Below are 576,716 nucleotides of genomic sequence, written 5' to 3'. Positions count from 1 at the left end.
CCAAAATGAACTAAAACTACTGCAGTCTAATAAATCTAGCTCACACCAGAAGACAAACATTTTAAAGTTAGACAAACAATTATACTGGGGGAAAGGTGTGGGGCAAGGGGAAGAGGATGAAGGGTATATTCTAAAACTGTCATTATCAAACTTACTTCACTGAAGCATGTAAATGCATGTGCATTTCAGCAAGAATAGGAGATGTTATAAATAACAGTGGCTATTTAACAGCTGTAAAAAAAAGACATGGGTAGTTAAGTGTTGATCTTTAAAGAAAGCAAAAAACACATCATCTGCTACAACCCATTTTGTAAAGTAAGTATGCAATACATAATGCAGGTCTTTTAAAATAATTTAAGTTTACTTTTAGCACTAGACATAATTTAAGACCCTGATGTTTTAGATTGTGATGCACATCAGTGGTGTAACTAGAGTGGGGTGGTCCTAGGCACCAACCAGGAAGGGAGAGGGAAGGAAGGGAGGTGATGCAGAGAATAAGCTGCCACTAAAGCTGCACAATCACACAGGCATCATGGTAGCAACTGGAAGTCAACAGTGCCCCTGTACATAGGAAATGTTCCAGGAGTCCAGGATGCCTCTGATGCATATAATTCTGTGATGTAATGTTATTCACATACATAAACGTTTGTAGGATCAGGCCTTTTTTCCTAAACACTTCAAGCCAGAGGTTCCATGGTAATGTTTTGTAGACCATGGTATGGCATCCACTTCTACAGGGTGTACAAAGTAAATTAAAATTGTCATTTCATGAGTTGAATCTGTCTTCTGAAATAAATGATAAAATAAAACGGTTGTTGCTACTGTGTCAAGTACAAGTCATATTCGATAGCACTGGAACACACACGATGAGAATCTTTCTATGATCTTGTCTCTAGTGTATTAAGTATTTTATTTTAATACAGACAATTTTTTGTTTTCAATTAATTTCAGATTTTTTCTTATTTCAAACATATGCTTTAGCAATACAGGCTTTGTTTAATTTGCAAGGCTTCCAAGATGACTATTGAGAATACTTCATGGGAGAAAAATGTTCTCTCTTGGGGACCATTTGGCTTTGTTGCAAATAGTGTCTTCTCATGAAATCAAGTAAAAATGTCATTACTTTTAAAAATGGGGGGGAATGGAATTCACAATTGACATTGCTTTTATCACATCAAGAAATTATATTTACACTCCAACTGACTATTATGCAACAACCATTCTGCAAGTTTAAGTAAGTTAATGCATTTCTGATCAGCATTTTGAACCCTACTCTCCCCAAAATCTTTCCCCATATCTTCTTACTTACCTTCCATTTAGTACTGCTAGAATGATACGCCTAATTTGCTTTCCAAGTCAGTAGCAATTATAAACAAAAAAGTAAAGGATTTTCACCAATTGGCAGATAAATCATAATCTAAACTGTTACTTGCAGAAGCCCTAGACGGTGAACCCTACTCTTATCAATGGATGGAAGTCATTTAAGGGAACAGCAACTTTCCTAGTAGATGGATATGTTGATATTCAATTGCATGTAAGTTTTTGCTACATATTGGTACTATCACCAACGGAGTGCCATTATGCTAGCATAAACCTAGATGTATTAATATGTGAAAAATAAATTAAACACTTTACTTTAATCTTGCAAAATTCTAGTTGGCCACACACCTGGGATGAGTACTACATTTGGGTGAGTAATGCCACAGTTGTGAACAGGTAAAGTATACTAATACAGTCAACGTACATTGCTCAAATCCTATGCAACCTTAAATGAGAGACTGCAATATCTATTATCTTTCTAATCACTTGTAAAAGTAAAGGACAAGTAACTAAATTTTGCAAAACGTTTCACTGATTATAGATATTTAAAAAAAAAAAAAATCAAACTGAAGCTTGATAAAAAGCCAACTAATTTTATTGTTACTTCAGTAAAATTAAAAACACAAGCATAGCAAATACACTGTGCCTTTGTTTTATTCAATTTAAACAGAAGAGCTATAAATCTGTTTCTTGGAATACTTAACAGCAGTTTGATTACCTGAAACTGATGAACAATAAAATTCAACATGCTTATTATATAATAAAAAAATTAAAAGGTCATTTAAAATCTACAGTAAAAAGGAAACAATCAAATAGATGGCAAGATATAAAATACTGCTAAAAAGTGGGATTATATCATTGGGAAGGAAAGGAGCTACATTTCTTACACTCTAAAAATAGTATAGCAAGCTTTCATCTTGAGAGATTTCCCAGGTGATTTAGAAACAGTTTGAAAGAAATCACCAGGGATCCTGGTTATCTCTGTTCAAAAGTCAAAAATTCTCTCATAAAACAAAGATTGCAAATGCTCTCCGATTAAAAAACCCAAAATCCACGATTCAAATGAAACACCATTATATATGTATAGGTGTTAACTGAACAAAATGTTTTATTGATACAGTTACAATTTTTAAGCAATTTGGAAGCCTAGCAGTGCCTCAATCACTATAATAAAATAAATTCTAAGCATCTATCAATTTGGTATTTGATTTTGGTTTTATCATGGAAAATCAGAACTGCCCCCACCCGCTTCGCTCACCAGGATGCAGGTCCAGGCCCCACACTCCCAAGCCACAGTCCCCCAGCCTTGCTGGTACACATCAGCTCCCCATCCACAGTCCTGCCAGTGCCCCTCACTCCGAAACCCGGCTCCGTCGGTACCCCTCACTCCCCACCCACAGGGACACTACTACCTGCAGCCCTGCCAGAGGGGTCCCCAGCTTCTAGGGCTATAGGACCAGGGACCTATAGCCCCCTGCCCCCTGCAATAACACCTGAGCCCTGGTTGCCACCTAAAGGAAGCAGTGGCTACCACAGTGAAGCAGTGTGGAGCCCAGCTCCCTCTCCCCCACCAGACACAGTTAAAAGGGAAAATTTGTGTGTGTTGGGGGGGGGGGGGGGATCTGTTTTTTCCACAGGAAACAGAAAACCCAGATCCCCAGAAATCACTAATTTAAAATGAATTTCTGCATTGAGGTTGGCTGTATATGGCATCAAATTTGTAGACAACAGCAATAAACAATCATTTATTTGGTGATTCCCTTCCAGGGGAGGTATAAATTTAAAATAATTCAAGGTTGAAATTTAGCCACAATGTTGGAGTTACTATTGAGAAATCATGAATTAGATATTATCGTCATGCCAGAATGAAGGTTTTTTTAGGATATATTTCTTGCATTACTGCAGAGAAATCTCTTCTTCTGGAGGTTCAGGTACTCATACAGATATTAAATCAAGATGCTTTTGATAGTGAGGTGTTAGAGCAGACAATTAACAAAAGTTAACACAACTAGCTCTTGAATAGCTGTCTTTCTGTGGGAATTCCAAGAGGAATTTGTTGTGGAGAACAAAATTCTCTCTCTATAATACCAAAAATGGTCTGTTTCATCACCTCTTCCATTTAATTAAAAACCCTTAAGGAGTCTTAGACTGAGATGTTTTCCAGTACAGGGGTAACAAACATCTCCTTTCTATCATAGCCAGCTAGCATGGAACAGTATTTTAATGAATACCTAGTTTCTAGTAAGGTAGTAGTTAAAATTACCAGAAAGACTTTTATTCCACTATCTACATTTAGGCAGGTAGTTACATACATCCTTCTCAAATACAGGGCTTGTTATCCCAGTCCACATTTTTTTTTTTTTTTTTTAAATAACAGTGGCACCCAACTTTTTTGCACCATGAGCCAGATGGACGGTACGGTGCTAGGTCCTTCCATGAGCTGGCTCTGGCTGATGGGCTAGATCCAGCTGTAGGGAGAGTGCGTGCCTGGGGGAGGGGGTGAAACAGTTGTGCAGCCTGACCTTTACTGATCTGCCTGGGGCGAGGGTAAGGTGGAGCAGCCCTGACCTGGACACACACAGAAGGTGTAGGTAGGACAGACCAGCCTTGAACCAGATAGGAGTAGGGAGGGAGACAAATGGCCCTGTCCCAATCCAGGCACATGGGGTGGGGGCTGCGGGCAGGGCATACCAATCCAGATGTGCAAAGGGTGGGGGATGGAGCGGCTCCAATCCAAATGTGCAAGGAGGAGGGAAACACAAGCCTGCCAACGAGCAAGACATGAGCCCGCCATCTAGACACATGGGGGAGGGTGATGGGACAGAATAGCCCCTGGACAGGCTTGCAAGATTGGCAGATCAAAACCTGATGACTTTCAACACAGAGAAATGCAAGGTGCTCCACCATGGGAGAAAGAACCCACATCATACTTATGAGGCTCTGCAATGCTACACTCACTAGCACCACAACCGTAAGAGACGTGGAGATCATGATTGATCACAAGATGAACATGAGCCACCAATGCAATGTCACAGTCAGCAAAACAAATAAAACTCTGGCTTGCATCTACTGATGCATCTCAAGCAAGACCCAAGAAACCACCCCCCATCTTTACTCAGCCTTGGTGAGGCCACAGCTAGAGTACTACATCCAATTCTGGGCACTACACTTTAGAAAGGATGTGGAGAAGCTTGAGAGAGTCCAGAGGAGAGCCATACATATGATTAGAGGTCAAGCAAGCAGCACTGATTAGAAGAGGCATGGGACTCTTCAGCCTGGAGAAGGCTCAGGGGGAACTTGGTGGCAGCCTATAAGCATATAAGGGGTGTGCATCAGGAACTGAGTGCACATCTGTTCACCAGGGCACCCCAAGAGAAGACAAGTTCTAACAGTCACAAACTGCTGGAAGACCATTTTAGACTGGACATAAAAAAAAGCTTCTTTACCATCCAAGTCTTCAGAGTCTGGAACAGACTCCCCCGCAGAAGTGGTGCAAGCACCTACTCTGGATACGTTCAAGAAACACCTGGATGCTCACCTTGCTGGGGTCATCTGACCCCAGCTGACTTCCTGTCCTTTGGGCGGGGGGGCTGGACCCAATGATCTCATAAGGTCCCTTCCAGCCCTAACATCTATGAAATCAGGACACATGGGAGGAACTGGATGGGGGGGAGCAGAGGGGGAGCAGGGGAAGTCTGGCCTGATCTGGACACAGTGGTTTAGAGAGCTAACCCTGATCTCACTGCATGGGCAATGATGCAGCTAAGGCTGGATCTGGCCCCATGGAGCTTCTACCGTTCCCCACAGCCAATGTTTTCCAACCCATGAGGTAGCTGCACAAGCTAGATGTCATGATTCTGCAAGCCAGATTTGGCCTGTTGAGCACCCCTGCTATATGCTGTTTTATTGCATAATGCTTTCATGGAGCTGAAACTTAAATCTATATAAAAAACCCAGGACAGTGCAGAATGTTGTGACAGCTGTGCACTGCAGAAGTAAAGTAGTTTGCAAGGAACACACAGATCTTATGCTCTATGTTGTCTACCTATTGGTTCTAGAAGACAACTTTGTACAATTCTGCCACTTCTGTGACTACCAAAAGATACCTGGGCAGATCATTCCTTCATATGTAAGAGAGAGGGAGCTGTTAGATTCTCCAAGACCACAGAAATAAGGACCATATAAAAATAGTTTAATTCATCTCCCCAGTCAGAATTTTTTGCAGTTTGTCAATAACTAAAACACAAAGCAAAGTCTGGTTATTTGGCAGTGATGATTTGCCTAGGAATCCTATTTCTTTTCTTTTTTGAGAGAGAGAAAGTACTGTAAATATATTAAACGGTCTCATGTTTGAATATTAAGTGGGAGTTGAGTCATTTACAGGACCATCTGAAGTATTTATTTATTGGGTTTAAAAAAAAGTTATCAGACCACCCACCACATTGGATAAGCACCTTTTAACTGTTAAAATCAAAATGATGTTTCCACAAATAAGGGACTATTCGAAAGAAATGTCACTCTTCCCAACAATGTTTCATGATATTTTTTTCCTAATGCTAAGCTTTTAAAAACAAAAGCAAACAACCTTAACTTTTCTTAATCTAACCATTTTAAAACCACTTGATGTTTGTACAATGTCTACCACAGTGGGGTCCAGATCCATAATAATACTTCGCATGATAAGTAGCCTGTAGGAACTCCTAGCTCAGTGATCTGTGGCACCACTGCAAGGGGCAATATTCCAGTGCTGGACCACAGAACTCATAATTTAGACAGCACTTTATTTCACTTGTTATTTCCTTTCATGACTAAACCTTCCAATTTTATTTAAGTCAGAGATACAAAGGTACTGTTAACCTCCCAATTTTTAACAATCTTAATATTAAAAAAGTAGGGTGTGACTTAAAAGTAAAACTGCTAACCCTTAATAACTCTCTACCTTCTCTTAGCTTGCTTTCTATGGTAGTTTATTAGAAAACTGGACCCCCTGTGGAACAATTACCTGCAGTGAGCACCTGCCAAGCAGCAATAAAAATTAATTTTACAACATAATCCACCCACCTGGTCCCTAGACTACTGAGACAGAAAGCAAGAAAATCTTACACTGCCCAGAGCAAAGTGGCAGCAAGAAAAAAAATGAATGTCCAAGCCCCAAAAGGCAACTAACAATGCCTACAGCAGGGCCCCAAAACACTAAATCCTACTGTCATTCCCAAGCAATTGGGAATAACCCCAGGACAGGAGAAAGGCCTTATAAAACTTTCCACTAAGTTTGCAGAAGCTAATTGCTAAACCCCTGTGTTATAGAAGAACAAGCTTTGGGCTGATTAGAACAGTGGTTCTCAACGTTTTTAGGCTCAAGGCACCCCTTGGAAAATGCCAGCTCTGAGGTTTCATTCATTTTTTACTACAAAAAGAATAGAACAATTCTCCTGTTGCAAAGCACTGAGAAAGACCAAAGCAGGTCAGAATTTTTTTTAAATTATGAATTCCTATTTGAAATCTCTGGGTTCATCCTGTGAATCAAGGTTATATATTTAACAGTGCTAACATTGTGAGGCACCCCAACACATCCATGAAAGAATGAAGGCACCCCAGGGTGCCACAGAACACTCGCTGAAAATCACATTTTAAAAACAAGAGACTGAATACTTGTACTGGAGGCCAGGGACACTTAAAAAGCTGACCCAAGGTCACGTTCCTTTCAAACCCACAGGGTTGAGGGGACTAAGGACAGAAGTTCAGTAGTAATTAGAAGATTTTCATCTCAAGAATCACCAGTACCACTATTCTGCTGTATTTGAGTGTGTTTCCTGGAGGTCATCCTTCCCAAGACTGATCCTTGTTTTCCTTATAAAGGCGATAATCAAAAAGAGTCCATAGATATGCAGACATCAAAATTACAATATGAAAACCACACTAGAAAATAAAAAAAGTTTTATGCATGAGTCTCTCACTTCTACTAAAAGACAACAATGCTGCTACACCGCACTAATAAGATTATCAAAACCATGCTAATCAAATATATCTGAAACAGATATTTCCTCTTCCACATGTCCATGAAGCCCCTACTACTTTATAAATTACTTAAGACTTTATACTTGTTGTTTGTAGCAATTTTCATCCCCAGCATTATGAAGAATGAATTACCTAAAAAAAAAGGTAATACTTTTTAACTGTCTTAATATAAGCATTTTAACATGCTTGTACAAACTTGAGTCAGACTTTTATATTTTTTTGTATTAAAAAATTGTTTTGGCTGCATATAAAACGCACCAATTTAACACACTGCCAAAATAAAACTAATTTCCCATTCCGTTTTAGGGTGCACAACACCACCAAACCGTAACATTTAACTTGCATATTACTCTTGCTACAGCAGGGAAAGCAGGGGGATATGTGGTAAAAGGTGCAGACACCTGGATGTGTGGGGGGCTCCTTGCCCCTCCCACTTGTTCTTCCCTTGCAACCTATTTCCCAAACAGTGCCTGCACCCAACCATGCCTGCCCCTGCCACCTGCCCCCCCAGCACCTATGCCCCTGCTGCCTGTCCCCCTGCAGCCCCTGCCCCTGCCTGTCCCCCACCCAGTCTCTGCCACTAACTGTCAGACATAGCTCTAGTTCTATTCCTCCCAGGGCTCGAAACACATGGAAGCCCCAGCCCCTCAGCAGTAGTTGCGGGACTCTCTCTCTCTCTATCAGCATTTAAATATTTTTTTCTCAAACTTTCTGGTTTGGAGGCAGAAGATTTTATTTAGCAAATTTCAAAAATTCCCACCAAATTTCCAGCTAAGCATCTTTTTTCCTTCTCTCCTGTAGAACACTAACTTTACAGGACAACTTTTTGACTACTAAAATTTTCCAAACCTTTTGAAACCAAATCAGTGATTTTAGGAGCGTCATTTTCTTCCAGTCCTTTACAATTGTAATTTTTACAGCCACTAGATGTGTGACCAATTCCTTAGGATTCTTTTATGTTATAGTGTTCTTAGGAAGGTTCAGTAAGAACACCAAGGCCACATCCACACAATCAGGGGCATGCCTTTGCAGCAGCACAGGTAGTAGCAGCAACATTTGTGCCAGTACTTCACGCCACAGTGCAGACTGTTGCCCACGTTTTGCAGTGGGACACACTGGTCCTTGTGCTGCTGGCAGGGGTGGGGCACTGGCTAGGACACAGGGTGCCTCAGCAGGGGCTAGCCATCCCCTACTCTGAGGCACCTTGTGCCCTGGCTAGCCAGGGAGTGGCACATGGAGATAGGAGTAGGCAGCCCTGGGTGGACAGGGGGAGTAAGCAGCACACTGCAGAGCCCCCATGCTGAGAGACTCTGCACCCCAGCCAGCCATTTCCTGGCTGGATAGGGTACACTGTGCCTCGAGACAGGGAAGCAAGCAGCCTTGGACTGGTTGCTCCCCTGTTTCTGTGCATCTCAGCATGGGGGCTCCACTGCAGAGCCCTCCCGCTGAGGCACACTAAGTCACATCCAGCTGCAGAGCTGGGGAGCAGTGTGTAATAAGAGCAGCTGGCTGGGGAGCAGTGCACCTTGAGATGGGGAAGCAGGCACACTACTGCTCCCCTGTCTACTGGCACACAGGGTTGGCTGCTCCCATCTCAAAGCACACTGTGCCCCACCACCTGCTCCCTGGCTGGTTGGGGCACCAGGTGCCTCAGTGTGGGGCTCCACTGTAAAGGTGCATGGGAGACAAGGGAGCAGCCAGCTCAAAGCTGTTTGCTGCCACATCTTGAGGCATTCTGTACCCCAGCCAGCCAGGGATTCATAGACGTAGGGTCGGAAGGGACCTTGCAGATCTTCTAGTCCGACCCCCTGCCCTGGGCAGGAGAGAAAACTGAGCTCAAATGATCTAGCTAATCATCAAGCCTCCTCTTAAAGACCCCCAAGGTAGGAGCCAGCACTACTGCCCTTGGAAGCTGGTTCCTGATCCAAGCCACTCTGACTGTGAAGTAGTGTCTCCTAATGTCTAGTCTGAACCTACTCTCCAACAACTTATGGCCATTATAAGTTGTTATAACGAGCAGCTGGCTGGGACACAGGGTGCAGGAAGCAGCTGGCTGGGGCACAGGGTGCCTCAGCACAGGGAAGCCACAGCGCATAAAGAAGGGATCTCTGCGTTTGTCCCAACAAACGCAGAGACATGGCTCGTGCCACCCTGGCATGGTTTGCACCGCTTTTTTCTCAGGTTTTTTGTTTGTTTGTTTGTTTTGTATGTTGTTTTTTTGCTACCAGGAAATCCCAAAAGCAAATTCTGCCCTGGAAAATCAGCAGTGCTACACACTGATTAAGATGCAACTTGTGCAGTTTGTGGCACTGTAAAGAGGTTTGCAGCACCATAAACCACATGTGCCTGCACATCTGAATCTAACCTAAGGGATTATCTGTTAGTTGGCATTCTGCTACTTCTCTCATCATGTCTCCAAACAACTTCCAGAACTGTTTAATTTTGGGATGAGTCTACCATATGCAACAGAATCCTCCCAACCAATCACACTCCTTCCAACTTTTACCTGTTCCTATACCATAAATATGTTTAATTTTAAGTGGGGTGAGATGCAATCAGTATAGGATTTGAAAATGATTTTACTTCATTATCACGTAAATTACTGTTCCAGCAGCTATCCCATTCTTCAGCACTAATTTCTTATCTAATGCCAGTAGCAAACTTTGTCATAAACGGTGTTTTTTCTTCTATATGGCTATTTGAAATAGCTTTTTATAAAGACATTAGGTCTGTGCATTTCACAGGGAGCCCTGGGAGTACAGAAACCTGGCCTGGGCTGGCAAGTCAATCTAGTCTTGCTAGCTGCAGGGTTGGGAGTTCCCGCTCAGAAGAGAACCCGAGGACATTGGTCCGAATGCTTTGCCGCCTACAAGAACACTGAAGCTGGGGAAGCTCACAAGGAGCCAGGCTGGGCGGTACACCAGCCCAAGGGTGAAGGAAGGTTTGCCCTCTTAAAGGGGCAGAGGGCTGCTTTCACTGTTGTTATTAATGCTACAGGTTGGGGGCTTATGTTTACGTTACTGTTTATACTGGTGGTTTGGCTTGGGACTGTAAAAGGGTGGTTACGGAAGTCCCACCGGTGCCTGGGAGGTATGCAATAGCCTTGGGCTTTGCCAGAAGCAGGCTCAAGGCCTGAGATTTTGTTGAGCCCAGAGAGGGACAGAGTGCAAGGGCACAGCGAGATAGGGGCCACGGGCCCAGCACTCAAGAGGAGCGCAGTCACACAGAGACCAGGGGCCTGGGGCCCGAGAGTGGCACAGTGAGACAGTGGCCTGATGCTGAAGGAGCACAGCCACACAGGAGCCCAGGACCTGGCAGACAGAGGCCAGGGGCCTGGTATCTGAAGGCAATAGGTTGAAGCTAGTGCCTCAAAGCCAAGTCTGACACAGTGGGCCTAGGCTAGAAGGCCCAGCATGATGAAAGGGGTGAAGGCCAAGGCCCCAACACAGGGAACTTTACCATAATACCCGTGAGGCATGAGGCATGGTATAGGGGAGGATTTGGAGCCACACAATTAGCCCTTAGGGTTATATGCTTTGGGTACCTTGCCAGGCACAGCTGACCAGTAAGGACAAGTAGAGTGCCTAACTAAGACTGTATTAGGGGTCCAATTTATGGGGTCCCCAGAAGCTCCTCTACAGATTAGCAAAGATTAAAGAAAACCACTCTACTCCATAGATTCATAGACATAGGGTCAGAAGGGACCTTATAGATTTTATAGTCTGACCTCCTGCCCTGGGCAGGAGAGAAAATTGGGCTCAAATGACCCCAGCCAGGTAAATGTGGAGCCTCCTCTTAAGACCCCCAGGGTAGGAGCCATAACCACTTCCCTTGGAAGTTGGTTCCAGATCCTAGCCACCCTGACTGTGAAGTAGCACCTCCTGATGTCTAATCTGAATCTACTCTCTGTCAATTTATGGCCATTATTCCTAGTTACTCTGGGAGGCGCTTGGCAGAACAAGGTCTCTCCCAATACCCACTGGTCCCCCTTTGTCTTGTGAAGGCTAAACAGGTTAAGGTCCCGTAGCCTCTCCTCACAGGGTCTGCCCTGCTGTCCATGGATCATGCAAGTGGCCCTCCTTTGGACCCTCTCAATGCTGTACACATCCCTCCTGAAGTGCGGCGCCCAGAACTGGACGCAGTACTCCAGCTGCGGCCTGACCAGCATCGCACAGAGGGGGAGGATCACCTCCTTGACCCTGCTTGTGATGCCTCTGTGGATGCAGGACAAGGTACGATTAGCTCTACTGATCGTGTTCTCGCATTGTCAGCCCATGTTCATCTTGGAGTCAGTAATGAGGAGTCAATGGGACTCAGTGCTCGGTCTAGAACAGGGGTGGGCAAAATGTGGCCTGTGGGGCCCCTAAAAAATTTAGAAAATTAATATTGATCTGCCTCTGGCTACCTGTCATGTGGCCCTCAATGGCTTGCCAAAACTCAGTAAGTGGCCTTCGCCCAAAATAACTGCCTGCCCCTGGTCCAGAAGTTCCCATAAAGTATCTCTGTGATGCTTAGTTTCAGTTCTCAAACTGTGGATTCACATCTCCAAAGATAACATCCTTGTTAACAGCAGTATATGGAGATGCAAGGTAACAGGCCTGATTATCCACCCATCAGCACTCTTGTTCCTCTGCAAGTCTGTGTACACAAAGTCAAGCCCTTACCTTTCTCTAAAAGTAGAAAGTTTCAAGAAGTTAAATGAATAAAGGATATCAACCAACAAGAATGCACTTTCGATAGAAAACAATGATTAAACGGTAGTCTCTGGACCAGTAATTTAAGTCAATCTGATTTAAATTAAACAGACCCTGGTTGGTCAGTTAAAAAACAATGCACTTGTAAACCATTTGATATTTTTAAATATCCCTCAATATGTATTGTTTTTTCAAGAGACCACAGTATAATATTTTTTCTTACAGAGGAACTGAAAAAAAGAAGAGCAACTCTACTAACCAAATTGACTTTGTTATTGTCGGATCAAAGTATTTCTAGCTAAAAATAAAGGGCTGTAAATTCCTCTTTTATTAAACGCTGGCAGTAGTTCTTTCTGGAAAAGCAGTTAATTCTTCTGTCATCCCTGGTCTAATTTCTAATGAAAGAAAGAGTAAAGATTTAATAAAAAGAAGGAAAGTGAGTGTCATCAAGAAATGAAGCTGAGTGCCCAGGGGAAACAAAATATATAAACATCTCTGAAAGGGAGAAAAGGCTGTTACTGTCTGGTGTTCAACTCTGTACTCTGAATGTATGCAAACTTAAAGGTTAAAAACTGGCCAACACGGTGGAGATAATAGATTTAAAAGTAACTTGGGGGAAAAAAGTGTGGGAAAATGAAAAATTTGGAATCATCAAGTAATCTTATATAATGCCAAACAGAGAAGCTCAGGGAGTATTAAGTGTGTAAGGAGAAAAGCATGCATCTTATTTTCAATTTAAGAATAGTATAAACTTTACAACAGTATTATTGAATAGTAGAGACCAAGCTGTTAAACAGCTTACAAGAGACTTAGAGTCAACTACCTGACTAAAAACAGAATTATTCTACTTATTAAATCTACTGCTCAGAATATTTTAATTGATGCCCACAGCCTATTAATAACATCTGCTTTGGTAGCTTAAGTTTGCCAGACTACAATCACATGAAACATAAACCAATAAGTCACTAGGTCATCTAGGATTTTCTACACCAGGCTTGTCCAACATACAGCCCACAGGCCGCCAAGCCATATTATCTGGCCCAAGGCACATGCTCCACACTCCACAGAGGCAGCAGCAAGGCGAGGCAGGCAGGGCGGGCACCAGCCAGCAGTGAGGGGAGGGGAGCTGCTTACCCCTCAAGGCCAGGCTCATCAGTGAGCCGGTTCCTGCTGCCGCGGCCCCAGCCACACCTGATTGGATGAGCTGGGGACAGCGCATGCAACTTCTTCTCTGGCGCTGCCCCTTGGCCCCAGCGCATGGCTGGGGGAGCTGCAGCATGGCCCATGCCCTGCCTGCATGCATGGTGGACAGAGGCACGAGATAAGTTCCCACGCAGAGCTGGGGGTGCCTCGGGGCGGACAGAGGCATGGGGTAAGTTCCCGCATGGAGCTGGGAGTGCCTCAGGGCCAGGCCAGTGCTGCGGGGCGCACAGTTGCCGGAGCCGGGCTGGGCGGGAGGCAGGTGGAGCCTGGCCCAGAGGCACTCTACATCCAGCCGCATCCTTGGTGGTTCAGGTCCTGATAATGTAGCCTGCACGGCTGAGGATGGGGGTCTGCATCCAGTCGCTGGCGGGTAGGATGCCGGTCGCTGGCAGGGAGGATGCATGTCTGGGAGCACCCGTGCTCCTGCCCCCACCTCCCCGCCCCAACAAGAGCCCGTGTCCAAGCCTGTGCCCTGCCCTGCCAGAGTGGCCCCGTGCAGGAGGCCACACAGCAGCTGCTGGCACTGCCAGCCCATGCCTGCCTCCTTACCCGCTGGCTTCAAGCCAGCCCCGCTGCCCTACCCTGCCCCACAGCAAGGCAGCACCTGCTCCCCCGACCAGTCTCCCCACAGGTGCTGCAGCTCTCCGGGCCCAGCCGCCCTCACGCAAGGCCCTGAGGGGGCCACCTCTCATGTGCTGCTGGGGATGGGAGGAGCGTGGCCGGGTCTGCACCAGGCAGCAGAAGCTGAGGCGGAGCCATGTGCCGCTCAGGACGGGACGAGCCTGCACTGGTCAGTCCCGAGTGGCGCACGGCTCTGCCGCCGCTTCTGCGGCCAGTGCAGACCTGGCCAGCCTCCTCCCATCCCCAGCAGCACATGGGAAGCCGGCTTCAGCTGCATGCTGCTTTTCCTGGCCAGTGCCAACCTGGTTCTGCCCAGGCAGGTCCTGACGCAGCACCACATCAACCCAGGGAATGGTACCGACAGGCCGGGCAGGCCGCAGGTTAACCCCGGCCTGGCCCTGCAGCTTCTCCAGCACCAGGTCAACCCGGTTGTAGCCAAGCAGCTCCTGCAGCACCATGTCAACCCCTGCAACTTCACTGGTGTCAAAGGTCACATGACATCACTTCCTGTGGCGTCTTTGAATATGGCTCACAGGCCCACTTGGCGATAAAAGGTTTGTGATCCACCCCCACATTCAAAAAGGTTGGACACCCCTGCTCTACATGTATTTTGGTGCATGGCAAATATTTCTAACAGGCTTCCTGCAAAAATTGAGAAAACTACTTGTACTCACAGGAAGTTACCTCAAAAGCTTTGCATTTTTAAAATGAAGTTCAATTCATGTAAGTTAAAACAGTTTACTTATTCTCTATAGAGGGACAGAATCTTTTCTAGGCTCGTGCATCTCACCAGTCACACTTCCAAAAAAATTCAACTGCATACAATACCAACCCTTTCTTACAGAAGGAAAAACAAAACAAGTAAACACCTTTATTATGAAACGGTAGGTAATCTGGTCACAATTCCCGCTACCTGTGACAATTAAGATGTGAAATCTTAAAAAATAATTTCTGTCTATAAATCCCTTACTACTACTGGAAAGCTAAAACGATCTGGTCTCTAATAAAACATGCATTTATAGTTTTTCTTCACTTTTTTTTAAAACAGGTCTTGAGATGTCAATTTGAGTTTACCAAACATCACACATTTACACTTCACATGATTTTTAAGGTGTTTTCTCTTGGAGGTGAATGATAGAAGAGGGAAATTTGAAATGTGTTATAGTAAGGGCTTGAAAAATGAAAATATCTAGCTGTTACATACAGATTTTTATCAATACCTCTCAAGACACTTTACAAAACGAGGACATTTTTTCATTTTTCAGACCGGGAAAGGAGATTTATCCAAGGTTATCAAGCAGGTTGGTGGCAGATGTTTGAAAGGAAGCTCTCTTGAGACCCAGAACAGTGTTCTACCCACCTTGTTTACACATAATACAATGTAATAGCAATTTGGAACTTTTCAGGCAAAAACGAAACTTGAGAATTCATCCAACATCAACTTGGTTGGACCGGCCATGTAATCCAGATGTCCAACCTCAGACTCCCAAAGAAAGTTTTATTCTCCCAGCTCAGCCAATGCATACACTTAAGAGGACAGCAGAGAAACTGCTACAGGGACATCCTCAAAGTCAACTTAAAAAAAAAAAAATGCAACATTGCAGTCAACTTGTGGGAAACTATGGTTCAGGACTGCCCCAAGTGGAAGAAGAGCCTGCTGCAGGGATCTCAGTACTTTGAAACCCCATTACAACAGCAGGAGATGGAAAAGTATAAATAACAGAAACAGCATGTTGTGGACCACATCAGGAATTCAGTGCCACCTACCCCACAAGGAAACACATGTCTAAGCTGCAATAGAGTCTGTCGATCCCAAATAGGCCTCATCCACCATCTTCGGACACACAGATAAAATAATCATGGAAGACAATTATCCTCGACTGCGAGGGCTTGCAAAGAGAATTTTTACAGTACCCATGGCTTTAGCTATTAATGAAATGTAACTTGCAGTTATTTTCTATGTTAATATGTCTTCAGCTCCTGGGAGGTGAGAAGGAAGCACATCTTTTGAACTCAAGCATGGTCATATGCTCCATTTTACTGCTTGTTCAGGGTACGCACTGCTTTTAAACAGCAATATTTGTATAACATTCTGACTGCTGCAAGGAATCAGCCAGCTCCTATTGTTTTGGAGCCAGAAGCAGAGCACATTCAAAGGCCATTTGAAGGCTTTTTCTTTACTAATTCTTTAATTTCTCAAATGCTGTCTGGTCTTATTGGCCAAGAAAATAATGACATCAGCAAACAGCCCAGACAAGATGATATTCAGATATACTGGGAATTTTGCTTATTTAGGATTGTTTTACTGAATATAAGTCTTAAAACAAGCCATTACACATCTGGGTACTTAACTGATTACGTAAGCATATAACTTTCACCTTAACAAAACTAAACCTCTATTTGAGTGTCATACTTGTGATTTAAATCATATCACAGTGCCCAATGTGTGTAGTATGGTGAATATCTTGATAACTACCATAATAAATAACCATGGCAGTGCTCAGTACTGTAGCGATTCCTGTAAAATAGTCTTTACATACACTATCTTACGTTTCATACGTTATGATCGGCAGGGATCCTGGTTTTCCCTGATAAAAATCTCTCAAATTCTCTGATAAACTCCCCAAAATCCGTGATTAAAATTAAAGGCCCCCCACAGCCCCTCTGGGTGCCCCTCACTTCACCCCACAACAGCCCCCCAGCCCCTAACACCTATTATTATAATAGCTTAATTCCACCCATGTATGTTTTAAGTACATGCATGCATGCACACACATATACACACACATTTAAACATGCACAACATCTGAATCAAAATATACTATCTTCTTATAGCTTTCCTTGCTTATAATATTATACTCATGAAAGGTTTTTAACTGAACAGATGGGTTTTTACCTTAAACTGTATTTAAAAATAAAAATTACTATTAAATTTTAACTCAACATGCAATGGTTAAAACATCTAAATAGCTTTTTATTTTTAAAGGGCAATATGAAATGTAAGTTAATCTTTATAGTTATTCTCTTCCAGGTCAAAACTATTCATACTCTTTTTGAACCAAACCTACAGTCCAAGTCATTATCCAGAATACACCCAAATGAGAGCTATGAATTTTATAATTTCTGCTATGCATGTTCAGGATATCCCCAAAAGAAAAGCAAAAAAATTACAATTACATAAACAAGCTGATCTGTATTATCTAAACTGGCCTTTTTTTTTTCCACATCATGGGTCCCTAAGCTAAACTTATCCATAATTTGACCTTAAAGTATTATGCCATATTCTCTCTCTCTCTCTCTCGACACAACCCAGGGGGAAAAAAAGTTAATACCAGATACAGAGGAATGGGACACACATGGACACACACACACACCATCAAGAAATTTGCTTCTAGTGACCCACATAGCCTTCACTCTCTCTTCCAATGGCTGCATCCACATGAGCAGGGGCACGCGTCTGCAGCGGCACAAGTAGTATCGGCACAAATTTGTGCCACTATGTTACTCTGTGCTGCAGTGCCTGCCCCTGCTCATCCAGTCTGCAGCAGGACACATTGTCCCACTGCTTCATGTGCTGGACCGGGGGCCGACTGGAACACAGGGTGCCTCAGCACAGGGCTAGCTGGCAGGCAGCCCCAGTGTTGAGGCACCCTGTCTTCTGGTCAGCTGGGAAGTGGCAGGTGGAGACAGGGGAGCAGGCCTGCCATTCTGCATGCTACAGAGACTCCACATTGAGGTACCTGCCCCAGCCAGCCACCCCCTGGCTGGCTGGGGCACAGCGTGCCATGAGATAGGGAAACACGCAGCCTTCGGCTGGTTGCCCCATCTTCACATGCCTCAGCGCAAGGGCTCTGCTGTGAAGTTCCCATGCTAAGGCATGTGGAACCCCAGTCACAAGGTACACTGAGCCCAAGCCAGCAGCTGGGGCACCACAGCACACCGAGACAGGGGAGCAGGCAACTCAGGACTGTAACATTTAAAGGATTTGGGGGCAGCCCAGAGCAGTGTACTTTCCCATCTCCTCATTTGTCCTGGCACACAGCACTTCGGTGCAATTTGCGCCACTTTTTTTTTTTTTTGTGCTATTCAAGAAATCCCAGAAGCAAATTATGCCCCAGCACTATAAATTAGCAGTGGGACTCATGGTTTAACATGCAACACGTGCAGTTTGTTGCATTGCAAAGAGGTTTGTGGTGCCACAGACCACATGTACCTGCACATATGGATCCAGCCATTGCGTCTATGCATTATAAAGCAAAGCAAGCTTTAATTACTACATCATATACTTTTTCCCCCAAGAAACAAGCTGTAAACAAAGGCAATTTATTAGCACATGACATCTAAATTAGGGCTGCACTGATAAAGATTTTCTTGGCTAATAAATTGGTTATTGGTACTGACCAGCCATATTGGCCAATACCAATCAGATAGCTGATTTACAGGAATGCAGCTGGGCAGCTTGGAGAGCAGCATCCTGCCGGTAAGTCTGTGGAGGGGAAAGGGAGTGGGGAGGTGGCCAGATAGAGGCACCCACAGTGAGGGAGAGAATGGGGCAGGGGCAGGGGCAGGGGCAGGCATGGCCCAGACAGGGCGGTGAATTGGATCTTTGGGCCAGGAGTGGAATCGAGCTGTCGGCGGCTTGTCCACAGGGCCCGGGGGCCTGGGAAGGGAGGGCAGCTCCCTGCTGCTGCATGCACCCCAGGGGTGGCATCGGGGGCATGTGCCCCCATAGATGTGTGTGTGGGAAGATGGCAAGTTGCTGAGCCAGCCTCTTCCCAGACATTTTGACATTATCAGCCCAAAAAAACCCAGATTGCCGATAATGTTAATTCTCCTGTTATCGGTGCCAATCTGGTACGTGACTGAAATATCGGTGCACCTCTAATCTAAATGTTACAATGCCCCCTACATGGAACATCATCATCAACTACAAGAGCTTGAACCCAGGACCTCTGGATTTAATGAATGTCTACAACCTAAGCTAGAAAAATCAGGTCTGTTCAAAGACAGCTGACACAAGTTAAAATGTATGTCTAGTCTAGCTACTAAAGGAGGATACAGAACTACATAATATAAGCATGACTTTTTATATAAAAAGGTAACATGTACATTTTTTCTATAACCTTAGCTCTTTGTTACCTGTTGTCATTTTTCAAATTTGTACCCTAACAATACGTACAGCATTACAATGATCCACTACACCTTTATGAACCGATTTCTTAAGACATATTTTACTCTGCTATAATTATAAAACTAAATTCACTAAAAAATATAGATGGACCTATGTATATCAGCAATTTTTCACTATTAATCTGCGTTGTTACACTTAATTTGCTATACAAGATGTGTTATGGTGTACTGTATTGTGGACACATCTGTACCAGTAAATTAAACATGGCAAAAACCTTTTATGTTTGTGAAACATATATTTGAGGTATAATAATGTTTGTTATAACATATGCACACAAGGCAAAAAAGTAGTGTGGTTGGCTACATAACACTATCTATAACTTCCCAACTTTTTAGTAGTTAATGAATACAAACTTGAGGGGTTTAATTTTTCTATTGGAAAAAGGTAGAGATTCATTCTGGTCATAATCTTGCCTCATCAAGTATTTTAAATATAAATCTATAAATTTTAGAATTTGCATAATAACTAACTGAATACCAGCAGAATACCATGAAACCTGCCTTTGTTTAAAAAATAATGCAGTTGGGTTAAACCAGACAATACAGAAGTTTAAGGCAGGGGTCGGCAACCCCCGGTACACATGCCAAAGCATAGCATGCAAAGCCATTTTGCTTGGCACGCCACATTTGACCCAGGCTCTGGGCAGCTTTTGTTGGCCATGGAGCCCTGGCTGCTCGCAGCAGGCAGCAGCAAGGCTGCAAGCCCTGCTGTGAGTAGCAGCAGCTGCCTAGAGCCCAAGCCAGATACAGTAGGCAGCTGCAAGCCTGCAAGTGGCTGCACTGGGGTCTGGAGTCTCAGCCTGGCTTGTTGCTGGATGCAACTCAGGAAGCACCATGCAGAAGGGGTTGGGGCTGCACTCCACCACCAGAGGCTGCATGCCAGTAAAGCTTAGCATCCCTGCAGGGGGCAGAAGAGGGGCAGAGCAAGGCACATCCCCATCCCACTAGGCCCACCTGCAAAGGACAGGGCAAGGAAGGGCTCTGTAGGTGGCTCTAGGCCCTGCCACCCTCATCTACATCTCCATTCCTGGGCACAGGATGGGGCGGCACTCTGCCTGACCACAGAGCTGGGGGAAAGTGCTTGCAGGCAGGGGCAGTACCACAGGAACTGTGGGGGGCTCCTCCACCCACACCCAAACACCAGTGGGCTGGGTGAAGCCACAATACCAGCCCCAGTCCCCATGCTCACTTCAGCTGTGCTAAGCCAGGAGCTGGCAGTTTGAGGGACAGCATGCCCTTTGGCCGTGCCCTTGGCCCCATCACAGCCTAAGGGATCCTGGCAGGGTCTTCGCTGCCCCTGCACATGAAGCCAGTGCCTGGCTTACAACAGGGAAGGGGCCATACCCCTCTCCCCATGCCCCATGTCCTAGTTCCTTCCCTGCCATGCTCCGGGAAGGCATGCCTACAGCCACCACGTGAAGCTGGGGCTCTAGATCCCAGTGCAGCTGTTTGCAGGCTGATGGCTGCCTGCTGTGAGCAGCCTGGGCTCCCTGCCAGGTGGTGCAGAACCCAGGATGCTCGCAGCAGGCACCTCCAAGCCTCTAAGTGGCTGCACCAGGGTCTGGAACTCTGGCCCCATTCATTGCTAGCAGCAACCTTGTGCACATCTCAGGGAGCACAGAGGAAAAGGGGCCAGGGATGCACTGCCACAACAAGGATCAAGTCCCTTGTGGCCTACATGCTGCCCAACTTGGCACACTAACATCTTTGAAGTCCAGGTTGCTGGGTTTTTCGGTAGTCAGACCAAAAACATTGCTGACCCCTGGTTTAAGGCCTTTTTCTTTAATGCATACACACAAATTTGACCTAAAAACAAATGTTGGATCCATTTTCATGTTCTAAATAGACCAATTCAAAAAATAAAGGTCAATATAGAATCACAGTAGTCATTACGCATTCTCAAGTTTATGCAATAAATGTACAGAAATGATCTATTTTCTCAAGTACACAGCTGCAAAGACTTATGCTTAATATTGAAACACCCTATATCATTTCCATTGTAAATATTACAAAACTTTGACCTACCCATAAAATAGGAATAGGAAACACAATGAGCTCACACACTAACCTTTCTCCTTCAAAGACCTAAGTTTAAATATTTGAGGAAAACAGATTTGTCATCTCTCAAAAATAATCAGCTGTGAACCTAGAACCATACTCCAAGGGTTCTTTAACTTGAAGGTCAAACAGCCAATAAACTATCTGCCTTCCCACAGTGCTAATCAGGAAGTCAGTCCTGCCTGGAGCCAAAAGGAAATTTAAGGCAGTTGGAAAATCCAGAACAGAAAAAAACCCTGAAAGTCATAGCTGAATCATACTTCAGCTCTTCACCCTGCTAAACAAAACTGAAGAAGATGACATCAAAATAGCTTTATGCTTATATACACACAGCCACAGTGCAAGTTTACTGTTCTCAACCAGAGATCTGAGTAGCCTGCTTAGACAAAGTCTGCAGTCATATTGAGAGCAGGAAGATTTCTTAGAATCTGAAAAACAACTAGAACTCATTCATAGATGGGATTAAATCCTCCACAAATTATTTTAAATCACCTAAAATTAAGAAGTCTTCACAGCTAGCAGAATTAAATTTCCAGGAAAGAGCTGACAGCAATGAACTCAACAATGACATGGAGAAACAGGCAGAAGCACACTGAACTCCTTCAGTGCCTGGAAAAAGTGTGGACCACTGGAGAGGGAGAGCAGGGAGGAGTTTTACCTGTCACAGCTCTCTCTGATGGCAGCTGCTATACACACCAGCTGCAGCCGGGGGCACCTGAACATGCCCTCTTCCCCCAGAGTCTGTCACAGCAGGCACAACCTCGTGCCATACAGCCATAGAAGCCTGCCCCTCATCTAAAGCAGCCCTATGATGCAGGCCAGGGGCTGCCACTGGTGCCCTCTTCACTCCCAACCCAAATTGATACAGGATAAATCCAACTGAGGGTATCAAACATGGTAGTAGGGAAACAACCTTCATACTAGGAATCCCCAAGCCTCTTTAGAAAAAACTGCCAAGCTATTTGGCTGTCTTTTTACATCTTCATGTCTTCAAATCAAAACGAGGTACTTATATGCATTAGTCAGACATTAGGAAGTAACTGAGTGATGGTCTGTACCTTCCATTCTACAAAAGATCAAAACAGATCATCTAACAAACCTTTCTGAAGCTAAAACCTAAAGATCTAGAATACTGTGAAGCACCACAAACATGTAGGGCTATTAACTGTATGACATTTAGCAGAATGTGATAGCATGTGGAAGAATAACCTAGCAAATGGAAGTTATTATGGGGTAGGAGGATGATGGTACAGTGGAGACTACAGTAAACATACAGAAGGGGCAGAAAACAGGAGACAAAAGCAAAGAGGAAGAAATGTGATAGAAAAAGAATGTATCACAACACAAACACCAGCTCTTCAGAGACAACAGCTAGGTACAGACATCTGGGGAGGTTAGGCTGTGTTAAAAATGGCCACCTGATTTAACTTTCACCCAGGTGCTGACTTTACACTAATTAGATTGATATAAGTGCAAACAGTACATTCAGGACAGTTCAATCAGTCTAAAAATGGCCAACCCAATCTAAATTAATCTACCTCTGAGGTACACCTAACTCAGGTTGGGTTGGCCAGTTTTAGACCAATCTACCTGTCCTGAACTTCTGTACAATTCCCAGCACAGCCCCAGGGCTAGGAAAGCCTAGCCACTGACCCCAGCCCTAGGGCTGTGCTTTTCCTACCCTGCCACCTGGCATTGGTCTATTTTTAGCTACCCAACCCCCCACCACCACTGTGGACTAGCCAGCCCCCCCCCCATCCCACAAGCTGCTTCTGGTGCCATTTGTACCAGCGATCACCAGTGCTGGTAGCGGCGCAAGTAAGTCAGAGTAGGGAGAGAGACAGGCAGGATGCGGGGTTGGGGAGGATTGTTCATTTGGGAGCAGGAGGGTTCAATCCCTAGAAGCCTCCACACAGACTTCCACAACTCCCCCTCCCCCACATACTACCAAACCCTCCTGGACCCCAACAACCCCCCCCCACAGACCCTACCTGCCCTCCCAATACTCCCTGCAGATTCTCCCTGCCCCCACAATTCTCCCAATCCCTCCTGTAGTTCCCACCTGCCCCACTGAACCCTGTGCAGACCCCGATTCCCCTGACCACCTCCGTGAATACTATTTGCCCTCCTGAACCCCCCCAGCCTGCTTGCCCAAATTCTCCCCACTAGCCACCCCATCCCATCATACCTTAGACCAGGTGGCCATTTTTAACTCAATCTAGCCTCTCCCCTAACCTCCCCAGATGTCGGTATGCACCCAAAGAAGTGGCAACTATACCAAACCACACTTTAGGAAAGATCAAGAGGAAAATGGAATTGAAGGTCACCTGACTTAGCAAAGATTAAAAAATGCAATGCGACCCTTAATATTTTCCTTGGTGGTCTGCTGTCCCCTTTTGCTAAATTTCTGAAGTGAAACCTAAGTGTGTGTGTCATCATGTATCTAAAGGTTTAAATACAACAACAACAACAACAATTCACTAAGTTTGGTATTATTTTCAAGTCCTGTAAATTTACCAAAAGAGTTTGGAAGAAGTTCGTGAAAATGGCTCTCTGAACAAGAGCCAAACCAACTAGTATGAAAAAGCTCCCACAAGCATCTCATGGCAATACTTCAATCAACTGTAAAATACCAAGATGAAATATATACAGTGTAGTAAATCTTTACTTTAGTACTGTTTGCTGCCAAAAAAAGCTTTCACAGTAAATTTTAATTTATCAAAAGGCAAAATTATGTCCAATTAATTAATTTTGCTCCTATGCATACGATTAATCATATCCATAATAGCATCTAAATTGAATATTATTTACATTATTAGAAATATCCTTTACCTTATTAACTTACATTTGTTTAAGTTAATAACTCTTTAACTACCTGCATACCTCATTGCACAACAGTCAGAAAAAGGTAGTAGCATGTACTTCAGATGCATCTATCTGCTCCAGATGAAAAACAGGCCTGTGCAAGATAACAGAAATCTGATGCCAAAGATATTGTGCTCGAGTGTTCAGATAAGTAATCAGAGGCATGTCATTAACTCCATATAGCTAACAAAATTTAAATGTACACAGCCTGATTTTCAAAACTGCTGAGCTCTCACAGCTACCAAACAACTTCAAATAGAGATGAAAGTACTCAATGTGGAATCAAGGTCCTAAACCTTTTTTTTCCTAGAAGCGAAGCAGATGGCTTATTTTACATATTATAAATACCAAAACTTTATAACAGTAGCTTGTTGTGAGGCATGGAGTAAAATGCTTTACTTTACTGAACACCCAAAGTAGTATGCAGCAAACACACTCAGTAACTTCCCAATTCCAACACAGAAATCACTTTAGGTTACTAATTGTATATTAAGGACAATAAAATAATAGTTGATAGCAGAATACATATTCTATCAGCTGACATTAAATTATATCAAATGAGAAACCTGTCAATATGGGAAACCTTTCACTATGGAGAACTAGTTAACCAGGAAGACTGCTACAAGGAGGTTGGTTCAATGAAGATATGAAGTAATTTGGACCATATTTAGAGTTAGTAATAATCAACAGCCTGTTATCTAACACATGAAGGGGAAGAACAAATGCTTGACTGCCATGGTATAATGGTGTAACCCATCATGCCGCAAAATACAATAGAAAGGAAGTTTATACCATACTGCAAAATTGCAAGCAGAAACTGAATGTCTAAAGACAGAGTTATTGCACCACCTGTGTCTCAGTTTTCCAATCTGCAGAAGAGCATTAATTATACTTGCCCTCTTTTGTAAACTGCTTTGAGCCCTTTGCAATTTACAAAATTTGAGGCAATTGAGTAGTAGGAAAAATACCAAGCTTCCTTAATTAATTACTAAATTAAAAATTGTAACAGTATTCTATAATGGCTCATAACACCCCACCACTACACTCCAGTGATGAAAAGCTATATTACCTTTAAAACCAGCATTGAAAGCCAGCATCCTTTTGAAATAGGTAAAATTATTATAACCTCGCTTCTCCTGCCAAGAGCAGGAGGCAAAAAGTACCTTCTCTCACACTCCATCGCTATTTGCCAAGAAATAATAGTAATGAATAAAAAATACATTAGGATGCTAATTAACACAAAGTGGACAATGAAAAAGAGAGAGAAGGAGCTATTGTTGGTATTCCAGTTATGAGAACTAATTTACAGGAAGATACAAAATATCTTCCCTTTTCTCTTTCCAGTTGGGACTTGTAGAAAATCTGAGCCTTAAACAGCAGGTCTTTTCTCTAGTGTGCACAAATGGCAGAGAACATCCAAGCAGCAGAATGTCAAATTAAATCAGCAGATATAAATGTCTACTTCAAGTGGAAGGATATCATAATACAGGCATAGTCAGGAGTGAGGGTTGAAAAATATTCTGAGCTCTGTAGTTTTCACTCGGACAAAAAATAATCCAGTGGGAACAAAGCTTTAAAACTCCTTCACTGAAATCTCCAAAGCAGTCAGTGAAGGCAGAAGTCAGCCAAGAGCACCTAGAAATGTAGTTGGGTAGTGTCTTAGAACATTATATTATGTAGGGGAAAAATGTTAAAAAGTTTTATATAAATGTTATTTGTATCTACAGCTGGATCTGAGCAAAATTAGAAGTTTTCATCCCATGGGAATTCGATATATTAGCATTTGTTTTTAACTCAATTTGAGTTGAAAAGTTGAAATATCTAAACATTCCATGGAACAATACATTCTTAAAAGTTGGAAGCCCCATGAGGCAATGTTTTACCATAAGGAAATGGTCAAATTATCAGGAAAAAAAAGAAATTTTCCCACAGACAATACTGATACTCAGAAACTGTGCTTTTCATCAAAACATGCCAATGAAAAATTTGTATTCAGATCTACAACTGAATTACAAATATGAAACTGATGCAGTAAAAAAGATATGTTGCGTTTTTACTGGCAGAAACAAAATATTATTGAAAGACAACAAAATTTACATAAGAAATATTTGGTACTCTGTATATCAAACACATTCATATGACAATTATCAGGTGAATCTAGTTTAAAGCTCTACTAGGAAATTTTGCTTGTGGTTCCTAGTTAAATGAATTAGTATCTTATAGATTCATAGATTGCAGGGGCTAGAAGGGACTTTGGAAGATCATCAGGTTCAGTCCCCTGCACCAAGCAGGAAAGACAACTGGGGTCAGGTGACCGTCCAGTCTCCTCTTGAAGATTTCCAGGGTAGGCAACTGCACCACTTATGAAGGGAGCTTATTCCACAGTCTGGACACATTACCTGTGAAAACGTTTTTCCTAATGCTGAACCTGAAACAGTCATCTAGGAATTTGTGGCCATTACTCCCGGTTTTCCCCAGTGGTGCCCCTGGTGAACAGTTGTTCACTGAGCCCTTGATGTATTCCCCTGATGTAGTGGCAAGCTACTACCAAGTCCCCTCTCAGCCTTCTCTTTTTCAGGCTTAAGCATCCCAGGTCCCTCAGCCTTTCCTCATATGGCTTGCCATGCAAGTCTCTGATCATATGGGTCCTCTGGACTCTCTCAAGATTGAAACCACGTCCTTGTTAAAGCACGGCTCCCAAAACTGGAAGCAGTACTCCAGTTGGGGATTTACCAGTGCTGAGTAGAGCGGAAGAATCACGTCCTTGGTTTTGCTGGAGATGCATCGATTGATGCATGCCAGAATATTATTTGCAATGCTGGCAACAGTGTTGCACTGCCGGCTCATATTCATACAGTGGTCTATTATTACCCCCAAGTCCCTTTTGTTAGTGGTGCTGGTCAGCTTGGCGCCGCCAAGCCTGTAGGTGTGTAGGAGGTTGTTTGTCCCCAGGTGGAGCACTTTGCATTTCCTCAGTGTTTTTATTCAGAACCTATTTTGGTAAAAATAAAAAAGTTAGCTTATCTACATTTTTTAATTTCCAATAACTTCAAGTATAAGTTCCAATAAGACTGTAAGAGGCAAGGATATTTTTTATTGGACCAACTGTATAGTTGGGACAGAGTTAGAGTTAGACAGTCTTTCAAATGCAAGACACTCTTAAATCAGGTCACTTCCTGAGATCAGATGACCTGCTGAAGAATGTCTTGCATTCAAAAGCCTGTCTGATTCTAATCTCAATAATGCAGTTCATCCAATAAGAGACCAACCTAAAAAATCCTTGCCCCTCATATAATTCCTGGACCATCACAACTACAACCTCATGCTTACACTACCACTCAAATAAGCTCCAAACTTTACAAACCTTTAAACTGGAAACATTTTTCCAGATACTTGGTTAATATAAGCTCCCTGTCCCCTAATTCATTTTTCAATTATAATACCCAGGTCTGTTTAAATCAGTGTTGCAAATGAAGCAAACATATACAGAATAAGGCAGAGCTCTCAACTCTGTTTTACTAGTTAGCAGTAAGCCCTGTACTTTATCCAGAATACATTCTCTCTCACTCGGTCTTATTCTCATTTAATTAAGCAAAAATTGGAAAAAACAGATCATGCAGTTGTATCCACTAGCTTACAATCTTATTTTATAAAATGAAGGATAATCTGCAAGTCCAAAGGAGTGGAAGAGGTAGTTGTGGCACAGAGAAGAGGGAGAGGGTGGGAGGATTAGAGGGAGTGACAGACCACAGAGCAGATGGACTGTTTGCAGAATGGGAAAGGTGGGAAGACTACAAAAGATGCTGGTAGGTGGAAATGGACTCATGTTTAGACACATCCTAGTAAGTCATAAATACAAAGCTGCAACACGAAAATCTCTCTGGTGTAGAAAGCCAAATCAGGTCTACAGAACACATACATATATATGCACACCACACTTAACATAGGTATGACACCATGATCAAACTTTTCCAGCCTCAAGGATTTCCAGGAAAACAGAAGTACTGGTATAAATACTCTGGAAAACCTTGGTGTAAAATTGCAGTTTTCTTCATATATTAGATGTTTTGGATGGGGAATCCAGGAAAAAGATGACAAAGCTGAGATGAAAATACAAAGCGTCCGAGCGAGGGACTAACAATCGAGGGATGGGGGAGAGGAGGGGAACGCGACTAGGTTACATACCATACAAATGTTAGCAGAGCACCTATGCAGAAATCCACCTTTGCTTAAGAAGGAAAAGGCTTCCCCCTGCACAAACAACAACAGCATGACTAACCCAGCCACAAATGAAAACATTATTGATTGGGGAAGAAAAAAAAGGCAGAAAAGAAGGAAAAGAAATACCAAAAATATGTCAGTTTGTACAAAAACCAGCATCAAGTAATATCCTAAGCCAGTGTAGCTGACAGCATCACACTATATTTAAATCTAACTTGTTACAATAATGTTCAATGCCAAAGAAAATGTCATCATGTACAACAGAAATTTTTACAAGCTATTGTGTGTTGCATGTACAAATAAGGTTATTCTAAATGAGTTAAAGCAGCACTGTACACCTCCCTAGAGACAGTGATAAGCAATGAAAAGAGAAGATTATACAAGTGCAAAGCAAAGGTATTTAACACACAGCCTCTGAACAGAACTGAGAAATCATCTCCAAATAAATGATAGTAGAGTAGCAACATGAAACTCATAGTTTCATAGTTTCATAGTAGCTAGAGTCGGAAGGGACCTAGGTAGATCATCTAGTCCGACCCCCTGCCTTAGCAGGAAAGAGCACCGGGGTCAGATGACCCCGGCAAGGTGCTCATCTAACTTCCTTTTAAAAATCCCCAGGCTAGGAGCCTGCACCACTTCCCCTGGAAGCTGGTTCCAGGCCCTAGCCGCCCTGACTGTGAAGTAGCGCCTCCTAATATCTAATCTAAACTTACCCTCCGCCAGTTTGTGACCGTTATTCCTGGTCACTCCTGGCAGCGCACGGGGGAACAGGGACTCCCCCAATACCTGCTGATCCCCCCTGACCAGTTTGTAGCAGGCCACAAGGTCCCCCCTTAACCTTCTCTTGTGGAGGCTAAACAGGTTCAGGTCCCGTAGCCTCTCCTCATAAGGCCTGCCCTGCTGACCCCTGATCATACGAGTGGCCCTCCTCTGAACTCTTTCCATATCGTCCACGTCCCTCTTGAAGTGTGGCGCCCAGAACTGGACGCAGTACTCCAGCTGCGGCCTGACCAGTGCCGCATAGAGGGGGAGGATCACCTCCCTGGACCTGCTCGAGATGCATCTGTGGATGCATGACAGGGTACGATTGGCCTTCTTGACTGCCTCCCCACACTGCCGGCCCATGTTCATCGTGGAGTCAATGACTCCATCTGGTACTAAGTGTTAAAGATGCAGTTGGCCCTAAGTAGGGTGACCACCCGTCCCTAATTGGGCAGAAGAGTCCTTGAAAGGGAACATCAAGTCCCAGCCCCAGGTTACATGACTCCAGGACAGTATTTGTTCCAGACATGCAGTATTGTTCAGGGATCCAGGTTTTCCATACACCCTGGAAAACTGCGGGAAACAATGAGTTTCCCCTTGTAGGCTAGCAACATAAGTCTATGGGGGGCCAAGGGCATGAGGGCAAGGGGGCAGATGCAGACCCCCACAGTGAAGGAGGGAGTGGGGCAAGGGCTAGGGACACTGTCCAGCCAGGGTAGTGCATAGGGCCTGGGGCAGGGGTGTGAAGTAGGCTGGAGCCACAGGCACCTTGTGGGGTGGGAGGGCTGTTCCCTGCCACTGTGCGCATTCTGGGGAGGGAAGGGAAATGGTGGGCGGGGGCACATGCCTCCCAGATTTCTGCACAGGGTGGGAACAAATGTGGGCTGCCTTCTGTGGCCTCAGGGCTTCCTGCCCTGCTGCCCTTCCCCCATGAGCCGCGTGCTGACTGCATCACCATGGCAAGGCACCCATTGCCTGCCTGGCAGCAGCAGGGCCAGCAGCAGCATGGAGTTGTGCCCCCTGTTGCTGTCAAGTGGGCAGGGGGTGCATGGCTAGTGCAGGGTTCCCTGGGGAAAGACAGTATGGTGGGGAGCCCCAAGCCTGCAGCCCACATCCTCCCCCGCTCTGCTCTGCTTGGGGCAGGGAGAAAAAGAGGAGGGCATGTATCCCACCTTTCGATTATGAAAAGGTGGTCACTTTGACTTCAAGACTTATGAATACAGAACACGGCCTGCCGGCTAGATCTGGCCTGCAGACATCGGGTTTCAGTGCCATTTCACACTGGGGACAAGCGCTGGCTGTGGGTGATCTCCCCGTGCTGCCACAGGCTTACAAACCAGTAGCAGCTGGATCCTAGCACCCATCCTTCTCTGACCTGAACTAAATTACCTTAACCCACAGCCCAGAAAAGCTGCCAATTGCTGACATATAATATTCATCATATAAAATCTGCTGTAATAGATGAAAAGGTCTCATTTGAAAAGTCCAAACTGCAGGTATGGAACTGCACAAAACTCAATGGAAATGAGTAGAAGAGAACAATTTTTTATATGTGCAAATTCAACACCACTATTTCAATTAACAGAAAGCTAGGAGAATGAAAAAATGTTCAAAACAGCACCGAGCCAATCTCCAGTTCCATTTGACAATACTTAACCCTAGATGTTTCACTGGAAAACCACAACCTGGGGATTAGTAATACAAGAATAGAAATGAACAAGAAAAACAAAACATAAAAAAACCTTTCTTGCAGAAAAAATTCCATTTGCAGGAACATTTCCGATCAAAAGAAATTCAAGGAAAAATCCTAACTAACCTATGCAATAAATGTATGTGGTTCTTTTCTCAGGTTAGTTTTGATTCTAACGTTGTAACCTATTATAGTATGGCATAACTATTTTACTACATAGAATGCTACTCACAATGAAATTAATCTGTTAAATTTTACTACTACATGGAGTTAACTTGCTTTAGTTTTAATAAGGATAAGGCTGTAGTGGTTACAATAATTAGTTTGTAGCTATCAAACTAGTTTATTGGCTATGTTTATGAGAAGTATACTCATAGTTATGTAATAAAGAAGCGTCATTGCACCAATGTTTCTAGCTTGTGGTTCTGAAGAAGGAAAGTTGTTATAGGATAAACTATACCATAATAAACATTTAGGAAGGTTTGTTGCATGCATTTGCCTAAATTGTTTTTAAAAAACTATAGTAACTATGTTCCTATCAATTATAGATCAATAAATCTATCATTCTAAGTTGTCTGAACAATTTCAATAAAGTAGGAATCGCTAACAGAGCAGGAAATATCTAATTTTTTTCATAAAATAAATCTCAGCAAGAGTTTTTAACATGTCTACTGATGACAATAAAACCACATTTCTAGCATACACTATTGGGACTCTGATCTGTTCTGTCCACCAGATGCTCCTTTCAAGCAGTAAAGAGAATTAGAAGCCTCATTCCTAGCTACCACCAATATCTTGGATGCAAAATAAACATTTATCTAGAAATCGCTTGCTGTAAACACCTTAAGTCCTAATCTTCATGACGACTGTAGACAAATTGATCTAGTACATGCTATCTCAGTGAACAATGATCATGAGGGCATGCACATCACAAATATTTTCAAAAGTTATCTTGCTTCTTGGAAAAAAGTTATCCATATTTGTATATAATTGCCGACTTAAAATAGTTACAATATTCCAAAAGAAATGAGAACCAGATTCTCGTATTTATTGACACACTGTCATGAATGTATTTTTTTCTTCAGAACTGTTCTCTGCAAGAGAACATCTACACAACTAACATAATTGAGTCTGGGGTTCGTATGGATCTGTAACAGAACAGAATGTTATGATTTCTAGTTGAGAGAGAAAGTGCACACTTTGGTAAAGTGTACTATTTCTACTTAAGGATTAAATGGTAGAATATTTTTGTTTTAAGAAGAGGTGATGGTTTTTGTTGGGGGGCTTCAAGTAATAGTTCATAACTGAGGATTTGGCGAGTGGTATTTTATAGGTAAGACCATTTTTAAAAAGCTCAGTGGTATGAATTGTGTATCTTAAAATTATTTTACAAAGAATTGCTCTAAGTAAGATATTTTATAAGTCAAAGAAAATATTTTTTCCTAAAGTACAGATCACCATGATATCTAATGAAAATATCTTAACTGAATCACATCCTCCAATCAAAAAAGGTCTCTTTTTCTAAAAAAGAAAAAAAAGGATGGGGGGCAGGGACAGCTTGAGTTGTGCATGTTCTATTTGAGAGAATGAACAGCATTTTCCATGTAAGAATTTTAAAAAGCTTTTACCAGAGAAAGGACATATTACATAATTTTCTTACTACAAAATCCATGATCATATCAATTCTGAATTAGCAACTTTTGGTACAATGAAATAAGAACGCCAACAAATTCAACCGTTCTTTCATCTATCAACAAGTGAGGAAAAACTACTTCTCTAATGAACCATCTTGAAATGCATTAGTTCATCTTGCTCCTGTCATATAGTACCAATCTAGACAGAACCCTTCCCAACATCATAAAACAAAACTGGTTATGGGGGCCCTCTCAGTTGGACTGGTGTAAATCTGAAATAACTCCAGATCTACAGTAGCTTAATTGGGATCAGAATCTAGCCCCAGAACATTAGCAAATATGCCAAGAAAAATAAATTCTTCACAAACTGCCAGGACACAAAGACATGTCTTTAAGACATGTCTTATCCTTGTTGCAATATATTAAGTAAAAATTCCCACTATCCTCTTGTGAACCTACTAGAATCATTCTAAGCACTCTATTTCTATAATTCTAACCAACTGTCCTTCCAGCATTTACCCAGGGAATTATTTCTGTGTATTTTACTGGGAGAAATCTACCCCATAACTACCACTACTGTAGGTTCTCTTAACTGAAAACTAAGGTTAATTCAGCAAGTCTTGGAGTTTAGATGAATAAATTTTAAAACAGATTGTGTTATTTTCTAGAAAATAGCAAGCAGCACTAAAGCAAATGTTTAAGAAAACATGATTAGTTACAGAACACAAATAAATTAAAATTTAAACTTGTTGAAATATCATACAAGATAAAACACTAAGAACTGCCTTGCCCACATAAGAAACAGCCAAAAAAACTTTAACTCAAATACTAGAATTAGAAAGTCCATAAAACAAACAGAATAAAATATTAAATTCTCATACATAAAGCCTAAACTGAAGTTCTACTCTGAACAGCAATTCTGTAGCAATTGTATCATGGGGTTCAGTGTTTACATCTTGATTTCCATGTCAAATATGCCTTATAAACAATTTCAAAGAGCTGCACCACCAACTATCTGCTCTGCAAATTAACCAGAGGGGAAAAAGCTGAATTGCTTTAGTTTTAGTTAATACTTCACCATCGCTTATAAAAACGGAACAGAATCCAGCTCCCAAGTCCCAGAACTCTTTAGTTTCCACAGTATGAGGAAGTATTAAAACTTATTTTTTTGCTCAAAAAGTAAGCATGAGATTCTGAATAAGGGAACAGACATACTGATTTAAGAAGGTACCACTCTCATCTTGCTATCTCTGTGACTGGAGAGATAAAAAATTACCTTAAAAAATTAAATACCTAAAAATTAAAGGACAAACAAATGGACATTTCCATCAAGCTCTTGATTCTCTTAGTATGCAAAACTATATTCTACATAACCATGCAATTACTCCAAGATTTCATAGACATTAGGGCTGGAAGGGACCTCGGGAGATCATCGAGTCCAGCCCCCTGCCCAAAGGGCAGGAAGTCAGCTGGGGTCATAGGATCCCAGCAAGATAAGCATCCAATTTACTCTTGAAGGTGTTCAATGTAGGTGCTTGAACCACCTCCGCTGGCAGACTGTTCCAGACCTTGGGGGCTCGGACAGTAAAGAAATTCTTCCTTATGTCCAGCCTGAAACGGTCTTGCAGGAGTTTGTGACCGTTTGACCTCGTCATCCCTTGGGGCGCTCTGGTGAACAGACGTTCCCCCAGATCCTGGTGGTCACCCCTGATAAACTTATAGGTGGCCATCAGATCACCCCTGAGCCTACGCTTTTCCAGGCTAAACAGTCCCATGTCTCTCAGTCTGTCATCGTAAGATCTGTTTTCCTGACCTCTGATAATGCACGTGGCTCTCCTCTGGACTCTCTCAAGCTTCTCCACATCCTTTTTGAATTGTGGAGCCCAAAACCGGACGCAGTACTCCAGCTGCGGCCTCACCAAGGCCAAGTACAAGGGGAGAATGACGTCCCGGGATTTGCTCGAGAAGCATCTATGGATGCAAGCCAGTGTTTTGGTCGCTTTATTAGCCGCAGCATCGCATTGCAGGCTCATGTTCATCCTGTGGTCAATGATGACCCCCAAGTCTCTTTCTTCTGTAGTGCTATCCAACGTAGCACTGCCGAGCCTATAAGGATGCTGCAGGTTTTTCCTCCCAAGGTGGAGAACCTTGCGTTTTTCGGTGTTAAACACCATCTCGTTCTCGTCTGCCCATTTGCTGAGCTTGTCCAGGTCAGCCTGGATCACCCGCCACAACTGGGCAGTTTGGCCAAGAGGTGATCATGGGATACCAGATCAAAAGCTTTTTTGAAGTCAAGATATATGACATCAATCTCTTCTCCCTCGTCCAGGTGATAGGCCACCTGGTCATAGAAGGAAATGAGATTGGTCAAACAAGACCTACCCGCAACAAACCCGTGCTGGCTATCCCTTAGGATGTTAGCCTGGGCCAGTCCATCAAGGATGGCCTCCTTAATAAACTTTTCTAAGATCTTCCCCAGGATAGAAGTCAGGCTAATGGGCCTGTAGTTAGCCAGATCCACTCTCCTCCCTTTCTTGAAGATCGGCACCACATTGGCCTTCTTCCAGTCTTCGGGCACTACACCAGAGCACCAGGAATTTTGAAAGCTCCGTGCCAGGGGCTGGGCTATGACGCTCGCCAGCTCCTTGAGTACCCTAGGGTGCAGATTGTCAGGGCCAGCTGACTTGAAGGTATGCAGCTTCTCAAGGTGTTCCTTCACAAGGTCAGCATTTATGGAGGGTAGGGGATCCCCATCACCCAGATCTCCCTGTCCCATAGCAGGCATGGGTGTCCCATGGGGCTGATGAAAGACTGACGCAAAGTACCTATTTAATAGGTTGGCTTTTTCCTGGGCATCAGTTTTTAGTTGCCCCATCTGGTTTAGCAGGGGTCCAGCGTCGCCCTTGCTTTTCCTCCGGCTCCCCACATATCTGAAAAAGGACTTTTTATTGTCCTTGATGCTTGAAGATAGTTGGAGTTCAATTGCAGCCTTGGCTTTCCTGGTTTGCTCCCTGCAGGACCCGACCAGTGCAGAATAATCCTCCTTGGAGGTGAATCCCATCCTCCATCCTTTGTAGGCTTTCCTTTTAAGCCGCAGGAGGTCCGCTAGGTCCCTGGAGAGCTAGGAGGGCTGCTGTGCCTTCTTGCTGCCTTTCCTCCGTGTTGGAATAGATTTAGCTTGTGCATTGAGGATCGCTTCCTTGAGAAGCAACCACTCTTCTTGAACTCCCATCTCCCTGGGGTCATGGTCCCTGAGGGCCTGACCGACAAGTCTCTTGAGCTTGTCAAAGTCGGCTTTTCTGAAGTCAAGGACTTCTGTGTTGCTGACTGACTTGCCAGCTTTTCAGCAGATGGTGAAGGTGATCAGCCCGTGGTCGTTGTCACCCAGCTTCCCATCGATCACTAGGTCGCCGATTAGGTCGTCCCCCGTTGCCAGTACCAGGTCGAGCAGTGCTTTGCCTCTCGTTGGCCCATAGACTTCTTGAGTCAGGTAGTAGTCATCCACGCACGAGAGAAAGCTTTGCAACCGCTCAGATTTTGCTGAGTGATCTTCCCACGAGATGTCTGGGTAATTGAAGTCCTCCATGACAACCAAGGTCCTGGAGCAAGCAGCCTCAGTCAGTTCCTGGGCAAACTCCTGGTCAAGCTCAGGACTTTGAGTGGGAGGTCTGTAGTAGACTCCCACCGTTGTGTCCCCTGTGCCGTATTCCCCACAAATTTTTACCCAGAGGGTCTCTAGCTGTCCATGCCAGTCGCCAACATCAGCTTACAGGGACATGTAGCTTTCCTTTACACAGAGAGCTACACCCCCGCCCTTTTTGTCAACATGATCCCTCCTGTACAGGGTATAGCCCTCTATACCTGTGGTCCAGTCATGGGTGGAGTCCCACCAGGTCTCCGTTATCCCAATGAGGTCATAATTCTTTGCACTTAATATTAAGTTACTAAATTTACATATAAAAACTAAACTTTTAATACTTTTCTATATATTCATTTCTGACATGTCACCCATTTCACCCAATGATTTTGACAAGGATATAATCTAACAGTAACTTGTGGGTACTTTGTATGCAATGTATAAATACTGTAGAGATCCAAAATGGCAGGTGCCCATGAACAAATGCAAATCAAAAATCACACATCAGTTAATTCAAAAAGGTCACAATTGTTACCTGTCAGCTCCATGTTCTTGGGGAACCCTGACACAGGATGCAGACTGTCTGACTCACAAAGAATCCCCCCCGCCCACCTAAACAGAAACTGATTAAAATACAGTGAGAGACACACCTAAAACCCTCCAGATAAGGGTGACAAAAGTGAAACAACTGCCCTAGGTCTCATTTGCATCTGAGATGGAACCAGATGACCATTCATTTACATGAGAGATGGAGAACAGAAAACCTGAAGCAGAGACTGCAGTGAATTCTGGGATCAGCAAAGCAGGGGAGCACTGCATGATGGGGAAGCTGTGTTCCAGGTGCTAATCAACCCTCACACCCAGCTCAGCACTTATCAGACCAGTTCTAATCTGGATTTAAAAAGGACTCCCCCCCCCACACACCTCTAAGCAGAAGTAAGTTAATTAGGCATCTCAGGCCATCCCGGTCCCACTATGGGAGGCCAATGTAAACTTAATTGGCTAAAACTCGGTTGCCAGGTTAGGGAATGCTGAGGCAATAGACCGAGTCAGAGGGGGTATGGGCAACATTTGAACAATGGTACAGGGTTCATCACAGCGTCCAGCCCGTTGGAGCCCTGTCCACAAGTGTTGTCATATTTTTCCAGAGATGACTGGTGGAAGTCCTCTTCCACCAGTTATAAATAGGTTATAAACACTCCAATAATTGCCTGAAGTCTGTTAAAAGACTATAGTAAGATCTGGAAAAGTCACGCTAAGCTGAGGCTTGTTCATAGCAAGTAAAAATCCAAAACCCTGATGCTGCAATCTGTTGTTTCTGAAGACACCAAGACATATCCCATCAAGTATATCTACTATCCATAGGAATGTCAAGCTGGCTCCTAAGTAGGTGTTTCCTGAGTATCAATCAAGTTCCTAAGATGTTCCACCCAGATAACCCCTTGTCAATAGAGAGGACAATTTGATTTACACTATTGAGAATGCTTCAAAGAAGCCAAACTGGGGGTATAAAAATCTATAAAAGAAGCAGCAGTGTGTGCTGACACCACCCACTTTCTTCTGGAGAGGCTGGAGGAGGCAGATCATCTCCCTTCAAGGATCATGCTGAGAACTTTGACCTGTCAGCTTTGCAACCCCAGTGCCTTGGACTGGTGAGATCCCAGCTCTCTCTCTCTCTTCTCTTTTCTCTCTCTAAGCATAGATTTCTGAACTTGAACTGTATTAGTTAAGCTTGAGCTGTTTCCCCAAATACTTAGTGAAACCAGGGTATACTGTGACTGTTTGTGTTTGTTTTTCCTCTGCATGTCTATTACTACTAGCGTCATTATATATTTCATCTACTTAGCAATAAATAACTTTTATAGACAAACTGGTGGTAATTGGGTGTATTTTTCCTTCTTTACTTCTCTTTCCCCACTTGCTCTGCAGCAACGTTCTTTTTACCTAAGCTAAAGATCCCTGTGTAGCCCAGAAATACTGTGGGGTCTGCTCATCAAGAGGCTAAAAGATTGGGACGTGCTGAGTTCGAAACACATAAGGGGATCAGCTTGTACAGGCTGATTGACCCAGTTTGGCTCAGACGTGCCCTAATGATCTGAATGCTGGCCCATGAGGGTGTCATCTGGACACCCAGCCAGATTCAGAGGTATTCTGTTTAACTGTGTGCTTGTGTCTGACTGTAGTTATTGTTGCTCTGATGAACTGATTCTTGGCATATGAGGGTGTCAGCCTGATCCATGCTGATCAACCTGGCCAGGTCAGGCGTGTCACGTTAGTGAGTGTGTGAGAGAGACTGATTTGGGGACTGCAGGAACCCAGCCCCGCTGAACTGAGACCTGCAAGACAGCTCCACTGGGGGCAAGGGCTTGCAGGGGGAGAGATACAGCTCCGTATAGAAACGCAAGTAACACAAGCAGCACATTAATAGAATTACCAAGACCCTAGCTCTAATAAATGAGCACACCCCAGAGTAGTGGGCAAATCTGGTAACACAATGCAAAAAAAACCCACAACCTCTGAATGGAAATCTATTAAATATACAGTGACATTTATACTCGTCACTTACCCAGAAGTTTGAACTTCACCTAAAGATAAATATCTAAAGCAGGGAGGCAACATCACTCCATTGAAGAGGGTAGAATGTAAAAAGGAAAACTGTTCTACCTATCCGAGAATCCACCTTCTTCATTTTATGTCCGAAACATGACTGCACTTGCCGCTTGTCTGATGTAAGCAAATATTTTGGTAAAGTTTAAAAAAAAAAAGTTTGCAATAAAAATTCTAAACAACAAAAATCATATTCATAGCTTTTATCCAAAATGTACAAATTACTTTTATTATATATGAGACCATATCCATGACCTTTTAAGACAGCTATGCTCTTCTGGGACTGTGTAATTTCCAAAATGCCTGGGAGACAGAATTAAAGCTTTAATTATCCAGTGAGATTTGGTTATGGAATGAGCTCCCAGAGGAACTGCCTAACCCAGAGTTCAGTCATCTGTAGGGCCATAGGACTACCCTTCCCTTTTTGCAAACGTTTTCCCAGAATAAACAGAAAGGGTTACAAACAGCACTGTATACAGGCTTGGGAGGAGAGCAGAAGATTCCATATAAAGTCCACTATAGACCTTGTTATGAAGATGAAATGTATCGGGAAGCAGGTGCTGAGACTATTGGTCCTGGAAAAAGAACTCCAATAAATACCATAATAGAGTAGAAGCTAGCCTTCCTAAATCTAATTGTACCAAACACTGTAAAATATGTATTTACCATGAACAGCGTAGTAAAGCTTGGGTCAACTGATTTACACACTAGTAAGTTTCACCTAAACTGGGTTTACCTAATCTCAAATATATGCTCATATAACTATCAATTCTTAATGGAAGCCACATACAAGATGAAAACACATTAACACTAGCCAATTTTTATAAAATATAACAACATTTACATTTTAAAATTCACCTAAAAATCTACCCATATTCTCTTTAAAAATCATGGCAATTTCTTCCCCCCACACATTCCGTAGGACATTTGCCAAGTTCTACTCTGAAAAGTATATCACTGGGGTGTTCAACCTCTGGCCCACAGGCCAGATGCACAGCACTGTGTCATCTGACCCGTAGGGCTCCCTACAGTTCCAGCAATTTGGCAGCAGGAGAGCATGGGAGGCCCCGGACCCTGTGCGCTGGATCAGAGCCCAATCCCAGCATGCAAGGCTGGGTAGCGGCAGGGCTGGATACCCTGGCCCAATTCTAGCACAAAGAGGGCAGGAGGTGGTGGTGTCAGTTCCCAGGACTCAATCCCAGCACAAGCCGGGCAGGAAGGGATACCACTGGCTCTCCACAACCCAATTGTGGTGCACAAAGTGGAGCTAATCTGGCCTGCAGATAACCCAACTCTACCCAGAGACAGGCTCCAGACCACTCATCTGACCCACAGGGTCAAAAGGTTGAGCATTAAACCACAGGATCATAGGAAAGCAGGGCTGGAAGGGACCTCACAAGGTCATCTAGTTCAGCCTTCTGTACAAGCAAGATTGTCTCCAACTAAAACATCCCAACCAACCTTTCTAAGAATGGAGATTCCACAATTTCTCTAGGTAGCCTGTTCCATCACATGACCACACACATAGTCAGAAACTCCCTCCTACTCTCTAACCCAATATTTCTTCCCTTGCAACTTGAAGCCACACTCCTACTTCTGTCCCCCATGGTTAAAGTCCATCTCTATCTTCCCTGTAATCAACCTTCAAGGGTTCAAAGACCCTTCAGGGGTTTGAGTCTTCTCTTCTCCAGAGTAAATAACCCTAGTTCTTTCATCTTTCCTTAGATCTTTCCAACAGAACTTTTCTTTTGTGTTTAATTCAGAATTCCATCTATCATCTTGCTAAAATGATAATAAATGACAGGTATAATACTAAGATACATTTTTGTTCCTTGTTAGTCTTACTAGCTCTCCATAGTAACTCTGGATTCCAAAGCCAGATGGTATAGAACAGAACTGTTAACTAAGTACTGACAGGAAAATACTTTAATTGGTATTTTATGAGTCAGAGAAGCCAGCTTGGTGTTCAGATTCCAAGTGCAGTATGCAGCCCACCAGTTACCCTGATGCACACACAAACATATAAACCTAGCATATTTGACCTGAATAATGACCTGAAAATCATTAACATGCAAATATTTAATTTTAGCTTGCATTTCTTAGAATACAACCATACTCTACTTTGGTTTTTCCTTAGTTTGTGGGTACGTGATTGATTTTTTAAAATAGAAAAGAATTTGCCAGTGGCAAATTACAGTTAAAAACCCAATCAGTTACATTATTTACCTACAGACACACACACAGCTAACTTAAGAACACACTTTTTCCCAGTGAAGACACAGCCTTAAGTACTTGGTCTCAACAGTTATTTCATCTACCAAGTGAGATTTTTTTTAATACATGAATCCAGACTCTTATACCACGGACACATTACAAATAATAGAATTTAGCATGAAAAGTAGCTGTAGAGATGAAGGTGCTGAATGAGTTATCCAACATTCCCAACTGTTGTAATTTTATCATGAGTCTCACAATATTCCGTGGTTTTTTGCCCGTGACAGCCAAGTCCTAGAAACATGAGACAATTTCACATTTCATATAAAAAAACCATTCAATGATTTCACTGCTGTGGAGAGAAGCTTGAAAACTGAATGAAATTCATTCCAGTGGCTCAAAAGCTAGACAAATAAAGCTACATTTTCCCTTATGAACTCTAAGCTACATATATACTTTGTTAAGTCTTTAAAATCACAACTTCTGCATGCCTGAGGATAAGCAATACTAATTTCACACCTGAAGTCACAATAGCAATAACAGGATTTAATAAGTTGACTTGGTACTATCATCATAATTTAATACTGCCATCATTAACAGTATTAATTAAAACTCATTGCCCCCAAAATAACCTATATACAAGAGTTCAATGTTTTTAAGCATATAAAATGTTTGAAGAACTGTTATTTTGTTATCAAGAACATTAAGGACAAAAAACTCTCTGTGCCAAGTCTGTTTACATAAAAAAGAATAAGATTTACTTGTACATTCCTGAATTTTTCACACTGGAATGATTGTCACGCTGGGGAAGCATCTCCAGTTGGTATGTGCTCTTCCTGGATTAAATGAATAGTAAAGAAGCCAAAGGCTGGTATGCATGCAAGAAAGGCAGTCAGTGAAGATGTCAAATGAGAAGTCAGTGGGTGAGAGACAAGTGTGTGTCTGTTGCTGCGGAAGGGCAAGTAAATGTAGCAGGTAAACAGAAGAAAGGTACCTGGGGAGTCAGATGTCAGGTAGGTTATAAATGTGTCATAACTCCAATGTCTATATTTAGTCCATGATTTTTTGTATCCAAGACGTTGATGGCGTGAGGTTTGTAGGCTCATCTGCGAAAAGTATTCTGTAAATTCCCTTTGAGGATTAGAACTGAAAGCTTGGAGAGAAAGTGATTTTCTTGTGAGAAATCCGCCCCAACAGGTAATTAGGTATTCTTGTCTTTAATAGATTTCCGGTGTGCATTCATTCTGGTACACAATTGTTGTTGGAGAGACCACCTGTCCCTCACCCACCGACTTCTCAATTTACATCTTTGCTGACTGCCTTTCTTGCACTCACACCAGCCTTTGGCTTCTTTACTATTCATTCCATGCAGGAAGAGCACACACCAACTGCAGATGCTTCCTCAGCCTGATAGAGGGTTTTTACACCCAAAAGCTTGCTAAGAAAATTTTTTTTCTAACTATTTAGTTGGTCTAATGAAAGATATCAGATTTACCCAAAGAACTTTGGCCAACTGTAAATTAACAAATTTCAATTAGTTGTTAAATGCTACAATTTAAACAAATCAATTAATTAAAAAAATATATATCACAACTTACATTTTATTTTATTTTATTTTATTCAAATCACTCCTCCTTGACTATCACACTAGTCCTTTGATGCAAATAGCAGAGTCCCCCAAATTTAAAAATTAATGGGATTTTGTCACTTAGTTTTAAAATGCATCTTGGATATTTTTGCTGAGATTCTCTAATTTCCAGAATATTCCTTCTACTTCAAAATGAACAGCATTCAAAACCTCATAGCAGATCGATGCTGCTGAAATACTACATTTAGAACTTCTGTCAAAATCTTATTTCTTAATAAAACATGGACTCACTGATCAAGAGTAAGACCAGACTGAACTTAAAAGGGTGAAGAGGTTACACAAAGAAAAGGAGTTTGGTTTCAGTGGCTCACAGAAAAGAATGATGACCTCTAAACTAGATTTCTATATGAGAAGGAAAGAACTATTTCAGCAGGTAATTAAATAAAATGGTGTTCAAGACTTCACACAATGCTTAAAAAGCAGCATAAGAAGATTCAAAAATAGAGCACAGGCAGCAACAGGGAATGAATACAATTGGGGAAAAATGGAGTATAGTATCATTTAAAGGTCTCTGACAAAAAGCCAAGATTTTACAAACAAAATGTACAAATCAGAAACACATGTGGCATAAAACAAAGTCCATTTTGCAAGAACGTGACTCAGTCCACAGAACAGAAAAAACAAATCACAGACTTTTATATCCCATTTCATAATTTTGTTTTAAAGTAGTTTGTCATAATCATTTTTAAAATAAGAAAAGAATTCTTCAGGGTGGAGGAACACAAAACCATATCACAGTAAATTATTAAGGTTTCAAGATTACCAGCAACGCAAGAAACAAAATGATGCCAAATGATACCATCCAGGATTTCCTGTAAGACCTGATACATTTAAGAAAACTACTCCCACATTTACAAGATTAAAAAAAAATAGCTCTTCCAAAAGAGTAGCATCCTGACAGGGTTCCATTAAAAGAAATGAAAAGTTTTGCTGTTAGCCATGTGTTTCAGAAGATGCCACTGATAATCTTCATGGAAACATGCAATCCAAATCTGATTAAAACATTTGTTTTAAATTGCCTTTTTATTTATGGCTGAAGTTAGAGAGAAAAACCATTTCTCCACGTTCTTCCCTTTGTACCTGTGCTCTGTTTCTCTACCCTTTACCTCATTTCTCCCAAATTCACTATCCCTAAACTTCATTCACATTTTCTTGATACTTTAAAACAGGGGTGGCTCAACCCCTGGCCCATGGAGCTACCCACAGGCCTGGATATTTGGTAGTGGGAGACTGGTGGTACCACTGTTCCACTTATCAAGTTCCAGACCTGCAGAGAGCCCTGAGCCCTATGCACCGGATCAGTCAGCAACCCCAGTGCAAAGGGCCAGCACGGGGCAACACGAGGCCCTGCGAGGCTTGGAGGGGGCAGCACCAGGACCCAATCCCAGCACACAGGCACAGGAGGTGGCAGTGCCAGGCTCCTGGGGACCAATCACAGTGTGCTGGGATGGAAGAGGGTAGTGCCAGGCCTCTGGGGGCCAATCCCAGAACACTGGGTCAGGAGGGGCAGTGCTAGGACCCAAGTCCCACTCCCAGGGCTCAGGGCAGGGAAATGGTGGTGCCGGGCTGAGGACCCAATCCTGGCACATGGGGCTTTGTCCAGCCTGTGGACCAGCCCTGTGCCACTTATCTAGTCCTCCGGGCCAAAAAGGTTGAACACCACTCCTTGAAAAGATAGACATATGCAAATCATGTTCTTCCTTAAACAGTTTCTTTTTTGATGAAGATTTAGGTTTAGAGAAAGCTATCATATCTCATTCATCCAAATAGGGTGAATAAATATAAAAGTCAGCAGCTATTAATAAGAACACCTTTCCATCCATCTGTTCTGCAGCACAACTTGTCTAATGCAGGTCCCCAGAAAAGTGATGGTAATTAAATCCAAATGCCCATTACATATATTTCCCTAATCATAATGTTTCATGTTCCACTAATAACCTTGCATTTTTTCATTAAGAAGATGCATCACCACACAACTATAATTAATATCATTGGTTACATCTATGCCAAAATATTTAAGTTTTCAGTATTTCCTTTTGAATCATAAAGGTAATAATACATCATTTAAAACTTACAAAAATATCCACACAGACAGGAAACAAAACAACCCTTAACAAATCATTATTCAAGCTGAATTTTAGTGAAGGATACTAAAGATGGTGTATAACCAGGAGACTAATATTTTTTTTACCAAAGTTTGACTTTGCATGTAAATAGCATAGAAGCAGATGAATATGTAACTAATATCCTAACAGCCCTAACAAAACTACACATGCAGTAGACTGACACTGCAACAACAGTTTAGTATAAACTGAATTTATTTTTCCAAAGGTGCTCGGGGCAAAATGGCAAGCCACAGCAAAGTCTCCAAAAGGATTATCTAGGAGAGGTTCATGTCCCACAACCATCAAACTAATTCTGTCTTCACCTCTGGCAGAAAGGAGATTGAAGCTGAATCGCCCTACAGCTCCAGAGAATCCTCTTAGCAGCCTACAGCACTGGAAAAACTGCAAGTAAAAATTAGTCATGGGACTAATTTCAGACAGGGTCTCAGATCCTCTCACCTAGAGTCACTAACAGGCCAAAACAACTTTAATTTGAACTAAGACTGAAATCCAGCCCTCACTAACTGCTACGCTGGTATCTGGTGAACAGACCTTTCTCCAAGATACGCTGAACAGCACCCCTGGATAATGTGAGTAACAAGTTGTCTGCACACATGATTTACACCTAAGCCCCACTGATCAGAAAAAAAGAGCTGCAGCCACACAATGCATTGCCTTTTCTTATAGTGAGTCAGGAGTAAATTCTGAAGTTTTACTCCTGTCAAGGAATGATTTTGCCTCTGAGCAAATAACTTTAGAACAATGTTAATAAGCACATTTCTCAGTCCCTACATATATTGATGGTCTGCCAACTGCCTTGAGACACTATTTTGCACATTCTCCCATCCATATCGTGTTTGGTTGCACAACCTCTACTGCCTGAAGTTCATGAGAACAGATAACACCTTCCCTTTTAAGAGTGCCAAGTTGCTAGGTTCTTCCTGTTCACACTCAAATACTCCAGGAGTCTCTTGGTAGCACACCTGCAGTTTGTACCCATTACCTCTTCACCATCATGCCTACTTATCAAACTTGTCACTGGAGCTCTGCTGAGGTCCTAGACCTTCTCACCCTGCAGGAAGTCCTCAGTAACAGGCACTAGCAGCAAGAGGTTCAAAAAGGGGGGAAAAAAAACACTACCACAGAAATGGCTGAGGCCACCAAAAGCACAGAGCTGCTGGCATCCCAGGACCAAGGGCTTGAAAGCAGCCTACTAGCAGGCCAAAGACAGAAGCCACACCTCTAGGCACCCCTTCTTTATAATTACAAGGAATTGCACAAGCTGCACTTAGGATGGAAGAATCCCATGCACCAGTACAGGTTGGGGGGTGACTGGTTAAGCAGCAGCTGTACAGAAAAGGCCCTGGGGGTTACAGTGGCCAGTAAACTGGATACGAGTCTAGAGTGTGCCTTTCTTGCCAAGACAGCTAACGGCATACTGGACTACATTAGTAGGAGCACTGCCAGCAGATCGAGGGAAGTAACTATCCCCTTCTATTCTGCACTGGTTAGACCACTCTGAAGTACTGTGTCCAGCTTTGGTCCCTCACTACAGAAAAGATGTGGACAAATTGGAGAGAGTCCAGGGAAGGGCAACAAAAATGGTATGACTTCTGAGGAGAGGCCGAGGGAACTGGACTAATTTCGTCTGCAGAAAAGAAGAGTTGAGGGGGGATTTGATACCAGTCTCTAACTACCTGAAGGGTAGTTTGAAAGAGGATGAAGCTAGACCAGGGGCAGGAAAAATATGGTCCATGGCTTGGATCCGGCCCACCAGACCATTCTATCTGGCCTGTGGGGCCCCTTCAAAAGACAATTATTACTGGCCTGCATCTGCCCCTCTGAAAGCCAGGGGGAAGCATGTGTTTTCAGAGGCCCTGGCTCCAGCAGCAGCTTGGTTTCTGGTTGCTAAGCAACCAACCCCTACCCCAGCCTGGCCTGACCTGCCACACACTGCACCCCAAGGTACGGGACGCTGGAGACAGGAAGCTTCTGCCTAGCAGGGGCGTCTGCCTAGCGACCCCGTGGCTGTTCCTCAGCTCTCCAGACGAGTGGAGCCACAGGCAAGAAGGGCCCCAGGGACTCCCTTTGGGAGAAAGTTAGGGAACAGTGGGGGAAAAGCAGGAGCCATGGGCAATCATCCCAGTGTGCCACGTGCAGCTCCTGGCACTCGGGTAGGTCCAGCCTGGCTGGTGCTCTTGCATGTAGCTCCCAGGACAATGCCTGCGAGCCATGAGGAGCAGTACATCATTGGGCTGGGCCAGCTCCATGCCACCATGTGGGGCTCCAAGCACTGCAGCCAGGAGCTATGTGTCATATGGCCAGGCTGAGCCAGTTCTGTGCCTCCACATCCAGCTCCCCACTGGAGTACTGGTAGCCTACCATGGAAGCAGGAGCCAGCCTGGCCCAATGGCACACAACTCCTCCTGGTGTTCTAGTAGGGAGCCATGAGCCATCAGGTCAGACTGGCCCTATACCACTACACAGGGCTCCCGGCACCCCAGTCGGGAGCTGTGGAAGCCGTGCACAGTCAGGCTGGGCTGGCTCCATGCTACTATGTACGGCTCCCAGCACTGCAGATGGGAATTGTGCATGATCGGGCTGGGCCGGACGGCCTCTGTGCCTTTACACGCTGCTCCCAGCTAGAGTGTTGGGAGCCCCATGTGGAGGCAGGGAACTGGCCTGGCCCAATGGCGCATGGCTCCTCACAGCTTCCAGGACATTAGCCAGAGGACTATCTGCTGTGGACCATAAGCAGGGCCTGCTGCCTGCTCCTGCTGCTGCCACCAACAGCAGGAGCTATGTGCCATGGGGAACCCCCCCACATAAACACCCTACCACATCCACACCCCCAACCACTCCCCAAAAACTCAGTCACATGCAATATACGACAGTAAGACTAAGTAAGCTATTGAGCAATCAGCTCTATGTACACACACAAATGTGTAAATCAGGACAAAAATATTTTAATTTTATTTCAAAAACTATGTTGTACTACATGGTTGATTTTTAGTATATGATTTTTTCTAATTCCAAGATGGCAAAGCCCCCTCCCAAAAGGAGTATTTCCAGAGGCAAGGGGAAAAACTTCCAGTAACAAAGCTGGGCTAGTAACTAAGTTAGGCTATTCTTTGTGATAACAGAACAAGGAGCAAAGGTCTCAAGTTGCAGCCAGGGAAGTTTAGGTTGGTTATTAGGAAAAACTCTCACTACGAGGGTGAAGTACTGGAACAGGTTACCTAGAGAGGTGGTGGTTGGAGCTTTTTAAAGACTCAGCTTGACAAATCCCTGGCTGAAATGATCTACTTGGGGGTAGTCCTGCTTTGAGCAAGGGGTTGGACTAGGAGGGCTGCTAGATCTACATTCTGAACTACTGTTTCCTCATGAATCAAACAAATTCAAGGCAAAGTAGTTACCTTTCTTCCAAACAAAATGTCTGCAATCTAAAGCATCAAACACTTCACTTTAAAAAGTGTGGGTGTGGTCACAAGACACTTTACTGCAAACTAAAGTACCATATTTATCTAAATCCAAGACTATCCTGAATTTAAGACAACCTGCCAGTAATCAGATTCTATATAAAGAACATGTATAAATTTGTTATAAAATTCCATGTATAGAATTTAGAGAGTTGTCTTAAATTCATTGCTGTAATGGGGAAAACAGTGCCAGTGGGGGGAGGGGGTTAAGCAGCTTGATCCCTGCCCCTTGCAACCACACCTGTCCCCTGCTGCCTGCCCTCCCTACCACTTGCCCCCCCACATGCCTGCCTCCCCATCACTTTGGGCCCCCACCCCTGCATCCCCCGCTCCAGCCTCTGTCTCCTTACCTGCCCCCACTCATTCCTCACTTACCCATGTGCTTGCTCCACCTCAGCCCAATCCAACCCAGTAACTGCTATGGCAGTGACAGCAGTTCTGGCCAAGCCAGAGCTGCTTTGCTGTCTCTGCTGCTACTGAGCTAGGCTGGGGCCAGAACAAGAACATGCTGCATGCTGGAGGAACTGGAGCCTGCTGAAGCAAGGGTAAGCAGCAGGAGGGGTAAGACAAGTAGGGGGGATAGAGACTGTGGGTGGAAGAAGCAAGAGGCAGAGGCAGCAGGAAGGATGCAGGCAGCAGCTGCAGGTCTGGCCCCACTCCAGGTCAGACCAAAGCCAGAGCCACAGATGTAGCAGCTGCCTGTCTCTGCTCCTGTCCCACCCCCATCAACCATCTTGTATTCATATCTAAGACAAGGGGCTTTCCCCCCATGCTAAATGGGTTTTTAAAAAAAGCTCATCTTAGATTTGAGTAAATGTGGTAAATCTGATGTAACATCTGCTTGTACCCTAGGAGTACTCTTCTACTGCTTCATCTCATAGCAGTGCTGAACCTTACAGTATACAAAATGAGCCTCCTTAAGCTAAATTGCCTATTACCATCACTTCTGGGGATAGCCAAAGGAACATGACTAGGTCTAAGGAGAATGGTTCAACATCTGAACAGTCATCTCAGACTGAAGGATCTCAATTACCTCCTGTTGCCTAGGAATTACAAGGTGCAAATAAATTAGATCCACTGAAAAGGCTATCTCCAATTGCTCACAGTACCGATCTTAGTTTTGTTTTGTTTTTTATTTATTTTAAAAGGTCTACATTCACAGGAGTCTGTTTATTTCATTTTAGGCTTACAATGACTTAAGCCTCCAAAAGTTTTTATTGACCCTGAAATAAACTATATACATCCTGTAGTACCCACATGCTTGTAAAAAGACAAGATGGACACAAATAGCAGATCAGTTTTGCAGCAAATTGTTTAGAGTAGTGGTTTCCAACCTGTGGTCCACAGACCCCAGACGGTCTGCAGTCTGTCTCATGCGTCCAAGAAAGATGACTATCGTCAATCAAAAGTACGTGAATACCCACACTTACAATTCAAAGGGGTCTGCCCCTCCATTCACATATAATACTTCCTAGATTGTTTTAGGAATCAAGACCATCTTTAGAGATTAAGTTATTTTTTAAAAAGTCATTCTAATGGCTTTTCACACAAGATAACTTTTTTTGCCAAAGTAATAAAAAACAACTTGACTAAGTCTATGAGGTCCTCCTTCCTAAAGGCCTACATCTAGATTCTCTTTGCTGAAAAGATGCCTTCAAATTTACCAAACTAAGATGTTTACAAAGAAAAATCATCAGGAAAAAAATATAGCCATCTCATGTTAAAAACTAAGGGTAATGAAACTGAATGAAAGAACCAAGATGAAATAAAATATCCATTCATGTTTTATCATTTCTAGAATGTATTCTCCCCAACTCCCTGTTGTCAAAACACGGTGAGTACTGGATTAAGAGCAAGTTCCCATTCAAGCCAAAAGTGAGCCTGCCCAACATCCTCCAAAAGGATCTCAGTAAAACGACTAGGAACAAGGAGCAAAACTGACAATTCAGTTGACAGTAGATGTCAGAATTATATTAACAGAAGCCAAGAAGTGCCCAATTAGGCCGCATCTTTGCTCTTATCTCACCTCAACATAGCTGGTATTACAAAGAACTCAATGAAATGATCAATCTACAAAGCCTTAAACTATACAGATAATGCCCACCTTATTAACTTTTTTCAGATCTTGCAAGTATACAGGCTAAAGTGGAATTTAAAAAAAGAAAAGATAAAAGAATATAAGCGGAAGTTTAAGATGATCTACAGGCAAGAGCGTTGAAGCAGACATGCCTCCTCCAAAAATACCTGTAGCCCCAATTTTAAAGCAAGCCTAATAGTATTAACTGCCTATTACACTATTTCCTTCATCTCAGCAGTGCTCCTAAATCTAATGGTTGTGAAACAGAGCTAAAGCAAGGGAATTTGAATATCAAAAAAGGAAAATACCAAAAACTATATTTGGACACATGATTAGATGACATGGCCTTTTGCTGCAATACTGGTTATATTTAGGTTTTAAACAAAAATAAAAGCAGTAGGGATTGGCACGAAACATCATATTTGCAGTTAACCTGAGATTCTGAGTTCAAGGAACACTGGCTGCCAGCCCAGATTGCTTGGATTAGTGCCTAAAGGACAGGTCTCACTCTTTCAATTTTGCATTCATACACAAAGATTAAACCTTGGTATTATAGACAAATTTACAAAACTAAAAAAAAATTCTGGGTATTAAAATAGAATAAGTGCTTTAAAAAAAAACAAACAAAGCAATACACGCACATTTTCTACCAGAGCAAACAGTGTGAAAGCAGACAGCTGAATCATTAAAAAAAAAAAAAGTTACAGTTAATACTCAGATTTCAAATCCCTTCATCTCTCTTCACTTTTTTAAGTTACTTTTCACACTACTTTGCTTAATACCGCAGCTTTTCCACAAAACAAGAATAGTGGAGATTAATGCACTGTTCTGCAGTGAGCACTCTCAATCATTTTTAGATCAATTCCAGCAGCTTAAAAGTACTCAGCAGTCCTCAGTTCTTATAAAGCACGGCCAACACGCGATTTCTGCTCACTCTGCTTTAAAAAAATTCTTCCAGCCTTCCTGACTGCAAAGAAAATACTTGAAAAGCTAAACCAAGAGTATGTGAAAGGGTAAGACACCAAAAGACAAACATTCCACTAAAAAAAATGTAATACATGTTTAGGGTCCAATCACCATTCTCAAATATTTGAGGTGGTTGCTCCTGATTAGCTATCTTAAAAGCTACCTCCCTTCCAAGATGAGTGTAGATAAGTTGACAGGCTGAATCGCAACAACACAAAACACTGCTACGTTCACACAGCTGAGCTAGGTCTAAACAGGTTACAATGGGTACTAGAAACAACAGACACGTTACCAGAGAGTTCTGCCCAGGCTAATGCATCCTGATGAAACTAATGTGCTGACCAGTGTCACTGTTTCCTCATGCTCTCCACCTGCTATCTCTTGTTTTAGACCCTAAGCTCCTTAGGATAGGGTTTGGGTTTTTTTTGCTATACCTGTACAGCATCTAGTACAATGGGGTCCCAATCCACAGCCATAATTCCCAGGCACTGAAGTAATACAAAAATAAGTAAGTAGTTCTGACTCTCCTCCCTGGTAAGCACTGGTGCGTCAACTTATAGAAACCAGGGAATTTAAAACCGAAACAAGAAGTTAAAATACCGTCATTAGGGTATAGAAAGCACAGGGGAACCAACTAGGGCTGTGCAAAGCTTCAGTCTCCAATTCAATTTGGCGGAGATTTGAGCCGATCTGGTGGCCGAATCTCTGAATCGAGTCAGAAGACCCTTTAATCTCTCCAAATCGAACCAGAACCCTCCGAAGATGAACATCTTGCTGGGGTCATTTGACCCCAGTATTCTTTCCTGCCATGGCAGGGGGTCAGATTAGATGATCTGCTCAGGTCCCTTCCAACCCTAGAAACTATGAAATCAATTAAGAGAGATTTGGAAAGATTTGGCAATTCGGACATAGACACAACTTTAAATGTTTTTTCTACATACCTCAAGGTACCAGGCGTGGCTTGTGAATGCTGCAATGGTGGGGCGCATGGAGTGTCCCACAGAAGTGCGGGGGGCTCCCTAATGCATTCAGCAGCAGACCTGGAAGTAGACCAGAAGCACTTCTGGCTCTGCCAGAGAGTATGCTTGGGGTCCCCCCCCACCTCAGCAACTGGTGCCTCCTGGGTCTGGGGGGGGGGCACCCGGGGTCCCTCTGCAGCCGATCACTAAGTCAGGGGGTGCAGGGGCCCCCCCAGCATGCTCCCCAAAGGACCTGGAAGTGAACCAGAAGTAGTTCAGGTCCACTTCTGTGTTTGCCACCAAGCATGCGGGGAGGCTCCACCACGCTCCTGTAGGACTCTCCATCTGCCCCAGCATTGCAGCATTCACAAGCCACACCTGGTACCTCAAGGTATGTAGAAAAAACATTTAAAGCTATATCTACATCCGAATCAGCATCATATCTTCAGATTCAGATTCATATACTTCACAGACATTAGGGCTAGAAAGGACCTCAGAAGATCGAGTCCCGTCCCCTGCCCCAAGGACAGGAAGTCAGCAGGGATCATAGGATCCCAGCAAGATAAACATCCAAATTTCTCTTGAAGGTGTTCAAAGCAGGTGCTTGAACTACCTCTGGCAGCAGTCTATTCCAGACCTTTGGGGCTCAGACAGTAGAAAAGTTCTTCCTTATGTCCAGCCTGAAATGGTCCTGAAGTGGTTTGTGACCGTTTGACCTTGTCATCCCCCGAGGTGCTCTGGTGAACAAACATTCCCCCAAATCCTGGTGGTTACGCCTGATAAACTTATAGATGGCCATCAGATCACCCCTGAGCCTGTGCTTTTCGAGGCTGAACAGCCCCGTAGCTCTCAGCCTGTCATTGTAAGGTCTGTTTTCCTGACCTCTGATCATGTGCATGGCTCTCCTCTGCACTCTCAAGCTTCTCCACATCCTTTTTGAACTGCAGAGCCCAAAACTGGACGCAGTACTCTAGCTGCAGCCTCACCAAGGCTGAGTAAAACGGGAGAATGACATCCCAGGATTTGCTTGAGAAGCATCTATGGATGCAAGCCAGAGTTTTGCTTGCTTTACCAGCCGCAGCATCACACTGAAGGCTCACGTTCATCTTTTGGTCAATCATGACCCCCAAGTCCTTTTCGTCCATAGTGCTAGCCAGCACAGCACTGCCAAGCCTATAAGCAGCGGGTTTTTCTTCCCAAGGTGGAGAACCTTGTATTTTTTGGTGTTGAACACCATCAGGTTCTCATCCGCCCACTTCCTGAGCATGTCAAGGTCAGCCTGGATTGCCCTCCTGTCCTCAGTTGTGGATGCTTTACCCCAAAGCTTGGTGTTGTTGGCGAACCTGGCCAGTCTGCTTCTGACACCAATGTCCACATCATTAAATGAAAGTGTTAAATAGTGTTGGCCCAAGGACAGAGCCTTGAGGGACCCTACTGGTCACAGGGCACCACCGTGACTGACTTCCATCAACCACCCCCCGCTGGATCCAACCACAGAGCCAATTCCCCAGCCAGTGGATCATGGTGAAGCCAAGGCTGCAGTTGGCCAGTTTTGCCAAGAGGTGAACATGGGATACCAGATCGAAGGCTTTTTTAAAGTCAAGATATATGACTTACAATCAGCCAAATCTTATCAGGGACAGTGATCCGAATCAACTAATCGAATCACTGTCCCCGATTCAGGCCGAATCCAAAATTGCAAAGGACCTGTTTCGCATACCCCTAAAACCAACCCATTCCAAGCCATCTTTTCTAGCCCTCTGAATTTAAAGCCTCTGTTATAGGGCACAGTGCCAACCAAGAGACAAACTTAAAAATTACACAGATACCATCCATTACGAAGTAACAAAGACCAGGGAGCAGAGAAGAAAGCATAACATGACTCACAAGAAGCAGTATAAGGGAAGACAGGATCAAAGCAGACATAGAAAAGTAGGAATACAATAGAGGAACAGCAAACACACAAGGGGATTGGGAGAAAAAAAAAAAATCTCATATGGAAAAGAGTATATACTCTCACAGATCTCCCATCTGTGAGATCTCAATTCTGGCTGAAAACGTTGGGCACTACTATACTGTAGATGAGTGATTCTCAACTACGGGGTCACAAGATCCTTTTACAGGTGCTACAGTATGTAACACAATATTAGCACTGTTAGAACAGCTACAGATGATTCACAAGATAAACCCTGATATTTCAAATAAGAATCCACAATTTAAAACCACTGAAAGACAACAATGGGTCAAAAAAGTTCTCTGCAACATAAAAATCACTCTGGGTGCATCTACATGTTCATTGATGCGCTTTTCCTACTGTGCATTAAATTTAGTATCTCTAATGTGAGGCACTAAAATGCGCATTAGGCAGTCCTAATGTGCAGTAGTGAAAGTGTATGGTTTTCTTTAGTGATGCTTAATGCGCGGCAGCCTACTTTTACCGCACATTAGCTTATTAGCATAGTTTTTGACGTGATGCTTTATTATGCAGTAAAAGAGGCTAGTGTGAATTCAACCGCATGTGTAGATACAGTAAAAGTTCTGTTATCTGGAGTCTTACAAGCCAGCATGCTCCACTAACCGGCATGCTGGCTTGTAAGATAAAGTGAAGTGCTCACTGTGGCACTTCTGGTTTCTCTGAGCCCTCATTGCTCGGGGCAAAGCAGCCTGCGCTGCCAAGCCCCCACACCCCGGGGGCATAACAGGCCGTGCAGGACCAGCCTCCCTGTCCCGCGGGAGCGGCAGCAATGCCGTGGGAGGGACAGAGGAACACCCCAGACGCAGCATGAGAAGCAGCAGCTGGGACCACTAAACTGACTGGCATATTTTGTTATCCAGCATCTTCCATTCCCAGGGAATGCCCAATAACAGAGCTTTTACTGTACTATGGAAAAATAACAGGAGCATTACAAGTGAAATGAGTGAAAGTAAAAGCTAGCTTTTCTGTGGGGTACCTTGCATCTAACAAGAGGTGCCTTGAATCCAATGAGGTCAAAAACCACTGCTCTAAATACACATTAGCAAGAATAATGAAAGACTCTTGCCAACTCCATAGGATATGCATGGAAGGAGTGAGAAGGGCACAGGCTCAAAAGGTACACAGCTGAAGTTTCCATAAATGAATGTGTATACCCATGAAGAACGGTCTCAGAATGATTTCACTTTTTTCTACCCACATCTGATAAATAGCTGTAAGTGATCAAATCTGTCTCTTCATTTTTAATTTTTGTTTTTAAATACAACTCTGCACAATAAAAATTGTAACACTGGCTGGAATTTGCGAAGTGATACTACTCAAAAGTCAGGAAGTATAGAATATTATAAAAACACCACCAGGCAGGGTAGCATACAACTTTATAACTAAATACTATTTGCACATACACAATACTATATGGTAAATTATACACAAACAAGAAGTAGAAGCAGCGTCCAGTGTTTAATCAGCTTTTAGATGAAAGCACCAAAAAGCCCCACTGAAGCACCCCATCTATTGACGCTGCAGAACTGGGTCAAATTAAAGCAATGCTTCTTCTGGTAAAGCATTTTCCCCTCACCTCTGTCAGCAGCCTATGCTTCCAGGAGGAGTTAGTTACTTTCTCACACAGGCAGCCATTACTATGGAAAAATCTCTCTCCCCCCCCACCCTCTCCTCTACATTCTGCCAGCCAAAAACCAAGGCGTATGCCTTATTTGGGGGCATGTAGTATGCAAGAAAATACAGTGCCTCCCAAGTATACCCCTGTAACCCACATTTTCCTAGGTTTTACATATTTCACACTGGTTTACCCAAGTATTATGGTAATTTATTGACATGAGAAATGTCGATGCTTAGGCCACAATTCCGTAAAGGATAACCATGAAGACATTCACACCTCCACGGAGTGACACAGACTCATACAGACTGTACTCCAACACTCCATTTAGGAAGGGGATATTGCAAAAACAACAACAACAAAAATGGACAAAGGAACAACTGCAGCACAAGTCCCAAGGTTAACCATATATAGAAGCACTGCAAAAAGGCTGGCATACAGTAGGTTAGGAGCTTCCTTTCTACGGATAGTTGTAGATCAGCAATGCCTGAAAGCTACACCCCACTGCCTCATTCACACCATGCCTACCCCAAAGCATTCATTCATCAGAAACCCAGCCAACTTCACCACTGGTCCATATCATTCACCATGAGAATATATATCATAGTTATAATTTTTTTCTCAGGCAAAATTACTTCTGATTCCATTCGAAATTTCGCTTGAGGAAAAAAGTTTAAAGATGAAACCTATAAACTTCTGAGAACAAAACGTAATAAAATAAAATGTTTCTTCATCAATTATGTTATTATGCTGCTCTGAAGTTTTTTGGCAAAGTCAGTTTAGATGATTTATGATCTTAGAATTAACAGTGTTTTAAAGATTTCGTTATATTATCAGTGTTTTGAGAAAAAATACTAACAGAACTCTGTTACAAGCAAATATTTTGATGATAACAAACTGACTTGGCCATTCAGTTGCACAATTATATAGCAAAAATTAAAATAGCTGGGAATACTTAAATGTATCTGACATGGAAAAGTCATTATATATCATTTTCATTTTTTCTTTAACACTCAATTTCCAATAGAAGTCCCTTTTCCATGAAAGAAAATAAACCCGTAACTTCCTAAAAATATATGCAGAGAAACAGCAAATAGTGCATTCATTTACATTTTCATTACTCAAAGATAAATCCTATCATTGGCAGAGACCCAAATTTAATTCCCTGAGGTGTACATACCACTGAATAATTTGTCCAAATGTCAGTTGTAATTTTCAAAAATCCTTTCTTGCCTCTGAATCTTAAACATCTGTAACAAATACTTGTTTTCAGAGTGCTTTACATTTGTGACACTTGACCTTTTGCTGTATGCACCACAAAATTTAAGTTTCAAATGCCATGCAAGCAGGAAATCTGATCATGCCAGCAGTAGCCATCTGCATGGTCCAATATCAAATATTAGTTCTGGGTTGCACAAAGTCATGTGTTACAAATCTTTTTCTGCAGCTTCTATAATTAGTTGTAATTTGCTGCTTCTAAAATGTGTTTCTTATAGGACATCTGGCCTTGAAATCTCTACCTTAGCATTGAAGAAATACTTAGGAGCTCGGTGTTGGAGCTCTCTCTCTCTCTATATATATATATATATATTTGAAACACTGCATGGGTGGCATACTTACGACCAGTATTTTTAACGTTAAAAAGAAAAATAATCTAATTCCAGAAATAGATGGTCTTTCATTAGAAAATGCTTTTAATAGGGACTTAATATAAACACCTTCTCTAATATAATTATTTTCAGATACCTAAGTACCGATAGCAAATACTAAACTGAAGTAATCCGTAGTATGCATAAGTTACATGTTTATTATGTAAGAGTACAAAGTAATTAATAATTACAGTAGATATTGTAATTAAAGTCTAGGGGGAAAAAGTAACCTAGAATTAAGTTGTCATATTGACTAAAAACAAACTCTGATATCAAAGTGTTTCCAACTATTCTGGTTGTCAAGTAAATTAGAAAGCCACCAAGACGATACCACTACACTATTAAAATGTTATTGTAGTAGAAGTAAAAATATTCATGAATTATGTGAGAGGATGTAAAAAAATAAATAAAGAGCTTTTTAAAGACACTTAAATACAGCATCCTCCAAGATGACTCTATATTTTAAATTCTATATAATGTCATAAAGCAGAAGGTGGGTACATCAAAGTTTTAGGAATTTTAAAGTACTTCTACGGTAACAACATTCTGAAAACAGTGACTTGTGGTGCTTCTCAAGCAACTGGACACAACTTCTTGGGTGGTAAAAGCTAGAAGCACTTAGGATGCTGTATTGCTCTTGAGATTCGTTTGCTCCTAGTTATAGGAAAATTCTGGCAGAGAGTATGCCATTAACCTGCTTTTGCACCTTCAGGAACAACACTATAGTGAATAAAGTTAGAAGATAGGAAAAAATGTAGAGAGGCAAGCATCATAGTCCCTGTAATATTACTATGGATTACCACCTGAGCGTACACAGGCTTTCAGAGAGGCAATGAAAAGCAAGACAGCAAATATAAGGCCTTCTGCAATACAACATGAACTGTTAATTATTTTCTTTAAAAAAAACAAAAAAACCCCACAACCTTTCAATTTTAATTATTCAATATTCATGAACTCATAAGTTTCTTACCTGGGCTCCATCCTTTAATTTCAAGATGCACTCCATTGTATTGATAGTGATGACAACTGGTTCCGAGCCTAGTTTTGTCCATGGTACATGAATTCTTAACTCATGAATGTGTCCGCTTAAAAAAGTAAATGGTAGCTTCAACTCCTAAAAAAAAAAAAAGAGATAATTGTGAATGAACCCATTAGCTATTTTTAAACTTGAATTTTAAGTGTCAAGAACGTTTGCCATTTTTTAAAAACAATAAAACTATAACAAAAAGTCAAAGGTTTCTTTCTTCCCCACAGACAATGATGTGGTACAACTCTTAGCACTTTGGTTGATAACTGCTCTCACACATTTATTTGTTTAAATGGTTCAAAGAAAACATCTTGATACCAGTATGTCCAAAATAATTAAAGAACATGGTCTAAATCAGTCACTCATATATGCAGCTAGTAGGTGCCAGTGGTCCAGAAAAAAAAACCTTATTAATGGCAATTAACAACCTTATTAATGGCAATTAACAACATGAAGATAAATAATAACATCGATGCTCATTCTGTCTTACTTAATGAGCCTGGAGAGTGCATGGAACATACTGGACAGAAGATTAAAGACAGAAATGGGGAAGCTCCTTGTCCCATAAATCTATTACTGTATAACTGCATAAATCCAGTTTTCAAAATTCCAGAATTCTGAAAAATCCAGCACTTTTTAAAAATACTCTTCATCAGAGGTTTTCAACCTTTTTTGACCAGTGTACCCCTGGCAGCCAGTTGTGAAGCAGGGTGGCAGGAGGGGGACAGAGTAGGAGGAGGTGGTCACATGCAGAGTGGTGGCATGGGGTGGTGGATGACGGTGGCAGCTGCCACATCCAACCTTCCCCCCCCCACCAGGCAGCACCAAGCTATGCACTTTCCTTACGTTTCAAAAATCCAGAATTCTCAAATTTCCGGCAGGTGCTAGGTCCCAAGGATGCTGGATTTATGAGGTTATACTGTACTATTAACAGTGAGAGTCACTGTGCTCAACATCTTTTGGAACAAGCCAAATTAGACGACAGCAAGAAAGGACCACAAAAGCTGCAGTTGACACTTAAAGAATAGGGAGCAATGCTGTCTTGTTAGTTCATATAGCAGGGTGTATGGCTCAGGGGCTGCAGTCCAGCTGCAGGCAGCTAAAAGGGGGACTGCCTATCTGGCTAGGGGCACTGGGCCATCTGAACGGGATGACTGGATGGACCAGAAGTTTAAAGCTCCCAGGAAAAGCTGAGGTGGCAGCCCAGAGCCATGATTCCACTCTCAGGGTCTGGGAAAAGACTGCAGGGTGCGAGTTAGCCCTTTACTGTTTATATATTTGTTTATTTTGTGATGATGTTGTTTCCTATGGGGACTGACTCAAGGAAAACAAAACTGTACTGTAAACAGTGACAACCCACTGAAGAACATGGACATTGTAAAACCAACTCTAGTAATGGAGGCAAGAGCCCTGATAAAATGGCTAGAGGACTTGGAGCGGCTGAAACAGCTGCTGTTCTTGCTGCTGCAACTCCAGCAACAGCAATTCCAGAAGCAGCAGCAGCAGCAGTTCCAGAGGAAGCAGCAGCTACAACAGCAGGAGTTTCTGAGACAGCAGCTGAAGTGGAGGCAGACCCCCACCCATGTTGGTGAGTCATCTGGATCCTTGATGATAGCGGCTGGAGTCTGCGCCAAGATGGGGCCTGCAAATGAGCTAGAGGCTTCTCTCAAAATTTCTGAACAGGTGGCAGAGACCTATTAGTGGCCACAGGACACAAGGGCTACAAGGATGGCCCCTCTGGTAACTGGGAAAGCACAGGCCACTAACCAGGCCCTTGGAGCAGACATGCCCCAAGATTACAAGACATTCAAAGCACCCACGCTGCACCAATTGGGTCTAATGAAGAAGGCTTATCACCACAAGTTTCAGTTAGAGAGCTGGGACCTAAGTACCCAACCCTGGGCCATGGCCGAGAAGTTAAAAGACTTGTGCACCCACTGGCTAAACCTGGACTCCTAGTTAGTGGTGGAGATTGTGGAACCAGTAACATTACAACAGTTCTGTACCATCCTCCCAGCAAAAGTCCACAGTTGGGTGCATCACCACTGGATGGCCAGCATGGAAGAGGCTACCCAGAAAGCTAAGGACTTCATGTTGGGAGAATAAGATTTTCAGAATTCCTGGGGAAGCTGACAAACTCTGAACCTGAGGAGATTGGGCTTACTGGGAAAACAGGCTGGGTCTTCAGGGAGTCCTCCAGTAGGGGAACTACCTCCATTTCCACTGAGACCCCAACCAGAAGGACGGCCCTTAGGTGGCCCTGCCAGAGAGTAAAGCCATCTGGCACATCCCAGTAGCCCAGAAGGAGAAAAGGAGGCTCAGATGACATGCTTCCGATGGGGAGAGAAAGGCCATCAATATCAAGACTACCTGCATAAGGACTGTGGATACACTCATGCCTCTGTCACAGGAGGCAGGAGAGCCCAGACCTAAGGGATATATGTGGTCCCGGTCAAAATAGAAGTCCATGAGGTAGGGATGCAAAAGGTTATAACGATTAATCGTTTAACAAATAAGTGCGATAATAAGCAGTTAGCTTACTAGTTATCCTTTAGCTTGGGGCTAACGCAATGTGACAGGGAAAGGGGGGAGAAGCCGCACAGTGCCCTAGCAGAAGTCAGAAGGCAACAGGGCAGGCAGGAGGGTGGAAAGGCAAGGGGACTAGTACTCATAACCTAAGAGCAAAACAGCCAGCAGCCTAATCCAGGGATCCGGGTTTTCCACTTCCCACAGAAAAACAGAGAAAACCACAGATTCCCTGTTTTTATCAAAGAAATCCACAAATTCTCTGCTTTTGCAGAGAGCTCTTGCAGGCCGGCAGAGTTCCAGCCTGCAAGACCTGATTGCAGAAAGGGTAAGAAACCCTCAGCCCTGCCCAGAGGGGGAGGGAAAGGGGGAAAGGAGGGGACTGAGCTTCTGAGTCAGTCAAGGCTGGACTCAGGCTCACCCTTCATCCATCGCCCCTGGAGCCTGGAGGTAAGTGGGACCTGAGGGTTGCGGGGTAGGACTGGGGAAGGTGGCTGAGGGAGCAGGAGGAGCCATCGGCCCCAGATGGCACACCACAGCTCCTCCCTGCCCCCCCCACCTCATCCCACTCCCAGAAGCAGCCGGCCAGCCTAAGGGGGGTATGCATACATAGGCCGCCACTGCCACCATGGCCTACACTCCCTTCCTGTAGCTGGTGACAGCTTTGCGGACAAGTGGCGCAAGGCAGTGGTGGCTGCCGCGTGAGGGCTGCATGTGTGCCGCCCAGCCGGCTGGCCTGAGGTGGGGTACGCACACATAGGCTGCCACTGCCACCACGGCCTTCCTGCAGTTGGTCACACAGCTTTGCAGACAAGTGGCGCAGGGCAGTGGTAGCTGCCACATGAGGGCTGCATGTGTGCTGCCCAGCCGGCTGGTCGGGGAGGTGCTCACAAGAGGCAGCTGCCACTGCACTGCTGCTCTGCGGCCAGCTGCACAGCTCTATGGCCATGGCTACATAGCAGCAGCAAGGGATGACGACTGTTGGGGGCAGGGGGGGAGGAGGTTTGCACACAGTGGCCGCCACCGCTGCCACTTACCTATGGAGCCGTGCCCACAGCAGCAGCTGCTGCGTAGAAAAATTCCCCATGCCACCATTGCCACCATGGAGCCATGCCTGCGGAGCTGTGCAGGCAGCCATGGGGCAGCCACAGCAGTGTGGTAGCAGCCGCGGCCATCATGTGCAAGCCCCCCCCATCTGCAGGCACAGCTCCTTAGACAAGCAGCAGAGGTGGCCTGGGATGCTGATGGGGGCTGCCGCGTGCTGCCCGGCCAGCCAGTGGGGGGGAGGGAAGAAGGGTTTGCACATGGCAGTCACCACAACCTCACACCACCGCTGACGCTTGTCTGCAGAGCAGGACCCGCGGACGGGGGGTGGAGGGGCCTGGCATGCAGCTGTCACCACTCCACACTGCCACAGAGCCATGCAGCCAGTGGCAGGGCATAAGCGGCAGGGCAGTGGCAGCTGCCTCATGCAAGCTCTCAACTAGGCAGCATGTATGCAGCCCACACACGGCAGCCACAATCACTGCCATGCCCCACACCGTTTGCCCACAAAGCTGTTCAGCTGGCCGCAGAATGGCAGCGCAAGGTGCCGCAACAGAGCTGCGGTGGCAGCCTTCATATGCGAACCCCCTCCCCATCAGGTGCCCCTGCCCTCACCCCCCAGCCCTGCTCCTGGGCGTGGGCACAGGTGCCCTCTTCTTGATCTGCCCCCCAACACCTTCCCTTTCCCCTGCCCTGCCCCACTCCTTCCCTCCCCACACACTTACCTGCTGGGGTGGGTGTCAGCGTCTGTGTGTGCATCTGTATCTGCATGCTTGTGCCTCCATGTGTGGATCGGGGGGGCTGTTGTGGGGTAGTGAGGGGCATCAGGAGGGCTGAGGAGGTTGTGGGGGGGAGTGAGGACAACCAGCAGTGCTCGGGGGGTTTGTGGGGGGCCTTTAATTTTTATCATGGATTTTGATTTTTTTAATCAGAGAATTTTCAATTTTTAAATCAGAGAAAACCAGGATCCCTACTAATAACTCATCAATTAAGCAATTAGCTGCTGGTTCACAGAAGCTCCCTCCCTCCCAGCAAAGGGCTTCACATAGGCAATGTTGTCTGGCTGCCCTTGCCTCCTCCTAGTCAAAGGGCCCCTGGAGCTGGGACTGGCTCCCAGAAGCAGCTGCATGGAAGCTGCTAGATTATCAGTTAATTGTTTAACCAATATAATTAGAGAAAGCTGCACAAATATTTTTAACGATATTTACAGTCCTAGTGGTAGGGCACATTGATTCAGGCTAGGGACAGAATTTTGCACAACTGATTTTTGAATCAGGCTGACATACCAGTAGGGAAATATGCATGTCATAAACGCTCATGGGGACACCCGAATGTCCACCTGCGGGACAAGAAGATCATGTGAGGGTTGTGATGGCCAGCCATTTCATCTATCCCATGGTGGTGGGGTGAGACTGGGGCTCTGGACAAGCTGATATGGCTACCGCGAAAAGCGAACAGAAGCCAGACTTACCTCAATCCCACCGAACCACAGCTAGGGGAGATGCTTCCATTTTTGGACCCTGAGCTCTTTGGGCCTCAACCTAAGTCATACCAAGACCAGTAGCAGGTCAGACAGGAGGCCGTCTCCAGTCAGCAGAAATGCTCAGGAAAAGGAATCAGGGTTCGAAGTCTGGACCCCCCTCCAGAGGATGCAGTGTCAGGAACTTCTAGATCAGATGGGCTGGTCAAAAGAGTTAACTGAACACTAAAGGGGATGTTGTGAAAATTTGTTTCAGAGGAACCTCAACAACAACCTACTTGTTGTTTGGTACTCAGGAGATCCCACAGTTCTCCAATGGGGTTTTCACCCTTTGAATTACTATATGGGAGGCAGCCTTGGGATGTGCTAGACCTCTTACAGGAATCCTGGTAGGCCCAAGGAACAGCAACACAGGAAATAGTCCAGAACAACTTGAAGTTACAAGAAAGATTAGACCTAGTAGAGACCTTCACAAAGGAAAATCTGAAGGGTGCCAAGCACACACAAGAGCAGCAATAAAGTAAGAATGCCAGGCTCCAGGTGCATCAGACAGGAGACTTAGTCTTACTGTTACTCCCCTCCTCCAAGAATAAGTTACTGGTGAAGTGGCAAGGCCCTTCTGAGATCCTGAGGAGGCCAAGTAAATTATGAAATCTACCTAGTGGGGAAATGGCAGGGTACAGAGATATATCGTGTCAACCTGCTAAAGCCCCAGAGGGCCCGAGAGGCCTGCACAGTCTCTACGTTGATCCCCCTCCTTAATCTAATAGCTGGCTTCCTGGTAGGAGACGTGTGACACCAACACATTGGAATGAAATAAGAACTGTACCCAAGAAATTTAATAAGGTGTTTACTAGGGGTGCACTGATAGAGATTTTGGGGGCCAATACCAATAGCCGGTATTTAAGGAGGCATTTCAACCGATACCAGTCTGATACAGCTGCCATCAGCAGGTAAGTCCATTGGAAGGAGAGGGGAGAGGGAAAGGGCATAGGGGAGTGCAGATCAACACCCCCTGTAGTTGGGGAGGGGGCCAGCCAGGGTGGCAGGGGGTACAGGACAGAGGTATGGCTCATGGGGTGGAGGAGGCTCCCACTGATGCTTACACCCCGGGGGGGGCACCCCCAGATCTGCACAGTGTGGGGCAGGCTGCAACTGCAGGGTGGAAGTGGAGCCAGCACTGTGTGGGGCTTCTCAATGGTGGCTGGACTCAGAGCAGGCTCCGGCAGCTCAGGGACGAGGCTGCAGTCACCCCAAATTTTGATGCCACCCACTCAGCTGAGTAGCAGGGGGACAGGAAGAAGATAGACAAGTACTGTACCTGCTTCTTTCACCGACATAAGGAAGGGTACTTGGTGCCCAACTGCTTGTCTAAAATCATTCCTAATGGGAGTGATTGGTCCAATAAAAATATCACTTAAAAAAACTTTTCCTTTTTGTAACCAAGGCAGGAATCCTACAAACATTTAATTTACAATGCCGTTTCAATTCATAGCCAAAGCATATTCTGTGCACTAACAGAGATAATGCTCCTGAGGAAACAATATTAGCTAACTGTTTAATGAAAGATTATAGCATAATCCCAGAAATAAGGTTGCCCTATTCTGGTCCTTTTGTGTGTAGGCATTTCCTAATTTCTGAGTGCCTGACTTCGCAACTTTTACATTTAAAAGAAAAGAAAAAAAGAATACTTCTCTAAAATTCAAATGATAAAAAAAAGTTTCAGCCTGCAGAATTAAAATGATCCCATAAGGGTCATCACCAGAGGTAGGACCTTTTGCAGACCTCTCCACTTTAGCTAATGAAGTAACCGGTAGCAGAAACAGCTTCTATGTGAATTTTCACTAAAGGGTGAAAATGCAGACATGACTACAACACCACTCTAACACTACCATATTTCACTGGTACATTTTATAGCTATTTGCTAGACAACAAAGACATGATGAGGCCAAGGACTCAATTTCAATCCCAAATTCATCAGTCTGCTATAATAATAACAAACTTTTCCATCCCATCACTCCCCATCCCATTCTCTTCTGACTGTTACCCCCAGACCTTTCATCTGCTCTGCTCATATAGGAAGGCCAAGGTGGAGATGGAACTGGGACTAGCAACCCGGATCAAGGACAACAAGAAGTCCTTTTTTAAATACATAGGGGGTAAAAAGAAGGTTCTGGGTAACATGGTGCCTCTGCAGGACACGCTAGGAAGTCTGGTGGTCGCACCAGATGTCAAAGCTAACTTATTTAACAACTTCTTTGCCTCCATTTTTCTGAGCAGGGACTAGGTCATCCCCCCCATCATGATCCCTGACAGTCCCAGGGGAAGCACAGCCAGGCCCAGACTCAGAGTGGGGCTAGTCAGGAACCTCCTGGTGGGACTGGACACGTCCAAATCAGCAGGTCCTGGCGATCTCCACCCCAGAGTGCTAAGGGAATTAGCAGAGGTCATTGCAGGATCCCTGGCACAGCTTTACAAGCACTCATGGTGCTCTGGCAAGGTGCCAGAGGACTGGAAGAGGGCCAATGTGGTTCCCATTTTCAAAAAAGGGACAAGGGAAAACCCAGGAAGCTATCCGCCTATTAGTGTTACCTCGGCCCTGGGGAAGCTGTTTGAGAAAATTATCCAGGAGCACATCTGCGAAGGGCAAGCAGGGGAGTATATGCTTAGGGGCAACCAATATGGGTTCATCAGAGGCAGGTCCTGTCAGACCAACTTGGTGGCCTTCTATGATCAGGTCACTAAATCCTTGGATGCAGGCGTCCCGGTGGACGTAGTCTTCTGGACTTTAGAAAAGTCTCTCACCCCATTCTCATTAAAAAACTAGGCGACTGTGGTGTCAATCCCTACGTGGTCAGATGGGTTGCCAACTGGCTGGAGGGCCGCACCCAGAGAGTGGTAGCGGACGGGTCATTTTCGATCTGGAGGGATACGTGCAGTGGGGTCCCCCAGGGCTCGGTCCTCAGGCCTGCACTGTTCAACATCTTCATTAGCGACTTGGATGAGGGGGTGAAAAGCACCTTGTTCAAATTCACAGATGACACTAAGATGTCGGGGGAGGTGGGCACGCTAGAGGGGAGGTACAAGCTGCAATCAGATCTGGACAGGTTACAGGGGTGGGCAGATGAGAATAGGATGGGTTTCAACACTGACAAGTGCAAGGTGCTGCTCCTGAGGAGGAAGAACCAGCAGCATACCTACAGGCTGGGGAACTCCCCTCTCGCCAGCACAGAAGCAGAAAAGGATCTTGGAGTCGTTATTGATTCAAAGATAAACATGGGCCACCAATGCAGTCAGAAAGGCTAACTGTACCTTGTCATGCATCCACAGTTGCATTACAAGCGGAGCCAAGGAGGTGATCCTCCCTCTCTATTCAACCTTGGTCAGGCCCTAGTTGGAGTACTGCGTCCAGTTCTGGGTGTTGCACTTCAGGAGGAATGTGGACAACATTGAGAGCATCCAAAGGAGGGCCATTCACATGATCGGGGGTAGCAGGGCAGGTCCTACGAGGATAGGCTACAGGACCTGAACCTGTTCAGCCTCCACAAGAGGAGGCAGAGGGGATCTGGTGGATGTCTATAAACTGGCCGAGGGAGACCTGCAGGCAATGGGAGAGTCCCTGTTGCCCTGGGAGTAACAAGGAACAACGGCCATAAGCTGACAGAAAGCAGATTCAGGCTGGATATCAGGAAGCACTGCTTCACAGTCAGGGCGGCTAGGATCTGGAACCAACTTCCAAGGGAAGTGGTCCTCACTCCTACCCTTTAAGAGGAGGGTAGATAGACATCTTGCCAGGGTCATCTGACCCCAGCATTCTTTCCTGCCATGGCAGGGGGTTGGACCTGATGATCTGCTCAGGTCCCTTCCGACCCCACCAACTAAGAAACTATGTTCTTATTACTATCCAGCCACTGCTTTAGCCATTCCATCCCAATCTGTGCTCCTGCCATGTCCCCTAGTTGTCTGCATCCCCTCTCCTGTCTTACACTTGTCCCTCAGTCCCAGCCACCGCTCTTAACCTCCTTCCCCTTTAGGCTCTTTATCACCCTTCCTCATCCCTCTCTGCATCCTCATCAGGCACAAAGATGCTATGACAATGAAATACACTCACCGCAGGTGGAAACTCCAGACAAGATAGCTACCAAATTCCAACAAACCTTAGGAACCATATGAGAGCTGCAAATTTTCAAAAAATCTTTTAATTTGGTCAAATTTGACTGACTTACAATAAAGACAACAACAGACTCTTCTCTGACAAGACTCCCACACACATGCACACACTACATTCCAAGTTCATACTCCAAAATATGGAGGGGCTAGAGTTTCTCAAAGAGAAGGTTTAAGAATGGTTTAAAGAAGAACAGAATTTTTTTCCACATTTTTTCATTCACTCATGGAAACAGATGAATCATTCTAACTGAAACTTTCCCAAAAAAATTCAGCCTTAGACAGAGACCCAGCATAGGAAAGTTTAAAATGAATGGCCTAACTCTGACTTTGGCAAAGTTCTTTAAACCACTAAAAAACAGGTCTTATATTGTAGCAGGTAGTTGCTACATTCACCATTTATGATAAATGAAACCAAATGTTTTATTTGTTATGGTTTTCAAAAAGCTGATGTAAATGGGCATAAGAACGAGAAACACTGTGTTTTCTTATTAAAAAAAAAAAAACCAGTATCCAGGCAAGGTTTTCCCACAGGAAGATAGTAAGCTACCAGCAAAGTGAGTTACAAAAGTAAGCTAATCTACTCATCTCGCAGATATTTAATTCCTATGCCAATCATCAGTACTGCAATGTTTATTTAGATCTTGATTTGCCCTTACATGTGGGAATTCTGGGTTTACTTTAAAAGACATTCTAAAATAGCTTTTTTCCATTATTTACCATATGATTTAACACAAATTCCCATTTTTATCTAAAGCTTCCTTCAAGACGCAGAAAGCCCTTTGAATAAAAGCAAGCATTTTTTTTAATGAAGAAGTGGAGCTGAAGTCAAAATTAAGCTATAGAAGTCATGGACTTTATGCAGAAGTGACTGAGTTAGATTCTTTGGCCTTTATTACTCAGGACATTAGATCAGATGGTCTTCCTAGACCTCAAATCTGATTCTTTAAAATGTGTGACACAGGGAAGATAAGCACTATTCCATGTTAAAAATCAAACTCTTCTGCCTCCCATACAACTCTGTTCTGCAAATTATATAACACAGTGATGTCATGCAATATTTGTACAATTATGCTGATCATCTTATTTTTGCAATTCTAGATTATACTAAGCTAATTTTTAAAGACATCAGAATTTTTCATAGTTTTCTACCTAGTGGTTTCTCCACAAGACAGAGTTAAGATGAATGCCTTAACTGTTCATTTCCATACTTAAACATGAAAACAAACTGAATGCTGAATTGCCTTGGTTTCTAACTTGCCTTCTGAATAATAACAATACTCCTGTACTATTTCTGTCTTAACATTCCACTAAGTATTCAATATTAATTATTTTAATGCCACTTTGAAATGGAAATTTCTTGTTTTCAACAAAAATGTAGTTCCCAAGGGTGGTGGTAGCTTAGAGCATTTGTACACATAGTTGTGCCCAGCACTGCAACACATGCAGTTGTATAAGCAGCAAAATGCATGTCAACGCTGAGAAAATGGCAGCAGCTTGCTTTTGAAATAAAATGCATTGAAGGTGCTTTAGTTCAAAAGTACACTGCCACCATTTTCCGTCACTTATACAAATGCATACGGTGCAGTGTGGTGCGCATCAGCTCGCGTGCAGAACAGACTTGATTAATTGAGTCTGCTCTGACCCACTGGATTTCTGGCAAATTGCGGGACAAAAAGGTATGTGTATAAATGCCCTTAGAGACTAACCAGTTCAGAGGCATAAGCTTTTGTAGGTGACAACCTATTCAGTCAGATGATAGCGCAACACTAAGCTACAAACGCAATAAGAATGCTTTTTCAATACCGCTAACAATTTAAAGATAAAGAGTAAAAACTCTAGATTGTCTTTTTACTTTAGAAGCAGACTTGCCACAGCATGCTAGTTACCTAAATTGGGTTTAGAGCTGCTTTGCAAAGTATCATAAAGCTGTCAAAACATATAGGTGAATCTAGCCCTTACTTTCCAAGTGACCTCTTGGTTTATTCTGCTAAAATACAGCCTAGCCCAGGGGTAGGCCACGTTTTTTGGCCAGAGTGCCAAAAACCCCACAATACCTACCTTGGAGTGCGGGCATGCCAGAAAAATAAAATGAGGGCAGGGGGTACATGGCAGGATGCCCTGCTTGTGCCCCTTGCCTCCCACGCAAAGCCCCAGCTGCAAACATCTGCTGCCTCCCAGCCCCGACCCCGGGTTCCAGAGAGGCAGCAAATACCAGTGATGCTCCCCACTGTGCTGCCTCACCGCTGCTTCTCTAGAGCAGCGTTGGAACCGGAACGACAGGGCACAGCAGGGAGCGTAGAACGCTGCCTGCTCTGAGCTCCCTGCTGCCCTAGCCACACTTCCCCTCCAGGCAGGGGCAGCAGCAAGGGGAACAAGCTGCCCACGCTGCTCCCATGCACACAGGAGAAGTGTGACCCAGGCAGTGCAGAGCTTGCAGCAGCAGGCAGCTTCCCTATGCAGCCCCTCTGTGCGCTGCCGCTCAGGGTTGCACATGCTACGCTCCAGGGGAAGGCAGCAGGGCTGGGAGCGAAGCAAGTGCGACCTGGAGCAGCAGTGCACAGAGGGCCATACAGGGAAGCTGCCTACTGCTACAAGCTCCACGCTGCCTGGGTCACACTCCCCCTGTGTGCAGGGAGCAGCATGGGCAGCACACAGGGTTGTGCCCCTTGCTGCTGTCCCTTCCTGTAGGGGAAGTGTGGCCAGGGCAGCAGGGAGCTTGGAGCGGCAGGCAGCTTTCTGCACCCCATGCCATGCCCTACCAGCCGAGTTCCAACACTGTTCCGCAGAAGCGGCGGCGAGGGCAGCACAGTGGGGAGCAAGGCTGGTATGTGCTGCCTCCCCAGAGCCTGGGGCCAGGTCCAGGGCGGAGAGGTAGCAGATATTTGCAGCTGGCCCAGGTTCTGGGTAGCTGCTGATAGCCACAGAGCCCGGGCTGCTTGTAGCAGAGCTTCTATCCTCCCAGCCAGCTGGTGGGAGCAGCCCAGGCTCCATGACTATCAGCAGCTACCCAAAGCTGAGGCCGGCTGCAGCCAGGAGGCTACAACTAGCTGCTGCTCTCCTGCCCCAGCCCCAAGTGTCTCCCGGCCCCGGGCTCTGCGAAGGCAGCAGGTGCTACCACTGTACCTGTTGGGGCCAGGGCCGAGGAGGCAGCAGTTGTTTGTAGCCTCCTGGCTGCAGCTGGCCTGGCTCTGGGTAGCTGCTGATGGCCAGAGAGCCCAGGCTACTCCCAGCAGGGCTTGCAGCCTCCCAGTTGCCTGCTGGGAGCAGCCCAGGCTCCTGGCTGGCAGCAACATCCCAGAGCTGGGCCAGCTGCAGCCAGGAGGCTGCAGACAGCTGCTGCCTCTCTGCCCCCAATACGTGCCGAGGAAAATGGCTTCACATGCCATGCTCAGCACACGTGCCAGGGGTTACCAACCCCTGGCCTAGCCTAACACAAAACCTGAGAGGAAACCACCACAGATTCCCAGCATCTTTGTCTCTTTAATACGTCTTCCTGCATTTCTGAAAACACTCTCAGGGCAGTGCTGCCTTGTGACAATGAAAACAGAGTAACAGCACAACAGGAAGCCTTGGAAGCACTGCAGCCATAGAATCTTTAACAAGCAGTGACAATTACACCAATTGTTTTATCAAAGGCTCTGCTCCTCCTCACTTGAGTTTGTACAGGGACTAACAAAATGGGGTCATAGTCAATGATTAAGGCTCTAAAATACTATTGCAAAATATAAATACTGCCCAAAAGAATTTGGTGTGTGTCCTGTCTCCCTCATTCCTGATTCATTACAAGCAACAAAAATATAACATGTAAGTTAGCTGTAAAACAAAGTTATGAGTGGTTGAATTACCTCCAACACTACAATGGACTGACCTGTTTAAGAGATGCCAGAATTGTTGAAATTATTCTTGCTATAATCTGTATTAGAATATTTAAATATGAAGTATGTTAATTTGAACATAATTTCTATACTTGCAGCCTCAAACAGTTTTTAAAAGATAGAAAGTTTGAGAGGGTCTTTTAAAAGTCCATTATTACAATCATTCAGGATAAGGAAAACACTGGTATCCAAAATTTCTTAAATGACTGCATCCAATTTAATCTTACCTCCACTTAATTAAAGATTTCTTAAAAATTCTCAGAAAAATTCACACTGTGCTCAAAGAATAAGTGCTACACTTTTGATTTAAATACAAACTGGAACTCAACCTTAGCTACAAAGCTACAAGGGTTACCAGAAAAAGGGGGGAAAATCCACACAGATTTTTTATACAACCTGTCCTGTTGCTAAATTTAATTTGTAAACAATATAATTGTCATATTCATTCGATTTTAAGCAAGGTTCCACCCCCCCACATGGGGCAACAGCCTTGTCTTAGTATCAGACTGCTCTACCAGGGAGCTGTGAGGAGAGGCTGTCCAGAAAGCCCAGATCAGCTGGGGACAGCAGCAGTGATACACAGGTTTCTCCTTCCGGTGTCTGTTCCACATGCTTGTTTCCCCTCCCTGCCTCTCCCCCACTCAACCATTTGCCACACTGGCACTGGAAAGACAACCCTGTATGCCACTGCTCTGCTGTCCCTGGCCTCCCCACAGCTGACTCCCAGCTGATTCAGGCACGTGGGGAGCTCCATATCTGCTCCTGCCCCATACTGCAAGTAGCTGTGTTATCAGCCCTACCTGGTAAGGAACAGCATCAGTAACATGCAAGTTCCTCCTTCCAGCCTATGACAAATCAAGGAGAAGTAATGGTCTCAAATTGCAACAAGGGAAGTTTAGGCTGGATATTAGGAAAAACTCTCTCAAGGACAGTAGTAAAGCACTGGAACAGGCTACCCAGAAAAGCTGTGGAATCTCCATTCTTGGAGGTTTTTAAGACCCAGCTAAACACAGCCCTGGCTGGAATGATCTAATTGGCGATGGCCCTGCCTGGAGCAGGGAGTTGGACTAGGTGATCTCCTGAGATCCCTTCCAACACTAATTTTCTATGATTGGTTGCCTCTGACACATACCAGAGGCAACATTTGTTTCTATAAGAACTGAAGTGTTAGAAGATTCTCAGCTGATTTACAAACATTGATAGAGGTAACAACATGGCTACTATTTTATCTTCCTGCTTACTATGATGATTCTATTTTACTAATGGAAAACTGACAGGAAGATATTAGGGCCCCAAATACTGCAAGCACTTATACATGGGGGTAGCTCTACATGCATAAACAGCTGCACTGAACTTAGTGAGATATTATATGCAGAATGAGAGCCTACAAAACTTGCTTCATTGAAAAAAGCAAGTTTATGGCAAAGCTACTAACTGAATGCAAATCTCTTAAGCTGCACTAACAACAGATTATCCTGTTTTCCCTGGATTCAAATAATTTCATTCTCATCCCTTCATTTTGGAAAGCTTGGCTACCTCATCTACATGGCCTAAGTCAGGACTACATAACTTCCAAGTGACCAGGGACGACAGACTCCCTGGCCACATGCTGCACCACACAAGAACCCCTCCATGTCTCACCACACACCTACCTCCTGCCTTGTCCAGGAAGCTTGTGCCCTGTCCCCACCCTGCTACACGGTGCTGGCACCATGCTGACATGCCACACAGGGGCTGTGCATTTCCTGGAGCTGTCTGGCTGTGGGTTCCCTCAGCCCTGCAGAGGATGTGACCCTGCCCTGTCCTCAGGGGTGGAGGCAAGAAGCTGGAGGGAGAGGGAACCTTGGAACTCTAGCTGCAGCAGCAGCTGAAGCAGTGGAGGGAAAACAGCACCCAGACCAAGAGCCCGGGAACCACACGTTAACTCAAGGGCCAGATGCAACCCTGGCCTAAGTAGTAATGTCACAGAAGATGTCACCAGATGGCACTATTTAAGGCAGCCTTACATTTATTTTTCTTAATATACATGTACTGTATGACCTTTGAGCTCTAGAAAATAACAAGAGGTTTTGCTCTCTCCTTTAACCTAACTAGAAATCATGGGTGGTGCAAACTTCCTTCCAATGAACCTGGCATTGAAGTGCGAGCTGAGATTCTTGAAAAAGATCATCTGCAATGCCATTAGCTGGAAACAAATATTTGGTTAAATTATTAGCCATAAAGTGTCGAGGCAAATTTTGAAACCCAAATCCCAAATACCTAGTCTGGGCTGGCAACATGGATTGACCAGGCATACAGCACCTTAACTACCATGTAAAAAAGTTTTTTCAGGAAACAGAGACAACCAGAAAACTGATCAAACTGAAATGTGCTAACATAAGATGAACTGCAAACAGGTCTTAGAAAACTACAAAACTCCCATGACCAAAAACTCCAGAGCACATAGACTATCCTAAATATCAGCTGCTTGGAGGAAGAATCAAGCCAACCAGAAAACCTGGGTAAGAGTAGAAATCAATATACTCCACCCATTTTATATTCCTGAAGAAGTTCAGAAGCAGAAGAAACAAAGGTTCTGATTACAAAACCCCATGCCCTTTGAAGGATAAATTTCCTGGGAAGCTTTCTTAACTCAATTTATCATATTAGAAATTAATGCCTTGCAATATGAATGAGAGGCATTTTAGGAGATCGCTATTTCTAGCAATTAAATTTAAGTCAGTCAGCGCTGAGGTTTATCCCCAAAGAGAGAGCCTGGGGTGGTTGAAGTGCACAACTGGTTGTTCAACAGCAGCCACCCGTGTGCTGCTCAGGATTAAGCTAAGGCAATGGTCACCAACCAGCAGCTCTCGATCCACTGGTAGATCTCTGAGCCTCTTGGAGTCAATCCAAGGCTGGGGTGGGAGTCTTGAGTGCCTATGTGCATGCACAGGTGTGCCCCAGCCCAGCAGGTCACTCCGTGGGGGACAGAAGGGGCAGGGGCCAGATCAAGGCCCCTGCAGTGAGGGACAGTGCTGCAGAGGCGGGAGCAAGAGAAAGCTGGGTGGGGCCCCTGCTAGGTGGAACTCACCTGCTGGGTAGGTGCACCTGCAGATAATTTTTTTCCCTCTGCCTCCATCTGCCCCCCCTCCTCTCCCTCCCCACAGACTTACCTGCTGGGCAGGGGAGAGGTAGGAAGGGGAGGTGGGGCAGCAGCAGTGCACAGTAGATCTTGGGTTGCTTTTAAATGCCAAAGTTGATCTCCTAAGGTAGAAGACCACTGAGCTAAGAGACCCCACCTCACCTGAGAGAAGACTGGTGTTTTGGCCTAAACAGATACCAGCAGGAGTATTTAGGATAAATTAGCAATGGACCAGCTAACTGATGGGTGTGGACTAACATCACCAAGACAACAATGACACTTGGGAATAGAAACAAAAATAAAAATACCAACTGGGGAAGCAGCTCGGGCACTTGCCTGTACCCTGAGGTGAAAGCAATGGGTGTGTGATGAAAGATGTCTTGCTTCTTGCATACGGTTGGGCTGAGAAAGGATCCTCTGTTCACCGAACACGGGCAGATGCAGAACTTACCATGCAGACAGACATTGCCCAGAGGAAACCAAAACCTCAGAGAGGCTCAGATGGGAAAAAAAAACAAGGTGCCAAAACACAGAAGGCAGCGCAGGTGCCCAGCCGTCAGCAACACAAACGCTGCCACTGCAACAAGCCGCGCAGGGCAACGAGGGCACCACGTACCTGCTCCAGGACGTCCAGCTTCAGCTCCAGCTTGCTCAGGACCACGTCTCCTCCCCATAGCGACAGCTGCAGGTCCGAGGGCTTCAGGTTCTTAATGTAGCGATTCACGTAACTCATTAAGATGGGGGTCACGTAGGACTCCAGCATCCTGGCGGAGCCGCGGCCGTGGCCAAGCGCTGGGGGAGGAAAGCGAGAGCTGGTCAGCGCCGGCCCTCGCGGCACAGGCCGGAGGGAACCACAAGCGGCGGCTTGGGGCCCGGCTGTTCCCAACCAGGCAGTTGGCAGGGGACCGACCCGGCCCGTCATATGCCGCCGTCGCCCGCCCCACAGGTCCGCCCCTCACCGTGGCCGGTGGCAGCGGCTGGAGCCGCGCGGCGGCAGCTCAGCCGGGGAGGCGGTTCCGGGTTCTGCGGCTGGTGCCTCCCCGTAACGGGTCCCCCTCGCGCCCGCTCGCAGCCGCTGCCCGGCCGGAAGGGTTGGGCGGTGACACCGCGAAGCGGAAGCACTGGCCGAGGGCGGGGGCGGGACCGGCGGAGGCCCTTGCTGGGGGCGGGGCGCGGGCTACAGGGTTGCGGGGGAGTTCCTGCGCGGTTCGGTCCGCACCGTCTCCGCCTCTGCGCTCCGCTTCTGCGTGGGCCGGCGCCGGTTCCTTGGTTGTCTCAGCTCCTGGCCTGATCCCTTCCCATGTTTGGGGATGAAACTAAAGCAGCTTGCGAGGGGCCGAGCAGGAGGTTTCCCCGCTGACTGGGGGCTGCGCGGGACTGAGGGTTGCCCCGGCGTCTCCAGGAAGTACAGCGAAATCTCCAGGAGACTGCTGAGAGTCACCCGGGAGATCAGCGATAGGGCATTCATTGAAATAAATATTCAGTGTTGAACCTGATTTGTACCGTTGTCCAGTGGGTTTTTTAAATGTCATATTCATGTGCATTTGCCTTCCTGATGTAAAGTCATTCGTGGCGTTAGACGTGACGTCATGAAGCCTCCCGGAATAGATTCACAAGAGTTGGCAACCCCGGTGGAACGGCAGCATCTGCGCAGCAAGCCCAGCCTTTGGGGTCAACCAGCTGAGCGGAGCGAGGCCCTGGACTCAGCCTCAAGCCTTTCTTGCTTCAGGCTGTGAGGGAGGCCTGTGTAGCCCAGTCTGCTGTGCCGCAGTCAGTGCTGAAAGGGAGCGTGAACTGGGCCTGGCCTGGGTTTTTTTCCACTGTTCCTCTCTCACTTGCACCCTCTAACATTTCAGGTCTGATTCAGAAGCCGTACCCTTAACTCCCAGGCTCAATAGCTTCTGATGTCCCTTTCCACCGAGTATTTGTCCAATCCCTTTTTGTATCTGGCTGAACTGTCAGCCTCATCCTGTTTCCGTCAGCCAATCAGATTGTGAACAAAGCATTATGGACAGACAGACAGACTTAGGCTTTTATAGTATTAGAATGTGTGTGTGTATATTTATATATGTATGTACTAGCCAATTGCCCATCAAAAATGACAGGAGGGGTGGGCAGGGACAGAACCTACATCCCTTCCCCCCTGCCTCGGGCTGGTGCTAGGGCTGGGGCTGGCCATTCCCCCTCTCCCCGCCATCCTGCTTTGGGCCAGGGCCAGGGCTGTCCCCCAGCGCCCCCATCTCCTCACCACTTTGGACGGAGGCCCATGACCGCAGCAGTGTCAAGCGGTGACCGCCTCTCCTTCCTGCTCCCCTCCCTACCCTGTTCTGAATCAGATTTGGCTGAATTGATTCAGGACAGTGATTCACTGTCCCCGCAAATCGTCCAAATCTGAAGCAAATACCAGCCTCTTCACACAGGCCTAATGTGTGTGTGTGTGTGTATGTGTATATATACATACATACACACACACACACACACACACACATATATATATAGTATGTATTTTCAGAACGGTTATGGGCATGAGATTTCATTCAGATACCACAACAAATGACAGATGCAGTAAAAGAACCTACAGAGAACAGTGCTGGAGTTTAAAAAGAATGTAATTTTATTCTTTTAAGAATATAATTTCTGAGAAAATTTTGGAAGCTATGTAGGCACATCTAGTTTTCAGGGGTGAAATACACATAGGAATTGGCAAAGTTTTAGGTAAAGTAGAAACAACAGAATCCCTTCAGTAGCAAGGTTTTAGGAAATATAAAGGTATTTGGCACATTTTCACACTTTTCATATTTTATATATCCTTTGGGTATATGAGACATCTTTCATTTTTGCAGTTAATGGGATGAATACACAAAAGGCCCAACAGAATCAAACAAAAAGATACTATTTCTGTTTCTAGTGCATGAAACACGATTATGACAAATGGTATCAACATATGTTTGTAAAGAAACATAATTTATTGCAGGCCATAGGCATGAATAAATTTATGATATATACCATACATTTCACATCAGTTTTGCCTGACTGCACTATACAAAAAAATAAGTAGTGAAAATGGCAACTTCTAAAATAACTTTCTCCCTCTGCTTGGTTCCACTTTTGAGGCATTAAAAGGGGAAAAGTATGATATAGTAAATAAGCATTATTCACAAGTGTTAATTTTTTTTTATAAGTTAAATCAACAAATGAGAATTTTTTGGTTTTAAAAATCATGTATGTTATTAAAAGGTAACTGCATAATGTCCTCATTCTATCCTCATTTGATTTTTATTGAATGGATGGGTGAAAAAAAGCAGTTATTTTTTGTTTGGAGACTGCTAAAAGTCTAATGACCTATGTTATGTATAGAGCTAATTTGTTTTCTCATTTAAGTCCTATGTCTAACTGATCCTGCAGATGGAATCAAAAAAACTTTGGCAGAAACTTCAATGAAAGACATTGCCTTAAGGTTTCATTTTACTCTAAAATAATGTATGAGAATGTGCACATTACATGACTGTTGTGAGATAACCATACAGCATTTATGCAACTCAGATATAACAAACTGATAAGACTATAGGGACTCCATAACTGAGAAAAGCTTAACTTAAATTAGTACTGAATGGCCCTCTTTTAATCTGATTGCCTGAGACAATGTCACTTGAAAGAAATACTTCTTGTTTCTACAGTGGCCTTATGTGTACCTGTAGCTTCACAAACAATACATGCTCCCTGTTTGGAAGATGTTAGTCTAATCCAGAGACAGACAAAGTCTGGTCCTAAAGCCAGATCAAGCCCATGACAGGCTCCATTTCCCAGCAGTCCCTGTCTGCTGGGAAACCAATCAATCCAACCAATCTCCATGGACACCCCAGGACCAGCAGGGCCATGAAAGCCTGGAGCCAGGGTCTCCATGGAGACTGGCCCGCACAGTGCTGGCAGGGGAACTGCTCCAGGGGAGTGGGGAACTACTTCAGGGCCAGGGCTGGGGCCAGGGCTGGGATTGTACAGTGGTGACAGCATGGGCTGGAGCCAAGGCAAAGCTGCAATCCACTGCCTGTATACCTTGGGCAGGGGCATGCAGGTAGCAGAGCGCGGCTTTGCCCAGGTTCCAGCCATTACTGTCACCACCACAAAATCCCAGCCCTGGAACAACTCCCTATCCAGCCACGTGCCCTGCCAGCACTACTTGGGCCAGTATCCATGGAGGCTGTGGCCCCATGCTGTCGTGACCCCACCATTCCTGGGGTCTTCATGGAAAACAGCTAGAGTGATGTAGGCAGGGGCTGCTGGGAAATGGAGTCCGGCTGCCAGCTGGATCCACCATTTTGCCCACCCCTGGTAATCAGGCCATGTAAAGACAAAGGATTCACTGGAAGAGATATATAATTAAGAATTATGTAATATGGATGAATTAGGTTCAGATGTTATCACTGTATCATCCAAGCACCCTAGTTGGGATTGGGGACCCATTGCACTGTTGTTGTTTGTCCTTCAAATTTGAAGATGACCAAAGGGGGAAGAGCCCCACAGAAGACTTGCCATAAGAGTTACTCTGGGCGCTACAGCACGGGTGGACAAAACACGGCTTGCGGGCCAGATCTGGCCTGCGAGGCCATTCTATCCAGCCCGTGGGGCTCATAAAAAATTTAGAAATGACAGGAACCAAGGGCAGTAAGACCCAGGGGAAGCCCAGTGGGCTCCCACTACAGCAGGGCCCACCTGGTCCCGCCCACCCAGCAGAAAGCCCCAGCAGGGGCTTCTGGTCTGGAACCACGTGGCTGCCCCACACCGGAACCTCAGGTAGGGGGTGGGGGGGACCCCAGGCAGGGAAGGAGCCTGGGGAAAAGCTGAGCACAGGGGGAGATAAATGGCCCCTCGCCTGCCCCATGGCCACCACCCCATGCTGCAGCCGCTCGCATCCCGCATGGGGCTGCCTGTGCCTGCTCTGGATAGCCCCACATGGGCTGTGAGTGGCTGCAGCAGAGAGTACCAGCCATGGGTCAGGCGAGGGGGCACTTTTCCCCACCCTCAGCACCAGCTTCTTCCCTGCCGGTGAGGAGGGGGTCAGGGCTTTGCGCTGCACCCTGCCTGGACTGCAGGGCTGGGGAGCACTGGGAGTGAGTGAGCGAGGAGCCAACAGGAGCATGGGGCCCGCACCAGTGGGGCCCGCACCAGTGGGGCCCAGAGCAGGGTGGCGGGAGCGCAGGGTCCCAGCTGGCAGGGGCTCTGTCAAGGGGCGGGGCTACCCATGCAGCCCTCAACAGCCTGCCAAAACTGGATAAGTGGTCCTCTGCCCAAAATAACTGCCCACCCCTGCCTACAGGAACCACTGATCACCACCTCCAGAGGTAAAATACCAGTGTAACCAGCAAGTTGTGGTGGGTAAATAGACCTAAGTGCAATGTGGCTCAAGAGGCAGGGCACACCCATCAACTGGTACAGTGGTCATGAGCCTATCACAATGCTGTTTCACCACCTTGTGTCTGTTTAGTTTTTGTTGACATTTTATTTTTTTTAAATGGTTCTGATCTAGACCTACATAGCCCGTTTTTTCATTTAACCTCTTGACCAGTAACTGGTACCAGTTCTTTATATAGTATTCAAACAAATGAAATGTCATGTCACTTCTGTATCTGGCCACAGTGCACAGGAAAAACTTCTAAAAATGCTTAGGTGTTGATTAACAGGGAAATAGTTAGCTATGCTGATATTAAAGTGAACATTCTCATCCATCAGTCCAAAAATGAAGAACTGCAAGACTATATCTTCAGTAACATTGGTGACACTTAGGGGGTGCATGCAGGTGCACGTGCACCCCCTGAGATTGGCCATGCACCCCCTAGAAATGCCAGCCACAAAACCGGAAGTACTGGCAGAAGTGCACTTCCAATTTCACCACTGGTGACTTCGGGTTCAGTGATCAGCCGCAGGGGGGCACCCCCCCAGTCAGTGATTGGCCCTCCCCGGTCAGTGATCTGGTGCCCCCCCAGGATCAGGCAGCACCAGTCGCCCGTGCTCAGTACTATCCGGAAATAACTTTGCTAAATTTTGATGGTAATTAATCTCCAGCCCCCTTGCACCTCCTGCACTGATTTAACAGTAAATCAAGTCCTAATACTTTGCAATCCATCATGCTAAAATTCCCAAAATCGTTTTGGAAATACTAATTCTGTTTCCCTCCTCTCTCTCTGTTTATCCTATTTAAGAGCTAACTGACTTATTCTAAAATGAATCTGATTCCTCTCCCATATGCTAAATCTGGATTGCCAAATTAGGCACACTGTCTCATGCAGCATTTTATAGTCCCTGGACCACACTGGCTGAAGGACAGGCATTTAAAACTGGGGTGGGCAATTATTTTGGGCAGAGGGCCACTTACTGAGTTTTGGCAAGCCATCATGGGGTGCATGACAGGCAGCCCAGGGCAGATAAATATTAATTTTCTAAATTTTTTAAAGGCCTCACAGGCCAGATAGAATGGCCTGGTGGTCTGCATCCAGTCCCCAGGCTGCATTTTGCCCACCCCTGATTTAAAAGGTTAATGGCATTACTACCATATTCATTCAAATATAAGATGGGGTTCCCTTTCCCTCCCCTCTCAATCAGCATGGGAAAAAAGTGGCTCATCTTATAATTGCATATGAAGTGGAGGGGGAGCTTGTCTCTGACTCTGGCCCTGAGCCCAGCCCATAGCAGCCTCCTGCCTTGCCCTCTTTTCCCCTTTGCAGATTACTTAGATTCTGTGTTTGAAAAATTATAACAAAATTATACATTTTCCATATCTGGAATCTATTTATTGGGGTTGTCATCTTATATTCAAGTAAATACAGTCAATTGTCTCTCAATCCAACATCCTTGCTTATCATTCTAAAATCCAGTCCGTTTTATCAGTCTAATCTATTTTACCAATAACACTAGACATTTGTACCAAAAAAGTCAATGAGAGGCTGCTAATCATTGCCCTATTTCTATCAGTTGCAGCGACATGAAGCCTCTATCAGACTGACTGTGCTCTTAAATTTCATTTCACGGTTGGCAAAAATGTATGTGAAATTAAACTCCCTACACTTCAGCTATGTGCTATGACATTTGGAATCCAGGTATCACTCAACTTGGCTGATCTTTCTTTCCAGCTCCCCTCCATTGCTGTCCCATGTGTGCCATTCCTATAAGGAAAATAAACAGGTATATTATGAAGCTATGTAATTCCATTAAGGGGCTATAGTGGCTCGATAACCATTGGAGTGAAACTTGACAGCTTTATGTGTTTGCTAATGTCCCAAAATGGAGCTATAGCCCAGTATTGTATATGCTTCTGATTTACTGAAGTTAGACAAAGACCTGTTGAAAATCCAGACATTTTGACTGAACAGAGGTGATCCATAATGATTGTAGACATCAAGGGCCAAATTCGTTTCCATTTGTTAGGCATATAAACTGGACTTAAGTGCTTAACTGTGATGCTATTGCACCCTGCTGTAGTTCCTGATGTGTGGGTGAATATGTCCCCTTCCTCCTCCCCTTCCTGTTTTCTGACTCAGTTTTAAGGGTAGGAGGTTTATTATAAAAGCAGGTGCATTTTCAGATTTTCAAGCTTTTTAAAATGGTGGAACAGAATCACAGTTAGGTTCCTAAATCCATTTAGGTGCCTTCTTGGTGGAATAGAATCTGGCCCAGGGGCTTAATCCTGTCCCACTAAAATCAACAGAAATTTTGGCATTGGCATTAATAATTACAGGCACAGTCAGCAAATGCATTTTTATTGCTATGGATGATACTCTGGAGGGTAAGGCTAGGATTCTGAATGACATCAATAAACTGGAGAAGTGTTCCAAAAAATCAGTCAAAGTTCAGTAAGGACAAGTGCAAAGTCCTGCAGTTGGGTGAATAATTGCATGTACAAATACAGACTGGGGAATGACTAGCTAGGCTGCAGTAGTTCAGAAAATGACCTGAGGATTACAGTGGAACATAACCTGAATATTAGCCAGCAGGGTGTCTTGCTGCAAAAAGTGCCAACTGCATACTGGACTGTATTAACAGGAGTGTCACTTGCAAATTAAGACTGGTGATCCTTCCACTCTATTCAGCTTTGATGAGGTCTCACCTAAAGTATTAAAAGTACAATATTCAGTTTGCAGTCCCACAATTTGAGAAAGATGTTAAAAAATTAGCAAGAGTCAAGTGGAGAGCAACAAAAGCTATTAGTGATCTAGGATTTATATGGAAAAGATGAAAGATCTGGAGAAGTGAAGACCTGAGGGTGGGAAAGTGGGGATTTGATGACTAGCACCAAAACTTAGCAAAACTATTTCCAGGTATTACTGAGGATAAAGCCTTGTAGTTCTTCACCTTTGGACTGATGGATGAGAATGTTTACCTGATATCATCACTGCTAATTACTTACATCCCCTCCACAAGCCATCTATCATTTACTTTTAGACAGACACCTGCCACCTACAGTACTGCTCAGTTCCTATTTCTGGACCTTCATCTTCCTTTAGGTTTCTTTCTGATAAGATAAAAAAACAAAAATGGAGCAGATGGGAAGAGAAAGAATAAATCAACTCAGAACAGGATTTCAGAGGAGGGAAAATTTCATTCTTTCATTTTTTCTCTTCTTTCCAGTAGAGAAGTTAGATTCTGGAGAAGTGATTATTTAATCCAGACAATCTAGAAAAAACTATTTGGCAAGATGATCTGAGTCTTACAAATAGAGGACAGGGATAATGCACAGGAATTATCTCTATACTGGCTACAGGGGACGACCTAATCGGTGACCTAGTGATCGATGGGAAGCTGGGTGACAGCGACCACGAGCTGATCACCTTCACCATCCGCCGTAAAGCTGGCAAGTCAGTCAGCAACACAGAAGTCCTTGACTTCAGAAAAGCCGACTTTGACAAGCTCAAGAGGCTAGTCGGTCAGGCCCTCAGGGACCATGATCCCAGGGTGATGGGAGTTCAAGAAGAGTGGTTGCTCCTCAAGGAAGCGATCCTCAATGCACAAGCTAAATCTATTCCAAGATGGAGGAAAGGCAGCAAGAAGGCACAGCAGCCCCCCTGGCTCTCCAGAGACCTAGTTGACCTCCTGTGGCTTAAAAGGAAAGCCTACAAAGGAAGGAGGATGGGATTCACCTCCAAGGAGGATTACTCTGCACTGGTCGGGTCCTGCAGGGAACAAACCAGGAAAGCCAAGGCTGCAACTGAACTCCAACTAGCTTCAGGTATCAAGGACAACAAAAAGTCCTTTTTCAGATATGTGGGGAGCCGGAGGAAAAGCAAGGGCAACGTTGGACCCCTGCTAAACCAGATGGGGCAACTGGCAACTGACGCCCAGGAAAAAGCCAACCTATTAAATAGGTACTTTGCGTCAGTCTTTCATCAGTCACATGGGATGCCCATGCCTGCTATGGGACAGGGAAATCTGGGTGAGGGGGATCCCCTACCCTCCATCAATGCTGACCTCATGAAGGAACACCTTGAGAAGCTGGATACCTTCAAGTCAGCTGGCCCTGACAATCTGCACCCCAGGGTACTCAAGGAGCTGGCGAGCGCCATAGCCCAGCCCCTGGCACGGATCTTTGAAAACTCCTGGCGCTCTGGTGTAGTGCCCAAAGACTGGAAGAAGGCCAGTGTGGTGCTGATCTTCAAGAAAGGGAGGATAATGGATCCGGCTAACTACAGGCCCATTAGCCTGACTTCTATCCTGGGAAGATCTTAGAAAAGTTTATTATGGAGGCCATCCTTGAGGGACTGGCCCAGGCTAACATTCTAAGGGACAGCCAGCACAGGTTTGTTGCGGGTAGGTCTTGTTTGACCAATCTCATTTCCTTCTATGACTGGGTGACCTATCACCTGGACGAGGGAGAAGAGATTGATGTCATATATCTTGACTTCAAAAAAGCTTTTGATTTGGTATCCCATGATCACCTCTTGGCCAAACTGGCCAGTTGTGGCCTTGGCTCCACCACGATCCGCTGGCTGGGAAATTGGCTCCGTGGTCGGACCCAGAGGGTTGTGATTGATGGCAGTCACTCATCGTGGTGCCCTGTGACCAGTGGGGTCCCTCAAGGCTCTGTCCTGGGACCCATACTGTTCAACATCTTCATTAACGATGTGGACATTGAAGTCAGGAGTAGACTGGCCAAGTTTGCCGATGACACCAAAATTTGGGGCAAAGCATCCACGCCAGAAGATAGGCGGGTGATCCAGGCTGACCTGGACAAGCTCAGCAAATGGGCAGACAAGAACCTCGTGGTGTTTAACACCGAAAAATGCAAGGTTCTCCACCTTGGGAGGAAAAACCTGCAGCACCCTTATAGGCTCGGCAGTGCTACATTGGTTAGCACTACAGAAGAAAGAGACTTGGGGGTCATCATTGACCACAAGATGAACATGAGCCTGCAATGCGATGCTGCGGCTAGTAAAGCGACCAAAATGCTGGCGTGCATCCATAGATGCTTCTCGAGCAAATCCTGGGACGTCATTCTCCCCTTGTACTCGGCCTTGGTGAGGCCGCAGCTGGAGTACTGCGTCCAGTTTTGGGCTCCACAATTCAAAAAGGATGTGGAGAAGCTTGAGAGAGTCCAGAGAAGAGCCATGCGCATGGTCAGAGGTCAGGAGAACAGACATTATGACGACAGGCTGAGAGACATGGGACTCTTTAGCCTGGAAAAGCGTAGGCTCAGGGGTGATCTGATGGCCACGTATAAGTTTATCGGGGTGACCACCAGGATCTGGGGGAACGTTTGTTCACCAGAGCACCCCAAAGGATGACTAGGTAGAACGGTCATAAACTCCTGCAAGACTGTTTCAGGCTGGACATAAGGAAGAATTTCTTTACTGTCCGAGCCCCCAAGGTCTGGAACAGCCTGCCATCAGAGGTGGTTCAAGCACCTACATTGAACACCTTCAAGAGTAAATTGGATGCTTAACTTGCTGGGATCCTATAACCCCAGCTGACTTCCTGCCCTTTGGGCAGGGGGCTGGACTCGATGATCTCCCGAGGTCCCTTCCAGCCCTAATGTCTATGAAAATCTATGAAATCTATATAAATAACTCTATAAGCATCTGAAATGTCTCTTCATTGTTGTCCTTCAAATCCTCCCTTAAAATTCCTTTACCATATGGTCTACAGAGTAGTTCACAATAGGTAGGCATCCGGTATGCTGAAGCAACTTGCAGTCAGGCTGATCAATATTGTCTTATTATTTCCTTTTGTTCTCATTACCTGCTGTATCCACCTGTTGCCTCTTGTCTCACATTCTTTGGGACAGGGACCTTTTTTGCATGCATAGCACGAAACTCAGCCCCTGCTTCATGTCTGGGGCTGAGTTCTCCTGCAGTATAAATAATAAATAACAAATATGATTATGCCTCATCATAAAAATATCTAATTTGCACTACTCAGATAACTGTTTTTTCTCATGCACTTTGTGTACCATAGTACCAAGGATATGAGCCATGCCTGCAGATAATACTAAACTGTATGTCCCTGTAAAGGGATAAACAGTTCCTTTTACCTGTTCCAGAATCATAGAACCTAGAGATTGAAAATAACCTCTACTGAAAATATCCTGTATCCAATTATAAAGAGTTATCTCCCAGGAGCACAAATGAATTTGCAGATACAACCATTCTGGAGCAGAAAGCAGAAATATGAAACAATACTAAGTTAAAAGCAACAGGCATTAATGTAAGAGTCATGTGTTATCTACTCAAATAAGATTCTCTTCCAGAGGAAGCACTACCTAGTTATTGTCTATATGAACTGGTAAGGGGTCCAAAGTCCTATTTGAACTCTGCAGTCCTCAGAATTCTGCACTAAAAAGAATGGAGTACACAAGGATCTCAACTAAATACAGCCAAAGGAAATTCAATGTGTAAACAAGCCTGAAAGAGTAGGCAAACACTTTACTCAAGAGAGTGGGAGTTTAAACCAAAACATCCTGGAAATGATTTTAAGAAGGTCACAGTCACCTCAAATTGCCTTCCTTATGTCCAGCTGCAGCAAGAAACTGGACACTTACTTTTAGACCCTAGGAAAAAAAAAGAATGGAGAACAGATGTGCAGTTTTTTCAACAGACAAGTAACCTGATGGGCTCTTTCCCCTCCACTCCCTTTTAGTCAGAGTAGTCCAGAAAATCAGAAAGAATGAGACAGAATTCTCTTAAGTGAGTCATAATTTTCAAAAAAGGGAAGAAGGAGGACCCGGGAAACTATAGGCCAATCAGGCTTACCTCGGTCCTGGGGAAGCTTTTTGTGAGAGTTATCCTGGAGCATGTCCACAAGGGGCCAGCAGGGGAAATTACGCTTAGGGGCAACCAACACGGGTTCATTAGAAGCAGATTATGTCAGACCAAACTGGTGGCCTTCTATGACCAGGTCACAAAATCCTTAGACGTAGGTGTAGCAGTGAATAAAGTCTTTCTGGACTTTAGGAAGCCCTTTGACACTCTCTCACCCCATTCTCATTAAAAAACTAGGAGACTGTGGCATCGACACCTATGCAGTCAAATGGGTCACTAGTTGGCTGGAGGGCTGCACCCAGAGCGTGGTGGTGGACCTATTCAGCCTGGAGGGATGCGGGCAGTGGGGTTCCACAGGGCTCAGTCCTCAGGCCTGCACTGTTCAACATCTTCATCAGTGACTTGGATGAGGGGGTAAAAAGCACCCTGTTCAAATTCACGGAGGACACTAAGCTGCAGGGAGAAATGGGCATGCTAGAACGGAGGAATAGGCTGCAATTGGACGTAGACAGGTTACAGGGGTGGGCGGATGAGAGCAAGATGGGTTTCAACATTGACAAGTACAAGGTACTACACCTGGGGAGGAAGAAGCAGCACCATACCTACAGGCTGGGGAACTCCCTTCTTGTCAGTGCAGAGGCAGAAAAGGATCTTGGAGTCATTATTGATGCCAAAATGAACATGGGCCAACAGTGTGGGGACATGGCCAGGAAGGCCAACCGTACTTTGTCATGCATCCACAGATGCATCTCAAGCAGGTCCAAGGAGGTGATCCTCCCCCTTTATGCGACACTGGTCAGGCCACAGTTGGAGTATTGCATCCAGTTCTGGGCGCCGCACTTCAGGAGGGATGTGGACAACATGGAGAGGGTCCAGAGGAGGGCCACCCACATGATCAGGAGTCAGCAGGGCAGGCCTTACGAGGACCTGAACCTGTTCAGCCTCTACAAAAGAAAGCTATGGGGGGATCTAGTGGCCGTTTACAAACTAGTCGGGGGGACCAGCAGGCATTGGGAGAGTCCCTGTTCCCCCGAGCACTACCAGGAGTGACAAGAAATAATGGTCACAAGCTGGCAGAGGGTAGATTCAGATTAGACATCAGGAGGTGCTACTTCATGGTCAGGGCAGCTAGGATCTGGAACAAACTTTGAAGAGAAGTGGTGCTGGCTCCTACCTTGGGAGTCTTTAAGAGGAGGCTAGATGAACACCTTGCTGGGGTCATTTGACCCCAGTACTCTTTCCTGCCACGGCAGGGAGTTGGACTTAATGATCTGCTCAGGTCCCTTCTGACCCTACCAACTATGAAACTGTGAACTATGAAACTATGAATAATAGCCACGCAAAGAATGGTTCTCTTCCCTGGTGAGGAACATGATGCTGCTCATCTCTTTCATAGAATACTTAGGCAATGCGTAGAGGGGATGTGGACGGGCATGTGCCTCCCCTGAGACTGGCCGCCACTGGAGCCACTGTTGGTTTCTGTGGGCAGTCACTGTTCACCATCCTCCCACCCCACAACATCACCAGCGGTGGCTGTGGGCAGTCCCCACTCGCCACTTAGTGCCGCCATCACAGGAGGCACCAGTCATTCACAAAAGAATATCTGATACTAACACTTCAACAAAGCTACCTGTGTAAGAGTGAGGGACAGAGGTCATATCCCAGAAGCTCTTCATTTCTGAATGGATGGATTCATCTGTTATCAGAAGGTAAAAAAACACAGAACAAAGCATTTTTATTATCTTATACATAACATTGTTTGGCTGCACCCTCAACAAGACACTGTATAGGTTTATATTGGGAAGGTTTTTTTCAGAACCCAGAAAGTTAGAACATATATTATTTTAATGAAAGCATAGATTGTAGAGGCTACAAAAAAATCCACAGGAAGATCCTAAATCCTCCAACACTTTGGATTTTTCAACAGCCTGGATTTGGATTTACCCTAATAATGTGTATACTTAGCACTTAGAATCACATGTTTAAGGTCCATAGAAAATACAATTTACCAGCTGTGCAAGTATTTTTCTAATGACTCAGACTCTGCTTTTTTCTTAATGTATAAAAAATGTGATGCTTTTAAACTGAGTAGCATAAATTATTTTGTTGCCTCTCTGTAGTTATATAATATAGCCTTTTTTCTTGGCTATGGTTTAATTCTGTGATATAAAGATTTCCATGTATCCCCTGTACCTCCTGGAGTTTGATTATTTTCAACCCTTGGTGGACTGGCTTTTAAGTGTTTTCCTATCATTTAGTTCCTAATCACTTAAGACAAAAATTCTACCCATTTACTGTTTGTGAAATGGAGTGGCACCAGTTCTGCTGTGTCTGGAAGTCATTGTGCCTAGTGTAGGGGAACAATATGGATGGTGACAGAAGTAATATCTGTTGTACAATCAACCCCCTGAAAGCACTCTACAGCCATGCCCTGACAGAAGTGCACGGCTGCGGAGTGTTTTAAAAGTGCCCAATTGTGCAACAAATTTACTCTCATTTAATGAGGGTTCAGATGAAGGCCCTCCAAAGTGGAGCACCTTCATTAACTTCTGTTTGTCCCTGCCTGCAAGCAGGGCTGGACTGCATCAGCCCAGCCATGTCCCCAGTGCTGTCTTCAGGATGGGAAGGGGGAGAAGGCAAGACAAGGAGCTGCAATCTGGGGTTTGTCCAGTTTATGCTTGAGGAGGAGTGCACGGATTGGAGCACCCCATTCTGGGGGGGGCTCTAACCCACCCACCCCCTGCCTCAAGAGCAGGCTGGGCAGACCCCAGACTGGAGCTCCCTCCCTTGCCTTCTTCCCCCTCCCATCCTGAAGACAGCACTGAAACTGGTGGGGAGAGCTAAGGGAGAGAGGCTGAAGACACACAACCTCTCTCTGCTGGATCAGCTCCAATATGGAGCTTGATCCTCCCCAAACAGCAAATGTCCGTTGGGTCAGAGGGTTTGCTGTAACTCACAGTGCTTTCCATGAAGCTCCATGAGTTATAGTGAGTGCCTATGAGAGACACTTCAGTTACAAAGGTCAATTTTAGGCAATAGATCAACAAGTGGAAATATAAATGAATAAATAAAACATGAAAGACAGTATATGTATTTCTCATTACTATTCTAGTTCCACCTCTACTGAGGTAAATGGAGCAATGAGGGCAGGATCAAGCCCTACATAAAACGGTCATGTAGGATTGAGGAACCATTCATATAAAGCATTTGTTATGACTGCAATCAGAAACAAATACCACAGCATTGTCCCCAAAGTTGTGCTTGTTCAACTATGAAAACAAATGGTTAAAGTATAGCAAATAGCTCAGATAATTGTAAAATGTATACTCTCATTTACATCTACTGTTCTTCAGAGAGATAAAATGAAGGTGACACTACAATATTGCAAGACATTAATTTCTGACATGCACTGTAACACTGTTTCCTCCACAAAGCATTTGACCCAGGACTTTTTTTATGTCTTATTGTGCATCATGCTCCTTCCCCTTCCTGTTCAGACCCTTTGTGAGGTTTTGTGAAAGCATGGGTATTCTAGTATTTTAAAAGGCAATTTGACACAGATTTCTTGACTGTGTTGCATAAGATGATGATATAAGAATTTATTGGAATTTCCTAGATAATTTATTGTTTCTACAGTTCTCTCATTTGGGCTAAGTACAGACAGTTAAAATGCGTGGGACAGAATCAATTCAATCTAGGCAGCTTCCTTTAAGCTGCATAGATTGAACCAATAACTAACTGAACTGCCAGTCAGTTTTCAGCTGGGAAAGGCAGGGGGGATTCTCTCCCTCCCCCTTCCTAGTGTAACCCAGGCAGTACTCCAAGAGGTATGCCCTCTCCAATTGAAGGAATCAAAAGAGGTGCACAAGTGCTGTGGGGGGTGTAGGGACCCTCCTCCCCCCATAGAGCAGAGCCAGACCACCAATGGGGACTTAACCATATACCTTTTAATGAGAGAACAGTACTGGGAATATAACCAGTATAAACCAGGGGGTATAGGGGACACTACAATGCCCTGAGGGGGCAGGATTCAACAAAGGTTAGACACTTACAATCAAAGACGTATTCATCCAGTTGACAAAAGACAGGGTTAACTAAAATATAAAACACAAACAGCAGAACAAACAATACTGGTTGGTGAAATATAAAAGGCACAAAATATAAAATGGCATATGACAAGGAATTTAGGGCCTAAGTACGTAAAGCAGGGAGAAAGGAGAAAAACACAATGGCCCCTTTCCACTGCAACAAGAATTTCTCCCTACTTCATTCACCCCAGCTGGGACTTATACTCAGATCTCCCATGTAGTAGGCAGAAACTCTACCACACGGCCACCAGTGCTGGTATGGTAGCAAGCTGCTAGGGGTCTTGACCTTCCAGGAGCCCCAGCCTCATGTTGAGCTGCCAGGCCTCTTATTGGAGGAGCTGGAAGCAGGGCTCGGAACCTCTCAGGTCACTGCTCAGATCCTTGCTGGAGCTGGGGAGCCTCTCCTGCCAGCCGCATGCTGCACTGCTGAGGGTCCAACTGCTGCCTGCAGGTCTCGCTCCTTCAGGCTCTTCTGGGGCAACTGCTCCCACCCCACTGGCCCAGCTCTTGCCAGCTCTTTGAGACTCCTTCCTTGTGGTCCCTTGCTGGTCTCCTCTGAGTCAGTTGCGCTGCCCATTTTATCCACCTCCAGGTGACCCCAGGGGCCAATGGAGGGTGAGTCTCTGGGGCTTGATTGGTGAGAAAAGGGAATCCCAAGTCCTCCAATCATCTTTTACCCTTTCAAAACCCCTGGGCCAGGTCACTGCCAGCCAGCCTGCCACATCAGCTCCTGATTGCTTCAGCCACTGCCACAGGAAGGAGGGAGAAGTCCTCTGAATTGGGTGCTTTCCCATGCAGCCCAGCCTGGGGGTACAGGAGAGCCCCCATCTTGTGGGGCTTCCCACCACCCCAGCCAGGGTCCGCCAGCCTGGGGCAGCTCCAGGGAGCTGAAGGGAATTTTCCCTCTCCCAAACCCCAGAGCTGCTTGCCTTAGCTGCTATAAGTCTCATGGATAGTCCAGGGCAATGTCAGGGAGCAGAGGGAAATTCTTTTGCTCCCCTGCAACTAGTTTTGCCTCAGATTCACAGCACTGAGGCAAAACTGACTGTGGAGGAGCAGGAGAATTCCCTGGCTAAGGGGATGTTGGGGTCTGTTCCCCTGCCTTCCCACCGTCCCTATAGGATGATGGACACAGGCAGGAAGCAGACTAGGGAGCAGAGGGGTGAGGCAGTCCCTACTGCTCTGGAGCAGACAGCACAGCTCAGGGCCGCAAAGCATTCTGGGATACTAAGGGACTATGAATTAACTTGAACCAGGAAGAAGTTCCATAAACTGATTTGACCTAAATCAGTTAAATCTGATACTACATCCAACAAGGTTTATCTTAAACTTGTTTTGGCCATTTTGAAAGTGGTTTATGTGCACTGAACTTCGTTCTGTTACGGTTTAAACCAGTTTCCAATCACTTAAACCGGTTTATGTGTAACTTCTGTCCCTAGCCTTGCTCTTGTTCTCCATTCAAGTTGATTCTGGTGCATTTTAGTGATACACTGATCTATGTATACATTTCTTGCCTACAAAGTAAAGCTGGTAGTTTCAGGTGGAAAATAAAAGTAACAGTTGTGTTATTTAATTTAAAAAGTATTATAGACAAATTATATATATATATATATAACATATACACACACAAAAACATAAATATCAAAACGTTTAGTTTCAAAATTAAGACTATACATTCATTTAGCTCTTTTTATTTATTTCTCAGAGATTACCCATTATTATAATAGCTACATTTGCCATTTATTATTTTCTCAGATACCCAAATATGTAAAAACTGTAAATTTTTTTTCCTTCAAATCAACTTCAGTGCTATTTGCTTTCTTGGAAATCTAGCTTTCAGTCACATCACAGTACATATATAATTAGCAATGAGGCCTTCAGTTATTTCTGTCTCTCATTCAATTGTTTTCCGCAATTTAAGCACAATTATGTGTCCTTTGAACCATTTTTATCTTGTGTGACAGCTCTGAATTTCTTCCAAGACTATAGTACCTTAGATGTGACCTTCTGATGTGGAAATTTATTAAATACTTTCCAAAAATCATTTATCCAACATGTACTTATCCATATTGCTTCTTAATGTAATATCTTCAAGAATATCAAACTTCTCGAGAGCAATCTCACAGCCTGATCCTTTAAACATGGCTTAAGAGGATTTACATTTGTGTAAAGGCTATGGACCATTCATGTAAATATGGAAATAGGTTGTATTATATTGAGATTCAATAGTAAGGGTGGCTTACTATTTATTGTGTTTTATGGAAAATTGTGAGGTGTTTGCAGTTGTTTAATTTTCATACTAAATTAAACCAAGGCTTTCCAAAATTTAGAAAGGAAAAAAGGACAAGAAAAGGTCAAAACAAACCAAGAGCCCATTGGATAAGAGCATGTAGAATGTGGGAAATCTATGTGCAAGTCCCTGTTCCAAATCAGTCAGATTAGGAATTTGGACCTGAGTCTCTCATTATGAAGCTGAGCACTCTACTCATCAAGTCATTGCTAGTCTGGGGGTAAGAAGAGGTACATTTTCAATCTTACTCCTTCTCTTTCATTTTGAAAAAAAAATCCATCCTGGACATAAGAAAGTCTTTGGATGAAGAAATATTTAGTTGAAAGCATTCTAACCAGGTCTGTTCAATAGAATCATATAGCAACAGTATTGACATAGGAAAACTAACCACACTTCTCATTTTTTTATACTGTGTCTCAGGATCTTCTTTCAAAACACCTGGAATATTTGTGTTTTATAACTATAAAATATTTGTTTAAGATTTATTGCTGGAACACAGAGGATTTGCTCTGTGTTTACAAAGAACAAACTGTTCAGTGGAACAAGTGTTCCATTTAACAAATGAGTGAAGAGGAAAGGTGGAAGAGTGTGATATCCTATCAAAATTTTCCTCCTCCAAGTGAAAATTAACCATACTTATTTGACATTTCATTATGAATTCATTCATAATACTAAAGTACTGAACAAAATCCTGTATTATGCATATGCCACTGTTGGGTCAGATGCTGACAAGAGTAACATTATGTCATCCTTCCCTCTGTACTCAGCCTTGGTGAGGCCGCAGCTGGAGTACTGTACCCAGTTCTGGGCTCCACAATTTTAAAAGGATGTGGAGAAGCTTGAGAGAGTCCAGAGGAGAGCCACATGCGTGATCAGAGGGCAGGAAAACAGGCCTTATGATAAGAGGCTGAGAGCCATGGGACTCTTCAGCCTGGAAAAGAGGGGGACCTGGTGGCTGCCTATAAGTATGTAAGTGGTGTACATCAGGATAGGGCGGAACAACTGTTCACTAGAGCGCCCCAGGGGATGACAAGGTCAAACAGTCACAAATTCCTCCATGACCATTTCAGGCTGGACATAAGGAAGAACTTCTTTACTGTCTGAGTCCCCAGGACCTGGAACTGACTGCCACCAGAGGTGGTGCAAGCACCTACTCTGGACTCCTTTAAGAATCAATTGGATGTTTATCTTGCTGGGATCCTGTGACCCCAGCTGACTTCCTGCCCCCGGGGCAGGGGGCTGGACTCAATGATCTTCCGAGGTCCCTTCCAGCCCTAATGTCTATGAAATCTATGAAACATTAGCGTTTTTTGTATGAGTATTTTGTAACTGTAAAACCAGGACACTTTTGTGTGGTCATTTTCTCATTTGAAAATATAGTAGACTTGGGTACAGGAAACTATGGGTCAACACCCATATCTCAAAATAAACAGAGGTAAAAGTAAAGAAGGATTTCTACATATTAAATTATCACTTGCAATTCATTGTAAAAATGACTGTTTCAGGCTTAGTATAATCTCTAACATATAGAAACTGATAGTTTAGTGTAAGTGACTACTAATTTAAATATTTCATGCAGAAAACAAACTTAAATAACTTGTAGTCTTTCAGATAGCTATAAAACTGGTTTGCTTGGTGGGGAAAACTGATTGGAAACTTTCAGTGTGTTTAATTTATTGGGCTGTATTACTCTCTGCAAACACTGACCTTTGATAACAACAGGAGGCAGTTACAATCAATAAAGACAATTTTCCAAAGGAACAAATATGGATTTACTAATACTGCTCATTTTTTAATTTCATTAATTGAAAAATAAGTGAACAGAAACAAAACCCAACATTTCTTTGAGTAAGATTAATCTAAATTTAGTCTGAATGTCTAAAAAAGCCACAGAGTATGTAAAACCAAAATTTTCACTTTTGTGATCACTCAATAATAATTTGACCTAAGATAATTTTCTTGTACATCTTTGCCTGCAAAGCCAAGGCTATAATTTCAGTCTAATTTGTGACAGTTTTCATCCAAGAATTGGCCACAGACATTTTAACGTAAGAATTGACCAACCAACCTTTTCCATTCCCTTCTGACTGAAAAGGAATTCCAAAAAATGATTCTCCAAATAAGGCAGAGATTTTGAGTTTACTCACCCCTACCCACTCAACCACCATGTTATGGTAAATTTTTAAACTTAAACAGTAGCACTTTAGCAGCATTAATTCGTAAATCACAATGGGGCAGATCCACAGTTGCCATAAATTGTAAATGCTAAGGATCTGCTCCTATGTATCTGGTAAGTACTATGTGTAAGGGTTATCCGTATTCTGTAGATGAAAAAAGTAAGATAAATAGCTTGATTTAGACCAAGAGCCTACAACTTACACCAAGACAGGACTCCATTGCATGATACCTTTCATTCAGCTTTGTGTTTACCTCATTAGGTTAATTCACATGATATTAAGCTGTCACATTTGCTTTTTAGCAGTGTGAGATGGTCACAATCAGCTGGCTGAAAGCCAACTTGTGGTAGACCTTGATAGTACTAATATGGCAGTTCATTTATTTTCCAGTATTGTGAATTGATCTATAATGGTTTGGAACTCTGCAATATTTGCTGACATGGTTGACAGCTGGTATATCCATTAATTAATTTCAATTTTAGAAATTTTCAAACAGAATGTTTCTAGTAGGAAACCAATTGCACTAGTGAGATTTAACATTGCTTTCCCCACCCCCTACTAGCCATTTGAATAAACAGAGCTCCAGCAAGGCCATCTGCTATAGTGCCATTAGATTGTATTCACAATCTGTCATTTAGGGAAAAGAAAAAAGAAAAAGAAAAAAAAAACTGGGCGAGTAACTTACACTGGCTTAAGTCAATTTATTCTTCCAACGTTCTTTTCAAAATGAAAAGAGCTAGAGATAGTATATTTTACCTTTTACATTTAAAGTTCCTCAGAATCAACAAAGGGACATCAGTGTTCCTAAGGAAAAAATAATGCTTTGAATACATAACATAAGTTATGTCCAACCAGCACCTATAATAAGTAGTAAATATATCCAAAATACGGAATAAATAAACTTGTTTTAAAGCCATTATTTTCAAGGAACAGAAAAGTCTAATTAGTTCCTGTTGATTTTTGCTCTGAGTGCAAAGGCAAATACCAACCAGAAGAGGGAGCACAAGACAACTGTAAATCCTGTTCCCAGAGTTGTACTGATATAATTGTTTATGCTGTTGACCATTACAGTCACACTGGCAAGATGAACAAAGGAGATGCCTATGAGATCCCCTAATGAAAATGTTTCCAAGTGCGAGTGTATCTGAATCTAGGATTTTGGTGCTGTTCATGAGGCTCGGCTCTTATGTCCTAATGCACATCATAGCAACAGATTTCAAACTCTTTGTATCTCACACTAGGACAGTCTGAGCAGTTTGACTGGTTTCTTACAGCTGAAAGATTGTGGCTCTCAGACTGCTTTCTGAGCCATCCTGGGACAGGAAGCACTCTTTTGGGTAACTAGCTCAAAAACAAGAGTGTGGGATCTCAGGAAATAAACCTGAGATCTCTCCCTAGTATTATATGACATTGTTTTTTGCCTTGTCTTTGGCCTACAAGAATGGGTCTGCCACTTCCAGTTACCTAATCTATGTTTTCTGAAGGCAGTATTAATCGCTGGGGGGAAGGGTGGCAGTGTTGAGAGGGGTGGAAATTGTTAGGCTAGACTCCATTTTTACTCTCTTATCTTTACAGTTCCCCAAGGCATGGCCTGTAGGTTAGACGTACAGGTTGGTTTAGCCTTCTCACATCCTTGGTCCTCCCCACCCCCTTGACTCCACTTCTGCCTGTTTTTTTCATGTTCCTCTTTCTACATGGCCCTCATCCAGGAGTCTTTTCCCCTCCCCTCCCCTCCACCCCCATGACAACGTTTTATAAGTTGTTTTCCTTTCCCTGCTTCTCCCACTGTCCTTTTCTCCAGGCCTTTTTCCACCTTCAGCCACCTTCAGCCACCAGAACAATTGAAATATTTAGGATTGAAACTCCTTTGCTCTTCTTAGGATGGAGCCCATGCTCTTAAAAAAAGCACAAGGTGACTGTGATGGTCAAGGCTGGAGCTGGCAACAGCTGACTCCTGAGTTCTAGGAGGGCTAAGGCTGTGCCATAGCACTGGACTATTTTTTGCCATGTCTCTGCTTCCCTGCAACAGTGGGCAGCTCCTGACAGCTGTGTTGGTGCTATGGTCATGACAACTAAAGGTATGTGATACAATTCTTTGTTTTCACTGTAATTCCATAGATGTAACATAAAATGGTTCAATTAAATGTATCTCATCACTCTTCTCTCAGTTACCTCCAGTTCCATTTTTTCAAGGTTTTTTTCTCTTTTATTGCCTCAGTTTTCTCTCATTGCCTCTTACTTCGTGTCAGTGTTTCCCCACCATCTTTTTTCATCTGTTTCCTACAATTCTTCCCTTCCTCTTTCTTCCCCACACATTCCTGAATCTAATTTTCCCTCTTTTAATTGTTCATCTCATACTTCTCTCTCTATATCCACCCATGTTCTTTTTCATTTTTCCCTTTTCCCTACACTGCCATTTTCATGCTCTTTCCTCAGATTTTTCCTTTCCTATCTTTTCCCTGCTCCTTCACTATTAATCCCTACCTCCTTCAAATTTGTCACCCACAGATTCCACCTGAAAAAGAAATTCTATCCCGCAAAGCTCCCACACACTTTTCTTTTACTGGTCACACTTCTAAGTGCATCTTTCTGTGACCAAACCTAGTCCTCCATTAACAGGGAGGTAATAGTTGCTTCTGAGGGTCACAAGCATTCAGCAAAGTAGATGGTGAGAAAATAAAACCAAGCATAAGCTGTTTGGCGATATTATTTAACCAAAGACGTTCCTGGTTAATGTTTAATGGTCTCATTTTCTTTCCCATATTTTCTTAATTGATAGTTGAAAATAAAATATCAAATTTGTTACACAAAGCAATCTTCAGTGTATACAGTGTCTACAGGATTATCATCCTAGAACTGCAGGTGTAAATTAAGTAATCAGGTATAGATACAAGTATGCATTTTTTATGTTCCATTTATGGAAAGATGTTAATTTCTTGGATAAACTCTTTGAAGTCATTTATACTGAACATAAATTATATGCTACATCCACACAGAAGGCCAACAGGAGCAAGTAATATTTTACTTACAAATTATAACTGGACTAAACTGAGTCCAAGTGACAAAAATACGTGATATTTTTACACAGATTTTAATCTTTTTTTACCTTCTCAAGCCACTGAGTTCTTAATCTAACTAAACAAAGCTAGGTTAAGTCACCTATCTAAAGAACAGTTTGCCTGGAGAAAACAGAAAAAGCAATGGTGTCTGACACTCTTCAAATGCACTTTGTACCTTGTTGTTTTAGTGTCAGTTATTGACAGATTTGGTTGGGGAAACTTCAGGCTATATCAGCAATAACAACAAGTCAATCTTATATAGCACTTCTCACGTCCGAACATATTACAAACTCCATTATCATTAGCCTATTGATAAAATAGGTTGTGTACAGGAGCGAGTGGTAGGGATTGCATGTAGATTTAGTTGGTGTCTTCCAGAAGAAGAGTCCAAACTTGAAGGAAATAAAATTCTACACACAGATGCAAAATGATGTCTTTCAGTGACATTTTAACCAAAGACAACACTTCCTTACAAGCTTCCAAACTTGGTTGCTGCAAAATCCTTTGATCTCCCTTTACCTTTAATTGCAAACAGTGAAATTAGGGTAATTTACCTATCCAGCTTTCGATTAACTTAGGTTTTTTTTTCTCTCTTTTCCAAAGTTCAGTCTTTAAGGCAACATTTCCTCTCTTTGCCTCACAAGTGGTAAATACACATCTACAAATAAATTCTACAATTTCCTCAAACTTGTAGGATACAAAAAAAAAGTATTCATCAGTGTGAGATATAAAAACGTACGCTCACACTTCTGAAAATCTACAGCAGTTCATTTTACACTTGTGCCAAAGGCAAACAAACATTATTGTAACCGGCAGCTGGACGACATTCCAAACAGCCCCCACATTAATTCACTCACCTCAATCAGATTCTACTCCCAACCTGCACAGCTTGCTGCCAGGAAGCCTAGCTATAAATTTTACGTCTAAATACCAGGTAGAAATACCATCTAATGCATTATTGTACATGGCTTGTGTTCAGTATGGGTAGCAAATAATGGATTGCCTACCAGCTATTATTGCTTCTATGATCAGATTTGTAGGAGACAGGAGCTGTTCACATGAAACAGAGTTTTGTAGTGGCAGCTAAAGTCTATTTTGGTTTGTTTAGTCAGCACAAATGGCAAGAACCTAACAATGGTGGTGTGTTTGCTTACAACTAAGATTGTGCTAATTATTTGTCACCTCCTAATAATCATCTAATACAATTATACTAGACTTATGCTAGATTTATTGCATAGAGAATGCTACATACAAATCACTAATGACAGCAACTATACAGCTTCTGTTTAACTCAATGATTCTTCCCTTTTGTTGCCTAGTAAAGGATTCATAGGAGCAAACACTGAATTCTATTCTATTCTAAATAATAAACTTACTTTAGAAAATGATAATATGTTACAGAGGCTTTCTTCAACAGCCCCATCCAGAACCAGGAAGTATGAATGGGTTTGAAAATAAATAAAGCAATTTTTAGAACTTGAACATAGTTTCCGAGTCTCAAAACAGCTTGTTTCTGTTTAGAGCAGCTTCAAAAAATAATTTTCTACACAAACTAGTTCTATCCATGCCTCCTATATCAGTTATTTTGAGATTATTTTGATGGGGTTTTTACTTTAAGGAACCATAAAATATTCACTGTGCCAGATTAGTATTCTGCCTTGACTAACCTTTTATTTTTTAGGGTGTTCCAGATAAAACTGATACAAATACAGAAGCTCTGACACCATACTTTCTTTGGATTCAGCTAAGCCTTTGCTAAAATTCTATATTATACCCTTCAGCTTCAGTGGAAACCGTTGGCTTTTCAAACAATGGAATGATAAGAAACTATTTAAAACATAAAACAAAGAATGTTTGTACAATAACTTTGCTTTGGTCTTAAAATAGTGCATAGAGTCAAATAAGACACCTTGGTTTATTGCTGATTTTTCAGTATGTTTCTTAATGTAACCCTTTCATCTATATTCAACTATTTATGGTTTTTCAGTGCTTCAGTCTGCTCCTGTTCATTACCACTTTTCTTGTTCTTCTGAAGCCACGTGGGGACTTCCTTTTCAGCCTCTTTATTATGTGGAGAGATTGTCGTCACTATAAAATCATGATTATCAAACTTTCTGTCAGAAATCCAGTTCAACCCCAAATTCAGTTTCTCAGACAATTCAGATTATACTAAAATTCTTACTTGTGGACATTAGTCTTAAGAGAGTTTTATTTGAGGTAAACAGAAGAAGGTTATAAAGTTAGAGTACACTCTTTAAAGGAATCTACTAATCTGTTTTTAAAAGATGCTGCTCAAAACATTTCCTGGCTATAAACTCCATATTTGTTTAAATAATCTGCCCACAAGACTTAATGTTTTTCAGTAATTTTAGAATATTTCCTGATTATTTGGCTTTATTTTGTTATGGACTTTTGAACTTCTTGATAGTCCACAAAATGTTTTGTGGACTTCCTAGATGCCATTGAAGATGCCCATGTGTTAAAAGATCTTGCTTTAATAGCCAGTTAGCCAAGACTAGTTCTATACTCCTTTCACATTTGGACATCAATGGACCACAAGAAGATAATGTAACTTAAGATATGTTCACCTAATAGACAGAAATTGGGGGGCAGAATTACTTTCCTGTAGTTGTGATATGAGAAAGGTTTCTTAACTTTCCATTATGAAATCTTATCCTCTTTGGCCTTTTTCCAAGTTGCTAAAAGAGCTTTATATTTTCTGGCTTTCAGGAAAATATTTAGTTTGTTTTTTAATATCTTTGTATATTTGCACCAAACTCTTTTTGGTGATTTACAACCTTAATTCATTTTTAAAGGAATTCTTAATTTCATCTTCTTAAGGAACCTTCTAGCCCTCAGGTTTTCAATTCTGAAAACACAAAATGCATGACAAAAATTCACAAAGCAAAAGGAAATTAAAAAAAAATCTCCTAACCTTTTTTTTCTAAAACGTAGGATTGTTCGGGACCTCATGATTTTTTGAGGCCTGATTTATGATTGTTTTTAATGGTTGGGATTGACACTACTGTACGTTTCAATGCTACTGTGGAAACAAAGGCATCAGAGAAGAGCACTTGACAAAACAAAGCAGAACAATTAACATGTTTATACTCCAAAATTGTTCTTTAAAATTGACAAAATTAAGACCTATATTTTTTTCATTCTTAGTGACTTCCATCTCATATTTGCTCAGTTTACAAATCAAAATGATTTTCCCTTCCAACTGCTGACCTATAAATTCCAGTTGAAAGTTAAAAATAAACAATGTTCTTTCTGCCTTTTATGTCATCACTAGTCATCAAGATTGTGCAATAGAAACTTAGCTGGCAATTTTGTTGATGATGTGTAAGACAGAATAGTAGACAGCTCATCCTCCCAAAGCTCAATGGTTCTGCGGCACTAACAGTAATAAAATTAGGTTTCTGGGCAGTAAAGTAAGCAGCCACAATTCTAGGATATAGAGGGAGCATATCTGTTGAGTAAAGAATGTGTTTTAACATAGTAACTTTGCTACCCATAATTCTGCTTTAAGCCCTCAGCACTCAACACTCAGAAAATTCTGCATTCCACCCCTAAACAGCTGGCCCGGTCTGTTCTGAGAGGTTGGTAGGAATCCTGGAGGCAACAGAGCTGGTATCATTACGTAGTTAGTTGGCACTATAGTAATTCCGAGTTCCCTACCACTTTACTCCCAGCATAAATGAGATTGTTTTTCTCTGCTGAAAGGAGAAGAGATAAAAGATCTTTGGCTGTGAGGTCTTGAAATATAATTAAAAATAAAGACAAAGTATTTTCTATTCAATCACAGTATGCACAATAAAATAAAGCAGGCTTTACTTCCTCTGGGCAGCTGAATGTGAGCTGCAACAGTCTAGTTCCATGAAGGGAATTAAACGTGTTCAGATATGTTTTCTTCTTCTTTAGTATGGCAGTTAGGTACCTAAGACTCTTTGTAGATTTCTTGCTCCTCCAGAGCAAGTGGAAGCAAGAAATGAGATGGGACTCTGAAGTTATGGACGTACAAACAATTCATTGTGTAGTAAAAAGGAGGATGCTTACCACAGGCTGGTTGTTCCACAACAGCTACCTATTAGGGGCATGTAAAATGAACCATATTTGATTCAGATTTGAATTCGGCCCAAATCGGGGACAGTAATTTGATTTGTTGATTCGGATCACTGTCCTGATTCAATTCGGCTGAATCCAAATCTGAAGATTTGATGCTGATTCAGAGAATCAGTAATGCAGCCATAGACACAGCTTTAAATGTTTTTTCTACATACCTCAAGGTATGAGGCATGGCTTTTGAATGCTGTGATGCTGGGGTGGAAGGAATGTCCCACAGGAGTGCGAGGGGGCCCACCGTGTTTTTGGTGGTAAACTCAGAAATGGACCAGAAGTACTTCCAGTCCACTTGCGGGCTGCTGCTGAGTATGCCGGGGGCCCTCCTGTGCCCCACCAGCTCAGGAATCAGCCACGGGGGGATGCCGGGTGCCCTCCCAGATCTAGAAACCAGTCGTGGAGCCAGGGAACGCAGGGGGTCCCCCCGCACACTCCCTGGTGGACCTGGAAGTGGATTGGAAGTGCTTCTGGTCCACTTCCAGGTCTGCTACTGAGTGCACTTGGGACCTCCCTGCGCTCCTGTGGGACACTCCATCCATCCCACCATCTCAGCATTCATGAGCCACCTGGTACCTTGAGGTATGTAGAAAAAACATTTAAAGATGTGTTTATGTCCAAATCATCAAATCTTTCTGAATCTCTCCAAATCGATTCAGAGGGTTCTGGTTCAATTTGGAGAGATTAAAGGGTTTCCTGATTCAATTTGGATTCAGAAATTAGTCCACCGAATTGGGCTGAATCTCCACCAAATTGAATAAGAAACTGAAACTTTGCACAGCCCTACTGCCTATATGCAGTGGAAATTAGCCCATGGTAAATTACCCCTCTTTTACTTAGAGAGAAGCCACAGAAATTTAACTTCCATAAAAGTGTACACATTGGTTAGAGTGACCAAAGTTTCTGATCTAAAAAAGGGACACTCCACTGTCCACTGGGTTTCTGGGATCCTCAGCTGTCTCAAAGATCCAGTCTCAGCTAAGTGAACTGAAGAATGGGATCGGGGGTGGGAGGAATAACAGTAATTTTTCCCAGGACAGCCCTGTTTTAAACATCTTTCCCTGGCATCCCACTGAAAATGGGACAAAAGTGTTAAGTTGACCAAATTGACAGGATACCCTGGACAAGTGTTTAAAAGGGACTGTTCCATTGAAAACCAGATGGTCACCCTTGTTTGATTGTGCCAAGGAGCTGCAAATGTACAGTAAAGCAACACCATTTTCTTGCCATTTCATATGGGAACTGTCCCCGGCCCCTGTTCCAAAAGGAAGACACTGACACTGGGGCAACCAACTTACCCAGCTGCAGAGCCAGTCAGCTCACCCCACATAGTGTTAATGAGGACTCTGCCAGTGAAAGGAGGTAAGTTTCCCAGCATACGCTGAAGCACGCTTTAGGAGCTGGCACTGATTGGCCCAGAAACCTGGAAGGCAGAAAGAAAAACCTGCCAGTTCACTTTCCCCAGAAAGGGGGAGCATACAGGCAGTTGCAGCCTGTAGCATAGTTGGTGCAGAGGCATGGAGCAAAGCCAGGAGCACAGGGAACCCAGAACGGGACTGAACACCAGGGAAGTTGGGAGGAAAGTCAGTGTGGTGAGTTCCAGCTGTGGGCCAGCTATGGATGACTGGATTAGGAGCCAAGGATGGGCTTAGGAAAGTAGTGGTCTGATTTGAAACCCTGCTGGAGGGGCAGTTGACCAGAGTGAGGATCTGATTACCTGCTAAGGAATCAGAACCAATTGAATTAAGAGGCACCTGCATGTCAGACTGGTTGTAACCCAGACTGGTTGATTGAAAGAAAAGTCCAGTCTTTACAATTCTGTGAACAGGAGGTTAATTGATTAAGAGTTGACTTGCTACCTGGAGGGATCTAGGTGAGTGCCAATTGATGATGGATAATCCCTCTGAGGGCGATTTATATGTAACCCGGGCAGTACACCAAGAGGTACCCCCTCTTGAATTGAAGGGATCAGAGCAGGTGCACAAGCACTGTGGGAGGCGTAGGGACTCTCCTCCCCTTATAGAGCAGAGCCAGATCACTAATGGGGACTTAAGCATATACCTTTTAATAAGAGAACAGTACTGGGAACATAACCAGTATAAACCAGGGGGTATAGGGGACACTACAATGTCCCGAGGGGGCAGGATTCAACAATGGTTAGACACTTACAATCATAGACATATTCATCTAGTTGACAAAAGACAGGGTTAACAAAATATAAAACACAAACAGCAGAACAAACAATACTGGTTGGTGAAATATAAAAGGCACAAAATACAAAACATCAACTAAGGAATATAGGGCCTAGGTACCTGGAGTGAGGAAAACACAATGACCCCTTTCCACTGCAACAAGAATACCTCCCTGTTGCTTCACTCACTCCAGGTCATCCCAGCTAGAACTTGAACTCAGCTCTCTCATCTGATAGGCAGAAACTCTACCACACAGCCACCAGCACTAGTACTGTACCAAACTGCTGGGGATATTGACCTTCCAGGATCCCCAGTTTCATATCAAGCTGCCTGGCCTCTTATTGGAGGAGCTGGAAGCAGGGCTGGGAACCTCTCAGGTCACTGCTCAGATCCTTGCTGGAGCTGGGGGGCCTCTCCTGCTGGCTGCAGCCTCTCCTAGGGGATCCTGCAGCCCAGCAGGGAGCCTCTCCTGTCGGCCACACACTGTACTGCTGAGGGTCCAACCGCTGCCTGCAGGTCTTGCTCCTTCAGGCTCTTCTGGGGCAACTGCTCCCACCCCGCTGGCCCAGCTCTTTGCCAGCTCTTTAAGACTCCTTCCTTGTGGTCCCTTGCTGGTCTCCTCTGAGTCAGCTACACTGCCCGTTTTATCCCCCTCCAGGTGACCCCAGGGGCCAATCAGGGGACATAAAGGGTGAGTCTCTGGGGCCTGATTGGTGAGAAAAGGGAATCCCAAGTCCTCCAATCATCTTTTACCCTTTCAAAACCCCTGGGCTAAATCACTACCAGCTAGCCCATCACATATATAAGGACTGATGGGTGATTGAGAATCCCTCCAAACAAGGAGTGATTTACATAAGGATTGATTGATAATCACTATCCCTCTAAGGGAGAAATATACCTGTGAGGTTGCACTGATCATGGGAGGCATTGCTGACCGTGTGGTGTGTGAGTCTGGACAAGTTGGATTCAGTGCACTCAAGGAATAAAGGACTGGACACATCCGTATGAAAGAGATAGATAGCTACCCAGCCAGGTGTGGTGAGGACAGGGTTTAGGGTAGGCGGAGCCCTGTGGAAGAGGTCTCACTAAACTCGCATCCGCATATGGACCAGACCGACTGCCCACCCCTGCTGCAGTTGTCCCGATCCCACAGCCCGCTGCCTCATGTTTATTTCTCTTTAACATCAAGGTGTGGCAGGAAAGTGAAGAGGTTGACAAAGACTAGAACTGAAGTGGCTAGGAGCCTATCAGACACACCTGCTTACATTCACACTGCAAAGCTCAGTTTGTTTTCTAGTCTGCTCTTGGGCTTGTGCAGCTGCTGACCACCCCTTGAAAAATTTCAATCTAGCTTGTGTCAAGGATTAATTTAAGAAAAAAGCGTAAATAGAAGAACAATACATTCCGATTTTTATAGAATCCCTACCAAAAATAATTTATTCAGCAACTGGAGGAAATACACACAAATACTACAAATGGGGTGCTGCTATCCATGTAATTAGTTGTGTTTATCAAGTACCTATAACAACCTCATCTGTTGTCTGGCACCCAAGACATGCATGCCATGGGACTAACTTGAGGCAATTTAAAATAGTTAAAAAGTCCAGACTGATGCATGTTTCCTTTTTCCCCAAAATGAGGAACCCACATAGGTTTATGACTCAAGAGAAGCAATACTTGCTGTTACATTAGTGACAGATTTAAAAAGGGATCTCATAACCCCTAACAGGGCTAGAAAGGGAGAGTTCTATTTTTCCATGAGGTACAACAATTCCTTCTAGCTCTGGTAGAGCTTGAAACAGCAGACTGTAAAATGATAATACTATTAAGTATGGAAAAACTATTTTGAGGCCATTTAAAAAATTTTTAAAATAGGATAGCCAATCCAAGATAAAACTTTTTACTGACAACCAAACTTTTTTACTGACCTATGTTTAACATAATGTAAATGTAAGCCTTCTGCCAGGCTGTGGAAATGGATTAGTTGAAGTTTCTTGAGTTAGCAACCCTGCTTGAATACAGGAATGATTTTACAGCTTACTGTTCCCACTCCAGGGGTTTCCTAATCACCCCCCATATTCTGATGCCCCTGACCATGCCCTACATCATGCTGCTATTCCATCCCATCCCCTAGCCTTACTCCCTGCACTGACTCTGGCCCCCCCTCCTGGTACAGACCCCCAAACCAAGACTATTCTCTGCCTACCTGTGAGGTAAGCAGTGTTGCAGGCAGACAGGTTGCAGCATCACATGACTAGGGCAGCAGGGAGAAGGAGAGGGAGAGAGCTGTGAAGACTCCTTGAGCCACAAAGCCCTAATGAGAGCACCCTTCAGGGTGCTATACTCCTGTTCAGCCACCAAGTGGCACATGTCTGCTCTGTCCTTTAACATTGCTTCCAGCTTCTTCTAGATGACAGTCAAACTCCAGTGGCTTAGTTTCTTGTTTTACAGATTTTACAGACAGGCATTTTTAGTTTTTTTTTAATGGTCTATCCCTAAATTTACAAGCATCTGGAAACCCTGCTGTAAAATTATGTTGTGATACCTAGTGGGCCCATCTAATTGGATTCCTAGTCTCCTGAACAAAGTAACTTGTTTTACAGGAGAGTGATACTAACACTTTTTTGGGCGGGGGAGGGGAATTGTCCCTAATGTTTTTAGGAAAGTGTCTCTCTAAAATAAATGAGAAAAAATGCATGATAGCAAGGGGAAGGATAAAGATATGATCCACTTGCATTCAGAATGATCATTAGGGCTGTGTGAAAAGGCAACATTTCATTTCGCCTTGAGTTTCAACTGTTAGACGGAACAGCATTCCGTTTCAAATTTCATTTTGATTCGAAACAGCTGTTCTTTTCCATTCAATGCTGTTTCAATGCTGTTTCAATGTTTTGCTGGGGATGGGAAGTCAGCCCAGCTGAGCTGACTTCCTATCCCCAGTGCTAGATCATGCCAGGGGTGGGAAGTCAGCCCAGCTGGGTTGACTCCCAATCCTCCACACTAGATCACATGGAGGAGCTCCAGCTGTGAAGATTTAACAACTGGAGCCAGAGTTAAGGGAGATCATGGAATTAGGGAGGCCTCTGGCAGGAATTTAGGGGTGGAGCACCTCCTAATTCAGAGTCCATAAGAGTCATACTGTATGGCATCTTAGGACAACACTTTTGGCAAGGGGCTGGCCAACTGGATGAGCATTGGTTCCTCTAGGCAGAATTCAACATAGTTTTCCATCAAGCCATGGTGGGTGAGTGCCTTGGGAGAATAAGATGTTCTCCAGGAGGCTTAGGACCCAGAGCTGGCACTGCCACATGTGGTGCATTGGCTAGGAATTTACAGAACCCAGGGCCAACAAAAAAGAACACATCCTATGGAAAGGCAACCCCAGGAAACCCTGCTGGGTGCAGCAGGGATGCAAGTACAGGTTCTGTTGATTCAGATAAATTTGTCTTTGTTGTCTTTAAGGCCAACAAAGACAAATGGACAAGCTGCTCCAGACAAGGGCTGAGGAACAAGCTGCCTACCTTTTGGTACCTGTTCGGACAACAGCAAACTTTGGATTAGAAATTGCAAGTCAGGCATGGGGTTGGAATAGGGTTAGTGAAAGGGTTCTGATTGCCCAAAATGGACAAAGAAGATGACCCTGAAGAATATTTAGAGTCAGTTGAGAGACTAGCCCTGGCTGCAGGGTGGCCCCCAGAACACTTGGCCTATCAGCTGGGACTATTGTTGACAGGGCAAGCACACACTGGTTATAGGGGCCTTATCCCAGGAAGAGGCAGATGACTTATAAAAAAAATTGAAGGAGGCTATTTTGTATAGGATGGAAATCTCCTCTGAAAGTTGCCGCATCTGATTCTGGGGAAAGAAAGAAAAAGAAGGAAAATGACCCTGTGTCCTACTACAGACTTTAAAAGATCTAGTCCAAAAATGGCTCAAGCCAGAGACACTCCCCCTAGCTGAGGTGATAGATATGATAGTACTGGAACAATTCACTGGGGACCTGGCAGGGGGCATTCAGCAGAGGTCCAAAGGCACCAACAATAATCCTCCAAGGAAGCCCTAAAATTGGCCAAAGCCTTCTGTCACAGGGTACCTAGGGGTGCCTGTGCCTTTAAGAGCAGAAACAGCTTAGCAAAGGACCCTGGCAGGCTACACTGAGCCCCACAGCTGCAAGTTGCCTGAGTAACAGGCTAACAAGGTGATTAGTTGGCCTGCAAGGGGCCCAGGGCACATGTAAGCTCAGGGCTGAGGCTGACTGGGGGTCACTCTCTCTTTGGCAACTGCCAGGAGAAGGTGCTCCTGCACCAGAGAGTGGCCCCATGCATCTGGCTGCCTGCTTTGCTACCTTCAAATGCAGTAAGACTCTAGGAGCTCACAAGGTGCCCAGAGATAAAAGGGGCTGGTATTCTAAGGGGGGAGAGTTGGCTCTCTTAAAGGGGCATAGTTTCATAGTTTCTTAGTTGGTAGGGTTGGAAGGGACCTAAGCAGATCATCAAGTCCGACCCCCAGCTATGGGCAGGAAAGGATGCTAGGGTCAAACGACCCCAGCTAGGTGATTGTCTAGCCTCCTTTTCAAGACCCCCAGGGTAGGAGCCTGCACCACTTCCCTTGGAAGTTGGTTTCAGCTCCAAGCCACCCTGACTGTGAAGTAGCACCTCTTGATATCTAGCCTGAATCTACTCTCAGTCAACTTATGACCATTATTCCTTGTTACTCCTGGTGTCTGCTGGTCCCCCTTAGCAAATTTATAGGTGGCCACAAGATCCCCTCTTAGCCTTCTTTTTTGGAGGCTAAACAGGTTCAGGTCCTATAGCCTCTTCTCGTAGGGCCTACCCTGCTGCCCGTTGATCATGCGAGTGGCCCTCCTCTGGACCCTCTCCACGTTGTTCACATCCCTCCTGAAGTGCAGCGCCCAGAACTGGATGCAGTACTCCAACTGCGGCCTGACCATTGTCACATAGAGGAGACCAGCAGACACCAGGGGGAGGATCACCTCCCTGGACCTGCTCGTGATGCATTTATGGATGCATGACAAGGTGCAGTTAGCCTTCCTGACCGTGTCCCCACATTGGCAGCCCATGTTCATCTTGGAATCAGTAGTGACTCCAAGATCCTTTTCTGCCTCTATGCTGACAAGAAGGAAGTTCCCCAGCCTGTAGGTATGCTGTTGGTTCTTCCCCAGGTGCAATACCTTGCACTTGTCCGTGTTGAAATCCATCCTATTCTTATCTGCCCACCTCTGTAACCTGTCCAGATCTAGATGTAGCCTGTCCCTCTCTTCTAGTGTGCTCACTTCCCCGCACATCTTAGTGTCATCCGGAAACTTGAACAAGGTGCTTTTCACCCCCTCATCTGAGTCGCCAATGAAGATATTGAACAGTGAGGGCTCAGGGATTGAGCCCTGTGGAACCCCACTGCCCACATCCCTCCAGGTTGAAAATGACCACCACCGCTGTCTGGGTGCAGCCCTCCAGCCAACTTGTGACCCATCTGACTGTATAGGCATTGACACCACAGGACCTACATAAAGTTGCAGAGTGCTGCCTTTATTATTAATGTTATGTTGTAGCCCAGGGGCTTAGGTTTGTTGTATTGTTTGCACCAGTGGACCAGGAAGAGGCTAATAGGGGAGGAGGAGGCCTCATTGTGGACACATGATTGTATAGAGCCCCAGCACCAAAGGGGTCAAGTCTCAGCGGCTTGAAAGAGCCCAGTACCAGAGGGGCATGAGCTACAAGGAGCCAGTGCACCCAGGGCCAGAGGTGCGTGAGCTGCAAGGGGCCAGAGAGCCCAGCGCCAGAGAGGTGTGAGCTGCAAGGGCCAGGGGCCCAGTAATAAGAGGAGTTTGTGGGCTAGTGCCTCAAAACCAAGCCCAACACAGTCGATCTAGGCTAGAAGACCTAGCTATATCAAAGGGGCAGAGTCTGAGTAGGCCAAGGCCTCAACAGAGCATAACAGCAATGTAACACCTGTGAGGCATGGGGCGTGGTAAAGGAGTGGTTGAGGCCATGCAATTGGCCCATAAGGCCTGAGGTGTTTTATGCAGCACCATAATGAAGAGAGACCTGGCAAAGGGTCCACAGATCAGGGAGCTTGAGTAAAGTTCAGTGAACCAAGACTAAGTGAAGGCCTGTGGACAGACTCCTGAGTTATTTTTCCATCAAAGAAGTTGAGATAAGAGAGAGAGATAAGAGTGTGCCCTTGGGGCAGAGCATACACAGTCACAGAGCCACCAGGGGTATCATAGCCGCCCCCGGGGATCTCGCTCTGTGACACCTTCATGGAGGCTGAGAAGATCAGTGCCCCAGAGGGGGAAGCCTAACAGGACATAGGACAAGGAATGCAATAGGTGCCATTGGGAGCACGGGAGCCCAGACTGGGTAGATTATGGAAGAATGAACAGTCTTATTCATGGGGCTACTGAGCATGGATGTGCCTTAAGTTCCGGGACAAAAGAGGACCATCACGGGTAAAAACAACCTTGCCAACTGAAGCAATGGAAGCTAGGGGAAAACCAGAGCCTATGGACTGTAGTTTTGGCTCCAATTCTGAGGGACTCTTGCCTTGCCCCATGGTACTAGTGACACAAGGAGACCAGAAATAACAGGCTGTAACAGATACCAGGTATATGTAAACCCTCTCCAAGGCCGTATTGATCCCCCAAAAAATAAACCAACCAACTTCCCTGACCAAGCTGATCTGTGTACATGGGGAGAAGCATATATACTCACAGCGCAAGCGAAGTCTGACAGTGGTCAGAAAGATGAAAGAGTTGCTCGTTGAATTGGTCCCCACAACTTCTTTGCCCTCTGATACTGAGCTGGGACATCAAACACATCTTCCAGAAAGCAACCAAAAATCTGGAAACCCCATCACTGTGGAAAGACAGGGGAGAAGGAATGGTTGGACAGTCAGACAACAATAATCAGGAATGAAATGAATTAGACTTGGAATGGGTGACCAGACAAGGGTGGTTCCAGACTGATGAGGCAGAGGAAGAAGTCTTCCAGAATGTCTACAAAAGCAGCATAGTCTGGCAGATCTATGAGATCCTCAAGCCCAAGATGATGACTCAGTGCTTGTGATTTGAGGTGAGACAAGATCTATTGTACAGGCTGGTATGAAGGGAGGATGAGAATGAGGAAAATGCCCAACTGCTGGTTCTGTGGGGGTATCAAAGGAATTAATACATTTAACTCATCCCCTGCCTTCCAGTGGGCACCTAGGTCAGGATAAGACAAATCTATTAAAAAGATTCTTCTCACCAGGCTTCTATAAGAAAATAGAGAGCTTTGTGAGGTCTGCCCCTTGTGTCAGAGGGTCTCTCAGGTACTCCCCAAGTGAGCCCCCTTAATGCCCATAATTGAAAAACGTTTTGACCGCATCATCATGGATGTAGCCAACCCATTTCCCAAGTACAGTGCTGGGTATCAGTTCATTCCAGTCACCATGGACTATGCCACTCAGTTTCTGGATGCTATATCCCTGTGATTGGTTACTGCCACTAAGACTGCCACAGAACTGAAATGGGTGGCCCAAGTGGGACTACCCAAAGAAAGTATAATGGACCAGGGGAAGAACTTTCTGTCGGGAGTCTTAAAGGGCTGTAAGACCCTGCAAATTAGACATTTGAGAATGGCAATATACCATCCACAAACAGATGGGCTGGTGCAGCATTTTAATAAAACCTTGAAGAGGATGCTCTGGGCTGCCATACAAGAAAACCCCAAAGACTGGGAGCAACTGCTGGCACTTTTGTTGTTCATGATCTGAGAAAAACCCCAGGCATCACTGGGGTTCTCCCCCTTAAAGTTGGTTTATGGGTACCAGCTTGCTAGGTGTGGTCCATGAAGGGTGGGAGAGACAGGGATCCATGACAGGTCATATCCTTAAGCTTTGGGACCATCTGCAGACAGTGCAGAAAATTGGCCAGGAGAACCTATGAGGAGCACAAACATGACAGAAAAAGATTTATGACCAAAGGGCCACAAAGAGAGAATTCAATCCTGGGGAGAAGGTATTACTCCTATTACCAAGTAACAACAGCAAACTACTAGCCCAATGGCAAGGACCATACAAGATATCACAAAGGGTATGTTCCATTGACTATGAAATAGTGTGACCGGGACAGGGGCGAGAGTGACAAGTATACCATGTTTTAAAAGAATAGAAGGAACAGGAATGGTTGGTTGATGAATCCTGATCCATGCGAACTAGGTCCTCCATCTGTAGAAGATTTGCAGGGCAAAGAGATTGGGACCCCAGGAATGTAGAAACAGTTAACAAGGGAACAACAATGGCAACTGACTCAACTGATAGTAAAGTTTTGTGATATCTTTCAAGAAGAACGCAGATTGGCTCAGGGTGCAGTCCACCACATATATATACCCCCTGGCAAGGTGGTCCAGGAGTATTGGCAGCATCTACCCCAATGGCTACAGGATGAAATAAGAAAAGAGATCACATGCCAGCTTAAGGGGATCACCAAAGAATCTCATAGCCAGTGGAGAAGCCCCATTGTATTGTACCCCACTGTATTGTTATTGTACCCAAACTGGACGGCTCCCTAAGGCTGTACATGGACTTCCAAAAAGTGAATGTGGTGGCCAAGTTTGATGCTTTTCAAATTAAATCCACATGCCACAGATAGAGGAAATGGTAGAACAGATTGGTCAGTCCCAATACATGATGACCCTCGATATGACCAAAGGGTATTGGCAGACACCGATGGCTCATGAAGATCAGGAGAAGACAGCCCTTGGTGCACCATGGGGTCTCTGAGTTCCAGAGGATGCCTTTTGGACTCCACAGTGCTGCCACAACCTTCCAGTGCCTGATGGACAAGAGATTAAATTCACATCCAGGGTACACAGTGGCTTACCTAGACGACGATATGATCTTTTCACCTAGCTGGCCCCAACATCTAAGAGACCTTAGAGCTGTACTCTGGGGTCTTAGGGAATTGGGTTTGACAGCCAACCCAAAGAAATGCCAACTAGGTCAGAAAGAGACTAAGTATTTTGGCTTTGTGGTATGTCAGGGTTGGATTCAACTGGTGCTGGATAAAGTGGAAACTTTACAAAGATATATTAGACCTAGGACCAAGAGGTAGGTTAGGTCCTTTGGCCTAGCCAATTATTATCAGAGGTTTATCCCCCACTTTTCAGAGCTGGTGACCCCACTAAATGATTTAATCAAAGGTACTTGAGGGCAAGAGATAAAATGGATGGATTGTGCCAAAGGGGCATTTGAAAGTATCAAGGATGCCCTGTGTGACCTGTACTATACACACCTGATTTCAACCAGCTGTTTGTATTAGAGACCAATGCCTCTGGGACTGCCCTGGGAGCTGTGCTAACCCAAAATGTTAATGGAGAGAACAGGCCAGACACTTACACTAGTCATAGACTTTTGGATCTTGAAAGTCGGTATATCACTGGGACAGGAGGCCATCTCAAGGCCAGTGCCTCACCTGCCACACATTTGATATAATTTTGGGAATAGTTGTTTATAAGGCAGGAGGCTGCCCTTTTACTGTCCGATGCCAAGGGCATAATACACAGCTCTGTACTGCCTCTATACCATGGCCCATACCTCACAGATGGCATCACTATATGGCTTCAGCCTCACACTGGGCCCCATTATATTCCAGTCTGATAAGTCAGACCCCGACTTGGATTCCTCCTAGTCAGGTGGCCTAACCTCTTCCATCATGCAAACTCCCTAGACCCCTTTCCCTCTTGGCAGTGGCCCCCTCTGGGACCTTTGCATAGGCAGAGGAAGAAAAAATTATTTGCGGGGGCTGAACATATGCGCACATCCCCCCCAGTAGGTAAGTCTATAGGCAGAGGGGAAAGGAGGGAGGGAGAGGGGATTGAAGCCTTCAGCGGTGAGGGAGGGAGCAGGGCACAGGCAGAAGCAGGGGCTGCAGTGAGTGGGGCCCTGGCTGGGCTAGGTGATGGGACAAGCAGAGGCCCAGGGGGTGCATGCCACCCTAATCTGCATGTGTGGCAGAGGCAGCTACCACTATGCTTTGAGCCCTGCTGCTGGAGGAGGAGGTGGCGGCTCCCACTGCTGCACACACCCTGGGAGGGCATAGTGGGCCATGTGCCCCAGATCTGTGCATGGAGCAAGGGTGGGCTGCCACTGCAGGCTGTGGCTGGGGAGCTGCCCCGGGGTCTTCCCAGCAGGGGGGTTGGGCTGCACTGTATGCAGGGCAGGTGGTGGCAGCACTGGGAGTGGGATTGGAGGAGATATGGCGAATTTTGGGGTGGCTGCAGCCCTCCCGTATTCCTCCTCAAAGCCACCGCTGCCCATCCCAAGCACAGCTGGCTTGCCCCCACTGGGAAGAACCTGGCAACACCCTGTCTCCAGCCCACAATGGCAGCCTGCCCTCACCCTGTGCACAGATCGGGGGGCACACATCCCCAATGCCCTCCCAGGGTACACATAGCAGCAGGAGCCATGCTCCCTGGATGAGCTGCTCACGGGCAGCCAATCATGCACACATGTGATCCTAGCTGCATGTGCACCCCTCCCCATGCCTGCTGCAGCCACCTGGAGCCCACAGCAGGCTGCCACAAGTTGAGGAGGGCTAAACCCCATTAGCCCCAGCCTTCTGTCACCTATGGACCTTTGGCCTCATAGGCCTTGGTCTTGCCTCTAGGTCAGTTGGAACTCCAGGCACCTGGCTCTGGCCATCCCTCACAGTGGGCATCCTTGCACTTTGACCATTCTGGTCCTGGTCCCAGTATTGACCAGTCAAGTGTTTCTGGCTAGGTTCTTGAGCAGCTAGCCCTCTTCTTCTCATATGGGTCCACCTTCTTGAGCCCCTCCAAATATAGCTCACTCTATCTCTAAGGCTGGCCTATGCACAGTCCTTCAGGCCCATCTATACAGACCCTACTCTATGGAGCCCAATCACACATGCCCTCTCACTGAGGCCACTACATCACCCCTACTGGGGTTACTAGGCCTTATGCCCCTTGGGTCTTAGGCCTGATGACATGCCTGCACCCCTTGCCTTTTCCCTTTATGGGGTAACCCACCAAGTCATGGGGACTGAGGCTATATGGTGCCCCATCCTCACCTTTCACTGGGGAGGCACAAGGTATGGCATTTCCTGGAGACCACCCTGCCACAGGCAGCCCCACCACACCATCCAACCCTAGCAGGGTGTAGTTTTAGTTCATGCTCCAGGACCAAGAACCTCCTCCAGCCCCATAGTTCTACACTTAATCACCAGGTGTTTGGGGAGCAGCAGGTCCAGCTAGGTGATGTCACTCTGGCAGCATCCTTTGAGCCACTGCTGACTCAGTTCTGAGGGCCTGGGTTTATACTGAGGCTGCCCAGCCCCATCCTCCAATCCAGGAACCCTCTTGTGGTCATGTGACCACCTTGTTAGGCCACACTGCACCTGCTGGCTGCTCCACAGTCTGCTTAAGCCTCTTAAAGTGGCAGGCACCCAAGGTGCCCTGCCACAGCCACCATAGAACAAGGATGCCTAGCCATCAAATAGGGAGTAGAACTTTTCAATATTATTTGTTAGGCTAGGAATTTACACTTATTACTGACCCCTTAAGTGGTTACAGTCTAGCATAGCTGATAATGCCCAAATCATGCACTAGGCATTGGACTTACGCATTACCATTTTAAGACTGAGTACCAGGCAGGGAGGAAAACATGATTGCTAATATTTTTCCCAACAACATGAGCTGGAGCACTTCACAAAACCAAAAACCAAAAGAGAGGTCACCTTTTAAGGAACACACTCAGATAAGTCAAAGGGCCACTCACAGCTTAAGGTGGTGGGATGTATATCAGGGTAATGGGAGTGGGAAAGAAGAATGCCCCATCCTCCAATCCAAGTCCTTGTAACAGGGGACCTTCCCAGGGCCAGTTAGATGTTGGCCTGCCCACCTGTTTCTGGACTAACTGCCTGCTTCTCTTGCCTGCCATGCCCTGGTGATAAATGACTATGATGTTACTTAGGCAGGAGGCTACCCATTTAAGACACTGATGACTAGGGGTGATATCCCCAGCTCCAAATCTTCCCCTACACTGGGGGCCATGCCTCGCAGATGGCATCCCATGCAGCAAAGCTCACCTGTAAGCCTTCTCCTTCGCAAGCTGTGGTCCCCTCTCTGGGGCCTTTGGCTCCCCCTTAGGCCCTGGCCCCACCCTCAGGCCAGTTGGAATCCTGAGCCTCTTGCTCTGGGCATCCCTTGCAGTGGGTCTCTGGCCCTTTTGACCTGCCTTGGGTCCTGGCCCTAGCATTGACCAGTCAAGGGTCCATCCAGTCAGGTCTGACCAGCTTGCCTTCTCTCCCTCACAACTCTACTGGATCAAGTGAGCCTCAGGCCTCTCAAGGATCTCACAGATCTGAGCTTTCCCCAGCCAGGACTGTGCAGGGGCTGGAGATTATCAGGTGCCCCCTGCCTGCCTTTCACCAGGGAGGTTCATGGTCCTGGCATTTCCTGGGGCTGCCGCACCACTGCCAGTTGCACCAGGCCTCCGTACTCTGGCAGGGTGCAGTTGTAGGTCATGCCCAGGACCTGGGGCCTCCTCCATTCCCATAGCCCCAGCCTATATACCTCCAAGTTGTTCCTGGTCCAAGGAGCTCAGCAGGGAGCTGTTCTTCCCCTGCTGGCTGGTATCAAGCTACTCCTCTCAACACAGACAGCTGAGCTTTAAATGGTCATCCTCATCAGGCACCTGCCATCTCTCTGGCTAGCCCTTAAAGTGGCAGGCACCAACAGTGCCTTGCCACAGTCCCCTTCCCCTTACCTGCAGGAGGCCAAAAAGCCCCAGTGGTGCTGAGGCATGCTCGTGGAATGTGGAGTGCAGTGCTGCAAGCAATGCAGCCCCAATGCCACAGCTTGGATGTCCCCACTAGGAAACTGAGAGTGCTGGAGAGAGAGGGCCTGTCCAGGACTGCCCCAGCCGGAACACTGAGCCCTTCAATGAAAGGATCCTTGCCCTCAATTCACTACAGGTCCCTCCTCCTCATACAGAAGACCCAAGCTGCAGCTGGAGGGCAAAGTCCAATGCTGACTGGCTGGATGAGCCCAGGAATGACTCAAAAGGGATGGCAGAAATGGTGAGAAGCCCACTGAAATGCAGGAGAAGCATGCCTGAGGAGGGTGAGAGGCAGTTAAGATATCCACATTTCCGTATTCTAGTATCAGATAGACTGTGGGAGGTAACTGGCAGTAAGCCTGGGAGGTGCTGTTAAGTAGCTCCAACTGTGAATATTTAACAACTGGAGCCAAAGTTGAGGGAGATCACAGAATTAGAGTGTGTAGGGGTGGAGGAGCTCCCAGTTCAGACCCCATCAGGGTCTTGCCATATGGCATCTTAGGACAACACCAGTTTTGCCGAGGGGCTGGCTGACTGGATGAGCACTTCTTCCTCTTAGGCAGAATTCTACATAGTTTTCCATCAAGTTGTGGCAGGTGAATGCCTTGGGAAAATACGATGCTCTCCAGTGAGGGCAAGCAGAGGGAGGCTCAGGCCTCAGAGCTGGTGCTGCCATATTAGATGATCAGAAAGAGTCTATTTGAATGATCAGACAGAGTCTGAGATGACTTGGGGTTGGGGACAGTTGTGCTTCTCTTGTGAATCTGCAGTAACTCTATTTTTAATATTCCAAACCTTGCTTCAGGAAAACCTGCTCTCTGGAATTATCTTCCGTTTTGGTGGGATTACAGGACATGACCAAACTGGGGCCTCCTCCATTCCCATAGCCCCAGCCTATATACCTCCAAGTTGTTCCTGGTCAGGGGTCAGCAGGGCAGGCCTTATGAGGATAGGCTACGGGACCTGAACCTGTTTAGCCTCCACAAGAGAAGGCTAAGGGGGGACCTTGTGGCCTGCTACAAACTGGTCAGGGGGGATCAGCAGGTATTGGGGGAGTCCCTGTTCCCCCGTGCGCTGCCAGGAGTGACCAGGAATAACGGTCACAAACTGGCGGAGGGTAAGTTTAGATTAGATATTAGGAGGCGCTACTTCACAGTCAGGGTGGCTAGGGCCTGGAACCAGCTTCCAGGGGAAGTGGTGCAGGCTCCTAGCCTGGGGATTTTTAAAAGGAAGTTAGATGAGCACCTTGCCGGGGTCATCTGACCCCGGTGCTCTTTCCTGCTAAGGCAGGGGGTCGGACTAGATGATCTACCTAGGTCCCTTCCGACTCTAGCTACTATGAAACTATGAAACTATGGAACTGAGGGGTGACTTGCTGTGCAACGCAGACATCAAGCATAGTATGACTGATCAAAGGAGGATCACCCACCTTCAGCATGATATACTGTGGCCAGTGTACTGATTCTAATCCCACCCCAAAACCCCAGATAAGAATGTGATTCTGATCCCACCTCAACACCTCAGGTGCTACACTGCAGTGGCTGACATTGGCAGCTGGCATCACTTGAATTGGTCTTTAGGTTGTTATAACTTAAACAAGGAATTAGTCCAGCATACTGACAGCCTTGACTGAAAGAGGACACAGAGGAGCTGATTTTGGATCATCCCTCCAAAAGATTCAACCCTGTATAGGTTAGAAAATTTCTCTGCTTTCAACTTTCTCCTTTCAGTTTAAAGTCTGAATTGTCCATGGCCTCCCAAATATCTACCTATTAAAGTAGACTGAAATTAATGGAAACCAATAAAAAGGAGGTGCAATGGTTACCCAAGACAGAAGGAAAAGGAGGTGATTCTTTTCTATCAGCTAAGGAAGGAAAGCTGGGCTTCTCCATGCTTTAACCCCGAGAAGTACTAACTTTGAGGAGATAAATAGGCTTTCGTAGTGGATACAAATCTCCTGGTGTGTGTGTGTGTGCACATCTGTCTCTAAATTTAGAGCATCAAAAATTATAGGGCTCCTATACACATGCGTGGAACCTGCTCTGACACACTGGAAATCCAGTGCGTTGGAGCAGACTCGATTAATCAAGGCTGCTGGAGCACAGAAACTGGTGTACTCCGGCAGCCTTCCATGCTACGTGTATCAGCATCACCACATGTCCCCATGCTTAAAAAATGGCAGTGATGCACTTTGAAATAAATCACATTTGATAAGCTTTAGTTCAAAGCACCCCACAACCATTTTTTCAGCATGGGAACATGCAACGATGCTGATACATGTGATGCACAGGTGCTTTTAATTAGTGCACCTTGCTAATTAAAGTGCCCAGTGCCGCATCCCACAGCATGTGTAAAAATGCCTGTAGGGTTGGAGAGAACATCTAATACAACCTCCTGCACAGATATAGGATTCATTATTTCTAAACCGTCCCAGGCAGATGACTCTCCAGACTAGTGAAAACACTAAAGAAGGAGACTTCACAACTTGCTTAGGAAGCTTGTTCCATTGTCCTGGTTGCTGTTACACTCAGGAAGTTTTCCCAAGATTGGATTCTACTGTTCTTACTCAGGCAAAAACTCCTAGCCATGTCAAATAAAGTTAATGAGAATTCTGCCTGAGCAAAAACTGCAAGAATGGCAGCAAACAGGCTGCTTTTCAGTTGGCAGGAGTATTCTTGCAAGCAGTGAGCCAAATTTTGGTTTTGTTTGCACAAGCGTAAATCCAGTACAACAAAGTTATGTAGACCCACTTTGAATTTACACCATTGTAACAAAAGAAATTAATGCTCTGATTTGTTTTTTTAAGAACTTATTTTGCTTTACCAAAACGTTAGGAGCTCAAGCAAGTCCCTCAGCTGGCAGGCAGCCTGTTCCTTTAAAAGGAGTTAAGCTCTGGAAAGGAATGAGCCACTTAGGTTTTTCTGTAGACCACAAATATTATGGAGGCACAGGTTTTTGCCAAGTGCTTAACTTGGGGCCAAATTCTGCAAGCCTTTAATCATGTGACATTCCCATATACCTCAGGACTCACATGGGGAAGGACTATTCATGTGAACAGGGCTTTGCAGAATCTGGCTTTTCTTGGCAAGGCTAAAATCATGGCTCTACCATATGTAGTTAACCTGCAGTTTGTTTAAAGGGATCCCATCAGTAAAGTGGAAACAGATTTTTCTTAACTAAGTGCTTGCAGTTAAATCTAAAAATGCTGCCATTGTCAAAGGTTAAACTGTTCCCTTCCTACCTCTTATAAGCATTTTAAGCAATCTACATTAAATGTCATAAATATGAAATACAAGGTATAAGGGTACAATCTAAGCAAAAGAACATTTAAACCAAAAGGAAGGTTTTGCTGTCCTTATTAAAATGTATAAAAGACCAGCCAGCTGCTCATGTTTAACTAATAAAAAGTATTGTTTCAAGCTAAAAGAACATTTTATTCTGTAAACTAAAACATTTAAAAGAGACCTCACTCTCACCGGTGTGAGCAAGCAAAGTCAGTAGGAGTATGCCTATGATTATATGCTTTCTAAGGAAATACAGATTAGATTAAAGTACTGCAAGATGGACGCATAACTGATTGCATCATTCCATTCAATGTCTAGTTGGCAGGAGGGGTCAAGAGCTTTGTCCTGGGTCTGGTATTGTTTAACATCTTCATTAATGATTTGGATGACGGGATTGAGTGCACGCTTAGCAAATTTGTGGATAACACCAAGTTGGGTGGAGTTGTAGACACTCTGGAGAGTAGTGCTAGGATCCAGAATAATCTGTATAGGCTAGAAAAATGGTCCACAAATCATTCAGATGAGATTCAACAAGGACAAGTGCAAAGTCCTTGTCACCGAGTCAACATCAGCCTGATGGCAAGGCTCGTTGAGTTCAGTGGTTGTGTCCTTATTAGCAACCCTTGCTGAGTTTAAAGAAAATTTTTTTCCTTTTCCTTGAAGGGAGAATGTTTACAGTCCTTAGCTTGCCTCACCCACCATGACTTGGATGGAATTATCAATAGGAAGGGCTATCTAACGACAGTCTCTGTTCTCCTCTGAGAAGTGATCGATACCGCTCCAGCTAGGGTTGATCCAATATAACAACATTAATGGTTAATATATGGACTTACAGGCTAAGTTTGGGAGCTCCTCTTCCCCTACACTCCCACCTTGTACCTCCAGATATTACAATAGCCAAAACCACAGCTGTGCCTCAGCATTGTTACTGTAAGCGCTGCTATTTACTTCAGGTATGCCTAACAGTCCATTCACTATTAGTATAGGAAAAGGTGGGCAGACAGCTTGCTCCTCACCTGTCTGCCATCAGACATGCTTTCTACTCAGCTCGCCCCTGAATCCAGTTCCCAGGAAGCTTTTGAGAGTACCATTTGTTTCTGGGAACCAATTCACAGACATCCCCACCACACAGCTGGGGAGGCTCCCTTCAGCTAAAAGGGAGAATGGCTCCACATCAGGGATCCGACCCCAGCTCCAGCCCTGGAACAAAATATAGGTAGGGCAAGGGCCCCCAAATGCCAGGAGCCTGGGGAATAAACAGGAGGAACTTGTTCTCCTGCTAAATGCAAATAACTATGATGTCATTGGGATAACAGAGACTCCACCCATGACTGGACCATGGGTATTGACGGCTATACCCTGTACAGGAGGGATTGAGTGGACAAAAGTGGCGGGGGGTATAGCTCTCTATGTCAAGGAAAGCTACACATCCCTGCAAGCCAACATTGGCACCCACAATGGACAACTTAAGACCCTCTGGGTTAAAATCCGTGGGGAACACAGTACAGGGGATACTATGGTGGGGGTCTGCTACAGACCCCCTATCCAGAGTCAAGACCTTGACGAGGAGTTCACCAGAGAATTGGCTAAGGCTGCACAATCCCAGTGTATGGTTGTCATGGGAGACTTTAACTACCCTGACATCTTGTGGGAGAAGAGCTAAACCAAATCTGAGCGGTCGCAAAGTTTCTCTCATGTGTGGATGACCTCTATCTGACGCAGGAAGTCTATGGGCTGATAAGAGGTAATGTGCTGCTCAACCTCGTACTGGCAACCGGGGATGACCTAATCAGCGACCTAACAATCGAAGGGAAGCTGGGTGACAGTGACCATGAGTTGATCACCATCTGCCGCAAAAATGGCAAGTCAGTCAGTAAGACAGAAGTCCTTGACTTCAGGAAAGCTGATTTGGACAACCTAAGGAGGCTTGTCAGAGAGGCCCTAAAAGGCCACAACCCAATGGTAAGGGGAGTTCAGGATGAGTGGTTGCTCCTCAAGGGAGCAATCCTGGATGCGCAAGCAAAGTCTATCCCGTCTTGGAGGAAAGGCAGCAAAAGGGCACAGCAGCACCCTTGGCTCTCCAGGGAACTGGCGGACCTCCTACGTCTTAAAAGGAAGACGTACAAAGGATGGAGGACTGAAGCCGCCATCAAGGAGGAATACGCTGCTCTGGTCCAGACCTGCAGAGAGCAAATCAGGAAAGCCAAGGCTGTGATGGAACTCCAGCTAGCTACAAATATCAAGGAAAATAAGAAGTCCTTTTTTAGATTTGTAGGGAGCCGGAGGAAAAGCAAGGGCAACATTGGACCCCTGCTAAACCAGATGGGGCAACTCACAACTGATGCCCAGGAAAAAGTGAACTTGCTAAATCAGTACTTTGTATCAGTTTTTCACTAGTCCCATAGGACAGCCCTTCTCACTATGGGTCAAGGAGGCCTAGGTGAGGGAGATTCCTTACCATCCATCGAAGCTGACCTCGTGAAGGAACATCTTGACAGGCTGGATACCTTCAAGTCAGCCAGCCCTAATGGGTTACACCCAAGGGTACTCAGGGAGCTGGCGAGCATCATAGCTCAGCCCCTGGCACGGATCTTCGAGAGCTCTTGGCACTCTGAAGTGCCCAATGATTGGAAGAGGGCCAATGTCATGCCTATCTTCAAGAAAGGGAGGAAAGTAGATCCGGCAAACTACAGGCCCATCAGCCTGACTTCTATCCTGGGGAAGGTCCTGGAAAAGATTATCAAAGAGGCTATCCTTAACAGACTAGCTGAAGGCAATATCCTAAGGAATACCCAGCATGGGTCTGTTGCAGGTAGGTCTTGCCTGACCAATCTCATTTCCTTTTATAACCAGGTGACCTATCACCTGGACAAGGGGGAAGAGATCGATGTTGTATATCTTGACTTTAAAAAGCCTTCGATCTAGTATCCCACAATCCACTTGGCTAAACTGGCTAACTGCGGCCTCAACTTCACCACGATCTGCTGGCTGGGCAATTGGTTCTGCAGTAGGACCCAGAGGGTGGTGGTCAATGGGAACCAATCGTCTTGGTGCGCTGTGACCAGTGGAGTCCCTCAAGGCTCTGTCCTAGGGTCTATACCACTTAACATCTTCATCAATGATGTGGACATTGGTGGCAGAAGCAGACTGGCCAAGTTTGCCGACGACACCAAACTCTGGGGTAAAGCATCCACACCTGAGGACAGGAGGGTGATCCAGGCAGATCTTGACAGGCTTTGGAAATGGGCGGATGAGAACCTGATGGTGTTCAACACAGAAAAATGCACCTTGGGAGGAAAAACCTGCAGCATCCTTATAGGCTTGGCAGTGCTACACTGGTTAGCATTACAGATGAAAGGGACTTGGGGGTCGTGATTGACCACAAGATGAACATGAGCCTTCAGTGTGATGCTGTGGCTAGTAAAGTGAGCAAAACGTTGGCTTGCATCCATAGATGCTTCTCAAGTAAATAAATCCTGGGACGTCATTCTCCCCTTGTACTCAGCCTTGGTGAAGCTGTAGCTAGAGTACTGTGTCCAGTTTTGGACTCCGCAATTCAAAAAGGATGTGGAGAAGCTTGAGAAAGTGCAGAGGAGAGACACACACATGATCAGAGGTCAGGAAAACAGACCTTATGAAGAGAGGCTGAGAGCCAGGGGACTCTTCAGCCTAGAAAAGTGCAGGCTCAGGTGTGATCTGATGGCCACCTATAGGTTTATCAGGGGTGCTCATCAGGATCTGGGGGAACGTCTGTTCACCAGAGCGCCCCAAGGGATGACAAGATCGAATGGTCACAAACTCCACTGCGACCGATTCAGGCTGGACATAAGAAAGAACTTCTTCAGTGTCCAGGCCCCCAAGTTGTGGAATAGACTGCCGCCGGAGGCGGTTCAAGCACCTGCTTTGAACGCCTTCAAGACACATTTGGATGCTTATCTTGCTGGGATCCTATGACCCCAGCTGACTTCCTGCCCCTGGGGCAGGGGGCTGGACTCGATGATCCTCCAGGGCCCCTTCCAGCCCAAATGTCTATGAAATCTATGAAATCAGCTATAATTTGCCTCACCTGAGAGGCTTTAGAGGACTTGCCATTCCATCCCTGCCTGCACTTCCAGTTTGAGATGGAAGTCTCTTCTGCCACAAGCTCCTGGCTCTGCCATTTGTGCATGCAGCACCAGGAACAAGTGGAGACACCTTCCCAGCTTTGTAGCTTCTGTACAGGGAGCAGGTTGCCAGTGAGTCTTGCAGCCCTGGATGATCAGGGCCGGGTGGTGAGTGGGGTTTTTCCCTGCCCCTCTCTCCAGCTCTATCACAGTTCTGCTCTTGGGCAGGAATAATTTCATGTACAAATACAGGCTGGGGAATGACTGGTAAGGCTGCAGTACTGCAGAGAATGATCTGGGATTACTGTAGACCATAAACCGACATGAACCAACAGCATGCTTTTGTCACCAAAAAAAAAAAATCAAAGCTGACTGTCTTGTTTTGGCAGAAATTCACTTGCAAATCAAGGGAAGTGATTCTTCTGCTCTATTCAGCATTGGTGAGGCCTCACCTGAAGTAATGTGTCTAGTTTGGGCCCCATGCTCCTAGCATTCACCCAAGCTAAAAATACCAAATCCTTTCCGTACCTGCTTTAGAAAAGAATATTCACACTAATCCTCCACTCTCCCACCCAGGAACATTTGACATTCTCTGAAGATGTACAAACAGAATAACTCTGGCAGACCTATCATATCCAACTGTGGTACTCTCATTGAACAATCATCTGGATTCACAAGAACTGTTCTTAAAGCACTTGTCTCTCAAAGAGCAAGTTTTGTACAAGACACAACAGAATTTTTCAACAAGATCTGGAAAATCAACTACCTCCCCAAGAGTGCCATACTTGTAACCATGGATACGATTAGCCTATACACTAATATCCCACACTACTAAGGCACAACTGCATGCCTGATATACCTGCAAGAACATGGACTACTCTCAGATTTACAGCCACAATATATGGTACAAATTATCCTCATCCATACAACTTCACCTTCAAGAACCACCACCACCACCACTTCCTCCAAAGGACATAGCTATGGGCACAAAGATAGTCCCCAATACGCCAGCCTCTTTATAAGCCACCTTCAAGAAAAAAAAATAGAGAACCACACCATCAAATATGAAATATACCTGCATTACATAGATGACATTTTCATCACCTAAACTGAACACCTGGACTCTACTAATTTCCATCACAGCATCAACAACTATCATCCTTCTATCAGATTCTCTCTGGAATACTTCTACACTAATGCCAACTATCTAGATACCATGATACATATGCAGAATGGCACCCTACAAAGCATCATATGCCAATAAGCCATGGACCACTACACTTACTTCCATAAAATGAGCAATAATCTGGAATCTACAAGAAAGCTGCAATCTATAGCCTGCCCTATTCCTGGGCCCTTAAAAGCCTTCAGGGATGCTAGGGCCCTGGGCCATCTGTAGGCAGCATCTGGTTACTGCATTGCACAGAAAAGGCCCTAGGCCAGCTGCAGCAGCCTGCCCTCACCATGGCACTGGTCCTGGCACCGCGTTACCGTGCTGGATACTGTAGGCACCTGCCAGACCTGGCAGCACCCTGGTGTTAGGGTAGTCTGTCATATTTAGCTTTAGTTTCACCCAATTGAGTGGTGAATTATAGTATTATTTGAACTTTTCTTTTGTATTCAGCCTTATTTAAGCATTGCTTAAGATTTTATATAGCCTTATTATTATTTGAACATTTTTTTGTATTTTGTATCTGCACTGTCAGCTATTGCCTTGAGCTCACTTTATCCCTGTAATAAGGGAGTTATGTTCCAGCATTATCAACATAGGCATGTGAAATGTAAGCCTTATTACTAACTCAAATTAACTGAACTTATCATTAACCAACTGGATCAGAGGGATGAAGTGATTGGATATGTTAATGAAAGGTGGTAAGAGGGGCCTGACTGCACAGTGCCCAACTGCAGAACCCTTGCAATTTCTGGTTATGATGGACAGACCAAAGTAGGAGTCTGGGGCATGCCCAAATTAAGACACTGGTAAAAGACCAAATTAAGATGTGCATGTGATGGGTTTGTTGGAACAAAGGAATCTGCTGACAGGATGAAAACATGAACAATATGATGATCACAGGGAAACCAATCAACCATACCTAGAAATGAAGAGTCAGAGGAGTGAAGTTAAAGAAAAATTATAGATGGGTGGTAACTTAAAGAAAGTTAAGTATGTGTCATTGTCCAACAACATTTGGACAACAGCCAAAAGACTACTGTTGCTGGCAGGTATTGTATGGCTTTGGCCCCTTTCTGGCTGGTGCCTTCCTCCCTAGCGACATCAGAGTGAAATCACACCGTATGGCCACCTAGGTGGTTCTGTGCGCTGCCCCTACCCACCTGCCACAACTTTGATGTTGATAGATGGGGGAGGCAGTTCCCTGTTGGTGGTTCCAGAGAGGTCATCACCTTGGATCTCTCTAAGTGGGGCTCCAAACCTCCCCTTTACTCCACCCTTACCACATCCATGGCTTGGGAGAACTCAGCCTCCTTGTACCTTTCCCTGGGGTGATCTCTTCTCACCCGTGAGGCCTGCCCCAAGTGGAGTGGGGTGTCCGGCTGTCAATCTCCACTGGATTGATCCTTAATCTTCAGGCCAACCTGCAGACAAACTAAACATGCATCAGCCTGGGGTAATGATAACTCAAACGCAGGCTCCTGTGTACATCACCAGAGCATGGCTTTAAGGGTCCCGTTCAACCACTCCACCAATCTGTTTGTCTGGGGGTGGTATATGGAAGTGCAGAGGTGCTTGATGTGCAAAATCTGACTCTTGGCAAAGTTATTAAGTGTCTACTGATGCAGTAGAGGGAACTATGGCTTCCCAGAACCTTCCATCTTCCTTGGGTGGGAGAGACTCGACATCAGTCCCTCCACTTACTCTTCCCAGGGACCCGCAGGTCAGGAGCTGGTTACTCCTGTTCCCACCACCAGGGCTAGGCTTTGGGCCAGCAGCTGCCTGCTTTTCTTTCTTCACCCAGCTGCCCACTCACCGCCCTTCCCCACCTGGCCACTCCCACGGAGCCTGATCTTCTCCTGTGACTGAGGGGATGACCTTCTTTTCCTTGCTGTGCCTCTCTGGCCAACTCCAGGTCCTCGAGCTCAGCTCCGGGGTTTTTCCTGCTGGGCTGCCTTGTCAGACACTGGGGCTTCTCATCCTGCATCCCGCTCTGCAGCTCCTACTGGCTCTGCCGCCTGCAGCTTCTCGCCCATGTCCTACTTCTCCCTCCTGGCACTCTGCTCTTCCCCACATGGCTCCGCCACCCTGGGCTTCTCACTGTCCTGATCCTGCTCACCAGCATCCTGTTGTTCCCTGCTCAGCTCCGCTGCCCTCCTCACACCAGCAACCTCCATTTCTTTCTCCCAGCAGCTGAGTGTCTCCCCAGCTGCCTTTTGAGCAGCCTGAGCTGCTCTCAGGCTCTGCCCCCAGGGTTCACCTATCCGCAGGCTCAGGCAGCTGTGAAGCTGCTGAGCCTGCACTGGCATCTTCTCCCAGCTGCTGCTGCTTGTCCTAGCCCCTGCAGTGAGTATCAGGGCTTGTCAGGTGGTGTCCCAGGACATGTTGGGAGGGGGACTTCTGTCTCCCCTCCCACATATTCCCCCCTCAAGACACCGTCAGGCACTCTTCCATTATTACCTGGTGTCAAAGTGGCATATGGCAATGTCTTCCCTTGGGGATCTTGTAGCTCTTCTGGTAAGTCCCTTGAATCGCAGTGGGACAAAAAATCAGCCACTATGTTAGCTTTCCCCAGTTTATATTCTATAGAAAACTGAAAGGGCTGTAATGCCAAGGCCCAATGTGTTATCTTGGCATTATCGGTTTTGGCTGACTTAAGCCATTTCAAGGGGGCGTGTTTGGTGACAACTGTAAATTCCCTGCCGAGCAAGTAGTATCAGAAGTACTCTACCCCCCACTTTAGGGCCAAACACTCTCTTTTGATGGTGGCATACCTCCTTTCTGTGTCGCTGAGCTTCCTACTGGCATAGGCCACTGGTCTTTCTGCCCCCTCCACCTTCTGGGATAAGACTGTTCCTAAGGCCTGGCCCAATGCGTTGACCTGAAGGACAAAGGGTACCAAAAAATCTGGTGTGTGTAGCACCACTTTTTTGCAATGTGCCCGCTTGACCCCCACAAAGGCCTTTCTCTGTTCCTCTTCCAGCCTGATGACTCCATTCCCCTTTCTCTTAATTGCCTCTGTGAGAGGGGCTGTGAGTTCTGCAAAGTGGGGAATGAACCACCTGTAATAGCTGGCTAGGCCTAGGAATGCCTGCATCTGCTTCTTCATTTGTGGGATCATGTACCTCTGTATAGCATCTATCTTATTGACCAAAGGTTTGATCTGGCCTTGCCCTACTAAGAATCTGAGGTACTTTGTTTCCAACTGGCCCAGCATGCATTTCTTAGGGTGGGCCATCAGGCCAGCTTGCCTCAACTCTTGTAGCACAGCCTGGACCGACTCTAGATGCTGATCCCATGTTTTGGTATACACCACGATGTCATCAATATACACCTCATCAGTCCCACTGCTTATTGGTGGTGGGGCACCAGTACCCAATCCATCAACCTCTGAAAGGTTGCTGCTGCCTCACTGAGGCCAGTTGAGCTAGGCAATAGCACTAGAACCCTCTGCCCAACCTGAAATTCGTGTTCCCCCATGTTCTTATCATAGTTCTGCTTTTGGCGTATCTGAGACTCCTTAAGATTATCTCTGGCCACTTGGTTTGCCCTTTGCAGTCACTCCTTCAGTGTCTGTATGTACTGGGATGGGGAGTTTCCTCCTCTGTCTGTACTCTCCCATCCTTCCCTCACAACATCTAACAGGCCCCTTGGGGTATGCCCAAACACCAACTCAAATGGGGCAAAGCCCAGCGATGTCTGGGGTGCTTCCCTAACAGCGAACAGTAGAGGAGGGATCAACAGGTCCCACCAGTGTGGGTCTTCCTGTGTACATCACCAGAGCATGGCTTTAAGGGTCCCGTTCAACCACTCCACCAATCTGTTTGTCTGGGGGTGGTATATGGAAGTGCAGAGGTGCTTGATGTGCAAAATCTGACAGAGCCCTCTCATCATGTGGGACATAAAGTTAGCGCCCTGGTCCGTGATGATTTCCTGGGGTATCCCCACCCAGGAGACCCACTTCAGTAGCTATTCTGCCACTCAGGGTTCTGTCACTGGCCTAAGCAGGATGGCTTCCGGATAGCAAGTGGCATAATCAATCAACACCAGTATAAACTGGTGGCCTCCCGATGACTTGAGTAATGGGCCTATGATGTCTAAGACCACCTGCAAAAATGGCTCCCCAATTACTGGCATAGACTGCAGTGGCACCGTGGGAGGTCTCTTTAGGCTCACCTTCTGACATTCCGAACAGGTAGTAGAGAACTGTTCCACATCTTGGTGGAGATGGGGCCAAAAGAACCTCCCCATCAACCTGGTCACTGTTTTTTCTCTGCCTAGGTGCCCCCCCAATGGGGTGAGTATGGGACAGGCATAACAACCTCTCCTGGTACCTCTGGGGAACCAGGAACGCTATCTGTTCTGCCCCTTCCTGTCTTCTTGCAACGCAATATAGGAGGCCACCTCTCACCTCGCAATGGGGTATCTGATTGCAGAGATCTGGCCAAATCGGCTGCTTGTCATCACAGGCAATGTCCATTTCCCCAATGGCCTGAAAGCCGGGTTTGTCCCTGTCACAGGGTGACGGCACAATATGGCCCCAAAGGGGAAAAGAGGCACCCCGGGACTCGAAATAAGGCAGGGGAGAGAAGAGGAGAAGGAAAGAAAACAATAAGCTCCTTACCTGCAGCTGATGACACGGGAAAGCCGGAAGTGGCGGCGGGACCCATGCGGCTGATTAGCCGCGCCTTTTTCAAACTATGGCCAGCTGTGATCAATAACAATCGGAGCTGGTGAGGGGGTGTAAAGAACGCCCCGAGAAAAGAAGGTGGGGAGGAGAGCTGGAGACCAGCCAGGAAGGGAGAAAACCCTGAGGCCTCACTTGGATGCAAGGGAGAAGCTAGCAACCAGCCGCAAGGCTGGAACACGTTCCCCGACAGCAGGGAGGATAACGCCCGGGGAGAGGTGGCAGATGCCCAGGCTTGCAACAGCACAGCCAGGCATAAGGATTTGGGGCCAACATTAGGAGCCACCCCGAAGACAGGGGGACGGAGGAGGACCCAGCAACCCAGGTAGGATCGGCACGGGTTTTGGGGAGCACCCCAGAGTCCATCCCAGTGGGGATCCAAAATACCAGCACCAAGAGGGGCTGCAGAGTCCTGGATTCTGCCAGGCAGAATCACTCGGCGAGGGACCGAGTGAAGAGGGAAACCCGAGTGTCGGGAAGCATTCCCGGGCAACCATTGGGGAACTGCAGCACCTAGCCATAGGGGTGCTGCTGAGAGAATTACATAAGGAGAGGATTTCCTCAGGGACAGGGAGTCCCAAGCTTTGTTTTAGCCTGGGAGATTCACATGTAGTATTTTTCTTTTGAGTTTTGCTGAGTGGCCTACGGTTAGAGGGACAGGGAGGAACCTTAGAAGGGTTCCTTAACAGGCAGGATCGGGAGTCAGCACAAGCCCACGGATTCGCCACCAGTTACATCTAGGCATTAGAAGGTGAGGGTCGGCCCTGGGAATCACCTGCAACTCAGCGTGGCTGGGTATTAGGGTGAGGTGTAGGGGAGGGCGGAGCCTTGCAGAAGACCAACACCCCAAGAGTCCCAACGCCGGATAAACTAAAGTAGTCGGCCCCTCCACTGAAGTTCAAGCAAAGTTGTGGCAGGCAAGATAGGGGTGGGGACTGCTTCTAAGACATATCCGGAATAGACAATTCCAGGGATGAAGCGACAGGCAAGCCCATACGCCAGAGGCCAAGCAGTGCGAGACCTAATGTTCGAGGCCTGCCGGTTGCAGTTCTGTTGGGCCTCCCAGAACTGGACTCCACTGATGAGTGATTCAAGGTCCCAGAGGGTCCCTACCTCCACTTCTGGATCGGTTGGCTGTTCTTCTCCCACCAGCCCTGATCTCCAGTCCATCTGGGCTTGTTGTTTCTCAAGAATCATGTAGCTTTCCAGGCAGTCCCAGATGAGGATCATAGGGTAGGGTAGGTCGGCTGCCATTCCCACTGGTATCACCCTGGTGACTCCTTGTACGCTCACTTGAATTCTCCACCTCGGGTATACCGAAACCTGCCCATGCAAGCAGACCATCTTGATAGGTTTGGTCCTTGCCCCTTCCTCATATGGGCTAGTTAGGCCCGCTCTAACTAGCATCTGATCACACCCAGTATTTAGAATGGTGCAGATTGCCCTTCCCACTACCACAGCCATCACTGTGGGTTTGTCTTGGGAGACTGCCTCTGTGGTAGTCCCCAGACTGCAGTCCATCATTTCTACTGGGGAAGAATCCTGTGGTGCGGGGCGGCTGCCTCAGCTATCTTTTTGGCCCCCTGGCTCAGCTACCGAGAGTCGGGGAATTATCTGGCACTCCCGTGCAAAGTGTCCCCTTTTTCTGCAACAGAAACATGTAGGACATGCCACTGAAGCTCAAGTGGGCACCTGGCTCTCCCGGTCTTCTTCTCACTAGGCCTAGTGCCTGCTGATGTCCCGCTCTTGTCCCCCTTCTCTCAAGGTAGCTCACTTTGGGTGCAGTCAAAATCCTCCACCAGCTGCAGTGCTTCCCACAACATCTTGAGGCAATGCCACCATACCCACCTCTGGGTATCCTCTTCCAGATCCACCAGGAACTGTTCCAACAAGAAGGCATCCATGACTTTCTCGGGATAACTGAGTTGGTTGGATCCACTGTTCTTGGAGGTCTGTCAGCTTCTAGAGAAGGACCCAGGGAGCCTTATCCTCCTTCTTTCTTGCCTGGAACATCTGATGATTATGCTCCGGGGTGATATCTAGGCAGTACAGGATCTGTTCCTTTACCTGGTCATAGTCTTGTGCTGCGAGTTGAGCCATCGCTCTATAGGCAGCCAGGGTGGGGCCCACCAACAATACCCTGACCTTTGCTGCCCATCTAGATTTGTCCAGACCCACTGCCATTGCAGCCCATTCAAAGCTTTCCAGGAATGCTTCGGGGTCATCCTCAGCTGACATTTTTGGCATTCTCAAATCCACCATGTTCTGACTTATCAGCTCTTGTTGCTTCAGCATTTGCTCATCCAAGGCCATCCGTCAGTTCACTCGCTGTTGTTGTTGTTGTAAGATCTGTGCCACGAGGTTTAAGGTTTGCTGCATGGCATAAATTCTTGCTAGGAGTCCGGCCTGTGCCTCCATCATCTGTCCAAGCCCTGGGGTAGGTTCGTTGTTCCCGGCCAATGCACCAATTTGTCGCTGGTAGGTGTTGTATGGCTTTGGCCCCTTTCTGGTTGACGCCTTCCTCCCTAGCATCATCAGGGCGAGACTGCACCCTAGGGCCAGCTAGATGGTTCTGAGTTCTGCCCCTACTCGGCTGCCACGACCTTGATGTTGATAGATGGGGGAGGCAGTTCCCTGTTGGTGGTCCCAGAGAGGTCATCACCCTGAATCTTTCTTTGTGGGGCTCCAAACCTCCCCTTTACCCCACTCTTACCATATCCACAGCTTGAGAGAGCTCAGCCTCCTTGTACCTTTCCCTGGGGTGATCTCTTCTCACTCGGGAGGCCTTGATGATCCTTATTCGTCAGGCCAACTGCGGACAAATTAAACACACCCCAGCCTGGGGTAACGATAACTCAAAAGGTCCTTTGCTCCCGGCAAAGGCATTAAGCTTCTACTGTTGCAGTACAGGGGACTCTGGCTTCCTGGACCCTTCCCTGGGGTGGGAGAGAGACTTGATGTCAGTCCCTCTGCTTATTCTTCCCAGGGACCCACAGGTTAGGAGCTGGTTACTCCTGTTTCCACCAGCAGGTGGGATTTGCAGCCAGGCTTTGGGCCAGCAGCTGCCTGCTTTTCTTCCTTCACCTGGCTGCCCAACACGTTTTGGCACTGCTCACCGCCCTTCCCCACTGGGATACCTGGCCACTCCCATGGAGCCTGATCTTCTCCCATGACTGAGGGGATGACCTTCCTCTCCCTGCTGTGCCTCTCTGGCCAACTCTGGCTCCTTGAGCTCAGCTCCAGGGTTTTTCCTGCCAGGCTGCCTTGTCAGACACTGTACCCCGCTCCGCAGCTCCTACCTGGCTCCACCCCGTGTGGCTCCTTGGCGGTGTCCTGCTTCTCCCTGCTGGCATTCTGCTCTTTCCTGCTCAGCTCTGCTGCCCAGGGCTCCTTGCCGGCATCCTGATTCTCTGTGCCAGCACTCCGCTCTTTCCTGCTCAGCTTCACTGCCCAGGGCTCCTCACCGGTGTCCTGATCTTTCTCACCGGCGTTCTGTTATTCCCTGCCTGGCTCCAGTGCCCACCTCACACAGGCAGACTCCATTTCTTTCTTTCTGGTGTCTCCCCAGCTGCCTTTTGAGCAGCCCATGCTGCTCTCAGGCTCTGTCCCCTGTGAAGCCACCAAGCCTGCGTCAGACCCTGAAGTATTGGGCTTATTGGGCGGGGTCCCAGGACATGCTGGGAGGAGGGGCTTCTGTATCCCCTCCCACAACTACCCACAGATGACTACCCTCTAAGTTCAGGAATGCTAACTTGCCATCAGAACTTTGGTGGAGTGACATCTGGGACTGAGTAAGACCATTGGACTAGGTGTTTTTCTCTTTCTCTATGTAGAAATTATCAAGCTAACATTTAATGTATTAATAAAAAATAGATTTTTGTTAGGTTGAATGGTGTGTGGTGTATTCCGTGTTAAACTCCAAGTTGATTATGCTTTCATGATTCTTTAGTACCATGAGTGCATAACACTGAGCCACCTCAGCCAGCCTCTGGCCACTGAGTCCTGCTCCAGCTGGCCCCATGCCACCTGTAGCAGCCTGTCTGGACCCTGCTGCCGGGGCCTAGCACTCTATCATTGCAAGTCTGCCTTTCCCATGCCATGCCCCTGCACTGGGTGGTGCATGTACCTGCCCAGGCCCACCAGCACCGGGACTGTCACACAGAGGCCCAGCAAGCCATCAAGGGATCCATGCTGGCATCCTCCCCAACAGCACACACTACCTCCCAGAACCACGAATGGTCTGAGGAGGAGACCGTGGATATTGTGTCACTATGAAGTGAGCCGCAGGTCCTCAGCCAGTTTCCACAGCGTAGGTGCCCAATACGCACCTGTATGAGGGCCTGTCAGGCCACATATGGGAGTGTGGGCATGACTGGTTGGCACGCCAGTGACACATAAAGGTCAGGACCTTGCAGGCACAGTAGATCATTGTTACTAATCACAACCGCTGGTCATGGGCTGTCTGCAAGTCCATGCCCTTTATGTGGTAGCTGGATGACATCCTCATGCCCTGGGACACTGGCTGGAGCTGTCCTATTTACTTGAGCATGGGCAGCTTGCCTAAGCCTCTTCTGCAGCCTGGCACCTGCAGCAAGACATCACTGGATAAGGGCCTCTTGGGCCACCAGGAGCCTGTCCCACCATACTTCCCACCCCTGGCCTTGTCTTGCAGCTCCAGGAGCCTGGGCCAGCATCTGCCCCACCAGATCTGGGTGTGCAGCCCCACCCAGGAGGCCAGGCTAGCCAGGGCACTTCTGGGCCTCAGCAGTTCCAGCTCCTCCCCAAAGGAGGCCTGTGCCTAAGCAGCTGGATGTTGCACCCCTGCACCCAGGACACTACTGGAAACCACATGTCCTCACTGACTCAGGTTGCCAAGCATACCTGCCACACCCACCTGGTAAGCCCCATACTTGGGGGCTCCCTGCCCCTAGCTCAGCCCTGCTCCCTGCCCCCAGCCCAGCCTGGCCATGCTCCCTGTGGTCCCTGGTTTCCCCCTCCCTCTCAAGCACACAGAGAGGTGACAAAGAGTGCAAAACTTTATTGAGTAGCTTATGCCCCTGAAGGTAGATGGGTATAGGCCTCTCACATGCAGAGGAATGCATTGATGATGGCAGTAATGTTGTCTTTGGTTGTGGGGGACAGTGATGGGTAACGCAGCCATAGGCAGGCTCTCCAGGTGGCCGCAGAGGTTGCATGGTAACACAGGGTTACCTTCTGCACCATGGAAGCTCAGAGTTCCGCACCAAGTTCACATGTTAATTTGGGGCACCACAGTGATCAGCAGCTGCAGGGCATAGTGGATTGGGCACCCCTCAGTTTACACAAACAGCTCCTTGCAGCGTGCCTGGGGCACTCTCAGTAGAGGTACCCTTGAGGCACAGAGCCAGCATGGGACGGGGGGGGGGCTGGACCCAAGGCAGCTCTCTGGAGAAGTCCCCTGGGGAGAGGTGGGGGGCCACCAGCTCCATGTACCAGTCAGGCAGGGGGGCCACCAGCTCCATGTACCCCTTCCCAGGTCCCCTACCAGCCAGGGCTGCATCACCCTGGCTCCATGTGCTGTGGTCCCAGGTGCACATGTAAATACTGCGCCTGGGAGCAGTAAATTCTACCATGAACTGCACCAGAGTTTATTGCTTTGCATTAACAGCACATGTAGACACGCCCAGTTTAAACTATGTATAAGTATAAAAGTGCTTCTCAAAAAGTGTGTTTATGGAGTATCTGTGCTGCAACTCACTGCAGTTTGCAAAAGAAGATAAAATGCATCAATTTTGGATAAACTAAGCCCATAGGTACCCATAACAAATTGCCTATATGTAAAGTACTGCAGGTATGTTTATTTTAAAGTCAGTGTTCTTTGGTCCTTTGTGTTTCAAATTTGCCCCGCACTTCCACATGCTCAGCCTGAGCATGGTCTGACAGTATAAGTGGGTTGGGGGAATAAGTTGGGAGTGCAGAGAGCAAAGGGGTCACCTGACCTCCCCCCCACTATTTTCCCTGCAGTAGCAGTATGAGGACAAATTCAAGACAAACCTCCAATAATTCAATTTCATATGTGGAAAGTTATAACAAGTTTATAAATGTTCTGTATATAGAATCTAATTATTGGGGAGGGTCTTTTTATATTCAGGGTCACTTTAGCTTCAAGTAAATATGGTATTGCTGCAAGCCTTGTATTTAAACTGTTAATGTTAGAGTGTTTCTATTTCGGTAGAAACCAGGAACAGGTGACAGCCAAACCTAGAACCCACCCTGAAGAACTAGCTTACCTTATTATATCAGCTACACAGCTGGGACTGGGGCTGCCAGCAAAAGCAGCTGCGCTGCTCCCGGAAATGGCCACAGGACTTCCAGAAGCAGTGTGGCTGCTTTTTGGTGAGTGAAAACAGCCACTCACTGATGGGGGGAGGGGGTCCCTTCAGCAGCCAATCACGCTAACCTGCCATGGGGGACCCCCCCAGGTCAGCGCTATTGGCCGTGGGGTGGCTACCACCCAGTCAGTGAGATCGGCCATGGGGGGACACCCCCCCATCGCTGACTGGTGTAAAACTGTAAGACTGTAAAACTCATAGACTAGAGACAGAAATAACACATAAACTGTTCAAAGTGATCAGAAACTGGTTCAAATCTGTAACACAACAGAAGTTCAGTGCACATTAACTGCTTTCAAAATGGCCAAAACTGGTTTAAGATATACCTGGATGGATGTACCATCAGACTTAACTGATTTAGGTTAAATTGGTTTATTGAACTTCTGTCTCAGAGTCCCTCCAGATTCAAGTTATCTCACAGTCTCCCAGCATCCCAGGATGCTTTTCACCTCCCCTGCAAGCTCCACCTTGCAGGGTAGGTGAGCTATCCTTGGCCCAAGTCTTCCGCTCCAGCTGAGCAAGGAGGCATGCTCTAGCACCTAACCCCCGGCTTCTGGCCTTAGCCACTACAGGAATGTAGCTGCATTTCCAGAATCAAAAGTGAATGTCTGTTTACTTTATCAGGTCAATCTACACAGCTTAGTCTAACCTGTGAAGATTGAATTAATTCAGCCTTGGGCTTTTTGACTGTCTGTACTTAGCCATACTGGCACCACATGCAAGGACAAGGCAGCAGTATGCAAACTATAGGAAAACTAATGCCAACTAGACAGTGGGGCCTAGCTATGAAAACTTTATCAGCATTATTCAAGAGAAGAAAATTAAATTATAATAAAGCAGGACAAATAAGTATGTATAATGGTTATCGCTACAACCATATAAATTACAAGCAGAATTTCAAGGAAAAACATAGAGGCTGAAATTTCAAGAAGTACAGACAATACTGGAGCCACTGCTTTCAGCTACAGCAATCTAATGCATAATGACAGAGATCCTGGTTTTCTCTATTTAAAAATTGCATATTCTTTGATTAAAAACCTCCAAATCCACGTTTTTCTGTGATTAAAATGAAATTCCACTATACAGTAAAAGCTGCGCTATCCAGCATCTTACAAGCTGGCATGCTCCACTAACTGGCATGCCAGCTTGTAAGATAAAGTGAAACTGGAAATCTCTACCACGGCACTTCCAGTTTCTCCAAGTCCCCATGGCCAGGGGCAAAGCAGCCTGTGCTGCCAAGCCCCCACGGGCCAGGAGCATAACAGGCTGTGTGGGGCCCGCCTCCCTGTCCTGTGGGGCTTGCAGGGCCCGCAGGAGGGGTGGCGATGCAGCAGAAGGGACAGTGATGCCGTGGGAGGGGGGTTTAGGGATGCCCGAGACAGAGTGGGAGAAGTGGCTGCCACAGCCCCTCAATTAAACATTGTATTTTGTTATCCAGCATCCCCCATTCCTGGGGGATAACAGAGCTGCAGCTGTCCCCCTGATACCTATATATACAGTATATAGGTATCAATTGAACACAAAGTTTTATTGATTTATTTACAATTTTAAAGCAATTTGAAAGCCTAGTAGTGCCTCAGTCACTATAAGAAAATAAATTATAAATACCTATATATTTTGGCATTTGATTTGGGGTTTTTTTATCATGGAAAATCAGAGCTCCCCCTGCCCCCTTTGCTCACCAACACATGGGTCCAGCTGCAGCTGTCCCCCTCCCCGCCACTACTGCTTTGTGGTGCTGAGTAGTTCTGATATGCCAGTGTCCTGCCCATGCCATTGCCTCTCACTCCCCATCCACAGCCAGCCCCCCTGCCCTGCTGGTGCCCCCCACTCCCCACCCACATCCCCCTGTGAAGCCAGGGAAAATTACACAAGAACTGAAAGGCGGCTTTAGTTAAATAGACTATAGTGGGCGGAAGGGGAATGAGTGGCCCAGGCTGACTCAGCTATTACTCAGTTAGGTGGCCCAGCCTGGTTATAGGGATTATCATGCAAGGATCCCAAAATTAAAGTGAAACAAATTAAATGGTTTATTATGAGACAATAATTATATACAATAATTATGTATAACACACTAACACAAGGAACATGAGGGGAACTAAAGACATACAATACTACACATTACCAATTCTAGTATATCAGAGCAAAGCTGAGGAAACCCATGAACAGCTTTGGCACCATCAACAGCAATCCAGAGAGGAACAGATTGGAGGAGAGCATAGAACAAGTGCGCTGTTCTTCCCCACAGCAACTCTTACATACCTGGGGTGCACAGCCCTCTCAGCTCTTCACACTGCACTAAATCATGCACACAGCACACAAATTCCTATCAAAATAATCAATATATTGTGCATACATTACTAAAATGTTCAGACAAGACACTATGATTTTTCCCATGTCCCTCTATATGGGATTGAGAGGTAAAAAAGGTCACTCCTTCTAGAATGATCCTCCCATGCAGTACAGCGCACAAGTAAGAGACAAACTTCTTTATGCCTCAAACCAATTATAACTACAGGCATAAAACTAATTATTTAAACAATAGGGACAATCTTCAGGGCCAACACCTGGCCCCTGCCAGTGCCCCTCATTCAGGACCTACAGCTGCCAGGGGCACTGCACCACCATGGCAAGGCGCCTCTTGCTCAGCAGGCAGCAGCAGGGGGCACAACTCTGCGCCACCACACCCATTGCTGCTGGGCAGGCAGGGGCATGGGGCTCCCAGTGACGGTACCAAGGCTCTCCACCCTGCTCTACCCTCCTGCGCTGGGTCCCACCCACTGGCTGTGGAGGCCCCCAGAGGAAGGGCAGCAGGGTGAGGAGCCCCAAAGCCACAGATGCCAGCCCTCATCTGCCCCCACCCAAATCTGGGGGGAACATGCCCCCCCAGGAGTGCACTCGGTGGCAGGGAGCCAGCCCCCTCCCCCGCCTCCCAGATGAGCCGCCTTTGGCTCCATCCTGCTCCCCACCAGGGTCTTTCAGCTGCAAATTCCTACCCCAGCCCCAAGCCTCGGCCCCATGTACTGTCCTAGTTGGGCAGCGCCCCCAGCCCCAGTGCTGACCAACTCCCTCCCTCCCTCACTATGGGGGCCTCAATCCCTCTCCTCCCAGACTTACCTGAGGAGAGCTGCAGGAGCTGCTCTCCATGCTGCCTAGCTGCCACATGCATGCGTACGTATGCACATGCATGTAGCACCCCCTGCCTGATTGCCCTCCTCCTGCTTCCCCCAGGCCTTTGCAGGCTGAAACTCTGCCAGCCTACAGGGAAAACCTGCCATTTCCCCTGTTTTTCTCCTTTAAAGGAGAAAATCCATGTTTTTCTGTGTTTTTCCATGGTGGATGGAAAACCCAGATCCCTGATGATGAGCCTAGTAACACTAAATTGAGGACAAATTATTTATAAATACACACATAAGCTTAACAAAAACCATGGCTACAGCAAATGATACACTGTGGTATCTGCATTAAACCTGCTTAAAAGATTGAAAGATTGCCAAGACTGTAATATCTTTCAAGCACATTACAGCTTGTAAGCAGATAATACCATTATAGTTCAGAACCTGTCTCACAGGGTACCCATTGGATCAAAAGAACAAACAATGGGAGCAATAAGTGGGGAAAAGGCACCATTGCTAAAGTTACAGGCTGGATAAGCGACGTGGTAGCCATTAAGAAGCTAAGCAAGGTATGCATATTCATAGATCTATGCAAAGATTTAAGCAAAGCACTGAACATGCTCTCAAATATCTGCACCTGAAGAAATATAACCTACGTGGGCAAAACCAAAAATATTTTCAGCACTTGATGCCAAATATGGATATTGGCTAATGCTACTGGGTAAGGGAAGCAGCTAACTCATAGCTGGGACCCAGCAGGCTGACCTAGAAGTTAAAATTGCTCAGATTCTACCAAAGGAATCTGCAAAGAACAAATTCAATACATTGCAAGACATTCTTGAATGTAATAAAACATTAAAAACCCTTGCTTGCAAAGCATTAATAGTAGCCTGGGTGCCTCTAGTTGCAACAATAATATCGGCAGTGGTGAAAGAAGTAACAGAAGAAAAAGGATGAGTTGCATGCAAGGTAAAATCTTACCCCTTTTGAGATGCTAAAGACCTCCCACATCTATGAAGGATCAGATGATTTCCTCAGGACAAATCAGGAACTTGGAAGAAAGTTGAACAAATACATTCTTGCTCATCTAACATAAAAGTGGATGGGCATATTTATCTTGCTGAGAATGCAAACATATCAGGGCCCACTACAGGAAGACATAAATATGGGTGTGGAGCATGATGAAATACATATTTCATTGAGGCTTGTCAGCAGGACATGAAAGGAACACAGTCCAATGAGCAAATAACGCATATAAGGTAGATGTTGTTGTAAGCTTTCACTTCAAGACACCAAAGAATCAAATGCAAGGCAGTCTCCTGTTCTTACAAGGAAGACTTACAGTCCTCAGGCGCCTCAAAGGCATACGCAACACTTCACAGCATACTAAGGTGTGGAAGAAAACTCCCTCAAGCCCATACAAAAATTAGTCTTTCCATGGGTGTTAATTTATAAGTGATGATAATGACTGTAATAGAAGGGAGTGTAATAGAATGTCAAGCATGTAATCCAGTTGCAGTATTTAATTTTGCTATCTCAAATGTGGCAAAAGGATGTTAAGAAAACAGTTTTCCAATAGGGGGCACTATAGCACTACAGTACTTGTAGAACAATATACTGTATATACTGTATGTCTAAGAATTGGGGGCATGACTACACTGCAGTCAGAGGTATGATGACAGCACAGGTAGCTACACCCATCTAGTTTGGGTGACAATACAACGGACTGCTACTAGCCCACAGGAGACTGTAATACTTACTGAGGTGATTGGCCTGTACAGAAGTCTGCGCCACCATGGCTTCACTGCTGTCATTATCCCAGCTGGTGTGCAGTTGCTGCCTTCATATCTCTCAACTGCAGTATAGACAAATCCTTAGAAAACTCTATTTTAAGGAAGTGCTTGATACCAAAGGACTGCACATGTGGAAGAAGTAATAAAGCCTGAATAGTGAACTGCTTTGCCTTTCTTTTTTATGTATGAACACTCCCTATATGGAATTTGATTCTCTTCCTGATACTTTAATACATGCAACTTTTTCTCTTGTGTCTTTCTAAGCTCTTTAGAACCTCATGAACTAGCTGTGCCTGAGAAGGGACTTGACCAGCACAGAAAATGCCTAACAGAGGTATGATTTCTCCTGGAGCTGTCTGCTTGCATGATCAGAAGTAGGAATATGCCTTTCTCAGATGTACCAATTCTCTAAGTTGGTCTGCACCAGTTAAGCCATGGCTTTACCCATTCTTTTCCCATTTCCAGTTCAGTTAATTTAGGGAGAGGATCTGCTGGAGTTCAAACCTGGTGTTCAATTAGGCACAAGAATACTACTTACAAGCCTTACATGGATCTACAAGGGAGTAAGACAACAAGGATAATCTTTTTCTTCTAGACCTGCCCTGCATGGTTATATTTAGTCTAGATGCAATTTAGTACTTTAAAAATAGGTCTTAATCTCTTCCAGTATATATTACTGTATATATTACACAGAAGATTTTTTATCTGAATTAACCCATGGAGAGGTCCTAGAGAGAATCATAATTGTTTAATTTTTACAGTAGGTTTATTGCTTGAAATAAAATTCTTCTCTCTCACATTTACTATTTTTGTAATCATCACTGATCAAACCTAGCATATAAAACTTAGAAAAATTGCTTTATAATATCTAATAATAATCTAATATAGGCAGATTAATGACAGCAATATTAACATATAGAGATGATGAATAAGAAAACATGACTATTAGTGAAACGATACATGAAGTTTCATCTACAGAAAAGCATAACCAACAAACCAAAATTGGCATTGGATCATTCTGCATAAAATATAGTTACTGAATTACTCAGCATATGAAACAAGAGGTTTTTTCCCCAGTATATTTTGAACACTTCAAACAACAAAGCAATATGTTAAATTATATCTTTATGTTTGAAGGTAGTACTGCTGATCCCAAGAAAAAGAAATATCTAAAATTATTTTATTTATCATTTAACTGATTTCAATTAAAATATAGTACTTTTAGCCAAAAAAGATCACCAGGCTCACAGGCTTGTACTTAACAGGAGATACAGCCACCACCAAACAAGGCTTTTTTATGGAAATATAGACAATTTTGAAGATTTTGATTTTTGATGTATTCCTTCCCATCCTTAGTAAAAAAAACCCTCTGTTTTAGGTTTCTTCAAAAACTAGCACTGCCAGGATACTCTATTGAAATATTTTTATAGCATTTTCTCAGAGGGAAGTGTGTGTCATCTTTTCAGCCCTCAGCATTACTTCATGTGACATCTGTGTTTTCCTTGGAGGTTTCCTGTACAAATACTGAATAGAACCAACTATGTTTGTCTATGTGTAAAACATTTCAGACAACAATGTACATTATATGTTAATTAATAAACTAGAATAATACAAAAACAAAATCAGCATAGCACACATTAAACCGATAAAAGAAAACAGGGCTCAAAATGCAAGTGTAAAGAAAGTACCATTAAGCAGAAGGTGTCCTACAAAGATTAGTTCCTGACTACGTGCAATTTGTGTCAAGACCTATGAAGAAAATATAAAATCACTACTGCTAAGTTTGCAAATGATACAAAATTGGGGGAGTGATAGATAATGGCATGACAAATCAGTGATCTAGAGCAGTGGTCTCTGAAGTGGGGTGCGTGCACCACAGGGGGTGCGCAAGATGATCCATTGGGGTGCAGGAAGAAAATATTAGAACTTCTATTTATATTTATGAATATGTAAATATACATATATTGGGGGTACGTGCTCAAAGGTTTTTTACTGATAGGGGTGTGCGATCAAAAAAGTTTGGAGACCACTGATCTAGAGAAATTTGGATCATTTGGTAAGTTGAGTTTGAGCAAATGTAAGCTTTTTAATTCAGTTAAATGGAAAGCCAAAAAAAAAGACAATAGACCATACTTAGGAGACTGAACTGTCTCCTGAAAGAAGTCGCTCTGAAAAGGTGTTTGGGGTTCATGATGAATAATCTATTGAAAATGAACTCATATGTAATTATTCATTGGAATAATATATCAAGTGCAATGCTGTTGCAAAAGGGCAAAATAACTGTACTTCCATCTTTGGAAATATTATTGGAAAAATGGAATAAGCGTGGGCCAGTTACAGTTCTTCTGTATTTAGTGTGGCTAGAGAGGTTGCAGTCTGGAGACACTTCCTTACTTAGGCTACAGAGATTGGGAATTGGGAGATGGCCCCTCAGTTAAGGAGCCGGTTAGAGCCAGAAAGGGTCTGTAGAAGTTGCTTATTGCTCCATGAGTTTGCAGTTCTCATTCATTATATGCCTGTATTTCTTGAACCCAGTGATCACTACATTTAGCATTGGTGCAGTTCACCACAGGCAATTCTAAGGAATTAACATCTTCTCCTCATATCACTTCATCTGGATAGATCAAACATTACTGTTTACAAAAATATTATTTCAATATGTATTTTATTCAGATTAGTCAATTGCAGAAATTATATAAGCCCAATTCATACATGCAAAAATATTTAGGAAGGAAAGTCCGAACTTACTGTCAATGTGTTGCTGTACCATACATGTAGTTTTTGTGCATCTTTAACTCATTACGGAGGCAGAAACACTTCTGCAACTCACTGCAGTTACTCTGAAATATTTAAATAGTGAGAACAATGAGTCCAGGCTCGAATACATCTGAATTGTCCTTCAGTAAGAAAACACAAAATATATCCTAATAAATGAGCAACCCTAAAGTAAACCCTACATCACTATCACCTAGATGTAACTACACTTAATCTCCCCTTGATCTTTGCACAGAACTCTCATTGCATGCATAGCAAGGGCAGTAAATGGCTCTAAGGAGTTATATACTGTTTCACAGAAAGGTTTAAGACAAACAGACTGAAGAAAACTGCTGATTTAGTAACAGAATATTTTACACCAAAGGCGGCCACAAATTGGCAGTATTAAAGGCTTCATTTTGGTTGGCTGACAAGTGTGAATAAATCCTGTACAGAACAGGTAGCCAAGTGCCAGCAATATCTTTCTTTGAAAAATGTTATCTTCACTTAGATCTTCTTCATATCATCAGTCAATCATAAAGCTGTGCTGTTCCAACTAAATACCTTTACCATTACACAACACTATGTGAATATGATACAACATAGAGCGTGATCCTGCCAGCACAGCAGAGTATAGTGTTTTGTACCTGAAAAAGACCACATTGGCCTGTTTTAGATTAGGCACATAGGTCATGTTTGAAAATAGTTTTTCAACCACCAGCTATTTTTCTAGTTGATACAGGATCAAAGGTGTGTTCACTTGTGCTATCAGGATTGGGCTTTCTTTATTAAGCAGGCAGGAAAACAATCAGATTATCCTCAGGGATGTTGCTAATAATCTTATAACCTGCCTCTCAGAATCTACCAGCTTTCTTTAAATTTCATGCATTAATTTAAATCAAGTAACTAAAAACTAGTAGGGAATTTTAAAGTTTTTCCAATAAAACAATGCAAAGAAGATTATCTGCCCTATCAGAATTTTGTTTGTTTTTCCCTCCCTGTGATTAGCTGCTGATTCATGCCAGCTCAATTTCTCTACACTGCCAGCCAAATTGTTTTTTCTTTTGTGGGGAGGTGTTTTAAATTCCTGGGAGTCTGCATCTCTTCAAATTACATTTATTTTATCTAATAAAGCCAACAAGAATTTTTAAAAAACCCTGTAGAATTGTTATATTCCTGTTTTAATTCACCAGTTAGATCAAAACTTCAAATGAGATTATGTAGGAGGCAGATGATATTGCCACAAACCTTTGTATGGATGGTAAGTAAGATACACAATTAAAAAGCAAATGGATTGACTTAATAAGCAGACATGTACCAGCCTGTGGATGAAGTTCAAGCTTGCTACAGATTTGCAAACAGAGTTCAACATGCAAAGTTTCTTTTCTTTAAAAAAAGTGAAAAAAAGGAACTACCTACAACTTTATGGTCACATCCTCCAACCCCTACATTCCTCCCACTGCCTAGCGTTCCCAAACAGATCTCTCCTCTAAACCTCCTCCTCTATCCACCTTCCATTCTCCACTGCATCTTTCCTTTGCTCCTCCACGTGCCCTTTTAGTTTTTATGAATTACTTCTGAATTTCAGCGGAGTTATTTCTAATTTACACCAGTGTAATCACAAGGATTCAAAGTAAAAACTGGTCTGAGAGCCAATTCTGGGCAACTATTATAACCACAGAAGTAGCAGAATTTGGATTGTGCTTCCCATTCTTCAACTCAAAGTCAGTATTTAGACAAAGAACTGTACAATAAATACTTTAACACCAGATGTAATGTAATATCCTGAATGCATTAAAATTAGATTAATGGTTTTGATATGGCTGTTTGCCTTTCAGTACAAAAGGAATCTTTGCAGTATAAACCTTTGATTGACAAATATGTATGGGCTGACCTGAATGCATTAACAACTATGCTGTTGTATGGTATCAGGAAAATAAATATTCTATTTGCTGAGAAAAGAAATGAAAGTCTTTTTATTTTCAATCTGAGAAGAAAGTACCACACCAGCCTAAGTGAAAGCAACAACCTTGGAAAGAGCATTGCATGTATGTGAAGATGAAAGGGGGGAGGATGTCAGTGATATCCTATGATTTATAACAGCTTTGCGGTTATAGTCTGTGATGTGTGAGTGCGATGTTTTCCTAATACGAGGAATAAGTGCTCAAAGTTGAGCCTTAAATAAATGTGTAAAGTGCTGAAAAGCATGAGTGTAAAGTATGGCTTGAGAAGTGTAAATACAGATATGAAATGATTGCTCTTTAGTGTAAGAGGTTGGTTGATTGAACAATGGGAAAGAAAGAATAAAGTGTTCCTTAAAGAGTTTACTATTTAGCGTGAAGAAAATGAGCATACTGTCTTCAGCCTTCTGCTCCCCATTTCTTTATTCCTTTATCACTTTGCCAAGCTGTTTGCTTTTGAAAAATAATGATTCAGTTGTTTTAAAAACAATAACAACTCTCAGCACTAATTTACTGCTTTGCCTCTTCAACATGCTACACAAACATCATCAATTCATTCTCAGAATACTGCTGACTTCAGTGTATTATCATTTTATTTGTCAGACAGGAAAAGGGGAAGCCTTGCGAAACTAAGTGACGTAAGCAGGGGCTTCTGGGTGCTATTGCAAAATGAATGGTTATGACAAACAGTAAACAATAATAACAACAACAAATAGTTAATGAATGAACCAGGATTAGAAACACAGGACTTCCTGATTCTTTATTCAATGCTCTAGATCAGTGGTTCTCATCCTTTCTGGACTTGAGGTACTCCTCTATAACTTTTGTGAATTGAGTGGCACGCAATTTTAAAAACTTATTGATATATTACAGTGCTGACCTCCTTGCAATTTTTTTAAACATCAGCCTCTTTGTTAGTATGTTTTAGCTGCTATGTAAGAGCCATGCCTTAATTAGCAGAAATTATTGATCTATCGGTGTAATAAATGAGACATTGTATTTCACTTGTAAACTGTTCCCAAAATTCTGTAATATGTGTTTTACATGTTTTTCTGTAATACGGCCTCAACTTTCCTCTGTAGAATACTCAAGGGAATCTACTGTGGGTTGGGAAAATTGAAACACTATCAAACTATGATGGTCATTTAATGGGTGTATGTCAGCATTTCTCAACCTGTGGGTCACAACCCAAAAGTGGGTTGCAAGAATATACGAAAGGGTTGCAAACAAACTTTAAAAATGGATTCTCCTTTAAAGGAGAAAAACATAGGGAACTGGCTTTTTCCTCACAGGCTGGCAGAGTTCCAGCCTGCAAGGGGCTGCTTTGGGACCCCAGTGTCTCACACACACCTCACCCTGCCCCACACACTGGGAGACTGGGGCCCTGGGGTGGGGGACAGTGGGTCGGGAGTGAGGGGCACTGGATTGGGAATGGCCATCAATATTTACGCATGGGTCCTGGTACAAAAAAGGTTGAAAACCACTGGTTTATGACATATAATAGGAGCCTACCTCTGAGGGTGCCTGTGGCACCCCCTGGTGGCCATATAAGGTCCATTTTATACTGTGGTTTATCAGGGTGCCCTCCAATGTTCTCACCTGCCACAGCTTTTGATATTGTTATACATCTGGGAGGCTGCCCTCAGGCTACCTCTGTCTCTGTAGAGACCCGCTCTACCCCAGCATTCAGGTTCAAGACACTGAGGTCTTATTTTGCCCTGCCCTCAGGCTCAGGCTGCTGAGCCTTCAAAACGGTCCTCAATCCAAGCATTCAACCTACACCCTCCTTCTGGGTGTCTTCAGAAGACTCCCATCTCCCCTAAAGTCACCCCATGCCTAGTGGCTATCACAGCCCCTGAAATGAAACCATAAGCAAACTTATCTTCCTAGCTAGGGACAGACATTACACATAAACTGGTTTAAGTGATCAAAAACTAGTTTAAACCTGTAACTGAACAGATGTTCAGTGCACATAAACTAGTTTGAAAATGGCTGAAACTGGTTTGAGATAAACCTGGTTGAATGTAGTATCAGACTTAACTGGTTTGGGTCAAACCAGTTTATGCAATGTCTGTCCCAGACCCCTTGCTGGTTCAAGTTAAATCAGAGTCCCCCAGCATCCCAGCATGCTGTATGGGCTCAGCAGGGCTGGCCCCTCCCTTCTGCTCCCTGGCTGAGATTTGCAGCTCCAGCAGAGATTTGTAGGCTCAGCAGGGTCTGCTGGCTTCCTCATGCCCTACCCCATCACTGCTCAAGCAGGAAATCCCCCCCTTCCTCCCTCCCATCTCCCACAGTATGGACCCCAGCCCCAGGGCCCCTAGGCATGTGGTATGTGAGCTAATGCTGACAGGTGTCTGTATGTGTCTCTCCAGTTTCATTGGGACAGGCAGGCAGACAGGACAGGGCTTTTCCAGTTAATCAACAGATCAGCTGATAAGCTGTTTAAGAAGTTTGAAGTAATGGAGAGAGGCCATTGTTTTGCTAATTGGATGATAAACACTCTTATCAACTCCCAGCTGGCTTGCTTGCCTGTCAGTTTGCTGCAGATAGTATGACAAAGCATGGACGGAGATTGAAAAGCTCTGTATCATCAACAGAGGCATGTACTACACACCCGTCCTTGCCTCAGAGTGCTAACCCAGGGCTGGGGGCTGACAACACTCCCACCCCTTGAGGAGCCAGCAGGAAAAAGCCTGGGACCATGCAGGCAGACAACCCTAATGAGAGAGTCCTGCCTAAGCCTGGCCATGCCCCCTCCCCAGCTCAGTTCTGTTAAAGGGAAGGGAGGGCTGCTCTAGCACCCCCCCCCCGGCTTCTAGCCTGAGCCACTGAAGTCATGTGCCTGAATTTCCTCAGTCCAGAGAAAATGTCTGTCCAGTTTCCAACTGGTTCATAGATTCATAGATTCATAGATGCTAGGGTCGGAAGGGACCTCAATAGATCATCGAGTCCGACCCCCTGCATAAGCAGGAAAGAGTGCTGGGCCTACAATACCCCAGCTAGATACACATCTAACCTTCGCTTGAAGACCCCCAGGGTAGGGGAGAGCACCACCTCCCTTGGGAGCCCGTTCCAGACCTTGGCCACTCAAACTGTGAAGAAGTTCCTCCTAATATCCAATCTAAATCTGCTCTCTTCTAGCTTGTGGCCATTATTTCTTGTAACCCCCGGGGGGGCCTTGGTGAATAAATACTCACCAATTCCCTTCTGTGCCCCCCTGATGAACTTATAGGCAGCCACCAGGTCGCCTCTCAACCTTCTCTTGCGGAGGCTGAAAAGGTCCAGTTTCTCTAGTCTCTCCTCGTAGGGCTTGGCCTGTAGGCCCTTAACCATACGAGTGGCCCTTCTCTGGACCCTCTCCAGGTTATCCGCATCCTTCGTGAAGTGCGGCGCCCAGAATTGCATGCAGTACTCCAGCTGCGGTCTGACCAGCGCCTGATAGAGGGGAAGTATCACCTCCTTGGACCTATTTGTCATGCATCAGGTTCAGTCTAGCCAGGTTAAACTAACTTGCAAAGATTGAATCAATTCAGGCTCTGGCTTTTTGAATGTCTGTCCCTAGCCCTGTGTCTCTTTCTAGTCCAGCAGAACTCCCTTCCTAAGCCAACCCTGGGTCAGAACTCCTTCTTCAGTCTAGGAGCTTTGTTTAGATCCCCTGTCTGGTTGCACCCCACCCAGTCACAAGGCTCCCCCTCCCTGATGTGGCATATGGGTTTCTTTTTATTAACTGGCAGTCTTACTGCTCCTACTAGCCAACTTACAACTTTGCAGTTTGCCTTACTGAAGCTTTCACCCTGCACTCAGTAATAGGGGTTGTGGTCTCCTGTTTCAGTCTATCCACCAAATTTAGTAGTTTCAGACCCTTCCTGGTTGGGCAATTCTACACTGCACAACAATGGTCACCAGAACTGACAGGCTGAGCAGAAAGGCTGTGGTTTAAAACTGCCCTGAGGCTAACCATTTCTTTCACCAATTCAGGTGCCATTAAGGTCTCAGTATGTAAGGAACAATACAGCCATTACTTATGCCATACTTGTTCTGTAAATATAGGTTTTCAGTCTCTAACACCTATCAGAAACAGTAAATACATGCACAACTAGTAGGGGTGTGTGAAACAGGCCATAATCGATTCAGATTCAGATCTGGCCTGAATTGGGAATAGTGATTTGATTCAGATCACTGTCCCTGATTTAATTCAGCCAAATCCATATCTGAAGATTCAATGCTGATTTGGAGAATCAGCGATTGGGCCATAGACACACCTTTAAATGTTTTTTCTACATGCCTTGAGGTACCTTGTGAATGCTGTAATGCTGGGGTTGATGGAGTATCCCATAGGGGTGCAGGGAGGGGCCCCTGCATGCTTGGCAGTGAACCTGGAAGTGAACCAGAGTACTTCTGGTCCACTTCCAGGTCAGCAGGGAATACACTGGGGAGCCCCCCATGCTCCTGTGGGATGTTCCGTCTGCCCCAGCATTGCAGCATTCATGAGTCGCCAGGTGCCTTGAGGTACGTAGAAAAAACACTTAAAGCTATGTCTATGGCCAAATTGTTGAACCTTTCCGAATCTCTCTGAATTGATTTGGAGGGTTCTGATTCAATTTGGGGAGATTAAAGGGTCTCCTGATTCAATTTGGATTCAGAGATTAGGCTTCCAAATCAGGCCGAATCTCTCCCAAATCAAATCAGGGACTGAAGCTTCACACAGTCCTAAAAACTGCCTCTGTCATTTCCGAAAGATACTTAGATGCTTAGGCTTGCCCATAGATATCAACATCTAAAAAGTGAAATAACTAATCAGGCTTCCTATCATCTCTCTATTCTCCATCTGGGTTTTACTGAGACAAACAATCTTCAATACAACTATTCAGAAGAAAATACACGTCTGCTACATTTGTATTTGAAAATCTCATAATGTTTATCCAAAGGTGAGACATTTGCTCCCGACAGGTCAATGATTTGTAGACTACAAAATCTTCAATATTCATATCTATTAGGAATGCTTTATACTTTTGTGTGTAATTTTTCTATGTCATCTATGGAATAAACTATATATTTGAGCCATCTCAACTGTTTTGTTAAACACACACTCTGAAATACCAAATCCAGCATTCTGGATTTGGTACACTCCCTGGAGGACTTTGTGACCATAAACTAATAAATGGATTATACTTGTTCACATGTGTTTTCCCATCTGTGACAGATAATTTGGCATACCACAAGCTAGGTAAAATGGCATGGTTAAAAAAAATCAGTTTGTGGAATGCCGTATAATTCACTAGGAAACATCAGACTCACTGCCAAGATATTCAACGCCTTGGACAAGATACAAAAAATCGACCCCACAGAATTTAATAGGGAAAAGTTAATCCATAGGTGTCAAAATATCAAGAGGCAAAACTGTAACATATTTTTAGCCTAAAAGCAGAGTGGGTAAAGATCTCTGTAAGAAATTATCTTGGAGGTCTGAGGCAAGGGTTCCCACAGTTTTTTCTTCCTAATTCTCAAAAAGAGTCCCATAATATAGAAAAAAACCACACTCCTTTGAGTTCATATTTAGACAATAAATATAGGCATGTCACTTCTTAAAGCAGATGTGTCAAATTCACCCCATCCCTCAGGCCAGATATGGATTCCACCATGACAGCAGTGAGAAAAACAGCTAGTGCTTGTTCCCCTGCCACCAACATATGTTCCCAACAAGGCTCCATGCCCCAGATTTTGGTGGCAAGCCCTTCCCCTGCTTGGCCCATCCCTAATTCTTGGGCCCTCTGGGAGCTCTGCAGTCCAAGCAACGTGGTTTTGCAGGCCAGATCTGGCCTGTATGCCATGTGTTTCACACCCTTCTCTTACATCATCTGGTGTGTTAACTTTAAATAACAGAAAAAAATGTACAAAGTAGAATACATTGTTTATATGTATTATAATGATACCAGCAATAAATGCAGGAAAATTTAATAATAATAAAATTCCTCATAGGTAGTAGGTCAAAAACCCTTCTACAAATTAAATAATAATGCTTAATTTTCTCATTTTGAACAGGTTTAAAGCACAAGAAGATATGACAACATGTCAGATAAATTGCTCTTGTGTTTCATAGATATAACACAAAGAAAAGCAAGGATACTTTTGTGCATGTGTTCTGTATAAACTTTATGGTTACTAGTGCTTGAGTCACGGTGTAAGCAATCTACTACTCAAGTAGATAGCAAATAATATTCTGGCTGCAATATGTCTTTAATTTTTTTTAATATACAAACTTACTATGTCTACCATGTTTTTTATTCTTTTACTCTAATTTTTTTCACCTTTTTCTGTGTCTGACTGTTTTTCAGTATATCTTTTCCATCTTTTTCATCATTCTTCTATTTCTTTTTTTCCCTCTCTCAGACTCCATCAGCAATGGAAATTAAACTGTGTTAACTGAACTTGTTTTGAATACAGTTGAAATTCAGTTCCACCTAACGAAGTTTAAACATAGATTCCCTGACTGATGTGTACCAGCTATAGCTATTTCAAAGCACTTTTTAGAACTTTTTCACAGCAGACTTTTTCAGGTAAAATGGATTGATTTACACTGTGCAAAGGAACAATATGTTGCTCCAGTTATTCACACTTCGTCTCTCATACCTACCATGTTCTTATCAACTCTCTTCCTCTAAGGCTACCTTCCTTCCCAATTGCTTTTTCTTGGCTTCCTCCATGACTCCCTCTCCAGCTCCTCTCACTGGCTTCACATTGTTCTCAGTTTATATCTATATCTACCTATCTGTCTATATGTAGATATTTATTTATATCTATCTAAACTAGGAAAAGGATGTAGTATTATGACGTGACAGCTAATATACTTGCACATAAAATCATAGTGCAGAAAGGACAGGTGATAATTTAACCTTGATGTAGCTGGTCCTAAAATGCATTCTCTTCATTAAGATACACAGCATATTAGACACTGCATTATGAAAACATTCTTTTTCTTTTTGTTTCTCTCTCTCTCATCCATGGCTGCCTTCATATTACCGGCTATCTGACATACGTGCATGTTAAGAACATTGTGATAGCAACACTTGGGCTACCACAGCACTTCTGTCCTCTCATCTGTTGTTGGTTCAAGAGGAACCAAGAAACATGGTGAGGATTTGAAGGATCTCTTTTATTTTAGCATCTTTACATTTTCAGCTAAAGAAGTAGAGATGCGGTGTGCTCTCTCTTCTAGGTTCTGCAGAAGAAGTTTTAGCATATATCCATGCTTTTTCTTCCCCTCACACAGATGACAGTTCGGGAAGAAAAATGTAACATTAAATAAAATGTAAATGTAACATTTTTAGACACAGAGTGCTCTCCCAAATGCCCAAGCTTATATCCATTCAGTGTTTATCCTTATGATACAGCTTAATGCCTTGACTTGATATACAGCAGTACGGCCCAAAGTGATACAAAGCAATCAGGGTTGACTGGAATTAAACTAAATAGACCCTGAAGGCACTGGGACAAACCTGTTTGTCTTGGAAATGAAGCTGACAGAATCTGCTCAAAACGGCAGTGTAAGAGGCATGTATGCAAAGAAAGTGCAGTAAGGGGAAAAAACGGTATCCATAACCTGTCATTGAAGTCAAGGAGAATTGCAAAGATTATGATTGACTATGCACAGGATTTGGCCCATAGCATTTGACATCATGAAGCCAAACTTTAGGGAAACTATGTCAGTATAATTTCCACAGGGAACCTAAGTAAACTAAATTAGCACTATATTCCACTGCTGGGGGTTGTTTCTTTATAAAAGAATGTAACTCTCTCTCTTGCATCCAATTTTTACTAGCAGTTCTTATTAAGATCTGAGGAAGTGGTATGGATTCTACAGGATACCTAAAATGAAAGCCATTATCAGTTCATTTTTTTGAGCTACAGGAAAACACATATGTTACTGGAGTAGTCAGCTTTGTAGTCAGACCTAGGAGGGCAGGACCCAAACGAAGACCAAGACCTGTAAGAGTGGTGTATTTGGTAGCTGTGTTGGTCTGAGACAAAAAGAAATGCAAAACTCTGGAGCTCTTGGTTCAGAGATACCTTTTATTAGATCAACTAAGAAATTGCAAAAAAAAAATATCTTTTTCTGAAAGCTTTCAGGTATACATTCGCTTCCTGAGGCTCAGGGAAAATTAAAGATGGTAAAAAGTCCCCATAGGTAGAAAATAAACTTCATTTTTGCGCAGAGGAAGCTGAAGGTGGAAATCTGTTCCTGGGGACTTTTTACCATCTTTAATTTTCCTTGAGCCTGAGGAAGGGTGTGTGCCCAAAAGCTCGCAGAAAAAGATTTTTTTTTTGTGATTTCTTAGTCGGTCTAATAAATGGGATCATCTCTGAACCAAGAGTTTTGCAAGACATGAAAGAGGAATTCCTAGAGACTATGGGCAGATTGCTGGCCACCTAGTAAACTTGTACTTTTCCCTGGTGTTGTACCTTATACACCACAACAAACTTCTCATTTAAAACTACTTATTGTATGAGTGTGAAGGTATTCTTTAGAACACGATTGATAAAATTCAGCCAGAAACAACTGTTCTGAGAGATGGTAATGGCTCGGATTCATAGACGTTAGGGCTGAAAGGGACCTCACAAGATCACCGGGTCCAGCCCCTTGCCCAAGGGACAGGAAGTCAGCTGGGGGGTCAGATCACTCCAGCAAGATTAGCATCCAAGTGCTGTTTAAAGATACTCAGAGTAGGTGCTTGTACCACTTCAGGAGGGGGTCTATTTTAGACTCTGGTGACTCGGACTGTAAAATTTTTCCTTAGAAGTCCAATCTAAAATAGTCTTCCAGCAGTTTATGACCATTAGACCTCATCTTCCCTTGGGATGTCCTGGTGAACAGACTTTCCCAGTTCCTGATGTTATAGGCTGCCTTCAAATCACCTCTGAGGCTCCGCTTCTCCAGGCTCAAGAGTCCCATGTCCCTCAGCCTCTTCTCATAAGGCCTGTTCTCTTGACCTCTAATCATGGACGTGGACTCTCTCAAGCTTCTCCCCATCCTTTCTACAGTTTGTGTTTAGAAGAATCCAGAATTGGATGCAGTAGTCCAGCTGTAACCTCACCAAGGCCGAGTAAAGTAGGAGATTGACTTCCTGGCACAGACATTACACAAACTGGTTTAAAGTGATCAGAAACTGATTTAAACCTGTAGCAGAACAGATGTTCAGTGCACATAAACCAGTTTGAAAATGGCTGAAACCAGTTTGAGATAAACCTGGTTGATGAGATTTAACTGATTTGGCTCAAACTGGTTTATGCAATGTCTGTCCCAGACCCTGTGCTGGTTTAAGATAAACCAGACCCCCCCCAGCATCCTGGCATGTTCTCTGGGTGGGGCAGGGCTTTGCTCCAGAGCTGAGCTGGCCCTGCCCCTCTGCTCTCTAGCCAGAGCAGGGATGGGACGTGACGAGATACCAGGCAGCATGGCCCTGTTAAGGCAAATTGGGCAGGGAGGAGTTTAATTCTCCCCTCCTTCCCCACCACAGCCAGGGTCTGCCTGCCAACCAAGGAGCAGAGGGGAGGATGCCGTGGCGGTGGCCTCTGGGGCTGGCAGAAGGGGACAGAAGGGACAGAGGGAGGAATTAAACCTTCCTTCCCCCTTCACCTTAATGGGTTGTCCTGCAGGGCAGGGAGCGGGGCTCTCTTCTGTATTGGGGGCACTCTTGACCCTCCTCCTCCTCCCCCCAGGACAGGGAAGGGGGGCTCTGTGGGGTCTGCAGGGGGAATCCTCCTTCTCCTCCTCCCCTCACTACCACTGCCACAGGGTAGGGAGGCAGATGCTTTATGCAAGGATGCCCAGCCCTGGAGGGGAACACTTCCCCTGCTCTTTACCCCCTGCAGTTGTGGCTCAGTTACAGCTGCTCCCTGTGCAGGCAGTGCTTCACAGCACAGGATGCACACTAGGGCTGCACCAGGCTTTGGTCACTGATTTGATTCAGCCGAGATTCGGCCCAATTCAGTGGTCAAATCTGAATCAAATCAGGAGACCCTTTAATCTCTCCAAATCTAATCTGAACCTTCTGAATCGATTCGGAAAGATTCGATGATTCGGACATAGACACAGCTTTAAATGTTTTCTCTACATACCTGAAGGTACCAGGTGACTTGTGAATGCTGAGATGCTGGGATGGAGTGTCCCACCAGAGTGCGGGGCCGTCCCCAGCATGCTTGGCAGCAGACTCAGAAGCAGACCAGAAGCACTTCCGGTCCACTTGTGAGTCCACTGGGGAATGAGCAGGGGGGACCCCCCTATGCCCCAGCTCAGCGGCTGATATCTCCTGGGTCTGGGAGGGGACCTGGGGTCCTCCTGCAGTCAATCTGAGCTGGGGGGGTGCCCCATGTGCTTCTGGTTCACTTCTGGGTTCCCCGCTGAATGTGTGGGGGGACCCCTCCCATGCTCCTGTGGGATGCTCCATCTGCCCCACCATCGCAGTGTTCATGAACCACACCCAGTAACTTGAGGCATGTAGAAAAAAACATTTAAAGCTGAGTCTTTAGCCACATAGAGGCCCCCTCCTGTCTTCCGACTGTTCCTTCCCATGGGGTGGGGAGGGGGGCCGGCAGTGTGGGGAGGCAGTCAAGAAGGCCAACCGTACCCTGTCATGCATCCACAGATGCATCTCGAGCAGGTCCAGGGAGGTGATCCTCCCCCTCTATGTGGCACTGGTCAGGCCGCAGCTGGAGTACTGCGTCCAGTTCTGGGCGCCACACTTCAAGAGGGACGTGGACAATATGGAAAGAGTTCAGAGGAGGGCCACTCGTATGATCAGGGGTCAGCAGGGCAGGCCTTATGAGGAGAGGCTATGGGACCTGAACCTGTTTAGCCTCCACAAGAGAAGGTTAAGGGGGGACCTTGTGGCCTGCTACAAACTGGTCAGGGGGGATCAGCAGGTATTGGGGGAGTCCCTGTTCCCCCGTGCGCTGCCAGGAGTGACCAGGAATAACGGTCACAAACTGGCGGAGGGTAAGTTTAGATTAGATATTAGGAGGCGCTACTTCACAGTCAGGGCGGCTAGGGCCTGGAACCAGCTTCCAGGGGAAGTGGTGCAGGCTCCTAGCCTGGGGATTTTTAAAAGGAAGTTAGATGAGCACCTTGCCGGGGTCATCTGACCCCGGTGCTCTTTCCTGCTAAGGCAGGGGGTCGGACTAGATGATCTACCTAGGTCCCTTCCGACTCTAGCTACTATGAAACTATGAAACTATGTAATGCTGCCCGGGCCCAGATGGAGACACTTCCCCTCCTCCTCCCCCACAGGGCAGGGAGGGGGGCTCTGTTTCATGCTGGGGGGTATTATTCCCCCTCCTCCTCCTACTCCTCCCTCAACCCCACCACCAAGGGGTGGGGATGGGAGGCTCTGTGCAGGCTGCCCAGCCCTGGCTTCGGAGGGGGACACTTCTCCTCTGCAGGGTGCAGGGGAGGGGGTCTTTCCAGTGCTGGGGAGGGAAACTCTTTCCTCGTCTCCTACCCCCACCCTCCGGGGCAAGGGAGGCTCTTGTGGTGCACCTTGGCCCAGCCTGGCTTGGCCCAGCCAAGCCATGGGGAGCAGCTGTAATGGAGCTGCAGCTGCTGAGGGTGATCTCAGCCCCATGGCCTGGCCTTGCTCAGCCCCAGCTAAGGTAGCTGCTTGGTGGGGCTGGGCCAGGCTGCTGGGGCAGGGCCACCCCTGGTGGATGCAGCTCAGTAACAGTAAGGTGAGTGCAGTGGGAAGCTGCCTCCCCTGTCAGCAACCACAGCCCAGTGTGCACAGCCGGCAGCTGGCCAGGCAACATTTACCCAGTCCGGGAACTGCAGGCCCGGAGCCTGGCAGCTACCCAACACAGAGGCTCACTGAGACCCCATGAGCCCCCACAGTGCCTCCAAGCAGGCCTAGGTAAGTGCTGCTGTACTGGTGCTGGATCTGGGAGGCTGCAGCAGGAAGAGCAAGCAGTGGGAGGGGAAAAGGTGCTGTGGGCTGTGGCTGCACTGCGGGGGGCTTGGAGGGCTCTAGGTTACATGCCCGGCCCTGCTGCATGCAGCCCGTTGCAGCTCTGCAGTGGGACCTCCCACTGAGAAGGAGCTTGTGCTCTCCCACATAAAGACAGGGGCTGCTGCCCCCACCAGGGGTCCTTCCTCCTCCCACTGCAGCAGCATGGTGGGAGCATGGCCAGACGCCTGCCAGCAAGGCCTCATGTGAGGGGCAGGGACAAGGTTATTCCCCCTTCCTCCTGTGTCTGGCAAAGGGGACAGCAGGGGTCTACTTCCCTGCAGGGAGCAAACGCAATGGCAGGCAGACCCAGCTACCAGTGGGGGTAGAGGGGACACTAGCCCCGCTGTCTTCCCCCTTCTTCCTCAGGGTCCATGGTGCCCTGCTGTTGCAGCAGTGAGGGGGGAGCGCCCAGTAGACCTGGCTCAGGTCCCTGCTGGTGGGACAGTGAGGGTGGAATTAAACCCCTCCTTGACCAGTTCAGCCCAGATTGTCCATTCCCCCCTGCTCCGGTTCACAGCTTCTCTGCAGTAGCCCTTGGCCTGAGCAACTGCAGGCATGTGCCTGCATGTCTGTTCTGTTAAACTGATTCAACCTAGGCAGGTTAGATTAACTTGCAAAGGTTGAATCAATTCAGGCTCTGGCTTTTTGAATGTCTTTCCCTAGCCCCTGGATCTTGCTTGAGATGCATCAGTAGATACAAGCCAGAGTTTTATTTGCTTTGCTGTTGTATTAGTGGTTCATGTTCATCTTGACATGATCCCCAAGTCTCTTTCGGTCGAGGTGCTAGTGAGTGTAGCACTACTGAATCTATAAGTATGATGTAGGCTTTTTCTCCCGAGGTGGAGCACCTTGCATTTCTCTGTGTTGAATGTCATCAGGTTTTGATCCGCCCACCTTGCAAGCCTGTCCAGGTCAGCTTGAATCACCAAGCTATCCTCTCCAGCGTGACCACACTTCCCCATAATTTGATGTCGTCCCCAGGTGTCAGATGCCAGTCTGCTTCTGATACCTGAATCCAGATAATTTATGAATATATTAAAGGGTACTGGTCCGAGTACTGAGCCCTGGGTGATGCCACTGGTCATCATGCACCATGTTAACTCAGTTCCATTGACTATCACTCTCTGCGTCTGACCACAGAGGCAGTTCCCCACCTATTGGACCATAAGGTTGTCAAGGCCACAGTTTCCTAATTTTACCATGACTCCATTTATCATAACTGGTGATCATTAATTATTTCACTATTGAGCAAAACAAATAAGAAAGCAAATAGAAAATTATATTGTGAAAAATTTAACAATCCACTTCAAATAGTAACTTTTCAAAAAAATGGATAGGAATGGGATTGATAGGCAGAGTTTATAAAAATCTGATAGCAACCTGAGATCAGAGGTGATACTTGTTCTCAGACAACCTAGTATAGTACAGAAATATTCAAAGAGGAAGCCAGCCTATCTTCTAACTTGTTCAGATGCACATTACTTCTGGCTAGATACTATGGGATATACAAGTCCATCTGAGACCAATGATTTATCAAATATATGCCACTGCATTTTTTTTTATACAGGTAGCACTGACAGCATGCTGGGCATCATTGTGTGTACAACATGGTTTATCTGCTGAGAGCAACAGAACCACTATAGAAAAGTACCCTAGTACTCAGCACTAATTATTTTTTATGCAGAGTGGGTTGTCCATTGGTGAAGAAGCAGAAGTTTGAGACTGTGCATAGTGTCTTGCTCAAGCATGTTACTGAACTTAACAACTTCCTATGGTTCTATGATGCTATGAACTTCTTTTGCAAATCTCCCATTTTTCACCATTATTTTTATGATCATCATCTTCGCTGGAGAAAGGCTGCCTAGAGCTGTTGCTTGCTGAAAAGGTGACCCTGCTAGATCTTCCATAACAGCCACATCAGACGCTGCAGAGTAGTGAGTAGGTTGTGTTTTTAAAGTTCTCTTCTTACCTCTTAATCTGCACATCTGACTGTTCTAGTTTGTTTGCAAGCATGTAACGAAGTGAACAATTTGAGCCACTTTGTTGCTCAATAAAGGCTGCTTATGTAAAAAAAACAAAACCCAGCACTTTACTTTCAGCGCGGTGACACTCCTGCACCAAAACACAGTGCATGCCCAAAAGAGGCATCATGTTAGTTTGGCCCACCTCGCCCAACATCTGTATAAATCACACACTTCAGTGGGGCTTTTTGGTGCTTTTATCTAATAGCAGATTGCAGAACCTAGAACCTTTTGCAAAACCTAGAAAAGGGAGCACACCACATCCCTATTTTGTTAGCTGAAACTGTAAAGATGATAAAATAGAAGAGCTCCTTCAAATCCTCACCAAGTTTCTCGATTCCTCTTGAACCAATAACAGATGAGAGAAGAGAAGGGCTGTGGTAGCCCAAGTGTTAGTATCACAGTGTTCCCTCTCACACACAGACATCAGATACCTAGTGACAGGAGGAAAGCCCTGGATGAGAGACAAAAGAACAAAAAGAAAAATATGTTTTCATAATGCAATTGAATCAGTTATTAAATAAAAGGGCCAAAAAGCCCTGCTGAAGATGAGATTTATGAAGATGTTGGGCAAGCTGGATTAATTGATGTGATGCCTCTTCCAGTACAGCACTGTTTTGTTTTGTTTTGCTTTTCACGTCTGTCAGTGGTCAAAAGTCTGGGGCAGTGCTCTGAGCTGCTGAGTGTGAACTGGGAATTAATTCCTGAAAACTGACTTAGATAATAGGAGTTATAGATGAGTGAAATACTACTTCTGGTAATCATAAGATATCTAAAATGGTAATATAGCTGTTCAAAAAAATAAGTATTACTGGAAGACAAAACCAGAATCAAGATTAGGAACAGGAGACCTGTAGAAATCCAAAAACAAAATGAGAGAGAGAGAGAGATACTTTGCTAGCTTGGTTGTTTGTTTGGTTTTTTTATTATAAATTTCCATCTGACTTATTTGGTTTTCTACTACCCTACTCCTTCATGAAATAGCCAGAACGGTTTCTTTTAGAAAATGTCCAAGTGTATTTTGTCTAGATAATCTCCCGAAGTACTATATTTACTCAAGTTTAAGACAAGGTGTCTCCCCCTCTCCCCCCATCAGCATGCAGGAAATAGTCCCTCGTCTTAGGTTTGCATACAAAATGGGGTGGGAGGGGGGTGCAGTGGCTGCTGCAGGTCTGGCCCTGAGCCCAAATCAGGGCCAGAGTCAGACCCACAGCAGCCGCCTGTCCCCCCTCCACTTGCCCTTGGAAGCTTCTGCTCCCCCTCTGCCTCCTCCCTCCACCTTACGGTCAAGCACAGCTTGCCTCTGGCTCCAGCTCTGGCTGCATCCCCTCCAAGGCACAGAGCACATGGAACTCCATCTCCTGCCCAGCCAATCAGCAGTGCTAATGCTGCTCCCTGGCCAATCAGCAGTGCTAATGCTGCTCCCTGGCTAGCAGGGGCTTCCACATGCTGTGCTCTGGGGGGGGGAACAGAGTCCCAGCAGTATCTGACAGTAAGGGTTGGGAGCAGGGAAGAGACGGAGGCTGGGGAGTGAAGAAAAGGGACAGAGACCATGAGGAGCTGCCGGGGGGCGGGGGGCGGGCAGGAAGGATGCAGGGCAAGAAATCGGGATGAGGGGATTTGGAAGCAAGGGGGCTGCTTGACTCCCCCAGGCACTGCTTTCCCTGTTGTAGCAGTGGGGGTGGGGGCAAATTTAAGGCAATCCTCCGATACTTAGATTCTATACCTGGAAAAATTATAAGTATAGAATCTAATTATTTGGGGATCATCTTAAATTCAGGGTTGTCTTAGATTGAAGTAAATATGATATATTTCTACATATGTTTGATTTCATGTCAGTAACAAAATCTTCATAGTCAAATCTTGAAAGTAACTAAGGAAATGAGAAAAACTGAATCTGTGGTGCCTGAATCTAGCATTTACCCTATATTCAAGTGGTAAAACAGATTTGCACTAGTACTATGAGAAGTCCTACTATGCTTTTTTTTTTAAAATGTAGCTGTCAATTTTTCTTGTGTCAGACCCTGAAGGAAATATCCACATTTATTCAAAAGAGAGAATCCAAATGCTTGGATTCCTCAGAGCAAAATAAGCTAGAAGGTGGAGTTACAACTGTAATTATGAGCTGTACAATGCCTTAGGACAATCTCTTTCATTAACTAGATGCATTCCACTGCTACTAAATGCAGTCTGTTCATGTTTGAAAATGTTTATTTTGTCCCATCTAGCCATTTATGCTATTGACAAACACATGCAATATAAATATTGACTGAACAGACAAATTCAATTGCTAACTCAAATTTCTAATGGGCCCAAGAACAGATTCTTTGAAGTTTGAAAACCAGTTAAACTGTTGGCAGTTTATTAAATGTAAATGGCAAAAGTGGAATCCTTTGTATATTCTAGCAATAGTTGTTTAATTGTTATTAGGGAGGCAAGAATTTCTGTACGTGATACTGTTGATTGGACAAACTGCATGGTTGGGACAGACTTAGATAAGCTTTCAAATCTGGCATATTCATCAGTAATTATGGGAATTATTACAGCTTTAATTGCCATCACATGAACATTTAAAAACAGTACTAATCTGTACATTTTCTAGCTCAAAATACATTAACTATAACAAGTTTGGGACAGATATCATTCAATGGATATTGCAGAATTAAGATTTTGCTTTATGAAGAGAACAGGAGATATCCCAAGTCTGTATCTTCGGGGAACAATATCTAGCCATAATCAGCTTCCAAACTTTTTGCATAAATCAGATTTTAACCAGGGTTTCCAAATAAGCATTGAAAAAGGTACTGTTCTTAGCTGCACTCATAATTACTATAATCCCCAGTATCTGTTCATCCTTAGCAAATAGTACTTCTACTGGGAAACAAGAGCATAGGGTGCAGTGCAGTATAGGTGCTTCTGTCCTTAATTACTTCCTTCTAGATTTATCCGCCTTTTTTTTTTTTTTTTTTTACACAGTGGGTGAAAGTCAAAACCTTAGAAGGTTCATCTTTCTTTTTGATACTTACACACTGTACTTTCCTATCAAAATGTGATTAGTAGAGCTAAAGCATGACTTGCTGAATACCATAAAAATTATCACGTGTTTGAAATATGAGAACACAACGAGGATGAGAGCGTTCATAAATGATAATTAACTGTCATAGTTTTTTCTTCTTGATTTGTTTTCCTTTGATAAAATCTGTGATAACATTTGACTAGTGTGAAATTTTGCCCACAGTAATAAAATGGAAAATTACATCTTTTTGACAATTAGAAAAGTGATATGAAGAATTTTGTAATTCTGGTGCCTGACAGATTATCCATCTGTCAAAATGGCTGGGAGTGTGCATGTGTGTGTGCATGTATGTCTAAAATATAGATCTATAACTGTCAGTTATCCTGGAAGTGGATTTCTGCTACAGATAATTAGAGATCTCATTAAAATGGTGCATATCCTTCTTTCAGGCTAAATGAAAGGAGCAATTAAGCCCCTTTTTGAGGTAGATACCTGGAACCAATAGAAGATACCACCCAAGACAAATCAGCCACATGGCAGAGCCTGAGTTGTATGATTTTGTATGGGTTGCAGCGGTGTGTGTATGAGAAGGACAGAAAGCCACCACAAAGCAAGATGAACAGCCCTGAGAGTGGCCTTGAGAGGGAGCAGGGAAGCAAAACTCCTTGGGAAAAACAAAAGACAGGCTTGGAAATTGGGAGCAAGGAAGTTGCCTGCTGCTGTTAAATTTCTACTGGGTTCACAGAACCAGGACTTTGTGCCCATTCTTTGTAAATAAGCAAAGCATACCTGGCCACCAAAATACACCAAAGACATCTGCTTCCTATGATCAATTTCTTCTCTTCCTCAAAGGAAACAGTCCAGCCAAGCTTCAAGGCAAAAATGGCAACAATAAAAGCATGCTGTGGTAATGTTGGAGTGATAGTCCAGAAAATATGCAAGCGGCAAAGGTGGTATCTTTTATTTTTTGTGATATCTTTTATTGGACCAACTATGTAGTTGGGAAAGATTTTACACAAGCTTTCGGGTATTAGTTTCCTCAGGTCACCCTCAACTTGGCTAATGTCTCTCCCAACTATACAATTGGTTCAAAAAAAGATATCACTATGATCACACAGAACCAAATCAAATTCTGGTGTCTTTTACAGAAGTGTAAGTGAAAGCAGAATTTGACAGAATATTTCTATCTAGGCCTGACTCTACAGTCTACGTGCTTTTACCTGCACCTAAACTTAATGTGCATTAGCCTAATGTGCATTAAAGTGATTTAGTCGTGTCTACATGTGCACATGCTAAGGTGCATTAACATGGGTATGCAGACCAAACTGGGACTAAAGTTAGCCCCAAGTCAATGGACACACTGCATCAATGTGCATTAGCATGTCTGCATGTTTGCTAATGAGACTTAGTTATTCACACATACATTTGATACCTGCTTTATGCAGGTATCAAATTTAGGCTCAAATAGCTTAAAATTGCCATTTTTCAGGCATATTAAAACTGTGCATGTGCCTTAAGTTGTGCTAATGTACATTAAATGCACAAGTGTAGACACACCCTATGAACACTCCAAATTCTTATCCATTTCAGTGAGAGGGTTGAGTATACACAAATTAAACAAGTGAGCTTACTATGGTTTTGTTCAGCATGGATAGGCTTCTTTGCCTCTGGAAGATGAGACTCCTAAATTCTGTTTCTGGCTCTGCACTGGCTTACCATATAAAACTTGCTAAATTACATTCTCTCTTTCTTTAATTTTCTCATCTATAAAACATGTATACTATTACTTACCTATCTCACAGGGGAACTGTGGGGTCTAATTATTTCAAGCCAAAGAACTTTGAGATCTTTAAGACAAAAAGCATTACAGATGCACCAAAATTATTTCTATGTAGTCAAGACTATTATCTCATAAATGTGGCTCTTTGGAAAGCATTGTGACTGGAAAAAAAATCAATTTTCCTTTGTAGAAAATCTGATGTATAAAGGTCATGAGGAAAACCAAGAGAGAAATAACTTCTATGGCAAGCATAACTACCACCTACATACATGCATGCTCTCAGATTAGAGCAGTGGTGTAACTAGGGTGGGACAATCTGGGCAGCTGCCCCAGGCTCTGACTTGGGAGTGGAGGGTGTGGGGGTAGAAACAGCTACCATGAGATTGCAATTGTGATCTCACTGCACAGCACTGCACAGGAAGCTGTCCTTTGTTTGGCAGTTGTCCCAGGTGCCTGTCCATGTAATTACACTTCTGGATTACAGTTCATTAATACTAAGTACTGGGCACATCTACCCATGCAGTTAGTGCACATGAATATCATTCAAATGTGTGTCCAGGAGCAATTAACTCCAGAATTTATTCATATGTAGGATGTGGAGTCCAGTCAGAGCATGTGCAGCCTTCCAGCCCAGGGCTGCTCCAACCCAGCTTAATGTGCTGTGGAGGAGCTGGCTGGGGCACGAGGGTGCTACAATGCAGGGCTAGCTGGCAAACAGCCCCCATACTGAAGCACCCTTGTGCCCCAGCCAGCTAGGTCAGCATCTACACATGCACTGCTGTGCACAAAGAGACAATGCAGCAGGGTAGGACTTGTAAATACAAGTCTTACTATGCTGCAAAGTCTATTAGTTTCCTGCACCCTAATAGGGGCACACATGTAGATGCTCATATGGTCACTGTGGAGCTAATTAGTCAGCTCTGTAGTAAACATGTTGTATAGATACACCCACTTTATCCAACTTATCAGCAATATATTTCACTGAAGCACATATGCCGACATTAATATGCTTAAAAAACTACATAAGAAATCAATCTTTAAGGCTAGCTAAGTACAGACATTCAAAAACTCTGGGCCTGAATTGATTCAATCTTTGCAGGTTAGTCTAATCTGCATAGACTGAACACATTTGTAAGTGAAGAGACATTCACTTTTGATTCTGGAAATGCAGCTACATGCCTACAGTGGCTCAGGCTAGAAGCCAGGGGGCATTAGATCGAGCCCTCCCTTCCATTCCACAGCAGCTGCTAGGCTGAAGGGAAGCTGACTGGGGAGGGGAGGGTCTCACTACAGACGGAAAAGCAGACACTGTGCAGAAGGTGCAGCAGCATTTGCGGACACATGAGCCTCTGTGGTGGGCAGCTGCTGAACCCTAGGACTGCTGGTGCCTCCAAGCCAGCCCAGGCAGCTGCAGGAACAATGGATTTGTCTCGTGTGGCCAGTCTGGCTGCCAAAGTGCCCGCCTGCCATTGCCTAGCTAGCTGCTGCCCATGTGTGCCAGGCCAGGCTGTCACAGACCCACAGCCAGCCGAGAAGGCCCCTGCGCCCATGGTCTGACCCAGATGAGCTCCACTCTCCACCTGTCTCACCCTGGGCTGAGTGGTGCTGGCTGAGGGCACTGCTGTGGGTGGGTGCAGAGGGGACAGGCCAGGCCACAGGGGTAGGGCCCATCCCGGCTAGTTGTAGCTCCATGATAGCCTGACTGGGCCTGGGCACAGGTAGCTGGGAACAATCTGGGTGCACAGCTCTTGTGGCCCCACCCCTCCATGCCTCCCTTCAGCAGTGCCTGTGGGCTGGCCCAGCTCAGTCCCCCAGCTCCAGCCATGGACAAAGGCAGGCAGAGGGCAGGCCCATGGCAGCCAGCTCTGGCCATGCCCCTCACCCCTACTGCTGGAGTGATGGGGATGGGGCGCACCCTGACAGGGGCTGCTCTGCCCTGGCCAAGCAGATCCCAGCTGCAGTCCACTGGGGAGGAAGGGGAGGGAGAGTGAATAAACCCCCTCCCTGCCCCTTGGACTTAGGGGGCCGTGCCAGCTGGCATCTGGCCACACCTCCACCCCTGCTCCCACTTGAGAGCAGAGGGGCAGGACCAGTCCTGCTTTCTAGAGCAGACAGCACAACTCAGCCAGGGCTGAAAAGCATGCTTTAACCAAGGAAACCACAGGTGTCTGGTGCTGCCTTAGTCAAGGCGGGCACATGCCCCTCAGTGACCAGTCAGTGACTGGGGGGGTGTCTCCTGCAGCCAATCTCGCTGATGGTGGGGGGAGGTCCCTACACAGCCGATCCTGCTGACTGGGCAGCTAATTGCAAGACAGCCAATCTCTGCGGCCACTTCTGAAAGTGGCTGCAGCCGCTTCTGGGAGTGCCACAGTGCTTCACTCCCCGGCCTGTGCTTGCAGGGGGGCACCAGTGCTCCCGCCTACCTGTCCTGGCTGTCACCTAAGTGGCGAGCACCACTGGTCAGGGGGTGCATCAGCACTCTCAGGGTGTGCACATGCACCTCCGTAGACCCCCCGACATGTCGCCACTGAAAGAAACCCACAGATTTTGCCATTTTGCAATAAGCGTCCTGCAGGCTGGCAGAGTTCCAGCCTGCAGGGAGCTGGGAGGGAGCAGAAGGAAGGCAAAGAGATGGGGCGCTGTGTGTATGGACATGCACATGGCCCCAGGCACCTGCAAAACAGCTCCAGCAGGTAAGTGAGGGAGAGAGGGATTGAGGTCCCTGTAGGGATGGAGCTGGACAGGGTTGAGGCTGCTGTCCAGCTGAGTGGGGTTGGGGCATGGGGCTGCAATGAGCAGCTGCAGGGCCCCAGCCCCCGCTGCCTTGGCAACATGCCTCCTGCACCTGCCACTGCTTTGAGGGTTGGATCCCTGCACTGCTACCCTCACTGCAGCCCTATGTGCAGGAGGCATGTTGCCAGGGCAGTGGTGGGGGAGCAGCAGTGAGGAGATCCCTGGTGGCTCCCCTGCTGCCTGCCATGCTGGGTTGTGGGGGAGGGAGCAAGTTGCAACGTGTGGTGACCAGGCAGCAGCCAGGCTGAGTGCAGCCAGGGTGCACAGCATGGCCAGGAACATCGCGGCTGCAGCAGCGCAAGGCAAACTTGGCCGCACTAGAAGCTGGAGACAGGATCACCTGTGCGCGGCCGAGTGGAGCCTGGTGAGCACGATCTGGTGTGGCAGACAGCAGTGGAGCTGCCCAGGATCTCCTTGCCGCTGCTTCTCCCCTCCCCACCCACTGCCCTGGCGACATGACTCCAGTGCCTCCAGCGCCTGCTGCTGCTCTGGGGGGAATAGCCCTGCTCTGCTGTCCTCACTGCAGCCCCGCATGCAGGAGGCTTGTCGCTGAAGCAGTGTGGGACGAGCAGCGGTGAGGGGATCCCCAGTGGCTCTGCTGCTGCCTGCCACATCAGGTTGTGCCCATCAGGCTCCAGAGGCCCTGGGGGAGGGAAGCAGGGTAGGAGCTCAAGCCCACAGCCTGCACCTGCCCCATGTACTGGGAGTGCATGCGGTGGTGGGGAGCTAGCCCTGCTGAGCCCACAGCAGGGCAGGGTAAGGACAGGCGGCTGCAGACCCAGGTCTGTATTCCTGGCACCTGGGAGCCCCCTCTGGCAGGGCTGGGGGGGCAGGGGCTGTGGGTGGGGGGTGAGGGGTGCCAGCAAGGCAGTGGGAGCTGTGGGTGGTGAGTGAGGGGCCTTTCATTTTAATCATGGATTTTGGGTTTTTTTAGCAGCGAATGTGATTTTTTTAGCAGAGATTTTTGGTATTTTTTAAATCAGGGAAAACTAAGATCCCTGATGATCACTTAAACCAGTTTATGTGTATCTTCTGTCCCAAGTCTAAATTCATCTGTGCTCCCATAGACTAAGTTAGTAGTCATCCCATGTGTCTAATATTTGCTGTAGAGATACAGCAGTGACAACAAAAAAAAAAAAATCTGTGAATGAGTGCTGAAGGATCTCTTTAGATCAAACTGTCCTGTGTTAAGGCACTGATCCTTCAAGGACTTTCATACAAACAAACCCCTACATTCCCACAGAGCTTCTGCACACATGAGCAGGGCTCCAGCTACACAGAGTCCCGTGATAGACTGAGGCCTAATTAAATACCATATTTTGTTCTCAAAAATTAACAGAATGGACAGGTTTTTTTCTTCTGAGAAGGAAGAGCTTGTTCACTAAATCCTGGCTGATGGAGGAATAGCAGCTTGGGTAGATCTAGGATTTCCTAAAGGGGGTGTGTCACATCCCGGTCAGTCCATGGGGATGAGACATGGTTAGAGCCCCTGGGCCAGGGTGGGATGCCAGGGAGCCGGGCAGGGAGCAGATGCACTGACAGGATGACCTCCACTGACACTGTTGCCTCCACCATCCCCAGCTGACCTGGGTGTGCGGGGAGCTCCAGAGCCACTCCTGTCCCCACTTCAGCTGGGGACTGTAGGAAACAGCTTTTCACAGTGCCATGCTCAGCCGGGGAGAGAGTTGCAGCCTGGCACAGGTTCTTCCTTCTATCACCTGCTCACTGAGGTAGATCGGAGGAATGGCACTGGTGCAATTGTACCCCGCTTTGATTCCTGGTCTATCCAAAGTTTAAAACCAACTGCTCACCAGTGACAGCAGCATTACTAGTCTCCCTCCAGTACTGACAGTCATCTGACTTCATGGCTCATTATAATCTACCTGATCCCTTCTAAACTCTTCATTCCACAGGTGTTAATGACCCTCTCTTCCTTTTAATGGTTTGATGTTCCACCAGCCAAACTATTCTTTGTTCTGCAATTCTGCTGCCTCTTAGCTGCTCCTATGAATGCAGCTCCTATTTCACAGCCCTGCAGATTGAAGTTATATTGTTTTTTGCTCCACTCTTAAACTGAATAATGCAGCCCTGGGCCCCTAGCATATTAGTAAAACTTCTAGTTTATTTTTATCTGGAGAAAAATATGTGCTCTTTCATATGTGATGATATACCTCACCATCTGCACCCAAGTTTTCAGAATTCTAGATACACCCATGCCCTCTCTCGCAGGTGTGGCCAGGAGCAGGTACTGTATTGGAAAGAGGAACTTGTGTGCCACCACTGCTGTCCCTAGCTGAGCTCTGCACCCCATGCAGATGCTCCCTGCAGCCTGCATCAGCACTCCCCTGGGCCTGCATTAGCTGCAGGCAATGGTGGCAGCAGGGAGGCAGGTTTCTCCCAACCAGTATCACTTCCAGCCAGCAGGGATCATAGTGGGGGACCAGGTACAGGAAGAGGAAACCTACCCATTTCCATGGCTGTTTCCTGCCAAGCCCAGCACCCCACACAGCTGCTCCCTACAGCCCACAGCAGGAGTTGGGCAGAAGTGCCTCTGGAACTACCCCCGTGTCTGGGTCAGCCAGGGACAGCAGTAATAGTGGCAGAAGGGGTGGGAGGGAGAGGTGTGACCCTACCACCACACCCACTGGATCCACCCCTGGATGTTGCAATCTTTAGGGAAGATTGAGGAAAGGAGGAGAAAGGATTAGATATAATTTTTGGAAGGAACAGAAGTATTTAAATAAATAAAGGTTTACACACATCATGAGCTAGAAATCTCTCCTGTCAAAAATTGCTTCAGTTGAAGACCACAGCCTATAATGTTTTGAAAGCAAATGTACAAGTGACCATATCAAATGAAGTACCTTGTCTTCTGATGCAAGGTATTAATCATTAGTGTTGTTTTTTTGATCCCATCACTTACAGGGATATTTTCATATGGCTCAGTTGTGTAACTTCTGACTGTCATGGACTTTGGTACTCTTATGATTCTACATTTGGGCCTATGTCCTCCTATATTCTCCCTTGCATTACACTTGTGCAAATTCAGTTCCTCAGGACAGAGTAGGTGGAGCACAGTGGCAACTGAAAACTCAAGGCACCTTCTCTTGTCATTAATTTCTACATGGAAATGTTAATATCCTGTCCTTTGATGGCATCTTTCATCTACTACTGTTACATATTTTTCTTCTACTACAGTATCTAGGAGCCCTAGTAAGGGACCTCCATCAGCTAACAAACAGACCGCGTCCTGGAGCACTTACAATCTAAGTATAAACTAGGGACAACAGCTGAATATAGACAGACAACTGGAGTAAACGTGGAAATAACAATAGTACTAGCCAGAAAAATAACAAGTGGTCTCAACTGACTAGCAAACTAACAGTTATTGAGTTGTTTTGTACGCAAAGGAAGAATTTTAAGGAGGAATTCAAAAGAAGATAATGAGGTAGCTCTGCAGATGTTTACAGGGAGCCACTCCCAAGTATTCAGGGCAGCCAGAAAACAAGCATGAAAGTGCGTGCTTTAAAACGTATTGAGGGATAGAGGTTGGTGTAGTGGAGGCTGCTGTTATGAGCTGAACAAAGAATTTGACTTCTTAGTACTGAATGAGAAATGGTAGGTACATGAGAATAAGCTGTGAGCAGCCTTGAAAACAAGGACAAGTAATTTATGCTTTTGGTGCTACAGGGAGCTAGGAACTGAGGGAGCTAGTAGACCAGGTCAAAGTGATAGACTAGAAAGAAGCATGCTGAATGGTTATAGTACATTTTCCAAGGCATAGAGAAGGACTTGCAGTAACTGAGATGCAAGAGGAAAACAGCTTGGACAAAATAGTTGTGTGTATGAATATATTGTCCTGGGTATGACTATAAACTGCATCCAATTTGAGGGCTAGGTAGCAATGTGATGGGGCTACTCATGGCAGAGTAGCTCCTATAAAATACCACAATATTGCAACTTCCAGAGTAAGGCAAGTATAGGGCACCTCAAAACCCTAGCCCCACTGCCCGGTTGCACAAAGGCTAAGGAACATCAATCACCCTGACAGAAATGTGCCCTCACTGAGGTGTTAGGTAGTCAGCAACAGCTCTAATATGTTGCTCTCTGGCAGAAGATTGAAACAGTGAACATCTTGACTCGATCTGGACTTTGGACTCTATCTATCTCAGTGGTCTAAAGGGGTCTAGGGCAGCCTCCACACCACTATACTCTTGCCTAAGTTTATGTGCCGAAGGTCTTGGTATGATGGTTGCATAGACTTTTTACATGTACACCATGATCCAGAGGATCGACAGTTGCCAAGCATGAATATAAGAGGCCAAAAGTTGTGGAGAAAGAATTGGTAATATTTAGATACAATCTGAATATAATACCTGGATGTGACACTCAAAAGGTGTGTCTATATGTCACCGTATGGCAACATTGCTATGGTGCTGTGCTTTAATACTTCCTTCTGGAAGTACCTTATCTTGCATTTGAGTAAATACCATATTAGTAGTTTTGTGTTTTGGGAAAAAGTGATTAGCTGTGTTAGTCTGAAGTCAGGCAAAGAGCAGAGTATAGCAGGCCCTTGAAAACTAACTGGTTCAGAGAGGCATGAGCTTTCACAAGCAGCAACCTACTTTGTCAGATGGGAGGAATTACTTCTTGATAAAGTTACCCAGAGATAAGGTATAGATGGACAAAAGGAGACCAAGGAGAGAGCCTTTGGGAATCCTTACAGAAAGAGACAAGAGAAAGATTCTCCAGAGGGTATGCTGAAGGAGCAAAGGAAGAGGACTTGCAGATAGCAGTGTAAAACTGTAGCTAGGTGCCTGGGGCAGCTGCCACACACAGAGGCAATGGAGACTTCGGGTTGCTGCTGTCGCCCCAATTATCATCACACGGCTGAGGCAAAAAACATTTTTTTCCCTGGGGAGGTTGCCCCTGTTGCTGCACCCTAGTTATGCCACTGCTTGCAGGGGACAGCATCACGGAAGTCAGGAGAAAATAAAATTTAAAGAGGAAAAGAATAATCAATGGTGCTAAAACTAGGCAACAGGTTGAGAAGGGTGAAGATGGGTGCTGATTTTGAGATTGACTAAAAAGAGGATATTAGTAACTCTTGTGAAAGACATTTCAGTGGAGTGCAAAGGGCAGAGACCAGAACGACCTGGAGGAGGAGCAGAATTCCTGAAGTGATTGTAGACAATAAATGTAATGGTCTTAGAGATCAAAGGGATAAGAGAGGGAACAGAAGTTGGAGAGACACAAGGGACTGAAGGCTATTCTGTTTTAAGATGGTAGATATTAAATATATTTGCATTGTGAAGAAAAAGAGACAGAAGAACCTGAGAAGTTATCAGAAGAGTAAGGGAGGGAATGGAAGTGAGCACATGATAGGGATATGGTAATGAAATGGAATAGGATGGTTCCTCAGGTGAGCGGAGCAGGTAGAGAAGGATAGAAGATGTGTCTGATAGGAAAGAAGGAAAACAGATTTGCAGGAAGAAAACAAGGAAGCCAAGTGGATGGGGCAGCTCACATCACATTTTGTCAGATTTTCCTTTGAAAACATTTGAAAGATTCTGTTGAAAGGAAGAAATGTAGGCAGGAAAATGGAAGGGTTTGAGGAGAGACTCAAAGGTGATTACAAGACACTGGGGATTAAGGGCATAAGAGCCCATCAAATCAAAGACAAGAAGTAGAGAAGATGGAGAACTGAAGGAAGAGAGAATGAATTTGCAGTGTGAAGAAGTCAGCCTGGTCACAGGATTTATGCCAGAAAAGAGAGCAGAAGCGGAAGAAGCAGATATCAGGACTGAGCCTTATTTGCTTTTCACCACAACAGCAGGGAAAATGGACCACACTGAGGACTTACAGGGGCACAGGTCTCAAATTCAAAACTTCTGCAAGACACAAGAGCCAAAAGAGGGAAGATAGGAAGTCCTTAATAGACATTACAAACAGAAAGAGTGACAGGGTGAGACAGAGATGGCTGATAAGCCACCAGAAAGAGAGTGAAAGGGGGAAAGAGGGAGCTAAGTGACAGAGAAATCAAGAAGCAACACTTGATAAGGTATAAAACAAGTGAAGAGTAGGGATGTGCAAAATGGGCCTGTAACAGGGGCTGATTTAGCTTGGCCTGCCCACCAGTTCTGGGCCAATCACCTGCCTTCTCACCCACCACACCTTGATGTTAATTAATTAATTACTGATCTTAATAAGTGGGAGGCTGCCCATTTCTTGCCCCAATACCAGGGGGCACCATCTGTGGCTCCATACCTCCCCAACACTGCAGCCCATGCCTCACAGATGGCATCCTCTGTTGTCAATATCACCGGCCCCACTCTGGGCCCCAGAATCCTACTGTTTGAATCCCGTCTGGATCCCTCCACTCAGGTGGAGTACTCCACCTTCATTCCAGGCTGCACAGCTCCCTGAGCCGCTCCCCCTTACAGGTGTGGTCCCCCTGGGACCTTTGGCTACACTGGCCCTGGCCCACCTCCAGGCCAGTCAGAACCCCAGGCCCTCAGCTCTGGATGTCCCTCACGGTGGGCCCTTGGCCCTTTGATGCTTCCAGTCCTGGCCCCAGCATTGACCACTTGGGGGGATTTCAGGACAGGTTTCTGAGTCTATGGCCCTACTCTCTTGCTGCAGTCCACCTTCCAGACCTTACAAGGGGTGAACCCACCCGGTTGTGGGAACTGGGTTTAAGGCACCCCAACCCACCTTTCATTGGGGTGGTAACTGGCCTGGCATTTCCTGGGGGCTCCCGCACCACTAAAGGCCCCACCAGGTCACCCACTCCCAGCAGGGTGCAGTTTTAGGTCATGCCCAGGACCAGGAGCCTCCTGACCATCCCCTACAGCTCCTCCCTTACCTCCAGAGTGTTCCATGAAGCCTTGCAGCCAGGTGATGTTGCTGCACCTCCAGCCAGCAACAAAATGCCCTGCTTATATAGGCAGCCTGAGCTCTAAAATGGCCGCCACAATTAAGCACCTGTTGGCTGCTCAGCCCCAGGTCTTGAAGTGGCAGGCACAAATAGTGCCCTGCCACAGGGCCGTATTCAATTTGGATTCGGCCCAAATTGCGGATAGTGATTCGATTCATTGATTCGAATCACTGTCCCTGATTTAATTCAGCTGAATCCGAGTCTGGAGATTTGATACTGATTCAGAGAATCAGCAATTCGGCCATAGACACAGCTTTAAATGTTTTTTCTACATACCTCAAGGTACCAGGTTGTGAATGCTGAGCTGCTGGGGAGGATGTAGTGTCCCACAGAAGCGTGGGCCCCGCCTTCCCGCGTACTTGGTGGTGAACCCAGAACTGGACTTCTTGGTCTGCCACTGAGCATGCTGGGGGGCCCCCTATGGCCACCTGGCTCAACGATTGGCCACAGGGGGATTGGCCACCTGGGGCACCCAGGTGCCCCCCCAACCCAGGAGGCACCAGTCACCAAGCTGGGGGTGTGTGGGGGAGACCCCCAGCATGCTCCCAAGTGGACTGGAAGTGCTTATGGTCCACTTCCAGGTCTGCTGCCAAGTACGCTGGGAAGTCCCCCATGCTCCTGTGGGATGCTCCATCCGCCACACCATTGCAACATTTGTGAGCCACCTAGTACTTTGAGGTATTTAGAAAAAACATTTAAAGCTATGTCTGAATAACGGAATCTTTCCGTATCTCTCTGAATCGATTTAGAGGGTTTGGATTTGACTTGGAGAGATTAAGGGGTCTCCTGTTGCAATTTGTATATGGAGATTTGGCTACCGAATTGGGTCAAATCTCCACTGAATCGAATCAGGGACCAAAGCTTCACACAGCCCTCGTGTAGCTTAGGCTTTGTTTGGGTCATCAAGCCATTGAGTTGAATGTGGCAGATTATGAAGAAAGGAAGAAAAAGATCCAGGAGTCAAAATGAGAACAGAATGATGGTGGATGGGGTAGAAAGTTAAGGGAACAGAGAAGAGGCAGATACAGTGTTTTTCATAAGAGAAGGGAAAAAAAGATGAGGGACAGAAATGTAGGTTGTAGAATCAGGGGATAAGAAGCCCTCTGCACTGTCTGATCCCAGATGGGAGTGTGAGCGAGAGGCCACAGTAACAGAGAGCAGCTGCAGAAACAATTTCAGCAGAGGGAGGAACTGAGAAAATAAAGGCTCAGGATGGCTGTGATCTATTTAGAAATGGAAGAAGCATTTTAGAGACAGCAAAGGAAGGGGAGGATTGAGGTGGATGTGAGGATAGAAATAGTGGCAGAAAAAAGGTAAAGGTGGTAGCAATACCTCAGCTAGCATTTTTGATAGAGAAACACACCCATAGAAGACTTTAAGAGTAGTTTAGTGTAATACTTATTGTCAAGGTACATATATCCCTTATAGCCTGTGGCACATGTAAGTTATCCTTCATTCTGGCTGAATTAAGCTCCTTTTTACAGTTAAATATCTAAAATAATAGAAGCCAACATCCAACAGCTATAGCACTGGCCACATGAGATATTGGGGCAAGAACTAAATTGGGTGAATGATTTTCTCAGGTAATGGACTAAAAATGTTGGCAGCTGTGTAAATCTGCATATGTCAACAGAGAAAAGAAAGCCAGAATAGCAATTGTAATGCTATTCAGAAAGGATACTAGAAGACTGAACTTTTCTTAGAGAAACTGCTATCTATAGGCCAACTTGGAATTGTGAGCAAGGAAATTGCTGGGTTGTGCCATGGCTCATGGCCATTGTGAAGGCACAATATTATGTGTAGTGCTTGCATTCCCATAAGGATCTGCAGAGTTTGTAGAGAGGTCTCATGACTCGTTCCACAGGTAGCCACTCTTGCTTGACTTGGAGGAGCAGGTGAGGCTGCTCCAGGCTGAGGTGAGCAGGCTAAGGGGGATCAGGGAAATTGATGCCTATCTCTGTTCTCTGCAGGTCCCATCTCCCACAGGAGACGCATCCAATGCAGGAGTGGCAGAAGGTGTCCAAATCCAGAGCTGCTAGGCCTAGAGTGGTGGAAGCTCCCCAGATTCACCTGGGGAACAAGTCTGACGCCTTGGCAGCTGTGACAGAGAAAGACAGAGAAATTGCCTCTGGCAGGGACAATGCCACTCCCCACATGACAAGGAATGGGCAGAGAGTGAACACCAGCAGGAAGAAGCGCCGGGTCCTCGTCATCGGAGACTTCATCCTATGAGGACTGGAAGGTCCCATCTGCCGGCCTGACCCCATGGTGCGAGAGGTCTGCTTCATGCCTGGGGCTCGGGTTAGGGACATTAGAGAGAGGATCCCGGCCTGCATCTGACCTGCAGACCAGTACCCCATGGTTGTCATCCATGTGGGGATGAATGACATGGCCAGGGCAAGCCTAACAACATTATGAAGGAATTCAAGGCTCTGGGGGACAAGCTTAAGGAGACGGGGGTGCAGGTGGTAGTCTCCTCTCTTCTTCTGGTGAGTAGGCAGGGACGGCAACACAAGGCCTGCATTGGCAAGGTCAACCAGCACTTACACAGTTGGTGCTTCCAGGCAGGCCTTGGGTTCCTAGATAATGACCCATGCTTTCGGGCAGGGGACTTGCTAGGGTGGGATGGGCTTCACCTCTCTCCTAAAGGCAAGCATGTCTTCTCTTCCAGGTTGGCTGATCTTGTACGGTGAGCTTTAAACTAGCCTCGCTGGGGAGGGGGCTGCAGGAAAACGAGGAGACACCACCAGAGCAAGACAGGTGACAAATTCAAGAAGTGCCCGGGTAAGAAACAGGGGTCCAGACAATCTCCCAAATCAGGGGGTGGCACACGCAGCTAGGCAAGGCATTAAATGCCTATACTATGCTCGTAGTATGGGGAACAAACAGGAGGAACTTGCCCTCAGAATAGCCAGTTCAAACCTAGACATAATAGGGCTTAGAGAAATGTGGTGGGATTCATCCCATGACTGGGCAGTTAGCATTAGGGGCTATAGGCTTTACAGGCAGGATAGAGAAGGAAGGAAAGGTGGGGGTGTGGCACTGTACGTCAAGGAGTAATACACATCCTCTGCCAGCAGAATGGGGTCAGAGGAGGAGCAAGCTGAAGTGCTCTGGGTCAAGATGTGAGGGGCCGTGGGGAGAGGGATTTAACAGTGGGGGTCTACTACAGACCCCCCAACCAAGGGGAGGAGCTGGACCAGGAATTTTTGGGCCAGCTTGCAGAGGCACTTAAGGCAAGGGATGTAGTTGTCATGGGGGATTTAAATTACCCGAACATCTGCTGGGAGGAACAGTCAGCCAGGTCGGATTGTTCCAGGAGGTTCCTGGCTGAGATACAGGGCCTCCATTTAATTCAGGAGGTGCACAGTCCCACCAGAGGAAATATCCTGTTGGACCTGGTCCTGGAAACAGGCGACGACCTGGTAAGTCACCTCCAGGTTCTTGACCACCTAGGTGATAGTGATCATCGCTTGCTGGAATTCACCATCCAGCGCAGGGTGTCAAGGGCCTGCGGCAAGGTGATAGCCCTAGACTTCAAGAGGGCCAACTTCAATGAGTTGTGATTAGTGGGAGAGGTGCTGGGGTTCTCAAGAACAGGGGAACTCAGTGCCCAAGATGAGTAGTCTTTCCTTAAGGAGATGATACTCAGGGGTGACCATCCCTACAAAAAGCAAGGGGGGCAAGAGTGCCCGAAAGCCCCTCTGGCATACACCTGGTGGAAGGAGGGTACTGTCTCTAAAGAGGAGTATATCTCCTCTGCTTGGGCCTGTGGGGGGGCTGTCTGGAAAGCTAAGGCAGACATAGAGCTAGGACTAGTGTCCAAGATCAAAGATAATAAAAAGTCCTTTTTCAAATATATAGGGAGGATGAAGAAAGTACCGGGAAACATGGGGCCATTGGTCCTTGGGCCCACGCTGTTCAATTTCTTTATCAGTGATTTGAACAACGGAGTGTAAAGCACCCTGTTTAAATTCACTGATGATACCAAAATTTGGGGTGAGGTGAGCACGCTAGTAGGGAGGGAAAGACTGCAGCAAGACCTGGATAGGTTACAGGGGTGGGCTAACAAAAACAGGATGTGCTTCAATACTGACAAGTGCAGGGTGCTGCACTTTGACAGTAGTAACCAGCAGCACACTTGTAAGATAGGAAACTCCCTTTCTGAGAGCACGGAGGCAGAAAGGGATCTTGGAGTCATTATTGACTCCAAGATGAACATGGGCCACCAACACGAGGTATGGTTGGCAAGGCTAACCAGACCTTGTCGTGCATCCACAGGTGCATTTCAAGTAGGGCCAAGGAGGTGATCCTCCCCCTCTGCGCGACACTGGTCAGGCCACAGCTGGAGTACTGCATCCAGTTCTGTGCGCCCCACTTCAGGAGGGATGTGGACAACATTGAGAGGGTCCAGAGGAGGGCCACCCGCATGATCAGGGGACAACAGGGCAGATCCTACGATGAGAGACTGCAGGACCTGAATCTGTTCAGCCTTCACAAGAGAAGGCTGAGGGGGACCTGTTGACTGTCTATAAACTCACTAAGGGGGACCAGAAGGGTTTGGGAGAGACCTTGTTTCCCATAGCGCCCCCTGGCATAACAAGGAATAACAGCCACAAGTTGTTGGAGAGGAGGTTTAGATTAGACATCCGTAAGAACTACTTCACAGTTAGGGCGGCTAGGATCTGGAACCAAGTTCCAAGGGAAGTGGTGCTGGCTTCCATCCTGGGGGTCTTTAAGAATAGGCTTGATGCCTACCTGGCTGGAGTCATTTGAGCCCAGTTTTTCTCCTGCCCAGGTGGGGGCTTGGACTTGAAGGTCTACAAGGTCCCTTCCGACCCTAATTCTATGATTCTATAGCTTAATGACTAAGAAGAAACTCCATGGGGGTCCAGCAGCACAACTGAAGATCCAAAAGAAAACTCCGCACTGTTTACAAGCTGTGATTTTATGCAATTAAGGCTGGTGGGTGACATCAGGTGGGTGACAAGGATGCACTGGCCAGCAGGAATAAAACCGGCTGCTGGCAGTAGGGAAAATAGAGCCAGCAAGGAGGCAGAGGCTCTCCATGCCAGTGATAGGTGGGGCTGGCATGAATTTGAAACACCCAAGCAACGGACAGCTGGAGGAGCATCGGGAGCTCCTCACACCAGGGACACTGAGATCGAGCCCCAGGAGGGGCAGAGTGCTGGGAAGAACTTCCCCCTGTGCTGCAAAGGAGATGCATTAAGGGAAGTGCCAAGCAGTGGTGCAACCAGGACGACAAGCCCAAGGGAGAAGCTGAAGGTAACCTGGGGAAGCAAGGGTGTCCCCACTTGACCATTCCTAGGTACCAGGTCAGGGAGCTGGGCAAGGGGCAGAGAAGAGAGGGGAGCCCTGTGGGACCAGCGTCAGGGGAACACTGCCAAATTCAGGCAGGAAGGCTGAGAAAGCCGACTGGTAGGACGCCAGATAGGAAGACCTTCTGGGTCCTTTCTTTTGGTTTCTTTTTTCATTTTATTTCTTTACCCCTGCGAAACAGGGGCGCCCTTGGACCCCAAAAGGAGAGCTGACTGGCTCAAGGGGATTGCAGGCCTAGAGCCCGGGCCAGCTAATCAGCCGTCCCCAAGGATAGAGGGGGATACGTTTAAGCATGAGGAATATCTGCACTGGAGAGGCTGCTGTGTCAAGATCTGGCACCCCACTAGAGGTTGGTGTAAGGCTAGGGTGTAGGGGAGGTGGAGCCCCATGAACATCCCACAAGCAGCATGGTCATCCCTGAGGGGAACTTCGAGGTGGAACCCCACACTGATATAACATTTGAAGACGTGGCAGGAGAGTTCGGGGAAGGCCAGAGGAATAACCAAAGCCCACCATGGGGAACCCACGACGTTAGAGAGCATCCACCCTCTACCGCCCGGACCAAAGCAGCATGTGAGTGGGCATTCAAAACCAGAAGGGCACAGTGGGCATAAGACTTTGTCCTGTACATTTTTACTCACGTGAGTAAGTATACTTAACATGAGTTGCATTAACTATAGTAGAAATGCTTCTTTAATTAGATTCTTGCAGAATCAGGCCAAAGAGGCAATTAAGGTGGCATTCTATTTCTTTTTGCTCACATAAATGGCAAGTTGTTGTCATCTTAAATGCAGGTAACCATTCTGTTTCCCAGAAGTGTGGACATGAACATGGACATGTGCAGTACATATGCACAGACCAGGCATGTACAATAGGCTACACACTAGCTGTGTACATGCCCAGCTACACAGCTATATCCTCCTTGAGGATATAATCCAGTGTTCACAATCCAAAAAATTAAGCAACCCACAAACTTCCCAGTACAGTGTTCTAGCCACCACACAACAGATTAGGAGGTATTATCCAGGGCCTTTTCTGGTGTCCCCTGGACAGCTAAGAGGGGAGATATGTAGGAAGAGAGCAAACTAAAGGATGTGCAGCTGCATGAGATGGCTGATGGGCTGATGTCTCTCAATGAGGGAAAAAATTCCACATTGCCTACCACCCTTTTTTTCCAATGACTATTTAACACAGAGGACAATGTTTCAACTTCAAAATGAACTCCAGAGAAGGACTTGGATAATACCTGACCTCTGGCAATGATGTTAGAGAACTGTGTTGGGAAGTCAGATATTTTCTGACTGGCTTAAACACCCTCCAGACAAGAGAGGCTTAGAATGGACTCTGTAAGTATTTTACTGACAATTATTATTTTTTTACTGACATGTTTTTAGTGACAGATTGTAACCAGGATGATTTTCTTGCTGCCATGCAGGTGGACTTTGCCCCCTTAAGAATCCTTCAGGCAGTCCAAACAATAGTCCAGGCTTAATTGCATGCAGCCTCACCATCCGGCTTTGCTCCCTTGAGAGCCCCTCAACCAATCTGCATAATACAAATAATACTCCTTGTCCCAGACAAACAAATAAATGAGTAAAGCAAACCTTTCTTCAGGCAACAGGAGAAGGCCCTTTAAGTCTTGTTCTTCCTAGAGGCGAGTATCTGTTTTCTGCCCATAGACTGCTCCTTCCTCAGCTCAAGCTTCTTACTTTCTCTCCTCTTGGGCTTTAAACTGTCAGCTAATCACCCACAGCTGGGCTCCAGGACTGGCTGCTCCACTTAAAGGGCCAGACCACCCTGTTACATGGATTTTTTTTATATACAAGTTTCCCTCACTTTATACTGTATGTGCATTCCTGAAAAACAGTGCGTAACTTAAAATCACAAAAAGGGAACCCACTTTACAATTTAACAAATGGGGATACATCTCAAGACCTCAACTGTACTGACTTCCAGACTTATTTCTACCACTTTTAGAAGACGATTTTGGTACTCACCAACAGCAGACAGAACACACAAGCACAGGGCATTATCATGATGGCAACTACAGAAACACATGCCGCAGACAACAGGTGAGGAGCACAGATCCACACAGGAGACTATATTTTGGTGGATGTCACTCCCACAATGCACTGCACAAAGCAGCTGACTGTGGGCTTCTATCACCCCGATCTAATAAGAGTGAATTTACCTCACATATAATGAATTTTTGGTATAAAAGGGTCATTGCATGAGAGCGAATTCACCATACAGAATCCACAAAAAGCAAGGGAAACTTATAATATAAATGTAACATTTCTGTCAGGCCCTAGACAGCAGCAGCAGGGGGCAGGTTCAAATTAAGGGGTTTAAAACCAACATGCTAAATCTGGCTCCACCTCCTACCCAGAAAAACATCTTACTTGACTGTACAATGGTTTTACACTGTACTTTCCCTTACTTCCCTCCACACCCTGATACCCTTGACTTCACCCTGAACCATGCTGCCCCCACCTCCAAGCCTCATTGGCCCTGTTACACTTGTCCTAGCATGGAACCTCAGCCAATACCTCTCCCCCGTCATTGATCTGCACCTCCATCCCAGCTGCACTGCTTGCCCAGGGCCATGCCACTGCACCTGCCTTCCAGGAGATCAGTCATTGCAGGCAAACAATAGAATTCAGCAGCAGCAAGTGACTGGGGTGGTAAGCTATGGAGGCTCCTTTGGGCCACAAAGCCCTGGCATAGAGCTTAATGCAGGGCTCCAAGTTGTGCTCCTGCTCAGACAAAAGATAGCACTGCTCAGCTCTAACAATACTTGAATCCATCTTCAATCAAGCTCACTGCTCTGAGTTTTTACAGGCAGCTCAATTTTTTTACAGATCTTACAGATGAGCACTTTTAGCCTTCTGACAGTCCATAAATTTATGGAGAGTTGGCAACTCTGTTGGATTCCAGGGAATGTGTACTAACCACTCAGCTTTTGGGCCGTCCTCCTCCATCTTGTGCTCAGGTACATGTGTATATAGTCATCTATGTGGGCAAGGTAACATGAATGGAAAACAGAAACACAGAATCATAGAGAATTAAGGCTGGAAGGGACTTCAAGGGGTCATCTAATCCAACCCCCTGCTCAAAGCAGGACCATCCCCAACTATATCTTCCTAACTGTGTGTATGTGCCAAAAATGCATGTAAGTTCAAATGGTATATACATGTCAAAATGGTCAATGCTAAGGACAGCAAGTTTATAACAATGTCACTATCAAAATTAAACTACAGAGGAAAGACTGTAGTTACCCAAACTGGACTCTGGCTAAGGCACTTAGGTGGTACACCTACGTATTATGAAAAGTGGTTTGTCATGGGAACTTTGTCTTGGGTAATCATGAGGTTAGTTCATATCTCAACCCAAAAGACTCTCTTAAAAATCTTAGGATATTTTTGTTTAAAAGTAACTACATATGCTAAATAGTTGTTGACTAAATGACTAAATGAAAAAACATAATCAGTATAAATAGTATGAAAGTAACCAAAGCACAATCTTCTACTAGAGATTGCATGATATGTGCTAAAATTGAGCCAATTTCCAGTTATAGGATCACAACCTACCATGAAGAGATTAAATTCATTTTCTATTCTCTGAATAAAATCCTAGCTTCACTGAAGGTGAATAGCAAAACTCCCACTGACTTCAGTTGGGCCAGTATTTCATCCTATGTATTTAAGAACACTCTGACTAATTTTTTAATACTTTCTAAAAAATCAAAAGAAAAATGTGTTTACATTTGAATTTACAATGCCAGGTTTCATCCCAGAGTGAATTGCTATAGCTTTGACATAAATTCATCAAAATAGGGGTTGAAAATGTAAAGATAAACATACCTTTAACAATAGCCAGGCTAGCAAGTGCTTGGTAAAAAGGATGTACAAAAATAATTTTCTATAAATTCCTGCAAATAAAGACTAAAGTATTAATTCATAAAATAGGCAATGGATATTCTTCTCATTTTAATCTGTAATTTATAAAAGAAAGAACATGTAATGGTCACAATTACATGTTTTGAAAGCATTCAATATCTCGACTCAGATATATAATATTGCCACATGTGAAGTACAATATCCTGACTAATACTAATTAATCTATTAAAGTAAATCAACAAAGTTGATAAAATATGAATAAGACATAAGGTCTCTCAATAAATTTGTAAAACTGCAGTAAAAAAGGCCTGTAGCCTGTTAAAATATGTATCCAGAGGTTGCCTGAAATTAAGTTGTTCTTTCTAACAGCATACTCAAGTTCACCCTTTTATTTACTCAGTGGGCGCATCTACACATGCAAATGCTAAAGGGTGGGTTTACTTTAGAGTACATTACTCTAAAGTAAACCCAAGATGGGCAATTGTATACACATGTGGCAATGTGAGAGCAGATTTGCTGCTCTAGGCTCCCCCTGGTTGCTAACCCAGGGGCTGGCAGGAAGCACAGGGACATGAGACAGCTGTCTCTGGGCAGGGACAAAGAGATTGTTCTCTGTCCTCTAGAGCTGCCTGCTGCCAGGGTGGGCTCTGCCACCAGAACCTGGGCAAGGACAATGTTCCCTTGCCTTGGCAGCAGGGAGCTCCAGGTTCTGGTTCCCTAAATGGGGGCAGGGGGCTTGGAAAGAGCTGCAGGGGAGAGGTAGGTCCCAGCCTCCTGCCCTGATCTGCCAGTAGGGCAGCTAGCAGTGAGCCCCTGGTTGGGCCAGGATTTCCTGCCCAGACTGGGGCTCACTGCTAGGTGCCCCATGGTGGATTGGAGCTGGGGGCTGAGACTTCTTCCCCTGCCCAACCCTCCCCTGCTCTTTCCAAGACCTGTTGCCCAATTGGACACAGGGGTGGGACATGTCAGTACTGGCCAGAAGCTGTCTCAATCAGGGGCAGGTCCCAGTCAGCTCCAGGCTGGACAGGGAACTCTCCTGCTGCAGGAAGTCATCAGCCCCTGCTCCATGATTGGGGATTGCTTCATGATCAGGGATTGCTCTGCAAGCAAAACAGCCTGTAGGCTGGATTGTTCCTAGCCTGTTCCCAGCCCCCACTCCACTATTGTGGTTGAGGAGTTAGGGCTGGGAGAACTCTGCTGCCGGGGCAGGAGAACATTGTCCCCACCCAGGCTGGTGGTGGAGCCCACCCCAGCACCAGGCAGTTCTTGGGGGCAAGGAGCAATCTCCTGCTCCCTGCCTTCCAGCTGACCAGAAGCAAGTCTGCTGCTAGTCAGCAGTCTACATGTGCTGTACTACACAGTAAGTAATCGTAAGTAAATTTTCTACTTGTATTTACAGGTAGCAAATTTACTTGCTATTAGAGAAAATTACTGAGCAATAAGTATCTGCATATGTTGATGATGACGCTGAGCAGTCATTTGCGCTAATCTGGAGTAAAGTATCTCGTATAGACGTGCCTAGTGTCTCATAATATCTTGCCTTGAAATAATCAGTGAAAGCCCCCACATTGCTTAATTGCACGTGGTAGCTAGGTTGCAAGGAAACTTTTTCTACAATGAAATGTTTGGAAGCTATTGATTGTAAGTTATTTGGAAGCTATAGATTCAGGCAGTCCAGAGGGGACCACCTGAGTCCCCCTCTGCACCTGATGGACTCTGAGAGGAATCTTCAATGACGGACCACTCCACCCCACCTGCAGAGGACCCCCACGATAAGACTCTATAGACTGAGTAACTTCGTCAACCTACCCCCTCCAACATTAAGGACCATTGTATGGGTGTGTGTGCATCTATCTTCTTTCTCTCTCAGACTTGCAACCCCCTTCCCCCACTCCTGGGGCTTAGTTGGCTAACATTGTATTTTCTGTAACCTAGTTGCATTCCCCCCCTCACCACCATCCCTTTTATGTTAGTCTCTCGCTTGGGCACTCTGTATTTCCCTTATGGCTTGGTCATATTTTGGTTCATGACTCATAACATTTATTAATTAATTTATATTAATCAAGAAAAACATCTTTGGTGCTTTACAGTTCAAATGGAAAAACAGCTGGTTTCCCCTGACTCAGATTTAAAATTAACCCAGTCTCCATCCTCAAAATAAACTCCAAACTAAACATATTATGAGATTCTCTCACATGCATTAGTACAGATCATTAGTAGTTTATTTCAGTAACAACAAAGAAAAAAAGTACCTAGATTGCAGAAAATTGTATGAACAACCTTCCTTCTCAATGATTTATGAGTATATTTGGGTGTGCTTTGAATCTTTTATGTGTAATACCAATTAGGTTTTGGGGTGTTAAGAATGTGTCCTCACCCTTTCAAAATGCTGCAGTAAATCATAATCTATTTCCAAATATCTTACTGGAGGGGAAAAAGATTAGAAACACTTTTCACCTCTTGATCCAGTCAACATGGTCATCACTGAGAACTGTACTTCGAATCCGGTGTCATCATTAGACTGGATTCAAAGGAAGTAAAATATTGTACTGAGAAAACAGTGGGAAAAGTAAAGGACTGAAGAAATAATTGCAGCATGTTGAAACGTATGCATGTCACACCCCATTTGTCTTTCATATTTAAGAATAAAGCAGCCTGTCCCGCAGAAGTTATTTTACACCATACTCTTTATTCTAAAAATGCAAGAAATTTGGCACAAAGAACAAAAAAATCAACTGATGAAAAGCATTTATGTCATGTTTTAAATTAAGACCTCTGTAACGCAGGAATTACATCAGCGGTGGGCTTAGCTTAATGAAAATAAGACTGTTTTTAAAAACCATGAATGAACAAATGTTCTCTCCTCTCTGAAAAAGAATGAAGGCAGACGCGGACAAGTGGGCAAGTTAACTAAAATTGAACCAACTTACGCTACCTTTGTGGATTTTCATGATTTCAGGTGCTTCTTTATCAGTGCAGTAAAGCATAAAACCCTTTTTAATGCAAGTTATAGATTGTAAAAGTACCTAAGACATATTAGATATTAAGATTTTTCATCGCTATTTCAATTTCCCAGTAATGTTATTTAATATCTTGAATTTTTAGTTTTGCCTTCACTTCTAGCTAAGTGTTCAAATAATCTTCATGATCTTTCTAATATATTTATTAACACAGTGTTTTATAGCTGGTAGTAGATAGGACTAGATTAAAAATGAGCAGTTACAGAGATGAGCCTTTTAGAGACAGTGCTGGTACAGTTTTGATTAATTCTGCTTAAGATATGTGAAGGCAGAGGAAGGAAATCCAGATCATCCAGATTCTTTATCTTTTGGTTTATGCTATTGTTTTAAAGTGTTATCATTTTTTGTACAGATTTGTATCTTTATTGGTCTTCTGTGCATTTTATGACAAGCAAGAAGCAATTCTGTGGAGTGTTTGAAAAGAAATGTATATTTATACAAGATAAAAGTAACAGGATTTAAAGGTGGGGATAACTGCAGTTAAAATGCTAAAGGGAAAAACGTTTTATGATGTAGTAACTAATATAAGTACGTATTTTTATATTTGTGTTGCACTTTTGTGACCAAATAAAGGACTGAAAGTTGATTATGTATAATCCATGATGTGCTGTTACTGTAGGGGAATTCAAATGTAATAGTATGTGTAAAATAACAAAAGTCTTGAACTGTACAAATGGCAGAAAACCCCCAAGGTTGATTATAGTTACATGAGCTTGTAGGTATATACTTTTACCTGATTTTGAATGAACTATTCCTCTGGTTAGAATAATTTGAAAAAAATTGCACTACTGCTTTATAAAAATATGACATATTAAGTATTTTGTAATTTTAATATGCAAGATAAGCACTGAAAGTGCAGGATGTGTCCCTACAGGAATATTTTAGAAATAATAATAATAATGTAGTAGTCAGAATAACACCAATATTTTAAGAGGATGCTGTTCATTAAAATTTGACTCATACTTGTTAGATAAAATGTTGAAACGGGTTTTTAAGACACTTTGAGCTAGCTATAGAAAGCGAAACTATCCTTGATTATTGACACCTGATTAAGTCAAATAAGCAACCCTTAAACCTTGAACATTTTCAAAACAAAACAAAATGCTTTGATATGTCCATTACAATTTCCAGTAAGACTGCAAGATTTACAATAATTGCCCCTTAAAATAATAAATGAAACGTAAAAAACTGCTATGTGGCTACCAATAAAAGGAAGGCGATTGCAGGTCATGACACTAAAAGTATGTGTATTAGAAAGTAATTACTCATTTCCACTGTTTTAGGGACTTCTAGCATCTGCGACAGAATGTAGTAAATGCTTTTTAACTTTTATTTAAGACTTTAGCTCTGGTTCGTCTGGATGAAAAAATGAAGGGAAAGGAAAAGAAAGACTCTAGTAACAACTGGTCTTGACTCTGCAGCCAGTACATACCGGCAGTTGCAGCTGGCTTCAGCAAGAGTTTCTTGCAACTGCAGAATTAGACATGAGGTTTAAAGCAGTGCCAGGACACCTTGGGGTACTCCCAGATATTTTGAAGGGTGCCATGAGTTACAGGTGGTAAGGTGTGATATGATAGATAGATAGATAGATAGATACATATAAAATATGAGATAATTAGATAAACTAACCAAATAAGCACAGGCTCAGGCTTGTCCCTGACAAGACAATCCTTGTTCCCCACTGCCAAGCCCCTCTGCAAGGAGGTAAGCGCTGTAATCTATAAATTTGTTTTTGAAATTGGGCATCACTCAATTTATAAAAGTTATAGAGGGGTGCCTCAAGTCCAAAAAGATTGAGAACCACTAGTTCAAGGTGATTTGAAGAGGAGGGCTTGCACAAATGATGCCTAGTTTGTTTCCCTCTGCTTGTATTTTTCCTATAGAAATATCAGGAATGTTAAATACTGTCTTCCCTCTTCTAGAAGTTTCCCTCACCTAAGCAGTAGTGTAATACGCAACTCAAGAATGCAATAGATTAAATGTACTATCTTATCTTTCTTAAATAAATACTATCTTTGTTTTGCCTGAGTAATTTGAAATTACTGGTAACCATTAATATGTTCAGCAAATTATATTGTTCCCTTCCTTTTCCAGCCTAATTATTTTTGGGCAGATCTGGACAGAAACCTGTCCTTCTATCCTGTGAACATTTTTGTGACTTCATGATGTAAGGCCCATTTATTAATATTATGGGTGGCATACTTTCTGAACTCAAATCAGTATAACTCTTTTAAGGCAGTGGAGATGGGAACTGCATGCGATGTCTTGGACTCTCATTGCCAAGTAACTTCTCTTTCAGGGAACGTTTTGACAGCTTGGATTGTTAGGTTGGGTCTCACTGAGATAAGGAAACAAAAGGACAGTTTGGGGGCTCAGGGCACCTTAATGGCATATTTGACAATCTTAGTTATGCCATTTCAACTGTAGTTTCAAAAGCAGATATTCTTTCTGTGGCAACAGATTAGAACAGAAGTTCTTAAAATGTGGTCAGTATGGCACTTGCTGCTGGTCTGCAGACAGCTGGCTGGTTACCTGGTGCTAAACTGCCTTCTTGTTTCCATCTACTAAACTTATTTAAGTTCAACTAAAATGTACTGTTTTCCTAATATTAATTTTCCATGTAAGCATTTTCTGTAGTTGATATAAATATATTATACAGTTGAGCACTACATGAACAGATCTGTATCATGCTCCTTGTCTATTGCGATGCAAGCTACCCTGCTATTTAAATACAGTGCTATCAAGCTCAGTTAATTTGGATCTCATCTAGGATTAAGATGCATAGGACCTGATTCTGCACCAGCTTTATAAATTCATATTTTTATTTATGAGAGAAATTCCCTGGTAAAAAAAATTCCCTGGTAAAACTCTTCAGATTTGACAAGTTGCTTGCACTTATAATAAGCATTTGCAGGACAGGGCCAGATATAATCACAAATCTCTTGCGGCAGTGTCTTGAAGCATTATTGAAAGGAAGAACTTAGCTGCCTGAAGCTGTTTAAACACAGAAACTTTTGCAGATATAGAAAAGAAGGGATTACACCCCTTAGAACTCTTAAGTTTTTCTGATCGTTTATTGTTAATTCATCATTGTTACAGGTAATAACAGGACCTCTGACCATGTAGTAAATACAAATAAACTAGGGAAAACTATTTTGAGGCTTGCTCTGCTTGTTTCTGTCTCAGTGAGGGAGTAACAGGCCTGTACCTTGACCAATAAAAACCAGTAACTATTTTTGATTTAGTAATGCAAATATTTAAATAACCCCATGTCTCATGTGGAAAGACAAAATCATAAATTTGACGGCATCTCTTTCACCAGCATTTACTTCTACTTTATGGAAAGGGTTACATCTCAATTATACTTTGCAGTTATAAAAATTGCACATTCTGAGTCCAATTCTGTTTTCATTGACTCCAAATGGGATGGATTTGGGCCCTTATTAAAAAACCAGTGTTCTTAGGCTCTACATAAAAATTAATTTCTTAAATTACTATGATCGTATGAAATATAGTATTATAACACTATTATTAATAAAATATTACAAACCATTGTTTTGGACAACTGCAACAGGATGCTACTAGGTTATGCTTATTTAACTTTTATTTGTTTTTACTTGCAAAATGCCACACACTTCAAACATTACCTAACAGAGACTCCAAACGAGTCCCCATAAAGTAAGCAAGCATTACTTCCCCATTTTAATAACAAGGAAAATATGATACATGACTTGTTTAAGACCAAACAGCAGCTAAGATGAGAGTAGCTGTATTTTTATTGTATTGGGTAGCTATAAGTGTAGTTTCACTGATTTAAAATATTAACCAAAGGAAGAGAATCCATATGAAGAACAAATGAAAAAAACTGTAGTCTCAGCGGACAATTATCTGCTGAAAAGGATCTACCTAGTGATCAAAGCAAAGTTTAAGCAAAGAGTGTCTGGAAAAAAGATTAAAAAGATGTTTTAGCTATAATAATGCAGTTGCCCAAATGTCAGCACAAATGATCAAAGCTGATCTACAGAGCTCAGGTTTGGCATTAGGTGAGGTTTGGCATTAGGCATTTTCTTTTATTAGGGATTTCTGTGATTTCATTTTCATTCAAACAGATAAAGAGGTGAGTTTGAGCAGAAGGAAACATTGAAATGTCCATTCTTCTTGCATGGGGCAGAAAAACGAGGCCCACCTAGTTGTACAATATAATCCACAGGTACCTTGTCTTTAAATCAAAGTGAAGCACATTGAAATTAGAGGTCCCAAAGTATCTTGATCTAGCCAGCATGTAATGCCGGAATCAGTCACCATTGCAGGTCAAATCAGAAAGCAAAACTGTAGGGGCCACTAATTCATATAAATAGCAAAGTGCCAAGGAGGCAAAAAAATAACTGCCCTAATACTTCAGGATGTTTGATCTGGAGGTAAGGAACCAAAGTTTTGAGAGATAATATATTCACAGGCTTTATCCTTGAAGGTCCAGGAAAATAAAGCATGAATCTAGTTTTCTTTTTCTCTCAGCAGTTACTGTTGGCTGTTTACTGTAATTTTCATACTCTGTAAGGAAAGTGGTGGGAAGTGGTATTAATTCCCTGTTCATTTTTATTAGTAAATATAGCAGATCCTCCAAACCAAATAACTGGGGGGAGTATGTGGCTTAAATGCACTGGCTAAATACATTTGGTCCACAGGAAGGGCTAGATCCTGTTCCACTTAAGTTAATGGGAGTTTCACCATTGGTTTCAATGGAAGTGAGGCTAAATTCAAAGAAGGTTACTTCTTTAGCCTGAAGGGTTGAAGCCTGTATTTTTGATGCTGAAAGTATCAACTTCAGTGCCCAATGATGAAATAAGGTAAAGAATCATTACACATGGAAAAAAGCAGTAGCATTCCCCTCCACACACAAAAAATGAGTGAAGCATTGAGCCAAATTCTACTAAAATATCAAAGAAAAATTCAAGCAGCATTTTTCAGATGTGATTTCCCCAGAATACTCAATTAATAACTGCATACCTACTATTAATAATATAGTACTGTAGCTAATTCATTGTTCTTCTAGGTTATGTTTAAGCTTATATAATTTCATGTGACTGAAAAATGACTTAGCTCTTTTTTCTAAACTTGAAGATTTACTGATAAACAATCAAACCAAGTAAATGAACCAAGATTTTAGCCCAATACCAAACATTTGAAATTATTTTTATTAATAACATTGTTGACTAGAATCTGCTTGCAGTTTGTCATGCAGCCATAGCGTATATGCTTCAGAGCACATACTGAAGGTATCTGATGCAATCTCTTCATGTCAGCAAGAGAAAACTCATATGTTGGAGGCACGGGCATGAAATGGGGTTCCTGAAGCATGTATGTCCACGAGCCAAAATACCATATAGTGGCTGCATCTACATGAGATGCTGACTGCGCAGGAGCCTGTGACTTGTTTATACAAGTAATAAATGACTGTGCACTAACAACTACGTAGTCAGCATCTTGTGTAAATGTGGCCAGGGGGACACAAAAATGACCTAGGGCAATTTTCTTTGAAATATCAAAACAACTTATATTTGGGGCCAAAGCCAAGGAGATATTTTGGTCAAAAGCCCTTCTGGCAGGAAGCAAAGCAATTTGCTGGGCCCTGAAAATAAGGTTTTAAATTAAAATAGCTACTCAACCAGCTTTATTGCTGCCATAATAAAATGCCTCAAAAATTTCCGATTACATGTTTTAGTACAGCACTTGCCACAATGGATCCCTGATCTTGGGCTGGGGGTTTTGGACTCCCTCACTACTACTACTACTACTGCTAATACTACTACTACTACTACTACTGTGAAATGGAGGGTTGGGAGTCTAGATTAATGTATTAAAAATAACACATATTTAAAGAGGATACTCTCTAGGTTAATAGTCCTTGTTGTACAAACTTCAGGTATTTCAGTAAAACGTCCTATGTGTTTGTAGTTGTTTGTAGCAAAGGACTGAAACTCAGGAAGTTTCTGTACTGTAATCGCATTTGAATCATAACTTTATTGTATGACTTAAGGGAAATTAATCTGTTGTGCGTCAGTTACCTATCTAAAAACTGGATTTAAAAAACAAACAAAACTACTATAACTCTAGGGGCAGATTAACACATAGGTAATATAAACCCTTGCCTACAGCCCCAGCTCTTGGAGTCAAATGACTAGAACATTATCTAATTTTCATTTTACATCTGTATGCTTCTATCTGTCATCATTGTACCTAAATTTTTTAAATGTGAACCAAATTTATCGATGCAGTGATGAATGCAGGAGTCTACAGAGAATGTAGACAACAGCTCTGAGTTGTGGGAACTCCCTCTTGCTTCTTTATGGAAGTTTAAACTCCAAGAATCATTTTTCATGGAGGTGAAGAAGGGCAGTGGGTGTTTAGCAAACCAAAGGAGTGAGCAAACCTACCTGGCTAAGCAGATTCAAGCTACTTGAGTAGGTGATGGGGACCTTTTGTCTGCTGTCACCCTTACCTCTCCTGAGGTCACCATGCTTTTATTCTACCTGGCCCTTCTGTCACCACCATTCCAATTTAGGTGGAGGACCTCATGAGGGCTTATGGGATGGGTCACTTACAGTCACAGATCTGTGCATCTGTATTTAGCTTGTCTGCTTCAACAGCTTGCAAAACTGAAATAAAATGAATACAACAATCAAGTTAAAAAAATGCCTAAGGTGTATAACCTGTGTTGATAATGCCAAGTGTACATGAATTGTAACTATTTTTACAAAGCTTTTAGTATGCACTCGCACAGCATATGCACAGTATTGTACATGGAATACAGGATGTTTTGTATATAAGGCGAACTTGCATTAACATGATAGACAGGAGCAGTTACATTCTAGCACATTAGTGATCCATAAAAAATGGGTCACTGGAAGATTTAGAAACTACCTTTCAATCCAAGCCAAAGGGATACATCAAGGTACACTGACGCAAAACATGGCTGACACATCTGGAGGCATCCTCAAAACACCTCAGGCAGTGAACTAGACCTTCTCTGTGAAACAGCAGTGATGCCAGCAGGTGTCAGCTGATGGCTTCAGAGACTGTGCCTAGCAAGCAAGCTCTGCAAAACATAATTTTGCTTTCTTTTTGTCTTGGCAAAACCAATCAAATCTCCTTCCCCACAAAAATTAGCACATGTCAAAAACTTTAAACATAAAAGCTCTCACAAACACTCAAAAACAAGGAAGCAACAGTTCTGATAAAGTACTGCCGAAGTACTGTAGGAGTCTCACAGCAGTCGGTAACATTTGCCAGAAGACCATATGTATTTGCAGAGTCTTTACACAGGTTTAATCAATATCTATACAGAGAAGGCTAAATACTGAGTCCGATCCACAGCCAGAGTGTACAGGCTAGGAACTGGGAAAATCCATGGGGCTTTGTGGATTAAATGCTTTCTCAGCACAATTCCTCAGTCCACAGAGCAGTGGAGCCACTCCCTGGCTCCTAAGAGAATCTCAGGGAAGAAGCAGCTCCTCTGACTCCTGCCTTCCTATGCGGGGGCTAGTAATGGTGATTGACCAGTAAACCATAGGTGATGCATCAGGGGCACATAGGGGAGCATGTGCCCCACCCCCAGGCAGTGGGGCACAGGGCAAGGGGTTGCAACCTGGCTACAGCCAGGCCTTGGCAGCAGTGGGGGTGGCAGAGACAATGCAATATCTGCGCCAACAGCAGGGCATGGAGCAGCAGACCAGTCAGACCCAATGCCCATCAGCAGCAGGGTGGTGGCGGCACAGATTTGTGCTCCCCTCCCCTACTGTGGCGGCATCACAGAGTTGTGCCCCTCCCCCACTCCCCCCAAGCACTTATGAATCACCTATGTAGTAGACGAGTGTGGAGCCACTAAACCCTTCCTGGTGTGCTCAAGACCTGTGCCAAATTCCTCCTGTGGGGGGCTTTTACTACTGCTTCCAGTACTGCTTCTCCTTCCTCTAGAGCAGAGATAATGTACCAGTCCTGCTGCCCATTAGGTTTTTCAGGTCTAGAGAAGGGGTAAGAAGATTGAGAACATACTGGCATTTATTGCAGAACCTCTACCTGTATAGCAGTGTCACCAAAATCCCCTAGTGGAGATGCAGTGTATACTGACAGAAAGAGGTTTCTTTCTGATGGCATAGTTACACCACTTCCCCAAGTGACAGGCTGTCTGCAAACTACCTCTACGTGAGGGGTTTTGCTGACATCACTCTGTTGGCTAGAGGGTATGAATTTTTCACACCCCTAAATGACATAACTGTGTCAGCAGAACTTTGTAATGTAGACCAAGCCTCCATTTGCTCCACAGTGAACCAGTACAGTGTTGACCAAATCTCCATTTGCTCCATGGTGAGCTAGGAATTGTACTTGTCTTTAAATAATGTCTGAGACAAGGTCTGCACTACAAAGTTTTGCCAGCACAACTATGTTGACTAAAAGTGTGAAGAAACACACTCCCCATCTGACATAAATATGTTGGTGAAATCCCTGGTGTAGATGCAACCATAATGACAGAAGAGTGCTTTGTTAGCTTAACTGATGGCATCTAGGGAGGAGGTTTACTGGTGCCAGAAGAAAAACTTCTGCCACCATATGATGCATCTCTACCAGGGGCGATCTGGCAATCTCTGCAGCAAAAGTTTTGCCAGTATAGGCAAGCCCTACAAGTGGTTTAAACTCAGTTGCAGATAATGATAACTGATGCTGTAAAGCAGTTTGACCCGTGTGGATGGAATTAAATTATTTTAAAAGCTCTAGCCATTTTGATATCCATTTAGCCATATCTATATGCCAGTGTAACTGTCTAAAAACTAGAACTGTTTAAACCCATTTACCAGTTATTCAGCTATGTACAGGAATCCTCAAAGGCAGGGGTGAGGTTTACACTTCAAAGTTTCTTAATTTTGCAGATTCAAGTCAGATGTTTAACATATTTAACTCTAGGTATTTTTGTAGTTCATGTTTAACAGAGTAGAAGCTTTTGAGGGAAATATTTTCCCAAACAAACAGCTCCATCTGGATTTTTTTCCTTAAACACAAAACTGCACGATGCATATGAAAATTGATTCTTTTACATACATTCTGAATACGTGAAGTGTGTGCTTATTGCAACAAAAAAAAGCCACCAGCATACTGGGCTATATTAATGGGATTGTCACTTGCAAATCAAAGGAAGTGATTCTTCCACTCTATTCAGCACTGGTGAGGCCTCACCTGGAGTACTGTCGTTTTGGGCCCTGCACTTCAAGAAAGATGTGGACAGAGTGAAAAGAGTCCAGCACAGAACAACAAAAATTATCCTCTGAGTGCCGTATTAAAAAAATTCCCACAGTAGCACCCATGCAATTGAGATGTATTTTACTATCTTTATGCTGATATAAAAAGGGGGAAAGATATTGTACAGGCTTCTATCTTTATGGAATGAGAGGTGGTTGGGAAGACGAATAGAAACTGAAAACAAGATGTGATACTAATAGACAAGCTGCATAAACTCAAGCCTTAATATTAGTTATATTTAAGCCTTAAAAACAAACCTAACAACAGAATCTTAACTGGCAGAGCTTAGCAAAATGGCTGTTTCCTAACAGTGACCTAATAGCATCAACCTCTCCCTATATCTTGGGATTTTTAATTGACTTTAACTTCAATTGTTCCTTTTATCTGGCTTTTCTGACATGGGCGCATTTACACATGGAATTAAGGCAAGTAGGGCAGTTATGGTGAAGGGCACAGTTGAGCTGGGGTGGAGTGGCCCCAGGCTGGCAGGGGGTCTGGAGGTGTGGCAGCATCAAGTGGTGGAAAATGCTGGCTGGGGCATGAGGGTGCTACAGTGCAGGGCTAGCTGGTAGGCAGCCTCTGCACTATAACACCCTCATGCCCCAGCCAGCCCTGGTCACTGTCTACACCAGAGGTATGCAATGTTTTTTGGCCGGAGTGGGTGCCGGAGTGCCAACATGCCAGAGCCTGGAGCAGCTGTTTGCAGCCTCCCAGCTGCAGCCAGCCCACGGAGCCTGGTCTGCTTGCAGAAGAGGTTGTAGCCTCCCAGCCGCCTGCAGGGAGCAGCCTGGGCTCTGTGGCTGGCAGCAGCTGCTTAGAGCCTGGGCTGGCAGTGGTGTGCTGAGCAAAATGGCCCTGTGTGCCATACTTGGCACACATGCCGGGGCTTGCTGACCCCGGTCTACATATATTGTGGTGGTGTAAATTACTATGCTGTAGGATAATATTTGTCCCAGACAGTACTATCCTACTGCAGAGCTAATTAACTTACTACACCCTAATATGGGTGCACATGACACCTTACTGCAGAGTTAGTTAGTCAGTTATGCAGTAAAGCACACATGTAGATGCGCCCAGTATGGCTAAACTGTAGTTGGGGTAAACATACCTGGGCTAATCAGCAACTAGCCACCTCAGCTACTCAGCTCCTCATAACGCTATAGCTATCAGCATCATACAATTGAGCATAGGTTACAAAAACAGTGTGGGATACTGGGTAAATACCTGATGGTTAGCTCTGATTGAAATTCATGAAAGTGAGGCTACACAATTGTATCAATTCCCAAACCTGGTATGAATATGTCTACAGGAACTGCAGTCACACCTTTGGACAGCAGTGTAAATATACCGTGGGTTAGTGGAATAGACAAGGAAGGCACAGTAGCAAGAAAAGGCAAGGTCTAGGTTAGTGAAGAAATAAAAGATAAGGTAAAGAGCACTGGCTAGAGTATAGTGTGATACAGTCACTGAAAGAGATGGACAAGATCAAGAAGGAAAGAGGGCTGCTAAAAGGAGAGAGAAAAAAGGAAAAGTACAGAAGTGGGGAAACAAACTGTAGAATAGAGCAGGGCTCATGGAAGGCAGATGGGGAGAAATGTAAATTGAGTGACATTGAGTGACTGCTCCATCCATTTCATTGAAGTGTCAATCCAGATGCTCAGTGATGATGACCTTGGGACTATCTTCACTATACTGTTAACCAGCAGTCTTATCCAGTTTCAGTCCAGCTCATCCCACCATATCCACACAGAAATTCCCCTGACCCAGGTCTGGAGGTTTTTTAAGCCCAAACAGACTGACCTAATAGAGGTGTGAGTTAGAGACTGAGCTCTACTTTAAGTCAGCCTGGAACAGGCCCACTTTGTCCTAGAAGACTAAGTTACTTAGGTGCTGATGGCCATCACAACCCCCTTCCCACAGCTCCCCCAGAGGACACAAGTTTTCCCACAATTCACCATGATCAAGTCCAAGAAAGTCCCAGCACAAAGCACCTGTGCTTTGCCAGGAGAAACATGGACAAGCAAGGACACACTAATAATGCAGGCAGAGCTTAGAACTTGTTGCACTTGGGCTGGGCTAGCTCAGGTATTTCCAGTCCAGGGTACGGTGATATCTTTAGTATCAATATTAAGACAGGAAAGGAAGAGTTCATATTTCTACATGGTTTATTGTGAATGTCATTTCATTCAGGTGCCCAAAGTGGATGACATTTTGAAGATACTAATTATTTTTTCCAGTAAATTAGGAGTTAAGCTGTAGAAACCTGGAAATACTTCCAGACCTATTTAAACAGGGTACAAGAAGTCAAGCTGAACCTCAGCCCTATAAGCCAGGCGTACACTAGACTTCTGCCATCATAGAGACGTGGGTCAAGGATATGAAAACATGTGATTCATAATACCTAGAAAGTGGGCAGTGTAGACACAGTTATATCAGGAAACAGGTTTCATAATAATGCTTGTTTTGCTCATGCCAGCATAGATACCAGAACACAGATACCAGAAAAATGTTCCTATTGCAGACTTAACTTTACATTTATACCATTTGAACACCTGCATCATCTATTGTGAGAAGTGTTCGCTCTGACAGCACACAAGCAAAGCATATTTTGGGGAGAAGCTTGAAAAAGATTAATACTTTTTCCCAGTTCAATTCCTGAATAGAACATCTTTGCATGACTACTCTGTGGCCAAAATAAATCTCATTTTCCAAATTTCCCCTCCGCATTTAACCCATTTCCCCTTTTTATCTCCCTATTACACCTATTAACCATGTGAAAGAAAGAAAAAACACAAAATAAGGAACACAGGAAAAAGACCAGGAAAGAAGGAAAAGAGGAAACAGGAACTGAGGTACACTAAAAGAGGAGAAAACTAAGCAAGCTGAGAAACTTCACCTGGTTACAAAAGGATACAAAGATTAAAGAGATGCCTTGAGAATGAGTGACAAGAACAAGATTTAGTGTTTATATTATAATAAATTTGGGTGGCACTTTACAGAGATAGTAAAAACATGGCCCCTTTCCCCAAAGAGAGCTCTTAAGAGCCTTCCTTAGTGCAGAAAACAAATGTGAAACCAATGAATCACAAAGTGTTCTTTGTAACATTTTTAGAGTGATCTTCATTGTGACCAAGACAACTTCCAAATGCAGAGAAAAGTTGTGAAGAGAGACAAGGGGGGAGGGATGGCTGCAGGGGAACAGAGCAGGACTGAGGAAAGCGGGGAAGAAGTCTGTTAACTGAAGTCAATAGCTCCTTGCTGGACTTTGGTCCAAAAACCCCTTGCCACTGTTCCTCATTGCTGACTTTGAAGCCCCCTGATGAATTCAGTCAGTGGCTATAGGGACCCAGTTTTAACTCTGCCTCTTGTTGAAAGCTAAGAGCTGGCATTTTCCAAGGGATGCCCTGAGTCTCAGGAGAAACGTGTGCCTGGGGACTAAGGAGGCTGAGAACCACTGGCCTATCTGAAGGGGCACGGCTGTGTGGGCATGGAGGGGCAATAGCCATGTGGCACCGAGGAGCAGGGGTCAGTGGACACAGTTCCTTCCTACCAGGGCAAGTCGCACGGCTGGCACGTCCCCTCAAGGCAGCCACCCGCGTGTGCAGCAGGGGCTCCCAGCCCCGGGCTGCGTCTGAGCGGGGTGGCAGCGCCCGGGCTGCAAGGGGGAGCAGGGGAAGGGCCCGGGGACACCGCTCGGGCCCGCTCAGCGCCGCGGACGAGCTGGATGCCGCCAGCAGCCCGAGCGCGAGCCCGCTCGGGAGGGCGAGGACCGGGAGGGCGGCTCCGCCGGCCGGGGGCCCCGGGCTGGCAGGGAAGCGCGGCGGGTCGTGCCCAGCCCTCCCGGCTGAGGCCCGGTCGGCGGGCTCGCGTCCCCCGCGCGGGCACCGCGGCTGCCCCGGGCTGGCGGGGACGGGACGGCAAGGCCGGGGTGCCGCGGGGCCGGCACGTGTGTCGGCGCGGGTCGGGGCAGCGCCGGGGATGCCCCCGGAGACGCTCCCGTTGCACCGGGTCGGAGCTGCGGCCGAGCCCCGGGATGTTGCCGGCCCACTCAGCGGCTCGCCGGGGCCGGCCGGGGGTGCACGGCGCTGCTGGGCTCGCAGGCATCCTTCCCCTCCCCGCGCGCCGGGATCCAGCGGGCTTTGATTGACGCCCCGGCCTTGGTTTTCAGGGCTAGCGGGAAGAGGCGTCCTGTTCTGCCGCAGCCGCCCCCGTCCCTCCGAGCGCTGCAAGTCGAGGAGCCCGGCGCCGCGTCCCGCCGCCCGCGGAAAAGCCGGCCCCTTCCAGCGGCTGCCGAGAAGTGAGTGAGGAGCCGCTTCGGCTCGGGCCGGCCGGACCCGCGCCTGCCCGAGCTCTGGTTCTTGCAGCGCCTTCTCTTTGCGAAAAGGCTTTCTCGTGCGGGCAAATCGCACAGATGCAAGGTTAATGTTTAGTCTTTCGAGCCTTTGAGCAGTGGAGTCCTGCCCGTCACCTACGCCCGCTTTCCTGTGGTTTTGCAATAGCCAGCACGAAAGCAAGGCAACGAGAAAAGCCCAAGCCAAGCCGATACAATCTTTGTGCCCATACAACGACCCGCGGTGGAGGGACAGAGGCAGAAGTGACCGTCGCAGCCGGCACAGCAGGAGAAACGAGGCGGTAGGGAAGGAATACAACACAGTGGGAGATTTGGAGGAAACAAAAACAAACCAAAAAAAAAAGAGATTTATTTCGAAATACACTTTTTTCCAAAGATATTTTGACTCCCAGATTCGTTATCAATGCGCATCCGACAGGACAGTATGAAAAACCAACCAACCAAGTTCTGTACAGAGCTCTAAAATGAGCTGCGAATATCTACAAGAGACTAACATATGCTCTTTGGTGCGGAGGGCATGGGACCGGGTCCTGCAGTCCACACTTCGGGGGAGTTCTGCTGCAGCGTGCCATAAAGGGCGCCGGGGTGTGTGTGTGTGTGTGTGTGTGTCTCTGTGTGTGTAGCTTTCTACAGTAAAGTCCTTGAGCAGACTGAGCAACTTGGAGCCGCAGAGGCAGGTTGCAGGTCCGAGGCGGCTCTAGAAGTCCTGCCGCGGGGTGTGAGTTAGACTGTGCCGCCGCAGATCACAGTTTCGCCTGAACACTTTGCCGCACTGCTCACAGTTGTAGGGCTTGATGTCTGTATGGGTAAGAAGGTGAGTTTTCAGATTACTTCTTTGATTAAAGGTTCTTCCACATGTGGGGCATTTGTGTGGAGATTCCTGTTCAGATTTGAAGCAAGCAAAGGATTAATCCTTTACAAACTACCTACTTGACAGAGTTTCAACTTATCGCGCTTTCGTTATTACACTGCACTACCGTGTAACGCGGGGAATCTACACAAATAAAAGCCTAGATCGCTAATCCACGGCAGATGGGAGATCCCAGGACTTCCGACTACGCCGAAATATCCTGCCTGTCGAGGTACAGTTTATCGCTCTCCGCTCATCACGTTTCGTGCCCTGCGCTCTGCAGGAAAGGCGCCGCGCGAGCCGCGGCTTGCAAAGCCCCACGCGGGCCCAGCCCTTGGGGCGTGCGCGGGGCAGCGCGGAGCGGGCAGGGCGCTCCTGGGCTGCGGGTGCAGCCGGCTTCCCTCCCCGCCCGCCTTCCCAGACATGTTCCGCGTTCAGATGCAAAACACCGACCGAACCGAAAGACACTTCCTCCCGCTTCACGAAGGGGCTTGGAAAGTACCGACGTTCGCGAAAAACTTCTCCACGGATGCCGCTATTTCTTTTTTGCTCGGGGCATAGATCCCCCACCCTCTCCCACATACACCGCACACGCGTCTGAGGCCGGAGAAAGCGGAGCGGGGACCGCGGCGCCTCGCTCCTGCCCGAGCGGATCCGCTCCCGCCCGGCGCGCCGCTTCCGGACGGCGCTCAGCAGCCGGGAAGCCGCTGGAGCAGCATCAGGCCCGTTCTCCCCAGTGAGAAAGGACGGGCCAGATCTTAGCCCCCGCGCCTGGCATGCCATCCCGCTCGCAGCCCAAAGGCCCCCGGGCCGGCGGAAGGCCGAGGGGGAGGGGAGCTCGGCTTACCTGCATGTGCAAGGTTTTATGAACGGCTAGAGTTCGGGACTGGCAAAATCCTTTCCCGCATTCCTGACATTTGAAAGGTTTCTCTTTGGAATGGATATATCTGCAAGGCAACACAGGGGGGTCAGCGGACTGGCCACACGCGCGGGGGCCGCAGGCTGCGGGTCCCCGTCATCTCACGACGCTGTTTTTCGGGTGCGGGGCGGAGGGTCCCGGCTCTGCCTGTGCCTCCCCCCCGCTGTTCACCGCAGCGCTTGTTCAAAGCACTCGCGCTCGCTGCCCTCGAGGCGTGCTTGCCCTCTCTGGTGACTCGTTAGCCTGCAGGAGGGACGGCTCCTCCGCTCCCGGGCCGGGCCGGGCCTGCCAGCGGGGGGTGGATCGGGCCCCGGGGAGGGGGCCGGGAGCGGGGGGCCGGGAGCGGGCGCTCACCTGTGGTCCCGCAGGTGGTCCTGCCTCCGGAAGGCCTTGTGGCAGATGTCGCAGGTGTAGGGCCGCTCGTCCGTGTGCGTGCGCTCGTGGATGAGCAGGTTGTAGGACTTGGTGAAGTGCCGGCCGCAGAACTTGCAGATGAACTCCTTCTTGGTCTTGGACGGGAGCCGGCCCCGCGAGGGCTTCCTGTCCGGGGACAGCTTGCTGAGGCCGGCCAGGGGTCCGCCCAGGCCCGGGCTCAGCTTGGCCAGCTCGCCCATCTTGGGCGGGTCCTCCTGCGTGGCGGCCACGGCCAGGTTGGCAAAGTCAAAGCGGGGCCTGTCCTTGTGCAGCGCGGGCAGGACGTGGGCGATGGCGCCCTGCTTGGGGTGGAAGAGGTGCGCGGCGAAGGGCAGCGCGGGGAAGGGGAAGCGGGCGTCCACGAGGCCCTGGGCCGCCGCCATCTCCGTGAGCGTGGAGCGGGTGATCTCGTGCACGTTGGGGTAGCCCAGGGTCCAGTGGTTCATGTGCATGGTCTGCACCGCGCTGAGTCCGTACAGGCCCTGCAGGTGGTCCACGGCGGCGGGGAAGGTGTTGACGGCCTGCAGGAAGGAGTAGTTGGTGAGCTGCAGCGAGGGGTGCAGGGGGATCGGGGCGGGCAGGGCCTTGCTTCCCATCTTCCCGGCCGGGCGGGGGCACCTCTGCAGCCGTCCGACGCCACCAGCAGGCCTGCGGAGACAGGGGAGAGAGGATGGACTGAGCGCAGCCGCTCCCCGCCGGCTCGGGCCGGGCCGAGGCCGAGGCCGCGGCCGCAGGACCCCGAGCTCCGGGTTTCTATTCCCCGGGCGCCAGGGCCCGGCGGGCTCCGGCTGGGGCCGCTCGTGGGCTCGGCCGCCCTCAGCCGGGCCCGAGGGCGGCGCGCCCAGGCCCGAGAGCGACCCCGGCTGGCATCTCCGTCGCCCGCAGCCCCGGCTCAGCTCGCAACAGCTGCCCAGCCTGCGGCCACCTGCGGCCGGCGCCGCCATGCAAAGGCCCCGGGCTCGCTGGTGCGGGGCGGGCCGGCTGCAGGGCCCGGCCTCCTTCTGCCCGCGGGCCTTTGCCCTCCTCCGCGCCGGGCACGCACCCGCGCCGCTCGGCTCCGGCCTGGAGCGAGGCGACGCCGCGGGGCACCGGGCCGAAGCGGGCAGGGGGCTCCTAAATCCCCGGGCGCCCAGGTGTCCCCCGGAGTCCCGCCGCGCCGCGCCGCGGGTCTGGGAGGGCCCCGGCCTGGCCGCGGCCTCGGGCTTCCCTCCCGCGCGTCCCCCGTGTCCCCGCAGGGCTCCGGCGCCCCTCGGCCTGCCCCGCTCCCGCCAGTGTCCCCCGCGCCCGTTTTCGTTTGCTTTGGGTCCGGCCTCGCCGACATGGCTTCTCCTCGCGCCCGCCGGGGACGAGCGACGCGCCCGGGAGCCGAGCAGAGCCGCGGCCTGTCACGGGGCAGCCCAGAGCCTCGTTTCTTCGCTGCGACCGCTGGTCAGGGGCACCTCCGGGCGCGCAGCCGAGCGCAGCACGGCCTCATGCGTTTGGGCTTTCAAAGATCTCGGCGGTCCTTGGCACTGAGACGTGCTCGCAGGTCCCTGAACCTGTGTCTCCCACTGCGCCAGTGCAGCAAGTTCAGCGGGAAGGTTTTCGCTTCCCGGGCTGGCGCGGTGCTGAGACGTGCAAGCAGGCCGCGCGTTTCTGTGCCACAGGCCCGCGGGCAGGGTCCTTCTGCAGATACTCATAACCCACCCCCTAAAAAAGTTGTACTTAAAACACCGGGGATTGAATCGCACCGTAATGCGCCTTTGCCCCTTGCATTTGATTTCAGCTGAGCGAAACACAGAGCAAATCAAACGCGACCCGAGCGGGTTTTCGCGTGCGGGTTGTTTTGAACTCTCCTTGTAGCGAGGTGGGGAAGGTCGGGTGTTATGTGGACCCTGCACTTCCCTGTCACCGCCCGTCCAGGCTGCTAAATTAAATTAAGACTGGGATCTGCAGAATACGCCTCTGCTTGCTGCAAGGCTCCCTTGGGTCCTGCTCTTCCGCAGCCCTAATTTTCTTGTCTCTTGTTACTAACAGCAATTCGTTAAGTAGAGAAAGTGGCTGTTTGGAGCCCCAGAGAGAAACAACGCAGGGCTTTCGATCACTGATACCAGGCAGGCTGTGATGATCCTCCTCTAGCAAACACAAATGCTTTTTAGCGCGGGGCAAAAGCCCACCCCACCGGTATGGCTCTAGCTACTTGCTGCCAAACTCGGGATCCGCAGGAGGTCACCGGAGTTATCCTGCCGCAGCGAGCGCACCAACCCGCCGGGGCAGAGGTTCGTTGACTATTGCAGCCTTTCTTGCCGATTCAAAATCTCTTAGGGAAACTCTGCACGCCAGACAAACTGGGGAGAATTATTTAATGTGCTCATGAAGCGAGCATCAAGCAGAAAACATCTGCCCGGCACTGCAAGAGCCTGCAGGGATTCAAACTGAAAGTAAACCTGCAAGGTCTGCCCTCTCCTCGGGGATCGCTGAGCTGTCGGGAAGCCGCTGGGTCGGGATCTCAGCGGTTCAAGTGGAGCCTGGTTAAGGAAATATTGTCGCGCTATTTCTCCGCATAATCAGTCTGCTTCTGAATAAATCCGGACACGTTGCAATATAAGCACTGTGGATATCCGGGCTTTTATTGTCAGGACTGTACCTATCCCGCGATACATTTTGCTCTGAAGCGGACACTCTCAGCGGCGGCACACATTTCAAGCCTACGTACCCAGGGTTTTCTCCGGGCACAGTCCTAGGCACGCGCTCTCCCCACACGTGGGATTAGCGGGGAGGTGAGTGAGTGACTTACCTCCTGCAACGAGGTTCTCCCCAGTACAGTGGGCAAGCACCGATCCTGCTATCGTTACAGTGTCATTAGATCCACACCGGCCCGGCGGAGCACTCCACCAGCACAGATCAGCAAAGCTGGATCCCAGGAGCTCTGAGCATGTTGCGCGGGAGGCAGGGGACAAGCAGGGTCAGGTCAGGGGGGTCCTCCTCGTCCTCGGGACTCTCGGTGCGGGAGCATGGGAAGTCCTGGCTTGCTCGGGCGGCGGAGGACAGACCTCGCTGCTAATCACGCTCCCTCGCCGCCTCTCCGAGCCTCTCGCCTTCGACTCCGGCGGAGTTTGATACAAGTCTGAGTCTCCCCTCCCCGGTCCATCACATTTCAGCAGCGAGTGGCGTGGGTCGCTGTCCCCGCCCGCCGGCCCACCCAGCGCCGCGCGCATTCGAAGGTTCACTGCTTGAGAGTTCTAACCCCGCCCCCCAGCGAACTCTCGGGGGCTAGCAGAGTTCCGAGCCCGCCCCCCGCCCCGCCCCGCCCCAGTCGCTGCACTGTTTACTTGTGTTTGGATAGCAACTGGCCCTTAAAGAGACAGCGCTCTCTTTTTTACCCCCTCCCCGGCTTCTTCTCACGTTACCTAAGGTGACTTTTCCTTTCCCTGCTCCTAAAGCACGGGCTTCCCCTACCCCGGCGGCCCAGCCGCCCTGACACCGACCTGCCCGGAGCCAGGCTGCAACCGGCCAGCGCTTAACTTCACCTCCTTTGTACACTGAGCCGGGCCCTCGAAGCCGCGCATTTCCCCGTTTACCTTCACGTTTGCATGGGGCTTTGCTCCTCCATTCGTTTTTGGAGCTTGTTTTTTTTTTTTTTTCCCCCAGAGCAACTAATCCGGCACCCTGGTATTTTCCTTGAAATACATTTAAAATGTCCCCGATGCACCAGTTTTACCTGTCCCTGCTCCTGAGAGGTTGTGGACGCCCAAGAGGCTGATGCCCCTTCACCGCACCTTTGCATCTATGTAGTATTTCATCTAATATTTCTCTTGATTCAAGGCGCAAACGTTTAAAACAAGGTTTAAACTTCCGTTTAAATTGCGGCTGGTTTGGAAATCCAGCCTCACACTGAACGAAGTCAGCTCGGTTTGTGGGTGCAGGTCGTGCACAGGAGGGGGGATGTGTCCGGGACAACCTGCGAGAGGAGAAGCTGGGATTTTTAAATTTATTTATTTATTTCTTTATTTATCTTTATGGAGGGGAGAAGGGAGATACTTCGAAATGACCAACCACATATTATTTAATGTCACGCTATTAGTAACGAGGAATGCGCGGATTTCCGTGCCCGGCTGCTCGCTGGGTGATTGTCACTGTATTTTTCTTGGCTCTTTTCAAATGCTCCGTGTTACACAGTAACGAGACGCAGGGGGAGAGGGGAAGGATCGTATCCTCCCGAGAGGGGCTGGACGGGGAGCCGGCACGGCCGGGGGCAGCCTGGGTACTTCGTGCCGGCCGGAGAGAGGAAGACATCGGGCAGAGATTCGTGGGAACGATTTCTGATTTCTTGTTTTCCTTGTGAATGAAGAAAAAGAAGGAAATCAAGGCAAAATCGGAAGCTTTCAACCCGTGGGGGAGGGGGAGAAGCCCGCGTCGTGGAGAAAGGAGCAGGGCTCGTGAAAGCATGTGGGCTCTTTCTGGCCGGTGAAAGACGAAGCCGGCGGCGTTTTTCGTTTCTTTTCTAAAAATCATCCTTCGGGTGAGCCGTCGCGCCTAAGTGCGCTGCACGGGCTCCCGCAAACAGGGCACAACAAATGCAACCTTGAATATGGGCCGGTTTCTGCTCTGCCCATTTCCCTGCTTCAACTGATCAAGCTTCTGCTTGCAGCCAGCCCTGCGCAGTGCGGGCCCCGTGAGCTGGCCCGGGCTGCCCGGCGGCGAACCCCGGCGAGGCGGAGGGCAGCGGCCGCCCGAGCGAGCCCATGCCCGGGGCGGCTTCGGTTCCCCTGCGGCAACGCGCTTGCCGCTGTGCCCGAGCGGGAGAGACATTGCACACCCGCAGCCTCGCTCTCCGCGGCCGCGCCGCCGGTTGCGCTGCCCCAGCTGCCTCCTTCTCAGCCCGACTGCACGAGGCGGGGAGTGCCCGGGCCCTGCAGAGGCACCACGGCCTGGCGGTGCCAGGAGCCCCCGCCCGCCTGCTCCCGAGCCTGCCCTTCGCTCTCCTCGGCCGCAGGGCGCCGGCTGCGGTGCGGGGGCCGGCGCTCGCGAAGGGCCGCGAAGCAGGTGCCTGTGCCCGGCCCTGTCTCAGCAGGCCGCACGCCCGCCTCGCACGGGCCCGCGGACCTGCGGCTGCCGGGGCCGAGGCCGGCGGCAGCGGAGCCACCTCCTCCCGCTCGGCCCAAGGCAGCCGGCGCCCGGCGCTGCGAGCAGCACAGCGGGGAGCCCCGCGCGCTGCCCCGGCCCTGCCCGCCTGTGCCCCGGGACTGCGCCCCGTCCACCCGCCCCTGCAGCTGCTGCAGAGGCAGGTGCCAGTCGCGGCGGCGGCCCCGGCCCCGGCCCCGGCCCCGGCCCCGGCGGCTGAGCAGAGCCCGGTCCCGACCCCGGAGCGACAGCCGGACACGTGCTCGCCCTCGGCTTCACCTCCGGCCGCATCGGGGCCGCCGGGGCACGCTGCTCCCCCCGGGCCGCGCTGGGGGCGGCGGCAGCCCAGGGCCGGGCCGGGCCGGGCAGCGGGAGCCGGCGGGGCACGGGGCCGGCCCGGGCCGGGCACGCGGGCAGCGGCGGGCGCCGCCGGCTGAAGTCCTGCAGCGCCCCCTGGAGGCGGCCGGGCGCACAGGCGGCGAGAGCCGGGCCGGGCCGGGGGAGCGCGGGCCCGGCTTCCTCTCTCCCGGCGAAGGGGCAGGAGGAGGCCGCTCTCTGCCGACGGGCGCACGGGCTCCTGCCTCGCGGGAACACGTTCGAAAAGCGCCGCGAGGCCCCTTCCCGCACCCCCGACCTTCCCGGGGGGGCGGGCACGCAGCCGCGACAGGGCAGGCAGCGAAGCAGCTGCTTCGCCTTGTGCCCCTGCCGGTGTGAAGGGCGGGCGGGCGCTGCGGGGCAAGGGGCTGCAGCGCGGGGCTGGACGGCTGCTGAGCGCGGGGCTGGCCCGCAAAGCCCCTGTCCGCCGGCGCTCGGGGCGGGCCCGGCTCCTGCCGCGTCCCCGGGGAGCCCGGCGCGGCTTGTCCCCGAGGGGGGAGCAGTCCCTGGGCCCCTCTGTGCGTGGCCGCGCGCAGCCGGGAAGCTCGGCCGGGGCTGGCCGCCGCCGCGAGGAAGGAGATTTGGGCACCTGCTCGCGTCTCCCGGAGGAGCGAGAGCTCTTCTCTAGGTGCCCGTTGCCTTCCATAGACCCGGTGCAGCCCCGCAGTGTCGTGCGCCTCCCGCTTCTGGCCATGCCAAGGCGCCGCTCGCCGGGCTTCAAACCGTCGCCGGCAGTGCCGGGGCCGGGGCACATGGCCCCGCACAGGCAGAGGGGCTTGCTGCTGCGGGCTCGGCGGCCATGTCTGCGCTCCTCTCCGCGCTTCCCCGGGTTTCTGGGCGCCCGGAGCCGCTGCTCCTGTCCCGGCGCCGGCCTCTCGCCCGGCCCGACGTCCTTCGGGGCTGAAATGCGGCTGAAGCGCAAAGTTACCGCCTACAGCGGCCCGCACGAGACGTCCTGTTGAATCACTTGCTGTATGTTAATCCTCTCGCCCCCCGCCACGCAAGCAGCGGGGTATGGTGTCCCCCTCCCCGTGGCTTTAATACAGCGGCTTTGCTCTGCCTTCTGCCCCCTCCCAAGACAGCCGTGACCGTGCGGCCTTGCTCCTTCCTATTCGGACGTGTAGCGCGGCGGGACCGGGCTGCGGGTGGGCTGGGAGGCAACGCTTGCCCGGGCGGCAGGAATCGCGGGGGACCCGGTTCCCAGCCCCGCGTGTGCTGGCTGGAGGGGCTGCGTGGAGGCCGGGGGCAGACACCCAGCCCTTGAGAGAATGCGGATTGGCAACGGCACATGGGAGCGGCTGGGGAGCAGGATCGGCCCCGGGGCGCCGGGGGCAGCCGTGACCCGAGGCTCTGCTGCCGGGCAGGCGGGTGGCGCAGCGAGGGGATCCGTGGCAGAGGGACCCTGCCGGGGCGGGGGCAGCGGGGCTGGGAGAGCAGGGGGCTGCACCATGGGTGCCCCTCTTTGCCTCCAGGAGGGAAGCGGGCTGCGCCAGCTGGGCTCGAGTCCACCCGCGCCGGCCTGCTGCCCTCTGGTCAACGGGCCCGGCCAGGCGGTTGGGAGCCAGACTCTTGTAACGGGGCAGGGGCCATGGCGACCCGGGCACTGCTTGTTGCTTCGTGTTGCTGAGCTCTACACAGTCCCTAGCCACTCGTCTGACCGACGCGCCGCCCGAGCTCAACGCCGGCGGCTGCCAGCCTCACGCCCACGCCTCCCCCGGTGTTCCCAGTCCGGTAACCCAGGAGCCCAGCCTGCCAGAGACGCGGGCGGTTTATGTGCCGGGTTTGACAAAGGAGCGGGAGCCGCGATCCCCGCGCGCTGCTGGGGCCCGCCCCGACGGGGCCAGGCCGGGCGGGACTCGCAGGAGCCCCGCATCCCCCGGGGCAGCGGCTCGCGGTGACATCACAATCCCAGCACGCTCTATTTGGAACCCGGGCAGCCAATCACGTGCCGACCCGACCCGCGTGTCTCGTCTGGGCGGCCTCCCGGGTGCGAGCTGCGGGGACCGCGGGGGCACAGCCGGGTCGGCTCGGTCGTGCCCCTGCGAGGGGGCAGCAGCCCTGTGCGCCTCACACTACCTGCCCCGGGCCCTCGATGCCTCGCTCTTTGATCTCTTTATAAATAAAAGCCCCGAGGGAACCCGCTGCACGCGCGGGTTCTTATTTCCACAGTAGAGAGAGACTAGCCTGTCATCAGCACCGCCGCTCCGCGCCGCGTGCGCAAGCGACTTCCACAGAGGTAGCCGCCTGCCTTCACGTCTCCTCACACCTTCCACGTCCGTTGCTTCGATCTTTTAATTTCGTTACAGGCAGCTGATTTCTGCCGGCTTACGCTCCGCGGCGCCTCGCCGCATCCCACTTCGCTGCTGCCTAATAAAGCATTCCTCCCCCAAGCCCGTTTGTCTCTGAAGTTTCTATTTCATCTATTAGCCGGACTTGCAGGTGCGATTTAGATCTAAGAAATGCACGCACCAGCAAAGCGAGAAGGAAAGGAGGAAAGCAAGCGAGAGAGGGGAAGAGAAATTCCCTCTCTCCGGATCAAAGTGTCACGTAAAAGCAGCAGCGCGCGTTTGTTTCCACCCTTCACCTCCTCTTTCCCCCCGCTTGAAGTGGACACGAACCCTCTGCGATTCCGACGCGGGGTTTTACAACTAACGACACCGGGTCTTAAAACAAAGAGCCTCATCCCTGTGGTGCGTGAATACGTAAAGCGGTTCATGAGCTGATCTCGTTCCTCTTACAGCTGAATGTCCATCCACCCATTCAGACAGCACGACACGTATCTCGTCTCGGCACACGCACCGAAAGAGCTCACGCAACTGGGATTTTTATTTCGGTGCATGCTGCGGAGAGGGGTGAGGGTCCCGGCCTCCATCATGTCCTCGGTTATTGCAACGAAAAATTCAAAGAAAGGTGTAAAGGTGTGCGGGCTACAGGACTCGCCCATTAGACGGGTGAATAGCGCAGAGACGAGAGCAGAGCGGCGTTTTGGCCACCCACAGGCTTCCCCCGACTGTATTAGTCTCGTGCTGACTTTTCTCTGAACTCTTCGCGGCAGTGTCAAAGGATTTGCAAAATCTTCCTGTGTGCTGGAGATAAGGAAACCGCTCCCGCTGCCATAGCCCTCAAACCCCGACAACTCCCCCTGACTTCTACAGAAACAGGAAGTCCTGTGTCGGTGAAGAAACAAAATGCTTTTTTGGAAATAAACGAGAGGGCGAAGTAGTTTCGGGGCGCTTTTTGTTGTTCATAGCAGAAGAGTGATTTCATTACATCATCCTACAGCGATTCCTTTCTAATCCCGCACACAGCGCGCAGTCATTTTGCTGGGAGGAAAGTGGTGTAATAGGATGACACTTCCTCACTGCTCGAGTATAGAATAAGATCAGAATATTCTGCTAGTTGTAGAGAACAGCCTGGGGTCCTGATCCAGCAGCGCTTACTCAGTGGAGTAGCCCTTAAATCACACACGAAAGACGGAGGGCGTGTGCGCCTCAGCCAAAGGCAGTTAAGTAAGGGGCAATCCAGCAAAGCAGCTCCCAGCTCTTCTCGCTTTAGACAATTAGCACTGCAGTGCCGGAGCTATACGATCGCCGAGTTCTCCAAATCGGTAATACCTGATCCTTGGGTAATTTCTTATTCTTAACTCCCTTCCCTCCCTCCCCATTGATATTGTTAGATGGAAGCAATGAGACTCAACGAGAATTAAGCCTGAGAAAGGACGTTGGAGAGACAGGGACTTTTGTATTTTAGTAGGCAGACCAGTTACTTAACAGAGATGATTTGCTATGGTAGGGCAACTCTTTGTTCAAACATACTATTTCAGAACACATACCAGTTTCCATCAGATCCTACTAACGTGAATCCCGAAGGCTGAATCCTGTTGAAAGAAGGGATGGCATGTCCCTGGGGGCAACAGATCTATTTGCTTAGTGGTTACCTTCAAAAGAGTTTCTTCGTGAATGTACGAATATGACTGTGGCATGTGCTGGCTGCTAATGCACTATATATTGTTTACTGAAAAATAAACAACATCAAACAAGTCTCTTGATAATTTAATGCATAAGATGATTCCTGACTGTAAAAGATATCTTTAAAAAATGCAGTTCAGTTCCTACTCTTCTCATTCAAGCAAAGTCTCCACTCAGTTCAACTGGAACAGGCTTGGGCTCTAAGAGAAATTCCATTACATACCAGAGATGGCTTAAATACTGAAGACACAATATGGTCCATGGGCAGATCTAGGATTTTGAAAAGGTGGGGTGCAGGTGTTGTGGTGCATCATTATATGCAATGCAACAAATATTTTTCTCCAGATAAAAGTAAACTAGAAGAAACTAGGGCTATATTATTCAGTTTGATATCAAAACAAAAACAAATAAAACTTTTTTGGAATGTGCATTAATTTGCTATAGTCTAGATGACCTACAAGACACAACTAGTTTAAAATAATAAGAAATGTTGTCTCTGCTTAGTCCTGTTGCCATTAGAATGAAATGTGCATCTCCTTCAGATTCATAAAAATCAAGCCTTCCTGATCATCTTGACAGTGCATCCAATGCTTCACTGAAAGTTATTTCCACACCTGAATTGACATTCACCTGAGTTAATGTTTCTACACCCAAGTTAAACTTTTTAGCTGGAGTTAACAACAGAGAGCAGGGCTCTGAAATAGGAGGTACATTAAGAGAAGTAGCTAAGAGCAGAAATGCAGAAGAAATAATTGCTTGATTACTGGAACATCAAGACCATTAAAGGAGAGTGTCACTGACACTTGTGGGATAAGGAGTTTAGAAGGAATCAGGTAGATCACAATGGGCCACAAAGTCAAGCCACTCCCTCACTGCTGCCTGAAAAGAAGTGCTGTTGTTACTGCCAGGCAGGTTATTTTGAACTTTGGGTAGACCAGGAATGAAAGGAGGTGCAACTGTACCCCTCCATTCTCCCTGGATCCCCCTCCCACAGCCAATATGGACCCCTGTTGCTAACTAAGGCTAAACTATTTAACAATCTGATTGGCCTGGCTTTTACCAATTCCTTTTAAAATAAGGAGAGGCTTAATTTTAGCTCATTTGAATTAATAGCAAAATTTGAATGACTTTGGTAGGAAGAAGAATCAAAGCCAGGGGATAATGCTAATTTTTCAGAATACTTCATTCAGGGAGACTTTTTTTCCCCCCCAGTTAAAAGCAGTTTAATCACTAATTAGCTATTAGTACTGTTCATTTGTAGGCTGTATTATAGCTTTCTTTATCATGAGCAAATATAATGCACTTTAATAATTAATTTTAAACAACACAATTGCCTGTGTATTTTATCAGTATTCTGAAAACATAGCTCCTATTTATAGTTTACAGTTAATAATAGGAATATTTACTTCCTGCATAATACTTAAGCACAGCCACTCTGGATAGCCTTACACAGAACCAAGTCATTAACAACTGAAAAAAGTGAGTGTAAACAGCCATTGAATCAGAATTCACCCCTTAATGGCATCTCTTTACATGGGTGAAAAAAAGAATTGACAACACAATGTGCAAGGTAGCAGAGAGTCAGACCTGGTGATTTCATTATGGATATACAAGTGGAATTAGGAAAGGAAGATTGCATTGGTTACTGGAAGTTCTTCAGATAAATGTATCTAGGACAATCATGCAGTTAGGAGCCCCTGAGCCAATTGTCAGGGGAAACAACCCAAGAAGAGATGCTGTATGAAAGCAATAAATTGGTTTACAAAATATGCATTTAACCTCTTGTCTCATAACTCAGCTAAGGTATGAGATTTGCAAGGCAGCAAACAACCAATTCCATAGAACTTGTCCTGTGGTTTATTTTAAATATTTCCATTTTCTTTTAAAGAATTATTTTATATCCCATTGAAAAACTTGTTTCCACAAATAAAATCCATATTAGAGAGAGAAAGTCAGGAAACAATAGAAAAACTTACAGGCTTTTCCCATGTTGTAAACATGCAGGATACAGATGGTCACTAGGTACATCTGTAGGCTAAACTATGATTTGTTTATGTTAGCACCATGCTTATGATACTCTTAAAACAAGACTATACTTCTGACTATAAAATGTACATTATAATTTATTTTTATCTTCCTTCCATATGTATATTTCCTGTTTCCAACATGCATGCTTTAGGGAAAGTGTACATGGCAAAGAAAGCATTATACACCAGGATACTGTATAACATTTCAAATATTTTAAGATTGTAAGAATAGCACAAACATAAGTAAATCATCACTTACAGATGTGCACAATGTCTATATTAATGTCACTATGGTTTTTCTATTGTTTGTGGCTTCTAATTCAAAGAAGACCACAACAACAAATGTTATGAAAAGGATACTACCTACTCTGGAGCAGGCACATGGGCACTGAGTAAACCTTATTTGAATCCTTCAGTACCCTTCAGTGCAGATGGTATAGCATAGTCAGGAACTTCTCTGACAAGTGTTCAGGGACTGTAGATTCCTGAACCTTTAGAGAAAGGAGAACAACTGACTCATTTAGAGCTTAAAAAGACACTGTCCAGGCTGATACACTGGAGTCCAAACATTTATTGGCTCAGTGTGCTTCAGGGCAGTAGTATTCAGACTAGCACTGAAGTATAAGCTTGAATCTAAAATTAAGCACAGCTCAAATTTAAAATTCATAGATTTCATAGACATTCAGGCTGGAAGGGACCCCGAAGGATCATCAGGTCCAGTCCCCGGCCCCATAATACTTATTTAAGTATTATGTAGAAAATGAATTATTTATTGCATCAGGAACATTATTATTCCTTTTTAAAAGAACTATCAGCTCTTAAAAACAAAGGACGTTGTAAGGGATAGCTGGACATGAATAATTTTATCAGAACGTATTGCATGCTCTTTTCAGTGGGGGGCAACTCACGTGGCAGATGTGCCACAAATTCAGCCCCATATCCTCCTTTTGTCCCACTCAGATCACTTTCACCTTCGTGATCTGCTCTGCTTTCTGCTCCCTTCCCTTCCTTGTCTGCCACTTTGTTGCCTGTTCCCTCCCACAGGGAACACACAGAGGTTGTCTCTGCCACTTGTGCCATAGGTTGGCCATCCCTGCTCTAATTCACTATGTTCTACTCCTCTTCTGCCTTGTGACTGTTCAGTTTTCACTTACATTGGAGCATTGTTCTTGATAGCCTTCTGATCCTGATTGGAGCCTTATAGTACAGTATAGGGGAAAGGATCAATTATCCCAGCAAGGAGTCTGTAAGATCTGATTCTGGTATTACCTAGTCTGGTATAAATCATAAGTAATTCTACTGAAATCAGTATTATTACACTATAAAATCAGAGCAGGGTTCACATGGAGAATGGGAGTACTATACTGTTAACATAATAGCTAGAAACGGTGAGCGGAACTTGGGTCAATTGACACTAATATTACTTTGATCCATTATTTAAATGTATCTGAACTAGACAGAACCCAGTGTTAGCCAGCCACATGCAAAGTCTTTCTTTCTGTTCTACTTCTGATAAAGATATAAGAGTGATAGGTACTCTTTCAGGACAACCCAGAGTTCTGGGCTTGTTACATGTCATACCAGACTGTCCTTTCCCTCTGTGTGGTCACTGTGCTCTTGTGAGATGGTGAAATAGAAATATATCCTAAAATATACCAAAATCGTGGCCTGCCTATTCAGCCTTCTGATAGAAGTTCTCCTCTTGCATCCACAAAATACTGTGGTACAAATACTAACTGTCAAACATTTGACACCATTGATTGCATTAAAATCCTTAATTTATTTGATCTCTTCCTTCATGAGAGGCTAGTGAGATTTCACCTGTAGCTATGCTACTAATTTTTAACTACTCCACTAGATGTGAAAACTCTACTGATATCCATGGCAAAGGAACCTATTTCAACTGAGGATGACTAGTGAATATCCAGGACAGTCCAACAAAGTGGAAAACCCTCAAGACTTATTTTCTTTAGTTTTTCAGAAGAGGGAAGGCATTTGTCAAGCATACTGTTCTCAGAGTGCAATATTTACTTCCCTTTTCTGCTTGATTGGTCTGGTTAATTAACTAAATGTGCATGTATATCCTTAGCTTTTTAGCTTTTAGTCTTGGGCTGCTGGGGTTGACATTAGCTACCCTGTACAGTATAATACACTTCTAGTGTACTGTAAAGTACACTTGGAGCTTGTTTTTCTCCAAGAAGAAGAAATCAGCTGGTGTTCCAAGAACGGTAAGCAGAGGGAAAAGGGCTATGAGGAAGTATTTAGTGGGAGATCAGCACTGGGCCACCTGCAGATTCACCCAGTCTCATGCTATTTTTTGGACATTAAACAAAAAGTGTGTAATCTCTTCAGCATAACATTCTGCCAATCTGACTTTGTGATCTTTGATTTCCTAAAACAGGGGGGGATGTCTAGTTCCAACAAAAATGCTTCATACTTAACACTCAGGATGGGTGTTCATTCATATTCTAGCGCGTGAATTTTGGTGCATCGATACACCATCTTCATTTGGCAACTTACAGCCTGCAGCACACAAACTTACCACTAAGTGTATACAAGCATTCTTATTGTTGAGACAGATTTCAATATTCACTGCCTTGTCATTTGTCACCACATCTCTCTGCAATGTTGTGATTCCAGTGTAGACAGGAAGCTTGGTCTAGGAGCTGCAACGATACACTTAGTCTTCCCTGTGCCGTTTTGCAGTTCTCCTGCTCATGTTGTGGTAAACCTATTGTCTGGAGAAGAGCGGCCCCTACCCTTATGCCAAATTCAAGACTGCTCAGAATTAAAGTATTAGTCATCTCTACCAGAACTACTGAACAGAGGGGTGGATGGATGCTGGAGCCTCTCCTATTTCTAGAGCATCACTCATTGTCTTTGGTTGGGTCGATCCATCCAGTACGGAGAAGACCGATCTCTCACTCCTCATGCTAAAAAAAACAAAAAACTAAAATCACTGAGATGAAGTAGAAAGGTCATTCTCCTCAGACTGTGTTACTGTTTCAAGCTGTCTGCAGGCTCAGACTGACTTCATTGCATCAGTTACAGACATTTAACATTTTCAAGATTGTATTGGCAAACATGAGGGTGAAAAAAATTATACATTTAAAAAAGCAAGTTGAAGTTCTAACAGCGACACATAAATAACTCAGAGCTGGGCCCTAGATGCACTCCTTTTTTGCTTATGCTTTGGCTGTGGCTATCTTGCTTTGGCTGTGGCTATCACCTTTCAGCTACAGCCTTGACACATTTGTAAACTGTCTTAATTAATGTAGTAGGGTTAGAGTGTGAAAAAAACCTTCTTTCATTAACTGTCAGAGTTGCATGGAAGCATGTTAACCTCTGAAATATATCTCAGTTGTGCTTGGCTTTTCTCCCCAGGGCTTCCCTCTGTAACACCCAAAACAGCAACAGACATAAAAATAAGCTGCAAAATACACATTTATTTAAAAAAATTACCTTGCTTTTGTTTTCTTAATTTTGTCTCACAGAGCTTCCTCTGGAAAATATAGTGGAGAAAACCAACCAAAATCAGGGTCATTTTAAGGACACCTTTAAGGAATTAAGTCTCATCTGTAACTCATGCCTGATTTCCCTCTTCCCCAGGGTCATAAGACACAGAAAAACTAAGAACCAGCCCTGCTGAGAAATACTGAAGGTAGCCTTTCTTCAGGATGGAAAACAAATGCTTACTGGTATAGCAGCCACACTTGGCACAGGAATTTCTTGCACAAGAGTTAGGAAAGTCGTAAGCTCAGAAAAGGCAATATAAAATGCCTGCGAGAGGACATTATGCAGAAGGATGCCAGGGGCTAGGTACAGACAGCCAGAAAACCTGAGGCTGAATCAATTCAGTCTTTGCAAGTTAGTTAGCTGCACAGATTAAATTGAAACAGAAGTGACCAGACATCTACCTTTGATTCAGTAACTGCAGCCACATGCCTGCACTAGCTCAAGCCAGAAGCTGAGGGGGGAGAGGGGGCTGGGGTTGCTAGAGCACACTGCTCTGGCTGGGTGTTCACTACTTCTTCCTGCTACCCTCAAGGTCTGTGGGATTTGCAGTCTAGACTTACAACAGCAGCACTATGGAGGGTAGCTCATCAATTCTGTCTGCTTCCAGGTGCCTTTGGGATTTGTAGTCCACAGTTACAGCCCACAGTAAGCTTGAGCAGGGGAGGTGGTTTTTAATCCCCCTCCCTACCCCAGAGAGGGTTTGCTGGGGAGTGGGGCAGTTCTCTCCACCTTGTAGACTGGGCTATGCCCCAGCTGGGCTTGCCCCACTCCCACCTCCTTGTCAGCAGGGGGGAGGCCCAGCCCTCCTCTCTGGAGCAGACAGCCCAGGGCTAGAAGCATGCTTGGATGCTGAAGTACTGTAATTTAACTTGAACCAGGAAGGGGTCTTAGACAGAAGTTTCATGAACCAGTTTGACCCAAATCAGTTGGGTCTGATACTACATTCAACCAGGTATATCTTAAATCAGTTTCAGTTTCAGTTGAAACTGTGCCCTGCCCCGCACTGGAGAGCCAACATTAGTATCAGTCCACATTTTACAGGGTCCAGATGAGTCCTCCAGGAAGACAAGTGGAAAACCTCCTTGCATCAACAAGGGAAAGATGAGGGCAGAATCTGGTAGGGAAAGGATTACTGACTGAGCTTGGAGAGGGCCATGGAAGACTACTGAAGCCACAGTGGCTGGGAGGATTAACCTGGAGAGGGACTGAAAGATTTCTTGCTTTTGATCTTTGTGCTTACTGTATGGAGGACTCCTGGGCTAGGGACAGCCATTACACATACAAGTGTTTAAGTGATCAGAAACTGGTTTAAACCTGTAACAGAACAGATGTTCAGTTCACATAAACCAGTTTGAAAATGGCTGAAACCAGTTAAAGATGCACCTGGTTGAATGTAGTATCAGACTTAGCTGATGGTGCTCACTCCTACCCTGGGGATCTTTAAGAAGAGGCTTGATGACTACCTGGCTGGACTCATTTGAGTCCATTTTTTTTTTTCCTCCCACCCAGGGGAGGGGGTCGGACTTGAAGATCTACAAGGTTCCTTCCGACCCTACTTCTATGATTCTATGATTTGGCTCAAACCGGTTTATGCAATGTCTGTCCCAGACCACTTGCTGGTTTAAGATAAACCAGAAAACCCCAGCATCCTAGCATGATCTCTGGGCTGGGCAGAGCTCTTTGCTTCACAGTGAGGCTGGCCTCTCCCCTCTGCTCCTTAGACAGAGCTCATCTGGCACAGACGTGTAGACACAGCAGGGTCTACTGGCTTCCTCATGCCTCCCTCCCTGTCCCCTCTCATCACTTTCTGCTTAAGGAGGGATCCCTTCTTCCCTTCTCCCACAACATGGAGCATAGTCAGCATGTAGTATGCTAGCTAGTGCTGTATAAGGTTCCAGCAGAGACTGCAGAAACAGCAGGGTCTGCTGGCTTCCCCCTGCCCTATACCCCTTCCCTACTTAAGCAGGAAATCCCTCCTCCCTCCCATCTCCCACAGCTCAGACCCCAGCCCCACAGACCCTAGGCATGTGCTAACTAGTGCCAAGAGATGTCTCTGTAGGTGTGTCTCTCCAATTTCACTGGACAGGCAAGCAGAATAGGGCTGTTGGAGCTAATCAACAGATCACCCTGGTAAGCTGTTTAAGAAGAGTTTGAAGTAATGGGAGAGAGGCTATTGTTTTACTAACCAGGTGATAGATTCTTATCAGCTCTGGCTAACTTTCTCACCTGTCAGTTTGCTGCAGACAGTCTGACAAGCAGGGAGAGGGAGAGTGAAAAGCTCCATATCATCACCAGACACATGCACTGCACACCCCAACCCCCTTGCCTCATAGTGCTAGCAAGGGTCTGGGGGCTGACAACTCTCCCACCCCCTGAGCAGCCAGCGGGGAAGAGCCTGGGATGGTGCAGGCAGACCTCCCTAATGAGAAAGTCCTGACCACGTCCCCTCAGCTCAACGCCATGCAAGGAAAGGGAGGCCTGCTCTAGCCCCTCCTCCCTCTTCCCCACCCCGGCTTCTAGCCTGGGCCACTGCAGGCATATGCCTGCATTCCTCAGTCCAGAGAGAATGTCTGTCCAGTTTCCAACTGGTCCAGCCGAGCCAGGTTAGACTAACCTGCAATGGTTGAATCAATTCAGGCTCAGGCTTTTTGAATGTCCATCCCTAGCCTTGGTGAATTTGGCCAGATGACTTAAGCCCAACATCAGGTCAGGAAAGCCTTTGTCTGGGGTAGAAGTGACTTCCCCCCTCTTCCCCTGCAAAGCACATACTTTACTGGGAGTTGACATGACAGTCAGTCTGTTGCCTCAGCAGCCTTTCGCATACTCCTCAGATCTGAAAATGAGAACACAGGAAACAGAGTAATTAGCTAAGGTTAACCCTGACCTTTCTTTAGCTCCCATATAGAGAGCTCTTAAATAAAATCAACGCTGTAGTAACTCAAATATCTTAAATAACCACAGTAACAACACAAGTCAAAGGAAGATAATTCAAAATTGCAGTCCTATTTTATTGAAAGCATAATTGTGGCAGGGCAGAAAACAGGCAGAAGCTAGGTACTTGATGAGGGCAGCCATTTTGGCCCAGGGATATAAGCTGAGCTGTAGTTTGCTGTAGGAAGAGGGAGGTAATATCAGGCAGAGAGGCTGCTCTGGCCGTAGTCAGGAGGTAAGGGTAGGGGCTATGGGCTGGAGGTAACACTTTGTCCTGGGTAAGTTGTAAAACTGTATCCTACCAGGGAAGGGTGGTCTAGTAGGGCTCCTTGTGGTGTGGGAGCCCCGCCCCAGAAGTGCCAGGCCAGTTACCTCCATGGAGAAAGGTGGGTTGGGGCACCTTATAACCCCTGTCCCACATCCCTGGTGGTGTTCTAATGAGCAGGGGGAGCTCAGGGCTTGTTAAGGAGCCCTGAGGCAGAGCTCAGGCCAGAGGAGAGACCCGGGTCTATGCCCAGTGGCAGGGGAATGTCTGGGGGTGTGAGAGAGGCCCTGAGTGAGGGGGGCAATAAGGAGGCCTAGTGGAGGAATAGTGGCCTGGCAAGGTGCTAGGAGCAAAATAGGTCTATAGTTGTAGCATCACTCAGTCAATGCTCAGGTGAGGGTAGCAGTAGATGCCCAACAGATTGTGCCGGGGTTGACTGGGGTGAGGAGAGCTAAGCCCAAGGCTGGGTGAGATTGGGTGGGTATGAGTGTGGTCCTGAGAGAGGGCAGTGTGAAAGAGGCTGGGTGAGAGCCAATAGAGTACATGAGACCCTGGTGAGAGAGGGGTGGCATGTGAGTGGCCCTCCAGGGCTGTAGAGAAGAGCTATAACTGTGTGCCCAGTTTGCTCTGGCCATAGGCTAGAGAAGTAACACCAGAGTAACATCTGCGAGGTGTGAGACCCATGAAGGGGAGGTTGGACCAGGTATTATGCTGCCAGTAGGGTGAGTAATGGGTAGCCTCCCACTTTAGTAACAACTCCTCATATTTTTCCATCCATGTGTGGCAGGCGAGCGAAGCCGGCAGTTACTCCAGGAGCAGGGCGGCCGGTGAAGACCTGAAGAGGAGGCACCCTGTGACAATTATGTTTATAGTTTGTGAAGTAAAAGCCATATATTCAAATGAGGTATGGATAGTAATTGGGACCACAGATGTACTTGCGAAGTGCAGACATCCTTAACATGTTTTCTGTCTTAAATAACTAAAGAAGTAATTTCCATTTTCACAAGTGAAAGTGTTATTTCCAGAACCTTTAGTAGAACCTACCAGTAAATAAAAATGTTAGATGTCTTTGAACTATCATAAATTCTAGAACAGGTACAGATCAAAATATTAGGAAGTTACAATAGACACAATTTATATTGGATCTAGATCAGCATTAGATTAATACTGCCTTTTTCCACCAATATCAGCAAGAAGATATACAAAAAGAGAATGGAGCTGATGTTTACTTTACGACTAATGGTTCCTCACGTCTATAAGAACTTCTAAAGAATAGATGAAAGCAGCTGCAAATGTGATCTAGGAATAAACATCTAGAAGAAAACACAACTATAATCAAAGCTCCAGCTGCTCTCTACTTAATTCTTATCAGTATTCTTTTAATCGGACACATTGGAAGTCAAAGGCATGTTTCCAACAGCTTTTTGTCTTTATATATGTCCCTTGAAATATTACAGAAGTTCTGTTTCATATCAAAATGGTGTACATTGTCACTGAAATTATTAATTTTCTTGTCCTCATCCCCCATTTTCCCTCTGGGCCCCTCCTTTTGCATCTGGCGTCTCTGTACTGGTGTTCAAGATGACATATACTGATAACTGTGAAGCTGCAATGCTGCATAGTTCTGTAACGCAAAGCCTAGCCAAGGTTAGTCATTGATTTATGTGGCAGATTCTGCTCAACAGTGCAAGGTTTTTTCTAATTCCATACCTTTTAAATCCTTACCACCTTCAGCCTGGACTGTATCAAGTTTCCATCTTATTGTTGCAGCTGTAGTTTCCTAAATCTAAATTGCACTTCTTGATACTAATTTTTCTTAAGTCAATTTGCAGATTTTTAAAAAGTTCTTTCCTCCTTGCCCTCTTCCCCTCCTGCCCCAAAGGATTGGATTATCACAAAATGCAGTGATAGTTGAAAGTGATTGTTTGGCCAGAAAAAATGCCTGACCTGTAGATTAAAGCAAACATATGAGGGGTTTTGATAGGCTTTTATAAAATAAAAATCTGCAGAAGATGAAGTAGCTTAGCTGTCATGGTGACACTGAGATACTGAGCCAATGATTATTTTTTATCAGCAAAGCCAGTTACAAAATACAGATAGCACATCAAAGCCTGCATGAAAAATCTGTGTGCAGGTGTACAGATGTAAGGAAATAAACTCTGTTTAGAATTGGTACTGTCACTAATGTTAACTTCATGATCCAGAGTAAGGTGAAACCAGTGTCTCACACAGGCTGTCACTTGTCTCAAGATTCAATATACTTACAGAGAAGGGCTGCTAAAATCAAGGAACACACAGACTTATTTTTCATGTTCTTACAGAGTTTGGGCTTGGGATATAAATATTACTTAAACTCCAATGGCAAATAGACACAACTGGCAGCCATCTCTTTCAGTTCAGGTCTCTTAACCCAGCTGTCCCATATCTTGAGCAGTAAAGGTTGCTGCCATGAAAAACTGCCCACAGCATGTTTTTGACCATGGAACCACCCACTCAGCTTTGTTTATTATCAGGGTTTCATGTACAAGCAGAATGGGTCTGGTGGTAGTAGGAGTGGGGTGTTCAGTACTAGTTGTTGAGAGAGAAAATATTTGGAGTTCTTTGACTGCAGTGGTTAAATCACTTGCCTAATACTTCTCTGAAGCTCAAGTCTGTTGTTCTACTATATTGTCAAATTCATCTGCTTTGTACAGCAGCTAATTGCGTCTTTGGCCTATGCAGTAATAGTGGTACAAGCACCCAAAGATTTTTCAACCTGGCAGTATATCCAGTTCTTTTAAACCTGCCAGACATGGTCATGGTCTGCATAATATTATTAAAGCTTTCCTGCACATTATCTGGCCTCAGGAGATCAAATGAAATCATAGTGAACTGACGGCCTTAGAGGCAGAACTCCACTTCCATGCTGTATTGAAATGGGAGATGGTTTAAGTCCAGGCAGCTGAGGGAGCAATAAAATGTCTTTAGTCAGGGTGGCCTTAGATTACATCATTATAAATCAAATTAAAATCAGAAATAAATAGACAACTGTCTTTGGCACACCAATTAAGTGCATCTTCATTGAAACCGTCTATAGTCTCCCACAAAGAAGTTGCACATAGTTTCATAGACTAATTTGGATCAGAGTGTATAGTTGCTCTAGTTCCATTGGCTGCTTTTTTTTCTCCTGGGGGACTAGGATTACATAGTGCCTGTCAGCTAGTAGCTTGTGCTTATACTTTTTTCTAGTTAAACAATGCAAGTAAATCATCCCCATCTAAGGTCTGATATTAATTTGAAGGCAAAGCCAGCAGGTTTCTGAGGTTTCCTATTGTCCCTTGATGTTTTTCATTGAACATTCTCATCTGTCTTGTAAATGGTCATCACGAAGAAGTCCATCCAATGGTCAAGCCTCCTCCAATAAGATTGCCATTAATGTTCTGGAAAAATCAGTCATCAGGAGGCATTTCACATTTCCCTAAACCTTAAGCTCACACTTGTCTAGTAAGTATGAGCTCCACTGTCTTGAAGAGCAAGAAGCTACTTTTAAATCCAGATCTTTAATGGAGTAGAGCAAAATGGGGTTGCTTAGTGTTACAGTCAGGCAGACTTGTGATGTCTTGATCTGGCAAACATCTTTCTCAAAGGCAGATAATGTTCTAAACATCTTTTACTTGGGCAACTGGTTAAAGTGAACAGGCCAGTGGTGATTTCTCTGAGAAAACAGGGTTCTTTCTATAGCTGCTTCTTCCCATTCTGTCCCATGTTAGTGAAATCTTTCCTGTGGATCCTTCTTCCCCTTTTGTCACCTGGCTCCATGAGTTTTAGGGTATATTCCAGGTCTACTTACCTTCTTGTATCTGTTTAGGATTAGTGGGATTTTCAGAGTGATTTTTATTAGACAGTAATTGTAGGCTTTGGAGTGATGGCTCTTGGAAAAGGTGGAAGATAAAAAAAATTAATTTCCTGACTAGAAAAAAAAATCACTGAAGAGGTAAAATAGTGTGTTTTATGTTATTTGTATAAAGGACACCTGGAGTGGACCCTTGACCCTATGGGTATTTTTGTTACTGACTTCAGAGAGACTAGGATTGCACCTGAAAGGCCTGAGAAGAAGCCTAAAAAGTTAACTAAATGTTTGTGTAAGGCACTCTGAAGATGTTTTGTTGTGGCTAATGGAGCTGGAAAGAGCTAGTGATTAACATCATAATGTGACCATCTAGAGACTAATGTTGATCTAAGGAGGTAGCTTTGATAAAAGAGAGATGGAAGAGGTTAGCGATTGCCCCGATGCTTGTTTTATAACTCAGGTCTGAAGCTTCTAGTGGCAAGAGAGCTGTCTGATAATACTGCTAGAAACCTAAAGGAAAGGCTGCTGCACAGAGAGAGAGAGGGTCTGGGTGAAGAATCAATTTTTATCCGATTTTTCCCTTTCCTCTTTCTAAGGACTTCCTGGGGAAGAAACTTGCTCTAACTGGAAAGTTAAACTATATACCAGCAAGAGGAAATCAAAACTATATAAAACACTCTGACCTAGAAAAAGAAATAGAATTCCTTAAATACACTATATTTTGGGGAAGGATTGGTAATTACCTTGGATGCATAGCAAACAAGATCACCCAGAATTACTGTGCCATTTCAGGCTTGATCAGTATTGTGGGAGAGACAGAAACACTGATTGGTCACTCCTAGCACCTGATACAGTGCTTTCTGGAATGCTAAAAAAAAAAGCAATCAAAACACTTGCTAAATGTCTATCTACTGATAGTTCCTAATCTGATGTACACTTGGATGTGGAGAGTACAGATCCCGTAGATAGGATCTTCAAATAAATAAGCTCTCCCTTTCAGGAAAAATCCTTGTATTGTCTTTCTAAATTATTAAATAGAGTGGTTTTAAGGACACCTTTTCAAATATCCACCTGATTCTTGTGGTACACAGGAACCACTCAAAAAGGTTGCAAATTAGTATTGCTTCATAGATGTAAACTGACTTACAGCTGTGCAAATGGCCAAATCTATTCATTTGCTAGTTAGACAAACTGAAGACTAAGGAACCTAAATAACACTGACGGGGATCACTACAACTATTGAATTTACATAACAGGTCTGATACTATTCTGTTTTTTTCAGTACTAAGTTATAAAAACAAATATAGGATTTCTGGAATCTACTGTCTTATTGCGAGAGACACTTTAAAATGTCAGTGTTGAAGATAGATAAATATAAAATAGGCACATGGATTTTTAGGTTTTAGAGTAGACTGCCTAGAAATAAGAGACCACAAAAAACAATCGCGGACACCTGTTCTTCTTGAAACACTCTTCTGGTAAAAGTTGCCCCAGCTGAATTGAATTTGTTTCCCTTGGGTCTACATTTTCTTTAGCTAAGACAACAGCTGCACCATGTGGAGATGAGCCACAAGAAGTGCAGCAACACATGTTTGTGATTGCTGTATCAGCCTTGACAGATTTAAGCACAGAGGTCCTCCGTTGCCTTCAACTAGGAAGTCCACTTCGAAATCTATGCAACATCTTGCAAAGTAGCAGCAATAATACATGTAGTTTTATTTCTTGTACATGCTGATACAGTAAAACCAGAAGAGAACAGGCTATTGATTGTGGCTATAACTATTGCCACCAGCGTTCTCTGTGGCTTGGAAAACTATGAGCTGAATAGAATGATGGGTTAATTCTGTAAAATTCTCAGAGGTATTGTAACTCTAAGCCGTTATCCAGTACCGCAGAGATACTCAGCCAGTCAGAATTTCCAGGATCTCTATTACTTCAAAGTTTAAAAAATATGCAGTCAACTTGATCTGTCCAAGAAATTGCTGGATTCCTGGAAAATAATGGACAATCTATGTTCACTGCTCTCATTTTTTATTTTCAGTTTCTGAATGGGTGCCAAAAATTAGTCTTGTGGTGCTTGATTCAATGTGCTTTGGAAAAGGGTCTTGAAGTCTACTTTTTAAAGCATCTAAGAAGTGGATAATTGGTGCTCTTGAAAATTAGGCCACTTGGGTGCTTCTCTTTAGGCTCGTTTTTTTTGAAAGATTTGTCTGTAAATGTGAAATGATGACATTTTTGGAAAACAAACACAACCAACAAAAATGAAATTAACTGCAGTATGTTGTTCCTGTGAAATCGTATATAAATAGAATGATAAGTACTTAAAGATACTGCTGGATCTGCTTGCATAAAGGCGGCTGCCTGACTTGGTCTGAAGTCAGGTAGAAGGCAGAACAGGATGGCACCTTTGTCAGATGCTAAGGCCTAACATCTGATGAAGTAGGCTGTTGCCTACAAAAGTTCATACCTCTCAGTTAAGTATCTAAAAATGCCACCCTACCCCGCCTTTTGCCTTCCTGAATCTTTTATCACACATTCAAATTAAATTGCTGTTGGCATTTACATTAAATTATATGTCCACCCTTAGGACTGCTAAATGGTATAATACTGAGCAAATGCATCTTTAGGTCAGGATAGTAATTCTTCCTAGGTTCTAGCAGTCCCGGTGTTTAGCATCAACACTGAAGGACCACTTCTGTAAAATAAAACAAAACAAAACAAAACAAAACTAAACAAACCTTTCCCCCCTCATATTTAAGTGGCCCCACAATTCCTAACATGATGCAACATCAGCCTGCTTGCAGATGCTAGAAAAAAAACAGCCCCCCACCGTACACTTTACCAGAAGAAACAGTGCATTACTTTGATGTGACTCTTCAGTGTCTGTACAGATTGGGCCCTTTTTGGTGCTTTCATCTAAAGCTGATTGCATCAGCTAATAAAGCACCAAAAAATCCCCACTAAAGCACATTGAGTGAGCTGGGTCCAACTAACATGCCTCTTCTGGCACGTGCTGGGCTTGATGTGGGGGGGTGTGGAGTTTAAAGTGCCATTTTAAAATTTTTTTTATTTTTTTTATTTTTTGGGTGAAATCTGGGTCCTGAAGCAGCCAGTGTATCTTAAGAAGGAGATAGAATACACACTGCAGAGCTCTGGTGGCAGATCTACCTTTGTGATCTAGATCTAATCTTTATTTCTTCTTCCAAATATGTTTAACTCTAGAACAACCAGCCATGCTACACTATGCACTTAAATTTACACCCTTGCCAAGAGAAAAGGAATGGTTGTCTTTAAACCTGCTGAAGTTAAAGGAAAGGCTTGATTGAGTTCTGTAGGCTTTTGGATTAGGTCCTAATTGCAGACCCTTTTTCAAAGTACTAAATTAATATCTACCATTGGATGGAGAGAGAAAATATATTCAAACTTCTGGATTTTGATTCCTTTCCTCTATGCACACATGAAAATCTCTTCATCTGTATCAGTTTTCTATTAGATAGATTCTATTTCAAATGAATCTTAATGGATTAAAAATGCTAATGTGAATCAGATACAGGTAGCTAAATGGTGTAAATGCTGAAGATGCAATAAATGAAAAAGTAGAATTAACAATGTGTTCAAGGATGAAGTAATAAAACTCCTGAATCCTCCAGTTCAAGGTTACACAAAATATTTAATTCTCTCTTGTTTTGAGGACATTGAAGAATGATATATGTTCTCAAAGCAATGATGCTTTTAAAACTTAAAGTGATTAACTACTGGTTTTATTCTACAGGGATCTATGAGAGGACAAAGACTCTACCCATTAATGAAAAGGAATGGGCTCAGTTCTCTAAACTGAATGAGTGTTTTGTTTCGTGGAAGGTTATTTGACTGTATGTTTTGGGATGAGGGGGAGATGCTAAATGTTTTTGGTGTTGCACTGTAGTAACTTGTGAAGGAACTTTCTTGCAGTGGAGAAATAGCCCTCTCCCCTTTCTTTTCTAGGCTAGAGATACATGTTACACATAAACTGGTTTAAGTGATCAGAAACTGATTTAAACTTGTAGCAAAACAGAAGCTCAATACACACAAACCAGTCTTAAAATGGCTGAAACTAGTTTAAGATAAACCTGGGGTTGAATGTAGTATCCGACTTAACTGATTTGGGTCATACCAGTTTATGAAACTTCTGTCTCGGACCCCTTCCTGGTTCAAGTTAAATCAGTCCTCTGGCATCCCAGCATCCTTTCCAGCCCTGGGCTGGGCTGTCTGCTCCAGAGAGCAAGGCTGGCACAACCCCTCTACTCCTTAGCTGGAACAATGAGGGCTGGCTGAAAAGGAGATGGGGGAGGAGGGGCAATCCACATTGGGGATGCAGCGGGGGACTGCCCCCCACAAGCAAACCGGCTGGGGTCTGGGGCCAGGCAGAGGGGTTAAACACCCCTTCCCTCACTCAAACTTACTGCTGGCTGCAACTGTGAACTACAAATCCCAGAGGAACCTGGAAGCACAAAGAGGACCTTGCAACCCTGCGGAGTCCTGCTGCTGTAATTCTGGACTACAAATCCCAGAGATTTCAGTGGCAGCAGGAAGAGGTAGTGAACACACAGCAGAGCACTGTGCTCTAGCACCCCCTGGCTTCTGGCCTGAGCTACTGCAGGCATGTGGCTGCATTTCCTGACTCAAAGGTAAAAATACCTGTCCGGTTCTGTTTCAATTTAATCTGTGCAGTTTAGACTAACCTACAAAGACTTAATCGATTCAGCCTTGGGATTTTTGCCTGTCTGTACTTAGCCCTAGGGGAAATGAGAAGCTTTCCATGCATGATAGCACAATATGTTTCCCTTGGTAAACCCAGCCTGGGTTAAAAATGGGTGTATATAGGTAAATTCTTAAACTCGGTAAACCAGACTGTTAGTTTTCCAGCAAGCTTCTACCTTAAGTAAAGAAAAAATCCCAGTCTTGTGGTAAAGGTGTGTGTGTATATGTGAAATCTAGGTCATGAATTCTTAGAAAGTTCTACAGTATACTGAAAGTTAGATACTTTAAAGATACCTTACAATTGTTTTTTATGGCTCCTAAATTTCAGCTGAACATTACTTTTTACAGTCTATTTATACTCAATCACTTCTGATGGTTGGGTCTGTTTCAAGTAGGAATTTTTCAGTGGTGGCTTCCTTTCTCAAGCAGAGAGGTAGTCAGCCATTATAGTTTGAAACAGTGACAGCTTCCTAGGCACTTGTCATGTTTTTGCTACCCACTATGGTGTATATCTGCTTCCACCTCAGGAAACCCCTTCAAGGAATCAATGTGAATCTGATTAGTAAAGATGGAAGTAAGAACATACCGTTATTTTGGTCCTCCAGGTAATAGCATTTATGAGAGACTTTTTTTCACAGAGTGTTTTCACATTTTCACAGTGCTAGTTTTGGTGTTGAGGAGAGGTTTGTCCCACAGTCTGAAGCAGTGCATGCATGCAAGATCCTTACTGCAGTTTTTTGTTGTTGCTTTGTTCTTACTTACCATGATATCTTATTTTAACTTTTTATTTTATAATTAATTATTGAAACAATGGCTATGTTGCAGAGTTTTGTGTAACATTAAGCTTTTTTTTAACGTAAAGATACATGCTACATAAATAGTGGATTCTGATTTGAATTAACTTGTGTTAGTGTGTTTTGGTTGGAGAATTTGTTTTTGGGGGTTTTTTTTGTTTTGTTTTTTTGTTTTTGTTTTTGTTTTTCCAGCAAGAAACCTGCTTTTTGGCAACTGTCTGGACTTTAACGATCAGAACTAGCAATTATTTCATGAATGATCACTTGTTTTGTTCTAGCTTTTGAGGCTAGTTAGAAGTACCCTACCTATATATTTCTGAAGTCTAATAACCAAATGCTGGTCCTATAATTAGGATTAGCTTTAAATACTTTGTATATCTTGAAGCCCACAAATGATATACCACCACCTCTAACGACACTCAACTCATAGTCACACTGCAGTCAATTGGCTGATAACATAACTAGGGGTGGGCCAGTTGGGCCTCAGCCCTGGATGCAGATTTAGAAGGGGTACCAGTATGACAGCCCCTAGGAAGTCTGCACCACGGGGACTGCTGGGCAGGGAGCCTAAGCTGTGGTCACCCTCTGCTTTCTAGTGCTCAGCACAACACCTGTCCCCAAGCTAACTAGCCAAAATAACTAGCTACACTTCTGCTTCTGCTATGCATTGCTGTTTTACCAAAATGCTTTTCTTTTAGCTATCCTCTGGAAGGCACAGAAAAAGAGGGAAAGAAAGTATATTGCTAGTTTTAAACTGCTATCTTGTTCCACACCCCCAGGCCCTGTCACATCCTCTCTGAATTCCCTCAGTTGGTGAAAAGCAGCTGAATTTCTGGATGAAATGAGCCAAGAGACATTCACCAAGGTAAAGGTGATACTAAAGGGACAGGGGGAACTTTGACTTTTGAAGTAAAGTTCAGTGGTTAACAGAGCTATGAGAGAGTACAGCTGTCAGACCTGACAGCTCACCCTTTGTGCTACTGAGATGTATCAACGCAGATAGCTAAGGCAAAAATAATGTACTGTCTTTAGGTTCTTTTGTCTTTCTTCCCACATAAGCATTGATTCCACCCCACCCCTTTTTTATGCTCAATGCTTTTAGCTAATATTTTAGCACAGTTGGAATTTGATTGGATAACTTCCCTTGCAAGTGTGTCTGCATGACACAACACAGGGTATATTAGCTGAGGCAGTGTGCTATGCTAATATGGTTTCTAGTAACTGAGCTAGCTCATTTGGAACTATTTCCCTGTGAAGGGGAAGTGAAATATTAAAGGGAAAGTCAGGCCTCTCAAGACCATGTGGTTTCTAGTGTAGACAGCCCCACAGTAATTTTGTAGATGACTGCTTGAATAGGTAGCTTCCTTCCCCCAGCAACAGACATGAGATCCATCCAGTTACTAGTTACCCTCAAATTCCAAGAGTGAAATCAGCATTGCAGTAGTACGTATTTTGACTTTTCCTGTAGTGGGTGGAGATGGCAAGGTCAATAGAGGGCTTATTTTTATTGTGTGGCTATATAATAGGGGAAAAAACTCAAATACTAAACCTATAAATTAATCTATTCTAAGACTTGAAGCTAAATGTACAAGAGGCAAGGGTGGTTTTGTGATGCAGGACCAACTGTAGAGCTGAGAGAGAATGATGGACAAACTTTTGTGTGCAGGATAGCTGAAGGCTGATGAACATCTTGCTGGGGTCATTTGACCCCAGTATTCTTTCCTGCCATGGCAGGGGTCGGACTAGATGATCTGCTCAGGTCCCTTCCGACCCTAGAAACTATGAAACTATGAAGGCATTCTAACCTGAAGAAGGGCATTCTGTGCCTGAAAGGTTGTACTAAATGCCCAGGAAGAGATTATGAAATAATTCTTGCCTTTAATAGATGTCCTGGACCCTTCCAGCTACAACAACACTGAAAACCTACTACATCTTAAATGGTCAGTCTTATTTTTTTGTTTTGTTTTGGTTTTTTTAAAGGTAACCGCATTTGTTTGGTTTGTTCTATAATGCTAAATACTTTTTTAGAAGGCAAGTTGAATTGGGTACTCACACTGGAAATAAAACTAAACTTTTCCTCTGACACTTTCTTTAATTTTAATAGTCCCTTATTCCACGATTTTCCCATTGAAATTGGTTTGAAGAAAAATGTATGGCCAAGGAAAATAAAGTAGGTCAACTTTTCTTTTTATAGTCCATTTCTTTAAATGTGAAAATATTTAGGTTGCATACCCTGTTGGGAATATTTATTTGTTCTTAAAGCAAATTGAAATGTATTTGTTGGGAGAAATAATGGAAACATTTCTTATTTTTAGGCTTTTGTAAATACTTGTTTGGTTTAAAAGTAAGACATTGTAATAACTTTAATTGACAGTGTTCCTTTTTAATGTTTTGTTTATAACTGTTTTATGACTGACAAGGTTAAAGAAGAACATCACAAACTTTTAGATAAGATTGCAAGGTTACTTCATGTTAGACATGATGGCTAGGAAAAAGTACAGGCAGGAGTTAGATCTCCTTATCTTCTGTATAAACAAACTGCCACTTCATTCAAGGCCTCTTTCTTAACTTTCAACTTGTCAGTTGACTATCAAGGAATCACAACACATGAGACATGGGGACAATTTACAAATGAAAATGCGTGTGGTAGGTTTTTTGGTTTTTTTTTCTACAAAGTATCCTGCATTTTGGCTAAAGCCTGTTCATTTATGCATTTTTAAAACCTGATCCAGCAAAGAAAGTACTGGTAATTTATTTATGTTGAAGTCAATGGAACTAAATTAGGTCTTGTATTTGAAATCTGTCTCATTGATCATGGAGTTAACTTGTGGCTGTAGCATTATTAACTGGGGGCCTGGTGGGGATTCAGCAAACAATTAATTTATTCACCAAAAATTTTTGGCTAGTTCATCATCTACAAAGGAATTTGCTTTTGATTATGAGTCAACTTAAAGGTACTAGCCTATGTCCTATGTAGCACCTGTCAGGCCAGCTAAAGCTGGTAGCATTGGTTACTCTTCAGATTCTTTTAACTCAAGCAGAGGCTGACAATAAATTATTCCTGTTTGAATAATTATCATCTATTTGGGCAATGAGTAAAAGGCCCAAGCAGAAAAAAAAATGATAATTTTACTCCATAAGCCTGTAATTCTTATATAGTGAGCATTCATAACTTTGTAGTAGGGAACTGTATATTAAGCATTTATTCATATAATCCTATAGTTCTCATAGCAAACCAGAGTGTGTATAATTTGCCCTTCACATTTTTGTAATGTATTTTTTTCTTCATTTATAAATGTCAAAAATGATCATGTACTGGTATAGCATGGAAATAAATCTCGCAAAAGGCTGAAGATAGTTAACTACTGATAATTAATTACTCATAACTTGCAATCTCCATGGAGTGATGAATTAACAAGATTTTTTTAGTGTATTGTACTGATCAACTGCCTTACATTTAAGTTCATGAATAAATGTGCAGGGTACACCCAGTTTTAGTTTTCATTTGAAAGGTTTTGGTTGACATCTTTAAGGAACATACGACTAGGAAGCTTTCTAACAATAACTTCTGTCCTTTTCAACCCCTGCTTTATTTATTAAATGTTTGCAACGCTAAGTTCTGTTCTGGTCAGTGCATGTGCTCCAGCTTTTTTGGTCGGGGACTCTCTTGTTTCATGTATGTGGGGCACATGGTCATGGCTGGGACTTCCAGGTGTTTTCACAATACAAATAATTATTATTGTTTCTCTGAGGCCAGTATATCAGCTATTCCTTCTATTCCTTTAAAGACTCATGTGTGGTATTGATGCTGATTCTTCTTTATAAACTGATGGGCTAGGGACAGAAGTTACACATAAACCAGTTTAAGTGATCAGAAACTGGTTAAAACCTGTAACAGAACAAAAATTCAGTGCATATAAACTAGTTTAAAAATGGCAGAAACTGGTTTAAGATAAACCTGCTATGGTAGCAGACTTAACTGATTTAGGTCAAACCAGCTTATGGAACTTCTGTCCCAGACCCTTTCCTGGTTTAAGTTAAATCACAATCCCCCAGCATCCCAGGATGCTTTGCAGCCCTGGGCTGGACTGTGCTGTTTGCTCCAGCAGAGCAGGGTTGGCCCTGCTTCTCACTGCTCTGGCTAGAGAGCAGAGGGCTGGCTGAGAAGGGGATAGGAGTAGGAAACCTGGCTGGAGATAGAGCAGCCCCTGCCAGACTTTTCCCTGCTAGAGTGGAGGAGAGAGAGACGTGGGCTAAAGGCTCGGGCAGAGAGGAGGGAATGGGGTTTAAACCCTCTCTGTAGCCCACAGGGCCCAAGCTATGCTTCTGCCCCCCTCCCTCCCACCGTTTCCTACTCAAGCAAGGGAGAGGGTGGCCCCTGCCAGGGTTTCCTCCCTCTCTCCCCACTTGAGCAGAGAGTAGAGCACGTAGCTATGTCCTGGCTGGGGCCAGAAAGGTAAAGCAGGGAAGGGTGGTTTAATCCCGTCTCCCTCTCCCCTAGCATGGGACTCCAGCCAGGTTCTGCCTGACAGGGATGCCCTTCCCAGGCTTTCCTGCCCCCCACTCATCACTCAAGTGGTGGGGGGCATGGCCAAATGCTGGACCCAGCTTGGCAGCCTGAGGCAAAAGAGAGGGAGGGAGAGAAGGGGGTTTAATTCCCCCTCCCTCCCTTCTCTCACTGGGCACTGGCTGAGGTCCTGTGTCAGTGGGACAAAGGAGGGAAGGGGAAGGGGGATTAAATCCCTTCCCTCCCCTGCTTTGCCTCAGCATGCCAACAGGGGGCTGGGGTCTGGCCATGCCCCCTGCCATGCGAGTGGGGGGGAAAAGCTTGACAAGGGCTGCTTCCCCTTTCTGGCACACCCTGGCTGGGGACTGTGCAGGCCAGGGCGGGGGTTTAAACCCCTCCCCAGTCATACTTGGTGGCCTGTCCGAGCTTGGCAACAACCCCCCTCCTCACTTCAGCTCAGCTTCCCTCCAGCCTTTCAGCTACTGCCAAAGGGAAGGGAGGGTTCACTCTAATGCCCCCTAGGTTCTAGTCTGAGCCACTTCAGGCATATGGCTGCGTTTCTGGAATCAAAAGTGAATGTCTATTCATTTGCTTCTCAGTTCAGCCTTGCCAGGCTAGATTAACCTGCAAAGATTGAATCAATTCAGGCTCGGGCTTTTTGAATGTCTGTACTTAGCCATTAAACATTTTTCCCCCTTCATGTTTTAGTCTGTGTCTCTATTAAACCTGTGTGTGTGTTTTCCTAAGCAGTTCCTGAGGCTATATCTTGTGCAGCTCCGCTTGTGGAAGAAATTGTGGGAGAACAAGTACAGATCATCAACCAGCTTTCTCACTCCCATGTTGGTGAGATAGGTGCTCCAATACTATCCCTGAGACACCATAACATCTAAAACCTTTTTTATAGAAAAGGAAGGGTTAGGGTGAGGTCTCAGTATGTGTCACTCATTTAGGTTTAGAAATATGCTTCTACCTCTTCAGCTATGACCACTGTAATGAACAGTGTTGGCTCATTCATAGGTACTGATCTAGTGCCGTACCATGTAGCTAATTAGACCTCAGTTCTGTATCGAAGCTCTCAAAGCTCATCTGGCAAGAGTGGCAAGGCACAAGGATTGCTTCAGTGTGGTAGACTAGACATTCAAGCAAAAGAATGTGGAAATTGATACCTGTAAGGGGCTGTCCTGGCTGGTAGGCCACATACAAAGAGATTTGGCCCATGGGCCACACTTTGGGACCCCCTGTTATAGACTGTTACAATGTTGAAGTTGTTTGGACATATACATTTCAAATAGCTGTCAAACTAAATTTTAGAAATTACCTGGGGAAAGGAGACTTTAGCAATTGACACTTTTTGGGACCAGAGAAAATGTGGGAGAGTTCTCATGGTTTTTGGCATCCAAAGACTTTTGCAAATTAGGAGGAAATGTAATTCCTCTTTCACTCCTGATAGCAGGACTGGAAGTGATATGATTTTTTTTTGGGGGGGGGTGTGGAGGGGAGAGGTTTGGATTTGTAATTACCCCACTGCACCTGGCCCCAGTATACCTCAATACACTCAGATGGATAATCCAATTACCTAGATACCTTTGCTAAAATGAAATAGTAAATGTTGACAAATTGTCCACCTCAGCTTTAATAAATCATAAAGGTGACTGGGTCAGCTAATGCTTCTCTAGATTCTAGAGTAGAGAATGACGGTTTATCAACTTCTAAATCTTTCTTTCCAATCAGGAAACAGATTGTTTTCATTAGGAGGAGAAATTGGTGGTATAATGAGATATTTCTTTGATCCTACTATTTTCCAGTGAAATACAAATTTGTAAATGAACAGCAAGGCAAACAGAATGAAGTTTCCTTGCACAAAATTCAGAGTTGATGTTTTCAGCTACTGCTATATGCAGAAACTGCTTTTTTGGCTTTTAGTAAATCCTGCTATAAATACATCTTTTATGGCCTGTTTGCATGGAGGGGAGGTGGCAGTTTGTTGTTTGCCAGTTTTACAAAGTTCCAAACAAATCACTCTCTCAGCCTTAGCATCCCATCCATCTAGACTTTGAATGGTGGCCCCCACTGTTTGAGCTAGCACTGAATCAATGGGTGTTTAATCTTTGGCAATCCCTCACAGTTGAGGATGATTGTCTTCCATGATTGTCTTATCTGTTGGTCCTGAAGATGGTTGACAAAGCCAGTCTGGAATTTACACACTTTGCAACTTGGGCATGTGCTTCCATGCAGGGTGGGTGGCTTTGGATTTTGATTTGACCTATGACATGCTGTTGGCTGCTTTCATTTTTCTGTCTCCAGTTGTCATCAAAAGGTTTCAAAGTACCGAAATCCGTGCAGGAGACACTTCCTCCATTTGTGGTGGTCATGGGTGATAATCTTCCACTAGTTGAAGTTGATGTTGCATTTTTTCAAGTTGGTCTTGAAGATATGCTTTCTCTGCCCTCCTCTTGAGCATATGCCTTGACTGAGCTGGGAGAGTAAAACTTGCTTTGGTTGTGTGGAGTCAGACATCTGGATGATGTGGTTGGCCCAGTGAAATTGATGTTGTATGATCCCTCATTGTTTGAGCTAGTACTTAATTAATGGATATTTAATATAATGTGACTGAAAGGTAGTTTGTAACTGCCAATTAGTCAGGTGCTTGCTGGGAGCCATCTAGCATCTTTTAACCCTAATTTAAAATATTTTTATTTGGCTATGATGACCATGCTTTTTTCGTATTGCCGAGCATGAGAGTACTGGACAGTACTGTTAAATGTCAAGGTAATTTAGGGATTTATTTACTTAACTGTGGGCTTTTCTAGGTTCTGTTGAATGGCCAATAATGCCTAGTATGGCTTTCTGGCAGGCTTCTGGTAGGTCCTATTTACTGTCATTGCAAACTTGAATCTTCCAGCTTTTTTTTCTTGCACGCTTAGTACATTTGATCGGGGAATTTGTTCTAATAAGAACAAAACTCCCCATGGTGTCATTTTCATTGAATAATTAAATATTCCCTCTAACTCTGGTATGTATTTGATTTAATTTTATATTGGTTTATAGAAAGAAAAATCAAGTTAGTTGATAAAAACAACTTTATTGCATTGCCATTTGTTTAAACAACTTAAACACCTAGAATTACTATTCGATAGTTATTCTTAGCTTTTATATGTGAGTATTGTGTACTATTAAAATAATGGATGAAATAATGTTTTAAACTCTAAACATATACAGAATTCTAATTTTATATTCTATTTAAGAAAGATACTGGCTTAGATTTATATAACTATTAAAAAAATTATGTGCAGCAGTATTGGAAGTTTGTATGACATTGTTTTTGCATTTCCTCCTCTTGTGGTTTTAACAATGCATATTTTAATGTGGCTTTAATATAGTTTTTTCTACTTTTCTTTTAGACAACTGTCCTTGATAGCATTAGCTGAAATCTGGTAAATGACATGTACTAAGGCAGAACAAATGTAATTCATTCATTAATGGTATGAGACCATCAAATGTACACAAACTTATTTAGTGTGTTTAATTCTGCATAGTTACTGTTACAAGAAACTCTGCCTTGCAGTTCATGTTTGCTTCCCAGGTTACCATTTGGCACTTGTACGTGCTTGCAAATGAAGTGCTGTAGTCAAGCATGTGATTTACAGGATGTAAGAGATAATGCTGTTAGGGCCAACTTTCAAAGTAAGTTGGACACCTAAATTGGCAGCCTGTATTACATGTGGTTTTGAAAATTCTGTTTGGCCAGGGGCAGGAAATGTAGTTTGACGCAGGGGCTTATTAGTAGCCAAGAGCTATCTTGAGGTAGGAGGGATGTATGTTTTCCTGTCCTAGGAAAGCAGTAAGAGCTATAAGGCTGTTTCTTCCACACTCAAAAGGCTTAGTGGTAGTTTGCGTAGATGTGCCTGAACTAGGTTTAAACTGTACTAATGATGACAGAACTGCAGCTGCCCAGAATGCAACTCAAGCTATGGGGAGATACTCGGACAGTTTGTTCTGTGGTGCTTTGGCTTCCCAGTTGTCACCACACATGTGAACTAGTCTGAGTACATCACAAACTGCCATCACACCTTTGAGTGAAATGTAAGGATACCCCCAATCTTATGTTAATATAAGGAGAGAAATATACACCATAGTGATCTTGATTTAGCAGCTGTGGGACTGCTAATAGAAGCAGCAGTTCTTTTGTCAATTATGTGATGTGAGAGCACTAGGTAGTTGGAAGGGTTAGTGTCTAGGACCCAGGCCAGGTCTGCATTACAGGCTTCTGTCAGCACAGCTATGTCAGTCTGAACTGTGGCCCCCAACCAGCATTATTCTGCTAACAGAACCTTCTCATGTACACACAGTTAATTATACTGGCAAGACTGCTACCATGCTAGATGTACAGCTTGCTGGGTCGTTTGACCCCAGTACTCTTTCCTGCCATGGCAGGGAGTCGGACTAGATGATCTACTCGGGTCCCTTCCGACCCTAGAAACTATGAAACTATATATATCACTTTTTTTCTCTAAGAGGGTGGCTTTCCTATACAAGCAAAAAAAAATTGTATCTGTCAGTGTAGCTGTGTCCCTGTTTAAAGCCTGTTGCTGGTACAGTATATTGATGTAGCAATGGGTGTGAAAAGTTTGCCATTTTGTAGGCATGTGGGGTAAGAAGCAAACATACCCCGCCTTGCATATGGTGGGATAAATATATTTAACTAGCCAATTGCCTGTCAAGAATGATGGGGGAGCGAAGTGGGCAGGAATGGAACCCCGTATGTTCCCGCTCCTCCCCTCCTCACCTACTGCCGCATTGGACCTGCAGGCGGCAACAATGCAAGTGGGGAGGTGCAGGCTGAAGCCAGCGCTGGTGGCCTTGCCCCTGCTCCCCTGTGGCATCCTGACCCTGCTCCCCCCCGCCTCACTCCCTATACACTCTATAGTCACTGCCTGCAGGGAGCAGGGCAGGGGGAGCAAGGCCAGAGCTTCTGGCCTCACCCCCCCCGCCCCATTCTGTCCACTCCATTGCTGCTGCTTGCGGGGAGCATGGGAGGAGGAGTGAGGCTGGCTGTGCTGGCCTCGCCCCCACTCCATCCCATGTCCCCGCCATTATGGCAGCGCTCTGCCATACCATCATCTCCTGTCCCAATGCTGTATTCACACTCTTATTGGTTGTTTCAGTCAGCCAATCAGAGTGCGAATAAAGTGTTATGGGCAGACAAAGGCTTTTATAATATTAAATACTATGATGGTACAACAGAATATGTTTAGGCTTTCCATCCTTCAAGAGCTCTCTTTGCACACGTCAGCATTTTCTAGTATGAACTGAGCCACACTAAGATACTCCAAATACTGGGATGAATTGTATTTCTATCTAAATTGGCTGGCTCTGCTTTGTTTACCATATGGGGGGGTGTATAATTTTTTTTTTCTGAAATGGCTTATATTAGAAGCAAGGAAGCAACAACATAAGCTACAGCTTTGAAATGGTAAAGATATCTGACTTGATTGGACTTCTGCAAAAGCAGTTTGTTCAGGACCAGCCAAAGATTAGGAGTTGTAATGAAGTAAGTGAAGGTTGGTAAAGGTTGGATGTAGAAGGAAACTTTGTGATACACCAAGGTGTTTTACACTAATCATTAAATCAGACTTTAGAGTGTGAAGCCCCATTGTGCAGTGAAAGCTGCAGTCAAACTGGTCTATTTTTATATTGCACAATTTAGAAAGGGAATGTGTCCTACAGGAACGTGAGTCATCTGCTGCTGAATTCTGATTTTGCCAGTGACTCATTATGAGACCTTAGAGCTTTTGTTATCTCTTCCACTTATCTTTTGTTAGTCTCATTTAGTTTAATGGAAAAAATACCATTTACTTGCATCCTAGGGGTGTTGTGAGATTTCGTTATTAGCGCCAGCAAGTTTTAATCTAGTCCAGGCTCTAAACCGAACAATATCATTTACCCTGAAAGTTTCCAGTTGGGTTCAAACACTGTAACAAGCTGAGTGCAGATTAGCCTGAATTCCCATGCATCTTTTTTTCCTAATTCAACCTTCCTTCAGGGAAGGTATGTGGAAGGTGAAGTGGACACCTGTGCTTGCTTTAATTTTTTGGATTGCTCTAGTGAGCCAATCTGTCTCAAGATGGAGTATAGAGCACCTAAGGCTAGAGGTGTACTGATTCAGGGAAACAGCAAGTAATGGGAATCAGCCTTTTTTGCCTGATGTGGCAGATTTTAAATGCCACGTGCATATGCACAGCTGCAGCATGCACGTAGCCAGGAGCAGAGCCCAGCAGCTTGGAGAGCAGCATTGGTTGGTAAGCTTGTTGTGGGAGAAGGGCAGATTAAGGTCCCCCAGCGAGGGAGTGGGGTGGAGGCAGGGACAGACACTGCCCAGCCAGGGCAGGGTGTGGGATGAAGCCCTGAGCAGCCGGCCTGGGGAGGATGCTCCTGCCCCTGCATGCACCCTAGAAGGGCACAGCTGATGTGTGCCCCTCGATCTGCATGCGGGTCAAGGGGTGGGTGGGCTGCTGCTGCTGCTGCAGGCTGGGGCCTGGGCAGTACTGGGCTCTACCCACTAAGGGGCCAGGCTGTGCTGGGAGTAGGGGCTATGGTGAATTCTGGGGCATGTCAGAATCAGACTGACGTGGGTCGGTATGGCTCCCTAAAAATTGGCTAGCGATATCAGCCCAAAAAATCTCCATGGGTGCACCCCTTTCTACGGCTCCTCTGGGAATCTGGAAACGGCACAAAGCGGTCGTGGAGGAAGGGCAGCTATACGGCCGAGACCACCAGACGTGCACGTGCCCTGACACGCAAGCCAAACAGCTGTGCTGCCTGCCTGCAAGCAGGACGGGCGACTGTGGCACCAGCCCGGCCCCATCGCGCCTCCGGCAGCAGCAAGCCCCCTCGGCAGACGGGGCCGCGCTAGGAGCCCTTTGCCTCGGTGCTGAACGGCTGCGCCCGGACAATGCGCGCTGGAGCAGCCCCGCCCGAGCTCGGGGACCGCGGGGTCGTGCCCCTCACGCGCAGGCGACGCAAGCCGGGCAGCAGAGGGGAACCCATGCAGGAGGCGGCCTCCTGGGGGACTCTATGTCCCAGCGTGCCCCGCGGCGCACGCCGGGAACGCGCTAGGTGCTCCCCGAGCCTCGCATCCGCCAGCTCCAGCGGGAAGGCATAGGTTCTCGCTTCCGCCTCCTGGGTCCTTAAAGTCAAACAATTAACGTCGGTGAGACCCAATCCGCGTCTTCCGCCGTGCCCCCTCGGGGCCAATGAGAGAACGGAGCGGGTGGGGCGGGCTTTCGGCGACCAGCATGCGCGGTGGCGCCAGCGGCGTTTGTTTGAGAGCGGCGCCCGCGGGGGAGGCGCGAGTCCCATTTAAAGGGCCAGCGCCGCCGCGAAGTTGTGCGGAGTTGGCGGGGTGGGTGTGGCTGCACCCCAGGCCGCCCGCACCATGGAGCCGGTAGCGCCCAAGAGGTGAGGGAACGGGCCCGAGGCGGCGGCGGCGGCTGGGGCTAGGCCGCGGGCCGGGCCGGGGGTGCGGGTGCAGTAGCAGCAGCTCCTTTGGGACAGGCCGGCCTCGAAACTGGGGGGTTTAAAACTCCTGCAAAGCCTCCTGTTGGCTGGGGCAAGGCCAGGCAGCGGCGTCCGGGTGGGCCCGTGTCCCGCTAGGGGAGGGCCGGGCTCGCAGGGTTGCTCCCCGCTTCTCTCTGCTGAGAGGGGCGTTAAGTCTTTACCCAGGCCGGGGGCTCTGGGCTGTGCCAGCGCTCCTGCTGGGACCTGCGGCTCCTGGCTGCGGGGGCTTGTCCCTCTGCTCTGCGGCAGACGCATTGCCAGATGTGGGGTCAGTTTCACTCAGGGTCAGGCTGGTGAGAGAGGGCTCCTTAGTAGGGGCTGTGGTGTGCCCTCTTGGTGTCCGTTGCCAAGATTTTGGGGAAGCAGGGCCCTGGCTGCCCTGCTTCACCTGTGGCAGGTTGGGGTGTTAGGTCTGTGTTGTCATGGTTGAGGGTGGTCTTGTGACTGTAGATTATGGTTGTGTGGGGAGGCTTGGATACAGGTGATCATACTAGATAAGCAACTGGTGGGTTGTGACCCAAAAGTGGCTTGCAGGAAAATACAAAAGGGTTGGAACAAACTTTTAAAAATGAATTGACACACTTAAAAAATGGATTCTCCTTTTAATGGAAAAAAATGTGGGAAAAACATGGCTTTTCCCTTGCAGGCTGTCAGAGCCTGCAAAGGGCTGCCGGAGGCCCTCCATGCCCTACATTCACCCCCTGCCCCCTACACCCACTCCCATCCCCATACACTGGAGGGCAGGGGGCACTGGGTTTGGACTGGCCATCCATGTTTACAGGTGGGTCCTGGTAAAGGAAAGGTTGAGAACCACTGGCCTAGACGCACTCTGCAGGTCCCTTCCAGTCCTACATGAGTCAGGGAGGTAAAATCAAGAATGGTTTTCAATAAGCACATTTCACCTTTTTGTTTTGTTTTTTTCTTTGCCTGTTTCATTTTAAGCCTTTACAGTTCATGTCTTCAAGCATGTCTCTAACTACAAACACAAGAAACTTTGTAATGAGTCTTCATGTAATACAAGAGCGGCTGGTATAAATATAATACCAAGGTATTCTCTAAATGCATAGTAGTATTGCTTTAGCTGTATTGGTGTAAAGCAGCACAATCCTGCCTTGGTATAAGTGTGTTTATAGCTATATCTGTATCATCTGCGTAGCATGTTGCTGTTTAGGAAGAGGGAATAAGCTATATTGGGTAGAGCAGTTCTATAACTGACTCTTAAAATAGTCTATAAAAATAGCTGTAGAAGAACAAAAACCATTTGTGGGCCAGGCTTCATGTTATGAGGCTCTCAATCAAATTTTGAGAGTTGGTAATACTGTTTTATGGTGATGGTTGCTGAGCGCTGGCTTAAATTTATGGTTGGATCTGGCCTAAGGATGTGGGGCGTTGGTAGTGATTGCTGTCGTCATGCCACCATAGAGAGAGAGCGGTGGCCACAAGAAAGCTACCAAGGAGAGAAGTGGCAGTGGGTCCTAGTGCTGGCTCATGTTCCTACCTCCGACCAGAGCTGGGTCATTCCAGTGAGAGTTGCAGGATGGCCAGTATCTCTGAATTAAATGTTAGCCGTCTCAAGCTGGATGCCAAACAAGAAACACCCCAAGCTGATAGCCTCTTACAGTTTTGGTGTAAGGGCTCACTTGGAGCTTTGCATGCCTTGTTTTTAGCTGTCATTGTACTAGGTAGAATCCATAGCCATGTATTAGTCTCTGTATACACTGCATGGGAATATTTAGGCACTCAGTAATGTGATTCGCAGGTAGCTCTGCTTAGTGTGCTGGTTTAAAATAATTTATAGGGAATGCTGAAGAAAGAAAATGGGTTGACACTGGCACAGGATATAAAACTCAGGATTCTCTTGTCCAGGATGAGTACTCTGAGCTATTATGAAAATGGCATAACTCCTCTTCTGGCTCTCTTGGAGAAAAGACTAGCATGGACACCTAAAGCCAGGACAGGTTTAAGGGTGAGAATCCCCATGGATATATTGCTGTATTTATTGAACCCATGTGTTCCCTTTGCCCATGTAGGCAAGTGGCCTAATCACTAGGTGAGAGAGTTTTGCTTTCTTGATGTTGCAGCACAATGACAATTTAAGTTACCTTATGGAAAGTTCAGTTGCTTCAACAGGAAGGAGACATGCTTTACCTTTAGCCTTTTAGTTGAAGCCTGGGAGTTGAGAGATGCAGGTTCAAGTCCCCTCGGGCACCAGAGTTTGTTTCCTCCCACCCCCATATCCTGGGTGAGGACTGTAGTCATGGATGTATTGGATAAAATGAAATCACCACCAGCACCTCTTTCTCTTGCCTTGTTTTGTGTGGGATCCAGTCCAGTAGGTGTGCTCTGACAATGCTTTTCACTTCAGACCCAGTAGGGGGCATAGAAGAATATTTAGTTAAGTGTAGCTCTCTAAAGAGGTTAGGAACCTAGCTTGTCCATCACTGTCAAGACAGAGACAGTTCTGGGTTTATGCAGCAGCAAACATTTAGGTGTTTGGGGAACTATAGTGGTGCATACCCACGGGCCTGCATACTATGTTGCACTGAAGTGGGAGTTTGGAACTTTGCCTATATTCCAACTTGTGTGCCACTGCCTCTCTGGTTTGGAAGAATGAAAAACAGTATTGCTCAAGTGCTAAAATAATCTTGAGGCAAGTTTCCTCAAAATCTTTAAAGTGGTAGACTTCAAGTTCCTTTCATTTGAGATGCGTATTACAGAACTACTGTAAAAAAAATTTGAATTGTGCAAGCGTGATTTAAAAAAATAAAAAAGTGTATGTATGTATATACGCTTACATAACTCATTTTTTTTTCCCAGTAGTTCTCTGTCCCTCCCTTTTTCAGGTGACTTAAGAGGTTCTCATTTATTCCTGTAATTCTAGGAGATTGTTTTATCATCATGTCTTGTAATGTTTGGTACAACTATGACACCATTTTGTGGAAAATGCTAGATTTTTCATGCTTCTTTTCTTCAGTTTAGCCTCTTGCTGATCTTTATCCTAGTAGGACAGCATTTCAGAAACTTGCTTCCTTGTATTTATAATAAAATACTTCTTTAAGAAGTTTCCAATTTATAGCTGTATGGAAGTGGATCATGGGCTAGCCCTGTGGTGTCACAGGCCTGTGGTGTCACTGCCCTGTGTTCCCAACCTTGCCCACTGCTCTAAGGAGACTCTGGTGTCTCCAGTGATGGGTGCAGGGCAAACTGGCTCAGGCCAGATGGGATCAGCTGCCCCTCCCCCCAGCCTGCAACAGTTCATTAAAATTCCTAAAGTGGCCCTCCCTCCAAAATAACTGCTCACCCCTGTTCTATATCATTCTTGAATACTGTGCTCAGTTTTGATCCCTATACTTCAAGGTGTGGGTGCACCATGGATTTGTAAAAGGGCATTATGATCTTTCTCTTTTGTTTACCATTTCTTTTCCTTTACTACAATTTAATAATTCCCAACACTTTGTTTGTCTTTTTGGTGTTGAGCACTGAGCTGATACTTTTAGCAAACTGTCCACAATGACTCCAGCTCTGTTTCCTGCATGGTAATGGCTAATGCAGAGCCTATTATGCTTCAGGTATGGTAGGTATTGTTTCATGTGCAACGCTACTCAACTGTGTTGAATTTTATCTGTCATTTAGTTGTCCATTTGTTAAAAAGAGCAAGATCCTTCTGTAGTTCCTCCTCCTTTCGTGGGCCAGTGCATGCTACATGCAGCATATGGGCTGGATCTAGTGCTGTTGGGACTGATACCCTGTGCTGCATGAAGTATCATTTGGCCCACAGATCAGCCCAGTGACCTTCTAGTCTATTGGATTGGATGAGTTTGACACCCCTGATCAGTTGTATGGTATTCTTTATGTAGAAGCTGAACATTGGCTGCAGTGGTTCTCCTGTTTTACCTGTGTCATGTTAGGGTGTTAGGTTGGTGTTGTTTCAGGGTTGATGGTAGTCTTATGATGATGTAGTGCAGGGGTCAGCAACCCCCGGCACGTGTGCCGAGCATGGCAGGCAAGGCTGTTTTGCTTGGCACACCACTGCTACCCTAGGGTCTAAGCAGCTGCTGCCAGCCATGGAGCCTAGGCTGCTCTCAGCAGGTGGCTGGGAAGCTGCAAGCCCTACTGCAAGCAGACCGGGCTTCGTGGGCTGGCTGCAGCCGGGAGGGTGCAAACAGCTGTTCCGGGCTCCGACATGTCAGCACTCCAGCACCTTCCAAAGTAGACATTGTGGGTTTTTTGGCACTCCAGCCAAAAAACGTTGCCTACCCCTGATGTAGTGGCTAAAAATAGCCATTCGCCACCAGCACAGTGCAGTTTAGGGGCTGTTATTTAGTATTTCCAAAAGGTTTCAACTGCTACGTACCAGGAAAACCGAGTCAGATTGTTGTGGTATTCACACGCAAACAGCTGTGATTTGTGGACTGACCAAAAAAGAAACTGATTATATAGAAGGGAAACTGAAAGCTAATAGATGCATAAGGCTTTGAAATAAAGGAATGTGGTCTTAATTTTTTTTAGTTATAATGCAGATTATTAATAATCGGAGGAAAAAACCTTGGGATTCACTTTAATTTGACAATGTCTCTATTCTTCCCTCATTTTGCATTCAACAAAGCAAAATGTTGGTGGGTATGTCCTTGTGTAATGCAGTTACTTTTCTAAAATTCATAACCTCATCAATGTATTGAGTGTGTTCTTTTGACATACCCACACTTATTCTTCTCTCCTATTTATTCTCCATTCTTGGATTTCTTTTTCCTGATGCTTACTTGTCCATCTTGCAGATCGGGGGTGTCAAACTCATCTAGTTGCAATATTGCATTCACAGACTGGTCCCATGTGCTGCATCAAGCCCAGTGCGGGTAATGCATGCAGCATGCACCACCTCCAGTCCTGCACACCCTGTGCAGGATGCAAAATAGAGGGCAGATCTGGACTGACCCTGGATTCAGTGTGGTTTGGTGCTAGTACAACTTGCAGTGCTTGCCCTGGACTAGTCCAGTGTGCAGTGTGTGCCTGTTCCAGCCTCATTCACTGTGCATAACTTACACTGGACTGGCCTTGCCTTGTATTCTGCATGTGCAGCTGTTCTATGGGCCTGATCCAGACTGACCCCAGATCCATTGTGTGGGGCCAGTCTAGCACAGGCACACATGCAATGTGAGTCCTGGACTGATGCTTCTTGTGCAGTGAATGCTCCAGACTGGACTCACGTGCTGCTTTTTGTAGCCCCTATGCCATGTGCTGCTTCTGCCAACTGGTCTCTACGCTACATATAACCTGCGGACCTGGGGCTGGCACATGCTGCCAGTTAAGCATCATGACATCTGGTAATGAAGTGCTTACAAAATTGGTTTACTGGTATATTTGACACTGCAAACTTACCGAGTAGTGCTAAATATCCATAATGTTGTCCATTTTATTTAGTTTGTAATATTTTAGCTTAGCTTCTTCACTATATGGGCTTAAATCTTTGGCAGGTATGTCCAGCCAGATGACCAATGTAGCAGTTCCTTTGATTTAACGAAATCTGGCAATTCTTCATGGGCCAGAACGCATTGTTGCAGGTCCTGGGCAGGCAGCAGGATGTAGCTGTCTTTAGGACAGGTTGGGTCTGGCTGAGTCAGCACCGTTGAGGAGAAGCAGCAGCTGAGCTGCGTGCCACTCAGGACTGGCTAAGCTGCAGCTTCCCCTCCCCAGTGTTGATGTGGCTGGCCCTGTCCTGTCCTGAGCAGTGCGTGGCTAAAGCCAGCCCAGCTGTGGCTTTCCCTGTCTGGTGCCAGCCTGGCTGGGATGGGCAGGCAGGGGGAAGGCAAGGCTTTGCCACATGCTGCGCAGGCTGGTCCTGAGCAGCACACAGCTCAGCCACTCCTGCTTCTTGCCTGGCATATCCAGTCCAAAGCAGCACATGGCCAAAGCTGGCCCAACTACAGCTTTCTGTCCCTGGTATCGGCCCTACCCGGCCTGAGTGGCATGCAGCGAAGCTCGCCCAGCCCCCTCTTTCCCTTGTTTACACATCAGGATCCTCTCCAGTTAGAAGCTGGCCAGAAGCCACCTCAGGCACCCCTTCCCCTCACTGGTGCCACAGGATCTGGCACAGCTCCTCTGGCCCCTCTCAAGCTGCAGACCTGGCCTGAGCTAGGAGTGGGATGAAGCCAGCAAGGTGCCTGCAGCCGGTGGCTTGTGCCACTGGAGGCTTTCAGGCAGGCAGCCACCATTACCTGAGTTTTGAAGGGGCTCCATGGGCTGGATGGAAGCATCTGATAGGTTGAATGTGGCCTGCGGGCGTATTTTGCCTACCCCTGGGTTAGATGGTATTATTCGCAACCTGAGACCATGAATTATATTGCTGTCAGTGGCTTATGGCCAGTTTCAAATGGTTTTTTTTTTTTTTCCTGAATTTGGTGCAAATATATTTAAAATCTAATCTCGCTCCTTGGTTCTCTCTGCAGCTTTCATTGCATATAGTGGGTGTCACAAAATATATATCCACTTTAGTTATCTGGAATACACAAGCCCTTGTTCCGTCTGCTGATTTAGTTCTGCTGCTTGTTATCTCACAGAGCCCCAAGGAAGAGTACTATAGTAACCGAAAGCTTGTTGCTCTTCCTGCCAACTATGTAGCTGGTGCAATAAAAGATGGTGCAGTCCTTTCCTCTCTCTTCCTGGGCCATCATGGCTAGCCCATCACTCTAACCCTACCTGTAAGATGGTGACATTGATAGGATTATAGTAAATTGGTGACGAACAACTTTCTGGGCCTGTGACCCTGGATGAGTGTGTGGTTGATTTGTGGGTTGGATCCCCCTATGTTTGTAAGTTATGCTGTTTGCTACGTAAAAAAAGAACTCAAAACATCTATCACTATATCAGTGTATTCCTGGTTTTTTTTGTTTTTGTTTTTGTTTTTTTTTTCCTGAGCTACCTTGTAATACAAGTAATTGTTAAATCTAATGTTTCAGTAGTAATACAGTTCCCAGGTCTCCCTTTGAAACTTCTATGAGGATAGTGATACAGTTAGCAGGTCAAAGACTAGCATTAGCAGTAATGATATTTTGAATTCTTTCTTGCTGTGGTATCCTGCTGCCTGTTGTTTGAGATGCATATGTGGGGAAAAATTACTGATACAGTTCAGTAAGTCCTGCAGTCTCCAACTTTCATTATTGTTTTGATGTTATTGATATTAATATAAAAAGACATGTATGTTGGGTCAGAATAAATAAGAAAAATGAGAAGCCAAGAGGCACTATTTCCTTGGTTGTTAAGTTCTTTTTCAAGTACTGTACTATTTTCATTGTTTGAAAATAGCCATTTTAAGGCTATTGTTTGTTAGTGTTTCTAACATTCTTCCCAATCTGTTGTGATTGTGCTGCTCCAGACTTGTCATCCTTTTATTCTTCTGCTTGTTCCTAAACTCTCTGATAGAACTTGGAATGGTGGTAAAATAACATGTTTCTATTGAACAAATGCTGAAGTGCTTTATTGGGAAGTAGTATCTGCCAAAGGAGGCACCAGAGAGTGCATGATGCCATGTGCTTGTGTTTTGTATATTTGCATAGAGACCACCTCCAATATCTCATATGTTTTAAAATCTCCCGCAGTCATGTTCAGTCTGTCACTGAGGGAACCTTTTTTTGTGAACACACCTTTATAGGTTAATTATATCCTACTGATATCTGGTTTAAGTTCCCTTTCATATCTTTTTTTTCTGAATCTGAAATACAAATTCTTGATGAGGCCAAGTTTCCACTTTATGAAAGGCAAAGAATATTTTCTCTCCTTGACTTTCTGATGCAAATTTATCTCTTGCGGTTTTTTTTTTTTTTTTTTTTTGTGGGGGTGAAAGATATCTATGTTGACTCTCACTTACCCAAGAATAGAATATATTCTTCACTAGCAGATTTCAATTTTGCCTCTAACTTTTTGTAGTTCAGTGATTTATCAGCCAGGGAGTTGTGAGATCTTTTAAAGAGTATTGTGGGGTGCTGTGCAATATTAGCACTGCTAGCTGTGCGGACACCTCTACAAGTTACTTGTAAGAAACCCAGAGATTTCAGATGGGAATCCTGAATATCAAAAACACTCTAAATCTTTTCACAGTGTTTCTGAGCTCTTTGCAATAGAAGGTTTGCTTGTTGTTTTTTGTTGTTGTTGCTGGTTTCTTTAAAATTTAATTTTAATTTTTTCCTACAGCCAAAAACAAAACAAAACAAAAAGCCAAGTGACTGCTAAGAGTTAGTATATTTTGGAGGCCTTCATTTTAATAAGGTTGAAAACTGCTGTTCTAGCTGAGACTCAAGGCACAAAAAAAAATAATTTGAGCAATTTTTCTCTTGCAAAGAACTTGGGACCACCACAGCAGGTTGGTGTTTGTAACACTATGGATTCCTGTTTGAAATCTGTGGATTTCCCTTATGAATTGTTTGCACATATAACAGTGCTAATTTTGTGTAGTAGCCAATGGCACCCTTGGAAGGATCTCAAGACACCCCAGTGGTATCTTTGCTGAAAATAACTGTTCTGGTTCACAAACTGAGGGAGAGTCTCAAAGAAAACAGATGACTGCTCCTGTTTCTGGTTTCTAAGGCACTTGTACAAACTTTCTTTGGTTGTTCTTTTAGATTCTTGCCTCAGTTTCTCTTTGTGTTCCTTGACTTCTTTTTTCCTTTGCTTGAAGATTTTCATTCTACCTTTGACCCATAAAATTTCCTGCTTCTTGTTTTCATATTTGTAGTAAGCAAGCTGCTTGGGCTGTATTGTGGCTTGCACACCCTTTCTCCTCAACAGTAGATACTTTCTATACTTGTGCCAACTGCCACATTGCTGACATTGCATGTTGGCATCAGTGGCATTCTTTTCCCTTGCCCTGTATTCTCCAAAGATTTCCTTACTCATTTATTCCAGACTTTGTCATGGCCTGTGTCTTAGACCGCTATTTCGCACCTCTTTTTTCACTTTGCTTATTGGCATATATATGAGAATATTGCCTGTTCAAGCACTGAGTCCAACCTCTTTTTTTTTGAATTGTTGTACCCCAAGATTGCTTGGCTTTTTAATAAGAGGAAGTGTTCAGTGTTTCATATTTGTAATACTGGCTTTTTTAATGTTAAATCTCTAGCAAAATCTTCCTAACTCTGTGCCCTTCTTCCTCTCCCTTGCTTTCGAGTCCTTTTGTAGGAAGTTGTCATGACATAATATTCTCCATAACATCCCACTGATCTACCATACTTTAAAGTTGTCTTCTCCATATGGAATACTTTGTGTACAATAGCAACTGTTTTTAACTCCTTCCACTTTTAGTAGTCCCTATAGTTGCCCTGTGCAGACACCTTGTAGAAAAATTTGTCCATAATTTTAGGACTGGTAAAGGATTTGCAAACTAATTACAGGGCTTCACTACTACCTGTGTGGTGTGCATGGTTTGTTTTATTTTAACATCAGTATTTTTACCAAATGCTTGTGGGCTGGCTGCTCTCTTCCTGGATTTTCTAGAAGTTTTGAGAACTAAGGGATCTGGGAGACAGCAGACAGTCTAAGATCAGATTATGAGGTGGGGAGGAGGCTGGGGTGGCTGCTCCAGGAACCAGGTGTAGCAGCAGGACTAGTATGGAAAGTCTGGTGGGAGTGGAGACTTAAAATGAGATGACTTGTGGGATAGGGCTGGGAAGAGACTAAGTTTTATATCTGTGTAAGGAGACCAAGCATATGTTGTTGTGTATAAGCACGAAGTCTTTAATTACAGGCTCTGTGTGCAACTTGACCCCCAATGTATCTGGTGTTTACTTGCTTTTGAGTGTTTGACTTTGGACTTTTACTGATGTTTATTTAGTGTTTTTTATGTGTAATTTACACTGAGAGATTATAGGGTCTGTTTGGGGTCTTGCTACCCAATTAAATGCTGCCACCTCCCACACTGTCAAATTTCCAGACCTGAGGGCTATCTCTACTAGCTGGAGGTTGACCACCACTGTTCTGGATTGTCCAGTTTCTAAATTCCATGGTTTGTATTTACTCTAGATTTTTAATGGCAAAGAATGTAGTTACTGCACACAGGGTGGCTTTAAGAAGGGTGTGATTTCTTAAGTCATTTATAAACTGCAGTCTGCATCTTCAGTACATGTTAACTTCACTGGGAAGATGAAGATTTTTTTTTTTGGATGATTTGGAGAAGTGGGTCCAAGCCTATTGTTCTCCTTCCTTGGATTTAGATCCTGGCAGGGCAAAGAAGTGGATCACAAAAATTGAAGCCTAGCACCAGTGAGCAACTGTTGTTGGGAAGGTCCCAGTTTGTGAGGGAGGAGTCTTCATTTCTCTCCCTTCCTTCATTCCCCTGGTGTACTTATTTTTTTAACATACACACTTTAGACACCTGCGCTCATTAAAGCACTCTTTATCTATCTCTCTCTAATCTCTCTTCTTACTATGTATGGTTATTGTTTTTAAGACCGAACTACATTAATTTCTTTTTCTTTTTCCAATAGCAAGCTAAAGAAGCTAAGTGAAGATAGTTTAACTAAGCAGCCTGAAGAAGTCTTTGATGTCTTAGAGAAGCTTGGTGAAGGGTAAGTGCAGCTGCTAACCTCTGCAGAGGCAGGGAGAAGGCAGCTTGAGCGCATTCAAAAGTAATGTCAAGTAGTCCATGATAGTGTGTCATCTAATAAAGTGGAGCACATTTATATTATTGTATTGGCTTTCTTAAGCAACTTTTAAAAATAAAACAAGAAATGCTTTTGTGAATCCCCCCCCCAATTACCCATACATTTTAATTTTTTTTTATGTCTTAATTTTTCTGCCTCAGTAAATTAAACTGTTTTTTTGTGGTTGTATTGAGGTCAGGAGCTTTTTTTTTTTTTTTTTTTTTTTTTTTGCCACACGCCATACTCCATTTGAAAATTTGAGAAGTAGATAGGGAATGGTAGTAATTTAAAGCTTTTTGTTGTACTTGTCTCCCCCTCCCTGGTTGTGTTAAGTTAGACCAGGGGTGTCAAACTTGTCTGGTTCCTTGGGGCAGCTGAGTGGTGTGGGACTGGTCTGTGGGCCATATTGGGCCCATGGATGCCCACCTTTGCTGGATCCAACCAGCATCTGTTCCTGCTGGTTTGGAGCTGAGAGGAAAGAAGACCAGCATTTTAGATGCTTGGCTGCAGCTGCAGGAACAAGCTGTGGTGTTTGGCTGCTTTCTGCAGTGCTGCTGGGGCTTAAGCACTCTGGCCAGAGCAATGGTACTGAGCAGCCAAGCTGACCAGATTTGCAGTACTGGAGCCCCAGCAGAACTGTGGGAAGAAACCTGCAACACAGCTTTAGTGCTTGGCTACTGCCATGGGAACGTGATGCTGGCCTTCTTCCTGTGGTGCTGCTGGGGCTCCCACACTGTGGGTCTCATCCAGGCACTCCGGCTGCTGCCACAAGAAGTTTCCTCCATCAGTGGTGTGGGCCAGTGAGTCTCAACAAGGCCAGTGTTACAGTGGGGTCTGAGAGAGCACTGTGGGATGCTGGCAGACCGACCAGCTCCCTATTATGCTCTACTGGGGAGAACAAATGTGATCTGAAGCACATCAGAGTCATTTGCTGATAGAATTCAAGCCAATTTGAAGTGTTACAGTGCCATGCATAGTCTGTATCTTCAATTTTATAGCACTTAAGGACACTTGAGACACCTACAAATTTATGATTCTGCTCTTATTTTAGCACTTTGTTTAGCTGCAGAGAATTTGAGTGGGGGGGGACAGAGAAAAGAAATATTTGAGTACAGAAGAGTTTATGGTCTAGGGACTTCAAAGTCACTGTGACTTGATTTTCAAGTGTGGTGTACTGGTGTTGTTTTGTCATCACTAGACTTTTAGGAACTGTGCAGGCTTTGTAAATTGGACAGGTACTGTGTCCCTTGCCACTCATGATGACTCTGGTAAACCTAAAATCTGCTGGGCTTTCTCTGGAATTTCCTAGCTTGGAAGAATGACTTTCTTGGGTCAAAGCAAGTGCTTGCATTTGCTTTTGGTAGGTAGCATTGGATGAAGGAATCCTGGGTCTCCATGATCCAGAGGATCAACAGCTGCCTATCTCTCTTATGCACATACCAAGATCTTCCATGTATACATCTAGGCAAGATTATGGAAGAGTGGAGTCGCAAGACCCACCGAAGACCTACCGTTCCCACATTCAGTGTCTTGCTGGTTGTAGCTTCTGCTGGAGAACAACAAATAAGAACTGCTGCTGACTGCGTAATGCTTCAGTGAGGATGAGTTTCAGGACGATGTCCTTTAGTCAGTTCTCCAACCAAGGAATACCCACAAGGCAGTAGGTGCTAGGAGTTTGAGGCACCTTGGGACAGGGTGGCTGAAGCACCCTGCCATGAGAATGCAAAGAATAAAACAAAGGACATAAACTTACCTAGAGATGCCGAGGAAACCGCAGTGAGCGGGGGTGGGAAAGGTGCTGTGCCCTGACTAAATAAGGAAATTAGCTGGGGCATGCAGATCAAAGGCTGCCATGGGAAACCTAGCTGCCAGGGTTCAAGCTTGAGTTGGGGAAAATGGTGTGGCCAAAGAAGAGGGAAAAAAAGCCGCATAGAAAAGTTAAAGGAAAAACAGCTGGGTCAGGAAAGCAGTGAATTGGATGCTGCCACAGCAGACCCAGCCAGCCAGAAAGGGAATTTAAGTGGATGTCAAGCAAGCATCAGGAGTTGGACAGGAGAAGAGGGAGACGAGGTGAAGAGAAAGAAGATGGCAAAGACTGAGGAGAGAGGGGACCAACCCTGGGGCTTGGAGAAAGCCCTGATCCCCCAACTGTCTCTGCTGTCTCGCACTAGGTAAGAGGAGGCTGCTCTGTTGGTGAGAGCCAGCACGAAGATGGAGGAGACTGCTTCATTGGTGAGTCTAGTCCCGAGGGGTGAAGGTAACCGTTTCAGGAACCTAGAGGAGAAGGGCCACAGATGAGATTACACCCAAGGAGGGGGTAAATCCATCCTGACCCTGAAGATAAGGGTGGGTTTAGAACTAAGAAATGGCTCTCTTGAGAACTGCGCAGGGAAGAACGGGGCAAGCAGCCAACTTAAGTGGGGGACCCAAGGCAAAGGAGTCCATAAGGCTGAGACTGGATCCTCAGTACTACAGGCGGGCAACAACACGCTTGGAACATCTGGTATGGTTAGGGCAGGGTATGGGGATGGTGAAGCCCTGCGAAGAAAAGCCGACCGCTTGATCCTATAAGCAACCCTTTTGTCTCCCAAAAGTGTTTTGGCACCTCTCTCTAGCATCAAGGCATGGCAGGCGATCTTTCACAGGAGAGAATGCTATTCTTCCAGCAGCGAGAAACTACTCTGCTCCTGGCGGCATGCCTCTGACCTCTTACTCACTTTACTTTGGTTGCAACATTTGTAGTATTTTATTGGAGCTACCCTGCCATGAGTAGCCCCATCACATTGCCACCAGGCCTATGAGTTGGATGCAGATTATGGTCAAACCCAGGATTCATGTGTCTGTAGTACCATGCAAGTAAATTGAAAGACTGACATTGATGGACTGAAATTGACACAACAGGAATCTTCTCAATTTTCTTTCCCTGGCTGGCTTGCAAAGGAAGAACAGGAAGAAAAAAGCTGCAAAATGCCTTCTGAACCAGCCCTGCGCACTTGGGTTTAGAGCTTTTAACTAAAACCTTTGGACTGGTAACTGGCTTTGTAATAATAACATGGAAAACTAGGAATACCCTTAACCCCCTTCAAAAAAGGAAGCTATAACTTTATTTGTTTTTAAAAATGCGTGTCATATAGTCGATCATTTTGATTAGATTCTTAACACTCTGATGCATGACTTACAAAACTAGAATTATTTATATTCTAAAGAGAGCATTGATTTAAAGGCCTTCAGCTATACCATTTGTAATCTAAGGTCATGGACCAGCATTCATTTCTGTTGGTAAAAATTTCTTTGAAATTTATAATTTCTTAGAAATTCTTTGAAAACAAATTCCCACACTTTTAAGTTAACAGTATTTTGTAGGACAGTGCTTATTGGGAGGATGAAGGGACATCCCTTGGAATAAAATTAATTTGTTACTCTTTAATTTTAGGTCTTATGGTAGTGTGTTTAAAGCAATACACAAGGAATCTGGACAAGTTGTGGCAATTAAACAAGTCCCTGTTGAATCGGATCTTCAGGAAATAATTAAAGAAATTTCTATAATGCAACAGTGTGACAGGTACAAGTATAGTTTTTAATTCTTTATTTCTGCTACCTTTTCTAATGTCTATTTGAAAATATACTTGATAAGTGCTGTTGAAATTTTGGAAGAGTTTTTACAGTTGATACGCCACTTTAATGTGCATTATAGTTGTTCTTACTGGGTGTGTCTACACTAGATGCTATGTCACTGTAGCTCATGGCTATGGCAGCGTAGTATCAGCAGGCACTAACTGCAGTGCCACTGCTATTGCACAGTAGCTCATTGCTACTGCACAATAAGGTCAAACAACGTGCGCACTGCCGGGACTGTGCAGTCATTTAGTACTGCTTGCTTTAGCAAGTACTGAATGACTGCACAGTACCCGCTGGAGCTGCAGTCTCAGCAGTGCACAGGTCATTTTCTACTCTACTGCTAAAGCAAGTATTATATGACTATGTAGTACCAATTTGTGCAGTCAGGGGCATGTGTAGACATGCCTGCTGAGGATCAAATTCCTTCCATGATTTCTGAAGAATTATAGTTCTTATTCATCATCGAAAGAAAAACAGATGCACCTGAATTAGTATTTGAAATTTAATGATGATTCTTAGAAGAATGAGGTGTAGGCTTTTTAGACTTGTACCCATTACATGTCTAGTGCCAACCAAAATAACTTGGCATGATGATAAAATCTTTAATTATAAGTCATGGAGTGCTGTTAATGTTTCCTGTAAGTGGATTAATATTATATGAATTTTAGGTTTCAGTTTCAAAGGACTGGCAAAGATGTTGAAGCACGTGTTTGTCCTAAAATGAAAGGGAAGGGAGGGATTTAAGTTCTCTTTTGGGGGGGAAGAGAAGGGGATGTTGTTTTTCTTGGAGAAAGATCCTTTAACTCTGTGGTTGACAACCTGTAGCCTGTAGGCCAAATCTGGCCCACAGAGATGATTTTTATTTATCTACTTTTTTTTTTTCTTTCCCCACCCAACGCACCGAGCAGAAACTCTGCACTTCTAATGCGCCTTATTATGGTTCTTATTTGAATAAATTTGTCCGTCCAAATGACTTTCAGTGAGTTCTTCAGTAAGTTTTGGATAAGTGAGAGTGTGTACTGCACAGCTGCTTTTTCAAATATCCTGAGGAATTCCTTCTTACTCAATCTGTCTTTGTCCATCTTCCATATGACAGAGGCAGGGGTAAAAGTGAGTTCTTCCAGACCGTATTCAGCTGCCATAACCATGAGTCCTGTGGTCTTATGGAAAGAATAGAATGTGATGACCATATAATGGGGTGCACCGACAGAGATTATTGGGGCCGATACAGATGGCCAACTTATTTATTGGCCAATACCGATCTGATTTCTGATACAGCTGGTAAGTCCAGTGTAGTGGAAGTGGGGGGGGGGGGGAAGGGGTGCTGTGGGGGTCAGATAAATGGCTCCCCTGGTGAAGGAGGGGGCAGGGCCTGGCGGGGGGGGGGAACAGGCTGGAGTCACAGCTCGTGGTGGGGGTGGAACCGGTTTCTGCTGCTTGCACTCCAGAAGGGCACCGGGGGGAGGGGCGTGTGCCCTCTGAATCTGCATGGGGCAGGGTGGGGAGGGCTGTAATCAGGGCTGTGTGGGGCTCTTCTTGGCAGGGGCTGGGCTCAGAGTGGGTGGCAGCGACGCTGGGAGGATGCTGCATCCACCCCAAATTTTGCTGCCTCTGCCTGCTGTCCAGTGCAGCCCTGGCTCTTCCTGGTGTGTGGGTGGAGGCAGGGCATTGAGCCAGGGCTGTGCTGGGTGGCTGGTGGCACTGGGAGCAAAGCAGAAGCAAAATTTTGGGGTGGATGTAGCATCTTCCCAGTGTCCTTTTTGAGCTTGGCCCCCACCAAGAAGAGCCCCCTGCAGACCTGTACAGATCTGGGGAGCACATGCTCCCCCTATGCCCTCCCAGGATGCAAGTAGTGGGAGGAGCCACCTCCCTTCTGCTCCACACCCCCATGAGCTGTGGCTCTGCCCCCTGCCAGGGCAGTGCCTGTTTCTGCCCCTTCCTCATGGCAGGGGATGTTGATTTGCCCCTTCTCTCTTTCCCCCCCCCACACACATTCTCTCCACACTCCCCTTCTGCCACACTGGACTCTCTGCACAGCATGGGTGTTTATCAGCCAAGTTATTGGCCCTGTCAGGCTGGTATCTGATACAGCCAGTTTTCTTTATATCAGTACTGATCTGATATGAGACTGATGTATCAGTGCACCTTTACCATATATGGAGAAAAGGGGGCTGAACATGAAGCTTTCAGTTCCTGAACAGGAATTGAACTTAAAGCTTTAATTCTGGCACTCAGTGCCTGCTGAGTCTTTGATTTTGCAAACTTTACATTCTTTTAAATCAATATTTTGTATTTAAATTTTCTTATTCTTTTATTTCTAATTTTTAAGTACACTGGAAGCACATGGTGGTGGGGGGGTGTGGGGATCAGGGGGTAGGAGATGACCAACAACAGACTCCATCATGATATCATATAAAGAAGTTAGAATACCAGAAGGGAAAATTGTGATCTTCTAGTCTGGGGTAGGCAAAATCCTGCCTGCGGGCCAAATCCGGCCTATGAGGCCATTCTATCCAGCCTGTGGGGCCCCTAAAATTTTTTTTAATTTATCTGTCCTTGGTTCCTGTCAAAAATGACAGGAACCAGGGGCAGTAGGACCCAGGGGAATCCTTGGCAGGCTCCTGCAAGAGCAGGGCCTGCCTGGCCCCCCTGGCCCCCCTCCCCCCCCCCCATGCCTCAGGAAGGGCTTCTGGCCTGGGACCATATGGCTGTCCCAGTGCGTGAAGCTCAGGTAAGGAAGGGGGAGGGGAGGACAAGGAAGGAACTGGTGCAGAGCATGGGGAAAAATATGGAGAGCACCTGCTCCATGGTTGGTGCTCTCTGCTGGAGCCGCTTGCAGCCTGCGTGGGGCTGCCCTGAGCAGGTGGGTGTGAGGGACTGCTTTTTCCCCTGCACTCAACACTAGCTTGTAACCTGGGTCCTGCGCTGGCTCTGGGCTTGCCCGTTGGAGCTGTTTATGGCAGCAGCAGCTGTGGTCCCCCACTTGCTGTGCCAGGCAGTGTTTGCTGCTGCTGACCACCTGGAGCTTGCACTGTGGTAGGCTGCGATGAGACTGCCACTGCCGCCCCGTGCTGCTCAGTGCGTGAGCTCTGGGCAGGGAGCAGCAGTAAACGCTGCCTGACAGGGCAAGCGGGGCGGGGGGCGGGGGGCGCAGCTGCTGCCACCGTGGTACAGCCCCAACAGGTGAGCCTGGAGCTGATGTGGGGTCCAGGCTGGGAGTTGGAGCAGGTTACAAGCTGGTGCTGTGTGGGGGGGGGGAAAGCAGCCCCTTGCCTGCCCTATGCCCAGCGCCCCATGCTGCAGCTGCTCGCAGCCTGTGTGGGGCTGTTTGTGCCTGCTTGGGACAGCCTTGCGTGGGCGGCAAGCAGCTGCAGCAGGGAGTGCGGGCCACAGGGCAGGGGAGGGGCTGCTTTTCCCCCATGCTGAGCACCAGCTCCTTCCCTGCCAGGGAGCAGGGACTGCACACTGCTCCCCGCCTGTACCACAGGACTGGGTGGCACTGGGAGTGAGCGGCTGCATGGGGCCCACACCAGTTTCCTGGGGCCAGTGCTGTGAAGCTCAGAGCAGGGCATCAGGAGTACAGGGGTCCTGGCCAGCAGGGCGTCTGTGGAGCTGGGCCAGCTCCCCCTTCTCCCTTCTGGTACAGCCCAGCCCAGCTGGGCCCCTGCCAGTCTGAGCCCTGCTCTGGGCCCCACTGGTGCTGGCCCTGGGACATTGGTCCCAAGGTGGTGACCAGGGTGTGGGGCACCTGTCAAGTGGTGGGGCTACCCATGCAGCCTTTGACAACTCGCCAAAACTGAGTAAGTAGCCTGAAACAATTGCTCGACCCTGTTCTAGTTTGACCGGCTGTATCATTCAGGCTCTTAAACTTCTGAAATAATTAAATAGCTGTGGGTGAATTAGTGAATACTTTTTAGAAAAATATCTGACCTTTCAAAGGTATGTATATGTAAGTTGTATTGATCACTGTTTTAAAAATGTGTACCTTATTTTCACAATCTGAATTTGAACAGTTCTAGTTTTCCAGCCATTGGATCTAATTGTATCTTTACTAGATGAAAGTTCTTTCTTATCAAATTTCCTGTCCGTAAGCAGCAAGTTGGAGACTGTGATTGGTATCCCTTAACCTTCTCTTTGGCTGGAAACTGATATCATCTTTGAAAATGATCAGCCGGGTCTGATCTTGTAGGACAGGGGCGGGCAATTATTTCGGGCAGAGGACCGCTTGCCCAGCTTTGGCAAGCTGTCTAGGGCTGCATGGGGTAGCCCTGCCTCTTGACAGGTGCCCCACCCCCTGGTCACCATCATGGGGCCAGCTCTGGTGGGGCCCAGAGGAGGGCACAGGTTGGCAGGGGTCTGTGGAGCCGGGATGTGCTGCACCAGCAGGGAGACGGGGGAGCTGGCCCAGTTCCATAAAGCCCCTGCCGGCTGGGACCCTGTACTCCTGCTGCCCTGCTCTGGGCCCTGCTGGTGCTGGTCCTGGGACACATGCTCCTGCTCACTCCCAGTGTCCTGCAGTACAGGTGAGGGGGCGGCATGCAGCCCCAACCCCCTGCTCCCTGGCAGTGGACAAGCTGGTGCTGAGCATGGGGAAAAATGGCCCCTTGCCTACCCCATGCCTGTTGTCCTGCGCTAGAACTGCTCACAGCCTGCGTGGGGCTGCCTGTGCCTGTTCAGGACACCCCCATGTGGGCTGTGATTGGCTGCAGTAGGGAATGTGGGCCATGGGGCGGGTGAGGGGCTGCTTTTCCCCGCACTCAGCTCTTTCCCCATCCCCCCCCTTACCTGAGGTTCTGGCGCCAAGGCAGCCACACGGTCCCAGGCCAGAAGCCCCAGCTGGGGCTGGCAGGGCGGGTCCGGGTCGGCTCTGCTGTTGCAGGAGCCCACTGGGCTTCCCTTGGGTCCTACTGTCCCTGGTTTCTATCATTTTTGACAGGAAGCAAGGACAGATCAATATTCATTTTCTACACTTTTTAGGGGCCCCATGGGCTGGACAGAATGACCTCACGGACTGTATTTTTGCCTACCCCTGTTGTAGGAAAACAGCCCTAGTACTGTGTTCTGATTTGGGACTTATGTTTGCAAGTAGGTGAAACCCTCCTGCTTGCAAACACTCTTCCCATTTTGGGGGCACAGGGCCTGTCTGTAAGGACAGCATTGGGGATGCGCCTTCTGGGTTTATTTTATGAATCACGTGCAGGTATTCGCACACCTAGCAGTACTAATATTATGTGGCACCTTTGAAATGTTCTCATGGCACCCCTGGGTGCCATGGCACTTTGGTTGAAATTCACTGTTGAGATACCTACCGTATCTTTCTGTGATGTATCTAAACATGAAGACTGTGAAGGAATGACAACTCCAGAAAATGCTGATAGAGGCTGTGCCCAGAAGCTTTCACCTGTTTTAAAAGGGGAGAAGTTTTATGTTTGTTATGACACAAATTTTTATATGTTTAAGTTCCTATAGGAATTTGTGGGAGCCACCCTTGTAACTTGGGCCTTGAATGATATGTGGTTAAAGTAGTTAATAGTTTTGTTCCCTCCTAATCTTATAGGAGCATGCAAATATAACATCTTTAAGGTATCATGCTATCCTGCATGGGTTGCAATGTTACAAGAAGCACAGGTCTCCATTGCATGCAGCAGATTAAGAGGGAATAGACAGCACAGTGGCAGATAGGGGAAGGGGATCACAGTGACACTGGGAGGGCTTAATTTGTGGCATGCCTGCCAAAAAGGTTGGCCCTCATTGCCATGCTCATATAATTATTGCATCTCTCTATACCTAGTGGAAACAACAGAAATGTTGTGATCTAGGTAAGGGGAAGTGTGAATGAAGGTTCCATAAAGAAGCTTTGGATGTGAATTATGTACCAAACTGAAGGTGCACTGGCAGAAGCAAATGTCAGAAACCTGAATAAATACCTTCACCGGCAAACTGCAAGAAGTAGTAGCTGCCAGAATGAAAACCCCAATTTCATTAAGCATTACAGCCCCTAGAACTGATTATCTTTCTGACTGGACATACTCATTTAGATAATGTTTTCTACCATACCCACTTGTGCCTTTGGACTGTAAGCTCCTTGGGGTAGTCATTATATCCTTTGACATGCTGACAAATGATAATGCAACCCTTAAAATTTATGGTATTTTATCTCTAAAGTCTTATGTTAAAACAAAATGTGGAAAATTATGCTTGGGGAATACAGATAACGCTTGTCTGAGTGTTATGGACCGTCATCTGAAGACGGAATCTGTTTGTGCTTGAAATTTTAAATCCCTTCAGGTTGCCAGGAAGAAAAGGTGGGAGAAGCTAAGTAGTGCTTACTTAAGGCTTGGGAGAGAACAAGGGAAGACTCTGGAAGTGGAAACAGACATTTCCAAGTGAAAGGGTGTTTTTAGTGGAGGAAGAAGGTGCCTCCCCTCCCTCAGAAAGCAGTTGGTGATTTGGAAGATTTCTATCTGAAGAACATAGAATCATAGGAGTAGGGGCAGAAGGGACCTTACAGATCTTCAAGTCTGACCCCCTGCCAGGGCAGGAGGAAAAAAAAACTGGGCTCAAATGATCCCAGCTGTGTAGGATCAAGCCTCCTCTTAAAGACCAGCACCGCTTCCCTTGGAACTTGGTTCCAGATCCTAGCCGCCCTAACTGTGAAGTAGTTCTTACAGATGTCTAATCTAAACCTACTCTCCAACAACTTGTGGCCGTCATTCTTTGTTATGCCAGGGGGTGCTAGGGGAAACAAGGTCTCTCTCAAACCCTTCTGGTCCCCCCCCCCCCCCCGTGAGTGTTTTTTTTTTTTTTTTTTTTTATAGACGGTTACCAGGTCCCCTTCAGCCTTCTCTTGTGAAGGCTGAACAGGTTCAGGTCCCGCAGTCTCTCATTGTAGGGTCTGCCCTGTTGTCCCCAGATCATGCGGGTGGCCCTCCTCTGGACCCTCTCAATGCTGTCTGCATCCCTCCTGAAGTGAGGCGCACAGAACTGGACACAGTACTCCAGCCCTGGGGGACTCTGCTGCCCACTTCTCCCCAGGTCGAATATGACCCATCCACCACCACCCTCTGAGTGCGACCCTTCAGCCAATCTGGAATCCATCCAACTGTGGTAGTTATCAACACCACAGTCGCCCAATTTTTTAATGAGGATGGGGTGGGAGACAGTGTCAAAGGTCTCGCTGAAGTCCAGAAAGACGACGTCCACGGCAACACCTGCATCCAGTGCTTTTGTGACCTGATCATAAAAGGCAATCAGGCTGGTCTGACATGACCTGCCCCTAATGAAACTATGCTGGTTGCCCTTGAGCATCATCTCTGAGGCTGGCCCATCACAGATGTGCTCCATGATGATCTTCTGAAAGTGTTTCCGTAGGATTGAGGTAAGACTGACGGGCCTATAGTTGCCTGGGTCCTCCCTCCTCCTTTTTTTTAAAGATGGGGACCACATTGGCTATCTTCCAATCGTCTGGCACCTGGCCCGAGCACCACTGTGCTTGTAAAGCTGTGCCAAGGGCCCTGCAATAACCCCTGCTAGCTCCCTCAACACCCTGGGGTGGAGAGCATCTGGACCTGCTGATTTGAACACGTCCAGCCCCTCCAGAAGCTCTCTAACCTGGTCCTCACCAACCTGAGGTCTGGAGGCATTCCCCTCTAGTCCATCTTGCATCACCATGGGGAAGTCCTGGTCTCTGCCCAAGAAAACAGGTGAAGAATTGGTTAAAGAGGTCTGCTTTCTCCTCTGGCGCAACCACCAGATTGCCCAGAGTATCTTGCAGGGGCCCCACATTTCCTGGTGCTTTCTTCATCCTCCCTATATATTTGAAAAAGGACTTTTTATTATCTTTGATTTTGCACGCAAGTCCTAGCTCTATAGGACTTGCATAGGATGACTTCATTTAATATCTGCCCTTATTTGGTTACATAACGAAACTTCTAGTTTTTAATTGAGGCCTTCAGAAGGCTTGACTTTAAAAGTCTTATCTTGATTTTTGCATGTGTAGCTGACGGAATTCGAAGTCTTCGATTGTCTTAACTTTCAAAATCTTTTCCTATTACACAGTTGACCCTGGAGATCTTTGCACAGTAGTTGTGATCAGTAATTTATAACTCTTAATTTTTGTGTTTTATATTTAGTCCCTACGTTGTCAAGTACTATGGCAGCTACTTTAAGAACACAGATCTCTGGATTGTTATGGAATATTGCGGAGCTGGCTCCGTCTCGGACATAATTAGATTACGGAATAAAACAGTAAGTTCTGTTTTCTAAATGTATATGTATATATTATTGTTTAAATTCATTCTAATGTTATTTTTATTATATTACTTGCTTTGCATAAACTTGAAGGGATTTAAAAAAAATGTCCTCAATAGTATACATTCTTAAATTCCATTGAGATGAATGGGAATTGAAAGTTGGGATTACTTCTCTGGAACTGGGCCCCAAATGCTATAGTATGATATTTTATGTAGCCACACAAGTGCTGTCTATTCACTTGATGTCTCAAATTGTAAAATATTTGGGGGAGGGTGGTCATTTGCTAGCTCTACATATCTGAATAAGACAGTGTTCAAACTTTTTAGTTCTGAACTGTGAATTCTTTTCTTCACTAATTTAAAAGTTTTTTTTTTTTAACTTCTTTACCTCTCAACTGCCATCATAATGGTATCTCTCAGTTATTGTATAATTGTGTAGAAGTTAGGGGGGCGTGGCTGTCTTTTTGTCACTGACTTTTTTCTTTCCAACTTCCCCAAAAGAATATTTCAGCATTTTGTTTTGACTTCTCCCTGCCCTATATATAATGAAACTTAATTCCCCACTCTTTCCATTATTTATGAAACTTCTAGATCTATAAACTATGCCATGCAATCTCCTTTCTCTTTAATATGAAAGCTGATTGCAGTTCTTTTTGTCTTTTGTACCTACGTACCATGTTTATATTAAAGTAGTTGAATTATATTTGCAAAGAGTTTTCATAAGTGAAATTCATTCCTAAAATGTTGAGTTTGTGAAAATACTCCCAGAGTCCAGCCATAAGCCACTTTCAGTAGTTCAGGCTTTTTCTGGAAAGCATCTGTACTTAGGGTTTTTTTTTAATGGTTACTGTTTTAAATAAATGTTGTCCAGACTTCCTGCCTTCTTACAGTTTCATCAGTTCGTAATGGGAGACCAGGACTGAAGTTTTTCACTGTTTGCGCATGTGTTATACAGGTTGTATTGATTCTTGTACATCATTATAGTTTAAAAATGAAGTTCTTTTCTCTCATTTGTCTAATAAGTAGAACAGAAGGAGTTGCTCTTATTTGCCTCAATAGCTGTATTTTAAAATATATGCCCTTAAAATTATAGTCTGTCCCCTCCAATCTCACTTGTTCTCCCTGGCAAATCATTTCAGGCTGTTTTGAAAGACATTTAGCTAGTTTAATAAACCTATACATAATTTTAATTCTGTTTCCACTAACATCAGTTTTAACTGTTTATGCTGTAAACCTAAATGAGAAAGCTATTTACCTTAGTAACCTAAGGCAAGCTGTGCATCCCATTAGTGGTTGCCATAATTTATAAGAAAGGAACTACTTTATTTTTTTTCTGTAATGACTGAGGAACAGCAAGACAACTTATACTCTTGATTTTGTGGAACAGTAACTTGATTGCTGTATGACTTTATTACATGATGGAAAACTTCTGACTATATGTTACTAGAATAAGTCTGCTTAAATACTTCAATACTTTGTGGTTCACCAAAAATAAAGTTTGTTTGTGGAAACAATAAGTTGGAAACTTGTTTCACTGTATTTATGTTTTCCACAAGAAAGAATAAACCACTTTGTTTAAAGTAAAGCAGGAGTTAATTTTTATTGTGACAGAATACATATTAAATGGCCACTGAGATTCATTGTTATAGATATTAGATTTTTCTTAAATCATCAGAAAAGCGCACACAATGAAGATGGCTTGGGGAAAAATATCAAATTGGAGGTAAAAGTACAAATGTAGCAGTTTTTCAGTATTTGATGTCATTACCTCCTCAAACTAAAGAAATCTCTGGCAAATGGAGGTAAATGCTGTGACTACAATTAACTTTCCTATTTTAAAATTTAGATGAGGAAAAGGATAGAAAGCTTTCCCTTCATACTTCATACTTATTTTGTAAAAGGGGGGAGAGAAATCTCTTAGCACCGATTCTTTGCTCTTTGTGCCTCCCATGGAACTTAGAAATGCACCATGCAATTTGCCAGCCTCATCTGACCCTCAGCTCATCTCCCCCTTGCCAAAAAACCGAGGGGGAAGAATATGGCTTTGTAGTATGCCCAGAAAGCTAATGTATCTGAGTGCTGTTTCAGTAGGCCAGAAACAGATGCTAAATCTGAGAACCCTTTCAACTGCTGTGGCCCACTCCTTTTTTGCATCAGAGGGCTTCATTTGGTACAATAGGTCCTTAACCAAAAAGCAAAAGTTTACTGGAACAGTACAGATTCAGGAGCCCAGATGTAATTTGCTTTCAAATTGTAGTCACAATTTGCCTTATGAGCAGATGCAAGGTGTCACCCAATGTAGAGCATATTACTCTGAGGTGAAAAGGGCTATATAAAAGCTTTGTAGCTGAGAAAGATAATGCACTTTTTATTTCCTCCCCATAACCCCTCCCCAAATGCTGTTGAAGAGGCATGCATGATTGCAATTGACACTTGTACATCCAGAATCTAATGGGACATGGAGGTTGAACTCTTCTATTACACTGGTACAGGTAATAGAAAGAGTAATTTTTTTTTCAGCACAACAATAGTATCTCTGTCCTGTGTAGATTACTTTATGGCCTGCTAGCTTTCGTCTAAGCCCAAAGTTCATTTAGTTACCAGGTAACTTGTTTGACTGTTTTCTTGAGTCAGATGTGATCGTGATGATGAGAATCATCATACTGATTTTTTTCACTGCTTTCTGTCCTCTCAGTAACCCTGCTGGCAGCTTCTAACAATAACAGTAACAACCCAGACCCTCTGTGTACTTTGCAGTAAAGAAAGCTTTGGGCTGATAAATGAGCAGCTTAGGCTCTTGGAGATGATGACTGCTTGCAGATGCATATGTACATGCACAGGAGGTGGTTCTTTACTTTAAACTTGGGCCAGTACGAGCCCAGAAGACGGTGCATTAGTTGCACCTGGCTCCCCTGACATCCTGTATAAATTTTGGTGCTTTGGTCGGGCTTTTTTGATTGCTCTTATCTAATAGCTGACTGAATTGACTTTAGCTAAAAAAGCCCTACTGAAGTGCCTGATCTACACCAGCACTGCAGAGTCAGGTCAAAGTAACTCATTGCTTCTTTCAGTAAGGCACTCTTCTTAAAGAAAAAAAAATAAATCTCGAAGCAGCCTAAGATTGGTTTCTCATCAAGATGCATTCCAGGGAGATGGCTTCCTTGCAGATTGCCACTTGGAGCAGTTTCTAGCCATGGTCCTTAAGATGTTCAGTGTGTGTCCATGAATACCAGTCTTACTCCATTTTAAAGTTGGTGATCCTGTAAGTGCTAAGTGCACCTTCTATAAACACGGTAATTCATTGGTGTGTGGGTTTTTTTTTTTTTCATCGTAAGAGCATCTACATGTTAAGAAAGCTGCCACTAATGGGACTTGTAGGCTCAGCCATACTCACTCTTGGTTTAGTGAGCTACTTACATGTATGAAGCAGCTGATGAATGCAGCAAAAATGGAAAATATTAATCTACCACTCCTCAGCCTTCCTCATAGTCCATGTTTCATTCTCATATAAATCACTTGTTACGCTCATCAATCTGTTGAGGGGACACTTAGTATTGGGATGCCTCCACTGAGGAGCTTAGAACATAATGGTGGCAACTGCTGGTGTCTACTTTTTGCACATACTCCTGCTGTGGTGTATTAGGCTTGCCAAGTACATGAGATTTACTGACAGGTGTTCAGTATTCCAGTTTTAAAATGCTAAGCAGTTTTTTTACTCTGGAGGAAGTTGACTTGAAAATTATGGTGAGAGAGTTGGTTCATTTTGAACCCAAACCAATTTGCTGTGCTGTTTGCTGAACTAAATTGACCCTCAGTTTCAGTATTCATGAGCCAACAAAACGATGGCTCTTACATTAATTTTGGTTGTTCAGTTTGAGACACCAGGTACCTAATTTTTTCAGACTACTTACTGCTCTATATAATACTGCTTGTATTTAAAGTAGTTTCTCCGATGACTACTTTTACAGCTCTAAATGCTCAGCATTTGTGTACTTTGAGGCTTATCCAAAGACAGACCTCGAGGAAATGTGGTTCATGTCTTTGGTGACTGCCAATGAAAAAAATGATGTAGAGGCAAAATCCAGATTTGAAAAATGAGGCGACTAAGTTAGTAGTAGCCTAAGATATGAAAAGCTATCCAGAGGACCTCTACTCAGACTGCCATAGAATTTGGTGACTAAATTCACATGATGTCTACTGTTGGGACGGTCAATTACATTTCTGAGGATTCTAAGCATGGGCTTCTGCACATGCATTGAAGCAGTCCAGATATACAGGTGTGACTTCACTTTCAAGAATGCAGATTTCATTTACAATTGCAGAACTTCTGAAGAATCAGGCACTTGGTCTCAAGTTGATCACCTGTAAAGAAGGTACCTGCAATTTAATAACTGCTCCTGAAATTTCTGGCCTAAGGGAAATTTTTGGTAGAGCAAGTGTTAGAATCTCATTCTCACTGGCTTCCATCTAGTGTGCTACAGTTCCTGTAGTTTCCCTGGCTTATTTGCTACTTGCACAACACTTTCCACAGCAAAGGAGTTATTTAATCATTGTCTTCATTATTAATGTTCAGTCACTGTCCTTCCTCATATCCAATCCCAACCATACTTGAATGAAACAGAAATCCCATAAAGGAGAAAATGTATGCAACTTCAATTAGACTATACATATATAATGCCAAAGGAGCAGAATTCAGACTGCACTGGCATCTACGCTCAGTTAGCAAATATATCTTTATGGTTCACTTTCTTAATGGTAGCGTACACCTGAACTTGCTGACTTAGTTTCAGTGAAACCAAACATTATCCTGTCTGGCATAATACTTGCTGCTGGTCTGCCTGGAGATTGTAGATTTGCCTAACTTTTAAAAAAAAATCTGAATTAGATAACCATTTTAACTAATTTTTATTTTATTTTATTATTTATTTATTTATTTATAAAAAATGCTTTTCAGAGTAAAGAGTCTGAAATTGTTTCACAGCCATCTGGGGTATTGAACTGCACAGCACATAAGCATGGAGAAGTAATATTGTAGCCAAGGGGACTACATGGATGACTTTCATTTATTCTTTTTACCTGAATCCAAGATGACTCTGAATCATGGGACATGGGAAATTTAGAAATGTGTTATAATTTTCCATGTCTAGAATCTAATTTATTGGAGGGTCATCTTGAATTCCCCCACTGCAGTGGGGTAAGCAGCAGTGGGGGGGGCCAGTGGAGGGAGAGTTGAGTGGCTTTGACCCCTGTCCCTTGCTACCTGTCCTCTCTCAGCACTTGCTACCCCATGCCTGTTTCTCTGGTGCTTGTACCCCCTGCTGCATGCTCTCTCCCCACACCTGCCTTTCCTTGTGGTGCCTGTTTCTTTCTCCTTCCTGCTTCCTACCACCACTTACTTTCCCTTTGTAGCTCTGGCTCTGACTGGGGTCCTGCTGTGGCTAGGGGCAGCAGCAGTGGCTTGGCCAGGCAGCAGCAGCGGCAGCTTCAGTTCTTGCTCTGGAGTTTGGAGCAGAGCTTGCTATTCACATGTTGAAGCTGGGGTTGGAGGCAGAACATGCTGCGTGCTGCCTGCTTCCCACCAGAGTGGTGGCTCAGATGGAACCATTGCTTCAAGAAGAAGTAAAGTGACAGTGGAGAGGAGAGAAGAACCTGCAAAGGGGAAAATGGCGGGGGGGGAGGGACATCAGCATCTGCAACTTTGATCCTTGGCTCAGGGTTAAGAGTTGTGGCTGAAGCCTCAGACCCCAAGCTTGTGCTCAAATATAAGATGTTTCGGATGGGGGACACCTTATCTTAGATTCAAGTAAATACAGCATTAGTGTCTTTAGAGAGAATGCTATTTCAGGCTGCAGACACATGACTTTCATGCAACAGTGAACTGTTACTATGACTGGGAACCAGTTCGCAATTGTCCCAGGTCAGACGTGTCCATGTGTATGTTGCCAAGGATTCAAAGTTGAAGGTCACATTTTAGGTACTGCAGTGCTGCAGCCAGTGCTGTGGCAAGAAAGTTTGGTGCCTGGGGCAGAGCCTGCAGCAGCAGACCACCCTTGCCCTGCACACAAATCTGGGGGGGCACATGCTCTCCCCTCCCCCTCAACCCTGCCCCATGCCACATGAGCCGGTCGCAGCTGCATCTCACAACTTGCTCCAGCTGGGCAGTGCCTCTTGGCGCCCCTTCACTTGGGTGTCTGGGGTGGTTGCCTCGCTCACCCCACCCCCCCTTTTGCTACAGCACTGGCTGTAGTACCACCACAATGGGGTGATAGTGATTACCCAACCCAGCTGCGATTTTTTTTTTCTGCTCTCCTTTCGTCTTGCATAGAGTTCAAGTAAAGACCCTTCCTGTTACTGAAATCTGTACAGTTGGTGGAAACTTCTAGGACCCCTGCATCTGGGAATCCTGTAGGGTTGGGTGCTCCAGGGCTGCCAGAGCTTTTGCACTTTTAAAGAACATTTTCCCCAAGTTTACTCACCAATTACTTCAATTCCTGGCAGTTCATCAGTTTTTGATGCATTCTAGGTTGATTGAGGTGTGGCCTGATGGGTATGTAGGGATACTGCCTGGCCCCTGCTTTAGTATTTTTGGGGGGCTAGGTGCTCTGGGGAACTCCCAAAAATCTGCATTTTGTTGTGGCTTTAAAAAAAACTTTCCCGACAATGCTGCTCAATTATTTCCACTGCCTGCAAAGGAACCCATTCTGGGGGCAGGAGTGGTGAGAATCTGGGAGGTGCTGGTGTGGGTGGTTGGCTGTCAGCCACTTAAGTAACTTGCATTGCTGACAGTTGGACAGAAATGTGTGCACTTGGTTAGGGTGCTCAACCTTCAGCCTGCAGGCCAAATGTGTCCTGCAGAACCATTGCATCTGACCCATGGGGCTCCCCACAGCTCAGGAAAATGTGTTGGTGGGTTAGTGGTGGCCATTAACACAGCCATCCTCCCTGCTGCAGACTCCTACACTCCATACCCTGTGTAGCCAGTTGGGGCCAGGCTGGGCTGTGACTCCTTCCCTACCATGGGGTCCAGCTTCTGGGATGGGGTTGCGTGGTGTCCCTTTCCCTCCCCATAGGACAGGTTGGGGCCTGGCCAATGCCCCCTTCTCCCCCACCCCCGCAAGGTTTGGCCATGCCCCTTTCCTTCTCTGTGGGGCTGATTTTAGGGCTTGGCCATGTCTCCTTCCCTCCTTTTGGGGTTAGGCCATGCTCTTTTCCACCTATGGAGTTGTGTTGGGCCCTGGCCATACCCCCATTCTCTCCCACCCCTGCAGGGCCAAGTCATGCTCCCCTTACTTTTCACTGGGCTGGGTCAAGCTTCTTTTCCTTGTGGGGCTGTCTTGCCCACCCCTCCCTTTCCCAGTGCAGCCAGAAGGTGCTCACCATGCCTTTTTGGGCACTGGCTCAGGTGCATTGTCCGTCCAGCTGCAAGCTGGATCCAGTCATTTGCCTACTGGCAAAAAGTTTGGGCACCATTGCAGTAGGTGGAATGGGCAGGGCAAGCTGTGAGGGAGCAATGGCCCAGTTGACATAAATAGAGCATGGAGTTGAAAGCCACTCTGTGTTATTAAAGTGCCTATTGTGCAGTGGCTTAGTTTTCTGTCACCCTGGTTGATGGCTGTTTGCTATTAAAGGGAGAGTTGCTCACCAACCTCATCACCCCAGTCAGCCTGGACCACTGTGGAGCAAGTTCCTACATAATAAAAATGGTGTGTGTATATGCTCTTCAAATTCTAGTATTCTGCTTTAGTACTGTATTTCATGTGCACTCTTCTCCTTGACCCTATCTAAAATGAATTTTCTCGTCCTTTGTTATTAAAAATGGAAGTAAATCAGTTTTACTTTCTGGGAAGTCTTGCTTCTGTTCCCTTTATTGTCTGCCATGATTTAACCAGTAACTACACACTCTGAAAAGCCAAACCATGACTCTATTTCTGGGCTTTCTGATATCCCTTATAAGCTGGCTATGTATACTTTTCAGCTGGTGATTCTTGCCACAGAGGAGCCTGAAAATAGCATAAGACTAGGGGATAGTGCCTGTATCAGCTCCTCACAGTGTCTTTGATGGGAAGAAGTAGTTAGGGGAGGACGTGGTTGCAGACTGCACCAATTATTAAGGGCTGCCAATGATTCTTGATTTTTGAGGAGCTGTTGCAAACAGCATATATTAGAGTAGCTCCTGAAACTAAATATCTTGGGCTATTGTGGTCCCAAGCTGCCTCTAGCCACCAGAAGGTGCACAAGCAGAACTACTTCTTCCTTCTCCTGAACCCTGTGCCAAACTTAGTTTAGGTTATCTTCCCCCAAAAGTAGAGTCTGCACATCAAAATGTGTGAAAAGAGGGTTACAGAATGTGTTTGGTTAGAAAAAGTGTGTTACAGAGCTGAAATCCCTGGTATAGAACAGGACAGAGCAATAACTGTTTTCCCAAAGAGCTCACGTTCTAAGGCAGTGGCTTTCAACCTGTGGTTTGTGAACTCTTGGGGGTCTGCAGCTTATGTCTAAGGGGTCCATGAAAGATGATTGTGATCAATTAAAAGTATGTGAATACCACACTTACAATGCAAAAGGGTCCATACCTTCATTCAAAATTTCATAGGGGTCTGCAAATGAAAAAAAAAAAAAGGCTGAAAATCACTCTTCTAAGGCAGTGATTTTGCATTAGTTTTATATGGGTAGGCCTTTGCATGCCTGTAGTCCAGTTCAAGTCATCAAGGTTCTGAGTAAATCTAATGTCAGAATTTGGGGCCTTTAAGATGGATCTAGGCCAAGGGTAGGCAAAATATGGCTTGCACACCAAGTTGTTCCAGCTGCTCAGTGTGATGAGCCTCTGCTGCTGTGGTGCCACTAGTTCCTGCTGGCTGTTTTGGGGGCTCAGGCCAGGCCAGCCACCCGTGACTTTCCCAGGGTCATGCGGTGGTGGGCAGAAGTTCATTGAAGTGTGTGAGCAGGATGACTGCTTGGTCCCTCCTGTGCAGGCCTGGCTGCTAGCAACTGCTGTGCCAGACTTCACAGCACCAAGAGGAAACAGGGTGGGTGGGGGGGATGGATACGGTGGGATGTAGGAGTCTTCACACTGTGTGGCCTGGCTTGGGCCCCAGCTGCAGCAGAATGGAGTGGTATTGGGTGCAGCCTGCCCTCCCTCAGGCTCCTGGCCGTGACCAGTGGGCTGGATAGGATTATTTGTGTCCCCCCAGCTCCCCTGCCCTCAACAGCTCACCAAAACTCCTTCAGTGGCCCTCCAGCCCAATAATTGCCCACCCCAGTCTGGGTAGTGGCGTTAACTGGGGCAGGGCAGGTGGGGTAGTTCCCCAGGCACTGATTTGGGGAAGGGGAAACTGCAGCTGCAGTCACAGTGGATGAAAGTCGCTGCTGGCCTGGTGTGTCATAACCAGGGATCCTGGTTTTCTTTGATTTAAAAAAAAAATCACAAAATCTCTGAAAAATTGTAAATTCTTTGACAAAACCCTCAAAATCTGTTAATTAAAATTAATAAGCCCCCTGCAGCACCTCTCAGCCCTGCTGGTGCCCCTCACTGCCCCCGTAACAGGCCCCCCTCTCTACTCATGTCTCTTGCCCTCCACCCACAGCCCTTGCCCCCCAGCCCTGCCAGAGTCCCCTAGCTGCTAGGGTTATGGGGCCAGGGCCCCAAGTCTGCAGATCCTTGCCCCCAACAGCAGGCAGCTGCAGCAGCAGCAGTATGGAGCCAGCTTTCCTACTGCTGCTGCCTGCTTGGATGGGGGTGGGGCCAGCTCCTGGCTCCCCCCAGCCCTGCTGGTGCCCCTAGCCATGACCTGCAACCCCCCAGCCCTGCCAGAGGGGCCCCCAGCCCCTTGCAAGCCACACTTACCTTGCAGGCTCCAGGAGAAAAGTCGGGCTGAGCTGAGCTGAGTGGAGCCATGGGTGAGTGAGTCTCAGGCCCCGCTCTCCCCCTCCCCCTCCTCCTCTGGGCAGGGCTGGGGTTTCCTGCCCTGTCTGCAAACAGCTTTTGCAGGCTGGAGCTCAGCCAGCCTGCAGAGCTGTTTGCAAAAGCAGGGAATCCACATTTTCTCTGATAAAAAGGGGAAATATGTGGTTTTTCTCTGGTTTCCCATGGGATATGGAAAACCCAAATCCCTGATCATAATATCCAGGTCAGGGGGTAACTTAGATCGGTGTGTCTATATCTGAGCATGTGGCATTTTTTAATGGCGAGAGGTTTTTTCTTTTTGCAGAGCATCAACTAGTAGTCATCCTACAGCAGATATATATATTTCGCCCCCAAGAATCAGTCAATCTCTATGTGACACATTATCACTTTAAACATGGACAATATCATTTTGAATGCTAAACTGACTTATTTGAATGGATAAAGTTGCAGCTTATCCTGCTATACGGTATGAATCAAGTGGCTAGAAGTACAAGTATGAAATCTTAAAAAATAAACAAACCCAGTTTACTATGGTTGCTACACAAAACTGTGACACTAGACACTTTAATCTGTGTTATACCTCTAAGGAAAACCTGGTAACTGTTTAAAAAAAAAATTCTTGCTCTCTCGACTTTTTATTTAGTGCAAGAAGAACGTGCATAAATAAAATTTAGAGTGGCCATAGTTAAGTGATGCTAAACTTACATAGCTGTTGAAGTTGTCTTGTCTAAAGAACTGCATTTGTAAATACAATGATATATATTCATATTAAATATATTTAAGTATTTGTATTAGTCTACATTTAATTCAGCATTGAGATTTGATATTCAAATGGCAAACAGTCAAGACATTCAATCACCTTAACTCTTCTCTCTGGGACAAAGTCCCTGTAATAGACTCTTTTGCTGTGTGTTCATACAACAGTGACTAATTGATGCTTGTGCTTTTCAATAAATAATACATCATCACTTCATGGGAAAAGGAACAAGCATATTTGGAGCTTTTTTTAAAGACGAGATGTATGCAATTTAAAACTGTACCTTTTTTATAAATTAAAAACAGTCTTTGTAGTGGTACATATACAATATGTGCATACTTTACTTACCTGAATCTAAGATGATTCAAATTTGAGAGGATTCCCCAATAATTACTATATTTATTCAAATCCAATATGAGATTTTTTCCCCCCTCTATTCAACAGGTGGCAAGGGGGCAAGAGATGGAGGGTACAGGTGGCACAGGGGTTGGTACCACAGGTCAGGCAAGGGGGCAAGGGCCAGGAGTCTGTTTTACCTGCCGCAGCAGTGAGGGAGACTAATATAAGAAGACTGTTTGACAAATTTTAATTTTCCATGCATAAAACATAATTATTGGAGAGGTTATCTTAGATTCTATACACAGGTGGGGCTGGAGCCAGAACTGCAGCAGCTGCCAGTCCTGGGCTGGTACTCAAATCTGAGACGTGGCTTTTTTTCCCCTGACACATTGAATGGTGGATAAAAACCCGTCATGTTGGATTTGAGTAAATACAGTACATTGAGACCTAGTGTAAGCATGAGCCAAATATAGATAAATGTTAGTGTAAGTTAGTGTGATGTGTACATTTGTCAATAAGGAAGTATAAATCAGTATAACTTATGCACCAAGGAGTAGAATGGATGGGTGTGTACTGAGTGAAGCAGCTTTAATAGACAGTTGTAAGAAAAAGTAAACTCCCCACCTCTTCCTTTCCTTCCTACCCTTAGTTGTTTTACCTGAAACCCTATATGTACATTCTTGCTTCAATTTTTTCATGCTTACTACTGTTCTCTTGGCATATATCAGAGCCTCCCAAGGAGTCCAGTATCCCCCTCTTCCACGTGGCTTCTCTAACTCATGGAGTTTCTTTCATTTAGCCAGTTCTGTTTTCCCTTGACTGCTGTCATAGTTAAATGAAACCCTCTATACAAAAATTTTAACCCTCTGTTCTTTTCCTATACTCATGCTTCTGAGATTTTTCTTTAGGTCTCTCCAACTCCGTGTTTTTCAGTCTCAATCAGTTTTTTCAGTCTTCAGCTTTCCTGTTCAGGGGTTTTCCACTGTCTAACTGCCCCCAACCCCATACACAAACCTGGCCGGATTGCCTTTCCTAGGTTTTAACCATGTCATTGTCTTTGGATGGCTGCTGCTTGAATAGGAATCATCAAAGATTAAAGACACTGTATTGTCTCTGGTCTAGGAAATACGTGATGCAACCCTGACAGAAAATGGTATTTTTACATACTTTAAGTTATTCACAATAGAGCAATTTTTTAGTGGCCTGAATTAATGTAGTAAAAGATTTCTATATTCTTACAGCATCACCTCTGTGTGCTACAGAGTGCATTATGAGCTTAGGTAATAGGAAGTGCCTTTTCCCCTGATATCATTCTATTTCTTCCCCCTTAACATGTTTACCTTCAATTTGGTATGAGATTCCCAATGTCATTTGATTCTTAACCAGGTAAGTAACTTTGTTAAGGAGAGAAGGGTACCAGGGAAGTTTACCTTAAGTAATCTTTGTTGTTGAGCCATGCATAGCTTGAAGCTGTGAGTTCCCAAGTGACTTTCAAAATCCTTTAAAGAGCCACAGCAGTCATGTAAACAAAAGATGCAAAAAAAGGTTTTAACCTTCGTGTGGCTAATTGAAAGTGAAGATCTTAAGTACTGTTGATCTTTGTGGCAGACAAGGTATGTATGACAGTGGTGCAAGGCACTAACTGATCCCCAGTTCAGAAGGAGCTGACTCCAACTCAGTTTTGTTTCCCGCTTGACAAGAGATGGGTTTGTAAGACTCACTGGGAAGATCAGGCTCCACACCCAGATTTAATGAGATTGCCTTGAACCTCAAATTGGGAAGCTGTTCTATTTGTTAAATAATTAAAGCTTATTGTGAATGCTAACTCCTGTGGGAATGTTCTTGCTGACTCAGACTATTTTTGTTCTTTTCTATTGAGTCATTCTCTTGGCTTACAGAATGATACATTTTTAACAATAGCAAGGGATATGATTATAACAATAGCAAGGCAAATAGTATATCCTATTCTCTTACAAAACTTCAAAGAACTGTTCTTGCTTTGCTTAAATTTTTGAAGTCTTTGAGTAAGCGTGAGTAGGAGAGGCTAAACAGGACTCTTGCATGGTTCCCCACTTAGAATATTCCTCTTAGTTTTTATACTGTCAAATTACTGAGAGCTTGTTGACCTCATGTGCCCAGTCCCATATTAAAACAAGTAATTATTTCCTTTAATTGAGTACACTCCAACTTTGTGAACAGCTCACATAATTGTCAGACGAGTAATTCAGTTTGTGGGCTAGATTTTTTTCCGGGTTTGTCTTAATATATTTCCATGTTGTCAGAAAAATGGAGGTCCTTTTCTTGGGATATGGCACATAATAAGGCTTACTGTTATATCTAATGATAAAAGTTGTTAAAGAACTCGTGTGTTCCTATTCAGTTCATCCAGAGCAACTGAGATAATTGCGTTTTCTTTAACCTTTCATGGTATCTGAATATTCTGCTCATTTCGTTATCAGCCAAACAAAAATGGCCATATCCTAATTGCATGCATGTTGCTGAATTACATTATATTTACTTTTTGGATCAGGTACCCATCATTTGTTGACAGTAATTTCCTCTCTGAAGAGACAGGATATAATATATAGTATTATATAAATGTTTAGTTATAAACTGTATATATAAGAAAATCTAGTGGGTCTATTGCATTGTCAACACTGAATACTTCTGGTGCATTATTTAAAAAAAATCTCTGTCTAGTCTGTTTTTGAAGGTCCTGAGGAATGGTATTTTCACATCATTCCTTGGGACAGTCTTCCACTGTAATACGTTTCTCTTTGAAGATGTTTTGCCCTCTTCATTCGGGTATTTGTATTCTTTAATTTTTTAAATCTAATTTCTTGTTCTGCTTTTGTTTTTTTTCATATTTACTAAGGGTAGCACAATTTCACATTTATCTTACCAGAAAGAACAAAGAGTAAACACAGCAATATAAAAAAAAATTGTAGAGTTCTGTTCGTATTTTGTTACACGCTAATTGGCTCCTAATGCAAAATTACAAATGCCTGTTTCACCTTAGTTTTTATAAATTAATAGAGAACTGTACTGTGTTCAGTGAAAAAAAATAAAAAAGGGAACTTTTGATGAAAACTGAGCACAGCTGTGGACACCAGTAACATGAACAGCTGAACTGTATATGAAAGAGCAGTATCTTAGTACTGAATGTTCTTCTCTCCTGACCTTAATATAGGCTATGATTTCATGAAAGTGGTACGTTATCTTCTCATAGTGATAACTCTTTATGAAAATACAGATATGTTTGCTTAGACACAGTTATTTCAGGGTTTGAAGGAATGTTCTTGGTGTCAGTAGGCAGAACCCTTTTGAATTTGGTGAAAATTAAACTGGAAGTAAGGAAGAGGGAACACAGAGGCCATGCCCCCATGAGCAGGGGTGTGCACTTGCCATGCGGAAAAAAGCAGTGGCATAAATTTGTGTCACTGCTTTTTGCCCTGGCCCCTGCGTATGGGGTTAGCACAGGGAAAAATGCTCCAGGTAGGGTAGGAGAGGCTGGGGCCAGCACCTGGGCTGGTTCCAGAAGCCTTACCTTGTGTTCTGGAGGCCTCCCAAGGCTGCAGCAGTGGTGATCTGGACATGTGGAGCCTGACTGGCAGCTGGAATGTGTGTCTGGCTGGCCGTGCTCTGGTTTCAAGTGGTGCACACTGCCACCATGTGTGCCACCCCACTTTTTTCTGCTGCAGGTTTTCCTGACACTGGGATCTCCCAGCATCAACCCCACCGCCATGCTGCAAATTATCAGCGCAGAGAATGCCTGCATCACAAACCACGTGCGCGCTCGGTTGGATATGCCTAAGACAGTCCATGCCATTTATTTAACAGGCTTATAGGCTCCAGCCTCTGCAGTTGTCACTAGATCAAAGAACTTGTTGATTTCTGTTACTAACACCTTCCAGCCTAAGAATATGCCTCTGTTTAGAACATTTTATGCACTGAAAGACTTCTGTCCACACAAGGAGTTGGTTGGGATGGGGAGGGAATGGGAAATAGAGGGATGCAAGGCTTCAAGTATGTTCAGTAAGCTTGGTCTGTGGAAGCATTACAGTGTGTACTCTCTAACTGAAATGGACTTTTATGTGTTCCTACTTCAGAATTTATTGAAGGTTTCAGCTGTGTACCATATAGCAAAGGTAATTTATAGAAGAGCTGATTTTAAATGGCATAAAAGCTAATACTTTTTGAGGCTAAATATATATATTATTTTCAAAATATAATTTAGATGCCAGCCTGGTGAAAACAGCAGTTGGCTCTGATGGGCCTTGTGGAAATTTGTGTGACTAGAATTCTGTCTACACCACCTCTCTGCATCAGTCTTCTTTTTCAGGTCGTGATATGTTATAAATTTGTGTTAGCAAGGGTTTTAGTAGCCCATACAGTGGTATTGTCTGTATATATTATTCTGAGATACTGAAAAGCTTGCTTAAATATTCCAACCATGCACTTGGTCCAATAAATGATATCACCTACAAAAGCTATTGCCTCTAATTTGTGTGTCTTTGTAAGTCATTCAGTTTTTTGGACCAGTTTTTTTTTTTTTCAGTTTGTTCCTATACACCCAGTCTGTCATCCCCTTTTGTTTTTTCTTTTTCTTCTCTTGCCAAGTAACTCCTAAGTAGCACTATCAGTTAACAGTAAGCTGTCAGCACTATAAGACTCATAGTTACTGCCATTAGGAAATGCTAATGGACAGGGCTACAGCTTTGCTATTGCTAATTGTAGCTTAGCAAGAGTTTCATATGTGGGAGTTTGAGAAATTAAGAAAGTATCGCATTCTCTTTATCTTCTTCCAAATTTAGGACTGCCAGTTTGTTGTGCAAACTGTATTAAGTTCTTCAAGCATGGGAACTTGAGAAACCATTCTGGCCTTGTGCCATTTAGGTGGAGCTATCTGCAAGAAAGGGTGACTGATAGCCCTATTTTGCTAGGTGTCATCTGGTCTGACAGGTCTGTTGACCTAGGTAATGATTAATTGGTTAGATAGCAGTTAAATGCTTTTAAATTTTTATTTTTTTTGTTACCATATTGTCAAAACTAGCTTGTCTAGTAATTCTCATTGAGGACTAAATCCATGGGCAATGTGAGCATTGAAAGGAAAACTACTTTTTTGACTAGTTGCTTTTCTGTAAAATTAAGATTTTTTTATTTTTAATTTTTTTTTGGTAGAAAACAGAAACCTTTTAATATTGCTTAACAAATCTAAGTTTTTGAAAACTAAAATGGGCTAGCCTTGGAAATTTTAACTGTAGCTTTTACGACTTACAGAATGGTGATGGTGGGATGATGGATGTGTACTGTCTTATACTAAAAGAGAGAGAGAGGCCATTTCTCTTATACCTGTAAAATAAAGAAACACTATAAGGAGGTATAACCAAAGATTTAGGGACCCTTTCAACCACTACTTTTGCTTTTGTAATGTTTAGATCCCACTTCTGAAACAATCTGCACGGATGAATCCCTGGTCCTATTTGAAGCTCACTTTTATTTCTTCTATAGGCTGCTTGTAGGTGCAAAGATCCAGCTGCCTGGATCTGATTGCATGGATAGGGTCATAAATTATGAACTTTCTTGGATGTGGTCCTGTCTCGTTTCTGTAAAATAGCTACTAAAACTTTTGTCTGTTATATGAGTGGTTATTATGAAGCAGTTTACAGAATTGGAATTATGGTCTTCTAGGCTGTAACATTATTTAATTTTGTACGGGAGAAGAAAAGCACTTTATTTTGTATGTTTTATTTTGTTTCCATAGTTAACAGAAGATGAAATTGCAACCATTCTTAAGTCTACACTTAAAGGACTTGAATATTTACACTTCATGAGGAAAATACACCGAGATATAAAAGCAGGAAACATCCTCCTTAATACTGAGGGGCATGCAAAATTAGCTGATTTTGGAGTGGCTGGCCAGTTAACTGTAAGTACATGAAAAGATCAAAATGGTTTTAGATTATGACCCTTAACCAAGTTTTTAAAAAAGGTTTCCTACTTTTTAGTTGTCATTTCATCCTTTAAGACTAGGAGTGACTGGCAGTAATGGGAGAGCTAGTGGTTGTCTTTTTATGATGATTATGTTGTAGCCCTGAATTCCAATTAATGATTATATACCTGTCTTAAGTATCACTGTATCATGTTTTCCTGGTTAAGGGATTTGAGGTTTTTAACCATGAATTATCTATGCAAATTGACTTGGTTAGGAGGTGAAGGATTACCATCTGATGACTTTTTTTGTTGACCGTTTGATCTGAGGATACTGCCTCAGTTCAGTTTCTGATGCATAAAAGATTCAAGTAATAGAAGTTTTAATTGTGACACTAAGGGCCCTGCCAGACATTTAGGTAAAGGTGTGATAGGATCTGTAGTGTGATACACACAGTTGTACCTCCTGCTATGTCACATGTGCATGATAGGAAGTGTCACCTGATGGAACTCCCAGCCATGGGAGCAGATGGGGCATCCCCACACAGTTGCAAGCCCCATCAGCTGCAGGCTCCAAGTCATGGGAGCTCATGAGGTGTCCTGTTAGCTGGTGGGTCGTTCAGCCACAGAAGAGCACTTAGCCACACATTCAGTGAATGGTGTGATAGGAATGAGCCACAAAGTTATTGCATACTTTTTGTGGAATAGCTTTATGGATTATTTCTCTGTTTATCATGCCATTAATTGATTGTACGTTTGCAAATCTAAGATGTGAATAACTGGCTAATCATGTCTTAAGGGTAACGTGTGGCAGGGGCCTAATTATCACATTTGTAATTTCTGGAAGTTGGAATTTCTAGAAAGGACAACACTTGAGTGGCTATGAATACTGAGCTAGAGATGCATGTAAGAGAAGAAGTGGTGAGAGACAAACCAGTTAGGAAAAAAGATGCCTTTTTTCAATCAGATTTGCTTAGTGGAGCTAATTTTATAAATGTTGGGGTTTTCTGTTTGTTTTGTTAAATTCATCCAAAGGCATTGGAGATGCAGTTTAATACCTTTAGTACATTTTGATTCCTTTACGGTACACAAACTAGTTTACTGCAAAGTAAACTGTGATGAACTTTTAGTGCATCAGCTACTCTTCCAACATTCCCCACTGAGAGATGGCATAAGGTATTCTAAATTTACTGCGGGTGTGGGGGTGTCGCTTCGAGACACTGACACCTCCCACTCGGGGACCGCTTCCCGCTTGCAGCGGGTCGTTCCTGGACTCCTGTGCGCCTCTGACTCGCCTGCCACGACTTTGATGGTTCCGGTTCAGTTGGAATTGTTCGGCACGTGCCAGTCCAGAAATGAGACTCACTGTAGGCGTGGGGTCCCACGTAGTTGAGGGGTCCTCCTCCCCTACACCCTCACCTGTTCCACCGGGTATGTGGCTGCCTATCTGGGCAGGCCACGCAATCAGGATATCACTCCCACTCGTTTGTGAAAGGAAACGAGGATCAACACAAAAGATTACGGCCAGGAGTTCTACAGGGTCGGTGGACTGCTTCAGTTTTCAGCAGCCGTTCCCCTCTCTTCTCCTGTATGCCTCGGGGTTGGGACCCCTTTCCCACTTCCCCACGAGTGCTTCAGCCCTCTCTCGGGCGCTCCGAGTTTGTTCAGCCCCTCCCTACCAGGAGGGCAGCTTCCCAGTTGGGGCTTGCTCCTTTACTAGAGTTTATACGGTACCTTGCCCGGCCGCTCCTGGCTGCTTCAAACTGTCCACAGCCTCCCCGTACCGGATGCTCGAGTTCACAAGCTCCGCCGGGGCTGACCCTTACCCCAGAAAGTCCTGTAGTCCCCGTGGGCGGCTTGCATCCACGCTCAGGAGCTTTCTCCGGCGGCGGCTTCTCCGCCTACTCCTTCTGGTCCCGCTGCCCCCTCGTCTGGCTCCGGCGCTTCCTTTATGCCACCACTGCTCGTTCCGGGCCTTCCTTCTTCCGGAGACCTAAAAGAGGTGAGTTTCCGCCCGGCGTGTTGGACCCGCGCCCGCCAGGCTCGCCTGACTGCGCCGGGACAGGGTGACTCAGAGCCTGTTGGCTCCTTTCCTCCCTCACAGTGGGGTAAGAGTGTACACATAGGCAGTTAATATGGAGTAGCTGATGCACTAATGGGATGGATGCATGCATGTTTAAAACCATTTCAAAAGGTGAGCTGCTGCTCAGGAGCATGCAGCAGCTGTTGCGTTTGAACAGTTGTGTGGACAAACCAGGAGCAATTCAAATGTAACAAAACTACTCCAACTTCACCACTTGTTCATCCAGAGTTAAAGCTGGAGCTGTTTTGTTACGTTTCTATCAGCTTGTCCATACATAATTGTTATAATGGCAAGTAAGCCTATGCGAAGTGACTAGCATTCGCTTCGGATTCAGATTCAGTCAATTCAGGGGACAGTGATTCAATTCGGTGACTCGAATCCCTGTCCTGAATCGATTCAGCCAAATCTCATTTGGAGATTCAACTGCATCTCCAAATTGGCCCCATCCCCCACCCACTCTCCCAGCCCCATCAATGGCTGCCCCGCCCAGCCCCAACTCTCCTGGTTCTGGTGCTTGGCTCTTTAAAAAACCAAAGCAAAACAAAAAAATAAAAAGCCCCCATTCACTGGCTGCTGCCAGACGGGGGTGATCCCCACTGCTCCATGCTGCGTGGAAGGAGCTGGGGCCGGCTGGGGCAGCCATGGGGGGGCTGGGAGAGTGGGTAGGGTTTGTGGGGGGGGGCTGGGGGAGCAGGCAGGGGATGAGGCCTGGCAGGGGTTCCCCCATGGTTCCTTTCCCCCCCACCTTCAGACCCCCCTCCCCACCTCCTACTGTGTCTCCTCTGAATTGAATCAGCACTGGAACCTTTGGACAGCACTAGTAGCAGATACTCCTGCAGTTCAGTTAGGAGCAAGAGCCCCTTCTCTTCTTTTAAATTAGCTCTAAGGCTGTATACAAATGTGGCATTTCTCTGAGAAGAAAGCCTTTGGTCCCAGGATCTATAGACATACAAGTCCATTGCCTTGCTTTTAATACCTGTGTGAATACACAAGATAAAATATGATAACACTTTTTCTTCGGGACCTTGTTGTTTGTATGCTGTGTGTATCTAAATTAATTGGACGTTGTTCAAGCTAATTGGGCGTCATTCCAAAGACAACTCCTACCACTGTGAGCTCTTGTTGGCCACCTACTGGCAGAGGAGCTGCCATGCAGCTTGGAAAGGCTGTTTGTGTAAGTGACTACTGCTCCTGTTTTGATCTGGGTTAGAGCCTGAGACAATTAGGACCACCTCAAATGAGATGTCTGTTTACAGCTGAAAAGTATGGATGCCCATACCCAAAGATGTTCTATCTTATCCTGTGATAAAATGTTGAATTTATAGAAGTCTTTGATATAAAGTGGTTGAGGGTACAAATCAGTAAATTACGAGTAAAAATTCTTGTAGCAAAAATTTAGAAAGAAAATAAATATAACAATCACATGAAACGGAGATTGGGACACTGTCATCTTGGGAACCTTCTTTGTTAGTCAAAAGTGAAGGACTCTTACCCACTTTACTTCATATTTGGAAGAGAAGGGCTTCTTCAATTACAGATGTGACCTGCAAGTTTTGAGGACATATATTTGTTTGAAGAGTTGGGAGAGGGTCTGTATAGTGCTTATAATGAAAATGCAGTTGCAGTCTTGTATGGAACAAATGTGGTTCATATCTCTCCAGTTAAATGCCTGAATTTTAATTGTACACATGTAATTACAGGATACAATGGCAAAACGAAATACTGTTATAGGAACTCCATTTTGGATGGCTCCTGAGGTAATACAAGAAATTGGTTATAATTGTGTGGCGGACATCTGGTCTCTTGGTATCACTTCGATAGAAATGGCTGAAGGAAAACCTCCATATGCTGACATACACCCAATGAGGGTAAGTTGTATGTATACCTTCCTCCCTCTGCCCCCAAAAGATATTGATGCTGGTATGATGAAACTATCTGTGCAGTCAGGCTGTTACTTATAACAGGCAAAGTGGACAGTCGTGGAGTCATTAATCACTTGATGCCTGACTTTGTCTGCTCCCTGTCACTGTAGTTTACATCTTGTAAATAGAGTTTATTTTTACAGTATTTTTGTGAGATTGGGAAGCACTACTGCTTGCTGTTTCAGAGAGAGAGAACTAAAGCACTAAGAGATTAAGTAATCCAAGAATTCCATGTTAGGTTGAACCTACATCTCAAAAGTCCAAGTCTGGTGTTATGCCAGGACATGGCTGGCCAGATTGGAGACTGAGGCAGCCAGCCAGGACCAGTATGGGTAAATAGAATCTGAAGTTGAACCGGGTCAGGAAGCCAGAAGGTCAGTCCAAGAACAAAGTCCAGGCATGAGCAAAGTCCATGGAAAAGCCAAGGCAAGAAGCCAGGAGATCAAACAGAGAACAAAGTCTAGGGGACCTGTCAAATCAAGAAGCTGGGAAATCAAATAGAGAGCGAAGTCAAAGACTAAGCCAGAGTGAGCAGGGAAGCAGTCTTGGGTCAGGTTGCCCTGTTGCCTGGACACTTCCTGTTCATGGTCTGGTGCTTATATTCTGGAAGTGGATGGGTCAGCTGACCCTGCCTGGCCACTCCAGTGATGAGGAGTAGGTGGAGGGTTAGGCACTAATGCAGGTTTCATGCTAGCTTTGACCAGGCTGAGTGGCTAACCATGAGGTGGCAGGCCAAGGCCCCAGGTTCAAGGCTGCAGCTTGACTTCTGGTGTCATAGCCATGAGATCATCTTCCTCCTTTTAAAAGAGAGTTTTGACTTAAAGATAGCTAAGAACGGTATTCAGAATTTGGCCTGTTACCTGTTAATGTAGGTGTTCGTAATCCCAGAATGGTTTTTACTTGTTTCTAAATTTAAAATAAAAATATTTTGCTTCAATAATTTAAATTGTATTGTGTAAAAATAAATGGGTAAGAGATAATTGGAGAAAAATACTGCTTTCTAAAAAGCTGATTGAAGGGTATTTTTCCAGATAGTCACCGCTAGACATACCTTTGTTTGTTGAACTGCACTATATTATAGCAATGTCTCTTAGAAAAGCCTTGCAAATAAGTGTGATTATTAATAAAAATGATTATTTCAGTGTGCGTTTGCAAATAGAACCAATTTACTGTTATCAAGGCACAATGAGTTGTTATAGGCAGTGTGTTTCCCATGTGTTTTCAGCATGTTTATATGTGATGCGCACACTTGATTATTGTATTAATTTTTTTGTCAGTGTGTCATGAGTCATCTTTATATAATAAAGGGAGCCACAGCTGTTGAGTACGAAGGTGCTGTGCTGTTTTAACGTGGTGACTTTAAGGTAACACTTGAATAAATTCAGGTGTTTTTAGAATGTGTGTGCGCGTCTGCACGCGTCTCTGTACATGTGTTTCTAAGCAGGAATGTTCTGCAGAGGTCTCAGTAACTTTTGCTAGTGAGTAGTTAAAGCAAAGCTACTGATTTGTTTTGTGGTTTGAAACATTATAGCATTTAAAGAGACAACTAATAAAACTTTTGGCAAAGCTGTTGCTTCTGGCAAATTAGCTTTTATACTTAAAGACTGAAATGAAATAATTTAAATGAAAACTGAGACGAACAAAACAAATATTTTCAAAGTTTCTGTTTAATAGATGTCTTAATTTATGACGCGTTAACATTTTAAAACTATTCTGAAACTGTATTGATTACATATTAATTATATTTGATTATATTGAGTTTTTCAATTGTACTCTTTTACATTAATGAAATCATCTTCGTTACATCTGGGTTCACTTTAACATAATTTCATGTAGTTGCACTAGGTAATGAAAGGTAAGGACTAAATTATCAGGGAGGATTTTATAAGCATGACAATAGCTGCTTATAAACCAAAGGTCACTGTTTGAATTTGAAGGCTTGTGAATCTATTTAATTCTTGTAATCAAATGAATGATATCAAAGGCCAAAGTAATTTAACATAACAATTCTGGATTACACAGAACACATGTTCTTGTTAATAAATTGTGTTATGGTCTTTAAGGACTTGTATGCAGTTAGAACTCTTTTGTATATTTGATACCTACAGTTTGTCTTAATTTTTATTAGTGAGTTGTTACAGTGGTTAACAAGAAATACACAGATTTAAGTTGAAATAGTTTTCCCAGAGTTATATGATCTAACTTCACAGGATTCTTGGACATATGTAGACGCTTTCCTATTTTGTTTTAGTTATGACATACAATTGATATAGGCAAGCATGAAAGCTTGGGCAAATTTTCATTGCTTTTTCTGGATCTTGCTTGAGTTCTGTGGTATTTATGTAAAGCACAATTTTGTTACTTGGGAATGCTTGTTGAAATTATCATATGCACTATTTTGCTGTAGGCCGGTTGGCACTGCCACAAAGGTAATACACTGCCAGTAGGCCATTTCCTTGTCGACTGCATTTACAGTTTAATAGGAATATTACATGACTTTTTTAAACAAGTGTTTTGGCAGGGAGGAAATAGCAGATTCCATACAAACAAGGATAGCTTCCTTCCCTTAACCACACTCTAGCTACTCCAAAAAATTGTACTGAGTTTCAGATTAGGGAGGGAAAAAAAGCATTTCAAGTTGAAAAATGGCAGTGATATTTCTTGGTACTACTTGTAACGTGTTTAAACTTATGGTTCAGCATTTGTGAATGTATATGTTTAAGGAGTGGTATTTCATTTATTTCTTTTGCAGATCTGAGGCTGATACGGTCTGGAACTGCCTTATTTATTTGGCTTGGGGTTGTAAAGAGCATGACCATCAGCCAAGCCAGTAGTCTAAAAGTAGCACCCTTTTCCATCCAGGCAGAGGCCTGGGATTTTCTCACACATCTGATGTCTAACTGTGTTCACACTGCTGGCAGCATTATATAAAAATGCATTCTTTGCTAACATACTTCAGGGGCAACGTCTATTGTTCTTCACATGTTAGTGTTTACTTCTATACTACCTGAGAGGGGGGAAATATTGATAACAGACTGAGGACTGCCTTTGAAAATGGTGAAACAGCCACTAGAAATAGCTGTGATCAAGGATAGGTTATGGTAGGGAAACAGTGCTATTTTGATAAGATTATTTACATATATCTGAATTTGAATGAAGTCACCATGTGATTTACTTACTCTTTCCCATTTATTGTTTGCATTATGACCTTTATTCTAGAACAGAATTTAACACTGACAGTTCTACTTCTGTCAGAGTAGCTCTAGACACCTTCTTCAATGAAAATTGGTAAATACAAGTTTTCTTGATATTCTAGTAGTGTTTTTCCTTTCAATAATTAAGTTGCACTACATTGCACCGACAATATTTTCCTTGGCAAACATTGTTCTTTAGCAGATAAATAAGCTATATTTTACTAAGCTGAACAAGCATCTTTCCCAGTTTATTAGTCAGACCTAGCTTGTACACTATGTGTAGTCCAAATTCATGCTTTGTTAACAAACAATTCAGCAATAAGTTGTCATCAGGTTCATAGTAAACCTTCTCTCCAGGATTAGTTGTTTGTATGTTTCCTCTCCCAGGACTGTTCAGCACATGCTCTAGATATATTTGTTCCCTTGGGATTCCAACCAGACGTTCAGGTAAAGACACAACTACTTATCTCACTGAGGCTATAGGTAGGTGTTTAGTTACAGCGCTGAGAAATTCTTAGTGCTGGAAAAATAGGTCTGGGCTGGAGCATACAGGCATTCCAGCTGGAGAGCTACTTGGATACCCTAAAGTGAGCTCTCCAGTTAGGGAGGTCAGAGGGCTGCTTCTTAGGTTCCCCTTACCCCCATTGGAGCTTAAAGATTGAAAGCCTGCCCTCTCCCCTGTCATGGAGGGCTGTCAGTAAGCAACTGGCAGGAGCAGCAGGGCTTGACTAATCCCTAATGGAGAACTATGGGATTCCTCATGATTTCTCAGAAGTGTATTGGCGTTTGAGCTGGTGTGAGAGAGAAGAGATCTTCCTGGTGGAAGTGCTCTCTTTTTTTTGTTGAAGAGTGCTCTCTTCTGCAAAAAACCCATTGAATGCTTCTATGCTAGCTTTTTTGTGCTAGGAGAAAATTGTTTCTCTCACCACAGAGGGAGAATAGCCCAAGTCAACTGACCTGTCTTAACTCTTGTCCAGCAGGATCAACACCTTGTGACAGGATGGGGTACTTCAGACAAATACCACCAACTTTCTACAGACATCTTACTTTTTTATTCCTTTCATCTTCTTTCTTTTCAAGCTGCAGTAACTCAGGCTACTGTGGTATGGAAGAGGTTGGTGGTGGATATATTTTTTCAATATATCAAAGCACTGGCCTTTCTGTGGTGAAGTTTGTTGGTAATGGACATGTGGACATCATATGTTCCACACTGTATTGTAGGAAGCCAAATGAATTGTTTCCATTTGCCTTAAGTCCAATCATGATATTTATTTTTCCATGGCACTTACCCAGATCATCCATACCTCCTGCTTAGCTTGTGTCACTTCTACCACATGCTAATCTGCTTATGATCTCTCTTTTTCCCTGATGTATCTTATAACAAGCTGCCTTTCCCCATGAAGCTTTTAATGCTTTGTATACTGCATTATAACTATAGATTGGAGTTGGAATTATTGCCATAAAAATGGAAAAGTGAATGAATTTGTGGTGTTGGGCATCATATCTGTATGGAAGCCCTTGTTCAGGTAGTAGGCAATTTTTTGTCTTTTGATTATATACTGTATAACGAGGACAGGAAAAATTGGTGACTTGAGTCATCTTGATGCACAGTTAATTCCAGCTGAAAAATACTAGAATAATTTCACCGGTGGAATAGCTCTATCAATTTCATTGATGCATTAAAGTTGGGGTTTTTTGTCATCTTACATTTGGACTTTCTTGAACCAACCTTACTGTTCGTAGCATAGATTTTATGAGCAGTTTTATGAGCCTAAATATTTTACAGTTTTTAGAATTTTTTGCAGTTTTGTACGAAGGAGTTCTTGGTTAGATGTAAAGAGTTCTCTCTCTTTTTAAATCTGTGATATATACTGTACAGTATAAAATGATGTCAGAGACCAGAGTTTCCTTTTTCTATAAAGTCCTTAGTTTTTCCCATTTCATTAGGTGTGAGCTTAAACTTTAAGGATATTAGAATCCTCATCCTTAATCCAAAAGAATAATTATAATAAACAAATGGTACCTCTGTTGTTATAGTCTCTGTTCTCTTATCTGCTAGCTAAAGGCTCTGGTTTTACTGGTCTTTAGTTTTTTGTAGTCCTGCTGTAGACTTATTAGTCCTAGAGAAGGGAAATCATGGTTAAATGGTTTTGTTTCTTGGTAGTGTGAAAATTGCTTCAGTTTTTTACTTTCAGCTGGAGTTTATTATGCCGATTATCAGTAATATCCATGCAGTGGCCTCAGGATTACTATAAGATGGTGGTGAAGACCATATTGCACATGGAGAATATTTATTATCTTTTATCATTTTTATCTATCACTTTACTTATCATGCAGGTAGTACATGGAAAATGCTAATACAAGTAAAAAGCAAATAAAACGAATCCCAGACTAAACAGCTATAATGTGAATAATTGTTTGGGGTTTTGAGGCTCGTTTTGCTGTTTTAGGGACAAAAGAACATTGTAGATATTATCCTGGTGTTTCCAGTATAAAACTTTGTAATATTTGCACACTGCTATCACGAGATGGGATCCATCTGACAAGAATGGGGAGAACATCTTTGGGCATCACTTGGCCAACCTAGTAAGTAGGGCTTTAAATTAGGGTCCATGGGAAATGGTGATCAAAACACTCCAGCAGCAGAGCGCACAGTCCAGAGGGGGAACGACTTGAAGAAGCAGCTCAATTCTGGGAAAGGGGCAGAGGACTGCAACAAGTGGCACAAAAGGAAAGCAAAGAGGTCAAAATGCAAAATACATCCAATGCATGTATACAAATGCGAGAAATAGGAATAAATTAGATGAATTTGGAAGCTGCAGCCTGTGAAAAGAACTATGATCAGATTGGCATCACCAAGACCTGGTAGGACAGCTCTTATGACTGGAATATCAACACGGAGGGTTGCACTGTTTTGGAAGGACAGGACTCTGAGTACAGGGTGGTGTTGCCCTGTATGTCAGAAATGCATGCAGTTGTTCCCTGGTTCAGGAGGAAGAAGGCAGCAAAGCAGAATGCATTTGCGTGAAGATGTAAGGTTTCATAGTTGGTAGGGTCAGAAGGGACCTGAGCAGATCATCAAGTCTGACCCCCTGCCATGGCAGGGAAGAGTACTAGGGTCAAACGACCCCAGCAAGGTGTTCATCTGGCCTCCTCTTAAAGACCCCCAGGGTAGGAGCCGGCACCACTTCTCTTGGAAGTTGGTTCCGGATCTTAGCCACCCTGACAATGAAATAGTGCTTCCTGATGTCTAGTCTGAATCTACCCTCTGCCAGCTTGTGACTGTTATTTCTAGTCACACCTGGTAGTGCTCGGGGAAACAGGGACTCCCCCAATGCCTGCTGGTCCCCTCTGACTAGTTTGTAAATGGCCACTAGATCCCCCCTCAGCCTTCTCTTGTGGAGGCTGAAAAGGTTCAGGTCCCCTAGCTTCTCCTTGTAGGGCCTGCCCTGCTTCCCCCTGATCATGCGAGTGGCCCTCCTCTGGACCCTTTCCATGTTGTCCACTTCCCTCCTGAAATGCGGCACCCAGAACTGGATGCAGTACTCCCAACTGCAGCCTGACCAGTGTCGCATAGAGAGGGAGGATCACCTCCTTCATAGAATCATAGAAGTAGAGTCGGAAGGGACCTTGTAGATCTTCAAGTCCGACCCCCTGCCAGGGCAGGATTAAAAACTGGGCTCAAATGATTCCAGCCAGGTAAGCATCAAGCCTCCTCTTAAAGACCCCCAGGGTAGGAGCCAGCACCACTTCTCTTGGAAGTTGGTTCCAGATCCTAGCCCCCCTAACTGTGAAATAGTTCTTACAGATGTCTAATCTAAACCTCCTCTCCAACGACTTGTGGGCGTTATTCCTTGTTATGCCAGGGGGCACTAGGGGAAACAAGATCTCTCCCAAACCCTTCTGGTCCCCCCCCTAGTGAGTTGATAGACGGTCACCAGGTCCCCCTCAGCCTTCTCTTGTGAAGGCTGAACAGGTTCAGGTCCCGCAGTCTCTCACTGTAGGGTCTGCCCTGTTGTCCCTGGATCATGCGGGTGGCCCTCCTCTGGACCCTCTCAGTGTTGTCCACATCCTTCCTGAGGTGGGGTACACAGAACTGGACACAGTACTCCAGCTGTGGCCTGACTAGTGTTGCATAGAGGGGGAGGATCACCTCCTTGGCACTACTTGAGATGCACCTGTGGATGAACAACAAGGTCTGGTTAGCCCTGCCAACTGTGACCTCGCATTGTCGGCCCATGTTCATCTTGGAGTCAATAATGACTTCACGATCCCTTTCTGCCTCCGTGCTCTCAAGAAGGGAGTTTCCCATCTTACAAGTGTGCTGCTGGTTACAACTGGCCAAGTGCAGCACCCTGCACTTGTCAGTATTGAAGCGCATCCTGTTTTTGTTAGCCCACCCCTGTAACCTATCCAGGTCTTGCTGCAGTCTTTCCCTCCCTCGCCTCGTCCCAAATTTTGGTATCATCAGCAAATTTAAACAGGTTGCTTTTCACCCTGTTGTCCAAATCGCTGATAAAGAAATTGAACAATACGGGCCCAAGGACCGAGCCCTGGGGGACTCCGCTGCCCGCTTCCCCCCTGGTCCAATATAATCCATCCACCACCACCCTCTGAGTGCGACCCTTCAGCCAATCTGCAATCCATCCGACTGTGTAGGCATCAACACCACAGTTGCCCAAATTTTAATGAGGATGGGGTGGGAGACGGTGTCAAAGGTCTCGCTGAAGTCCAGAAAGACGACGTCCACGGCAACACCTGCATCCAGTGCTTTTGTGACCTGATCATAAAAGGCAATCAGGCTGGTCTGACATGACCTGCCCCTAATGAAACTATGCTGGTTGCCCTTGAGCATCATCTCTGAGGCTGGCCCATCACAGATGTGCTCCATGATGATCTTCTGAAAGTGTTTCCGTAGGATTGAGGTAAGACTGACGGGACTATAGTTGCCTGGGTCCTCCCTCCTCCCTTTTTTAAAGATGGGGACCACATTGGCTATCTTCCAATCGTCTGGCACCTGGCCCGAGCACCACTGTGCTTGTAAAGCTGTGCCAAGGGCCCTCTAATAACCCCTGCTAGCTCCATCAACACCCTGGGGTGGAGAGCATCTGGACCTGCTGATTTGAACACGTCCAGCCCCTCCAGAAGCTCTCTAACCCGGTCCTCCCCAACCTGAGGTCTGGAGGCATTCCCCTCTAGTCCGTCTTGCATCACGGTGGGGAAGTCCCAGTCCCTGCCCAAGAAAACGGAGGTGAAGAATTGGTTAAAGAGGTCTGCTTTCTCCTCTGGTGCAACCACCAGATTGCCCAGAGTATCTTGCAGGGGCCCCACATTTCCCGGTGCTTTCTTCATCCTCCCTATATATTTGAAAAAGGACTTTTTATTATCTTTGATCTTGGACACTAGTCCTAGCTCTGTCTACTGTAGCTTTGTTGACAGCCCCCCTACAGGCCCGAGCAGAGGAAGTATACTCCTCTTTGGAGATAGCACCCCGCTTCCACCGGTTGTACGCCACCTTTTTGGCAGTCAGGCATTCCCGGACGCCCTTGGTGAGCCAGGGGGCCTTTTGGGCACTCCTGCCCCCCTTGCTTCTTGTTAGGATGGTCACCCCGTGGGCCCTGAGTATCGTCTTCTTAAGGAACGACCACTCACCTTGGGCACTGAGTTCCCCTGCTCTCGAGAACCCCAGCACCTCTCCCACTGATCTCAACTCATTGAAGTTGGCCCTCTTGAAGTCTAGGGCTAATGCCTTGCTGCAGGTCCTTGATACCCTGCGCTGGATGGTGAATTCCAGGAAGCGATCATCGATATAACCCAGGTGGTCAAGGACCTGGAGGCCCCTTACCAGGTCGTTGCCTGTGTCCAGGACTAGGTCCAACAGGACATTTCCTCTGGTGGGACTGTGCATCTCCTGAATTAAATGGAGGTCCTGTATCTTGGCCAGGAACCTCCTGGAATGGTCTGACCTGGTTGACTGTTCCTCCCAGCAGATGTCCAGGTAATTTTAAATCCCCCATGACAACTACATCCCTTGCCTTAAGTGCCTCTGCAAGCTGGCCCGAAAATTCCTGGTCTAGCTCCTCCCCTTGGTTGGGGGGTCTGTAGTAGCCCCCCACTGTTAGATCCCTCTCCCCACAGCCCCCTTGTATCTTGACCCAGAGCACTTCAGCTTGCCTCTCCTTTGACCCCATTCTGCTGGCAGAGGATGTGTATTACTCCTTGACATAGAGCACCACACCCCCACCTTTCCTTCCTTCTCTATCCTGCCTGTAAAGCCTATACCCCTAATGCTAACTGCCCAGTCATGGGATGAATCCCACCACATTTCTCTAAGACCTATTATGTCTGGGTCCGAACGGACTATTCTGAGGGTGAGTTCCTCCTGTTTGTTCCCCATACTACGAGCATTGGTATATAGGCTTTTAAGGCCTTGCCTAGCTGCGTGTGCCACCCTCCAATTTGGGACACTGTGTGGAGCCCTGTTTCTTACCCGGGCACTCCTTGCATTTGTCACCTGTCTTGCTCGGGTGGTGTCTCCTCATCTTCCTGCAGCCCCCTCCCCCAGCAATGCTAGTTTAAAGCTTGCTGTACGAGAGCAGCCAACCTGGAAGAGAAAACACGCTTGCCTTTAGGAGAGAGGTGAAGTCCATCCCACCCCAGGAAGTCCCCTGCCTGAAAGCATAGGTCATTATTTAGGAACCCAAGGCCTGCCTGGCGGCACCAACTGCATAAGTGCTGGTTGACCTCGCCAATGCAGGCCTTGTGTCGCTGTCCCTGCCTACTCATCAGAAGAAGAGAGGAGAGTACCACCTGCACCCCCATCTCCTTAAGCTTGTCCCCCATAAAATTGCGCAAATTTATTCATAATGCGGTCAGAGTTGCCCCTGGCCGCATCATTTGTCCCCACGTGGATGATAACCATGGGGTAGTGGTCTGCAGGTCAGATGTAGATCAAGATCCTTTCCGTGATGTCCCTAACCTGAGGCCCAGGTATGAAGCAGACCTCTCGTGCCATGGGGTCAGGCTGGAGGATGGGACCTTCCATTCCTCGTAGGATGGAGTCTCCGATGATGAGGACTCAGTGCTTCTTCCTGCTGGTGTTTGCTCTCTGCCCATTCTTTGTTATGTGGGGAGTGGCATTGTCCCCACCAGAGGCGATTCCTCAGTCTTTGGCTGTCACAGCTTCCAGGGCATTGAACCTGTTCCCCAGGTGAACCTGGGGAGGTTCCACCACTCTAGGCCTAGCAGCTCTGGATTTGGGACCTTCTGCCACTCCTACGTTGGATGCGTCTCCTGTGGGAGTTGTACAGTGGGTGACTGGGCCTGTAGAGAACAGAGATGGGCATCAGTTTCATCCTCTGCATCCCTGATCCACCTCAGCCTGCTCACCTCAGCCTGGAGCTCCCTCACCTGCTCCTCCAGGGCCCTAAGTCGTGCACATGAGGGGCAGGCAAGGGGACCACCAGGCCCCCCCTGCCCCAGGAACCCACCGAGGCCCCCCCCACAGACGGGGGCAAAGGGCCACCGACCCTGCCATGAGCTCCATCTGGATGGAGGCCTCAGAAGAGCCCATGGCAGGTGGCAGCGCCAGGGCGGGGCCCCTGGCAACTGCGCTCCGTGTCTGCACCATGGCACAGCTCTGCAGACTACAGCTTATGCTCGCTGGAGGTGCTGCTCTTGGCAGCTACCTCACTCTCGCCTTGTGCAAATGCCAGCACAAATGCTGGTGTGCCCTCACAGAGGCGCACCTGTTTGCGCGCACTGTTCGCGCGTGCTGCCTGTGTGTGGCTTGCGAGTGCGGCTTGCTGTTTGGCAAGCTAAGAGGGCTCCGAAGGGCTTCCTCTCCGCATCCACCTCAGCTGTGCTGTACCCTCTGCCCCACTTACCTTAGGGGGAATCAGCTGCTGCTGCCCCAGCATCTGTCTCCTCTGCAGCTGCTGCCTTTGCTGCTGAGGTAAGGGGGTACAGGTGTGGGACATATGCACCCTGCTCCTACTCCCCAACCTCCTTGATCTGCCTGAGATGCATCTGTGGATGCATGACAAGGTATGGTTGGTCTTCCTGATCGCGTCCCCACGCTGTTGGCTCATGTTCATTTTGGCATCAATAATGATTCCAAGATCCTTTTCTGCCTTTGTGCTGACGAGAAGGGAGTTCCCCAGCCTGTAGATGTGCTGCTTGTTTTTCCCTCCCAGGTGCAGTACCTTGTACTTGTCAGTGTTGAAACCCATTCTGTTCTCATCCGCCCTCCCCTGTAACCTGTCTAGGTCTGATTGCAGCCTATTCCTCCCTTCTTGCATGCCCACTTCCCCCCCCACATCTTAGTGTCATCGAATTTGAACAGGGTGCTTTTTACCCCCTCGTCCAAGTCACTGATGATGTTGAACAGTGCAGGCCCCAGGACCAAGCCCTGGGGAATCCAACTGCCCACATCCCTCCAGGTCGAAAATGACCTGTCCACTACCACTCTCTGGGTATGGCTCTCCAGCCAGTTAGCGACCCATTTGACTGTGTAGGTGTCAATGCCACAGTCCTCTAGTTTTTTTAATGAGAATGGGGTGAGAGACAGCGTCGAAGGCGTTCCTAAAGTTCAGAAAACTACATCCCCCGCGACACCTGCATCCAAGGATTTTGTGACCTGGTCATAGAAGGCCACCAGGTTGGTCTGACAGGACCTGTCTCTAATGAACCTATGTTGGTTGCCCCTAAGCATAATCTCCCCTGCTTGCGCCTTGCGGACATGCGCCAGAATAATTCTCTCAGAAAACTTATCTAGGATCAAGGTAAAGCTAACTGGTCTATTGTTTCCTGGGTCCTCCTTCCTGCCTTTTTTTGAAACGGGGAACCACGTTGGCCCTTTTCCAGTCCTGTGGCACCACGCCAGGCTGGGAGGCAGGGGGACACCAGCTCCTGCATGGGCTCTGGGTGGAGGCCTCAGACGAGCCCCGGGTAGGTGGTACCCCCTCCCGGCAGGGGCCCTAGTAGTACTTTGCATCAACACCATTATATAAGTTGCTATTTATTTATATTTTTGTGTGGTGCCTTTGCCCTACCCTTGCAGAAGTCTCCCTCCTGGCCCTTTCTGCCCGCCTGCCGGTGCAAACTGTTTACATGCGCTGTTCATGTGGCACGGCTTGGGAGCGTGGCTTCCTACGGGCTCAGCTAAAAGGGATCCGGGGGGCTTCCCCTCTGGATCTGGCTCAGCTGTGCCAGCTCCCTCTGCCCCACTTACCTTGGGGGATCAGCTGTTGCCGCCCCCGCTGCTGGGTCCACTGCTGCTGGGTCCACCTCTGCCTTGGGTCAGGTAAGGGGACACGCGTGTGTGCAGGACGCAGCACTTATATAATGTGGGGGCTTATTATAGGCCACCTAATCAGGAAGAGAAGGTGGGTGAGGTACTCCTTCAAGCAGGTGACAAATCTAGCTATGGGATGGTATTGATGGGGGACTTTCAATTCTCTAGATATCTGCTGTTAGAACTGCAGCCAAACATAAAATGTCTAGCGGGTTCCTAACTTGTGTAGAGGACAACTTTCTCCTGTAGAAAGTGGAGGATACAACTAGGGGATCATCTATCATGTATCTTGTCCTGACCAACAGGGGAGAACTGGTGAAGGATGTGGTGAAGGTGATGGGTAGTTTGAGGGGGTGATCACAGTATGACAGAATTTCAGATTCTGAGACAGGAGAAAGCATGAGGTCAGCCAAATTAGGATGTTACATTTCAAAAAGGTGGATTTCATTCAACTCAAGGAGCTAATAGGCATGGGTGGATAGATTGAAAGATTAAAGATGCTCAGGAGGGCTAGGAGCTTCTAAGGGGTATGGTATTAGAAACCCAACAAGAAACTTTCCCAACACAGTGAAAGCAGCTAAATGGTAAAGGACCAACGTGGCTGCACAAGTAGCTTCTCAAATTCCTCAAATGCAAAAGGAAAGCGTACAGGCAGCTCACCAAGGAAGTATACCAGGAAATAGCAAGAACCTACAGCCAATGTGGTAAAAGAACAGGTTAGGGATTGTTTAGAAAAGCTGGACATGTACAAGTCCATGGGGCAGATTGAGGAGAATGGTTATTCGCTTCTATCCAGCACTGGTGAGAAACCACACTTGAAGTACTGTGTCCAGTTTTGGGTCTCCCACTACCCAAAGGATGTAGACAAATTGGAGAGGGTCTAGTGGAGGGCAGTGAAAATGGTTAGGAGACTGGGGCACATGACTTGACAGGCTGAGGGAAACTGGGCTTAGTCTGGAGAAAATAAGATTGTGGGGGTGGGGATTTAATAGCAACCTTCAATTACTGGAAGGGAGGTTCCAAAGAGAATGGAGCTAGACTGTTCTCAGTGGTGGCAGATGACAGAACAGGGACTAATGGTTTCAAGTTGCAGCAAGGGAAGTTGTGGTTGGATATTAGGGAAAACTTTCTCATTGGCAGAGTCTGGACATAGAGTGGGGGAGGGGGGCCTTGCATGTGGTAGCTTGGGGTGGTGGGTGGCAGTGGCTGCTTGTGGGCTTCCCTTCCCCTCCTGGCTGGCCTGGTGCTGTCTGTGTGGCCCGCAGAGGGGAGCTGCTTCCCTCAACCACCTGTCCCCACTCCCCAGCCCTGCTTCTGGGAGGCAGCAGCACAGGATGGTGGGTGGCGGTGCTCTGCCCCTGCCTGCCTGCCTGTGTGTACCTCGTAGCCCCTTTCCAAGTACCCCCAGGGGTATACATTTCCTCAGTTGACAACCCCTGTTCTATTATTTTTCTGTAGTCAAAAAAAAAAAAAAAAAAGTTCTGGCATCTTCTAAGGAGTGCCCTCAGTCTGATGAGGGATGAGTTGTAAAATATTGAGAACCACTGCCGTAAAGAGGTAAAAGTAGCCATGTACATGGCCCCCTCAGAACTCCCTTGTATAACTGAACTGCATGGTTTCCACTGCCCATGGCCTCTATATTTGTGAGGCTGACAGCAGGGCTTACTTCATAGTATGCATTCATTGTACTTCTATTTACAGTCAGAATTTCCAGTTAGTTATTTAATTTATTCAAGATAAACCTTGGCACAATTAATGCTAGAACAGTATTTGTCTTAAAGAGAACATATTCTATCATTTATGTATAAATTGATTCTTTCTAAAGTTCAAGATGCTGCCTCCCCCATAAATCACCCTGAGAAATGCCACTGCATACTGTAACTGGATATGTTGTACTTTTCCTTAGAGAGGGCAGCACCGTTTGTGGTTCAAAGTAGTTGGACAAACTGTACATTAGTGAAAACACTGAGCTAAGAATTATATTTTTTTCTACTTTTTTTGTTCACAGTTTTTTTGAGAGCTAAACTTTAAGGAAGTGTGATGTTTTCTTAAGAACCCTTAATAAAATGAGCCTTATATTTTAATTTAAATATGCTGTTACTTTGAATTAGCAAGCAGCCCGTCCAGCTGTGAGATCTTATCAAAACTTGAATAATTATCCATATAAAAATCTCTGTACAATAAATAATGAACAGATTGTTAGATACTTCCTTCTAGCAGTACAATATTTTAGAAACAAAACATACCAAATGCTTTTCTTATTTAATATGTATTTCACTTGCCAAAATATACAGACATGGTTTTCTTAACCTTAAACAGAGATCTGTGCATATAATAGGTAAATAGAAGACCTTTCTACTTGAATTTGCCTGCTACCTTGTTACAGAAAGCTGTTTCTGATGTGATGTATTACTGGTATATACTTAGGTTTCCCCATACCTTTCGTGATGCTTCTGAAATATTGAAATCATTGTGAAGATGTTCAGAATGTTCAAAAATAGGTAATTGCTTACATACACTTTTAACGTTCTTGATTCGCATGAGAAAATACTTGATGTTCATGTTTAAACTGGGTATTTGCATACTTATGGCCAGATAGAAACCAATTTACCAAAATCTAACTAGCCAGATACAGAGTGAAAGCCTTATTCCAGTCTGTAAAGTATTACCATTAACTTCTGTGTAGTTAGAATGTCACCCAGAATGCTTGTAGTAAGTGTAATAGTTATTTATTTTTGTCAACATGTTTATATTTTTTATGAGGAATCCAGTCCTTGTGGTCATTTTGGATATGGTGCTGTTTAAGATGCGGAATGTGAAGGATAAACTTCTGTAAATTTCAGGAAAAGATTAAGATAAAATTATTTATTAAACATCTATTTTTGCAATGAATGTTATTAGTATAACATGAAAATAAGCCGAATATAAATATTCTGTAACTATCTGTGTTCCACATGATCTTCTTATAAACAAATTGGAGAAACATGGGCTAGATAAAACCACTGCAGGGTGCATAGACAGCTGGCTCAATAGCTGCAAAAAAAAGGGTCATTAGAAATAGATCCATGTCAGAATGGTAGGAGGCTTTGAGTGGAGTCCCATAAGAGTCTGTCTTGAGCCAGGTGCTATTCAATGTGTTTATTAATGATTTGGATGCTGGAATAGAGAGCTTCATGAGCAAATTTGCTAACAGCATGAAACTGGGAAAGATTGCAAACATGTTGGAGGACAGGAACACAGTTCATAAGGTTCTTGGTAGATTGGAAAGCTGGGCTAGAGCCAACAAGATGAAGTTCAGTGCTGACAGACGTAAGGTGGTGTATCTTGGGAAGAATAAGAAAAACACAAATATGAATTAGGTGACAACTGGCTGGACAGCAGCACTCCAGCAGAGGATCTGGAATTTTTGATGGATCAGACTCAACATGAGTTTGTAGCGTCTTGCAGGTGCAAACAAGGCAAATGCAGTTTTGGATAGTATCAACAAGATTGTTAGTTGTAAGACATGGCAGCTAAGAATGCCATTTTACTCAGTGCTGATTAGACCTTTTTTAAAGCATTGTGTGTAGTTTTGAGCTCCACATTTTGAACAGGATGTGGAGAAGTTGGAGAGCATTCAAAGATGGGTAATGAAAATGACAAAGTGCTTGGAAGGCAAGCCATGCGAGGAGAAGTTGCAAAGAATAGATGTGTTCAGCTTGCAGAAAAATCAGTTAACAAGGGATATGATAGCAGTCTTCAAATATCTGAGGTGCTGCCATAAAGAGAGGAGAGAACACATTTTCTGTATCACTGCAGAGAATAGGGTGTATAGTAATGATTTAAAATTGCGGCAAAGTAGTTTTAGATTGGATACCAGGAAAAATGTCTTAATTGTTAGAAGAGTGAGGCAGTGGAATAGACTGGCCCTGCCAGGATAGATTACGTAGGGAAGTTGTGGAACCTTCTTCATTGGAGGCTTCCAAGAAGAGGAAAGTGAAGCAGAGCTCCACCACTGGTTTGGTTAAGAAAGGATAAAGGAGCTGGGATACGTTTATGGAGAAAGGCAGGAAGGGGAGCTCCAGCTCTCCTTTTAGTTATGGGGTGTGAAATGTGGAGTTGTGTTTTGTAGTCCCATGTTACAGAGTAGGGTGGAGGGTATACGATTTCTGCCGCGCCCCCCCCCCTCCCCCCCCCCCCCCCCCCCCCCCCCCCCCCCCCCCCCCCCCGCTTCTGGACTTGCTCATTGACATATAGGATCAGGAAGGAATTTTTCCTCTACTGTTACAGATATTAAGTTTTTTTGCCTTCCTTAGAAGTATTGGATGGTTGCTGCAGCCAAAATTGGGGATTTTCAGCAGGGTTTGCCAGTGTTCCTGCTGGGATTTCCCTAGAGGTTTCTGATTGGAGGCTCTTGGCCTGCCACATGGGGTTGGACTGATCCTCACTTTTGGACTTAGGATGGAATTTTACATGGCCAGATCAGCATGTACTGGGAGTTTTTGCTGCCTTCTATAGCAGGGGGCCTGGTCCTCTTCCTTGAATCTTTCAAATATATTTTAACAACTGGTTCCTGTCCTTGCAGTGACAGGACATTTGACAGTACACTCATCCAGCTCCTTTACAAGTTAGGGTGTGGCAAGTTAGGGTGTTCATGTTTTTTTGGGGCAATGTACAACCCTGTCACACAACTACCAGGCTTGTGTAGCTTTCAAAATAGATTAGACATACACTTGTATAGGATGGTTTGGATATGAATGATATCCTGCCTTGATCAGGGGCTTGGACTAGCTGAGCTGAAGTCCCTCAGTCCTACATTTCTATGATTGTAGAATTCTGTTTTATCTTACTTGTATCCTGTGATTGAAATTAAAAGAAATTGGCCCAAAGAGCCTCTTCAACAAAGAGCTCCTCTCCCACTCCAGGATGGTATTTGTGACTGATGAGCATTTCCTGTCTGATCTTGGTGTATAGATTTTATTTTCAGATGTATGTAAACCTCCCTGTAAATTAGAACTGGGATAGTGTGTCACAAAGCGTGGACTGTCTGGCCTTTGGCTAGGCAGTGAGGTTGCTGTCACTTTCTGTCTTTGTGTCTGTCTCTGTGGAAAAGCCAGGCACAGTTGCTGTCATAACTCTTGAGAATGCAGGTTTTGGTCTCTCCTAGGGCTTTCTGGAGTTAGACAGCCCAAAAGACAGGAAGGAGAGGAGATACCAAGGTGTGCAGGTCATTTACGTGTTCACTAACCAGCATTATTAGTTGGGTGTAGGAAGAGGATGTAACCTCCTAAAGGCCAACTCAAACAAGTGCCTTTTACAGTTTGCAAACTACAAGTTAGTTTTTTCCCAGCGCTAAGCATGTATGATGTAGGATTATAGTGAAATTTCCTATTATTAAGAGTTTAGCGTTTTCCCACAATAAACCTCCTAAGAATAGGGTGGGATACCGTGTTGAAAGCCTTCTTAAGGTCCAGGTATTGACATCTACCTCGAATCCGGTATCTAAGCTTTTAGTGACCTGGTCATAGAAAGAAACAAGGTTAGTCAGGCACAATCTACCTGCTATGCTGGTTGCCCTTCAGTGTTATGCTACCCACTGGACTCCTACAAATGTGGTCCTTGATAATTTTTTCAAAGGTGTCCCAAGGATAGAGGTGAGGCTAACTGGTCTATAGTTACCTGGATCATCCTTTCTTCCTCCCCTTCTTGAAAATAGGGACCACATTGGCCCTTTTCCAGTCCTCTGGGACCTCACCCGAGCACCATGCATGCTCAAACAGTTGTTCCGGTGGCTCTGGTATGACACTGGCTAATTCTTTAGGCACCCTTGGATGGAGCTCATCTGGTTCTGCTGATTTAAACACATCCAGCCCCTCCAAGTGTCTCTTTACTAGGTTGGCGCTGATAGTTGGTGGGCTGGCGTTTCTCCTGCTTCTGTCAGTAATGCATTTGGGAGATTTGTCTAGATCTGAGTTCAAGAATACAGAGGCAAAAAACTCATTAAAGAGCTCTGCTTTATCCCTCCTATCTGTCACCATCTGCCCTTGTTTATCCTGTAGGGGTCCTATGTTGCTCTAAGCCTTTTTTTTGTTCCCTGTACACCTGAAGGACTTTTTGTTGTCCTTAATTTTTGTTGCCAACCTGAGTTCTAATGCTGCTTTGGCCTTCCTAACTGATTCACTGCAAGTGCAAGCCAAGGAGGTATACTCCTTGGTAGCTACCTCCTACTTCCACAGCCTGTATGCCCTTTTTTTTTGCCCTTAGGCTTTCCTGGATTTCCCTTTTTAGCCAGGAGGGTTTCTTGGCCCCTTTGCCCCCTTTTCTATGCAGTGGGATTGCCTCCTCCTGCACTTGAAGGATCGCTTCCTTGAGGAATGACCACCCTTCCTGGACTCCCATTTTGTCAGCGCTCTTGAGCTTTAATGCTCTAATAACTAATTTCCTAAGCACACTGCAGTCAGCCCTTCTGAAATCTAGCACTTCTGCCCTGCTGGTTACTATTCCCACCCTTTGCCAGATAGTGAATTAAATCAATTGATGAATTGATCAATTGACCCATCCCCTAGGTTGCCTTGTACCTGTAGATCACCCACCAGGTCATCCCCTATATCCATCACCAAGTCCAGCAAGGTGTTCCCCTTAGTGGGATTGTATACCTCCTGTGTTAGGTGGAGGTCCTTTATGCAGGTTAAGAACCTATGTGAGTGATTAATGCTGACTAATCCTCCCAGCAGATGTCAGGGTAGTTTAGGTCACCCATGACAACTGTATCTCTTGACTGTATGGCTTCTGAGACCTGCCTAGAGAATTCCAGGTCTAGGTCATCCTCCTGGTGTAACGGTCTATTGTAGAACTGCACTGTCAACTCCCTTTCCCCTCCAATGGGCTTTAAACACAACTGGGGAACAGATACGAAGCCCTGACAGCACTGAAGGATGATGCAGCACAGGAAGTTGCAGAAGACACATTCCCAACAACCATACAGGCTGAGCGACAACTGGGCAGACAAAAGAAGAGATGATGGGTAATCATGGTGGGTGACTCCCTCCTGAGAGGAACGTAGGTGCCTATTTGTCAACCGGATCCCGTGGCACGGGAGGTTTGCTGCCTGCCTGGTGCCAGGATCCAACACATCACCGCGAGGATTCCCAACCTCATTCGGCGTCCAATTACTATCCCATGGTCCTATTCCATGTGGGCACAAACGATGTGGCTAGTAGTCCAGATCACATCATGAGTGACTACAAGGCTTTGGGGGCCAGGCTTAGGAAGCTGGGGGCAAAGGTGATCTTCTCATCGATCCTCTGTTACAGATTTAAACCAGTTTCTGATCACTTAAGCCAGTTTATGTGTAATGCATGTCCCTAGCCAAAAAGTACTGACATATGTCCTCCACTGCACCTCTCAAAACAGTGAGAAGCTTATGAAGCATTGATTACTTTTCAGCTATTCTTTGCCAGACAAGATGTAGTCAACTATTTTGCAGAATAACTTTCTCTTTTGGCAACGAGTGCATGTATGTATAAGAAATATCTTCAGTTATTTTATTCTGTCATAATCATGTCATTCTTATATAGGAAGCCAAGATGCATACAGTTTGCACTCAGAATTTTTGCATTTGATTTTTCTTCATTATAAATGAAAAAACAAAACATTCTTTACTGTGTCTTGATATGACATGGAAAAGAAGTCTCACTAAAAGTTGAAAATGGCTAATTACTGATTATTAGTTGCTCCTGGATGATTAGTAATCATTACTAGGCTCTTGGGAGTGATGAATTAACCAAGTTTTTTGGTGCATATCTGTATGGAGGAAGGTTGTGCTGGGCCGCTCTGCACATGTTAGATCCTGAACCGGAAGCAATATAGCTGAATAAGTGTAGTGCTATAAGAATTTATATCATTTATATCATGGCCATATTGCTCCTGGTTTGGAACCTGGTGTTGTGTCTGAGCATTGCATGAAATAGACATACTGCCATGAGGTCTCTGTAGAACTCAAGTGTTTAATAGTGAATGAGGTTCTTGCCCATAAATGAGTATATAGAGTGTGTGTGGATCTAGGGAGGGTGATACAGGCCAACCCCCGCCCCCCGAATCATCACATAGCTCCACATGGGGAAAAATGACATGTACTTAAATAAGTAGGTAAGTAATAAAAGTCCTTTAGGATGATGATGACGTGAATTGGATTGAGTCCAACCCCCCGCCTCCAAAAAAAGAAAACCCCAAAAACCAACCAACTAAAAACAAAACAAAAAACTAGAAACAAACAATTGTTGTGAGCCCTATTGAATCTGGAAGGAGGGTTCACTAAAAAGAATGAATTATGGATCATAGAATCTTAGAAATTAAGGGCTGGAAAGGACCTCAAAAGATCACAGTTTAACCCCCCTCCCGCCCTCCTCTGGGCAGGAATAGTGCTGAGATCAAATGATCCCAGCAAGGTGTCTGTCCAGTCACCTTGGAATCATTCTAATGAAATAGAAATTTGCAGTAGTTATGGGACAACAGTGACAAGGCTTGGTGGCCCAAGAGGCCCCTTCCAGCTCCTAGGTCATGCTAACCTTGGTTTTCAGTTTTTATGTATGTAGGGCCAAATCTGTGATACTTTTCATTAAGGCTAACTTTGAGATTATCACAAGATCTGTTCCTGATCCATGTATAAATCCCTTAAAAAAGTATTCTGCCACATTTGCTTATGGTGAATCAAGTTGACTCTATATAAATTGTTTGCTGTTGTTTTTACTCCTCTTTTCCTTTGCTTCTAATTTGTCCGTTCTTAGGTAATGAATTCCTCAGATCAATAAGCATTTTTCTTCCATGCCTGGAAAGTGTTTTCTCTGTAATAGGCATTACTATATGTAAATAATTGTAATTTAAAATTGAAAGAGGAAGTATCTGGGGTCGTAGAAATTACAAATACTTCTTTTCAGTTTATTGGAGGCCATAGAAGAGGCTCCTGAGCTGCACTTACAAAATCCCTCCATATCATATCCCTGGTATAATTTTATTTGGGGAAAACCATTAGGATGTGGTTCTATGTTACTACTAAAATAATTAAAAAACAAACAAAAACAAATAAACCTACCAAAACCCCCCAACCCCCCCACAAACCTCAAACCAGTCTTCATCTGATATTAACTCTGTTGTTCACTTATGTGCATAAGTGGGAAAGGTTAATCTGGGATGTGTAATAAAGTAGCAGAAGCAGAGAATATTTGAAATTTGGACTACAACTGAAGTCTAATTTGAACTAAATAGAAAACATTTATTTCATGCTTCTAAATGAGGATTTAATTAAAATAAAATTAGCTCATCTTTTTAGACTTATCCCTGAATAGGAAATTTGAAACATGCTTCAGTTGATGGTTGGCTTTCTCTGACTTTGATTAATCACTTTCAAAGTAAGCAGAGGATCAGTACTATAATTTCATAATTACACACAAGTGAGTTAACTTGAAACTTTAACTAAAATAACTGTAAAGGCAGTTTGATGTTGGCTGGTTTTATGTAAGTCTGTATATTTTTGTTGTACGAGTCAAATACGTACAAGTGCTAATCTGAAAAAAATCTGTACTATAATGCTATTCATTTATCTGCAAGATATTTTAATAGGGAAATGTTTGATTTGGGAATATTATTTTCAAAGACATATGAACAATAATACTTTGAGAGCTCGATTCAGTCCCCACTGAAGTTAATGAGAAGCCTTCCATTAACTTCGATAGATGTCGGGTCAGACCCTACTTCTTTAAGTGTTGTTAAAATTTACTTGAGGAAACTGTCATGTGGTTAAAGACTGGAAAGTATTCAACAACTGTAGTTCAGAATAAGTTGTTATTCCATACTTGTATGCTCACTTCCTTTCCCCTAGAGAAATGTTAAAAATAAAACTTTAAATCAACTGAAAGATTTTAACTGACACAGATTCTGATTATATGATGCAAGTAAAATAGCCCTATCAACCAAAGTGCATGGCAACACTATTCTGCAATTTTAACATCTCCAAAGAGTCATTCTTAAAATAAGTAACCATTGTGATAAATCATTGAGTCCTGTTAAAATTGGAATAGTTATGAATGCTGTAAAAAAGACATTTCATTTTTTTTCTAACAGTATGGAAATTCTTTTTTGAAGCAAATATTTTTATTGTGCTTTCACATCATGATATGGCAAATTCACACAGTTTTTGTTAACTTGCATCATGGGCTTAGTAAAATATTCAGCAAGGTGTTTATGTACAGTCTAACAGAGAGCTCCTTTAACTAAAAATTCCACAATACCCCACAGGATATTGTAAACTTAACCACAAACTTAGCCATAAGCTAAATATATTTAGTGCAGATACTTCTATTTCTTTTTATTTCTGTCATCTCTTCCCTTGAATTATTTTAGGAAAATACATGAAATTTATTTTTTATTTAGTGGCACTGCCATTAAATTTACTGAAGAAGGAGGAATTTGTGTTCTGCTTTAATTTAAAGTAGGACTATTCAGAATTTGTGATTAGTGTCTTGCTTAGTCATAGAGAGCCAGGTAAATGATTGGGTTCGCACATAAAAGTCTGATTTTATATTTCTTGTAAAAAACGTGTATCTGAATTCTCAAATTTTGACATTTTCTGCCAGGGTAGCTGAATTAGTTGAATAAGTACTTTAAGGAGGCTTGGCTAGTGCGTGGCCACATTCTTAACACTTTTTTAAAAAACACAAAAGTATATTTACTTGGATTTTGGTTAGAGGAAGCATTATTCAATTTTTAATCATATCATAGAAAACCGCAATCAGGTTTAGGAAGAAAATACTAAGCTGTCATTCTGCTACTCACTGTAAGAATTTTTTATATGCTTTATGCTTATACCAATCATCTACTTTGTAGAAAATACAAAAATTATGTTGGAAGGAAGGTAAAATTTAGGATTGGGAAAGTTTGTTAAGTCTGTGTACAGCCACTTTTCTTTCTTGGTATTACATTGCCTCTTAGTATATATATTAACTCATTTTTAAAGAGGATGATGCATATTTAATGTAAGAAATTTATTTAAAAAGAAGGGTTGCCAATCAGCCTAAATTTGTTACAGTTAAAATTTGATGGTCTAAAGACAACTTATAATCCTTTTCTTGTTATAAAATATTGTCAAATTTGTAGTAGTATCAGTTAAAAAGTTTATGGAAACTTTGTTTTAAGGTGGTTTAAAATATAACTAAATCTTTAATTTGAATTTGATGGCACCTGTTTTCATTTTGTTCCCTCGGCAACACCACTGGTACTGAAAATTGCATATAGACCACCCTGGTTTTGGAGGAGAATGAAATCATTCTGGCTTTTTCATTTTAGCTTTTACTTTTACTGACTAAATATTTAAACAGAGCTATAACACATCTGTTATGGTTTGTGAACCAGCTATAGAGTGAATAACTTTAGGGTGTACAGATTGCAGTTTTGTATAAAAATTCCCAGATTAATTTTATTTTGTCTTGTTCTTAGTTATTTTTAAATGTTATTGAAAATAATATTGAAAAATTACTTAAGTATCCAGTAGAAAAGCTGTGTTTGAAAGCTACAAATAGTTCACCCACTGAAAAGCAGAGTTAAATTATCATATTTTTTTTTTTTTAGCCAGTGAGATCTATTTTTAAAGTTCTATGAATCCAAGGTTGCTTCCAGATGTGAGTAAGTTTTCATTATTGAGGTCCCCATGGGAAGAAATAAAGGCAATACAAATGTTACCTCTAGATTTCTGCTCTTGTGCCTCGCAAACAGTGCTCATAAGTTTACATTGATTATGAACATTGGTTAAAGTGTTTGGAATTCCATGTACATATTTAAGTATTATGAATTCTTAGTTTTTGTTTTTTGGTGGTGGTGGTGGAAGAGGTCTGGGTTACAAATGGATGTTAGCATTAGTTGACATTTATTTACCTGGATAACTTTACTTCCTTCACCTCCCCCCCAGAAATCCTTCTTCACATAGTGTATAAGAAACTACTTAAATCCTAACCATCACACCATTGTCTTGACATGCATTTTGATTATAATGAAAACTCTTGTTTTCCTTATAAAACAAATCAAAACTAACAAGCAAACTGGCAAATTGGAGATCATAAGAAAACTTGAGATACTGTGAAGTTACTCAGTGTGTGTTGTTATATTTGTCTTCCTCCTTCTCCTCCATAAACCAGGAATACACTTCTGAGAAATGGGTAGGTTTTCTACAGCTCTCTCCCCACCTTGCCCCCCCCCAAACTCCTTCCGCTAAAGATAAAATAGTGTGGTTGGATTTTTAAAGCAGCAATACTATGGTGTTTCCTTTGCTTCCCAGATGCTACTTTATAGTTACAGGCTTGCGGGGAGTAAGTGGATGTACAGTAGCTTCTCAGTTTTTCATGCTGTGAGGTTTCACATTACCTATGTTCTGCCATATATCTTAGGATCAGAGCATGCTAAATTTATGGACAGCTAACATGGAAGATTTAAAATGAATAGTATTATGGCTCAACAGGAAGGCTTATTCCCATATGATATGATTCTCTATTCATTCTTCCAGAGTTTCTGGTTCAGGTTTTGGGGAATGAGTGAGGTCTGGGACTAGTATGTTTGTTTTTTTCATTGGAATCATTAACACTGGAGAATGCTCACACATCTTGTTTTTGTTTGTCTCTCAGCTTGCAAGGTAAACAAGACAGCTGATCAGTAAAATGTGCATTTTTTCTGGAAGAGCTAAACATTGAATTTTTAAAAATGAAATGAAAATGAGTTGGTACAGTACCATAAAATTTCTCCTTTTATTATTTTACCAATGCTTTGTGAATGCAGCAAAGTTCAGTGGGCAGATATGGAATCTTACACTAGTTTCATGGTATTTCCACAGATGTGGTAAGACTCGGTCTGGCTTCCAGTAGTGTAACCAAGGAAAGGGCTATTGTGGCATAAGCCCTGGAGTGGATTTAGCAGGGTGGGGGAAATAGTGGGTGCCACCACTGCCAGCCTGTCTGCTGCCAGGTGCCACGACTGACCCCCGCATCACCAGGGTGGAACTGCCAGGTTACGCCTCGGCTGACTTCTTCTGTCCACGTCAGTGATTTTAAACTTCCGTAGAATTTGGAATAAGTAACTGAAAAGGCAGTTGGATGCGACCTTTAATGAGTGAGAATGCAGTGTTTCAATTTTTTGATACTTTATATGCCTAAACCTATATCTGTACAGCAAAATGAAGGTGTGTGTGTGTAGCATGGGCAATCAGACATATGTCAGTTTTAATCTATCTGGCTTGAATAACAATGACAGTGAATGTGTTAACATAGACACAGTGCAAGCTACTCACTTACATATGTACCCATGGTTTTCCTGTGAGTTTTGCTTGTCTTGTAGGGAAGCCCATACCACCATGTCTTCTTCATGGCCATTTTTACTCAGGCTTCTTAGATTAAAAATAGTCAGGTATGCCAGCCATTCTTGTCTCACCTGTGCTAGAATTGTAGACACATTCTATAACCAGAGTACTTTTGGCAAACTTAACTTAACATGGACATGACTTTTAAATTGAACACACAAACATTATTAAAGATTGAGAAAATATTTTAAGTACTTCCAAAATAAAGAGGAAATTTATTAATTTTTACACAATTGCCACCTTGGAAGCAGTTGCATTCTTTTTTTTTTTAATAATGTGATAAAACACAAAGCAGATGCTTTCTATATTTAAGATGGAATTATATACAATTCACATAACTTGTATTCATTTTATTCTATAAAATTTTACACTTTCAGATTTTTGTATTATTTAGTTTTGAAAACAATATTTTCAGTGTTTGTTGTCAGATTTGGAAGATCCTTCCCATTTTTCTTTTAAAATACATTCACATACTATTAAATTAATTTTTTTCCTCATTGAGTGAGCTTATTTTCAATTTTATAACTAAACAAAAACCTTCATTTCTTCAATAGCTTTGTATTTTGTTATGTATGTTTCACACCTTTCTAAATGTAGCATACTGTTTTGTGCATTTCTTGTTCACCTTATCAGTAGAGGAGATAATGTCATGTTTTTGCTTTCACTTCAGGAAAAAAAATAGGTAAATTTTAGTCAACAAAGCAGGTTTTATTTGTTACACATGGGCTTACTAAGGGTAGGTCATGCCAGAGTATCCTGGTATCTCTCTTTGATAAATTAAATGATTTTTCTAGACAAAGGAAATACAGTTGATCAAATTTACCTGAACTTCAGTGAAGCATTTGAAATTGTTTTGTAAGGAAAATTGTTAGTTCAATGAGAGGAAATGGGCTTTAGGATAAACCTGTAATGTGGATAAGGAACTGGCTAAAGGGGAGAAGATAATTGGTAGTGCTGGAAGGGGATCTGTTAGGCTGGACAGGTTTCCAGCCTGGCTTGTGCCACTGGCACTGCTGTCACCACTCCCCGGCACAGTGCTGTCACCACTGCTTCTTTCTGTTGCAGTAAACCCCTACAGAAGCCCCCCAGTCACTGTAACACCACAGAGGGCCCCTTGCTCTGCATACTGGATAAAATGGCTCCAGTACCCTTGGTAAATGATTTAGGGACCGAGCACAGAATTTCTTCTGTAAAGTTGGGAGATCATTGGTTGGACTGACAAACAAAGAGGGAAGACCTGAGTGAATTACTTGATTGCAGGATGACTGTGAGCTGCCATGTAATGTAGCTGTGAAAAAGGCAAGTGCAGTCCTAGGATCTATTAGTTAGGTGCATTTTTAGGTAGAGATAAGGAGTATTAATGACATTGCAGAAGGCACTGGTGAGACCTCATCTGGAATTCTATATTCTGTTTGGGTCATCTGTGTTCAAGAAAAATTAGTTCAAATTGGAGCTGTTTTAGAAAAGGGCTGCTGGGATGATCGGGGATTGGAGCGCCCATTTTAAGAGAGGATGTTAAAAGGGGGTTGATTTATGTAGCCTAGAAAAACAAAGCCTAGGAAGGGAGATGGTTGCTATCTATAAATATATTGCTAGTTAAACACCAGGAAAGGAAAAGAACTATTTTAAGATAAAAGACAGTGTTGGCACAAGAACAAATTGGTATGAACTAGTCATGGATTTGGCTGGAAAGTAGATGGTTTCTAAACATTAGAGAAGTGTAAGGGTTTATATGATACTGCTGGTCCTAGCAGAGGGACTCCCCTTGGTGACCCATGAAGTGCCTTCCATTCTCATGGCCCTAGGTTCAGGTTTTTTCTTTATTGAAATTTAATTGCCAAAAGATTTTGAAAATTAACTGTGCTTTTTGTGGTATTTTTAAAGTGTTTTCTCTGCAAAGTGTTGTGATTTAAAAAGTTTGTTTTTTTCAGTTTTTGATTAATCATCTTTTTTCCTTTTGAACTGTAAGTTCATTTAAGGAAGGAGATGTTTTCTTTATTTTTTTGGTTGTATATTGCTTGTTTTCATTTTGTTGCTAATGTAGTAAAAGGAATTACATTTTATCTGTTAACACTTGTATGCTTAATGGTTGTAAGAAATTTCAAATATTGACCATCATTATGTTTGTACATATAATGCTATTTTCCTTTATATAGTCTCGGTAGTGTTTCAGTTCTGTAGTAGCCTGAATCCCACTCCTTTAGTTTCTGGCCTGGGTTATGCAGAAATATTACGAAGTTAATCTTGCATAATGACATCCAGGACTTTTTTTTATAGTTACGGGGATTTGAATCGGTGTATAACACACACAAATGCTTGCAAATATAGGGTTTGAATAGAACCTTCCCCCCTCTGCAATTTACCCTCACCTTTCTGTGTAAATGAGCAGTTCCTAAAGCACTTCCAAATGTGCATGTTGTTACTTCAACCAAAGCAATTTTTTTACAAAATCTTGAAGCATCTGCTGCCATGACTTGGTGCAATGTCTATGTAGAATATATTTTTACTTTAATACTCAATTTTCATAGATTCCATAAACATTAGGGGCTGGAAGGAACCTCATGGGATCATAGAGTCCAGCCCCCCACCATAAGTGTCAGGAAGTTAGCTGGGATCAAGTGAACCCAGCAAGAAAAACATCTACGTGTTCTTTGAAAGAGTCCAGAGTAGGTGCTTACACCACCTCTCGGGGGAGTCTGTTCCAGACCCTGGACACGCACAATTAATGCTCGTTATAGTTGATTCCAAAAAAAAAGAGAGGCAAATTGGCCATATCACCACCAGATTATATTGCTAGTTAGGTTTCCTGGGGTAGACTAGAGCTAGAAAAGATCAGGATTAAAGCTCCCTGGTATTCTCACCTTGCCATCACCAAAAGATGGCATTTCTAAATTGCCCTTTTAATTTAAATATAAGGAGCCTTTCACTTCTTTACTATGCCATTGTATCACATTAGCTTTCTGTTTAAATCATGGATGTTTTGCCCCCCAGATTTGGCTGGATGAAACATTCCCTTATGTAAAACATAATACATCCTTCTTACTTCTGATAGCTGACTAGCACTTGTAATGCTTTGGCTTTCTTGATGATGCACCTCTTTTCTCATGAGCTAACTCCTCCTAATCCTGATTAGTACCTTTTGGATATCTTAGGTTTCTAGCAATGGTTGATGAGAAATCCCTTGAGGACATTATCCTTTCAGTTGATACTTATAGATAATTTTGATCTTGATTTCTCTACTCTTGCCACACAGTAAATCCATTCTAAGTGCTGTGAATACACCATACTTGTAATGTGGGCCAGTTTTGTGATATTTCTTAGTACTTTGTTATTTCTTTGTATCCATTTTCCCCTTGTTGGGTGTTTCACTGGTCCAACTACCTTCCTGAGAAGTTATTTTCAAGGCAAATCAGTTTCTGTTAGCCTTTCAGCATCATACACTACATCTCACTCCCATACCTTGTTGCAGGTATAATAATAGTGTTATATAGCTGCAGTTTCATTCTTTTGGGCAATGTCTTGGACGTGAGTAGTATATTAAGGACTTACAATTTATGAATTTATGAAAGGGGCTGGAAGGGACCTCGCAAGATCATCAGGTCCAGCTTCCCTGCACTGGGCAGGAAAGACAACTGGGGGCAGGTAACCCCAGTGAGGTGACTGTCCAGTCTCCTCTTGAAGATCTCCAGGGTAGGCAATTGCACCACCTCCACAGGGAGTTTATTCCGCAGTCTGGACACCCTGACTGTGAAAAGGTTTTTCCTAGAGTTAAGCCTGAAACAGTCTTCCAGTAGTTTGTGGCTATTACTCTGGGTTTTCCCAAGGGTGCCCTGGTGAACAGTTGTTGGCCAAGCCCTTGATGTATTCCCCTGATGTAGCAGTAAGCTGCTACCAAATCCTCTCTCTGCCTTTTTAGGCTGAAGAGGCCCAAGTCCCTCAGCCTTTCCTCATATGGCTTGCCTTGCAAGTCTCTGACCATATGGGTGGCTCTTCTCTGGATTCTCCCAAGCTTTTCCATGTCCTTGCTGAAGTGCAGTGCCCAGAACCTGGACTCCATACTCCAGCTGTGGTCTCACCAATGCTGAGTAAAATGGAAGAATCACTTCCTTGGTTTTACTTGAGAAGCATCAGTTGATGCATGCCAGGGTATTGTTTGCCTTGCTGGCTACAGCAGTTGCATGGTTGCTCATGTTCATACTATGGTCTATTATTACGCCTAGGTCCCTTTCAGTTGTGGTGCTGCTCAAATTGGCGCCACCAAACGTGTAAGTATGTTGGGGATTTTTTGCCCCTAGATGGAACACTTTATACTTCTCAGTGTTGAACTTCATTTGGTTCTAATCCGTCCAACTTGCAACCTGTCTAGGTCTGCCTGTATCTGCAGCCTATCTTCAAGTGTGACCATGCTCACCCATAACTTGGTGTAGTCCTTGAGCTTGGCCAGTGAGCTCTTTACCCTCACATCCAAATCATTGATAAAGATGTTGAAAAGCACTGGACCAAGCACAGACCCTGAGGGACGCCACTGGCCACTTTTCACCAGGATGGCACAGATCCGTTCATAAGAACTCTGAGTCCTACACCACAGCCAGCTTCCTACCCACCTAACTGTTGAGCAGTTAAGCCCACAATCGTCCAGTTTCCCTGTGAGGACATCATGGGATACCAGATCAAAGGTCTTTTGGAAGTCTAGGTATACAGTGTTGACCTCCTCTCTCCTATCCAGGTGGTGAGTTACCTGGTCATAGAAGGAGATGAGATTAGAAGAGAAGACCTGTCCATGACAAAGCCATGCTGGCTGTCTTTCAGAATCCTACCTTCAGCAAGCATATCACACAGACTCCTTGATGAATTTTTCCAGGATTTTCCCTGGGGTACAAGTTAACCTAATTGGCTTATTGTTGCCTGGTCCTCTCTCCTTCCCTTCAGACTGGTCTGGGCTTAGTCACCCGCCCACTCCCTGTAGCCAGAGTGACCAGCCAGGGTCAGCTGACCCTTTACACCTTCCTATCAAGACCCCTGACCTAGAAGAGGAAGTGTCCAGGCAACAGGGCTGAACCTTTGTACCTAGGCTGGTGCACCCTCAGCTTGTGCCTCCACTGACTCTTACAGATTCTCTGGCTACCCAGTCTAGCTTGCCCATAGACCCTGAGTTTGGCCTGAACCTTTGGCTCCCTAACCTGTCTCTGGTTTGATTTCCTGGATACCTGATCTGGTTAGCCTCCTGACCCTGCATTCTGCCCAGCCCTCTGGATCTCTGACTCAGTTCCCTGGACAGATCTCTTGGCTTCCTGTTCCCTTGCACTTGAACTCTGAACACTCCCCTTGGATCATGATTGCTTCTTTTGCCTGGGGATAATCCCCAGACCTGGCTGCCCATGACCCAGCATGAAGGTTCGTGTCAGTCCACAACGATCCAAGATACTTGAGTTCTTGGACCTGGAAGCTGTTGTTTCCCAAACAAAGTTCTTGTTTTTTTTTTCTTCCAGTTATATTCTTGTGAGTGACATCCATATATTTGGTCTTGCTGTTTGCTGTAAGATGCACTCTTGGCTATACTTTCTAAATTTTTATATAATCTACAGAATGCTTTAGTGTTGTTTCATACAATGTCCAAGTTGTCTCTATACCCAAAAATATTGTGCAGTCAGGCCAGTTGAAGTGTTGACAGCATCAAAGAGATTTCTTTCTCTTTAAATCTTTCTCTTGTGTCTGTCAAACATACCCAAATAATTTTTATGAACTCCATCGGGAGTCCAGATTCTACCATTATGTTCCAAATTGTTTGTCTGTTCACACTGTCATAAGTCTGTTTAAAGTCTATCAATGAATGAATGTCTAAGTCAGGGGTTTTCAACCTTCTTTGGTTGGGGGTACCCCCAGCGGCTGGTTGAGAAGTGGGGAGTCCCCTGGCAGCCAGTTGATGAGTGTGTGGGGGGGAGTGGGGTCGCCCAGTGGCCAGTCAATAAGCAGGGGAGTGGGGGGAGGTCCAGCACATGGCAGCAAAACCAGGAGTGCCGTCGTCTTTTCTGCACCACTGCTGCATACCCCCTGGGGCCTTCCAGAGTGCCAGGAGTAAGCATGCCCCTGGCTGAAAACCCCTGGCTTAAGTCCTTTTCCTAGTGCTTTTCCATAAGTTGTCATATAGCAAAGATCTGGTCTATTGTGATCTACCTCTGCAAAAGCACACTGTAGTCTTCTAAGTTTTCCTTGATTATAGGGAGAAAATTTTTGCAATTAGAATGTATGACAATATTTTATATGTAGCTAAGGGCAGACCTATTCTTCTGTATTTTCTACACTGTGTTTTGTTAGCTGTCTTATAAATTGGACATATAACTTCCTCACTTCATTCATCAGCATCTTCTGTCTCTCCCAATACAACAGAATTTGCTCATGGGTCTTTTCAGCTAGCTAAAGTTTGTCTTCTTTAATGAGTTCAGATGGAATGTTGTCAATTCTTCATGCTTTTTTTATTTAGGTACTGAATGCCTTCCAAAAACATCATCATAAGTTTGGTATCTTTATCTCAGATTCAGCTGTAACATAAGTGGAGCTGTTCAGTATCTCCTCTGGTTTCTCACAATTTAGAAGTTTCTCAAAGTATTGCTTTGCTTTATTTTGTTTTGTGGTTTTTTTGTGGCCCGGGCCTTACAACAATGGAAAAGGTTAGAGCCTCAGAGTCAAACCCTGTTTAGCGGGTTTTAGATGGGGAGGCCTAGCTAGAGAACCTGGAGCCAGTCCAGCATAGGGGAAAGGCCCCAACACACCCAATACAATAGGCAGCCTCCCGCTCGCAAGAACATCCTCATTTCCATTGAGAAGTGGCAGACGGGTATAGGGTGGGACGTAATAAGAAGGATCCAAGGCTGCCCCCGCAAGGCGCAGAGGACTAAGAAGATGGCACCGGGAAGGGCGACCCGTTACAGACACTTTCTTTCACATTTACCCAAGTTCTTTTGTTATCTTTCTTACTTTCTTTGACTTCTAACACCTCAAATCTATTCATTATATCAAGCTGGTATTTCTCCCTAATAAACACATCCTTAATTTTTTTAAAAATTTAACTTTGGTCCCCTGATTCTTATCTTCAGCTATACTAGTGTTCTTGATCCTAGATTTGATTCTTGTAATCATCAGGATATGACTGGTGTCATAATCAGTGCCTCTGAAGCACTTCACATCCTTGATGCTACTCCTATGCCTTTTAGCTGTTAATACAGAGTCAGTTTCATTTCTTGTGTGCCCATGTGGGAAATCCTTGTGTACATCTTTTGTGTGGGAAGCTGGTGGTGCATATGTTCATGTTCTTGGAGGTTGTGAAGCTTATAAGTCTTGTCCCATTTTCATTTGTTTCTTTAAGTAGACTTTCCTTGTCAATTGTTAGCTAATAGACTTTCCCAATTTTTGCATTAGCATCACTAAGTGCTAATTTTATATCATGAATTGATATCTTGTCAAAAACTCTTCCCAATTCTTTGTAATGTACATGCCAGTTAAGAAGAAATTAGGATGTGTAGTCTCACATAACACAAGGTCATATTGAGTGTATGGCTTCAATGTGTAGACTCCTCCCTATACATGTATGACTGCTTAAACTTGATTTGGGGCTCAATTAAATTTATTATTGTTAAGCAAGTGGTGTGTATCAGAAGAAAGAAAATTGATTTATAACCTATAATGCATTTACTGAAAAGCAATGTTTGGCCATCCTAATAAAATTCAGTATGAATATTCATTGATGTACACTTTTTTTAAATAAAAGAAAAGGTGGGGGGGTTGTTTTTGTTTTTTACTATTGTTGTCTTTGCCTCTCTAATTCTTTGTTCTATTTCTTGTTTCCTCTTTCTTATATCTTCATAAAATTTCAACAAGGGCCCTGGAGAGTAGGGGGACATCTAAACAGGTGGGGTCTAATCTAAAAAGAACAGGGGTAGGCATCCTTTAGCATGGGTGCCAAGCATGGCACATGAAGGCGTTTTGCTTGGCATGTGCACCTTGGGGTGGATGGCAGGGAAGGGGTCAGGGCTGTGCTGCCACAGCAAGGATCAGGCCCCCTGCTGTCCACCTCTTGCACACCAACATTTTATAACGTGAGGTTGTGGGTATTTTTGGCACTCTGCCCAAAAACATTTCTGAGTCTTGCTTTTAGAGTAAGGTTGCTTGGGGATCATGGCACAATTACTCTTCACTATGAGAAAGGTGTGTTTTTTGTATAGAAGCATCCTGTTGTTTTTCCTTTTAAATGGATGGTGCTGGTTGTCCACTGGATGACACTGAAGAACAAATTTATAGTCTGCTATTTTCATGGTGTGGCAGCACAATGCTTAGTCTTACAGTTGTATTTTGTTACTTTGGGTAATTACATTTTGAATGGTATCTTTGCAAGTGGTCATTGCCTGCATGCTTCCTGTTGATTCGCAGGCTGTTACCACTATGGGAAGGGTATTTCAACTCCTGTCTCTGTATATAATATATCTGTACTTTCACTAGCCAATTGCCTGTCAAGAATGACCCGGGGGAGGGGGGTTTGAAATGGAGTGCTGCCACACAATGCCTCATGCTGCTGCTATTCTGTCTTTTCTCACTTTGCCTCTGGTAGGGGGGAGTGAGGCCACTGCTGCCACACCAGCACCCCAGTTCAGGGCTGGCCTGCCTCCTCTTCCCATCACAGCCAGCTTCTGTTTAGGTCTGGTGCCGGCATGGCTTGCAGAGCGCTGTTGGCCTCAGCTCCCCCACCCTCTGTCCGGTCCTTGGCACGGCTTTGGAATCATGGCGGTTCTCCCCCATGCTTGGGGCACTCTGATTGGCTGTTTCTGTCAGCCAATCGGAGTGCGAATAAAGCATTACAGATGGACAGACAGGCAGACAGACTTAGCCTTTTATAATATTAGGATGTTTAGCTGTTTTTTGGTGTACGATGGTTCTTCCATATTTTTAACTTTTTTTTTTCTTATTCTGGAGCTGTTTCCTGGACTTACCTTTGACTTGGTTTAGCATTTAATCTTTTTAGGGACTGTCATGATCAGTTGGCTCAATGTGCTATAAGCATTCATCTTAATAAAGTCCCGTTGACCAGTAGGATTGCCAAGGCTTTATTCTTTTTTTTCCTCATTGCTTTTTAATTATCTCATTTATCTGTTGCCTTGATAAGCCAAAAATAATCAGATTTGCCTCTCTAGATTTTCAGATTTCATGAATGCTTTCCTTATTTTGCATGAAAATAACCCTGGATAGTAAAATTTAAAAACATAAATAAATCTTAGTACAATGAATGTTATAAGCATGATCTCACACACTTTTCAGAAACTATATGAATTAGGACTCCATTGGCAGTATCTTAATTACATAGCAACTTATTTCTTTTGACTAGTAAAATCGCCTTGGTCAAAAAAGTTCTTTCAGTGTTTGCACACTAGTAAAATAAGGCTGTTTCTCACTTTACAACTTGAATGCTGAAAAGACTGAAACCCTTTCAACCTCTGACTTTCCAGGTTTCCCAGGTGACAGCTTATATAAATGGATCTTGTAGGATGTCATTTAACTTCGATCCTCACTGGCAAAAGAACAGGTTTTAAACCAAAACCTCACCTCACTGAAAATACCCTTCTTGACCTCCCCATTAGCTCCTGCCTATCTAAAGGAAATGTTACCTTAATCATGTAGACTGATGTTTCCAGTTTCCACATCACACTGAAGTAAGATGGTCTCTGTGATTCTCTCCACTGGCTCCCCATTCCTTTTTAATAATAAATGTAAACTTTTGATCACCATGATGAGAACCATGGCCCTTTCCTTTTGTCCATTCTCATCGAACTATTGCCCTGACTGCAACTGCCAGTGTTCTCATCCTGATTTTAGCAATTTGTCAGGTCTGTGCTGTCTCCTTGCAGGCCCCTAGAGGTGATTTATCCTCCCACGTTCTACTCTACCCATTTTTAAATTCCTCTGAAAAATCAGTTTTCTTATTACAAACTGTAGGAGGGGAGACAGAAGGCCCCCTCCCAGCAGGTCCCAGGACCCTGACCGATGAGTCCCAGTACTTGCCACAGGGGCTGGAACGAACAGCAGCTGGGAGAAGATGCTGACATAGGCTCGGCGGCTCTGCAGCTGCCTGAGCCTGCGGATCGGTGATCCCAGGGGGCGGAGCCTGGGAGCAGCATGGTCTGCTTAAAAGGTAGCTGGAGAGACACCAGCTGCCGGGGAGGAGACATGGGGCTGCTGGCATGAGGCAAGCAGGGAAACCGTGTGAGGAGTAGCGGGATGCCAGCGAGCCTAATCAGGATGCCGATGTGGAGCCCTGTATGGTGGAGCTAGGCAGAAAGCAGCAGGACACTGGCAGGAAGAAGCAGGATGCCAGTGAGAAGCCACAGGCGGCGGAGCCAGGCAGAAGCGGCAGAGCAGAGCTCAGGGCAAGAAGCCCCAGCGGCTGACAGGGCAGCCCAGTAGGAAAAACCCTGGGGTGGAGCTCAGGGAGCTGGAGTTGGCCAGAAAGTCATGGCAGGGAGAGGAAGATGGTCCCCACAGTGGTGGGCGAAGAGTGGGCTCTGTGGGAGTGGCCAGGTACCCCAGTGGAGAAGGATGGCAAGCGATGCCAAGACTTGGCGGGCAGCCAGGTGAAGAAAGAGGAGCACATGGCAACTGGTCTAGAACCCGGCAGGGAAGGGGCGACTCCCACCCATTTGTTGGGAACAGGAGTGATTGGCTCCCAACCTGCAGGCTCCCCAGGAAAGAGTAAGAGGAGAGATCAATGTTGAGTCTCTTTCTTGTCCCAGGGAGGCAGAAGGGTCCAGGGAGCCTGAGTCCCCTGTACTCCATCAGTAGATGACTGATGCCTTCGCAGGAAGCGAAGGACCTTGGAGTTATTGTTATCCCAGGTTGGGGTGTGTTTAGTTTGTCTGTGGGCTGGCCTGAAGATTAAGGGTCAGTCCTGTGGTGATTGATGGCTGGACACCCTACCCCGTTCAGGATGGGCTTCTTGGGTAAGAAAAGACCACCCTGAGGAAAGGAACAAGGAGGCTGAGTTCTCCCAGGCCATAGATGCTGTAAAAGTGGGGTAAAAGGGAGGTTTGGAGCCCCATGAAGAAGGACCCAGGTTTGTGACCCCACTGGGACCATTGACAGGAAAATGCCTCCCCCATCTATCAACATCAAAGTTGTGGCAGGCAAGTGGAGGCAGTGCTCAGAACCATCTAGATGGCCCTAGAGTGTGGTCTCACCCGATGTTGCTAGGGAGGAAGGTGCCAACCAAGAAGGGACTAAAACCATACAGCACCTACTAGCGACACCAACAACAAATCTCATTGGTTTATATTAAATTTCATAGATTTCATAGACATCAGGGCTGGAAGGGACCTGGGGAGATCATCGAGTCCAGCCCCCTGCCCAAAGGGCAGGAAGTCCGCTGGGGTCATAGGATCCCAGCAAGATAAGCATCCAATTTACTCCTGAAGGTGTTCAATGTAGGTGCTTGAACCACCTCCGCTGGCAGACTGTTCCAGACCTTGGGGGCTCGGACAGTAAAGAAATTCTTCCTTATGTCCAGCCTGAAACGGTCTTGCAGGAGTTTATGACCGTTCGACCTAGTCATCCCTTGGGGCGCTCTGGTGAACAAACGTTCCCCCAGATCCTGGTGGTCACCCTGATAAACTTATAGGTGGCCATCAGAAAGAAACCAACACTTTTCTTTCCTTCCTTGACTTCTGTCTACCTATATTGTGGCTGTGAGCAACTTGAGACAGATTGTCTTTGAATGGTTGGAAATCAGTATCTGTTTATCAGAGAAAGTATAAGCTGAATTTTACTCAAAGAAACAAGAAGCCAGTACAGACCCACTTCCTCATTATGGGAAACATGACTTAAGTAAGCATTGTTAGCTGTGAAATTTCCAAGTAATCTTTAGTAATTGTTCCATGTAGAATGAAACAGTTCTCTCTTGAGATGACAAAGATATGTTGCTGTGGTACTGGAGACATATAAAGGCCAATGTGGTGCCGATCTTCAAGAAAGGGAGGAGAGTGGATCCGGCTAACTACAGGCCCATTAGCCTGACTTCTATCCTGGGGAAGATCTTAGAAAAGTTTATGAAGGAGGCCATCCTTGAGGGACTGGCCCAGGCTAACATCCTAAGGGATAGCCAGCATGGGTTTGTTGCGGGTAGGTCTTGTTTGACCAATCTCATTTCCTTCTATGACCAGGTGACCTATCACCTGGACAAGGCAGAAGAGATTGATGTCATATATCTTGACTTCAAAAAAGCTTTTGATCTGGTATCCCATGATCACCTCTTGGCCAAACTGGCCGGTTGTGGCCTTGGCTTCACCACTATCCGCTGGCTGGGTAATTGGCTTCGTGGTCGGACCCAGAGGGTTGTGATTGATGGCAGTCACTCATCATGGTGCCCTGTAACCAGTGGGGTCCCTCAAGGCTCTGTCCTGGGACCCATACTGTTCAACATCTTCATTAATGATGTGGACATTGGAGTTAGGAGTGGACTGGCCAAGTTCGCCGATGACATCAAACTTTGGGGCAAAGCATCCACGCCAGAAGATAGGCGGGTGATCCAGGCTGACCTGGACACGCTCAGCAAATGGGCAGATGAGAACCTCGTGGTGTTTAACACCGAAAAATGCAAGGTTCTCCACTTTGGGAGGAAAAACCTGCAGCATCCTTATAGGCTCGGCAGTGCTACGTTGTTTAGCACTACAGAAGAAAAAGACTTGGGGGTCATCATTGACCACAAGATGAACATGAGCCTGCAATGCGATGCTGCGGCTAGTAAAGCGACCAAAATGCTGGCGTGCATCCATAGATGCTTCTCGAGCAAATCCCGGGACGTCATTCTCCCCTTGTACTCGGCCTTGGTGAGGCCGCAGCTGGAGTACTGCGTCCAGTTTTGGGCTCCACAATTCAAAAAGGATGTGGAGAAGCTTGAGAGAGTGCAGAGGAGAGCCACGCGCGTGCTCAGAGGTCAGGAAAACAGATCTTACGATGACAGGCTGAGAGCCATGGGACTCTTTAGCCTGGAAAAGCGCAGGCTCAGGGGGTGATCTGATGGCCACCTATAAGTTTATCAAGGGTGACCACCAGGATCTGGGGGAACGTCTGTTCACCAGAGCGCCCCATGGGACGACGAGGTCGAATGGTCACAAACTCCTGCAAGACCGTTTCAGGCTGGACATAAGGAAGAATTTCTTTACTGTCCGAGCCCCCAAGGTCTGGAACAGTCTGCCAGCGGAGGTGGTTCAAGCACCTACATTGAACACCTTCAGGAGTAAATTGGATGCTTATCTTGCTGGGATCCTATGACCCCAGCTGACTTCCTGCCCTTTGGGCAAGGGGCTGGACTCGATGATCTCCTGAGGTCCCTTCCAGCCCTAATGTCTATGAAATCTATAAATACATAGGATTTTCTCATGATTTGGGTTAACTTTCAGCACTAAAATATATAGAGAGACAATGGAATTGCTTTTAATACTTGACTTTTATTTTAATAGTTGTTGCCTGTTGGTTTTTCTTTGGTTCTAATAATAAGTAGGAAAACTATGCATCCATGGTATTTAAGAAGTTTCTTGTAATACTGGTTAAATATAATCAAAATTCCAAGTTATCCTTTAGGAAGGAAATCTTTCCAACCTAGTTTTGTTTTGGGAAAGTTCAGAGAGTGATTTTGTTGCTTTGGTTTCTATGTCTGAATTAGTTTATAATTTTCTGCAAGATGACCTTTTTCATTGGGCTTCATAAGTTATTTTTTTGTTCTGTAAAATTCGGTAGTTGGGTAGTAACAAGAACTCTATTATCTTACAACATTAATGCAGTTTTTATGGGGTTTATCTGGCTTCTGGTTAGACAGCATACTTGTTTTAAAGCGATTTTTAATATGGCCTGCCATTTTTATTCCTTGTTTATAAAACTACTGGAATCTTCCTGTTAAATTGTTAGTATTTGGGGAAGCTTGCAAGATTTAAATGAAAACTCTTGGTTTGCTATTGAGACTACAATGTTATTAACTAGTAAAGATCATCATCAATATGAGTAATTTGTCGTACAAAGTAATATGCTGATTTCCTATGTCTTTGTATTTCAGTTAGCGATGGTTTAAATTATGACACCCAGTGCTTTGCCTTAGGGCTTTCGATTCTATAACTTTTTTCAGATGCATCAACTAAGCATTGCCTAATTTGTTATGAAAGTGAAAGAAAAGTTGTTCAGTAATTCTAAGCAAGTTGTTCTGCTAACGTCTGTTTCTGATGAAGTTTTGGTAATATGATAAGAATTTGAAAGAACTGTGTGATTACTGGGTTCAAGTAACCATTCCAATGATAGTCAACCAAAGATGGCTTTTCCTTCCTTTTGAGGGTCATTTATATGTATGAGGTGTTATTAAGTCCAAATGGTAAAGAAATATAATGCTAAGAGGCAGGCTAAAGCTATACATGAGTTTTGTTAGACACTGATCCTTACGGATCAACTGGCAAAATTGCTAAATAAGTTGTGTTTTTAAGCTACTTCTTGAATTTAGCATTAAGATTTGCTAAATTCACTGAGGAAAGCCCATTAAAAGGCTAACACTTTCATTTTGACAAGTTGGGATTATACAGATGCATACTCTTAAATTGTACTTAATATTTAAAAAATTGCAGTGCTTTCTTAGAATGTGTATCTTATATGGGTATGAATAGTATTTATGCATTTTTAATGATTTTACTACATATGAATGATGCATGTTATGGGAGGGGAGTATAGAGTAATCAAAGTAACAGCTAATGGTCTAGGTCCAGATTTTCAAAGTTATTTAGGCTTCTAATGATATAGCTAGGTGCCCAAGTACTTTCAAGTTTTCCAGTGAGACCTAAATCTCCAAGAGCATTTATAATGCCTAACTTCTAGGTGGCTGGTTCCTGTAGTGCACTCCTTAGCCCTGTGTGAGGTATCTAGGCTCCCTGTACTGTATGTAGGAAATAAGGCACAGTAAAATAGAAATAGAATGAAATAGAATAATAGACAAAAAGCTGTAAGGGCCATCAGGAGGTTGTCTAGTTGACTGTCTTGCTCAAGGCAGGATTATCCCTGTCAGTCATGTGTGCTTGTCTAACCTGCTTTTAAGAACTTCCAAGAAAAGATATTTCACAGTGTCCCTAGGCTGTTTCCTAATAAACAGCCTGAAGTGCCTTTCTTGCAATTTAGAATTTTTTGTTCAGTTTCCTGTAACTATCAAGAATAGTTGATCCCTGTCCTTTCTATAATCATCCTCTAGGTTTTTGAGGACTGTTATAAAATTCCACTTCAGTCTTTTCCAGACTAAATAGTCTCCAGTTTTTCTAAACTTTTCTTATAAGTCATGTTTCCAAAACTTCTAACAATTTTTGTTGCCTTTTGGCCTCTTTCCAATATATGATCAGTCTGGGAGTGTAGTGCCCAAAACTGAGTCCAGTATCCCAGGTAAGGCTTCACCAGTTCTGAACAGAGTTGAAGAATCACTTTTTTTGCCTTGCTTGCAACACTCCTTTTAATATATCCAGTATGCTATTAGCTTTTTTTAAACAAGATTACATTAACTCGCTCAGTTTGTGACCTACTGTAACCTCCATGCCCCTGTCTATAGTGCTGCAAGCTATCCGGTCAGTCCTCGGTTTGTATTGGATTGTTTCATCCTAATTGCAGAACTTTGCACTTCTCCTTATTGAATTTCACTTATTTTAATTTGGAACATTTTTCCCATTTGTCAACATCATTTTGAATCCTAATTCTGCCCTCCAGAGTGTTTGCAACTCCACCCAGCTTGGTGTTATCTGCAGATTTGCTAAGTGTGCACTTAATCCTATCCTGTCCTCAGTGAAGATAGATAAACAGTAATGAATCCAGGAAAGGCCCCTGGAGAGCTCCATTTGATACCTTCTCCCAGTTTAAAATCAAGCCGTTTATGATTACAGTTTTGAGAATGAGCTACCCAGTTTATGTACTCACCTTATAATACTTCCATCTAAACTAGTGTTTCTCAAACTTTTTAGACTTGAGGCACTCCATAACTTATGTGAGTTGAGTGATATACAAGTTCAGTTTAGAAATTGGGTATTACGGTGCTTACTTCCTTGCAGAGGGGCTGGGCAGTGGCAGTGGGAGATTGGCCAGGGAGGGACAGGCCTGAGCCTGCACTTATCTGCTTATCTTCTCACACCTCATGGCATCTTTGAAAAGATCTGGCAGCACCCCAGCTTACCAATAGATTCATGGGAGATTGTCATAAGTCTTGCTAAAGTTCAGGTGTGTATCATAGCCACTGCTTTCAGGTGTACCACAGCCACTGCTTTCTTCCTATCCAGAAAACCCATCATCTTGTCTTGAGAGGAAATCAGTTTGCTCAAGCATGACTTGCTCAAGACAAATCTAAGTTGATTGTTTCTGATCACCTTTTTATTTGTGTAGGTTCTTAGAAATAGGTTCCTTGATGACAGTCTACCCTTGATGCTCAAAAAAAAAAAAATTATAGAGCATGACTGGCCTATAATTCTTCATATCCTCTTTCTTCTCTCTCTCTCTCTTTTTTTTTTTTAAAAGATGAGCACTGTATTTGTCCTTTTTTAATCATCTGGGAACTCACCTGACTTGTGATTTTTTTTTTTTTTTTTAAAAGATAATAGCTATTCAGGGGCTGACAGATGTGAAAAAAAGCCTAAAACAAGAAGAAGCATGTTAGTTTTACCCAGCTCCCCAGCCTTTGTATTAGATAAGTGTTAAAAAGCTCACTGAAGCATGCAGTTTATACAGGCATTAGGTGAGCGAGGTCAAACTAATGTGATGCCTCTTCTAGGCATGCACTGTGTTTGGTGGGGGGCATGCCAAGCTTAAGGTGCTATGTTTTTTTCACATCTGTAAGCAGCCCTTGTGATTTTTACCTGAGCATGTTTGATAGGAAATTGCCTATTCTAGCTAATAGGAAACTGAGGACAGAGATCTTGACTCTATTCCTTCTCAGTACTGTGTCCAGTTTTAGGAGCCACACTTCAAGAGGGATGCGGAGAATCTGCAGAGGGTTCAGAGGAGGGCCCACTCATATGATTAGTGGTCTCCGTGCAAGACCCTAAGAGGGGAGGTTGAGGGATCTGGATCTCTTCAGCCTTCACAAGAGATGGCTGAGGGTGACCTTGTAGCTGTCTATAAGTTTATCAAGGGAGGACAACAGAGAATTGGAGATGCGCTGTTTACCAGGGCACCCCTAGGAGTAACTAGGAATAACAGGTACAACCTAGTGGAGAGTAGATTCAAGTTAGACATTAGGAAGACATTTTTCATTGTTTCATAGTTGGTAGGGTCAGAAGGGACCTGAGCAGATCATCAAGTCTGACCCCCTGACATGAGCAGGAAAGAATGTTGGGGTAAAATGACCCCGGCAAGGTGTCTATCTAGCCTCCTTTTGAAGATCCCCAGGTAGGAGCAAGCGCTACTTCCCTTGGCTGTTGGTTCCAGTCCTAGCCGCCCTGACTGAAGTAGTGCTTCCTGATGTCTAGCCTGAACCCACTCTCAGTCAACTTGAGGCCATTATTCCTGGTTACTCCTGGTAGTGCTTGGGGAACATGGGCTCTCCCGTTCCCCGCTGGTTCCCCCTGGTAAGTTTATAGACAGCCACCAGATCCCTTCTCAGCCTTCTCTTGTGGAGGCTGAACAGGTTTGGGTCCCGTAGCCTCTCCTTGGAGAGCCTGCCCTGCTGCCCCGTGACCATGCGAGTGGCCCTCCTTTGGACCCTCTCAATGCTATCCACATCCCTCCTGAAGTGCGGCATCCAGAACTGGACGCAGTCCTCAAACTGCAGCTCGACCAATGTTGTATAGAGGGGGAGGATCACCTCCTTGGACCTGCTTGTGATACATCTGTAGATACATGACAAGGTGCAGTTAGCCTTACTGACGGTGTCCTCGCATTCGTGGCCCATGTTCATCTTGGAGTCAGTAATGACTCCAAGATCCTTTTCTGCCTCTGTGCTGATGAGAAGGGAGTTCCCCAGCCTATAGGTATGCTGCTGGTTCTTTCTCCCTAGGTGCAGTACCTTGTACTTGTTGGTAATGGATCCTATCCTATTCTCATCCACCCATCCCTGTAATCTGTCCAGATCTAGTTGTAGCCTGTCCCTCCCTTCTAGCATGCTCACTTCTCTCCACATCTTAGTGTCATTCGCAAATTTGAATGAGCTGCTTTTCACCCCCTCATCCTAGTCGCTGATGAAGATGTTGAACAGTGTGGGCCCAAGGACCAAGCCCTGGGGGACCCCACTGCCCATGTCCCTCCAGGTTGAAAAAGACCCGTCCACCACCATTGTCTGGGTGTGGCCCTCCAGCCAATTTGTGACCTATCTGACTATGTAGGTATTGACGCCACAGTCGCCTAATTTTTTAATGAGAATGGGAAGCATGCCTGAAGATATTGTACATGACATGCAGCTCCCAAGATGGCTGCCACTTGCACCTATAGTTCAGCAAACCACGATGATCCTTCATGGACCCTTCTAACTACAATCTATGAATCCAGAGTTTAGGTTCCTTAATTTGGGCTACAGGGAGGTGTCCTCCCTCCAGTTGAGATTTGCAGACCTGCTAATAAAATCTTTTGTATTTTAATATAAAATACATACACAGTCTTTGAAGCAGCGTATGGAACCCAGGTCTCCTCCTAGTTGAGGGACTTAACATTACAGAGTTGTGCTCGTTTTCTCTTGCCCAGAAACTTAAATTTTTCCATGAAAAGTGAAGCAGTATCAACAAGACAAATTTAGAGATGTCTCACCCCCACCCTTTAAAAGGCTGTAGCCTAGTGGTTAGATAAGGTGGGATAATGTGTTGGCACAGGAAGAAAGTAAAAGGAATTCCTAATCTTGGATGAGTGATCTAACCACTGGGCTGTTGGGTCAGGGGGAAGCACAGAAACACTACCATCTTCTATCCTTACCTGTCTCTCTCTTTTCTTTTTTTTTTATGTAGATTGTAATCTTTTAGGCATGCTCAGCTTGTTTGCTAGACCGGGGTGGGCAGTTATTTCAGCTGGAGGGCTGCTTAATGAGTTTTGGTGAGCTGTCAAAGGTTTCAAGGGTAGTCCTGCCCCTTGATAGGTGCCCTGCTGCTGGTCGCTATCTTGGGACTGGATGTCTCTCCCTTAACCCCTGACCTTTGTCACCTGAAGTCCCTCCACTTGCCCCTTAAGTACTCCTTTTGGGAGAGGTGGTATTGCCATCTTGGAACCAGGAAAAAATTGTATATTAGAAAATCAAACATTACTCTAACATATTTTAATATTATTTCAAAAAAATATTTTTGTCCTGCCTTATATAGAGATTGGCCAGGGTGGGGCGGGGCAGGGAAGAGCATAGTCTGCTCACGTGTGTGTATGTGTGTGTGGTACCCCCCTGACCACAGTGCCCTGGGCAGTCACCCATGCCATCCATCCCTAAGCCCAGCCCTGTATAAGTTCCTGTAAATAAATGTAGTTTCCATATCACAAGTCTTATCAAGACTTATTACCAGAAGCTACAGTGCTCAGCCAATACCTAGTGCCGAGAGGGTGAACACAGGACTCTGCTTCTTTTCCAGTGAAGAAAGCTGCTTATTATTAGCACTCAGTTCTGGGAGGCCAGTTTTGAGGGAAAAGGCATGTGTTGTATGCAAGAAAATATGGTATGCTTCATTGTCTCATGAAATGCAAACATCATCCTCTGTTAGCTAATCAGTTGCGTGACTGAGAGCAACAAGTGGATGAAGTGCAGTTGACTGAGGCTGAATCTTAGAAAGACAAAAGTTATGGTGATATGGGAGGCGGAGATGCATTTCAGAGAGCTTGTTGCCTCTCATTTTCATTTTATATCAGGGCTGCCCAACTGGCAACCTGTGGACTGCATGTGGCCTGCCAGGGGTTAAGTTGCAGGGCCAGGTACATGCTCAGCCACCACTCCTCCCTATTACTCTGGCTGAAACAGCAGCTGGAGTCTCTAGGCTTTCTGTCCCACGTTTGGCTTTCACTTTGCCCCAGGGGTGGAGCATGGTACTGTGGGGGAGCTGAGGGTGGTCCTGGGCCTTCATAGTGCAGTACTTGTGGGGATGCGCCCAGGTGGAAAAGGTATGTAGGAGTTGCAGGGGAGCATAGTTCAGCAGGTGGTGCAGTGCAGCAGTGGGATGTCTACAAGGAGGCACCCATTGGGAGTGTCCATGCACCATGCAGCTTGGGGTGGGGATGGATTTGTGGGGTCCACTCATGTGGCATTAGGCCTATTTCCACATAGTTGTGCTGCCTTGTTATACATCATGCCTGTTTACATCACTCTAGTTTGGTTCAATACAGTTGTACCTGCTTTAAGACTACTTAACAGTCCTTGAGGATGAATGAGAATCATATGTCATCTTTAACATCTGTCTCTTGAGAGCATGTGTCTTCAGATTGTTTCAGGAGTCTGTGGTGTTGACCTGAAATTTTTGCTGCTTCTGGACCCCCAAATTTGCATTGGCAATTTCCAAAAAAAGATGTTTAGAGGCATGTAAGCATTTAAGTTTGAATCTGTCAGTCTGTTTGAATCCCCCTAAAACTATTAATAGAAAGTAGGTGGGCCTTTGCTGCTTTTTGTAACCTACTTTTAAGGCTGAGATGGTGAGTTACAAAAGTAGATATGTTAACAGGTTTTTTAAGCACTTGAACAGGTGGGAATAAAATCATGTGGTGTCCTACTGGTGACATGGGATCTAGCCCCATGCATTTTCTGGTTGGGTTGGATTTGGCAATGGTGATCTACTTTCGTAAGTCCAGCCTTGATTATTGTAATTTTTTTTCCTAAGACGTTGTAACGCTTAAAGATGTTGTTGGTTTAGAACAGGGATGCTCAACCCTCAGCCCATGGGTGCTATCTGGCCCGTGGAGTAGCTCCATTTGACCTGTAGGAGTCACCATGGGTCCAGGAATCTGGTGGTAGGGGGTCTCTGGCAGCAATTGCCACTCCCCTGCAGCCAAATTTCCAAACTTGTTAGGTGGCCCGGGGCATGATTCAGGTACACAGGGGCTGCCGCCTGGAGGTAGTGCAGGTCCCAATCCTGCAGCACAGGGTGCAGCAGAAATGGAGCAGGGTCCCAATCTGGTAGCACAGGGTGAGAGAAGCAATACAGGGGCATGAGGCCCCCAATTCGGAAGCCCTCATCTGGGGACCTGTAGCCAAAGAAGGTGGCACATGCCTGATCCTAGCATACAGGGTCCAGTTTGGACCATCAACCAGCCCATGGCCACTCATCCAGCCTGCAGCACTAAAACATTGAGCACCACTGGTTTAGAATATCCATCTGATAACTAATGCCACTAAGGTCACTGCACTTGATTAATCTGATGTTTTCCCTGATGCCTCAAGGATTGGAACACTAGGTCAAATTCAAGGTTTTGGACAGCATAAAAGGTTCTTTATGGTAATGCCTCAAGTTTTACCTGAATGACTTCTTTAGCCAAGTGGTTATGATTTCCCATAGTATTTAAGGTTCACTGAAACAGTGGAACGATCAGCCCCAATCGGGAAATGTTATTTATCTGTCTGTCTATCTGTTTGTCCCATGTGTCCCGTTCCCCACCCCCCAGTTCAGTCCATTGCTGACTGGAGGGAAGGAAGCAATACAAAATGCATCTTTATGCACCGCATAATTCTGTGAGGTGTTCCAATACCATCCTAATAGATACCACATAAATGCCTGGATAGTTAGATGTGTGTGGAAGGGCATAATGTGACATCTTCTAGGTTTAGATTCCTGGCATTTGGGAATTATTTATTCATAATGTTTAGAAGTTATAATGCAGTCATGGGACTAAGCATCCAAAGAGATTCCTGTTTGTCACCATAAAGTTTATATGGCCTATATTCATACGTTAGAGCTATACTTAATGTGTTATTAAAATGAAAGGCCCCTCACTCCCCCTCACAGCCCTGCTCATGCTCTTCACTCCTCCCAGACCTGCTTGTGCCCCACACTCCCCTTTCCTCTCCCCCCGCCACCCCCAACAAACTCCCCTGCCACTCCTAGCCCTGTTGGAGGGGGCCCCCAGCTGTCTGAGCTATGGGGACAGGGACCCATGTCTGCAGTCTCCTGCCCATACAGCTGCAGTGGGGGGTGCTACCCCTGCTGTTGCCACGTGGGAAAGGGACACCTCACCAGGGCAGTGCAGAGGCAAGGAGATCCCCACACAGCCCCACTGTTCTCTGCAGTGCCAGATCACACTCACTGGGCTGTGGAGAACCCAGGGAAGGGTAGCAGGGCGGGAGGCAGAGCCTGCAGCAGGCAGCCCACTCCCACCCCAGCTCTGCGCACACAGATCTGGGGGGCACTTCCCCCCAGGAGTGGATGCAGCAGTGGGGAGCTGGATCCACCCCCCATAACCCCCGGTTGACCCACCAGTGGCCCTGTCCCACTTTCTGCTGGAGCCCTACTGCCTGCATTGTGGCCTCGGGCCCCAAGCCCTATGCACTGTCTGGCCTGGCAGCAGCCTCAGCCCCAGCCCTGCTCAACTCCCTCCGTATGGGGGGCCTTGCCCACTTCATGCTTTCCAGGATGCCTAGTGGCCACATGCATATACATGCACATGGTGCCCCCTGCCTGACCGCCCTCCTCCCGTTCCTCTGAGCCCCTTGCAGGTTGGAACTCTGCCAGCCTTCAGAGAGCTCTTTGCAAAACTGCAAAATCCACAGGTTTCTCCGGTAAAATGAGAAATCGGTGTTTTCCTCTGGTAAAGGGCAAAATCTGTGGTTTTCTCTGTTTTTTCCATGGAAAATGGAAAACCCAGATCCCTGATGATCAGCAATAATCTAGCATAATGGATATAGCCCAGGTCCTAGGGCTGTCATGAATTGAAATCTAGCTACAGCCCAGTTGTTACGGTTGAACTAAAGCACAAATTTTTTTAAAAATCCTATGCTGATTTAAAAAATGTCCAGGGATGAAGAATCTACCGTAATAGTTGGTAAGGTTTTCCAGTGAGTAATTACACTTGCCATTAAAATTTGTATCCTTATGTTTATTGTGAATTTGTCTACAATTTGTCCTCTACTTCCTTTTTATAAAAATCCTTACATTAAGCTTGAGAAAAGGAAAAACCGGCTTTGCTATTTCATATGCATGGTTCTCTTCCCTTTGGTTTACAACTGACAAATAAAGGATCAGGGTGGATTTGATTGAAATCAAATAGATTTAAATCATGATTTAAATAGCTGGTCAGGAAGCCTCGATTTAATAGTTGTTTTCTGCAAAAAGTGCATTCTTGTTGTTTGATATAAACTTAATGCATATTATTCACAACTCGGAGCAAGATGTAGGTTTCATTTTTAGAAGGTACACACTATACATTTTAAAACGGTGACTTATTTTGATATTTTTCAGAATAATTTTGCAGCTACATTAGGAAATGGAATTATGATTTGGGTTTGTTTGTTTGGGGTTTTTTTACTAATTGAAGCAGATACTTGTGCAAGTCTTTGGGAAGTGAACTATCTCCAATTCACTAAATTAATCGTGGATATTTAGGGGATAATTTTGCCATGCTGTATTTGGAAGACATCAAATAAGTGCTGCAGCCATGTTATTAGCTTGGGGCTTTCTTCACTTTCTTCTAGATTTCTTCTCATCTTTGATTTCTTTTCTCTTTTATGGCCTAACAAGCCTGCTGCCATGATAGGTTTTCCCTTCTACTATAGCATTTCCTCACTAGATCAGAAACCAGTGGAGAGGCTATACTCAGAAACTTACCCCTCAAGACTTCTGGAATAGTCTGATTAAAATGTTTCTCTTTTGTTTCTACTGTTCCTCTCTCCTTGCATTTATCTCCAGACTACTCCTCCTCGCCCAGATCTACTCCAGCCCTGACAATCCTCTGTTCATTTAATTTCTTGAAACTTTGCACTTCTAGGGAGAGGTAAGGACTTGACTCCTTGTACACAAACTTGCAGAGAGACAAGAGGGCTGATAGATAGGTTTAAACCTATCATTATATAGGTTGTTTTTTTTTTTAAAAAGCATCTTAACAAAAACACAAAAAATACAATTACATTTAAAAAAAATCTGATTTAAATAAAAAAAAAAAAAAGATTTTAAAATTAAAAAAACCCCCATTGACTTTTATCTCCCTGTAAAGGATATCCTACTTTTTAACATCCTTTCTGTTAAATATGTTGAATGACAGTACTATGTCAGTAACATTTTTTTTTAACATGTTATGCTGAGTTGAGATTTGATTTTGTCTTTAGTGGTAAGTAAAGGTATTTCCCTAAGATTTCTTAAGTGTGACCACGATACTTTTTTAAGATTGTTTTAACAATTAAGCTCTCTTTCTGCAAAGGTATTTGCCTTCTATAGTTTCATTAATTTGATGAATAGTTAAATCATTTGCATATTTATTATTAGGGACCTACCTAATTCGCAGAGTCTGTGCCTCTATTTTGTGGTTCCCGCACAGCATCTGGTGCCATTTTCATGGTGGAGCACAGTGGGCCCCCACACCTCTGACCAAGGGTTCCTGGAAGTTCCTCCCATCCCCCCTGCCCTGCCTCTACTGCAGCACAGCCAGAGCAGAGCCAAGTGCAGCAGTGGCAGATACGGGATGCAGCTTGGGGTTCGCCACCCTGCTGCTCTCCCACCAAAAACCCCATGCCACTATGGCGATGTGCCCCCTACCCACCCAGCAACAGCGGGGGTGGTGGCAGCACTGAACTGTGCCCCCTGGTGCTGCTGACGGGTAGTGGTGGGGCATGGCTGGGGAAGGGCAGCAAGGCAGGGAGCCTGCCGCTCGTATCTGTCCTTACTGCACTTGGCTCTGTTTTAGCTGTGCAGCTGGAAGAGGGAGCCGGGGGGAGGGAGGGGAAGGCATGTGTCCCACCTTTACATTTTAAAAAAGTAGTCACCTTACCACTCTCTCCCTCCTGTGCTTCAGGATGCTAAGGCTTCCTTCCTGTTTTTACAGTCCCCTTTTTGTCCCCCACCATTCCCGTTTTCCTGTTTTTTCATGGTTCCTGTGCTTTTTCATGGGAGACCTGACAAATGTAGTTTCTGTGAAAATCATGTAATTGTGTTTAGTAGGTCCTTATTTATTATTAATAGGGGAACAGCACATAATAAAACAGCATATAATAAGAATTGAGCACTTAGTGTATTGCTCATTTACATACTGTAATCTAGTTCATTTGTTTTTACTTTTGCCTTCCTAGATTGCCACGATATTTTTCAGTGAGCTGGTATTTTTTAGATTTCATTCTTTTTTGTTCTGTTAGATGCCATCAGTTTATTGAATATATATTTGAAGTGTTGAATTTCTCTTTTGTCTTAGCTGTGATTTTGGTGGTGTTTTGTTTTTTGAATTGTTGTGAAAGTATTAATTAGCTATGCTGAAGGTTATGCTTTTGTGTGGATAATTATGGAAACGAACTAGTTTTTATATTGCTCTTTCTCCCATACCACCATACCAGTGCTTTTCATGAAAACTGTGATATGCATCTTTGAATGAGATGAGAATGCACTAGGTTAAAAGAAACCATAACAAAAATTGCAAAAATGCAATTAATATGTAAATAATTGGGCATATCTTAAGAGTGCAGACCACAAATCAGCAACAAAAATCTACTGTGTTTTAAAAGGCTACATTTTTTTGTCATGGCTGAAATATAATGCTCTAGATTAAATGATTCAAGAATGCATAGAAATTAATTTTTTGTATGCTTCCCTATATATTTCTAGGAAATTGAGGGTTAGATTTAAACATGAACACTCAAAAGTAAGGCTAAATTTACTCTGTCCCAAAATCTGTCATTTTTGTGAACGTATTTGTTTTGCATCTCTACAGCTTTGGTGATATTAGACTTGGTAATATAGCGCTTTCTCTTAGTGAAGCGGGTAAAATAAGAAATGTTATTTTTCTCTCTAAGCCCCCTACTACAGAGTGACGTCTTGACCATAATGCTTATATGGAACTGAGGGGCTTACCAGCATAAACTCTTTAATGGGGTTTCATGCAGGCATCAGGCAAGTGAATATGATCTCACAGAGCAAGATCTCAAATTTGTTACTTCTAAAACATTTAAGTCAGACCTTTGACTTGGTTTTGTACCTTGAATTTAAATAGAGCCAGGTTTTACATTAGTCTCCTGTTTCCTTTACCATCCTTTTGATTGTAGTATCCGAGTCCCATACAAAGGCACGTTGAATCACATGACTGCTATCTTTCATGTATAGTTCTTTTTTTTTCTTTTTGTTTTTGTTTTTCCTTCTTCACAAGGAGAAATTGTATGGGCCACGTCAGATTTTGTTTTGGTAAGATTTTTTTTTTTTTAATATAGTACAAGCTGTTATGTGTTTGGTACATTCTGGTTTCCATGTTGGAAACAATCAATAGAAAGTAATCTGACTATTAGGGTTCCCCTATGCTTGGGGGTGTGGTACAGTTTCTTCCTTCTTCCCCCCCACCCTATAGAACCTTGTCCAGTAGTTCCCGAACTCTGACAGGCTGAGTGCCACTAATTTAAAATAATATAGCCTTAAGTATCACCAGCACATTTTTCATACACAAAAGTAACAGACTATGTATTAACACAATATCAAAACCCCTAATAATCAAAATGATATCAGCTGGACAAGGGAGAAGAGATTGACATACATCTGTACTTTAAAAAAAGCCTTTGATGTGGTGTCCCATGATCTCCTCATGGAAAAATTGGCCAACTGCAGCATTGGCTACATCACAGTCCAATGGCTGGGGAATTGGCTCTGAGGTCAGACCCTGAGAATGGTATTTGATAGAAGTGAATCATCATGGTACTCCGTGACCAGTGGTGTCCCTCAAGGCTCTGTCCTTGGACCCATACTGTTTAACGTCTTTGTTAATAATGTGGACACTGGTGTCAGAAGCGGATGTCCAAGTTGCCAGTGACACCAAACTTTGGGGTACAGCGTCCACACCCAAGGATAGGCTGATAGGTGATTCGGGCTGACTTTGACAGGCTTAGAAAGTGGGCAGATAAAACCTGATGACATTCAATATGGAAAAATGCAAGGTACTCCACCTCAGGGGGAAAAAAACCTGCATCACGCTTATAAGCTCGGCAGTGCTGTGCTCACTAGCACCATGACCGAAAGGGACTTGGGATCATGATTGAGCACAAGATGAACATGAGCCACCAATGCAATATCGCAGCTGGTAAAGCAAACAAAACTCTGGCTTGTATCCATAGATGCTTCTCAAGTAAATCTGAGGATGAGGCTGCAGTTGGAGTGCTGCATCCAATTTCAGGGTCTACAGTTCAAGAAGGGTGTGGAGAAGCTTGAGAGAGTCCACAGGAGAGCCACGCATATAAGAAGACATGAGAACAGGCCTTATGAAGAGAGGCTAAGATCCATGGGATTCTTCAGCCTGGAAAAACTCAGGCTCAGGGGTGACCTGGTAGCAGCCTATAAGTATATAAGGGGTTTACATCTGTTGGCTACAAAGGACCAACTCACAGGATGCAAAAGTCAGACCATAAACCTTAGTGCTGATCACCTCAAACATGTACACATTCATGCGCGCAGACACACTCACAGTAGCTAGCTCTGAACACTAAGCACTCGTGTCAAGATATACCTATCCCCAAGTGCTGGAGTCCACCATTGATGGCCAATTGAGGCTTCTTTCAGTGCGATGTTGCTGCAGAAACGGGTTGCCAGCTGGACAGGCAAGGTGCTGGTCAGGTCATAGAGGGCGCCCTTGGGGGTCATTCTTCACTGCCTTTTTGCCTTTTATCCCTCTCTGGCAGAGTTTGGTGACTCCCCAGTTCTTCAGCTTACCCAATCCAGGGGTCATTGGCCTCAAGGGACGTTCCTCTTGGTAGCTGCTGGATGACAGCTGTCAGCCCCAGAGGTCACGTCTGCACGTACGTTGATGAATTTTGATTGATTTACTGCCATGACGAATAGAGCTCTGGAAGTGGTTGATCAGGGGGTATTTCAGCCCCAAGGGTCTGTTTCCGGCATTGATTAGTTCAAACGGGGGCTTCTGTACCTTTTAACAGTGAAGTTTCCAGGAATTCCTGGCTCTTTATTGATTCTTTCCTCTTCTTGGTCTGTAGTTTGGTAGGTGTTAATTGCCGCTCATTAAGATGCTTATCCAGATTAGCTACTGTGTTACACAATCAACCATGATTTCACTCAGGGACCATACTCCTGCTCTTGCTAACATTACCTTTTAAACTTAAAGTACATTTGTAAAAGCCTCTACAAGCTCTATTTTCACTACAAATACACCTTTATATAAAAATAATTATGATATAATAAAAGAAAAAGAGAGAGGAAGGAAGAAAAGAGAAAGCATCCCCAAAAGGGGGCAAATATTAAAAGAGGGGCTTTTGCCATATGGAGGAGCTTCACATTTGAGGTAGGGGGACAGACAAAAGGGTTTCTTGCTACACATGAGAATCTGGGGGAATGCCTGTTCACCAGAGCGCCCCAAGGGATGATAAGGTCAAACAGTTATAAACTCCTCCAAGACCTTTTTAGGTTGGACATAAGGAAAAACTTCTTCACTGTCTGAGCCCCCAAGGCCTGGAATAGACTGTACTTTTAAAAAGCCTTTGATCTGGTGTCCCATGATCTCCTCATGTGAGGTATGCTATTTCTTTTGCAAGTGTGCGCATAGAATTTTTTAGAATCAAACTCTGATCCACTGATATAACTGCTGAACAGAGTATTTTTGAACAATGATATTATAAGTGCCCCGCCCTAACCCCTTGGCATTGTTTTTGTATAAAATTTGTACCACTACAAAATATGAAGTGCTATGGATAGCCATGTGTTCAAAACTCCATGGGTGAAGCACTGCAGAGTTGCAACAAAGGCATGCTCTCCAGCCAGGGGGTGACAGGAGGCTGCTTCATAGCTCCATTGAAGTTCCTAGTGTTTTAATACTTTAATTTTGTCCTGTCACCTTTTCAGCATGAAGCGGCTGGCTGGGAGTCCTCCACAGTGTCGGGATGATCCAGTATCTGCATCTCTAATAAGCCCCTGCCAACACTATTTGCACTGGAGGGAAAGATGAAGGGGTTCTCTGCAAGTGGCAGCAGAAGCCAGTGGGGTGTGCAGATTGTCACCTTTGTGCATAATGGGGGTAGGTCCTTAGTATCCTGCAGGGTGGGGATGGGGCAGCTCTGTTTTCAGGGAACTGGGGTGTTTTGGGCACCAGGACCTTCAGGGTAGGGACAGACATTACACATAAACTGGTTTAAGTGATCAGAAACTGGTTTAAACCTGTAACAGAAAAGATGTTCAGTGCACATAAACCAGTTTGAAAATGGCTGAAACAGTTTTGAGATAAATCTGGTTGAATGCCTCAAACCAGTTTATGCAATGTCTGTCCCAGACCCCTTGATGGTTTAAGATAAATCAGACTCCCCCCGCATCCCAGCATCCTGTCTGAGTTGGGTGGGGCTCTCTGCTCCACAGCAGGGCTGTCCCCTGCCCTCCGCCCCCCCACCCCAGCCTGCTCCCTGGCTGCAGCTCCAGAGACTGTAGGCTGCTCCCCCCCTTCCTTCACCACTCCCTGCAAATTCCCCCCCTTCCCCTCTGCCTTGTTGAAGAGGTGTCTGTGTATTAGCTAGCAGTCTATGTGCTGGCTATGGTCTCTGCTGAATCAACTGGTAGAATCAACAGGTAGCTGATAATGTCCCTCTGTTGTTTTCTTAATAGGGTGATAAACACTATTATCAATTTCCTTTTGGGTTAATCAGAGAGTTCTGCTGGGGCCTGGCCACACCCCTTGTCAACTCAGTGCTATGGAAGGAAGGGAGGACTGCTCTAGTGCCCCCTGGTGCCTAGCATGAGCCACTGCAGACATGTATCTGCATTTCTGGGACGTCTGTCTGGTTACAAAACTGATTGAGCCTACTCAGGTTAGACTAACCTGCAAAGATTGAATCAATTCTGGCTCGAGCTTTTTGAATGTCTATCCCTAGCCTTAAAGTGCACATGGGCAGTCCAGCATCATGGAGTGGCTCACTGGTACCAGGCTGCTTATCCACACACAGCAATGTTGAATTGTAGAAGACCTGACTAGACATTGAATCAACAACTTCTCTGTTGTGAATCTGCTGTTTTTGTGGAGGATCAGCCATTTTTTTTTTTCTCAGGAGAAATATTTTTAACAGCTGGTATGTTACCATTTGTTGTGGGAAACTTACACGTAAGCTGCAACAAATGTAATGTCTGGAGAGTCTCAACTTTAAAAAAGCCTTTGATCTGGTATCCCATGATCACCTTTTGGCAGAACTGGCCAACTGTGGCCTCGGGTCCATCATGATCCTCTGGCTGGGGAATTGGCTCCGTGGTTGGACCTAGAGGGTGATGGTTGATGGAAGTCGATCGTCATGGTGCCTGGTGACCAGTGGGGTCCCTCAAGGCTCTGTCCTTGGACCTATTTTGTTCAACCTCTTCATTAATGATGTGGACATTGGAGTCAGAAGCAGACTGGCCAAGTTTGCCGAGGATACCAAACTTTGGGGTAAAGCATCTACACCTGAGGACAGGGAGGTAATCCAGGTTGACCTTGACAGGCTCAGTAAATGGGCGGACAAGAACTGAAAAATGTAAGGTTCTCCGCCTTGGGAGGAAAAACCTGCAGCATGTCTATAGGCTCGACAGTGCTACGCTGACTAGCACTACGGATGAGAGGGACTTGGGGGTCAGGATTGACAACAAGGTGAACATGAGCCTTCAATGTGATGCTGTCAGTAAAGTGACCAAAACACTGGTTTGCATCCATAGATGGTTCTCAAGCAAATCTCAGGACATCATTCTCCCATTATGCTTGGCCTTGGTGAGGCTGCAGCTAGAGTACTGCATCCAGTTTTGGGCTCCTCAATTCAAAAAGAATGTGGAGAAGCTTGAATCCAGAGGAGATCCATGCGCATGATCAGAGATCAGGAAAACAGACTTTATGAGAGGCTGAGAGCCATGGGACTCTTCCGCCTGGAAAACCTTAGGCTCAGGGGCGACCTGATGGTGACCTATAAGTTAATCAGGGGAGTTCACCAGAACCTGAGGGAATGTTTGTTCACCAGAGCACCCCAAGGGATTACAAGGTTGAATGGTTATAAACTCCTGCAAGACTGTTTCAGGCCGGACATAAGGAAGAACTTCTTTACTGTCTGAGCCCCCAAGGCCTGAAATGGCCTGCTGCTGGAGGTGTTTCAAGCACCTACTTCGAATGCCTTCAAGAGAAACTTGGATGTTTTTCTTGCTGAGATCCTATGATCCCAGCTGACTTCCTGCGCCTTGGGCAGGGGGCTGGACTCAATGATCTTCCGAGGTCCCTTCCAGCCCTAGTGTCTATGATATCTATGAATTGGACATTGTCGCGGGGCACTCCCGTGCCCCGCTCCTAAGGAGATGCCCAGGAAGAGGAGAGGCCTGGAGCAACACAGATGGGGGTTGCTGGGGCAACCAGGCCGGTCATGTGGCCAGGAGGGGGCAGGGCCAGGCCCTTATAAACAGCTAGGCCAAAGCCTAGGGAGCAGTTCCCTTTTGGATGCCAGAGGAGCAGGAGCTCTGTGGCTGAGCTGAGCGGCCAGAGTCAGGGGTTGCAGCCTTATCCCACGAACAGGCTGCAATGATGCAGGGAACAAGATCGCCCTGATGAGAGGTAGGGCTGGGAGCCCGGGAGGGGCTGAGAGTTGGCTTTACGAGCGGGTAGCTCTTTGTTGGTTTTGTTACAGCCGTTCGGGCTTGGCTTTGAGTTACAGTTTACACCGGAGGACCGGGTGAGGCTGTAGGGGAGCGAGGAGGCCTCAGCGGGGCTCCCCAGCAGTTTGGGGGCTCTGGGTGCCCAGTAGGGGCACAGTGCCGGGGGGGGCACAACGGTTTGTGCCGGAGTGGCACAGAGCACGGGGTTGGACCCCGGCCCGGAAGGGCGGCACTTTGCCCAGGTGGGTGGCGAGAAAAGACCCAGGAAAGGGTCAAGGGGGCCAGGCACGGCTACGGCCACCTGAGCCCCAAGCGCGTGAGGCGCGCAGCGCGGAGAGCGCGGTACAGGCCCCAGGGAGGGCGAGGCCCCAGAGAGGGCGCAGCGCGGTGAGCGCGGGACAGGCCCCAGAGAGGGCGAGGCCCAGAGAGGGCGCAGCGCGGAGAGCGCGATAAAGGCCCCAGAGAGGGCGAGGCCCGCAGAGGGCGCGGCGCGGAGAGCGCGATAAAGGCCCCAGAGAGGGCGAGGCCCGGAGAGGGCGCGGCGCGGAGAGCGCGGGACAGGCCCCAGAGAGGGCGAGGCCCGGAGAGGGCGCGGCGCGGAGAGCGCGGGACAGGCCCCAGAGAGGGCGAGGCCCGGGGAGGGCGCAGCGCCGAGAGTGCGGTACAGGCCCCAGAGAGGGCGAGGCCCGGAGAGGGCGCAGCGCCGAGAGTGCGGTACAGGCCCCAGAGAGGGCGAGGCCCGGAGAGGGCGCAGCGCCGAGAGTGCGGTACAGGCCCCAGAGAGGGCGAGGCCCGGAGAGGGCGCAGCGCCGAGAGCGCGATACAGGCCCCAGAGAGGGCGAGGCCCGGAGAGGGCGCAGAACAGAAACGACCCAGGAAAGGGTCAAGGGGGCCAGGCACGGCTACGGCCACCTGAGCCCCAAACACGGGAAATCTGCAAGCGCGGAGGACGTGGCGGAGACCCTGAAAGGGGTGAGAGGAGTAGCTAGGGAGACCCAGGGGCGCCAGTAATAGGCCGGTGGGTGAGAGCCCGGCCCAGGGGCGCCAGGTGGGTGACGAGCCCAGGGCGCCAGAGGGAGAGCACCCAAGGGGCAGGGGACCAGACAACGTCCCCCGGGACAGCTGCGAGGCTTGGGGCGTGCTAAAGGGGAGGTTTTGGAGGCACGCATTTGCCCATAAGGCTGGGGTGAGAGTACCCCACTTTGGAACGGAGGGGATACCATCGAGGTGCCGTTAGGCGTAAGTAGGCAGCCTCCCATTCTGAACCTTAACAGCAAAGACGTGGCGGGCGAGTAGAGGGTGTCAGACCACCCTAATTGGCACGGCAAGGGGGCGCTCGCGAGCGGCCATCCGTGAGAGACATCATGTGAGAGCATTTTTTTCCCCCTCTGAAAATACAGGTCTGGCATGATGCCTGCATTCATTGCCTGGTTTTTCCTGCAGTTACTTAGTAGCAAGTGCTTTAAAAATCCAATTACCCAAAAGTATTTTATTACAGATCATTCTGAAGGTCTTTAGACTTCAGGACTGACATAATGAACTCAAGTCTATCATTTGAGGTTATCTGCTGCTAAGGCACATTTGTGACAAGGAATTTTCATACTGGGTTCCAGGCTGTAGACTAAACTGGTGGGGGAGACCAACGTGGGCACTTTTAAGTATCTCATTTTATTTTGGACAATACTTTCCCTATCTCTTCTTCTTCCCCTGCTGTTGTGCCTTCCCTTCCCTCCTCCCCCCACCCCCACCCAAAAAAAAAAAAGGAAAAAAAAGAAAAAAGGTAAGGACAAAATCCAGTGCTAAGTTCGTATCTTTATATAACACCTACTATATTAACTGGGAACTTTGTTGCTTAGTCAGTAGGGTGACTGGCTATGGACTGGAAGGACTTTGGGTCTCAGTGGATGGATTTCTACTTGTTGTTTCCACTTGTAGTATGGCCCTGGGGCCACCCAACCTCTTATCCAGTGGTTACCAGAATCTGTGTGTTGGTAAAGATGGCTAGAGCTTCATGGTGACCACATCATGTCCTCATGCGACACTTAAAGAAATAGCTCTGGCTCCCCTTCCCCACGTTTAACTGTTAGTATAATTGACTTTAGAAATATGTATGCTAGTTAATTTAGTTGGTTCCACCTATGGAAAGGAGACTACTACTTGAAAGCCTGGCAACATTGGCACTTTTGAAGGAACAAAAACCATTTGGCAAAGTTGTTGCATAGATTTTGTTTGAGGATTCTGGTACTGCTCCCTACCATCCTCTTCTCAGGCCATCAAAATAGAAAACAGGCATTCAATATGTAAAAGTGCTCTTTTCACATTGCTATATGGAGATAGAGGAGTCACAGATCAGTGAGATGGAGTTACTAGCAGCAATCCTTGCCATAATTATGCCTTGGAGCTCCACTTACTAAATATCAAATATCGAAGAAGCATACCTGCACAACCCCATCAGACACAACCTTTGGCATCTTACCACTTTCTGTATAGTTCTCAAAAGCATGACAAAATTGCTAAGAGACTGAAAAGCTTACGTTGTATGAATGACCATTAAAATGAGCAATTCTCTTTAATTTGGTAAAAGAAATCTTCCATCTATTGTTGTACGGGAATAGGGATTTTTAAAGTCTCTCTTTGTGTTGTGTCTGAGAGCGAGAACATTAGAGAAGAGAGAGAGAGAATTCAGATATGGATCTGAATTTTCTGAAAGATTGAGATTATTTGTGACCATTGCTAGTTCCTTCTATATTGAAAATAATATAAATAATTCTTTCCAGAATGGTTTATGGAGGTTAAATGAGGTCCTAGATGACTGGAAAAGGGAAAATATAGTGCTCATCTTTAAGAAAAGGAAGAAGTAGTATCTGGAGAATTACAGTCCAGTCAGCCTGACCTTGATACCTGGAAAGATCATGGAGCAGGTCCCCAAGGAATCCATTGTGAATCGCCTAGAGAAAAACAAGTTGATCAGGAACAGCCAGTGTGAATTCACCAAGAGCAAGCCATGCCTGACAAACTTGATTCTATGTTAAAGGTCATGGCTCTGTAGATGTGGGGAGAGTAGTGGATGTGATATACTTTAACTTCAGTAAGACCTGTCTCATTCAGCATTCTCATTAACGAGCTAAGGAAATGCAGACTAGATGAAAGTACTGTAAGGTGGGTACATAACTGGTTGGATCATCGTGCTCAACAAGCAGTCAAAGGCTCAATGTCTAGTTGAGAGGAAGTATCAAGTGGGTCTCTCCTGGGTCCAGTACTTTTCAACATCTTCATTGATTAGTTGGATGATGGGATTGAATGCATGCTTGGCAAATTTGCAGATGACACCAACATTGTTTGGAGTTGCAGACACTCGGGAGAGCAGGGCTAGGATCCAAAATGAACTAAAAAGACTGGAAAAATGGTTCTTAGTCAATCAAAGGAAATTCAACAAAGGCAAGTGTAAAGCTCTTACTTGGGATAAAGTAACTGTATGCACAAATACAGACTGGGGAATGATTGGCTAGGCTGTAGTACTGCAGAGAAGGATCTGGGGTTACAGTGGACCATAAACTGAATATAAACCAACAGTGTGCTCTTGGTGCGAAAAGCAAAAAAACAAAAGGCCAACAGTGTACTCGGAAGTATCAACAGGAATGTCAATACAAGTGATTCTTCTGCTCTGTTCAGCACTGGTGAGGCCTTATTTGGAGTACTGTGTCCACTTTTGGGACCCAAAACTTCCAGAAGGATGTGGACAGATTGGAACAAGTTTAGCACAGAGCAACAAAAATGAGTAGAGGCCTGGGAAGCATAATTTATGAGGAACGACTGAAAGAATTACTGTTATTTAGCCTGGAGTTGATAACTTTGTGGGGATTTGATTGAAATACCTGAAGGGTGATTACAGAGAGGGCGAAGATGTTTTTTTCTCTGTGGCTGTAGAGGATAGGACTAGAAGTGGCCTACAGCGGCAGTAGAGGAAATTTAGGTTGGAGATTAGGAGGATCTTTCTGACTCAAAGTGGGCAGTCATTGGAATAGGCTACCTAGAGAAATTGTGAAATTACTATCCTTGGAAGTTTTCAAGGGCAGGTTGGACAGAAACTTAGCTGGCATGGTTTAATCAGGGATGATCCTGCCTTGAGCATGGGGCTGTACTAGATGATATTTTGAAATTCCGTCCAGCCCTACTTTCCTATGATCCAGTATGTATAGGGCTTATTAAATTTATTAACCTACATTACATTATATTACACATTCAGTTATATTTTTAAAGCTTGTTGCCACTGTTTTTAAACACGGAACAGTTCTGCATGTCAAATTCAGGGCTAGCATAGGTAGAAACAATGCCATTTACTTCCATGGAGTTGCTGCCAGTTACTCAATGCCTGAATTTGGTGCTTTATTTAGTACACTAAATGTAGTCTTCTTATGCTTTCAGTTTTTGTTGGAAAAAGGTAAATACTCAATTGCTAATAAGATATTGACAAAGGCATTATTGTTTGCTTCTTTCTTGGATCTAAATTGACGGATTTTCTTCCCCTCTGTAACCAGTTGCTCTGCTTTATCAGTAAAGGTTATTGTATGCTTAATTTACATGGTAGTTCAGGCTGATTTAAGAATACAAATGTTATTGCAGAAACAGAAGAGGCATAGACCGTTATTATTTTTAACATTCACTAAATTTCCAGTGCTGTATGTTTCTTTTGTACTGTATTAGGTTCAATAAGCTTGAAAAGGTTAGCTAGCCACATGGGATATTAAAAATCCTGTGCAAGCTACATTGGTCATACTCTGGGAACTACAAACAATGCATTTTGAAATTGAGTTATAAAAGGTAAAACAGCTGTATTTCGTAGTGGTATTGTCCTTGCCTAACCTGAGAGAACTGGGGAACTGTTTTTAAATCAGTGTGAGAACACTAAAAGGAACGAAGACATATTAGTTGTTAGCTTCAGCCTTATGTCTGATGTTAACCAAAATGCAATTCAGGCAGTTGTGTTCTTTAGCCACTGTATGACCTACCCAAAGGCAATAAGAACCCCTCCTCACCTCCCTCCTTGACTTTTTTTTTTTAAACTAATTGGTCCATGTTTGGTTTACTAAATGTCATCTGGACTCAGTAAAAAGCAAGTGACCTGCATTGAATTACTGTAATTGTAATACAAACAGAACATCACATAGTTTTGGTCTTCTACAGGAAAGGAGAAAGTTGGAAAGATTTTTCTGTTTGATTAACCCCCCCCCCCCCCCAAAAAAAAAAAAAAAAAAACAACAACAAAAAACTAAAGATATGAGGAGCCAGTTTTGGTTCATACTTCATTTTACCTTTAATGTTGCATTTCTTTTTTTAAATTTAGTATTTGGATTTTTTAAATATATTTTTCCTTCTGGCTATTTCTTCCTCTTCTGGAAGAATCTTCTTTATATTGTATAACATTAAATAATAACTGTTTCCTTTTTTATTATAAAAAATTACACTCTCTAAACCAGACTTTCTTTTCTATCCAGGCTGCCAGGAATTTTGGTATATTTTTTTACTTTTGTCACAACTCTGAGGTTGTGTCATTATGTTGGTTTTGTATGGTTCATTTTTATTATGTTCAGAGAGGTAATGGTTATGTCTGCCAAGAGCAGTGAAGAATTGAAGTGTCAGTTCTAATGGTATGTTTGAAGTTTAGCTATAGGACTTTGATCTTGTAATTAGATCATTCAATTTTGTTTTAAAAGAGTGTTATTTTAAAATGTAGGGCCAATTTGTCATTGTATAAGTAACACTATGCATTGATTATATTTTCCTTCTTTGGTCCTTCAACACAATAGTCAAGTTCTGCTCTAAAGTTACACATTGTGAAACGTTATTATCTTCATGGTGACTTGCACGGGGTAGAAAATGGAGGTTAAATTTTCTCTGGGGGCTTTATTTCCAGGAAACGATCACTTTTATACTTTTCCTTACAATAAAATTAGTGAGCTGCTAACACTATAAATGTTGTTTTATAGGAGAAAATACTGGTTACATAAGAGTTTTTGTGTTCATTCTCTGCACAAGTGTGCCGGATAGATTAGAGGGTGTGAAGAGCACCTTCATTTCTCACCTTCCTCAGCACCTTCCCCACTCATCACAGCAGGGAATGGACGCTGCACCCTTTTCACTTGGAAGTGGAGTGAGGTAGTGGAATAGTTGGTTAATAATACAAAGTTACTTTTTTCATTGATTAAAAGCTTCCTTAACTAACTGTAGACTCACAGGGCATGTCCAGACAAGCGTGCACGTGCCTCTTACTCTGTCTCAAACCCCTTTGAAGTGGGGCAAGAGGCATGTGCAGGAATGAAAAAATGTTCCCTGTACTGCAGACTTGGAGCCCAAGGATGGAAACAAGCAGTGGAAGGAGCAGGGGGCTGGAGACAGCAGAGGAATGTCTCCAGCCTCCTGCTCCCTCCTGAGGCTGGAGACAAGCAGAGGAAGGAGCAGGGGGCTGGAGACCAGCAGGAGGCTGGAGACAAGCCCCTGGAGATAAGCTGGAGACTTCTGCTCTCTCCAGCTACCTGCTCATTCTCTGCTACTGCTGGTGAGTGTGGGGGAGCTGGGAGAGCAAGCAGGGGGAATGAATGGGGAGCTGGGGGAACCAATGGGGTGGGGGGAATGAGTCTCCTGTTCATTCTCCTATTCTCTTCAGCCTCCTGCTTCTTCTGCTCATCTCCGGCCTCCAGAAGCTGGAGAAGAGCAGGCGGCTGGAGACCAGCGGAGGGGTGGAGGGAGCGGTCACTCCTGGGGGGGGTCTGGGACCCTGCAGGCAGGGTAGTCAATGTGCTGGGGGGGGGGCTCTGCTCTGTGGGGGACCATTGGCAATGCATAGGGGGAGCATGTGTACTCCCTGAGCCTGGCGGTGCACCCCCTCAAAAAAGGTGCCGCCGTCACTGTCGGTGGTATTCGTAGGTGGTTGCTGCTTGCCACCCCGTGCTGCCACTCAGCACCCATCCCCCCCCCCCCACTGCCAACAGTGCCAGCGGCGTCTGCGGGAACTCCCCGCTTACCACTGTCATCATGCTCTCACTGCCTCCGGCACTACCATTCCCCGCCAGCCACCGGGGATGCGGTGTTCATGCAGGGGAGCCACCCCTCCTAAGCAGTCCCCACACCTACCCACACAGTGACTCATATTCTCCCACATCCCTCCACACCTACCCACATCCCCCTACCCCCCTTTCCACCCTCTCCTGCAAACCCCCCGCCCATCACACAACCACCATGTGATAAGAAAACCCAAAGCAAACATTAAAACATATAGATATTTAGGATTTATTTTATTATGATGCTAGAGATACTGATAGGCTTCCAAATTTCTTTAACATTGTAAATATAACAATAACACATTGCCCATCTGACCAATCCCCCCTTCTCTCTCTTTTTTGTTTTAATTGTGGAAGAATGTGGATTTTGGGGTATTTTAAAAAGTGAATTTGGGATGCTGCCTCAGCAGTCTGGCTGACACAAGGGGCTGGTGTCCCCAGATACCAATTGCCGGGGCCCCAGAAGCTCCTGAGGTCAAGTAACCCTGAGCTGCTGGTCAGGGCAGGTTTTTGTACTGCTGGGGCCAAGACAGGGCAGCTTTTTATACAGCTGGGGACAGACAGCACAGGTGCTGGCCCCGGGCTCTAGCTCCCCCCAGGCTGCTGATCTGGGAGGAGCCAGGCAGGGTTTTTTGCCCAAGTGGCATAATTTGCTCCACAATAAAGTGCATGTTCTGTGGCAGAAATCCCTGGCTCAAATTTGCACTGCTTCTATTTGAGCTGCTGCAAGTGTATGTGCTTGCATGTGTGGATACACTTACAGTGGTTAAAAATGTTAGTTTTTACCCAATTTAATTTTAGGAAAAAGTATATAAAAAGTCCAGTGTCGCTGCTAAAAATGTTGAAGTGTATGCCAGGTTAAAAAAATATACATTTTAAAATTATCTGTGAAACCACAGATATTGATAAGAGGATAATGGGGACGTGAACAATGCCTGAAACTACTTTAGGCTCTTGTTTTAAAAACTGACTAGGTTTCACATGGACAGTTTCTTGAAAAGCTGAATGTGCTTTTTATTATTTATGTTATTTAATTACATTTTGTGCCCCCTCCCCTCCCCCACTTTGGCTTAGAGAATGCAGACAGATAGGTCAGTTTCCTTTTTCGTTTCTGGTCAGCTTTTAATCACCTTCTTGTATATCTTCTCTAGCTTGCTGTTATTTACCGTTTTACCTCTTTACTCTGCCAAACTGGCATCTTCTCTAATCCTTAGTGTTTTCTCTGATAACATTTTTCAATTGCTTCCATTTTATCTTTGTGCTTGGAATGATGCAGAAATCTCAATTGATTAGAGCCTCTTTTTCATTAAAAATCATCTAAAAACCCACTTCCTTTGGTTTTACAGCTTGGTAGATAAATTATTCTATTTCAGCTGTAGTTATGAGAGAATAGCCTTCTTGTCATCATGGCTAATTTAAATTAATCCTCGTCATTATGCCAAATTATCAAAATAACATACTGATATCAACTGTGTTTGTGGTTATCACAAGTTTTAATAATCAGTAGCCAAGCAATTAAACTTCATTATTTTCTCAAAAATATAAATGATACATTCTCTAATTTTTTGATGACTTTTATTAACAAATAGAATCGCCAATATACTTTTCCCACTTAAATATAGCACAGACCATGGTGCATGTTACTGAATTCCTGGATGTAATCATTGCCTCTATTTTGCAAAGTTATAAGAGGGGAAATGTGGAAAGGAGAAGAGAGACTATGGTGTTATTTTGAAAAAAATAAATACTGTGTGTATTACACTTAGGTTATTGAATGTATCTTCCTGTCACCTAGATGATGACTGTGATTGAAACCAACTGTTTTTGGATCACCATATATAAACTTGTTTGTGAATTCCATAGAACTAGAAGGAAGGCGCTCTGGTGTAGTGCCTGAAGACTGGAAGAAGGCCAATGTTGTGCCTATCTTCAAGAAAGGGAGGAAAGTGGATCCGGCTAACTATAGGCCCATCAGCCTGACTTCTATCCCAGGGAAGATCTTAGAAAAGTTTATTAAAGAGGCCATTCTTAATGGACTGGCCAACGCCAACATCCTGAGGGATAGCCAGCATGGGTTTGTGGCAGGTAGGTCTTGCTTGACCAATCTCATTTCCTTCTACGACCAGGTGACCTATCACCTGGACAAGGCAGAAGAGATTGATGTCATATATCTTGACTTCAAAAAAGCCTTTGATCTGGTATCCCATGATCACCTCTTGGTGAAACTGGCCAATTGTTGCATTGGGTCCACCATGATCCGCTGGCTGGGAAATTGGCTCCGTGGTCAGACCCAGAGGGTTGTAATTGATGGCAGTCACTCATCATGGTGTCCTGTAACCAGTGGGGTCCCCCAAGGCTCTATCCTTGGACCCATATTGTTCAATATCTTCATTAATGATGTGGATATTGGAGTCAGGAGTGGACTGGCCAAGTTCGCCGATGACACCAACCTTTGGGGCAAAGCATCCACGCCAGAAGATAGGCGGGTGATCCAGGCTGACCTGGACAGGCTCAGCAAATGGGCAGATGAGAACCTGATGGTGTTTTAAGACTGAAAAATGCAAGGTTCTCCACGTTGGGAGGAAAAACCTGCAGCATCCTTATAGGCTTGGCAGTGCTACGTTGGCTAACACTATGGTAGAAAGAGACTTGGGGGGGTCATCATTGACCAGAAGATGAGCATGAGCCTGCAATGCGATGCTGCGGCTAGTAAAGCGACCAAAACTCTGGCTTGCACCCATAGATGCTTCTTAAGCAAATCCTGGGATGTCCTTCTCCCCTTGTACTTGGCCTTGGTGAGGCCGCAGCTGGAGTACTGCGTCCAGTTTTGGGCTCCACAATTCAAAAAGGATGTGGAGAAGCTTGAGAGAGTCCAGAGGAGAGCCACGCACATGATCAGAGGTCAGGAAAACAGACCTTACAATGACAGGCTGAGAGCCATGGGGCTCTTTAGCCTGGAAAAGTGCAGGCTCAGGGGTGATCTGGTGGCCACCTATAAATTTATCAGGGGTGACCACCAGGATCTGGGGGAACGTTTGTTCACCAGAGCGCCCCAAGGGATGATGAGGTCGAACGGTCATAAACTCCTGCAAGACCATTTCAGGCTGGACATAAGGAAGAATTTCTTTACTGTCTGAGCCCCCAAGCTTGCCATCGAAGGTGGTTCAAGCACCTACATTGAACACCTTCAGGAGTAAATTGGATGCTTATCTTGCTGGGATCCTATGACCCCAGCTGACTTCCTGCCCTTTTGGGAGGGAGGTGGGGCATGGACTTGATGATCTTCTGAGGTCCCTTCCAGCCCTAATGTCTATGAAATCTATGAGAGGAAAGAAAATCAATATAGCCACTGGTTTACCAAGACAGTGCTCCCCAAAACAAATCTGGACTCATCCACATTTCCAGAACTCTTTTTCTAGTCATATATCATAGGAAAGTCCTGACACAAAGGGTTAGATACTCGTGTTTTAATATTCCCCTGCAATCTAAGGTTAAATCCCCTTTCATGATAAAGTACATTATAGAACTTGAACCAAATCTGATTCCTGCTCTTAAGAAAAAATAAAGTAATACACAAAGCAGGCTATATTGTACTATATACATTGTCTGACTACTGGATCAAGGTAGTTCAACAAGACAGCATATTTTACTACTGTCCATAGTTGAAGAAGCACTTGAATAGAGCACTGTTATTTTTGGTGCTGTCAGTTCATCAGAATAAGCAGTGAACTCCTGTTCGTGTAATGTCAAAGATTAGCTGATAATTTTTTTTTCCAGTGCCAGGCTGGTGCCAAGAACTGTCTGGCACATCTTTAGAAAGTGATTTAAAGACCTCTTGCCCAACAATGGTTGTGTGCTCGAAAGAACTATGGAAGATGTGTGTGTGCATGTGTGATTTGGAAACTTACGTTTGAGGTAAACCTGGCATTTGAACGAATGCCTTCTTATACCCTGTGCGTCAGGGTGTTTTTAATCCTCCCCATAGGCATTGGGTGTTGGCTACAGGTAGGGCTGGGGACTTCAACTGTGGGTATGCCAGTTTTCTTGCTAAGAGCAAAGATGGAGGTTCCTGGCTTAAAGTTTCTTGCACCTATAGATGCATAGGGTCAGACTGATCACTATTTTTGGGTCAGAAAAGAATTTTACCCCATGGTCAGATTGATTTGGAGTGTGGGGGGGTTTGCCTTCCTTTGTAGTGGGGGGATCGTGCCCCTTTGTCCGGACCTCTTTAGTGTATATCATTGGCCTTGTGGAGGGGGTGCAGATGCACCCATTGAGACTGGCCACCTCTTGCCACCCCCTCTTCTCTGCTGCCAAGACTGCTGTGGCTGCTTGTGGCTAGTCCCCACTCCCCGCCTCCATGCCCCCACTGCTGACACTGATACCACGGCCTGCAGGCGGTCGCTGTGCCCCCCCAGCTTCAGGAGGCATGAGGCATTCATGGTGTATATTGATGTCATTTGTAGAAGCAGGACATTGGCTACCCTGGTTCCCCTGCTTTACCTGTGGCAGGTTAGGGATTAGGTCTGTGTTGTGTCAAGATTGAGGGGTAGTCTTATATAGAATTTAAATTATGGTTGTATGGGATGGTTAGGCTAGGGCTGTTGCTGCCTCATGCAGGGGTTTGGACTAGATCACCTCTGTAGATCCACACTTCTCCAGGACACTTTGACTTTAAGACTTCTGGTGGTATTTCTGACCATTGTTCCTAATGCAATAATCCAGCTGTGTACCTGGCTCTTTCTCAGGTGGTAGTTAAAAGATTATGGTATTTATTAATCAAAGTTTTCCAGTTCCTTAATCTGGTTGGTTTCGGTTGGTCAGTCCCGAGGCTGTACTGACTGCTGGGGCACCTTTGGTGGAGCAGTAACTTTCCTTAATTGTTCCCAGTCTTTGCAGTCCATATACAATCAGTTTTAATCCCATCCAGCCTTTGATGTTGGTGGTCTAGCTTGTCCTAGGTCTTCCTCTTTTTGTCTGGCCACAGCACCCTGCAAGATGGTATTGGTAAGGGTGCTGGGCTGCCGCCTTACATGTCAAAACCACTGGTTAGATTAAACAGCACCACTCTCTGACTAAACAGTTAGGTCAGTCTTTGAATGACTGTGGCTTCCACTGTCTTGGTCAGAGGTTTCAAACTTGCTTGGCTCTGGTCTGGATTCAGATTGTCCAGCTATAGCTGAACTGCATCTGCAGTGGGGCTCCGTACTCTGGAATTCTGTGGTGTGACCCTGATTTCCTAGTTCCTATAGGAACCCTGTGGGCTGAATGTCATGCATCTGTGAGCTGGATCTGGCCTGTGGACCCAGCTTTTGACATTTATATTGATTAATTGATATTATGCTCTTCCATTAAGATTGTATTGGATCATAATGATATGAAATTTTTTAATCTGCCATTGTAACTTTCATTATTTTTTTCATTTGTCACAATTCAAAATGTCATTTTTAATAAAGTTATGGTGACTTTTACCTAAGAGGGCTCTGTTTAGAGAGCAGGGCAATTGGCAGCATTGTTTAAATACCTTGTTTGACTATGAATACAAAACAGTTCTACATCCTTTCTGCATGAGAGTTTTTCCCTTCCGTGTAGCTGAGCAAAGTACAGGATTTTGCATGTCTTGCAGCAATAGAGAGCTGCATTATCCTACTTAGGGTAGGATCATTCTAATCATTCTAAGAGCAGGTGCCCCAGACACTTTCAAAGTGAAACTTTCTTTTACCAAAGTGTATTTGAAAATTAACAGCACATGCAAAAGTATCTCAGCTTACATGACAGCATCAAGTAAAATTTTTGTTAAGTAAGAGTCAAACAGCTGCATCAGATTCATTTCAGTCTAAAATAAACTGTTTTAGCTGCTGCTTCAACAACTTTGTTCCACCTAAAGAAATTGGCAAATTTAATCTGCTCACTTAATGTTAGGACTAAGCTAGTCCTTTCTTCAAAGTTAGAAAGAAAAATGTATCTGTCATCAGTTTTTTTGGTTTTTTTTACATCAGTTTTTAGGAAATGTAGTCTTTTATTGTTTAACTTGTTTTGAAATACTATCATTAATTTGTGTTTTGAATTTTCACCTCATTTCATTTACTCATTGTTTGCAGATAAAGCATATTGCTTGCTGTGGGTGTCTCTTTTTTTTTTTATTCTTTTTATTCTTGGCACGTGGACCAGCAATTATTAGACAAGTAGAATACAGTCTTTTAAACAAAGGATTGATAATTGCATTTTCATATCTACAGAAGTTGTATGCATATTGATTTATCATTATATGGCTATTATCAATCCTCACCACATCAAAATTGATCACCTCTGTGTTCCAAAACTAATAGATGCCATAAGACTTTTTTTAAGCTTTGTCTCTAGCACCCTAAAATGATTTTTCTGTTGTTTGAGAGGCAAGGATTTTTTTTTGAGAGGTGATATCTTTTATTGGACCAACTGTATAGTTGAGATAAAGTTAGATAAACTTTTGAATACAAAGCATTCTTCTTCAGTTTCCAGGAGGAAAGCAAGGACAGCAATTAAGAATAGTGGGTAGAGCTGTGAAATTGGAGGGGGGAGAAATTCCTAGGGGTAACAGGCAAACCATTAGTAGAAGAAAAGAAACTTGACAACTGGGAGATCAAGACCTATCAAAAGGGAGGAGGGTCTTTGTCACCTGTATTGTATAGGAAGAATTTCAAGAATCAGGTAGACTGTGTCATAACAGGGATCCTGGTTTTCTCTGATTAAAAAATTGCAAATTCTCTGATTTAAAAAAAAAAAAATCACGACTCTGCTGATAAAAGCACCCAAATCTGCAATTAAAATAAAATGCCACTATATATGTAGGTATCAGTTGAACACAATATTTTATTGATATATTTACAAGTTTAAAGCAGTTTGAAAGCCTACCAGTGCCTCAAACATTATAATAAAATAAATTCTAAATACCTATATATTTTGCAATTTGATTTTGTTTTTTTTATAATGGAAGATCCCTTCACTTACTAGGATGTGGGTCCAGCTGCAGCTGCATGCCCCCCCAGTGGTTTGTGATGCTGAGCAGCTGTGATATGCTGGTGCCCTGTCCATGCCATTGCCCCTCACTCCTAAGCCATATCATGCCCCCCCCGCTAATGCCCATCATTCCTGACCCACAGCTCATGCCTCCCCCTGCCCTGCTCGAGGGGGCCCCAACTGCCCTCTGCCCCCAAGCTCCAGCCAAAAAAAGAGCATAAGTTAAAAAGTAAGGCTGATGCCTTCCAGAGTAGATGTTTATTTCTTCTGACAAGTGCATTCTTTAAACTTGCGAGTAAACTTCACACACTGGTAGCAAAACACCCACAATCTGCTCTGGCTGAAAAAACAAACCGGTTGGTACCCTGTAACTCAACCCAGGTGCTGTTTCTGCTGTTAAATCTGTGCTGAGAAGTTGGTGGAGAGAGAGCCTCTAGAAATTCTGGGCAGCAAAGCCGGACTGAAAGTGTTCCTGCTAAGCCGCTCTGACACTGCCCTCGGCAGAAACTTGGGTGTTCCTGTGCTCAGAAGTGGCCTGACCTGTCCCAGCCAGTCCCACAATGTCTTAGAATCAGAATCATAAAAGATGATGGATGGAAGGGACCTCAGGAGATTCCCCCCCCAGTCCAACCCAGTGCTCAAACAGGACTGTCCCCAACTAGATTGTCCCAGCCAATGGTTCTGGATTGCTCCAGTAAGTTTGGACAGGGATCTCAGTGGGCATCAATGCCTGCCCTGAGAGCGACACCCTTATTTCTAGGTTGATTTGCACTCCATGCGGCTAACTTGGGGGAATACAACAGATGCATTGGAGGTGTTAAGATGGACCACCCATCACTCTGGAGTGCAGATAATGGGGTCAGGAGGAAGAACAGAGGAATCATCCCCCCCTCCCTTTGCTACACAAGAGACCTGGGAGCTTGCAAGCAGTGACTTGGGCTTGATTTGGATGCCCAGAAACCTCATGCATCCTGCTCCTGGTCTGCCCTTCCTGGTGAACAAGTGGGGAGGACCTTGATTAGCAGCCTTAGGAATCTGATAAGCCTCATGGTCCACAGGGCTGGGGAGGAGGGAATCCTCCTGAGATGGTGGCAGCAGCAGCAGCCCCTCTGGGATTGAACAGGGTACTGATCACCTCCTTATCTTACTGCCAGCTGAGGTGGCCCCCACACTCTGCCAGGAACTGGGGCAAGTTGGAGCTGCTGCTGCCTTCGATGGGAGCTGTGAGCTGCTTGGCTTTATGCTGCACAGCTGCACGGTTCTGAGTCGTGGTGTGGAGCCTGTGCCTGGCAACCTGGGAGAGCTGGGGTTGTCACTGCATGCAGGCAACTCCACCTCCCCTCCCTCACCTGTCCTTTCCCCTGCCCGCTAGTCCTGCTCCTTCCCCTCCTATCTGTTCCGTAGGATCCTCTCACTTCTTCACTCCTCTCCTCTGGGTCTCGCCCCATCAATTACCTCTTGTGGTTTCCTGCTTCAATGGGGAAAATCCAGGTTTTTCTCCTTTAAAGGGGAAAAAAAAATCACATTTTTCTGTGGTAAATGGAAAACCTGGATACCTGATGATGAGTTGGGCAAGATTAGGGAGTTGTTTGAAAGGCAGGAGTGGGGGGGCTTGGAATATTTCTCTCAAGGTCTGATCTTTATCAAGTATAGGCTGTAGGTGCTTGATTCTTTGAATTGGTTCCACCGTGGGGTGGTAAATGATCACCAAAGGTGTGTGGTTTCTTTTGGGGGTTTCTTTTGCACTGTAGCAATTTATCGCATTTATTGCAGTTTGGGTGGCTTTTTCAGATACAGCCTGTTTCTCTTCTGGAGTGTCCAGCCTCTTCATGAGTCTCTTGGAGGATGAATTTCTAGAAACCTGCACTATGCCTTCATTATGTAGGTGATATTTTTATCATCTCTATTGCACACCTGGACTCTCTTATTGACTTTCACCACAGATTTAACAGCTTTCACTGCTTGATTAAACTTTCTCTGAAATACTTCTATACTAACTTCAACTTTCTAGACACCATGATCCAAACCTGGGATGGCAAACCATCATATATACCCTCCCCTCCCCCAATGGACCACCATGCTTATGTCCACAAGACTAGCAGTCATCTCAAACAAACCACAGAAGCTGTAGTCTACAGTCAGACCCTCAGATACCACCACCACCACCACCACCACCACACATGCTCTGAAGAGAAAGCTTGTGATGCCCACCTGGCCAGCCTAAAATATGTAATATGCCTTTTACATTCCAGTAGAGAAATTCCATACTAGAACTTGTGACTAATAACATTAAAAAAGGGTTTGAGTAGTGAGGTGGCCAATTTGCCAATGATACAAAATCATTTAGATGAGTCAGGAGTCATTGCTTAGACTTTGCCTGACTGATGATTTGGCTGCTGCTCTGATAAGCTCTACCATGTCAGTGATTACAGCAGCTTTGTCCCAGATCCTGCCAGAACCAGACAGTCATGACAGGGCTTTGGGTTCTACAGTTTGATATATACATGAGCTTACTATTTAAAGATTATGAAAATAAACAACTTGCTTGTGGTTTTAGTATGTAGACTAGTTAAGGTAATTAGCCATGGGTACTGTACTGTAGTGAGACTCACTGCAAACAGAATTATATTGGTTTTATTGCTTTGAAATTTAAATCAAATGGATAGTGGTGATCATAATCAAAATATCACATTTAGTAGAGGAACAAATGAAGTGTGTGCCCTTAACTGCAGTTCTTATGTGATGAAGATGAAGGTTAATTCTTCAGAATATTTTTAAATTGTACTATTACGGTTACTGTTGCAAAATGTTTGAGATTATCTTTATATTCTTGACCTATTGTAACACTGTCAAAATATGTTATGAATTTACTAGCAATAATAAATGTATGGCTCAATATAAACTTATCTTTTACTAACCCATCCCTGCTCTTAATCATGTGACTATTGTTCCCATTATCTTTATTTCTTTTTCTCTGTGTCTATTGCTTTATTAGTTTACCATCTTAAATTCATCATACCTTGCTTTAAATACCATCCAAAGGTCATCATTGGAAAGAGAAGCTCACAGTAGTTAATAGGCATTAAACAACTGGCAACAGTTGTAAAAGATCTGCTACTAGTGTTAAGAGTAGATACTTTTGTCATTTTATGCAAAAGCAATTTGAATACCTTTTAAATAATATACCATATAATATTGTTTAGTTTTTATACTTTTCCCTTATGATGAAAGAACTGTCAAATTGCATATGAAGTTGAGTTTATCTTATCAGCTAAGTCTTTATATAATATTTTTCGTACAAAGAAATATTAAAAAATCTGCACTGATAATCACTTGTCCCAAACCTGTGTCTGCACAAAAGATTTTCTTTTAAGTGTCTTCCATTGCAATCACTGTATTTTAGTAGGACTGTACAAAGCCAGGGCTGACACTAAGGCTTCTGCATAGAGGACTAGCTTCTTATGAAACATTATGAATTTCATTCCCTTTGCATCATAGTAGAATTTAGTTTAAAATAAACTTATGGGAAATCTCATTTAAAGGAGGGGGAAAGAAGGCATATACATGAGAGAAAAAGAGAGATGCTTTTATTAAAATAGAATGTTAAAAAAACCTATGTAACTTTTTTTTTTTTTTTAGTAAACCATTTTTAAAAAGAAAAATGAAACTTGGAATTTGGGTGTAAATAGTTAATGTGAGTGTAAGTGATCACTGTCAGAATCCTTTGCACCTCTATAGAAGCGTGCAAGAGTAACCTGAGTAGCATAGGAAGCACCTCTCATTGGGAAGAAAGTAACTTATTTATTGAAACTTTTCAGTATATTCCGGGAAGTGTCTGTAATTTAACACAGCAGTAGTAAAGCTCTTGTACAGTTTCCATTCTGCTTTGATAATTTAATTTTCAAAAGAAAAGATTAATTGTTTTGCGTTTTTCTCCAAATATGGATTGTTTGTTAATATTTTATCCTGAAATAAATTTAAATACTTAAATTACTAATGACATTAATTTGTGGTTTCTTAATTTTGGGATTTAGAATTAAGAGGCTTAGTGGTAACTATTTTGTATTGTCCTGAAATACCTAAAATACCTTTTTAAAAAGCAATAGTAGACTTTTCCTGTATTATTAATGTTACTTTGTTACTATGTACTCTTTCTAGTTTTTGGACTGTGTAGTGGAGCATATTAGGACAGTTTTCTTCTTAGTAATAATGTCACAAATCCATTTGTGGGGACCTCCAGAACCCCGCCTTTCTCCCCACTACAATGCCTCTTGTCCCAAGGAGGTTGCCCTGGGGTAACAGTGTTCCCCAGAATGCCTTTACACTGCCCTGATAATGGATTAGCCAATTGCCAGTAAGGAATGATTGGGGTGGGGGAGCATGTGGGGACAGAGCCTTGTACCCCCACTGCCTGGGTCCACTCCCCCTTTACCTCCTGCCGCAGCGGTGGGAGGAGGGGAGGAGTGGGCTCGGAGCCAGTGGGGGGAAGGAAGGAGTGAGCGTCCTCCCCGCCCGGGCCCTCTCCTCCCCCTTGCCTCCGTCAGCTCCAAACCTGCTCCTCCCGTTTCCCCAGTGCTGTTGGGTCGGGCTGGGCACGCTGTTACCCCAACTGCGGCAGACCAGCTTCTCCCCTAGCTTCGGCTCAGACCTCTTCCTCCTGGTGTGGGATCTGGGCCCACTCCTCTCCTCGCCCCCATGCTACTGCCACTGCACGCTTGCTGTTCCCCCAACCTGCATGGGGCCCACTCCTCCACCCAACTGTCACCACGTCATCCCACGTCGGGCCCTGAAGGCGATGATGGAAGTGAGGAGGGGCAGTCCAAGGCTAGAGCTGTGGCCTGGACCACCCTGTGGTGTCCCGCCCCTGCCCCCGCCCCCCCGCCCTTCCCCCCCCCCCCACTCTGCTGCTGTCACCTGCAAGGAGTTAAGTGCTGGCCTGGCCCACCCCCCACCCCGTTCTGTCTACTCCATTGCCCCCACCTCCAGGAAGCAGGGAGGGGGCCGAGGCCAATGAACCCCCTATGTCCCCACCATCATGGCGGTGCTCCACTGTGCTGCCAGCTTCTGTTCAGACACTTGTTTGTACTCTGATTGGCTGTTTGTCAGCCGATCAGAGTGCTAGTAGAGCATTACAGACAGACAGACTTAGGCTTTTATAATATTAGAATTCAACAGCAGCAGTAAGGGGACCTCTGCCAGCCCTGAGTAGCCTCCCTGTTGGGTTATGAAAGAAGTTACAGGTTCTCCTTTCCATAAAAAGGTATAACCTGGATTATCATTCACCCAGACATCACTCTTTTTCCACAGGTAATCAGTAAGGAGAAAAAACAGGAAAAAGATTTATTACATGGGAGAAATGATGACCCTCATACAATTGTATGATGTAACTGATCATCATATGTAACACTGTCACTGATGTATGATGTAACTGAAAGATCATACAGATGTATGCAACTGATCATCATACAAATGATGATCTTCCAGTTGCATCATACAATTACATTTATGTCAAGTACTATAATACATACAGATAAGAAAATGACAAAACTGAACCCAGCTTCAGACTAGTTACAAAGAGAGGCTAAACACCGTGGGCATGTCCAGATAAGTGTAGACGTTTGTTTCCCTGGGGACAAGTAGCACTGGCCTCCCAGGGCTGCAGCAGTGGCGATTCTGCCACGTGGAGCCTGGCCAGCAGCTGCAGCGCGGCTCCAGGTGGCCTGGATCCGCTTTTTTGTGGCATGTACTGCCTGTGTGTGCGCTGCTCTGCTTTTTTTTTTTCTGAGAGTTTTTTTTTGATTCCTAGATATCCAGGGGTCAAAAAAACCCTCAGAAAAAAACCCAAAACCAGCAGTGCATGCATTGGGCAGTGCTTCCTTGCAGCATGGAGAACATCAAAATATGTGGTATGTGGTGCTGCAGATATGTTTGCAGAACCACATACTACACGACTGCGTTCTCCTGGATGTGGCCCTTGAGAGTAAATCTTAATTTGAGAGAATATCCATACATGCCACAATAAACCCCAAAGGCAACTTGGTTTTTGGGTGAATCTGTGACAAGTATCTATTTGAAAAATTTGAAGCTTGCAGAGACTTTTATAAGGTGTCTGAATAACGTGCTGCACTAATACAACAGAGTTACTTTCTGCTTTCTATTGCAGACTGTAGGCACTGGGAGAGGCCTCAGATAGTCACTGGCAATATTTGGGTAATAGTAACAGTGGACCTTCATGTAAAAGTCAAACCACAGAATAAAGTTCAAGGCAACCCTATGTATTTGCAGTAGTTTGATGTGAAGACACTGGGGCTGGGAACAGAAGTTACACATAAATCAGTTTACGTGATCAGAAACTGGTTTAAACCTGTAACAACAGAACAGAAGTTCAGTGCACATAAACCAGTTTCAAAATGGCAGAAACTGGTTTAAGATGAACCTGGTTGAATGTAGTAAAAGACTTAACTGATTTGGGTCAAACCGGTTTATGCAACTTCTGTCTCAGACCTAGCAGTCTCTTCAGATGTTTTGGGAAGATACCCTTTATATTAGTGAGAGACTGGAGTGAAACAAATAGAACAGAAATGTCTGTCCAGCCCACTGGACGACCGGTAGGTCACTGGAGGTTTGGAGGCGTGGCTGGGGGCATGGTCTGTGGTAGAATCCAAAGCCATCAGGCCCTGGTGGGCATAGCAGTTGGCAGTAGGAGGGTGAGTAAGGGCCCAGTCACCCTTTAGTCACTTTGCCAGTCGCTACTGCTGCTGGTCTCTCTGCTGCAATGCCCTGGGCTGGAGCAAAACCCCAAGCTGTCGCTGTGGCACATGGTGGGAGCAGCTCTGTCTCTGGCAGGAGGCACTATGGGGGGTGGAGCACTGGAGCTACTGCTGCATACCCCTGGTCATAGTTGGAGCTGCTGCCACTTTCTCAGCCATACGCTGTGGGTTGGAGCTGGAGCTGCTGCTGTTGTGCTGTCCAGGTGGGAGCCTGTGCTGCCGCCGCCACTGCCACTGCCACTTCCTCATTGGATCCAGCCTGCAACGAGACCCATAGTCTGGATCTGGCCCGGGAAACCAGGCAAGTTTGATACCCCTGGACTCCCTTGCTGGCAGAGTGTGTAACAAGAGCTGGAGGAGTCCCCCTTTGTACTTTAGTTCATGGAGGAATATATATGCTGCAAGTAATGTCTTTTGTTTCCTTCTGCCAAAATTTAGACTCCACCTGAGTATTTTATTATCCAAGATTTTGTCTCCATGTCTATCTACCATAACCTCCTTCCTGATTCTTGAAGTGTACTAGCTATGTTTCTAGGGTGCTTTGGGTCTGACCAATTGCCTGCTCTTAATATTGGGAAGGATCTTTACCCTATTGGGTTAAGTTGGTAAAAGTCCAGCAGCTGTTTCACCCTACTTGCAGCTTTGTGGAGGTGCAGTTGGTTTAAAGGAGTAGGGATGGGAAATAACATTAAGAGAAAATATAGGAATCGGCTCTGTTGCAGTTTATATGCAGGCTAGATGAACCAGATCTTAGTGATAAGTGATGTCTGGGATTTTGCTGGTGCAGCTCATGCCTGTAAGGATAAAAGGAGACCTGAAGTCTTCACAGATGGAGGTGCAAGCTAGTCCTCTCTCTGCCTTTTGTTGAACAGGGGTGAGAAGATTCATGAGTGAGTTGAGTTGAGGGGTAGGCAAAAGAGAGTCTGTGCTAAGTTACTGGATTTATGGTGACACCTGAACTGGATCAGTTAATATCTACCATGTGATGGAGGGTGCACATGCAGCTTTTACGCTATTGGTAAGTTAATAAAGTTGTGGTCTGAATCATTGTCTTTCATCTCTGTATACTACGATCAGAGATCATCAGATCAAAACCTGATGTTAATGGGAGAATTTTCTTCTTACTTTCTTTATTTAAACTAAGACTTGTCCTTCAGTATTACTGGCTTTATTGTTTTCTATTTTTATGGTGGTATTCAACCTATGGCCTGTGGATCAGTTCTGGTGCCTGAAGTGACTAGATCCAGTCCATGGCACAGGAAATCAGTGGCAAGCAGCTTGGCCCAGAATGCCCCCTTCCGTATCCCATGCTGTGCCACTGATCCCCTCTGCAGCTCTCCCTACTTTCTCGATCTCCCCTCCTCTGCAGCAGGCGCTGCTTACTATCTCCACCCCGCTTCCCTCTCCTCCCTATAATAGACACTGTTTACTGGAAGAAACCTTTCCTCCTCTCTTCCCTCCCCTTTCTCTGATATGGCAGCCACCTCTCTCCCCAACTTTTTCTCTCTTCCCCTCCCCTGCTGGAGAGGAGCGATGGCTGGTGATGCCTCTGGAGTACAAGCACCCAGCCCCTTATTCTTAACCGGTTGAGCTCCACTTTTATAGATAAATGTGTGTTTAGCTACATGTATCTGGAACAACAATTATTCAGTGCATGTTTAGGGGTTAGCCTTGATGGTTAAATCCCCTAGGGGCACTTTTCAGTAATCTATTTTACAGCCATATAGTCCAGTTTTTATAAAATGCATTCGTGTTAAATTAAAACAAAATACCCTTTATCAATTCAAGATATGAAAGAAATAGCTTCTCAGATCTCATAGAAAATGAGTAAATGGGCTGATCTAGTCTCTTTTTTTCCCCTGCATGTCACTCTGCTGTTAAGGGTGGGTGAGTGTGAGAAGGAGAGAGAGTGCCCAGGCAGAGCCACTCTCTGCTCCTTTGGCAACTCTGTATGTATTATAACTGCCATCTCATCCTTGCATGTTGCAATCTGTCTCTATGAACTGTTCAATGTTTTAAAAAATATTTATAGATAATGGACTTTGGGGCAGGGGGAGGGCCAGGGGAAGGGAGAGTTTTATCTAAAAGCACTTCTGCACTTATTTGCTACCAAGGAGATGACTGGGGAGAGGAGAATTGGAATTGGTTTGTAGCTGCTGAAAAGAGAAAGTAAGAATTGGATGGGATAAGTGACAGAGGTGGGAAGGGAAAATGGAATATTCCCTGTCCCTGGGTCTTGCATCAATAAGATAAACTATCTTTCTCAAAAGCAAAAATACGAATACAAAAGCATTATAAGTTTTTGACAAATGAATGCAAAAGGAGAGATGACCTGCTGGAACCATGGCATTTGTGATTAAAATTGAAAGAAAATGTGAGAGGGAACTAATGTTAATTTTAGGATACTAAAAAAATGAAATTAAACCTCTGCTGAAGTACAAAGCATAGTGTACACAGAGGATCAGGAAAGTGCTGTTTTAGTCACTGTAGCATGGTGCTGGAAAATCTTCCTCTGTAGCGTTTTACTTTTGGAAGAAAAAACCCTGAAAACTTACCTTACTCTTCTGTTGCTTTATTTGGTGGTGGTATTGGTGTCTGTGTTTGAACATATTGTAACTAGTGTAGAGCATCACTTTGCACTGAAGCTTCGGTAAGACTCAATAGCATGGGTCTCAGAAAAGAAAACAGGCAGAATTTTAAGTTCCTCGTGCCCTTTTTATGCAAGTAATTGAAGGGCATTCCATCAGCTTTAGAAATATGAGCTGATTTTCACTAGATTTCTTTTGAGATCACCTTCAAAGGAATACTGATTCAGTTTTCAAGACAATTTTTTTTCCTGAAATATGGTAAGAAATGAGGTCTAATTGTTTATCCTATGGTGATTCAATTTTATAGGTATTTTAGATGTGGTTATTTTGACAAGTTTGTTGATCTGGAGGGTATAATTAGTATAACTAAGCAATGTCAGTCCAGGTAGAAGAAAAATAAATTGTCTATAGATGCCTTTCCTCTGCCGGTTCTTGTGGCTCTCTGTTCCACTTCGGAAGGTTTGCATGGACTTGTAAAATCCCACATGGTAGTATATCGCATTATCAATAACATGAAAAAAAATTACTAAATTAAATGGTATACAAGAGTCCCTGCAGTTTCATTAGCACTCTCACAACCTTGGCAGAATAGTGACAAGAAAAGTGAAGGGACAGGAAGTGAAAATGTTCAATTAAAAGTCGCCATGATTCAAACCTAAATGATGCAACTGATCTTGACACAGAAAACATAGTAGTGAGACCTAGTTCCTCTACCAAACTGCTCCTGATTATATGAAATGTTCCTAAGTTGTGTGAAATTTCCAGGAACCTTACCCTGACTGACAAGAAGACCAAGCCGCAAGAATTTTCTGAGGAGGAAATTCCACATGCAATGTATGAGGTTTCTCATTTTTCTTGTGGCATTTCCTAATTCTGCTGATTACATTATCACGCCAATAAAATCATCCATAAAAGAACCTTCACTAAAAAATGTGTTCAGCCTGGACTTCATTTAAAATCATGGGTTCTTTAAATATAATCAAAGGAAAAATCAGATGCAGACTTGCATATCTTTGCTTTCTGTTGAGACTTGCAACTCAGCATCTAGTCTGACTAGGTATTCTGGGTGGTGGGCAGGCATAAAGGGATAGAGAGGGTGTCTCCAGCCAAGCATTCAAAGAATAGTTTAGAGAATGACTGTGATAACAACTCTGTTGGGGTGGAGGCTCCACAAAGGAGTGCATCCTTTGGCCCTCTCTTGACCCTTCTATCAATATACAGTACCTTATTGTAATTCTCTACAAGTCTTGATTTTGCTGCTGGAAACCAGAATTTGCCCTCCAAGTGCTTTATGAGAAAATTATCCTAAATATCTGTTATTTATAGAATTGAACTCAAGTTCAAAGCTGCAGATGTCAGTTCAGGGCATGGTCAGGGTGGAAATCTCTATGACAAGGCAAAAGTGAACAGTAATTAAGCTGAAGGAAAAGGATGACTATCTGTGATAGGCTTAGTTTTTGGCATCTCTCAGCCTACAGAAAGGGATATCTGAAAGGAGGGTTGTATGGATAAAATTAAAGATTAGGTGTCAAGTGATCTGTGTTCAGTATGGCTACTGACATGTGGAAAAAACCCAAAAACTACTAGAAGTAGTAGTGCGTTAGTTTGACCTGACTCTTCATCATCTGTATAGATTATGGTATAGATTCAGACCTGCAGATTCTTCCTTTCAGGCCTGTATAGAGTCTGTATAGATTCAATGGGCCTTTTTGCACTTTTTCCTAAAGTTGATTCAGTCAACTATTAGATAAAAGCACCAACAAAGCCCCGCTGAAGTGCCTGATCTATACAAATGTTGGGCAAGCTGAGCCCAACTCAGTACCTCTTTTGGGCATGCACTGGACTTGGCACGGGAGTGCTCTGAGTTTAAAGTAAAGCGCCATTTTGGGTTTTTTTAACATCTGAAAGCAGCCTATGTGCTACTGCTCTATATTTCATGTGTTACCTTAAGTAAGTGTCCTGGGAATGTGCTGCAGGTACTACAGCCATGTGGAAGAAGATAAGATAAGAATGAGAAAAAAATATTGTATTTTATATATGAATAAAGCTTTGTCCAACTAAAAATTCCCTTGTGAAATTTCTTATAGATGGTGCCAGCAGTTCAGCCTGAGCAATGGGAGCACTCATGTATGCAGAACAGCAGCTACAGTTGGCATTTTAACCAGTCCATTATCTGCTTTTTCAGTCCCTGTTAGTACTGCCACCAGTGCTACCACCAGTGAAGCTGATTTAATGCTGGTAGTGGTAGAAATTTTAGGAACAAATGATAAGTAGAGAGTACACCCCAAGAAGCTTCTGGAGAAGCATTGGTGGTTGGCGATATAGGTTGAAAGGAAGACTGAATCTAAATCAGATAATCTCTACTGTGCTGTGCCAAATGGCCATGACTTTGTGATGTCCAACTTTAGACTCCTGAAACAAGTTTTATTCTCCCAGCTCAGTTGAGGTGTACGCACGAGAGGAGGGCAGCAAAAGTGCTTCAAGGACTTCCTCAAGGCCAACTTGAAAAAGTGGAGCATTGACATCAACTCATGGCAGACTATCACTCAGGAATGCCCCCAAATAGAGGAGGAATTTGCTGCAAGGATCTCTGTACTTTGAAAACTCTTGAAGACATGGGATATGGAAATGCAGGAGTAGCAGAAATTGCATGTCAAAGACTGAATCAAAAATCCAGAGCCACCTACCCAGCATGGAAACGTGCCTGACTTGCAATAGAACCTGTTGATCTTGGATCAACATCAGGATAATCCCATTTTTAAGCTCTTGTCCTGGGTGTGCCCTTAATATATTCAAATAAATGCTTTTGCTTTTGATCCTGGATTGGCCTTTACACCTTTCTATTCCAATAATAGGAAATAGTTGGATTTGGAATAAGATTTGTTAGCAATATTTTGGTTGTATTGGAGAGGTGAGAGATGGGAAAATGGGAGTTAGGGTTCACAGGAAACACAGTATGAGATGATCAGCCCATTGGGCTAATTACTTGGAAGCTAGGATTGGTGTATGTTAGCAAGATCAGAGACCTGAAGAAGAATGTTTTGTCTAGCTCTCGAAATCTTGTCTAATTCTCTCCCAACTATGTACTGTATTTACTCAACTACAAGATGAATTTTTTCTCCTTTAATCAGCATGAGGCAAAATGCCCCATCTTACATTTGCATACAAGGAGATCTCATTAAATACATTGCCTGTCTTTGAACTGCTGCTAAAAGCAACATTGAAACCAATTATGAAGTTGATTAAATACAATGAACAGTGAGCATGACTGTAAAATACATAGCTCATATTGGGCAAATATGCTGATGGGAACCTACCATAAGTGCAGTACATCTGAATAAGAGATATGGTAGTGTCCATTGAGTGCAGTCCACCTCAGCACTTGTCTGAGGAGTCCCACTGAAAATGGGACAAAAGCATTCATTTGAATATATTATTGGGACACCCAGGACGGGAGCTTAAAATGGGATTGTCATGATGAAAATAGTACCTATAGTCATTCTACTTCACACGGACTGATAACATTGAATTCAGCATAAAATGCAACATTCTTAGCACGTTTCCCCCACATTTCACAATAAATGTGAAATTATGAAAACCAAGGTTAAGGTCTGAATTTGTTAAAATAATTGAGTTTCCATAAAAATAATGTTCAAGCAGTACATGTTTTCTGACAAAGGTTTGCAGAAAGTCAAATCACAGAATGGAAAAAGTGCTGGTTAAGTGCTTGGAAGTAGAACTTTCCAAACTTAAATGCTGTGATAACAACCCTCAATCCATGATAATACTATCAGTGGGGACTTACTGAAATAGTGAATTTGCATTTTTTTTGCAGAAAATGCAAAATCATGTGTCTTCTATGAAAAATGGCAGCCTCTGTAAATTTGGGGAGCTTGCTGCAAAAAAAGTCCCAAACAAACAAAAACTTACCAGCAATCAGATAAAAGGGTGGGAAGCCCTGCAGCCTTGGAACATGGGGTTTGGAGGGGAGGGAGGCAGGCAGGGGTTGGGGTGAGAGGAAACAAATGAGAGGCTGAGCTTGTAATGCAGGCTCAGTACAGATGCTAGTCTGGGGCAAGTCAGGGAATTGACATGGTTTTAGCACCATCTTTTAAGTAGCCAGAGGCATGCTGCTGCAGTATGCTGAAGCCTGAGGAGGGTTGAGCAAGATGCATAATGAGAAGAAATCCTCCAAAAGGGTACATTTCAGCTCTGAACTGTGTAAATCAGTATCGTGCAGGGACCTTGCATGCGATGGAGGCAGACTGTTCTGTACTGCCTGCAATGTGTCTCTGGATATGTTGAGGAAAAACAGTATAGATTGACTCTTAAGAGTCTGAGGTGCATTTAAAGTGAAAAGCTGCTGCAGAGGCTGAAGCTCACAGCAAGAACCCAGTAACCATGTCCTTGCTCTTTAAAAGGACCATGGAAAACAGTTTGGCAAGGTGAGTGATAGGATTTTCCCTTGTGGAGGCTTTTGTGGTAACAAATGTCCTGCTGGAGAAACTTGATCATCCTAAGGCAGGGGCGCACAAAATACAGCCTGTGGGCCAGATTTGGCTTGCCAGGCTGTTCTATCTGGCCTGCAGGGCACATAAAAAAAATTAGAAAATCAATATTTATCTGCCCCCAGCAGCCTGTCAAACCTGATGAGAGCCGGGGGCAGTAGGACCCAGGGGGAGCCTCAGCAGGACTGAACAGCCTAGCCTTGCCCACCCCCAGCCATTTCACTCCCTCCCTGCCCCTGCCCTGCTCCAGCACCAGGTGCCTGCTGGCTGCATTGCTGGACTGGGAAGCATGGGGCTGTGCTGGTAGGGGTGGGTGTGGGTATGTGTGTGTTCATAGGCTGAGTCTCATACCCCCCCCCCCCACCATACAAATGCACCCACACCCCCTCATAGTGCCATATACACAGAGCCCCCACATCCCCTCACACGCCCGAGGCACCCATTCCCCCACAAATGCCATACCTACCCACCCACCCCACATATCCACATACACTCACATGCTCTCTCATCCCACATACCCACACACCCACATCCCCCCACAAACTTATACCCACCCCCCACAACATGCAAGAGTAAGACTTCATTTTAAGCTATTGTTCAATCACCTCTATGCACACTACACAAATGCATGTAAATCAGGACAAATATTTTTTGAAATCAAATTAATGAATACTGTAGATGTTTGTGTTTTAGAATATAATTTGGTATTTTTCTGGTTCTAAGATGACAAAAACCCTTGCTGAAAGGAGTACTTCTGGGGGCGAGGGGAGGGACTTCTGGTGGCAAAGGTCAGAGGTTAGGGGGCAGGTATTCTAGTCACTAGATGGTGGCCAGGGGGCAGAGCATCTGTTAAGGGGCGGGACTACCAATGTGGCCCTCAACAGCTTGCCAGAACTTGGTACGTGGCCTTCTGCCAGAAATAAGTGCCTGCCTCTGTCCTAAGAGAATACCTGAACCAGAATGTCCCAATTGCTGGTGGTTTTCCGTGTGCCGACAAGCTTCACTAACATTATCATTCTGCAGCGATTACTTTACATGTACAGTCCACAAACTCTGCCTTGGCAGAGTGTGAATCTGTCTCCGTTGCAGCCAGTGAAACCCCCGACCCTCAAGACAACTGTGTGCTGCACATTTTATTTGTACTGGGATACTGAGCAGACTGGGACCTCCCTGTTTTTCAAACTGAGGTGATCCACCTCACATCTGTCAATTTTTCTACTGTGGCTCAGGCTGTAGTGAGGACATGTGTGTCAGCTATGGCTTAAAATTTTACAAGATCTCAGCATTTCTGTCCAAAAATGCCATGTATGTGTGCAAGGCGTTCTCTGATACGTTCCATGGCATGATGCCCAGTGCAGTTCATGTCACCTGTAATATGCACATTCTGTCTTTAGTTAAGTGACATCTGGTGCATGCAGTTCCCTGACCTGGATAGTCTGGTGTCCTCCTTCAAGCACAGCCCATGGTGTAAGCTCCAGTACAAGGAGTCTCTCGACAGTCAAAGTGGGGACCCACATATGACTATGTTGCTGCCACCAGAGCCTGTGTTCACAAGGCAGAATTCATGCTTCAGTGTGGTCCATCACCATGCCAAGCATATGCTGTAGTCTGTGTGCAAGGAACTGGAGATTACACCCAGCCCATAGTGCATGTGCTCTCTCTTGGAACAGGGAGACATTCAAGATAAAGTGAAGTTTGTAGTAGAAAATGCCACCTGGTTCATGGAGCTAATGTAGTTTGAAACCTAGCAGGCTTTGATCCACCATGCACGCAACAAGCTGATTGATTTGATAAGATGGGTTGAAGACATGGCATCACAAGAACTGTCAAGCTGTTATCATGAAAACCAGTGGAGAAGGGACCTGTTCCAGGCAGTAGCTTTGAAGCTGAACCAGTACTACAGGTACAACCCATCATTGCCACCATAGTTCAGCCAACTGGCTGCCTCCTTTATTTAGTGCTGTTCTTATTTTCGACCCCAGCCAGATGCCTGTTTTGAGCTGTGACCTTCAGCTAGTGAAATCAATTCTTGGATGGGGGAAAGAGCATAACAAGGAACATGCTACTTGCATGAATTTTGTCAAAGAGTGCCAGATGCTTGTGCCTGTCTTGTGGAAAGTGGTCACAGAGAGAGTTCCAAATCTGTATTCCCTAGAAAAAGTTTGCCTCACCATTCCAGCCAATTCAGTGGATGCTGAATGTGCCATCTTAGTGTATGGACAAGTTTTCACCCTGCAGAGATGGAGGGTGTCAGTGGCAACTGCCCATGGATGCTGCATGCTAGCATGAATTCCCTGAGTTAGCACTGAGTATTACTAAACTCCTTTTTACAATGTCATTAATAAAGTATGGTGATGTATTAGTTACAAATCATGGTGTGTATACGTTTAATTTCATCAGACATTTTAGTTTAGAGTTTAATCAAATGTTTAGATTGCTTAATGGGCTGTTGATTAATGGATTCCATGGGCTAATTTGGGTGATTATACTGCAGTTTTGGGCCATCTGCCAATCTGTAGTGTAGGGTGAGACCACTGGGGCCCGATGGCCAATCAGAGGCATGGGCTGGAAGTGCTGCAATAAGACTTTAAAAATGGCAGCCAGTGCTGCAGTTAGCCCACAAAATCACCCATCTGCCACCTCAATATGGGTAGGTTCCTAAATATCAGCCTGGCTGAGGTGTCTATTATTCTGTGGTTTTGTGGTCTTTCTTTCTGCCCCACTACACAACTCAATAAGGTATAGCTGGATGGAGACCTCAAGGCTTTTTTCTATTGCCTATGACTAAGGGAATATTTCCTTGACAAGGAGCCACACAATCATGAACACATTGCAAACCAGACCTGTACACAACACAAGAAGGACACCTCCTGGACACCACTTGAGGGCTGCAGTTCCAATCAGGACCTGCATATAAACTGTTTATGTCTCAGCACCCACTCTGAGATTACCAGAAAACAAAAACACTTGCATTACAACCTTAGTCCTATGGAACATAGAGCAATAATCCACCTTAAAAATAACCCTGATATTATCCTACAAGAGGCTGATAAGGGGAGAGTGACCCTGTTCTTATGGACAAAAAAACATAAATACAGGGAGCTGAGAGACAACTTTGCAATATGGACCAGAATACCAGGAGGAACTAGAGAAACTCTTACAGAAGCTATCTCTGGAAACATAGGAGATGAATAATGCTTCCACTTGCCTAAGAGCACAAGCCAGGCAACTTTTACTTACTAAAGATTAAAAAACCCGGCAATCCATTGTTTCTGGCATTGGCACCATCAAAGAGGATGTTTCTGGCTATTTTGATTCAATCCTATTTCCATATACTATGGAAACTGCCAGGAATTTGAAAGATGCCACATATTTCCTAAAGAAACTAGCTTCCATTGACAGGCTTCCAGCTACCCTGGATATTGCATTCTTGGACACCAGCAACTTCCATGAGGATGGATTACAAGCCATGAAAAACATTATCCCCAGTGAGGACATTGCTTCTGTTTCCATTGCACTTTCCTGCTTAGTGCTCGCACACAAATATTCAGATTTGGGGACTCCCTATACCTATATGAATGGCACTGTCATGGGCACACACATGGCCCCCAGTATCCAATATGTTTATGACGGAGCTTGAAGTCTGCTTCCTTTGCAGCTGATTTGTCACCCCTCTGGCATACTTAAGGTATATCATATATTTATGGCATGGACACATGGGAAAGAATTTCTGGAGAAATTCTATCGGGACTTCTACTACATCAAACTGATTCTGGATTACTCCACCTAGCAAGTTCATTTATTGGACACCACTCTGAAAGTTTGCAATGGCTATATCTCCACCACATTTAATCAAAAACAAACTGACTGCTGCAGCTACCTCCAAGACAGCAGGCCTCATCCTAAGCTCACCACCATGTTGACCATAATGGTCAATGCACTCGTTGTGGGAACGCTCGGAGCCTGGGATCCCAGCAATGAAAGCATCCTGCATGCCTGCCGCATCTCCTGCCACTACGCCAAGCTGATGCGCTGCCTCATGGTATCCGACACCATCTGTTGGTCCCGTGACATCTACGTGGAACACATCATGGGCTACCACCAGTATTCTGACCCCACCAGACGAGCTGCTGCCGGACCGGACCCCGAGAGGACTGCCTGAGTTGCCCCCCACACAGCACCAAACGGACCTTCACTTCACTCCAAGAGCATTCTTCGACCATGGATGACCCCGCTCCACCCGAAGAGGACCCCCACGATGAGACTCTATATGGACTGAGGCACTTCCTCCAAACCACTTCCTCCACCATTGCGGACCATTGTAACGGGTTTGTGTGCATCTATCTCCTTTCTCTCTGTGTTGCGAACCTCCCCCTTCCCCCCCATCCCCCACCCCTGGGGTTAGTTGGCTAACATTGTATCTCCTGTAACCTAGTTGCGTTCCCCTCCTCACCCCCATCCCTCTATTGTTAGTCCCTCGCTTGGGTGATCTGTATTTCCCTGTCAGCTTTGTCATCTTTTCTCTGGATTCCCAATCCTAAACATTTACTAATAAAAGTCAATCTGTACTATATATAGTAACAGGAGAAGGGGCTGGACATTTACCATGCTGAACCTCAGCCTAGAGAAGGCTTTCCATGGGTATCTTACCGATTCCTGACAAGACACTGTAGAAGATGGACATAAGCAATAGGGTGTTGGTGAACTGGTTCCTGACTGCCCCAATTGGAGTGGAGTCAGGTGTGTGGTAGGGATGCCTACCCTCTGATCCTTTTTATCTGTGTGATGGAACTGCTTGCACAATGGCTCAGGTGTGAGCCTGGGATCCATGGAGTGGAGATCCCTGGGGGCAGCAGGATAGAGACAAGAGTCCCAGCCTACGTGGCAGCCTTAACTTCCTATGCAGAGAAAAGTGGTTGATAGATACCTGTAACATATTCAGGCCTATAGAGCAGTAACAGGGCCCAAGCTCAATGTGGCCAAGAGCACCTGCCTGGCATTGGGCAAACTTGGAGACCTATTTATCCTGGGGGGCTCTTGTCACCCACAGTGGGATAAAGATCCTCAGGGTGGTTTTTGATCCAGAACTAAAAGGACAGAAAATGTGAAAAAAGGCCAAGGCCATAGTCAGATGCAAACTAGCTCTGTGGAACTTGTGCTGCCTGTCCATGAAAGGTACGTGGTGCTTATGAGGGCAGTGTGGCTACTGCCTCTTCTGTACACTGCACTGGTCATCTCCCTTCTCAGAGCAAATCATCCATGGCATTTTCTTCTGGGACACCAGATGGGAGAAGTTTGTGAGGAACAAGTTGTACAAGAGAAAAAGACTGGAGGCTGAGGAATGCTAGAGGTCTGGATGTTCCTCTGGACCAAGTACAAGAGCCATATTTGCAACCTGGCACTGGGGCAGACTCCAAAACAGCTTGCTTTGTGGAATATTTCACAGGGAACATCCTGTGAAGCTGGTAGGTGTATGGTACTCGCTGCCCAACATGCATCTGTGGACCCGGGAACCACCATGGTTCTATAAGGTCCTGGGCCAGTTCCAAGGTAGATATGAGCTACAAAAAGAAGGCCTGACAACCCTGAAAAGCCACCGTAAGGTACAGGAGGTGGTAAGACCAGGGGACAAAACATCAACCCTGGACCTTCTCTCCAGCAATAGCAGCAAGGCTGTGTGGGAATGAATCTTCCACAGGGACCTGCAGAAGGAACACAAGAGCCTAAACTGGCAGGCAGCTCACCGGACACTCTGCATGTGGGCACTGAGAAACAAAGGGCAGAAAGGTCCACTGAACTGCCCCAGAAACCCTGCCTGAGGAAGGTGGAAACAACTGACCATCTCCTTTAGTAGTGCCCACATGTTAAGGAGCTGTAGAGGGTAAGCTTACTCCTCTAGATGATGACAGGGTTCAAGATCATGACCAGAGAGGCAGTGCTATATGGGTATCTGACCAAGGAACAGGGGCCCCTATCAGCCCACTTGGATCAGTACGTCTCCACCATCAGGACCCTACTTGTGTATAGGCACACAAACCTCTCAGTCAAGGACTGTGTGAATAAGATGTAGTGAATGGCAGGTATGCCATTCCATGATGGTGGAAGACAGTGGTGAAGAGACGATGGAAATCATTTGGAAGAGAAGCAATTGGCATAGGCTGTTAAAGAACAAATTCACTGAGGAAGTAATGATGATAATGATGAGGAGGAAGGCAGGGACAGTGACAAAAAAAGAAGTGAGCAATGAGAGGAGAAGATGCTGCCACTGCCAACATGGCCTAAGGACTGAGGAGGGAATAGGAAGAAGAGCAGAGGAATGAGGGAATGGAGGCAGTCCAGCATGATTGTAATGGGTAAAGAGATAGACAGGTATGTCAGGGCACTTACTATAATGGGAATTTGATGTTGTAAAGGTGTATGTGTGCCAGGGCCTGTCTAGTGAGCTGGATTGGTCATGAGACAGGGCTGTGAAAATAGAGGTGTCTGTCTGTCTGTTTATCTATCTATCTATCTATCTATCTAGAAATATATTTTTGCAGAAAAGAAAAAAGCACTATATATATGAGGGGTGGGCAATTATTTCAGCTGGAGAGCTGCTTAACGCACTTTGGTGAGTTATTGAGGGCTGCAAGGGTAGCTTTGCCCTTGACAGGTGCCCTCCTGGTCACCGTCTTAGGACTGGACATCCTCCCCTTGAATTCAGAAGTACCTCTTTTGGGAAGGGGGTTTGGAACCACAAAACCCCCCAAATTATAGACTAAAAATCAAACATCTAAAAGAGTGTATTTTAATTTTATTTCAAAAATAAAATTTGTGTGTTTGTGTCATGTATATAGAAGTGATTGCATAATAGCTCAAAATGATGTATATTGTATATTGTGGAGTGAGGGTGTGGGGTTTGTGGTGGGCTGTGGATGTGTGTGTGTGGGGGGAGTAGGGGAGGTGGGGACGTTTGTGGGGAGGTATGGGGTTTGTGGGGGGTGTTGTGGGTGTGCTTATGTGGGTGTCTATGCAGGGTGTGGAGCTGTATGTGGATGTGGGGGTGTAGGTATGGGGAGTTTGTGGGAATGTGTGGGTGAGTATGGGGTTTTGGGGGCTGTGGGTGTGTATGGTGGGGAGGGTGTGGGGGGCTCCCCTATAAACATGCCTCTCCATTGTGCATAGCCCAGCAGCAGGTAGAGCCCCCTGGCAGCACCTTGTCCTGGTGAGCTCCAGGACTGAATGTGGCTGGGCCACCAGCTCCATTGCATGGGGCGCACATGCTTGTGTTCCATGCCGCTGCGGAGAGCCTTGTGCGATGAAAAGGGGAATGCAGATCATGGGGCTTAGCTGGGGCAGCAGGGAGAGAGGTGGAGCCAGCCTGGCTCCCAAGTGCAGAGCTCCCCACTGTTCCCCATGACCTGCGCATAGCAGTGAGGGGGCTGGGCTGCCAGGTCCATCAAATGGGACTGTTCCCACAGGTGTGCGGCTTGGGCAGAGAACCAGGGAACTGCCCCCACAGTCATATGGCTCAAGTGGAGAACCAGGGAAGTGCATGCAAGCTCCACACAATGAAGCCAGGTGGACCCAACACCCCCACTGGCCCAGGCTCTGCACTCCTATTGCCCCACCATGGGTCCCCTCTGGCCCTAGCACTGGGACACCAGTGTGGGCCTCACACTTCTGCCCAGCTGCTACTTCGTTTTCACCTGCTGCGGCCAAGGCTGCCACTTTCCCCACCCTTGCCCTCCACTGCTGCTGCCTTTCCCCTGCCACTTCCCTACCTTCCTGCCCACCTGCCATTCCACTCCCCTTCGTTCCCTCTGCCCACCTTCTGCTGTCACTTCCCTCTTCCCTCCTCCTACCCGCTGGCACTTCCCTCACCTGCTACCCCTCCCCTACCCACTGCTGCTTCCCTACCTGTGGGGCTGGGGTCAGGACTATCCCGTGGACTAGAGTGGAAGCTCAGTGTGCGCTGCCCCTGTGGGAGTAAGCAGGGCTCAGCCTCATGCAAGCACAGCAGGGACAGCCTAGGGCTGGGCTGGATAACAATGAACTGGTAGGAACCTGTCCGTGGGCCAGATGAAATCTTCTGGTGGGCCGTTTTTTGCCCACCCCTAGTATGTAGGCAGGTACAAAAGTGCTGCTCAGAAGTGTGATTATAGAGTACCCGTGCTAATACTTACAGCAGTTTCAAAAAAGGTAAACTGGATCAGTTCTGTCTGAACTAAGTCTGTGGGTACATGTAGTAACTTGCCTATATACAAATTTTGCCTCTCATTTTGATTTGTGCAGGAAGAGCAGGGTCTGACAGTGGGGAGGAGGGAAAGAATTTCAGGGGGTGCCAAGAGCAAGCGGACTGCTTGATCCCCGCCCCCCAGATTTATTTTCCCTGCTGTAGCAGTGGGAGGGAGATGCATGAAGGCAAAACTCCAATAATTAGATTCTATACCTGGACAATTATAACAAATGTATAACTTTTTCATATATATAATCTAATTATTGGGGAGTTGTCTTGTGTTCAGGTTCATCTTACATTCAAGTAAATATGGTAAATTACTTGGATTTATCTTTGATCTACATCCTGGATACAGATTTGAGACTCCTCTGCATGAAACTAATTAAAACTATAGGTTGGTTGAAAGAGATGACATGAGAAAATGTGAAGATAGTGTTAGAGCATATAGCAACAGGAAGTGATGGGACCTCTGATGAAGAAGTCAGATGAGACGAGAACCAGGAGAATGCTGGGAGATGTGGAAGGAAGTGACCAACTGTTTGAATGAACACTGAAGTTTAGGAAAAAAAACATTTTTTATTTGATCCTATCATAAGCTATATAGTTAAGCAATATGTTGTTTAGAAGCAAGCAAGTTAGGAAGCTTATCTTTCTGAACATTAACATTCTTCTATCAAAATGGTTTTCAAGATAAGATAAAACTATATTGCTTTTCTTTGAAACATATATATAAATTGTGTCTGCCTAAGCATCTTGTTCCTTTCTTTAGCAAAATAATCTACTGACTCTTAGTTACTGAGTCCTTCATTGAGATGGGGTTCAATTAGAATGTTAATTTCACTTTTTTATGTAGTAATAACTAGCAACATTTGAGTTGCATATCTAAAATTGTTTGCAGACTAATATTGAAGGAACCATATGCCAGGATTAACACTCCCCCCTCCCAAAGCCTATGGTTTAGTTCCTAAATATAAGTTAAAACACATAAATAAGTGGTCTGTTTTTGCTTTGAAGTGCTGCACCTTACAGACTAACTGAATCAGTAATGATGAAATAGACTGCTGCTTATGAAAGCATTAGGTTAGTCTAAGAGATGCAAATCTACCCTGCCTTTTTCCTAAACTATCTTTAAAAGGGAAGTAAAAAAAATAAGCATCCTTAGAACATTCCTCTGCATTTGATGGCTTATATATTTAATTTTTGTCATAGTTCAATGTTCGTTATCAAAAAGAAGATGCACATTTTTGGTTTATTTATGATGACACTATGCAAACAGTAGTTACAATAGGCCATTTTGCCCTTGTGTTTCTAATAGCTACTGCAGAACTGATATGTTAAGTTTAAGATTATCTGAAGATAAGCCTACAGCTCGGCAGTTCAAAGTTCAAAAGAGATCATTACCTTCAAGGACAGAAACAACTAAGTTTGTCATCCAGTGCTTTATAGCAGGAGTATCTAGGTAAGTGACCTGGAACTCTTCAATTGAGTGAGCACACACAACGCAGTCATCAGCATATTAAAAACCAGCAGTGGAGGTATTGCTTGTCCACTTGTTACAATTAGAGGTCAGTGTTTGGAGACAGTTGAGCATTTTCTCAACCTGAGTAGCCACCCCTTCCAAAAAACAAACTTATCTAATAATATTCAATACCAGATAAAATCTGCCAGTGCTGCCTTTGGATCTCTCTGAAATTGTCTTCAGTGATCATGACATCAGGCCCCAAATTTACCATCTAGCAGGCTGTTGTTGTCAGTACTATTGGATGTCTTCAGAAAATCTTCTACATCAATCTGAAGGACAGAAGAACAACTGCCACCATTCTGGCTCAAGGAAATACTGCCAGCATTGAAGGCATATTTATATGGTACCAACTCCTTTGGACAGAATAAGCCTTAAAGGATGCCTGACAACCAGCTCCCAAAACAGGTCCTATATTCCCAGCTCACCGGTGGCCACCGCTCTCGAGGTGGATAGAAGAAGATATATGACCTTAAAGGCCAATTTGAAGAAATGCAGTATTAACATAAATATTTGGGAAACTCAATCACTGAATCATCCCCAGTAGTGCCACGATGTACTACAAGGTATTAGTCATTTTGAGCAAACTTGTCTCATTAGGGAGGGTTATAGAAAAGAGGCCGAATGAAAGAGCTGTGACCCAAAATTGCCAGGATCTACTCTTGGAACTATTTCCGTGTCTGCAGTTGAACATGTGGATCTTGCATTGGCCACCTCAGTCATCTGCAGATTTACTTATGACTTCCATATTTACTGGATGACTGTCATCCTCATATTGAGGGGCTGCTGCTACTGATAGCAGAAGTACTTCATTTATACCAATAGTTAACCCATCATTGCAAACTATCAGTTTAAAACTTTTGGCATCTCAGTTCAAAAGCTGGTGAAACCTTGGAGAGTAGCCTCTCCTCTCAAAGAACTTATTTTGTTATCACAGGAAACTTCATTTTATTAAACCTAGTGGCCAGAGATATTACTGTAGGAACAAATTTATAAAAAAAGAAAGTATTTGAATTGAAATAGATTATGTGGCTCTAAAAATGTTTAATGAAAATTATAATAAACAGGTATTACATTATTCAGTTTTCATAATTTTAGAGAAGGATTTTTGAACAATGAACTAAATTCAATAGGCAGTCCAAATATGTTCACAGGTTATGGGGCAAATTTTAAATTAATGTCTCTGTCTCTTCCTTCAATGCTTCAGATGATAACCTTATATTTTTGTTAGTTTTGCATTGTAGAATGTAGGAAAAAATGAAGGGGAGAATAAGTAAGCCATGTCTTTTTGTTACTTTCATGCTTTCTCTTTGGGAAAAATAATAATTTTATGAAGCAACTGATTAAATATGTACTTCTATCATGTGATAGGTCATTGGTTAAAGACTTTTTATTCCTCTTCCTTATTTGGCTTATATTTCACACTTGATATTTGGGAAGGCTGGCATTATCCTGGGCTGGTCTGTGGACTGGATTCGGCCTGCAGTGGACTCCATTTCCCATCAGCCACTGCCTGTGTCATTCTGGCAGGTCTCCATGGAGACCCTAGGAGTAGTGGGACAGCATGGGCCCAGTGTCTCCATGGAGACCAGCCTAAGCTGCAGGTTATGTGGCTGGGTGGGGTGCTGCTCCAGGGCTGGGTCCAGGATCTTGCAGCAGTGACAGTGCAGGCTGAAGCCTGGGCAGAGCCATGATCTGCTGCCCCAGGGTCTTGCAGGTAAGTGGATCATGGATCTGCCCTGGCTCTGGCCTGCACTGTCATTGCTGCAAGATCCTGGCCCTGGCTCTGACCCTGGCCCCAGAGCAGCCTCCCACCAGTCGTGCACCTTGCCAACAAGCCTCTCAGGCTGGTCTCCATGGAGACACTGGCCCTATGCTGTCACAGCCCTACCACTCCTGGGGTCTCCATGGAGGCCCACTGGAACAACTCAGGCAGGGACTGCTGGGAAATGGAGTCTGGCCGCTGGCCATATCTGCCGTTTTGCCCACACCTGCATTATCCCTCTTTTTGTCCTCATCTGGGCTAAAATAAGATGCCATGAAAAACAATGGCACATTTCTCATTGACTTAAATGGACACAGTTTTGAAATATGATCTTTGATCTGGTATCCCATGATGTCCTCGTGGGAAAATTGGTGGATTGTGGGCTTAACTGCTCAACAGTAAGGTGGGTAGGAAGCTGGCTGTGGGGTAGGACCCAGAGCGTTTTTATGAACGGATCTGTGTCATCCTGGTGAGAAGTGGCCAGTGGCGTCCCTCAGGGGTCCGTGCTTGGTCCAGTGTTTTTCAACATCTTTATCAATGATTTGGATGTGGGGGTGAAGAGATCACTGGCCAAGTTCATGGATGACACCAAGTTGTGGGGGAGTGTGATCACACTTAAAAATAGGCTGCAGATACAGGTGGACCTAGACAGGCTGGGAAGTTGGGTGGATCAGAGCCAGATGAAGTTCAACATTGAGAAGTGTAAAGTGCTCCATCTGCAACATACTTACAGGCTTGGTGACACCAAACTGACTAGCACCACAACTGAAAAGGACCCAGGGGTAATAATAGACCATAGTAGACAATAATATGAACACGAGCCATCAGTGCAATGCTGTAGCCAGCAGGGCAAACAGTACTCTGGCATGCATTAACTGATGCATCTCAACAAAACCAAAGAAGTGATTCTCCCACTTTACTCATCATTGGTGAGACCACAGCTGGAGTCTTGCATCCAGTTCTGGGCGCCACAATTCAAAAGGGATGTGGAAAAGCTTGAGAGAGCCCAGACAAGAGCCACCCATATGATCAGAGACTTGCAAAGCAAACCATATGAGGAAAGGCTGAGGGGCTTGGGTCTTTTCAGCCTAAAAAGGAGAAGGCTGAGAGGGGACTTGGGAGCAGCTTGCCACTATATCAGGGGAATACATCAAGGGCTCAGCAAACAACTGTTCACCAGGGCATGTGTGGGGAAAACCAGGAGTAATGGCCACAAACTCCTGGAAGACCATTTCAGGCTTGACACTAGGAAAAACTTCGCAGTCAGGGTGTCCAGACTGTCGAATAGGCTCCCTCCCGTGTTGGTGCAGTCACCTACCCTGGAACTCTTCAAGAACAGATTGGATGGTCACCTTGCTGGTGTCACCAGACCCCAGTAGTTTTCCTGCCTAGAGCGGGGCGGCTGGGCTTTATGATCTTGCAAGGTCCCTTCCAGCCCCTTACAGTCAATCTATGAATTAAACACTGTGATTTTTTTTTCCTTCCTGGAGAATTTCTCTTTGTAGTTTTCAGCAAAGTAGTACAAAGAAGAAAGTAGTGCCGTTTTTGTAATATCTAAAAGACCTTTGTTAGTAGTGTTTGTCTGGCCTCTTGTTAAAGATTTTTAGGGTTAAATTTCAATCATGTTGGCATAAATGTAGCTTTAAGTTACACCTAAGTATGTAACAATGTAGAAGCAAATCAGACTCTTACTAACCTCTAGCAATTGTTTTTTAAAATTGAAATTAAGTTAAGGGGTGACAAGTGGATTTGACTTTCGTTCAGCAGCATTTTTAGATATGTCTGTTTAACCAGAAAATACCCTTACTTCTGCCAAGTCTTTCAGAAAGAACAAAATCTTCTCTTGAGACTGATAAACAGTAATAGATAAAATAAAGAATGATGTGCTCAATGGGGTACAGTTTAAGTAGAGGAAATCTAATGGGAAATATGTACATTAGTAACAGATGGATTTATTTCCTGAATTTCAGTCATGCTGGAAATCTTATACCAGTTAAAATTTGTCCTCCAAATTCTTGGTCTGATTAAAAAAAAAAAAAAAAAGTGAATAAAACTATTTATTTGGTTACACTATGTGATTTTTACCATTTTTTTTAAATACTAGGCTATTTTTATGATTCCCACAAATCCACCTCCAACATTCCGGAAGCCGGAGCTGTGGTCCGATGAGTTCACTGATTTTGTGAAGAAATGTTTAGTGAAGAATCCGGAGCAGAGAGCTACTGCAACACAACTCCTACAGGTTGGTATTGAAGCTCCTACAGAAATGCCACCTCTCTGCTTTTGTTGATCGAGACAGATCTTTGTAAACCTGTAGGAACTAGGGATAAATCCTGTTATGGCCTCATTGTCTTTATTATCTCTTCTCCCTTTCCTGCTAAGTGTCCATTTGTACCTTAGTTTCTACACTTCCATCCTTTTTGTAGGTCTCTTTTACCAATCCCCAAAATTAAATAATTTTTAGGTATGGTTATAATAAACACCTATATTATTTCTTTGCACTAGCTCTTGTTTCTTCAATTAAACACACAAGGCCCATCCACTTGCACCTTAGTCTTACACACTTTTGTCTAATGTTGTGAGAAGAATATAAGCTGTGACAGTGGGGTCAAAAAGAGGCAGTAGTCTTGCTGGTGCTAAAGGTAGCATTGCTTGAAGTTGCCTGGATTCCAGGCATGTCTAAATGGTTTTAATGTTTGTATTAGTCCCCTTAAATTAAAGGGTGATTGATGTCCTATAGGACATAGGACCATGGAAAATTATCCCAATCTTACTCTGTCTTCAGAGCTTTGCCAGACCTGTGTCTCACACCTGTGACACTGGCAAATGGACTTGACCTAGTAACAAGACTGTTCCTGTAATTTCCCTATAGGATCTTTTATGTCCATATTCCTCCTCTTTGAGAGGATGCTGCAATCCCTATTGTACTGCTAGATCAGATAGACCTGATTTTACCACAGGGAGACTCAGGAAAGATTTACTTATATAGCTATTCTGCATTAAAGCATCTGATGTCAGATGGAAGCCCTTAGAATCTGCCGGGCAGTTAGAGTGGATGAAAAATGTGTGCTATTTTATATTTTATACATTGGGGTTTAGGGTCTGTAAAATAATAAAGTTGTTTCACTGAAATTGCCTGCAGTGCCTCGGGGACAGCCAGAAATTGCTGTGGCAAATTTGAGAGGAAAAACAAAATCATTGTTTCTCAGGGGGAGGGCAGCAGGGGAGGGAGCCCCAAGCCCACAGTGAGCATCGTTGAAAGACATTAATTTTAACACTGATACTCTAAGCAGTAGTTCTCAACCTATTTGATCTGGTGGGCCGTAACTCACAGCTCTCAATGTGTCACGTGGTCTGAACCCCACAGCTCAGGGCCCCCCAGCTGCCAGGGCTACAGGACCAGGGCCCACAGACTCTTGTCCTCCACCCAGCAGTGCCTGAGCCCCAGCTGCTGCCCACAGGAGGGGATGGGAGCACAGAGCCTGGCTTCTCTTTCCTCCCTCCCCCCTCACTCTGTGGGTAGCACAGCCAGAGCGGAGCCCTTGGGGGGGCATGGATACAGGCTACACGCTGTGGGCTTGGGATTCCCCACCCTGCTGCCCTCCCCCTGGGGCCTCCATGGCTCAGCAGCTGGGAGGCAGCACCAGCTGGCAGGAAAGCTTGGTGCCACTGCTGGGAGCCCTACACTGGCCATGCTGCTATGGTGAGGTACACCCTACCTGCCCAGCAGCAGCAATGGCATGGAGTTATGCTTCCCGCTGCTACCAGGCAGGCATAGGGGTGCCTCTGTATGGTAGTGCGGCCGGTGTGGGGTTCCTGGCTGTGGCACTGAGCCTTCCTGCCCCACTCTGTTGTGGAGGTGTCTGAGGGAAGAGCAGTAGGGTGGAGAGCCCTGAGCCCACTGTGGATAGTTCGCATCTGTCTCTGCCCCGTGCACATATCCGGGGGTGATTTGCTCCCTAGGAGTGCATGCAATGGTGGGGAGCCAACTCCCCCACTGACCCCAGATGAACCCTCTGTGACTCCATCCTGCTCCCTGGCCAGGCCTTGTGGCTGCACATTCCTGCCCTGGCCCTGGGCTCCACACACTGCCCCAGCTGGGCAGTTCCCCTAGCCCCAGCTCTGTCCTGCCTTGCCCTACTCTACTCTACTCCCTCCCTCACTATGGGGGCCTCAGTCTGCTCCCCTCCTCCACCTCCCCACATAGATTTACCTGGAGGCTCCCTGCTGTTCTCTATGCTGCCTGACTGCCACATGCATGTGTGTGTGTGCACATGCATGTGGTGCCCCCTGCCTCCCATTGCACTCCCCCCAGCCCAAGCAGCCCTCTGCCTGCAAGTTGTCATTTTTTACAACGTTATTTTTCATTTAGGGTAATAATTTATTCTTTTGCCAGTCTCTGAATTGCAGATAGATTTATTAGAAATGTCATAGAAACTCTTAATAGATAAGTTAGAATTTTCTGACAGCAGGTGTTTAATTGAGAGGAACATGCATACACTGAATTGTAAGAAACAGGTAAATGATATTTTAAATGGTTTTAGGTTTTATTTTTAATCGGCCAGTGAAAATGTAGTTCCGCTTTTTTTTGCTTGTTTCAAATTCTGGCATTGCAGATGATTAAATGATTCATGACATATTAAAATACAGATTTCTTGAAGTAAGTAACAGCAATAGTTGATCTGCTTCTGACCACTAATTTATGCTGTCATCTTGTTAAGATTAATTAAATGTTGTAACTGAATATATGAAAAAGTTTGTTTTTCTATGTCAGACAATCACCACTGTTTATTTACAACCTAATGCACATTTCCTTTGGACAATTATACCCTTAACTATAAAGCAGTTGTGTTATATGGTTACATTTTCCCATGGATGATGTTTAAAAAATTCAGGTAAATAAAAAAAGGAAAATCTTATTAGTTGCAAAGCAACTAAAAGAGGTAGTCTGTTCCTTTAACCTTGATTTTAATTAGTGTGAGATGTGAAAAGTATTTATCACTGAAGTCTGTGATGTTGAATGACCTGTTACTTTTAACATCTGTTACTTTTAATTATCCTGTAGCTGAAGAGTATAATATATTCATATTGTATAATATCATGGTTTTCTAGCACACATTTATTAAGAATGCCAAGCCAGTCTCAATTTTGAGAGACCTGATCACAGAAGCTATGGAGATCAAGGCAAAACGACATGAGGAACAGCAGAGGGAACTGGAAGAAGAAGAAGAAAATTCGGTGCGTGTGTGGTTTTTTAAAATTATTTTAAATTTACATTTTATCTTTTATAGTTTTTTGGTCATTTTTTCTACCTAAGTGTGTAAATATTTTGAATCATTTTAATTTATCTTTGACATGTGAGGCCTGAGCTAGTCAGTCATACTCATGTTGAGTAATATTTCTGTGACTAAGGCAACAGCAGCTGATTTACTGCACAGCTTAATCAGCTGTCCTTTTATGAACTCGTATTAGAATAGAGTGGCTATTTCTACCTTAACTCTGTTATCCTAGGCTAAACAAAAATGGGCAGACTAAGATTTTAAAGAAATGGATGGTATATTCAGATAGTAGGTTCCCAGTTCTCTGAGTGCCTGGTTTAAGAAAAATACTGACTACTCAGTTGGTTTTATAAAACAGGTATTTACAAGGTAGAATTAGCAATCTGAGTTGAATTGGATGATATCATCTTTACATTACAGATGTGACTTTCACACAGGCTTGTTAGCCTGTGTGTGACGGTAGCAGGTGATAAAGGTAAAATGTGTATAGTTTTACTTGTATAAGTAAATCGTTCTTCCTTAATTTTATTTCCAACTGTAAATTACTTGTTTTAGATCTATGAAGTGTTGCTCTGTGAATTTCAGACAAACGCTTTGCGATATGTGCCACTAGAGGAACCAAGATCATTCAGGAATAAGGCTCAAGAAGAAGTTGACAACATGAATCTTGATATGAGTCTGACAGATTTGAATAAACTGAAATGGATAGTATATTTGACTATATATTGTGTGTCACAACTTGAACGTAAAGAATCTTAGTTATGTATTTAGGAGTTTAGGATGATGCATATAGGAACGTATTCTAGGCAAATAGTGTAGAGGGTTTGTTTGGGATCTGGCCTAAGACACATTCTTTGTTTATATGACATTTATCAGTTCCAGCAGAGTGGTTCATTGACTGACAGTATGTGCTTTTAACATGGATTATCTCTGGGTAGTATTTGCCTGTCCAGTAATAAACATGAAGGGAAGGATGGGATTAGCTTTCCTATATGAGCAAACACCATCTATATGAAATGATGTAACTTTATATGCAGTTTTGTTGCTTGGTATTTATAGGATAAAGAGATCCTTGAAAAGGCTAATTTATCAAAAACCATACAAAATTAATGTTGGGGTTTTTTGCATGTTTTTCTTCTTGCTTACTGCCTCTCAAGCTCTAAAACTCAGAATGTTGGTATTGTTTTTGTCATAAGACCTCAACAAGGAGCAGGATGTAGTTGCAGTTTCATTCAGGTGCAGACTGAGAGCCAGATTTTTACTTAGAAGCCTTAAGTAATCTGTGTAAGCTTTATGCTTAGCCCAGTTACTTCCCCTAGCAGGCAGTTCAGCTGTACTAGCTGGATTGCTGGAGGAAAAAGGAAGCCAGAACTCTTTCCATCTTCACAGTAGGGAGGACGAGCAGCTCCATGCAGGCCATGCGGCCTCTCACACTGCTATCCTGATATGGACATGGAGTGCATGGAAGGAACTCTGCAGACACCAGTGAAAAGAATTGAAGCAAGTTAACCTGAGTATTACTTACCTGTTTCTGTCTTGTATGCTATATATGATTGATATCTAGTTAGATATCTAGATAGACATGCTAAATAGCCACATGGTAGAGATATGCAAGAGAGATGTGAAATTTACTCCACTAAAATTTAAACTTGACAAATGATGGGCTAACAAAGCAATAGTAAGGTAAAAAGAAGCCAGAACATAGACATAGAAGACAGTGTACATTGGTAGTGTTCAGCCTTTTGGCCCTGCAGATTAGATGAATGGTGCAGAGCTGGTTTGTGGAGTGAATCAGTCCCTGTATGCCTGGATCAGACCCTGAGCTTCCTCAGCCCATCCCTGCTTGTGTGGTTTGGGCCCTGCACTGCCTTAGCTGGTCCTATGCATGTGATCTAGTGTGCAGGGCCACACTGTGCAGCCCCCATTTCTCCCCATGGGTCTGGAAATTTGGCAGCATGGAAGCAGAAATTAATACTGTTAATGTTCCCTTGTCACCAAATTTTTGGACCTGTGGGGAGCCCCACGGGCCAGATGATACAGCTCTAGGGGCTAGTTCTGGCCCTTAGGCTGGGGTTTGAGCACCCCTGGTGTACATCATAAAGATTGCATGGTTATTCAGAACAGGCCAGTGCTCATTGCGGCACAAAAAATGTATTTTGTTATATTGCATATGTACCATTCTTGCATGCATCATGGTTGAAATTTGTCTTAGGAAGAGATTTGAATGAGGAGGGAGCAATAGACTTGTATCTTAGCTCAGGACGGTTATTCCATATTGAGATAAGATGGTACATAGAGGGAGTAAACGTAGGAACAGTTAAAAGAGAAGGTGACAAATGTAGCATACAAGCTGGCATCCCTAGCAAAATGACAAGGCTAAATAAACTCCATAGATAAGTCATATATTAAGTAGATAAAAATGTTTAGAAGAATTCATCTTTACTCAGAAAGGTGACTGACAAATTTTGTCCCTATATTTTGATCAATGTTTCCCTGCCCTTTTATGATGCATTTTTACCTTAATTCTTTATATAATTATACCAACCAATCATGAATGGAAAAGATAGACTGTCCTTTTCTTTGAGGCTTATGGAGTTATGGTTAGTATCTGGTGGCTATTTTTTGCAAAACATGCCAATGAAATATTTACTATTAAGAAGTATAGTTGCTGCTGACAGGAGCTGTATATACTCTAATTCCCTATACACTGCTCAGAAAACTAAATCCTTTAATAAAAAATAGCTTAAACCTGTAAAAAATGTTATAATGTAAAAGAGAAGTTGTTAGGGAGATAACATTTAAAACTTTCATCATGAAAATTATTTAAAGTAATCTACCTAACAAACGCAGTTTCAGTTTCAACAACAATTATATAGTGGTAATTCATGAATAGTTTTCATTGTATTCCAAAGCATAAAAAAACCTCTTGGTCTAAACGAGTTTTAGTAATTCCTGAATGCTGATGTGGCTATCCCTTGTGTTGTTATTGCAGTTTCAGCACAATCCATCATCATAGGAAACTCCAGCTTTCATATGAGAGGTGAAACCAGGGTCTTGCCAAATTGTAATCATTAAAGATTCCAGTACATGTTTTATGAGTGCAGTAGTTTACCCTAGTATTCAGTATCTGTACTTGCAGTTATGCACTACCTGTTAACTATACTTACGCATTTTTAATTGGACAAATTATTTTCTGCATGTCCTAAATTGTATAGAGGTAGGTTAGGAGTAGGTAAAAGAAGGAGGGCATGTCTACACATTCATTGATGTGCATGTGCTTTAAGCAGGGTGCAAGGTGATGCACCTCGGGAGGAACAACTGGCACCATACCTACAGGTTAGGGAACTCCCCTCTTGTCAGCATGGAGGTGGAAAAGGATCTGGGGGTCATCATTGACTCCAAGATGAACATGGGCCGGCAGTGTGGAGAGGCGGTTAGGAAGGCCAACCGCACCTTGTCATGCATCCACAGATGCATCTCGAGCAGGTCCAAAGAGGTGATCCTCCCCTCTATGCGGCACTGGTCAGGGCGCAGCTGGAGTACTGCATCCAGTTCTGGGCGCCACACTTCAGGAGGGATGTGGACAGCATGGAGAAGGTCCAGAGGAGGGCCACTCCTATGATCAGGGGACAACAGGGCAGGCCCTACAAGGAGAGGCTACAGGACCTGCACCTGTTCAGCCTTCAAAAGAGAAGGCTGAGGGGGGATCTTGTGGCCTGTTATAAACTAGTCAGGGGGGATCAGCAGGCATTGGGGGAGTCACTGTTTCCCCGAGCACCGCCAGGAGTGACCAGGAATAACAGTCACAAGCTGGCAGAGGGTAGGTTTAGGATAGATATCAGGAGGCGCTACTTCATGGTCAGGGCGGCTAGGGTCTGGAACCAACTTCCAAGAGAAGTGGTGCAGGCTCCTACCCTGGGGGTGTGTAAGAGGAGGTTAGATGCACATCTTGCTGGGGTCGTTTGACCCCAGTATTCTTTCCTGCCATGGCAGGGGGTCAGACTAGATGATCTGCTCAGGTCCCTTCCGACCCTAGAAACTATGAAACTATAACTATGAAACTATATCTAGTACCTCCATTATGAGGTACTAGAAAAATGTGCATTGGTCTATTTTAATGTACAGTAGCCAAAGAGCACAGTGATTTGTAATGCTTTAATGTGTATTAAAATAGGCTAATGCGCATTAAAGTGCTTGCGTAGATGCACTCAGTGCCAAAAAAGGGGTAAGCCTGAGAGAGACTAGGGCTGCAAAGAAGTTTTTGGCAAAGTATAATTTTTCAAAAAATGCAGATTTGAGTCAACTGGAACATTTCACTGAGCTGTTTTGATTGGGAAAAGAATAGAAAACAATTCTGGAAAAAAAATCGAAATGTGTCATTTTGATCCAATTATTCCAGCTCCCCTGTGTATCCATATTTTAATTTCATATTGCCTATGCAGGAACACAGGTTCCTTGCCTATTACTCCTTGCTCCCCTATGTGGGCATCTAGTTCAAATAAATTTTGATAAATTAATTTGTGAAGGCAGCTGTACTCCAGTGGAGACTGTCATGGTTTCTATGCATATGTTGTGTATAATAACAGTAATAATTTCCATATATGTATATAACCTTTCATCTTTCAGGATTCCAAATTGTTTTACATATTATATATGTGGGTATCACTGAATGGCCATAGCCCTTAGCTTTGAAAATGATTTTTTTTAAAAGTAGCATATAGCATATTGCACAATAATATATTGAAAAGAAATTTTGGCTAGGGACATCGTGGTGAGGCTGCTTCCTTGTAAAAGGTGCAGTGGGATCTTTAAGCTCAAATGATTAAAGTTATGCATGCAAAAGTGTGTGGATTTAGCAGTCTTGGCCTTAATGTCTAGGCAGAGTAGACTATGTTAGATTTTATGGTCTCGTTTTTTCCCATAGTAAATTTGCATGGAACTCTGTTTGTCTACCTTGGAAAGAGGAAGGGTTGAGTTAACCTGTCTGGGATTTGAATTATTGATCTAAAGAGTCTTAAGAATTTCCTACATGCAGATTGGACTATTACACTAACTTCTTAAGTTTTTGTGTGTGTAAAAGTACTTCAGGAAAAAAAGGCACACAATATTGTGAATCAAGATTCTAAACATTTATTAGAAAGCCAAACATAACACCAACAGTTGGCTTTCAATGTACTTAGTGATATTGAATAGCTTTGACGTTAACCCACGTTATATGGAACACTAGCAAAAGTAACTTGGCATGGTCATATAATAATTTCAAGGTTCCTTGGAGCAGTAGCTCTCCATTTGTACAGTGTGTTAACCCTTGGAATAGTGTTGTGTACATCCACAGCACTGTATGACTAATGCAAATGACTGAAAGAATCATCCTGTGGTATGATGTGATATCTTCTGATACTATGTTAAGAGACTAGAACTTTAGTTCATATCCTTGCTGTGTAAAAAAAAGTATGTGGTCATACTTCCATGTCATATAGTGAAGTGGTTTACATCATTATTAGGTTTTTTTCTCTCAGTCTACATTACTGGTACACAAGGAGCATTTTGAAGAACTAAATTAGTCAATTGCAAAAAATGTACAATTGCACATTTAATTTTCATAACCTGTGAATTTCCTCAGGTGTGGAAAAGTCCATCTCTCAAATTAATCTGATTTGCCACTTTCTTTATATGTCTTACTATGGAGCAATCTGTAGTAAACATAAAAAAATATATATATTTTTTCAAAACTTAATTTCCAAGAATTACACCTGTAACCCAAATGGCTCTTTTAAACAACTAGCTTTAAATTTGTCTTGTTATGTAGAGATACAGAATGTGATTGCAAATAGTGCACTCCAAATTGATTTTATGCATGTTACAGCAACTGCTTATGATGAGAATGCATTTTGACAAACTGACATGTTTTGATAGGTGCTGAGGTAATTGTACAGATTTTTTTAATTAAGCAAAAATTGCAAGTGGAGTATTCTACAGAAGGTTAATCCCAATATCAAAGTTTAAATGTTAGTTTAAGCATTACAAAACATGACCAATCTCTTCTCTTATACATTTTTTGAAGTGTGATGTGAATATGATTCTGAGCTTGGGCAGCTGTATTATGGGAATGTAAAGTAATTCGTTGCCTGGCAGCTCACAAGAGACATGTCTAAATATTTATTTCAATGGATTTTTAAAGGAATGAATTAATAATAAATTCTGTGGTTTTTTTGCATTTAAATTTCTCCATTGTTTGATGACTGTTTCAGTTGTCTTAGAGGACTAATGCAAATAAATAATAATTATTACTTTTGTAGTTGACTAAGAAAACAATTGGCCATCCATACAATATTGCTTCTTCAGACTAATGAAACCTTACAATTAAAGTTTATTTTGTTAATTTTTTATTAATGCTTAGAAATGGGTCTTTGAATTTGAGATTTAGCAAACAATTAAAAAAAAATTAAACACTGCCCTCTACTCCAAACCCTTTTTTTATCTTGGGCATTATTTTTCAAAATATAAGTGAATACCTTTTCTTATTTCTACCTATTTATATTTTCATTGATATCCTGTCATACTTTTAGCTTCGCCCATTCCTGTTTTCCCTATCTCCAACTATTCCCTTTTTCACAGACAGTCTCTTTTCTACCTTGTATTCTATCACTGTAATGTCTCCCTTTTCTTTCCCCTGCCTTCTTCCCCCTCCCTTCTCTGCCTTACCTTTTGTCTTTCTAATTTCTACCTATTTACATTCTCCCTGACTTCCTACCACACTTTTAGATTCTCTCATTCCTTGGAGTCTCAGACCAGCATAGATTCCTTAATGCCTGACAAAGGGTGAAAGCTTGCTAAGAACTTTCTTCCAACTACTCAGTTGGTCTAATAAAAGATATCACATCTACTCAAAGAACCTGTCTGCCTATATCCTTAGACCAACACAGCTACAACCAAAAACCCGGTTTCGTTGTTAATGAATTTTTATAACTCTTACCTAATACATGGAAACAATATGTCCTCTAGACTTTTGTATTTGCTTTGTAACACATGTCAAAATATATAGTGAAAATTGTTGCAAGCAGAATAGGATTGTATACAATGTAGCATAGCTTTTCATTGCAAATACTTCATAATGCTTTGTATGTTGCTGTATAAAGTTGCCAGGCCTTACTATATTTCTGAAAGGTAGGGAGGGAATGTATAAAGAATATCCCACCCATCCCTGAAACACTTTAATCACAAGGGTAGAAACACTGCATAACGTATATGTGATTGTACTATACAGTAGTTTAAGATAGGAAGTGTGTCACACAGAGAAATTAAACCCACTGCATAGTTTACAATTTTATTAAGCTTGGTAGTCATTGCTATGAGTATATCATCAAGACCACTTGCAGATGGAGTTTAAAATTATGTAGAAGTTAATTTATATGGTATGACTGAGTAATTGGGGGCAAAAGTACATTCTTAAAATTTAAGTGCTTATGTGCTTTGCTGACAGGGTTGGACTTAAATAAATGCTTATTTTTAAGCACAACCTTAAGTTTGTAGCTGAACCAGGGTTTTATAGACGTTTGGGAACTTTCTCAGATACTCGTATTCAACCAAAGTGTATTATGTGTTTATGTAGTTACCACAGTGCTTTTACAAAAAGATAGCTGTAACTACAGCCGCATTTTTCAAAGGTGATGATGAGGTGTTAATAGTAAATGAAATTATTTTATAGGATACTAAATTTTGCCAGCAAGTAAATCTTCTTTTAATGTACTGTAGTTTAGTTTGCTGTCTTTGGTGCCCTCTAGTGGGTTTTTTTGGTATACAAAGTATAGTTAAGAGATTTTTAAAAGTGAGCTGCTAATATTTATTTATGTTTTATTATGTTTTAATTATTCGTCAGTCTTAATCACTTAATGAGCTATCAGCTGTTTAGAAAAATACAAAACCAAATTCCATAATTAAATCTATAGCTCTTCAGCTCATTCAGTTGTGCTTTAAGTTTATAGCCAGCAGAGTATGCAAGATTATCTTTTTGTTGACAAAAAAATTGTGAACGACTTGCAAAGCCCACTGATATTTCATGTAATTTATCTATTTTGTGCACATTAGCCCATGCTTTTCATCTTGAACTGCCTGTCCTGATAGCAGATCCCTGTGGCCACCTTTATGCTTTAAAGCTTTAACTGGCTGTAAGATCCTTAAGTAAGGGATGAAAATTCAAAATGGCAGCTAAATAGTGGCACAGGATGTTGAAAAATTTGCTGTTAAGCCCATAGGTTCTGCAAAAGATGGTAGTACAGCACACAGAATAAGTTAGGGTTTTTTTTTTATCCTAGCTATATTGGTATTTCTGATTAGACCCAAAGTTTTTTCTACAACAGAAGTTTGTACAATCAAACGTAAATTTCAGACTCGTGTTTGTATCTCAGGACTGTTACTGTTGGGCAGTCCTGTGATCTCTGTCTACGTTCATAATTGTTCGTGAGGAATTGTGCAAAAGGGACATATCCATCTTATCTTTGCTATTTTAGAATCGTCTTGTTTATTTTCTTTAGTATTTTGTCATTTCATTTTTCAATAGTAGAACAGACTTTCCCCAAAACATTGAAGTGTTAATTACATGTTATAACTAGTAATAAGGATTTTTTTCCATCTGTTGTGTAAACATGTATTTACATGATTTTGTGAAACATCCAATAGATTTAAAAGGCTTAGTTAATAAGCCATTAGTTAAATTCTAATACATGTCTAAAATGATGGAATGACAACACTGGAAACTGATGATTTGGTGTGCTTTTGCAGAACTGACAGCAATAGTGACAGTTTCTTACTGCTGTCATTTTTGACCTACGGAAAATACTTTTAAGGTGTTGCTAAACTGCTTGTTAAATCTTTCTGTTCAGTTTTTGGTTCCTGCTGGAACTGGCCATTCATGCTATTTATGAGGCTGGCTTTTGTATTGTAGACCCTTGTGTGCTAGTTCCTGATGGCAGCCACCATGCGGATCATTCAATAGCTGTAAAATGGTAATAACTTTTAGTCATTAATAGAATTGCTTGGAAAGTAATTTCGTTCCTCTGTAAAATTTCAGGGTTCCAGAAAATCCTTTTTGTTTTGATTCTGTATGAACAATAAAACATCTTAATTTAGTTTGAGGCAGAAAATAATAATAATTAAAAAAAAATGGTTATGAAAATTGTCCTACTTGTTAGTTGTCCCATGATGGTACATTTTAATATAAAGTTGAAAATATTTGTTTTACATTGTTTGAATTCTGTTTCTGGTTAGTAAGTTTAAAGGTTCACAGGTTTATATACTAATATTAGTATTGCTCAAATACCTTATACAGTGAAGAACCTTTCCTTCGCTTAAATTTCAGAGACCATTCTGGATTCTAAAAGAATAGCTTGTTTGTAACATTTAACAGAATAAATAGTACTACATCCACACTTATATTGCAAGTTTGGATAAAGAAGATTTAATGGGGAATAACTAATTTGGGTACTTGTATGAAAATCCTTGGGGCACATTATCTTACTGAACAATTTAATTATTTCTGTTTTACATAATAAATTCTTCTTTTTACATTGCAGTGGTGCCTATGGAGCCTAATTATGGATTTGTATCTTATTATGGAAGACAAACACGTAACAGAAAGATAGCCCCTGACTAAAAGAGCTTATATTTTAAATAATTGACTTAGGAGGAGAAAAATATTTGGGTAACCTGTAGTCAGAAGTGGCTTGGTAGGAGTTAACTTTAACTTTATATGTACCACCAGGAGGAGCACTGTTAAAATATTCTTATTATCCATATATCAACACGATCTTTCTAATGTTGTAGATATCTGTACCTCTGGCAATACTCCAAATTGTTCAGGGTACATAAAGAAAGATATTGTTTTGGAGTGCATATTACACAACAGAAGAAATCCAGAAAGAAAACGAGTGAAGTAATTTTATTTAAAAAGAAAAGCAAAACTGTAAAGTGTTTATTTCTTGGAAAAAATATTAGACAACTTAACTAGAATGTATTATAATTATGTAGGTTAATAGGATAGCTCCAGGACATTTCATTATTAGCCAGAGGCCCTAAAGTATAATGACATCTTCCTAATCTTGGCATAGAGGTGCTGTAGTTCATTTTGAGTATCAGGGTGGTGGTATTATTCTCCATGACTCTCTAGATTAGCTCATGGTAGCCAATGACAAAATAAGCCAGTTGCGCTCAAGTGCCTGTATTCTGCTGTCATTCCTAGAGGAAAGATAGAATTGTGCCAGTCAGTATGGGGAATGAGGTAGAGCATATCAGAACTGTAGATATTACTAATAGGTCTTCTCAGTGTGGGTGGAGTATTCCATAAATATTTTCTTGTTTTCTACTTTATTTTTTTCCAAATTTGATCGTGTCTGTTTTGTATCACATGTATGTTCTGCGCCTTACAGATAATAATAAATAATACATGTTACTTTGTTTCTCTTTTTTCTTTTCTTTTCTGATGAAAACTGTTTTACTTGATAGTCCCTTATGCTGATTTGCCTAGCTCTAGTTAGTGATGTTTTGCTCCCTCATTAGGGATTGTGTTCTATGGTATCTAGCTATCCCTGAGCTCAAATGATTTCATGCAAGGGCACATTCAACACAGGAATAGCTGAGTAATTTATACTTTCACAAGTAAAGATTGAAGAATCTAAGAACAGCATTTGTATTAAAAAAAAAATTCTTAAAATTCTTAAATGTTCCCATTAACAGGTAAATTTCTGATTACTTGAACTCTTAGTTTTCCTTTGGATAATAGTTTTATCCCTATATATGAACTTGGTGCGTAATACTTTATTATCCTTCAACTTGATATGAGGATGTGACTTTAGAAAAGAAGCAGGATTTCCTAATAATGTTTTCAAATATTTGTATTCCATATGGATTTTATGATTCATAAATTGGATTATCATCAGTTCTCTGTTTTACATTCCTGGCATGTTACTGCTGCTGATTCAAAATGCTGTTTTATCCTTTGCTGGAATTAGCTCTTTTTTAACAGTGGTAAAGCATCTGCTACACTGATATTTTTCTACAAAATATCAACAAGTTTTCTTTTTGCACTTTTATCCAAAGAAATACATACACACATTATTCTTCAGGTAGTTGAAGGCTGTTGTTATATCCCCTCTGTCATCTCTTCTCTAAACCAGTGGTCACCAACTAGTTGATCTCAGTTGACTGGTCGATTGTGGAGCCTCTGACAGTTGATTTCAGAATGTCAGAGGCTCCATGATTGGGAGCAGCAGGACACATGTGGCTGGGCTGAGCCACGCTCCCTGCCACCTGGGCCAGGCTGGATGAGTGGGGTCAGAGGTTGCGGGGGTAGGAGGCACAGGAGGTGGGGCAGTAGATACTGGGGTGCCCTTTACTTACAAAAAGTGATCTTCACCATAAAAAGGTTGGAGCTCACTGCTCTATACTAAATAAGCTCAGTTCCCTTATCCTCTCCTCAGAAAGTATGTGTCCCAGCCCTTGATGCAGGAACCCAGGTAGGCTTTGTGAATCCTCAAGGTCAATGAAGCAAAACAATTAAATAGCCAGTCAAATGAAGAAACTAAGTTAATGGGAGGGGATATATATTTGCAATAAGTAATTCCCTAAAAATTGTTATTTGCAGGATGAAGACGAGCTGGATTCTCACACCATGGTGAAGACTAGTTCAGAGAGTGCTGGTACCATGAGGGCTACAAGTACAATGAGTGAAGGTGCTCAGACAATGATTGAGCATAACAGTACCATGTTAGAATCAGACTTGGGCACTATGGTGATAAATAGTGATGAGGATGAAGAGGAAGATGGGACCATGAAAAGTATGTTAAATGTATATTTCCTTTCCTAGTAAGAATTTAATATATTATTTTTCAGTCTTGCATAACAAAGTAGAGTATTTTAGTATCACCATTCAAACACTTACCAATACTGTATTTAATGTATAGTCTTTATAAATTATCATATTCTCTTCTCATCTCCATATTTGTTTGGACTGCAATATCATAATTATGAGGGAGAATGTAATAAATAGATCCTGACCCGAAAACTGGTTACATCCATGGAAGGACCTATCCATGGAAGGACCTTCCTCATGGAGCTGAGGATGGCAACCCAAGTAAAAGACAATAAGAAATTGTTTTTTAGATATATAGGGAGTAAAAGGAAGGCCCAGGGAGGAATAGGACCCCTGCTAAATGGGCAGAAACAATTGGTGACGGACAGAGGGGACAAGGCTGAACTCCTCAACGAGTTCTTCGCCTCAGTGTTCCTAAGCGAGAGGCATGACAAGTCTCTCACTGGGAGTGTAGGGAGGCAGCAGCAAGGCACCAGACTTCCATGCGTGGACCCTGAGGTGGTGCAGGGTCACTTAGAAGAACTGGATGCCTTTAAGTCGGCAGGCCCGGATGAGCTCCATCCGAGGGTACTGAAGGCACTGGCCGACATCATTGCAGAGCCACTGGCGGGAATATTTGAACGCTCGTGGCGCACGGGTCAAGTCCTGGAGGACTGGAAAAGGGCCAATGTGGTTCCCATTTTCAAGAAGGGGAGGAAGGAGGACCCGGGTAACTATAGGCCAGTCAGTCTCACCTCCATCCTTGGCAAAATCTTTGAGAAAATCATCAAGGCTCACATTTGTGAGAGCCTGGCAGGACAAATTATGCTGAGGGGAAACCAGCACGGGTTCGTGGCAGGTAGATCGTGCCTGACCAATCTAGTCTCTTTTTATGACCAGGTCACAAAACGCCTCGACGCAGGAGGAGGGGTGGATGTCGTATACTTGGACTTCAGGAAGGCCTTTGATACGGTATCCCACCCCATACTGGTGAACAAGTTAAGGAGCTGTGACTTGGATGACTGCACAGTCCGGTGGGTGGAGAATTGGCTGGAGGGTCGCACCCAGAGAGTTGTGGTGGATGGGTCGGTTTCGACCTGGAAGAGTGTGGGCAGTGGGGTCCCGCAGGGCTCGGTGCTTGGACCGATACTCTTTAATGTCTTCATCAGCGACTTGGACGAGGGTGAAATGTACTCTGTCCAAGTTTGCAGATGACACTAAGCTATGGGGCGAAGTGGACACGCCGGAGGGCAGGGAACAGCTGCAAGCAGACCTGGACAGGTTAGACAAGTGGGCAGAAAACAACAGAATGCAGTTCAACAAGGAGAAATGCAAAGTGCTGCATCTAGGGAGGAAAAATGTCCAGCACACCTACAGCCTAGGAAATGACCTGCTGGGTGGCACGGAAGTGGAAAGGGATCTTGGAGTCCTAGTGGACTCCAAGATGAACATGAGTCGGCAGTGTGACAAAACCATCAGAAAAGCCAATGGCACTTTATCGTGCATCAGCAGATGCATGACAAATAGGTCCAAGGAGGTGATACTTCCCCTCTATCGGGCGCTGGTCAGACCGCAGCTGGAGTACTGCGTGCAATTCTGGGCGCCGCACTTCACGAAGGATGCGGATAACCTGGAGAGGGTCCAGAGAAGGGCCACTCGTATGGTTAAGGGCCTGCAGGCCAAGCCCTACGAGGAGAGATTAGAGAAACTGGACCTTTTCAGCCTCCGCAAGAGAAGGTTGAGAGGCGACCTGGTGGCTGCCTATAAGTTCGTCAGGGGGGCACAGAAGGGAATTGGTGAGTATTTATTCACCAAGGCGCCCCCGGGGGTTACAAGAAATAATGGCCACAAGCTAGAAGAGAGCAGATTTAGATTGGATATTAGGAGGAACTTCTTCACAGTTCGAGTGGCCAAGGTCTGGAACGGGCTCCCAAGGGAGGTGGTGCTCTCCCCTACCCTGGGGGTATTCAAGAGAAGGTTGGATGTGTATCTAGCTGGGGTAATGTAGGCCCAGCACTCTTTCCTGCTTATGCAGGGGGTCGGACTCGATGATCTATTGAGGTCCCTTCTGACCCTAGCATCTATGAATCTATGAATCTACTGTGAATGGACCAATTGGCTTCAGTGGGTTTCTTTGAATGTTGTCATCTGTCCATGAAGCTCTGATTGCAGAAGTGTGGCATAATCTTTTAGTATTGTACATCAAAAAATGTTGTAGTTAGTAGATTTTTATGGAAAAGAATCATTCTTTTCCATGGACAAAAACATAAATCAATAATAATCTTTTTATGGACCTAATGAAAAGCTCATTGAAACCCAAAGAAAAATTCCTGTTGTCTTTAGGTGGGCTTTGGGTCCAGCCCTAACAGAGCAGAAAAATTCTAACCTTTTTTTAGAGTGCAAAATTGTAAGATGATGTGACCTTTTTAATCTGTAGTTGATAAACAGTGACTTAAGACAGTGTTCTAATACTCTTACTCATGATATCTAGTATTTTACTACACAAGTAGACATGATCACTTTTTAAAAATAAGGTGTAAACACCTTATAAGCACAGCTGAATCCCAATAACTTCCAACATTTGATAAATGACATTTCTGGGCATTTAAGTTGTTTAGCACTGAGAGAGACTCATTTAGAATGGAAATAACCTTGTTTTCTTTCTAACAAATAAAGCAAGAGCCTGTCTGTTGAGAGGGATTTCCACAACGTAAATTAAAATTTTGTAGAAGGTTTAATACTACATGTAAACTTTGCATCTATGAAAAACCCCAGTTGTGACTTATGGAACCTTATTTAGAAACTCAAGTCTATTATCTGTGTTTAATGAATAGTAGGCTTGGGATTTTTTTTTTGCTGTCAGCTGTCTGATAATAAACAGTCTTATTGATAAGTGATGAGTTTCAGTAAAATGATTCGCCATATAAAAATATTGAGTACAGGTTTTAATTTGTTTGAATGCTGATATCAATTATTTGTTTAATAAATTGAGTAGATAATACAAGCTTAACAAGCAATCTTGAACTAATCAAATTTAACATATTATGGAGTAGACTGTTAGTACATACAAACCATATTATGGAGATACTAGATACTAAAACAAGCAAACTTGAGGGAGCAAAAGATAATATCAAGTAAATTCTGATGGGTGGAAATGTTGCAAAGTAAGGATTCTTCTTAAGCAAAGGTTTATATGCTGCCTTCCAAACCATGCAAGATTCAAAGGCACATATGGCATTGATTGAACTTCTAAGAAGAAGTATCAGCTTGATGTGCAAAACCAAAAAATCCCTAGAACTGTACTAAGGAATGGTCCTTATTCAGGCTCTTGTTGTGTCTCTCTGAGGTGCATAATTCACCAGTTAATTCACAGGCTATGATGGAAAGGAAACTGGCTATCCACACCTATTTGGGAGTCAGTGGTGGGTGGGATTCCTAACCCCATTGGCTGCTTCCTCCATCAGCAGTCTTGCTGACTTGTGTATTCTTCCCTACCACTGGTCACTGGCTTTGAAGGTCAAAGGGGAGAATAGCCTCTTTGAGAGAATAAGATTCTGCCTCTTCTGCTGTAGTGACTGCTTTGTTTTGTTTATCTGGGCAACAAGAGATGCTCTGGACTTCATGTTTCCCTTCCCTTCCCTGGCTAACTAGAGCACAGTGTTGTTTTTGTGAATCATGTTGTCTGTGCCTATCCCCCCCACCGCAGCCTACCATAAAAAAGGAAGGTTTGGGAGACTGCATCATGCTAATCATGAGATTGCATAGCTGCTTCCCAGGAGGAAGTTCTTTCTTGGAATACAGTGCCATTTTTGCACCTGTAGTGCTTGGGAAGAATGCAGCCCCTCTGTACCTGCTATTATTAGAAACAAATCTGGGCCAGAAGAAGCTTTGAAAATGTAGCTGATGGTCAAGGGCTCTAAAGAACACCAGAATCAATGTACAGGAGGATTCAGCTCTATTAAATAAATGTGAGAAAGACATGATTAATGGGATTTATGATGGATGGACTGGCTCTTCAAGGAACTGGCAAGAAAGAACTGATTGTACCTGGATAAAAAGGGAATTAGAAAGGCAGCAAATATCACAATATGTAGAATTGGCACCAAATTGTGGCTATCCCGTGTTAACATGTGAAAAGGAAGGAAGGGGGAGGGAAAAGGAGCTTTCCCATGTACTTTTCTTTGCAACCTTTGTGGAATAACTTGGCTCGATGAGTCTTTCATTCCAGAAGAGCTATACCCTTCTGGGAGCTGGTCAGCACATTGAGGAGCTAGAGTTTGGCTGCTCTTCAAAATTTGTCATTATGTTATTCCATGGAAGTCCTGTATAAGCACAAAGAGCGTAAATATATGCCACGGGGGTAGGTGGGTTTTTTAAAAATGTTGATACTATTATAGTCAATAAATGTAGCTTAAAAATCACCTTTGTTCTTGGGTGCTTTTAAGTGATGGAGTACTGCACACCTCAAGCCTGTAGAAACAAATTTTTATGTGAAAAGAAAAGGGTTTTTTTTCTGTTCTAGAGACACACAAAAAAAAGTATGACAACCTTTTAAAAAAATCCTGTAACTTGTAGCTTCACTTTTGTTCCCCCCTCCTTCTTGTTTTCCTGCTCAGGGACAAAATATGTAACAATAAGTTTTTATTTATATCTGCCCATGCTCAGAGGCCTCTGGGAGTCTGGACAAAAAAATAAAAAAACATTTTTTTCCACAAATATGGAATTGTGCCCGAATAAAATTGAGATTTGGAACAAAATAAGGCCTGTCATCCTACCACAAAATACAATATACAACCCAGCAATAAATGCCATTTTTTACCCTCTTTCCTTTCTTTTCACATCTGCATATATTCATAGAGCAGGGAAGGTGGATTTTTTGGTTTTTGGTGGGTTAGAGGGAGTTGGCTAATATTCCCTCCTAAAAGTAAAAAAAAAAAAAAAGATGTATAACGGAAAGCATAGATGGTAGGGAAAGGGAACAAGGCTGAGGACTTGTGGAAGAGAGAAGAGAGTAGATGGGCTGTATAACTGCCCATACTACCCATGCTTTTCATGTATACATTTCCTTGGGTCCAGGTTCAAGGGCCCCTGGATGCAGAATGTGCTTGCCAAACATGTTTGTGACTCTCTGGGTGCATCTACATGATATGTTTACTGCAGAACTGCCTAATTAGCTTGGCAGTAAAGTCTCTGCATCTACATGTGTGGCCCTATTAGGCCACAATAAACTAACAAATGCCACTGTAGATCTTTTGGAGGCATTCTTTAGTGCACAGCAAAGCATATACAAACGCTAACAATGCTGGCTGGGGCATGAGGGTACTTCAGAGCAGGGGCTGCCTGCTAGCTAGCCCTGCATTGGAGCACCCCGGCCAGCCTCTCTGCAATATATTGAGCCAGTTTAGAGCAGCCCCAGGCTGACCCTCTGGACCTGGTGCCAGCTGGGGATGCTTCAACCTGCCTCAACATGCTGTGATCCTGGGCACACATATGAATGTGGCACCTGGGATCAAAATATTCTGATGTGATATGCACCGGAGTTTATTGCTTCACATGAATTGCCCATGGAAATGTACCATCTTTATAGCTGGTTTCAGGACTAAACAGACCTTTTTCTTTCACTGAGTATACCGCTGACAATTTTCCTATCTTTTAACATTATTTCCCCCTTTTTAATAACTTTCCATTTGCCCTTTTCTTTTGGTTGGCAAAAAGGTTACCTCTGTCTGCCATTTCAACTCCTTCTGTTTTTTATTATTGTCTCTTATTTATTATTGTTAAGACCTGGCTTGACAAAGCCCTGGTTGGAATGATCTAGTTGAGGATGGTCCTGCTTTGAGCAGGGGGTTGGACTAGATGACCTCCTCAGGTCCCTTCCAGCCCTAATTTTCTGTGATTCTGTAATGTGTAGTGCAGCTTCCAGAGAGCTGATGATAGCACTGTATGAATAAACTGAGTTGGCAGATGAGAGAGAGGGAGAATAGGGGAAAGTGTTTTCTATATTTCCTTAAATTAACATTGTTAGGCCCTAATCCTGCAGTGTCATATGCTGTGCTCAGGACTCCTGAACGTATTGCAGATTTTGGGCCTCAGGCTCTGCATAAGTTCCAGAGCCTGAGGAGAAAAACACAAAAAGAGCATACAGATGTTCAAGGGCCTTCTTGCAGAGGAACAACAGATATTTCTGCAAGGAAATTCTACCTGGTTGAATCAGATAAATCTCTCCCTTTCTGCACTAACTCAGACAGCTATATGCTTTTCACTGTTGAGGATACCCAGTATCCCACAGTCCTCTGTTCTCCATTCCTCCCTTCAAGGGAGAGAGGGAGGGGGGCTCCCTGACAGCCCACCCAGGGGTGGGTTGCACACAAGGTGATTACTGAAAGCCAGGTAGGGGAGAGGACAGGCTGTCAATTAATGGATTTCTGAAAGGCAGGGGTTTTCATTCAACCGGGATATGTGTACCCCTGGGGGTACTTGGGAGTGGGCGCTGCCACCAGCACTTCTGCCACTGGTACTTCTGCTGCCACTGTGTGGGGGAGGGATCCCCTCTCCCTGTTGCTGATTGGCTGCTGGGGGGAACTTCCCTGCTCATTGACTGGCTGCCTGGGGACCTTTACCCCCTGGTTGCTGATTGGCCACTGGGGGACACCCCTGCCTCCACCCACTTGTTTGGCCGCCGAGGAACTCCTGCCTTCTCGACCGGCCACTAGGGATACACTGACCCCAAAAGATTGAAAACCCCTGCTGTAAGGGAAAGGGTCACCCAGAGAGTGGCCCCCTAGTGCCCTCTGCCTGGAGAGCTTGTCTGTGAAGCTCTCTATCCATTGGGCTGGAATGCATGTATGCGCCATCTCCATGGCTGTTTTTCTGCCGGCACCCAAAGGAACAGTTTTTCTTCCAGCTCCTGATATTCACCCCTTACATACTTATAGATGGCCACCAAGTCCCTCCTCAGTCTTCTCTTCTCCAGACTGAACAGTCCCAGATCCCTTAGTCTTTCCTCATAAGGTTTATCTTCCAGGCCATTAATCATCCTTGTGGCCCTTCTCTGGACCCTTTCAGGATTATCCACATCTTTTTTAAAGTGGAGCGCCAAGAACTGGAGAAAGTACTCCAGCCAGGGTGTTACCAGCACCAAGTAGAGAGGAAGTATCACTTCCTTAGCCCTTCTTGTGATGCATCAGCTAATGCATCCCAGTATGCTATTAGCTCTGTTGACTACAGCATTGCACTGGTGGCTCATGTTCATCCTGTGATCAACCATAACTCTGAGGTCCCTTTCAGCCATCATGCTAGCCAGGCCCTTTTCTCCTAACCTATATCTATGTTGCTGTTACTTCTCCCCATATGAAGCACTCTGCATTTGTCTGTATTGAATTGCATCCAGTTCTACTCCAGCCACCTTTCCAGCTTGTCCAGGTCCATCTGAACATGCATCCTATTCCCTAGCACGACTGCTTTTATCCATAACTTAGTATTATCTGCAAACTTGGCCAGTGCACATTCTGCATCTTCTAAATCATTGACAAAGATGTTGAACAGCATGGGGCCAAGAACTGAACCCTGTGGGACACCACTGGCCACCTCCTGACAAGATGGTACAGACCCATCCACTAACACTCTCTGGGTTCAACCCCTTAGCCAATTCCCAACCCACCTGACCGTGAACTCTGTCAGCCCACAATCCCCCAGTTTTTTTTATAAGACTGTCATGAGAGACCATATCAAAGGCCTTTTTAAAATCCAAGTATATGACATTAACCACATCTCTCACATCTAAGAGGTTCATTGCTTGATTATAGGAGATGAAGTTGGTCAGACACGACCAGCCTGCAATGAAACCATGTTGACTGTTCTTCAGCATCATGCCTTCTGCCAATCTCTCATAAATGGACTTCTTGATAACCAAGAAATTTCAAAATTGAGAGGTATAGTTCTTTGAAGCTTTGAATATTTCCTACAATCTTGGCTATTGTGCATAGATCACAGAAGTAATATTTGTTAAGTTAGGTCTCAGATACTGATTTTTACAATGTGCTTCATCTGAAGCCACATTTTAACTGCAGAAGATTTTCATGAATAGAATTGAGTTCAGGGCCATCCCTAGGGGTGTGAAGTGGGATGATTGCCTCAGGCCCTGCGCTTTGGGGGACCCCCCCCCACCATTGCTGCCACCACCGTTGCTGATGGCAGCGGTAGCTTCTTCAGGTCCAGGATCGGAGTGGTGGTGGGGCCCCACATGACCTCATTTGCCCCAGGCCCCACACCCTGGTCAGGTTGGCTCTGAGTTAACAGTTCAGTTGCTGTTGGTCCCTGTAATTTCCACGTTATTCTCTACCATGGAACTTGAAAATTGTCTAAAAATCTAATCAAGTGATGTCAGTTATGCCCTTGTTTATTGTTGTAGTAATAAAAAAGAATATCAAGAAGTTAGTGAGGCATGACTTTTCTTTGCTGTAACTGTTAGCTATTCTTAGTTGAATGTTGCTTTTCCAAATGGTATTAAGTGGTTTGTAAAATTATCCAATAACCATCTCTAATTACTTTATCAATCTAACTTATTTCTCTAAAACAGAATTGGTGTGATAATGAGTTTTATGGTCATCAGAGATCTCTCTTGTAGCTTACATTGTCTGTTGAAAATTATCTGATTTATTTATTTTTCTCCCATTCTCATTCTTTTTTGATGATTTTGTTGAGAAAACAGTAGCGTTAACAATCTGTAGGAGGTCAACAAGAACATTTGTATATTTGAGACCTACATTTGGAGATACTAACTTCCATTGAGTTCTAATTGATCTGATTAGTGTAGCCATTCACAGAACCTGTTGTAAACATCAGTTTTCCTAGTCTATACAATCTGTTCCTGTCTAACGTACAGAAGCATGTCCTAACAGGCAATTTTTCTAGTGTATATACAGGGCGCTAGATTTGGAAAGTGATTTTTTTGTAGACATATTCAATCCTTGGTCTCTACTAATAAGTTTGTTTGATTAATGACAATCAGTGGTAGTAATTTTTAGAAATGAGAAATGCACTGGGGGAAAAATCATGTTGGTAGCTTTGATTCAAGAGCTATTATAGAACGTGTGCTTCTTATAGATTCTTTTTTTAAATTGAGATAATGAAATGTATAGAACAACACAGAAGGAGCTAATGTGTTTATAATAATGTCACTGATTCTTTTTCCTGCTTCAGTACATGGGAAAGCAGACACAAAGTAAAATATGAACTAGTTTTTAAATAACTGGAAGCAAATACAGTCATTTGTATTAGAAAACAACAACAAAATTTTCATACAAATATCTTCAAATGACTTCATGGTCTCTTCAAGGGTTTTGTGAAGAACTTTTCTGATACTCAGAGTATATCTGGATTTACTTTTTATTTATTGGAGCAATTACCATATTTACTCAGATGAAGTCCCTTGTCTAGGCTTCAGGTATGAGGCAACGGGCAGCTGCTGTGGGTTCAGCTTGGGCCCTGACCCATGGTCAGGCTTGGAGCTGCAACTGCTACCTTTTCCCACACTGCCTCTACCTACCTGCATGCCTACATCCCCAACAGCCTCGGATCCCCTGCCGCTTTCCCTCCCTTCCTGGGTGTTTACCTTTGCTCCCCAGAATGACTGTGGCTCTGCTCCAGCCTAGGGCATGAAGGATGTGGTTCCTTTGATCTCAGCCCAGTCCAGTAACAGCAGCAGTGGCAACAGCTCCAGCCACTGGCCCCAGAGTTGAGGCTGGAGCTGCCATGCCACCACTTCTGTTATTGAGTTGAACTGGGGTCAGAGCAAGCATGTGTTCTGTGTCCTAGGCTGGAGCGAGGCCAGAGTTGTTCTACAGATGGAGCAAGGCTAAGTGTTGCGGTGAGACAGGTTGGTAAGGCAGAGGCTATGGGTGGATGAAATGGATGAAAACGGAGTGGGATTCAGTGGGTTTAAGGCTGTGAGGCAGGTAGGGGGGCAGGTAGCAGGGGACCAAGTGCTGCACGGGGACAGGCAGCAGAAGGTAAGGAGTTTGGGGCAAGGGCCAGGGGGCAAGCCTGGCCTGCCACTGCCTGTCCCCCGCTGCCCACCCCCACCGTCTGCCTTCCCATTGGTTCCTCCACCACTTACCACCACCACCTGCCCTGCTACCATCTCCCTACTGCCTGTCCCCCTAGTCCCTGCTTCCCTGCTACTGCTTGTCACACTGCAGGAGTGTGGAAGGGGATGAATTTAAAATTACTGTCTAATAATTAGATTTTATATATGGAAAATAATAAATTTATAAATTTTCTGTGTATAGAATCTAAGTATTGATGGGTCATCTTAAAGTCAGGATCATCTTTGATCAGGTAAGTACAGTAATAATTTTAGCCACAGGAGATAGTGGTGCTATCTCTCTTTTCAACTAGTGGTAAGGCTACTTCTAGAAGAATTAGGAGACCTGAGCTAGAGCCTCCTTAATCTGAGAGATTTCAAGCTCTCATCTCTCACTTCCGAGATGAATGCACTAACCAGCTCAGCTGCCTATATAGTAGGCTTAGTTGAGGAGCGCTGTCCAACCCTCCTGGTGAAGTTTGCACACTGGGTAGCCAAGAATGACAGATTCTTGGGGTGACAGCTGCAGGGATGGTGGCCCCTGCTATGGCCATGATGCTTGCCAGCTGTCAAGGAGATTGGTGCAGGGGGATTCTGGGGCCCTGTACTCCTAGCTGCTGACAGGCAAAAGTTGTGCCATGGGTGCTTGTGGGACTGACTGTCTCTGTCTTGGGGTGTGGGAGACACTACTGCAGGTCTGGCTGCTAAGCTACTGTGTTACCAGTTACCAATCAGTCATGATTCACTCAACGACCAGCTCAATACACAGGACTTAGCTAATGTAGCCAGTTAATTGCCATCAATTAGCACCTACAAAACCAGGCTGAGAGGAAAGAATCAATACAGACAGTCAACTGCCCCAAGATAGAGACGGTTGGTGCCACAAGCACCCATGGCACAAGTTTTGTCTGTCAGGAGCTAGGGGTGTGGGGACTCAGAACCCAGAAGTCCTGCACCTATCTCCTCAACACAGCCATGACATGAGCTTGGCTTTCAAGAATTTGGGGTACAGTTTCCCCCAAACCCCTGCACTGATCTTCTTGAAACTTGGCAGGTTTCATGCTCTCAGCAGAGGCTACCATGCCTGCAAATTTCATCCAAATCGGACAAAACCCAACAAAGTTATAGAAATTTCATTGATTTCCCCCATTATACCCTATGGCCGGATCTCCGAGGCGGCTCCGAAACTTCGGAGCCACTTCGGCCGGATCAAGGCGGAAACCCTGTCTGGAGCTCTGGATCAGATCCCTGGCATCTTCATAGTTTCATAGTTTCTAAGGTCGGAAGGACGTTAGTAGATCATCTAGTCCGACCCCCTGCCATGGCAGGAAAGAGTACTGGGGTCAAACTGTAACTGGCCAGGTATACATCTAACCTCCTCTTAAAGACCCCCAGGGTAGGAGCCAGTACCACTTCTCTTGGAAGTTGGTTCCAGATCCTAGCCACCCTGACTGTGAAGTAGCGCCTCCTGATGTCTAGCCTAAATCTACCCTCTATTCCTGGTCACTCCTGGCAGTGCTTGGGGGAACAGGGACTTCCCCAGTGCCTGCTGATCCCCCCTGACTAGTTTGTAACAGGCCACTAGATCCCCCCTCAGCCTTCTCTTGTGGAGGCTGAACAGGTGCAGGTCCTGTAGCCTCTCCTCATAAGGCCTTCCCTGCTGCCCCCTGATCATGTGAGTGGCCCTCCTCTGGACCCTTTCCACGTTGTCCACATCCCTCTTGAAGTGTGTCGCCCAGAACTGGACGCAGTACTCCAGCTGTGGCCTGACCAGTGCCGCATAGAGGGGGAGTATCACCTCCTTGGACCTGCTTGAGATGCATCTGTGGATGCATGACAAGGTACAGTTGGCTTTCCTGATTGCATCCCCCCACTGCCGGCCCATGTTCTTCTTGGAATCAGTGGTGACTCCAAGATCCTTTTCTGCCTCTGTACTGACAAGAGGGGAGTTCCCCAGCCTGTAGGTATGGTGCCAGTTGTTCCTCCCCAGGTGCATCACTTTGCACTTGTCAGTGTTGAATCCCATCCTATTCTTATCCACCCCCCCTCCCCGTAACCTATCTAGGTCTGATTGCAGCCTATTCCTCCCGTCCAGCATGCCCACATCCCCCCACATCTTAGTGTCATCAGCAAATTTGAACAGGGTGCTTTTTACCCCCTTGTCCAAGTCACTGATGAAGATGGTGAACAGTGCGGGCCCGAGGACTGAGCCCTGCGGAACCCCACTGCCCACATCCCTCCAGGTTGAAAATGACCCGTCCACCACCGCTCTCTGTGTGCGGCCCTCCAGCCAGTTGGCGACCCAATTGACTGTGCGGGTGTTGACACCACAGTCCCCCAGTTTCTTAATGAGAACAGGGTGAGAGACAGTGTCAAAGGCCTTCCGAAAGTCCAGGAAGACTACGTCCACTGCTACCCCTGCATCTAATGATTTGGTGATCTGATCATAGAAGGCCACCAGGTTGGTCTGACAGGACCTGCCGTTAATGAACCCATGTTGGTTGCCCCTAAGCATGACCTCCCCTGCTGGCCCCTCGTGAATATGTGCCAGAATAATTTTCTCAAAAAGCTTGTCCAGGATTGAGGTAAGACTAACTGGCTTATAGTTTCCCGGGTCGTCTTCCTTCCCCTTTTTGAAGATGGGAACCACACTGGCCCTCTTCAAGTCCTCTGGCACCACACCAGAGCACCACGAGTGCTCGTAAAGTCGTGCCAGTGGTCCTGCAATGACTTCCGCCAATTCCTTTAGTACTCTAGGGTGGAGATCATCTGGACTGGCTGACTTGAATACATCCAGTCCCTCCAGAAGTTCCCTAACTAGTTCCTCACTAACCCTTGGCCTGGGTGTGCCTCCCCTGGGGCCTGAGGTGGGGACCCAGCGAAGGGGTGACTGTTCCGGTCCCTGCTCAGGAAAATGGAGGCAAAGAAATCGTTAAATATGTTGGCTTTGTCGTCTGGTATGACGACCAAATTTCCTAACATGTCCTGCAGGGGCCCCACATTACCCAGAACCTGCTTTTTACCCCCTATGTATTTAAAGAAGGACTTCTTATTGTCCTTAATCTGGGAAGCTATCCCACTTCCATCTCTGCCTTGGCCTTCCTGACTGCCCCCCTATGTTCCCGAGCAACTGCAGTATAGTCATCCCTGGTGATGGCCACTCCTTTCCATTGGGTGTATGTCTCCCTTTTAGCGAGAAGACATTCTCGGATGCTTCTGGTGAGCCATGGGGGTTTGTGTGCTGTCCTGCTCCCTTTGATCCGTGTTGGGATTACCTCCCTTTGGGCTTGGAGAATCATCTCCTTAAGGAGCAACCGCTCTGAAGCGGTCGGATCCAAAGCCAGATTGGATTGCTGCCAACTCGCACAGGCCTAGTGTTCATTAATGACCTGGAATATGGCATAGAGTGTACCCTCAGCAAGTTTGCAGATGACTCCAAGCTGGGGGGAGTAATAGATGAGTTGAAGGGTAGGGCTAGGATTCAGAGTGACCTAGACAAACCAGAGGATTGGGCCAAAAGGAATCTTATGAGATTCAACAAGGACAAATGCAAAGTCTTGCACTTAGGATGGAATAATCCCATTCACCAGTTGACTGGCTGGGCAGCAGCTCTGCAGAAAAAGGACCTGGGGGTTGCAGTGGACAGTCAGCTGAATATGAGCCAGCAGCATGCCTTTGTTGCCAAGAGGGCCAACAGCATAGTGGACTGCATTGGTAGGTGTGTTGCCAGTAGGTCAAGGGAAGTGATTTTTCCCCTCTATTCAGCACTGGTGAGACCACGTCTGGAGTGCTGTGTTCACTTTTGGGGGCCCCACTACAGCAAGATTGTGGACAAACTAGAGTGAGTCCAGCAGAGAGCAACAAAAATGGTGAGGGGGCTGAGGGACATAACTTCTGAGGAAAGGCTGAGGGAACTGGGCTTGTTTAGTTTAGAGAAGAGAAAACCGAGGGGGGATTTAATAGCAGGCTTCAACTACCTGAAGGGAGTTCAAAAGAGGAGGGACCTAGACTGTTCTCAGTGGTGGCAGATGACAGAACAAGGAGCAATGGTCTTAAGTTTCAGCAAGGGAAGTTTAGGTTAGATATTAGGGAGAATGTTCTAACTAGGAGGGTAGTAAAACACAAGAACAGGTTACCCACAGAGGTGGCTGAATCCCCATGCTTGGGTGTTTTCAGAACCTGGCTAGACAAAGCTTTGGCTGGGATGATCTAGTTGGGGGATGGTCCTGCTTTGAGCAGGGGGTTGGATTAGAGGTTACTTACAACTCTGATTTTCTGTGACACTATGAGTAAACCTAGGTATCTAATTCACGAAGGCCAGGTGCTAAAAGTTACGCATTTCACCAACTAGCTTGTAGGCACTTGAATCTTTTATTGGATCCAGCCCTAAATCATAACATACATGCACAAGGCAGGAGAAAAAGGATGTATTGGCACTTGTAAATATTGTATATTCTAATTTTAAAATGCTTGATTCTGCAATCCGAATAACATTGTTTTAAGATAGTTGTTTATATGTAATGTCATAGGCTTTTTAAAAAAGTACAAAGTCTGTAATGTTCAGTGGCATGACAGCACAGACTTCTGTGTGCAAAGTGACTGACCATTCTGGATTTTCTGGGATAGTCCTGAATTTTAGGGCTATGTCCCTGAAAATTCTCTGAAACTTGACTTTTAATCCCAAGTTTGAAAAATTGCTCATAGGTGGGTTTCAGGCCACATTCTCATCAGGGTTGGCATTGCAGATCATATGTGGTCCCCAAAGCTGACTGACAGCCATCAGTTTCAGGACTGTAATTCAGTAATGTTGGTGTGGACCAGCCATTGTCTAGTTTCAAGGCTGCTGATAACCAGCTGAGGAGTTTTTGATAATTGTGCTGAAGCTTTAGTTATATAGAGTTGTATTTGATATGTTTTCATAGAAAATAAAATTGAAGTAAAAATTTTAGCTTGTATTTAAAAAAAAAAAAAAAAGTTGTTCGCCAAAGAGAATGATTTTCTGTGCATACCAAGGCTAGATAACGTGCATGATTCATCAGTTGTTTGCTTGGAATGAAGGAGAAACATTGAATCGAGGAGGAAGAAAAGAACTGCAAGTTCATCCCTTTCTAGTGAAAAACGACACAGAAGGATTGCATGTTTTTTGTAAATATTCCATACACTATTTTGTTCCTTCTGTTGTATATGAAATATGACCCTATGAATTTATGCTTTTTTCAAAAGAAACCAAGGACACACAAATACATGCTGGACAGAATTTTAATTTTTAAGCAGGCAACAATAGATTTTTAAAGTGCCAGTGTAAAAGCAGTGTTATGTTACATTTTTTGTGGTCTTTAGTTGTACAGTTTATAGAGAAGTTAGTTGCTTGATATAGTTGTATGCATTGCTTAGATCTTTGAAAGAATCCATAGATTTAATAGATTTCATATGCATTAGGGCTGGAAGGGACCTCACAAGATCATTGGGTCTAAACCCCTGCCTAAGGGGCAGGAAGTCAGCTGGGGTCAGACCACCCCAGCAAGATAACTATCCATGCATTTCTTAAAGGTATCCAAAGTAGGTGCTTGCACCACTTCTGGGGGGAGTCTATTCCAGACTTTGGAGACTCGGACAGTAAAGAAGATTTTCCTTATGTCCAGTCTAAAACAGTTTTCCAGTGGTTTGTGACTTAGACCTTGTCTTCCCTTGATGCAAACCCCTTATATACTTATAGGCTGCCACCAAGTCACCCCCGAGCCTTCGCTTCCCCAGGCTGAAGAGTCCCATGCCTATCAGCCTCTCCTTGTAAGGCCTGTTCTCTTGACCTCTGATCATGCACATGGCTCTCCTCTGGACTCTCTCAAGTTTCCTGAATTGTGAAATGCCCAGAATTGGATGCAGTACTCCAGCTGCAGCCTCACCAAGTCCAGGTACAGCGGGAGGATGACATCTTAAGATTTACTTCAGAAGCATCTATGGATGTGGAAGCCAGAGTTTGGTTTGCTTTACCAGCTGTGACATCACATTGGTGGCTCATGTTCATCTTGTGGTCAATTATGACCCCCAAGTCCCTTTCGGCCTTGGTACTAGTGAGCATAGCACTGCTATAAGCATGCTGTGGGGTTTTTTTCCCAAGGTAGAGTGCCTTACATTTACTGAAAATCATCAGGTTTGTATCCGCCCACTTTTTCAGCCTATCCAGGTCAGCCTGAATCACCAGCCTAAACTTCCAGTGTGGATGCTCTACCCCACAGTTTGGTGTCATCGGCAAACTTGGCCAGTCCACTTCTGACACCTGTATCCACGTTGTTGATAAAGATGTTGAGGAGAACATGTCCAAGGATGAAGCCTTGGGGGACAACACTGGTCACAGAGCACTAGATGATTTGCTTCCATTGACCACAGCTCTCTGAGTCCAGCCTTGGAGGCAATTCTCCAGCCATCGGACTGTGATGTAGCTGAGACCACAGTTGGCCAGTTTCTCAAGAGAAGATCGTGGGACACCAGATCAAAGGCTTTTTTTGAAGTCCAGATATATGACGTCAATTTCTTTTTCCTTGTCCAGGTGATATGTTACCTGGTCATAGAAGGAGATGAGATTGGTCAGGCAAGACCTACCTGCAACAAACCCATACTGGCAGTCCCTTAGGATGTTGCCATCAGCCAGCTTGTCTTTCTTGTTTAGTAGGAGGACCATTCCTCCTGTTTGTTCCCCAAGCTCCTGCCATTGGTGTACAGACATGTAAGTATCTAGGCTTCCTCACATTCTCAGGAGGGCACCGTTCCAGGCCTGGGGTAGGAGTAGAATCCCTTGGGTGGCCTAGCCTATTGTTTTTGTAGCTGTTGCCTAGCGGCCTTGCTCTGGTGGTTGTTCACCCATTGCCCGGTGGGCTTAGTTTAAAGCCCAACTGAGCAGGTCAACCGTTCTGGCTTAGAAGAGTCTCTTCCTCAATGAAGTGAGGTGGAGGCCATCTCTTCCCAGCACAGCGCTGCCTCTCTCACCAAAGAGTGGACTGTGATCGTGGAAGCCAACACCAGATCCACAGTCTTCGGTACAGTACCTTGATCCGTCTCTCCCCCCTAAGCCCATGACGTATAACTAGGAGGACAGAGAAAAAAACACCTGCACCCCTAAGCCCCACTCCCAGTCCCAGAGCCCTGTAGCTATACATGACCTAGCTGGGATTGCTCTGAACCATATAATTCGTGCTCACATGGATAAGGAGCATAGGGTAGTGGTGGGAGGGATGGATAAGCTTGGGGATCCTCTCTGCCACATCCCAGATGCAGGCCCCCAGGAGGCAGCAGACCTCCCGGGCTAGGGGGCTGGGGCGACAGATTGCCCCCTCAGGAGGGAGTCTCCCACAACAACCACTCTGTGTTTTGTCTTGGGGAAAGCAGGGATAGTAGCTGTTGATGGGCCTCCCTTGCCTGCAGGAGTTGGCAGCTCTGCAGGCTCTACTGGGGCTGCAAGAGGTGCATAGTGGTTGCAGAGCTCCAGATGGGGGGGTGGGGGACGTTGGTGCAATGGGCCCTGGGGCTGTTGACCCCCTTAGTCCAACCTCGTGGCTGGACAGAGTGGGAGATCCTCAAGTCCTCCCTTGTCCTGGAGGTGACCCTGGTCAACCCTCAGCCTTCATGGGGTGAAGGGCCTTGGCAGTAGGAGTTAGTCTCCTGCTCACCATCCCTGATAGTACGCAGGCTCTGGATTGCTGTCTGGAGCTCCTCTATCTGGTGCCTCAGAGACTCCAAGGTGGAGCAGACCTCACAAGGGGAGGTCGCCATGCTCCCAGTCCCAAGTGCCTGGAATTGTACCTGCAGCCAAGAGCCAGAGGCTCGGTCTGTGTGGAGCCCAGAAGCATGGGTTCTGTCTGGGTGGAGACCTCAGAGGTGCCAGAGGGGGAGGCCTCAGACTCTGAGGGGACCCTTGAGTGTGGCATGTGGCCATCCAGATTGTGCCACTGGTAGTCTAGCTGCTGGTGTGACTACCTTCCCTAGGGCTCACTGGGAGGGCCTTGGGCCCTCCCTCACCCTCCTGCACAAACTCCCTCAGGCCCTCCCTCTCACCCTCCTGCACAAACTCCCACGCTAACTTGCATGCTGGGCCCAGAAGTGCACCTGTTTGCATGTCCTGTTTACGAGGCTCTGGGTGCATGGCTCCCTGAGGGGCTGGGCCAAGTAGGAGCCGGGGGGGAGGGGGCTCCTTGCCCTGCAGCTGGGCTACGTCCCTCCCACCATGGGCCCCTGCTTACCTGCAGGTAGGCCAGAGCTCGTTGAGGGTCTTGGGGATCCCAGGGCTCCTGGGGGTGCAACGGGCTTCTGGCCATGCGTCTCTCACCGGAGCCAAGGACTGAATGTGAATCTTTTCGAAAGTGTGGAGCCCAGAATTGGATGCCGTACTCCAGCCGCAGCCTCACCAAGGCTGAGGAAAGTGGAAGGATGACTTCTTGGGTCTTGCTTGACATGCATCGCTAGAGTTTTATTTGGTTTGCTGGCTGCAGCATTGCACTGGTGGCTCATGTTCATCTTGTGGTCAATCATGACTCCCAAGTCTCTTTTGGTCGTGGTGCTAGTGAGCGTAGCACTGCTGAGCCTATAAGTATGATGTGGAGTTTTTTCTCCTGAGGTGGAGCAGCTTCCATTTCTCTGTTGAATGTCATCAGGTTTTGATCCACCCACCTTGCGAGCCTGTCCGGGTAAGCCTGAATTGCCGACCTATTCTCTAGCATGACTGCACTTCCCCATAATTTGGTGTCCATATTTTGGTTTTGTTCCAAAGAGAATAGGGTATTGAAACTCAACATTCAGTACAAATTTCTCAGGCTATTCATATTGCTGTGTGTAGACTCTGCTAGTCATCACTGAATTTGACCCCAGTTCTGGATCTACTAGTTCAGAGCCCTGTTGAAACCTGACCTATGCAGATGCAGTTGCAGTATATATATCCTTTGCAATACTGAGATTTTGGTAAATATGGTATTTTTAAAGACTATATTTACAACAGTTTTGAATACCTGCCTGTCTTCTTTCAGCTATCAGCTGTAGGTATATAATTTTCCTTTCTTTCAATACAGTTTTTCATCTTTTCTTTACAAGCAGTGCTTGTAGATTTATTGGTTCCTGAGAGACTGCATAAGGGACCATTACTTGTTAACTCAGTGAGGTATAATAATACACAAGCTTTCAGACCCAAACAATCTCCTGAATTTCAAGTTCATGTGTATATTTTGCAGAAAAGACCTTCATGGACCTAAATAGAATAAGAACTGGGGTAACCCCGCCTCCTACTTAGGCCAGCCCCCAGGGAGCTATGCGAACAGAGCATGCAAACAGGCATGCTTCTGGGCCCAGCACATGAGTTAGTGTGGGATTGGGGTGGGGGTCTCCCCTTCTTTGGCGGGACAGGGCAACCAGTCCCTGTGAGTAGCACAGTGAGGTGCACGTGGCAGTCTGTGAATGCAAGAGCCCGCAAGACTGTACGTGAGTCTGCAGGATTCACAAAGGTCCCAAATGAAAAAACTTTCAGTTTGGGACCTGCTTTCAGCAGAGATGCATGGGTGAAAGCTTGTCATACCCCTGAGAGCTGAAGACACCTGGTGGACCTTCTGGCAGACCCTGACCCCCCAAAATGGAACCAAATTCAGGGGAGCTTGCCCTGATGATCTTGTAAGGTCCCTTCCAGCCACTAACATCTGTGAATCTATAAATTCTACCAAAAGTTGTTATGTATACCACGTTGCCTGTGTTTGTGAATTAGTACAAATTAAAGAGTCCACCCATAATAAGGACCTTATTTCTTGTTCATGTTGCAAGAATAGAAAAAATTCTACCTTCCCACTGTTAGCATTTGAAAGAGAACTTTTAAGAAAACCTATTTTTCACAGTTGAGGGAGTTATTTTAGTTATTTATACGTAAATACAATTTACACAGATATACTACAGTTGATACTACAACTTTCATTCTCTTTAAGTAAGTTCATTCTAAATGCCTAGTACAGGACCTCCAAGCAGCTGGGGACCCCACACCTCGCAGACTGCACTAGTGAAGGCCACACCAGGACTAGTCATGGGTCCCTGGGTCATGTTGCTGCTGCAGTGCATGCCTGCACAGGCATCCCTCCCCCCCGCATAGTTGCACCATATGCCTGCATGCCCTGTTCTCCCACTTCCCTGCTGCTGCAGCACAAATCTATGCAGCACCAGACTCACCCTCCATTTCCAGCACTCTATGCTGCACTGCCCCATCACCTGAGATGAGAGGAGGAAGCAGCAACTGGAGGAGGGAGAGGGAGCCCAGACATCGCTGTTGCAGCTGGAGTGGTAGGGAAAGTAGTGGCAGAGCAAGAGTCCCTCCAGGTGCTGCAACTTAACTCCTCCACAACCTCCTCAAAAACTCCTCCGCCAGTAGGACAGCCCTGACTACTGGAGTTTGTTTAGTCAGAGAGAAAAGGACTAAGGTCTCTTTTTTTACCTAAATAAATAAGCAACCCTTTCAAAGTGAAAATCAAAAGTGGCATGTTTATCTCAGAAGAGTTCCAAAGTGAAGCTTGCTGATCCACTTTCCTTTATTTGTATTCAGTGGCAAGGAAACTGCTCTTTATTTTTCTCAGAGTTATAAATATCTTAAGCCTCATAACATGTTTAATAACATTTTCTAAGTAGTTCTATAATCTTAAGAGAAACATAAACGATGTAGGGTAGTTTTATTATGAGATTGAAGGAAAGATAATACCTTACTAGAAATTGACCATTATTATATAATGTACAATCTGCTATTATATAAACTATTATTTTTTTCCTGTTCATTGTTGGCTCTTAAGCATAAAACAAATATATTAAGCACAGCAGGAAGAAGAAAAATGGATGGTGATTGGTGCAGACTGCCATAGTTTTTTAAAACAGAAATTACACAGTATAAACCAATGAAAATATTATAAGGATTTTAAAAATATTTATTTATTTAAATATTTTCCCGCCTGTACCTCAGCCTTTTGCCATCAGGCATCACTGCATCTTCTGTCTCCTCCTGGATCATGCATCCTCTCAAAGTGTTCTTGGGTGCTTGTATTCTTTCTCTCCTCCCCAGCTTTGATGGAAAAGATAAATCAAGATGCTATAGAAAGGGGGAAGAGGGAAGAAAAGTGAAAGGTTAAAAATCCAATGTTATTAATTGATAGAAATTATAATGCCAAATAATATTTAATTGTGTTTCTTCACATGCCCATACTTTTGGATGTCCGAGTCTAATCTGATTGTTGTTGGCTACTCAAAAAAATACTAGCAAGGTTACCTGCAATCTTCAGTCCTTCTTGGCTTCCTCCACACGCTAAAGGAAGAATATTGTTAACAAGTTCCTTTTTGTCTTTTGTGAGCTCCTGTGGGTACAAGTGATAAGGTAGGAGAGAACTCCCTTTTGTGTCCAGGCATTCATAAGGGCAAAGACCAAGAATAGCCCAACAAGAAATGTTGCAGCAAAGTGCAGGAGTACAAGTTGTATCTATTTTACAGTTCTTCAATATTATACCACAATATAGATTTTCAGTGGAGGACACCTTTTCCAGCAGAGCAGAAAACTCCTACCCTTATGAATGAAATAGTTTTTCCTTCCAGTGCAGTTTATCCCCTATTTTAAAATAAGGCAGCTCTACCTAAATTATATTTCTTTATTCTTAATGTTTATAATAAAAAGTCTAGTTTAGGAATTTTGTTCTGTAGTTAAAATCTGTATGTGTGCGTGCATGCATGTTTGTGTGAGAGAGAGAGAGCACGTGTGTCCATGCACTTGATTAGTAAGGTATTTTGATTCAATTTTTTTATTCAGATAGTTACTTAGACCCAATATATTGTTTTTTATGTTTAATAGATTAACTGTTCTATAAAGAGAATAAACTCTTTTGATGTCCAAAAATGAAAACAAATTCCAGACAGAATTTATTTTGAAAAGGATGACAACATGTGGGTCCCCATTGTGATCACAAGGTTCAATGAACTGTACAGATGATGGAAGTATTCTGCTGGCTCTCCGTGGTGCACAGCCACAACACCTTCCAGCCATTTGCTCTGTGGGACCTGCATCCTTTGATATGCTGAACATTTTTTATTGCCAGTGAAGTTAGCTAAGCCTTCTCTACTCACAGTTTGGCTGTGCAGTTTTTATTGATTGTTCTAAAACTGTTTCAGACCATATCAATGTTTAAATAAGTGCAACTTTATGCTATTATTTGTCATTGGTAAAAATTGGTATCAGAGTAGTGCCTGCAAACCAGGCCTTACACTTAAAGGCCTTTAGCCCCCAAGGGAATGCTTACCACCATGTGTTACTGAGTTTCTAAAATAACAAATAATGTCAGCTGAAGTAACTTTCAATTTTATTTATATACATAATTTAGTAACATCTTGGTCAATTCCTTCTTCTTATGTTTACTACAGAACTGTCTTTCGTGGGCAATGAACTTCCATGGAAGACAGCTATAGAACTTCACACCACATATTGGCTGTATTCATTACTATAAAACCACTGTAAAATTAATCCTTCAAATTTATGTGTAGCTTATTTTAGCACAGTAAAAATGGAATCTCTAAACAATTTAAACTTTTCTTTTCCTTTCAACTAAGGAAATGCTACTTCACCGCAAGTACAAAGACCTTCCTTCATGGACTACTTTGATAAACAAGATTCCAAGAATAAAAGTCCTGATAACTGTAACCAGAACATGCCCTACCACGTATCCAAAAATGTTTTTCCTGATAACTGGAAAGTCCCTCAAGATGGAGACTTTGATTTTGTAAGTACATTTTAAATATTTATTTTTCTAATGTTTAGGTCATTACTTGTTATTTATTTTATGTATACCAGAATTAATCCTTTTTATTAGTGTAAATATAATAAGTCATTTTCCAGGGTCCTTCCAAATATTTCATACCTCCATGTACCAGCTGATAAATAAATATATTTGCCTAGTACAGAAGATAACTTTAAAGCTAAGAGTGATGAAAACATCAACATTCTTTGTAACTCTTATTTTCCTTTTAGTAAAAGTGCTCTTGGCACTTTTCAGTGTATGTTGCATTTTATCTTTATCAGACTGCTCATTTGACTTAGGTATATTGAAGGCTTGAAAGCATTAACATACTATTAATGTTGGGTTGGTTTAGTATTCAAATGAGACCTGTAAAAAGTTGTTATTAAACATATTAAATGAGAGGGAACAATTTACCTATCTCCCAAGTAGATTGAATAAGATCACTTCTTGTATCCTTTGAGACCTTTGTTATGGATATGGTCTCTAACAAAGTTTGTGTAAAACTCATCTTTCTGGGTGGAATGACTGCATCTGTAGAAAACATGCACAAATCTCTTTGTTCTTAGTTTCACTGGCTTGCATAGTATCATTTTCATTTATTTTCATTTTGTCCACTTTACAAGATATGATAGAGACAAAAAGGAAACTGTTCCTAAGCCACTGGTAAACCTCAAAACATATATAGTTTTGTGTGTGTGTATATGTATGTATGTGTGCATTTTAATCTAAGTGAGGTTTATTATGGTGGTAGTAAAGTTGTTTTTAGAACAGTTTGAAAAGTATGCTAGTTTTTACATACTGGCTAAGAATTTTAGCTAAAGGTGAACACCTTAGTAAATTATTTACTAAGGCCCTGATCTGGTTAACATAAATCGACATGAATAAATTTACTCTTGAATTATTCTTTTGAACTATATATGACTAACAGCATGTGTAAAGTTGCATGTATTGATAAGTGTTTGCAGGATTAAGCCTTAGGAAAGTGTTTGTTGAGTGTAGCAGAGCACTTGCAGTACCTGCCACTTTAAGGGCTGAGTCAAGCAGCCAGCAGGTGCTTGATTGCAGCAGCCATTTTAAATCACTGGCTGCCTATATAAGTACAGCAGTTTGTTGCTGGCAGCCAGGCAGAAACATCGCCTGGCTGAAATGCTGTACAAAACATCCAGAAGGTAAGGGGAAGAGCTTATGGGGATGGCTAGGAGGCTCTTGGTCCTGGGCATTACCTAAAACTGCACCCTACCAGGAACGGGGGCCTGGTGGGGCTCCTAGTGGTGCAGGAGTCCCCAGGAAATGCTGGGTCAGTCACTGCCCTGGTGAAAGGCAGGTCGGGTAACTTAACCCCTAGCCTCTACAACACTGTTGGTACAAGAGGGCCAAGCACAGCTACGGCCATCTGAGCCCAAAGAGGGTGTAAGACTCAGGCGGGGCCAGGCATGGCTGTGGCCACCTGAGCTTTCACAGGGGAGGGAAACCCTGGAGCCCTGAAGGAGGGAGTAGATGTATAACCCCAGAAAGGGTGGTAACGAGGGCCCAGATGAGGGTTGAATAGTGCTGAGGGTCAGCCTGAAAGGCAGCCCAAAGGAGTGTGCTAAGTAGGTCTGTGGGACAGCTTGAAGGACAGCACATGAGCCAACCCCTGGAGAGCAATTTGAGAGAAGTGTGGAGCCCCAGAAAGGGGGAACAGAGGGCTGGGAGCATAGTACATGGGGCTGGGGGCCCAGTGTGTGTTTGTATATGTCTATGTAAGGCTGCCCCGGGAAGGGCTGGGCAAGTTTGGCCCAGGTCAGGAACTTGGCTAGCCACTACCCAGGTGAGGGTCATGGGAGAGGCCCAAAGGACTATGTCTGCCACCCAAGGCATGGTCTAGATAAAGCCTATGGTCTATGGGAGCTGCTCCAAGAGGGAGCAGGGTGGGATGTGTTGTCAATGTGAGAAAGAGACCCTGTGAGAGGCCCTAGTGAGAGGAGGGCAATATGAATGTGTGTGTGAAAGAGGCCTGACAGTGAGGGCTAAGCTTGGCCCGGCTCCAGGCCAGGAGCATAATGACACTGTGGATGCCATCTGTGAGGCATGGGCTGCGGTGTTGGGAAGCTTCTGAGCTGTAGATAGTGCCCTCTGACATCAGGGTATGTAATGGGCAGTCTCTTGCATTTTACCACCCATTTTGAGAATAGCAAAGTCGTGGCAGGTGAGACTGGGCAGCCTGACCCATAGACAGGTGGGCAGGCCAGCATAAGATCCGGCCTCAAGAGCTGCCCCCTGTCACATTGAGCTATAGTAAGTGAGCCTCATTAGTTTAGCTTGTTTAAATTTCAAGTGAAATGATTAATGGAATGAATGAATGGGAACCTACAAAAATTACAAATATCATCTTACAATTTACCTACATTTCTATTTGTTTATAACCTTTAAAAACATTAACACGTTCTTGCACAATAATTAATTTGAGGCACTTGTTATCACAAAGCATTACTGAGGCAAGGATAATCTACTTATATAGATAATAAGAATATCCAGACTTACAGCCTTTAAGGTTAACACTTTTGTTTTTAGGCAGAAGGCAGAGCAGAGTTGCAGCTTGTAGACTTAATTTTTAGAAGATTTTATAGATGTTAGGGCTGGAAGGGACCTCAGAAGATCTCCGAGTCCAGCCCACTGCCCCAGGGACAGGAAGCGAGCAGGGGTCTTAGGATCCCAGCAAGATAAACATCCAAATGTCTCTTAAAGATGTTCAAAGTAGGTGCTTGAACCACCTCCAGTGGCAGTCTATTCCAAACCTTGGGGGCTCGGACAGTAAAGAAGTTCTTCCTTATGTCCAGCCTGAAATGGTCCTGGAGGAGTTTGTGACTGTTTGACCTTGCCATCCCTTGGGGTGCTCTGGTGAGCAGACGTTCTCCCAGAGCCTGGTGAGCACCCCTTATAAACTTATAGGCACCCACCAGATCACCCCTGAGCCTGCACTTTTCCAGGCTGAAGAGTCCCATAGCTCTCAGCTTGTCATCATAAGGTCTGTTTTCCTGACCTCTGATCATGCACATGGCTCTCCTCTGGACTCTTTCAAGCTTTATCAAGAGATAATGCCTTCATGTTTACATACATAAGCCAATCAGTGACTGACAATTTTAGGAAAAATTGTCTGTGGTTAGGTTATTGTGGAAATGTCTCTTACAGGGTTTCTTCTTTTGAAGCATCTGGTACTGGATGCTGACAAAGGCAGGATATTGGTATGAAACAATTATGTGTGTTTATGTTAGAAGCACTCCACATAGTCAGAAATGTTTTCAAAAATAACTCTTTTGAAACAGTTATTGGCACCAATTACAAATGGTTTGCAGGAGACTTCCTGAAAAAATAAATCACTGGGCGGCATACATAATAAATTGCCGGCTTTTATAAAATCAACATTAATTTTTTAGATGGCTGACATACAGTTTTTAAATGATTCATGACAATGATAAATAATAGAGAATCTTAGTACTAAAGAACTCAGTTCTATGTCGGATGGAATTAGCCTTAGTGAAACCTAGGTAAAAAAATCTAAGAGTGAATATTGCGAATGCTACATTTGTTAAAAAAAAATAACACTTCAGAATTAGAGTGTAAATGCCAATCAGGATCCAGTCCACTGGTATCATACTGTAGTGGTACTCTGTACAGATACGTGGAAGGACAGTACTTTGTAAAATTTGGTGCTGATCAGTCACATTTGGAAGCTGATAAGGTTATTCTTATGAGAGAGAGGAGTACTATGTTTAACTGTGCTTCCTGAGGCAAATACATAGCATGCCAATAGTGGCAGCAAACAACTTCTTTACCCCTTATCCAAAAGGATGGCGATGGGGTGAGGGAGAATGCCACAGCAGTGATTGGTAATAGCCTTTTTTAGATGTATTGAATGGGAAAAGTAATAAGTTCATTAGTGCATGTGACTGTTGCCGGTGTAACGGGAGAAGTGCCAATCAAAAATTGAAATAAAAAGAAAAATGTCAGTTGCAGGTTTTATTTTTAAACAAAGTTAATACTAAATAAATATATAAGGGCTTCTGTTTATGAAAAGAGATTTAAAAATTAAATTGGCTAGACTGTTTTTTGATTCAGAGGAATAAGGGATTGGAAACACCACAAATCCCTGCAAATACTTAAATGAAGTTAGATTTATACAATTGGAACCTAATGCTTTAGTCTAAAAGGTATGTTGTATTTAACATTGTCCTACCAAAATGCCTATTTCCTAACATATTTCATCAACAAAAGACCATTCTATCTCTGTTTATCAGTGAGTTCAAAATAGAATTATGTAAAAATACAGGCAGCCGTAACCCTGTTTCGCTTAGCTCTATTGTGCTATAATGCTCGCTTTACATTGATACTTAGCACTCAGCACCATTCCACTTAGCACTCAGTGAGTTTCATTATAATGCTTATGGGCATCGTACAGCTGGCAGCAGGGAGAAAAAAATGGTTTAGCTTAAAGGTATTTCACCTAACGCTCGGTTTTTTGGGAACCAAATAAGAGCACTAAGTGGGGGTTTCCTGTAGTTACCTTTTTAAAAATAATAAATTACATAATGTAGATACAGTGGTCAACCTTGAGGACGTGCTAATTTTCCTGTAGATACTATGAATAGATAAGGTTACTCAAATATCTGCAGTTTATATTATAATGAATGCACAATATTCTTTAGAAATGGAGGTAGAATAATTTGGTAACTAAACAAGGGATGTTGTTTCCCTGTGTCTCTTACAGTCTACTTTGCCATTTTTGGCCCTGCCTTTATGCTGTTTATGTATCAACTATATTGTTTGCACATTCAGTAGATGAGACATAGTCAGCTTTTAGGAACAGGTTAACTGTATTACTGTATTTAGCTGAATCCAATATGACCCTAAATTTAAGACGATCCCCCAATAATTAGTCTCTGTACATGGGAAATTTATACATTTGTTATAATTTCACGTGTATAGAATCTAATTGTTGGAGGGTTGTCTTCAATTAGGGCCATCTTCCTCTGTTGGAGGGCTGGTGGTAGTAAGGGAGATTGGAGGGGACTGACAGTAGCGGGGGAGCCAGGTGATGTGGGGGGTTCAAGTAGTTTGACCCCTGCCCCTTGCCCACCTCACAACCTACTGCCTGTCCTCTGCCTACTACTTGTTGCCCCACGCCTGCCCCCATTCAAAGCTTGTGCTCCCTTGCCTGTCCCACTTGTAGCTTCAGACCCCCTGTTCCTTTATCTTCTGTCCCCTCAAGGCCTTTGTCCTCCCCCCACCCTCTGCCCCCACTCTCCTCTCCTCTTTCCCCTCCCTGGCCCCCCATGCCATTTACCCTTGCTCTCTTCCAACAGGCTCCAGTTCCATTGCACCCTGGGGCATGGAGCATGACCTCATCTCAGCCTGGTAGCTGCCACTTCTTACTCAAATCCAAGATACGGAACTTTTTTCTTCCATGTTAAATGTGAGAAAAGCCTCATCTTGGACACAAATACAGCAATAAACAGACTAAAGGGCAGTGGTATAACTGGGATCAAAATCTAACATATGATTGCCCAAGAAGCTGAGGATGAGGGTTCTGGGCCTCTGTCACAGCACAGGGATCTGACCACCACACCACATGTAAAGCATTATTCAGCACAACTGCTTGGCCAGCGCATAGCCTACTATGCATGCTTAGTCTATGTACACACTTATGTGTCCAGATTGCAAGGGAGGTAGTATCACAACTATATGTAAGCATCAAAAACAACTTACTCAGCTAAAAAGCTGCCATTTAGACACACAAAGGGAAATAGAATTCCACTGAAAGTCTACTTGGAATTTTTTTAAGAGTGGTATTTCTGTAGGTATATTTTTCTGAGTCTGCATAAATGAGTAAAAAAGTTGCAATTTTACCATTACCAAGTCAAAGAGTTTCCCAGGAGAGTGAAGGTGTAGCCATCTGTTTGTGCAGAATTTGAACTTTTTAAAAAGTTGTTTCAGTAATTGCTTATTTCTTTTGACAGCAAGTGATGTACTTTTTCATATTTTTTTACTTGTACTCATCTGAAATGAGACTATTAGTCTGATTTGATTTTTAGTACTGTGGGTTTGAAGGTTGATATTTGCTTCTATCTTATGTCTTTGATCATGTTTTACTGGATATCCCAATTAATCAGTTTTGTTTATTGGTCTGTTGGTCTGTGCCTGCTCAAACAAAGCTCCTATTGAATTCATGGTAGTTTGCCTGAATAAATGCGTTGTCCTGCATTAGGTACATTATGTGTAACTTAAATAAGCTTGATTCTGATACCTCCTACTGCTCTTGAATAGTAAATTACTTCACAAGTTATCCCACAGGAGTTGCAATTGATGAGTAAGATTCTATTTAGTACAGAAAAGAGGTTTAGATTCTTGTCTGATCTATTAAGAAGGCCTTTCTTGAACTTTGTAGTCTTGCTAAAATAGTTTCTGTTAATTACCTTGGTGGAAAGGATGAAATAATTCACTTGTAATTCTGTATAGTAAAGGCCATAATTATCATATGAGATACAAGATCCATACTTATGCATAACTCCCTACGGAAAATAGCATTATTGATTTTGTTTTTCTTTGAAAAAGGTGACTATTTCTTTGAAAATTTAGGCTGTGATAATTCTGTATTGTTCTTAGGTCACCTGTTACTCTGCTCAAGGCTTTAAATTCTTTTAGTGTGCTTGTCTGTTTTCAAATTTCATGCTAAAGGATGAAAGCCAAAACTGTGCAGCTGTTAAGACACTGGACCCCAGACAAATGAATAACTGATAAAGTATTTTTAAACATCTTATTCACTTTGGTTCCAATAAAGCATGACATTTTAGCATGTGAACAGTTCCATCAAATAGTTCAGTGCTTTTATGGTTTGGCTTTTGTGGTATCAGAAAATATCACAAAATCCTTGTATTTTACATCCCAGTGGTAGCTCAAAACAATGGAAAGGTAGGCATGAATTCCTTTTGCACTAGAATATGTGCCTTACCATCTTGATTTCAGGAGGCTTTCCCAATTTTCCTTTTCCTGTCTTTCCCCCTTACCTTGTAGACTTAGCTTCTGCATTTTCTTTCCTTTCTGCATACCAACCTCTTTCTGTACAGTCAGGATAGACCAATACAAAATGCAGGTTATTTCTGAGCAGAATATATGTAGAAGGAATTGTGCTACATGGCAGCTAGGGAATAAGACAGAACAGGACCCCTTCCAAGTATCATATACCTTATAGGTAGGTTCAGATAGTCAAAAAACCCAAGGCTGAATTGATTCAGTCTTTGCAGGTTAGTCTAAGCCACACAAATTAAATTGAAACAGAAGTGAACAGACATTTACCTTTGAGTCAGGAAATACAGCCACATGCCTGCAGTGGCTCAAGCCAGAAGCCAGGGGGTGCTAGAGTACAGTTCTCTGGCTGTGTGTCCTGCTGCCCCTGAGATCTCTGGGATTTGCAGTCCAGAATTACAAAAGCAGCACTCAGCAGCACTCTGCTCATCACTTCCTTTTATTGCTTCCAGGTGCCTCTGAGATTTGTAGTACACAGTTGCAGTCATTAGTAAATTTAAGTTTGAGCTGGGGAAGGGATATTCAGTTCCCCTCCTTAGCTCCAGACCCCAGCTGGAATTTGCCTGAGGGGCGGCAGTCCCCTCACCCTGCAAACTGAGCTGCATCCCCAGCCAGGCATCCCTTTGTCAGCCAGCCCTCACTGCTCCAGCTAGGGAGCAGAGGGGTGGGGCCAGCCCTGATCTCTGGAGCAGACAGCACAGCCCAGCCCAGCCCAAGACTTGAAAGCATGCTGGGATGCTGGGGGACTGTGATTTAACTTGAACCAGGAAGGGGTCTGGGACTGACTTTTCATAAACTGGTTTGACCCAAATCAGTTATGTCTGATACTACATTTAGCCAGGTTTATCTTAAACCAGTTTCAGTCATTTTGAAATTGGTTATGTGCACTGAGCTTCTTTTCTGTTACAGTTCAAACCAGTTTCTGATCACGTAAACCTGTTTATGTGTAATTTCTGTCCCTAGCCTATGGGATACCCAGACATTTGGCAAGACTGTCTTTTGCTTGCTTGCCTTTGGAATCTTAATGTCTTTTAAAGTAGCTTTTTTTTCTGTACCATATATCAAAAATTAATCTGCTTAAATGAATATTTATGGAGTCACTGAATGCGGGAAATCATTAGTGAACTAGCTAAAAGGTAGTGAAGGAATTGGCTGAGATAATTTTAGAGCCATTGTCTATCCTCATGGAGATTGGGTGAGGTTCCAGATGATCAAAAATGACAAATTCTAGTGCCCATCTTTTTAAGGGAAAAAAGAAATTACAGACCAGTCAATCTAATCTTAATACCTTTGGAAAGACCAGGGAGTTTCAAGGAATGTATTGTGAAGCACCTAGAGGAGAACATACAGCATGGATTTGCCAAGAGCAAGTTATGCCTGATCAATCTGATTTCCTTGTATGATAACGCTGTGTGAATGGGGGAGTGCAGTGGATATGATGTACCTTGACTTTGTCAAGGCTTTTAAAACAGTCTCCCAACAAGCTAAGGAAATGCAGATTGGGTGAAAATGCTACAAAGTGGTTATATAATTCCTTGGATCATCATGCTTAACAAATAGTTATCAGTGGCTTAATGTACATTTGGGAGGAGGTATGAAGTGGGGTTCCCCAGGGGTCTGTCTTGGGTCTGGTATTGTTTAATATTCTCATTAATTATTAGATAATGGGTTTTTGTGCATGTAGCAAATTTGTAGACAACACCAAGTTGGGTGCAGGTACCGACACTCCTGAGAGCAGAACTAGGATTCCAAATGACGTGGATAGATTGGAAAAATGGTATGAAATTCCTCAGATGAGATTCAACAAGGACAAATGCAGAGTCCTACCCTTGGGATGGAATAATTGTATGCACACATACCGTACAATTGAGGAATGATCGCTAGGCTGCAGTACCGCAGAGAAGGTCCTTGGCGTCACAGTAGCCTGTAAGCTGAGTATGTGTTTTTCTTAGAGGAAAAAAAAGCCACAATATACTGGGTTGTATTAGCAGGAACATCTCTTGCAAATCAAGGGAAATTATTCTTCCACTCTAGTTTTGGGCCCTGCACGTCAAGAACGATGTGAACAGGTTGGGAAGGTCTACCAAGGAGCAACAGAAATGATTAGAGTCTTGGGAATTGTAACTTATGAGGAAAAGCTGAAAGGGCTAAGGTTATTTAGTTTGGAGAAGAGAAGACTGAGAGGGGATTTTGATATCAGTCTTCAAATATTTGAAGGACAATTAGAGAGAGAATGGAGATGGGCTTTTCTCTGTGTTTGCAGGGGAGAGAACTAGGAACAATGGCCTCAAACTTCAGTGGGGGAAATTAATTTGGAGATTAGGAGAACTTTCTGACCATGACAGTAGTCAAGCATTGGAACAGGCTGCGAAGAGAAATTGTGGAATCTCTATTCCTGGAAATTTTCAAGAGCAGGTTGGATGGACACTTGGCTAGGGTGGTTTAGGATGATCCTGCTTTGACCAGGAGACTAAACTAGATGACCTTGTGAGCTCCCATCTATCCCTATTTTCCTATGATCCTGATATTCTATTTAATCTGTAAGTTCCCAGCCCTGGATAGTAATGATTCAATATTATCTAATGGTTTATCTAATTATCTATTGTTTGGTGGTACCAGTATATGATTAGTTTCCAGTCACCATCATGCTTTCCTTCTTTTTCAGAAGAGAGGTCAAGAACTACTTAGACCACAGAGCTTGAACTACCTCTCCTATCACTGAAAGAAATTTTCCCCCAAACTTGTGTTGAAGCATGTTGGCCATACTTTTATTATGGAGTGCAAAGCTTGCTCTGATTTTGTCCTTGTGGATAAATGGGAGATTTCATTCTATTAATCTATTATATAGCACTATCATTTGAGTATCTTGCCATAAATGAAGGATTAATTCCTCTCTCTCTGTCAGCTTAGCATGCTTAAGAGGTGGTACACAAAATACAGCCATTGTAACCCGCACCCCCTTTTATACAATAGTTCAGTAGTTAGTGATGGATCTGGGAAATAGGCAACTTGAGTTCAGTTCTCTTTTCTGTATTAGTGGATAAAATCCACATTTCTCACCTTCTAGGAAAATAGGCCTAGCTACTAGATGATGGGACTTTCAAGTCCACCTTGTTAAAGAAGTTTCAGTTTGTACAGAAAAATTGGAAAATCGTTATTCAAGAGAGAAAAATCAAGCTTGAGCAGGAGACTCTATCCTAAGGCTTAGGGCATTCACCTGAGAGGGGGAGTCTTGTGTTCCAATCCCTGCTCCAGTTATTGGTTATGTATTTTTATTAACTGTAGAGGAAGTTGAATTGAATTTGGGTTCCCAGAGGAGAGAATTACATTTAGATTCCCCATGTGAGATTGTAAGCTTGTGCTCTAACTTACATCCACCTTCTCTTGCTCAGAGCTGGAAATCAACACCAAATCTACACTATTAATTTTAAGCTTAATTTTGTGGTCATATGCAAATTCTTGCAAGAGTGCAAATTAAATGATTAAATCATTTACGTAAAATATCACGCTTAGAGTTTCTGTAGAGCAGAGAGGCTGGATATAAAATTCGTGAATATTGAAAAAGAATTGGCCTGAACTTTAGTGTTTTTACTCAATTGTAAATACATATTTTACATTCAGGGATCATTAGGAGATTTCTCTTTCAGCTCTCACTTCCTATATAAATTCTTAATTGAAGTGTATTCTTTTATTTTTTTGTTAAATTATATGGAGCTAGTGTCACAATGTAAAGAATTTAAGATCAAAAGAGCCACACTTACTTAGGTTAAGTGTTTTATTTCATAACTGGAACCACTGCTTTCTATAGTACTAATCAACAAGTAAGATATTCATTGTTTTAAGGGTGGCAGGGCCTGGTTTAACTTTAATAGTTTCATAGTTAAATTGTACAATATGCGGCATGCAGTAACATCCATTATAAACAGCTGTTCCAAATAAGGCATAGCCTTTTACTTGCAAGATTTTATTAGAGCTCTTTCCTTGCACTAAGTACAGATAGTCAAAAGTCCTAAGACTGAATCTATTCAATCTTCTCAGGTTAGTCTGAGCTGCATAGATTGAACCAATAAGCAAGTGAACAGACATTCACTTTTGATTTTGGAATTGCAGCCACATGCCTGCACTGGCCCAGGCCAGAAACTGGGGGGAGCTAGATGATGCCTTCCTGCTCGCTCCAGTAATAGGCTGGAGCATACAGCTTCACCCTGCAAGGGGGAGGTTGCTGGGGAGGTGCAAAGCATCCTGGGATGCTAGGGGACTTGAATCTGGAGGGGATCTGGGGCAGAAGTTCAGTAAATGGATTTAACATAAATCAGCTAAGTCTGATACTACATCCATCCAGGCTTATCTTAAACCAGTTTTGGCCATTTTGAAAGTGATTTATGTGCACTGAGCTTCTGTTGAACTTCAGTAACTTGGAAATGCTGCACCTCTTAATGTAAAACCAAGTTAGCTCAAATAGTATTAGTTCACCACTTATATGGCCAGTTCTTTTGAATACGATTATTTTTACAAATATTATATCTTTATATAGTTATGTTGTTTCCCTCCTCTAGCTTGTTTCTACATGAGAAATGTTTTGGATCAGCTGTCTAAGTGCTGCAGAGGATCAGTGGCATGGGCACTAAGGTGCATGGTTGATAACCCAGAGGTCACAAGTTTAACGCCACAGCAGAAGTCAGATTCCAGTGAATCTGCAAATAATGCTAAAAACTTTTTTCACAAGGACATGAAAAGGAAAGCAATAAACTTAATTTAACACAGTATAATTTAAGTAGATTTCTTTGGTTTATTAGTTGCTTTTTCTGAATTTCTGAAACAAAACAGTGTTTCATCATTGTCTCAGTAAGAGAACATATTCATAGATTTCTTGGGCACCTGCATCACAGATGTGGGGAATAGTAGGCAAATTTCAGTTCACCAGACCATAATTTGCTATATGTATTTTTCCAATTAGCCTTCTCTCTAACTTTTTACTTAATTTCACAATTAAGTTTTGCATTTAAATATTGTTCTGGAAAACCTCTTTCCTTTAATAGTTTGTACTGCTGCAAGATACAGAGTCAACAAATGATTTTGTACTAAGCGTAACAAAATAATAACTAAGCCTAACTTCCAATAAATGAGGCATTGGCTCTACTAACTTAATTTGATCTAGAAAGAGTTGATAAACCTCATCTGCACTGATTGAGTCAATTATTTTAACTACACTGAGAAATCAAGAAACACTTTTTTTCTGTGTAGGATAACAAAAGAAAAAAAAAAAGACAAATCCATTTATTACAGTAACACCAGCATAATGATTTCTGTCTTTGATAGAATTCCTTCCAAACAGGCATGGTGTCCAGATTGTTTAGCATTAATCAGAGAACGTGTAGATCATGTTTTGCAGCAACAATGGTATCATATTTAAGTAGATACATTTTGGGTGATTTAAAGATTCTGGAATAGCAACAAAAATTTAAAAAGCCATCTGTTACCTTAAGCAGAATTTTGCAGTAGGTTCCAACCAGAATGGATACATTAGGATTATAATTTTTTTATGATAGTGATAGTGCAAAGACTTTGGTTAACATCTGTAATTGTATTATTGTGTCAATTGATAAGGTAAGAGCTTATAAGGTATGATAAAATGACTAAATACCATGCAAAATACAAAATAAGTTATAAATACAGCTTTGCAATGTATAAAAATTGTTAAATATTGGCTTCATTGGCAATCCCCTATTGATGTCCAAAACTCGTACCAATAATCCCAGTACTGATTTTACACTGCTTTTAAAGCAACAGTTTACTTTCTACGTGGTGTATTCTTCTCTATAATTGAAGGGGGAAATTTTTTTTTGTAACAGTTTGTCATTGAGCCATCTTATGCCCTCTTAAGAGTGCTGTGAAACTTTTAAGTATTAAAATGTATTCACTTTGTCTTTCTTTAAATGAGTTGCCTGAAAATTATGAATCATTACCAGATGCTTGCAAACAGGATATTATAGATGATGGCTACAAGTTTTTTTTGTTAACCGAACATATAAAAAAACTCAGATTGCTGAACTTACTTGCATTGTCAACATGCATAAGAGACAAACAAGGGAGTACATGCCCTGCTGCGTCAGCTCTTTTCTTTTGAGTCAGTTGTGGGATTATTGATATCAGCAAACTGGTCAGTAAGCAGAATTCTCATCAATTTCAGTTCAGAAACTCAGAGGCTGTAAAGAGAGCAGAGGTATGTGCTCCTGGTGTTTGCATCTCCACATCTAGCGCACATTTTATAAACAACAGGGGACATGTAGTAGCTGAGCCCTTTGTAGTATTTCTTATTATTGAGGGCAAATACAGCCTCTTGAACAGCAAGAAGATATCTTCAATAAAAGAAAGAAGTGTTTGTATATAGGGAGTAGGATTAAAATGATTTGTATATTATGGCATTAATTTGTGAAGTTGATCAGACAGTCATTATTTATGTGGTAGAAGTTACAGCAATATGGAATGGAAATGAAAAATGTGTGCCCTCCCCATTATCTTTTTTAATTTTGTGAGTCAAATATAAGAAATAGTAAATCTGGTTCAGGTACACTAATAGCCTTTTGTGTCTTCTGCCAGTATAAAGAGACATAAAAGGAAGCATAAATTTGTATGTCTTCTTGGTGAATATAGAACTGAGTGGCATTTTCTCTTCAAGTCCATCCTTACCCCAAGCACAAGATGGAGTAATTGAAAATCAGGACCAATACTTTCTGATTCTATATCAAGACTTAGGAATCTTAACTAAGATAAAAATAAAAAATAAAATGTTAATTATTAAATATACTTAGGTAGACTTGCAGTCATTTTATCTTCCTTTGTTTTAGGATGTAGAATATTTTAATTATAAAAGGATCAATAGAAAGATAATGTAGTGAAAAGCAACACTTTTGAGCCATAATAGAGACAACTTTTGTGATTTTATTCCTTCCATAATTTTTTCAACACTCTAATCTTTGTCCATTAGGAGTTAAACTGTTTCACTGCAAAGTGTTTAATGTACATGGGATCTAGTAACAATTTTTCTTTTTACCAGCTAGAATGGAGGGCTGAAGGGCAGCTCATATATATGCATTTGCTTATGTAGTACGAGGTCTGTAATTAGTGCATAGTTTAAAGATGAGAAGAATGAAAAGAAAGCATTAAGATATGATGAGATGAAGCAGTACAGATTATTATAAAGTAACACCTTGTTACCTTAGTAACGAGTTGCCTTTATTAATATACCTCAGTAATTTCAGCATATAGCTCAGTAACCTTTAATATTGGAACAGATTCAAGGACTTTGAAAAACCATCAAATTGAACAGGTTTTAGAAGATGTTTTTTCACATATCAGAACCATTACATTTCATGTCTCTGGACACATTGTTTTCTCTCACTAAAGAGATGTTTAATCCAAATATTGTTTCCGTGTAATATGAATAAGTGTTTCTACCAAGACAATGTACCACACCTTTGGGTATAATTTCTGATCCAAAAACTGAGTGGTAATATTAGGGACATGTATGTATGTATGTATGTATGTCTGATTTTGGTTTCATCAGCTTTGAGAGAGTTCTTTTAAATTAGACTTACAAAATTATCATGCAGATTTACCAGCCCAGGGACAAATTGTATTCTCTCACTCTTGCCATGATGATTAATGACAATGAAAAGAAGTAAAAATAAAACTTGCCTCAGGAGACTGAGCGAGTAGAATTTTGCAAGGCTGTTTTAAGTTAATTTTCATAACTTTCTGGTTTAGAAGAGGATTTCCTCATTCTGTGGTTTGTTAAAGAAAATATTGTTTTTTCAGTTTAACATTACAGTGTAACAAAATGGAAGTATTTTTCTACAGCAATCTAATAAGGGCATAAAGGCTTGTCAAATAGGATTCCAACATTCTAACAGAAACTATTTCTGAATTAATTCTGTGTCTATGGGGTTAGTAGTCTGTATTCAAGAGACATGTGTTTGATTTATATGCCATATATCATGATGAACTCAGTATACATATATGACGTTTCATGCACCAAGTCTGAGAAGTGAAAAGACTGACATGAATAGTATTAAACATAATGCAGAAAGTAGAAAAAATCTGCTTAATTCTTGTTTGTAGTTTAATTTCATGATTAAACAAATCATGGAAGTTACTGAAGAAAAAGATCTGTCCAGGATTAAATCATTTACTCCTTTTGCTCAGAATGTAGGATCATTCCCTATCATATTTTTTATTTTTTATTACTTCTACTCTGGTAGTGGCTATTGTAAATTGTGGTAGACATTCCAATCATAGACAAAAGTGGCATTGTGCTTTGCACTATAATCACACATCATTGATTCTCAAACTGCATGCTGCAGTAAGGTGTGCACACATAATTCACAAAATAATTCTGGAGATTTCAAATAGGAATCCATAGTGTGAAAAACATTCAGACCTGTTGTGTTTCTTTTGAGTTCTTTGTAACAGCATAACAGAATAATTGCTTTATTGTTTTTCTGTAGTCAAGAAATGAGTAAAAGCTGGCATTTTCCCAGGGGTACCTCATTTGTTCAGGGATCCTTTGAGTCCAGAAAGATTGAGAACCACTGCCACACACAATACAAAAAAACAGTAATTCCCCCAAATACTTTGTTTTTCTTTTCTTGTTTTGATTTGTAATGATACTGAGAAAAAAAGAGATCTCCAGAGAAGCCTCAACAATAAGATCCTAATTTTTACAATGTATTGTGATGTGAAAAATATTTTGTTTAGAGTCAAAAAGGTAATATAATGTAAAGTTGTAGTACTATATGGAACATAAAACAGAGCTATTCTATAGCCTCTAATTTCCCCATTTGTTCTTATACTTAAGTATTGATCAATAATGTATTGCAGAACAGAATCCTATTTAAAAATATGCAGAAATTCCGACACAAAATCACCTGCCTAGGAACAAAAGCAATATTGCAGACTCTAAACTACATAATGCTACATAAATTACAATTTAACAATAGAGTAAATCTTTATCTTTATATCCATAACAATAGTGTATGACAAGCACAACATCTAAGGCCCCAAACAATTGACTCTCATTGTAATCAATATATTCTGCATGTTGGGGGGGGGAGGGGGAATTATTGTCATTTAAGTAAGTAAATGTGAATTTAACCTTTATATTGGATCAGCACCAATATGAAGCAAATTGAGAGTATTGGAAATTGGCCTGATGTAGCTGCCAATTCAGCTGATAAGTGCCCGTGCATGTGCACAGCTGCTGCAGCACAGCATGTTGGCAGCGAGGAGCACAGCCTGGCAGCATGGAGAACTGCATGTAGCTGGTAAGTCTGTTGTGATGGAGGGGAGGGGGGAGGGAAGGGACATGGGGGGGTGGGAATCGAAGCCCCTGAAGTGAGGGAGGGAGTGGGGCTGCAGGGGCAAGTGCTGCCCAGGCAGGGTGCGGTGGGTCACAGGATGGAACCGCAGCTTGTCTGGGGGCACAGGGGGGTGGGGGAGTGGCTGCTGCTGCTGTGCACACTCTGGGAGGGCACAGGGAGATGTATACACCTAGATCTGTGTGGGGTGCAGGCAGGGTGGGCTGCAGCTGTGGGCTGGGGCTGGGCTCATTCCAGTGCTTGGAGAGGGTGGAGGTTGGGGCAGGTGGCGGCAGCGCTGGGCGGGGTCATATGGGGGGCTACGGTGAATTTTGGGGTGGCTGCAGGCCCGTCCCAGCCCTGCTGCCTCCTGCCCTGAGCACAGCCCAGCCTAGCCCCCACCAAGAAGAGCCTTGCACAGCCCTGCCCCCAGCACGCAACAGCAGCCACCCCATCCACGCCTCACAGATCTGGGGGGCACACCCCCCCTGCCCTCCTGGGGTGCGTGCAGTAGTAGGAGCTGCTCCCTCCCTCCCCCCCCCCGGATGAGTTGCAGCTCCATCCAACACCCCGGCTCGCCCCAGCTGGGCAATTCCTGCCCTGCCCCAGACCCAGCCCCACTCCTCCCTCCCTGCAGGGGCCTTGATCTTCTCCCGCACACCCTTTCCCTCCCCCTTCCCTTTCCACCACAACAGACTTACCAGTTACATGCTGCCCTCCACGCTGTATCAGAAATCAGATTGGTATCGGCCCACAAAATCTCTATGCATTGCACCCCTAACTCTTATTAAAATGGGATTAATGCAGCACAAGTTATACTGCTTTAAATATACTGGAAAACACTTTTAGGCTAAGTACAGACAGTGAAAAAGCCCCAGGCTGAATCAATTCAATCTTTTGCAGGTTAGTCTAAAGTTTAGACTCTAAACTGGGTAGATTGAACCAATAAACAAGTGAACTGTCATTCACTTTTGATTCTGGCAATGCAGCCACATGCCTGCAGTGGCCCAGGGCAGAACCTGGGGTGGGGGGGAGCACTAAAGTATACCTCGCTGGAGCAGACAGCTTGGGCCAAGGCTAGATCACGTATCTTGTGGGGGGGGTTGTGAGGGAGGTGCAAAGCATCCTGGGATACTGGGGGACTGTGCATTAACTTGAATCTGGAGGGGATCTGGGACAGAAGTTCAATAAATTGATGTAACCTAAATCAGTTAAGTCTGATACTACATCCATTCAGGCTTGTCTTAAACTGGTTTTGGCCATTTTGAAAGCAGTTTATGTGCACTGAACTTCTGTTGTGTTACAGATCTGAACCAGTTTCCAATCCCTTATACCGGTTTTTGTGTAATTACTTTTCCTAGCCCAAGAATGTTATAATTATGTTAACATTAAGGGCTTTATGGTCTAACTGTTTTGCAGGAATTTAGACCATTGGTACAAAATTGTTTTGTAGGCTATGTCTAAATGGCTGTAATCCAAGATTAGATGGAACTGTTTTTAAAAACACATTTGAACTTTTTCCTCATGGTGTCACTGCAGGCCAAAATGTTTGACACTAGCTACTACATTTCTTAAAGATTCTATTAAATTTAATTTTCACTAATAAACTCATTGGTGATGTACTTGTACATTCTCAAGAAATTGATCCATACTTAGAAGTACTTTAATTTTGTTGGTGTGCTGTATTTTTCTTATATAAAATGACTGAATCCCTTCTGTAAATGTAAAACCAAGTATTAAATATTGATCCAGGACTGCCAGTCCCATAACTGCCCAATTTAATTATATTCTTGCTTTGATAAATTAATTCATTTTAAAATCCAATTAATATTCAAAGCTGTTTTAAGATTTTGGTTGGTTTCTAGTTATTACCATATTGCCTGAACGTGCAACTTGCTATCCATACGTAAGAAGACATATACCCTATCCTAAAGTAATTATAATGTAAGAAGAGAAACAAAGTAAGTATGGGAAAGGAAAAGTATGTAGAATATGAAGTAGAGCAGGGATGTCCCACTCATCCGACCCTGCTGCCTGGATGAGTGGCACAGGAACAGTCCATAAGCCCATAGGTTTCCATCCCTCTCCCCTGGCATACTGTATCTGGCGCCCAGTCCAGCCAGTCCGGGACACCTAGATCTGTGTGGGGTGCAGGCAGGGTGCATTGTATATGGTGAGGATCCTGGGGTAGAATGGATGCTTTGTGCAGCTCAGTCCCAGGGACATGTAGCGCAGATCCCAGACCATTGGAGCAGGCATCATGTTGCACATGGTACGTACCCTGGCCAAATTGTGTTGTGCAGAAGTCTTGCATTCAAATCATAGGAAATAATTCTTGTACTCTGTTTCAGGGTATCCAAGTTGGTCTAAGGACATAGGCAGACAAGATTATTTGGGTAAATCCGGCATCTTTTATTAGACCAGCTCAAACAGTTGGAAAAATTCTTCTTAGCAAGCTTTCAGGCATAAGCACCCTTCATCAAACTGAGGAAGCATCTGCAGATGAACTGTACTCTGTGGCATTGGTGAGACCTCACCTGGAGTTGTATCTGTTAATGACCCCTATGGCTTAAGAAAGACAAATTGGAGAGCAGCGGAGAGCAATATATATTATTAGAAGTCTAGGAAACTGTCAGTTTCCTTCTACCTCCAATCAGTTCTTCCAACCTTTCCAACAGATGAGGAAGGCTGGAAGAACTGGAATTATTTAATTTAGAAAAGAGGAGACTGAGACAGTATTCAATTAACAGTTTTCAAATACAGAAAGGATGGTTGCAAAGAACAAGTTGTTATTTTTTTGTTTCCACTAGAGGCAGGAGATAATGGATTTTAAATTGCAACAAGGCCAATTTAGGTTACATGTTAGGAAAAACTTGGTAACTAAGCACTGGAACATATTATCTGTGGAGGTTATGGAATCTTTATTACTGGATGTTTTTAAGTGCAGGTTAGATAAACATTTATCTGAGATGGCTTAGACTAGGGGTTTTCAACCTTTTTTAGCAAATGTATGTCTTTTGTCTCAAAGTTTCAGCTCATGTACCTTTTTATGATTTTTTTCTTGTTTTTAAGGGCTGGCAGGGGGGCAGACTGAGGGAGGGAGTGGCACTTGGGCATGTGCTGCACGGCCAGGATGGAGCCACGAGTAGCTCATCTGCAGGGCGTGGGAAGTGGGGGGGGAAGCTCCTGGCACTGCAGGCACCATGGGAGGGCACAGGGGTGTGTGGCCCTGGATCTGTGTGCAGGAACAGCCTGGCACAGTCCCAGTACCAGCCTGCAGCAGCAGCTCACCCTGTCCTACATGCAAATTCAGGGGCACATGCTCCCATGCCCTCCCAGGACTGCCTGTAGTGGCAGGAGCCCCTCCCCCTTCACCTGTGTGCAGCTCAGTCCTGCACCCCGCCCCGGCCGAGGCAGGTGCCCTGCCTCACTCCCTTCCTCACAGCTGAGGCCTTGATCTGCCTCCCCCTCCGCCCCTTCCCTCACAACACACTTACCAGCTGGACCCGGCTGCTCTCCCTGCTGCCAGGCTGCACTTCTGGCCACCTGTGCTGTGTTGCAGCTGCATGCATGCACATGGCATTTATCAGCCATATTAGTTCTGCATACCCCCTACTACCTTTTTAAGTACCCCTAGGGATATGCATACCCCGAGTTGCCAACCACTGGTTTAGACAGATACTGCTTAGAGCCTCGGGTTGGTTTAGGTCAGTGATTATCAACCAGGGTACTGGGGCACCCTTGGATGCTGCAAAGTCCTTTCAAGGGTGCTGCAGGAAATGTGAGATGATAAGCAGACAAAGGCAGGATCAGGCTTCAGATGTGAAGAAATAAGCAGATAAGGGTAGACTCAGGCTCATTTTGCCTAGCTGCTCCCTTGCCCCCACTCCCTACCCCCTCTGCAAGAAAGTAAGCCAGTTCAAACCAGTTTATTCAATTGTTGTCCTAGACCCCCTCTTGGTTTAACTTAAACCAGACTCATCTACCATCCTGGCATGCTCTCTGGGCTGGTCATTCTGTTCCCATCCAGCAGGACTGGCCCTGCCCCTCTGCTCTCCAGTGGGAACAGGGACAGGCAGGGGCAGGAGTCTGGCAAGAGAGGAGTTTAATTCCCCCCTCCCTGTCCCACTGGCAGGGACCTGAGCCTGGTCTGCCAGGGGCTCCCTCCTCAATGCTGGAGCAGTGACCCCTGAGGCAGAGGTGGCAGGGAGGGGGGTTATTTTCCCTCTACCCCCACTGCCCCTGGGGGACCACAGCTGGGTCTGCCCACCCTTACTGCTACTACTGCTCGCTCCCTGATTGGGACAAGTGGCAGAGTAAACCCGATCTTGTGCCCTCTGCTGGAAGCTGGAAGGAGGGGAAATAAACGCCGTCCCTGCCCCCTCCCCTAAGGGGCCCTGCTGGCTGGCATCTGGTCATGCCCTTGCTCAACTGCTGCAGTGGTGACAGGGCAGGGCCCTTGATGGGGGCAGCAGCCCCTGTCATAGTGTCAGTGAATGTGAGCCCCTTCTTGGCAGGGACCACACTTTGGGGCAGGCAGAGCTGTGGTGGATTGCATGTCGCAGCACCGGGGCCTGGAGGTGGCCAGAGCCCTACAAGCCCCCTCTAACGCCGTGGTCCATAGCAGCTTTGCCCACCTTGCAGCATGCCCCCGCTCCCCTGCTGCCAAGATGAGGCTTGTGCTCTGGGAAACTGACAGGGGCTGCTGCCCCTTTCATGATTGCTCCCCCCTTACTGCTTCAGCAACTGGATGGGGGCGGGGCCAGATGCTGGCCAGCAGGGCCCTTTGGGAGGGGCAGGGAGCAGGGGTCCGTTCACCCCAACTGCTGCCGCCACTCACTCTGTGCCTGGGACAAGCAGTGGAATAAACCCCCTCCTGTCCCCCTTCCTCTGGCATCTGGCCGCTGATCTCCCATCAACACTGGATTGGGGGTTAATAGTTTAATACCCCCCAGAAGGATCTATTAAGATCTTTTCCAGCCCTGTTTTTGTATAATTCTGTGTATATATTGCAGACCTTTATTTTTTGTTTTGTCTTGAGATGGTTACTTCTAGCCTTTAAAGGTTTAAGGCCTTAGGGCTGAATCCTGCTTTCCTTACTTATGCAAGTGTAGTAGTCTCATTGGTTAACAGGATTTTGCCCCAAATTGAACTGTATATTTACATACAAAGAAAACTCCATGGTGCTAACCACTGAAAAATATGGCTAAGATTAAATAATAATAAAATTGTGATGAAAAGTAGTGAGGGGTAGGGACAAGAGAATGAAAATGCTTTCAGATTATATTTGAGCATTGGAGGATAGTCAATAGGGTAGGGATACAGATGCTTCAGCAGCTCTGCTTAGTTCTGCATAGCCTGTGAAACTTAGCAGCAGAGTCCCCTCTCATCTGCCAGCTGATGAAACTATGGCAACAACCTCTGATTGTCTTAAACAGGTTAGTTCATTCAAAACTAGTGGGGAGAATAGCTGCATTGAATACAGTGGGTAGTTTCAAACTACCTGACCTGTTTTCTATGATTTAAACAGCAGTTTCCATGGCAACAGCAGTATCAGAGGACAAAATGCTGATAAGTTTCACAGAGTCATGGAGGGGGCTGCTGCATCACTGACGGCACCAATTTACTTTTTCACATTTTTTCCCAGAAAAAAATGTCACCTCTGCCAATTTTCAGGTACTTATGCAACCCCTCCACCCCCCACCCCCCAAACTAGAACATACACAAGCTAAATCCAGATGATAGAGCTAAACTCATGCAGATTGACTTAAGGGCATTGTTCCTCCATCCCCTCCCCCCCCCCCCCCAAAAAAAAAAAAAAAGACTGAACAAGGTGGTAGTTTCCCACACCTGATATTCTTCAGAGTGCATTGTCACCAGGCACAATAACCTATATCAGCCTGCCAGTCAAATTCAGCTCATGGAGCCATGGCATCGAGCCCATGGGGTTCCCTATGGTTTGGGAAATTTGGCAGCAGGAGAGCAGTGCCAGTTAATACTGCTACCCCTGCCCTGCTACCAAATTCCCAAGCTTCACCTGGTCAGATCAGGGTTGGTCTATGCTTCCCTTCTCCCCCAGCCTCCCTTCGGTGCAGCCAGATTGGGGTTGGGTCATGCTGGGATGCCTCCCTCTGATCAGCCAAAACAGGCCCCACTGTGCTGCCCTGTGTGCTAGATCTGGTCTTTGGCCAGACCTGGCCCACAGACATAGTGGGCAGTGCCCACCTGGCCCACAGGTTGGATCTGGAAAGATTGAAAAGCTGGGCTAGAGCTAACAGGATGAAGTTCATTGCTGACAAATGCAAGGTGCTACACCTCAGCAAGAATAATAAAAAAACCAGATACAAAATGGGTGACGCCTGGCTGGATGGCAGCTCTATGGAGAAGGATTTGGGAGTCTTGGTAGTTCACAGACTGAAATTGAGTCTGCAGTGTGATGCATCTTTACAAAAGGTGAATGCAATTTTGGGCTGTATCAATAGAAGCGCTAGGTGCAATATGCGGGAGGTTGATTGTCCCTTCCTACCTGGCACTGGTTAGGCATCATCTAGAGTTTTGTTCCATTTTGGGCTCCAGGTTTTAAAAAGGGCTAGGAGGAGTTAGAGGGTCCTGAGGTGGGTAAAGAAAAAATTCTAAATGCCTTGGAAAGTTGGTCATATGAAGAGAGGTTGAAGGAGCGAGGTATGTACGGCTTGTGGAAAAATCGCCTAAGAGGAGACATGATGACAGTTTTCAAATACTTGAAGGGCTGCCATGAAGAACAGGGGAAAACATCTCTTCCTCTCACTGCAGAGAATAGGATGCAGACGAGTGGCTTAAAGTTGCAGTCAACTAGTGTTAGATTGCATATAAGGAAAAACTTCTTAACTGTTAGACCAGTGAGACAGAGGAATAGACTGTCTAGGGAAGTTTGGACACTCTGTCACTGGAGATGTTCAAGAAGAGGTTGTACAGCCACTGGTCAGGAACGATCTAGACATAGTTTTTCCTTTATTCCTGCATTCCACTTTGAGTATTTCCCATGGTTGGACAGCTACTAGGAATACCTATGCCTATGTTCTACATGGTATTTCTGATGCTTCTGGGCTTTGTTGGTTGTCACATGGGGCTGGGAGGGAACTGTCCCCCTCCTTCTCTGCTGCTGCTGATATATGTGTTAGGGCTTTTTTTAAGCCTTCCTCAGAGGCACTTGTTGTTGGCTGTAGTCTGTGCCAGTGCTCCTGTTGGGACTTCAATGCAGAGGTTTCTGGCTAAAGAATCTTTCCCCTCTGTTCAGGGTCAGACTGATCACCATATTTGGGGTCAGGAAGAAATTTTTTCCTCTATGGTCAGATTGGTATGGACTGTGAGGGCTTTTGTCCTTTTTCATAGTGGGGCGCATGTCCCTCTTCCTGAGATCTTTTGAGCATTTAATAACAACATTTACAGGAGTAGGTCATTGGCTGCTGTAGTTCCCCTGATTGACGCATGGCAGGTTAGGGTGTTATGTCTGTTGTGTCAGTGTTGGCTTTGTAGTTTTGCTAACAGGTTAGACATTGAATTTGTATAGGATTGTTTGAATTGGGATGATCCTGCCTCGAGGTGACCTATGAAGGTTCCTTCCCACCCTAGTTCGTTATGATTCTATGAATGGTGGACCTGAGAGACCTTAATTTCATAGACATTCTGGCTGGAAGGGACCATGAAGGATCATCGAGTACAGCCCCCAGCCCCAGGGGTAGGAAGTCAGCTGGGATAATAGGATCCCAGCAAAATAAGCATGTCCTTATGTCCAGCCTGAATTGGTTGTGGCGGAGTTTGTGACCATTCAATCTTGTCATCCCTTGGGGTGCTCTGGTGAACAAGTGTTCCCCCAGGTAAACTTATAGGTGGCCACCAGATTGCCCCCGAGCCTGCTTTTTTCCAGGCTGAAGAGTCCCGTGGTTCTTAGCCTCTCATCATAAGGTCTGTTTTCCCAACCTCTGATCATGCGCATGGCTCTCCTCTGCACTCTCTCAAGCTTCTCCACATCCTTTTTGAATTGTGGGGCCCAAAACTGGATGCAGTACTCCAGCTGCGGCCTTACCAAGGCTGAGTACAAGGCAAGAATGAGGATCCAGGATTTGCTTGAGAAGCATCTGGATGCAAGCCAGCATTTTGGTTGCTTTAGTAGTCACAGCATCACATTGAAGGCTCATGTTCATCTTGTGGTCAATCATGACCCCCAAGTCTCTTTCTTCTCCAGTGCTAACCAGCATAGTACTGTTGAGCCTATAAGGATGCTGCAGGTTTTTCCTCCCAAGATGGAGGACCTTGCATTTTTCAGTGTTAAACACCATCAGGTTCTCATCCGCCCATTTCATGAGCCTGTCAAGATCTGCCTAGATTACTCTCCTGTCCTCCAGTGTGGATGCTTTACCCCAGAGTTTGGTGTTATCAGCGAACTAGGCCAGCCCACTGCTGACACCAATGTCTACCTCATTGATGAAGATGTTAAAAAGTATAAGCCCTTGAGGGACCCCACTGGTCACCGCATACCATGACAATTGACTTCTGTCAATCACCACCCTCTGGGTCCTACTGCAGAGCCAATTCCCCAGCCAGCAGATCGTGGTGAGGTCAAGGCCACATTTAGCCAGTTTTGCCAAGAGGTGATCATGGGATATTAGATCAAAGGCTTTTTTGAAATCAAGATATAGGACATCAATCTCTTCTCCCCTGTGCAGGTGATAGGTCACCTGGTTGTAAAAGGAAATGAAATTGGTCAAGCAAGACCTACCCACAACAAACCCATGCTGGGTATCCCATAATTGAAAATGTCCTGCCATTTTTAAATGGGAAATTATTAGCTGGAATTCCTCTGCTGAGGCAGCTACTGCTGTAACACACAAAGGGGAGACTTTGCTGATATCTGGTTTAAGAAACTATTTTCTCACTTTATAGTGAAAACAGCACAAAATGCTCTACTTGGTGTCAGTATGCTTTATTTTAAGAGGCCACAACCCCTGCCTGGTCAGAATATGGTGGGCCTGCACCAGTATCAATTTTTGGTCTAGAATCACTGTAGTCCAAGCCACTCAGATGGAGTGCTCTCCCTTGCCATGACCTTCTGTTATGACATAAATTCTTGGGAGCTGGAGGAAATGGACTGATAGTAATACTAATAACTGTAGGTTGATATTCACATGGGGCTCTAACCTCCCCTTTACCCCATCCTAACCAGATCAGGTATACTTCGGTGGAAATGTTTGGTGCCTCTGCCTTTCCTCAATTTCTGTGGATTTTGCACAGCTCTTAGTTTGGGTGCAAGCTGATTATGAAGGGACAACTGCACACAAAACTTTCAATAATTGCTGCTCTTTGGGTGCAGCCTTGATCCCAGGCAAAGACAGAAAGTATACCAAACACAACAAAGCACAATCTATAGTATCCTGCCACTGTGAGGATGATACTCCTGTTCCTCTGGTACTCTTCAGTTCTCCTCCCCTTTGAGACAGCTTAGTAGGGGTTATCACCGAGTCCTTTGATACAGCCCCAAAAGGAAACTCTCCTCACTTAAAAATGGGCATCACAAATACTTAATTAACTCAAGGCAAAAGGAAAGTAAAAGTAAAAAAAAAAAAACTTAATTACTCATCCAAGTTCCTTGCATTTTGGTCCATCATAAGGCTACTGCTACTAATCCTCACAATCCACTTGCCAGGCGCCAGCAGCTGGAGACTCCTGCTTCTCCTAAAGTTTCAGTAGGGGTCAGCCTTCCTCTTCTCAAAGAACCCCACCAGACTCTTCAGTGGCCCTCCAGCCACTCTCGGCTTCCAGGCTTTCAGCTCTAGCCTGCTGGATGACTCTTGATTCTGGGTTCCAGCTGTACTGGAAGTGAGAACACACTGTGTTCTGCCGGTGTCCTCCCTGCTCTGCCCCTTACCAAGGCCCTAAATAGCTCTCCCAGGTGTTTCTCCTCCAATCTGGAGGGAGAGAAAAGATTTTAAAATGCCGTGCCTTGTGTGCGGCTCGGCTTATTAGCTCCAGAATCTGGTGAGTGCAGGGCTTCTGTACGGCCGTTCCTGGCATGTCTTCCATGTTCTCCTCAGCACTTTCACCTGGTAGCTGACATGCACTATGGAACACTAGCACGCTGTACTCATGGAAATAATTATTACTTAATAAGTATTTGTAGGATTGGAGTACTTTTATACTTGCTATTTAATAACTGGACAACCAAGTTCTCCACCCGCATAAGTGTCTGGGTAGCTAACGTGTAAGCTAATTTTAAGTGTATAGCAGCAGTTTATTACAAAATGAGAAAAAGAGCTGTAATGTGATCCACAACTGAGAGAAAAATGCATTTCTGCCAACCATAGATTAAGAAAAGGAGTCTTGACCATAGCTGCAACTTGTATACTCAGAAGTGGTTAGGACTTAAGCAAACTCTTTAATTGTAATATTGACAATATCATGAAACACCTTTATAGATTGGATACTGACATCACGTCATTTCTTCTGGTTGCTTTCTTACATTTGGGTTAACTACAGATAGTCAAAAAGCCTGAGGCTGAATTGATTCAGTCTTTGTAGGTTAGTCTAAGCTCCAGCGATTAAACTGAGAAGCTAATGAACAGACATTCACTTTTGATTCAGGAAGTGGAGCCACATGCCTACAGCGGCTCAGGCCAGAAGCCTGGGGGTGCTAGAGCACATCTCCCAACCTGCCATCCAATGCCAAAGGGAAGGAACTAAAAGCTCCAAGGGTTTTCCCCCTCCCTGCTCAAGTGGAGGTAGCATGGCCAGGCGACACCCCAGGGCTATCACGCTGGAGGGTGGGGGTTTAAATCCCCTCCTTGGCCTACATAGGACCCCAGCCTGGGTCTGCCTGGGTGGGGGGAGGGGGGCAGTGCCTGCCAGCCTTTTGCCCCCCAACCTGCTCAAGAGGGGATGGTGGAGGGCAGTCCCTGCCACGATAAGGAGATGGTGGGTGGGGGAAAAGGTAGTGGCATTGAATTCCTAAAAGTTTGAACAAGAATAGTCCTTTTTCTGAATTGAACATGTATTAATCATAGCAATTTGCAACCTCAAGCACACAACAAAGAACAATCAAAAATCTTCATCTAAGATACAGCCCAGTAAAACACAGTGAGAGCAAACGCGACCTAGTCTAACTTCAGATGGAATGTAATAACCAAAAAAGAGAAGAGAAAGTCTTGCATAAGTCTTATGTAATCCAGAGGGCAGAGTGTCTCCTTAGAGCCAGTTACTCAGAAAGTCCTTCTTGGGGAATCAGCCAGTGGTCTTAGGTGTTGGAGTGGAGATCCCACAAGCCTGATTTCTACTTGGGTTTTTACAGGCACACTTGCACCCCCTTCTCCCCCTTGGGTGCCTTGATATCAGTATGTTTGTCAGGTATAGTACCTTTGGCATGACTCGCATGCATTTCAGTGTCTTTTGTCTCTTCTTAGGTATTCCAGTCTCCTACCTTGTACATCCCCAAGTCTCCTTCTGCAGAGCTGCTGCTTAGCCAGTATGTCCCCCGCCTCTACCAGTGCATGGAATTGTTCCATCCTAAGTGCAGGACATTGCGCTTGTCTGTATTAAACCTTATGAGGTTTCTTTTGGTCCTAGCCATACCCTCCAGCATATCTATTGCTCCCCAAAGCTTCCTTCAAATTTCTTAAGGGAATATTACATGCCATCATCCAGATTATTGATGTAGATAGTAAACAAAGCTGACCCTGGGGCACTTCATTTGATACTGGCTGCCACCTAGACATCAAGACAGTGATTACTACCCTTTGAGCCTGACCATTCAGCCTGTTTGCTATCCACCTTACAGTCCATTCATCCAGCACATACTTTCTTAGCTGCTTGCAAGACTGTTATGGGAGATTGCTAAACTCAAGGTGTATCACATCCACTGCTCTCACTGCATCCACAGAGCCAGTCATTTTGTCATAGAAGTTGATCAGGTTGGTAAAGCATGACTTGCCCTTGGTGAATCCATGCTGACTGTTCCTAATCACCTTCTCCTCCAAGTGCTTAGAAATGGATTCCTTAAGAAGCTGCTCCACAATTTTTCCAGGGACAGAGGTGAGGCTGATCAGTCTGTAGTTCCCTGGATCCTCCTCCTTCCCTTTTTTAAATATGGGCACTTTATTTGCCCTTTTCCAATCATCCAGGACTTCCCCTGATTGCCATTAACTTTCAGAGATAATGGCCAGTGGCTCTGCCCTCATCACCTTCAGGTGCATCATGTCTGGCTTCATGGACTTGTAGTACACATCCAGCTTTTTTAAATAGTCCCTAACCCAGTGCTTCCCAAATCTTTAATCAGCATGACCCCATTTATGGCCCCATTTCCTCAGTATGACTCCATTTCATTAGCATGGCCCCAACCCACAGCCTCCCACCCCCACGACTACATGTGCTGATGTTGTGACCCCATTTGGGGTTGCGACCCACAGTTTGGGAATCACTGCCATAACCTGTTCTTCTACCACTGTTGGCTGCTCACCTCCTCCCCAAACTGCTGTTAGCTGTAGTAGTCAGGGGCTGACCTTGCCTGTGAAGACTAAGATAAAAAAAGACATTGAGTGTTTCAGACTTTTCCACATCATCCATCCCTAGGTTGCCTTCCCCATTCAGTTAGAGACCCATAGTTTCATAGTTGGTAGGGTTGGAAGGGACCTGAGCAGATCATCAAGTCTGATCCCCTGCCATGGGCAGGAAAGAATGCTGGGGTCAAACGACCCCAGCTAGGTGATTATCCAGCCTCCTTTTGAAGACCCCCAGGGTAGGAGTGAGCATGACTTCCCTTGGAATTTGGTTCGAAATCCTAGCTGGCCAGACTGTGAAGTTGTGCTTCCTGATGTCTAGCCTGAACCTACTCTCAGTCAACTTATGGCTGTTATTCCTAGTTACTCCTGTTAGTGCTGTGGGGGACAGGGTCTCTCCCGTTCTGTGCTGGTCCCCCTTAGTAAGTTTATAGACGGCCACCAGATCCCCTCTCAGCCTTCTCTTGTGGAGGCTGAACTTGAGTCCTGTAGCCTCTTCTCATAGGGCCTGCCCTGCTGCCCCCGATCATGTGAGTGGCCCTCCTCTGGACCCTCTCAATGTTGTCCACATCCCTCCTGAAGTATGGTGCCCAGAACTGGGCACAGTACTCCAACCCACACTTTCCCTGATCTTCCTTTTGTTAGTGATACACTTGTAAAAACTCTCCTTTTTACCTGTCATGTCCCTCACTACCTGCAACTCCAGTTGTGCTTTGGCCTTCCAGATTTCATCCCTGCATGCCTGAGCAATACTTTAATACTCCTCCCCAGTTGTTTGTCCAAGTTTCCACTTCTTATAAGCTTCCTTTTTGTGTTTTAGTTTACTAAAGAGTTCCCTGCTAAGCCAAGCTGGTCTTCTGCCATACTTGCTAGTCTTCCTGTGCATCAGGGTGGTTCATTCCTGCACCCTCAGTAACACAGCTAATCTATGTATTTGGAGGTTCTTTTTACTGTGACCCTACTTCTCTTCTCTCTTCATACACTCAAATTGTGCTTTCCTATGTATTTTATGCCCATTAGACAACGTAGTTTTGATTCTAATTAGGACCTCATACTATCATATAAATACAACAACATGGTGCTGTACTAGATGGAATGAGTCAAGGTCCCTATCTCAATTTTTCTGCATATATAAAGTCCTTTACAAAAACAGGCATGAGAGAGCACATAGAGGGCAAGACTGGATAGCTTTCTAACATAAATGCAGTTGCACAAGCAAAGATTATTGACTTGATGCAGTAATTGTTGTGTGAGGTTTTGTTAAATATCTGTGTTGGTGGTGGTCCACCTACTGCCTGTGGGCTGAATCCAGCCTTCAAAGTGACAATATCTGGCCTGTGGTATAGTGGATTAATGGCAAGTTCAGCCCAGCACATCTTCCCTGCCATGCACTGTTCTGCTGATCCTCACTACAGCCTGGAGGTAAGCTTTCTTCCTTTCTCTCTCCTCTCTCTTTTAGCACTGGAATCCACCTCCTTCCATACCCCCCCTTCCCTTCCCAATGATACATGGTGGTCTATGTGCAGCTGAGCATGAACGACTGATACCTTCCGAGACTGGGACAGGGGAGCACTATGGTGGTGAGCGGGGATTACCCACCGCTGCTGGCGTTGGTGTCGGCTGTGGCGAGCAGAGACCACCTGCAGCCACCACCAGTGGTGTTGGCAGTGAGGGGGTGGCAAGCGGAGACCGCCTGCAGACACCGCCAGCTGCGTTGACAGCGGGGGAGGAGGGTGGCAGGTGCAAGAGGCAACCTCCCGCAGAAGCCAGTGACAGCTTTGGCAGTGGCCGATCTTGGGGGCAGGGGCAATCTCCCATGCATCGCCTATGTAGCTGGGTCACAAGTGCACTCAGCCCTAAAAGTTTTAGCTTCACTGATCTAGATGATCAGTGTTCCCTTCTGGGCAGAATATCCATTAAAATATGGCTAGAATCCTTTATAATGGTAAATACTGAGGTTGTTACCAGCTCTATCTAGAATAACTACACCTATTAACCTTTTTCGAATAATTTTTCTTAAGAAAGTCAGAGCAAAAAGCATGGGATGATATTTACCATATCTTGTTTGTACCCTTTTCCCTCACACTGCAGACACCTATCATGTAACATCCTTTTCCTTCATATCACTGTCTCTCTCAATCTAATTTTTATTTCTGCACTTTCTTATATAAATTATTTTAAACACTAACAGGTAAATCTGGTCATCTTTTAATTTTTATCATTTTCTAAATGAAGATTTGTACGAAGGAGAGACCTTCCCTTTTACTTAGGTGTTGCTGTTTCTAAGTATTTTCAGGTTTATTTAATCTCCTTTTCATGTGAATAGTGCCAAGCACCAACACTTGCCTTTATGTCTGGCAAGTATTTTGGGAAGAAAGTCTTGTTATAATTAATTTTCAAGCTACAATCAGACCTATATCCTTCTTTCTTGTTTTTTCTTTCTTACCCCCTTTTGGACCATATGTTGCTCACCTGAAGCTAGTTGCACTGTTTCTGAAGCTCTTCAGTTCTGTCCTGTGACCTCTCTCTGCTGCGGAGGAGGCTTTTCTCACCAGATTGGCTGACCTGCTCCACCAGGCTTTAAACTGAGCCCGATGGGGAATGGGGAGACTACCGCCACTGCTGGCCTGCTGAGCAACATTTGCAAAGCCAGCACGCCAAGCCACTTAAGGGAGCCCACCCCTGCCCCAGCCCTGGTACAATCATGGGCAGGGCAAGAGCCCCCAAGGGGACACTTGCCTGCCTGTACACAAATGCCAAGAGCTTGGGGAATAAGCAGGAGGAACTCGTTCTTCTGCTTAACACAGATAATTACGATGTCATAAGGATAATGGAAACCTGGTGGGCCTCCACCCCTGACTGGACCACAGGTATAGACGGCTATTTCCTGTATAGGAGAGATCGAGTGGATAAAAGGGGTGGGGGTGTAGTCCTCTATTTTAAGGAAAGCTACACGTCCCTGCAAGCTGATATGGTGACCAGGGTGGATGACTGGAGACCCTCTGGGTTAAAATTCGTGGGGAACATGGCACAGGGGACACAACGGTGGGAGTCTACTACAGACCTCCCACCCAAAGTCAAGAGCTTGACCAGGAGTTTGCTCGGGAACTGGCTGAGGCCGCATGCTCCAGGACCATGGTTTTCATAGGTGACTTAAACTACCCAGACATCTTGTGGGAGGCTCACTCAGCAAAATCCGAGCGGTCACAAAGCTTCCTATCATGCATGGATGACCTCTACCTGACTCAGGAAATCTACGGGCCAATGAGAGGTAAAGCGCTGCTCGACCTGGTACTGGCTACTGGGGGTGACCTAATCGGTAACCTAGTGATTGATGGGAAGCTGGGTGACAGTGACCGCAAGCTGATCGCCTTCACCATCCACTGTAAAGCTGGCAAGTTGGTCAGCCACACTGAAGTCCTTGACTTCAGGAAAGCCAACTTTGACAAGCTCAGAAGGCTTGTCAGTGAGGCCCTAAGGGACCACGACACCAGGGGGAGGGGAGTTCAGGAAGAGTGGTTGCTCCTCAAGGGAGCAATCCTCAATGCACAAGCTAATTCTATTCCATCTCAGAGGAAAGGCAGCAAGCAGGCACAGCAGCCCCCCTGGCTCTCCAGGGATCTAATAGACCTCCTGAGGCTAAAAAGAAAGACCTACAAAGGATGGAGGATGGGATTCACATCCAGGGAGGAATATTTTGCACTGGTCCAGTCCTGCTGGGAGCAAACCAGAAAAGCCAAGGCTGCAACAAAACAACTAGCTTCAAGTATCAAGGACTATAAAAAGTCCTTTTTCAGATATATGGGCAGCCGGAGGAAAAGCAAGGGCAACATTGGACCCCTGCTAAACCAGATGACACAACTGACACCCAGGAAAAAAGCCAAACTATTAAATGGGTACTTTGCATCGGTCTTTCATCAGACCCATGCTGACCTCATAAAGGAACATCTTGAGAGGCTGGATAACTTCAAGTCAGCTGGCCCTGACAATCTGCACCCCAGGGTACTCAAGGAGCTGGTAAGCATCATAGCCCAGCCCCTGGCATGGATCTTTGAGAATTCCTGGCGCTCTGGTGTAGTGCCTAAAGACTGGAAGAAGGCCAATGTGGTGCCTATCTTTAGGAATGGGAGGAAAGTGGATCCAGCAAACTACAGGCTCATCAGCCTAACCTCTGTCCCAGGGAAGATCTTAGAAAAGTTTATTAAAGAGGCCATCCTTAATGGACTGCCCAACGCCAACATCCTGAGGGATAACCAGCAGAGGTTTGTTGCGGGTAGGTCTTGTTTGACCAATCTCATTTCCTTTTATGACCAGGTGGCCTATCACCTGGACAAGGGAGAAGAGATTGATGCCCTATATCTTGACTTCAAAAAAGCCTTTGATCTAGTATCCCATGATCACCTCTTGGCGAAACTGGCCAGTTGTGGCCTTGGGCCCACCATGATCCTCGTTCCGTGGTCGGAACCAGAGGGTAGTAATTGACGGAAGTCAGTCATCATAGTGCCCTGTGACTAGTGGGATCCCCCCAAGGCTCTGTCCTTGAACCCATATTGTTCAACATCTTCATTAATGATGTGGACATTGGAGTCAGAAGCGGACTAGCCAGGTTCACTGATGATACCAAACTTTGGGGCAAAGCATCCACACCAGAAGACAGGAGAGCGATCCAGGCTTACCTGGACAGGCTTAGCAAATGGGCAGACGAGAACCTGATGTTGTTTAACACTGAAAAATGCAAGGTCCTCCATCTTGGGAGGAAAAACCTGCAGCATCCTTATAGGCTCGACAGTACTATGCTGGTTAGCACTGGAGAAGAAAGAGACTCGGGGGTCATCACTGACCACAAGACGAACATGAATCTTCAGTGTGATGCTGCGGCTGGTAAAGTGAGCAAAACTCTGGCGTGCATCCATAGATGCTTCTCAAGCAAATCCCGGGATGTCATTCTCCCCTTGTACTTGGCCTTGGTGAGGCTACAGCTGAAGTACTGCATCCATTTTTGGGCCCCACAATTCAAAAAGGATGTGGAGAAGCTTGAGAGTCCAGAGAAGAGCCATGCGCATGATCAGAGGTCAGGAAAACAGACCTTACGACCACAGGCTGAGAGCTATGGGGCTCTTTAGCCTGGAAAAGCGTAGGCTCAGGGGTGATCTGATGGCCACCTATAAGTTTATGGTGACCACCAGTATCTGGGGGAACGTCTGTTCACCAGAGTGCCCCAAGGAAAGACGAGTTTGAACAGTTACAAACTACTGCAAGACCGTTTCAGGCTGGACATAAGGAAGAATTTCTTTACTATCTGAGCCTCCATGGTCTGGAATAGCCTGCCATCAGAGGTGGTTCAAGCACCTGCATTGAACACCTTCAAGAGCAAAGTGGATGCTTATCTTGCTGGGATCCTATGCCCCAGCTGACTTCCTGCCCTTTGGGTAGGGGACTGGACTCGATGATCTTCCGAGGTCCCTTCCAGCCCTAATGTCTATGAAATCTATGTGGACAGAATTATATGAAATTAATGAGCATGTGCCAAAATTAATGTAGTCAGTGTAATGCATTTTAAAAGCCAACCTCATTTATTTAAAATTGTTTTAGAGTGTTTTGTAAACAGAATGACTGTGTGTGAAGGGGGTCCAGGTTTATTTTTCAGTCTGGTTACTAAGAGTAAGTTTGGTAGAGCCAGATCAGTTCATGACTGTTCCTTCAAAACCCTCAGATACTGCTGCAGTGAATAGTTGTTCAGAGGCAATTGTGCCAGCTGCATAGGTGAGCAAATTGAGCTGAGCTCACATAAGTCTCAAAGCACAGAAGTTATTTTAAAGGACTGTCTGGGAGTAAAACAGTCTAAAGCATTAGTTTAAAATACCTGGAGACTCTGCGTGTGTGTCTAGGAATCAGTAAATTTGTGAACGGGTTATCAATTATGTGCACAAGATTCTTCCTGGCTTCTTATAGAAAGTGTCAAGTTCAAGGTCTAGGTTCTTTTCCTTAAGACCCATAAAAAAAAAAATCACCTAAAGTTTTGGGACAACAGTCTTGACTGACAGCTTTGCTGCTCTGGCATAATGGAACTGTTTACCACAAGGAAAAGGCCAGCATGTGCAACAGGCAGAGCTTTCTTTGGAGCTATGTCAAGACTTTGGAACAAACTCCTGCAGAACCACTGCAAACACCCCCATTTCTGTTGCAAGCGTGAGGCACATTTCCTTGACCTGGCCTTCGTTAATACAGACTGATAGCACAATATACATATACTGTATTTAAAGAAAAATAAAACCACTTCCACATTGCTTGCACAATTTTCACTTCAGTGTGAGGATGGAAGAAAGAAAAAAACATTTTTGGCAGTTATCAGTTATGTCACTTTCACTAATTATAAACTCTCAAGTATCGAGATTAATAAAAGGATCTGAATAGAATAGAACAGAACCTCTGCCACATTCATCCTGTCCCTCACTCAAGCAATCTTCCACCTCACTTTCTGGCTTCCATCTCCTTCCATGTTCTTTTCTCTCATAACCTCTTATTTCTCCTCAATCATTCCTTGACCCCTCAGGAATGTCCTATTTCCAAAGAAGTGCTACTACCACTGTCCGTTAGAAGATAGAAGCCATTTCCTTCCTGGTCATAAGGTTCTCATACCAAAATAGTTGGCCTGAGCAGTATTCCATGTGGCCCAGATAGGAATAATGTCATAGGTTAAAGAAGTTTTGTGACTACTTCGCATATCCATAATACTTGAGGGATTTATTTTGCAGTACATGATTTCCTCTATCTTCAGCAATAATTCATTATGCAGTCTTCCATATGTATGTGTTTGAAGTTTCTTTTCTTAATACAAATGCATTGGATATGTCAAACCTGAAAGAACACGTGCACAATGTAGGTAAATAGGTGAAGAGAGAAAGAGAGTATGGAGAAAAAAAATACCAGGGATAAACATTTGGAGCTTGGTTGTGTCATTTGGTTGTGTCAGGCTCAGCCCAGAACAAGGTGTGGTATGGTAAGGTACAGTGCCTCAGAAACCTTGGAAAACACTGTCCCTCAGGATGCCTCTGGACATGATTCATCCAATTGTAATCCCTTTACACTAAATAGGGAGGAAGGACGTAATCCATTGCTGCTCTTTATATATGGTACAGCATGTTCCTTCCTTTCCATTCATTCAGCTCTGTAGTCTGTGGTATATGGGTAATGGATGGAATCAGGGCTGTGCTCATCCATGGAAGTTGCAGGCGTTTACCTCTGCACCTTTCCTCACAAATTGAGCCATATTCTGGGCAAATCTGCTGGCATCTAGGAGACGTGGGAAACAAGGGGTATGCCATCCTTTTTCCTTGCCATCCTGAAATATCACGTTAGACAAAGCCACAATCTAACACTTGCTTAGTAAAAGAGGTTGAATATATATTTTACATTTCAGTTCATTTTCTTGCAATAAGGTTATTTTCAGTCAGGGCTGTACTCTATCCAATTAGTTTTCTTCAGGCGGTCTTTTTAAAATGAGTAAGTTCAATTACTGTATGTACCAGAGTACTTTAGCATAATACATTTTCTTACTAGGTCTTGCTTAAAATATATCCAGGTCAAAGTCACCTGAGGGATTAAAGTTAATTTATCCAAACTAAGCACGCCAAAAAAAAACTATCCATATTACACACAGATCAAACTATATCTTTTCCCCCTAAACTTTTATTTACTTTCACCTTTTGGTATAAAGAATACTGATTACGAATTGCATTGAAAAAAATTCCTCCTCTACTAATCCAGTCCAGGTGGTTTACTAATAATCAAATCAACTGATTTAAAACTTCTATAATTATAGCACATCTGATAGGATTCTCAAACCTTGCATACAGACACAGATTTCCATTAGTCTGATTTTTTCTTTTTCCAGTTGACATTCTGTATTAAAGCCACATACTCTTGCAGTGTTCAAGACTCTTGAAGGCTGCAGGTGCATTTCTAGGGGTTTTTTGGGTTTTTTTGTTTGTTTTTTTGGTTTTTTTTTTTACAAACCACTGCATGCTAGTCTGGTAATTACGTACAATTTATGGTCTGTAAATATTTGACAGAAATAATACTTCCAAACCTGCCTGGCTGATCACTGTTGAAAGGGAAGGTAATCAAATACTAGTCTTAGTATTAATTAAAATATGTATGACCTTTCCTTACTTCAGGTGCAGTAAATATATTACATAAGCATGAAAATACTTTTCATTATCTGACACCATTTAACTTAGAAAAGATTCAGGACAGGAGGGAATGGTGAGCTTATAAATATCAATTTGATTTCCTGACCACCTACCATGTGATGGATGCTAATTTTATATGGGCATTTTAAACGTGCATTTTTTAAAAAAGATTTAAGGGATTTCTTTCTTCCATAAGCAATAACTAATGAAACTATTCTAATCACAGATAGTAAGCAACAGTTCGAAAGGTCATGATCAAGATCTCATCAACTGACAATGATCTTTTCTATACACGTTTTCTTCTTCTCTCTAGATATCAAGAAGAGCACTATTTGTTATTTAGGTCCTACACATCCCACTCTAAGACTATTCGGTTATCTTTTTTAAAATTTGTTTGGGTGGAAATTTCCCATGCAAGGCATCTGAATCTTTTATGGAAAGATTTAGACAGAGTTTTTCAACTATTTCTGAGAATGAGATCAGGAAAAATATGTTGTTTTGCCTCTGCTTAGCAGTTCTCAGGATTTTTTTCTTTGAAAAGCTTAAGTGCCCACCTGATATGGAATAGGGACTGGAAGTAAGGAAGGGGCCTTGGCTTTTGTGTGTCAAGAATATGCCATTTGCTGTTGCAGTTAACATCTATGCGATTTTTGCCAAGTTATGAGCTTTTTAAAAACTTCAGTTTGCTTACTAAAGATTTTAGAGTAGTAACTAAAATCTTATTTGCCTTGAACCTGCTCCAGACTCAGCTTCTGGTGACGACCAGATTGCGTAGTCGTCATCCTCAGAGGAGGAGTGAGCATATTTTAACCCAGAGGTTCAGGTTGAAGGTGGACTTTCTCTATAATTGTTTCACCCAACTGCTTCCATCTAACGTAGGGTCAGCCACAAGAATTGAAAGCAAGGATCCTTTCTTGCTTTTCTGTACTTTCACTGCTCCAGTACCAAAGAGGAAGAAGCTATCCAACTTGGATGCAGAGGTAGCAAGAGGAGAAATGAGATTAGATTAGGAAAAGGAGCCAAGTGAGATCTGGACTGTTGGTTGAGTAGGAATAGAAGTTGTGACTGGGAACCAGATATGCAGGGCATTGTTGGACAAAAGGGCAGAAACTGGGAGTTAGTGTGACAGGGAAATGTGAGATGAATGAAAATTTGGATGTACTGAGACTGAAAATGGTTAGTCAAGGAGATCAGAACAAGTGTCTGGAAAGGAGAAGTATAGGGAACAAATAGATTGGAGGAGTTGGGGTCGAATGTGTCAAGTGTGGGAGTATATGGCAAAAATATCTTTGCTTACTGAAGTGCATGCTCCCCTTCAGAGCCTGAAATAGAAAATAAGGATATGTTAAACCATGTCCTTGGTGTGTTTAAGGAGGGATGCTTTAAAGCACACCTTGCCTACCTGCTTCCACTCACATGCAAAAATCCCTGAAATGCTTCAGTTAGCAGTTTTGGGATGCTCTCAGCAGCTGCTGTTAAGTACGCTTGAGAGAGAATACAGGGGGCAACACCCAGACCAGTTTGAATTTTCTGGTTTGGGGTGAGTGGGCAGGCAGCATCCTCAAGTGCATCCCTTGTAGGGGGTTGTAAGTATATCCCCAGATTTCCTAATCTTTCCATCTGCTGTTAATAAGTACGTATGAAACTCATGAGCATCTTGTATATCTCATCCATTCTAGCACTGGCCTATGGAGAGGATGACCAGCAACTATTTTTACCCATTATTGTATGTGCTGAAGTGGCACAGATCTGTTCAGTGCATATATAAGTTCTAACCTTGTTTAAGATTCATGTTAGTACTAGTATGATGCCACATGATGGCATTTCAGTTTGCTTTTTAAAAAACTCTAAGGTTTCTGGGTGCTCTAATTGAGGCTGATGAGCTAGACTTGTGGAAGAGCTGAGCATTCACAGTGACAACTAAAGTCCATGTGAACTATGTCCTGAACACATAATGTGCTATATAATACCTCATCCTCAAATAAGTTGTATCTAAAGAGTCTCAAAATGGGTGCCCAATATTAGTTAACTTGTTGATGGTCTTTTGAACTCTGTGGTTTAGCCACCCCCTTTTGTAAAATGGAAATATTAATGGCACCTCCTTACTTCATTGTGAAGTGGGCAGATGTTGTAGTGATAAACTCTATAGAAAAGATTTTGAAGAAATTAATAGTTCCATAGATTTCATAGACATTAGGCCTGGAAGGGACCTCAGAAGATCATGGAGTCCAGCCCCCCACCCAAAGGGCAGGAAGTCAACTGGGGTTATAGGATCCCAGCAAGATAAGCATCCAGTAGTTCTTACTTCAAAACAGAGTTTGCAAACAGTTCAGTCATTAGACAAAGAATCACAGGAAATGTGCAGAGATTCAGTTTTTCCTGGGAGAGTAGCTGCTCTCTCAGGAGAAACTATGAGTGTACAGATGTTCAAGATTTTTCTCCCAGAGCAAAACATGGGCACTTTGGGAGAAAATAACCTAGGAACAACCAGGGTTAAATTAGTCCTGGGAGAGTGAATATCTGGACATGTTCTTTTGTGGGGAGAGCCACAGCACAATCCTGCAGCATCATACAGTGCTTTGTCCATCCCCCACATTTCACAGTCTCCACATTGTGCTGCCGGGAGACATTGTACTGCGAGGAGTCTGTGTACTACTGCCATCCTGTCTCTAGGCAGACTGAGGAAATTTGCAGGACATGCAGAGATGTGTGTTTAGAGGGCTTCTGGATGCATAGCACTGCAAGTACTCTGCTCCTCAGTGGTTTAGCATTTCAGTGTCTAATCAGGTATCTCTTGGTAAGTTTTTCTACCAAGTTAACAAACCCAGGAAAAAGCTCTCAGATTATTTGAACATGTAACACAGCCACATTCTGAACAAAGAAAAAAGCAGAAGATAAAATTGCTGATCATTAAATGAGCACCTTGTTTTGTGCAGTTCAAGAGACAGTATTCCTCTGGGGAAAAAATTGTATGAGATCACAGTGTTAGAAATAGTATTGCAATGCACAAGCACAAAAGGGAATGAAATAAGATTGCATAGCCTACCATCAATTTCAGGGATTCTACTCCTTTGCTATACAGGTATGAGTTCAGCCTGCTAGACTGAATGTTACTATGTGAATAATGGAAATATTGAAGAAAAGATAATTTTAATAAGCTTACTGTTTTGTGGATAGCTTTAATTACTTTTGATAGATGTGATGTGTAGCAAGTGTGCCTCCTAAGTATTTATTTAGTTGTGTCTGGATGCAGTCCTACACATGATTACTCAGGATCACCTCCACTAGGCTGCTTTCATCAGTAAGTGTTGCAGCTCTTCATGATTACCTTTTACTATTAATACTTCTAGTCTCTTCTGTTGAAATGAGTGCTCCTTATACCTTGTCAAGTTCTGTTCCCCATATGTCTAGCAGTGAACCTTAAAGAGACCCTGAGATGGAGCTTAGATGATGCTCTGCAAACCATGTGGCTTACAAATCCCAGGATTTCTTTTTCTTTCTTTTTTTCCAGTATTTTCTTTAGGTTTTGCATGTTTTGGTGGGGAAATCCATTGTTCCACACATGCAGAAATCTCATTTATGTCTTGGGAGTTTAACCAAACTTGTTGGTCAGAGCTTTGTTCACATGAAGCTTAGCTTGTTGCCAGCTGAAGGACACATTTCAGTTGTTTGGATTATGTACAGCTCTGGCTCTGATTCTACCAAACAATCCAGGCTTCTGGATCCTTGTGCCTATGCCAACTCCCATTTCAAAATCTACTATTTTATATCAGTCTGTCTTGAATACATGTCTATATTTTGATTAAATGACACTGTGTACAACAGTTTTTGCAGTACCTTCATTATATTAAAGTATTCATTATACTAAATATTTTCATAATAAAATATGTTTGTAATGAGCAACTGGCATTGATAGGACCTAGGAAACATAATGTGGGTGACTGAGTTGCAAAATAAATATGGTTGTGCAAAACAATATAAAACAGCATGCAATAAAAATTAGAGAACATGTAGCAAACCTAATGGTGGTTACATATCATGGAATGTAAATTGACGGAGAAGGCAGCATAGTATAGAAATACATCCTCTAATAGTTAAGGTCTTAATGGAGTACATATATTTAAAAACTGCTCTTTTCCTTAAACATAATTTTGAATCTTATATTTTAAAAAAAGAGTCATGCTACTGAGAAAGGACCTAATAGTGCAAAACAAAGCCTCAGTAAAATTCATATTAACTTGCATGGCAATGTTGCCAGAGTGAAGTTTATAAGATGTGACTTTTTGTGGTTTGCAGCATAGGGAAAATAATGTTCTATTACGCATTCATGAGACATGCCTCAGCAACCCACAGAGTAAGAAATATATTTACGAACACAGGCTGAAAAAGAGGCCCATCTGTATTAGTGTTGAATGCCAAATTAAAATCAAGAATTTCCAGTAACATACTATTGACTTCTTTAATTCAGTAAAAATTAATAGGGACATCTAGACTGATGAAACATCTAAATTTAGAAGTTTCTGCTGTTGTGGGGTAGAGACTGGGCATTGAATCTGGCATTACTGGTGAGGTCAGAGAACATGTCACAGAAAGGACACAGTGAGAAAATATGTTGGTAAAATAGGAGCAGTCATGTATGTTTTATTTAAGGGAAAGGTAAGTGATTTGAAAGACATGCGGTGGAGAGTTTGATATGTCTTTGTTTCAACTGCACACCATAGTTACCAGACATGTACATATATGTTTGATTCCCAAAGGGTGTGCTGTGACATGCCAGTGTACCGTGAGAGTGATGGAAGTGTGCCATGAGATCCCCTTGTGTGAGGAGGTCAATTCAGTCTTCCCACATCTGGTACCCTGTACCTGCACCAAGTTCTCCTGCAGTGCCTGTGGCTGCTTTGCTGAGGCTACCTAGGGATGGGGAAGGGCAGGGGAAGGCTGCTGCTGCCTTCCCCTGCCCTTCCCCATCCCTAGATAGCCCCTGTGCTGTTCTTCCTCCCTTGCTTCCAGCAGCACACTTCTCTACAAGTGGGTGAGCAGGCAGCTGCACAGGCAGAGCCTCACTTTGCAGCCCAGCTCATCCCCTCCAGTTCTCCCACACTCCCAGGACCAGCAGGAATGGCTGTGGGAGTGGCTGCTGGTTTGTAAGACCCTGCAGGAGTGCCTCAACAGCAGGAGCTGTCCTTGCCCCTTGAGGTACAGACCAAGGGTTGGGATGGGGCAGAAAGCGGAAAGCGCAGGCACAGCAGGGTGAGGTTCTGCCCCTGTCACCCTTACTTGACACCAGCTAGTTCAGTGAGTCTCAGCTTTTTTGCCTCAAGACCTCCCTCCATATTTCTTCTGAAAGTGGATCTCTCAGTGATTTTCGATTGGGGTGTCACAAAATTCAGAAAAGTTACGGAGTTATTTTTAATAGTACCTCTCAGCACTCATATGACTTCTTCTGGCAGGCAAATGGAGTATGTTGTACATTTTTTGGGGGGCAGGGAGGGGTGTACACACACACACCTATGAAAAAAATATATATACACACACCTGTCAAAGTGAGCAAAGTTATATGTATAACTTTTTGGGTGTAAGAGTAAAGTGTGCTACCAATTTTAATCCAGAAAAAGAGTATCTTCCGAGGCATAGGCGGCAGAAGTGGCGTGGGATGCAGGGGCTAAGTGGGCTCAGCCCCCCCTCAAACACAGGGGACAGCAGAATTGGCTGGAAGAGAGCCTGGCCACAGGCTGCTGCAGCACGGGGAGAGGGGTGCGCACACTCGGATACCTGCCCACGCCAGCTGGAATCCTGGCTCCGCGCTGCAGGGTATGTTTCTTTCTTTACCTGGGCTTGCAGGGGGGCACAGATCGAGACCACCACAGTGCAGGAGTCAGTGGGGTAGTGGCAGAGGCAAATCATTCACCCTGCCCCTACCCTTGCCCCACTCCATGCTGCACTGTGGGGATTGTCCCACAAGCTGGCCCCAGCTGGAGCCCCATTCACCGTGAATGGGGCCCCAGCAGGGCTGGGTTGTAGAACAAGCAGAGCCCAGTGGCTCCTTCAGAGGTGTGGCGTGGCACCAGGGACACACACACACACCCACCCACCCACCCCTGATCTTTGCACAGGGGAAGGGCAGACCGCAGCTGTGAGCTGGACTCTGCTTGCTCGCTGCCTCTGTGCCTTGCTGCCACTGCTTGGAAAGGGTGCCATGTGAGTCCCGCCACTGAAGTGAGGCACATGGTGTTGTACCACACCACTTTCAGAGCAGCAGCAGCGAGGCATGGAGACACTGAGCAGGCAGAGCCCATCTCACAGCTGCTGCCCACCCTTGCCCCATGTAAAGATCGTGGGGGGTATGTGCCTCCCTTCCCCCTTGGCTCCCTGGCGCCGTGCTGTGCCATGCCTCTGGAGGTGCCACTGGGCTCCAATTGTCCCCTGACCCGGCCCAGCTAGGGCCCCATTCACCATGAATGGGGCCCCAGCCAGGCTGGGTTGTAGGGCAATCTGAGCCCAGTGGTATATCCATGAGCATGGGGGTGGGGAATGTGGCCCCCCCGGATCCCCTGCACTGCATGCAGTGGTGGGAGCTGCCCGCCCATGCCCCTAGAGGAGCCACCAGGCTCCAATTGCCCATGACTTGGCCAAACCTGAACGCAGCCTGGCACAGCCCCAACCCCACTCTTCCCCCCCACCCCTTCCCTCTCCCCCCACCCCTTCCCCTGCAGACTTTCCCATGGGGGGGGTGCACACATCCGCATACACACTCAGCCCCTCCCAAAAAATTTCTCCCTTCACCTTATGTTCCAGGTATCAGGAATTTGGGAAATGCAGACATTTATAGCATTAAATAATAATAATAAAGAATTTTAAAACATTTTGGGAGTTATCTTTACATTCTGTAATAGTGTGGTATGTTCTGGGGCCCAGCACCAAAATACAGTATCTTGTATTAGTTTTGTTTTGTTTTGCCCACTTTGACAGGTTTGTATTTTTCAGTGCCGCCTCAAGTTGTCAGAGGTTTAGAGTTTTGTTATTGACAAAGGATGCTGGGAAGCAAAGTCTTGAAGGAAAAAACCTTAGGAGCACCCAAAATGAGAAAAAGTGTAGACTGTGATAGTCCTGTATATCACTGCAAATTGTTTTGCTGCTTTAAGAAAAGGGACTATGGAGATGAATATTTGATGCAGTGAATGAACTGCTGATGAAGTGGTCTTCTCTTATATTAGCATTTATTGCAATATGAAAGAAAGACCAAAGAATTAATCTTTAAATGAAATGTTGAATATTAAAGTATGATAAAACAATATGAAAGTAGAAAAATATGGAAAGCAAGAGATTGTATCATTAAGACTAGATATGGAAGGCATTTTGTCCTATGTATTGTGTAACCATACACAAACATGTTTAAATCAATGTAAAACCCTACTAACCTGTGGTGTCTATGTAAAGAGCAAGGCAGTGATGAATCTACTTTTTAGCACTGATCATCACTGGAGAGTTCATTAAACTTAGACCTCATAATGAAAAGTATACATGTAAGGAACTGGAGTCATTTAAAAATCATGATTTTATTCTTACCAAAACTTGACTGTTGTTCCTAATACTTCAGTGGATATCTGTTAGAAATTACAATGCTTACAGCATCTGAATTTAAAATATTCAATTTCATGCAGTTTAACCATGATATCTAAGACTACTGATTTGTTATCCACAGGGTAAAATCTGTTGGGGGTTTTTTTCCAATTCCCTTTAACTGACTGCTTTGTGCTTCAGTACAGATTTCAGACAGAGTTGGATTCTGTAGAAGAAGAACAATTTTTAACATTGCTCTAAGATTTTATACTTCTTTCTTGCCTGTCTCTATGACATAAAACATACAAACTAAAAGCCTCATTCTGTTCTTTTTTTTTCTTTCCCTTTTTTCATTTTTGACTATTTTCTAGTTAATATAAACTGTAAAAGCAGCAATGATGATAGCACCTGCTGATTGGAAGGTCTTGCATTTTTTGTGTGGCACTTTGCTCTCAAATGTGCTCTATATCATATTACACTGGATTTTACATTCTTCCACCTTTGCAACATCCATCTTACTCCTGTTATGATGTTTTGATTGATTCTTCTATAGCTCTGATTTTAGTTACCTTTTCTTCTCTTAGTATGGTGATCTACATGTAACTTACAGTCCAGTAGTTAGAATGTTTTGTTTGTCATTAATTTGGGCAGCTCACTATATAATTCTTCCTATTTTAGACTTTATATGTATGGCACCTACTTAGCTTCTGCCTCTCAGCCTAAATTGACTTCCACATAGATCCATGCTTTTCTTTGCAAACCCAGGGCTTCAACTTTTGCTCCAGGAAACCACTTTCTATCAACAGATACTCTCCCCACTTGCCTGCCATACTTCCAGACTCCTTACCCAGTGAGCTTAGCTCTGCCTACTCTGTCACTTGTTACTGTAATTTATTTATTTATTTTTTTGCCTAGCTAGCAGTACTAGCTATGTGGGGTATGACTGTAAAATTGTCAGGTAATGGCAATTGTTAACCCAGATTTTTTTTGGAATATGCAGTTTATTAATCTCTGTTTATACTGTAAGCTTTTAAAGTTGGGGGACTTTCCTTTTGTGTGTTTTCTGGTATTCTCTTGACTTCTGTAAACAGATAAATTTAAGTTAGTCATTTACTGTATGAGGAAATCTGGGGCATCTCATTAGTGGCCTGTTCCTGATCTTAGATTTGTTTCTTTGGAAATACCAGGCACTTGATAAAGAGAATATTGCCACTCCTCTGTCCATAGCAGGTTAACTTAAAAGAGTCTCATTGCATTGGTCAAGGTGGTTATGCAGGCCCTAGATATCCTTCAGAAGTTGCAAGGGACTGCATTTGAAAGTGTTTGTTGAGGAGAGCATCACTGACTTCTACAGGCTGTGAGGATACTTGCCTGGGTTTTAGTTTGAGTTAAGCTTTTCACTTAGGTTTAAATTAATCCAAAACTCATAGGCAATCTTAAGTTACAAAATCATGCAAAGTGAACCCACTTAGCTGATAAGATTTGCCAAAAAATTAAAGGTACAAAGGCACTAGAACAAATGAATTTTTCAAATGACCTCTTGCTACTCTAAGGATGTGCTGAACAAGGTACTGGGTAATGTGGGATCCCTGCAAGACATGCTAGGAAATCTGGTCATCACACCAGATGACAAAGCTAACCTATTTAACAGCTTCTTTGCCTCCATTTTCCTGAGCAGGAACTGGATCAGCCCCCACACCAAGACCCCCTCAGGCCCCAGGGGAGGTGCACCTAGATCAAGGGTCAGTGAGGATCTAGCCAGGGAACTTCTGGAGGGACTGAACATATTTAAATCAGCTGGTCTGGACGATCTCCACCTCAGAGTGCTGAGGGAATTAGCTGAGGTCATCGCGGGACCCCGGCACGGTTTTATGAGCACTGATGGTGCTCTGGTGTGGTGCCAGAGAACTGGAAAAGGGCCAACATGGTTCCCATCTTCAAAAAAGGGAGAAAGGAAGATCCAGAAAACTACAGGCCAGTTAGTCTTACCTCAATCCTGGGTAAGCTTTTTGAGAGAATTATCCTGGCACATGTCCACGAGGGGCCAGCAGGGGAGGTTATGCTTAGGGGCAACCAACACGGGTTCATGAGAGGCAGGTCCTGTCAGACCAACCTGGTGGCCTTCTATGACCAGTTCTCAAAATCCTTAGATGCAGGTGTCGCGGTGGACGTAGTCTTTCTGGACTTTCAGAAGGCCTTCAACATTGTCTCTGACTCCATTCTTAGTAAAAAAAAACAAAAAACTAGGGGACTGTGGTGTTGACACCTACACAGTCAAATGGGTTGCTAACTGGCTGGAAGGCGGCACCCAGAGAGTTGTGGCGGCTGGGTCATTTTTGACCTGGAGGGATGTGGGCAGTGGGGTTCCCCAGGGCTCAGTCCTCGGGCCTGCACTGTTCAACATCTTCATCAGTGACTTGGACAAGGGGGTAAAAAGCATCCTGTTCAAATTTGCTAGCAACGCTAAGATGGGGGAGGGGGGGATGTGGGCACGCTAGATGGGAGGAATAGGCTGCAATCAGACCTAGACAGGTTACAGGGGTGGGTGGATGAGAACAGGATGGGTTTCAACACTGATAAGTGCAAGGTGCTGCACCTGGGGAGGAAGAACCAGCACCATACCTACAGGCTGGGGAACTCCCGTCTCATCAGTGCAGAGGCAGAAAAGGATCTTGGAGTCATTATTGATGCCAAGAACATGGGCCAGCAGTGTGGGGATGCAGTCAGGAAGGCCAGCCATACCTTGTCATGCATCCACAGATGCATCTCAGGCAGGTCCAAGGAGGTGATCCTCCCTCTCTATGTGACACTAGTTAGGCCGCAGCTGGAGTACTGTGTCCGGTTCTGGGCAACGCACTTCAGGAGGGATGTGGACGACATGGAGAGAGTCCAGAGGAGGGCCACTCGTATGATCAGGGGGCAGCAGGGCAGGCCCTACGAGGAGAGGCTATGGGACCTGAACCTGTTCAGCCTCCACAAGAGAAGGCTGAGGGATCTTAGTGGGCTGACAAACTAGTCAGAGGGGACCAGCAGGCATTGTGGGGAGTCCCTGTTCCCCGGAGCACTACCAGGAGTGACTAGAAATAACGGTCACAAGCTGGCAGAGGGTAGATGCAGACTAGACATCAGGAGGCGCTATTTCACTGTCAGGGTGGCTAGGATCTGGAAACAACTTCCAAGCGAAGTGGTGCTGGCTCCTACGCTGGGGATCTTTAAGGCAAGGCTAGACGAACACCTTGCTGGGGTCTTTTGACACCAGTACTCTTTCCTACCAAGGCAGGGGGTCGGACTTGATGATCTGCTCAGGTCCCTTCCAACCCTACAAACTGTGAAACTATAGTTCATGAATGACCAGTCCCAGCCCAGTGCCCCTCATTCCCGTCCAGCTGTCCCCCAGCCTCCCAGTGTGTGGGCCAAGGGGTGCGTGTGTGAGGTATGGGGGGCCCCCAAGCAGCCCCTTGCAGGCTGGAACTCTGCCAGCCTGCCAGGGTAAAGCCACAGTTGTCTACATTTTTCTTCTTTAAAGAAGAATCCATTTTTAAGCTTGTTGATCCATTTTTTAAATTTGTTCAGGACCCTTTCATGTATTCTTGTGACCCACTTCTAGATTGTAAGCCACAGGTTGAGAAACACTAGCTGTGGTTATTTTGGCACAATAGTATTCTTATAAAACCATTGAAATGGCTGTTGACATTTATGAGTTGGACCTTATTTCGGTATTTTATTTTCAATTAGTTTATGCCACTGATTTTTAATTCTAAGAGAGAACTCTTTAAATGAGAATATAATCTTAAAATGAGAGGGGGAATTGCCTTAATAGGTCTTATTTTCCACCCCCCTAATAGAGTAAAATCACTTAAACAATGGGGCTCCCACCATTTCTTTTGGGAGACTGTCCCACAGTTTGATGGACCTTATTACTGGAAAATATTTTTTGATTTCAGCTTGAAATTTCCTTTTTGTTACACTTTTTGACATTATACCTAGTTGTAGCTCCTTAGACAACCCCAAACAATCTCTCTTTCTCCTTCGAGATGTAACCTAGCAGAGTTATATGAATTTATGGGCTTCTGTACATGTGCTCCAGGGTTGGGGGGGTTCATTTTAATTAGAGTGTCTTTTGGGAGATTAATCGAGTTTGAGCTGACACATTCTAATTAAAATGTGTTAGAGCAGGCATCCCACATGTGTACAAACACCCTATGTTATTAAATCTTTCCTCAGTCAGGATCTATCTTTGAGAGTTTATTAAGAGAACAGCACTATATATATTTTTATTGTGCTGTATAAATCAGGATTCATCATTTTCGTTTCTCTTTTCTGAATTCTATTCACTTTTCTGTATCTTTCTGCTTCATAAGCACGGAGAATTAAATGAATTTCATAGATTTCATAGACATTTGGGCTGGAAGGGACCCCGGAGGATCATAAAGTCCAGCCCCCTGCCCCAAGGGCAGGAAGTCAGCAGGGATCATAGGATCCCAGCAAGTTAAGCATCCAAATCTTGAAGGCGTTCAAAGTGGGTGCTTGAATTGTCCAGCGGCAGTATATTCCAAAACTTGGGGGCTCAGACAGTGAAGAAGTTCTTTCTTACGTCCAGCCTGAATCGGTCAAAGTGGAGTTTGTGACCGTTTGATCTTGTCATCCCTTGCGGGGCTCTGGTGAACAGACATTCCCCCAGATCCTGATGAGCACCCCTGATAAACTTATAGGTTGCCACCAGATCATCTCTGAGCCTGCGCTTTTCCAGGCTAAAGAGCCCCATGGCTCTTAGCCTGTCGTCATAAGGTCTGTTTTCCTGACCTCTGATCATGCGTGTGGCTCTCCTCTACACCCTCTCAAGCTTCTCCACATCCTTTTTGAATTGTGGAGCCCAAAACTGGATGCAGTATTCCAGCTGCGGCCTCACCAAGGCCGAGTACAAGGGGAGAATGACATCCTGGGATCTGCCTGAGAGGCATCTCTGGATGCAAGCCAGCATTTTGCTCACTTTACTAACTGCAGCATCAGACTGCAGGCTCATGTTCATCTTGTAGTCAACCATGACCCCCAAGTCCCTTTCATCTTTAGTGCTAACCAGCGTAGCACTGCCGAGCCTATTAGGATGCTTCAGGTTTTTCCTCCCAAGGTGGAGAACCTTGCATTTTCTAGTGTTGAACACCATTAGGTTCTCGTCTGCCCATTTCATGAGTCTGTCCAGATCTGCCTGGATCACCCTCCTGTCCTCAGGTGTGGATGCTTTACCCCAGAGTTTGGTGTCGTCGGCAAACTTAGCCAGTCCACTTCTGACACCAACGTCCACATCATTGATGAAAATGTTTAAACAGTATAGGCCCTAGGACAGAGCCTTGTGGGACCCCACTGGTCACAGCGCACCAAGATGATTGGTTCCCATCGACCACCACCCTCTGGGTCCTACTGCAGAGCCAGTTCTCCAGCCAGCGTATTGTGGTGACGTTAAGGCTGCAGTTAGCCAGTTTAACCAAGAGGTGATTGTGGGATACCATATCGAAGGTTTTTTTGAAGTCGAAATATATTATGTTGATCTCTTCCCCTTTGTCCAGGTGATAAGTTACCTGGTAATAAAAGGAAATGAGATTGGTCAAGCAAGACCTACCCACAACAAACCCATGCTGGGTATCCCTCAGGATATTGCCTTCAGCTAGTCTGTTAAGGATGGGCTCTTTGACAATCTTTTCCAGGACCTTCCCCAGGATAGAGGTCAGGCTGATGGGCCTGTAGTTAGCCAGATCTTCTTTCCTCTCTTTCTTGAAGATAGGCATGACATTGGCCCTCTTCCAATTATGAGTCACTTCACCAGAGCACCAAGAGCTCTCAAAGATCTGTGCCAGGGGCTGAGCTATGATGCTCGCCAGCTCCTTGAGTACCCTTAGGTCTAACCCATCAGGGCCAGCTGACTTGAAGGTATCCAGCCTGTCAAGGTGTTCCTTCATGAGGTCAGCTTCAATGGAAGTCCCTCACTCAGGCCTCCCTGTCCCATAGTGGGTAGGGCTGTCCCAGGGAACTGGTGAAAAACTGATGCAAAGTACCCATTTAGCAAGTTTGCTTTTTCCTGGGCGTCAGTTGTCAGTTGCCCTATCTGGTTTAGCAGGGGTCCAATGTTGCCCTTGCTTTTCCTCTAGCTCCCCATGTCACGGGGGCACTAGGCTGCCCCGTGCCTGGAGAGAAATTAGGGAGAGCTGCCAATCATCAGGGCTGTTCAGGTGCCGGTTGCTGGGGCAACCAGGCAGGTCATGTGGCCAGAAGGGGGCGGGGCCGGGCCTTTATAAACAGCTCAGGCCGGAGCCTAGGGAGCAGTTCCCTTCTGGCAGCCGCAGGAGCTCTGCGGGAGAGCAGAGCAGTTCCCTTCTGGCAGCCGCAGGAGCAGGAGCTCTGTGGGAGAGCTGAGCAGGCCGAGCCGAGGGTTGCAGCCTGAACACGCTGACTGGCTGCAATGATGCGGGAGAGTGCAAACCCTAAGAGAGGTATGGTTGGGAGCCAGGGTGGCTTGAAGTTTATGCTATGAGCCCGGAGGCTCCTTGTTGTTTATGTTGCAGCCGTTTGGCTCGTGGTTGAGTTATTGTTACACCGGAGGACTGGGTGCGGCTGTAGGGGTGTGAGGAGGCCTCACAGGATCTCCCCAGCTGCGTGGGGGTTCCCAGTGCCCTGTGTGGGCAACAGAGTGGTGCCTGAGCTGGCACAGTAGTTCGCACCGGTGGTGCGGTAATGTGGGGGTGAACCCCAGCCCGGGGGGGGAGGCAGGAGTACCAGGAGAAGCGTCAGGAGTGCGAGGGTGCAACGAGGGAGCTCCGGGAGCGGGTGAGTACACTAGGAAGAACCCTAGGAGAGGGTGAGTGCACCGAGGGAAGCCCCAGGAGTAGGAGCGTGCGCTGAGAGGTGCTCCAGGAGCAGGCGCGGGTACCAAGAGAGGCCCCAGGAGTAGGCAGGGCATTTCTGATTGTTAGAAACCCTGTAGGGGGGAGACTAAAAGGATCCTAGAGGGGTTCCCCAGTACTGGGGACCCCGAAGGGCCTGAAAGGCCAGGTAAGGCTTCAGTCGCCTGGGCCTAAGCGGACACCAAGGATTGACAGGACCCGGAAGGGTCAGACAGGCCAGGTAAGGCTCAGGTCGCCTGAGCCTAATCGGACTCATAATATTGGCAAGAACCCAGTAGGGTCAGAGAGGCCAGGTAAGGCTCCGGCCGCCTGAGCCTAATCCAGTATTCACCATTAATTGACTTCAGAGTGGCCAGTAAAGGCTTGGGAAGCCGGTCCCAGTTGGACAAGCCCAGAGGCACCGGACGAGGGGCGCTGGTTGCGGGGCAAGCCCAGAGGCGCCAGACAAGGGGCGCTGGGTGCGAGACAGGCCCAGGGGCGCCAGGCAGGGCGCAGAGAGAAAGGGCTTGGGAAGCCGGCCCAGTTGGACAAGCCCGGAGGCGCCAGACAAGGGGCGCGGGTTGCGGGGCAAGCCCGGAGGCGCCAGACAAGGGGCGCGGGTTGCGGGGCAAGCCCGGAGGCGCCAGACAAGGGGCGCGGGTTGCGAGACAGGCCCAGGGGCGCCAGAGAGGGCGCAGAGAGAAAGAAGGACCAGATATCATCCAGGAAGAGCTGCGGGGCTTGGGGCGTGCTGAAGGGGAGGTAGGAGGCACGCATTGCCCATAAGGCAGGCAGGGGTGCACTGGGGCACCCCACTCGGAACAGGACATAGAAGAGAGCGGTGTCCAAGGCAAGACAAGGCTGCCTCCCATACTGAACATAGAACATCAAAGACGTGGCGGGCGAGTAGAGGGTGCTGAATCACCTAATTGGACACAGCAAGGGGGCACTAGGGAGCTTCACAGCCACTCCTAGGCCCCACTCCATGACACCCCAAATCTAAAAAAGTACTTTTTATTTTCCTTGATATTTGTAGCTAGCTGGAGTTCCATCACAGCCTTGGCTTTCCTGATTTGCTCTCTGCAAGTCTGGACTAAAGCAGAGTAATCCTCCTTCGTGGTGGTTCCAGCCCTCCATCCTTTGTAGGTTTTCCTTTTAAGATGCAGGAGGTCTGCCAGTTCGCTGGAGAGCCAAGGGGGATGCTGTGCCCTTTTGTTGTCTGTCCTCCAAGATGGGATAGACTTTGCTTGCGCATCCAGGATTGCTCCCTTGAGGAGCAGCAACTCATCCTGACCTCCCTTCTTCATCGGGTTCTGGCCTTTTAGGGCCTCTCTGACAAGTCTCCTTTGCTTGTCAAAGTCAGCTTTCCTGAAGTCAGGATTCCTGAATCTAAGAATTATCAGTCCTGTATAAATCTGAAGCTGTTTACTACTCTTGGTTTATGAGTTGATGCCTGTCCACACAGGCTAGACTTTTCAAAAGACACTGGTGACTGAATGCTTTTCAGTATCCAATTTAAGACATAGAAAGATTTTCATAGTGGGAATACTTGGCACTTTTTTAGAACTAAATAGTAATCAGACTCTACATGCCCTAAATTTGGGACTCAGAAATTATACACCCAGAATCACTAGTAACTTTTGAAAATCTTGGTCATAGAGTTTAATTTTCAATAGGTATAGTAGACACAACATTTGAATTGCAAACATAGAGATATCCAGGCCGTAAAAAAATCTGTTTTAGATTATTTTTCCTCTGCTATATTTGCAAATATCCTTACAGAAATGACAAAGTTTGCTAAGTTATCCATCAATAATTCCCCTTGGAACATAATTAGGTTGCTGCAATTGACTGTCTTTTAGAAAAATTCTTCAGGCATTTTTCAAGCTTAGTAACAGCGATTTTCTTTGGACTCTGCTTTTAATGCATATTAACAAGGGACTTTATTCCAGTGTAACCAGGTATGTTTATAACTCATTAGATTTAATTGATCAAATTCAGTAAATATAGCCTTTCTTATAGATAGCCTATTATGTTTCAAAGAAAATTAGAACATTTTAACCTATTTTATTGAACACAAATTAATCCCAAAGGGAAGTTAATACTGAATTAGAGTATATGGAATTTGTAATTAGCAGTTATTTCTAAATTGCATATGTTTATTTAATCTGAACTATTTTTTGTTTTTATTTAGGTTCTTCTATCACTCTTTAGGCAGTTATTCATTGCAAAGATTTCTAATGTTGATATGGGAGACAAATACTTTCTCTTTCCATTTTTGAAATTTGGGGAACAAAGTCTGTTCCACCTAGGAGGTATCTAAATGGATATAGGTGCCTGCCTAAGTTCCTAAATTCCATTCCAGCTGACTAAAGTCCCTAAAAATTATTAATTAATATACTTTTTTAACACACCATTATCTTACCCTTAAGACTGAGTCACAAAAAAGCAGCAAAGAGGAGGAGGAGGAGATGCACCTACCTTTTGCATGAACTTTCTGAGTCTCAAGAGGGTAGACTAGAAACACTTATGTTCCTAAATGCACTTACACATCTAATAGGTGGAGGAGAATCTGACCTTTGGCCCATACATTCAGCTTTCCTCCAGTCCCATAATACAGATCTGTAAAGAATGATACAAATATTTTTCCCAAGACGGTGAAATGCTACCGGCAGAAAAAGTAAACAGGCAAGCTAAACTTCGAGTGAGATTCAAAAATAGTCAAAATTCCTGCAAACTTCTGACTGGCTAAAATTCAGCAAAGTACTTAAGTATGTGCTTAATTTTAAGCTCGTGAGTAGTCTCACTGACTTCAGAATGGAGACTTCTCTATTCTGTTAGAGCTCACAAGCATTTTATTACAGGGTGAGCCATTTTCTGCACAGATATTGTAATGTGCCTTGTCAAAATGTAGCATCACTGAAACTTTGAGGCAGCCTGATCAACTGTTATTGTGGGGGTATGGGAGCTAAGGAGTGGCACTGAATGTGTGTACACCCCACTAACCCTTTATTGTAGCAGCACTACAGGAATTTATGGTGCTATAAATGAGTGTGTGTATGTAGTCTAACAGAGCACTGAAAGTTTGTCTATGTTGTGCTAATGAATCATGAAGTCAAATCTGTTTGGTGCTTTTTTCATTAGAAAACCTCTTAGGTAGAAAATAGAATTGTTTTTGTGATGTCTGTTATTGGAACAGCTGAATAAAACTGAATAGAATTTATTTTAAGATTCTTTGTTCTTTTTGTATTCAGATAAATAGAGAATTTGGATGGGGGGTTTCTGGCCTCCTTTGACTGAGATTGCCTCTCTAAATTTATTGTGCGTTTTCTCACTTCTCTGTTCTGTTCTGATTTTATTGCACTGTGTAAATGCTATACACATATTTTTATCCAAGGAATGTTCTACATTACATCACTAGTATTGTTTGACAGACATAATTCTTTTCATTTCAGTTCAACATAGCTGTTCCAAATCTTAAGAGTATTAAGCACTATATGAACTTATAACAAATGGTTTTCATGGTATATAAATCATAAAGAGCTTGTGTGAAATAGATGATAATTGTCGGGGGGGCCACGTCGTGCCTTCTCACTGTAGCCTCCCGGCTTCGCACTAGGGCCATCCTCCCGGTGATCTACTGGGGTGCTGCTCACCTGTAGGCCGCACACGTCCAGTCTCGCTTGCCACCACTTTGATGATGACCTTGTTCAGTATTAATAATCCAGCGCGTACCAGTCCACAGATGAGACTCCCGGGCCCCACGCAGCTGAGGGCTCCACCTACCCCTACACCCTCGCCCGTTCCACCAGTGGGGGACCGTCTATCTAGTCCGTTCCAGTATCCGAGGTCCGCAACAAAAGAAATAAGAAACAACTCACCACTAACAGCCAGGGGTCTTCCCAAGCCGGGTGGCCATTGGAACTCTCCACGTGCCCCCCTCGGTCTTCTCCGGTCCGCTGGGGTGTTGACACCCACTCCCGAGCTCCTGTTAAGCTCTTCGGCCTGCCCTAGGGACTTCGGGGCCACCTGCCCCTCTCAGCCTCTTCCTAGGCCCTTTCACTTTATGTGCATGCCCCGGTATTAGGGAAAATATGGCCCTCCCCGGCTCGTGCCGCTCCGGGCCACTCCCTCCGTCTCAAAACAGTCCGTGTTGGGGTTGGGTCAGTTCCCTCCCAGTTCCCAAGCTCCGCTGGGGTTTTCCCTTACCCCAAAAAGTCCTGCCGTGCTGCTGGTGTCCGCGCCCAGGCGCACCCGCCGGCATCCGCTCTGCCGCCGCTCGCTTCCGGTTCTCGTCCTTGAGCCGCCATTGGCGTCTCTCTTATCCTGGAATGGACCGCCTCCTTTCTTTCCTCCGGGGTGCACCTGTGAACAGTAAGTGTTCCCGCCCTGGCGTTTTGTGCCAAAGGGCATGAAATGAGCCTGTTAGCGCCGGGGCGTGGGGCTTTGGAACCTGCCGGCTCCTCTCCTCCCCCACAATAATCATAAAGCACAGCTTTAAAAGTTATAGCTTACAGGGAGGTGATAGCATTTTCCTTTATGGCTCACCAAGGCTAGGGACAGAAATGACACAAAGTGGTAGAAGTGACTGGAAACTGGTTCAAATCTGTTAACACAACAGGGCTAGGGACAGACATTGAAAAAGTCTGAGCCTGAATTGATTCAAATTTTGCAGGTTAGTCTAATCTGGCTAGGCTGAACCAGTTTACAACCATAGAGATATTCTCTCTGGACTGAAAAAATTCAGGCACAGGCCTGCAGTAGTTCAGGCTAGAAGCCTGGGGGGGATGGGCACTAGAGCAGCCCTCCCTTCCCTAGCAGAGTGCTGATCTGAGGGGGTGTGTGGCTAGGCCTGGGCAGGACCTCTGATTAGGGAGGTCTACTTGTACCATCCCAGGCTTTCCCACTGGCTGCTCAAGGGGCAGGCATGTTGCCAGCCCCCAGCCCCTGCTAGCACTCTGAGGCAAGTGGTGGGGTGGGGGTTCAGTGCATATATCTGTGGATGATACTGAGCTTTTCAATCTCCCTCTTCCTGCTTCTTTATATTGTCTGCAGCAAACTGACAGGCGAGCAAGCCAGCAGGGAGCTGATAACAGTGTTTATCACCCCATCAGCAAAACGATAGCCTCTCTTCATTAGTTCAAACTTTTCTTAAACAGCTTACCAGCTGACTTGTTAATTAGCTTAAAAAAGCCGTTAGTGGCTACTGTACTGTCTGCCTTTCCCAGTGAAATTGGAAATATACATACACAGATACCTCTTTGCTTTAGCTAGCATACCACATGCCTGGGCTCTGTGGGGCTGGGGGTCCATGCTGTGGGAGGGGGGGATTCCTGCTTGAACAGCAAGTGGGAGTAGGGCAGGGGTAAGCCAGGCTGACCCTGCTGTGCAGGCAGTCTCTGCCAGAACTCCAGCCAGGGAGCAGAGGAAAGGACCCAGCTCTGCTGTGGAGCATAGAGCCCTGGCCAGCCCAGAGTGCATGCTGGGAGTGTCTGGTTTATCTTAAAACCAGCAAGGGGTCTGGGACAGACATTGCATAAACCTGTTTGAGTGAAATCAGTTAAGTCTGATACTACATTGAAGCAGGTTCATCTCAGACTGGTTTCAGCCATTTTCAAACTGGTTTATGTGCACTGAACATCTGTTCTGTTACAGGTTTAAACCAGTTTCTGATCACTTAAACCTGTTTAGGGGTAATGTCTGTCCCTAGCCCAGAAGTTCAGTACACATAAAGTGCTTTCAAAAAGGCTGAAACTGGTTTAAGATAAACCTGGATGGGGGGACCTCAGGAGGTCAGCTAGTCCAACCACCTGCTCAAAGCAGGGATATCCCCAACTAGATCATTCTAGCCATGGCTTTGTTAAGCTGGGTCTTGTCAAGCCAAATCAGACTTAACTGATTTGGGTTAAATCAGCTTATTGAACTTCTCTCCCAGATCCACTCCAGATTCAAGTTAACTCACAGTCCCCCAGCATCCCAAGATGCTTTGCAGCTCCCCCACTAACCCGTCCTTGCTGGATGAGCGAGCTAGCCTTGGCCTAAGCTGTCTGCTCCACCTGAGCGGGGAGGTTGCTCTCACAGCCCCGGCTTTTCGCCTGGGCCACTGCAAGCAAGAGGCTGCATTTCCAAAATCACAAGTGAATGTCTGTTCACTTGCTTATCAGTTAAATCTAGGAAGCTTAGCCTAACCTGCAAAACTTTAATTGATTCAGCCTTAGGCTTTACATTCAGATATTGGGCTTATTTAGTCTGCAGACGAGAAGATTGTGGGGAGCTTTGATTTCATAGATTTCATAGACATCAGGGCTGGAAGGGACCTCGGGAGATCATCGAGTCCAGCCCCCTGCCCAAAGGGCAGGAAGTCAGCTGGGATCATAGGATCCCAGCAAGATAAGCATCCAATTTACTCTTGAAGGTGTTCAATGTGGGTGCTTGAACCACCTCCGATGGCAGACTGTTCCAGACCTTGGGGGGTTGGATAGTAAAGAAATTCTTCCTTATGTCCAGCCTGAAACGGTCTTGCAGGAGTTTATGACCGTTCAACCTCGTCATCCCTTGGGGCACTCTGGTGAACAAACGTTCCCCCAGATCCTGGTGGTCACCCCTGATAAACTTACAGGTGGCCATCAGATCACCCCTGAGCCTGTGCTTTTCCAGGCTAAAGAGTCCCATGTCTCTCAGCCTGTCATCGTAAGATCTGTTTTCCTGACCTCTGATCATGCGCATGGCTCTCCTCTGGACTCTCTCAAGCTTCTCCACATCCTTTTTGAATTGTGGAGCCCAAAACTGGACACAGTACTCCAGCTGCGGCCTCACCAAGGCCGAGTACAAGGGGAGAATGATGTCCCAGGGTTTGCTCGAGAAGCATCTATGGATGCACGCCTGCATTTTGGTCGCTTTACTAGCCGCAGCATCGCATTGGAGGCTCATGTTCATCTTGTGGTCAATGATGACCCCCAAGTCTCTTTCTTCTGTAGTGCTATCCAACGTAGCACTGCCGAGCCTATGAGGATGCTGCAGGTTTTTCCTCCCAGGGTGGAGAACCTTGCATTTTTCGATGTTAAACACCTTCAGGTTCTCGTCTGCCCATTTGCTGAGCTTGTCCAGGTCAGCCTGGATCACCCACCTATCTTCTGGCGTGGATGCTTTGCCCCAAAGTTTGGTGTCATTGGCAAACTTGGCCAGTCCACTCCTGACTCCAATGTCCACACCATTAATGAAGATGTTGAACAGTATGGGTCCCAGGACAGAGCCTTGAGGGACCCCACTGGTCACAGGGCACCACGATGAGTGACTGCCATCAATTACAACCCTCTGGGTCCGACCACGGAGCCAATTTCCCAGCCAGAGGATCGTGGTGGAGCCAAGGCCACAACCGGCCAGTTTGGCCAAGAGGTGATCATGGGATACCAGATCAAAGGCTTTTTTGAAGTCAAGATATATGACATCAATCTCTTCTCCCTTGTCCAGGTGATAGGTCACCTGGTCGTAGAAGGAAATGAGATTGGTCAAACAAGACCTACCCGCAACAAACCCGTGTGGCTATCCCTTAGGATGTTAGCCTGGGCCAGTCCCTCAAGGATGGCCTCCTTCATAAACTTTTCTAAGAACTTCCCCAGGATAGAAGTCAGGCTAATGGGCCTGTAGTTAGCCGGATCCACTTTCCTCCCTTTCTTGAAGATCGGCACCACATTGGCCTTCTTCCAGTCTTCGGGCACTACACCAGAGCGCCAGGAGTTTTCAAAGATCCGTACCAGGGGCTGGGCTATGACGCTCGCCAGCTCCTTGAGTACCCTGGGGTGCAGATTGTCAAGGCCGGCTGACTTGAAGGTATCCAGCTTCTCAAGGTGTTCCTTCATGAGGTCAGCATTTATGGAGGGTAGGGGATCCCTATCACCCGGATCTCCCTGTCCCATAGCAGGCCTGGGCGTCCCATGGGACTGATGAAAGACTGATGCAAAGTACCTATTTAATAGGTTGGCTTTTTCCTGGGCGTCAGTTGTCAGTTGCCCCATCTGGTTTAGCAGGGGTCCAACATTGCCCTTGCTTTTCCTCCGGCTCCCCACATATCTGAAAAAGGACTTTTAGTTGTCCTTGATGCCTGAAGCTAGTTGGAGTTCAGTTGCAGCCTTGGCTTTCCTGGTTTGCTCCCTACAGGACCGGACCAGTGCAGAATAATCCTCCTTGGAGGTGAATTCCATCCTCCATCCTTTGTAGGCTTTCCTTTTTAGTCGCAGGAGGTCCGCTAGGTCCCTGGAGAGCCAGGAGGGCTGCTGTGCCTTCTTGCTGCCTTTCTTCCGTGTTGGAATAGATTTAGCTTGTGCATTGAGGATTGCTTCCTTGGGAGTTCAAGAAGAGTAGTTGCTTCTCATCTCCCTGGGGTCATGGTCCCTAAGGGCCTGACCGACAAGCCTCTTGAGCTTGTCAAAGTCGGCTTTTCTGAAGTCAAGGACTTCTGTGTTGCTGACTGACTTGCCAGCTTTACGGCAGATGGTGAAGGTGATCAGCTCGTGCTCGCTGTCACCCAGCTTCCCATCTATGATTAGATTGTCCCCTGTAGCCAATACCAGGTCGAGCAGCGCTTTGCCTCTCGTTGGCCCATAGACTTCTTGAGTCAGGTAGAGGTCATCCACGCACGAGAGAAAGCTTTGCGACCGCTCGGATTTTGCTGAGTGATCTTCCCACGAGATGTCCGGGTAATTGAAGTCACCCATGACAACCAAGGTCCTGGAGGAAGCGGCCTCAGTCAGTTCCCGGGCAAACTCCTGGCTAAGCTCAGGACTTTGAGTGGGAGGTCTGTAGTAGACTCCCACCGTTGTGTCCCCTGTGCCGTATTCCCCACGAATTTTTACCCAGAGGGTCTCTAGCTGTCCATGCTGGTTGCCAACATCAGCTTGCAGGGACATGTAGCTTTCCTTCACATAGAGAGCTACACCCCCTCCCCCTTTTGTCAACACGATCCCTCCTGTACAGGGTATAGCCCTCTATACCTGTGGTCCAGTCATGGGTGGAGTCCCACCAGGTCTCCGTTATCCCAATGACGTCATAATTCTTTGCACTGAGCAGGAGGATGAGCTCCTCCTGCTTGTTGCCCAGGCTCCTGGCATTTGTGTACAGGCAGGCAAGTGTCCCCTTGGGGGCTCTTGCCTTGCCCACAGATTGTGCCAGGGCTGGGGCAGGGGTGGGCTCCCTTAAGTGCCTTGGTCTGCTGGCTTTGCAAGGGTTGCTCAGCAGGCCAGCAGTGGCAGTAGTCCCCCCATCCCCCAGCAGGCTTAGTTTAAAGCCCGGTGGAGCAGGTCAGCCAGCCTAGCTGAGATGAGCCTCCTCCCCAGAGGTGAGAGGTGGAGGCCATCTCTTCCCAGCAGCTCGCTGCCTCTTGCCAAAGAGCGGGCTGTGGTCTTGGAAGCCAAAGCCTTCCCGATGACACCAGCTCCGCAGTCTTTGGTTCACTGCGTGGATCCTCCTCTCCCTCCACAGCCCATAGCCCGAGACTGGGAGGATCGACAAAAACACCACCTGAGCTCCCAGACCCCTAAGCCCCACTCCCAAATCACTGTAGCATCTCATGACCTGGCTGGGGGTGCTCCGAGCCGTGTCATTGGTGCCCACGTGAATAAGGAGCATGGGATAGTGGTCTGTGGGCTGGAGGAGCTCTGGGATCCTCTCCGCAATGTCTCGGATGCGGGCCCCCAGGAAGCAGCAGACTTCCCGGGCTAAGGGGTTGGGGCAGCAGATTGCCCCCTCAGTCCCCCGCAGGATGGAGTCTCCCACAACAAACACCTTTCGTTTTGTCTTGGGGAGAGCGGGGGCAGTAGCTGTGGTTGAGCCTGGGTTGCCTGCGGGAGCTGGCAACTGAGCAGGCTCTGCTGGGGCCTGTTGCTAAGCTCTGGCGAGGGAGGGGTCTTGGCGCGGCGGGCCTTAGGGCCCTTGACCACCTTGGTCCATGCCCCTGACTGGGCAGAGCGGGAGGTCCCAGAGTCCTCCTTAGTCCTGGAGGGAGACGGTGCTCTCCCCTGCGGCTCCCGGGGGAGAAGGGCCTGGCAGTAGGAGTCTATCTCCTGCTCGCAGTCCCTGATGGCACGCAGTCTCTGGACTGTGGCCTGGAGCTCCTCCAGCTGGCGTGCCGGAGACCCCAGTAGGGAGCAAACCCCGCAAGGGGAGGTGGCCATGCTCCCGGGCCCCAGAGCCTGAAAAAGGGACAGGCAGCCCCCGCAGCCAAGAGCCAGGGGCTCCGTCTGCGTGGAGCCCGGAACCATGGGCTCCGTCTGGGTGGCCGTCCCTGAGGTACCCAATGGGGGGGCCGCAGAGCCCGAGGGGACCCTCGGGGTGTGGCGCGTGCCCATCCGTGTCAGGCCTCTGGTAGGCTGGCTACGGCTGGGGCTGACTACTCTGGGGGGTCGCAGGCAGGGTCTCGTGCCCTCCCACGCCCTGTCCTGCGCGAACTCCGCGCTAACTCAATCGCCTGTTTATGTGGCCTGTTCACAGTTGCGTGGCTCCCTGGGGGGCTGGGCCAAGTAGGGGCCTGGGCGGGGGCTTGACCTGGCCCGGCTCCACGCAGCCGCCTCCTCCCAGGGAGCGAGGAGTTAACCTCTTCCCACCACGAGCCTACTTACCTCCGGCTGTGCTGGGGGTCGGCAGGGGGCTCTGCAGCTGCTGAGGGGGTTTCTGGGGAGCAGGGGCACAGCGGGCTTTCACCCATGCATGTCTCACTGCTCCGGAGCCTAACTGAGCTTTTTTTTCCCCTGTTTGGCGGGCCCTTTTAAACTGCGCGCATGCGCAGTGGGCCTGCTGTTGGGGAAAGCTGATTTCTCAGGCCAGGGGGGCCCTGCCCGGGATTTGGGGGGCCCTGCCCTACAGGAGGGGGACTGGTGAGTACCCCCTCCTTCTCTTCTCTCTCCCTGGGGGGCTGGGCCAAGTAGGGGCCTGGGCGGGGGCTCCACGCCGCCACCTCCTCCCAGGGAGAGAGGAGTTAACCCCTTCCCACCACGAGCCCACCTACCTCTGGCTGTGCTGGGGGTCGGCAGGGGGCTCTGCGGCTGCTGATGGGGTGTCTGGGGGGCTTTGGGGGAGCGGGGGCGCAGTGGGCTTTTACCCGCGCGTCTCTCGCCGCTCTGGAGCCTAACTGAGCTGATAGCAGCCTTTAACTACCTGAAGGGTAGTTCCAGAGAGCTAAACTGTTCTCAGTGGTGGCAGATGACAGAAGAGGGAACAATGGTCTCGAGTTTCAGCAACGGATATTAGGAAAAACTCTCTTGCTCAAGGGATTGTGAAGCACTGGAATGGGTTACCTAGAGAGGTGGTGGAATCTCCATCTTTGGAGGTTTTTAAGATTCAGCTTGAGAAAGCCCTGGTTGGAATGATCTAGTTGGGGATGGTCCTGCTTTGAGCCTGGGGATTGTTTAGATAGAAAACTATTGAGAAAGGTAAATAAGCTGGAGTAAAGATGGAAGGAAAGATGCTTCTTCTAAGGGGTGAAGTATTAGGATCAAATATGCATATGCTGCTACAAGTAAAATACGTATGTATGCTTGGGTTACTCCATACCATACAAATAAGCTTTTTTGATCTGGGTATTTCAGTACAGTTAAACTGACAAATCCCACATCAGCTTATGCTAGATGCAGCTTATACTGGCAAAAGGTGTTTTATAGCATCATTGCTATACTTATAGTCTACTATACTTAAACTGCATGATAGCTTCTGTGCCTTCAAAATAGCTTATGCCAGTTTAAGTTGGGACTGCATGGGCAAGTTATTTAGGGATGTGATTCCCTTCCCCGCCTCCCCCCTACTTTCAGCTGACTTGCTCTTGATTACTTCTGAGAAGTTATACGTATTTGTGGTATTATCAGGTAGGCATCAATAGTAAAATACTACAGTACCTGTAGGCTAATGATATCATTTGAGGTGGTACTTCATTTTGTGTATCAGTGCTTTTCCTTTCCTTATGTATGTGGAAGACCTTGCTAGCCACAGGAAATAATGCTTTTCCTTAGCTTATGGAGACCCGTTGCATTTGCCCTATACATGGGTCTGGTCTTTCCCCTATACAAGCTGTGCACTAGGCAGCTCAAGACCTTTAGAAAGAAGTCAGGAAAATTAGGGCCCGATCCTTCACAGCAGTTCTTCAGTCTTATGTCACTGAAATCATAAAACCTGGGTTACACAGGGATGAATCACGGCTTCAGTGTAAGTGTTCATAGTTTCATAGTTTCATAGTAGCTAGAGTCGGAAGGGACCTAGGTAGATCATCTAGTCCGACCCCCTGCCTTGGCAGGAAAGACCCCGGCAAGGTGCTCATCTAACTTCCTTTTAAAAATCCCCAGGCTAGGAGCCTGCACCACTTCCCCTGGAAGCCGGTTCCAGGCCCTAGCCGCCCTGACTGTGAAGTAGCGCCTCCTAATATCTAATCTAAACTTACCCTCCGCCAGCTTGTGACCGTTATTCCTGGTCACTCCTGGCAGCGCACGGGGGAACAGGGACTCCCCCAATACCCGCTGATACCCCCTGACCAGTTTGTAGCAGGCCACAAGGTCCCCCCTTAACCTTCTCTTGTGGAGGCTAAACAGGTTCAGGTCCCGTAGCCTCTCCTCATAAGGCCTGCCCTGCTGACCCCTGATCATACGAGTGGCCCTCCTCTGAACTCTTTCCATATCGTCCACGTCCCTCTTGAAGTGTGGCGCCCAGAACTGGACGCAGTACTCCAGCTGCGGCCTGACCAGTGCCGCATAGAGGGGGAGGATCACCTCCCTGGACCTGCTCGAGATGCATCTGTGGATGCATGACAGGGTATGGTTGGCCTTCTCGACTGCCTGCCCACACTGCCGGCCCATGTTCATCATGGAGTCAATGACGACTCCAAGATCCTTTTCCGTCTCCGTGCTGGCAAGAGGGGAGTTTCCCAACCTGTAAGTGTGGTGCCAGTTCTTCCTCCCCATGTGCAACACCTTGCACTTATCAGTGTTAAACCCCATCCTATTCTCATCCGCCCACCGTTGCAACCTGTCAAGATCAGCTTGTAGCCTATTGCACCCTTCTAGTGCACCCACATCCCCCCACAGTACTATACTATACTTATACAAGTACTAAACTTAATGCACAGTAACTACGGTGCATTAATGAACATGTTGACATGCCCAGTGTGTCAGAATTAACAACTGAGGTGAGTATGATCGTTCTTTTTGGAGTATCTTTGAATTCCAGTTACAGTGCTCTCATTTACATAGGGCCTGTTACACTAAAAGCCTCTTACACTAAAAGCAAGAAATAGTTTCAAAGTAGCTGCTGTAGAGCTCATGTATAACTTTGACAACTATTTAAAGAGATTTTACCTATAGGAGAAAATCAAAGTAAATATTTTAATGTACAGCCTGTCTCTTCATTAATTGTCTTGGGAGCAAATTCTTTTCTTACCATATCTGTTTTTATCTTCAACTCAAATGTGCACAGAAACATCTCTTTTGTCCTGAGGAAAAGGAATTGATTTGATTCTTTAGTGATAGTCAAAATCAGGAAAATAAACAAAAGCCTGAAAATCTTTTTAGTGAGTAGTATTATAAGTTAGCCTGTATGAATCTGAATTTTCAATGTCAGGCATGTATATAGTACAAAATGATATGTGATGTGTTTACATTACAGAAATATTAGACTTTATTGAAATTTTTATGGTAAGTACCAACGTTGCCTATTTTAAATTCCAGTTGTTTTATTAAAACAGGGAAACCTAAAATTTATGGTAGCATTCGCTTATGTGATGAATCAATCTTACACAAACAAATTATATATGTAACTCATGTCCCCGTTTCAAGAAAATACTTGAGCACATACCTATGTTTGTGTGAGACTGGTAACTACAAGTAAAATGCTTATGTGTTTGAAGTCAGGCATACAAAACTATTCACATGGTTACACTTAAGGTTGTGCTTATGTACCTTCCTGAATCAGGACCCTTTGTCTTTTTTTTTAAGGGTAAAGTGTATTGATGCTTATGCACAATCACTAACTTCAGGTTCAGACATAAGTTTCTCCAATTCCAAGTGGTTTCTAGTCATCTTCTCTACGTTTAATATATTCTGGGACATTTTAAAACATATTAGTATTGTGAACTTAATGTTTACTGATAGAACTGTTTATAGTGCTATTGAAATCTTAGAGATTTGCATTAATAATGAGAAAAGCCATAAAAAAAAATACAGATGTTTCCTAATTTAGTAAGTCTGTGGCTCTAAAGACGTATGATCACATTTGGAAAATTGCTATTGCATGTCTTGGCAGTTTGTTAAAAACTGAAAAGTTTTAAAACTAACCGGTATTTTGATAGATTAAGTTCAAGGTCACCTTTTGTTTAAACCATGTTTTGTTTTCTGTAATTAGACCATGCCAGGTGTATTAAGTATGTAATTAAAAACAGAAGGTTGGCTAAATCAGAGTAAATGAGAATGAAATACAAGGTCATTATTCGTCTCTAGTGAGACTCCAGCTGAACATTGCACATGGAACTATTTATAAAACATTTTGCATGGTCAAGAATTGCTTTAGGTTGCTGTCCATGGCTTTTAAATTAAACTACTCACAGATTTTTGCAGAAATACCTGTAAGTTTGATTCTGTCTAGTGCTGAATATGAACAGAAACAGAAAAAATATAAGAACCTAAGTAAATAATCATAGTAATACAAACACTTGCAAAGTGTTTAGCAGCATGGTGTCTAGGTGCATTTCATAGGGGTTGCATTGGTATAAGCAGCTGCTTAGAAAGGGGAGCCCACTTCCAAAGGAAAATAGAGAACCCTTCTATCTGGAAGACAGTTAGCTTTCCTATGAGACAAGCCAGGGGTTCTATGCTGTACTGTGAGTCCCAAAATGTCTGCTGGAAGCAAGGTGCATTTATTAGTGCTGAAGTTCCTTGCCTCTTCATTGTTGCTCTATGTGCTCTCTTGCCAGGGTCTTCTGCAGGTCCTGCAACATGGAGATAGAGGTGGTATACATTACTATAATTTTAACTGCTACAGGTTATGTGCTGGAGACAGGTATAAGCCAGAAGGTGCTCTTGATGCTGTACCTTCTAAATTTAAGAATATATAATAGGTCCAGAGTAAAGATGTTTTCAACACTTTAACCTATCTTTTGCTTATTAGCATATATTAGGGGCAAAATTTAACTAGAGTAAACGCATCTTATTCACTTCTGTAGGTGCTCTTGGTGCCAGTAGGTGTAAATTGAACCCTTTAGTTTCACCTTAGAATTAAAGATAGTTCTGCTCTACAAGGTAAATGAAGTTTAAGTCAAAATTCTCCAACGTGACTAATGTTTTTAGATGGGTCTCTTTTAGGGTATCCATTTGGATACTCCTTAATGATTGTGGATGTTTAGAAAGTACAAAACACCTATCCTCTATAAATCATCCCTCTTTAAATTAAAGGAGTATCAGTTCAAAGGACTTCTTTAAAATGTTATTTCTTTTCTGGAATGTTTGTCTTTTAGTATTCATGAACTATGGAAAAGAAAAGAGAGATTTATACAACATTAAAAAGAAACCTGATTTCTTTTTAACTCTATTGTATTTTGAAATTCTTCTCTGTGGCAGTAATCTATTTTTCCTGTAGTGTGTATATATAGATATATTTCTCTGTTCATTTAAGAAGTGACAGAGTATATCAAAAGAGTTGTCATCAGAATGAATAAGAGTATAGCATTTGTCCCTTAAATAATATTTATAGTCTCATAGCAATACATTCAGCAACAGATGTAAGTTGCTGAACTTTACACTTTTGAGATTTATAAAGATAATTGTAGAATGGTAATATAAACTTTGGACAGTTCCTTTCATCACTTATACTTTTATGCATATAGTGCCAGTAATTCAATAAATCTGACCATGGGTCAAAATTAGAGGACAGATCTTGAATCCTTTGTTTAAATTTCTCCTGTATTTCAAAATGTGATCTCTTGCTAGGTTCCCAAATGAACAGGAAGGAGTTTCATAATACTAGTTGGAGCCTTCATCTCCAGTCATCAAAATAAGAGCCCATTTGGTGGTGTTTGGCTGAGAACCTTTTTCATATTTTTTTACAGATAGACTTATTTTTGTAATAGTTTTGTTTCCCTTGTGTTTCCACTGTTTCAGTGGTCCTAAGCCTATTTTCCTGGTGTATATATTTGTTTTAACCTTGTTTTCCACTGTAAAATAAGTTCATTATCTATGTAGTTTTACCAGAAACTTTTCAATTTCTAAACAATCTTCCTCCTTTGCCACCTGCAACCAAACCAATACACTGATTTCTCGCTACACAATAATTTAATTTGTGATTTTTAAAAGATAATGCAACTTGATTATGTGCTTCAAATCCAAAGTTTAGTACGAAAAGAGAGTGAGGAAAATTAGACACTCTGAAGTCTGTCTTTTTGGGGGACTGGGACAGACAGCAGTATAAGTCAGAGCTGTTGTAATGGATTACCTTAGCTGTGGCTGCCCATGGGCTGCTCTTAAATTCAGGATCCACAGACTATTAAACATTGTAATTAATGACTGTTTCACCTGTGTGTCCCTCCTGGCACCCTTTCATGCTAGGATAGGGGAAACACAGGTCCTCATCCCCACACAGTTTCTGCATCATGGAAGTTCCTGCCCTGGTTTGTACAGCTCCTTTCTGGACATACTTCATGGCTAGAGTGGCCAGAATTATCTGAGTCACCGCATACTTTAAAGTCTTGATTTATGAGATGCACTGGATTTTTTCAGGAGAAAAAGTAAAATTAAGGTTAGTGCTCAACCTACGACACTACTGATTTAAGAATTTGGTAAACTTGCCAGCTACTTCTGCAGAACTGGCTACATACAGAAAATAAACCAAAATGATAACTTTAGAGCATAGTCATTGTTCCATCTGTATTTAGGAGAATGTATGAGTGCACATGGGAAATCAAACTTAAATGGAGAGCTGAATCGTCTTTCCATCATCAACAATATTTATTTCTTCAACTAAACAAAGGTGCAAGATTACAATAAGATACATTCCTGGTGTTACACAAAAGCATGTTTCTGCTCGGTGAGATGGGAAATAGTTTCAAGAGCATTTTGTTCTTATAAAAATGTTGCCACTTTAAGGCAAAGACTTGGCGTGCAGGTGGTTATGAACTGAGTAAGTGTCAGGCATGTAAGTGAAAGCTGCCTGGCTTATCCACACATTTTTTAAATTGTTCGTGTTTTGTTAGGGTTGTCTGTGCCAGCAAATGTCATGGTTTGCTTTGCCTCTGCCATGTACTAGACAGGTATTACAAGGCCTGGCAATTCATATTGACAAATACAGGTCTTAGATTCCACAAAACAGCATTAAATAAATTAATGGACAGTGAGTTTCCAGATATGGGTCTACATGTCCTGTGTTTCTTGTTTTGTTACTGAGATCTAGTTCCTGTGTCATTCTATAATGGTCTCTTTCTACTTGCACTGCTGTTGAAGGCAAGTATTCATGCATGATAAAAGTTGATTGATGGGAGGAGGGGCATATACTAGGCCTGTGTGAAGCAGCTAGTATTCGCTTTGGATTTGGCAGATTCAGGGGACAGTCATTCGATTTGGTGATTCAAATTTGGTGTCCTGAATCGATTTGGCTGAATCTGATTCAGAGATTCGGCAGCTGCCGAATCGGCTGAATCTCCAAGTCAAACAGGCTCCATCCCCAGCCTGCTCTCCCAGCCCTGCCAATGGCTGCCCCGCAGGGCCTCAGCATCCCGGCACTTTAAAAATATAAAAATAAAAATAAAAAAAGCTCTGCACTCACCACTGCCCCATGCTGCATGCTGGGGCTCTGCCATGAGCCCCCGACGGCTGCTGCAGCAGGCTGTGAGCACAGGGCTTTTTTTTTTAATGCTGGGGGCAGGTGGCACAGCCATTGATGGGGCTGAGAGAGTGAGCAGGGGTCAGGGGGCATTTGGGGGTGGGGGAGTAAGAAGGGGATGGGGCCTGTTGGGGGAGGTCCCCCCTATGGTCTTTCCCCCCTCCTCCAGCCCGCACCACCCACCCCTTACTTACTGGCACAGAGTCCGGGTCCAGCTCCCTGCAGCAGCAAGTGGGGACTGCCCAAATCTCTGAATCAATTTGAACCTTTTTATTGGTCTCCCGATTCAATTCGGAGATTCAGTCACCAAATCGGGCCAGCTATCCTCCAAATCATATCAACAACCAAAGCTTCACACAGCTCTAGCATATACCCAAAATGTTATCTCTTTTAATTACATGAAAGTATATTTGGGCATCAGGTAATAGGAAAGATTGAGAAGGTACATTTCTCTAGGTACATCTGGATATTTTAGCAGTTTAGGGCAAACAGCAAGAAATATTTTCAGTCTTTCTGGATAAACACCTATTTCATGGTTTGTAGTCCTGTGTTAACCTTTTCCCAGGCAGAAGCTTGTGAAACATTTTTTGCTGTTTTTCCCACTCTCAGTAACTGAATTGCGTTTACTGTGATGATATCATGGTGATGTGCAGGTCTGTTTTTTTAATTTTGAGGAATTGTTAGCAAGATCCTCTTTAGGATAGGAATGATTTTGTCATCAGTTAATATTACCTCAGAATTAAGTTCTGTACAACCTAAATTTAACATCATGCCTTTGAATGTAGAGCCCTTCATGTGATGGTAAAAGAAGGAATTCTGCAGCTAGAATTGTCACTTTCACAAATTTCACACACGTGAACATGTGTTCTCTCTCTCTGTCTCTCATGTAATTTTGAAATTCTCTCTCTCTCATGATTTGCCAAAATGTCCTCTGTATTCCTTGCTGCTTTAGTGATTTGGATATTCAGGGACCTTATCTATAGCAGACTAATGCCAGCCAGTTGTCCACTGCATTTTACATTGTTATTGTTGCTTAAGGTTAAATCTAAAATGTGTTCAGCTAGAGCTTTGACATTGACAGTAGCCACCTCTGATCTGCTGCACCTTCTGAAAGTTGCAGTGTAGCCACCTGGAATTAATTGCATCCTTTTACTTAATACTGCTGCTTGAATGTTGTATAACACAGAATATGAATGTGATCTGGCTGAGTTTCAAGCCTTTCTTCCTAAAAAGGTATCATCTTAGACTGACTTTCTCTCAGCATTTCATTTTAATTAGAAAAGTCTCTCTAGCTTGTGACCTCTATTTTGCATATTGTAAATAGTTACTATACAGTAAATTAGAGAGTAATAACAACATGATGGAACATTTTATTAACTCTTTTCCAGTAATGAACATAGTTACTTAACAAAAATTTCATTATTTGTATACTTTTGGGAGGTAATACACTATCTTGTTATGTAATTATTTGTAGAATTACATCTTCTAGCCTTCAAATAGCTGAAAAGGGGCCTGTAGAGGGCCCATTTCATTAATTGGTAATTTATGCATAGCATTTGTTTTTTGAAAATAACATTCTTAATGAAGCCATGACCTTTCCAGAATAATTAATTGCATTACTTTAATGGTCAAATGAGAGATGTGATAAAATAGGGAAACAGAAATTTCATCCTGTATCCTCAAAATAAATGTTTCAGTGTAAACATTTTATTGCTGAAGGATTGTAATTGCATCCACATTTTTGTCAGATCAGTCACAGGAGTTCTGGCCTCTATAATTTTTGTGTTGTTTTTAAATATACATGGCTTTCTGTCAAAGTGGTGCATTTGCACATTGGTGAAAAGATGCGATGCCAAACTACTGAACCAGGTTCGGAAAGAGAACCTTGAATGGAGCCAAGTTAAACCACGAGCTGCATGAGCATTTAATAGAAAGCAGGTCAGGACCTCAGCAGTAACACAAAGGACTGTATCACTGAACTGTCAGTAATGCCTTGAACTCTTCCAAAGATAATATTTCATTTTTGTGAAACATAAAACGGTTCTGTAGAAAAGCATTTGGAGAATTAAGTTGGTTCACAAAACTCTGTTCTGGTGTTGCAAATACTGTGTTCACATGTGTTCACACTTGAGCTTAGTACAATACAGTCCCAGTTATTTTACTACTAAAGGAAAATAAAATTATCTTAGTGAATAAAAAACAAAGTTCACAACACTTGATAATTTTTCGTCACGTGTCCATGACCTTTCTGTTCTTTTCATTTTTATCATGAAATGTTTAGTTCACAAAGGGATCTCAAACTTCACAAAATAAGTTCAGTTTTACTATGTAGTAACTTAAAAAAAATTGGTCTATAGAAAGCTCAGTGCAGATTCCATTGATCACACCAGTCTCTTGCCTCTCACGGTCTTTGTAGTATCTGTAGTATTTATGTTGCTGACATTGTTGAGTGGATCTTTTTCTACTCAGTGACAATACTGATTTTTTTTTTTTTTTTTTTTTTTTTTTTTTACCAATATCAATATTGGGGTGAATATATTCTATCATTTCTTTCAAAACTTCTGCATCACTATAAAGTCATTTTTGCATTTGGAAAGCATTTTATTTAACCATTAATCCAGTAAAAAATATTTGACAGTCATAGCAATCTCATATGCCTAAGTCTCCCAAAATAATGTATATAAAAACTTCTCTTGCCCAGATTAATTTTGTGTCTATCATCTGTATCTTACATAATTCATTTTTCAGGCATCTAACTATTTTTAGTCTCTGAAAATATATGTTTCCATCCAGTGGTATATCATGGTGGAGTTATAATGTGGTTTTATAAATGTATTAAGGCTTCAGGGCCTGTTAGTTGTTTTAAAGTAGCACAAATGCCAAAAAGAGAAACGCCTCTTCTGTAGGTTTCCTCCTACAACTTGGCAATGTTACATTTTACAACTTTTGATTACTTGTTTATAGTTATGCTTGCAGATTTGAGTTTGAGAAGCTGTCAGTCTTGTTGCCAGAACTTTTGGGAAGTATTTGATATGATTAATACCATAGTGATGATTATAGAGGATAGCATAGGTTTTATCCATTTTCTGTTAATGACAGGGTGATCATCCTGTGTGGACTATTTTGAAGAGATCTTGCTGATCCTAATCTAAAATGATAAATTCAGTGTTACTATATGTTTTCTCAACATGAATCACAGCAGTGTTTCTAATTTTTCTAAACTTATTTTGCAAGAGGAATTTGTACCTTTTAATTGTACAGCAACATTTTTATAGGGTGCTGTTGTTGCATATGCAAGGGCAATACACAGCTCTACCAACATTTATCCTACCACTTCTTTCTCTTCAACAAATTAAGAGATTCTGCTAAAATGCTTCTCTGTACCTTTATCTGCCATCCTCTCTCTTTTTTGTACACACTGCTAGTATTTCCTCCTTTTAATAATGGTTTCTGTTTGCCTGCTGAGTAAATTCTAAATAACTCCCTGTTGCCTTTGAGCTCTGTTTAATCCTGGCTGCATTTTTGCCATTTTACTTCTTACATCTCATCTCAACCCCTTCACTGCACAAATTATACCAGATGTAGTGCTCCCTTGGTTTTCTTCTCACTGTTTTAGAGTATGTACAGACATTCAGTGAGGTTAGGAAGAGATTAGGTCAAGTTAAAAATGGCCACCTGATCTAAGGTAAGTTGGGATGGGCATGCAGGGGGGGTGGGGAGGGTCTTGGGGGCATCAGTGCACAAGTGGAGTCTGTGGGGGGGCTTGATATGGGGATATGGGGAGCTAACAGGTCAGTGGGGGGGGTTGGTGGAGTCTAGAAGGGTTTCATGGATCAGGGGAGCTAGTGGAATCCACAAAGGAGTCTTGGGGGAATGGGGGTCTGTCCTCCCAAGGGCTAGGGCTATTTTTTAGCCCCGTACAACTCCCTCACCCCCATGAAAACAACCTCCCCCCATAACCTACCTGCCCCCCCCACCCTGACTTACTTCCTCAGTTTCTGGCATCAGTGAACGCTGGTAAAACTAGCACTGGGAGTGGCTTGTGGGATAGGTTTGGCAGGCTTGATGGAGGGGTGTCCCTCGGGGTGGGGCCAGGGGCCTAGGTTAGATCAGGAGTGAACAGAACAAACATTCACCCTTTGGTGGTGGGTGCATGGAGGCTGCCTGTATCAGCCAGGGCCATCAGTTTGGGGATGCTCCTGCATGTTTCCCAGCAGGCTGCTGGAGAATGCCAAACCCAGCCAAGCACCTGGCCACCCCTTAATGGTCAGTGTGACCTCTCCCCTCACCACCCCACTGACAGCTGGGCACTCACAAGAGGAGGGCTGGAGAGAGGAGCCATGCTGGATAGCGGGGCCACAGGGTGGGGGGTGAGGAAACCCTTGCCATGTGGGCCCTCCCAGCTGTGCTAGCTCATCTGGGCCAGTCCCCTTGTCCCCCCTCCCACTACTAGCTGCTGTTGACAGGTGGTGTGGTTCCCACTCCCACCTCCTGCCTATGGCTGGCTTTCTCAGAGCCCGCTCAGCTGGAGCCAAGGAGTGCAGCTGAGGCTGGCACACCTACCTGCAAGGGGGGGTTGCATGTACCTGCAAAGCAGCTTGGGATGCTGGGGGACTGCAACCTGACTTGAGTTGAGAGAAGAACTATTACAGAAGTTTGATAGCGTGGTCTAACCTAGATCACTTAAATGTGATGCTACATCCATCCAGGTCTATCTTAGATCAGGTTCCATCTTTTTTTAATCCAGTCTGTATATGCTGAGCTTCTGTACTGTTATGGGTTTAGACCAGTTTTTGGTCACTTGCACTGCTTTGTGTGTAATGTTTGTATCTGGTCTAAGTGTAAGTTCTGCACTCAGGTGAACTAAGTTCAATTGGGTGGCCATTTTTAACACAATCTAACCTCCCCAAACATCTGTATGTCTTCCTCCCAAGGGCTGGCATGACTTCCTTACCCCACTGTGCCAAGTTAAATTCTGTTTTTCATGCAGTTTCCTGAGGAACCATACTTTCTTCTGGGAGCCCTACAATTTAAAACCTATGTCAATCTAATATATATATATCACAGTCTGTTTTCAGCAACAGGAAAGTTGCATCTTGTTATCATCTTCCCATTCAGGTTTAAATCCTTTTTTCTATTTATAGTTCTTTAGGATAGAATCCATACCTTTATGTATGTTTTGCATATTGTCAGCCTTAGCAAAGAATCATAATGCATTTTTAAAAGCATTAGAGGGTCAGTTTAGGAGGAATCTACTATAATAAAGCAGTTTAGAAGAACTGAATCTGATTCCCTTAAAAATATACTAATATTTTATTGATCAAGGTTGCTCACATTTACCAGGATGAGGCTAAATCTGGGTAAAGCATTATAGTCTCTGCTTTTGTGAGCGAGTTGTTGAAGTATAATGATCAAAAGGTAAATTAAGCTATTTTTCTGACTTCAGTTGTTATCACATTGATAGTTCCACTTCTCTTTTCAGTATACTTAATGACTTTTGCTCATAATTCCAAAGTTCACTAGGTAACAGTAAAAAAAGAAAAAATTTGGAATGATTTTCAGTATAGCTGTGTTAATCCTTAAAATAAAGAACTATAAATACATCATTTCTTTTACCATATACAAACTTTTTCATTTTGACCAGGTCATATGTTGACTCCAACTTTGACATGCAGATATCGACCCAGAATTTATTTTTATTTCAGGAGAAATTAATGTGTTAAATGTGTTTAGCTAGTAGGTAGGAATGTCATATTATCCTGCCTGTATGACTTACATGTCAAACAAAATTCAGGCTGCAGGGTATTTTCTCTTAAAGGTTAGTGGAAAGGTGAACAGCAGAGATGAAATGATATCATTTCTCTGTTTACATTTATTATACAGTGCAGTAGTGGGGTGACCTGGAAAAAAAAACACTACATTTGAGTTCCTTCATAACTTCTTAAGTCAATTGTTAGTTCCTTCAGCTGGAGGGAATTGTGGAGAAGCATGTCAAATTGGCAGTGGTTTAGCTCTTACTCTGTTCTGGTTTTGAGAACTTTTAACTATTTACATTGTACTAAAGCATAGCAGTGTTACTGATGATAAGATACAGGTAATAACTAAATAGAAAAAAGAAAAAATCCTAAGGGCAGTGGTTTTCAGCTAGGGTGCCACAACACTGCTGCTGCTGCCACGGAGTGAAATTACCCTGCACACCTCTCTTTTTATAAGGTATGTTTAAACTGGATTAAGAAGCAGTGGCAGTAAAAAGATGCACCTGCCTGAATTAGATTACACAGATAGGCACACCATTTTTGCTGCAGCTCTTCCTGGCTCAGTTCTGACTTACCTTCTGAAAGCAGAGGTGTACAGGGCAGCTCTACGTGGTGGCAGCAGCAGTCTGGAAATAAATGCCATGTCTGCTGCTGCTGCTTCTCAGTCTGGCTGTGTGACAGTAACCTTCTGAGGGCCAGGTGTCATTGTCAGCTCACCCACCTGTCTAGGGCAGTCAGCCCTGCCTTGCCTGCTATACCTTGACATACCAAAGAAGATGGAAAATTGTGGGAGGCTGCCCATTTAATGTCCTGATACTTAGAGCATTATACAGGGCTCCAAACCTCCTTATACTGTGTCCCATGCTTTGCAGATGGCATCCAATTCCACTGTTGCTCCCCTAGCCCCTTAACTGGGCCTCTGGCCCAGCTTGGCCTCAGGTGTCCTTAAATGTGCTTGGGCCTCAACTCATGCCCCTTCACTGGGGCCTCAACTCTGGGTACTCTGGTCAGCCCATGTGCAGTTCTTCAGGCTGCCCCTCAGTGGGCCTGGGCCCCTGTGCTTTTCTGTTGGGGTGTGCTCCCCTATCCTTTCCCTTCCACGGGGTTCTCACAAGGCAGCGAGGGATGAGGCTTTCTGGTGCCCCATACTTGCCCTTCACAGGGGAAGCACAGGTGTGGCATTTCCTGGAAGCTGCCCTGCCACAAGCAGTGCCACCACACTGTCCAGCCCCAGCAGGGTCTAGTTTTAGGGCAGTCCCTAGGACCAGGAAACCCCTCCATCCCCGTGGTTCCTACCCTGTCCTTCAGGTATTCTGGGAGCAGCAGCTCCAGCCCAACAATGTTGTCTCTCTGGCGCACTGTAGCAACTGCCAGCTCAGCCCTGAGGGCCTGGCTTTATATCATGGCTGCTCAGTCCCATCCTCCAATCCAGGAGCCCTCCTGGGGTCATGTGACTGCCTCATTAGGCTGCACCAGACCTGCTCCACAGCCTGTTCAAGCCTCTTAAAGTGGCAGGCACCAAAGGTACCCTGCTACAGGCTCCAGCATGCTTCCTGAAAATAGAGGTACTGGAGACAGTTCCATCTGCCATGCAGAGTGAGACTGGGAAGGGCTGTGGCAAGACAGCATGCTCGTGCCACAGCCACTTGCCACTCTAGCTCTGTAGAATGTCTGCAAGGTAGGCAGCAGGGAAAATAAAATATAATAAGCTAATTAATGACTAGTATTAACAGCAGTATTATAATTTTTATATTATCATATACATTATATTTGTAAAATAGTTTTTTACAGTGCCACTAAATTTTAAAAAGTTTTGAACAGGTGGGTTGAGCCTAAAAATATTGAGAACTGCTCTAGGGCTTGATTCTTCATCTCTTTAATAGCAAATACTGTTTGGGTAGAGGCAATATCTTCTATTAGGCAAACTAAATAGTTGCAAAAAAGTTGTTATTTGAAAGCTTTTGGATACAGTCCTTCATCAGGCAAAAAAAAATGGAGAGAGAAGTTAAAGATGGTCAGAATGAAAAAAGCCAGTCTCGGAAAGCTATTCTGCAGGAATGAAAATTTAGAGGAGATGCAGGAGATAAAGGCTGGTTGTTTACCTGTAGGTATCAGATGTCAGGCGGGTGGGGGGGCATGAACTTGATGTTAAAATTTTAGTCTAAGTGGTTTAGCTCTTACTCTGTTCTGGTTTTGAGAACTTTTAACTATTTACATTGTACTAAAGCATAGCAGTGTTACTGATGATAAGATACAGGTAATAACTAATAATAACCCCCCCCCCCAACAAGTGCCAGCTGATTACTGCATCTGGTCCTGGAATTGGCCTTAGCCACTCCTGGAAGTTGCTGCTGGGATTGGCCATAGCAATCAGCTCTCACAGGATTGGCCACAGGGGGAGCCTTCCCTGGGCAGCAAGATCAGCAAAACCCTTCCCCACCACCCCCCAGTTGGCAGGACTGGTTGCAGTGGGGGACACATGCCCCCCAACTAAGGTGGCACTAGCAGCAGAAGACTCATCCCTGCCAGGAAAGAGGGTGCGTCTGTGTTTGGGATGGAGGAAACTTGTAGCTCTCCCTCTGTCACCTCTCCTTCCCCTGCCAGAAGACTTGGCACCTGCCTTTCCAGCATGTTTCATAATGTTTGGTGTGCTGCAAAATGTGCATGCGTCTGTGTAATATATGTTGTGCTTTCCTGCACAGTGATAACACACTGTCAGGGAAAGCACAGATTTGTTTTTGTGGGGGGAAAGAATCAAGGCATACTAACAAGAACAAATAAAAGGATTTGGGGGGAAGAATAAGTTGAAAGGAATGGATAGGGATAACAATAGGGATTGTAGGAAAGGGTAAATAGGAAACGACTGGATATGACTTACAAGAAGCGACACTAGCTACCAAGAGACTAGAAAGCAATCCAGAGCCTTTCAGACACCACTGGTCCAAGAGAGAGACAACTCTCAAATGGCACAGATCACTTCAAACACAGCTTGATATGTTGTTTCTATGTCCCTCCCCCAGAACACTGTGATCGGAAGGGAACTTAGAGAAAGATCACAGCCACTAGCCAGCTACAGATGTCAATATCAGAGCAGTCTTTCCCCCCTCTCAGCCTTTTCCATATATAGATGATCGCCCTGTCCCGCTCCCTCTTCTCAGTTTGTTTCCTGCAAGCCTTTGAATCTCTCCGAATCGATTTTGGAAGCTTCTGAATCAATTCGGACCTTTTAATGCAGGGGCAGGCAATTATTTTGGGCAGAGGGCCACTTACTGAGCTTCAGCAAGCCATCGAGGGCCACATGACAGGCAGCCCAGGGCAGGTTAATATTAATCTTCTAAATTTTTTAGGGGCCCTGTGTGCCAGATAGAATGGCCTGGTCGGCCGCATCTGGCCCCTGGGCTGCATTTTGCCCACCCCTATTTTAACAGGCCTCCCGATTTGATTAGGATTCAGAGATTCAGCCTCCAAATCGAGCCAAATCTCCTTTGAATTGAATCAGCTACCTAACCTTTGCACAACCCTATTGCCTACCCCTGATCTAAACTCTACATAACCTACATACCCTTAGCCTTGACACAGTATATGGAAGAGATCTTGGAAGATTGTCAAATCCAGCCCCCCCTGCCATATATAAGGGGGGGGGTGCACCAGGATCTGGGAGTACAGTTGTTTACTGGGGATCCCCAAGGGATAACAAGGATTAATGGCCACAAACTTTTGGAAGGCCAATTTAGACTGGACATAAGGAAAACCTTTATAGTCGGAGGGTCTGGGATCTGGAACAGGCTCCCCCCAAAGGTGGTGCAAGTACCTACTCTGGATTAATTCAGAAGTCATTTGGATGCTTATCTTGCTGGGATCATTTGACCCCAGCAGACTTCCTGCCTACAGCAGGGGGCTGGATTTGATGATCATGTGAGGTCCCTTCCAGCCCCTAATGTCTATAAAATCTGTCTGTGAAGACGTCCAGGTCCTTTTTCGTAGAACTGCCATCCATCCAAGTATTCCCCCATTTTGTAATTATGTTTTTGGTTTTTCCTCCCAAGGTATAGCACCTTGTATTTGTCTGCACTGAACTTTATTCTCTTAGCTCTAGCCCAACTCTCCAATCTGTCAAGATCCTTCTAGATTGCAATTGCATCCTCCATTGTTTTCATAATCCTTCTTAGTTTCATGTCATCTGCAAACGTGCTCAAGAAGCTTTTTATTCTAGCATCCGCATAATTAATAAATACATTGAACAGCACTGGTCCAAGGACAGACCCCTGTGTGCCATTCTGAGATGGACCAGTTAATAATTACCCTTTGCTTATGGCAACCCTTGATTTCACATGAGAGCTTCCCACCAGGTCTCAGTGATGCCTACCAGATCATAGTTCTTTTAACAGGCTGCAGCTTCTAGCTCATCTTGTTGGTCTCCTGATTTAATTCAGATTTGGCAATTCAGCTGATGAATCGGACCGAATCTCCACCGACTCGAATCAGTGACTGAAGCTTCGCACAGCCCTAGTGGCGATAAAACGTACTCCTTTTTCTTCAAGTCTGCTCCATATCTCTCTGCTTTTTAGTTCTCCTTTTGCTGTGCCCAAACCGCACACTCTTGGGTCCTCATACTGTTGTCTGATTTCAGCCATATGGCCCTCTTTGCTAGAGACCAAGTCTAATCATCCCCTCCAGGGAATATTTATAAAATTAAGGTAAGGAACATTAACATCATCCTACCTACATTCTCAGGTATGTTAGGCTTAAACCAAATGGTTACCAGTCATCTCTGTTCTAATTTTGTTTTTTTAGGTCTTATATATATGTTTATATTGTATACATGTATATGTGCAATATAAATATAAATAATACAATTTGCAAAGCCATGTTTTACACAGTGGTTTTCAACCTTTTTATTGGTAACTGTCCCGGGACGCACAGATACTCACCGGCAACTCCCGAGCCTACAAATGGAGAGCAAGAGGCAAAGCCCACATGGCTTGTTAGCCGCTTGTTTATCCAGCTGCAGCCGGCCAGTGACATAAGAGCGGAGTGCCGGCCGGCTCAAATAAAAATGGCGGCACACGCTGCGGGGCTGGCGGAGAGGGTGAGGAGGCTGCACCCGATGTCCCTGCAACTAAGACAGGCAGGAACATCAGGGAAAGGAGAGAGAAACACCCAGGACGGGTGTGAGAAGAAGGAAGAAAGACACTTGGACAGCATGGCTGGTGCGGCTGCCAGGAAGTGCCTGAATCCCTCAGGAACTGTGGGGAATACCCCAGAAGAGGTCAGTCTCAGGAGCGAGAGACTGCGGAGAATCCTGGAGAGAGGTGCCACCAAGGGAAACTGTCGTGGGACTGAGAGGTGCCTGGGAATAGGCAGGGACTGAGTGCCTAGGCTTAAGGCAGTCAGTGCTCCAATAAGGTGTGGGGGGGGCAGTTAAAGGGACGGTACGCCCAAGTTTTGTGTTGGAGTTTTTTGGTCTTTGGATTTGGCTTCTCCCCGAACCCCAGGGGATACCGGAGGGCATAAAATCCTCACCGTAGGCCTAGTTGACAGGAGGAAAGAGCCCGCATAGGATCCGGTCAAGAGGCCAGAGGATGGAACAATGAACAGCTTGGCACCACTGTACAGGAGGCGTGAGGCCAGGGTGTGGGGGTGGTGGAGCCCTGAGACTGACCGCCGAGAGGAACCCCAGGGCCGACGAGCGCATACGATGAATGACCCCAGACACTGAAACAATCAAGTCGTGGCAGGCGGGAAAGGGGTGAAGGAGTCATGTGGAAACCATCAGCTCAGACAAAGGTGCGAACACTGGAGGGGTGGGACATCAATCACCCGGGGAAGAGCGGCACGAGAACAACTAGTCGAGTCCTGGTGGTGACAGTAACAAATGCACCTTTTGTTAGACTGGAGAATTTATTTCTCTTCCAAAGAACTCAGAAAGATCACAACAGGTCCAAATGTTTTTTAACGCTATGGATTCCTGTTTGAAATCTCTGGGTTTATCCTGTGAATCATTTTTGCACACCTAACAATGCTAACATAACGTAATAACCCAGGGCATCCCTGAAAGGATCCCAAGACATCCTGGTTGAGAATCACTGATATAGGCAGATATAACAATTGTAATGATATCAGATACTACCAGTATAAGCTGTTACATCTGCACAATTCTGTAGCGATACAAGTTTGGCAAAATCAGTCCAACTCCAACCCTGCTTCAATTAGAGTGCGAGTTAGGGTGATTTAGCTAACATATATTGCTAAGGGTCATGCAGACATAACAGTTGCACTGACAGCTGATGTGCACTCCTGAGCAGCAGCAGATCCTCCTCCCCTTTTGAAATGGTTAAAATGTACATTTCTCCATATCCCAAGTCTTTGTCTGTGTGGATTTTTTTAGACTGAGAGTTCTCTGAAATTCCCAATGCAAGTCACTGAGCCACCTGTGCTTGGTAAAGATTTGGTTGGTCACAGTGCTATTTTTCCACCCTGCTTTTAGCTGTCCACTTACAATAAACTAAAACAATAGAAATGCTAACTTAATGTTAATTTCACCTGTAATCAGTTTCTGTAGTTTTCCACAAGGCCATCGTGTGATTGCAACTCGATAGGCAGGTGATCTGTGAAGTTGATAATTTATTGACTCTCTGTGGAATATTTCTATTCTGGTTTTCCAAGTTGTTATAACTCTACCTAGTAACTTACTTTTGTCCAAAATGTCACTGCAGGCTTAGTGCTTCCTGACAAAACTCATTCTATTCTTACTCTGTTTCTATGGTATTTCCCCTCTTATTGCTTGGTATTTCCTTATACAGACTTCTTTGGTTACTATAGCAACAGTAAAGACCATATTATGTCAATTTTCAGGCTCTATTGCTGCTTTCAAGCTATTGTACAATATTAAATTGATGAGCAAGAGATATAACGTGTGACTATTAATAAATGAATGTAATTAGATTAGTTTAGTTTACACTGTGAATTATAATGTAAATGCCTCCAATTAATGCCCTGAGCAATGATAATACTAAGCAAATGCAGACCAAGTAAAATTGTTGCCTTTTACTTTTGCATTCTGTTAAACTGCTAAAGCTGATCCTTTATCACTGTTGTTTGCCTGGGCAGGTTGTATAGTAAGGCAGTTGGCATTCTAGCAGACTCAAGGACAGTAATACTCAAGGACAGCTGTTTCCAAGATTCCCCTTATATATATTTTTTTGGGTGTGAGAAAGGAGGAAAGTGTGAGTTATCAAAGATGATCTGTGCAAGCCCCCAGAATGGAGGATGCTTGGAGATCTTCAATATATGCTGACATTACTTGGTAAGGTGAAGAATGAAGTGGTGCTTGGGAGAAGGAAAAGGCAGTTGTTTCATAGAACATGAGACAGAGACACACATTGGTTCTGCATTCTGAGATGTGCAAAAGGAACAATTTTCTTACAGACATGCTGATATGCTCTTTAGCACAGTGGCTTTTTGGATTTAGTACACAATAACAAGATATTGTTATTTTTACTTTGGATTGAAAATTCTCAAAAAAAAAATAACCCACACAAAAGGAAACAGACACTTGAATGACTTTAAATTTTAATGAACCCTTAGAAAATCCCATTTGGAAGATTAACATTAAGTCAGGGGAAAAGAACATTTTATTATTTACTAATAGCTATCCCTGAAGATATTGCTTTAAAAATGTATATTTTTTAAAGAAATGATATTCTTAATTTGGGTGTCATTTCATCTTCCTTTTCATAGAATTATAGAAAATTAGGGTTGGAAGGGACTTCAGGAGGCCATCTAGTTCAACCCCCTCCTGAAAGCAGGACCATTTCCAACAAGATCATCCCACCCAGACTTTGTCTAGCTGGGTCTTAAAAACCTCCAAGGATGGGGATTCCACAACCTCTCTGGGTAGCCTGTTCCAGTGCTTTATTTCTCTCCTAGTGAGAGAGGTTTTTCCTAATATCTAACCAAAACTTTCCTTGCTGCAACTTGAGACCATTGCTCCTTGTTCTGTCACCTACCACCACTGAGAACAGTCTAGCTCCATCCTCTGTAGAACCACCCTTCAGGCAGTTGAAGGCTGCTATTAAATCCTCTGTTTTCTCTTCTGCAGACTAAACAAGCCCAGTTCCCTGGGCCTGTCCTCAGAAGTCATGTGCCCCAGCGGAGCCCCCTAACCATTTTCATTGCCCTCCTCTGGACTCTGTCCAATGTCTACATCTTTTCTGTAGTGGGGAACCCAGAATTGGGCACAGTACTCCAGATGTGGCCTCACCAGTGCCAAATAGAGGGAAATAATCACTTCCCTTGATCTGCTGGCAACACTCCTATTAATGCACATAATGTTTGACACTGATGTCTATACATGCATTAGATCTGGGAGCAGTTGACTCATGAATAATCTACTCACAAGTAAATTCTCCCAGACAGGAATCTACATGTGTAGGAAAATGGAAGCAGATTTGCTGGCATTGCCAGCAAACTACTCTTGATTTCTGGGGTCCTGCAATGGGCCCGTGCTGCCACAAAGAGGAGCTCTAGGGTCCCCCTAGGTGCTAGTCCAAGGGCTGGGACCAATGTTCCCTCTAAGGACCAGTGGTCCATGAGCATGCTGCCTCAGTCCAGTGTGGGACACTTACCGAAGGGGGCTGAGGGCTAGGAGTCGGGGGGCCAGGGGCTGGAGCTAGGAGTCGGGGGGCCAGGGGCTGGAGCCAGGAGCCGGAGGCCAGAGGCTGGAGCCAGGGACCAGGGGCTGGAGCTGGAGCCTGGCTTGGGCTCCCTGGCTCTGGGGAAGTGCTTTGCTCCCCTGCAGCAGGGCTGGGAAGTGGAGCACTTCCCTGGAGCTGGTGGAGCCCGCGCCAGGCCTTTGCCCCAGCCTCTATCCCTGCCTTGCCTCACCGTGGGGAGGAGCCGTGGCCTGCCCCGAGTGAGGCTCCACCAACTCCAAGACACTGCTCTGCTCCCCGGCCCTGATGCCATGTGCCTCCTTGCTCCTCAAGGTGATGTGGGGGAGCGGAGCAGTGTCCCAGAGCCGGCAGAGCCTCACTCAGGGCAGGCAGCAGCTCCTCCCTGAGGTGAGGCAAGGCTGGGGTGGGGGGCTGGCGTGGGCTCCGCCAGCTCTGGGGCAGTGCTCCACTTCCCGGCCCTAATGCAAGGGAGCAGAGCACTTCCCCAGAGCTGACAGAGCCTGCGCCAGGCTTCCGCCCCCACCTCTCCTGGTGTACGGCCTTGAAAAGGCTGTGCATGGCCACACTTTTAGTTGTGCGCAGCTGTGCACATGTGCACCGTAGAGGGAACCTTGACTAGGACATTGCTTCCTGTCTCTGGGGAGCTGCCTGTTGCCAAGGCAGGGACAATGTCCCCCCACCCCAGCAGCAGGGAACTCCCAGCTCCCTGATCGGGGCAGGGGACTTGGAGAGAGCTGCAGGAGAGGGGCAGGTCACCGCCCCTTGCTTCAATCCACCAGTGGGGCAGCTAGCAGCAAACCCCTGGCTGTAATCTCCACCCAGCCAGGAGCTCACTGCTAGCTGCCCCACTGATGGATTGGGTCAGGGGCTTGGATCTCCCCCACCTCTGCAGTTCTTTCTAAGTCCCACACCTTGATCACCCGATTGGGACTGGGACCTGCCCCGACCAAGACAATTCCCTGCTCTTCGAGTGCAGGGTGGGGGCTGGAGAGCCCATTCCCTGCCCAGCTCCATGAGTGCAGAGCTGGGTGCGGAACAGGCTGGGGAGCTTATTTCTTATTCAGTTCCATGATCATAGTTCCATTGCCCCATGGTGGTCATGGGGCTCAGGCCTAGAGATCCTTATTTCCCAGTGCTGGCCTCACAGTCGCATGCACTCCCTGAGAACGCTGGTGCACCCCCTGGCAATCACTGCAGCCGCTCCCAGACGTGTCCACAGCCACTCCCAGAAGTGGCTGCAGCGATCGGCCACAAGGAAGCCCCGCCCTCCCCAAGGCAGCAAAATTGTCCTTAGGGGGACCCCTCCAAGTCAGCGGGACTGGTCGCAGAAGGAGCACATGTTCCCCCTGACTAAGGCAGCACCAGTTGCCCATATTTAGGCAGGGGGTGTGAGTAAGAAGGGCCAGATCCAAACCCAGACTCAAGCAATAGCTAGCTCTAGAGCGACCTCAGGCTAAAGTGTTCTGTTTGTTATTGAGCTATGAAAGCAAGAAAGTCCCAGAAAGGTCATGTAAGGTTTTGGACACTAAGGGCGCATCCAGACAAGCACACATGTGCCTCTTGAAGCACCTCAAAGCCCTTTGAGATGCTACAAGAGGTATGTGCAGGAACAAAAAAAAATCTTTCCCATGTGGCAAAATTAGAACCCTGGATATCCAGGAGTCAAAAAAAAAAAAAACCCACCAGGGAAAAAAGGCAGAGCAGGACACAGTTTGGGACCATGCTCTGAGGCAAATAGAGGCTTGGGTCCTCTACAGAGACTTTCTGGTAGCCAGCCAGAGCATCTCTATGGTTGGCCCTTGCCCCAGTGCTGAAGCACACTGCCTGCCGTCGGGGTCACTAGGGCCTCTTAGCATAGCTCTCCCCCCACAGCACAGGGCAGTGGGGTCTGGCCCCAGATGCCTAGCACCCGCACTACCACTGCCCCATCATGCAGGTGCGGCTGGGGTCAGCAGGGCACCGCATGGCTCTACGCACTGTCAGGAAGCTGGGGCCGCTCTGGCTGAGTGGTGCTGAGCCCTGGGTGACAACTGCAGTAGCCCCAGCTGACCAGCAGTGTGCGGAGCCACACAACCCTTGACTACCTCAGGTGCACCTGTGCAATGGGGCAGTGGCAGTGTGGGTGCCAGGTGGCTGGAGCCAGTTCCTGCTGCACCCCTGGTGCCCTGTGCTGTGTGGGAGGGCTCTGCCAAGAGACCCCACTGACCCCACAGGCCCTGGTACAGCGGGTGAGTGCAGGGATTTTTTTTTTTTTAAAGTACTGGGATGCGGGGGCCAGGCAGGTGGCCATTGGGCAGGGGGGGTGGAGCAGTCAGGAGGCACCTGGGCACTGTGGGGGGAGTTGTTAACCCCTGTTGGAGGGAGCTGTGACTCCTGTTGGGGGGACATGTGGCCCCTGTGGGAGGCTGTGGCCCCTATTGGGGGGATGTGGCCCTGTGGGCAAGGCAGTCTGTGAACTGGGGGGGCTGTGCCCCTCCTGAGCAGCCCCCCCTACAATCGACCCACACACTCCATGGCTCCCCACATCCCTCCACAGCCACCCACTTCCTTCCACTCCCCTTCTCCACCCCACTTCTCCAAACCCTGCATCCCCCAGCACACACCCTGTATGCCCAGCTGCCAGACAGGTTGAGACCTGCTGGCAGGAACTGTGGCTGGAGGGGCAGCTGTCCCCACATCCTGGTGAGTGAAGGGGTTGGGGGAGCTCTAACTGCTGTATGATAAGAAAACCAAAGGCAAACAGCAAAACATATAGGTATTTAAATAAATTTTATTATGATGATAGAGACACTGGTAGGCTTCCAAATTGCTTTAACATTGTAGATATATCATAGATTTCATAGACATTAGGGCTGGAAAGGAGCTCATAAGATCATTGGGTCCCAACAGGCAGGAAGTCAGAGTCAAAGGATCCCAGCAAGATAAGCATCCAAATGTTTCTTGAAAGTGTCCAGAGTAGGTGCTTGCACTACCTCTGTGGAGAGTCTATTACAGGCCTTTGGGGGCTCGGACAGTAAAGAAGTTTTTCCTCATGTCCAGCTTAAAATGGTCTTGCAGGAGTTTGTGAAACTTGTCATCCCTTCGGGTGCTCTGGTGAACAGGTGTTCCCCCAGATCTTGATACACACCCCTTATATACTTATATGCTGCCACCAAGCAACCCCAAGCCTGTGCTTCTCCAGGCTGAAGAGTCCCATGGCTCCCAGCCTCTTTTTATAAGGCCTGTTCTCCTGCCTTTTGATCATGCATGTGGCTCTCCTCTGGATTCTTTCAAGCTTCTCCACGTCATTCCTAAATTGTGGAGCCCAGAATTGGATGTAGTACTCCAGCTGTGGCTTCACCAAGGCCGAGTACAGCAGGAGGATCACATCAGTATCAATAAAACATTGCCCAACTGATGGTTCTCTCTCTCTCTCTCTAGTGCAGGAGAGAGAGAGTGGTCTTTTGTTTTAATTGTGGAAGAACATGGATTTTTGGGTATTCTACAGAGTGACTTTGGGATTTTTCAGTTTTTAAACAGGGAAGAGGAACATCAGAATTCCTGCTAGTGAGGCAAGTGGCAGGACCCAAGCATAGGAGCCTGCTCAGAGCTGGCACCTGGGATCCAGCTGGAGGTGGCTGACCTCCTGGCCACTTGGGGCCAGGAGGACCTGCTTTGACAGTTCAAAGCAGGCCACCACACTGAGAACATCTTCTAGGTGATAGCTGCTCAGATGGCCAGACAGGGGCACACATGGCAGTAGAGCTGCACAAAGGCTAACTCTGCAGTGGCAGCCCACTGGCAACTGGTCCAGAGGGGAAGATACCTCTAATGGCCGTGCAGTCCCCATCTGGGTTTGGCATGTGCGCAGGCTTGGGGCCACATGCTGTCACAGGTGGCAGCAGGTCACAGCCAGGCAGCAGCCCCCACTGCCAGACTGCTGCAGTGGGTAGAGGGTGTAGGGAACTCTCTGAGCTGCTTCAGCAGTCCAGCTGGCACAAGGGGTAGTATCCTCAGGTACCAACTGACTGGGCCTCAGTAGCTTCTGAGAGCGAGTGGTCCTGAACTACTTGCCAGGGTAGCTTTTTGTACTGCTGGGGCCTGCAAAGGTGCTGGCCCCAGGCTCTAGCTCCCCCTGGCTGCAGATCTGGGAGGAGCCAGGCAGGGTTATTTTGTCCCAAGTGCCACAATTTGCCCCATAACAAAGTGCATGCCTGAGCACATGCACTGAGGCAAAAAGCCCTGGCTCAAATTTGCACCACTTCTATTTGAGCTGCTGCATGCGTACATGCCTGTATGTGTAGACACACCCTAACTCAGCTTCTGTGCATAGTATGCTAAGAGTGAACTCAGAATGCTGCTGGTTTACACACTTTGAATGCTTGCTAGGGGTGCCCAATATATTATATAATTTTGTTTGGTAGGCCATGATTGTCTCTGCTCTGTGTTTTTTCTTTGAAGATAGCACTATAATTTCAAGTATACAGAGGACTGTATGTCTTGCGTGCACAAAGAATAGAGAGATTGGGGTTTAAAATAGTTTGTGGCAGCATTAATGTACTCAGCATTTATGCTTCTTATCTTTCTTTAGAATGAACTCCTTTAAAGATTATACAAAGAAAAATGTCATGTTTTTGAACTGTCTCTTTACAGCATATTTTAAATTTGTCAGATTTTCTTTGGCAGTTATTTGAGAAATTGCAGTCAAGACAGACTTGACTCGCTTTCTTTTAAAATTGAGCCCATCATATAGCAGTCAGCCAGATAGAGGGTTGGTTCTTGTTTGGTTTGGTGACTACCTGTACTGTCTCATGAGGAGCTCTAGCACATCTGATATGTTGGCTTACCACTTCATTACCCCTTTGGTGACCTGTAATTAAAAGGGGCTGGGGGATGGCTTTTGGAAAGAGTTGGTAGGAAGAAGGAATCCTTCTAGTATTTTTTTTCCTCTGAATTTAGAATTATGATTAGGCTTTCTAAGGTCTTGGTTCCACATCAGACCCCAAATTGTGAGGGCTTATGGAGATTCGCAATCCTGAAATTTGTCCCACCAATATCTATAATAAAGGAGAGTTGAACTGAGGCTTTTGGCCCACCACTCAATTAGGGTAGGGACAGACTGAATTTTATTAGTAGATGTTTAGGATTGTGAATCCAAAAAGATGACAAAAGCCAGTAGGCTTAAACCGTTTTATGTGTAATATGTTAGTCCCTCACTTGGACAAATCATCTGAGTGAGGGACTAACATATTACACATAGACTGGTTTAAGTGATCAGAAACTGGTTTAAACCTGTAACAGAACAGATGTTCAGTGCACATAAATTAGTTTGAAAATGACTGAAACCAGTTTGAGAGAACCTGGTTGAATGTAATATCAGACTTAACTGATTTGGGTCAAACCGGTTTATGCAATGCATGTCCCAGACCCCTTGCTGGTTCAAGACACCCCCAGCATCTTGGGATGCTCTCTGGGCTGGGCAGGGCTCTCTGATCTACAGCAGATCTGGCCCCTCCCCTCAGCTCCCTGGTTGCAGCTCAGGCAGAGCCTTGCAGGCTGTTCCCCCCACTCCCCCTCACTACTCCCTACTAAGCAGGAATTCCCTCCTCCCCCCTGCCTTGCTGAGAGGTAGCTCTGTGTTTGCTAGCAGACCACATGCTGGCTCCAATCTGTGCTGTGGCAAAGGCAGAATCAACAGGTAATTGGTAATGTCCCTCTGTTGTTTTCTTAATGGGGTGATAAACACTGATTATGGGGTGATAAACACTGTTATCAATTCCCTGCTGGATTGGTCAGAGCATCCTGCTGGGGTCTGGCTACTTCCCCTCTCAGCTCAGTACTGTAGAAGGGAAGGGAAGGCTGCTCTAGCACCCCCCAGCTTTTAGCCTGGGCCACTGCAGGCATATGCCTGCATGTCTGGGTTGTTCGTGCAATTATAAACCAGTTCAGCCTAGCCAGGTTAGACTAACCTGCAAAGATTGAATCAATGGAGGCTCAGGCTTTTTGAATGTTTGTCCCTCGTCTTAAAGTACCATGTGCTTGCTATGTTATCCTTTTCAAGGATAATATGTCATGATTCTGTAGGTTTCAAAAAAGATTGTCCTCCCTTTGGTGCTTTGAAGTTGAGAAAGACAGCAGCTAATCAAGTCACCAAACATTCACTCAGTAGATGGCATTGGGTGAATTAGAAAGCCAGGGTTGAGTAGGAAGAGTAGAGAGGTTAGTACCCTGCTGAGATTTGAATCTTATATTATAATTTATGGTGAATTTCCAGATCTCATACTAATTCCTCTCTTTGCATTGCATAATTGGCAATATGTACACAGGATAGCATGTGCCACTGTAGGTCAGGGCTAAGGTGAATTAGCAGTGCTGTCAGAAAAGCTTGTATAGTACCTGACTGCATTATGCCTGGTTCACTCCAATGTTATTAGTCACTCAGTTTAATAAACAGAAAATACATTGATGAAATTTAATCTGAAGGAACTAATTAAATGAATGAATGTGGTTATGCACTATGTGACAGTGTGGAAAAGTCAAATAGTTCGAGGCTTTTTAGGAGTTACTACTGTGAAGGTAAGAATTAAGTGTGAGAATTTCTAACTTGGTAAGGTTAATGTGTTTATCATGGACAAAATATTTAATAATTGTATTTTTCTTTGGCAAAATGTTTTTGGTGATACTGGCTTATATACATAATTGGATTCTTGTTAGGGTATTAAATACTGTATATTGAGAGAGTCAGTTTATGCCTAATTTTTATATTGACTGTATTTCTGATGCATTATTGGATGTTGGTGTTATTCAGTATGAAATATTCTGCTTTTTTTAAACTGATGTTCCCTTTTTTAATATTAGTCTTTTTTGTGGACTGTTATACACACACACACACACACACACACACACACACACACATACATTTTACTTACTGCACTTCTCTCTCTTAATTTAAAGATTGGTTGTCTTGTAATTCAGTCTGTTTCACATTCTCAATATGGTCTTTGATTTATTCATTTTAATGAGGAACTAGTACTAGAAGTCCTTAAATGAAAAGATACTTTATTTGATTTAAAAGCTGCTAGCTAAGTAGTGCTTTGGTAGGTTCCCAATTTATGCATTTACTATGTTATCTTAGATCTAGCATATTCTTTAGTCTTGATTTGGAACATGACAGTAGCTGTCTGTACTAATGCCAGACCATTGTAATGTGGATTTCATCAGGTTAATTAAAGTTTGTTATTTGATATTCAAAGTTTTTAATTTAAGCTGTATTTGACAAATGTGCATTAGTTGGTGCATTATTACAAAAGAAAAGCTAGTCAAGATTAATGAACAAGCTGAAAGCACATATTATGTGCCTGATTCGAATGATTTATAGATATGACTTCAATGAAAAACTACACTATAGAGATTGAGTAAAGTATTGCTTTGGATTCAAGCATATCTATTGCCTAAGGTTCAAGCATGTATTCATTTCTCATTGGACTAAATGAGCAGGAAAATGTCTCAGGCAAGTGCCATCAGTTTCTAAAGAGTCTAGGAAAGCTCCAAACCACATCAAGATAAACAAATCCTAGAACTGTTCACTGCAGAGGACAATTAAAGTGGAGAGTCTGAGAGAATAGGTCAAAGAAATGCATGTTCCAGCAGCTAGAGAACTAGAGGGATTGGGTTGGAGAACTCTGTCCTGTAGTAGTAGCGAATAACGCTTTTACTAGTTGTTATCTAGTGTGCTGTTTTGAGGAAAATAAAATGGTTTCTTCTCTGTCTAATATAGATAATAACTGTGTGACTGTGGGTGAAAATCCTAGGTCCATTTTCTCTTTTCCATGATCTCCATGGATGTCTAATCAGAGCATTAACTTAAAATACATTCAGTTTGAGTTTCAACCTCAGACTTACTCAGTTGAACGTATCTCCCTGGTCCCTCCATCTTTTCCCCAGGCACTACTTGTGTTGTCTGCATCAACTAGGCATTGCTCTCTATCTATCCTGTATGGGTAACAATTTTATTACTCTGTTTAAGCCCTCCTATTTCTACTACCTCACATTTGATTGGCAGTTAAGTGTATTAGTTTTGCTCATATTCTCCTTTTAATGTTGCTTTGCAGGCCATTTTTCCTGACTTTCATCCTGAGGTTACTTGGTTTTCTTCTGTGCTCCCACCCTACTGCCCTGGCAGCTCCCCTTTTCTGACTGGCAGAGCAGTTCTGCTGAGCCTTGATATTATTAAATCTACTTTTACCTTCCCCTATGATCTGTGTCTCAGAGCCCTGTTTGTCCTAGAAGTTACCCCAAGCTTTTTGGGCTGTAGGACTTTTCCTGTCCACCTTGTGAGCTAGTCATCATTGAAAGCAGTTAATGCCCCTAGTCTACTGTACATGACTACCAGTGTGCTTTCTGCATGAAATGTAAACTAACAAATGCTATAGCTATCATTTTTCTATTATTAAAGATGATGTGTTATTTTCATAGATGCTTTCTAAATTGGCTATTTTAAAATGAGCTGAATTTTCTTCCTTCTAAAGAGTATAAATAAGTCAGGTTCCTCAGTAACTAAGATAAATTTGTGTATAATTTTTTTTTAATAAAGCTGCCCTCCAACATATATTTCCTGTTAGGAAAGTTAGCTTTACTCTGTCCATTTTTGTTTTAATTTTGAGAATTAACAGTTTGTGCTTTTAAGAAACTTGAGACTGACTTCTTTTGATCCTCACTAGATCAGTTAAAATGTACATTTAGACTTACAGTGGAGGGTTCCTTTGCTCCTGCTTTAAGCTTTTTCTGTGTGGACAGTTTTGCTGTCTTCAGTTTATATGTTTTGGTATAGCTAGATGCACAGAAAGTAAAGTGACCTGTCATAAAAGTTATCGATTTTTAGCTCAGTTTCAATTTTCTGGCTTAAAATATTAAAATTATTAGTGAAGGTAAAATAAAATTATTTAAAATATTGCCACCTCATTATATAGATGCTTAATTGTTTTTAGAAACTGCTGTTGGAGGGGTTGGAGTGGTTAACCCTTTTTTGTTTCACTTTGGATTCTCCACAGCTTTAATTGGCTCCTTAAGGAAAATCTTTCACATATTTGAGAGAAAAATAAGGGGGGGGGATCTTTTTCTTAAAAGAAAAAAAATCTTATTTTGAGATCATTTTTGAATTTTTCAATTGAGCTTTCATTGTAAAATGGAACTTTTTAGTGGTGTGGGCATTTGCTGTAACAAACTAGATGAGGAAATGGTCTTGAGTAAAAGAACTGAGGGCACCTACACATGCACTTGATACCAGCTCCAGTGCATACTAATTAGCACACATCTAAGCAGCTTCGGCATCTTGTGTATTCAGCATCTTCACACTTCAAAATAGCGGTCGGGGTGCTTTAACTGAAATTTGTTAGAGCTGCTCTCTAATTAAAGAATCCTCCCCCAACCCAGAGCATGTGTAAAGGTGCCCATACATCTTAAAAGCTGTTCTGTGATATAAGTTGTGGAACTTATATTCTAGTATCAAAATCGCCACAGAGACTGAATGAGTTGAACCAGACTCTGTCTGTTAGGCTGGTACATTAGATGTGGATGAGTTCCCCTTTAAAATAGCGAACAAAAATGTTCCAAATCTTCCATCAATGAAACTTTTAAACAATGATTGCCAATTTGATCTTAACAACTAAATGTCAAACTCATTGTATTAAATCAAGGGGAAATCCATCATTGCAAAAAGATCTTTTTGAAAGTAATATCCATATGTTAAATGATTGTTACAAGTCACTAAACATAGATATAGCATATTTATAATTGCAGAATATAATTGAGAAATGTGAGGGACAAATACAATATTCTGGCCTAAAGATATATGTTTTACCTTGTTCATTAAATGCCATCTTCTTAATTGTACTCTTTTAACTACCTAAAGGTGACACAAAAATTTAAGAGAAATTCCAACAGATTTCCAGTCCATTTATTTAGTTATTTGTGCTGGTTTAGGCAGCTTTTGTGTAGGTATGTTACAAATAAATATTAAACACTGTGATGAAGATTTTCACTGACCTCTGAATCATTTAGCCTGTTTATAAGACTTTCATAAAACTGGTCAAACTCTGGTCAAAACAAACTTAAGAGATGGCCAATGTGGAAAATCGCATATGCTGTCAAATTTAGTTCTCCTTATAAGCATAGTACTTTCTCCAGGCATTTCATATTGAATATTTCTGCTTTTGACATTGTGATAATGTTAAAAAAAATTTTGAAAAATGCCTGCGATAACAAATATTATTCTAAACAAAATAGATCAAGCAAGCAGATCAAGCAAGCAAGCTTCAATATACTCAAGAGTAATCGTGTAATGTAATGATACCCTGTACCTCAATGGAAGGGCAAATTAAGGTGAGGGTGCCTCCCATTTTTAGTCCTCCATCACTTTTTTACCTTTCTGGAGCACCCTTAGTGTCTGAATTGTAAAGGATGCAAGTTTTAAAGTATTTATTCCATCTACTGAAAAATGATTCCCAAAATGATTTAATAGTGATTTTTTTTCTTCTCACCAACCAGGATTTTGAAGTATCTTGTCCACAGATTGTTTCTTTCCGTTACTTTTGTACCCAGCTTCCTTTAGAGCTCTTTCCATCTGGTCTGTGGCCCTTTGATTCCAGCGCAATAAGCATAATGTAAATGATATTTATATACCCTAGGGTAGAGAAAGCAATACACTAAGCTGCTGCTTTTTAATGTGTTAGCAAGGAACTGCATTAGTTTATACTCTAGTGGTGTTGCCAGTTCTCTTAATTGTATTGTGATTTTCATATTTGACGTTTTCTTAAAACTTCAGTTTCAAGAATCAAGATTTCTCTCTAGAATTTTTGTAGAACTCTGAGATTTATCTTTTTGTTTTAAGTTTCAAGCCTTAAAAGATGTGGAGAAAAACTTGAAAATGTGATCTGAATTTATCCCAACATTCAAAACACCTTAAGACTAATGAAAAGAGCCTCACATTTATTGTTTTTAAAAATCTCTTATTTTTTAAGCCAAATTCATTGTTTTGAGGGACCTGACTCATGTTTTTTGAATGTTTTGGTTTGGCAATAGTGCTGTAGCTCAGAGTAAAGGCCACAGTTCTGGTATTCCAGAGAAGGTACAATAACATCAATTCTTTCCCCTGTCCGTGGGATCCTTTTAAGCCACCACCTTGGACAAAGCCACATGAATGCATTCCAGGAGCCTGAAAAGTATAAGGATGATATTACTTTTTCCATATTGCTAAAACCCTGTTGCTTCCCTTTACAGTTTTAACATTGATTATTTTAAAGTGTTAATATGATATGAAAGAAGGGTTTCAGCAGTGAACGCCAAAATTAGTCTTAGAATACTAAGCATGATTTTTGCCCTGTAAAAATGACATTTTACCACCAATATGAATGTCAAGCAGCTAAAAAGCACACTGTTTTTGGCAGCAAAAAAGGAAGGGACATCTTCCCCAGCAACAGTGAACCTGTGGCCATGCTCCTGCATCTGCTCTTGTGCTTCTTCTCTGCCTCTGCAACTAGAATAGAAACCAGAAACTGGGCCCACTGCAGGGGGAAGGAGCAGAGTATGTGGGGAAGGGGAGGATGGCGGATGGGAGTGCTTAGGCCTCATGCTCTGCTTGCCTACTCATTGTTAGGCTGCTGGTTCATTTTACAAATAAGATGTTTTCTGTAAGTCACATTCCTGCAAACGTGACTTGGGCTCTACAAGTGAGGCTTAGACTCTTCATTTTATGCATCCTCAAAAGTAATATGAGAAAATTGGCTTCTTGTTTATACAAGCATATTTCTATGGTTTAAATTTGCCTCCAGGGAAATCTGTTTGTTTGACCCATCAAAATCACTGGCAGCCTCTACCTCCCCTCCTGCCCCTTCCAGTATTACCCATCCATGCTGCAACTCGTGAAGCATCACCAGCAATAACAGTGGTAGGAGTGTTAGTACTGACAGAACTCCAGATGGCTGACTGTTTCTGACCCTGTTAAAAACAGGTCAGTATGACCTGATGCCGTGGACTTGTATCTTGTCTGCACCAGTCTTCCAAGCACTGCTACAAGGGAAAGCTGAACTGGTATTAGCAAATGTGGATTGTGGGGGGAAAAAAACTCCTTGTGTGGAGAAGAGAGGGATTGGTTGTAGGTTTGGAGAGTAGATAAACAGATAAAAAGCCTTTGACTTTTTTGCCCTGGCATAAGTCCAGCTGTTAATATCAGTAAGAATGATTTTAGAGTGCTTGGTGGACCACACTCCATTTAAAAAAAACAGTACTGTTCACAAGAAGTATAGGAATGAGCTAAATGGAAAAAGGAAGAATTTCTGTTACTCGAGGCCACTAACAACGTAAAACAATCTGAGTCATGCACTGGTTAAATCTTAGAAAGTGCTATAGGCAACCCACTTTTGCAATTGCCATAGAAAATTATTGTTGTTAGCCATTCTGTTGATAGTTCATATTGTAGGAATTACTAGCAGATGGGAAAATAGATGACTCAGAATACAGTATTAGCAATCCATATTTTTTTAATCAAAGGCCTCTAATAAGGCATGTAGCATCTGTAAGATTCATTTAAACAGTTGCTAGGAAAAATTTGGGTTTTTTTAAGTAAACACAACAAATTTTATACGGATTAATTTTTGATTGCATATCTATATTGTTAACAATTTAAACCCTGAAAATGCATTTGCTTGTTTTCATTGCACCAGTTTAGCAGTGGTGTTTCATGATTTAGTTTGACAGGCTGATGGACTGCATGGATAACTCTTCAAGCAGTGTGGAATTCCTAATTAAGTCTAATGTTATACTGAGAACCTCACAGGCCTAGAGCTTTTATTTGCCTTTGTTAGTTATCAAGGGTGGATTAAGGTTATAGTGAGCTGAATCCACCCATACTTTGGCTTTCAGCCCAAATGAAAAGTGTGGATGGCCCTAGATATCTGCAGGCCAAGAAGTTAAATCACTTCCAGGCCATGTTTCCATCTTGCTGCATCTCACTGAATCACAATATGAGAGGGAGCACTATGCATCCTGGGTGCTCCTACTTCTTCCCAGGTCCTGTGCCAGCAATAGGTCATTTTTCCAAGAGTTAGGATGTACTGCATACTATGCTACCTGCTGCTTACTCATCTGAAAGAGCACCCTAGCTCCCATTTTAACTCCTCCCTTTTATTACTAGAGTTCTAAAACCTGTGACAGAGGCAGACACCTGTAAAAGGCTCTCAGCATTTTTTTCACCTGGCAGCTGCAGGAGACTGTTGACACAGGTTATCAAATATTTTGGAATGCATTGTGTCTTGCCTTCATTTAACTGCAGATGGAAGATTATTTGCCAGAAAGAACTCTAGTCCTTCTTCACTGAGAACATCAACTGTACTGAAGCTGGTCCTGTTGGACCCAGGAATCAGAGTAAAACAGCAATACATAACAATTATTGCATCTTCTCTGATGAAGCTTAGTTAGGATCAGTATGTGTGAAAAAAGTGCTTTATCCTCATGAAAACTAGCAAAGAGTAATGGGACTCAGTTTTGAACAAGAGAATCATGGCATTCTCCATGGAAGGCAGTCTTCCAGCTATGCTGAAGGGTACTGTAGTCCAGCTAGCTCACATGACACTGACAGTTGATGCTGTTGACTTTATTAATTACTATTCTGTGTCCAGCATCTTCTTCTGAGCCAGAATGACTGAGGAGGATGTTTCAACCAGCACAACAGATTCATAATGGTCGTGCTTATATCTGAGATGTAGTATGGAGACCTTGTTAACAGCCACGGATCATGATTTCTTAGTAACATTGCTGAGGTGTTGCTATTTCACAAGGCCCAGAAGAGTGGACAGTGCAGCAGAAACAATTGTTTTCTTCCTCAAAACCTTATGGTTCAATTCTGTTTCTTCAGGAGAAGAGATTGATGTCATATATCTTGACTTCAAAAAAGCCTTTGATCTGGTATCCCATGATCACCTCTTGGCCAAACTGGCCGGTTGTGGCTTTGGCTCCACCACGATCCGCTGGCTGGGAAATTGGCTTCGTGGTCGGACCCAGAGGGTTGTGATTGATGGCAGTCACTCATCGTGGTGCCCTGTGACCAGTGGGGTCCCTCAAGGCTCTGTCCTGGGACCCATACTGTTCAACATCTTCATTAACGATGTGGACATTGGAGTCAGGAGTGGACTGGCCAAGTTCGCCGATGACACCAAACTTTGGGGCAAAGCATCCACGCCAGAAGATAGGCGGGTGATCCAGGCTGACCTGGACACGCTCAGCAAATGGGCAGATGAGAACCTGATGGTGTTTAACACCGAAAAATGCAAGGTTCTCCACCTTGGGAGGAAAAACCTGCAGCACCCTTAGGCTCGGCAGTGCTACGTTGGTTAGCACTACAGAAGAAAAAGACTTGGGGGTCATCATTGACCACAAGATGAACATGAGCCTGCAATGCGATGCTGCGGCTAGTAAAGCGACCAAAATGCTGGCGTGCATCCATAGATGCTTCTCGAGCAAATCCCGGGACGTCATTCTCCCCTTGTACTCGGCCTTAGTGAGGCCGCAGCTGGAGTACTGCGTCCAGTTTTGGGCTCCACAATTCAAAAAGGATGTGGAGAAGCTTGAGAGAGTCCAGAGGAGAGCCACGCGCATGATCAGAGATCAGGAAAACAGATCTTACGATGACAGGCTGAGAGCCATGGGACTCTTTAGCCTGGAAAAGCGCAGGCTCAGGGGTGATCTGATGGCTACCTACAAGTTTATCAGGGGTGACCACCAGGATCTGGGGGAACATCTGTTCACCAGAGCGCCCCATGGGATGATGAGGTCGAACGGTCACAAACTCCTGCAAGACCGTTTCAGGCTGGACATAAGGAAGAATTTCTTTACTGTCCGAGCCCCGAAGGTCTGCAACAGTCTGCCAGCGGAGGTGGTTCAAGCGCCTACATTGAACACCTTCAAGAGTAAATTGGATGCTTATCTTGCTGGGATCCTATGACCCCAGCTGACTTCCTGCCCTTTGGGCAGGGGGCTGGACTCGATGATCTCCTGAGGTCCCTTCCAGCCCTAATGTCTATGAAATCTATGAAAATCTATGAAATATATAAAATAACTTGGTGTTTCTGAGATATTACAAATTCAGTGCCACCAGTATGTCAGTGACATCTAACATTAGAATTCCTCCTTAACAGGTATGTTTCTTGCTGTCACTCTGTTATCCCTATACCTGAAAGAACTAAGCACCTGGATGAAAAACAGCTGGCTCCAATTTAATTCTGATAAAAACAGATGAAGTTGATACTAGCAGGGGGACACTCCAAGGAGTTGATCACGCACTGTAGTAAGGATATGCAACCTTCAATAAAGAAGCTTCTGCATATTTCTGAGCTTATACAGTACTCATTCCAGCTTCTTTAAATATAGATAATGTCAGTTGTGAGAAATGTTTCATCCCAGAAATGTTTCATCTGTCTTAAGAACTAACAACTGTCATCTGTGCTCTTATCTCCAGGTGAGATTAGTGACTCACTTTTTTGTAGTTGGCTGTGAAGGTTCTGTGGTAGCTCTAGCTTATGTAAAGCCCTGCAGCCAAACTCCTTAAGTAAGTATCCAAACTACTGGATACTTACCTTAGCCATAGCTCTTGAGAGACCCTGATAATGAGGTTGCTCATATTAAAATAACCATCAGCCCAGTTAACCAGAACATATTTACTGAACCAGTCTGTAGTGGCTGGGGGCCTTACCTGGAACCAAAGAATGTTCAATTTCCATGCTAGCATCAGCTGAAAATGAAGGGTAATCTAGTGGTTAGGGCACTTGCCTGGGACTTGAAATATCTGGGCCCAGTACTCTGCCTCACCACAGACTTTGTGTACCCTTAGATGAAGATCCACAGTGTCACTCACTGTAGCATCTGAGGATCTTCATTTGGAAGACCTTGTAAATACCTGTGGGACAGTAACCAATCATATAGTAAAACCTGTGTTAATCGGCATTTTAGTAACTGGCATTTCTACTAACTGCCAGCCGGCTAGCTGTGGGGAGTGGACTGGCAGCTGGATGTGGAGTGGCGGCAGCACAGGGTGGTGGGTGGCAGCAACAGCCACCATGTGCGAGCTTTCCCCCACCCCCAAGGGAGGCATGGGCATGTGCCCCATGGATCTGTGCACAGAGAGAAGGCAGGCTGCCCATTGCAGGCTGGGGCTGGAGGCAGTGCTGGGCATTTCCCAATGGTGGGGTTTGGGGAGGAGCAGTGGTCAGGGTGGGTGGTGGCAGCATTGGGAGAGGGATTTGGGGGGGCTACTGCAAATGTTGGGGTGGTTGTAACCCACTCCATAGTCCCCCTCCCAGCACTACCACCGCCCACCCCAAGTGCAGCCCCAGCCCACCCCACCCCGCCAGAAAGAACCTGGTGCTACCTCTAGCCCACAGCGGCAGCCTGCCGTAGCCCTGTGGACTGATCTGTGGGGGCACATGCCCCCAATTCCTCCCCTGGGGGTGTACACAGTGGCAGGAGCCACTCCCCACCCCCCACTTCCCGCACCTCCGGACGAGCCACTCACAGCTCCGTCCAGCACCCCACCCTACCCTGGCTGGGCATCTCCTGCCTCAGCCCCACCCCCCCTTCACGATGGGGACCTCGATTTGCCCCCCATGCCTATTCCTTCCCCCCACCCCTTCCCCCCAACAAACTTACCAACTGGATGCTGCTCTTCATAGTGCCACGCTGCATTCCTGGCTGTGTTCATGCTGCGGTTGAACCCATGCATGAGGCATTTATTGGCAACATTATCAGCCACATCAGCCAAAACAAGCCGATTGCCAATAATGTCAGTTTTCCTTTTATTGGTGTCGATGTGATATGGACCGATGTATCAGTACACCTCTAGCGGTTTGTTCTACCCTTTTATATGCTAAATTGGAACAATTGACACTAGACTCCTGGCTTTAATTGAAATCTTGTGTTTTCCATTCCTGTCTGACCCTTCCCTAATTGAACTTTATTTTTAAGCAGTACAATTATTCTAAATATTCATAGTTTCATAGATGTTATGATCTAATAGGTCCCTTCTGACCCTCAAGTCTGATCCCCTGCCCTGGGCAAGCATGAGTGACCCCAGCCAGGTGTCTGTCCAATCTCCTTTTAAATACCTCCAAGGAAGAGGCCAGCACCACCTCCCTTGGAAGCTTATTCCATATTTTGGGAACCCTCACTGTAAAGAATTTTTTCCTGATATCCAGTCTGAATTTGCTGTCTTCCAGTTTGTGGCCATTATTTCTAGTTACCCTGACAGGTGTCCTGGTAAGCGTTGTATCCCCTATTTCTTGCTGACCCTCCCCACTCCCAATGAGTTTGTAGGTGGCCATGAGATCACCTCTCAGTCTCCTCTTGTGGAGGCTGAAGAGGTTCAGGTCTCCCAGTTGGTCCTTGTAGGGTTTTTCCTGTAGGCCTTTAACCAGATGGATGGCCCTCCTCTGAACCCTCTCCAGGCCATCCACATCTCTCCTGAAGTTGTGCCCAAAACTGGACGCAGTACTCCAGCTGCGGCCTGACCAATGCTGCATGGAGGGGAAGTATCACCTTCCTAGACCTGTTTGTGATGCACCTACGTATGCAAGAAAGGGTGAGGTTAGCTTTACTTATTACCTCATTACACTGGTGACTTATGTTCTTTTCGGAGTCGACTGTGACTCTGAGATCCCTTTCCACAGTTGTGCTACTTAGAGTGGTATCTCCCAGGCTGTAGGAGTGTTGATGATTTTTTCTCCCCAGGTGCAACACATGACACTTATCTTTGTTAAACTGTATCCTGTTCTGTTCGGCCCATTTCCCCAGTCTGTCCAGATCAGCCTGGAGTCGCTCTCTGCTGTCTAGTTTGTGTACCTTGCCCTATAGTTTGGTGTCATCAGCAAACTTGGACAGGGTGCTTTCTACTCCCTTGTCCAAGTCACTAATGAAGATATTGAATAGTACCATTCCCAGCACAGAGCCTTGGGGGACTCCGCTGCCCACATTCCTCCAGGTAGAAACCGACCCTTCCACCACCACTCTGGATGCATCCCATAAGCCAATTTTCTACCCACCAGACTGTGTAATAATCTACATTGTAACTTTCGTTTATTTATAAGAATTGGGTGTGACACTGTGTCAAAGGCCTTTTTAAAGTCTAAGTAAATAACATCAACCTCTATTCCTTCATCCAAGCATTTTGTGACCTGGTCGTAAACTGAAACCAGGTTAGTTGGGCAGGATTCCAGATTGCTCACTGGTTCTCTCTGTCTCAGGTTTTTTCAGAGAGCCCTGTCTGCTACTCCAGATAGATCTATTTAATTCTCTTGTCCATTAATACAGAGAAGACTGAGGCTGGCAGTATTCCAGACCAGCCCACTCTCCCTGGATCCCGATCAACTGTTCTGGTTCTGCCTGGCAATAGATGGATACACAGATAGCTCCTGTTTTTCTTGCTCTTTTCCCATTAGGAAATCATTGAAATGTCTAAAAACATAGTCTCATTTACTAATTAGCCTTTTCAATAATAAATTAACCCTTATTCCATCTACTCTGCTGCCTTTCTTTGCTTATAGCCCTCTCAGCCCTACCCTACATACAAGAATAAGGCAGACACAACAGTGCAATGTAATTTGATTGGCCTCTTTTGTTTGCAGATCCCAAGACTGTGGTCTCTTTTCCTCACTCATGTAATGGTTGGGGGAAGTATGTACAATATGGCTAGAACTATCTTTCCCTAAGATTAAGCTATAATATCCTATTAACTGTAATCAAATAAAGGGCTATAAAGTTAATGCCATTATTCACACTTCAGGAAGCTAACTTGCTGTCCTAATGTCCTTGTCCACACATTACTGTTAGAGGGGCTGGAATAAATTGGACATTGAAAAGGAGTAAGACTTTAAAAACAAACTTAAATGTTCCAGACAAATGTCCTTTTTTGGCTTATCCATTCCACTGTTAGTAGAGGAGCAGGTGAATGAACCCCACATGTTATATAATTCATAATGTTTTGTCCAGTGATTTTGAAATTAGAATAGATACAGCAGTAATATAGAGCTTGACATTACACAATGGATCTAGTGATATGCCTAGGATGAAAGCTGGTGGCTTGGAGATAGATGTAGTGGTTAGATGAATTCTAATACAGTGTGGTGGTGACACAGCCATTGCAGAGTTTCACAGTGGTAACTGTGCTCTAAGCTTTACATTAGAATTGTACTTGCTCTGATCCCATCAACTGGGTTGAACTCTCCCAGGATCTGTTAATATTATTGTTAATTAATTATAATATAATTAATACAATATAATACAATATAATTAATTATTATTAATAATATTAATATTAATATTAATGTGATTAAAACTGTAGCCACTTAGACCTGGTACAATAGCAATCCTGTGACAAGAACAAGAGAATCCCTCTGGTCATTACATGTCCCAGCTTGAACATCTTAGACCAGTAGGAGCCAACCTTTGTGGCAGGTGTGCCAAAATTAGTCCTGCACCTTCCCTATGTACCACTCTGATCCCATTCCCCTTCCTGATTTGGTGCTCTGCTTTCTGCTTCTTGCCCTGTATGCTACTATACTGCTTTCCCCCTCCCTGATATGCTCCATGCCACACATACAGGCTGCCTGCGCCACTTGTGGTATACAGGTTGCAGGTTGGCCAGACCTGCCTGAGATGCACCACAAATGACCCTCCCCCCCACGCGTCCCCCCACCCCCTCGGGTGGAAAATTATGACTACCTCAAGGTAGATTTTGGGATAGAGAGCTCCCATCTTATCAGCAACTCCCCCCCTCCCCCAACCTCAAATGGCATTTCTCCATCAACAAATTACCTAACTTCTGTTCTCACCGGGCTATGCTACAGATCAGATGCCAGTTGTGCATCCTCATCAATACAAGCCACATCATCTTTGAACCAAACAATACAAATGACAACTTCCATGGTTTATGTACATGCTCCTCCACCAATGTCTTATGCTATCATCTGCTTACATTGCCTCTCTGCTGTTGGCCAGATGGGGCAGTTCCTACATAAAAGAATGAAGACCCTGAGAAAGAAGAGAGGGTTGTTAAAACTTGTGGAAAGAGAAGGGCTTAGAAGGGGTCAGGTAGATTATAATAAACCATCAAGTCAAGTGACTATTGGTGTTATCTGATTTGAAATGTTGCTGCCACTTCCAAGCAGTTGGTTTTAAACTTTGGGTAGAACCAGGAATCAAATGGAGTGCAAATGCACCAGTGCACCTCTCATGGATCCACCCCTAACTCCACAGGTACTTGAGGTAGGACTTGTTGGCTTTTACCCTGTAGCTAAAAGGATCTCTCCTGGGACAAAGCATTTAATTCTGGGATCCTATAGATGTAAAAGCCCATTCTCCCACTTTTAAGTATCCGTGAAGACACCAGATAACACTTTTTCCCAGGACAATTGGGGCTAATTGGAGTTAATTGTCTTTCAAGCTGCACCAGTAAGTCACTGTTCTGGGCTTGTTTTGATGCAGGTCAAGGCATGCAACAGTCAGGAAGTCTGGTATCCTACAGGCTAAAAACAGAATAAAACGCTCAGTCATGGGAGAAATTCAACTGTTTTTAGCAAATTACTGAGCTCCTATAGTTTATAAGCCTTTAGAAAGCTATCAAAATGTAATTTAAGACTTTTGGATTTCCTGTGGTCTTCATGGCTGAATACATACAAACTCTTTCCCTTCCTGCTGAGGTTGCTAGCCTTAGGAAATTTTCAACAGCAGTCTGTATGGTAAATTATTTATGGCAGTTTCAATTGTGAACTGCTTGCAGTTAGAACTAAAGTAAGAGCATCTGATTCTGTCACTTGGAGAGTTATTCTCAAAGTGTCCACTATTTAGGTAAAGTTAGTTAGTATCTTGCACAAATAATGTTGCTTTTCCACTCAGTTGCAATACTTGAACAAGATTAGAATGGTTTCCATTTCATATACAAACGGCATGTCTACATGAGATGTATCAATGAACATTAGCCTAAGCTAATGCATATTATAGGTATGCATCTACCCGTGTGCACCCTTAATGTGCATTAACTTAGGCTAATTGCACCTAAATTTGATACCTGCAAATATCAAATTTAGGTTCAGTTAGTTAATGCACATTAATGCACATGTAGACATGACCCACCACTAACTTTAGTGCCAAATCCCTTCACATGTAGACACTTGCCAAAAATCGCTTAATACACATTAAAATTAATTGCATTTAAATGAACTTCTAGATGTGCCCAAAGAGTATTTTTGATTGCAGATTAGCTGCTCAAAGAAGTTTGTTTTTATCAGTTAATAAAGCTTAGTAACAATGGGCTCAATTCAACAGAAAACAGGATTTCTGCCGAATTCTGCATAAATGTTGTTAATGATGATGGTAATCTTGATGAGAGTGCCTTACTATGCCTTCCTCATTTCAACTCCAGGTTTTGCTAATCAGTCACTTAAGTCAAGGAAAATTTCATGAAATGTCTGTAGCAATTTAGAAAGGAAAAAAACTGTTTAAAAAACCTCCATGAGACATCAATAATCTGTTAAAAATAACATGCCACGCTGCATACTCCATTGTGATGGATGCAATATGTGTTAGTTCCAAAATTACTGTATTTACTCAAACCCAAGATGAGATTTTTTTTTTTCACCAAAGAATATGGGGGGTTGCAGGGGAAGGGAAGCCTCATCTTAGTTTGAGTACTGGTTGAGGGAGGCAGTAGCTTAGCTCCAGATTCAGCCCTGGCCTCACCATGGTTATGCAGTGGGAGAGGAGGTTATGGGCAGAGGAGTGAGGTGTAGATTGTGAAATCCGGGTGAGGGAAGGGGACAGTGGAGGAAGACCCTAGGTAGAGTTTGGGGACATGAAGGGGAAATCCATGGGTGGAGGGGGGAGATCCATGGTGGGGAAAGGGGAGTATAAGGGAGACCCCACAGTTGGCCCTTCCCATATCTCCGCCTAGCTTACCTTATACTTTGGGTCTGGCCCTGGCTGAACTGGAGCTGTTGCTGCCACTTGTTTTGCTTGGCTGGGTGGAATGGGGTTACCATCATTATCTCCCCTGGAGCCAGGGCCTGAGCTACCCTGTAGGTAAGCAGCAGTGAGGAACAGGAGGTTGGGAGGGTGGCAGATACTGAAGGGGGATGGGCAGCAAGGTGAGGGGGCAGGCACTGGAAATAGGCAGCAAGGGAGCAGGCACAGTTATGGGTGAGCAAGGGGTTGGATGGCACAAGAGGGTCATGGGGGCAAGTAGCAGGGATGCCAGGCACCAAGGGGGGCAAGGGGCAGGAGGGCAAGGGGCAGGGGTCTGGTTCCTTCCCCTTGCTGCTGCTTTCCCTGCCACAGTTGTTGGTAGGATGAATTTAAGATGACTGATAATTAGGTTGTATACATAGAATATTTTAACAGATTTATAATTTTCCATGTATAGAATCTAATTGTTGGGGAGGTCATCTTAAATTCAAAAATCACCTTGGATTTGAGTAAATGCAGTAATTACATTTTACATATTTATTTTAGGAAAGGGAATGAATTACATAACATTTTCTCACATAATCTTTTATTAGATGCCCCATGCAGCATTGCTTGCATGAAAATCCAGTGAGCCATTTTTTGCTTGAGATCACATTTTATTGCACTTCAACAGCTTCACAACACTTCTGTAACACAGAATCCTGACTGTATCACGCTTCCTTACTGTAAGAGCTTTACAGCACTTCCGTATATACAACATTCCTGGTTTTGTTACTCAAGTCAGCAATCACTGCAAATTGGAAGTTATCTGGGTGTGAGATGCTGGAAGCAGGCACATACAGTTGTCCATGGGTAAAGACAGGATGCCAAAAGAACACTCATACTTTTTTTAATGTTTGGCCTTGGGTTTAATTGATGGTCATGCTAAATACCACCTGCACAGGGAGCTGTTGACGTGTCCATGTGAATGGAAATGTGTTGTCAGGCGGTTTCAGTACTATCCAAGGAATTAGTACTGGTCTTTCTGATCCAACTATTTTTGCCTCAAGTGGTCTGCTGTTGATGATGGATTGTACCAATAGCCATGTTCCATTGCACTGACCATCCTTAGGGGCAAGGTTTCACAAAAGCAGATGAGCATCCCAGGCTTAAGGTGAAGCTGATGTGGAGGCAAACCTGACATTTCCATGGAATCAGGTACTCAATTGGCACAGCCATAACATTTCATCCTCTGAAAGGGCATCTTCACTTGTACAAATCTATTCTTGGGCTGGAAATTTTGCCACAATGGTAGTGTTGATCTCCTGTACAACAGAGCAGTGTGGCGCCAGAATAGCTCTTTCAGGTGTCCATCCTAGATTTTTATAATTATCCAATAGATTTGGAAAATATCAATTCTGCCATTTCTGAGAGATCTAGAGGCATGCATAATGATTTTTGAATGAACCAAGGAAGCTTATTAGGGGGGAGAATGCTGTTTACCACTGTTGGATGTAATGGCTTAATTATGTGGTGTCTTTGTAGAGTCCTGTAAACATTAATACAGGGGTAGGCAACCCCCGGCACGGTTGCCAGGATGTGGCACATGAAGGCATTTTGTTTGGCACACGCACCTTGGGGCAGAAGGCAGGGAGGGGCTGGGGCTGCACTGCCACAGCAATGATCAGGCCTCTTGCTGCTCCTCCCCCACTGTCCACCCTGGCACACCAACATCTTACAAGCCGAGTTTGCGGGTGTTTTCGGGACATTGTCCAAAAACATTGCCAACCCCTGCACTAATACAATATCTTTTATTTGGCCTTGGCAGTCTCCATGCACCTGGTATCAGACAAAAGATGTTCTTAAAAAAAAAAAAATCTTTTGTCTCTTTTTCACTTTGTCAATGGCCTGTTTTTGTTTATTTACTTTTTCCTTCTAATATCCAAAGCAGTATCCATTAATGCAGATGTGTATGTATTCCAATGGCTTGGATCCCTTGGGTGACATGACTGAGATCATTCTGACATTCCTCATTTTTTGGATCTGGAAATTCACTTTCTTTACATCTGTAGTTTCCAGCCCATCTGTCTATGGTCTTTAATGTGCATTCAGGTCTGTTTACTGGCTCTGTTCCTTGATTGAAATTTAGATAAAAAGTACCCATCACATTCCTCTCTGGCTACGTGTACAAAATCTTTTAAAAAACAGAATAATTAGTTGGACATTTTCAAACCATACATAAACATACATGGATCCAAGATCTTTTTGGTGTCTTTATAATGATTATTTAGAGGGATTGTGAAGGTCCAGGGTTGATTGTGAAGACCTCATCAGGAACTGTCGTGAGATAAAGAAAACCAGTGGGTCTCATTGCTCTACTTCCTGCTTGTCATTCATAGGAGTGAGTTTGGCAAGCCTGTCTGGATGATAAGCTCTCCACACTGTACTGTGACTACACTCTGATAAAATGTCCATCCCAGGCTTGACCCTGAAAGAATGTCTGTATTGAAATGTGCTTTTAATATACCAGTGCCATTAACAACCGATGAAAGAATGAAACAGGATGTGAACAAACATTATGCTCAACAGCCTTAAAAGGGCAAAAGGAGTTGCTACTTGGGATCATAATATCATCTGTTAGGATGTAACTGTTATATCAGTCTGCTCTCAGAGCCTCACAGGTGAGCTAAATCACTGTAACTTTACCCTTACATGAAATAGGCTTACAGTTAGAAGGGTTTGCTACTTTCGGGTATACTGTATTTACACCCAGAGCCTGCTTCTATCTAAACAGAAACATGTTTTCCTGCGGAGGCCTAATATTCATAACTGTTTCCTTGTCAACTTCTTGGAAGTCTCCTAAGGCTACAGGTATCCTATACCTGGTGCCCTCTAAAGAAATGGCAAGCTGTACTAATTTTATACTAACACAAGGTGCTTTGTCCTTCTGTAGGTATGGAGCTTGCAGCTGGCTTTGCCGTAACCAGTTGCTCTGTCTGTGAAAAAGAATATCAAGAAACTTTAATGTGAAAACAGTTGTGCACAAAAAGTTGCTTATTTTCTTGTCAAGTGTCTCTGGTTTCTGTCAGTGTTTTTAATGAATTCCTGATCTCAGTTTCTCTGTATTTAATTAAAGTTCTGACACTCAATTTTTAGTTTACTACTATGTATGATGTAGTTTGTTAGTACTATTTGTAACATAGGGATTTGGACAGTGTATAGTAATAACAGGGTTACTAATTTGCGTGCTTCAGATGCTGATAGAAATAGAGCTCAAAAGTAATATTTTATTCCCCAAGGAAAATGGATCAGACTGTGTTGATGGAAAATTGCCCTGGATTCATGAACTCAATATTGACTCATTAGCAGGTTGATTCAGAAAATATGTTTTCATTTTTTCCTGATGGAGGCAATTGCTAGGTGTTATATTTGTTTAATATGACTGAATATTTACCAACAAAGTATGGATACAACCTCATTAAGATGTGGCTTTGGATAATCTATGTAATTCCTTCTGCCGTATGAATTTTGGTGATAATATTCACAATCAGTGAAGTGCTGTTGGAACACGAAAAGGACTTAATAAGTACCTTGCCACCTGGGGAAACATAAAGCAATAAACATTAACTTCACTGTCATTTGTTTTCAGGTTTGAAACCATGGATTCCTTCCCACACCACAGGTGGGGAAGTGGTGCCTGTAGTGCCCATTGGGTGGCAAAAACGCAGCTTTGACTATTCATAGCAACCAACATCCAAATTAGTCAATTTCTTTGTAGTCTCATTATTATTAATTTGTATATAGCTTCTAAGCAATTAATGAACTGCTTAACATTTTGTGAAAATGTTAATTTGCTTTTTGGAAAGAAAACAGCTTGCTTACTAATTCCTTTCCATGAATTCAGGTTGTTTCATAGAGCATTTATACAGTCTGGCAATTTGCTGAAGAAGGTATGGCAGTGATCCACTGAATAATTTAAGACCGTTATAATACTTTTCAGAAAATACCTTCAAAGTTCTGTCATAGCATTATGTATAGATCCTAGTAGTTGGGACTAAAAATCAACAAGTTGTATTTGCTTACATAGCATAATAGCCCAGAATACCATAATATCCATATAATTAAACCAATAAATTGGCATGCTTACTTTTTGGAGCCTAACTAATATAACAGTAGCCACATATCTATTTGTGATCTTTTTCCAGGGTTCATAGCATGTGTAAGCAGGCTTGGGTTTTTTCCCATGCTGGTATGTTATTTATATAGAGTAATGGTGCCCAACCTTTTGGTCCCATGGGGCAGATGATGGTGCAGGGTCAGTTTGCAGGCTAGATCAGGCTTCCAAACCCTTTGTGGCCCTGTCTGCTGGGATTAGGCCCTGCATCACCCCAAGGCATTTGGCCTCTGCTGCCTGACCTAGTATGTAGGTCCACACCACTGGATCCACAGGTCTCCCCACCAGTCTGCAAATTTAGCAGCAGGAGTGCAGCATTTAACACTGCCAACCACTCCCTGCTTACCCCCCGGCCGCTATGTTTCCAGACCTCTGATGGCCAGGTGATGATATAGAGTGCTTTTCCTTTTTTTTACACTTTAGAAAGGTAAATTAAACAATTATATGAAAAGATACCAGCATGTTTGTTGTTCTTAGAGGTAATTGTATTAAATAGGGGTTATTCATGTTCTTTTGTTTGTTTGGTTTACAGTTAAAGAACCTAAGTTTAGAAGAATTACAAATGAGGCTAAAAGCTCTGGACCCCATGATGGAACGAGAAATTGAAGAGCTTCGTCAAAGATACACAGCCAAGAGGCAACCTATCCTTGACGCAATGGATGCAAAGAAACGGAGGCAGCAGAATTTCTGAATGTGTTTTACCCCCAAAGAAAATGTAGCTAATTGACATGGACTCTGGTAAATTGTGAATCAGAAGGAATTCTATCTTTACAAGTTGTCTTTAATTTTAAATTGTGCTTTACAACCAAGCAAAGTTGGAGCACTGGAAGAACAGATGAGGAATTATGCAAAGACAGTGGAAAACATGTAAACACTTCTGTGCATTTACCACTCTTCTGTTTTCAGACCTTCAATGTAATGGAAGTTTATCTTGTTTCTTTTTTTATCCCTTTCTGTTGTATAGTGGTAATTATGTGCTGTACATTGGAATCTGTGTTTAGAGCACCTGAAAGACTTAGAAGTAATTTTTCATAGCGCAACACTACCGGGCCTTATGTTGCAATATATTTTCCTCCCATTTACTAGCATATTTATTATATACTCTTAGGTTATTCTATTTATTGTAAAGCCCATTTGTGTATTAAAGAATTGGGGAAAGGGAAGTTAGGATAGTTATGGTGGAGAGTAGAGTCATATTGGTTAACATTGGTGTATGAAGTACTTCAAGAAAGGCTCACCACAATATTGTGTTTCAGAGTCCCAGTTTAGGACAGCATCCCAGTTCAGGAGAATACTTAAGCACATAGTCAAATCCTATTGAAGTCAATAGGTGTAAAGCATATGCTTCAAGTTAAGCACATGCTCTGTTACTGTCCTGAATCAGGGGCTGTGGCTGTAAATGAGCAATACAGTTGCTACATTAGAAAACATTTGTGTGGGGTACATTGCTGCTGCCTTTATTCATGTTGAGTGCTCTCTTACTACACAGTGAAACAAGTGCCTACTCAGTTTTAATTTTTCTATGGTGCAGGATAAGCAATAATTCAAGTCAAACCTGTTGTATAAATCTCTAGTTGCCATTGCAGTTCTTATAGTCTTATCAGTTTTAAACATCCTTTTGTGCCGTAGATGTATAATGAAGCAACTTCTACACATTTTGGCCAGCATTTTGATTTTTTTACCTGTTTGTAGGGTGGGTGGGACTTGACTGGGTGTTTCTTCTTTGTTTGTGTCGTATTGCAGTCATGTAGGTGTAAGGGGCACTAGTTTAAAAGCCAAAGAAAATCAGTGGAAAACCTGTACCCTTTGAATAAGTCCAAAAAAGAAAAGTTTTTTGTAGTGGCCTTAAAGGTGCAATCTTGCATTGGCTAAACCCCAAATTAGCCATATTCTTCTGTGGTAGTTTTCAGTGCATATTAAACATAGCATCAAGCTCTTAATACCTTTGACTTCCTTTGTTTGTATCATCTGTATATCTGATAGGTGAAATGACCACATTGAAATAAATACACCAAACTCATTTGTATGAAAATGTGATCCACTTGCTGACCTTTCTACTGTGTTACTATTAATATCTTTACAGTTTTTTACCTTTCCTTTCCTTAACTGATATTCACATTTCTTTAAAGAAGACAGCCAAAATTATCATTACTTGCAAACTGAGGCTGTAAAAATCTTAATGGTGACTACTGTATGGGCATCTTGTGTTACGCATTTTCTGGAAGTTTTTAAACATCTCATACCTCTTAACATTTACTGTAATCACACATGGACCATACATACTGAACAGTGCAGACTTCCGAAACCAGGCATTCTTTTTTAAAGCTGAAACACAGAAAACAACACTTTTAAGCAAACTGGCCTTTTTGTAACTGTACTGGGACCAATTTTTATTCTGTAGTTGTATATGGCAATTGTTATGTAAACATGTGCATGTGCATGCATGTTTAACTCCAGCATGTAAATCACAAAGTCAAATAAATTTTAAACTGTCCAGGTTAGAACAGCTGACCCTCAGACTTCCAAAAGTTCTTTAAAATATGAACAACCTTTGTAAAAAGGGAGGGAAGTAACCCTTAGAAATCTATGAAACCTACTGTAAACCAAGATGCACAAACTTTTACTGCCCAAAATGTATGCAAACAATGAAGTAAAAGTAAGATTAAAACTAAGGTAATAGTTTATTAAAAAAAAAAAAAAGTACCAACACAAAGCAGTCAATATGGAGCTGCTGTTTAAAAATCACTTACAAAGTTTGGCTTCATTGCTTTTACAAAGACATTGATGTTGACATACAGAACCAGAAATATAATATATGGAAAGCATAAACTCATCAGGAAGGAAAGAGCCTAATTTGACTTTTCCGGGTTTTTCTCCTAAGTAAAATGATACTGTTAATTGCACCCCCTTTGCAACTTTACCTTTCTTTTCCGTACTCTTTCACAATTGCAAAGATAAGCATCCTTTGGTTGTGAAAAATATAGGTTCATGATGACATTTTTCATATTCAGTGCCTTCTGGAAAAATCTGTAATTTAGTGCATAATGTGTGACATAGTTACTCAGAGAGACCAGTAGACAGATTAGCAACCTAACAGTGACATTGGGAAGGTAAAGGGCATTGCTTGTTCTCTGCTGTTGAATCTAACTGCAGCTTGCCTTTCTTTCTAAATGAAGCAACCCAGCTGAATTTTACATAAGCACATGCAAGTTCACACCATATGACAGGAGAAGAATCCAAAAGTCATAGTGAAAATTGAGACTGTAAACCACTTACAACAAGGGAATTAAAGGCTTCTAAGATACAGTAATATAGATAGATGAAGGCAGTTTTTGTTACAAAATGAATGCATCCCAGTCAATATAAGCTAATAACTCTGTTGTCTTATGCCATGCTCACAGTAGTCAATAGACTTGCATTAATTTCATTGGGCATTGGCTAAGGCCCTTAGTTACATGCAAGGGGTAAAGTCTAAACATAGATTTTATGTTAGAAATGGATGCTTTAACACTTTTCTTTCTCCTATTTATTTGCTGATCATATCATCCATGTTTATGGCCACACTTAACTTTGTTGAAGGATGAGCATCTCTGTAACGGAAAACAGCACAACAATTATAGAATCACAACTTGCGGTAAATCTAGTAGAACTACTGATGCATTAACCTTCAGTAAGGCTTTTAACTCAGCATTTTCTTTCCATTATGTGTATTCAAGTTTAGTAAGCAAAAAAACTCTGAAAAAAATCAATACTTCTTGTCAATTGTTTGGAATAAAAAGTTATTTTTCACTTCTGATTGTTGCCATATTATTTATTCAAACCAATGCTGAGTCATATTAATAACAAGCTTTTACATTCATTGAGATGGTCTGTATTCAGTCACTCACATTTTATTTCCTTTTTAAAAAAATAATAGGGTCCTGATTTAGCAAGTACTGGACACATCACACTCTAAAGTTAGTCAGTGATACTCAGCACCCCTGAAAAACAAGTTAGGAAAGCATTAACTATCTTCAAGTACCCATGTAGCCCATATTTAGGAACCCCTAAATACAGCTGTGAGAGGTGGATAATATATTTAAGATAAAAATAGTAGGTCAGTGTGGGCCAAGAATCTGATTGTCTTGCTGAATTCTCGTCCTGGGAATTGAGTTTGTTTGTGGACCAATCCTCAGGGAAACTCAGCAGCTTCCTTGGATGTTCAAGAACTTCTGTTCCTAGGAAGATGAAAACACTCAGTACTTTTGAGGATCTACCCCATGGTACTCTGCAGTTGCAATGGGATTTGAGTGGGTAGAGATGATCTTCCAGAGAGAGCCACTATACTTAGCATCCCAAGCCTGACCGAAGTTCCATGTTCCCTTTCTTGCTTTTGCCCATGTTGATTCTATCATACCCAAGATGTTTTGTCCCTGTGGATCATAAATAACCATTGCAGGTGCAAGTAAATAACTATCCTAGGCTGTGTCTACACAAGATCATAGAATTATGCAATCATAGAAAGTTAGGGTTGGAAGGGACCTCAGAGGTCAGCTAGGCTAACCCCCTGTTCAAAGCCCCAACAAGATAATCCCAACCAAAGCTTTGTCTAGCCAGGTCTAAGAACCTCCCTCTCTGGGTAACCTGTTCCAGTGTTTTCATAGATTTCATAGACATCAGGGCTGGAAGGGACCTCGGAAGATCATCAAGTCCAGCCCCCTGCCCAAAGGGCAGGAAGTCAGCTGGGGCATAGGATCCCAGCAAGATAAGCATCCAATTTACTCTTGAAGGTGTTCAATGTAGGTGCTTGAACCACCTCCGATGGTAGGCTGTTCCAGACCTTGGGGGGTCGGACAGTAAAGAAATTCTTCCTTATGTCCAGCCTGAAACGGTCTCACAGTAGTTTATAACCGTTTGACCTCGTCATCCCTTAGGGCGCTCTGGTGAACAGACGTTCCCCCAGATCCTGGTGGTCACCCCTGATAAACTTACAGGTGGCCATCAGATCACCCCTGAGCTGCGCTTTTCTAGGCTAAAGAGCCCCATGGCTCTCAGCCTGTCGTCTTAAGGTCTGTTTTCCTGACCTCTGATCATGTGTGGCTCTTCTCTGGTCTCTCTCAAGCTTCTCCACATCCTTTTTGAATTGTGGAGCCCAAAACTGGACGCAATACTCCAGCTGCGGCCTCACCAAGGCCAAGTACAAAGGGGGAATGACGTCCTGGGATTTGCTTGAGAAGCATCTATGGATGCAAGCCAGCGTTGCTTTACTAGCTGCAGCATCACATTGCAGGCTCATGTTCATCTTGTGGTCAATGATGACCCCCAAGTCTCTTTCTTCCGTAGTGCTAGCCAGCGTAGCACTGCCAAGCCTATGAGCATGCTGCAGGTTTTTCCTCCCAAGGTGGAGAACCTTGCATTTTTTGGTGTTAAACACCATCAGGTTCTTGTCCTCCCATTTGCTGAGCCTGTCCAGGTCAGCCTGGTTCGCCCTCCTGTCTTCTGGTGTGGATGCTTTGCCCCAAAGTTTGGTGTCATCAGCGAGGGTTTTACAACCCTCCTAGTGAGAATTTTTTTCCTAATATCTAACCTAAACTTCCCTTGCTGCAACTTCAAACTGTTGCTCCTTTTTCTGTCATCTGCCACCACTGAGAACAGTCAAGCTCCATCCTCTTTTGAACCCCACTTCAGGTAGTTGAAGGTTGCTATTAAATCACCACTCAGGCTCCTCTTGTCTAGACTAATAAGCCCCGTTCCTTCAACCTCTCCTCAAAAGTCATGTCTCCCAGCCCCCAAACCATTTTTGTTGCCCTCTGTTGGACTCTTCAATTTGTCCACATCCTTCCTGTTGTGGGGGACCCAAAACTGAACATAGTATTACAGATGCAGCCTCACCAGTGCTGAATAGAGAGGAAGAATCACTTCCCTTGACCTACTGGCAACACCTACCAAATGCAGCCCAGTATGCGGTTAGCCTTTTTGGTAACAAGGGCACACTGCTGGCTCATATTCAGCTTACTGACCCCCAGGTCCTTTTCTGCAGAGCTGCTGTGTAGCCAGTCAGCTCCCAGCCTGTACTGGTGCATGGAATTCTTCCATCCTAAGTGCAGGACTTTGCACTTGTCCTTGTTGAACCTCATGAGATTCCTTTTGGTCTAATCCTCCAGTTTGTCTAGGTCACTCTGAAACCTAGCCCTACCCTCCAAAGTATGTACTACTCCCCCCACTTGATACCAGCTGCCAAGTAGACATCAAACCATTGATTATTAAACTCTGAGCCCAATGCTCCTGCCAGTTTTCTATCCACCTTGCAGTCCATTCATCCAGCCCGTACTTCCTTAGCTTGCCTGTGAGAATATTGTGGGGAGACGGTATCAAAAGCCTTGCTAAAATTGAGCACCACATCCACTGGTCTCCCTGCATCTGCAGTCAGTCATTTCATCATAGAAGGCAATCAGGTTGGTCAGGCATAACTTGCCCTTGGTGAATCCATGCTGACTGTTCCTAATCACCTTTTTAGTCTCCAAGCGCTTTGAGATGGATTCTTTGAGGATATGCTCCATGATTTTTCCAGGGACTGAGGTGAGGCTGACTGGTCTGTAGTTCCCTGGATCCTCCTTTTTCCCTTTCTTAAATATGGGCACTATGTTTGCACTTGTCTAGTCATCTGGGATCTCTCCTGATTGCCATGAGTTTTCCAAGATGATGGCCAATAGCTCTGCAGTTACATCAGCCAACTCAGCCCTCAGCACTCTCAGGTGCATCCCATCCAGCCCTATGGACTTGTATATGTCCAGCTTTTCTAAATAGTCCCTAACTTGTTCTTTTGCTGCTGCTCTCCTCCCCAGACTGTGCTGCCCAGTGTAGTAGTCTGGGAGCTGATCTTGCCTGTGAACACTGAGGCAAAACAGGCATTGAGCACTTCAGCCTTTTCTGTATCCACTCTCCCCCATTCACTAAGGGACCCACTCTTGCCCTGATCCTCTTCTTGCTATCAACATACATGGTGAAACCCTTCTTATCCCTTCCTAGTTGCAACTCCAATTGTGTTTTGGCCTTCCTGGCTTCATCCCTGCATGCCCAAGAAATGCTCTTATATTTTTCCCTACTTATTTGTCCAAGTTTCTACTTCTTACAAGCTTCCTTTATTATTTAGTTTATTGAAGAGTTCCCTGCTAAGCCAAGTGGTTCTTCTGCCATATTTGCTAGTTTTTCTGTGCATCAGGATGGTTTATTCCTGCACTCTCAGTAGGACTTCTTTAAAGTACAGCCAGCTCTCCTGGGCTCCACTCCCCCTCAGACTGGTTTCCCAGAGGATCCTGCCCATGAGTCCCCTGGGTGAGTTGAAGTCTGCTCTTCTGAAGTCCAGGGTCCTTACTCTGCTGCTCTCCATCCTTCCTTTCCTCAGGATCCTAAACTCGATCATCTTGTGGTCACTGCTGCCCAAGTTGCCATCCAATACTACATTCCCCACCAGTTCTTCCCTGTTTGTGAGCAGCAGGTCAAAAAGAACATGGCCCTTAGTTGGCTACTCCAGAACTTGCACCAGGAAGTTGTCCCCAACACTCTTCAAAACTTCCTGAATTGCTGGTGCACTTCTATACTGCCCTCCCAGCAGATGTCAGAGCGATTGAAGTCCCCTGTGAGAACCAGGGCTTGTGACTGTGAAACTTCCACTAGCTGTTTGAAGAAAGCCTCATCCACCACTTTCTCCTGGTCTGGTGGTCCATAACAGACCCGCACCACAACATCAGCCTTGTTGCTCTCTCCTCTAACCCTAACCCAGAGACTTTCAACGGACCTATCTCATTTCATACTGGAGCTCTGAGCAATCATATGGCTCTTTCATATACAGCGCAATTCCTCCTCTTCACCCCTACCTGTCCTTCCTGAACAGTTTGTACCCATCCACAACAGTGCTCCAGGCATGCGAGCTCCCACCAAGTCTCTCTCATTCCAGTCATGTCATTGTTCTGTGACTGTGCAAGGACTTCCAGTTCTTCCTGCTTGTTTCCCAGGCTCCGTGCGTTTGTATACAGGCACCTGAGGTAACTAATTGATTTCCCTGATTTCTCAGGAAGAATGAGAACACTGTGGCCCCCTCCTGCTTGCTCTTCCCCTGTGGCCCCCTCATGCATGCTCTTCATCCAGTTCTCCCACTTCCCCACTTACCTCCGGGCTTTGGTCTCCATCCACCAGTGAGCCTAGTTTAAAGCCCTCCTCACTAGGTTAGCAAGCCTGTCTGTGAAGATGCTTTTCCCTCTTTTCTTCAGCAATCCTTCTTCTCGAAACAACATCCCATGGTCAAAGAAGCCAAAGCCCTGATGGCAACACCATCTGTGTAGCAGGTATTGATCTGCAGGATGCACCTGCTCCTACCTGGCCCCTTTCCCTTGACAAAGTAAGATTTTAGTTGAAAAATACTGCAGAGTTGGTCTTAGAATCCCATGATAGAGGCCACTGTACTGGGTTTAAGGTGTTGAAAAATTGAAATCAGAACTACTTTCTGGTTGTTCAGTTTTAAAAGCATCACCCTTATTTTTCATTTATACTCCATTTTGGATTAGTGAACTGTTGGCTTTTTCTGCATCTTTAAAGTTCTAGAAACAGCAGATGGACACTGTGAAATATAATATGTCCTGGTAGAAGCCACTGTCTACCGGAGACCCTTGCCAATCGTGGGGGATGTGTTCTTGAGATCCCCACAAATGATAAAATCTGCAAATAAGGCACTGCATTCATGAACACAGTGCCCCCAGCAGCTGAGGGGAGGGGGCACGGCTGTGCTGGGAGCACGGGGGTGGCTGCGGGAGCACAGTGGCAGCAAACACTGAGCTCCCAAGGAGCTTCTGTATGTGTATTGAAGATATGGGTTCTGCATTTGTGAATATTTGAAACCCCAAATGCCAAACCCACGAATAGCGAGGATTTCCTGTATCATTTCTCTTGCAATATTTATTTCAGGCTTTTGGTCAAATGTATGAGCATACAAGTGGCTGAAAGGTAAGCTACAATATGAACTCAGTATCTTAGCTACTCTGCAGTTACTCTTGAACAATGGTAAACCCAAAGTAATTTGCCATTCAGTGGTCACGTCCACTGTGGTGCAACTGTGCAAATCACCAGAGTAGTTCAAACCCCTTTGAGACACTGCAAGACGCATGTGTGGGAACAAAAAAAAGTTCCTCATGCTGCATATTTGCAGTGTGGGGGCAAAATTTGACACCTGTATATCCAGGTATCTAAAAATACCCAAAGAGAAAAAAGCAGGGCCAGGCACAGTCTCAAACTGTTCCTTGAGGCAACCAGAGGCTTGGTCCTGCATAGAGATGCTCTAGTAGCCAGCCAGAGCATTTCAATGGCTGGTCCTTTCCCAGGTGCTGAAGCACACTGCCTGCCCATGTAGGGCAGCCAGTGGTGCAGGCTGCAGCAACTGGGACCAGGGCCCCATGCCAGGTAAATTGGGGTGGGGGGAGGGGACCATGGGGTGGCCACACCTGACCCCGACCCCCTGCTCCCTGATCAGTCCCCCAGCTTCTTTCTCTTTCACCTAGTTCCCTGATCTCTCCCCCAGCTTATCACTCCTTCCCTCAGCTCCCTGCTCACTTCCCCACTAGCCCCCCCCCCCGCCCCCCGCACAGCCCACGCTCACCACCTGTGGCAGTGACCACTGGGGCCGCTCAGGGCCTTCTGGCACAGCTCCCCCCATGTGGCATGGGGCAGCAGGGCTCAGCCCCAGCCACCTGGTACCTGCACTGCCATTGCCACTTCGTGCAGCTGCGGCCCCACTTGGCTGGGTGCTCTGTGATGTGGCGAGCTTTCAAACAGCTCAGGGCTGTGACCTGGGGCCCTGTATTGCTCACAGGAACTGCCTGCCATGCTGGGCCCTGTGTGCCATTGGACCAGGCCACTTCCATGCGTGCAGGGCCCAGCCTACCAAGCAAGCAGTCCCCATGAGTGGTGCAGGGCCCCGAGTCACAGCTCTGAGCTGCTCAAAAGCGTGTTGTGCCCTGACCTGCCCTGCCCTGCCCTGCCCTGCCAAGCGGGGCCACAACTGCATGGGTGCCAGCTAGCTGGGGCCCAGCCCCACTGCCCTGCTGGGGGGGAGGGGTGTGCAGGGAAGGAGCAGCCCATGTCTGTGTAGGGGGCTGCATGCTGTGGGGGGCAGGTTCCTACCCAACCTGAGCAGCCCCTCCTCACCCCTAAGGCTCACCTGGCTAACTAGTAACCCCATGTGGGGCTAATGAGTGGTGCAACTAAATTCCTGGGACAACTAATGAAAAATAGGATAGAAATGTCGTGTGGGTCAAAAGGGACAAAATATGAAAAAAGTGCACCTGAGAGGGAAACCAAACAGAGCTCCCTGGGCTGCACCCACCAGTCCTCAAAGGCATGCAAGGAACAAGTGGACACCGCTCACCGGTGCTGTGCCCAGAAATATTCATAGACAAGTGAAAGGGACGTGACCCTGTAGTCTCTGGGCACCTTCCTGGCCAGAGCCTCCTTCCTGGTCAAGTACAGGACCCACTTTGCCAGGACAGGAAGAGGTTGACCAGGAGGTCCTGGGACTTGGTGGGGCCATGGATGGGGTGAACAAAAACAAAAAGGAGGGTTTGGTTGAATTGTGCTCCCTACAAGAGGAGATTCTGGAAGTGGAGGTGGAGGGGCTGCAGCAAGGCACACTCGAGGGTAATGTGCACCAGGGTCTCCCTCTGCCCCAGAACTACTCCATTAAGCTCGCCACATACACACCCTTGGTGACAGCTCCATGGAGGAGCCACCAGATGAGGTTCCCAGTGGCTTGCAGAATGAGGGTGGAGTACAGACTCAGCCACTGGGATGCTCAAGCCACGCCCTCCCTGATCAGGTCCTGCCCCTTGGTGTCTGGGTGGAAGTCAAGGCTGGTGTGATGGATTGTGCGGCACACAAGTGTAGAGGTGGCAGCAATGGATGGTGGAAAAGCGGACTGGTCTAGTGTCCTCCAGTTGGCTTAGGTGGTGGAGCAGGGACCGCTGTGAGGCTGGGCGAGGTGCTGCCCCATGACAAACTGGTGGGCTGGAGGAGACAGGGGAGTGGGGACTATCACCATGCAGGACCTGATCAACAAAGGCAAGGGCATTGGGAGGTAGGGTAGATTTCACCACCTGGACCAGATGACAGGTTACATGTGTCATGGGTAGATCCATGCACTGGGCCAGCACAGTGGGGCCCAGCCACTCCCACCTATCATAGTCCAGGAGGTCTCTTATATGCGTGACACCAGCCAGGATCAACTTCTGTCACAACCGGGACACCTCTGCTGTCAACACCTCCAGCTGGGGGCTCCAAAGGAGGGGCTCAACGAGCAGGTTGGTACCCTGGGTGACTGTTGCAGGGGACCTGGAGGCAGAGACCAGCCTCCAGGTTCAAAGGAGGTCTTGGTAAAAATCTGGCAGCCCTCACAGGTCCTGCAGGGAGAAGCCCTACAGGCCAAGGAGCTGCTGGTCATATTGGAGCCCCCAGAAGTGGCAGGGGAAAGTGCACCTCAGGTGGTCCCATGCCGTGTGGCTACTAACACCATATAGCAGCCACTGCAGGGGCTGAAGGCAGAATACAAGGACCTGGCTGTGCAGGCAAGCCAGGCCCTGGCTGCCCTCTCACAAGGGGAGGCTCAGGACCTCTGCAGTGGCCCAGTGCCGTCCCGGCAGGAAAAAAAACTCCAGCACCCATCTCTAGCGCCCTACCAGGACCTCAGGGGGCACAGGCAAGGTGTGTAAGCAGTGCTAGAGCACGAACAGGACTAGCTGGTTCAGCACCAGCACTCTCCCATGCAGGGAGAGACATCTCAGGAGCCCTGCCCATGCCTGGAGCCACTCTACCACCCCTGTCTCCAGCTGGTGCAAGTTCTCTGGCAGGGAGAGCCTTGTGGGGGACCCCCAAGTAGAGCAGCGAGCCTGCACCCAGCAGATCCTATGGAGTGTGAGTGAGAGTGAGCCCACCTGCCACCCGTCACCCAACGCCAGCCCAAAGCTCTTGACCCAGCTGACCTGGGCAGAGGAGGCTGCCGAGTACAATGCCTGGCAGGCCTCCACCTGCATCAGGTCGTCTCAGTTCTGGACCGTGAGGAGTACATCATCAGCATATTCTGACAGGACCAGCTGCACGGCTGGCTCCTAGGGCATTAACCCTGCCACCCACCTCCACAGGAAAATGAGGAAAAGCTCCAGGGCCAAGGCATACAACTGTCCTGACAGTGGGCAGCCTTGATGCACCCTTCTTCTGAATGGGATGGGCTCTGTCAGGGTCCAGTTGAGCTTGATCAAACACTCTACAGAGGTGTACAGCACCTGGGGAGCCTGTGTGAAGCAGGGCCTGATGCCAAAGGCCTACAGCATGCCCATGATCCACTCTGTCAAATGTTTTCTCCTGGTCCAGTGACAGGAGAAAGACAGGCTATTGGTCCCGAACCAGGTACAGGTTATTGAAGACGGAACATCCGGGCACTACATGTGTCTGGTTGGGATGGATCATGTCCGTCAGCATGGACAACACGTGCAGCAAAATGGCCTTTGCTGCCACCTTGTAGTCCATGCAGAGAAGGGACACAGGATACCAGTTTCTTATGTTGCAGGAATCCCCCTTCTTTGGAAGGAGGGTCATCACAGCCATCTGGCACGACAGGGGAAGTTCCCCACTTCCCTTGGATTCAGCCCAGACTGAGGCAAGGTCAGGGCTGAGGACGTCCCAGGAAGCCCAGTAGAACTCCATGGTCAGCCTGTTGATGCCTGGCACCTTGTTGCCAGGCATCAGGTAGAGAGCGGCTGAAAACTCAGCCAGAGTGAGAGGAGTCTCCAGCCTGTCCTGGTCACTCATGCTGATTTATGGGAGTCCCTCCCACAGGGTCCGACAGGCTTCGGCATCAGTTGGATCCAAGGAGAAGAGCTCTTCATAGAAGGCCCACACGCTCCGGCGCATCTCACCTGTATTCATGAGGGGGTGCCATCCCTTGCCAGAAGCAGGTGATGTACTTCTTGTCCTCCTGCCTCCTTTCCAGAGCATAGAACAAGCAGGAACCATGGTCCATCTCCCGAAGGAACTGGACACTTGTGTGGACAAACTCACCATGGGCATAGTGGTTATCCAGAGCACGAATCTCTTCCCACCTCTCCTGACACTTTCCACAGAAGGACAGGCTAGTTGGGTCAGTAGCCAGGCACCTCTCCAGCTCTAGCACTTCCTGCTTAAGCTGCTTCTGAACCACCTCCTTCAGCCATGTCTGCCCCAAGTGTAGCCATGGCAAAAAAGCTAGATGCTCACCTTCCCCACATCCCACCATCTCCAAGCCAAGGGGAAAGTTGCCCATTACTCCCACCAGGCCAGCCAGAACTCTCAGAAGACCTCCCTGAAGTCCACATCCTCCAGCAGACTGGCATTGAAATGCCAGTAGGCTGATCCTGGATGCCCAGGCCCTAGCTTGGCCTGGGCCCAGTCAAGGTGGTGATAAATGAAACAGGTCAGCTGGATACCAGAGAAGTGGATCCATGCAAAGTGTGGCAAAGAGATATAAACCCAGTCCAAATGAGAGTGGCATGTCTGCTCCACCCCCATCCTCACATAGGTGAAGGCGGGGGTGGGGGAGGGTCAGTAGGGTGACAGGCATACCAGACATCCACCAGGGAGTAGTCTGTCAGGGTCTCCCTGAGGACACCCATGGCAGCCTGGCTCCACTCCCTGCCCGATCAGTCTTGTGTGTCTGGGGTGACATTAAAATCCCCACCAAGGACCAGGCACACACGAGGGTTGAGGGTGCCAATGTAAGTGACTGCTTGGCAGAAAAAATCTGCCAACTCGTACACCCAGAGGGACCCAATGTTCAGAAGGTTCAGGACCAGCCCCTGCACTTGGACCTGGAGGTGCAGCAGGCAGCCTAGCACCACCTCATCGGCCTGAAGAACCTCCAGCTGCAGGCCTAGGGAGAACAGGATGGCCACTCCACAAGAGGCAACTAAAAACGACCCTGCCTCCCCACTCCAGCTACCAATTAGGCTCATCAGCCAAAGTAGTCAGGGTCTCCTGCAGAATGCTACAGGGTACCCCACCTCCTAAAGGAAGGAGACCACCCAGCAACTCCAGAGACCCTTCCTGCAATCATGGATGTTGAAGGTCACGATCTCGAGTCACCTCATCGCTGTTGGGCTGGGATAGACAGTTAAGCAGGGGCCTCGTGCATCTTAACACCCAGTGTGGGGCTCATCAGTGCCCTCCCATAAGTAAAGAAGGCATCTACAAAACTGTGGGTCTGCCTATAGATCCTGGCATTCCAGCTTTTGGGCCCCTTGCAGTAGCAAGGACACTGTCAAAGTATCCACAAAGTCTCCTCAAGGTGAGCTGTACCTTGCTGGTAGACTAGAGGGTGCAATCATGGTTGAGAAATGCAAGTAGCTCTCCCTTTAGGACCACCAGGACCGGGAGGTCCACAGGCTTCACAGAGCCTACCGGGTCCTGAGCATTCTCCTCCTGGTCCTGAGGTTCAGCAGGCTCCTTAGGCACCGTCTGAACCCCCCTGGTTCACTAAGACCCCAGACTCTGGTTGGGATTGGGAGAGCTCTGCAGCCCCTTCGGACAGGGGTGGAAGTAAGGATGGGGGTGGGGCTCCTTCACAAGATGGTGGGGTAGAGCTGGAGTTCCAGGGGGTCTTTCATAGTTTCATAGTTTCTAGGGTCAGAAGGGACCTGAGTAGATCATCTAGTCCGACCCCCTGCCATGACAGGAAAGGTTACTGGGGTCAAACGACCCCAGCAAGGTATTTATCTAACCTCCTCTTAAAGACCCCCAGGGTATGGGCCAGCACCACTTCTCTTGGAAGTTGGTTCCAAACCCTAGCCACCCTGACCATGAAGTAGCACCTCCTGATATCTAGCCTAAATCTACCCTCTGCCAGCTTGTGACCATTATCCCTGATCACTCCTGGCAGTGCTCGGGGGAACAGGGACTTCCCCAGTGCCTGCTGATCCCCCCCCGACTAGTTTGTAACAGGCCTCAAGATTCCCCCTCAGCCTTCTCTTCTGGAGGTTGAACAAGTTCAGGTCCCGTAGCCTCTCCTCATAAGGCCTGCCCTGCTGCCCCCTGATCATATGAGTGGCCCACCTCTGGACCCTCTCCATGTTGTCCACATCCCTCTTGAAAAGCGTGGCGCCCAGAACTGGACGCAGTACTCCAGCTGTGGCCTGACCAGTGCTGCATAGAGGGGGAGGATCACCTCCTTGGACCCGCTCGAGATGCATCTGTGGATGCATGACAAGGTACAGTTGGCCTTCCTGACTGCTTCCCCACACTGTCGACCCATGTTCATCTTGGAGTCAATGATTCCAAGATCCTTTTCTGCCTCTGCACTGACAAGAAGGGTATTCCCCAACCTGTAGGTATGGTGCCAGTTGTTCCTCCCCAGGTGCATCACTTTGCACTTGTCAGTGTTGAATCCCACCCTGTTCTCATCCGCCCACACTTGTAACCCACCTAGGTCCAACTGTACCTATTGCTCCCTTCTAGAGTGCCCACATCCCCCGACATCTTAATGTCATCAGCAAATTTGAACAGGGTGCTTTTTACCCCCTCATCAAAGTCGCTGATGAAGATGTTGAACAGTGCGGGCCCGAGGACAGAGCCCTGTGGAACCCCACTGCCCACATCCCTCCAGGCTGAAAATGACCCGTTCACTACCACTCCCTGGGTGCAGCCCTCCAGCCAGTTGGCGACCCAATTGACTTTGTGGGTGTTGACACCACAGTCCCCCAGTTTCTTAATGAGAACAGGGTGAGGCAAGACAGGGTCCCCGACAAGATTGGCTTGTTGATCAGAGGACTCAACCCTGATCCTCTCTGGTGAAGGAGCATGGGGCAGGCTGGAAGTGAGGTTTTTCTGGGATGGGGAGGGAAGAGACCCATCAGACACTGGGGTGGCTTTGGTGTCTGCCTCAGCATCCTGGAAAAGGGGACCTCACTCCTCAGGGCTCACCAGGGTGAGCCCCAGGGCCCCTGCCTCCCCCCAGATCAGAGGGGGAGGGTTCTGGTGCCAAACCTTCTTCTGGGTTGGCCTCAGCGCCCATAGTCTCAGGCCAATCGAGTGAGGAGCTTCCTGCATGGGCTCCTGTTTGGGAGTGTCCAGCAGTCCCAAAGCCTCCTCTACTGGGATGATAGGTTTAATCTGCCCCAGGGTGTAACCAGAACCAGAGGAATTAATAAGGAATAAATATGTGCTTCTTGGAGGCATTTAGTAACCAGAACCAGAGGAATTAATAAGGAATAAATATGTGCTTCTTGGAGGCATTCAGTATTTTGCCTAAACAGGCAATATTAGTTAATATAAAGCTTGTAAGTTTGTAAACTGCAAATGTAACTTGTCTGTCATAAGTTTAAACAAAATAATAAAATTAATTCATGGAACTGACTGGGCCCCATAGACAAAGCTGTAGCTGTAAGACTAGAAAACCTAACAGTTTTTTGCTTAGGGTTCAGCCTTGATGATAAAACTGAATCCAACTGCCTAGCACACCCAACACATCCCAAGAAAGCAAATTCAAATAAAGCCTAAAAGGGGTTGGAACTTAGGCAGAGCAATGTCAATTTCAAACCTAAAGGTGCTGAATCATAATTGGCTTAGTCAATAAACCCTAGTCTGGGTAGTAATGTTTTATGATAATTTTAACACCTTTCAATCCCATAAGGTAACAGCTATACGGCAACATTATAAGTGGCTCTGAGGCCAACGGATTAACATAAGACTAGGTATAAAAAGCACGTGCATCAGGTAACCAGCAGGAAGGAGGGAACAGAACGGTCATTTCTGTTCCATGCCTGGACCCCAGACTTCTGGTGTGAGTGAGAATCAGATCCTGATCCAGGGACCTTCCCCAGTAACCCTCTGACAGTGTTGATTGAGGGATGCCTGACTTTGCTGAAATCACTTGATGCACACCTGGCATTGAGGGACTACCAATAAGTTGCCAACCCATGTCTGTCTATCTGTTGTTTTGAACAGCCCACTGGCTAATACCCTCCCAGTGCCCAGTTGGCCTGCAACAGAATTGATCTATCTGTTGTTATTATTTACTATTAGCTCTTTAATACTGCATTATCTGCTTATTGCATTTATCTTTCTGTTAACTGGTATGTATGTAATCTATAATAAATATGCCTTTGTTTCACTCCCAACTTTGCCTCCTTGATCTGAAACTGAATCAAACAGCCCAGTTGGCCTGTGATAAAATTGATGCATTCACAGTGTCTAGTTGGCCTGTGACACAGAGGCTCCCAGAAGCTCAACTGCTCCTTCTCCCCATGTGATGGTCTCGGGAGGGTGGGGTGTGTCCTCTAGGTCAGAGAGCTCCAGCTGCTCCCAGGCCTTTCTCTTGGCTTTGTGCCTGGAGGGGACCTGCACCCATTCAGCCATGGGGTGGTCCTCAGGTGGACAGGGTCCAGTAGGAGAAGGTGAGGGTAGGGGTGATGGGGCAGTTACAGCGGGGGCAAAGTTGAGGGTGGGAGGGTCCTGCTCCACCTCCTCTCCCAGCCACTGTCCCCTTCCCTGGGACACTGCTAAACTTGGCTTGGGGGCAGGGTCCCCTGAGTTCATGGGAGGGGAGAGTTGTGGCTGGGGTACCAGAGAGTCCCAAGTGGGGAGGGAGGGGTGCTGGTGGTAGGGGTACCCCTCTTGTCAGTGGAACCCGAGGATGCCATCCCTGCATGCCCCATGGGGCACTCATGATGAAAGTGCCCTGGGGCACAGCTCCAGAAGCACCTCAGGTCCCCCAGCATATAGAAAAACATCACTAGGGCCCTCTGAAAAGGAATTATGAGGTTGGCCTTGGCCCCTTACAGCGCTCTTGCTGCCAGCTGGATCATGACCTGATGATGGAATGAGCACATGTGGTAGAGGCTGGGGTCTCAGCCCACCAGCAAGAGGGCCACCATTGGGGAGATAACTCTCCCCGGGGTTTGCAGATGGGGGACCAAGGCCTAATTGGGGATATAAGGTAGGACAGAGCTGTGGACCACTCTGGTCCCCAGTTCTTCTAGGGGCTTGAAGGGGATGGAGTTGCCCTTCACCATGAAACCCTCTCTACCACCTTTTGTGTAGCAGCCTCTGAGGCAAGGAAAAAGACCCCCTTGCCATGAAAGCAGGTATCTGCCACAATCTTGGAGCCCACTGCCTGAGCCAGAGCCTGCACCCACATCTCAAAATGCAGGTTCTCCTGATTGGGCAGTTGGCACTTCACCCTGTGCTTAAAGGTGAGTGCCAGAAAGGGGGCCCTGCCACCCAAGCTAGAAGGGCCAGCAGTGGAGGGTTGCCCCATAGCTGCCTGTGCATAGCTGTGGTTCCCCCGCTGGGGGCCTGCATTGGTGGGGCTGGGGCTGGGGCTGGGGCTGGGGCTAGGGTCACGGACAGGCTGAGTGGGTGTGCTGGTTGGTGTGGTGCACCTGGTCCCTTCAGGCTCTTGGGGTCAGGGCCCTTGCCCTTCCCACCCCCAGCTCTGGAGGAGCCTGAAGAGCCCTTCCCACTGCCCTTGATCTCTAATGGTGGGGAAGAGGCCTTGGGAATTCCTTTGGGAGGGGCCTGGCCAGTGGAGACCCCATGACCCTGCTGGAGTCCCGCCTACCCCTACAGCAAAGGTCTCAGGCTTCTCTAACCCTGGAAGAGGTTGTTTGGACTCTGCCTCTGGGATGGGGGCTGCAGGGGCATGCATCCCCTTGGGGGTGTGGTTGGGATCTGCCTGGGGGCTGCAGGAAGCTCTATAGGGGCATCTTCCCCCTCAGAAGGTTCCTGCCCTGCCATTGCTCACACCAGGGAGGGGAAAACAATAAAGAAACCCAAAAATGTGCAGTGGGGCTGGTGAATCCAATAGGGCCAGGAGCTCATTGAACTACATCCCCACAGGAAAAAAGCCAGGAGGGCTATGTTTGGGGAATGCAGGGGAAGCAGAACACACATACAGAAGAAGGGCTGGGGAGACTTGAGCTGGCTTACTCAGCTGCACAACAAACACCAGGGGAAGACTGGACCACAGGACTTACCACACAAGGGCAAAACACACAGGGAAGGCCCTGAGGCAGATGTAAAAGATGGCTGGAGCAGTGAAGGGGCTTTGTTTATTGAAGATCAGTGCAGGAGCCCCTCAGGCCTCCAGCCAGGCACTCAGCAGCAGGGCATCAGGCAGGAAAACAAAGCAGGATCAGATGCAGTGAGGCAGCTGTGTGGGAAGGCAGGTGCAATCAATCAATTAGGGAGTAATCCATTGTAGGTGTGCTGTTGAGTGGTGCAGCAGGGAATCTCCCCTTCTCCTGAGGGGGCAGCAGCAGAACAGATGGTAGCAGTAGCAGCAACAGTGGTGGTAACAGCCATCCAGTTCAGCTACTCAGGCTGTTGGATAAAAGTGGAGATGAAGGTGGGGGCTGGCCTGCCAAGGCAGCTGGGGCAGGCAGTGATGGTGGGGGAGGTGCCCACAGGCAGTGCAGGCTCCCTCCCCAGGCTGTCCCCAAACTGTGGCTTGGTGGTGGGCTAGGCAGCAGGCTGGAACAGGAATGCAGAAGCTGGGATGCATTGTAGTGCGGTGGGCCGTGCCCTGATAGGGGGTAATGGCATGCAGCAGAGGCAGGGGCAGCAACAGCAGCAGCAGCCCAAGGCAGGAAGCAGTACAACCAGCTTACCCCCAAAGGCTCTGAGAACAAGGTAGCAGCAGCCAGAGGCAGGAAGGAACCTGGCCATCCTCTCCCTAGAGGCTCCTGAGACCAAGCTTGCAGCAACAAGCAACAGCAGCAGCCTGGGACAGGAAGGCACATGGCCAACTTCATCCCAGACGTTCCTCCTTTAGAAACTCCCGAGGGCAGATAGCCCTAAGTTGCCGCCCATGGCAAGTTTTTACACTGCTGGGGCCAAGACAGGTGCTGGCCCCAGCCTCTAGCTTCCCCTGGCTGCAGATCTAGGAGGAGCTGGGCAGGGTTATTTTCCCCTAGTTGGACACCTTGGCCCACACAAAAATGCATGTCCGGGCACATGCACTGAAGCAAAAAGCCCAACTCAGATGTGTGTCTCTTCTATTCGAGCTGGTGCAAGTACACATGCCTGCACGTGTGGATGCGCCCAGTGGGGGCATCTCCCCACCCACTCTTCTGTGGAGTTGACTAATTAGCTTCCATTTACACATGTAGTGCTATTACACCAAAGTAAGCTAGTTAACTTTGTAGGACAGTACTGCCTGACACCAGTACTATCCTACAACAGAGTTATTTACTCTGCCACAGCACAAGTGTAGATGCAGACCAGGGCTGGCTGGAGCAGGCAAGTGCTACAGTGTGAAGCCTGCCTGCCAGATAGCCCTGCACAGCAGCTCCCTCATGCCCCAGCCAGCCCCTCTGCAGCATGCTGAGCCAGGGCAGAGCAGCTCTGGACTGGCAGGCTGACCCCTGCGTCCCTCTACCAGTCAGGGCTTTGCCGCCCCGGCTCAATTTGCTGAGGTCCCAAGTACATGTGTAAACGCTGAACCTGTGAGCAATAACTCCAGCACAAACTGCACCAGAGTTTGTGTCACATTAACAGCACTTGTCGATACGTCCAATGAAGCTGAGACTGAATACCATACTTAAACATATTTTGGGGGTGTTGGTTATAGCTGTGTTGGTCTAAGGCCATAGGCAGATAAGGTTCTTTGGGTAAATGCGATATCTTTTATTAGACCAACTAAGTTGAAAAAATTGTTCTTTGCAAGCTTTCAGGCACAAACATCTTTCTTCAGGTACAAGGAGAGTTTTGTGTGTTCTCCCGAGTGAAAAAAAGCCAATATGAAGAATACAAGTCTGTGAAAATGCAAATAAGTGGCAGTGAATATCAGAGGTGATGAGAGACAGCAGGTGTGAAACAGATAGATGGTGGGGGGAAAAAGGAGGGGATTGTTGACCTGGTGATAGTATGTAGCTGGTAAAATTTAGAGAAGTTACCTAGGGTTATTGGATAGCAGGTAGGTTATAATGTGCCCTAAATCCAACGTCTATATTTAGTCCATGATTTTTTGTACCCAGTAGATTTATGAACTGAAGTTCATAGACTCATCTACAAAAAGAGTTTTGCAAATTCCCTTTGAGGATTAGAACTGAGAGACTGAAGAGAAAGTGATTGTCTTGTGAGAAGTGCGCACCCACAGGTAATTGAGTATTTTTGTCTTTGATAGATTTTTGGTGTGCATTCATTCTGGTGTGCAGTTGTTGTTTGGTTTCTCCTACATATTTTCCGTCAGGGCATTTAGTGTACTTGATGAGATCTATTACATTTCTGTAGGTGCAGGTATAAGATCCAGGACTGCTGATGGCTCTGTTTTGAGATGTAGTAATTGTGGGGGTGGTGGCGATATTTCGGTGGGTTTAACATTTCTTGTCTTGGCGTGGTCTGGATCCATTCAGTGTACTTTGGGCCACAGGAAGTTTGCTTCTGGTGATGAGGTTGGCAAGGTTTGGTGCTTGTTTTAAGATTAGCGTGGGTGGTTCTGGAAAAATCTTTTTAAAAATTGGGTGTTCTTCTAGTGTAGATTGCAACTGAGAATTTTCTGTATAGTTCCAGGGAAAGTTGGTATTTCATAATTAACAGTGTGTCATTCTTTTTGTACTGCAGCAACTCTTCATGTGATATCTGGGTAGCTCTTTCAAAAGTTCAGTCTCTCTGGAGGAGTGTTCTGGTTCAGTGAAAGCCCTTTTGAGACTTGCAAGTGACGGTTTCACCCTTCTGGATATTGACTGTAGTGTCTAAAAAGGAAATATTAGTGCTGAAGGGGATTTAATAGCAGCCTTCAACTACCTGAAGGGGGGGGGTTCAAAAAAGGATGGAGCTAGACTGTTCTCAGTGGTGGCAGATGACATAACAAGGAACAACAATTTCAAGTTGCAGCAAGGGCAGTTTAGGTTAGCTATTAGGAAGAATTTTCTCACTAGGAGGGTAGTAAAACACTGGAACAGGTTACCCAGAGATGTTGTGGAACCTCTGTCTTTGGAGGTTTCCCAGACCTGGCTAGACAAAACTTTGGCTGAGATGATTTAGTTGAGGCTGGTCTTGCTTTGAGCAGGGGGTTAGCCTAGATGACCTCCTCAGCTCCCTTCCAACCTTAATTTTCTATGAGTCTATGGAGTACTTAAGAGATATTCTAATGGAGGGGTGATGATAGTCTGACCATGGGGTCCTCCAGACCATGGGCACAGCTATGGGCAGCAAAATGGCCCTACAATATGCCAACTCAGGCTGTGTGAAGCTTCAGTTGCTGATTCGATCTGGTGGAGAGTCGGCCCAATTCGGTGGCCAAATCTCCAAACCCGAATCAAAGCGGGAGACCCTTTAATCTCTCTGAATCAAACTGGAACCCTCCAAATCAATTCAGAAAGATTCAATGATTCAGACATAGACACAGCTTTAAGTGTTTTTCCTGCATACCTCAAGGTACCAGGTGGCTCATGAATGCTGAGATGCTGGGGCGGATAGACCGTCCCATGGGAGCATGGGGGACGGTCCCCAGCTCACTCAGCAGAGGACCCAGAAGTAGACCAGAAACACTTCTGGTCCACTTCCAGGTCTGCCATGGAGCATGCAGGGGACCCTCCCCCCACCACCTGGCTCAGTGACTGTACCTCCTGGGTTTGGGGGAGCACCCAGTGTCCCCCTGCAGCTGGTCGCTGAGCTGGGGAGACTGGGGAAACATCCCCCACTCACTCGGTGGACTCAGAAGTGGACCGGAAGTACCACTCATTCGGTGGCGGACCCAGAAGTGAACCGGCAGTAGTTCTGGTCCACTTCCAGGCCTGCTGCCAAGCATGCAGGCATCCCTCACCTCACGCTCCTGTGGGGACCTCCATCTGCTCCAGCATCTCAGAATTCATGAGCCACCTGGTACCTTGAGGTATATAGAAAAAACATTTAAAGCTGTGTCTATGGCCAAATTGCTGATTCTCTGAATCTGAAGATTCAATGTTGATTTGACAAAATCAACAAATTGAATCACTGTCCCCCAAATCAGGGCCAAATCCAAATCAAACATGGCCTGCTTTGCACATCCCTAATGCCAACCTTTTTATGGGATCTTTTTGGTAGTTCCGAGACAAAAAGAACTGCAAAACTCAATCCTGCCTTATCTGCACATCAAAAATCAACTCACGAAGACACTCTCATGGACTCAGAGGAACAGACTTCCACCTTCAGCTTCCTTTGTGCAAAAATAAATTTTAATTTCTACCCATAGAGACATTTTTTACCATCTTTAATTTTCCCTGAGCCTGAGGAAGGGCACGTGTGCCCAAAAGCTTGCAGAAAAAGATAATTTTTTTGCCATTTCTTAGTTGGTCTAATAAAAGGTATCATCTCTGAACCAAGAGTTCTAGAGTTTTACAACCTTTTTATGGGCCATCTGGAAGAAGAATTCCTCAAGAACTGCACCATCAAACCCCACGCTATACCGAGGATTAATAGATGACATCTTCATCATTTGTACTGAAAACCTGCAATCTCTGATCAATTTCCATCAGAAATTCAATTATCACCCTTCCATCATACTCTCTCTTGAATACTCCAGCACAAGCATTTCCTTTTTAGACACTATAATCAATATCCAGAATGGTAAAATACAAACCACCACATACAAGGAACCCATGGACCAAAATCTACACAGAACCAGCAATCATCCAGGACAGTCCTTCAGAGAGATAGACAGCACTCTTGAAAGAGCCATCCAGATGAAAATTCCCACAAATCTCACTCCTTTAGTTATGACGTACCATCCTTCCCTGGAACCTACACAGAAAATCCTACGACAAAGAACCTTGTCCATCTGTTGCACTTATGCTGGCAGTTACTGCCGAGTAGCTGTTATGCTTTAAGTATACCTCTTAGTTTACCTCAAGGTAACTTATTCACATGTTCATACTCTGAAGTTCTCTCTCAGTTTCCCTGGTATGAGTTAGGAAAAACTCCTATCCAGTCAGAGGTGAAACCAGTGTAAGGTCTTTTCTAAGCTAGAGAATTCTTATTTCTGCTGCCAGTGGGAGCTCTAAGGCAAATAGGAGTGCTGAACATGATCTGTATTGGTGCACACTGATGGTGAAGGCTGCTATACGAGATCTTTCAATGCCTGGTAAATTTTGTTCTGTAGAATACTCTATGATCATGGAGTCTTCAAGGCTAGGCAAGATCTACATTTGCAATGTAAGGACATGCAGAGATAAATCTGTTTTTAAAAAAGAGAAAAAAATCTTTGTATTTCTTCTTAGAAGAAAAAAGGTAAGTAACCATTCTTGACCCTTATTGGGTCACCAGTAACACTAGTATAATATGTGCAAAAATATGGGCAGATGGACACAACCCATGTAATCCTCATTTATGTAACTTCCTTAGATATACGATCACATTTAAAATCAACACAGGATTAGTTCTGGTGAGAATGTAAGGTTTTCTTTTATTGATATATGCATCCTTTATTATGCAACCATTTTACAGCATTTTATTTGTCATTTTAAAAGTGTGAGTTTCAATATTGTATAATACCATGCAAGTGAAAAGGTAGCATAGAGTGCCAATGGCAGGTATAATCAAAGGCTGCTAATGCAATATGGATGATAGATCACCTAACAAAATTGATTCTAGGTTTTAATATCCTTTCCAGAGAAATTTGTCACACCATTCACTAGATAAAAACAGCAAGGTTTTGGGACTACAGCTTCCACACCGGGAAATTCCTCCTACTGGTCATTTGAACAATCTTCACAGAAAAGGTACTATATTTACCCAAATGAAAGATGATTTTGAATTCAAGATTTGTTATCATTTTCCGTGTATAGAATCTGATTAGTGGAACGACACCTTTAATTCATCCCTTCTGCTGCTTGTGGCAAGGAAAGTGGTGACAGGTGACAAAGGGCCAGGTCCCCACCATAAGTCCCCTGACTCTTGTTTCCCCCATGCCTGTTCCTGTGCCTGTCCCTGTCCCCGGAGTTTCTGCCCCCCTTTGATTTTTGCCCCCAACCATGCACCTTGCCACCAGCCACTTGTGCCTGTGCCTGTCCCCTGCCCTTGCCCCTTTTGCCTGTGCTTGCTCCCCACTCAGTCCTGTCCCCTCCTTGCCCCACCCCCCCATCTTCTGCTGCAGCTCTGCTCCTTGAGGACACTCAGCAGCAATGTGGGCCCAGCCTAGCTCTTGGCCACTCCAGCCCAGTGACAGCAGCTCTCGGCTATGCTGGGTTGGGACTGAACACAAGGTTAGAGGGGAAAGGGGCAGGCAGGAAAGGAGGAAGGCTGTGGGGTAGAGTGCGGGGGGGCGACCTTAAGTCTCCCTCATGCTCCTACTAACTGCATGCCCTCCCCCACCACATGAGCCATTCTGGCCCAGGGCAGGCAGAGACTCAACTGCAGCTTCAGTCCTGAGCCCAAGCCAGAGCTGATATGCTGCCTGCTGTGGGCTGGGACTTGAATTCAAGGGTTTCTCCCCACCATGCTGACTAGGGGGAAAAACCTCATCTTGAAATTGAGTAAATATGGTAGTTTAGATAAATACAGGAAATTGCTGCTTGCTTAACCTGTTGCACAAAAGCCTGCCTACATTTTAAGGAATACCTGCATTGCCTGGTAATAAACACATGCACACAGTTTGCATATATCTGTTAGCAAACCACCACTTAATGTGTGGAATTTTGGCAATTGCTCAAGTGTCTAATCTTTGGTAATTGTTCCATATGCTGCACAGAAAACAGACTGCAGTGCTGCACTTCATAATGAAAAATCTTTTTAAAAGATCATGTGCAATGACTGTGTATTTATCTTTGAGATTACATACTACTTATGAGTCTTTGTTAGTTTTATAAGTAAACCCACCAGATTTCAAGGCAAAGAATAGGGTTGACTTCTTACCCTAAAAGAACTTACAGTCTAAAACAAAATTACACATGAAGGATTGAGTTATGCCTCTGGGCTCCACTCTCGCATAGAGTGTGTGTCCTTTTATAGTGTTTTGTGATAAAGGTAGGAAAGCTTTTCTTGAAAGGGGGGGAGGGGATATGGTCCTACTTGTCTTTTCAACATTAGAAGTTCAAGGCATGGCTACGCTGAAAGACTTTAGTGAAGACTGAGACTAATGAAAAGAGTTAACACAGTTAAGCAACTAACGCCAGAATGGATTGTCTTTAGCTTTATGGCAAATAGGAATGAACACTTAGAGTAGGGATGTCTCTGTTCAAAATGTAGCATGCCTCTTCCTTAGCTGATGTGTCATAGTCCTCTAGAAAGGTTTCTGACCCCACTTCTTCAGCACAACCCATATTGTTCAAATTCTAAATTAATGCTCCACATAAGCCAATTCTGCATTTCCATATTTACTCATTCTAAAGCAAGTCGTCTCCTCTTCCCTGCCCCCAATTTCACATGGGAAAAATAGCTCCTTATGTTAGAATTGAATATGAGAGCAGTGGGGAGGCAAGTGGATGCTGTGGCTGCAGAACCAGGTCTGACCCAGGGTTGGGACTGCCTTCCCCATCACCTCTGCTATATCTTGCCACATCTTCCTCCCTCCCCCCAGAGCCTTTGCTCCCCCACCTGCCCCTCTCTCACCCTCTGTGCTGGCAGGTTCTGTGTATGCTGCAACCTGGGGCACTTAGCACAGCCCCAAAGCAGCAGCACACAGCCCACACAGCTGCTAAGCAGGTGGGACTGGGGCCATCCTTAGTGCCCCTGCCTAGAGCCGGGACAGAGCCTGCCAGCATGGAGCAAGGGTAAGAGGTGAGCAGAGGCTGGAGGAGACAGGGGAAAGAGGGAGCAGAAATTGGGGGTGGGGGGGAGGAGGGCCTGAGGCTGCAGAGGGAGGTAAGTAGGGGGCAGAGGTGATAGGGGAGAAGGCACAAGCAGGAGGCAAGCTGCTTGACCTTCCCACACCAGCTGCCCCCACTGTCTGCCCCCCTGAAGTGATGGGTGAGATTAATTAAATTACATTTTATACATGGAAAATTATAACTGATTTATAAATTGTCCATGTATAGAAACTAATTACGGGGAGAGGGGCATCTTAAATTCAGGATCATCTTAGATTCAACTAATAAATAATACCATTTTACATGTACATGGTATCCTAACCAAAAAGGGGTTTAAAAGAAGGGCAAACTAACAATAAACTATTACAATACAATGACATAACAATCTAAACTCCTCTCCCAGATTCCCAAAAATTCAAAAGCCATCCACCTCACCACATGCACTCCTGCTCCCTGCCTCAGACCTAGGATAGCATCCTTCTCTGCCCAACCCAATCTCACTTCTCAACCCCTCTTTACTACCTCCATGAACAAAACAAAATTTCTTTCTATATTCTTTCTAATCCCTACCCACTCCCACCTCATGGTCCATTTTAGGAAAAACAGGTTTTCCCCTGGAATATAGGTTGATAACGACAGATTACATGCTTGAATTTCTGTTGCTTTTGCAAACTCTAATCTTATAAAATCCAATAACCAAGGAGAGGACCTAAAGAGTTAAATATGCTAGAAATATTAAAATGAGAGAAAACATCTGCACCAAAGACAGTTTTCCCTAGGCACCACAGTGTCTTCAATGTAAAATTCCATGTGCATACACATCAAGGCAAATATTTTTAGTTAAATAGAAGCTGTTCACAGGTTTAAACAAAGACAGACCCATATTAAAAGGCAAGATTTAAATGGCAGCTCTGAATTCAGACTGTATATGATATGTGCAGCCAAAGCACTGGACCCAAATGGATTTGTTTTTTAGGGGTTCAAAATCCAAATTTTCCTAATGTTTGAGGTTTGTGGGGAAGGAGAAAGGGGGTGGTTGGATGGGAACATTCTGACATTTTGTTTTGTTGGAAAATACTAATTTGTTGAATCCCAAATGTTTCACTCTTGGTTTTGACCAACTTCCAGTGAAGAATGGGTAGGGTTCCAACAGAGCTCTAATGGTTTCCTGCCAGCTCATCTCGTGGGCTGTTTCCCATCTTCAGGCTTCAGTGGTAACCTGCCATACAGACTGCTCCAGGTCTGGGGATCCAAGATTCCCAGCTCCCAGCAGGGAAGGCTGGGTCTGGAAGCTCCAGCTTGACATAAGGCTCAATCCTGCCTGAGTGGGGATGACTGCCTGCCTCCTACACCCTGCCCTCACTATGACAGAGCAAATGACCCTGCAGGGTACCCTTATAAGGCTACCACTGCATTAAGCAGATGCCCCTATCCAGAACCTCTAAAGGCAGTCACTGTGGCCCTTGCCCCACAGTAGTACCATATTGTTCCAATTACAGGTTGACCCTGCATATATATTGAGGATGATTCTTGTTCTTTTTGAGGGGAAAAAAGGTTGTCTAATAATTGTAATAAAGTAAACTAATGAGTGAAAACTAATTTTAAATAATGTATTTTCAGCTTTCCTATGTACATCATAAAGGCACAAAAAGTACAAAGAGCCTTTTTGTAGGTCACTTTCACAGGCAAAGTGAATATCTTTCATCACTTAGGAACCTAGTTCGGGGGGGGGCGTTTGTTGTTTTTTTTTTTTATACATCTAAGTGGTAGATCAGTAGTTCTCAACATTTTGACTCAAGGCACCCACAGGAAGACTCAAAGCATCTCTCAGAAAGTTCCAGATCTGATGTTTCACTTATTTTTTGACTACAGAAAAATAATAGATCAATTTTATGTTGCGAAGAAGTCAGGAAGACCACAGCAGGTCAGAATGTTTTTAGTGCTGTGATTTCCTATTTGAAATCTCTAGGTTTAACTTGTGAAATATATTTGCACACCTAAGTGCTAACATTATGTGGCACCCTGTGGCATCCTTGAAAGGATCTCAAGGCACCCCAAAGTGCCATGGTACCCTGGTTGAAAATCGCTGTTGTGGATGAATAATCTAATGGGAGTATTTCAGGCACTGGTGTCTGTTCCCAGCTCTGCTACTTGTTCTGTGGCCTTAGGCAAATCAGTCAAAGTAGGTTTCGGTTCCATTGCCTCAGTTTACCATTTGTAAAAATGATATAATAAATAACATTTTTACAAATTCTTGCTAAGATCTCTAGATTCCTAATTAAAATGATGATATTGTGTACATTCCAAGTTTTATTTTTCTGTAACAGCTGAAGGGAAAAATAGCCATCAAAGAACAGCGGAGAGATGCACCTTTTAAACTGCTGTGTTAGAAATATCACTAGATGTTGCAGGAAACACACAGGATGCTTAACAGTTAACCTGATTTCCAGGTAGTTTGTTTTCCATGCATTGATTTTTAATTGTCAAACTGCAAACACACCTTAATCTGAACCAGATGTAGTCTTATCTCCACGTATGGCATTTCAAAAGAGGTTGAAATGTTCATGTAACAGACAGCCAGAAGGCTCCTGTTACTTGAAGAGGAAAGGGCAGTAGGAGGAGCTAATTACAAGGAAAATAACCAGCTAGGAGGAAAAACAGAGGCCAAGAGGGCATATCGCAGAACTGGTTACCTTGCAATAGTCCAGCAGGGACACAAAACATTCCTACAGTGGTTAGCCAGTAGCAATAAACTACCTTGGGGTGAAGCCAGCAAGCCTAATCAGGGATGAACCAGGGCACGTAGTTTAGCCCTGGAGGGCACCAGGTAAAGAGCTCTGCAAAGACAGATGCCAGTTGCTGGATAACTGATTGAGATTCTGCTAGGCTGGTGATGTTACATAAGGGCTGATGGTAGGCTGCTATGTGCAGAGTCCAGGCAGATCACAGCAGGGTATATTTGATCAAGCTAGATGAGTTGACCAGTTTTACTTCTGCTGCGGGCTTTGACCAAGGACCCACTGTTTAGGGCCCTTGCTTCTGCTGTAGCCAGGCTAGTAGATAATACCTGGAGGCCACCCCAGGCTTGTTAGCAATGCAAAACAAACAAAAGAAGTTAAATAAATAAGCTAGCACTTAGCTGTCTTCCAGTGCTTCTTCAAGGCTTCACCTTCTGGTTGCCTCTTATTTTTCAGAGGCTTTGCAGAGCTTGCAAGCTTGTGTAACAAAGCAAATGATCAAGCAAACAAACAGAAGAGCCCTGCTCTGGGCTTTCCTGGTAGCTGCTTAACTCCTGGTAACTCCATGCAGCCTGATCCCTGACCAGGTGCAGCCCCTTGAGGCTGCTTTCAATGTCTTTTATCCTTCCTACTCTGGGCTCACATGGCTAAACCTCTCTCACTCCCCACACCTGTGTCAGCTCCTTTGCTGAAGGACTCACCACATCCAAGGACCGGGTTCCTCAGCCTCGGGTAGGTTCTCCCAGGTCTGGGGTGGGTGTGCAAAGGTGCTTCTGGGGTGTGGGGCTCTTCAGACTCCCCCAAATGCCTAGTAACAGGGCAGGGCCCTGTTACAAATAGCAAGGCATGGCAGGGAAGAGTGAAGGGAAAGGTACTCTAGACGAGTGGTCAGCAATGTTTTTGGGCAGTGTCAAAAACACCCCAACCTCGACTTAGCAGGTAATGAGCTAGGCTGGGGCTCTGTGGATCTGGGGTGGGTGTGCAAAGGTGCTTCGGGGGTGTGGGGCTCTTCAGACTCCCCCAGAAACACCCCAACCACAACTTAGCAGGTAATGAGCTAGGCTGGGGCTCTGTGGATCCCAGTAGAGCCACTAGCAGCATCCTGGTTGCCTGCTGCAGCCAGCTCAGGCTCTGGGTAGGCCCCAGCTGCCCACCAAGGAACCTGGGCTATTTGCAGCAGGCACTGGGGAGGCTGAAAGCAGCTGCACAAGGGCCACAGAGCCCTAGCCCAGCTCATTGTTTGTGGTGGGTGAACACAGGCATCTGGGTGGATAATTGGGGAACTGCGAGGGGCCTGATCCTTGTTGGTAGAGAAGGGGACGGGGCTGCACTATTACATCTGCCCCTAGATACATGTGTCAAACCAAATGCCTTCATGTGCCACACTCTAGCATGCATGCTGGGGGTTCTGACCCCTGCCCTAGACCCAGAACAGGAAAGGAGCCAAGGGCCATCAGGGGCATCACAGCCAGCCCTGGAATCTCAGCGTAGTTACAGCTGGAAATTGCAGGAAAACTTACAGTGGCAATGACTAAATTACCCACCAAAATGGAGGATTCATCCATATCCTGTCAGTCAGCAATTGGTCTATGCCTGAGTCAGAACAGGAGGATTTTATTCTGTGGTCCAACTTCTGCATTTCTGATTCACCCAAACTCTCTCAACCTTTCATGTGCTGACCTTTGATGTATAGAACCTTTTACTCAGATGAATCTTTCCATCTATTAAATGTTTGTAGGTTCTGAATCTACCAGTGGAAGAAGCATTACCTGATGCTGTTTAAAGCTATTGTTTGCCTCAAAGGCTTTTATAATTTTCCTTTTCAAATGTATAAATAAACACGTAGAAATTTAATTTAGCAATATACAATAACAAGGTATCCTGTTATGAGTTTTCCTCTGTTATATGAATAAAAAGATTCCTTGTGGATGATCTGGTTTCTCTAGTTCACTCATTTTTCTTTTAAAGGGAGAAATGTTATATTAAAATACATATTATTGAGTTCCAGAAGAGGCTCAAAAATGTACCTTTCTTAAATCTGGTTTTCAGACCAGATATTTAGTACTTAACAGTGACTTCTCCAAGTAGAGCCTCTCTCTCTCCCCTTTCCTTCCTCCCTCTCTCTCTGTCTTTCTTGAACATACACTCACTCACTCTGCCACTGAAAGAACCATTTCTTGGGAATATGAATAAAGCTCTCAGGCATTTATAGCACCTCTCTGTTTTCCTTTCTAAATCCTTGCAGATGATCTATATTCCTCTTGTGTTTCCACAGCAAGTATGATTATATTTGATGGTATTAAAAAATGCAGAGTGAAATAAGTCAAAATAAATTAATAAAATGTTTTGATTGATTGATTTCATACTAGGTTTCTAGTATTAATTGATTTTTTCATTTTATTATATTACAGTCTGCAATATAATCTAATAACAAAAAGAGTCCTTTTGATCTCACAGTGTATGAAATTGGGGGTCAGATTTTCAAGATTACTTAGATCAGAGATTATTTAGAAAAGCTCTGAAACAGCATTATCCTTTTTTCAATTGGCCATTAGCAACAGTATACAAAGTGTAAAATTCTTCTTTTCAAATTCAGACTGTATATTCAGCGTATAATTTTCATAAATCAGCCACATGCTCTTTCTCTGCTAAAATAACAGAAAAAAACCTTGTATTCTAGAATATTGTTTTAAAAAGGTACAAAATGAGGTGAAACCATGGAGAGACTTAAGGGTATACAGGTTGTAGCCGACTATGTTGGTCTAGAGGAAAAAGCAATCAGGACTCATGATAGAGGTGTGAAACCTTTTATTAGGCCAACTATATTTTTGCAAAAGAATGTCTTTAATTGCACGCTTTTGGGCACAAACACCCTTCATCAGGCTTCTGAGAAAAGATTGTAAAAGTTCTCCTGGGTAAAAATGAAAGTTCATATTTTATAGGGAAGTTCATATTTCATATTTTGACTCTTCTCTGGAATATGAACTTTAATTTCTACCCAGGAGAACTTTTACAATCTTTTCTCAGATGCCTGAAGAAGGCTGTTTGTGCCTGAAAGCTTGCAATTAAATAATTTTTTTTTTTGCAAAAAACTAGTAGGTCTAATAAAAGATATCACCTCTACCACAAGTCTTGATTGGACAGACTGAAGAAATTTGAAAGCAGATGTTTCTTTTGTATTGTTTTAAAAATATTGAAGATGTAATTGATCAAGTTTTTGCAATAATATGATGAATCTCCTAATACTCAGGAAACCTTGTTTTACTGTATAATCAGTTCTTATACAATGAAGATCTTGGATTCATTTATAGAACTGCATAATGAAATACCTTGATCGATATTCAGTTGTGTATTGATTTTAGATATATACTAGCCAATTGCCTGTCAAGAATGACAGGGTGGGGGGGAGTGGCAGGGATGAAGCACAGCCTCCGGCCCTGCACCCCCACACACCCCCGTCCTCATCCAGCCCTGCCCCGCCCTTTGGGCCCTACCCTGTCCCCACCCCCCCATTGCTTCAGGCCTGACCCCCTTCCCCCTGGCGGTTTGGGTCCGGGGCCACTCCCCTCCTTACCCCCTCCCCACCACTGCAGGTCCAACTCCATTTCTCCACTCCCCACTATGGTGGGTCTGACCCCATTCCACCCCCCTGGTGCAACAGGCTCAACTGCGTTCCCCCCCCCATCCCCTTCCCACTGCAGTGGGTCAAACCCCATTCTTTCCCCACCTCACACTGCCACTGCCTCCAAGGAGCAGGGGGGCTGGGGGAGAAGCTTGCCGTGCCATCCTCTCCATCCCCCTTGGTGAGCACTCCATGCTGCCCCTACCACCAGTGAACAAGGCCGGTGGGGAGTGGGGGGGGGGGGCCCTCATGCAGTCTCACTCCCTCCATTCCTTCCCCTCTGTCCCCACTATCATGGTGGCACACCACTGCCTCCTGTCCAGGATGCTCTTGGAGCACTCTGATAACCAGAGTTTGAATAGTGTTACGGATAAATTTATAGAGATAGAGATAGAGATATAGATATAGATATAAAAGCCTTAGTCTGTCCGTAACACTATTCAAACTCTGGTTATCAGAGTGCTCCAAGAGCATCCTGGACAGGAGGCAGTGGTGTGCCACCATGATAGTGGGGACAGAGGGGAAGGAATGGAGGGAGCGAGACCAGCGCTGCATGAGGCCCCCTCCCCCACTCCCCACCGGCCTTGTTCACTGGTATATTTATATAGATATAGATATGTGCATATATGTATAGCTTGATCCATATCAGGTGCAGCCTTCTGTTACCTTCAGTGAGTTTTGGAGCCAGGTCTTAGTGCATGTACAACAATGCACCTAAAATTTTCTATCCATTTAACTATAGGAAATCTCTCACCTACTGTCACAAACTTTCAAAACTGAAAAAGCATTTCAAATCTTCATGTGAATGTATATGATATAAGTTGTTGACTGAATATAACTGTAGACTGTTTTCTTAGTAGTCAAGGATATCCAATGCCAAGTATGTCACTTCTATGGAAATCTAGTGGCAGTCCATTTGCTTCTGTTCCCTAATACAACATTCTTTAAGTTAATGGCACCTAAGCAACTCTGTTAGGTTAGGTTTGTTTGCTTTGCGATTGTAGCTATAGCTTATTGACACCTCAGTGTATAAATAAAAATCAGGATTGCTTATTCAAATTTAGAGATAGAATTGGGAATTTTCAATAGGATGTATTACAAGATGGAGTGACCCTAAATCCTATGACTAATGCAAAGTTTATTAAGTTCAGTATCCTCAGCTTTGCATCTGATCCAGTTACCATTATAGTAACATTTACTACAGTCCCATTGACTCTGGGGGAATCATATTCATCTTTTAATATTGAATTTGTTCATTACTGCTTATCCATATATGAGTGGCTCACTTGTCATAGTGGTCAACAAAGAGGTTCTTGTCTTCAATTGTATAATGTCTGCTAATCCCTTGTTGTCTCATGCCCCCATCACCTCCACTTTATAAAGCATAAGCATACTGTTTAAACTTGGGGACAAACTAATTTTTCTTTCCTCATGCTTTAGTTGATTCCTTAAGTATTACTAAAAATCCTTTGTGATAGGGGGACAGACTGGCAAAGGTATTTAAGCACATTAAGATAAAAAAGGGAACTTACTTGGATTTTCAGAAGGACTTAAGCAGGCACCTATCTCCCACTAGTTTGAAAATCCTAGTAGACTCTGTATCTTCACCTCTGTGATAAAGATACAGAGTGTGGCCCTGAGTGAGCAACTATCCCGCCAGCAGTAGCTCACAACTTGCCCAAACTGCAAAACAATATGTCTCAAGAGTCTACCACTAAGCTGTGCTCCTTTGTGAGATCATTTGGCCTAAATGGAGGGCAGCTTTCTTCAGGGCTGGCTTCTCAGAGAATAGGGGCCAATGCCTATATTGTACACTTACCTCTTTTACTTGAGACAGCAGGAGAGTATTTCAGACTTTAAACCATGGCCAGACTTTTGAACCAGTTTTCCCAAATGGCACTGATATTTGTACTTGGGCTGCTCACAGATATGGGAAAAAAACCAAAACCAAAAGGTTCTTCACTTTAAACTTGGCATACTCCCATGCTGAGCCCAGCACATCCCTGGAAGACGCATTGCATTAGTTGAACCCGGCTCACCCAACGTCTGTATTAATTGGGCACTTTAGTGGGGCTTTTTTGGTAGTTTTATCAAATACCTGATTAAATCAGCTTTTAGTTAAAAGCGCCAAGAAGCCCCAATGAAACATCTGATCTATATAGACACTGTGGTGCTGGGCCAAACTAATGCATTGCTTCTTCCAGTAAAGCACTTTTTCTTCCTTTCACATCTGTCATTAGCCCTGTCTCACCTGTGGTCAACATAGCACATAACCTTGCACATAGATTCATAGATGTTAGGTTTGGAAGGGACCTCAGTAGATCGAGTCCAAACCCTTGCCCTAGGCAGGAAGGAGCACTGGGGTCAGATGACCCCAGCTAGGTGCTTAGCCGTTCTCTTCTTGAAGACCCCCAAAGTAGGGGAGAGCACCCGTTTCAGCCCTGAAGCCTGTTTCAGATTCTGGCAACCTTTACTGTGAAATTAAAATTAAACACACACTTAAGTAGTCCACTGAATAGAGATGAGCCTAAGTACTCATTCAAAAACTTTCCTGAACTGGGTCTCTAAATGCCCTTATATTCAGAGGAGCAGACCACCCACTGATTCTGCTGAAGTCAATGAGAGATGGTAATGGTGTGAAAATCAGTCCATTTATACTTAGTGATCTGATCAGCCCACTGAAATCAGTGGGGGCTTTTCCATCAACTTCAGTAGGCTTTCAGACAGGCCTTATGGCTGGAATTCTCACAGAAACCTAAGGGCCTGGACAGACATTCACTTTTGGCATGACCAGTGCCTCAACACTTTGTAGTGCTACAAAAGTCTAGTGTTATTAGGGGTGTACTTACATTCACAACTCCCTGGCTGGACAGCTACAAAGTCATCATAAAGGCATGCTCTCCAGCCAAGAGGACCAGGGAGCTACTCCTCTGCTCCTCATGTCCCCAGGGGAGCCTCTCAGTAAGTTTGCCCTGTCCCCACTGGGAAAGGGGGACCACCAGGCAGGCTCTTTGTGATCACTGGGCAACCAATCACTGACAATGATTGGCAGGTACCAATGCCTATTATCAGCCATGTGCATACAGGTCTTTCTACCAGTAAGAATTTTGGAGAAATTTTTACCAGTAGAAAAATAGCCTGGGAGCTGGAGCCCACACGTGTTCCAAGGGCCAGTCTAGCCCTTAGGTGGGTCCATTATTTAACAGCCTGTCTTCTGCTCTGCCTGCGAAGTGGGCAAGCTGTCAGTTGGCAGCTGGACATGGCTGAAAATCAGCAGCTGCCACAGACAGCCTAGGGAAGGTTCCAGCACTGGGAGATGTCCCCACATGTCATCAATCAGCTGACTGGTGGCATGTGGCAGGAGGGGGATATTCTCCCATGGTGGGAACTCTCCCATTTGCTGTTACATGAGAAATAGTCCCTTCTGCCTGGCTTGTCCTTCATTGCTACAGGTTGACCTGGAGTGGTGTGGGGCAAGGCTCTGGGTTCTGTCTTCCAGGAGGATTGCTGCTGCAAAAGAATGCCACCTCCTACCACCAATCGGCTAATTAGTGGTGCAAGGGATGGGGGGGAGGAGGTGCATTTTCTCAGCTGGGGATCTCAGCATGGCTCCCTAACAGCTCACCCTTTGGCAGGCTATCAGGGAGCCAGTGCCCTCCCTTGGAGAAAAGGAGGGAGAACAGAGGACTCTGGGATATTGGGTGTTCTCCACACCCAAGTAGTGGTATCATTAGGGCAGGATGACCAAGCAGCCACAGCCACCCCAAGTGCTAACTTGGGGGTAGTGGTATGAGGAAAAAAGTGGCTGCTGTTGCAGCTGCACAATCACACTTGCAGAGCAGCAGCAACCAGAGATCACTGTTGTCCCTGTATGTGGCAGCTGCCCTGGGCTCTTGGCCACATTGTTACATCTGCACCAAAGAGAAATGTACAGAAATGGAGAAAGACTGCTGTTTTCAGCTGTGTCCTCAAAGGAGATCTATCAGACACCTCTGATATTTATCAGGTCTTCTAAAATTACCTGTTTGCAGATAAAGGAGAGGTTGATTATCTATCAAAGGATGCCTGATTTACTCTAGATTGTCAAGCACTGGTAATGCTCACTTAGTTATTGTGCTTGGGAAACGCAAGGGCTAGGACTGTGGCCACCCTTGGCAAAGGAATACAAGTGTATATAAAAGAAAGGCTCCAACCAACCCAACTTTGCCAGTGCAAAGCAGACAGTAACTTGGTCCATAAATATGTGGGCACTGCTAATGCTGCAGGCAGCCTCATATAAGATTGGGGATATCTCATGTTATTTAAGGCTTTCATGCTATTTTAATATCCACAATTTGGTTTCTGTGATCAAGGCCACTCCTGGTCATTTCAGGTTTATAAAGTAAGGAAGGAATCATTTAAGGAAAGAAAAGTAGAGACCCATGTTTTGTTACAGGGAAGAAAGGTGCACCATCAAGCAAGAAAGATGGAGTTTTACAAACATGACCTTAACAGACCACAGTCATTTTTATGCATTGTCTTTTTATGTCTTTGTACAGAACTTAGCACAATAGGGTCATGATCTTGGGTGCTACTACAAGTACAAATAAACAATCATTATAATGATTCATTAGGCTAGAAAATGCTTTAGGAAATCTCAGTTCAAGACTATAATGTGTGAACAAAGATATAGTGGGAGTTTCAGACGTGCTTAAATGACTTAAAAGCACAAGTTCCATCAAAAGTCAGTGGGACTTATGTGCCTAAACTTAGGTAGTACTTAAATTCCTGCCAATAATCATTCTTCATCTAAACCCAAACAGCATCTTTCCCATTCCTTTTATATAATGGTGGCAATATAGATGAACTAAGCAAGAATAAAAGAAACGGTGTAAAATGGTGGGGGGGGCAGGGTGGCATGAAAACTAGATGAGCACAGGCTAATCACAAGCAGACTGAGAAAGTCCAGTCATCTTTTGAGAAATGCCTAATTGAACCTCTGACTGTTCTTTTCAAGTGTTCTTTGCACCTTTTTAATCTGGAAGCATAGTCAGTTGTTCTCTTCATGTATTATGCACGGCTGAAAGAATATATTTTTTTTGCATGGAGGGAATGGAATAATTTTTTTAAAGTTGTACTCAACTACTACTCAGGAGGTGACCACATGTGGATTACCCAATCATCTGACTAAGGATATGAGTTTTAGATTAACATAAAAAATCTGGCAGATCTACAGCAGACCTTGTCCAGTGTTAGAGTAACTTATTCCTATTTGTTTCTGGGAAGGGTCTGTAGAGGAGACAACAACTAATTAGTAAAGTAGGCAAAAATGTATAAGAGGCTGACATTGTTCTACCTTTTTGTGAGAACTGAAATTGCAAATTAGCCTTCTGGCTTCTCTTATCCAGACCTATGTATTTATTGAAATGAAGACTCACATGGTCTTTAAGGTCCAAAGGGAGATGTAAAACCAAGTAAACTTCTGCTCTGTCTAGTGGCAACAGGTCATTTTGAGGTTTAACATCTGTGCTATAATTCCTCTTCCTGTGTGCATGTGTGAGATAAATGCAATTAAATGGCATTTGCTGCAAAAAGTTGGTTTAATTGCCTGTGGAAGTCACTTTGACACAGTTCAATTGAAAGATACTTCTGCATGGGAGCATTATTATATGGAAGGAGGAAGCAGTATGCCAAATTAATCTTTGATGTAACTTCACTGGGAGTCAGGTGGTTAAATGAGAAATGAGCAGAAAATAATACAATGGAAAAGGGTTGTTCTGGCACAACACCTCTTCCAGGAATATGGGTGATGACTGCAAGGGGAATGTTATTAGAAAGTACTGTCAAAGTTATATTAAACTCAAGAATATGGTGATAGGAAGCACATAACCAACCCAGCAAGAACAAGTACTTGAGAGGTATTCTACTACTTATATGTACACAGCTGGGGCCTCCAAGGAAAGGGTTTGTTCAGGAATAGATGAAAGGTCATGTCAGATTGATTTAGCACTTAGGAGCATTACAGGTATTTTGCTTAGTCCCCAATCTACCAAATAGAAAACAAGAGTTTTGTGCCATCTGTTTCACTTAAAAATGTGTCCTTTTCCAATTAAAGACATTTATAGACACATAGTCTGATGTAAAGTTTTTAAAAAAGAAAACTATCTTTAGAAGGAGATCTAGGCTTCTTTTCAGTTATATTAATATATGTTTGGAATGCCCTGCAGTTTAGAACAAATTTTAATTCCTTGTTTAAATGTAAATAATATTTTAACTTTTAATTTGTATGATGTGGCATAGGATTGAATTACTGTGCACCAGTGTGATTGTACACTGTTGGGACCTACTATGAAGTTCAAAGGACAGCTGTCAGAATAGTTCCATGTAGCCTTAATAAAACCCTGTACAATGGCATGAAAATACAATAGGTGTTAGAACTGAAGCACTAAACACAAAGTTCTTAGTTTGAAGCTTACAGATGGGAACTAGATTATGCAGTAATATGCAAGAAAAACAAAGGCTGCTTTCAAAGTGGATAATTCACAATCTGCATAGGGGAGAATTAGCTATTGACTAAAATAGATGAATAATAAAACAAATGTAAATACAAAACTAAACCAATAATAATTGATTAGTTACAAGGTATCAATAAATCATACATACCAAGAAGCCTATATAACACATTGCTCCTCAGTGACATCCCTAGATCTCCATAATCCATAATATTCCATAGATCTCAGTTCATATTTGTAGCAGAAATCAGAATTCTGTAAAAAGTTTAATCCCTCTAGCAAAGCAGGGGTACAGTTTGAAATATTAACAAAGTGCACATTTAACCACTTCAAATCTTTTAGTGTACATAGGATAATAGAAACTTGTCCCAGGGTTTCCTCTGATGTCAGAAACGTGCCCTTTACAAAGCAGAGGAAAGTCATGCTGAGCAGGATACTCTTCATTAGGCTGCACCTGCGTAAAAAACTTTCCTTCCTGATCATGGCAATTTCAAGTCCAGAGCATAAGAGAATGCTATCAATTATACCTCTCACCCTTAACTCAGGACCTAATCTTTCATTAAGTCTCTCAAATGAACAAACTGGTTTTCTAAAACAATCTCATGGGATACTGACTGGTAAAAAACCTAAAAAACAAAAAATAACAGGTTTCTTCCTGCCTTCATTACATCATTAAGGCCAGTCCCATAAGATGAAAAGTTTTTCCTTCTAAATACGAAGTATTTTTCTTTAACTTCTATTTAAGCTAACTGAAGATAGGGGTGCTTGGTACTTTACTGAATTGGGCTCTGAAATAGCTACCTCATGAAATAGTGAGTAACATATCTCATTCTTCCCTACAGGTACATATTTTCTGTATTAGTTGAATCAGAATTAATGGTGTTTAGGGGGTTCTGGGCTATTTTGCTTGTTCTTTTTATATACAACATTTAAGTGAGGCATTAGCACCTTCCTTTCCTTCCATTAGAAATTAAAAATATAACACAACATTATTTTTTACCAAGGGAAGCAATATGTTTATGACATCAGAGAAATTAATGCCAACAACTACAACCATTTGCATTTCTTTAATTGTATTTTCTTCTATCTTATTCCTAGTGTCCTGGGCAAATGCCAGGTTTGGACAATGACATTCAATTTGCCTAAACATTCTCTTGTAGATAAGAAGTTTAGTATTTCCTATGCTAAACAGTGGCAACTTTCCTCCCAGAAGCTGCTGCATTTAAGTGGTGAACGGAATAATTCTTTTATATAAAACATGGTTTGTAAAGTGGTTTTGAAACCTTTCAAATAAGTTCTGTATAAAACCATTATCATACTGAATCATATCTTAGTTTTTAAAATCTTTGATCAAAAGTAATTATATAAAATGCAATAATGAAATTCCTTTTAACCAATACAATAAAAGAAGTGACTCCTTGGGGCACGTCATTTTTTGTAATAAAATGCAATTTGGAAACATTCCATTCAGTTTCTACAGAAATTACTTAGCATTGGCCCCATGAATAATAAATCTATGACACAAGATAATCTATAGGTTATTTAAATGATGCATTATAAAGTTGGGATCCAAACTATGCAATGCTAAACTAACAACAGCTGGGGGAATTTGTGACCATTTGGCAAGTCTATATTTCTGCTGAAAGAATTGGTCTAAAAATAAATATACTACTTGGGGTTTTTTTTAAAAACTCCATAAATTCATTGTTTGTGTAACTGGCTAAATCTAGATTCTGTACAGGCCCTAACGTGCGATACTTAATGGAGAGAGACAGTAGTTAACCATATTGGTCTGAAGTCAGGCAAAAGGCAAGGTAGGTTTGCACCTTATAAACTAAATAAATCAGAGCTCTATAGCATAAGCTTCCATGAGTTTCAGTGAGCTCAGGCTCATGAAAGCTTATGCTATATACTTCTGAGTTAGTTAGTATGTAAGTTGCCAATCCACCCTGACTTAGACCTGATAAAGGCCAGACTATCCCTTATATCAACTTAAGTTTTGTCATGCTCTCAAACTACACTGTGTATAAGTAGGAATGGAAAATCTCCAACATATTTTTTTCAAGCTGCACTGATTCTGACCTGAAATGCACACAATATAGAGCTGTGCTTTAATTTGCCCTCATTTCGAAGTTTATGGTAGTTTCCAAACATCCAGTTATTTACTTGGAAGGGACCACCAAACTGTGGTTTAATAGCCATTATCTAACACAGAATGTGAACTCTGTCTTCCAGAGATGTAAACCTTGGCAAAACTTTTCAGATATGGCTGTCTAAATTTTGGCACCTAATATCTATCTTCATGCAGGTATGATGTTTAGACCACTGTTATTCCCCTTTGAAGTTAGAACTATAAAGAAATGTGTGGACATTAATAAGGATTTTTTTTTAAAGAAAAAATCTAGAAATGATATAAAAGCCCTCATTTTTCAGTACGTTTCAGAAAATTTTCTCTATGGGCAAGTTATTGTATACCGGCTTACAACAAGATACTTGGAGGTATCCAGACTAAAACAGATCATAGGTCTGGTCCACTCTGACAAAATCTGTATCTTTATAAATACAATGGGATCCTCATATGCTCAGTAGGTGCAGCCACACATACACTTTAATGCACAGTAGACTATTTTACTGTGCATTAAAGCATCATGTAAAAAACAGTGACATTATGCTAATGCTCAGTAAAATAGTATACTGTGCATTAAGCATCGCTAAAAAAGCATGCAAATGTGCTACTTCATATTAGCATAGCCTAATGTGCATTAATTTAGAACCTTACATTGGAGGAACTAAATTTAATGCACATTAGAAAAGGCATATTAATGCATGTGTTGATGCTCCCAGTATCTCTGATAGTTAGGCCATGTTGATTTATGTGACTAAATATTGATTAAGGTACCTCATTTTAAAGTGACAATTTTGGGTCTTAATGCTTTAATCTACTTCCTAACCTGTTTATTTTGAATCCATTCTCAGAAGACCCTTTGTCTCGATAAATGAATAAAGTGTAAATCAACTTGAAGACTAAATAGAAGCATAACAGAGTTGGAACAGCAACGGACCATTTTGCCAGCCGAATACAGGTAGTTTATTTGACAGCATGGTTCTTTACAATGCTATCACTGTTTCATCTTATCAGAGAAGACGTCTGAAAGCTGAGAATATTTGATTGTCTGAAAGCTGAGAACTGTTACTTTGGGGGAAATTTCTGAGCACTCCTAACATTAATTTATCCAGTTCAGTGGAAAATCAGATTTGCTGTCTCTTTTTTTTAAAATAAGTTTTGAAAAATACATGGTCAGCTCCTCAGCTGGTTTAAATCATTTATACCAGTTGAGGGTCTGGCCCAATGAGGACAATATTAAACATTATATGTATTTTAGTTGTAATAATTCTCCTTAAAGTAAAGACAAGTGATTTTTGTAATACTTTTTAAGTAAAAATATTATACATTTCAGTGGCACCTGTTTTCAGTTGTATGCCAACCTTTAAAAAAGTCCTCCTGATAAGATTAGTTTGTATACTACATGAATATATGACATAATTTTAATTAGTCTTCTTACACTAGGTAGATGCCAGTTCCTAAAATACTATCTTTACCATTCACATGAGACTGTTCCCTTTAATTAGACCAGCCCAGATTTCAAAATTGGCTTTTAAATGATAGAGGTTTCCATTTTCTGTGCCTACCTTCAGATTCCATGTGTGTGCCTTCCAGACATGCCAGTCAACTTCTCTTGAACTCACCAGTACTTATTTCC

General features: G+C 44.7%; 5 protein-coding genes and 1 long non-coding RNA gene across 12 annotated transcripts in view; 1 reads left to right on the top strand and 5 right to left on the bottom strand.

Annotated features, from left to right (window-relative positions):
- Positions 1 to 75,539, bottom strand: part of VPS13B (vacuolar protein sorting 13 homolog B) — an 883,845-nt gene extending 808,306 nt beyond the window's left edge. For 3 of the 4 annotated variants that reach the window (XM_090040419.1, XM_090040417.1, XM_090040418.1), the window contains exons 1-2: positions 75,067 to 75,472; positions 58,178 to 58,321 (exon numbers count right to left, since the gene is read on the bottom strand). In XM_090040419.1, the coding sequence (XP_089896545.1) occupies positions 58,178 to 58,321; positions 75,067 to 75,372 (450 nt within the window). In that variant the 5' untranslated portion in view covers positions 75,373 to 75,472. Of the gene's footprint in view, positions 1 to 58,177; positions 58,322 to 75,066 lie in introns of all 4 variants that reach the window. The other variant, XM_090040420.1, reaches the window with a different exon arrangement.
- A 2,993-nt stretch (positions 75,540 to 78,532) lies between these two features.
- LOC149869498 (uncharacterized) lies at positions 78,533 to 182,314 on the bottom strand. 2 transcript variants are annotated; one of them, XR_016441484.1, is made up of 9 exons: positions 182,203 to 182,293; positions 161,058 to 161,186; positions 144,749 to 144,840; positions 111,349 to 111,492; positions 103,724 to 103,848; positions 90,745 to 90,786; positions 88,323 to 88,388; positions 85,674 to 85,782; positions 78,533 to 82,548 (listed from the first exon to the last, which is right to left on the bottom strand). It is a non-coding gene; the product is annotated as an uncharacterized LOC149869498 (long non-coding RNA). The 2 variants fall into 2 exon arrangements; XR_016441483.1 differs by lacking the exon at positions 161,058 to 161,186 and having other exon boundaries at positions 182,203 to 182,314.
- A 19,177-nt stretch (positions 182,315 to 201,491) lies between these two features.
- Positions 201,492 to 206,522, bottom strand: OSR2 (odd-skipped related transciption factor 2). 3 transcript variants are annotated; one of them, XM_090040416.1, is made up of 4 exons: positions 206,119 to 206,522; positions 203,283 to 203,863; positions 202,857 to 202,956; positions 201,492 to 202,039 (listed from the first exon to the last, which is right to left on the bottom strand). In XM_090040416.1, exons 2-4 carry the CDS (start codon positions 203,792 to 203,794, stop codon positions 201,857 to 201,859), a joined length of 795 nt encoding a protein of 264 aa, XP_089896542.1. In that variant the 5' UTR covers positions 203,795 to 203,863; positions 206,119 to 206,522; the 3' UTR covers positions 201,492 to 201,856. The 3 variants fall into 3 exon arrangements, with proteins under 3 accessions (XP_089896542.1, XP_089896539.1, XP_089896540.1); XM_090040413.1 differs by having other exon boundaries at positions 203,283 to 203,990; positions 206,119 to 206,521; XM_090040414.1 differs by having other exon boundaries at positions 201,492 to 201,957; positions 203,283 to 203,990; positions 206,119 to 206,520.
- Positions 206,523 to 207,047: 525 nt separating this feature from the next.
- LOC149869496 (uncharacterized) lies at positions 207,048 to 209,574 on the bottom strand. Its single transcript, XM_090037710.1, has 2 exons — positions 208,725 to 209,574; positions 207,048 to 207,659 (listed from the first exon to the last, which is right to left on the bottom strand). The coding sequence occupies exons 1-2, from the start codon at positions 209,572 to 209,574 to the stop codon at positions 207,493 to 207,495; spliced, it is 1,017 nt and encodes a 338-aa protein (XP_089893836.1). The 3' UTR covers positions 207,048 to 207,492.
- A 33,083-nt stretch (positions 209,575 to 242,657) lies between these two features.
- STK3 (serine/threonine kinase 3) lies at positions 242,658 to 537,125 on the top strand. Its single transcript, XM_090040412.1, has 11 exons — positions 242,658 to 242,855; positions 253,427 to 253,507; positions 257,016 to 257,144; positions 265,333 to 265,447; positions 282,217 to 282,381; positions 286,167 to 286,334; positions 385,476 to 385,613; positions 388,484 to 388,609; positions 400,289 to 400,481; positions 423,177 to 423,346; positions 533,866 to 537,125. The coding sequence occupies exons 1-11, from the start codon at positions 242,833 to 242,835 to the stop codon at positions 534,022 to 534,024; spliced, it is 1,467 nt and encodes a 488-aa protein (XP_089896538.1). The 5' UTR covers positions 242,658 to 242,832; the 3' UTR covers positions 534,025 to 537,125.
- Positions 537,126 to 570,965: 33,840 nt separating this feature from the next.
- Positions 570,966 to 576,716, bottom strand: part of KCNS2 (potassium voltage-gated channel modifier subfamily S member 2) — an 8,438-nt gene continuing 2,687 nt past the window's right edge. Inside the window, exon 2 of the mRNA XM_090040411.1 lies at positions 570,966 to 576,716. This exon is cut by the window's right edge and continues 2,370 nt beyond it. The gene's annotated coding sequence lies outside the window, so the exon portion shown is untranslated.

Source organism: Crocodylus siamensis, chromosome 3, assembly GCF_052110815.1.
Source record: "Crocodylus siamensis isolate JL-2025a chromosome 3, ASM5211081v1, whole genome shotgun sequence".
In the NCBI taxonomy this organism is placed as follows: domain Eukaryota; kingdom Metazoa; phylum Chordata; order Crocodylia; family Crocodylidae; genus Crocodylus; species Crocodylus siamensis.
Note: the sequence above shows the minus strand (reverse complement) of the source record. Positions and strands in the feature narration are given on the sequence as shown.

Coding starts and splice junctions, on each gene's coding strand:
- OSR2 (XM_090040413.1), bottom strand. CDS start 203,938: ATGGGAAGCAAGGCCCTGCCCGCCCCGATCCCCCTGCACCCCTCGCTG. Junction 202,957..203,282: donor GACCACCTGCGGGACCACAG/GTGAGCGCCCGC, acceptor GTTGCCTTGCAG/ATATATCCATTCCAAAGAGA. Junction 202,040..202,856: donor ATAAAACCTTGCACATGCAG/GTAAGCCGAGCT, acceptor AAATCTGAACAG/GAATCTCCACACAAATGCCC.
- LOC149869496 (XM_090037710.1), bottom strand. CDS start 209,574: ATGTGCCCCGGCCCCGGCACTGCCGGCGACGGTTTGAAGCCCGGCGAG. Junction 207,660..208,724: donor CGGCCCCGATGCGGCCGGAG/GTGAAGCCGAGG, acceptor TTCATTCACAAG/GAAAACAAGAAATCAGAAAT.
- STK3 (XM_090040412.1), top strand. CDS start 242,833: ATGGAGCCGGTAGCGCCCAAGAG. Junction 282,382..286,166: donor GAGTGGCTGGCCAGTTAACT/GTAAGTACATGA, acceptor ATGTAATTACAG/GATACAATGGCAAAACGAAA. Junction 388,610..400,288: donor AAGAAGAAGAAGAAAATTCG/GTGCGTGTGTGG, acceptor TGTTATTTGCAG/GATGAAGACGAGCTGGATTC.